At 44.9% G+C, this 576,716-nt stretch overlaps 10 protein-coding genes, 1 non-coding gene and 2 pseudogenes across 54 annotated transcripts; 5 read left to right on the top strand and 8 right to left on the bottom strand.

The window, feature by feature from the left end:
- Window positions 1-26,365: 26,365 nt before the first annotated feature.
- On the bottom strand, window positions 26,366-103,770 carry PTPRU (protein tyrosine phosphatase receptor type U). Of its 10 annotated transcripts, none has more exons than XM_059136123.1 (32): window positions 103,579-103,770; window positions 88,394-88,525; window positions 85,336-85,607; window positions 84,721-84,802; window positions 84,503-84,618; window positions 83,940-84,114; window positions 83,125-83,418; window positions 73,113-73,421; window positions 68,235-68,344; window positions 67,712-67,913; window positions 67,253-67,355; window positions 64,598-64,871; window positions 63,897-63,933; window positions 63,021-63,159; window positions 58,934-58,963; window positions 56,541-56,698; window positions 45,904-46,094; window positions 45,081-45,156; window positions 44,512-44,588; window positions 42,854-42,871; window positions 38,867-38,903; window positions 38,132-38,286; window positions 37,930-38,046; window positions 36,974-37,128; window positions 34,408-34,543; window positions 33,766-33,915; window positions 31,999-32,172; window positions 30,984-31,124; window positions 29,539-29,664; window positions 29,226-29,377; window positions 27,842-27,977; window positions 26,366-27,580 (listed from the first exon to the last, which is right to left on the bottom strand). In XM_059136123.1, the coding sequence occupies exons 1-32, from the start codon at window positions 103,649-103,651 to the stop codon at window positions 27,518-27,520; spliced, it is 4,410 nt and encodes a 1,469-aa protein (XP_058992106.1). In that variant the 5' UTR covers window positions 103,652-103,770; the 3' UTR covers window positions 26,366-27,517. The 10 variants fall into 10 exon arrangements, with proteins under 10 accessions (XP_058992106.1, XP_058992105.1, XP_058992109.1 ...); XM_059136122.1 differs by having other exon boundaries at window positions 29,226-29,383; window positions 103,579-103,769; XM_059136126.1 differs by having other exon boundaries at window positions 29,226-29,383; window positions 38,132-38,229; window positions 103,579-103,769.
- Window positions 103,771-111,086: 7,316 nt separating this feature from the next.
- Window positions 111,087-141,950, top strand: MECR (mitochondrial trans-2-enoyl-CoA reductase). Of its 3 annotated transcripts, XM_059138309.1 has the most exons (11): window positions 111,087-111,308; window positions 118,414-118,639; window positions 124,192-124,289; window positions 124,748-124,879; window positions 131,810-131,953; window positions 134,735-134,837; window positions 136,116-136,218; window positions 137,118-137,191; window positions 139,318-139,378; window positions 139,533-139,605; window positions 140,997-141,950. In XM_059138309.1, the coding sequence occupies exons 2-11, from the start codon at window positions 118,590-118,592 to the stop codon at window positions 141,155-141,157; spliced, it is 999 nt and encodes a 332-aa protein (XP_058994292.1). In that variant the 5' UTR covers window positions 111,087-111,308; window positions 118,414-118,589; the 3' UTR covers window positions 141,158-141,950. The 3 variants fall into 3 exon arrangements, with proteins under 3 accessions (XP_058994292.1, XP_058994294.1, XP_058994291.1); XM_059138311.1 differs by lacking the exon at window positions 118,414-118,639 and having other exon boundaries at window positions 111,087-111,300; XM_059138308.1 differs by lacking the exon at window positions 118,414-118,639.
- On the top strand, window positions 113,255-113,358 carry LOC131810647 (U6 spliceosomal RNA). Its single transcript, XR_009345646.1, has one exon. It is a non-coding gene; the product is annotated as a U6 spliceosomal RNA (small nuclear RNA).
- A 6,094-nt stretch (window positions 141,951-148,044) lies between the features above and the next one.
- On the top strand, window positions 148,045-175,527 carry SRSF4 (serine and arginine rich splicing factor 4). The gene is made up of 6 exons (XM_059138307.1): window positions 148,045-148,352; window positions 165,560-165,702; window positions 166,610-166,722; window positions 170,074-170,288; window positions 173,695-173,784; window positions 174,022-175,527. Exons 1-6 carry the CDS (start codon window positions 148,246-148,248, stop codon window positions 174,860-174,862), a joined length of 1,509 nt encoding a protein of 502 aa, XP_058994290.1. The 5' UTR covers window positions 148,045-148,245; the 3' UTR covers window positions 174,863-175,527.
- A 12,323-nt stretch (window positions 175,528-187,850) lies between these two features.
- On the bottom strand, window positions 187,851-191,068 carry LOC131809964 (serglycin-like; annotated as a pseudogene).
- A 446-nt stretch (window positions 191,069-191,514) lies between these two features.
- Window positions 191,515-192,257, bottom strand: LOC131810058 (DNA helicase MCM8-like; annotated as a pseudogene).
- Window positions 192,258-198,375: 6,118 nt separating this feature from the next.
- Window positions 198,376-209,387, bottom strand: LOC131809640 (protein enabled homolog). 2 transcript variants are annotated; one of them, XM_059136910.1, is made up of 4 exons: window positions 209,258-209,387; window positions 208,594-209,057; window positions 207,427-208,431; window positions 198,376-204,474 (listed from the first exon to the last, which is right to left on the bottom strand). In XM_059136910.1, exons 2-3 carry the CDS (start codon window positions 208,959-208,961, stop codon window positions 207,846-207,848), a joined length of 954 nt encoding a protein of 317 aa, XP_058992893.1. In that variant the 5' UTR covers window positions 208,962-209,057; window positions 209,258-209,387; the 3' UTR covers window positions 198,376-204,474; window positions 207,427-207,845. The 2 variants fall into 2 exon arrangements, with proteins under 2 accessions (XP_058992893.1, XP_058992894.1); XM_059136911.1 differs by lacking the exon at window positions 209,258-209,387 and having other exon boundaries at window positions 198,376-201,005; window positions 208,594-208,961.
- On the top strand, window positions 209,139-212,085 carry TMEM200B (transmembrane protein 200B). The gene is made up of 2 exons (XM_059136912.1): window positions 209,139-209,364; window positions 209,637-212,085. The coding sequence occupies exon 2, from the start codon at window positions 209,657-209,659 to the stop codon at window positions 210,578-210,580; it is 924 nt and encodes a 307-aa protein (XP_058992895.1). The 5' UTR covers window positions 209,139-209,364; window positions 209,637-209,656; the 3' UTR covers window positions 210,581-212,085.
- EPB41 (erythrocyte membrane protein band 4.1) lies at window positions 211,463-410,787 on the bottom strand. Of its 25 annotated transcripts, none has more exons than XM_059136905.1 (22): window positions 410,631-410,787; window positions 319,822-320,282; window positions 313,888-314,100; window positions 309,566-309,670; window positions 297,440-297,482; window positions 291,238-291,313; window positions 288,466-288,684; window positions 281,975-282,062; window positions 278,897-279,049; window positions 276,671-276,768; window positions 274,012-274,184; window positions 263,710-263,879; window positions 260,082-260,138; window positions 259,878-259,919; window positions 258,841-258,903; window positions 254,119-254,295; window positions 229,199-229,648; window positions 227,857-227,985; window positions 220,398-220,499; window positions 218,565-218,645; window positions 215,019-215,147; window positions 211,463-214,534 (listed from the first exon to the last, which is right to left on the bottom strand). In XM_059136905.1, exons 3-21 carry the CDS (start codon window positions 313,939-313,941, stop codon window positions 215,025-215,027), a joined length of 2,403 nt encoding a protein of 800 aa, XP_058992888.1. In that variant the 5' UTR covers window positions 313,942-314,100; window positions 319,822-320,282; window positions 410,631-410,787; the 3' UTR covers window positions 211,463-214,534; window positions 215,019-215,024. The 25 variants fall into 25 exon arrangements, with proteins under 25 accessions (XP_058992888.1, XP_058992874.1, XP_058992869.1 ...); XM_059136891.1 differs by having other exon boundaries at window positions 319,822-320,299; window positions 410,631-410,648; XM_059136886.1 differs by lacking the exon at window positions 410,631-410,787 and adding an exon at window positions 390,860-391,116 and having other exon boundaries at window positions 263,710-263,876; window positions 319,822-320,299.
- Window positions 410,788-424,205: 13,418 nt separating this feature from the next.
- On the bottom strand, window positions 424,206-460,084 carry OPRD1 (opioid receptor delta 1). The gene is made up of 3 exons (XM_059137572.1): window positions 459,627-460,084; window positions 429,823-430,172; window positions 424,206-427,463 (listed from the first exon to the last, which is right to left on the bottom strand). The coding sequence occupies exons 1-3, from the start codon at window positions 459,845-459,847 to the stop codon at window positions 426,922-426,924; spliced, it is 1,113 nt and encodes a 370-aa protein (XP_058993555.1). The 5' UTR covers window positions 459,848-460,084; the 3' UTR covers window positions 424,206-426,921.
- A 25,526-nt stretch (window positions 460,085-485,610) lies between these two features.
- LOC131809292 (eukaryotic translation initiation factor 1-like) lies at window positions 485,611-486,495 on the top strand. Its single transcript, XM_059136222.1, has 2 exons — window positions 485,611-486,084; window positions 486,299-486,495. The coding sequence occupies exons 1-2, from the start codon at window positions 485,755-485,757 to the stop codon at window positions 486,311-486,313; spliced, it is 345 nt and encodes a 114-aa protein (XP_058992205.1). The 5' UTR covers window positions 485,611-485,754; the 3' UTR covers window positions 486,314-486,495.
- Window positions 486,496-496,242: 9,747 nt separating this feature from the next.
- Window positions 496,243-524,589, bottom strand: YTHDF2 (YTH N6-methyladenosine RNA binding protein F2). Of its 2 annotated transcripts, none has more exons than XM_059136215.1 (5): window positions 524,270-524,589; window positions 523,747-523,771; window positions 523,091-523,161; window positions 518,553-520,139; window positions 496,243-497,086 (listed from the first exon to the last, which is right to left on the bottom strand). In XM_059136215.1, the coding sequence occupies exons 1-5, from the start codon at window positions 524,294-524,296 to the stop codon at window positions 497,063-497,065; spliced, it is 1,734 nt and encodes a 577-aa protein (XP_058992198.1). In that variant the 5' UTR covers window positions 524,297-524,589; the 3' UTR covers window positions 496,243-497,062. The 2 variants fall into 2 exon arrangements, with proteins under 2 accessions (XP_058992198.1, XP_058992197.1); XM_059136214.1 differs by having other exon boundaries at window positions 523,082-523,161; window positions 524,270-524,587.
- A 12,832-nt stretch (window positions 524,590-537,421) lies between these two features.
- GMEB1 (glucocorticoid modulatory element binding protein 1) lies at window positions 537,422-574,013 on the bottom strand. 7 transcript variants are annotated; one of them, XM_059136096.1, is made up of 10 exons: window positions 573,892-574,013; window positions 565,487-565,643; window positions 557,574-557,686; window positions 556,759-556,883; window positions 555,618-555,721; window positions 552,394-552,551; window positions 549,355-549,486; window positions 547,886-548,023; window positions 543,718-543,840; window positions 537,422-540,658 (listed from the first exon to the last, which is right to left on the bottom strand). In XM_059136096.1, exons 2-10 carry the CDS (start codon window positions 565,612-565,614, stop codon window positions 539,958-539,960), a joined length of 1,722 nt encoding a protein of 573 aa, XP_058992079.1. In that variant the 5' UTR covers window positions 565,615-565,643; window positions 573,892-574,013; the 3' UTR covers window positions 537,422-539,957. The 7 variants fall into 7 exon arrangements, with proteins under 7 accessions (XP_058992079.1, XP_058992086.1, XP_058992080.1 ...); XM_059136103.1 differs by having other exon boundaries at window positions 557,574-557,656; XM_059136097.1 differs by having other exon boundaries at window positions 565,487-565,640; window positions 573,892-574,005.
- Window positions 574,014-576,716: the final 2,703 nt, after the last annotated feature.

Here is a 576,716-nt window from a genome sequence, read left to right as displayed (position 1 = left end):
TCCACTCACCTGGACCAATCAGCAGGGATCCCCAGTCAGCAGGACCAAATAGATGAATTCATCTGTTCGGCCAATCACGTTGAGCGCTGCTATGGTCTCCTATTAAGAAGCAGGTGGGCTGGCCTTGGTGGTACCTCCATGTTCCCAAAGAAAGACCTAGGACTTCCGGGGATCTCCCCACCTCTCTCCGTAGGGGGCACATCCTACCCTCCCCAGGAAGGAGGAAAAGGTCTCCCACTGGGTGGCAGCCTTTAGAGGCATGAAGGGAGGGGTACTCTTGCCTGACATTCAGTGGCGTGTGGATACCCGGGCAACTCCAGGCTCCTAAAGATGTCAAAATGTTATGATCTTCCTGGGAGAAGTGATGAGTGGAACCAGGTGGAAGTAGATATAAGCCTGACTGGAGAGATGGGCTGTTAAATATGTTGCCATGGTGACTGCATCCCGGCTACCTTCCCCACTCGCCAAGGGGGACACCACCCATTGGAAAAGAAGGTGCCTGTCACGTCCTCCTGGGGGGGGCCACTCATTTAGTGTCAGTCTCATTTAGGACTGAGAACCTCCAACTTTGTTCATCCATTCCCTCACTCAGCCCATATATATATCCAGCATCTGTTCTGCTTTGAACACCAGGGACTGTTCCCTGTCCTCAGAGAGCTTATAGTCGAGGGAAAGAAGGAGACATAAAGAAACAATTGAATATAAAGTCAGGATGCTTACTGTGAAGCGAAAGAATGAGAAAACAGGAGGGAGGAGGAAAAAGAGGACACGATTTGGGTGTCCAGGGAGGTTCCCCTGAGGAGCCATTTGAACTAAGACCAGAAGCATCAGGAGCCAGGCAGGCAAAGAGGAAGGATAAGCGCTTTCCCAGTGCAGAGGAAACTGGGGTAAGAAGGAGACTGGAGCATCCCAGGAGCAGAAGCTACTAGCGTGGCTGGAGGGAAGCTGGAAACAGACAGGGACCCAGTCAAGAGGGACCCCGCGGCCGTGCCAAGGGCTAGTGGCTTATCCCAGGGCAGTAGGGACCACACAAGTGGGTGTGATGCCACTGGCAAGTTTTTAAAGCTCTTTAGTCTACACTGTGGGAAGCGCACTGGGGAAGGGGCAGGAAGGGAGAAGAATGTTCTAGGAAGGAGGAGCAGCTCAAAGGTGGGTCAGACCTGAAGGAGGAGACATGTTTTAGGAACTGCCAGAAACTGCTGGCAGGCAGCATAGAGGGACGGAGAGTTGCTAGAGATGAGGGTGGGGATTTGGGGCATTATGGCCCCAGCTCTGTCCTTCCCAGCTGTGTGGACTTGGGTGAGCTCCTGAACCTCTCTGAACCTCGGAGCCCCAGAGAAGGGAAGTGACTGTCTCAAGTGTGACAAGTGGTGGCGGCAGACAGCACCTGGAAGACTGAGAGCTAAGGACGGTAGGTATTAGGGTTGGCACTCTGGAGCCTCATGGACATGGGTTCAAATCCCATCTCCCACTCACCAGCTGGGTGCCTTGGTCAGGCTGCCTAACCTTGTTGGGCCTCCTGTCACCTCATCTGTAATACAGGGTTGTCCTCACATGGCCTCCCTCCTGGGGTCGCTGTGAGAGCTGCAGTGGGTGGTGGTTTCTGGCACCTTCATTTCATGCTTGGTAAATGGTGATTGTGGCGCTGGAATCTGGGACTTTCCCAGTCAGTCAGTGGGTTCAGAATGACTGAGGCCTTCCCAGTGCAGAGCCTAGGACTCCGACCAAAAAGAAAAGCATTAGGGAAAGACAGTGAGGCACTCCCTGGGGAGAATCACCACCCCTCTGCCCTTTTTCTGCCCAACTCACAAAGCAGCAACCACAGTGACCTCAAAAAAGCTATGCATATCCCAGCCTCAGGCCCTTTGCACTTGCTGTACCCTCTGCTCTGCTCCTGCTTCTCTCTGCTTTAACTAGGTTCTTCCTTTCATTTCATTCAGGTCTTAGCTTAGACATCCTCCCAGTATTACCCACCCCAGCCTATCACTCTCTGACCCCTTGAATTTGACCCCCCCAAATGATATGTTGAAAGTCTAACCCCCAGTACCTCAGAATTTGACTGTATTTGGAGATAGGGTCTCCAGGAGGTAAGAAAATTAAAACAAGGCTATTAATTGGTCCTAACCCAATTTGACCAGAGTCCTTTTAAGAAGAGGAAATTAGAACAGAGAGATACCAAGGTATGTACATACAGAGAAAAGCCCTTTGAGGACACAGCAAGAGGGTGGGCCTCTGCAAAGCAAGGAGAGAGGCTTCAAAGAAACCAAATCTGCCAGCACTTCGATCTTGGATTTCTAGCCTCCAGAATGGTGAGAAAAATTTCTGTTGCTTAAGCCCCCATGGTGGTATTGCATTATAAAGCCTAAGCAAACTAATACACCCACTGATCCTGCTTTATTTTTCTCTCTAGCACTTATCAGCCGGGACATGATTAACCTATGTATTGGTTTATTGTCTGTCTCCTCCCCACCCCATACACTACAACAGGAGCTCACAAAGCCAAGACTTAGCCTGTACTGTCCCCTCTTGCATCCCCAGACCACAGGACAGCACGTGGTGCACAGCAGATCCTCATCAAATTAAAAAAAAAAAAAAAATGGAGCCAGATATCCCTGAGCACCAAGGGTCTCATCTGCAAAACGAACTAATAATCATGCCAGACTCAGAAGGAGTGTGAGGCTATGGTGGATAAGTGTAGGCAAATTGCCTAGCACCAGGGCACCTGGGTGGCTCAGTGAGTTAAGCCTCTGCCTTCGGCTCAGGATCCTGGGATCGAGTCCCTCATCAGGCTCCCTGCTCAGCAGGGAGCCTGCTTCCACCCTCCCTCTGCTGCTCCCCCCACTTGTGCTCTCTCTCCTTCTCTCACTCTCTGTCAAATAAATAAATTCTTTTTTAAAAAATTGCCTAGCACCATGCCTAGCACATAAGGTACACTCCAGAAATAAGACATGTAATTGTTGCTGTTGCTATCTTAACAGTAGTAAGGTCAATCATTCATTCATTCATTCAACTCCTCCACAAACACACTGATAACTCTTCAGCTGCCAGGTGCTGAGGAGACAGGAAATCAGACTTGGCTTTTGACCTAGAGATGTTCAAGGTTTAGTGGGGAGACAGACCAGGGATCAGTATGTAAGGGTCACGGATTTCACAGAAAAAGGGATGTTGCCTTATGTGTACCCACCCATGCTCTGTGTGGTTGGTGTGGAGCTAAGGATTTTGGATCATGACTTAAGGTACCTGTAATGCCTGGGAAGGGTTTCTCGGGTAAAGGAGGTGTGGGGGGACCCAACCAGTTTTGTGCTACTGAGGATCCCTCTGGGGCAGAGTGATGAGTGGGCTGGAAAGGTCTGGCTTAAGAACAGAGATGCTGTTGGTGCATAAAGCTGGGGCACTGCGGGGCTCGGCCAGAGACGAGGGTAGGACCCAGTGGTCAGGACGGGCCCCAAGTCAGCTTAGAAGAAGCAGCCAGGTCCATGGGCTTGACATAGAAATGTCTGAGCTTCGCAGTGGGTTTCCCCTGCCAGGCAGAGCAGGGCTGATGGGTAGGGCTTGGTGACTGTGGGATCAGAGAGCTGAGGAGGGTCAATCAAGGCATCATTTTCACAATTCACAAAGATGTCAGGAAGGAACCTTCTGTAACCAGAACCAGGACAGAAAACCTGACAGGACTAGAGAAGTTTCCTCCTACCTGAAAGCCAAAGGGAAACACATTTGTTTCCATGACACACTTATGTTTTCAGAAGACCACGTGATTGTTTTTTTTTTTTTTTTATTTTTTATTTTTTATAAACATATATTTTTTATATACATATATTTTTATCCCCAGGTCTGTGAATCACCAGGTTTACACACTTCACAGCACTCACCAAATCACATACCCTCCCCAATGTCCATAATCCCACCCCCTTCTCCCCAACCCCCTCCCCCCGGCAACCCTCAGTTTGTTTTGTGAGATTAAGAGTCACTTATGGTTTGTCTCCCTCCCAATCCCATCTTGTTTCATTTATTCTTCTACGCACTTAAGCCTCCATGTTGCATCACCACTTCCTCATATCAGGGAGATCATATGATAGTTGTCTTTCTCTGCTTGACTTATTTCGCTAAGCATGATACGCTCTAGTTCCATCCATGTTGTTGCAAATGGCAAGATTTCATTTCTTTTGATGGCTGCATAGTATTCCATTGTGTATATATACCACATCTTCTTGATCCATTCATCTGTTGATGGACATCTAGGTTCTTTCCATAGTTTGGCTATTGTGGACATTGCTGCTATAAACATTCGGGTGCATGTGTCCCTTTGGATCACTACATTTGTATCTTTAGGGTAAATACCCAATAGTGCAATTGCTGGGTCATAGGGCAGTTCTATTTTCAACATTTTGAGGAACCTCCATGCTGTTTTCCAGAGTGGCTGCACCAGCTTGCATTCCCACCAACAGTGTAGGAGGGTTCCCCTTTCTCCGCATCCTCGCCAGCATCTGTCATTTCCTGACTTGTTGATTTTAGCCATTCTGACTGGTGTGAGGTGATATCTCATTGTGGTTTTGATTTGTATTTCCCTGATGCCTAGAAATCTGTGAATGGAAAATTCCACCTGCCGTTCCTCCTCCAGGCGCTAAACAATAGAGGAAGTTTCTGTCCGCAGCTTACTGGTGCCTGAAATTCTACCATTGGAGCTTCATTCCTATGGCTTGAGGCTTTGTCCTTTATTAAAATGCAAACTGCATGGAAGTTATGTCTTCAACACAGACTTATTTTCATTAATTCAACAAATATTTATTGACTTCTTGGTCTAAACCAGCAGTACCTAGAGGCTGGAAATAAAGAGATTAATTAAGACTTGTCCAGTTTTTTACCTTTGTTAAAAAATGATTATAAAGACGACAACTTAGGTGATACAAACTTTATTTAACGCTTCATAAAGCAGGCAGTCTCTGTTCCCAAGGGCCAAAGAACCGCAAAATAGGGCAGAAGGCAGGAAACTTTTATAGGATCAAGAATAAGGAATAAGAAAATGATAAAAATAGGAAATGAATAAGGAAAAAGAAAATGAATGCAGAGCCCAGAGATGGTGGCATTTGAGGCTTGGCTGACTGAACATACTGCATTTCCGGTCAAGGAAACACTTACAGGCACACGACATTTTTCTGAGTTTCTGTTTGCTGACCTGGCACCCTGGTCTAGAACAGCTCCATCTTGGACTTGGAAATTTATTTCAGTACCTTCAAGGAACTGGCAGACTCTGTGTATGGGGGCTGGGGTGGAGGATAATGGAAACCCTGACCTAATGGGACAGTGAATGATGGTGGTGGGAGCCAGGGGCTGTGGGGGCCCCCAGGAGAGGTGATCCATTTCATAGTTACAAAATGTGGAGCTTGAGCTGCAATCTAGTAGAGGAAAGGCGGGTGAGAGGTGGTTGACAATCCCAGCAGGAGGGCCCAGCCAGGGCAAATGAATGGGGTCATGGGCCAGGATGATGGGGTACGGGTACTACCTGCCACTCATCCAGCTTGGATATAAGGTAGGACCTGACAGGTGGGACCAGAGGGGTAAGGAGGGCTTCTCATTGATTGGATGCTACACGTCATCTCAGGCGGTGGCCTCTGTCCCAGCGCTGTGCTACCGCCCCAGCTTCCTCCTCACCTCCTCCCACCAAGCCCACCAGACTCTCCTTTGCGGAACTGCCCTGTGCCCCGCTCAGTCACGTGGTCTGAATGACCCACCTCCAGCTCCAGAGGAGGGCCTGATTGGTTTAAATAGTCTGCCTACCCCCATCCTGCTGGTACTTGATGGGTTCAGGAAAGGGCACATGACCCCACATGTTTGCAGGGGCTCTGGGAAAGGGATTCACCCCTCTCCTTCAAGAGTGCTCCCGGATACACCTGCTCTCTTCTTCTGGCTCCACAGAGGGAGGTGTTGGGGGCCAGGGGTGAAGGTGACATGGGGAGGAGGGCAGAGAGGAGAGAAATGTCAGAGAAATGGGTTCTGGGTAGACCCACCCCTGCTGTCCTCAGCTGAGCCAGCAAATTCCCATTTGTTCAGCCCATTTGTTGTTACTTTCCAGTGAGGGCCAGACCAGGTTTATTCCTTAAAAACATCAAAGCCACTGTCCTACCATGCTGGCTGGCATGGGCTGCATCTCAGAGTGCAGGATACATGTCTGCATTTGTAGGCAGGATCAGGGAAGGCAGTGGTAGAGGGACTCATCTTCTCTAATGGAGGCAAGATACAACCTGAAGGCTCTGAAGGGTGAATCAAGGGTTCAAGAAGATCTTATGTATGTGTGGGATGTGTGTATGTGGTGTGTAGTTCTTGTGTGAGATGTAAGAGTGGGTCAGCGGTGAAAATAGAGAAGGAAGAGGAGGAAATGGTGGATGATTATATGAATTCTAAGCTAAAGATGTGAATTTCACCCTGTGGGCAGTGTGTCCCACCACACACACACACACACACACACACCAAAGAAATCTGACAGTGTGCCCAGCAGTACAAGAAGCCATATGATAGACATAGAGTATCCTTCCTCTGTGCCAATTTTACTCCAAAACCATGGAAAATGTCCATTATATTGTATTTTATCCTGAAACACTCATGGATATGTGATAGAAGGTAAAATATGCATAGATTTGAATGATTAAATTGGAGAATTCAAAGAACCTGTGAAGTTGTGGCCAGGGTCTAGATGAAGCACTGTCTGGATGCAGATCTTAAGGTAACCCGGGTATCCCCATGTCCCGACACCATTAGCAGGAAGTTCCCTGTTTCTCCTTTTTTTTTTTTAAATTTTTTATTTAAATTCAATTTAGTTAACATATACTATATTATTAGTTTCAGTGGTAGAATTTAGTGATTTATCAGTTGCATATAATACCCAGTGTTCATTATATCAAGTACCCTCCTTAATGACCATCACTCAATTACACCATTCCCCCACCGACCTCCCTGCCAGCAACCCTCAGTTTGTTTCCTAGAGTTAAGAGTCTCTTATGGTTTGCCTCCTTCTCAATTTTAATCTTATTTTATTTTTCCTTCCCTTCCTAAACTTGTCAAAATCAAACTTTGTTGTCCCTTCATGAGGGGAAGCACTCTGTCCGTGGTGCTGAAACCAGATAAAAACCATCTCAACAGGTGAGTTCAGACTTTAATGTTTCTATTCTGTCTCCATCTCTTGGAAGGTTATGAAAGAGGTAGGCTCAGAGAAGAAGCTAAACACCCCCAAAGAACCAGGACAAATATTCGTTATTATTTCTGAACTCTTCAGTTCAGGAGACAGAACCTCAGGGTAAGATAGGGCTAGAGGGTGTCGAGGGATGCTGGAGGAACAAGATTACAATTACTATGTATGACATTCACAGGTTCCAGAAAAAGCATTTTCTTGAGTTTGGAGACTTTTTCTGCTTCTTAAATACCATTCAGTGTTCTTAGAGAAGGAAAACAGCCTCAAAAGCCTCCTTTCATGGGCTCTTGGCTGGCTCAGTCAGTTAAGCGTCTGCTTTCAGCTCAGGTCATGATCCCAGGGTTCTGGGATCAAGTCCTACATCAGGCTCCCTACTCAGCGGGGAGCATGCTTCTTCCTCTACCCCTCCCCCAACTTGTATGTGCTCTTTCTCACTCTCTCACTCTCAAAAGTGTGTGTGTGTGTGTGTGTGTGTGTGTGTGTGTGTGAGTGTTTGTGGCTATGCATGCAGTAGATTCTGTGGATGTTAATACATCTCTCATATTTAAAAAATTAACATCTTATAATTCAATTACTCAAGAGGGAAAATCTAGGACAAATATTTAGCTGACATTTTATCCCAGTTCAAAAATGTGTGCATCCTAAGTTGTTTCATCTCCACCCACAGCTCTGTGGCCATAGCCACTTGGGCAAATCTGCTAAGAGAAAGCTCTGGCATCCATGTGGATAGGCTGTGCCCCTACTGAGGCTTTCTGGGGGGTGGGGGAAGCCTGCAAGGATCTCATAATCCCAGAGAGTTGGAAAGCCAATAGCTTGGCACATCCATCCATCTGGCCCTGCAGACATGGTCCGTGGTTATACTTCCTGTCCAGCCCCTTAGGGCTACAGGGAAAGTATCCTCATCCCGGGCACAAAACTCTTCAGTTTATGGCTGCTCTGTCTCCTAATCCTGCTGGGCCAGAAAAGTCTGGTAAGGTCCATTCCAAAGACCTTGTGTTGGCCAATTTAGATGACTGGTCAGAGTCCCAGCTGTAGACTCAACCACTGAGGGGTTTGGGAGATGTTATTTCACCTGCTGTGCCCCATTTGATATCAGTTGCCAACCCCAGTGTGTGCTCCAGTGTGGCTGAACACAGTCAATGCCCCATCACTCCCTCTCCCATCTCTCTAATGTCACACCCATTGCTTATACACATGACAGTCATTTGATCATGGTTCTCCATTGACATTTCTTTGCAATTGATCTAATGACATGAAGTGTGCCTTATTATTTTTTTTAAGTAGGTCCCACACCCAGCATGGAGCTCAAAGTGAGGGGCTCCTGGGTGGCTCAGTTGATTAAGCAACTGCCTTTGGCTCAGGTCATGATCCTGGAATACCGGGATCGAGTCCTGCATCAGGGTCCCAGCTCCATGGGGAGTCTGCCTCTCCCTCTGACCTTATCCCCTCTCATGCTCTCTCTCACTGTCCTTCTCCCAAATAAATAAGTAAAATCTTAAAAAAAAAAAAAAAAAGAGAGAGAGAGAGAGACTTTTTAAAAAGTGAGGCTTGAACACATGACCCTGAGATCAAGACCTATACTGAAATCAAGAGTAGGATGCTTAACCAAATGAGCCACCGAGGCACCCCTGAAGTATGCCTTATTATTATAATCAGTTTAGCCACCATTAGCACATAAATTGTCCTCAATAACATAATTGTTATTAGACAGATGAAGATAATTTCTACTACCATCAACTTAAAAGTTTGTTGACTCTGTTCCTTTGTGTGATCTAAGTTTTCATGCCTCTCCAGGCTTCTCTCAACTTGGACAAACCCCCCTTCTCTTCTGCATGAACAAGCTCACTTGTCTTCCTGCAACCTGTCAGTGGAAAGGATTCTCCAGCCCCTTCCTGAAGAACACACTAACTTACAGATTTACAGTAACTTGCCCTGCTTTGTTGCCACTCTAATTACTTTGTATTGAGAACTTACTCTGGGCCAAGCATGGTACTAAGCACTTGGACAAAATTATCCCTAAGTAAGAGATACTATTCTCATCCCTATTTTTAAGATGCAGAAATTGAAGTTTCAAAGAGTTGACTGATTGGCCCAAAGTCCCCTTCCCACCCCCTGCACTGAGTGGTGGAGCTAGCCTTTGAGCTCAGGTCTTTCTAGAGCCCACACTTTCTGCTTGCATTTTGTGTCATGGAATGAAGATGGTCATCCTCTTCCAGATGTCTCTTCTCCTCTTCTTTGTCTTATTCTTCATTTTCTTCCCCTCACTCTTCTTTTCTTCCTCTCCATCCCTTTGTAAATCCCCTTTTTCTCCCCTCCCTCTTACCCAAAGCCTAGTTCTACCAAAGTCCCTATGGACAGAGGCAGCCTGAGATCTGATATTTCATATCACTTGCTGGGACTGAAAGGGAGATATGGTTTCAGAGACACTCTCCTTTATGGGGAAGAAGTTCAGGGTTTCTAGACTTAAACCTACCCTGAGACACCCCCCACCCTGGCTCCAAAGTCACTTGGCTAGGAGATGGCACACTGGTTTTCCCTTCACTCAGATGTGCACATAGTGCAACCCTGAGCCTCCCCTAGCTGTAGACATGTGAGTGATGACAACACTGTTTGCAGGTGATTTGGACACAGTTGTATCAAGGAGCATCTTCTGGGCTTCATGCTATCCTCAGGGCATCCTGAGAAGGAGAGCATTAGCCCCCTTGAGTGGAGAAACAGGCTAAGAGTGATTTTTGAAGCCAAAGGACTCTAGATCCTTCAGCTTCTCCTTGACAGATAAAGAAGCTGAAACCAAGAGAGCAGTGACCAGCGAATGTGGGGCAGGACCAGCCCCCGATGCCAGGGCCTCTTGTTCTCAGGCTACTGCAGACACAGAATGGCGGGCACGACCCGTGAGTCAGTCTGGGATGTTGGTTATTTTTTGTTTGGTTTTGCCTTTAGCTTCGGCACAGTTCCCAGCCTGCGTGCTTTTCCGAGAGTTTGGAGGGAGGGAGCAGATCTGTCTGGATTCTGATGCAGCTCCTCCATGGTCTCAGGCTGTGACCTTGGGCAGCCCCTCCTTAGCCCCCACAGGCTTGGCCTTCTCGTCCCTGAAACCTCTCAGAGAACCAGGGAGTCAAGTGTTCGTCGCTGGCATGCTGGATGTGCCCTGAGCATCCCATTCCCCCAGGGCTTTCAAAGCTGAATGGAGTCGACAGGACTGCTTGGCTTGACAGCAAAAGCTTCACTTCTCCGGCCGTGACTTTAATTCCTCCTACCAGAAACTTGGCTCCATGAACTTGGGCTGAATAAGTTGATTTGTAGAAATTACCATATCCTGGGGCTGCTCACAGCGGAAGCAGCAGGTGGGTGCTCCATGTGCTTCTGAATGAGCCCTGGAGTCCAGCTGGGACAAATCTATCCCTCCAAAGCGACATCTGCTGGAAGGTGGCATTGAATTATGTCACATGACAACAGCCTTTCACTGGGTTCTGGTAACCTTTATTTAAATGGAGGTGGGATCTCCCCTCTGGAGGCCCGCTTCCCTGTCTGGGGACTTTTCCTGGCAGAGAGGACAGAATGGGTGAGGACGGCAGACTGAGGGGCCTCGGAGCCACAGTAGGGGGCAGGGATTTGTCCCCTGATGGGAGAGAAGAGGCTGGCTGAGAGGGCCACACTGATGGGAAGACTGGTGTTGCCGGGCCTGTCACCCAATGTAGACGCCCTGGAGAGTACTTGCTGTTCATCCATTCACTTTCTCACACACTCACTCAACACACACTAGTTGGCCAGGTATGGGCCCAGGAATGTGCCAGGTGTAGGGGATACAGAGGTGAATAAGACATGGATTTTTACCTTCAAGGGATTCAGTCTGACACAAAAGACAGACTCTGCCTCAAGAATTACACAGATAGGGTGCCTGGGTGGCTCAGTGGGTTAAGCCTCTGCCTTCAGCTCAAGTCATGATCTCAGGGTCCTGGGATCGAGTCCCTCATCAGGCTCTCTGCTTGGCGGGGAGCCTGCTTCCTTCTCTCCTCTCTCTGCCTACCTCTCTTGTCTACTTGTGACCTCTCTCTGTCAAATAAATAAATGCAATCTTTTGGGGAAAAAAAAAAGAGTTACAATAAGAGACACCAGGGTGCAGGAGGAAAGAGCATGAACTCCCTCTGGGTAGGTGTGGGGCAGGTGGGACAGGTGTGGGGCTCACAGAAAAAGTGTGTGGGACAGGTGGGGTAGGTGTGGGGCAGGTGGGGCAGGTGTGGGGCAGGTAGAGCAGTTATGGGGCAGGTGGGAAAAGTGTTGGACAGGTAGGACCGTCACATACCTGAGGGTGGGTGCCCAAAGGCAGACCCTGAGATGAGGGCTCTGATGCCTATAGTTTATCTGGGAGGTGACCCCAAGTGAGGGCATGGAGAGACTGAGCAGGGAAGAGAGAAAAGCCAACAGCACATGGATAAAAGTGAATCACAGCAATGGGCACCTGGGACTCAGTCCTGCTGGGGGTGCTCTGAGAATCATGTGGAAGATGATTCAGAACCATCCTCCTGGATAAGAGGAAATGGCATTTATCCCAAGTCAGGGCATTAACTCCTCCTGTCTTCTGTACTTCTAGGTGGGCCCTACTACACACACCTGTCACACAGAAAAGCAAGTTCTCCAAGTGCTAGAGAAAGAAGAAAAGAAATGCAGGCACTTGAAGTGGGGAACAGTCAGCATGCCCTGAGTCTTCTGTAGTTACAGGAAAACTCAGAAGGTTGAGGGCAGGTGGGGTAGGACATTAAAGCATCTGCTGTGGCATCTTAGAGAAGTTGACATTTGAGCTGAGTTGAAGAGTGAGTAGGACTTTTCTAGCTGGAGTGGGCATGGGGAGAGGCTAATCCATGTAGCTGGAGCAGTATAGGGATGGGAGGGGAAGACAGGAAAGTGGCTCCATGGGCCCAAGGATTTTGAGAAAAGAATTTATTTTAGAATTAATTAGTGGGGAAGATTTGAGCAGCCTTTATGCAAGGAAACCTTAGGTGGTAGAGTTGGAGAAGCTGACAAGGGGAAGAGTGAGAGAGAGAGAGAGAGAGTACTCATTAGGGACAACCCCCTGCACAGGCAGAAAGGAATGGATCCAGAGGACAGGAAGAAACTGGCCTTCCACAGGAGAGAAGAATTCTTTTCCTGAGCTTGTTGACAATAGGTTTAACTGTGGGAGAAAAGGGAGTACTCAGGGAATTCAGATACCTACTGAGAATGAAGGAGTTGATGGCTGGTGGTAGAGGGTTTAGGGAGGATGGAGGATTTGACTAGTCCTTGAAGGTGAGGGGAGAGGGAGCAGACTGCAGGAAGGTCAGAGGAAGGATGGATGATGGTGGAACCGGCTTATGTTGGCGCTGACTACTTGGCAGTATTGCTAGCACTCACCGAGCGCAGTGTTCCCAGTGGCTTCCCAGCAGTTCAGAGCAGGAGTTGGGAAAGCAGATGGTTGCATTGGGAAATGGCGGAGTTTGGCAGGGCAGGGGTGGCAAGAGGAAAATGCCGTCCACCTGCAGACACGGTATTTCTAGGGGCAGGAAGCCTCTCTTTTCCTACTCTTGCACCAGGAAGAAGAATGAGTGAAGGTAAGAGCTGAAAAGACCCCAGCCCAACCCCTGGGCTGTCATCCAAGCTCTGCTGCTCATTTTCTGTGTAACCCTGGGCAAGTCACTTCCCCTGTCTAAACCTATTAATTTAGGACTGCTCAACCTCAGCACCGCTGATATCTGGAGCTAGATAATTCCCTGTTGTGGGGAGCTGTCCTGTGCAGTATGGGATTTCCAGCAGCAGACCTGGCTTCTCCCGACTCAATGCCAGTAGCACACAGACACACTCATTATGACAACCAAATGACCCCTGAGAAGCAAAATTGTTCCAAGTCAAGAACCACCGTATTTATTGGAATAATAATAAGAAGAAGACCTATCCAGCCAACCCAGGAGGAGAAAGGGGTCTCATGAGCAACACATAAAAGAATGACAACTACAGCGGAAGAGGGACATTTGACAACTGATTAGAGCAGTTTGGATATGAGTAGTTATTTATCACAGCTTCTCTTCCATTTTCCCATCTGTAAGATACATGGATCAGTGGCTGAGCTGGGTCTACAATCCAGGCACTCTGCTCCCAAGATGCAGGCTCTTTCCACTCTACAAGCCTTGTGAAATCCCAGCTTTTTGCCCAATCTTTTGAGAGGATGCCACATCCTTGTCTTTGCACGGTAACTGGATTGTTCCCAAGATGGATCTGAAAGAGCAGAGGTGAGGAGAAAGGTCAAGATGAGAAGAACAAGAGGAAACCCAAATCCTCCTAGGACAGCGATGGAGGCTACCAAGGAAACCAGACATCAGGATGGAGAGTGCTAAGTCAGGGTCCCCTTAGGAAACAGAGAGCACACCAGTAAGCTGAACGTGAAAACTTCATATAAAGAAGTGATAATTAACAAAAGGGGGTTAATTACTAAAGGGAGTAAAAGAGGACTCTAAAAAACATAGGAACAGCAAATGTAGAGGAAACTTACTACCCCTAGCCATGCCTGAGGTTGTAGGTGAAAAGGTCTGTGGTCTGTGAGAGTGGCCACTAGGTGAGGAGAGCATAGCCTGAGGGTACGGTGGAGCTGGTCCCTGACGGCTGCTGAGAATGTCCTGGACATTTCCCACACCGAATAAAAGAAAACAGAAAGAGTTCCAACACCAGGGTGAAATGTGCCTTCCACTGCTAGCATCTTGCAGTAGTCCCTACAGTGCCCTCTATTGACAGATAATAACTTTGTACCAGCTGGTGAAGAAGAAATGTTTGTAGGGTCCTGCTCTACTATCGCTAGGCAGGGCAAAGAAGGGTAGACTCAGAGCTGAGAGAAAATAAAGTACTAGTCACCACAGTCCTTGCCTTTGGCTAATCAACTTCCACATACACCTTCTACACACTTTTGAACTTCCATTCACAACACAGCAACTCTGTTTCCACCTGACAAGACGCAGTTGTCCTTTGTACAAATAAAGAAGCTCTTGCACTTGCCTCAAAACAAGATACATAGTCCCAACACCATTGTATCCATCACTGGCTATGGGAAAGACTCCTCAAATTCAGTACAGTCAGGTTATCTTGTTTCTAAAGTTAACCTCCATTAATCTGTATATAAATAATAATGGAAAGGAGAGAAAAGAAAATGGTTAACATACAAATATAAATTTAAGAACATAACAGAGAAAATATGCAAGCCTACAATAGTCCTCACTTCTGTAACTGGTCACAAAGCATTGTTTCTATCAATGGCTTCTTTCTTCCACTCCCCATTCCACATTTCCCCCACTCTCAACCAGAGCTTCAGCTAGTTGGGTTTTTTTTTTTTTTTAACCAGGAAGAGTGAGCCAAACCTTTACTCCTGAATCACATGAGTCATCAACTATCCTGCTAAGTTGGGCTGCCGAAGTTTTCCACTAACCTTTACGCTTGAACATGGAAGAGCTAAGAAGTGCTCCAGAGAATCCTAGATTCTCCTAGATCATTCCATCTAGTACAGTAACCCTTTTCTCAGCTTCCATGTTTGTTCAGTGACACAACGGCCTTAAATGAGTAGATGGTAGTCTCATCCTTCCATTCATTGGAACCATCATTGTGTCTTCTCATATGCCCTCCTTGGGAAAAAAGTTCTCCAAGCCAGCAGAGTTCAAATTTGCTGAGACAAGAAGCAGAAATTGTGCAAGTGGGTGATTAAGAACAATAGTGGGAGGGGCTTGTGCCAGTTGTCATCTCCTGCTTCTCAGCTTCCAGCCCACCCTTCAGGGCTTGCTTGTGGTACTAGAACATTTCTCCCTTGCAAGCATCATGTTAATCTTTGTCAACAGATGGCACTGGTGGACACTCTATCTGATCCCAGCACACTTTGCTTCTAGTTCCTGCAGCACTAGGTGTGCACAGGGCACTGAGTGAAGCACATTCCTAGTGATTTCAGCTGTAAGCCCGCAGCTGGCTTCCTGAAGGCAAGATTGTTGGGAGCCTTGGCTCATTTCCAAGCATCCTATTCCCTGCCCTCCCCCAGACTTGGTGAGAAAAAAATTTTTTTAAGATCTTATTTATTTATTTGACAGAGAGAGAGTGCGCACAAGCAGGCAGAGTAGAAGGCAGAGGGAGAAGGAGAAGCAGACTCCCTGATGAGCAAGGAGTACAAGGCATGGCTCGATCCCAGGACCCTGGAATCATGACCTGAGCCAAAGGCAGTCGCTTAACCAACAAGCTTCCCAGAAAGTTCAACAGCAGCCCCCATGAGCAGCTTCTGAATTTAATCACCTCCTCAGCAGTTCTCTGCCCACTGACCTTGACCATCTCTGGCCTGGACAACCTAGTGAAGTTTCCTGCCAGCCAATAGGCTGCACCCACACCCTCTCCAATGTTCTGTATCTCAGCCATGGAGAGGATTCCCACCTCCTTTCCATATTTCATCTCTTGCATATTCTCCTTCAATTAATGGTATGCTTGAGAGTTCTCTTTTATTCCCCTCTAGTAGATCTGATGTGGTTTCTGTCTCCTGATTGGACCTTGACTGACACAGAACCACTCCCATTTCCACATATTGATTACTGGACTCATGTATTCTAATAATGAGGGAAAGAGCACTGTATAATGGCATCTGAGTCAAAGTATATATGGCTACAATATGGGTTTGTCTTCCAACTGACACAGTAAGCCTTTCCACCTTAAAATAGCCATTCATTTCCAGATAATGAGTTATGTGGTAAAACCATTTAATACCATAGCAATGATCCCACGGCTGCACTTGTTTTGTTATGAAATTAGTTCCTTGGGAAGAGGCCAGTCTGGGTAGAATACCATAATGGTGGGTAAGGCTTTCTGTAAATACATGGATGGTGGTATGGACAAAACCATTACAGGTAGTAATTGCTAAATCCAGACTCAGAAGATGATTCTATCCCATAAAGAGAGAATCTCTGCCCTGTGCATGATGGAAGAGATACAATGAAATCAACCTGCCACCAGGTAGATATCTTGTCCATCTGGGGTATGGAGCCATATTGTAGGCTCATGTTGATCTTCTCTGTTAGAAATTGAGCACCCAGCAGTGGGGTATACAAGGAAGCTCTTGATAAGGGGAAATTCATGTTTGACACCATGAATATCCTCCATTTTTACTACTATGGCCACTTTATTAATGGACCCATTGGATAAACATAGGGACAGTTGGATAAAGAGACTAATCAATAACCACAAAGCACATATATTGTTCACCTGATTACTGCAAGCCTGCACTGCAGCTGATTCCCTTTAGTGAACATTCACATGGAACACAAATCTTCACAGTCTATGCCCATTCTGAAGAGTCCATCTACATACCTTTCCCCAGAATTCCTTGTTACCAATCTTCTAATTATATTTCCTTCAGGCCCCCAACAATCTAGCCAAACCATCCCATTCATAACTGCTCATAAATAAACATTGGACCCTACTTCTGGCCATCTCTAACTCCAAAGTGGACAACCAAATGTACTGCTTAAAATTTTGCCCACTGGAAAGACTTTTCCTTACCATTGTCCTTCAAGGTCACCACTAATGGGATTGTGATGCTGCAGTCTTCTGTTTTAGGTAGCACTAGCATATCAGGCATCACCATCCATAAACCAGGGTTGAGTTTTTATTCCTCAGTCACCTGGTCATAAGGAACTCTTCATGAAGCCATAGGCATGATCTGAGAAATAGGAGGCAGTGAAGCAAGAGTGTGAATCACTGGCTCATACAATTTACTCATAGCTTCCAGGCTTGCCCAAGCATGGTTTCTTTTATACCATTCCCACCTGATGATAGACTGCTGCTGCACTAAAGCTAAATTTATGGATAGTGGTGTCAAGGGACTCCTAAGTGAAAATCTCAGGCTGCATGATCACCTGATGTTCTATAGTTAGGCAGTCAGTCTCTACCACAGTTCAGAAGCAAGCTGGAAGCTGTTTCTCAGGGGGCAGTGTTATCTGCATAAGAAGGAATGTATTTAATCTAAAATCCTAGAGGTCTCCATTGTGGTACCCCTTTGGGGTCTTGTTGCAACATACCTATTTGCTATGAAACCTTTGAGAATCATTGGAACTACTGTATTATAAGGACCAACTGGTAGAAGGAATTGTACTGAAGCCTCTTCTTGCTGCAGAGCCTTCTTGTGCTATGGCCCCCACTCAAAATTGAAGTCTTACAGGATTTTGCCATTGGGGGTCAAAGTAGTACACACACAAATGTGAAGTTCCCTCCAAAATCCAAAAAAGCCTACCAAGTGCTATATTTCTTTTCTCATGGTAGGTAATATAAGTTACAACAACTTGACTTTCACTTTGGAGGAGATATCTAACACATTCCATACCTTTGAACCCTCAGAAACTTCACAGAGACAATAGACAGATAGATCTCTGAGATTTGCTGGGACTTATTTCCCACTTCCTTGTTCACATGTGTTGTAGTTGTTACTTCCTATTCATGAGAAACAATCAGCTTGTCATCGATGGAGTACACCAGTGTGATGTCATGTAGCGTGTAGAACATCAAGATGATCACATCATCTGTGGACTATATAATGGCAGAAAGCAAGAGAATGGAGTTCGCTCTGAAGCAAGACTCTGATAGTATACTGTTAGTCCTTCCAGGTAAAAGCAAAATATTTTCGGTGATCCTTCCCAACTGGTGTAGAGGAAATGGCAGTAGCTAGGTCAACTGCTACATACCAAGTGCTGTACTAAGTTGCCTGGCTAAGGACACCATATCTGGGGTAGCAACTGCAACTGGAGTCACCACCCAGTGAGACATACAGTAATCCCCATTCCCCATTCCCCAAAGCCCATCCAACCTCTGCACAGGCCAAAGAGGCAAGCTAAAAGGGAATGGGACAGGAATCATCACTTCTGGGTATTGTAGCCTTCATCAATATCTGAAAAATCCCCACAGATAGAGAAGTGCTTCTAGTTTACTATCATGGTAGACAGAGGAAGATTCAAGAACCTCTGCTTAGTTCTTCCTTCCATAATTGTCTTCATGAGTCATATGCCAAGCAGGAATTCTTCAGGTTGCCAGCTATGTCTATTTCAATTATGCGTTCAGAAACTGTGGGGAATGACCCACTGGACATACCTGAGCTAAATATCTATCACCTGAATACCTAAGTCATCACTTCAACTGGTAGGTTATGGTGTTATTTTGCACCTACAAGAATTATCATAAATTCAGAGACATGGGGCACCTGGGTGGCTCAGCCATTAAGCGACTGCCTTTGGATCAGGTCATGATCCCAGAGTCCTGGTATCGAGCCCGGCATCGGGCTCCCTGCTCAGTGGAAAGCCTTCTTCTCCCTCTCCCACTCCCCCTGCTTGTGTTCCCTTTCTCACTGTATGTTCTCTCTGTCAAATAAATAAATAAAATGTTTTAAAATAAACTAATTAATTAATTACCTGTTAATTAGTTCAGAGATGTGTCTAGTAATCTCCAAAGGCCTGCATACCTTCTTTACCCAAATAGCAGTCACTCTAGTAAGTAGCCATGGGTCCTTTTGGTGAAGGCTTGGAAGAAGAATTTGTGGTACATACTTATAGCACTGCTGCAGGAAACATCTTTAAGGGGCCTGGCCTCCTCTTCAATCAAGGGGCTCTGATCTGAGAACTGACTTAGATCTTGAGACTGAAGAGAGGCCACAACTTTTCAACATGGTGATTCAACTCAGGTCCACCAGTCCCAGAGGCTGGGTGGTTGATTGGTTGGTTGGTTAGTTTTTCTGCTATATATAGATCAAGCAATACTCTAGTAGGCTATCTGTCTATTTCCTTCCTAGAAATACACTGATCAATTAATAACCACTAAAGACCCTTGTGGGTTAAGGCATTCTGATTGCTAGTACCTCCCTGCTGCCTTTTATGATAAATGCACTCTCCTTGTCTTTGGCTATCAAGTACAATGGAGTGATACCCTCCATCACTCCAGATCCTTTCAACCCCATAAAATCAGGGAGCCCATCTTAATGACAACATGCTCCTGGCAATATCTGAGCTACAAAGCTGAACATTTACAGAACATGTTAAAGATGTAGGTTCTCATCTCACTAATATATTTCTCAATATCTTAGTCAGGAGAGTGTCCTGTGGGAATTTTCATGGAACATAGTTTGATGGTGACTGCGCAGGTCACACATGATAAATTCATTCCAACATATGATATGCTTAAGTCTTTGGGTTCCCTCTTCCATATCATTCCATAGAAGCTCTGGCATCTCCATTCATTAAACAAACTTGGACCTTCAGGTCCAAGTTTCAGTCAACCAGTGAAGTAAACTTTTGGATCCACCTTCAGGTGCATAAGCTAACACATTAAATCCCAAATCCACATCCATGAATTCAAAATGATTTAGTATTATGCTCCGCCCTTAGAATCAACTTCCATATACATTCCCCAATATTATGTTAAATCTTGTCATTAGCAAAAATCTTGCCATTCTTCTATTGCATAAACTCTCTCCTCCTGGATCCTAGTGCATACCTGACCTCTTGAAACATGCTGAAATTTGACCTTTGTTATGGAAGGTCAACAAAGGGTGGCATGTCTTGAGAGAAAAGTCATCCCCTTCAAGGCATCTGCCCCATGGAAGGTTGTCACAGGGTTGTGTTTTTTTTTCTTTTTCTTTTTTTTTTTTTTTTTTTTTTTGACAGACAGAGATCATAAATAGGCAGAGAAGAAGCAGGCTCCCTGCTGAGCAGAGAGCCCAATGGGGGGCTCAATCCCAGGACCCTGGGATCATGACCTGAGCCAAAGGCAGAGGCTTTAACCCACTGAGCCACCCAGGTGCCCCTATCACAGAGCTGTCAAACAAAAGAAAACAAATCTCCCCAGATACAAGAGGGAAAATTCTTTCCACTGATAAAAGGAGAGTCAGAGTGACTTCTTCTGAGTCCAACCATGCATCTGTATCTCAAGTTTCAGGGTCCCATTCTTTCCTAATTTGTGCCCAAACTCTCACGTAAGCAGATTGGTGGTGTTGTAAACTTAACTGATGTTTAAATTCTGTGACCCACATTTAAAATTTATGTTTGATTTTCAGCAGTATCAGACCTGCGGCTACATGAAATAAGAGATTCTTGTAAGGATGCCAGGGAAGTTCTGTGGTTCTCAAACCATGATGTTTTTAAGATTTTATTATTTATTTGATAGAAAGAGCACAAGCAGGGGGAGCAGGAGAGGGAGATGGAGAAGCAGGCTCCCCACTGAGCAGGAAGCCATATGCGGGGCTCAATCCCAGGACCCTGGGATCATGACCTGAGCCGAAGGTAGACACTTCACCCACTGAGCCACCCAGGTGCCCCAAACCATGATTTGAGCTAAGAATTAAATGACCCAAACTCATCATTTTCTCTCTAGTAAGTGCTTCAGTACATTCGAGAATCCATCGCACACCACAGTCCTTGCAGTCATAATTACTGATGTGATGATCGGGTGCAGGAGTCACCTGGGCTCCCAAGACACTTGCTTCAGTTGGCACTGCCTCCAAATCCATCACAGGTGATCATATAATTATGATGCCACTATGCCGTGAATTATTAGCATCCCAGGTGCAATTGACAAGGCGCTCAGCACTGTGCTCAAGCCCAAGAGAACAACAAAACCAGTCAAAATCCTACATTTGAGACTCTGCTCCCTAGGACTACCCCTACTTGGAATTCTATATCAATTATGATGCCGTCGGGAGACAGAATTCATGTTTTGAACATGGAAATTTTAATATAAATAATTGTTAACAAGCAAAGGTAGTTAAGTAAAATCTAAGGGACCCCCCCCCCAGAGCAGCAAGAAAGAAGCACCCAGAAGAAAGAATGTTCTGGGAGGGGGATGGGGGAAGCAGCTTTGTCTACACTGATGGAGAGTGAATAACAAATGAACTAAAGCCTGAGGAGAAGGTCTCGCCCAAGACTGACGTTCAGACCTTTTTAATGAGGGAGTGGGGACTGCAAGAATATTCAGCCTCTAAGTAGCTAAGAAACTTGCCAGAGAGAGTGGGCTAGTTCTGGTCTGTAGAAATGGAGAGTGGAGCCGGAGGGTACATCTGGTGCTGGGCCACAAGGGCCACTAAGGTCTTGGCTCCTGCGCTGAGCTTTTTTGGTTTCTGTTTTTTTAAAAAAGGAAGGAGGACCAGAACTTGGAAGAGAAGAAATCACCTTACAGTGTCCCTCTAGCACCCTCTACTGACAAAGTCTAGCATTGCTCCAGCTGGCAAAAGACAACTGTTTACAGGGTCCAGCTCCAGTATCACAAAGCAGGGCAAAGAAGGGTGTATTTGGAGCTCAGAGACAATAAATCGGTAATCACCATGGGGCAAGGCAAGGGAGCAAAGTGTTTGTTAGGGAAGGCAGCTAAAGGAGCAGAATATTCTCTGCCTGTTGTGGGGGGGTAGGGAGCGGGCAGGTACTGGAGCCTGGGAGAGAGACATCTGTCCTCAGCTGTCTTCAGAAAGAGAATGCAGTCACATAAATACACACAGCTTGAGAAAGCCCCATTGTCAGCTTTCAAATGAACAGAAAATAAAATTCCTGGACAGGTTCCCTCTTCCCACCTCTGGGAATAAGTAGGAAGTGATTTGAGATGCATTTCATTTTTCTCTAAGAGGCTTTCTCAACTCAGTGGCTCCCGCTGACTCAGGCCACCCCCACCATCTGCAGATTTGACAGATGCTTGAACACTCATTCAACAGCATTTTCTGCAGACCTACTAGGTGCCTGCCATGAAGCCTAGGAGGCTGTTTGATTGCGGGCTTCTGCCAAGCCTGTCTGCAGCTGTCAGCGGTTGAGACAGGCTTAGTGTTAGGAAGGCAGACTGATTCATGGACAAGACAAATTGCAAGCAGATGACGTGGTTCCGGCTCCAATTTGCCAGGATTTCTGTGATGACTGAGGAGCAAAGGCTTTGGAGTCAAGTGACACGGCTTCTAATCTTGACTTGGTTCTTTTCTAACTGTGTGACCTTAAACAGTCTGCCTCACCTCTCTGGCCTGTTTCCTCATATCCAATGGTCTTGGTAATATCTACTTCTCGGGACTGCTGGCGGGATCAGGGACAATGTCTACACTAAGTATAATGCAGGGACCTTCCAATGTAGGCACCCAGCCTCATCAGACTAAAGCCCAAACCAAGGTTTAACCAGACTCGGAGAGTAGATGCTTAGGCCAGTGGCCTGGTACCACCGAGCCATGTCAGCTCCAGTGTCACCGATGTGCGACTAATGGTGCCCTACTTAGAACGGGCTCTTAGAGAGCACCTCATCCCTCCTCCTCACTGGAGAGATCAGAAAACTGAGTTCCAAAGAGGGGAGATGTTTGCTCAAGGCCACACAGCATAGTGGAGGCCTAGCCAGCATCGGAACCCAATTCCATGGCATGAACATTTGCAAGACTAAAAGTAGCATGCTTAGGAGGATGGGCTTCAGAGGAAAAAAAGCTTGAGTACCAGCTCTGCACCTGTCATTCACTCAACAAATCATCACTGTGCAGGAGACACAGGGGGACCGTCCTGGCGGGGGAGGCAAGGAACCACCAACCCATGAAAAGCCAGCCAGTCACCCATGGGGAGAAGGCCACAAGGGGCCTACACAGGCAAGGTCCTGAGAGTGACAGGAACAGTGGGGCAAGAGGCCACCTCAGTGCACTCAAGGAGGGCCTCTCCAGGACACACTGTCTGAGCTGGACCCAGACACCCAGAAGGACCAGCTGAGCAGAGAGAGGCCAAGGGCATCTAGGCAAAGAGCTTGGGTGGAGGAGGAGAAACGAGGCCCGAGCAAGCAGAGGAGCGGGCAGGAGGGACACGGGCGGAAGCAGGGTAGAGGCCACATTGGGCGGGGCTTTGGAGGTCACGGCCAGCCACTTAGCCTTCACCCCCGCAGAACCATAGGTCACTGGAGGGGCTGAGTAGACGAATCGTGTGATCTGGCTTATTTTTTCCAGACAGTGGCTGTGGCTGCTGCGGTTTGTGTGACACCTGGTGGTTCTGTGACTCTGGGCAAGTCACAGGCTCCCTGAGCTTCACTCTCTCCATCTGTACAATGGCGATGCCGGTACCGACCTCAGCGGCTTCACTGGAAGCTGAGACTTGACCATCCACATGGGGCTCTTGGTAACGGGCCCTGGGCCTGGTGAGCGCCAGACAAAGCTCCGCTCTGCTCCCTCACCCCATCCAGAGCTCTTGTCCTCCTCCACCCCTGCCCCACACCCACCCTCACCATTCAACCCCCACACCCCACCCCACACCCCCACCCCTGCAATGTAGCCCGCAGACACCTGCAGAAACCAGAGCTCCCCGCCCCCATCCACACCACCCAGCCTCCCCAGCCCTGGGAGTACCGTGGGCCTGGTTGTTTCTCCTCCCACGTCTCAGAGGAGGCATGAAGGTCCACCGAAGGGGAGGACGGCCCCCCTGCCCCCATGAGGAGGAGGGCCTCTGGCCCAGCCTGTGGACGCCAGAGTCCCTGCTCTCGGCACCATGTGGTGAAGTGGGTTCTGCCCCAGCAAGGACCCTGGGACCCCGGCCTGGCCCTAGGCCCCAGCATGTTGGCTGGGCTCCAGTCCATCCCAGGCCAGCCAGGGTGGGGGGGGGTGGGAGTTGGCAGGGGTCCCAGCATGGCCTGCTGTCAGTGAGGGCCATGCAGGCGGCTTTCATGTCCATCCCTGCCGAGACTCCATCTCCCCAGCGCCTGGGATACACAGCATCTCCCAGGCAGGGGCAGCCACGGAGGCTGTGAGAAGTCATAATGGCCTCGGCCGGCTCCCACAGCTGGATTTATGATGATGCGGGAAGCAAACTCAGCTTCCAGCGCTAGTAGACAGCTGGCCTGTCTGCACTTCTAGAAACGCTTTCTGCAGGGATGGGCGGTGGGGGGCTTCTACCCCACACCTGCAAGGCCAGTGGACCCAGGCAGAGCCAGGCCGGACTATCCGTCCTCCTCCGGCCACCGTGTCCCACCAAGAGGCCACCCCGGCCAACACATTGCAGAGCATTGGAAAATCAATGTTCCAGGCCATGAATTAGCCATTCGGTGCTGCATCAAGGGGCCCTCCAGCTTTCAGCAGCACCTAGAGCAGCCAAGAAGCAGAACAGTGAGAGGCCCAGGCTGGGAGTCAGTGGAATGTGGGGTCGACCTGGAGCCCCAGTGATAGAATGGCTGTGACCCAGAATGAGCCCAGTGCCTTCCCAGGCCTCTGTTTCCTCATCTCTGGAATGAAGGGACAGGATCCCCACTTTGAAGAGCTGTTGTATGGATTTAGAAGGAGATAAGGGGGGTGAATGAAAGGTCATGCAGGCCGTGTTTATTAGCCAGGACATCAGTATCCTGTGATGGTGTGTACTAAGAGCCAGTCAGGTCACTACTGGACTATGCTAGTACTTTTAAACACTTTGTCTCTAGACTACCTGCAAGTAGCGATTGTTATCTTGATTTTCTAGATTAGGAAACTGAGCCTGGGGTGGTTCTGAACAGGTGCAAGGTCACCAGCTGGTGGCTATGCAGAGCTGGGGGAGGGACCTCAGCTCATTCTGGAGCTGGCCTTCCTCCTAATACACAGCCTGCCTTCCCAGTTCCTCTGAAAGGCCAGGTAAGGCCATCAGACAGACCCATACTCTCTCCTTCCTTCCCTCTCTCATGTCAACGTTTCTGGAGCACCAGCTACAAAGACCTGCCTTTGGCTGGGTAATGCATGCAGTAGGATGAAGGCAGGAACACTTCCCACCCTTTAGAAGCTCAGTACTCAATGTGGCAAAGAGTAAAGCTGCATCCACACCGCCCAGAACATGTATGTATTGGTCAGCTTTTGCTGCATAACAAACAATCCTAAAACTATGGCTTAAAAAAAAAGAAAAACTTATTATCTCTTCCAGTTCCACAGTTGGTTGGGCTGTTTCTATTAAGTTCAGTCACGCAGCTCTACTTACCTGAGAGGTCTGCCAGGCTGGAAGGCCCAAGACGGCCCCTTTTGCAGTTCTGGTAGTTGGTATTGGCCATTCATGGGATGTGTTTTTTGGGCTCTTCCCCATGCCCTCAAATCTTCCAGTAGGCTAGGCAGGCTTCCTCACATGGCAGAGTTCCAAGAGGACAAAAGCAAAAGCTGCAATGCCCCTTGAGGCTTAAGATCTGGAACTCACCTGACATGACTTCTGCCATCTTCTATTGATCAAAGCAAGTCACGTTCTGTTGCTTGGCTAGTAGCTGATAGACATTTGTGATCCATCATGTAAGGCTTAGTAGTCGATACAGACTGAGTGTGTGTGGGGTGAGGGGATGTCTCATATACCCTAGCTACGTGGGATCATAATAAATTCTTAATTCAGATTAAAAGATGTTAGATCCTGAAGTCATTGAAACGGGTTGTATTCTCTTGCCAAGGGAGAAACTGAGGCCCAGGAGTCAGGCAGTGTGAGAACAGAATCAGTACATCAAGGAGCCAGGTTCCATATGAAGAAACTGAGGCCCAGAAACACAACTTGTCTTGCCCAAGATGACACGAGTTTATGACAGAGGCGGGAGTGACTGGGATCCCTGACAGCCGGCCCTCTCCTCCTCCACTCCACCCCTAGTGGAAGCCCGAGACTGGCAACGGCTGGGATGACCATCATAGAGACAGCATGTGTCTGCCTCTGTTGTGTGTTTATAAACGGAGCCCTTTTGGCTTGCCTGGTATCATGCAAGGCTCTTAACATGACCTCTTCTGATCCTAGCAGGGTCATCTCCAGTTTACAGATGGGAACCAAGGCCCAGAGAGGGAACTGACCTACCCAGAGTTTCACAGGTGGTGAGGCCCATCCACCTGACCCCAAAGCCTGAGTCTCCCAGGCTATCCCCAAAAGAGCCCGACTCAGATCCAGGCCGCTGGGGGTGAGAGGCAGCTCTGTGGGCCTCAAGGGTCTCAGGATAAAGCCCACTGCCTGAGAAGCTGCTTCAGAGGCCTGGGTGGAGGCAGCAATAGACAGAGTTCTCTAGAACCTGCCCCTGCAAGAAGGCCCCTGAGCAAGGCTCTGATCCACACCTGACCATTGTAATGAATGGAAGAACCAAGGCCTGACTGGACCCAGGACTCTGCCTCCCAGCTGGAGCCATCCCCCTGCACTAGGAGACTGGGGACAGGGGAGCAGGCCCCACTGGCTGGTTACACACACACAGGCTGCTCTGTGGCATTCAGAGAGCACATTTATTTACAAAGTGCTTTACAAACATCAGTTTATGCCTCCCCACAGCCCCCTGCGAGGTAGGTCAGTAGTCATATCTACAGTTTACAGATGGGGAAATTGAGGCACGGAATGGGGGTGTGGCCTGTCCCATTTTAAAGAGATTTTCCCACCCACCCATGAAAAAAAATCATAAAATTAAGAAAAAAGAATTTCTCCTCCATCCCAAAATACATGTTCTTCCTCTGAACTGTAGAGGTTGCAAGCACCCTGGATCTAGCAGGGCCCCGTCCCCAGGGGGCAGCCTGACCAGGAGCCATGGAGACCTCAACCCCAAGGGCTGTTGTTCAACCTTGCAGATTGTCACTGGGCTGGGTGGAGCAGGACCCGGAAGTGAGGCCTGAAAAGTACAAGGGCCCAGGTGCCTTCCTTCTGCAGATGTTGGGTCAGGCAGGGAAGAGACCCCACGGAGAAAAGGGCAAGAGATGATGGGAAGATCCCAGTTCAGAAGCTCAGAGCACACATCAAAGAAGTCATAGTGGGAGGGATCATGAGCAAAATATCCTGGGGGCTGAGAGGGGGCAGCAGGGCAGAGGAGGGGGCCCATAGTCCCCTCTGGGGAGGACTAGTCTGATGGGTCCAGTCTCCCCAGGACCCTCAGGGGCAAGGCCAGGTGGGATTCCAGACGCCAAGCCCCAATGCACCCTCTATCCGTGTCAAAAGGAAGACACGCTGGGTGGAAACTTTGGCCGGCCACAGGCTCTGCAGGGGCTCAACTCATCTCTGCCAAAGGCTGGGGCAGAGTCTGAAGCTTGAGCCTAGAGTCAAGGAGCTTGAGCCTGGGTCCTCCCGAGCCAGCAGCCCTGAGCCCCTGTCACTCCGCCAGGCAGTGCCAGACTCAGAGCGCAGACTTGCAGGGCCCTGTGGATGGGGGTTGGGCTGCGGACGCTGAGCTCCTCCTTGGCCCCTGCAGCCTGCCCATGGGACACGGAGAGAGGTCCCGCCCACAGCGGAAGGGGGCACCAAGACACTCCGGCTCACTCTACTGCTTTCCCCGCGGGAGTTGTCCTGGAGTAGAGTCAGGGGCCCAGGTGTTACTCATCGGTGCTGGGCCTGGCCCTGAGCGCACAGTGCGAGCGCCAGGCCAGGGGCCCCGCTATCTTGACTCCAGCCCTTCCAGGTACTCCAGCGCCACATCGTAGCAAAAGTGGTACTGATCCTGGGGAGAGGGAGAGAAGGACCCATGAGCCTGGTCCCTCTCCGGTACAGGAGAAGGGAAGAGTGGGGGGCTAGAGGGCAAGCATGAGCCCTAGCCTATCTTTGGGAGGAAGGGCAAGTGAGTTTAACTCTCTTGGCACCGCTGGATCAGAACCCAGAGCCCAATGGCAGGAACCACATAGAGGACAGTGGTGTGGAGGGACATTCCCAGGCGGGGACAGGGAAGTTGGAAGTGGCCGGGCAGGGGGACAGGGCCTCTCACCAGGGTTTCCACCATATTGGGCTTGTAGTTCCTAAGCGTTTTGGCAGCAAAGAAAACATCCACCAGGTTGTGGCAGCGGATCATCTCCAGGACTGTGGCACAGGCGCAGAAGGTGCCACTGCGGCCGCCCCCGTTTCTAAATGAGACACGCATAAGGTTTGGGGTGGGGTTCAAGAGGGGGAGGCCTGGGGCTGGAACACCAGGGAACCAAGAGGAAGGAGGGTCGGGGCCTGGGAGCCCCAGAAGGGAGGGGCCAGGGAACCCCCAAAGGGGAGGGGAGGGGCTTAGGGAACCCAGGAGGGAGGGGTTTGGGAGCTCAGAAGGGCGGAGCTTAGGAAAGCCAGTTGGGAGGGGTTTGGGAGCTCAGAAGGGCGGAGCTTAGGAAAGCCAGTTGGGAGGGGTTTGGGAGCTCAGAAGGGCGGAGCTTAGGAAAGCCAGTTGGGAGGGGCTTGGGAGCTCAGAAGGGCGGAGCTTAGGAAAGCCAGTTGGGAGGGGTTTGGGAGCTTAGACGCTAAGACTGTCATCTAGGCAACTAGGGCGAGAGCCTCCAAAAGAAAGATAGCAGGTTCTTAGGGAAAGATACACTCCAAGAGAAAGCCACAGAGGCAAAGACAGAGATGGAGGGGGGCAGCAGAGAAGCAAGCAAACCCCAGAGAGCAGGATGGAAAACGAACATTGGGAGCAACAATCACCCCCAGCAACACAAACACGTGGTGAAAACACACAGGTCCACACCCCCACTCCATGGCAAACCAGCAGCCAAACACACAGAGATGCTTCCTAACCCGTCTTCTCCCTCCTCTGTTCCCTGCAACAGTGGGAGGTAGGGTTCCCCTGGGGAGATGAGGGATGGACTAGGCCCTTGATCCCCATTTGAGGGGCCGCTCCCACTAGAACCAAAGGGCGCTGAGGGCCAGGCCCTGCCGACTCAGCTCCCAAGCCGTGTACCCAGAATAAACTGAGAGCATGAGACGCTGGGGGTCAAAGGAGCAAGGGCACTCAGACGGGAATCTGGATGCATTTAGGAATGGGACCAGGGGAAGGAACGAATGACAGAAGCTGCATGCGTGCGTGCATGAACAAAGACTGGAATTCTTTGGGCTTCAAGTGTGCTACTGTCTCACGCAGTAAACAATTCGGACAGGACTCTAATTAAATTGGCAAAGCCAGACACCCCACAGAGGGTGTTAGACGGTTGCCCAGGGTTGAGTCCACACCCTGGAAATGGACTGGGTTCCTCCAGGGAAGATGGGGCCATCCTTGCCTGGCTGAGCAGAGTCTAGACTACAGCCACCCAGAAGCCCCAGGGGGGTTTAGTGGCAGCCTTGAGGTCCTCTCTGGGCCTGGGCCTCCACCCCTCCCCCCGAGCAGGGCCCACACTCACAGGCAGTGCACAACAGTGCGCCCGTCCCCACTCTCCGCCTGCCACTTGTCCACCTCGGCCAGCAGGTGCAGGAAGGCCTTCTTGGAATCAGGTGTGTCCCGATACGCAGACCAGCGTAGGAACTGGAAATGCCTCACCAGCAGGTGTCCCTCCTGTAGCTGAGGGCACAGGTGGCCAGCAGGGCCCAGAGGAAGGGGAAGGAGAAGGGGAGGGGGAAGAGAATGTGAGCCCTGTAATGACCTCAAGAGGGTCTCGTGAGGCTGCCCCCTAGCCACCCCACAGGTTCTCACCACAGGGCACCCAGGTCACTCACCCGAGAGATGTTCTGCACCCGGAAGACACGGGCCACCAAGTCTTCGTCCACAGAGCCCGACACAAACTCCACGTCCATGAGGCCATACTGCTGGCGGCCCGGCTCTGGCCAGTACTGGAGACAGGGCTGGGGACACAGACACGGAGCAGGGTGCTGAGCAGAGCCAGGCAGGGGCAGCTGCTGTTCCTGCCTGTTCTGGACCTCCACTCAGGCCCTGGGGCTCCCACACATCCTGACCCACTCATTGGCAGTCCACCTGCAGAGTACCCCCAGCCTCCGCCACTCCCCTGTCCAAGTGCAGTACACACCTGTCCCAGCCCTCTTAGGTCAGCAGAGACAAACCCTTCAAGGGTACACGGACCATCCTGACTGGGCACAGCTAAAACACACACACACACACACTCACTCACTCACTCATACCCCAGCAGGAGGTCCACTCACTCACTCACTCACACCCCAGCAGGAGGTCACCCTCTTCAGGAATAGGCCTAGTACCATCCCCGCCCACCCCATCACCCCTGCCCCCTATCACCCCTACTCCCTGGCCTTCTCTCTCACTGCCTTGCTTTCTTCCAGCATCAGCTCACAAAGGTGGGGTGTCCCTGAAGCGGCAACACAGCTCAGAACCCCCACTCCTGCCCTAGGACCCCACCATGGAGTCAGGGTCCCACATAAGCCTACCCTCCAGGCCAGAATGGAGACAGCAGAGGGAGGAAAAGGGGTGTCTCTCTCTCTGACACACACACACACACACACACACACACGCACACGCACATATACAGACACACATCTTCCAGGCCAGTAGGTCCAGAGCCCCAGCTTCTAGCCTCAGCTCTGCCTGGAGCCCAGGTGAAGCTCGCTCTTCCTCTGGGTCCCGCCCACCATTTCTCTGTGAAACAGTCCCCAAGCTCCTCCCAGATGACTCCACGCTCCTTTGGCGTCCCTCTCTGACCACGCCCACAAAGAGGGCACTACCTTCCTCTTTTTGCCTGGGATCCCGCCACTCCTTGTGTTTGAGCCTTTGCACATGCTGTTTCCTCTCCATGGATCACTCCTCCCCCGTCTTCACGTGGTTAACTCTACCCTCCCTATGCAGCTCAGCCTCAAAGGCCCCCACGGTGGGAGTGGAGTCTACCCACTGGAAGAAGGCTGCCTGGGGGAGGGGCACAGCTCTGCCCACTTCCCAGCCCTCTGGGTCGTAATCTTTTCACCCAAAGACCATAAGTGCAAACCACAGTCCTGGACATACAGCAGGTGCTCAATAAAAAACAGCTACTTCCCTCCAATCTGACAGCTTCATTCTACAGATGAGGAAACCAAGGCTCTGAGAGGGAGGGGGACCCATCTAAGGTCACTCGAGAACTAGGCGGCACAGCTGGGATCCACCCCTGGGCCCTGGGGACATGCCCTGGAGCACATGAGGCCCTGGGCAGCAGATGCCTCACCCAGGCGGTGTTGGACTGGTGCAGCTGGTTAAGCATGACAATGGAGGTGCACCCATAGTCGTATACGAGCCGCCAGAAGTCAGGCGTGGTGCTCTGCAGCGGGTGCAAGGTCACGATGAAGGCCGCGCTCCGCGTGTAGCTCTGCAGGGAAACCAGAACTCAGAGAGACCCGCTCACCATGCGACAGAGCCCCCACCACAGGCCATCCTCCCACTCTGCCCACCCTGAGCTGGATAACACTCCCCTCAGGGCCAGGCTGCCTCTGGGGTCTTTTTCAGAGCTTGGCTGGTACACCGAGGACTTGTTGGGTGACCCCCCACCAAGGCCCCTGGTCCCCAAGCCCATGGCCTCTGGAACTAAATACAAAAGGTTCCCCAATGTGTGGCAATGGGAACTTGGGCATGGTACTTAGAAGCTAGCCAAGCTTGCTCTCTGCCTCAGGGCCTTAGCACCTGTGATTCCTGTTGCCTAGAACAAATCTCTGAATGTTTACAGAGTTCTCCCTCTCACTTCTTTCTGCTCTTTGACAGTCACCTCCTCAAAGGGGGCCCTCCTACCGTCTCATCAAAAATAGCCATATACTCCATATCCACACTCCAAAGCCCACATTATGTATTTCTCCTGCCTGGTCGCTTTCTGCCAAAATTACCAGCGTCAGACATGACACTGTATCTCTGTGCACTGACTATCTCAAGCCATCACCCACATACAAAGTTTAGGAGAGCAGACATTTGGGGATATGGCCTGTGTCCAGCACACGGTAGGGGTTCAATAAATATTTGTGAATAAATACATCTCTAAGTCCCTTCCAGCTCCATGGAGGGAGGGTCTGAGAGCCCAGCCCAGGGCCCCAGGCCAGGGACAGGCACTGACTCTGCTCCCAATACCAGCCTCATCCCAACCAGAGCCCTTGGCTCTGGCTCTGCCGCCCCCCACGCCCCCTGGGCTCTCTAGCCTTCCCAGATCCAGCCAGCCACGGGAATCCTGGAGCCTTCTTCCGGGACTGAGCCCTCACATCTGTCAGGGCCGCATTGATGTAGTTGTTGGGGTCCCCATCGGTGGAGATGAGGAAGGGCAAGCAGCGGTCGGGTGGCAGGACATCCATGCTGCGGTTCTTGTCCCGGTTCCGGGGGAGCAGGGCGATGCTGCACTCTTCCACATCCAGGGGCGGTGTGACCGAGTTCAGCGTCTACAGTGAGCAGAAGGAACCATGGGATGCGGGGGAGGGGGGGCCGGAGGAGCAGGTGGGGAGGCGTGCGGGGGTGAGTGTGGACCTCCAGTGTTTGCTGGGCCTCCTCACGGCCCCATGAAGGAGACTAAGCTGGTTTGTTAACCCCATGTCGTGGATGGAGAATTGAAGTCCGGAGAGAAGGGGGCGAGGACAGGGACCCCGGACCACACAGGCTCTGAACAGAGCTCTGGACAGAGAGTCTACCTCCTCGCTCCCTGTGTAACCTTAGACAAGCCACTGTATCTCTCGGCATTATTTTTCTCAACTGTAAGGTGGTAATAATATGCCTGCCTCGAGGGGCTATTGAGAGGATTGAACGAGATACTACCAAGGTCCAAGCACTGCCCCTGGCTCATACAACGCACCATACATAAAAGGCACAGTCAGGATCCTTACTAGCTTATCAGGTGCTTTCAGGCAGACAAGGGCTGCAGTCCCACAACTCCCACAAAGCGGACTGCGGGGACCTGGCGGAGGCAGTCAGCCCTGTCTGAAGAGAACGCAAGTCCAGACACTGTCACACCACAAGCCCGGGACTCTGGGTTGTCTCCTCCACCTCATGCCTCCTATAGCCTGATCCATGGAGTCTCTGCTTATTTCTCTTGTCCTTGCGGATCCCTAACAGGGAACCCCAGTCTCTCATGATCCCCAACAGGGCTCTAAGGATCACAGGCAGCATTTCCCGTGACACCAGTCTGTGCGGGCTCTCCAGTGTTGGGTGTCCAGGAGGGGCCAGCCCACTGCACCCTGGCAGGAACCTGGAGTGTAGAGAATGTCTGGGGTCTCTGCCAGCCCATGGACCATGCTGGGACTTCTCTGGAGAACCATCCTTCCCCCATCTCCATCATGTGACATGCAGACAGTGGCTTCGCCCTCAGAACCAAGCCTGGGCAAGTCAATGTGTTCCTAATTCTCTGGCCCCAGGGACTGGCTCAGGGATGGCACAGAAGAAACTGGTCTAGGACTTCTGTTGGGGCTGTAGGGAGTCCTTTTTCCAATCTCCTGACAGTAGTGACGACATGAGTCTGACACTGCTGGGGGCGAGGGTATGGATCTAAGAAAGAAGCTGAAAACAAAGGAGAGCAGAACCAAACTGGACAGAGACTACATTGTGGCATCATAATTTAAGCTCCTGGATCCAGCCATAACTGAAGCTCCACCATCCTTGGACTTCTCAGTTACAAGAGTCATTAAGCTGGATTTTTGTCACTTGCAACCAAAAGAATCCTGATGAATATGAACATTACAAAGGCAATATTGACATTCTTTTCTGGATGAGAACACTGAAGCTTGGGGAGTTGCTCACAACTACTTCACAAGCCTCCTCACAGCTCTTTACTGAGCCAGGACTTGAACCCGGGCTTCCTTGATTCAAAGCATGGGCTCTGCACCACTTGGAGAGACCACTTCCTCCACTGTCTCTAAGTCCTTCCCAGTAGCCCTACTCTGTCCCTCTGTCTTGGCTCTCACTGACTCCTACAGCACTGAGGACTTCCCAATACACACACACACACACACACACACACACACACACACACACTCCTGCCCCACCTGGAACTCTTCCCGCAGCTGGGAGGAATTACTCTGAGGATCAATGCGGATCATCTCCTTGTAGGTGGCCTTGAACTCGCTGACAGGGATGGTGGTCTCCCCACACAAGCAGGCCTCCAGGATTGCATCGTGAATGAAGATGTACTGCTCCTGGAGCAGGAGGAGAGAATATGAGGAACCAGGAGGGGACTAGAACCTAGAGATTTTGGGGAGATGGCAGCAGAAAGCAAGCCCAAAGTTGAGGCAGGGACGCTGGAGTCCAACTAGGTATTAGTAGAGATTGAACCCACCCTACTTGAAGAAACCTTCACAGATATGTTCACTGACCTCATGTCCAATCCTTCTAATACCCCATAAGAAGCTCTGAAGGTGAGGGTAGAGCCCAGGGTCACACATCTAATGAGGATACAAATACCAGCGGATCTTTCCTGCAAAACCTATGACCGTAGCCCCTTGGCTATTTGACTCCACCCAGCCGAACACAGAGGAGCTGACTTTGGGAAGACCCTCAGAGGTTGGCAGGCCAAGTTCAGGGATCTCAGCTCTAAGGACACCCCTCTGACACACTCCGTCAGCTCTGAATTCCTCCCCGAAGGACCCAAATCCTGGAGCGGGCAGGGAGGGAAGGCAGTGTCCCCCTACCTCTGTCTGGATCATGTTGACCCGCCGGGAGCAGAGGGTCTTCACGCAGTTGTAAATGTCCACGACGCCCTCACACTCTGCCATGTCCAGCATCACATCCAGGACAATGTAGCAACCTGTGCGGCCAGTGCCCGCGCTGGGAAGAGAGCAGTCGGGGGCCCCATGAGAACCTTGGGAGGGAGCCTGGGGTCTAGAAGGGAAGAGGGGGGCCTGGCCACATCTATACGACATAGGGCCCGGGGGACAGAGAGACACCCCACCCCAGCGGGGGGAGGAGCTGAAAAGAAGTCTGCAGCAGGAGTTGCAGTGAAATGTGACACAAGGACAAGCTGTGGCCAGGCCGGGCCGTGGGAAGGAGGGAAGGGGCAGGGGTAGCAACAGAGCTGGGCGGAGGACAAAGGTGATGCTCAGAGCTTAATCCAAGAATGTCCTTGCCTCCTAGGGAGCCCCAGATCCATACAGCCTTCAAAGTCCCCACACACTCGTACCTGCAAACGTACTCAGGGGAGCCTCCCCAACCCTCCCAGCAGATGTCATTCTCCTGAGCTCCAGGACGAATCCTGGGCAGGCTCTTATCAAACACTCTTCCTGCTACATGGTCATTGTAAATGGGACAGTCTCCCTGGCCTGACCTGGAGTTCATCCCGAGCTGGGCTGTGTCGGACCCATCTCTGGGATGCTCACGCCCAGCCCCAGGGAGAGCAGAGCCCAGGGGTAGAGAGAGGACAAAAATGACTCCAAGATTTCAAGCTTGAAAATGGGGGTGTCAAAGCATTGGCAAGAGTGCGTGGTAGCGGGTCTCCCGGCCACCCCTGCCGGGGGCTGAAATCCGTACCACCACTTTGGGGGACTGGCAACAGCTACCAAAGCTGAGCTTGCCAGGCAGTGCTCCCCCCACCACCTCCTGTATGTATCCCTCAGAAATGTATGCATATGCTGGCCCAAAGGCACGCCTTAGAACGTTCTCAGCAGCTGTATTCGTGACAGTTCACAACAGGACACAGCCCAAATACCTAGCCATCGCAGAATGGGTAAACACACTGTGGTTTACTCATCCAGCAGGACAGGATGTAACATGGTTGAATCTTAGAAACATAAGCTGGAGGGGAAGAAGTCACACACCAAAAAGCACACGCTGTGTGATTTCATTTATACGAAGTTCAAAAACACACAAAATGAATTCACACGTTAGAAGTCAGGAGCGAGACTGTTCTGGGAGCGAGGAGGTGGGCACAGCCCGTAAGGGGGTTCCCAGGGGCTTCTGGATGCTGTTAATGTTCTCTTTCTTGATCTGAGAGCCGTGCTGGTTATTTCACAGGTGTGTTTAATTTACGAACACCAGTAAAGCTCCGTATATACTTATTCTGTGGGCACTTTGCTTTAAGTATGTTATATCTCAAGGAAATCTTATTTTATTTTATTTTATTTCATTTTTTAAAGATTTTATTTATTTATTTGACAGACATGGATCACAAGTAGGCAGGCAGAGAGGGAGAGGAGGAAGCAGGCTCCCTGCTGATCAGAGAGCCCAATGCGGGGCTCCATCCCGGGACTCTGGGACCATGACCTGAGCTGAAGGTAGAAGCTTTAATCCACTGAGCCACCCAGGCGCCCTGAAATCTTATTTTAAAGACTGTATCTTAGGGGCACCTGGGTGGCTCAGGTGGTTAAGCATCTGCCTTCTGCTCAGGTCATGATCTCAGGGTCCTGGGATCAAGCCCCATGTCGGGCTCCCTGCTCAGTGGGACGCCTGCTTCTCCCTCTCCCTCTGCCACTCCCCTTGCTTGTGCGCTCTCTCTCTCTCTCTCTCTCAAATAAATAAATAAATAAACAAAATCTTTATTAAGAAATAAAAATAAACAAAGATGGTATCTTAAAGAAGCCTAAAGAGACAAAAGTGGTATGTGGAGGGTGGGCGAGGGAGGAGGGGGTCTGCTCCGTGGCGTTCTGGAAGCTGGGAGGAATCAAGCAGAGAAGCCAGGAGCAGGTACAGAGGCCAAGGACTTGTGGGCCCAGAGGAGTAGGTGAAACCCCAAGGTCAGAGGGAAGCTCCCCAGGAGGAGAGTGGGGTTAGGCACAGGACAGGGCCCGTTAGAGGCATGAGAAAGCTGGGGAGCCAGGGAGGAAGCAGAGCAGAGGAAGGGCAGATGGGGTCGCAGGGGCCAACTGAGGCAGGACTTGGAAGAGAAAGGGGTGATGGTCAGGAGCGGCGCGGGGCATGAAGGCCACGCAGTGAGGAAAGCCCTCGGGATTCAGAGAAGGGAAGCTGAAGCCCTTCCCAGCACCTGGGCCAAACCCAGCACACAGATGTGCAGTGCAAGTAAATGAAACCCAACCCACCTCGAGCCTCACCAGCCCCTCACCCCTCTGCCTCCAGGCCAGGGCCCCCACGGGTCTCCGGCAACACACATGGGTGCCAACTTGAGCCACAGCTCGAAGGGCCATTGGGGGGTCAGCGTCTCCCGTCCTCTGTCTCTGAGTAGATGAACCCAAGCCCCCTCTCCTTAGGGGACCCACAACCAATCCCGCACCCAGACCCCTTGTCCTTGGCACTCGCAGCACCCACCTGCAATGGATGACGACGGGCCCAGCGTCAGGCGGGGTAGAGGCCTTCACGCGCCGGATGAAGGCCAGCAGCCCCGTGGCATGGTAGGGGACGCCATGCTCCGGCCACGCGGTGAAGTGGAACTGGCGGACCTCGTGCCGGGCAGAGTAGCCTCTCTGCAGAGATAGTCACAGTCACTGCCCGGGGGCCCCCCAGACACCCATCAGGTGTCCAGCCGCCACGGCGAGCATCTTACCGCAGGATCTCGCTCAATGCGTCCCAATCATAAACGGAGGTGTGGACGCTCGGGACGCATGGTGCCCGCAAGAAACCCGCAGACAGGAGAAACTGTGGGCCCGAGGGTCGACAAGACAAACACTACCCAGGAGTGGGGCCCAGGGCTGGCCTGACACCTAAACCTAACTGCCAGTCGCCCGCCTCCGCCTCCCCAGGGCTGTGCCACCCAGGAGGGCACCAGGACTCTCTGGTCTTAGCCTATATGGGAAAGTATCTCCCTTGAGAACTTTTACAGAGGATCAAATGGGACCACAGACACGAGGACTCGGCCAGTTGCTGGCCATGTGGCCTCCTGCGTGATGCCAGCACGCCACCTCACTTTATTTGTACTACAGGACTAACGGAAACGCCGAATGCCAGCGTCTCCCGGGGCTTAACCAACACATGCTGCAGGCACTGCACGATGCCCAGCACCGAGCAGGACCGGCACCGAGCAGGACCGACACTACCAGCCACTGTCTTCACCGCCATCATCTCAACGTCCTCTGGGAGTCGCCAGCCAAGGCAGTCCCCGTCCTGGCCTCCCACAGCCCTCCCTACAGCGAAGGAGCAGCTGCCTTGCTGGAGAGGACCACGGAGCCCTCCTCGCCCCTCCTGCTCCTGCCCTGGGAGGTCGGTAGGCATACTCCGCCCCACCCCTTCAGGCATCCCTGCAGGGACCAAAGTGACAGCAGACTCACCCGCTCCAGGGCAAAGGTGCGCACGACATACTCAGCCAGTGTCTCCGTTTTCACCAGCGTGATCTTGATGTCCCCGTACATGTCCGAGTCCTCCGGCCAGTACCGGGAGCATTTCACCTGGGATCCCCACAGACAGGCTCAGCAGGCCCTCTGCTGCCCTCCCTTGGCCCGCCTTACCCCCTCCCCCCAAGGCCCTGCTTACCCTGCCCACCTCCACCAGTTTGGTAATCATGACAATGCTGGAACAGTGCTCCTGCCACACCATGCGCCAGAAGTCGTAGACCATCTCAGGCTTCGGCCCTGGGGCGCAGAGGGTGCTAGTCCCTGAGGCAAGGTCTCCACCCAGGGCCAGCACACCTGCTGCCCCACACCCCACCCCAGGCCAGGAAGCTCCTGAGCCCCAGTGAAGGCGTCATGCTCACCCCACACACTCACCCCACCCAATGCCAGCTCATCCCTAGAGGGCCCCGGGGATGGGTAGGCTCAGAGAGGGCTGGCTGCAGACCCGTTACCCCAAATGAAACCCAGGAGGCAGAGTCGGGGGACTTGATCCTCAGTCTACAGCACCAGTGTCCCAGAGGAACAGATAGATGAATGGCTGGGGGCCAAGACAGCCAGAGGGACCCAGGCAGCCCCCAGACCCAGAGGCACAATCCACACTTGGCAGGACTGAGCCCGCCTACCCTTCTGCATGCACCACCTCAGGGACAGACAGATGGCCAAGGGAACTACGGACACATGGAGCACACCAGGGAGACACGAGCACGGAACACGACAAGGGGCAGAGACTGGTGGGCAGATTCCAGAAGCCCCAGCCAGACAGTGGGACTCGAGCAGAGACAGCAGGGAGGCAGACAGGGAGTCAAGCAGGTCAGAAGGAAGGCAGAGGGGAGACGGCATTCAGGACGCGGGTGCACATGGGCAGAGCAGCAGGTACCTTGAGTGGCTATGAAGTGGTTTGACCTGTGGTAACCCTGGAACAGGAGAAGAGGCTGCGGTGAGACCCCAGGAGCAGCCCCTCGCTCCCTCTGATCTCATCTCCTCCGCCCTTTCCCAGGAGCAGCCCACACAGGACCTCCTAACCAAGGGGACCTTGTCCTCCCAGTCCCCCAGGAAGGATGGAAGAGAAAGAGCAGCTGGGACACCAGTGTCTTGGGTCCAAACCCATCCTTACTGTGTGACCCCCACAGAAGACACAACTCCTATATCGCCTAAAGGGTCGCCCCCCAATAAACTGGGGGGATTAGCCACAGTCAGCTTATAGCCCAGCTGTGTGGATACAAATAAAGTCCATCGTGATCCTGCCCGGGTTCTCAGGGTGTCCCCAGACCCCAGGCTGGGTCTCATCAGTCATCCCAGCCCCCACGGGGCAATCGGGGGGGCAGTGCCCCCTCCCCACTACATATCATCCAGAGCTTGGGGGACCCAGTGACCCAGATGAAGGCTTCAGGTCTGAAGCAAGCAAACACATGGGTTACTCATGGCCCTCAGATAAAATGGTTTTTAAATAATAATCATTTTTGAGATTGTGACCTCAATTAGGATCCCTATTATGATCACATACTGTGCTAAGCACTTTACTTACATGATCTCCCACAAAAGAGGGGGCAAGAGCTACTTCATCCTCCATCCCCAGAGCCCTCAGGCTGTGAAGAGGACTCAGCCAGCCCCAACTCCCACCCCAGGGCCACAGCCAGCCCTGCTGTCCTGCCCGCACATGACACCCAGGGCACCCCTGCAGGCACCACGGCAGAAGTTAAAGGTGCGGCAGCACTGATGCAAGAGAGAATAATCAGGTTCACACCCGCAGCCCAGCTCCCTGTGCCTTGGGACCTGAAGGAGCCCCGCAGTCAGACTGCCAGGGTTCAAGTCCCAGCTCGACCTCTTGCTAGCTGTGTTTCCCCAGGCAGAGCCCTTCATTTCTCTAGGCCTCTATTTTCACATCTACAAAATGGGAACGATTACTGTATCTACCTCCTCGGGCCATTGTGAGGAGTCAGCAAAGTAACATACCATCAAGGGTCTGTCACCACAGCCAACAGAGTCGGCATCTGACCAACAGTACCTAGTATTACCGCTACTACTTTCAAGTTCAAAGAGAAGCCCTGAAGATTCCAACAGTATGGCTGTCAAGAATTCCCAGGGCAGAGGGTGGTTTACCCCAGGGGTTAAGAATCTGAGGCTGGGGGAGTCAGGTTGATGTGGGCTCCTATCACAGCTCTACAGAGATGCTAAGTGACTCTGGCCATGGAAAGGGCACTCCGCAGTCTTGAATGGACACCCGCAGCTCCCAGGGATTTTGTTAAAAGGCAGATTCAGACTCAGACTCTGGCACGGGGCCCAGGATTGCACCTTTCCAACCAGCTCCCAGGCGGGACCAGTGCTGGATCTGAAAACACACTGGACTGGCCAGACTCAGTCTCCCAGAGCCTCTGCTCCCTGCTGCAGTGTGGGGATAACAGTGAGACCCACATACCTCAGAGAGTCTGCTGTGTACCCGCAAACTGTGTCCAAAACCCAGTTCCAGTCACCAGCACTGAAGAGGGTCCCAGAGCCACTGGGCTCTCACTGGTGGAACTGTTCCACAGCTGGCCGACCTCCCCAGCCACTGCCTCTGCCTCAAGTCCACAGTCAAGCTGCTAGGCATATGGGGTCCCAGGGGAAGGGCAGCAAAGGTGCTGCCAGGGCAGCCCTCCCACCTCCAGCACTGGTCAAGCAGGGAACAGGCTACTCCACCCAAAACCAGCTGGCCTGAGCATCCCCGCCAAAGAACAAGCATCTCTCCAGATTCAACAAGCATCTCCCAGGGCCAGCACCCAGGACAGCCCGCAAATACAGTCCACAGCTGAGCAAGTTTTCAATGGAACCCCCCCACATCTGCATATTAACTTCTAGGTGTGTGCCTGCACAATTAGAGAGCACGACAATGGAAAGTGTGAAATGATCAGGGGTGAAAGAAAGGTAAGCAGATCGATCGCCTTGAGCACACCCACTTTGGAGCACCTGAGAGTGTCTGAGAGCGCATTGGTCCTCACCACCCCAGGCATCGGCAAATCCTGGGCACCCTGCTCCTAGGGCACACCCCCACGCCTGCCTGGAGCCTCTGGTTGGGTGGTGCTGAGGGACTGACACCTTGCATCCTGGACAAGCACCCCAGGGCGAGAACCAGAGTCTCGTAGGAAGGTCAAGGGCTCCCATGGGGCTTAAGGTCCAGCTCCATGTGGCCATGAGCAAGTCATTGAACTTTCCTAAGGTTCTGTCGTCTCATCTGACAAATGCTAGTCCCTACCTCTCAGAGTATGGGAAAGATGAAATGATGTGCCTACCGTCTTGGCACAGCGCCAGGTGCCCAGCCAATGATACTCTTGCTAACTAGCATTTGAAGATGGATTAAAGCCAAGTCTTTTGTGGCTACTGAAGAGTGTGGACAACGAACCAAGCAGGTGGGATGATGTGTTGGATGGAGATTAATGGAAAGAAGTGTACCTGTATTCGCCACCTTCTCATGGGGGCACTAGGGCTGAGTATATCCACCCATTTCATGGGCCTATTCCATCTAAATCTGGGAACTTTACAAACTCTTGAAGCACGCTCAGAATAAGGGGGGGGGGGGTGATCTCTGGGAGCACATCTTGGATAACTGGTCGTCTCCAGCAGCTACGACTGTGAGTACCTTTCACTTTGTATAGACAGAAATGTTTGTATTTCTGTATTGTCGGAAGGTTTGATAATGACCTGTACTTTTGCAATCTTTAAAAAATAAGAAATATTTTTTTAAAGGACATAAAATAGAAAGGTACCCACGAAATAGCACACAATCCCATCAGGCATCCAATATTATCAAAAGAATATGCAGTTCACCCTTGAACAATATGGGGGTTTGGGGTGCTGACCTCCTGGGGAAGTTTGATAATCCACACATAACTTTTGACTCCCCCAAAACTTAGCTACTAATAGCATGGCTGACTGGAAGCCTTATCGAGAACATGAACAGTCCAGTAACACATATTTTGTATGTTATAAGGTATTATATACTCTATTCTCATAACAAAGTGAGCTAGAGAAAAGAAAATATTATTAAGAAAATAGTAAGAGAAAATACATTTATAATCTATAAATAAAAATAAATAAAATGTAAATAAATACAAATTTCTTAAAATTTTAATAAATTTTTAAAAATTATTTATTTTTAAAGAAATCCACAAGAAAGTGGACTAGTGCAGTTCAAATCCATGGTGTTCAAAGGTGGAATGTATATTAAAAACCAAATTAAAGGTGCACTAAATGAATAAGACTTTTTAAAAAATATTCCTAGAAGGCCTAGCAATGGCACAATTTTAAAAAATAGAATAGAAAAACTGCTCCCCAAAAATAAAACATTCAAAGTAGGGCTAAATTGAGGGCAAAGTAGTTAGGGTTGAGTTTCAAGCAAACTGACCATGAAGGAACTTGAACGCCAGAGAAACTAGTTTTAAGGGGACTGGCAGGGCCACCCTTGCTTCCCTGAAGACCCTGACCCCCAAGCAGCAGAAGACAGGGCACCCTGAGCAGCTTCCCAGCCCACCCCTCCCAGAGCCCCACAGAAGGTATGGCTAGTGAGATTTACTGGGCATGGGGGGCTGGGGGACAAAAGTGACAGAAGGTAGTGGCCAGTGAAGGGGGCCTGGGGAAGCACCCCAACCCTGATGCCCCATCTCAGGGAGGGGAAGGAATCGTTTACAACAGGGGTGGTGTCAGATCTGCAGCCCCAGATGGCCCCTGGCCAGGCTGCTGAAATGGACAGTAGGCTTTGGGCACAGGAGTGGAAGGGAAGGATGACAGAGACAGAGACAGAGAGAGAAAGACAGCCAAAGACCATGAGAGAGTCTGAGATACCGCTGGTGAGAAGTCAGGAGGAGGAGGAGACGGGGAGAGAGATACTTACTTCACGGTTTATCCGAATCTTAATGAGGCCAGTGAGGGAACAGTACAAAGCAAAAGAGACAGATATTAGGCCAGAGGCAGATGGAGGTGGACGGAGCACAGGAGTGGCCAGGATGGGCAGTGTGAGGAGGGGAGGCAGAGCAGAGACCGGGGCCGGGCTGGGCCGGAGAGCGGGGAGTGGCGTGAGTCTGCCGCGGGGCCCACGGGGACACTGAAGAGACCCAGAAGGGGCCCGTCACCAAAGCTGCCCGAGTCTGAAAGGCCAGGCCCAGCCCGTATCCCAGTCAAGGGAGAGCATGGGAGGTAGGGGAAGAAGGGAAGGAATTCTGGAAAATAGGGGGCAGCGTATCGTTCTGGCCCCCGGAGGTAAAGAAGAGGGACAGGAGAGGTCTCCCGAGTCCCTGACTGCCCCACCTCCCAGGTACACAGCTTCCTCTCCCTTCACTCCTGTTGCTCCCTACGCCCACCCTTTCCTCTCCAGTCACCCAAAGGCAGCTCAAAGCCCCCGCCTCCGTGCAGCCTGCCACGGCTAACTCTGGCCATACCACTCGCTTGCTGTGTGACCCTGGGAAAGTCAGTCCTCGTTTCTGGCCTGTAGTTTCCCAGCTCCTCTGAAATGGTTTTACCTATAGATACGTTCATGTGTCTCCCCCACTAGAAGCTACACATGGAAGGAAAACGGGGATGGTGTCTACTTCCGGTGCCCAGCACAACGCCTGGCACATGGTATGCCCGAAATAGATCTGATAAATGAATAAATGATTCTCTCCCAAACCCGGCTTGCTGTCAGGGTGGGAGAGTCTGCCCAGGGTCCCTGGGCCCTGACTCATCTCGCCTTCATTCACACCTGGGGAGCAGATTCACCACATCTGCACAGGCCTCCTGGCTGCCCTGCCCTGGCCCTAGCCCCTTCCTCTGGTCCAGCCAGACCAGCAGCTGCTGCTGCTGCACAGGATGGCAGGAGAGCCTCATGGTTAGTAGCAAAGGCTTGGGAGACACAGACAGGCTGAGATCTGAGTCCCTTTTCCCCCAAGCACTAGCTCTGTGACCTTGGACGAGTAGCTCCACCTCCCTGAGTCTGTTTCCTCACCTGTAAAGTGAGGTCGCGATGCTAACTACCTCGTGGCATGATTTCAGGGATTATAGAAATGAAATCTTTGATATAAAGTGCTTAGCACAGCGCTTGGCACCCAGTACCTGCTCCATAAACATGAGTTGTTATTCTTCAAGTACCACTCTGATCGCAGTCCAAATGCAGCAACTCCATGGGACCCCTAGGGAAAAGCCCCACCTCCTCGGCCCGCCTTCTGAGGCCTTCACCACCCAGCCCCTGCCTGCCTGCAGCCTACTGGTGAGTCATGCACATCCCAGCTTGGTCCTGCGGTGAGAGGGGCTCCTTCCTCAACTCCAGGCCTAGCTGTCTGCCCACTCCCCTTCTTTCTGCTTCTTGGAAGCCCCCCCCCCCATCTGTCCGCCCTGCAGGAAGTTTTCCTGATGGCTTTCATCTGCCCTCCCCTCCTCTGAGCTCCCTGGCACTGACTGCAGGAGGAGGGGACACTGTGAACCCCCACGTATTCCCTGCCAGGTCGCTGGCCTGCCTGGGCAGTGAGCCTAAAACGGGCAGGGCCAGGCCAGTGGAGATGACGGCGAGGCACTCACGTCTATGTAGTTGGCGTTAATGGAGTCGGCATCGGGGCCTCCCATCATCGGGGGCAGTTTCACTCGGTGCCGATCATCTGAAAACACAAAGCAGGGGGCCATGGGGTGGGCAGGGACTGAGCAGGGGAATGCAGAGCTAGGGCAATGAGGGGAAGCTTCCAGAAGGCCAGAGGCACGGCACAGGCAGGAGAGCCAGTGAACCTCAAGGCTCGGGGCTGACCAGGAGGCTCTCAGCCCGGGAGGGGGCATGACAGGCCAGGCATTAGAACCTGGGCTGCGGCACCAAGGGGGCCCAAGGTCATGTGCTACTCGGGCAAGTATTAGCTGTGTGACCTTGAACAGAGAGCTTAACCTCCCAAGCTTCAGTTTCCTTATCTGTAAAGTGGGGGTTATAATATGTGCCACATCACTGGGCTATTGAGGAGTATGTAAAATAATGGGTGTAATATTCAGCACATGGCTTGGCATGTGGGAGGCCCTCAGTAAGTGGCTCACTCCGGCTGTTCTCCACCCCCACCCAGGTCCCTCCCACCCATGGCCCCAGACCCAGGCCCTTCCCCAAGACTCACAGGCAGGCACGGGCTCTTGCCGGCTGCCCTTGACCTTGTCTTTCTTCTTTGTGGCATCCCAGCCTTCAAAGAAGCTCTGCCAGAAGGGAAAATAGAGGGGTAGTCAGTGGGGGAGGGAAACCCCTCCCCTCGTAAGACCCCATCCATAACAGGATGGGAGCGGGACCACAGATAAGGGCCAGATGCAGGGTTCACCTTGGAGCCTGAGATCAAGTCACTGCATGTCCCTTTATCAGCAAGGGACTAAGTTAAAAACCAAGCAGCGTGCAGGGAAGGAAGAGAGAAGAGTGGGGGGCAGGTATCAGAGTTCACAGACACTTCAGAGCAAGGGTCAGGTTTAATGTACACATAAGGGGTTTGAGTTGGGAAGAAGGCAAAAATGAGGTCAAATTAAGATTAGAATAAGGCAGTGTCCGAGTCCAGGGGGAGGGAGAGTAGGATTCGAATCAGAGTCCCAGTGGAATTTAGGATGATAGGGTCAAAGTCAAGATTGGGTGTTAGGTTAGAGGTCAGGGCCCCTCTTGGTGTTCAGAGTCATATTAGGGAGAGGATGAGGATCATGATCAGGGTCCAGATGGAGACTGAGAGAAGACTGGAGGTCAGATTTCAAGTCACGATCAGGACGAGTGTCAGAAATCAGGTCAGTCCGAGATTGGGGTCAAGGTCAAGGTAAAAAAAAAAAAAAATTTTAGGTTGAATTAGGGACTATCAGAGCAAAGGTCCATCCAGGGTGAGGCTGAGGGTTGCCAGGGTCTGGATCCACAGCGAGCAAGAGCCAGGCAGGGTCCCGGCAAGGCATCCTGGCTGGCCTGGGACCCCGCACCTCGTACTCCTGCTTGAAGCCATAGCCCTCGGCCGTCTTCATCTGGTTGATGTGCTGCAGGAGGTCGGCCACACGCACCGCAGGGTGCAGCTGTCCCGTGTGGTATGGGGAGCCTTTCCGGCCACAGGGACGCCGCGGGGAGCCTCCCAGCAGGCTGCTGGCCTCGGTGACCCCACTGCTGCGCTGGTCTCCTGCAGTCAGAGAGAAAAGGGGGTTCCTGACGCACACTACCCCCTTGCCTGGGGGGCCCCATTTGGACTTGGGGTGGGGGAGGGGTGCATGGCCAATGCGGATGTGGTTCCTGGAGCCAAGCAGCCTGTCTGGGCCCACCCTGTGCGCCCCCGGGGGCAAGTCCCTTCCCGTCTGCATTTGTTTTTCCATCTGTAACATGAGCAGGCTGGGTCATATGGCCTCTGAGGGCCCTTCTGGCCCAGCCCTTCTGGCCCTGCTGTGATCCTGGGGTCCCCTGACTCCCTCCTGTTGCTCCCCAGCCTGGACCACCCCACTGTGACTTCCCTGAACTGCCTGCAGGGGGCAGCACTCAGCAGAGCCCAGGAGAGCCCCCCCCCCTCTTCTCCCTCTCTTCCAGAGAACAATCTGGAACAATTGGCAACTCCCAGTAATTACCCCCATTCAAAGACAAGCAAATCCCGAAATTAGCTGCTGCTGCCACCCCCTCCACAGATTAACGGGAGACACCTGAATAGCAGCTTTTCTCCTGCGCCAGCATTTCCATTGTCAGCCTGGGCGGCGGCCTCAGCCAACTGGGGAACAGGTCGAGAGGTTCACAGTGACACTCACACGCACTCACAGACACACTCACACACACACACACACACATACACACACACTCTGGGGAAACTATCCCCTCCCTCCAGACCCACCTGCTCCCCGCTCTTCTGGTCAGCATCCCCAAGGACATCCCACCCTGGTCCCCCAGCTTCAGGCGCCAGGACTGAGCAAAGTGCCCGGCTCGGTCACACCCACCTCTGGACACCCGCCCTCATACATTTAACACTCATTTCTCTCCTCCTGTCCTGGGTACGATGCGGGGGCTCAGTCAAGGTCAGCCCTCCCCATTTCTCACGGCTCTTCTCTGCCCAGGTCCGAGCCGGCAGGGGCAGGTGGGAAACCCCCAGTGGGGCCCAGGTGCCAGCCCCTTCCCTTCCTACCACCTCCAACACCCTTCTCCTTCTGTTTCTGCCTGTTGAACTCCACCCCATCCGTCAGATCTTAGCCAGAATGAGCTTTCTTAGGGAACCTTCTCCAGCGCCTGGCCTCTGATTCCTACTCATGGCTGACAGAATGATTTATGACACCAGGACAGATTCCTACACTGCTCAACTCCCCCCAAACTCCAAGCCGTGGCTCTTCAAATCACGGGGGACTTCCATACCCTGCTTGGGTTCCCTGTGCCACAGTTTGAAAACTGCCTCGAGGCAGACAGGCAGTATGATGGCGCAGCCCACCCTACCTGCTTCTCCTCTCTGGGGAATCAGTCCCGAGCTACTGGTCATCCAATGTCTGAAGACAATTCCTTCCCATCTGATCCAGATTTTCTAGTTCCTAACAGCTGGAGGGCATGCTGGTTACATGCCGGTTACACCACTGTGGGCAGATTCCCCAAGCCCTTAATTCATCAGATGGAGAAAATAAGGCCCAAAAAAGAGACTTGCCTAACGCAGTGGTTGCAAAAGTGCATTCCAGAAAACACTGATCGTGGCAGATTTCTAAGTGCTACTCCATTAAAAAGGAGACAAGGAGGAAGATAAAGAGGGGTTCTCGGTTTTAAAGGAATCTGTGAAATTCTGGTGGAAAGGAAAAGAAGTCTGTTTTTTCCCTATGAGACCTCCCAGGGCTTCCTACAAATTAGTGTGCATTTCCACTCTCCAAGAGATGAGCAGAAACAGCCACGTTTCACCACCATCTCTCACCACCGACAGCTTTTTTTGTTTGTTTCAGGAAACATCCTCAGGGGAACACAGGGATGATCATGGTGATTAAGACACATGCTCTGGAGTCAGACAGGCCTGAGATCAAATCCCAGCTCCACACAGGACCCTGGGGATGCTACTTACTCTCCCTAAACCTCCTTCTTCATGTGTCAAGGGAAGACAAAAACTGTTACTCTCCCAGCCAATGATACAAATATTAAATAAAATAGTGCATATAAAACACTCAGTCCTGTGCCTGGCACATAGTGAGCACCTCCAGCCGGGGCTGTGGACACAACTAGTCCCAGAAAGCCAGGGCAGCTGGCTGGCCAGAGGCAGCCTCCCTTTCTCAGCCCTTCTCCACTGCAAGATCCAACAACATCGGATGCAACATATAGATGCAAAAGAGCATCTACAACAAACACAAGCACCAGGATTTCACGACAAAGGCTATCAGCTGGCTCGACACCCTGGGAGACAGAGGGGTCCCAGTGCTCTCTCTGGAAGCCATGCTGACAGCTCCCTGGGTGGGAGCCCTCCCTGGGGGCTCTCCAGGCGGAGAAAGGGGCAAAGGAGGGTTTTGGGAGTCCAACAGCCCATCCCTGGGGACGTGAAGGGTCAGCCCCGAGGCATCCTCATAGCCACACATGGATCAGCTTGCAATGGCTAAAGACAAGAGGAAATCCCACCTGGTTGGGGTCCTGATGGGAAGGAAGCCAAAACCAAATGCTGGGCTTCTGCCTGAGCCCAAGAAGGACATAAGACATTCTACAAAGACCACCAGAAGGGGTCCCTGGGTGGCTCAGTCAGTTAGGCATCTGCCTTCGGCTCAAGCCATGGTCCTGAGGTGCTGGGATTAAGCCCTGTGTCTGGCTCCTTGCTTGGTAGGTAGTATGCTTCTCCCTCTCCCTCTACCCCCATCCCCTCCTCATGCTCTCTCTCTCTCTCTCTCTCTCTCTCTCTCTCTAGCACTCTTTGTGTCTCTCAAGTAAATAAAATTTTTAAAACAAAACAAAACAAAAAACCAAAGACTACCCGAAGACAACAGGGCAATGAGCGACGATGTCTCCAAGAGGCTCTTCTCTTTCCTGGACCCAGAGAAGACTGGTCTCTACTCTCCTCGTGCATGAATTCCCCTGTGGGTTGCAAGACACACACTCTCCCTTGCACCCCACCCCCACCCCAAGGACCAGCTTGGAGGAAGAGAGGAAGGAAGGTGAGAGCAGCCCTTAGCTTCAAGGTTGCCCCCCGGGGTTTCTTCCAGATGCTCCCCAGTTCCATCATGATTGTGGGACACCTTAAGCAAGTAACCGCAGACAGTTGAGGTTTTGGGAGGAAGGGTTGAGGCCCAGAGGGAAAAAAAACACTGGGTCTGGAGCAGAGAGACCTGAATTCAAATTTGGAGTCAAGTCACTTGACCTCTCTGGCTTCAGTTTTGCCATCTGAAAATGAAAATCTTCAGACCTTCTTTAAAGATGAGCCCTTTCCCTGATTCCCATCTACCTCAGATGAAGACAGGCCCCCAGTTACATGATCGAGGAACACTCCAGACTTTTCCTTCCCTAGTGCAATTAGGAAATAATTTTAAAGAAACATAGCTTATAATAATACCTAATAATATCTTACATATCAAGTGCTTTCATAGGCCTGGCAGGATACTTAAGTCACTTAATCCTTAGACTATGTAAGCATTACTCTCATCCCCTAGCCAAACGAGGAAAGCAGGGCCCACAAGAGATGAGTTACTTGGTCATTAAGCAACTGCACCAGGATTTGAACCCAGGCCCATCGGACTCTGGGGCCCTGTTGTCTACCCTACTTTCCCTGTGTCTTTCTTCCTGATAAAGGAGAATCTGTGTAGAGGAAAAGAACCTATCACTTATTTAACAAACCCTTTGGCGGACAGAACCCAAAGGCACCCACAGGGGTCAAGAGCTCCAGATGGACAGGGCTCAGAAGGGGTTGAGGGTTTTCACAGGCAGGATTTCAGACACAGCAGAGGGCCCATTCCCACACACTGGGAACATCCCAGCCACCTTCCCCACAGCCAGCCTGCCACCATTTACTCAGCATGAGAAGTCCCCACGGTGAAATTCACAGGCTGAGAATGCAGCAAAATCAACACGGCTTTCTGTTCCCTTGCACCAAAATCTGGGCTCCTCCGTTTGGAAAGCAACCAAGGAAATGGAGGCTGGACCAGTGCACGGCATGGTCCTACGAGACCAGATGGACCCATGGCCCCAGGCTCCTGCCCACAGCTCTGCCATAGCCTGTGGCATGCCTGTGGTTTCCACTCCCTCCAGCAGCCACATCTCATCCAGCCCAGCCCAAAGGCGCCTCAGCCCAAAGGCGCATCTTTTGAAACTCCAGCAGCATGAATTGCTCCCACCGTCCCCACGGCAATGAGTCTGGGCCCCAACTTCCCTAGGCCATGTCTCCCCAGCTGTCAGCAAGCTGGCTGGGAGTGGTGCCCATGCATCCTGCTTCTCTGGGTCTCTCCAGAGGACTCAGCAGCAAGGCATGCGCCCACGCTGCCCCAACTTCCCGCTCTCCCCGCCACCCACCAGAGTTGCCTGCCCAATCACACCTCCCTGTGTGCTCACCTGCACTGGCTACCCCCTCGCCCATGCCTGCCCTTCCTTTCCCAGCTCTGCCTGTCCAGATTCTGCCCATACCTGGCTCCTCTCTGCAACTCAGAAAGACCTGCATTTAAATCCTGGTTCTGCCACTTTCTACCCTTTTGTTAAGTGACTTCCCCTCTCTAAGGCTCTCTGTTTCCTCTCGGCTTCCTCATTTGTAAGGTGAGTTGATAATAGCTACTGCACTGGGCAGGGGTGAAAATTTAATGAGGGAGATCATAGGCACCACATGATAAATAAGTGCATGTCAGTGAATTTGAAAACCTAAATGAAATGGGCAAATTCCTAGACAAGTCATAACTTACAACAAGTGGCTTGAAAAAAATAGAAACTCTCAATAGTCTTTTACTCCTTTAAATAAATTGAATTAAAAGTTCAAAATTTTTCTATAAAGACTGTTTTATGGGTGAATTCCACCAAACTCTCAAAGTATCAATTATTCCAATCTTTCATAATAAGGGTAAAGGAGAAGAAACCTCGGTATATTTTACATGACTAGCAGAATCTTGGTACCAAAAACCAGACAAGGATAGTAGAAAAAAGAGAAAATCATGGGCCAATCTCACTCCTGAATACAGCTTTGAAATCCTGAGCATTATTTTACCTATATTGAATCCAAAAAGACATACAAAATGTAATGAATCATGACCAGGCTGAATTTACCCCAAGTATGGAAGGTTATTTTAGCTTTAAAAAATCTGGAAATGTCACTCACCTCATTAACAACAACAACAATGCACGTATATATGATAGTGCAGAGAAAGCATTTGGTAAGTTTAATGCTCACTTAAATAAAACCTCTTAGCAAACTAAAAACCGAAAAGAACTTTGTTAACCTGATAAAACGTTTGTACCAAAAACTGTAGCGAGCTTTATTCTCAGTGTCTAATGTTAGAAGCATTCCTTTTAAAACCAAAAAAACAAACAAGGATTCCTGATATTACCACTTCCATTCAACCCAGTGCTGGAGATCCCAGCCAGTGCCACGCAGAAAGACAAGGGAAAAGAAAAAGAAAAAAAAAAAAAGGAAGGGAAATGAGACAGAAGAAACAGAACTGCCCATATTTACAGATCCTCTGATCATACTCAGAAAACCTGAAAGACTGTACAGACAAAAGAAAATTAACAAATAAGGTTCTCAAGGACTCTGGATATAAGATCAATATATATACATAAAAAATCAACTATATTTCTCTATATGAGCAACAATTAGAAATGTAATATTTTAAAAGTGTACCATTTGTATTGGGAAAACTGGACACCCACATGCAAAAAAAAAAAAAAAAAAATGGAGTTGGATTCTTACCTCACACCATATACAGAAGTTAACTCAAACTAGAACAAAGACTTCAATGTAAGACTTAACACTATAAAACTCTTCAAAGAGGGGCACCTGCATGGCTCATTGGGTTGACTGTCCATTCAACTCTTGATTTTGGCTCAGGTTTCAGGGTCATGAGATCAAGCCTCATATCTGGGCTCTGCACTTAGCATGGAGCCTGCTTGAGATTCTCTCCCTCCCTCTCCTACTGCCCCTCCCCCACCCCCACTTACATGCTCTCTGTCTCTCTAAAAAAATGATAATTGTTTTAAGAGCCAAGACACCTTTCAACAGAAGAATGGATAAAGAAGATGTGGTCCATATACACAATGGAATATTACTCAACCATCGGAAAGGATGAACATCCAACTTTTGCATCAACACAGATGGGACTGGAGGAGATGATGCTGAGTGAAATAAGTCAAGCAGAGAAGGTCAATTATCATACGGTTTCACTTCATTGTGGAACATAAGGAATAGCATGGAGGACATTAGGAGAAGGAAGGGAAAAATGAATTGGGGTAAATCAGAGCGGGAGATGAAGCATGAGAGACTGTGGACTCTGTGGAACAAACTGAGGGTTTTAGAGGGGAGGGGGTTGGGAGAGGGTTAGCCCGGTGATGGGTATTAAGGAGGGCACGGATTGCATGGAGCACTGGGTGTTATACACAATGAACCATGCAACACTACATGAGATACTAATGAAGTACTACATGGCTAATGTAACATAATAAAAATAAATACATTAAAAAATAAAAAGATAATTTCTTTTTAAACTCTTAGAAGAAAACACAGGGCAAAAACTTCATGACATTGGATTTGACAATGATTTCCTGGCTATGACACTAAAAGCACAGGCAGCAAGAGAAAAAAACAGACAAACTGGACCTCACGAAAATTTTTAAAATTTTGTGCATCAAAAGACACGATCCACAGAGTAAAAAGGCAATCCACAGAAAAGAAGAAAATACTTGCAAATCATATACCTGATAATGGATTAATACGTAGAGTCCAGAGAGAACTCCTAAAACTCTACAGCAAGAAAACCCAAAAAACCCAATTCAAAAATGGGCAAAGGGCTTTAAAAGATATTTCTCCAAAGAAGATACACAAATGGTACATGCCCAAGGTGGCATCATTCATCATTAGAGAAATGCAGATCAAAACTTCAGTAGGATACTATGTCATACCCACTGGAATGGCAACTTTTAAAAAGAAAGAAAGAAAGAAAGAAAGAAGAAAATAAGCAGTGTTACAAGGATGTGGAGAAATTGGAACCCCTATGCACTATTGCAGGGAAAGCCAGACGGTACGACCACCATGGAAAACAGTAAGGTGGTTGCTCAAAAAAATTAAAAATAGAACTACCATATGATCCAGCAATTCCACTTCTGGACATGTACCCAAAAGAACTGCATCAGGGCCTCGAACAGATATGTGCACACCCATGTTCATAGCAGCATTCCTAACAATACCTAAAACACGGAGGCAACCTAAGCATCCATGGGTGGATGAATGAATAAGCAAAACGTGGTCCATACATGCCATGGAATATTCATCAGCCCTAAAAGGGAAGAAAATTCTGAAAGATGCTTGAAGATGAAAGAAGCTTGAAGACATGCAGCTAAGTGACATAAGCCAGTCACAAAGAGACAAATGCTCTATGATTCCATGTCTATCAGATAATGAGAGCAGTCAAATTCAAAGACATGGCAAGAAGACTGGGGGTTGCCAGGGGCTGGGAAGAGATGGGAATGGGGAGTGACTGCTTCATGGGACCAGAGCTTCAGTTTCGCAAGATGAACAGAGCTATGGGGTTGGATAATGGTGATGGTTACACATTATACGTGTGTTTAATACCCCCCAAACTGCACACTTAAGAACAGCTAAGGTGGTGAATTCTACATGACGTGTTATTTTACCACACACACCCACACAATGTACCATTTGCAATGGAAATCAAAAATACAAGGGACCTGAGGGTACATCTAACAAAAGATGTGCAAAGTTTTATGGAGAAAATTATCAATAGAGATTCAAGACCTAAATACATATAGGGTTATGTATATCTTCTCCATGGATGTAAAGAAGATGTGTCAGTTCTCCCCCAAGCTGATCTAAACATTTAATACAAATCCACCCAACAAAGTTTTCCAAGTAACTTAAAAAGATGATTCTGAAATGTATGAGAGGGACAGGTGCCTGGATGGCTCATTCAGTTTAGCATCAAACTCTTGATTTTGGCTCAGCTCATGATCTAGGGGTTATGAGACTGAGCCCCACATTGGGCTCCATGATAAGCGTGGCGTCTGCTTAAGATTCTCTCTTTCCCAGAGCGCCTGGGTGGCTCAGTCAGTTGAGTGTCTGGTTTCAGCTCAGGTCGTGATCCCAGGGTCCTGGGGTTGAGCCCCTCATCGAGCTCCGTGTTTGGCAGGGAGCCTGCTTCTCCCTTTGCCTCTTACCCTGCTCATACTCACTCTCTCTCTCTATCCCTCTCTCTCAAATACATAAATAAGATTTAAAAAAAAAAAATTATCTCTTTTCCTATCCATCTACACCTCCCCCATCCTGCTTGCACACAATCCCTCCTTAAATAAATAAATGAATGAAATGAAATGAAATATATGAGAAAGAGAATGAGGACAAACATAGCCAAGACATCCTTGATAAGGAGCAAAGCCAGGAGAACCTGATGTACCAGATACAAGACTTAGGTAACTCTAGTAATGAGGAAATCAGGTATCAACAGATAGAGGAATCACCAAAGCACACGATCAAAGAGAACGAGGAGCCAAAAAACAGTCCACAGATATATGGAAGCATGATCTGTGATGAGGATGGCCTTCAGCATCACTGGTGAAAATACTGTAACAGAAGCTGGGACATGAATTACTACAGAAAAAAAAAAAGAAAGAAAAGAAAAGAAAATATAAAAAAAAGAAAATCCTTCATTCCTATGACACACAAAAAATCAATCACAGATGGGTAAAGATTGAAATGCGCCATGCAAAATATAAAAAGGTTTAGAAAAAAGTAAAAAATATTTTATGACCCTGCAAAGGAAGCGTTCTCGAAGAAAACACAAAAAGTAGAAATCAGAAAGGAAAAGACTGATGAACTTGACTGAATTAAAATAAAAACTTGTTCCTCCAAAGACACTATAAATAACCTGCGGAGATGAGCCACAAATTGAGAGAAGATATTTGCAATTCATAAGTGAAAAGTGATTATCATCCTAAATATATAAAGAACTCCTAAAAACCACTAAGAAAGCAACAGAAAACCTAATAGAAAATTAGGTAAAAGGCATGAACAGGCATTTCATGGAAGAAGAACGCTGAATGGCCAATAATGATTTGAAAAGATGCTCAACCTCATTAGTAATCAGAGAAATGCAAATTAAGACTATAGAGAATTACCATTTTATACAAACTAGTTTGGCAAAAGGGAAGAAGCCTGGCAAATTCTGAGCTTGCCGTGGGGCTGCGGAAGCTCTCACTCGCTGCTGCTGGCTGTGAGCACAGGCAAAGCCACTCTGGGACACGGCTCGGCACCGTCTTCCAGAAGGAAGCAGAAAGGTGCTCTGCAATCCGGCGACTCTACCTCACAGATCTCCCGAGCAGAGGCACCTGGAGAGCCATGTAAGAACATTCAGAGCAGCCTCGTTTGTAATAACCAGAAAACTGGAAGCAGATCAGATGTCGCTGAATGGCAGAAGAGAGAAATCAACGGTTTCACATAATGCATTCACATAATGCATTCACATAATGGAAAACGATACATCGGAGAAAAAAAAAAAGAAAGAAACTAGAGAGAAACACCCACCTCGCCAAATATGGGAAAAACAATGCTGGGTTGAGAAACAGTGTGATTGCATTTGTACGAAGCTCCAAAGGGAGCAAAGTTACACAATACGCCATTTGGGGCTATAGGTACACCAGTAAAACGACTCCCGAGATGGTAAGGAAATTATAGATTCGGGGGTTGCGGGGGGGCATAGTCTCAGGGAGGGACACCAAGACGGTGTCCTAATTCACCCGTGTGGCTCACCCATGCTTGTTGTATTATCACTGCATGACTTCCAGAAACATTACATATTTTCTTTTGTACAGATCAACACTAAGTAGAATAAAAAGATGTGTAAGGAGGTGATTGATGACAAGCTCCGGACACATACAGCTGACCCACCGTATTCCGCCTACACACTGGGCACAGCTCTCACTATACGAGATAGATATAATAGCCAGCCTGCTCTCTAGCACACCTTCCAGTGAAGATGACCTTTAGCTCCATTTTGTACACAAAGAAGCAGACACCCAGAGAGGTTAAGCAGCCGTCACCAGGTCACACAGCTAAGGGGATGTGAGAGGCAAACCCAGGTCTATCTGACTCCAGAGTCATCTTTTTTCACCACCGGTCCCCTGCCTCTCCCCCAGCAGCTGCTCCGCAGACTCGAGACTGCTCTGGTCCCCTTTGATCACACAGCGTCACTCCTTTCTCTGACTCCCTGGAGCACTTCCCACAATCAACATGTGACCTCGAATGCCCCCCATCCAGGAGTCTATGTCTAAGTCCTCCATCTTCCTAAAGCTCCCCAGTGCAAACAGGTAATACCCATGCCTCGCCGGCATTGCTTTGTTTTGGGTTTGAGATGTACCAGAACTCACTGGAGGGGCTCGGTCATCCTGGCTCGGATATGGAATCCCAGAGCCCCAGGGAAGGGCAGGAGGGCCACGCACTCACCTCGGGGGCTATAGCCATGGGTGTCCATGAAGGACAGGCCCAGCCGCTCATCCTCCTGCAGGGTGCTCTGGTCCGTGAAGCTCCGGTCCACCGCACTCATCATGTGGGTCTTCTCCTGGCGGTAGTTGACAGTGGCCTTGGTCATGTTCACCGGCTTCCTGCAGAGAGGGGTCGACAAGACACATGGGTGCTGAGCTGGGCAAGACAACACCCAGAGGTGGATGGGGAGGCCAAAGAGTCAGGGGGCTTTGGCCCCAGGAGACTATCTAGAAGCATCTCCAGATACCGAGAGAGCTTTGCTCCCCAAAACCAGAGTTGCTGCCTCCCCCGCAAGGGACTGGGCAAAGTCCCTCTCCTGGGGACCTTTGCTAAGGACAAGGGATAAAGCCCAGTGGCCTCGGGCTGGAACGTGGCCCCTGTCACTGGCCTGGAAGGCTCAGGAAATGGGTAGGATAGTCACTCTGGAACTACACTGGTACCACGCAGTCACCCCCATCCAAACTAGGAAGATGACCGCCCCAGCTCCAACCCCAGCACGCCCCCATAGCCATGTTCCTTTGCCCCATCCTCACCGAACATGCACCCTGAGAACCCCTCTTCCCCACAATGGAGGGGCACTACAGTCCTTCATGGCAGAGAGTCTGGCTGCTACTTGGCCAGTGCTCGGAAGTTTTCCTCTGGGCAGGGGATGAACTCCAACTGGCTTCTTCCTATCCCCGGAGCCCCCAGGACAGTCCCACCATGGGCCACACTGGACGTCCATATTCCTGCCACTGTGCACCAGTCCATCCAGCCACTGGAAGCAGCGGAGAGAGGAAGCAAGAGGCCCGGTTCCTCCTGAGAGCCTTGCGAAGAGGCCCCCAAACAAGGGCCCTGCACAGCCCAGGCCTGCAGCCCAGTTTTGCAGATGAGAATGGCAGTGTGTGACCCCAGAGGACTCAGAGGGAAGAGGGAGGAAGAGCAGGGGGCATAGTCCATGACCAACATGCTGAGCAAAAGGGAAAGAGGCAATGACTTGGGACCTGTCTTGAAACTACGGTGGAGCCAATCACAGGGAAGGCTCAGGATGAGATCACCATTCACCCTGCTGGGCCCCACAGCATGGAGGATGTGGGGTAGACCTGAGGGAGGACTTCCAGGTAAAGAGAGCTCAGGAACCTTGACCATCAGTGAAGATGAGGAGGCTAAGGAAGGGTTCTTCCCAGGGGCAAATTCCAATCAGTCTGTAGTCGAGAGCTGTCCAAGGCAGGGAAAGACTGGGTGACCCCCAACTACCAAGCTCTGGGCATCACCCTCACCATGGCCCAGGCCACAGATGAAGAGAAGCCTCTGTGGCTGTGACCTTGACCACTGACATAGGAGAGAAGGTCGAGGGGGTAAGAGGGACGGAGAGGGAGTGAGGAGGGGGCAAGGGAATCAGGAGGATAAGAGAAGGAGGAGGGGGGGGGGAACTAAAGGGACCATGACAAGGAGAGAGATGGGGAAGAGGGCAGAGAGAGGGAGGGACAGGCAGACAACAGCAAACCACAGGGAGGTCGGACAGAGGGCTGTGGACAGAGGACAGCAGTCAAGCTGTGCCTAGAAGGCAGTCTCCAGTGGTGTGCCCCAGGGCTCTGCTCCCTGCCCAGGCCTCTCAGTTCACTTGGGAGAAGTACTACAAACACCAAGCACCCAGCTCCACAGAAGACAGAAGCCGAGGGACACGGGACACAGCCGCCAGGGGATCTCAGGGTGAGAGTCAGCAGATGGCAATCCTGACACTTGGAAAAGTTCTGCATTTAGGGTCAAACAAAAGCCGTGGAGGGTGTGGTTGCTGGAAAAGCTAGTGTGACCCTGGATGGTATGGATGCAAGTAGGGGATCCAGGAGGAGGAGAGAGACCCTGGTCCTCTGGGCTGTCCTGGGGGCACCTGAGCCTGCTCTGCAAGGAAGGAGGACAGGCACAGGTGCAGGGAATGTTCTGGAAGGCTTGCAGAATCAGAGAAGACAGAAGCAGAACACAGAGTACCATCAGGAGACCAGGCAGTCTGAAGGAGCCTGGGTGGTAACCCCAGCTCTGGCACTTCCTGTGACCTCTGACCAGTCCCTTCACCTCTCTGAGCCTTGGTCTCCTCATCAAGGAGGGATGACGGCAGGTGCTTCTCAGAGTCCAGGCCCAGAGAAGAGCCCAGAAATGATGGGTCTGAAGAGCCTGGGGCCGCCCGGTTAGAAAAGGGGCTCCTGCTGACCTAAGACCTGTGTGCACCGTGGGGACAGCTGCCAGGGAGGGGGAGGGCCTGCCCCAGACATGCGCACACACGTGCCTGGCTGTGGACCCCAGCGAGGGACTGGTGCGAGGCCCTGCACATGAGGAGGACAACCTAGGGCCCGAGGGGACAGGGAGGGGCTACTTACGGGTAGTAGGAGTAGGCATAGTGGTCCCTCCTGGCAGCGTGCAAAGAGAACAGCACAGTTGGGCCCATGGTCTTGCCACACGGTGGGCTGAGGGCAGTGCCCAACCCGCAGGGAGGGGTCTGCTGCTCTCTGTGCTGGGGAGGGCGCTGGCCAGGGACCAGATGGGTCAGGAGGACCTTCCCTGTCCCAAGGGCTGGCTGGGCTCAGTCGTTGAAAACCAAGACCCGAAGCCCCTTCCAGAATCTTCCCCGAGCCCGCTGCTGGAGGGAGGAGGAGGTGGGGAAAGGGCCTGGGGAAGCAGAGCTTTCACACAGTCACACACACAGACACAGAGAGAAATACGCACACTTGCACACTCACACATAAACAGACACACTCACATGGCTACACGATCACACACAGACACCCTCCCTCGCATGCTCACAGGCGCCCCGACTCCCCACTGCAGCCCTACCCCTCAGGGCCAACACTCCTCACACCTGCAGGCCCCTCTGCACACACCTGTGCCTGGGAGGGAGCCCTGGCTGGGGGGGCGGAGGTGGGGAGAGGGCTCCTACTGGACTCTGGGGCAAAGGTGAGGCCCACCCTCCCCAACCCAGACTGCCCCTGCATGTGGGGTCCATCAAAGGAGCCGTGCTGCCCCCTCTGGGCACCCAAACCATGGCTTGGCTCTGATCCCACTTCACAGGTGGGGAAGCTGAGTCCCAGAGAGTTGTGGTCCTCCTAGGCCTCTCTGGGGGGTCAAGGGCAGAGTTTAGACACCTGTCCTAAGACCCGGACCCCCAGAGCCAGCTCCCTCCTGAGGCCCCCTCCAGGCACATCCAGGGGTCCTCCACTCACCTGCCCCCACACCTCCCCACCAGCAGGGACCCCCGGGAATGGCCTTCCACAGGGACTCCTGCAGACTGGGGGAAGGGAAGGAGACAAGAGTGGAAGGCTGAGGCCCAGCAAGGGCAGGAGAGTGGCTGGAGGTCACACAGCACGTCTCCTCTCCTCCATCCCAGGAGAGAGAGGAGGGTGCAGGCCTATGGCTGGTCACGGGGACCCCAAAGAAGAGGGGGAAGGTGGAAGGAATGGCGTCCTGGTCTCAGCTGTAACATCATGACTTTTCAAGAGCCTTCCACAAAGACTCCCCCCAAATTACCAATTCTATCATGTCACCTTTACCCTCTCTCTGTTACCCTCTCTTTTCACAATCTGTAATCATCTGTTTGTGCTGCTTCTAGTTTAATGTCAGGCTCCACACTAGCTCCAAAGGACAGCATCTTCTCTTCTACCCACTGCAGGTCCCAGAGCCCTGGACAGCACCCAGGCCAGGAGGATCCCCCAATAAATATTTCATGGAATTAAGTAATCAATAAAGAGGGAAAATAAATAAAAGAACTCCACCTCTGTGAGCGTCCCTATCCAACCCCAAAGGAGTGAGATTAACAATGACCCCGCCCAAGGGCCCACTGTCAGCCCAGCTCCTCTCGCCTCTCTCCACCTGCTGAGCTGGGAGTTGGGGGGAGGGGGTCAGGAGGACCCCACTCCACTGGGCCAGGCCCTGGGGATCCACAGCCAACAGGACAGAAATTTCTCTGCCCTCATGGAGCTCTCGGTCCAGCAGGGAAGAAAAACAACTGAGCCAAGCACTCTAAGAAAAAGAAAAAGTACAGGGAGAAGAAAGCAAAGGAGACGGGTGGGATTCTGAAAGCAGAATAAGAGCTGTACCAGCCTGGGGAGTTCGCCCAGCACAGATGCCTCCAGGCTCATTGCCCACCCCAGCAGGACAGAATGGGGAGCCTGACCACCCTCCCCCCTGACCCCCCCCCCCGCTAGCGTCTCCCACCCCAGGCCATCTCCTTCCTCCAACAAGGATGCACAAGGGGGAACCGGGTATCAGCCTTCCCTCACCGACCTCCTAACCTGCCTGCGACATTTAATGTGGGCCCCTCCATGGCTGGCAGGCCTGCTCTGTCCCCCGACAGTGCAAGGCAGACTGGAGGAGCCCTGAGGGGCACGGTAGACCCTGAAGGCTAGGATAGGATTTCAGAGGGGGGGGGGGGGCTGCATGAGGTGCTGGAGAATGGGACTGAATGGCTTTTAGAGGAAGGAAGTCTGGGGAGATCCTCAACACTCCGGGGGTAGCCTGGAAAGGTTTCCGGGATAGCACATGTGCAGACTCACAGCTTCCTAATGAGGCTCCAGCAGCATCTCTGATCCATCCTGTCCTAGGCCCAAGGCTCTCTGCAGAGGTGGGTGACACCCTCCAGTGGGCCCATCCTCTCTCCTTGAGGATCAACTTCTAAGGCTTCAAATACTACCTGCAATGCCCCAGGATCTGACCTCTCCCCTACAGCCCTCACCATCTGCCCCCTCTCCACCCCACCGCACCCCAGTCCCCCGCAGAGGAGGAGTGCAGATACTTGTTAATTCTGGGCATCTACTGCACGCTGGCCACAGTGAGGCCCTTCACATCCGGGCCCAAAGGAGCCCGGGTTTTGTCGTCAGGACTGGCTTCAAACCAGACCCTGTCACTTACCAGCCGAGTGACATGTCAAGTCGCTCAGTTAGTTTCCTCATCTGTGAGAAGGGGCTCAGACCTGCTTCGTGGGTCGGGATCCAAGAAGGAAGAGTTCTCTGATGTATCCTGATGCTAGAACAGTGCCCGGCCCACGGCAGGGGTTCAGTAACTAATGTTCTAACGGATGGGCGTGTATAAAGCCCTGGGCGCACAGAAATCCGCATTAAATGACAGAGTTTAGAGTTTATCTCAAGAAGCTGTGCAGGCACTAGGGAAGGGAAAAAATCAGCTTTACCCCTTGGACGGGCCAACCCCACCTGGCCGGCAGGCCCTACCACCGGACTCCCTGGGAGAGTGTCTCTCTGCTGGTACCGGGCCTCGGGAATGGCAGCTCTGGCCAGTTTTCTGCTAAGTAGGCCAGATCCTACTTATCAGCTCCTGGTAGCCCTGAGACCCAGCAGCAGCCCCGAGATCCAGCAGCAGCCCCGAAACAGCTGTGCAGAGGCCAGGTCCAGAGAGGACTCCCCGGGTGACCTCTGGCAGGGTCATGCCCCCTGGGACCTCGACACCTCCATCCTCCCATTAGTGTGCTTGGACCAGTATCCTGGGGCTGCCTGGCGGGGAATGACGTGGAGGGGACGGGAACCAGAGTGGTCTCAGAAGCTTCCTCACTGCTCCACCCAGAGGCTCTGCCTTCATCTGTTCCATGTACTGGGCCTCCTACGGGAGGCTGAGCTGGTGTTTTGAAAACAGGTTCTGTTGCTTTAAGACAATCTGAAAACCACTAGACTAGATGTCCTTGAACTACCAGGCATCTCTCACCTTCTGGGTTCTGAGCCTCCACAGTTATAAATTCTGAGATCTTTAGAATCCCAAATTCTGGAACTGAAATTCTAAGTTGTGGATTCTAAGAGGTTCTGGGATTCATGCTGCCCACTGTAAGATGCCCTGGGAAAGGCAGAGCCAGACCTTGGAGGCCGGGGAGGGGTGGGGGGCAGGAGCAAGGTCTCCTCTGAGTCATGGGCACAGGGGGACGCCACAGGGCTCAAGAGTACAAGGGTCCGGGGCAAGCTGAACCCCAAGGAAGATGGGGCCAAGAAAGAACTGTGGTTCAGATTCCTTGGCTTCAAGGGGAGTGAGCAGCACCCCCACTGCTCAGGGTCAGCACCACGACCCAGTGGTCAGGGCAGACAAGACGGCAGAAGGTCTGCAGGGGGCTGGAGATTCAAAGTCAGGTCACCTCCACTCCCTCCCTCACTGGAACAGCCCAGCAGGCGCAAGAGGGCAGTGCCCACTTACAGCACAGTTCCTTGGCAGCAGGCATAGAACGCCCTTCCCTGGATAGTGGTACCTGGCACCAGCCAGACCTGAGCTCCAGCCAAGCCGCTCCAGCACAGTTTCATTTGCAAAGGCTCTGGCTTCCCGTTGCCTGGCTTGGGCCTGTCCTTAGGCCTGATGCCCAGACTGGCAGCCCTCCACACTCACCAGGCGGCTGCCCTCCCAGGCCCCAGCCTCTGCTCCTCTATGTCCACCAGCCTTCTGAGAGAGCCTTGGGGAAGTCATGGCATCAGCCTCACTCACCCCTTACGGATGATGACAATGATGGCCCCCAGGAGGAGGATGAGGACAGCAAGTCCCCCTGCACAGATGCCCAGGATGAGTCCCATCTCCTCCGATCTCTGGGACACCTCCAGGGGTCGCTTGCTTTCCTTGCAGGCAGCTGGGGAGAATAAAGCATGACAGCGGGTCAGAGGGGAAATAGGGACCACCTACCTACAGGGTTTGAGTCCCAAAGAAGACACTAACACATGTGCACAAAGAAAACTGCTCCCTATCCTCAGCCTGCCGGCGGCCTTTTGGTCCAATGTGCCCCCTCACCATCCTTATAACTGCTGCACCCCCATGGACCCCATCAGGAAGAGCTCCCCGTCCTCTCTACTTTCCCAAACCCTCCCATCCTTCAGTGGACAGGAGATGGAGGCTGCCCGGGCCTTCAGACTCACTCTCCTGCTCTCCTGAGAGGCAGTGGTGGGGAGAGAATTATGTACCTAGGGCCTACTGAGAGCATCTCAGGAAGGGGGACCAGCCACACTCCCTGTCTACACTGCAGGGTCCACCTCTCCCCCACCGCAACAAAGGGGGCAGATACAGAACCCAGAACCGGTGCCCAGTGCCATCACCCCCACAGCCCAACCATAACAGTTTCCCCTCCTCAGACCTGTTTCAGGCCGCTGCCAAAGCCCCTTCTGTGACCATGAGCGGAGAGAGGGAGATTAGCCCTACTGCCCAGGCTAGGAGAAAAAGTCTTTCAGGTGGGACAAACAGGGACCTGACCCAGGACTGCCAGACCACTCTCCTCTGCGCCCACAGCTTTGGGAGCTCAGGACCCACCCCCCAAGAACCCAGAGGGGAGGAAACCTTCTGCTAAAGGCCAGGAAGGAACCTAGGAGGGCTTACCTTTCCTGGCGATGCGGATGCAATTCAGCCGGGTCTCCTGGAGACAAAGATGGGGGTCTCAGCAAGACAGAAGCCCCAACCTAACCCTCCCCAGGCGGATCCTTGGGGAACTTGTCTTGGGCCTGGTTAGGGCTTGTCCAGTGCTCACTGTAACCAGAGACACCTGGCCCCTCCCAGAAGGAAAGAAGGCCTGAGGGGGAAGCAGGGAGGGGAGGGCGGCCACCCCCCCCCCACAAAGAGGACAATGACTTAGGGAAGGGGAATGAGCTCAGAGGGAGCAGGGGAAGAAATAGTATGGGAAGGGGGTGGCCATGGGGCTGGTTAAGAGGGGCACCCCGGGAGGAAGGAGCCTGGTGAAGGGGAGGGCTTCCAAGAGGAGGTGGGTGGTGGGCCTCACGGTCTGGGGAAAGCAGGACCCAGAAATGGACCCCTGGAGAGAGGAGCCTAAGACAGACACTAGTGCCTCAGGGAGGGGGCAGAGATAGACTGGGGGCTTAGACGTAAGAGAGTCTGGGGTAAAGGCTCAGGAAGGGGAGATGCTTTAAGAGAAGCCTGAGGTCAGGAGGCTCAGGGAAGGAGGGGAGGGTTTTGGAGAGGGGGCGGGGCCAGGGGAGGGGCTCTGGCCTCCTAGGGGGCTGCTCTGATGGCTCTGAGGCCTTGTCCCCAGCCTATCCCCATCACAAGCCCTGTCAGTCCCTCACCCCCTTCAGGTGGCTTGTTGCCTGGAAGTAGATGAGGTAGGCCTTCCTGGGCTCAAGCGGTGGGTTCCAGAAGCCGCGATAAGTCTGGTTGTCACCCACGGTGAAGGGCATGGCTTCCGGCAGACTGCTGGCCGCCAGTTCTGCCCCAAAGTAGTGCACCAGGCCACGGGCCAGCGCCGCGTCAAAGGTCAAGGGCACTGGGAAGCAGTCCTGGCTGCCTGGCTCCCGACGCAGCCTCCGCTGCCGCTCCTCCTCCACGATCACCTGGTACACACTGGACAAGGAGGGGACAGGACAGTGACCCCAGGGCCAGGAGATAGGGAGAGCCATCTGGTGTGGCAAATGGCATGGACTTTGGGGTCAGACCCAGCCTGGGACTAATCTTGGCTCTGCGTCTTACTCACTGGGCAACTCACTTAACCTCCCTGGGCCTCAGTTTCCTCCTCTGTAAAGCAAGCGTGATCACAGGACTGTTCCACGAACTAAAACGTAAGGAAGGAGGCAAGTTTCAGAAGCAGCCAGTGCCTGTCAGCTGTTAGGCCTGTGACTAAGGTGGAAAGAACGCAGGCCCTGCTCAGTGGCACCAAGCCCTAGAGCCCCACCCTGGCTCTCTTCGACCCGTGCTCCTGTGCCTGCCACAGGACCTGCGGACCCAAAGCCTCAGGCTCCACCCCAGTACCCACGGCTCCCTTTGGGCCTCTGGGAAGGACAGTCAGACACAAAGTGTTCATTCATTCAGAAAGTGCATGAGCTCAGACGCTGGGCCCATGATAGGTGGGCACTTGGGGACCTAGGCTTCCTGGAACTGACCTCCAGTTAGAGAGACAGTCACAGAGCAAGCAAGCAAGGCCACACGAATCCTGCCTCTGGTACTCTCCCAACGTGGAGGGACCTCGAGTCTGCAACTCGGAGACCGTCATCTCTGGGTCCTGACAGCTGATCTGTGTTCCCTTGTCCCCATTCCCTCTGATGTGTGTCTCCTGGTCCCGACTTGTGTGTTTCTATTTATTTTTATCAGTTTACTGAATGCCCTTTTGCTGTGAGCTCCTCCAAATCCTCGGTGGAACAAAGCCGAGAGTAAATAAGCGAGTGCTGACAAATACAAATATTTCTAGTCACAGGCTCGGTCACGTCTTGGCGTGTGACACCCATTCTGACAGCTGCACTCTGGGAAGTAGCAGTGCCTTTCCCTGGCTCTCCAGCTGTTTCTTCCGAGCTTCGGAGCTGTGGGGGAATCACCCCAGTGCCCTGAATTGGGGCCACACAGCTTCGTCCCTCGTCACTAGCGCACTGCAAACACCAGCCCAAGCCCTCCTTAGCCTCCATTTCCCAGGTCAAGGTTAGGCCTCCCCTAGCCCCAAACCCCGCCAGGAGGTGATAACAGTCAACACTGAACAAAGCATCTTGACTGGGATGGTCCCCAGTATGCAGACAAGGAAAAGGAGAGGTAAAGGGACGTGCCCAAGGTCACACAGCTACTACGCCTGCTCCCAGGCTCAGCTGCACAAGGCCCTGAGGTTCCTGGAAATGCAAAATGCCCCTCAAACACCCTAACGTAGTCCAGAGAGTCTGGGAAGCAGCCCGAGACAGGCTCTGCAGTAGCAAATACAGGGGAGGAAAAGCAGGAGAAGGGGGGTGAGGACATGAGGGGGTGTCAGGGGCATGTGGCCAACCCGCTAGCTTCTCAGAGACTTAGCAGGATTTTCCCACACCCAAATACAGGGCATCACCTCTCCGGGTGCACACATCTTTGTGGGAGGATGGGGTGGGCCGGAGGGACAGGGAGGCTCTGTGACTTCAAGAAAAGGTAGAGGCTGTGCAGACAGACCTGGGTTCCAAACTCCAGCGCTACCCCCTACCAGCTGTGTGACCTGGGGGGTAAGGCCGCTGAGCCTGTTTCCCAACGTATGAAATAAGGAGACAGCTCCCCCTGCCACAGGTCACCATGAGGATAAAATGACTTGTGCAGGTGAAGTCACAAACACAGTGTCTGACAGAGAGCAGGCATGCAGACACATCCCACAAATACCCTCATGCTCTCACACACACCCACTCACACCTCCATACCACACATTGCACGTACACAGTATGTGTCTTTATCATACACACACACACACACACACACACACACACACACACACACACACCATCTTGTCTCCAGCACCTTCTCTCCAGCAGAGGCAGCCCCAGTTTTCTCTAGGGAGAATAAAGTGGAGAAGCCAAGTTCTAGGCCACTCCAAAGAGAGAGCCCTGTCTTGCTGGCTGCCCCAGCCTTCTAGAAAGGCTGAGTCTCCCTGGCCAGGACCTTCTGGGGAAAAAGCTGGGAAGAAATAAGGCCCCCAGAATTTCATTTCTCCAAGATGTCTGAGGGAAGACCCTCAGGAGAGGACTGGACAGTCACACCTCCCCAGGCTGATCACTGCCCAATGATCTCACACCAATCACCAAAGACACCCATGGCTTCAGGGGGGAGCGGCTGCAGGCTTTCCACCTGCCCAGGATCACAGAACATGATTCTCCAGATACTCTGAGCCCTGAGCAGGAAACTGAGGGAGGATGAGGATGCGCTGGCCCACGTGGCGGGGGCTCTGGGTCAGAGGAGGGGCTTCCTCCCTAGGGCCCTGACCTCCCACCTCTCCACTTAGGCTTTCCCACCTGATGGGCGCGCCACGGCCCTGTGCTGGCCTCAGCAGAACGGTGATGGTGTTCTCAGACTCGCCCAGGGGTGACGGCATGTCAGCATAATCAAAGCTGGGAGCTGGGAAAGGGGACAGGAATGTAATCACAGAGCCTGGCCACTAGACCAGGAAGGTCGGGCCTCTAGCCTCGCTTCCTGTCCTCAGATCTCTTCCCCTTCAGCTTTGTTCCCTCTGACCTGAGCTTCCCTGACTTCGGACCCCTAAACTCAGCCCTCAGATTCCACAGTCTCCTGACCCCTCGGACTTAATCCTCCCTGACCCCTGAGCTTAACCCCTAAATGGTACATTCTCCTCAGTGGGGGTCCTCGAGAGATATCCCCAGGACACCCCCCACCCCGCAATGTGCCTCTGCCTACAGAACCCTGGGATTGGGAGCTACCTCTCAGGGGGTCAGGCCAGGGTTGGGCAAGGTTACCTGAGATGTTCGTGGTGATCTCGGTGAGTGCCGCCTGGCCAAAGCCTTTGCCCGTCCGGGCGCGCACAGAGAACAGGTAGGTGGTGCCTGGGTGCAGGTTGGAGAAGACGTGGTAGGTCTCGTTGCGGAGCTTGGAGATGGTACGTCGTGGGCCCGGCACGTTCACCGCCGGGTCTGACGACTCAATGCTCTGGTAGCTGATCTAGGGGTGGGGCAGGTACAGGGACGGGGAAGGTCATCACTGGCCCCATAGCCTCCCACCCATCGTAGTTCAGGAGAGCTAGGGAGAAGGCTAGGAAAATGGGAGAGGTTCAATGGGACTATGGATGCCCATAGCCCAGACCTCTGGGCACCTACACCTCTCTTCTTTCAGGGCCCCTGTCCCCATAACCCACAAGGCACAGACCCTGACCAGGAGAAGGAACCTCAATGATCACTTCTGCCCCGCCATGCATCTCCCTCTCCAAGCTGTGAGCCCACCTTCCACCAGGGATCCCCCCGCTGTAATGAGGTCCAAACCCACCTCATACTGAGTGATGAGGCCGTTGGGTTCCTGGGGCTCCTCCCACTTGAGGAAGATCATGTCCTCCAGGGGAGTGAAGGTCAGGGACTCGGCTGCAATCCCGCCAGGCACTGTAAGGGAAAGGTGGCCCAAGGCAAGGGAAAGCGGGCTTTGGAGCCAGACGCCTGAATTCAAATTCCAGCCTTGCTGTTTCCTAGCGGGCCTGCTGTGACAACTCCCCTCCCTCAGCCTCAACTTCCTCGTCTGGGACATGGGAATGAAAACAACTCCACCCTCACCAAATAAATGATGCCATGGATACGATGCGCCAAGGTAAATATTGGGAACTTCATTTGATTCCACCTGTTCCTAAGAACTCAAAGAAGGTAGCTGCATTTTCATTACTAAGCAGCCTGCATTCAGCAGAGAATGTCTGAATGTTCCTATTTTGTTCCAGTTGAGTGGTTTTCAGAAAATACAGACCTTTGTCAGAGAAATGGAAACAATTGCATTAGAGTGGCGGGATTCTGGGTAGGAAATGTTTTCTTGTCTAAAAATTTCTGATTACACAAAAACTACATTCGGTGCAGAAAATCAAAATGAGCATCACGAAAATCAATGGCACCCAGAATTCCATCACCCAGAGACACCATTAGCATTTTCGCATAAACCCTTTCAGGTCGGGTTTGGTTTGGTTTTGCTCTAAAGCACCATCTTAACAGCAGTCACAGGGTATTTCTTCTAGGAAGAGAATAGTCTTTAGGAAAACACCTTGATAAACCATTGTGGGGAAGCCGAAATCCTAAGGCAGGGAAAAGCAGAGCCCAAGGTAACCATCTTAAAATGAACAGTCCACAAGGCAACCCCACCCTCCAACTACCAATTTGATAAAATGAAAACGACAATTCCAAGTGTTCGAGAGGATACAGAGCAACTGAAATCTTCACACGCTGCTAGTGGGCGTGTAAACTGTCACCAGCACTTGGGGAAAACTGTCTGGATAGATCTACTTATTGTGAACATACATCCCATAACCTAACCATTCCATTCCCAGGCATTAACCGATTGGAAATGTGTATATCTACACCACCCCCAGCTCCAAAAAAAAGAATCTACAAGGATGTTTCTTACAGAAAATTTAAAAATTTAAAATGGGAATTTTGATATTATATGATTATAATATAATGTAATATACATTAAAATATAATATTATTAAAATAAACGTTGTAGGGACGCCTGGGTGGCTCAGTTGGTTAAGCGGCTGCCTTCGGCTCAGGTCATGATCCTGGCGTCCTGGGATCGAGTCCCACATCGGGCTCCTTGCTTGGCGGGGAGCCTGCTTCTCCCTCTGCCTCTGCCTGCCACTCTGTCTGCCTGTACTTGCTCTCGCTTCTCTCTCTATGACAAATGAATAAATAAAATCTTAAAAAAAAAAAAAAATAAAAAATAAAATAAACGTTGTAGATTCATGTATCGGACTGTTGAGTAATAAGAATGAATTCCCTAGAACTGGACCCACTACATGGCTGGCTTCCTCAAGTGCAGTCAAGAGAAAGAAGCCAGTGATAAAAATAATACACTGTGTATGACTCCACAGATAGAAGGTTCAAGACCAAGCAGAAATTAATCTATTGCATTATAGCTTGGGATAATGGTTACTCTCAGGAGGTTGTGAGTGGGAAAGTACATAAAGGAGGTTTCTGGGGATCTGCTAATGCTATTCCTTGATCTGTGTAGGGGTTATCCTGGTGCGTCCAGTCTGTGAGAATTCTCTGAGCTGTCCACTTCAGGTTAAGTGTACTTCCTGAAGTACTTATACTAATACTTCCATGAAAAGTAAAAAAAAATATATTAAGTAAAGAGCAGTTACTGGAAGGACGGAGGAGAGGGACAGAGAAAGAAGGTCAAGCAGCCCAAGTGAGGCCCGGTCAGAGGCAGGTAAAGCAGCCATAACATACCTGGGGGAGAGGGGAGACAGAGGTCAACTGACTTTAACAAGGAAGGGGTCTGATGTTGAACCTGAGGCTGATTGTGAAGGGTAGTAGACTAGGCCATCGCCAAATATACCCCTTTGGCCTAAAGATTACTTTGAACTGAATCAAGAAGCAGCAGATACAAGAAAATTCTCTGCCCTCTGCATTTGCCTAAAAGCAGGACATAAATCTGTAAAAGTGCCCCCCTCCCCTCCCTAGCAGGAAGGAAAGAAGTTAAGCACCAAGTCAACACTAGACTCTCAGCAGCCCAGAAGAATCTGCATAAACTTTATACCTATCACTACTTTCCCCATATATTTGCCTCCACATAATCCACTGTCCCTAGAATCCCAAAGTCCTTTTCTCATCACACTGCTTCCCTAGAAATTCATTGTTCTTGTGTTAAGACACAAGGTAAGCCCAAATTTCAGCCACTCCTTTGAGTTACGCATCACTGAGTAATTCTCTCCCTGTGTGTGTGTGTGTGTGTGTGTGTGTGTGTGACACACACATGGTAATAAATTCCTATCTGTTTTTCTCTTGTTAATGTCTATTCTCAGGCTAATTTATAGGGCCCCAACCAATGAACTTAAGACAAGTAAAAGGAAAAAAGTTAAGTTTTCCCTTCTCTGCATTTGCAATGCACTTCAGGGTAAATCCAGTCCTTACTCCCACCCCCAGCAAAAACTCAGCACATCAGTATGGGACCTAGGGCAGACACATTGCCATGGGTAAGGGGGCTTTGTGGAAATGGAAATCAAGGAAGGAGCTGAATTTTGTGTCTGCACCACTGCTGTGCAGAAAAGTCCACATGTAGAGAGTCGAGAAAAATTGTCAACCAAGGAGCTCTGAGAACCTGTAGATCTACAGGAATCTAGGGGAAGGCTTGGGATCTATGCTGGTATTACAGTACCATTATTAAGAATGAAAACTTTGGGGGCACCTGGGTGGCTCAGTGGGTTAAAGTCTCTGCCTTCAGCTCAAGCCATGATCTCAGGGTGAGGATCAAGCCCCGCAGAGGGCTCTCTGCTCAGCAGAAAGAGTCTGCTTCCTCCTCTCTCCGCCTGCCTCTCTGCCTACTTATGATCTCTCTCTCTTCATATAAATAAATAAAATCTTTTAAAAAAAAATTAAAAAAGAAAAAGAAAAAGAAATACTACACTCAGAATTTAAAAAAGAGAAAAAGAATGAAGCAGACAGCCAGGTCTGAAATCCAGTTTGGCTACCTATCTCCTAGCTATGTGACCTTACCTGTAAAATGGGGATAGTATATAGTTGCCTACCACCTAGGCTTGTCATGGGGCTTATATGAAAAGCATTCACAATAGTGCTTGACATGTAATGAGTGAATTATTAGTATTGGTTTGACAAAAGTGGAACGCTGTACCCTGCAAGAACAGAACACACAATTTTTTCAGTTACATATGGAACATGTCCCAAAATTTAACCATACATATGGCCCAATTTGCGCCATAAAGCAAGGATCAAATTTCAGAAGACCAAAATTATTTAGAGTATTCTGACCACAGAGGAATTAAGCTAGAAACCAATCACAGATAATTATGGAAGTCTTAAAAATCAGACAAGGTAATTCTAACTCTTGAGTCAAAGAAGACATCCCAGCAGAAGTTATAATAACAAAGACAGAACACATCAACAAATAATAACAAAGACAGAACACATCAAAACTCAAGGGATGCAGCTAAAGCGGGGCTTCAAGGGAAATTTATAGCTTTAAATATATCTATAAGAAATAAGGAAAGGGGGGCGCCTGGGTGGCTCAGTGGGTTAAGCCTCTGCCTTCAGCCCGGGTCATGATCTCAGGATCCTGGGATCGAGCCCTGCATCGGGCTCTCTGCTCAGCAGGAAGCCTGCTTTCCCCCCTCTCTCTGCCTGCCTCTCTGCCTACCTGTGATCTCTCTCTCTCTCTCTCTGTCAAATAAATAAATAAAATCTTAAAAAAAAAAAAAAAGAAAGAAAGAAAGAAAGGCTCAAAATCAATGATCTAATAAGCTTCCATCTCAAAAAGCTAAAAGAACAGCTAATAAAATCTAAAGAAAATATAAAAAAGGAAATACAGAATAGGATATATACAGTAAAGGAAATCAACTAACCCAAAAGTTGGGTCTTTGGAAAGATTAAAAATGTACACACCCCTAGCAAGAAAATGGTGAGAAGACACAAATTAACCAAACTCAGGAAAGAAAAGGGGGACACATGCTAATGATCCTACAGAAATTAAATAAATATAAATATAATCAGAGATTATAACCAACTTTATGTCAAGAAATGTGACAATTTAAGTGAAATCAACAAATTCCTTAAAGCCCAGTACACCAAACAGATACTAAAATAGAAAATCTTAATATTCAAAAACCTATTTTAAAAAATAAAACTGTGATTTAAAAAAAATAAAACTGTGATTTAAAAAACATGGCCACAAAGAAAACTCCAGGCCCACACAGCTTCAGTGCTGAATTCTTTCAAACGTATAAGGAAAAAGGAAACCCATCTAACCCCAAATCTTCCAGAGAATAAAATATTAGCCTTTGTTGTTTCCTTGGTCATTCCTTCATTGTTTGAATTGCTTGAATCGGAAGCAAAAAATTTCCGAGAAAAATTTCAGCCTGGGGGCACCTGGATGGCTCAGTCTGTTGGATGCCCAACTCTTGACTTTGGCTCAGGTGGTGATTTCAGGCTTGTGAGATCAAGCCCCAAGTCGGGCTCTGCACTGAATGGGGAGTCTGCTTGAGATTCTCCCTCTGACCTGTGCTCTCTGCCCCCCACCCCACTCACTCTCTCAAAAAAAAGAAAAAAAAAAAAAAAAGAAAAGAAATACAATATATTTTTAAAAAACATTGCAGCCTCCCATAGGGTGTCTGTGGAAGGCACCCAGTACGCCAGGATCCAGGGCTGGGATTCTTACCATCCTCGTCCGTCTGGAAAGTGACCTCCTTGCCTTCCTTGCGCCCCTCAGGGTTAGCGAGGATGAGCCGCACGTGAACATTCCGGTAGGGCAGCAGGTTCTTGATGGTGTAGCGGCTGGCGCCCCGCTCCATCTTCACACACTCCCGGACGGTCTGGTTGTGGCTGCTGCCCAGCGTGTAATGATAGCACAGGGACACCGCGTACGTGTGGCAACGTGTCACGTTGTAGCCCAGAGGTTCCCACTGCAGGGTCAGCTGGCGAGCCTGGATCTCAGCGAAAGCCAGGCCTTTGGGGGCCCTCATGGGTTCTGGGGGAACCCAGGAAGCAGAGAGCAGAAGGTAGAGGAAACAGGAAGAGAAGAAGTGGGACAAGAGAGAAAATATCAGCCGCTGAGATCATCCCTCCTTGGTCCTCCAGAATTCAAGAGACCGCCTAGGACACGGAATGGGAAGTAGAAGTGTGTGCGCTGGAGTCAGGCGGGGCCACATGTGAATGCGACCTCTGCCCCTTGCTGCTGGCAACCACCAGCTGAGTCCCTTTGCCCTCAAACCTTAGTGTCCTTCGCCACAAAATGAGATAATATGCCCTACCTCACAGGATGATTGTGAAGTTAAAGGTAATGTGTGCAAAGCACGTATGACAATGGCTGATACACAACAGGCCTTCAAAAATGTTAGCTACACTTTTTTTTTTTAAGATTTTATTTATTTATTTAATATTTATTTATTTATTTGACAGAGATCACAAGCAGGCATTGAGGCAGGCAGAGGTGGGGTGGGGGAGTAGTCTCCCTGCTGAGCAGAGAACCCGATGCAAGGCTCAATCCCAGGCCCCTGAGATCATGACCTGAGCCGAAGGCAGACGCTTAACCCACTGAACCACCCAGCGCCCCTACACTTTTTCTTCTTTAATAACACTGTTCACCTTCTATTTCAAGATCATCCTGGAGGGCACTGGACTGTCTGAAACAACCAAATGCTCTATTTTTTTAATTTACTAATTCCAAACGTTCTGAAACAGCTTATAGTGATACATACAATAGGATAAGATACAGACATCAGGATGATGGGGGAAATCACAGCCAAATAATTAAATAGCGCCAGAGAATGTTAGGGCAACAGAACTGTGTGCCATTAGGTCCCACACAGGTCTAAAGAGAAGGTTCAGATTGGGTAGTGAGTTTTTGCCAAAGCAAAAAGGGAAACACAGTCTGTTCTAGAAAGGCAGTAACAACAATGGCGGGGGGCGCCTGGGTGGCTCAGCCAGTTAAGGGTCTGACTCCCGATTTCAGCTTGTGATTTTAAGTTGTGATCTCAGAGTTGTGAGATCGAACCCTTCTTGAGATTCTCTCTCTCCCTCTCCCTCTGCCCCTTCCCCCAGCACGTACTCACTCTCTCTCTCTCCCTCTCTCTCAAATAAATAAATAACAATAACAACAACAACCATGGCCGTTAACAGGCACTGGGGGCTTTGCCTGAGCCAGGCCTTGCTCTAGAGGCTTGACAATGCTTTATCACAATGAATCCACCCTGTAATCCAACAGACAGGGGCCATTATTAGCCCGGTCACACAGATGTAGAAATGGAGGCACAGAGAGATTAAGTAAGCTGCCCAGAGTCAGTGGCCTGGATAGTCCAAGTTGAGAGGCAAACCTGTACAGGCCGGCTCCAATATTCAGACTCTTAACCACTACCTGCCTCGCCCTGAGGAAGTCAGCGTCCAGGAACAACCAGCACAAAATCACACAGATGCCTCAGGAGGGACAGACAGCCGCGCCCCCCCACAACCCCGCGCATGGGAGGAACATAGTGCTGCGATTCACAGCCTCTGGGTGCATCTGTGAAGTCACTTATAAAATGGTAAAGGACCCCGAGGCTACCGAAGCAAAGGCAGGATGGAGCTCAGGTGCTCAGCCTCTAGTCCTCCATCTGCCTTGACCAGCTGCGTGATCTCCAGGCTCTGGGCCTCAATTTCCTCATCAAGGAAATGATGGAAGAAGCCAAGATTGCTGGCGATGACTGGCACCCAAACTCTGTGAGATGCAGATTTTATACACACACACACACACACACACACACATAAAATATATATTACCCTCAAATCCCTTGAGCACCCGCGAAGCATCCCCAGTTAGAGACTCTCGGGACACACCTTAGTGAACAGATGAGAAAGCTTGGCTGCTTGGCCTCTTGAGATGATTAACTACGACCCTATTACCGTTTCTACAGGATTCATTTGCTCAGGATGCTCTTTACAAAGAGACACAGAGGGAAACACCAGCCCAGGCTGCTCTAGACTTAGTACAATGCCAGCCCAAGCACAGCCCAAGACAAAGTTCATTTCCACCACAGCTTTCCTTCATTCCCCGGGGCCATGGGCACGTGGCGGCCTCCAGTCATTTATCAGGCCACCAAAGAGGTATGTCAGCCCCTGCTAGGAGCAAGGCCCACCTCTTGACTTCTTGCAAAGTCGGGCTCCCTCCTCCCCACAAGCAAGGCAGACCCGATCCCCACCCAATATGAATGTTAGGGGTCTGGTCCCACTGCTCACTGCGATCCCAGGGCTGCTGGCCACAAGCCCACTGACCATACTTATGTTTCCTCTCCTGTTCCTGCCTCCCAGAGATTTCCCTCAGGTTTTTCTATGTGGTTTTGTTTTAACCCACACTCTTAGGTGCTTGGACTAGATGGGGGTGGATTCTGTGTGCACTCCCTCTGCCATCTTGTTCAGAGATCCTGGCTTATTCCATGACCTCCAGGCTCTGGTCCTGGCTACCCCCCGTGTACAGTCTGTCCCTGGGTGTCTAGGGAGCCCAAGTACCACTGATTTATTTGCTCCCAGCAGCTCTGCTCACATCCCCGCCCCTGGGGACACTGATCCCTTTCCATCTTTGCAGTACTGGCCAACATACACGGCTGCCTTTGCCCTCCTACAGCATTTAAACAAAGGCACAAGAAATTACTGTGATCTGGTGACACAGGCTGGGCTGGGACTATGACAAACAGGACAGTAAGTGTCCCATCCAAAAGAGACAGCTGCTACTCAGCTCCAGGCAATATGCCCATAAAGGACTATAGACTCAGGATGGCCAGATCCTCCCTTTAAAAAAAAAAAAAAAAGATTCTAGTTTTAAGTAATCTCTACACCCAACATAAGACTCAAACCCACAACACCCACAACTTGGAGATCAAGAGTCGTGCGCTCCACTGACTGAGCCAGCCAGGCGCCCTGAGATCCTCCCATTTTTTAAGAGAAGCCAGAAATTCAGATTTTTATGTGAAACCTCCAGATTTTTAAATACTGGCAACCTACTTGGGTTTTGATAAAAACCACGTCGTATGGCACAAAATAACAAACGTCTGACCTAAAGGCTAAAATTCAACCTTCGTGCTTGGTGCCTCATTCTCCAAAAGCCATGTGAGCCCCCACCGACCTCACTGGACTGAGGGATCTTTGAAAAGAAAGTTCACTCTCCTCTTCCCTCTCCCCCCACCACCCTGATCGAATCTGGGCAGATCCAGGGGCTCGAATAGTTTGTTGACTACAGACTGATATGTTGATTGAAGGGTGTGAATTCATGAGTCTCTCTGTTTCCAAAAACCATCTGGCATCCAGACGTACTTGCTTCAGCTGCCAGGACACACTGGCAAAACAGAACTTAGGGCTCTCGAAGCCCCATCCCTCTCCAAATTCCACAGGGCTGCAGGCCACTCAGAGATCAAAGGTCAGATGTGTGGGGCGGGGAGTGGGGGGGGGATGATGAACAAGGAGGCTCACAGTTAACACCTGAGACATTACATCAAAATGTGTTGATTTGAATAATTCTAATAGGATGCATTAACCCTATACCACTCAACTGTTTCTCTCCTGGAAAGGGCTTCAGAGCGAGGCCGGGTGCCCCCCAAGTTCAAATCCAATGGGCTCTCCAAAGTGCAAATTCTATATAACCATTTGTTAAAGCAATATATGTCAAAGCCCCTTCTTGAGCCACTCCTGATTATCCTCAAGAAATTACTCAGAGGGGAAAAAAAACCACTACAAGACCTAAGATTTGCAATGCAGTCTTACTTATAATTATAAGGATCTGGAAACACAATCGTTCAGCAATATGGAGACACTGCCTGGACTTCTATAAGCCAGTAAACATAATTATAAACAACACCACACATGGGACACCACAAAGCAGAGGAAGCAGACTACAAAACGCTTTCTACATCCCAATGACAAGGGTGTAAAACTGTGTACCGAAGGCATATGGGCAGAGATTCGAAGAAGACTGAAAAACTGGGCAAGGATGGCAAGGTTTAGAGTGATTTTTTTTTTTAATGCCTTTTCCTGACATTATATTACTGTTTTTACAGTAAATCGTATTTCAGGAAGGGAGTTGTAGAGCGATGAGGGAGAGGACAGCACAGCTGGCCAACAGCAAAACTGCTGACCAAGGCGCCTAAGCAGGGTGCTGGGGAAGGGGGCAGGGTACATCAATGATCCAAGGGGAACATGTCATTAAGATGCAGAGGCAGAGTCATTTGAGTTTTCTCTCTCTGGTCCTGGGCCCCTGCGTCTGTCCTTGCCAGCCTGTGGGACGTGTTCAGCAGCGCTTAGCACAACATGGCCACGTCAGCCCATGACGGCACCTGCTGTCCCCGTGCCTGCTGTGGTTTGCAAACACTTCCCTGGAAATCGGGATAGTCAAACTTCAGTTCCGACTGCTCTGGACTCACTGGGTGGACCTGGAAAAGTGACTAACTCTCTAAGTCTCAGTATACACATCTGTAGAATGGGAGTTAACTACCACTGTCGTCATGCAGCCTGCGGTCCGGGCCCACTGTACCATCCCCAGGCAAGTGCCTTCCCCTCTCTGGGTTTCACTCCCCCACCTGTACACTCAGGAGAGGAGAAGAGAGGTTGTCTGTGGACCCCTTTGCTCTGATTTCTTTTATTCTGAATACCAGAGCAGAATGGGCAACTGTCCATGACAACTGTCATTTGCTGAGTGCTTACTATATGTCAGGCCCCATCTTCACTTGGATTCAGCACATTTATGGCCATTATTTGCACTTAACACGAAGCACTGGGAGGCACGAGGGTGCAGGCCTCCCACCTCCTCTCTTTCCCATGTTCACTTATTCCCTAAAATCTCAGGACTAAATCCGGGGTTCTGAACCCTGGTACCACTGATATTTTGGACTAGATAATTCTCTGTTGTGGGGGCTGCTCGGGCACTGTGGGATGTTCGGCTGTTTCCCTGGCTTCCGCTACCCTTCAGATGCCATTATCACTCCACCCCCAGTTGTAATAACCCATGTCTCCAGACACCGCAAATGTCTCCCGGGAGACAAAAATCACCGCCAGTTGAGAACCAGCAGGGTAAAAGATCTCATCCAGTCTCGTGGCTTTAAATACCATCTAAGTCTATAGTGATGACTTTCAAATTTATATCTGCAGCCTGAACCTCTTCCCTGAGCTCCACTCGTAAATCCATCCGCCTGATGGCTATCTCCACTTAAACGTCTAATAGGCATCTCAAAGTCAACTTTTCCAGCACAGGACTCCTGATCTACGGCACCCCATCACACCTGCCCCTCTGCAGTCTGCTTCTTTCCAGTAAATGACAACTCCATCCATCCAGCTGCTCAAGCACAACACCTTGGAGCCATCCCCGCCTTCTCTCTACTTCCCCTCTCGCGTATTGCACAGTGGGTCCATCAGCAAATGCGGTCTGCTCGACCTTCACGATAAACCCAGAGGCTAACCACTTTTCACCACCTCCTCCACTTCCTCCAGCTGCCAGCCTCCACATCTCGCAGCTGCCCCGTTACAGCAGCCTCCTCACTGGGGTGCCCTTCTTGGCCCCTCGCCCTCCTAGAATCTATTCTTTGCAAAAGGGCCAGAGTCATCCTTTTAAACAAAGTAGGTGATGTCACCCTGCTTCCCACCACCCCCCACCCCCACCCCAAGCAATTTCTCCAGCTTCCTGCCGTGGCTGAGTCCTTCTCAGTCCTCAGTCCTCAGTCCTCAACTCCCTCAGGGCTTGCTCAAAAGTCACCTTCTCAATCAAATGGTCCCTGGGGCTTTTTAAAACAACAATCCCCCCACCCCACACCCAATCTGCACCCCCACCCCAGCCCACCCTGCTTTACTCTTCGCAGCACTTATCATCATCTGACAAACTATATATCTCACTTGTTTTACTGTATGCTCCTGCCACCATTTGAGATCCACGTAGAGTTCCTGCAGGGCAGGAGGAACCCACATGGCCTTGGTCTATCATGGTCACAGTCCTATATCCCTATATTAGTGCCTGACATATAACAGGCACTCAATAAACATTTGTTGAATGAACCTTAACACCAGCCCTGTGTGATGAAGACTTATATTCTTCTCATTCTGTAAAACAAGGGGACAAAAGCTCCAGGAGGTTAAGTAACCTGACCCAGATCCCTCATCTAGAAAGTAATTCCCACTGAACACTCCAAGCCACCACCCAGGGTCTCTTAAAATGTGACATGCAACTGGATTTTAGATGGATCCCCCAATCAGCTTTTAAAAACACTTAAGAATATAGACTGGCAAAAAAAATAAAAATAAAAACCTTGCATCTTAACCAAAAATTAACTCAAAATGGATCACCAGACTCAATGTAAAATGTAAAAACTATAACACTTTTAGGAAAAAAAAAAAAGGAGAAAATCTTTGCGATCTAAGGCTAGGCAAAGAAGTCTTAAACTTGACATCAAAAGCACAACTCATAAAAGGAAATGTCGACAAACTGGCCATCATCAAAATTAAAACCGGTTGCTCTGTAAAAGCACAGGTGACGAGTATGGAAAGATGAGCTAAAGCAAGAAGGAAATATTTATACACTGCATACCCAACAAAGGACTAGTACCTAGAATGTGTAAAGAACTCAAAACTCAGAAGGAAAGAATGAATAATCCAATTAGAAAATGGGCAAAGATATGAACAGTTCACCAAAGAGGATGACAGATGGCAAATGGCACATGGACAGATGTTCAACATTGGGCATTAAGGACAATAAGGCAAATTAAGACCAAGACAGGATATCATGACACCCCTCTCAGAATGGTTAAAAAAATAAATAAATAGAGACAATTCCAAATGCAAACAAGGATGCAGAAAACTGGATCATTCATACATTGCTGGTGAGAATGCAAAACAATACAGCCATTCTGGCAGTTTCTGATGGAACTAAATACACAATTGCCGTGCAACTCATCAGTCGCACCCTTGGGCATTTATCCCAGAAAAATGAAAACTCATCTTTGTGCAAAAATCTGAAAGCAAATGTTCACAGCAGCTTTACCTGTAATAGCCCAAAACAGGAGCCAGTCCAGATGCCCCTCTCTTAACAGTTTAAACAAACTGCAGTATTTCCACACCATGGAATACTACTCGGCAATAAAAAGGAACAAATGACTGATGTACATAACAACTTGAATGAGTTCCCAGGGAATGATGCTGACCAAAATAACCAATCTTAGTGCCAAGACAGTTCAATGGGAGAAGAATACTGTCTCCAACAAACGGTGCTGGGACAACTGGAAATCCACATGCAAAAAGAATGAAGTTGGTCCCCTAACTCACACCATATGCAAAAACGGATCAAAACGGATTAAGAGCCTAAATGTAAAATTTAAAACTATAAAAGTCTTAGAAAAAAAGGGTAAATCTTTGTGACTTTGGATTGGGCCATGGTTCTTTAATATGACATCAAAATCACAAACAGCAAAAGAAAAACAGACAAATTGGACTTCCTCAAAATGAAAAACTGTTGTGCTACAAGGGACACTGTTTAGAAAATTAAAAGACAACCCACAGAATCAAAGAAAATGTTTGTGAATATATTTGATAAGGATCTAGTATCCAGAATATATAAAGAACTCTTACAATTCAATAATACAAAGACAAATATCCCAACTTAAAAATGGGTAAAAAAAAATCTGAGTAGACATTTCTACACAGAAGACATCCAAATGGTCAGAGCACATGAAAAATTGCTCAATATCATTAAGCATCAGTGAAATGCAAGTCAAAACCCCACTGAGATACCATTTCATAGCCACTCCAAGGGTTATAATCAAAAGACAGATAATAACCACTGTTGGTGAGAATGTAGAGAAATCAGAACCTTCAAACACTGCTGATGGGAATGTAAAAAAATGGTACAGCTGAATACAATATGCTGTTGTCCGGAATTAAAAAAGTATAAAGGAGAAAACATGCCACAACATGGATAAACCTTGAAAACATGAGTGACGTGAAAGAAGTTGGTCATCAAGACTATGTCTCGTATGACTCCATTTATACAAAATGTTTAGAAAAAGGCAATTCTACAGAAATGGAAAATAGATTAATGGTTGCCTAGGGCTGGAGGTGGTAGGAAGAAATGTGGAGGGTGCTAAAGAGTACAAGCTTTCCTTCTGGGGTGATGAAAATGTTCTAAAATGGATTGCGGTGACAGATACACAACTCTGAATATACCGTAAATCACTGAATTACACACCCTAAGGAGTGAATTTATGAGATGTGATTTATATCTCAATAAACCTGTTACCAAAATTTTAAAAACCAATTTCAAAAGCGTATATACTCTATGATGTCATATTTATATAACATTTTTGAAATGGCAAATATTAGAAATGACGGGCAGATTAGTGGTTACCAGGAGCTGAGGTCGGAAGAAGGGAGGGAGGTGAAAATAGATATAAGAAGCCACACAAAGGCTTGACTAAAGAGTATCTTGACTATGGCAATAAACACACAAACCTATGCATGTGATAAATTGTATAGCACTAAATACACAAACGCACACACACAAATGGGAACAAGTGAAATCGGAGAACTCTGAAGAAGATCTGCAGATTATATAAATGTCAATACCTTGGCTATGATATTACACTACAGGTTTGCAAAATGTTACCATTGTGGGAAACAGGGTAAAGTGTGTGGGGAATCTCTGTATCTTCTCCCCCCCCCTTTTTTTTAAGCACTCTCTATACCCAGATTGCAGCTCGAATTCACCACCCGGAGATCACAAGTCACATGCTCTACCAACTGACACAGCCAGGCCCCCTGCAGTTTTTCTTACAATTGCATGTGAATTTATAATTATCTCAATAAAGATTCCAATTAAGGAACTACATTGAGATCTGTTCTGTTCGAGTCTCAATTTCTGTTCAAATTAAACAAGAGCGTCCTTTGATACAGAAGTGCCATAGCTCCTAACAGCTGTTTGTACCCTTTTGGACAAAGAAGAGCAGACCTGAGTCTCAAAAAACCCCACAAGAGAATCCAGTTGAAATTTAGTAACACAGTTTTATTTTATGGTTTATAGTCATTTATTAGGTGTTATAATGGAGAATTAAGAACACAAATTCTGGGGTGCCTGGGTGACTCAGTGGGTTAAGCCTTCAGCTCAGGTCCTGATCTCAGGATCCTGGGATCGAGACCCACATCGGGCTCTCTGCTCAGCGGGGAGCCTGCTTCCTCCTCTCTCTCTTTCTGCCTGCCTCTTTGCCTACTTGTGATCTCTGTCTGTCAAATAAATAAATAAGATCTTAAAAAAAAAAAAAAAAAAAACACAAATTCTGGACCCAACCAGTCAAGGATTCTAATGCCAACTCTGTCACTGACTAGTTATCTCACCTTGTGCCAGTCACTTAACATCTCTGTACCTCAGGCATCTCATCGGTAGAATGGATATGACAAGAATAGGTAGATCATAGCACTGTGAGTTTTCAATGTCTGTGTGTGTGTACCTACGTGTTTACACATATATGTGTGAGTGTCCGGCACAAAGTATTAGCTATCATTATTACCTTTACCACAACAAGGACTGGGGGGATATCATGACATTTTATAATGTTTCAGAGGCTCAAGTGCGGGCCATATTACCTCTCCTAATGAGCCCCCTTGGCCCATCCCCGGTTAGCCCTAACCCCATACCCAGATGTCCCAACGACGCTGTTGGGCCAGGAGGCACCCACCTGCACACTTGGTGCGGCTGATGAGGGGTGGGCCAGGGCGGCCAGTACCGCCGTCACCAGGGCGCGTGAGCAGCACGCTGATCTCATACTCGGTGTCCGGGTCAAGGTGCCACAGCTTGTAGGTCTGCAAGCTGACGGCGTGCACCTCAGCCCACGGACCACGCGACATGCGGTACTCAATCTCCTTGCGCACAATCGGCCCGTCGCCAATGATGGAGTTGGTATTGAGCTGGATGATGAGGTAGGTGGGCCCCGCGCGCAGCAGCTGGGGGGGCGCGATGGGGGTGGGGGGCTCTGCGAAGGCGTGAGGGAGAGGCGGAACCAAAAAGATGAACTGTGAGACCCTGCCCCCAACTCCACATGGTAGCATATCCAAATCTCCAGTAGCCCTCCCTGTCCTCCAAGGACCCTGATGAAGCCCCCAGACCCTCAAAACTAGACCTTCTTGCCTACCCCCACTAAATCCCCAGGCATTAAGGGGCACCCGCTCCAAAGGCTGATCCCACATTCACCCCTAAGCCCTGTCCCTCATTCCCCTCTGAATCCCCAAGTTCTAGCGTTCAGGGGCTGACCGCAGGCGGGTCGGGTCAACCCCAGATCCCCTCAGCCAGACCCCGCCTAGCGGGGCTCACAGCTTAACAGGATCTCCCCGCTCGCCTGCCTCTCAGTCACACCCCGCCCCCGCCCAGCGGAGAATCTGTCACTTCCGCAGGCCCCGCCCCCGGCCACACCCTGCCGGTCACACCTCGACCCCGCCCCTCGGAGGTGGCATCCCCAGCACCCACCCCCCACTACGCGAGCGTAAGCCGGCTGACCCTTGACGATGAGCTCCGCGAAGTTGGAGACGCCTGCACCTCGCGGGGCCTGGGACACGCAACGATACAGGTCCTGCTCCGAGCGGCTCACGGAGGCCAACAGGAAGGTAGCCAGGAAACGCCGGTGGCTGATGTGCCGCACGCCGGCGGCGGGCACCAGCACCCCGCTCTGCCGCTGCACAAGGGTAAGGTGGACAGGGTCAGGAGCGCCGGAGAGGGAGGGTCGTGATCTCTCTATAACCCGGACGAGGGGAGCAGTCCCTAATACTCAGGGGACGCAGGGGGTTCCTGGAACTAGCTCCGCCCCTGGAAGGTGCGGGATAAGAAGCCCATTAAGGGAATGCAGTCTCTGCCTCTAATGGAGAGAGGTCTGGGGATCCTGGAGCCACTCTCTGTCCTGGGGGTATAAGAGCCCCCAAGAGGGCAGAGCAGAGTTTAGGTGAGGGCAAGGAGGTGTGAGTAGAGGTGCTGGAAAATGCTGGAACGACTCAGCACCCCCCCCCCAGGAACCCAAGTCCCAGAAGAAGTCTCCCACACCCCAGTAAGGTCCCTGCGCCCCTCACCTGCAGGAGAAAGTGTTCCGCCTCTGCTGCTCGGCCTGCTGCCATGCACTGGAAGGAGGCGTTCTGGCCAGCATTGACCTCCACATCGCCCAGGCGGGAGAAGTGCGGGGCCTTCGCTGCGGGAATAGAGCCTCGGTGTGAGCCGGACCTGTGCCCCCCACAGGCGGAGCCATGGCCACCACACCCCTCACCCTGCACCCCCGTGGGCTGGGACTCACCGCAGGGGTAGCTGAGAAGCAGGACGTCATCTAGGCCCATGTAGCCCCTGCGGTCTGGGGAGATGAGGGCCTCAAACAGCACCTGGGGGAGGCGGGAGGGTCCCTGTCATATCCCTCCAGCCCTACCTGGGGAGGTGCCCACAAGGGACCTCTTTAGCTCTGCTCCAGTTCAGGCTCCTCAACCAGCAGAGGTCAGCTCAACTCACAATGACCTTCCCTACCAAGTGTGCTAGTTGTGGGAAGGGAGAGTCAGCAGCCAGAGCTAACAAGGTCAAGGCCAGAGGTTCCATCCCAGTTCTGGTCGGTTACCTTCAAGCAGGAAAAATTTTCCCAGCCAGGCAGGGTTTCCAGGTCAGCACTGTTCCAACTCACCCTTGACTCCAGCCACTGACTATGTCCTTTGACAGTGATCTCTGATGCTAAATCTGCACCACAGCAGCAAAGAATAACCCAATGCTGACCACAGACTGACCCCTGACCTTGACCCCATATTGACTCCTGATGCTGAACACAGACTAATTTCAACCTTGGTCACTAGCATACTCTGACCTCAGGCTGACACCGCTCTACCCCCACCCCTAAGCACAGGCTGACCACAGACCAAACCCAGCCTACCTGATACTCATTGGGCCAGAAGGTGCTGACAGCCAGCTCTGCCTGGTGCCACTGACGGCCATGTGATCCTGTCATGTTCCAGACAGCACTGCCCAGGGGACCCCCATTGACACGCACATAGATGCCCAAGGTGCCCGGGCTGTGCCCATCCCGGCTGTACAGGAAGTAGCTGAACTGCACGCAGTGGGTGTCATTCTCGCTCAGGCTCTGGAAGATGACATGGGCCCTCTGGCCTGCAGCATGCTGGGAAGCATTGACCATCAAGTAGGAGCCTAGAAAGAAAAGAGGAAGAGGCAGGAGCTAAGGAGGCTTGGGGAGGACCAAGGTCAGGTGAGTAGAAGAAGGGGGCAGAAACAAAGGACTCCAGACATTTGGACTCATTGGGAGTCAAGGGTTCTGAGTTCTGGTCCCAGCTCTGACTCACTAGATTGAGTCTCTTCACCTCCCTGCATCTGTTCCCCGGAGGAGAGAATTGGAGAAGCAAAAAACACACAAAAGTGACTCTCTCAAAACCCTTTATGGCCCCTCACCACCTACAATCACAGTCCAAGCTCATGCTGACCCATGACTTTCCCCATGTGCTGAGCTGCCCTTGGAGGCAGAAACTAACTAGGTCATTTATCTTGGAGTCAAGAATCTGGCACATGACAGGCCCTCGAAAGCTCCCCTTTCTGAAGCCCTCCCTCCCTATCCCCCTACAGGCTTCTCTCCTGGCCCTTGGATCATTAATAAAGTGTAGGTCTGTCTCCCCAGCAGCCTGTGATGCCTCCAGGTCTCCACTGGGTCCCCAGCACAGGTCTGAACCCAAACTGAATGAGTGTGTAGAACAGAGACTGAATGAAAGGACTCTAACTTCCCTTCCAGCCCCCACCCTGGGTCTAAATGCCTGGGATACAATTCTTTTGATTTGCAACATGGAGAAAGGCAGAACTCTCCTTCCCCAGATCCAGATCCGGGCTGTGCATGGGCAGAGGAGTGGAGGGGGCCTGGCAGAGAAGAGTGGGCTGGACTCCTCAGGACCTGGCTGGAGGATTATGGCTTCCCTTTTGTGGGGAGAAGGCCCCAGCAGCTGCCAAGAGGATGCCCACAGCCACCCAGCGCTGCCTCCTCCCAGGCTTGGCTACCAGCCAACACAAGCTCATTCAGATCCCAAACCACGAGGCTCCCTGCTCTGGGAGGGCTCCCCAGGGACTCCACTGGAGGGGATCTCATTCATTTCTGTGAGCCAGAGGCCTGTGAAGGTAGCCCCTGGATCAGTCCTGGTGGGGTAGTAAACAGAACCCCCAAGTCCCCATCCCCACCCAGAAAGCGGTACATCCTGGCCCCCAACAGTGGGGCCTGTCCTACTCCTCCCTCCTCCTCTCTCCTCTCCCTGTGAGCAGCTGTGTGTGTCTCTCTGCCTTTCAGTCTGACACTTTGTTCTTGCCTCTTCCTCTGGCTTCCTCTGCCCCTCTCTCTCCTCTCTTTTCCTCATTTCACTCTTCCATGTCCTCCCTTCATTCAGGTGGCTCTTCCTTCTCCCTCCATCCCCAACTCCCTTCCCTAGAATAGAAGTACCAAGAGAGCAGAGACCGTGGCCCTCTGGCCAACCACTGCAGCCCCACGAGCCAGCACAAGGCCCGCACTAAACACTAAATTTCTCTCTCCCCTAGCTCTGCAGGTGTGAGAGAGAGAGAGGCAGAGCCCACACAAGGTCCCTGCCATGGTGGGCACCTTACAGATCAGTCACACAGGTCAGACTTGGATACCGGCTAGCACAGAGGTCAAACAAGGAGTTGAGGGCTGTTTGTGCAAAGGCAGAGAGAAGGGCCCCAGGGAGGGCACAAAGGCAAGAGGCGGAGACAGGGGCCTCCAGGAGGCAAGGTGAGCGGTAGGTGACGACCCTCAGGGCTGCCCGTGTCAGGCTGGGCAGGGCCCCTCTGGTAGCTTCAAGTCTTGGCCTCACCACTGAGAACTTTTGCTGACTCTTCCCAAACTCCTGAGAGCAGGTGCAATTGCAACCATGCTGTGAGCTGAGTAGCAAAGGGCCTGACCCACTACTATGACAGGGCACAGGTGAGGACATCCTGACGTTTCTGCTTCTGGGGTTCCCGCAGCAAGCCCATTTGTTCTCATATTATGCTGTGTCTTCCAACCTAAGCAAATAAAGTTGATAATTTAGCCTCCATCTGTCTTATCCTTTTTTGGATGCCCCATTGATTCTGCACCCAGTGAAGGGGTGCTGGTAACTGGACCCCCTCAAATACCTCCAATAATAGCAACTAAACATTAATTGAATGCCTACATGCCACTCCCGTGTTAGGCACCTTGTAGACATTATCAAATAACCCTATGAAATGGATTGCTGGGCTCTCCCCTTTACGGTTAAGATAATGGAAGCTCAGAGAGGTTAAGTGATTTGCCCAAAGTCACACAGCTGATAAGGCCAGGATTTGAAGACCAGTCCTCGTGACTCTGGAACCAGTATACTAGGGGCCATCATCAGAGTAGGACTACAGTCCACATGATTAGGCTCCTGACTCCCATCACAGTGCTCACGATGCCAGAAGTGCCTCATCCTGAAACAGGGCAGAGCAAGGTAGAAATTGGGAAGGATCTGGGACTTCCAAGAAGAAGGGGGCAGAGGAAGGTTGGTTTTGCAACACCCAGCCCCCCGGGTTACAGCTCAATCAGCATCTTCACATCCTGGAAGTCAAGGATGCAGAGGCTCTCAGGGAGAAGAGAGCCTCCCTGAAGGTGGGGGGGCTTAGAAAGACCTGAAGGGAGTAGGGTGGACCCCGAGCTAACCTGTAGCCGGAATAATGGGAAGTGGGTTTTAACTATCCTAGCTATAAGTGCCTTTGATTACTTGAACCCGCACCCATTTTACAGGTAAAACTACCTGATACACACAATTGGACAGCGTCCACAGAGCCCCACATTCATAGTATCATGTTTGTCATTACAGATGCAAAAGCAGATGAGACCCGAAGAGGTTAAGGAACATGTCCAAGGGCACACAGCAGGGAGCTAGAACTGGAAGGAGGGAAAGAGAAATGGTGGTGGGGAGGAGGCTCACCATGGGGCAGATCCGCTGGAGACCGGGTGCCAGGGTGGACGTGCACTTGCTCCCACTGGAAGTCATCGTACTGGGCCTGGCTGTACTCACAGGGCACTGCTGGGTCACTCACTTCCTCGAAGGTGCAGCCGGCTGTGAAGGCAAGGCCTGGTTAGTCCTGGCTAGGGAAGAACCCCTGGCCAGGAAGTTTCCTGGGGCTCCCCTCTAGGGGCCCCCACTGCACCCTCCCACCCAGGCCCACCCCCCCATCCCTCCCTCTCCTGGGTCTCTCTCCACTGCTCCCTCCCTCCAACAAAACTCTCCCTCCTCCAACCCTTTCCCTCTTCTTACTGTCTCCACCAATATCAAGACCTCCCCACACCACCCACACCCCGCCAGGACTTGCCAGGACCCCACCTTGCTCAACCACCCACCAAAGACCCTCCCCCAGGAAAACCAGTTAACGTTATCACTACATCATTAGAGCTTCACCACTCAGGAGATCAGGTGTGGAATTATCCCCATTTTACAGACGAGGAAACTAAGGTCTTAAGGGCACGCAGCTCAGGACTGGCAGGCTGTGAGCCCAAAAAGCCAGCCCTGACGATCTCTCCCTCACAGTAACAATGGCCACCGATCATTCTAAGCCCTCCACGGCGCTAGCTACCAGCTCTCGGCATGGCATCTCATTCAGGCCTCAGGTCCTGAGGCAGGGACCCCTATGATTCCTGCCCCACAGGTGAGCTTCAGGGAGTCACTTGTCACCCAATCACCCAAGTCAGGTCTCTGCCTACCCGCCTGGGACAGGAAAGGGCCACACGTATGACTAGAGAAGCAGCGTCCCGTGATTCGGATCGAGTATTTATAGTGGAAAGGAGAAGAGGAAGGAGGGAAGAAGGCGGGGTAGAATCCAATGTGAGTCCTCTGCCTGGTAATGAGGTCCATGGTTCTCAGCTCATCAGAGCCCTGAGTCAGGCACCTAGTAAATGTCAGAATGCCACTGGGGGGGGGAAGACACTGCAAACTGGTTCCCATGCCCACCCCCCTAAACCGCGGTGCTAGAGGGCCCGTTGTGGGCAGTCCAAGGCCTCAGGGACCTGGGAAAAGGCCTGGCCAAGCGGTGAGGAAGCAGGGACACGTCAGGCCAGGCCCCATGCAAGGTACCTGCCAGCCACCCCATCTGACAGTCGACATGACGGAGGCCCCAGGGGATGAAGGGCTCTGTGCACAGTATCCCAGGGCAGGTAAGTGAGCGGGCGGTGGCATCAGACAGACTTGGGATTGAATCCTGACTCTGCAATTTGCCAACCCTTGCGACTATAGGCAAGTCACCTCCTGTTCCAAGCCTCAGTTTCCATCTTTGCACAAGGGGTTGTCGGGGATGTGCCTATCACCAGGCCTAGCGCATGCAAGTTCTCCGGAAATGGCCCTTCACGGGTGCCCCTGGAGCCCACCGGAGCCAAAGAATAGGACTCGAACCCACATCAATCAGATTGCGGAACTTGTGTTTCCTTCACTAGGAGAAGGAGCGCATCCTAGCTGCTTCCCGGGCTCAAGAAGACGATGGAAGAGGGGCGCCTGGGTGGCTCAGTGGGTTAAGCCGCTGCCTTCGGCTCAGGTCATGATCTCGGGATCCTGGGATCGAGTCCCACATCGCGCTCTCTGCTCAGCGGGGAGCCTGCTTCCCTCTCTCTCTCTCTCTGCCTGCCTCTCCGTCTACTTGTGATTTCTCTCTGTCAAATAAATAAATAAAATCTTTAAAAAAAAAAAAAGAAGAAGAAGAAGAAGACGATGGAAGAGAAATAAAGAAGAAAGAGAAACTGGGGGCTGAGGGCCACATGCCGGGCAGGCCCCTGCACCGCATCAGGGACTCCCCTTTGGGGTGCTCTGCTGTGTCACCTGCTACAGGGACCTCTCTCGGTTGTCACGCAGATCACCTGAAGTAGCAGAGAGGGACACACTCAGCATGCAGGGGCATGCAGGGGCTCGCCACAGTCAGGGGGGGTCTCCCGTTCCTCTTCCTGCACCCCCTCAGAGTGTAAAACAATGAGATGTGGGCATGAGGCTAGCACCGAGTGGATGCGATGAAATAACAGAAGCCTTTCTCCAGAGCTGGAGCAGGACCTTGACTGTGCTCTTTGCCTCTTTGTGAGAAAAGCCCAAATCAGCAGCATGCCCTGTGTCCTGTGGGAGGGAAATTTTAACAACTCTCCCTCCAGAAAATGACCCACAGCGCAGCACAGAGGGAAGCCATGGCCCACAGGGATGGTCAGGGAGGGCTTCCCGAAGGAGCGGACCACTGACTTCCTTCAGCCTGAGCTGAGTCTGCAGTCTGCTCCAGCGGTTCTTGGCCAAGGCCTCCCTAAGGCAGAGGGATTGCTGGAAAGGGAAGCCCAGGATCTAGAGCCTGGGTGGGCCTCAGGCCCTTCCTTACTCCTTTAAAAAGGCAGGTTCAAGTACAAGATAGCTGCCCAAGGATGTCTCATCCATGGCCATGGGGCAAGCCCAGGAGTGCCAGCTCTTTGACTTCCCCCTGTCCAACCTCAGCCAGGACACATGAGCTATCAGGATTCCCAGACCACAACAGGTCAGCGGCCCCCAGACAGGATGACTCAGCCAGAGTGGCCCCCAGCTGACTCTCCCTGGCCATGCGGTCCCAACAACATCCACCTGACTTCGACCAGAATGACCACCCGATTGCCTGACCAGTCCCAGGCCAGCTTACCCTGGCCAGCGTGTTCCCTGACCCCTGCCAAATAATGATTCTTACAACTGATATCAGCCAGCTTAACCTCCCTGGCTGACTTTCTCCCTCCACAGTGTCCCCTTAAGCAGAATGACTCCCCCTCCCTGGTCCATGTCTGTCCTCAGCCTTGTGCCACTGGGCCAGGCCCAATTCCAACTATAGCCCTTAGGGGATAATACCTCTGGGTTCAGGCTCATCGTGAGAGCCCTCTCCCCACATTCTCCGCAGCTCACTCTGGGGTGGGAACCATCAGGCCTCCTAGGTCCTAAGGAAAACCCTATCCCCTCCAGTCTGGATGGCTCACGATCCACAGCCCCAAAACTAAGTCCCAGCTCCTGCTAGAGACCCAACTCCTGCTGGAGGCCACCAACCTGGGAGGGATGAGATCAGACTTTGGATTCAAAGCAAGAATGGTAGCAGGAACCCCCTCTGGCCTCTGTCAACACAGACACAGGCCCCAGACACGCGCACGCACACGCATCAACACCACCATGAGATGGCTGCCACTGCCACCATGCCCAGGAAACTCCATAGTAATTCGTAAGGTCGGTACTAGTATTATTGCTGTTTTACAGATGGAAAATGAGACATGGAGAGATGAGCCGGCTTGCCCAAGGCCACGCTCTAAGTACCAGAAGCTGGGATTTAAGTCACCTATCTTTATTCAAGGAGATTAGGTCCAGACAGAATAAGGCCCCGGTGTTCTGCTAGCCACATGTGTTCATTCAGTTCCATTCACAGGAAATTCGTCCACTAGAAAGTACAAAGCAGGTCCCAGGCTGACACTATTAGAGGCACAAGGATGATTAAGATTCTGCCCTGCCCTCAGGGACCTCCCAGTCTGAGTGGGGGTGTTGGAATAAGACAAAGCAGAGAAGGGCCAAGGCCACAAGGAGGGTTCAGGAGAAATACTTTCTGGAGGTGGGTGCGTCTGAGTAGGGCCCGGAAGGATGGTCATCATTCTGGCCAGAAGAGATGGGCCGAAGGGTATCTGAGCAGAGCAAAGGAGGGCAAGGAATAAACACACAGTTAGTCCAGGGAAGTCCACAGTTCGTCTAGGGAAGAGCTCAGCCTGATCCAAGCAAGGGGAGAGAAGGCTAGAGAAAGGAAGGTCAAGGCCAGACCACGGAGGGAGTGCCTTCTGTGTCCAGGTGAGAAGTTTGGCCTCATTTAGAATTGGGAACGCTGAGCAGGTATTTGAGCAGGCTTCAGGTGAGACAGTGAGACAACCTCTATGCCAGGAAGAAGGCAGGTGTGTTCTCCAGAGGGCACAGGATCTGGAGGGAGCTTGGTGGGAAGAGCCCCCATGCGGTCCACAGTAAGATGTCCGGGACTGCTGAGGAAAGAAGCCTCAGGTCCCCATCCAAGATGCCAACGGCACACACTCTAGTCGCACCCAGAGGAAGCAACACACACACACACACACACACACACACACACGCATGCACGCACGCACGCCTGCAGCCCCACGCTCCCTTCCCCCAGCCTAGTCCAGGCCTCAGGGACACAGTCTCAGCCAGGCTAGGGCCAGGGAGAAAACCAGACTCTGCCACGGGTACCCCATCTCTGTCCCCGCCTCCCACAGAGGGTGGGCTGAATCAAGTCGGGACCCCCACCGGTTCCCCCAGCCTCAGCTCCAACTGGCCCAGCTACATTCCTCAGCTAATCTCCCCAATCTGGCAGGCGGTTGCTGAGGCAACCGTCAGCCACAATTTGGGAAGGCAGGAGGATGGCTTATCCACATCCGGCTGGGCTCTGATGGGGCGATGGAAGGGGCAAAGCAACCTCAGCGGGAAGAGTCAGAGTGTGGGAAAGGGGCCTCCCCAGCAGGAGGGTCTCCACATCTCCATGTGCACGTGTTTCCATGTGTCAACATGTGTGTGTGCGCGCGCGTGTGCAGGGCTGTGAGAGTGACAGCCTGGTATAGAATTTGAGCACCCAGCTGGCAGGAAGGAGACCTGGATCTATTCCCCGCTGAGACTCTAACTCCCTGTGTGACCAGCAGCAGGTGACCTGCCCTCTCTGAATTGCTGCTTTCTCACCTATGAAATGACAATGGGGACCCAGGCGACCTCTAGGGCTACTACTTCCACATCTAGAATTCTGGTTCCGTTCATGCAAGTATGCATGCGAGCAAGAATAATGTGAGGGCTGGGCGCCTGGGTGGCTCAGATGGTTAAGCATCTGTCTTCGGCTCAGGTCATGATCCCGGGGTCCTGGGATCAAGTCCTGACATCAGGTTCCCTACTCAGCTGGAGTCTGCTTCTCACTTGCCTTCTGCTCCCCCTGCTTGTGCTCTCTCACTCTCTCTGTCAAATAAATAAGTAAAATAAAATCTTAAAAAGAAGAAGAAGAAGAAGAAGAATGTGAGGGCAGAGAGAGACTATGGGGCAGAGCTTTGTGAGGGCAACCATGGGTCTCTGAGTGTGGGTCCCCCAGGCACTGTGCTGTGACGTTGGGGGTGTGCAGGCGTAGATCCCCATGCAGAGCATTTGGGCACACTCAGTGCTAAGCATGTGCCTACAGGGGAGGAGAGTATAAGCTGTGGGGGAGATGGGAGTTGTGTGTGTGTGTGTGTGTGTGCACCCCTGTGTGAGCACCAGACTCCTCCCCACCAGACAAGGAACCGTGCTCTGTGCCAACTGTGGCTTCCAGCCACCGCCAGTATTTTCTGAAGGACCCTAGGTAAACAGAGATTGTTTGCAATGAGATCTTTGTTCTCTTTGGTTTGTCAGTAGACCATCCAGTTCCCAAGGGTGGCCCCAAAAGAAACATAACTTCTACTGCCAGACTGCAAGTTTAGGGGCTGGGATCATACCCAGTCATAGGCACAGCCCCAACCCTGGCCCAGGGAAACCAAACACAAAGCCAGTGACAGCCCTGGTCTATTTCATCATCTGAAGCTACATCCCTATGCTAGGTAACTCAGCCCAACCCTGGAACCAACACTGGCCTCACCACCAGACATTCTCGCCCAACCCAGCCCTATCCTGTGTTCTCTACCCCAACTACAGCTCCAGCGTCAGGTCCATCTAACCCCACCTTCTCCTTTCCTAAGGTCAGAGACTGGCCTCCAAACCCCATCCCCAAGCCCTGTGTATATAGCAGATGGCCAGCAGTGGCTAGACTCACCAACCCCATGATCCCAACTAGTCTGACGCCAACCAACCCCACCCAGGCTCAGGCACCATGACTTGAACCCAGAGACCTGGCCCAGTGCATTTCACTGCTTTTCTTGCCCAGATCGATACATCCAGACATCAGCCCAGGTTCCCTGGGCCCCGAATAACCAATGAGTAATTAATTAAGGGCAGAGGTGACCACCTTCTAATCACCCAGGATTCAGCATGGCCGCAGCCAGGAAGATCATCCAGGCAGGACCACAGAGAGAAAAATCTGAGCTAGGACTCCTTCCAGGAGCCAACACGGGGCATGGTGATGCCAACATCCTTCCACCTCAGCTGAGGATAGAACGAAGCCAACTAGAGTGGGGGGACCTTAGGCCAGACACACTCCCCGTCACCCTGATCGCCATGCACCATAAATCCCAAGGTTCGTGGTAGGGCTGCCATGGTGGTGGTAGAAGGGGAAGGGGCGGGGCGGGGCCTGACACCCCGCAGAAGCAAAGGGCTGAATAGGGAGCTGTGCCATGCAGAGGTACGTGGGGCAAAGAGGTCACAGACCCCTGCAGTGCAGACACTCTGCGTCATCACAAAAGACAATGCAGCCGACCAGAGAGGCAGAGGGCCAGGCACAAACCCAGGTGGTGGGAAAATCTGCCCTTTATTGCAGTCCATGGAGACAGAGAGATGTGTGGTGCCACAGCGTGGTATGCCGGAGGTACAGGGCAGCACCTCTGCCCATTACAGAGGTGGAACACGGTCATACACCACAGCGGAGCAGAGCACATGGCGTGCATGCACCCCGGTACTGGCCCCCGGTGCGGCATGGTGGAACCAGTGCAGAGGGACCACCTCCAACCCAGGTCTGCACAGAGGCACAGCGCACCAAGACAGTGCATCCAGTGACCCACTGGGCTGGCACTCGGTGCCATGTAATAGCTGCGTGGAGGAATGCCAGGGCACAAAGTTCGAGCCCTACCAGCTCTTCTCCCTCTCCAGACACTAACACAGGGCCAGGGACCTCACTGGTGTTCCGTGACCTCTCACTGCAGGCAGGTGTCTGGTGCAGGCGTGCACAACAGTACAGAGACACAGGGGTGTGGGGCGGAAGGAACCATTGGGCGCGGCAGCCTCGTCCAGAATACAAACTCAGTACAGTTCCCGGGAACGGAGTACGTGTAGACTCAAGGGCAGGGGTAGAAAGTGGCACAGAAATGCCGTGCAGAATGGTGAACTAGAGGCAAGGGCTCTGGAGTCCTAAAATCCAGTGTTGTGCACACAACCCAGCCGTGAGCACCAGCAGTACTCAGGGCTCAGGGTGGTTACCCCGTGCCGTGCACAGATGAGCAGATGTTATGCTAAAGACCGTGCAAAGGTGCTACCTGCAAAACCTGCCAGTCCTGGAGCCCAGGAAAGCGGCTCCGAGCCACAGCATGAGCACAGACTGAGCAGTGTGCAATGCAGGGCAGAGGGGCGAGCAGGGCGGGTGCTCGTGGCAAAGAGGTTGCTCAACTGCGGCTGCCAACAGGAACCTGGGGGAAAGGGCACAAGCAGACTTCCCAGCGGGAATCCCAGGAGAGGCTGAGGCTCCCTAAGAGGCAGCGTGGTGGTGGCCATGGTGCAGGGTCGTGTGAGGAGCTTGGCCGGAGGGCCCCTATCCAGCGGAGTGCAGGAAAGCAGTGGGACTGAAGCGTCACATGCAACAAAGGCGTGCGGTGCTGGTAGGGTGCAAAGGTGGGACGCAGAGCAGCTGTGCCCAGAGACTCAGGAAAAGCCGCGTAGCCAACACAGTGCAGATCCCCACTGCAATTGTGCAGTGCAGAGAGGCACGTGACGCAGAGAGGCAGTGTGGCCGGAGCCTGCCATCTGTTGGCACTGCACAGTGGCCGAATGCTGGGAGCTAGCCCCAGATCCCTAGAGAGTCCACACATGCAGGGTGGCGGTGTGGGACAGGAAGACATGGCAGAGGTGGAGGTGGAGGGCACGGACCCACGGGAGTGTCCACATAGCCAATACAACACAGGATCCCAGCACAGTCACGCGGGGCAGGGCTGAGATGCGGCATAGTGCCAGGACACCATGGGCCCAGGAACCCCAGAGAGCATCCGCCCACAGTGGGCCAGCGCCGTGATGCAGTGCAGTTACGCAGAAACACGGCATACAGCCAATGCCACACGGGGAGGTCGCGCATGCGGTGACACACTGGACAGCAAGGGACGCCCAGACTCCTGGAAAACCCTGTGCCTCCAGCGATGCCAGTCTGAGCTGGCTAATCCACGGCTTGGCTGCTGAGGCCTCGTCTGCCCTGGGGACTTCCTTCCACCCCGTCCCCTGACCCCAACATCTTCCACCCCAGTGACTCTCCAAGGGCACGGGATGAAGCCATTGCTGGACAGGCGGCCAGAACTGAGCACATGGTCCAGGTATTTCTATCCGAGCAGGGCCCCAAAGTGCTGGCAGGCAGACAATGAATTCTGATTCTGCTGAAAAGCTTTTGGGCAATCAAAGCACGTCCCCTGGCCCCCAGCCCAGGGCAGGGCGGTGCAGGGCAGGACAGGGCAGAGACAGAGAGGGGGACCTTTTGGACTATAGGCCCTGGTACAGGGTGAGCAGGAAGTGAGGTGAAGAACAGCGGGGAGGAGGTGAGAGGCGAGCCAGATGCAACCAACCTGGCTGGTCGCTGCTGCCCTCCCCACCTCGACCTCCTCCAGGGCCTGGACTTCATCAGAAGCCAAAAACAAACTTTTCTGAGCACACAGGATGCCCACGCACATACACTCACAGGCTTAATAACTGTTGGTACTTAACGCAGTACTGACTAGGTAGCAGGCCCCATTCTAACTACATACCTACGTGTATAAAATACATCCTCCTGGCAACTCCGTGCAGTGTGCTAAATAATTACCTGATGTCACAGATGAGAACACTAAAGACCCAGGAAGGTCAAGTAACCTGCCCAGGTGTTACACAGCTAGTAGTGGTGGGGCTCGCGTTAGGACCCAGAGCCCGTGCCCTTAACCACACTGGAGGTAAAGCACATGTTTACACACACGCACAACCACAAGGGTGTACATGTCCACACATGCAGACACACATATATACGCATTCTGAGCAGCGTATCCCCCACTCTTTCAGCTGAGACCCATCTCTCCTTGTGGTCCACATAACTTTCTGACACCTCCCAGTTGTCACCTCTTTTTTTTTTTTTTCCAAAGAGAGAGAAAGAATGTGCATGCTTGTGGTGGGGCGGGTGGGGGGGAGGCGCAGGGGAAGCAGAGGGAGAGTGAGAGAGAGAGACTCTTTTTTTTTTTTTTTTAAGATTTTATTTGTTAATTTGACAGAAATCACAAGTAGGCAGAGAGGCAGGCAGAGAGAGGGGAAAGCAAGCTCCCTGCTGAGCAGAGAGCCTGATGTGGGGCTCGATCTCAGGACCCTGAGATCATGACCTGAGCCAAAGGCAGAGGCTTTAACCCACTGAGCCACCCAGGCGCCCCAAGAGAGAGAGACTCTTAAGCAGGCTCCATACCCAGTGCGGAGACCCATGCAGGGCTTGATCTCATGACCCTGAGATCCTGACCTGAGCCAAAATCAAGAGTCGGATGCTTAACCAACTGAGCCACCCAGATGCCCCCAGTTGTCACCCCTTATCCCCCAACTGCCCCATGCCCCACTGTTCTCTCCATCCTCCATCTGTCCCCCGACCCTCGGCTGTTCCCCCAACACCACCTGTCTGTCCCCTCGGCCCCAGCTGTCCCCAGCCTCCAGATATATCTTCATCCCTAGTTGTCCCCCATGCCCCAGGTGTTACTCTGCCCCCAGATGTGATCTTAGTCATCAAATATCCCCAAACATACCCCTTCCCAATTTCCCCATCCCAATCCTTCCACCCAGCTTCTACACTCTATTCCAAAACCTCAGGGACCCTTCCGAGTCCTTGCTTTCCACATCCTTCTGATCCTCCACTAAGTCCTGGGATCTGCGTCCTGGAAATCTGCCCCCAAGACTTCCTGAGCCAGCCAGCAACAGCGTCTTCTACACTGTCCGTGTCAGAAGTCCTCCCCTAGCCATTCTTCAGGCAATGGCCATCCTGCCCGGACCAAGTCCAGGGAGCATACTGGCCCCCATCTGTGACTGCCCTCTGAAGCCCAGCTCCACCCTCCACCTGCTCCAAGCCTTCCTTGTGTACCCCAGGGTTCACATCAATGCAAACACTGAGAGGGCACGAACCATGTACAAAGTCCTGGAAGTGCTAGAGAGTTGACCACAGAATGCGGACCAAGGAGGACTACTGCAATAGTCCAGGCAAGAAATGATGGGCTAGGAGGAAGGGAACATGGACTCAACAAAACCTTCTTCAATGGCTGCTGAGTGGTGGTTCTATCAGACCACTTCCACCCCCAGAAGTGTCCAGGCCTCACACCTCCAGGACAGCCCCGTCCATAGGACTTTCTGCCCTGATACAAACGTCTGGTCCTGCACCGACCAATGCAATAGCCACTAGCAACACGAGATTCTTGAGGACTTGAGATGTGGCAAATGTGACTGAGGCAGTGGTTTGTATTTTCATGGATTCTAACCAATTTACATTTAATAACCACATGTGAGTAAGTGGCCACCATATTGGAAAGGGCAGGTAGAAAACATTTCCATCATTGTGAGAAGTTCTATTTGCAGGAAGTTCTACTGAGCATCAGCTCTAGACTGACTACGGAGAAGCAGAAGCATTAGGGGGCCTTCACAGAAGCTCTTATACTTGGGATCTGAAGGGAGATTGGGGCGGCAACCCCCCAAGGAAAAGGGTGTCAGAAGCGGAGTGGCAGAGGCCCTGCTACAAAGCTATACACAGTCACCAGGACACTCTCTACCCAACACATGCACACCCCATTCCTGGAGACAGAAACTCCGACTACAGGGCACCCCACACCCAGACTCACGCACACCTGGATACTCTAATGCATGGGCTCCCTGTTGGGGAACACAGATACCCCACAGCCCAATATCCAGACACTTGGGAACCCCACACCCAGACATCCAAGTACTCAGACAGCCCCACATGTGGACACAACACAGAGACACTCCCGTTCTTAAGCGCCCATGAACCTGAGGACTGACGGACACCTGAGTACACCCACCTCCAGATCCAGAGACACTGGGCCATCCTCCCACAGCCTGGTCTAGGGACCATCTGGATACTAAGATGCCACCCACCCAAAGAGGTCTGCACCCAAACTCCAGGAATTTGACACTTAGATACCAAGACACCCTAGCAGCAGGCTCTCCAGGGATCCAAACAGCTGGTCACCTCCCTATTCCAAACTCAGATCCTGCCACAGGGTAACCAGATGGCCAGACACCTTGACAAGCCATACATATGTCCTGTGTGCCAGGCTGCAATCATACAATCACACACATACACAGCCCTCATCTCATTCTGACTGCCCTGGATCACACCTGCACACCCCTCAGCCAGACTCCCATAACCCCACCTGCAGGGGTCACTACAGGGAGCAGCCCTGCTCCCCTCCCTGGAGCTCACAAGCTGTTGGCACAAAGGCTTCGACCCCACCTGCTTATTCCAGGATCTGGGACAGAGAACTGAGGGAGTCTCCCCCTCCTGATGCAGGGCCTGCCCTCCCTCCTCCCAGGACGCTCAGCTCCAACTGACGGTTGGGATTCCAAGCCTCGCACCACCTGCAGAGGCCTCCAGCACAAAGGCTGAGCCTGGGGGCAGGACAGCCTGCCAGCTGCTGGGGGGCGGGGTTGGAGGCAGAATTGGAAGCTGGAGAGTGGGGGGAATGACAGGCCGGAGACCGATCTCTTCAGTCTCTTCCAGGGACTCAACCTCCCCAACTCACAGCTCCCAGATGACTCTGTACGTGGCCTTTCCACACACAACACCATCCCCCGGCAGAATTTTCCAGATTCCTGGAGGAAAAACCGAATTCTTTAATCTCTACTTTCAGTGGAGTCAGTGCGCCCCCATCTGGCTTCTCCAGCTCAGAACTTGACCCACTGGACCTCATTCATTCTTTCTTGCCACATGTATTCAGTGCTGGTGGGCCAGAACTTGAACCAGACATTAAGGACTTAGAAGTGACCTAAACACCCAGTCTCTGTCCTCACAGAGTTCATGGTCTGTAAGGGAGAAAGGACCAATAAACTGTAATTACAATAATTACAATGCTGTGAAAAAAATCTCATCAACCCCCACTCTCCCTGAGCTAGAACAGGGAGTAAGTAACCAAGGAAGGCTTCAGGGAGGAGATGATGCCTGAGCTGAGACCTGAAGGAAGAACAGAAGTTCACCAGGAGAAGAGGTGGAATTAGAAAGCTCTAGGGGAAAGCACAGCTTGGAGGACAGAAGGGAGCTGCGGGAGGAAGGAAGGGCACAAGGCACCCCTAGCAACTCTAGCTAACGCAGCCCTGCAGGAAAAAACCACCCCACAAGTCTAGCTTAGCAGATGACGGCATGGAAGAGTAGCAGCATGCCTCAAAGCAAGCAGTTGTCCACCTTGAATTTTCTCTGAGACTTGAGCTGGGCAGGAGCTCAGCACCCACCACCCTGGCCACTCTCACCACTCCTGCTGCGTATCCTGCCCCCCCCCCCAGCCCCAGGGAGAATACCTTCCATCCGTTACCTTCCATCCAGCTGCTCAGACAAGCCTTTATGGCCCAACCTGAAACCACTAGGCAGCCTCTCCCTCATTCCTGTTGTCCACAACCCCAGGAACCAAAAGGACAAAATGAGCTAGAACACAGAGGAATAAATTATGGCCAGATTTGCATGCCTACTAGACATCCCACACCTACCTTTGGTGGGGCAGGGGATACAGGAGGCATTCAGGGAGCTGGGCTGATCTTACGCAGGTTGGGGGCAAAGATAGATTGTACCCCTTCTACAAAGTGTTTATTTATAAACGAAGCCCCAAAGGTAATAGCTACAAGGATGCCGGAACTTTAAAGTAAAGTAATTTGCCCAAGGTCACAAGGACAGCAAGTGGCAGAGGTAGAATTTGAACCCAGGCCCCCCCTGGCTTCAAATCACAGTTTCTGGGGCTCTGTAACAGTCCTCAAAACCATCTTTTGTTCCCTGGCACTCACAGATAGAGCCTTACTTTACAATCTACCAAGTACTATGCACCATTATTATGATACTCATAAGACATATGAGGAAACCAAGACCCCAGAAATGGAAGTAACTTGCTCAGGGTCTCACTCCCATCCAATACCTCAGCTCTTAACAGTCTCCCCGCTGCTGGCAAGAGGTGGAGCACAGGAGGGTTCTTGCAAGGGGGGAGGAGTGGAGGGGGGGCACAGTAATCTTCCGGTTTGATCTCAGGGTGGGGGAGGAGCAAAGTTGCTGGGGAGGGGTTGGAGAGGGAGAGGAAGCCAGGCTCCAGCTCCCAGCCAACAGCAGGAGCGGCTGCGGGAGCAAGAGGAGGTCTGCCGGAGAGGCCCGAAGGGGCGGCGGGGCGGGGAACTCGACTCCGGGGAGGCCAGTTCTCCGAGGCCAGCGGCCAGGGGGAGTCTCTCCGGGGCCAAGGTGGCCCAGCACGTGCTTTGGCTCTGATCTCTGCTTGGGGCGTCTCCCCGTTACTCCGCGCCCTGGGTACCAAGCTGGAGACACCCAAACGGTGGAGATTGAGAGGATGAGGCCGCGGGAGGGGACCGGGTCACCCCTGCCCCAGGGGACCGGTAGAGTACAACTCCGCTGGAGGGGGCCACAGTCCAGGATCCCAGGCCCCAGGGAAGGAAGGGAGGGCGGGGGAGTCAGACACACGCACACAGCCGACACACGAACACAGCCGACACACGGTTCACGGCACACACGGACACACAGACACAAGCTCCGGATACGCACATTCAGATCCGCGAACACACACACACACACACACACACCGCGCGATCGCACAGCGTACAGAAACACGGAGACACACGTACACACTCACACACACCGCGGTCCGGACCGGCCGAGAGGCAGCACAAAGTTGCGGAGTCGGCCAAGGGAGTGTCCCAGGAGACCCCGGTGTCCGCGGTGCCTCCTGCCCGCCACGGGAGGGGGCGCCGTCCTGCGCCCCAAGGCCAGGCCCTGCCCGCGCCCGGACGTCGCAGCCCCGCCCGGCCACAGCGCCCGCCGCGCCCCCCACCCCCATCCACCGCCCGCCGGGTGCAGCCACTGCCGAGCCCCGCAGCAGCACCCGCCCGCCGGCCCCCGGTGCCCGCCTCCCGCGCCGGGCCCAACCCGCCAACAGCCCGGGCGCCCCGCGGCCCCAGCGCCGCCTCGGAGCTGCCGGCCGCCAGCGCCGCGCAGAACTTGCGAAACAACAAACAGCCCGACATGTCGGAGTCGGCGGCTCCGGGGCCCCCTTCCTCCCTCCCGAGCCTCAGGCCCGGCCCGATCCGGGAGGGGAGGGGGCGCCGCCGCGACAACTTGTTCCGGGCCCGCGCGCCACATACGCACACACGCGGGGCACACACACACACACACACATCCAGACACCGCCCCCTCGGGCGGCCCCGGGCCCCAGGCACACACTCAGCCACCGCCCAGGCGCGCACCACACTCGCAACATTCCTGGACACGCAGCCAGCACGCACGGACACACTCACACACTCACATCCGCTCCAGACACGCTCCTACACACGCATTCCCGGCACACTTGGCATTCACTCGGACCCACGCAACCCCCGGCGGCGCACACCACCAACCCCAGACACTCCCACACGTACACATCGCGCACACAGTGCACGGACACACACGTTCCGGACCCGTTCCCACGCCTTCACACACGTACATGGACCTCACAAGCACACACACCACACACGCGTTCCCCGATCCACACGCGGGCACAATCCACAGAGCACTCCCGGTCACACGCATAACACAAACACACAGCACATTCGCGGACACATAACAGGCAGCACTACCTGCCACGACATACAAAATGCAAACAAATGCAACACATTCGCAGACACAACTCCGGCCACAGAACCAAACTCAGATGCACACACACAATCTACTGGCCGCACAAACACTACTCACTGGCAGGCGCACAAGACAGCGCACACCCAATGCCTCGACGCACACAACATTCACCCCAACACACTCGTAGACGCACAACACACACAGTACCTTTCCATGCACACATAACTCACGGACACACAACATTCACGGACACACAACACCCTGAGCCCCCGGTCGCACATCCAACACTCAGACACACACAGGGAGCAGGCTTGGAACGCCGGGTCACCTAACACTTACACTTTCTTGAGAGCTACGCCATGGGCCCCGGGGGCTCCGCGGGGCAAGCTCGGTCGGACCGACGCGCGCTTACCTGCCGGAGTCTCGGTCTCAGGAGCGCAGAGCTGGAAGGTGAGCGCCAGGACTAGAGCCTGGGCGCGGACCATGGTGCGCCGCCGCCTGCCCCGGGGCCGGGCGCAGGAGGTGCCGCCGCCAGAGCCCCAGCCGAGCCCAGCCGGAGGCGAGCCGGAGCCGGAGCGAAGCGGCGCGGCGCGGAGCGGGACTGGCGCCGAGTCCAGAGCGGGAGCCCAAGCAAGCGGGGCGCTGACGTCAGGCCCGGCCCCGGGTTCCGCGGTCTCGCGGCGCCCCCTGCTGGCAGCCGCTCGCGCTGCAACCGGTCCGGTATCCGACTGCCCCGGCGCGCCCCTCCCCCATTCCCGCAAACCAACCCCACAACCCCAGCTCGGTCGGGTCCGGGCCGGGCCCTGAGGCCCACCGCCTCCACACTCACCCAGCACCGACTTTCTCAAGCCAGCATTCTCGCTGCCCACACTTAGCTCTGGCATTGCGCTCTCGGGGACATAAGACCCAAAGACACTCTGCTTCCCTGTCCCCTTTGATGCTTGCATTCCCGCTTACCGAGACCCCTCCAAATGCACATTCATGCATACCTTCAAGGACAGAGTGCTCATCACCTACTGAAACCAAATGGTTGGGTCTTTGGAAACGCTGGCTTTTAAAGTTGTCCATAATATTCTTTTATTATCCTTTTAATATCCATGAGATCTGTAGTGATGTCCCCTCTTTCATTCCTGCTATTAGTAAATTATGTCCTCTGTTCTTTTCTTAGCCTGATGAGAGGCTTATTTATTGATTGATCTTTTCAAAGAACCAGCTTTTGGTGGAGCTTATTTTTCTCTTCCTATTTCCTGTTTTCAATTCCATTGATTCCTCTAATTTTTTTTCTTCTGCTTCCTTTGTATTTAATTTGCTCTCCTTTTTCTAGTTTCCTGAGGTGGAAGCTTAGCTGATTGATTTTAGATTTTTCTTCCTTTCTAATGTTTTCATTCAGTGCTATAAATTTCCCTCTAAGCACTGCTTTTGATGCATCCCAGAAATTTTTATAAGTTGTGTTTTCATTCTCATTGAGTTTAAATTTTTTTTTTATTTCTTAGCATTTCTTTTTGATCTATTTGGGTTTTTTTTTTTAAGGATTTATTTATTTATTTAAGAGAGGGGGGGTGCACTTGCAGCGGGGAGGGGCAGAGGGAGAGGAAGGGAGAGAATCTCAAGCAGACTCTACACTGAGTGCAGAGCCTAATAAGGAGCTTGACCTCACAACCCTAAAATCATGACCTGAGCCAAAACCAAGAATCGGACACTCAACAAAGTCATCCAGGTGCCCCTGATCCATGTGTTATTTAATCTCCAACTCATTCAGAGTGTTCCAGCTACCTTTCTGTTATTGATTTCTGGTTTAATTCCACTGTGGTCTGAGGGCAAACATTGTACGAGTCTGGTCTTTTAAAGTTAAGGTGTGTTTTAGAGCCAGAATGTGGTCTATCTTGGTGAATATCCTACATGAGCTTGAGAGGAATGTGTATTCTGCTGTTATTGGATGGCATAGTCCATGGATGTCTACGACTGATGGTGGTGTTGAGTTCAACTACGTCTGTACTGATTGCCCACTGATTCTGTCCATTTCTGGCAGAGGAGTGTTGAAATCTCTAACTATGGTAGTGAATTCATCTATTTCTCCTTACAATGCTGGTTTTTAGAAAATTATTCCTTTTCATGCCATAAAGTCTGCCTCCATCACTAACTCTCCTTGGTCCTTGTCTACCTCTGGCTACACAGGTTAAGTATATTTGGGGCTCTACCCAGTACAATGTTGCCAAACTTGTTGCCCATTACTATGTCCAGACACCTTCTATGTACTTTACCCACATAGACTCATTTAATCCTCACCACTATTAATTTTTACTCCCATTACATAGTTGAGGAAAATGCAGTACAGAGAGGTGACTTTTTCAAGGTTGTGCATCAGTATGTAGTGGGCACCAGGATCTGAATCAAGACCATCTGGCTTAACTTGAGTGGAGGCTGAGAACTGCCTCCCATCTGGAGCGAATTAACAAATACCAGATAGTGATTCGTTTTTTCAACAATTCCTATAAGCCAAGGTGGAGTTCTAAAACAGACAAAAATTCCTACCCTCATGGAGTTTACATTCCAGTGGGAAAACAAGAACAATAAACAGCCATGAAAGCAAATTCTCTGGTACATGAGATAGTGATAAACCACGGCTTCTGTATTTGGGACAGAGATATACCAGAGAAATGGAGGGAGAAACAGTGAGGGGGGAAGAGATTATTGCAGTTTTATTTATTTTGGGGTTTTTTTTAAAGATTTTATTTACTTTTGCAAGAGAGAGAACGAGCATGAACAGAGGGAGAAGAAGATTCCCCACTGAGCAGGGAGCCCGATGTGGGGATTGATCCCAGGACCCGGGATCATGACCTGAGCCACCCAGGTGCCCCTCTAAGGGCAAGACTTTTGTCTTGTATCCCAGAGCTTAGTGTCAATGTGTAGTTGATGCTCAAAAAAATACCGAATGGGTAAATAAATGAATGCAGACAGACGTGGTCTTTGCCCTCATGAGGCTTACACTCTCAGGGAAAAGACCAACAGCTAACATGCAAAAATATGTCATTACAATCCGAGATGTGCAGTCTAAAGAAAATGGGAGAAATGTTGTGATAAATAATTGGGGAGGACATTCTACTTGAGTTAAGGGGGTCTGAGAGGGATTTCCTGAGTAAGTGAAGTGGTAATATTTGAGCTGGGACCTGAAGTAAGGGAAGGAGCCAGCAATCAGTGGGGAGGGACACAGCAGCCAGAGAGGACAGCCTGTACAAAAGCAGGAGCTGGTGTGTTTGAGGAACAGTCAGGCCAGGGTGGCTGGAATGGAGTGGGGAGGAAAGAGGAGCCAGATACAGCTGGAGAGGCCGGCAGGATGGGGAGGGCATACAAGACACTATGGCAATTTGGATTAAGCCCTAAGAACAGTAAGAAGCTATTGAGGCCTTAAACAGAATAAAATTACTTTTTTTTTAAAAGTCTTCAGATGAGCCAAGTGGATAACAGACTGTAGAAATAGAGACAGACCCACAGATCGATGGTTCTAACTAGTGGAGAGTGACACCGGATAGAGCCTAGGATTTCAAGGTCTATCAAAGACCTCCCCGTGCCCTGCCTCCGCTGCAGGCTGGCTACTCACTGAGGGGGGCACAAGTGAGATTGGCCTGCACCTGGAGGAGGCAGGGCGGAAGGCTTCTAGGCTCTTGGTCCTCTCTCTTGTGAGCCCTGATGAGCCGGAGAAGGGGCCACAGAGACAGAGAATTTGAGCGAGAATCACTGGAAGTAAGTCAGAAGCAAGAAAAGGTTGATGGGGAAGAAACAGATAGATACAGGAAGAGACAGGAAGGACTACCCAGAACAAGAAACTCAAGGAGAGAAATCCAGTGAATAGAAGAAACCACCAAAGGTGATACTGTTTGCAGAGGACTCCTGTGAGAGCTTTGTGACAAGAGTTTACCATTGATCCCATGTTCCTCTATGTGGACACTGAGGCTCAGAAATTATGTGGCCCTTGTCCACTTTCCCGCAAAACTAGTAAATGATAGGCCCAGGATTCAAATCTAGACCTGACCAACTCCACACCCACTCTTGCTCTTTTTGCTGGAGAAGACTACAGGGCAGACACCGTCATGGGAGGAGAAGGAGAACATGAGCAACAGGTGGACAGATGAACACTGCTTCACTTGGAAAAGATCAAAGACTTCCAGAAGCCTTGAGTGGCCTGGAGTGACCTGCCTAAATCTAGGGGAAAAGGAGACAGCACCGCAGACAGGGCCAGGTAGTAAGGAAATTCAATTACTTTCAACTCATGGAATATTTATGACACCTACCCTGGGCCAGTCCCATATTGGGTGCTGGTGTCATGGAGATGCACCATACGTGACCCACTCTTGCCCAGAGGGGCAAGTGGACATGTAAACAAATAAGGGACTGTGTGCTAAAGGCCATAACACCAATTCAGAGAAAACACAAAGGCAGCAAAGGTTGACTCAGCCTAGGGAGCTGGAAAACAATACCAAAGAAATGATATCTGAACCTGGAATTTCCCAGGAAGGCAAGGCCAGAAGAGCATTTCAGGCAGAAGAAGAAACGTGAATAAAGATACAAGACATGGAATTGCTCAGAGAGGTGGGTATCAGGTGCTGTTGGATCATGGGCTACGCACAGTCTTATAGCAGGAGATAAAAACAGTGTGGGACTCAGAGTGCAGAGGCTATTGAATACAAGGCGTGAAAAGTAGACTTGAACCCCTCAATCAGTAGTTCTCCAACCGTGTCTTTGGGGAAACCAAGGGACTCCTCAAGTTAAGCTGAGGGGTTCTGCCATGGAATTCAAACTATAGCCATCTCCTTCTAACTTGCAAGAAGGTAACTTAATTACGTTGAAGAGAATTTTCTTTGTTTAAAGGTGGTGCTTTTCCTCCATATACTTTTCTAAAGATTTTAGCATATGGCAGTTGTGCTAGAGATTAACAGAGTCAGCATAGAATCACTGTTTCATTTTGTTTTGTTTTGTTTACAGTCTTAACTTTAGCATGTCAGTAGTTCATTATGTTCTAAAAAGAACTGTGGCTTCTGGATCTAAGTATTGGGGAATCACAGAAGGACTTTCAGCAAGGAAAAGAAAATCTGATCTTTCTGTTTAAAAAAAAAAAGAAATCATTCTGGAGGTGTCTGGCTGGCTTCATCGGTAGAACATGAGATTCTTGACCTCAAGGTTGTAAGTTCCAGCCCCATGTTGGGTGTAGAGCTTACTTAAAAATAAAATATTTTTGTTGGTGGGAATGCAAGCTGGTGCAGCCACTCTGGAAAACAGCATGGAGGTTCCTCAATATGTTGAAAATAGAACTGCCCTATGACCCAGCAATTGCACTATTGGGTATTTACCCTAAAGATACAAACGTAGTGATCCAAAGGGGCACGTGCACCCGAATGTTTATAGCAGCAATGTCCACAATAGCCAAACTATGGAAAGAACCTAGATGTCCATCAACAGATGAATGGATCAAGAAGATGTGGTATATATACACAATGGAATACTATGCAGCCATCAAAAGAAATGAAATCTTGCCATTTGCGACAACATGGATGGAACTAGAGCGTATCATGCTTAGCGAAATAAGTCAAGCAGAGAAAGACAACTATCATATGATCTCCCTGATATGAGGAAGTGGTGATGCAACATGGGGGCTTAAGTGGGTAGGAGAAGAATCAATGAAACAAGATGGGATTGGGAGGGAGACAAGCCATAAGTGACTCTTAATCTCACAAAACAAACTGAGGGTTGCTGGGGGGAGGGGGGTTGGGAGAAGGGGGGTGGGGTTATGGACATTGGGGAGGGTATGTGCTTTGGTGAGTGCTGTGAAGTGTGTAAACCTGGTGATTCACAGACCTGTACCCCTGGGGATAAAAATATGTTTATAAAAAAATAAAAAATTTAAAAATAAAATAAAAATAAAAAATAAAATATTTTTAAAAAATCATTCTGGAGGCCTGAGGAAGAAGGAAAGTGGAAGGAAATGGGGGGAGAGGGTTTCAGTTAGGAAGAAGGCTGCTGACACAGTTGATGTCCTGGACTGAAAAGGGGGGCTATTGGGATGAATGGGGGGACTAAGTCCAGTCTCCAGGAGGCAGACCTACTACATGATTCTCCAGGATTTCCAGCCAGGCTGTCCAGGGAATTCAGAGGAAACAATCTGGTAGAGAAGCTAATGTCAACAGCTCAAAGTCACCTAGAGAGTCTTCAACAGAAGTAGATCTATGTGTCACAGTGAAAACAGAACGTAAGCAAAACTGGGTATTTTGTGCATGTGTGTGTATGTGCCCATGCACATGGGTACTCACATAAGTGTGGGACCAAGTCTTTGCTCCATCATGGGACATCTACTTTCTCTAATAATAAAAACAGGTATAAACATTTTTTGAGCACATAGTATGAGCCAGACCCTAGTCTGGGTGTTTTACATATGATATTTCCCATCTAATCTTCACAATAACCTAATAACATTTATCAAATGCTTTCATGTGCCAAGCATTGTGCTAAATGCTTCAAATGAACAATAGCTCACTTGATTTTCATAAGAGCCTCAAAACAAATACTATTATTTCCTTCATTTTAAGGATAAGAAAATGGAGACACAGAGAGGCCAAGTGACTTACCCAAAATCAAATGGCTGGAAAAGGGCAGAGTCAAGACTCAATGTCAGTTCTGCCAGAATCCAACCACCTGCAGCTTTCATCAGAGCACTTTGCTTTCTTCTCTTCCTCAGAGAAAAGGCCTTGAGCTGGCAGGCTTTGGGTCAGTAAAATCTAGAGAAAGTTACTCTTCCTTATCCTTCAAAGTTCTGGCTCAGTGTTTGTCTAAGCCAGTTTCCTAGGCCACCTGCATCAGGATATTCTTGAAACCTGGTAGGAATTGCAGATTCCTGAACCTGTGCCCCAAATTCTAATTCAGTAGGCTCGAGATGGGACCTCAGGTAAATTTTATGCATACTGAGGATTTTGAGTGGGACAGTCTCCACAGCACCTCCTGCAAGAACCCCCACTCCACCCTGGCTCCTTCCAGAGCACCTTTCTCCTCTGGACTCCAACAGTGTCCTCTGTCCTATTCTATCAACTAGGATTTTAGCTATTTATGTTCATGTCTTACAGCCAATAAAAATATGATTTAGTGTTTTTACTGTGTTACATCTGCTTATAAAGCACTTCCACTCTCCCACTAAATCCCTTCTACAATGTAAGCATTTTGAGAGGGGGCCTTCCTCCTTGTGATACCTCCTTTATATCTGAGCACACTTAGCATTTTACAATGTGCTCTTCTATCCACAACGTTATCCTACTGTTTCATCCAATCTTCACCACAGTCTTGAAGGACATATATTGTCCCCCAGTGTACCCATCAGAAAAAAGCCTGGCCTGGGAGCTTGGGACACCTGCCCAAGGTGGCCAAGCTAGGAAGCAGAAGGACTAGGAGTTGAACCTAAATATTCTAGCTCCAAGCCCAGTGCTCTTGCCTCCACATCAAGTTAAGTCTACTCTATTCAGTGGTAGGGAAGTAAAGTTTGCTTCCCTATGCTGTTACAGGATAGCAGAGAATAAATGAGGTGATGTCTTAAAAGTTCTGGCACAGCGAGCACTCCATAAACGCTGGGGAGAAGAAAAAACTGAAGTCAGGGAAGGGTAAATGACTTTCCCCAAATCAAACACCAAGTCGCAGACTGTAGGCACAGCTCCAGGCCGGTCTCGGATGCTCCTACTTTGCAGAACTACTTGGCCAGCCCTGAGTCTCCACGACTCCCTCGGGTACTTCCAACCCCCCCATCTCACTCCACAACCCCCGCAGTCTTCCGAAGCGCCACCGCGCGGGCAGCGAAGGTAGAGCACGAGCTTTTAAAAAGAGCAAGGGGCGTGGCCACACGGCGGGGCGGGGCGGAAGGCGGGGCGCAGGCGCGCGGGCGCGGGCCGATGACGTAGACGCGCTGTCGGGCTCTGAGCTGTCTGCGGGAAGCATGTGGGGCTGCGGCGCGCTGGTGGGGGCGCGAGCCGGGTCGCGGATGCCGCACGAGCTGTTCCTCGCTTGGCACCGCGGCTGGTCTGCCGCAGCCCCCTACTCCGCAACTGCCGAGCCCTCCCGGGTCCGGGCGCTGGTCTATGGGCATCACGGGGACCCAGCCAAGGTCGTCGAGTAAGACACGGCGCCGAAACGGGGCCAGGGGCCAGGGGTTACTGGAGGGGGTTAAGACGCGCTGTGAAGAAGGGGGTCTTGACCAAGGAGGGAGCGGGTGGAGCAAGAAGGCAGAGAATAACAGGACCCAAACTGAGCCCAGGGCGCTTTGGGTAGCTCAGAAAGTCGGTACTTCCAGGTGGTTGAAGGCCAGAGAGGCACAATTATGACGGTAATCGCCGCTAACTTTTTTTAATTTTTTGTGAAGTAGAAGTGACATGCAATGTTAGATTAGATTTAGGTGTACAACATGATGACTCGATATTTGTACGTATTGCGAAATGATTGCCACTGTAAGTGCAGTTAGTATCTGTCACCATACACAGCTACAGAATCCTTTTTTCTCCTGATGAGAACTTTCAAGATTTACTCTTAGAAACTCTCAAACATGCAGTACAGTATTACTAACTGTAATTGCCAAGCTGTACGTTAGGTCCCATGATTTTCTTATTTTATGACAGGAAGTTTACCGTTTGACTCCCTTCACCCATTTGGTTCCTACATAACACACACACACACACACACACACACACACCACCCCACCCCCACCCCCAGCACTAGTCTGTTCTTTGTATCTGTGAGGTTGATTTTTGTTTTAGATTACACTTGGAAGTGAGATCATTCAGTATTGGTCTTTCTCTGACTTTATTTAATGCAGCATAATGCCCTCAGCATCCATCCATGTTGTTTCAAGTGGCACGATTTCATTCTTTTTTATGGTTGAATAATACTCCATTATTTTATATATCTAAAAGGTAACATTGTTATGGACATTATTCCACTACTATACATATATATACACACACAGATAAGTATACACACACACACACATATAAATATGCCATTATACCTGTTTATACCACATTTTCTTGATCCATTTATCCCTCAATGACTTTTACTGGCTAGGTATTATATATAAGGCACATAATGGATGTATCCAAATGGATGCTCTCATTTAATCGTCCCTTTTGGGGAAGGTACTTGATTTAGCCCCGTTTCGTCAGGAAACTGAGGTGTAAGGTAAAATCACTTGCCCAAGGTCACACAGCCAATTAGTGGCAGAGTTGAAATTTAAACCCAGGTCTTACTGATTTGCTTGAGTTCCTAGGCAGTATTATTATTATTACTATTATTATTTTATTATTATTATTTTGGAGAATATTTTCTGAGTGCTTTTATGTCCACTTGAATCTTCGCTTCCCAGAAAGTAGGTGGGAGACCATTGTTTTCAGTTTGCAGAAGACAAGAAGGGACTTGTCCCAAGTGATATAGCTAATAAGTATTGAAATAGGGACAGGAACCCATAGCATCTACTCCTATCTCATGTGATTTCCTGTCTGTCACACTATATATGTGACTTTAGCCAGTCAAAGAGTTCCTCTTTTGGAGCCTTACAGACCTAAGGTCAAAGACAGACTCCACGTCTTCGTAGCTGTTTGATCTTACATGTCACTCAGCCCTCTAAGCCCTCATTAATTTTATGAATATGTTCTCCTAACATTCTGTTGTATCTTCATCTGTGATTTTTGCATGTGGTTGATAAAGAACAGCATGTAATTGTCAGCCATTATAAATCTGCACAGAAGTGACTCTAACCATTCAGAAGTGCTAGTGGGGTCACTGTAATGGAGCTAAGGCAGAAGCACTGGTCTGGGAATCAAACCTGGAGACCACTTTAAACTCGTCCTACTGAAGTTCTCTGAGCCTGTTAACCTCATCTTTAAGCATGGACACAATACAGGTACAGCTAATAGTGCTGACTAGCCGAGATCAAGCTAATGCTCTACGCCAGAAAGCGCCGACGTACTCTCCTGTTTACCACTCTCTGATTCCTAGCACATGGTTTGATTGTTTTCCAAAGGACAGGCAAACATGGAATTATTTTTATGGCTGAAATACAGGCCAGAGGGCTCTCTTCAGCAACACATATGCTAAAAGTAGAACGATACAGAGATTAGCATGGTCCCTGTTCAGAGATGACATGCAAATTCATGAGGCATTCCATATTTTTTCTTTAAAAAAAAAAATCAAGCCAGGTGTTTTGACAGCTGGAGGAGATAAGCCTCAGTTAAATTCAGGGTCATGCACTCACCCCAGCCACATCCACCATGAGAAAATATTGAGAAGACACATCAGTCAGTAACCGTCAACCTGCATGTTAATCGTAGGTAATGATCACTGTGTCGGGAAGAGCTGTCCCTGAGGACTGTGCTGTAATGAATTGGTAAAGCTCTGATGAACATGGTTTTCCAGGAGTGCACCCCAAAAGGGTATGATATGGTGCCTCCCTCCCAGGCTTCTAGTTTCTGTGACTGGTACAAGAACCACCACAAAACAAGTGCTCCAAAAAGGTTAATCGTGAATCTAATTTCTGTAAGAAGTGTATGTTTGTCTTTTTTTAATTGAGTTCTGTGGTGATGAGGATGGGACTCTTTGGAAAGGCCTAGGAAGGTTAACCAGCTGAGTCCAGTTGCCTTCTGATTCATTCCCTCTTGGAGTTCTGGAACAGGCTGGTCTGGCAGCAGATGCTACTTAGGGAAAAAAGAGAGCTCTCTTGTCTCTTTCTGTGGAACCCTAGTAATTTCCCAGAAGTTCAGACATGATACTTTCATGCCCCATTCCTCAACCTTGACTTCACACCATGGTCACCTGTGGCATTTTTACTCCATATTCCCAGATGCCTCCCCCGAGGTTATTTAGTAGGTCTAAGATGGCCCTGACTATCTGTGTTTTTTTAAAACTCCCCAAGTGATTCTGATGCCCTGAACAGGGTTGAGAACCATTGCCCTTGTGGATACAGACCGTTAGGCAGGCAGTAATTCTTCCTCTGCCCCAGAAGAGTGGCTTTCCCTTCTGACCCAGATTCACGCAACTCGACTTTTTCGTGTATGGCCTGAGGCCAGAGGCTGGTATTCTCTTCTTTGTAGTCATGTCTTTGGAGGTTTAGGGTAACCACTCTGTCACAGAAAGAATCAGGTGTCCTTTAAATACGCCAGTGACTGGGGCTGTGGGTCAGGTTACACCAGGCAGGGTCATGGAAGCACTCAGGGTCTGAGCAGAGTGTTCCCCAAACTAGCATTGTTTGTGGAGCTTGCACTGTGAACAGCAGGGAGGGAACAAGGAACAGTCTGCTTGGGGCTGAGGGATGGTCTGCTTGGGTCAGAACTCCTCAGAATGAGACTTTAAGGGATCTCTGAATGTCCTTCTCTTCATTTCTGTTGGCCCCCAAACATTCCAGCTGGTCTCTCTACTAAGACTTGTTCCCCCATTCCCTAGAGCTTTTTTCTCTTCCCCCCAAAATGAACTCCCCAACTAAGCACTTGGACCTTTTCATTTAAAGGTTTTAACTACTGATCTAAATGAAGTAGGACTGCAGGAGAAAATGATAAACTTGGGAGAATCACAAACTAGAAATTTCAGAGGTCCCCATGCCCATACCCCTTGCGCAGAGTTCTGGATTCTCTATCAGATAGTCCTGGAAACTCCAATATCCTCTTTCCTTTTGTTCCTGAATGTACCCTTTCAGAACTTTGCCATTCTCTGGGTCTCGTGGTAAACACTGGTTTTCATTTACTGTGCCTCTATTACATGTGGCAAGCATTGGGCTAAGTTCTCCACAAATATTATGGAATTTTAAAAATCACAAGATTTCAGTTTGGTCATTATTATCCCTATTTTACTGATAAGGGAACTGAGGCTTAAGAAGCTTGAAAGTCACTTGCCCAAGATCATACAACTAGGATGTACCTTCTTTAATAAAAGTCCTTGATAAAGACCTGAAGATCAGGTCATCTGATCTTCAATCATCTGAAATGTTTTTTTGAGAATGAGATGGCAAATAAAATGGGGAAGAAGATAGGTCAGAAGAGGAGGTGAAATTATAAGCCATTCAGGTGACCCAAAGTCTTTATCCTTCATAGGAAGGGCAGCCCCACCCTGGGGAAGATGGTAGGAATGTTATTCTCTGTCTGATCCCTTTTCAAGATCCTGAAACTTTCATAGAATAGCATCCTGGTCATCATGGCTTTCTCACCTACCTGCCACAAGCACAAAATGAAATGAAGCTGTGAAACCCTTGGATAAACCCATTCTGTCTTAGCCAAATGGAATTTGGGGGTGCAGGTAGTAAGGACCCAGGCTGTATGGGTTGGGAGCCCTCACTGTAGGACACTGTTTACTCTTAGGGAACTTCTTTTTACAATTGATATCAACCAAAACTCTAAGCTAGTGACTACGGTTTTGTGTTTGCTTTTTTTGTTGTTGTTTGTGTTGTTTTAATTTTTATTTTTAAGGAAATGATGGGTTGTTTTTTTTTTTTTTAAGATTTTATTGATTTCACACAGAGAGTGTGTGAGCACACAAGCAGAGGGAGCGGCAAAGGGAAAGGAATAAATAGACTCCCCACCGAGCAGGGAGCCTGATGCAGGGCTCGATCCCAGGACCCTGTATGACCTGAGCCGAAGGCAGACAGTTAACCAACTGAGCCATCCAGGCACCCTGGTGACTTGGTTTTTAAACCAGAATTACAATACTGGGGGAAAAAAAACCGGGATTTTGGTTTGGCGCTGTGTTGAGAACTGGGATTTTGTTTGTCTCCTGGAGCCCTACATTGTTGTCATTAATTGAAGGAGGAGGGAACAGAACTCATTGGTTAGTAAGTTAGCCAGGAGTTATTCTTCGAGGGCCTACGATGTGCAAGGCAGGACTGGGGGTGCAGAGGTGAATAATCTGTGGTCTTTGCCCTTAAGGAACTCACACCTGAGTCCAGGAAATGGGTGACCACCGCCCAGTGGGACAAGTGCCATATTTGTTAGATTTGTTAGACTGCTGTGGACTCCCAGAAGAGGAGTATCTAAACCCCTCAGAGTAGTCAGAATGCTTTCTCTGAAGGCATGAGGGTTAGGTTGAGTCCCCCAGAAGATCAGGTGAGCAGTATATGAGGAAAAGTATAGAAATGTTCCAAGCAGAGGCCCCGATATGTGTAAAAGCCCAGAGGGATGAGAAAACCAGTATGTCTGGTTAACAAATATTTAGCGAGTGCCTCCCATGCACTCAGTATGTGTTCCTTGAGGGAGGAGTCAGCTTCTTCAGGCTCCGGGGGGCCAGCTTGAGATCACAGGACTCAGACTCAAGCTGGACTCCACATCCTGTATACTTGCATATTACCTTCCCTCTGGACTTCACACTAGGCTCTTCACTTGAGGGCCAAAACCCTGAGGGTGATACTCTGAGGTATCATAGAGCAGACAGGAGTTTCCCCTATGTCTGAAGTATGGGAGGAGAGCCGCCCCCACCCCCGCCCCACCAGAGCAACCCCAAGTTATTATGCTTGTCTGGGCCTCCTAGCTCCTAGCCCCGTTCTCTGGTGTGGCTCCAGGCCCTTCCCACTCTCCAGAGAGGGTAAGGGAAAGCAAAGGTGCCGAGAGGTTAATCTATGGGTCAGGATTTGTCACTGGGCACCCACCTGCAAGGGCACTGGCATGGGTCCACTCTGCCACTCATTGTGGGAGTGAGGAAATCACTCCAGTCTATAGTCTTTTCATTTACTCTTTGAGAAAATGAAGGAGTTGACCAAGGTCAGCAGTGGTAAAGATGGGCACACATGCTGTCACTCCCCATCCCATCTTCTGTGCCAATGAAACTGTCAAGCTCCGTTTTCTATATAACTCAAAACCTGTATTCCTCTTTACCCCATTCTCCCCAAGCGACACTTTCTCCTGCCAAGACACGGTGAGGCCTTGACATCCTTCTCTACATAATCCTGCAGCCATGGGAATGGATAGGAGACTGAATGCTCTTTGGTCCAGCTGTTGTCTGGCTCTGACAGCTGTGAAACTAAGTAGACATTGGACTGCCTGCTCGCCAGTGATGGTTCTAGCAAGTTCCAAGTAGCAGTGCTGCAACTAGAAATCAGGGGTCCTGGGTACAAAATTTCACTAGGGGCCCCTTTTGCTCCTGGTTGGTATCGTAATTAGCAGCCCGCCAGGTGGAGATGCATGGTTGTCTTTGTAACCATCAAAGAGACAAAAGCAGCTGCAGACAGGGACTTAGTCCCCCTGCTGTGGCCCAGTCTTGTTCTTTGGATCAACAAGGTTAGGTCTCAGCAAACGAAGCAGCAGACTCTGCAGCTCCCTTCAGGCAAGTTTCCTGCTGTCAGCAGCTTCAGATATTATAGGGCTTACAAGCTTACTGGTAATCTTAATTGAGAGAAAGTAGAGGATTGAAAAGGTAGAGAGAGGGTTTTTTTGCCAACCCTGTGTAGAAACTTCCAGAAGTTCCTCTAAGTCTCTAATTCCTTTCCATTCAAAATGGTTATATTGACGTGCCAGCAGTCCTGAAAGAGGAGAGGGCAAGATCACTTTGAGGCAGGGGAGGCAAGTGGGGGTGCCTAGCACACCAGAAGAGGCACTGGGAGGCAAGGGGGGTTGCCTAGCACACCATGAGACATGGAGTGTTTGAGCTTGGCTTGGGGAAAGGAACTTTTCCAGAGCGCCCAGCACTCCTTTAGAACCCCACCTACTAATGTGGCCAACCACCCCTGCTGAGCTGTTAGAAAGCTGCGAGCCAAAGAGCTTCATTCTTTCACAATTCCCAGTGTGCCCTGCTTATTAATTATTAATCATATCTCCGGACAACGGATCCAGCACAGCAAGCATTTCACCAAACCACAGAAGGCAGGTTGTTCATGACCATGGGGATTGCAGACAGACTGGAGAGAGCCACGTAAGATGGAGGTTACCTTCACCCAGCGCCCTATGGTGGATGTACATTCTTGGCTATCTTTAATGAGCAGGATGAGAAGTCTCTGTGGCCCATGTACAGTCTCTCCCTGCCTCTTCTTCCTGCACAAAATGAAACTGATCAGTTTGAGATGATTGAGTGGAAGATGCAAGATAAGTACAAATGGTGGCTAATTAAATGCAGAAGGCGGGAAAGAGATCTTCGCAGAGCTGGCCAGTGCCTGCCTTACACAGCAAATAGAATTGAGCCAGTCCCCAGAGTACTGGCCTCTTTTTCCCCCATCTCAAAAGGCTCTTTCTTCTGCCCCCTTTTGTCTCCCTTGTAGTTCATATGGCATCACAGGTGTACAGCCTTGGCCTCAAAGGAGCCATTGTGATCTTATCCAGTCTGGGATCTGTTGAGTGAAGACAGTGGCATCCCTCCGAGTTGCCTGGCGCCATTACACACACAGGGGAAGGCCGTGAACCGTCCCGGGGAAGTGACTTGAGATCTAGCCAGACTATGTTTGGGTGCCTCATTTGCACTCCAGAACAGAGCCACCGGTTCCTTTGGTGAGTTTTAAAAAAAAAAACAAGGAAGAAATTGCTATCATTACACCAGAGGTCCAACTCCTGGAATTCAGACTTGGCCCCCGTTTTCCTTCCTGTCTCGGCAGAATGGTATCCTTGACGACGCCGTTAGAACTATGTGCGGGAACAGCCGTGTCTGTGGTGGTAATGGCATTCCACGGGGCAGGCTGGGGCTGGTCTCCCTGGTGAGATGCAGCTGGACCAACACACCTCCCGCCAGGCAAGCAGCATGTGTTAGGGCTGCCCCTGCCCTTGCCCACCTGTGTTTGCAGCTTCAGCTTTCTGTCTCCTAGACCCTCGTCCCTGCCCTTTCACCTTCCCTCCCACCGCTGTGAATTTCAGCCAGCACAGAGCAGCGAGGCTACCCAAAGGACAAAGAGGAGAACTGGGAGCAGGTCGTAGCCCAGTGTGGCACTTCTCAAACTGCTGTCTGGGGCAGGCGTGTGTTCGCTGTGCCCCGAATACAGTGTTCCCAGCTGAGTTAACTCTGGAAGCTCTGGATTACACAGAGTCACGTGGGCTTTTTCCCTGGGTGCCTTCTCGCAGCCTTTGTGACTCCAATGCACAGTCTGAATCTTAAAGAGGGCGATCAGTAGGCCGCATTTCTCAAACGTATTTTACTCCGGACAAATACCTAATATTATCTCTCGGGATGGGAATGGCACAAAAATGGTGTAAAGGAGGCCAGCTTACTGTCCAGCAGTCTGAGCTTCAGAGTCAAGCTTAAGATCAAGTTTTGCCACTTCACAGTCTTACGTTAGGCAAACTACTTCTCTGAGCTTCAGTTTCCTATCTGTAAATTGGGCTGATAACACCCTCCTGATAGGTGTTTTGAGGACTAAAAAGCATCACGCTTGTAAAACGTTAAGCGCGATGTCTGGAGCTCAGTAAACTGTCAACATTCGTTGTTGAATCGTTCAGCCAGATCATGCAAAGGAAGGTGATCTGCCAGCCCGGACTCCAGCTACACACAGCTGACTCACAGCTCTGTATGTCTAGCCTGGAGCGCCCTCTGCACCATACAGTACTGCAGGGTGCCTGCTTCAAGCTCCAAATATAACACCTTCCTCCCCATTCCAAACCACTGTTCCTTCCTCCCTGTGTCAACATCCAGTTGCCCACACCAGAAGCCTGGGAGCCATCAAAGACTTCGCCTCCCCCCACAGAGAGTTGGTCACTGAGTGACATCAATGGCATTTCTTGTTCAAGAGATTCCAGGTTATAAAAACCCCTTCCTTCCCATGGCTCCTGTCCAGACTGTACCTACTGCCTGGCCAGTTACCAAGTCAGATTCTCATTCTCTCTAGCAAGAAAGCATGCTTCCTCCCTCAGTCCACCCAATAAATTGCTTCTCCTTCCGGGCCCAACTAAGGTACCATTCTTCCAAAGCCCAGTTGCTAATTCTGCATTTTCTCCCTGAAGCCGCTTAAACCCTGGCCTTCAGATAGCACCCTCAGGCCTGCCTGTAAGGGTTCCTCTCACAGTGACCATGTCAAGCCGCTGGGCAGATTTTTTTGTTTTATCTTTAAACCTCTTGGCACAGTACCTGACATTGAGTAGGACTGGCAGTAAATATTCGTTGAGTTAAATTTACTTGAGTTTTTACCAAAAGGTACTGTCTTCCTTTCAGTGATTCAGTGATTGTTTTCAAAGGGATAGAAAGCTAATTGTTCCAAAGCATTCCTTGACTATTTTGCCACCAATAACACCCACCATCTCGTTAGCATCTACTGTGTATCAGGTCCTCTAGCAAATGCTTTATTTACATTAACTTAATTCTGTCAGCTGGGTTCTAGTGGTCTCCCCATTTCACAAATGAGTATTTTGAGGTTTATCTATTTGGTAAATGGCCAAGACAGGATTCAAACCCATGCTTCTCCCTTCATCTGTGATCTGAGATCCACAATATTCCCATCTTGACCATGGTCATCTAGATTTTTAAAGTGTGATTTACTGCAAACCTGATCTGCACTTGCCTGTGAGGAAAAGAGCCATGGGTTTTACTTAGAACAAACTCTCTTAAAGACAATCTCCATTTTTATTTGTACCCATACTTCAGAGTTCTTTTCCTAAACAGCCGAGAACCAGGAAGAGCCAAGAAGAAGCCTCAATAGTAAATCCCTATGGCTCAAGCCTCTCCCCTGATTCCCTAAAACTGGCTGGCACTTTTATGCCACTTTCTCTCAGGGAGAAGAATTGGGTAATTTCATTAGGAAGCATTCTTGAGCACTTCTTTGTCCCAGACACTGTGCTAAACACTGAGTTAAGACTAAGAGTTCTCTGCCTTCAGGGAGCTCATAGCCCAGTGGGGAGACAATACACGTGCACATACTGACTATAAAACTAGGGGGTAGGTAAAAAGAGACCTGAACTGAGTCCGGAAGACCCAGATCCAAATCCAAATTGGAATCTGCAACTCCAAAATCTAGAAAGTTCTACAGACTGACAGTTCTGCTTTGATTTCTTTCGTTTCACATCTCATTTGGAGGGAAAGCCTGATCTATAGTGAAGTTTTTGTATGGTCATTATTCATCCCACTTAGTGTGAATATTCATACATTGTGCTGCCGAAACAATGTGTCTGATCACAGAGTGCTGCCCGAACCCCCACAGGAAGTTGTAGATATTATGTGGTTCTGAACTTTGTTGTACCTCTCACCTTCAGAATTTTGGGAAAGGAATGTGAACTAAGGCCTGTTGTGATCAACTGAAAGAAACATGAAAAAAGACTCCATAAACTAAACAACAAAAACTCAACATAAGTTGGTCTTAAATAGTATAGTCACCCCTTCTGAGTAACGAGAGCACTAAAGATGGAGCAAGTAGTTTTTTTCAGAACCAAGAGGGTCAGAAGATGTCTTAAAAGGTGAATTGGATTTCTCACTTCGTGGAGAAGCCGTGGAAAAGAAATTCTAGGCTGAGGAAACAGCATGTAGAAAATGTGCAGAAAGAAAAGTCTTTAAGTAGCTTGAGCACATGGACTGTGTAGGCCTGTAGAAAAATTGATTCTTTGTCAAAATGTCAGAGAAAAGCAGTACAGATAATAGAAAGGGGCAGCTAGTCTACAATCCATTTGATCTAGGCAAGATTATTCTTTAAAATGCAGACTTACGGGCGCCTGGGTGGCTCAGTGGGTTAAGCCGCTGCCTTCGGCTCAGGTCATGATCTCAGGGTCCTGGGATCGAGGCCCGCATCAGGCTCTCTGCTCAGCAGGGAGCCTGCTTCCCTCTCTCTCTCTCTGCCTGCCTCTCCATCTACTTGTGATTTCTCTCTGTCAAATAAATAAATAAAATCTTTAAAAATAAAAAAATAAAAATAAAATGCAGACTTACACATGCGTTCACAAAGTGACCTCGCTGTCGGGCTGATGGCTCCCTGCCCCACCTGTGGGGAGACTGGGGGGCTGCTAACCCCTCCCCAGCTCCCCAGGCAGGTCCAGCGAGGATCACGCCCGCACACCACTCCAGGCTGGTGCTCAGCTTGCCACCCTCTGCTTAGTCCGCTTAGCCCCTTGCCAGCTGGCTTCTCTGGGATCAAACTGGCAGGTTCAAATCAGACCAGCCACTTACTACTCCTGGTGGCCTTCAACAAGTTATTTACCTCTTTTGTGCTTTTGTTGCTCAGCCATAAAATCAGAACAATGGCAGAAAGCTGGCATGGAAGGCACTTCAGCAGAGTGCCTCAGTGGTAAGCACTCAAACAGTAGTTATTATGGTTATTGGTATTACAAGGAATCCCTTCCTCCAGCTGTGTGTAAATACATGTATTCCTTAATAGCTACCTAAACAAGAAGGGCCCTTTCTTTATTCTGTCTGTCTTGGTCATATCTCCTTCCAAGTTAACTTTCTGTACAGAGTGTCTCTATTTCAGTTTTTCACAGCTGTTTCTCAGGCGTGGTGAGGCATGGCCTCCCTTACTTTGGTCATGATCAGGACAGGAATTCCCAGACTGGGGCTCTGAGGGCCCCAGAGATTCTTGGAGGCAGTCAGGGGAACGCCCAGACTAACTTCAGGATGCTCATGCAGGGCACGGTAAATCAGAGTGCCGACTAGGAAAGCAGGGAAGCCCTGCCACTGACCAGTTAGTGATCTTACCCTGTGCCAGTTTCATAATCTTGAGGAGCCTCTGTTTCCTACTTGACAGAATGGCAATATCAGTACTCTCCTCACAAGAGAGTTACAGCTTAGATCAGAGCATGTATTTAAAGCGCCTTAGCACAAGACCAATACCCCGTAAACACCTGTCACCATTGTTACCTCTGTTAGTACAAGACATTTCTTGAAAATCACACTTCTACCCCAAATGGAGCCTCAGGTATAATTAAAAAGTCAGATTTCTGCCGGAAGTGCTTAGAATTACATCTGCTGTAGTTCACTGACACTGTGGCCTGATGCTAGAACCTCTGTGTGGCACATATATATGTGTGTGTGTGCGCGCCTTTGGTAACAAAATCAGGAGAATTATTACTAAACAAGTACATTTGGGCACAGGGAAATACTGCACACATGAAGTCTTGATGTGGAGAAAGAAAAAGAGTGTCTGGTAATTAAAAAGTCACGAGGACCACTGGTCTAAGATACCAATCAGTACTTTCTGTTTGAAAGGTCTCCTTTTATTAAAAAAAAAAAACACATGGACTTTGTCACCAGGGCTCCCTCAAAAGCCCTTCAGCTGGTTTAACCCATTAACCAAAGTTCTAGTGCATGAAGACGTGGGTCCCACAGTGTCTAGGTCCCACTATGAGCAGAGCCTTACCACATAGAAATCCCATCTGAAATGGGAGAGGCTCTTGGCAGTGAGCAGTCCAAAATACCACCTCCGCTTGCCATTTTACAAATGGAGAAAGAGGCCTAGAACTGGGAAGAAACTTGCCTGGGGCAACACAGCCATCATGTGGTAAGGCTGGCTTCACGCCTAAGACTCAGCAGTCCACCTGGCATCTCTTCTGACAGACCAGCATTCTCACCCAGAAGGGGCAGCAAATCAGAGTCACCTAGGGAGTTCTGAACTACGTAGGGCATCTCTTTCCCTCACCTGTTCCATAACTAACAGATAGGTAAATAAAATAAAAAAGTGGAAAACAAATGCTAGCCCAGGGTGTCCCAGTTATGTCACCATAACTGGGACGTAAAAATTACTTGGGCTGCCCTGTATCTTGAGATTCTGGTTCAGTAGGTCAGAGCTGGGGCCTGAGCATCTGCATTAGTAAACACAGCAGGTGACTGTGATAAGCAAATTTTGGAAAACACAAGGCGAATCCAGGCCAGCAGAAGGTTTACTACTTTCCGTGTTCGAGGGGGCAGGGGAATGGCAAGGGCACTAGAGATTTTCCACACACAGTTAATGAGAGAGTTGCCCTATAGCCTGTGCTAGTGCCCTACAGCACCTTTCTCTCTTCTAACAACCCTGATTCCTGGGCACACGATGGCAGCTCAAAAATGTTGCTGCCTGACCTACTTTGGGGAGATGATTTGAGGAAAAGATGCCCTGTCTAGGCTGGGTGACACTAACATCTCTCTTTGGCTTTGTGCTTAGGCTGAAGAACCTGGAGCTAGCTGCTGTGGGCGGATCAGACGTCCATGTGAAGATGCTGGCAGCCCCTATCAATCCATCTGACATAAATATGATCCAAGGTAACCTTGGTTTCTGTGGCTTATGTTAATTGGCTCTTTTGCTTAGCCGCCACCTCATTTTCATCCTTCCTCAGGTGTGGGTGTGAAATCCCTGTGATTAGCAGCAGCTGCTCTCCAGATGAGCCATCTGCAGACTACCAGCCCTCTCTGGCCTCCCCTCTCTGGAATGTGAGGCTTTTCGAGAGTCAGAAAGATTTCAGTGGGGAGTAAACCAACCACTGTGAGTGCCTGCGATACACTGGGCTCGTTTCACACATTATCTAATCCCCATAATCACCATGAACGCTAAAAAAAATATTATCCCCTTTACAGAGGAAGAAGCTAAGGTTCAGAGAGTCTGGTTAGTTACACAGCAGGTCAAAGGCAGAGCCCAGATCAGGCTTAGATCCGACTCCAAAGTTCATGCTCTTTCACTGCCCAGACCTCACAGGGTGGCCCTCTGTGCTCTTCTCCCTTAGGAAATTATGGCCTCCTTCCCAAGCTCCCTGCCGTTGGAGGGAATGAAGGCGTTGGACAGGTGGTAGCAGTGGGCAGCAGTTTGACTGGGGTGAAGCCAGGAGACTGGGTGATTCCAGCCAATGCCGGTTTGGGTGAGTTTCTCCAGGTGTCTGCAGCCTCTCTTTGTTCCAGATTGTCTTTCACCCACACTGGAAATGTTTGCTCATTGGCTCAGTGTGACTAAGCAATGCAGAGTTTATTATTGAGCTCATATACCCACCACCAGATGCAGTGCGAGCTGAACAGGAGAGCGGAAATTGTGTTTCTTCCACTCTGGAGGTAGTGGACCTGCTCTCTCATCTCTTTGGGCTCTGAATTCCTATATCCCTAAATCCCTGCTGTAAGACACAGTGGGAAATCCAAATAAGACAGCCCCTGCCCTCCAGAAGGTTAAAATCTAATTGGAGAAATCTCCAAACTAGTAACCTCAATAAAGGGTGTATCACAAGTTCACAGGAAGCAGAGGGCACTTCTGGCTCCTCTGTGGGTGAATGGAGATGTGAGAGAGAAAGAGAGAGTCTTAAAGAAGGATGAGGGCTCTGTGGAGGAGGCTTCTTTGGAATGCACCTTTGATAGATGGATTGTTAGATGGAGATGAGCCAGAAATCATTGCATTTGGAGGAAACGAAATGAGCAAAGACACAAAGGTGAGTGTGGGAAATGATGAGAAATCCAGTGTAGCCTCAGCAGAGGATCTGCACATGAGAAGATGCTTAAATGATGGTTACAAAGGTAGTGGGGCCACATGAGGGAGCCCTGCAGAAGCCAAGCAAAGGAGTTAGGGTTCTCTTTGATATGTAGTAAGGAGTCATTGGTGAGTTTTGTTCTTTAGTGCTTTAGTTGTTGAGGCACAAACGTTATACAGAGTATCCTGACAGCAACCACGAGAGGGAAGCAGGGAAGACGATATCCACCCTTTTGGACATCTAAAGGACTGAAACTCAAACTGAAACAGCAAACTGAAAGAGAGCCCACCAAAAATCTTGTCACCGCTGCTTTTCATGCTACACTACAGTATTAGGATTCTTTGGGCTATCACTTAGAGAGTTGACATAAACTTGATTTATATAAAAAGAAGAAGTTAGAAAAAAGAAGAAGTTATTTGGTTCTTGGAACTGGGAAGAACAAGAGATGGAAGGCTTCAGGGACCGCTGGATCCAGGAACCCCAGTGCTACAGAGCCCATTCTCTTGTTCTCACTAAGTTCTCAGATGGAATCTGCCCCACACAATGATGTAATAACATCAATGAATAGTAATCGTCCACTCCCTTTGCACCAGGCACTGTTCTAAACACTTTGTATATATCACTCAACTATTCCCACAACAGAAGGTACATATGAGACAAATATAAGATATTAAGCAACTTGCACAAGCTCACCCAGCCATTAAGTGATGGAGCTGAGATTCAAACTGACCTTTCATAGGTGGCCACCAGCATCCAAGGTTTGCTTCATCCTAAGAACAAACAAATGAACACAGTCTGTCCAGCACGGCCATATCCATCTGCTAGCAGGACTCTGACCGGCCCTGCCTGGTCCTTGCTCATTCATGAGCCTTGTCATATCTAGCACTGTCATGGCAAGCATCTTTACTGCAAGCATTTTCATGCATAATGAATTGGCCATCAGGCAACTTTGCTATAAAAGATAAAATCATGAAAAATAAAAGTGGAACATTCAATTAAAAAGGACATCATGAAACATGAAAAATGAACAAAATTAAAAAGACTTTATTGCAAAGTATAAAATGTTAGAGTACATTCAAAATGTTTAGTGTAGTTGCATAGCAATACTGCACAAATACTGATTTTATTTCGTGATCTACAGAATGTTCCTAAGCGCTTGTCTTCAAAGTCTTTTATTCCTAGTATGCAATTTTTTGTGCTTGTTGATTCATCTCCTGAATTGGTATCATGCTTTTTTAAATTTTTATTTATTAATTTTTTTTTTTGCTAAAATTTTTTCCTTGATTAAGAGAACTATCAGTTTCCAAAATACTAGGATGCACATTTGTAGCTGCCTTTGTATTGTGTTGTGAAAGCCTTTTGCACTGTTGTCTGCTTTTGGCATATTGTCACATTTCTATTGATAGACTTTCCAAGGCTCTCTGGGAAATGTGGGCTCAAAACTCTTGTGCTACTGTATAGACCATTATGAGGGCTAAGGTTTAAACAGTACAAAACAGAAGGACTGTGTCAATGGAGAGATGAAACCAGACTGTCAACTAGTAGATGAAACCAACAAACTGTCAAACCAAACAGTCAGCCAGTTATTTTATTTAACTTTTTATGAGAAAATTGCCTGATGGCTAATGAATTATATGGCAAAAAAGCTTGTGGTAAAGATCCTTTGGCCTAAAACCACCAGGGGTGTGGGGTTGGGCCACTCCCAACTGCCGTAGCTGAGTCTCTTCCCCACCCCTGTCGTTCAGGGGATGGAGCCTCAGAGGTTAAGAAGGAACAGTTCTAGAAAGAAAAAGGCACCAGGCAGGAAAGAAAAAAAAAAAAACAGTAAAAGCAGTCTACCAGAAGCTCTTTTCTTCTCTGAGATCAGAAAAGCTGCCAAGAAGGGCACCTGGGTGGCTCAGTCACTTAAGCATCCAACTCTTGATTTCAGCTCAGGTCATGATCTCAGGGTGGTGAGGCGGGGCCCTGTGTTGGGCTTCGTGCTGGGTGTGGAGCCTGCTTGGGATTCTCTCTCTCCCTTTGCCCCTCCCCCGCAGAAGAAAAGAAGAGCTGCCAAGAATGGCTCCACTCTCTCCTGCAGCCCCACCTGGCAGTGAAAGAACCTGGCCATCTGAGCAGAGAGCTGCAGGATTCTCTGTATCAAGAGGAAGTGGTGCTTTGTGCCAGCCCCTGTCAGACACAGTCTCTGCCCTCAAAGTGTTCTGGGCTGAGGCTGGGGAATCCAGGAACAGAAAAACAAACCTTAATACAATACAATGTAATAAACACTGTAAAGAGAGGGTGGGCCCAAAGGCAGGAGTCCCCCCCCCCCCCCCATCTTGGGAAGCTTGAGGAGAAGCTGTGCAAAGAAGTGCTGTTGAACTCAGTCTGGGAAGACGGAGTAGAAGCACAGCCCGTGGGCTAGGTGAGGAAGGGCTTCCAGGCAGGGAGGGCAGCATGTGCAAAGGTGCGGCGGTTGGTCGGAGAAGGCATGGCACTGTCAGAACTGCAGGGATGTGGCTGGGTCCTTGCTCGCCTGACGGAGACAACAGATGAGGTCGTAGAGTTAGGCTGGGCTCCAGTCATGGAGGCTCACAAGACCCAGAGGAAGAGTTCAGAAGCGTGAGTGACCAGACGTGGGCAGTGCAGAGAATGCTCTGGAAAGGCAGAGGGTGGAGGCAGGAAGCCAGTAAGGAGGTGGCTACACGGTTCAGGCTTTACCTGAGAAGGGTCTGAACAAAGCAATGCCATAGGACCTGAGAAGACAGGTCAACTAGATTTGGAGAGAAGAATGAGGGGTGTCTGCCAGGGTGCGGGTCATCGCACAGGTGGCAGAGACAGGTATCAGCCAGAACTCCTCCCACCAGGTGCGGGTCAAAGAGCATGAGGATTTTATAATGGCCGGGACTATAATCAACTTCATTTAGTCGGCAAGCATTTCGTGAGCCTCTGCTGCGTGCAGGGCTCTGGCAGACGGCAGTGAACAGATGTGGTCTTCCTTCTGGTGAAGGCTGCAGTTTAGTAAAATTGACATTCATTGAACAGCGCAGTCCTCAACTGGCCAAACCTTGGCCATCCTTCCTGATAGGCACTGAGATATGCCCATAGCCAGTGTTTCCCCAAACACAGGCAGTCCCCAGGGACACCAGGCCAGAGAACGTGCGGACTGACGTCCTCATTGGAAATGCTCAAAGCCCTCCCGGGGCAGCATTGGGGCAGGAGCAGGAGCAGCGGCCTGGGAATCTTGTTCCACCCCCGTGGGTGACCTTGTTGAAGCCACAGCTACTTTGAGCCTCAAGTGTCCTCATCTCTACAATGCAGCTAACAGTCGTGGCATCTCCCAACTCACTCGTGCAGCTCAACTGAGGGAAGACACACAACAATTTTGACAAATTTCTGTACGCATTAGATCAGGGTCAGCAAACTTTTTTTTAAAGGGCCAGTTGTACATATTATAGGGTTTGCAGGCCACACCGCCTCTACTCAGCTTTACCTTTGTAAACAGCCACGTACAGTACCTAAGAAGTGAGCATGACTGTGTTCCGATAAAACTTGGTTTACAAAAACCAGTGGTGAACCAGGTTTGGCCCATGGTGGCGGTTTGCCAACCCCTGCATTAGGTGGTAGAGATAGTTAAGGGCCAGTTGCACAGGACTGAGGAACGGGAGTCCTGAGAACTAGGACATGGGACTTAGGATCAGAAGGAAACCAAGGGAACTTCCACATCTATGTACTCGGCACAGCAATCATCTGTACAAATGTCATTGCATTTAATCTTCACACTATGACATGAGTGTCAAAAAAGATGCAGTGGATAATTCTAAGTCACACAAATCATGAATGGCAGAGCTAGAATTTTAAAACCGGTCCCCCACTCCAGGGTCTAAGGGTTTCATGGCTCCATCAGGGAAGTGCCTGCCTTCGCTCAGGTCATGATCCCACTGGGATCAGGCCCCGCATCAGGCTCCTTGCTGTGGGGAACCTGCTTCTCCCTTGGCCCCTTCCCACCATTCGTGTGCTCTATCAAATGAATAAAATCTTTTAAAAAATAAATAAATAAAACCCTAAAAGCCTGTGGGGCTGACCGTGGGCGCTGCCCCCCTCCCACCCAGGTTCTCTTGAGAAGAGGATTAAGGACGGCCAAGCCCCAGAAATTCGTGTCAAAGGGTGGATTTCCATTGTGGAGCCATCAAGAGGAATTAGAAAACATCCCTGATTTCATGCACAGAAGGCCCTACAGTAAGCATCTGGTGCAGAGTAGATACAGTACATGTTGGCTAAGAGGAATGGGGGCCATGGTTATGAAGATGGCAATGGAGATTTGAGAACCAGGCTGGGTGGAGCCCAGAGAATGCCCAGGTACCTCCTAGATTCCAAAGGAACCCTTCCCTTTTCCAGTGTCTTGTCCCCTCAGCCACAGATGTACTGTGACATCGCCCTTAACAAAGTGTGTTCCTGCCTCCTGTCTCCGTACCTGGTCCCTGAAGCCTCCATTGTTTCCCTCCTCCTACAGCACAATGACTAGTCACCTCCACTGTCCCCCTCTCCACACCTGACCCTGTGGCGCCAGGGCACTATTCCAATCCCAGCAACTGGGTGGGTTCACACCCTCCAGAGCTTTGGAGGTGTAGGCCAAGGACCTCTGAGACCCACAGAGCAGACACTGAGCCAACAAGGCTCCAAGGAGTTTCTCTTCGATGATTTAGTGAGTGTGTGGTGGAGCCAAGGCTTGAATCTGTGTCTGTCTGACTGTAAGTCTGTCCTCTTCACCTCTGCTTTGTGCAGGATCCCACCCGCGTGGGTGAGCATCTGTCAGACGGTAGGTTGTAACCCCTTAGCAAAGTCGATGTAGGGGGTTGCCAACAGCACTTTTTTTTTTTTTTTTCTAAAATCAGTCAGAATAGTATCATATATCAAACACAGTAGGATAAATACCATTCTGTGAAACTTTGGTTTCTGTTATATGTATGTATACCTGTTTATTATATGCGAATGTACTGAGTGACACTGTAACTCATGGTTACTCCAAGTCAGGATCGTGAAAGTCTGGGTGACCGTTCCTCTAGCCCAAGCCACTTCAGCCAAGGCCCAAGCCTGTTTTCCCATCACCCTCTGCCCTGCAGAGTATATCCTCCCAGGTCCATCTTCTGTCTGTCCTGCCCCAGAGCCTCTGCATATGCTTTTTCCTTTCCCTAGAATGTTCTGGATGTACTCTTTGAATGGCTGGTATCTGGATCCTTTAACTGTTAGCCTGCACCTCCTCAGAAAAGCTGTCCCTGATCCCCATCTCAAATAATTCTCCCCAGTGTTACCTTCTGCCTCTATAATTCGTAGTTACTATATCTGCTTGTCTGGTTTTGTATGTTCTCCGCTGTACTAAAACTCTGTGGAAGGCCGGAATGTGTCTGTGCTGTTCAAGCACCTGGCTCACAGTAGGTCCACACTAAGTATCCACAGGTGGAAGGGGCAGCCCAGATTGGCCAGGCGACTTTGGGCAAGTCACTTTCTCAGTTTCTCGCCCTGTTGAATGAGGAGGTTAAATGTGATGCTCTCGGGGCCTCCTCAACACTGATGTTTTATGATTCTTTTGTCTGCAACTGGAATGTGGGTTGGAGGTTAAAGATACATTTGTCATTTCCTTTCAGTCATTTGATTTGTGCAGCAGCCCTTGCGGGAGGCCGGTCAGGCTCTTCTTGCCAGTGTCATTTACATATTAAGGTAAACAAAACTCAGAGACCTAGGAATTTGCTCAACTAGCAGATCAGCAAAACCAGGTCCCAAACCCAGGCCTTTGACTTCTACTTCCATGCTTTTTTCCATAATACCACCCAAGTCAGCCTGCCCTCAATGAGGAGAAGGAGGACTGAGTAGGAAAAAGGGGGCTTCACAGCTTCCCTTGCCCATGTCATGCTGTTTCTCAGAGTCCAGGAGTTTCAGATCTTTAGCCACCTGCTGGGTGACATGAGCTACATTGAGGTAATTAATGTGAGAATAACAGAATCTACCTTATATAACTATCCTGAGGACTCACAGAGATCCAAAGGACTTCAAGATTTTTTTTCTTTTTTTTTGACACACACAGAGATCACAAGTAGGCAGAGAGAGAGGGGGAAGCAGGCTCCCCACCCAGCAGAGAGCCCAATGTGGGGCTCGATCCCAGGACGCTGGGATCATGACCTGAGCCGAAGGCAGAGGCTTTAACCGACTGAGCCACCCAGGTGCCCCTAGATCTTCTTTATTCTCGAAGTAGTACTTGAAGGCTGATGTCTTAGGTGCCCATTTACTGAGGAGGGTGACTTGGGGTCCGGTGTGGAGAGGGGTCCTGTCTCACTACCCTGGACTCACCCCCTGACTCAGGAACCTGGCGGACGGAGGCTGTGTTCAGTGAGGAAGCAGTGATCAGCATTCCAAGTGACCTCCCTCTTCAGAGTGCCGCCACCCTGAGTGTCAATCCCTGCACGGCCTACAGGATGTTGATGGACTTCGAGCAGCTGCAGCCAGGTAGGAACCCACAGGAGCTGGGAGCAGGCCGGGATCCCAGCCTGGGATGGAACCCAAATTCTGACCCCGAGACCATGGGAACTTACCAGTAAGGTTCTGAGAGGAAGATGGGCCCCTACCCAGGCTGAGTGCATGATTGTTGCTTTTGCTTTGTTAGCTTGGATCCTAGAAAACATGCTGAAACTTCATGAGGAGAACACTCCAGATAACCGCTGAAGGACCACATTCCCTGGCGCTTGGGATGAAATTCTGTCATTCAGCAAAAACATGGAGCTGTGCTAAGCTCTGGGATACAAAGCCAGACAAGATAGACACAGTGCCTGTGTTTTCAGTAAAATGCTGAACCGAGTAATTCACTCAGCATTCATAGGACACTTTCCAGTTCACATAAGAGACCTTTACGTGCATTAAACCTTCAAAGCAGTGCGGTGTCGTGGTGGAAAGCCCAGGCCCTGGGCAGAAAATCTGGGTCTGAACCCAAGCTTCCCCTCTCACAGTCAAATGACCTCTCAGATCATCAGATGTGTCACCCGTAACACGGAGAGGAAGGGTTTGTGAGGGTTAACAGAGACAATGCACACAGCACAGTAACTCCTCTACTTGATTTTTCTTCCTGTTGAGCAGTGAGGAAACTGAGGTCCAGAGAAGGAAAGTGCTATGTGAGTTCACTGGGCAAGGAGATGACAAAGCCACGTGTTCTGTTTGGGGTTCCCTAAAAGCAGAGCCTGAGACAAGGATGGAGGGTGGACGGTTGGCAGGGAAGGTGATCCCGGAAGCAGGAGTGAGGAGATGGGGCGAGCCAGGGAAGGCCGCTTACTGCTGTGGGCAAGCAGAGCTCAGTCTTGCTGAGAGGGGACCTTCCAAGACCCTCATGGAACCCACCTCACAGTTAACCTCCCATTGACAGGAGGCTGGGCTCACCCCCGTTGCTGGAGGGTCACCCTGCACACTCTGCATGTCCAGGGGCTAGAGAAATGGCCTAGTCTAGCTCTGCCATGCGCATGTCAAACCTGAAGCAGAGATGCTGGTGCATGATAGGCTTAGGTAGCCTCCGCTGCTTGAGGCTAAAAACCAGTCCCGCTCCCTGCCAAGAGAAATGCAGGTCCTCACAGCTGTGCCAGAGCGATCCTGGGAGCCTTTGGTGGAAAAAGCCAGCAGGTGACTAGGATCTTTGCCCAAATCCTGGTGCAAGAGACGTTTTGATCGCCTGCATCTCATCCCCTCAGGCCACCTCTTATTTGGGCCACAGCTGGACATCGGGGCCATCTGACCCCACCTCAGGGGCCCATGGTGCATATCCCTCCACTTGCCTGCCTCTGGACAGGTGTGGCCTGGGCTAGATCAGTGTTAGTCTAAGTTGTCCTGCTGAGCCATAGTGAGAATTACAGCTTACCTTGTAATCCAGTACAAGGATATAGGTGAGTATGTACTTTGGTTCCCACAGTTTCATGGAGCAGTATTTACCCTTCTGTGTGGTGCGCTATACTCTCTTAATTCTGTAACCTGGAATTTTTTTTTTTTTTTAAAGATTTTATTTATTTATTTGACAGACGGAGATCACAAGTAGGCAGAGAGGCAGGCAGAGAGAGAGAGAGAGGAGGAAGCAGGCTCCCTGCTGAGCAGAGAGCCCGATGCGGGACTCGATCCCAGGACCCTGAGATCATGACCTGAGCCGAAGGCAGCGGCTTAACCCACTGAGCCACCCAGGCACCCTGTAACCTGGAATTTTAACCAAAAAAAAAAATACTACTTGCAACCCACTAGTTTGATTTTATAACCCACTAATGGGTGACAATCCATATGTTGACTCCTGGCTACAGAGAATGGGCATTCTTCCAGGAACTCCCCTGTCTATAGCCCCAGATCCCTGCATTTCAGATAACATTTCTGGGATAATAGAGCACCTTCCTGGACACATTGGCATCTGACTAATAAGAAGCATCCCAATTGGTGTTCCCAGGACTCCTGTCTTACGGGGAATAAACGGAGGTCATGACCTGTCCCATGTTTCAGTCAGTTATAGTCCGTGAGGGAGCTGGGAGTCACTCCAGGTCCATGTCATGTCAGAACCCACGTTTTCACTGCCTCCCCCATTGGCAAATTCCAAAGCCAGGCCTGGCCTTTGACCACAGATGACCTAAAGGACCCCACTTCCGGGGCTGCAGGTTTTTCCAGCATAGCTCTAAACCCATTTCAAGGCGCTGTGCCTATACTTAGCAGCACAAAGGGGAAATAAAGTGTGGCCGTGCCCTCAGGAAGCTGCAGGCCGCAGGCTCTTTCCAAAAATGGACCTATCCACAACCAAGTATGAGATAGAGCACACCACCTGCGGAGCACTGGGGAAACACACCCAGGGAAGATGGGAAAGAAGCCACGCCTGAGCTGTGCTTCAAAGGGTACGTGGGATTTCAAAATGAAGGAAGAGAGAAAGAAGGAAGCATTACAAACCATAGAAATAACCTAAGCAGAGATTTGAGAATATAAAATCAGAAGGCTGATGATCAACATGAAGTCCTTTACACAGTGGGGTCTAAATTGTGTATAGTATGGGCTCCGAGGTGCCAAGTCTTGGGAGGCACCATGGGTGTTATGGAATTTTGGAGGGCATTGGGAGAAGAGTAAGCAACACTCCAAGGTCTGAGAAGGATCAGCAGCCAGGTCCTGGGTCATTTCGAGCCTGAAGACTCCCCTCTCTTGCCCTACAATAGGATCCCAGGCAGGAAACCCTTGACCAGTTACAGGTCTCTGGGGCTTGACTTGGGTCTCTTCCTGGCCCCACAGGAGACTGTGTCATCCAGAATGCATCCAACAGTGGAGTGGGGCAAGCAGTCATCCAGATCGCCGCAGCCCTGGGCCTGAGGACCATCAATGTGGTCCGAGACAGGTGTGTGGGGAGACCTGATCCCAGGGCAAGCTAGTGGCCCTTCCTCCCAAACTCCCACCCTGCCCCGTATCCCTGCAGATGCCCCTGTCTCCACTAGAGGGCACCCGTGCATAAGCAGTCCTCTGCAGCAGACAGGGACTGCTGACAGGTCAGCCATGGGAAAGGAGGCCCAGGGGGCCTCTGGCTGTCCGATGAGCCACGTCCTAAATGTAAAGGAAGAGCAGGAAGGAGATGGAGCCCACCCTTGCCGAAGACTTTTTCTTCTTCTTCTTTTTTTTTTTTTTAAAGATTTATTTATTTATTTATTTATTTGACAGAGAGATCACAAGTAAACAGAGAGGCAGGCAGAGAGAGAGAGAGAGAGAGAAGCAGGCTCCCTGCTGAGCAGAGAGCCCGACGCGGGACTCGATCCCAGGACCCCGAGATCATGACCTGAGCAGAAGGCAACGGCTTAACCCACTGAACCACCCAGGCACCCTTGCCAAAGACTTTTTGAGACTCTTGAGATAACCCATGATCTCACACCCACAGTTTGGGAATCCCTGAAACTGTGTTCTTGCTACTGTGAACTAACCCAGGGCCCTTTCTCCCCTTGCATCTGTGTGGCACTTTGAACTTCTCTAACCAGGGATGTGAAGGAGATGGGACAGGATTGTCATCTCTGTTTTATGGTGAGGAACAAGTTCCAGAGAAAGGAAGACATAGCTAGTCAGTAACAGACTGTTCGCTCCCTGGCTCGAGCTCTTTCCACCATAGCATCCAGTTGTCTTAAGCCTCGCTGTCTCCTGCAAGTCCAGTCTTAGGAGGAGAACTGACACTCACTTGCCCTCTCTGTCCCCTCACTTGTGTTAACAAAAACTACTGTTTGCCTTGGCCAAAGAGGTCCAGAGCCACTCCTGGGCTAGAGTATGTTTGCACAACACACTGAAGAGCCCCCTTGAAAAGCGTTGGGGAAGGGAAATGAAGTTTGTTGTTATGGTAGACAAAGTCAGGATGTGAAATGACTTCTCCCTGGGCCAGACTGTTTCTCACACCTTTGAGCTGACAAGGGCTATAGGAATCACCCCAAAATACCAGTGAGGGAACCGAGGCGTGGAGGTGTTGGGGTGTGATGAAATCAGGTAGCCAGTCCCTACAGAAGGCCTGGCTTACACACAACCCCAGCTTCCCACAAAGAAATTCATGTTCTCACAGCCATGGCAGAGGGGTCCTACAAGCCTAGGGTAAAGAAAGCCAGCAGGTGTAACCCAAGGGCCATGGATTGTGTTTGGTTTCCAGACCTGACTTCCAAAAGCTGACTGACAGACTGAAGAGTCTGGGGGCCGAGCATGTTCTCACAGAAGAGGAGCTAAGGAAGCCTGAGATGAAAAACTTCTTTAAGGTACCTAGGATGAGGGGCATTGTGCCTTCATTCCATGCTCATCTCCCTGGGGAAGACAGATCTGCTAGAAAGGCTGGGACTGGCCTCTGTTGCTCCTCTCCAAATTCTCCCTTAGTCTCTTTGTGGAAGGGGAAAGCACATTCCCTCAACCAGGGGACAGCACTCATTAAGGGCTCCTGGTGCTGTGAGGGAGGCAGGAGAGACAAAGTTCAAGAAACCCTGGATGGTGTGTAGGTTTGAATATTTGTAGCGCATCCCCTCAGCCCTCACAACCAGCATGAATCTCCGAGCTGGGGGAGGATGTGGGGAACCTGAGGCACAGGGCAGGAAGAGAAAGGAAAGCATTTCTAGGTGAGAAAACCAAGACTCAAAAGAGATCAATGGGCACCAAGGGCAGACAGTTACAGGTGGTGGGGTCAGGGCTCTCTGAACTCACAGCTTCTTAACCTTCCAGAACCTCCATCCCCCAGCACACCCAATAAGTGATGAGACTGTATCTCAGCCTCCTCCCTCTGAACTCTGGAGTGACCAAACACACTCTCTTGAGAACACATGCCTCTTAAGGTTTCTAAAGCCCGAGTTGAACTAAGTTGTAAGTGCACACGCAGAGAAGAGGCACACTCGGGGGACCTGAAGTCCTTCAGAAAGGAATTTAGACACCCTCCATCTGTTCTTTCCCAGAGATGAGTTCTGGACGAAATTCCAAAACAGATAATAGGATTAAATTGATAAAGCAAAGGTCCTCCTTGGGCCCAGTTTGAAGGCACAGACACCCCATTTTCCTCGCTCCCTCCCTCTGACACATGGCCGGGGGCAGGGTGGGGGGGAGCTGTTGGTAGCCAGCTTCCGACCCCACATGTACAGAGCTGCTCCCTCACTGCAGGTTTCTTATTTTCCAGGACATGCCCCCGCCGCGGCTTGCTCTCAACTGTGTTGGTGGGAAAAGCTCCACAGAACTGCTGCGACACTTAGCGTAAGTCCCTCACCCCTGCAGGTCCGGTTGGCCAGCGCTGTCCATGCCTTTAGCAGGGAGGACGGTCAGGGGACCAAGTCCCAGTAGCCAAAGCCAGCCAAGGCCAAGTCAGCATAACCCTGAGCAGGAAACTGGGACCACAGTCCTGTCCTAGTCAACCAGGCACTTCCTTTCTCAGCCTCCCAACATTATAGATCACCGAGACACCTGCCCATTTTGTTTCTCAAAGGATCCGGAAGATGGCTAAGCTTTCTGTGAGAGGGAAATGGTTACTGATTCATAACCTAGGGGCCTCTTAAAAAGTCACTAAGTCCTAGCTTGTTAACTTTTAAGTTTTTTATTAGATTCTCATTTTAGAAGTAAAAGTATGCTCTGACAAAGCATTTTGAAAGCATGTAAAGGTACAAAGGATGGGCCACCTGGCTGTCTCAGTTAGTTGAGCATCCAACTCTTGATCTCAAGGTTGTAAGTTCAAGCCCCATGTGGAGATTACTTAAAAAATAAAATCTTAAAAAAAAAAAATTACAAAGGAAATATTAAGCACGAAAGTTACCTATCATACCACAACCAAGAGGGAATAAGCCTTGTTGACAATATTAACAGTGCACGTCCTTCCCTTGTTTTTTCTGTTAACATGAACTTCTTGAGCTGAGGAGTGCCTGAAAGGATACATTCCAACTAAAACAGAAATCCCCTCAACAATATTAGTGGACACCTACTTGCTAACAGTCACTAGTGAGGGGGTACAGAGATGGCTAAGACACTGAGGGAACTCTCTAGAATTCACAGGCTAGATGGGAAGATGCGTCATGTGGCCAGAGAGCTGTGAGAGCCATCGCTGAGCATTTGCCTGTGCACCAGACTGTGCAGAGGACTTGATTTACCCCCCCACTCAAGTGAGGGGTCCTATTCCATCCCATTTACACATGGACCCAAAAGGTTAATTACCTCCCCCAAGCGCTGGGAAGTGGGAGGGCCAGGCTTAACCCCAAGCTACTGTGACTCCTGAACACAACCCTTCCTCCCAAGTCCGGGGTTAGGGGAAGGGGAGTGGGGGATGGAATATAAACCCTTTCTGTCTCAGAAGGTTAGTCCAAGAACACAAAGAAGAAGCACAAATCGCTCCAAAGGTGGCGGGGGTGGGGGGGCTTCAGTTTTCTCACTGCAAAGCCAGAGTGATAACAGTGCCCCCCTGGGGCTATGGGGGGGTCTTCACAGAGCCAGTGCACATGGAAATACTCATACCTGTGCCCCGCACCCAGAAAACGCTCAATGAACATTGCAGGGTGGGTGGGGGGAGCCCGTGATCCCCACCTAGGAGCTACTTTCTGGAACAGGTGTCAGCTGAAGGGAACTTAAGACCAAACTACCCACCAGCCTCCCGGACAAAGAATCACCTACCTCACACAGCAGCTTCTTCCATTCTGTAGTTTGCGAAGCACCCCCCTGGCCTTCCATTGTCCTTGGTCAACAAACTCCTAAAAGAGCCAGGGAGTGGGGAGGGAACACAGGTTAAGATGAGCACAGGAAGTACTAGCTTACTTGTTTTTGAAAAACTATTTGAGCCTCTCCCGTTTGACTGCTGGGGTGCGTGTGGGTGTCAGCAGGTCCTGACCAGGCCCCTCCTGCAGCGAAGGGCCAGTCACCCACTGTCCTCTGCCCCACTGACACCATTCCTTACATGTACGGCCACCTCATCTCACAACTCCTTCAAGTCAGTGTGGACAGGTGACGAGCAGAGGTCTGCACCGATGTCTGTGCATGGCCCAAGGCTGCACATGAAGGAGTGGAAGGAAGCCAGGACTAAACTTGGGCTTTTCTCAGCAGAGCACACTTCTCTGCAACAATTCATCCAAGCGCAACTGGGTGGTTAGATCAATGGGTTCCCAGCTCTGGCTCAACATCCATGTCGCCTGGTGGGGTTGTTTGTCACTTGGCTTGAGCAGGGATCCTTGCTTCCTGATTCCTTAGGTCTGGGTGGGAACTCAAGTCTACAGTTTTTGAAACCTTCCCAAGGGTTCTGAGAGCAAGGTTCAAGGACCAGGGTTGGAATAGAAGTGTTCTGGCAGCTTTGAGAAGGGCCCTGTCTCTGCCTGTACCCACTCTGTTCTCTCTGGACTCTTCAGGCCTGGGGGAACCATGGTGACCTACGGGGGAATGGCCAAGCAGCCCGTCATAGCCTCTGTGGTAAGCTGGTGGGGGAGGCAGACGTGGACACAGGCCTGGACCCCACAGTTGTCCAGACCCACAGAAGCCCTTGTCCATGGAGGGGGTTTATACCTCCAGCAGAGCCTGAAATGCTGGCCCTCAGAGCCCTAGCTCGTCCCTCTTATGTCCACAGAGCCAGCTCATTTTTAAGGATCTCAAACTTCGAGGCTTTTGGTTGTCCCAGTGGAAGCAGGACCACAGTCCAGGTGAGTGGATGATGGCCCTATCGCCAGGGGCCACACAAGAGGGCAGTGCCTGCTGTAGAAGTGACCCGCCATCCTCAGGCCTGGAGAGGTAATGGGCTCCTGCGCCTTGGCGGGCTGAAGGAAAATAGCCTCTAGCCATAGCAGCAGTCAGCCAATAGGTGGCAGCAGTGAGCAAGGCACACACTGTCCCCATCCTGAGCAGATGCCCCTGGGGAAGACAGCCATGTACAGAGAACAAATTCTGGAGCCAGTCTGCCTGGGTTCAAATCCTGCTCCCGCCATCACTGGGAATAGGCTTACCCAGGCTAGCCGTGGGACCTGGACAAGTTACTTGACTTCTGTCTCAGTTGAAATATCACAGTTGTCTAGATACTGTTGGCCTTTGATTGAGGAGAAAACTGAGGTTCAAAGTGGTTAGATAGCTTGCCCAGTCTCCCCATGTAGGGAGTGGTACAGCCACAATGTAAACTCATCTCTTTGACTCCAGAACCTGAGCCAGTCCACCAGCCTTCCTCTCCTGGAGGACTGGTGGTCCAGAGTGTGACACCACCCCCACCACCCCTCAATGCTGAGACTGAAGAATCACGTGGAGTTGTCCAAGTGAAGGGGAGGAACATGGTGGCATCAATGGCATGTTTCAGGCCAGAAACGTAGCCTATGCAAAAGCCCATCATAGAGAGTGGGGGCCTAGACAGATAGGTTGTGACCTGATTATGAGAAGCTTTACAACCCTTCCTAAGGAGCTCAGACTCTATCTTAAAGGCAAGTGAAGAGCCACCAAAGCGGTCTCAACAGGGGACATGATTAGATTTGAATGTTGCATGAAGTGATGTCTGTGAAAAACCACTTCCCAGCTGAGGCCTTCACTTCTCATCTTCCTGGATCATAGAGGGGTGCAGGCCCTGGGAGGCAATGCTGGGGACCTCAACTTGGGGGATTCTAAGGGAGTCCTGGGTTCTCAGAGAAAGCTGCCTTCCCTGAGCAAAACTCATCAGTTCCACATCAGCTGGCATGCCAGGCACACCCATGCCCCCGCCAGCCCTCAACCCTCTACCTCCCTTCCCTGTGCCTCTTCTAGCTGCCCTGCCTCAGTACTCCTGCCCCTCCCACTCTTCAGGACTCTCGGTTACACCCTAGTCAGGTTCTGTGGCTCAGAGCCCTCATCGCCACTGCTCTGCCTGCCCACCAGCTCCTGGGGCCATTCACCACGCTCCTCTGTCCTACCCCGCCAGGAACCAGGCTGCCTGCACAACCTCCCTACCCTTGGTCAAGCCTGGGCTCTTGAGGCTTTCCTGGAGTTTAGCGCCAGCTCCTGCCACCAGGGGTGGCCCATGGTGTGTCTTGCTGTGCCCTGCCACCACACCCCATCTGACTTCCTCAACTTCCCACAGCCCAGTTCAAGGAGCTGATTCTCACGCTGTGCGGTCTCATCAGCCGAGGCCAGCTCACAGCCCCTGCCTGCTCCGAGGTCCCACTGCAGGACTACCAGCGTGCCTTGGAAGCCTCGATGCAGCCCTTCGTGTCTTCAAAGCAGATTCTCACCATGTGCTAATCGCAGAGGAGCCAGAGCGAGGTGGGAGAGGAGACAGATCAGCCGGACTGGTTTCTGGCGCCTCGGTTTCTGGCCCCCTCAGCCTTCCACAGGCTGTCCTTTCTTCCAACTGGGAGGGTTGTGCAGCCAGCCAAGGCTTGCCCCAGGGCCAGCCCCAGGGTGTCTAATAAAGTGAACTTCCGAAAAACAAACACATACAAACCCATAGAAGTCATCCCTGTCAAGAAGGACCCTCATTGTGCACCTGCTAAGAAGCCCCCTTGCCTGTCCTCCACTTGTCCCCCAGCGATGATTTCCTGACCACCTGGAAACAAAGTATGGGTGGGCACTGGCAGGTACAAAAGCCAGTAGGACACAGGCTCCACCCTCAGGCTCTCTGCAGAGGAGCAAAAAGGAACATGTGACTCACTCTGGGTGGTGTGTGGCTCAGTCTGGGGCAGGAGGAGGATCTACACGGGAGAGAGAATGTCAGGCTGAGGAGCCAAGGAGGTGGGCACTCAGGTCGCCGGACCAAGCTACGGGATGCCTGTTCTAACTGGGCACATGGTTGTTACACCAGTGCTTCTCAGCCCCAAGTCATTTTACCCCCAGGGGATGTTTGACAGTGTCTGGAGACATTTTTAGTCATCACTGAGAGGATGTTATTGGCATCTAGAGGGTAGAGGTGAGTGATGCTGCTCAGACATTTTGTGGTGCACAAAACAGCCTTCCCCAACAGAGAATTACCCAGCCCAGAATGTCCCTGATGCCGCGGCTGAGAAACCCAGCATTAAACTAAGATTCCTACAACAACTACTGTGCGGATTCGTATGCTAAGCATGTGGGTGAAACGCTGAGACCATCACTGATCAGGGTCTTGTCCTAGGCCTGTGGTCAGGGGAGTCTTCCTGACATGAAGCTTGAAAGTTGGCTCTGAAAATGAGTAGCTTTATTCAAAGAGAAGAGTTTGACATTATGTAACTTTCCATGTTTGCCTTATGATCCACTCATTCAGAGCAAAAAACTAGAAACTTTGGAATGTATTTACTGGATACTTAGTATGTGCCTTAGGCTAGGGATGCTGGTGGTGGGGGAGAGGGGACTGGCCCTCTAGTTGCTTAGCCCAGAGCAGGGGACAGACCTTCCCAGTATATAATGAGGCCACTGACTTGGGTATATTCAGAGGGCAGTGGGGACACAGCAGCTCTGCCTGGAGGGTTGAAGGAAGGCTTCATGGAGGAGGTGTCATCCACAGTAAATCTTAAAGGCCAAGCAGGAAAATATACCAAGCGAAACCAAGGGCACATATGAGATTTTGGAGGGCTGGGAGCCTGGCTCTGCCCCCTGAGACAGAAGAGTGTGAGGACTAAGGTGGGAACTGTGAATAGAGGTCAAAGCAAGAATGTTCGAGAAGTCAGCACTTACCCTCCAGAGCAGGGGAGGCACAAAGGGATTTTCAGCAAGAGTGATGTGGGAAAATTGGCTCTGAAGGCCAGAGTATGCTCAGGCTTAGTTGCATGCAAACACATAGACAGGCCCCCAGCATAATACTCTTGCCTTTGGGAGCACCTTCTGGGTCCTCTGGAGAAAAGGACTCCTCTTCAGCCCAGGGTTGGGGAAGGTCCGCAGGTGTCCTCTGGATAAGAGTTGCTACCTTGCGCAACTAGGCTTGGGATCAGCCCCAACCTGCCCAGGTCTCTCCTGTCCCCTGTCCTCTAACCTTGAGGTTAGTGGGACACCTGACTGTATAGATGGTCAACATGGGCAAGTGCAAAAAGCCTTAGAGGGTGGAAGAGGCTGCTCAAAGTCTACAGGAGTGAACGGTTCAGATTCAGTTCTTCGGGGTGAGTCCACAATGTTGGGCTTAGGGGAACCGATGAGCCTGCAGCCATGGGGAGGGAGCAGCCCCTGGTACAGACTCAGAGGAGGTAGACAGGAAGGAGGAAGATTCCTAACATCATGGTTAGAGACCCCATGGAGGGATGTGCAAGATGTCCTGAGAATGTAGCTCTAGGGGTCTGGAGATGACATCTGGGCTGTGCTTTAAAGGATGATTATAGTTTTCTCAGGCAGAGAAAGGAGACAAGCATAAACCAAGGGACCAGATTAAGCTAAGTTATAGAAGCACGACGTTTATGTTAGAATCTTCTCATTTCCCCCCAAATATCCATTCTCTTCCTGAGGATGCCAACAACTTTTAGGTCGGCACATGGTGGCTGGAATAAACGGGTTTCTTGCCTTCCTTACAGCAGACAGGTCTGTCACTTGTCATGCAAACAGAATTGGTAGGTGTCAGTTTATTAAGAACCTCTTTAAAATATAGCTGGCATCCATCCTGTACCTCTATCTTCCCTTTCTGCCTTCCCCCTGGCTGGGACATAGGCCTGATTCTGAGAATTTGCGCAACCATCTTTGACCATGTTAAGAATGGGTCAGTGACAAGATCCAAGAAGCCTGGGTCCCCCGTACCCAGAAGTCCTAACTGGCCACCTCAGGATTTGTTTTACATAAGAAACAAGCTTCTGTGTTATTTAGGTCCCTAGTATTGGGGCTTTCTCTGAACTTGATTATAACTGATCCGTATTCTCTGGTCTAATTTATGTTGAAATCATTCATGCTGAAGCTGAAAGAGTGAATGGTGGCAGTTTATGATTCCCCACTAAGGAATTTGAATTTTATCCTATTGGCCGTAGGAAACAAAAGATTTCTGAGCCAGAAAATGAGAACTCTGCTTTGGGGGAAAAAAAAAAATTCCTCTGGCAGCAGGTTAGGGGACAGTTGGGAGAAGGGAGACACTAAAAGAAGAGAACATCAGAAACTCCCAGGCTTCTGAATTTCAAATAAGGAAAATCCCCTGAAACTTCAAAGACCAGCATGGGGATTACCAACATTTCAGAGGCCAGCACAGAGAGGAGACTGTGACAAGACCGTAGGAAGAATCAAACTTCAGATGGATCATCTCTTGCACACTTTCCACAAGTACGGAGGCTATTTTTCATTTTCAGGACGAATAATTTCTCTATGGAGTGGGGACAGCTCTTTGGGCCCACTAAGTAAAATCCTTCTTAAATGGCTGGAGGAGGAACCCTGGGCTCCAGGGGACTGAAAGACCAACAGGCATTACCTCCTAAACCAAAGCTGGGGCACACCTGATGCCTGGAGGCTTCATGACTCTGACTCTGGCGCTCCCTGCTTTGTGTCTTCTGGGAGCTTCCACCCTGCAACTACCTACAGCCACTGCCATAATACTGATGACTGCTTTGTGTCTTGGGAGATGAGATAAATAAGCCTGCTTTCCTCAGGGAAAGACTTGAGGCCCGGAAGAAGGTTCTTGAATTCATCTGTGTGGAGCAGGCGGGCCTGTCCTTGCGCCTGGAAGCTCTTGGCTGTATCTACCAGCCTCATACTTGTTGGTAGGCACCTTGCCCTGGGGAGGACACTGGGCCCAGCCAGAACAGCTGGGAATGGTAAAGAAGACAGACATTTGCAGGCAGGAAAATCCTGGGAAGACAGCAGAGCTGACCTAAAAGGTAAGGAGACATTTGCACTCCCTGAAAGAAAAACAAGCTCTCCCTATGCCCCTAACCCTTTGTAGTGTTTAAGCCCTTTAACGTGTATCTCCATTTGATTTTTACAACTTCCTTGTATCATTGAGATTTTAATTAATATCATAACTTTGCAGAAGAGGAAGACACCAAGAGAGGCGAAGTGAGTTGCTCAAGGTCACACAGCAGGCAGCAGATCTCGCGCCAGAAGCCAGCTCCCCTGACCCTGTCTGGTCACCATACCAGTCAATCCTGACTTTTTCTTTTTTTCTTTGGCCCCACAATTGGCCCTGTGCTCCCTCTTTTCTCTGGACTCCTTGATTTTGTACAATGATAATTAGCATGTCAATCAGAAGACAGTTCAAATTTCCCTGAGTCTGTGTCTCATGGGGAGGCAGGAAAAAGGAGAATCAGGTGGCCCCTGAAGTCATTCAGGTAAGAGATCATTTGTTGATTCACTTAATAAACATATTGAACACCCACTATGTGAAAAGCACTGTTAATAGATGTTAGGGATACAGTAGGAGACAAAAAAACACAGCCCCTGATACCAGGGAGCTTATATTCTAGTAGAAGAGAAAGACCATGAACAAAAAGAAATAAGGCAATAACAGAGTGTGGTAGATGCTGTGAAGAAAAAAATACAGTGATATCATATTGACAGGATACTTGACATAAAGAGGGCAAGGAAGGTCTGAGGCCTGAGAAGGGGCCAATCATATTGCAGACAGAGGGAAAAGCACAACTTTTTAGCTGTGATGTATGAACAATATGACGAGACCTGCACTCACTTAGGAAGTGGGAGTGAAGTGGATGGATTCGGCAACATTTAGAAGGAAGGACCGACTAGATGAGGCGGTTGAAGGTTGAACTTCAGCACTTTGCCTGATGGAAGGTGCCACTCCCTAAATTAGGAAACTCCGGAGGAGGAGCAGGATTTAGAGACAGGCATTTTCCCTGTATGGGGCTTTCATTCCCATCTGTATAACAGATGTAGTCTGATCACAGACTACGTGACACAGACACAGACTACATGAGAACCAAGGTTAAAACCAGTTAAGAATATCATGATCCTCATACTACTAAATTCCAAATGAATCAAAGATTGCAATATAAAAAAAGTCCTAAAAATAACAATAAGCCATGGGAGGTGTTTTTCTTTTTAAATCTCAAAGTGAGAAAAACTACAACACAAAATCCAGAATCAAAGAAAAATAAAGGGTAGATAAATTTGACCCCATAAATATCTTACGTTTTTGCATAGCAGAAAACATTCTGGGAAAAGTCAAAAGTCAACAAACTGGGAAAAAATACTACTCATCTAACAACTGATTTCGCTAATATATAGGGAGTTCCTATGAATCAGTAAAAAAATGGGCAAAGGGGGAGTCTGGGTGGCTCAGTCAGTTAAATATCTGACTCTTGGTTCCAGCTCAGGTCGTGATCTCAGGTAGTGAGATTGAGCTGAGCCCTACATTGGGCTCCTAACTCTGAGAGGAGTCTGCTTGAGATTCTCTGCCTCTGCCCCCACTACCCCCACCCCCATTCGATTTTGCATTCTCTCTCTCTCAAATAAATCTATATAAGGGGGAGGATGACTCCTGGGTCACTCAGTAAGTTGAGTGGCTGACTGTGGATTTCGGCTCAGGGTCCTGGGATCAATCCCAGGCTCAGCGGAGAGTCAGCTTGAGAATTCTCTCTCCCTCTCCATGCCTGCCTTATGCGTGCTCTCTATAAATAAATATTTTTAAAAATTAACAGCAACAACAAAAAACAAGCAAAGGATCTAAGCAGACACAGAAAGTATAAGCATCTCTTAAACAAATGAATTGAGTCTCACTCCACTCAAGATAAATACAAACTAAACTACCCCAAGATAGCATTTTTCAGCTATTAGATTGACTAAAATCATAAAATTTGATAACACGGTGTTGTTGATGAGATAGAGAAACAGGTACTTATGGAGAATTGAGCAATATCTGTCCAAACTATACTTGCCCACACCCTTTATCCCAACTATCTTCTAGGAATAGATACTACGTATATGTATATACAAAGTTACTCATTGCAGCAGTTAAAACAAATGGTTTGAACCTACCTCAGTATCCTTCAGTAGGGCACTGAGTAAATAAATCACTGTGTATAACGCCATTTCATAAGCCATAAAATAATCCTGAGGAAGCTTCTTTTGTACTGATGGAATGACTTTCAAAATAATAGTAAGCACGAAACTGTACATATAGCACACCCCTATTGCTTTGTGTAAAATACCTCCCAAAGGGCATTTAAGAAACTGATTACGTTGTTTGCCTCTGGGAAGGGAAACGAGATGGCCAGAGGACGGAGATGGGAAGACTTTCCACTGTATCATTTGAAACAGTTAATGAATTGTCCTTTCAAAATGTAATTTTAAGGGGCACCTGAGTGGCTCAGTCGGTTAAGACTCCGCCTTCTGCTTAGGTTATGATCTCAGGGCCATGGACAGAGCCCTGCCTTGGGCTCCCTGCTCAGGGGGAAGACTGTTTCCTCCCTCTACTCCTTAACCCGCCTGTGCTTCCTCTTTCTCTCATATTTTTTAAATGAAGATAGATATATATAGATATATATATATATATATATATATACCAATATTTGAGTTCCTATCTCGGTCCAGATACTGTTCCAGGCAGTATATTCTTCCATATATACTACCCCAGTTAGTTATCCATTTAGTCCATTGAAATGGGATAAATCATTCTAATTTTACAATAGAAAATAAACTGGCCAAGTAATTATCAAGCCCAATCTAGCTTCAAAACTCCAGCCTTCCCCACCTTCCACACTGCTTCTATTGAAACAACCTGTCCTATTTTTTAAAAAATATTGGTATTTATTGGACACTTGCAATGTGCTCGGAACAGTAAGTGCTTGACGTATCTAGTCTCATATAATTCTCCAGTTGGCTCTGGAAGGTTGGAATTTCTATCCCTCTTATACAGAGAAGACAATTGGGGCTTAGAGAGCTGGCGCGTAACGGGTCCAAGGTCACGGATACAAAGACGGTTGGAAGCCAGACTTAACTCCAAAGCTGCCCAGAAGTCGAAACCACTCCCGGTTCAAAGGACAAAAGCAGAAACGCTCGCTGGGCCGGGACAGTTGCAGGCACTTCCGGGGGGAGGAGCGAAGCCACCCGGCTGCGAATGCGACGCAGGCCCAAACACAGCGAACTCGCGAGAGGACGTGCGGAGAGGGGGAGGAGGGGAGGACTGCCCCGCGCCGCAAGCACCGCCTGTCGGTCACCTGGCCCCGCCCCACGCCGGCGCGCCCCTGGGCAAACCCCGCCCCCACTCCTGGCCGGGCGGGAAGCGAACGCGCGCTCCCTCCCGTTACCCTCCGCCTGCGGGGAGGGCGGGGAAGGCGGGAGGCGCGCGCTCGCGTGCTGCGTGCTCGCGTACGTCGCTGGGGCTCGCCTGCGTCCGTCCCGCCGCTCGCCCGTTGCCGCCGCCGCCGTCGCCGCGCTCTCGCTTCGCCGGCCGCCGCCTAAGGGGGCTGGGGCCGGGCCAAGCTGCCGCCGCTGTTGCCGGGATGCCGCGGGTGTACATCGGCCGCCTGAGTTACCAGGCCCGAGAGCGCGATGTGGAGCGATTCTTTAAGGGCTACGGGAAGATCCTGGAGGTGGATCTGAAGAACGGGTGAGGAGGGCAGAAGAGGGGTCGGCCGGGTGGGGACAGGGCCCCAGCGGTGGTGGGGAGGCCGCGGGAACGGGAGAGGGACGCCTGCCCGGCGCGGAGCTGCTACTGGCCTGCTCAGGCTCCGCCATAGTCGCGGCGCCTCGGGGGCGCGGGTAGGCCCTGGTTCCCACTGCGCCTGCGCGGGTGGGGGTGGTGGAGGGATAATGGGAGCGATGGTGAGGATCTGAGTGGGACGGGGAGAAGGAAAACCCGAGTGGGATTGGGGCTCCGGGCGGGAGGGTACGGCTCCTGGGCGCCGGGGAGGCCTGGGTTTTTCCTTCCCGGGCCCCGGCAGTGGGGTCTGGTTCGTCTCCGGATAGAAACCGACCTTTCCCGCTCTTAGGGCTGCTGGAAATAAACAGGATTTCCTGCTCGCTTTTCACCTCTTGGCCAGTCTAATGGATCAGACAGTCACCACGCATCTTTCGCGAGGCCAGGAGCTCCGGAGGGAGGCACTTTTTTGACGTGCATGTGTCACACTATTTTTGGGCGGGAGACTCGGGTTTGAGTGAATAGTCTAGTGGCAGTTTCGAAAGTATCGTCTTGCCGCGCTGAAAGCCTTGACCGTTCTCCCCTACAAGGGTAATTTAAAGTCTTGATTCGTTATCTTTCAAACTCCGTACAGAGTTTCCATACTGTGGTTTCCGTTCTACGACTTGCCAAAAAATTGCTTTGTCGTTGTAGAATTTGTTAGAAGGTCGTGGCCTCCCTGGCTAGTATCTGCGGCAGCTAGTTAAGGAGATGGAGATTCACAGCTCGAAATTGCTAATTTACTGCCTCCCCGGGTTTGGTCTGTTACTTGTATTCCTGATCTACTTTGGCAAAGCAGGGCCACCCGGGGCTACACGTTTCAGGGGAAAGAGATGAGTCCGGCTTGGAGAAGATTCCCAACGGGGAAAGCTATGAGAGCCAGGAAACGTTAGGTAGGACTTCAAACACATAGGTCTAAAAATTAAAAGGAGTGGGGGGGGGGGCATTTTAGGGCACTAAACCTTGAGTGTTAGAGGAACTCTTGGCTTATTTGGAAAAAAAAAAATATGAAAGACATTTGCAACAGGTCTGATAATGGTTACAGGTTACTCTCCATTGTAATACTAGCAACTAACACTTGAGAAGTTAGTTAAAATACCTCAGTTGCACATTTGAGACAAATTGGTAGCTTCTATATACTCACATTGTTGGTTGGCTTTAAAAAGTCATTTCAAAGAGATTGTTAGGAAGACTCACCTTCTTACTAAGGAAAATGTCTTCGATAAAAGTGTTTATTATTGGGCACGTGGCTGGCTCAGTCAGTGGAGCATGAAACTCTTGTTATCTAGGTTGTAAGTTCAAGCCCCATGTTGGGTTTAGAGATTTAAAAAAAAAAAAAAAAGACCTTTTTTTAAAAGTGTTTACTATGAATACCGAATACTGATTTAGAGTAAAAGGTTTAGGAAATTACTCACTTGGTACAGGAGAGCTTTTGGTTTTTAAGAAATTTACTAGATAAAGTGGGGTTTTGTTGCTTGATACATGTATGAAAGATGAAGTGGAAACTCCACGTTTTCTTCAGAGGCCAACTAAGTTGACAGTAAATTTTGTCATCAGTTTTCCTACCTACAAGGGAAAGGAGCATTAGAGATAATTGTAAAGCATTTGGCTCATAGCTGTAAATGGTAGCTGTAATCAAATGGGTTTTGACTGTGATCATTAGGAGACAGTTTCAGTATTTGGTAACATGAAGGATATTTGGTGAGGTCTGTTTTCTAAAGTTACTCAAGTGATAGCAGGAAATAATGTTGATGTTAATGGTAAAAAGGTTAATGGGACAAACATGTTAATAACCCACCAATGAGATGCTTGCTACTGTGCTAAATGGATTGGAAAGAAAGAAAAACAGTTTCTGCTCTTGAGTAAATTAAGTGTTGACAGTTAGAACATGTCCACATTAAGAAATGCTTGCCCTTACTTTAAACTCAAGTAAAATTTGGAATAGTTTGTTGGAAGAATTTGTTTGAAATGGGCTTTGAAGAAAGAATTGACTGGGGCTTGAAATAAAGTGTCTGGGAATAAAGTATGTCATAACCAGTGATGAGGAGGTGGTCCAGTAAGGAACACTTCTGAGAAAGAATGAGGAATCAGTCTTGGGTTGAGTCTCATGAGGGATTTAGCTTGATTCAAACAACATGAACCAGAAGCATCGACTATAAGATTTTACACTGAGCATCCAAAAATCATGGATAGGAATTGAAAGGCTCTGGAGGGAATAATTGAGCAATATGGAAAATGGAGAGAAAGGACAGATTCTTGCAAAACCTTAAATGCCTGGGTCTCTCTGAGGGAACTATTCTCTTAGCAGATCTGCTGCTAAACCATGATATATGTGAAATCTGTGATTGAAACTGAAGGCTGAAATGAGAAATGGGAAGTCATTTCAGGAATTCGAAGGCAGGTGAGACAATTAAACTGGCACATGTGGCAGCATTCAGGAATCCCTGCCGAGGAACGGGACTGCTGAGCAGAGGACCAATGGTGTAGATGGATTTAGAGCAAGAATTGACTGGACTAGATTGTAGAAGTGCAGAGGAGTCTGAAAGGAAGGAGGAGGTACAAAAGGGAAAGATGGCGTAATTCAGAAACGTGTAAGCCTGTGGTTCTGGACATAAGGGTAGTAGGTCTCCTTGAGAAGCATTTTTTACATACCTGACTTGTAATTATTAGTAATCAAACCTCTGAAGCAGATTTTGGAGGGATAGGATTTTGATGAATTGTGAACAAGAGTTCACACTTGTAGTGTGAAATGTATCAGTAGACACTAGATACGTTCAGAATTAAATAGGCATTGGAAGTTCACCAAATGAGGAAGCAGATGAAGAAGGTGAAGGGAGATTTAGTGTCCAGGTGAGGATTTTATGGATCCTCTTGGGACTTCAAAAAATGTATATGCAGTAGTCCATTCCCTGCCATTTTATTATTCCAGGGGACCTAATCTAGATTGCCTTTATTTCAGAGAATTCCTAAAAAGGTGGTTCATTTGGGACCACAACGTGATGTAGATCTCCTAGGACCCTGTAGACCACGCCAGGTGGTAGGTGTAGGGTCTCCTACATTCATACCTGCCACACTAAGTCCAGCAAGAGCCACTATGGGACCAGGGGTCAAGGAAACAACAGTATTAGCAGTGCCTGTCTATAGCCTTCCTTTTGCTTCCTTTGATTATTTGTGAATTCTGTGGGCTTTCTTCTTTATTAATAAATCATGTGAAGTGTAGAAGGTTTTTCATATGGTAGTTTCTCTTGCCACAAAATCTTTTGGTTACAGTTGTAGATCTTTATATCTTACTTTTTCCATATCTTAGTTAAGAAATTTAATTTATCACTCCCTGAGATTATTTTACTTGCCTAGGAGCTAGGCCCCAAATCATTGAGGGTTTTTTGTTTTATTTTTAAGTTAACCAAAGACATGAATTAAAACTCGACAGAGAAACTTGGCTATATATTTCACTCTGTGCTTCATATTGCAGTGAAATTGTGAGTAGCCAGAATTCTCAGGGGGTGTTCCTTTCTGTTTAATTGGATTTGCACAACTTCTTAAGTATAAGCAGGAAGTTTTTATTTTCACCGTCCTCAAAAATCCCTTCAAGTAGAAGCTACCTTAATTTTTTTTTTAATACGTTGAGACTCTTCGGTGAGTCAGAATTACTGGTTTTGTCCCTGATCACTGTAGAGCATTGTTAGATTTTTAGATATTGAGATGAATCCCCCAACCCCAGACCCTACACAGGGATTTTTCTCTGAGTCGTTGATGGGAGCTTGTTTTGTTTAATTTCTTGTCTTTTCGTTTTAAAGGAGCAATAATGGAAATATAATTAGTTTAATGTTCCAGGTTATTGGTTTTTGGTTAATTGAACTGTGGGAGATTATCTTCACCCACCACCAAATAGCAATAATTGCATTATCATTTTTATGATAATGGCACAACTAATGAGTGCCAGGAATGACAAAGAAAAGGCAAACACTCTCCCTTTAAATAAAAAGACCTCATCACCTTTTTGTCCACAGGCAGTTCTGCCTTCAAAAATAATGGCATGTTGAACCCCTATGGTCCAGGTCTTTGAATCTTTCTGTAAGTAAGGCATTTGGTTCTGGAGTAATTTATCTAAAAAGAGATTAAGACAGTTTTGTTCAAAGGAGCACTTGAACAACTTTGTTTATACATAGTTAGAATTAAAGACCCATTTTAATTCCTGTAGTGTTTCAAAATAGCATGTATTTATCTCTGATTGTAAAATTTTTACATATTATAAATTTTCTTAAAAATACAGAGGACAGGGCGCCTGGGTGGCTCAGTGGATTAAGCTGCTGCCTTCGGCTCAGGTCATGATCTCAGGGTCCTGGGATCGAGTTCCGCATCGGGCTCTCTGCTCAGTGAGGAGCCTGCTTCCCTCTCTCTCTCTCTGCCTGCCTCTCTGTCTACTGTGATCTCTCTCTGTCAAATGAATAAATAAAATATTTTAAAAATAAAATTAAAATACAGAGGACAAAAAATTATCCGAAGGTAACACTGCGTTTTGAGACTGTCTTTTTTTCATACATCCATACTCTTCTTAGGCCTCCCCATCTTTTCTACAGACCTAGGATCATACTGTACATCCTGTTTGTTTCTACCTGACAGCCTGACCTTTACCTTTGTCGTGAAGTGTTCTCTGACAACTTGATTCTTAAAGGGTTCGTAGTATTCCCACATATCAACAGGTTTTTGTTTTTGTTTTTGTTTGTTTATTTGACAGAGACACAGCAAGAGAAGGAACACAAGCAGGGGGAGAGGCAGGCATAGGGAGAAGCAGGCTTCCCACTGAGCAGGGATCCTCATGTGGTGCTCAATCCCAGGACCCCAGGATCATGACCTGAGCTGAAGGCAGACACTTAACAACTGAGCCACCCAGGCACCCTTCAGCAGTTACTTAATTTATTGTACATAATTAAAACCATGTTGCGAGACATTAGATTGTCTTTGGTTTTTTGCTAGTGTATGCTTTTATGGCACTGTGGTAAATATCCCTTATGTAAATCTTGGGTGGATTCCTGGGTGAACTTTTGGAGTCAGAGTATATACACATCTTTAAGGCTTTTGCTACCCATTGGTTTCCATTACTCTAGACAGAGTATTTATATTTTCACCTGTTGTGTTTAAGAGTTCCTGTTTTTCTGAGCTCTCAACTAGCCTTCATTATAATTTTTTTAATACTGTGATTTTTAACAAGATTGTTTAAAATTGTATATGAGGAAGTTATCGTGCAGCCTTTAAGGCTTGTCCATTTAGCCTACCAAGCATAACAGCTTCAAGAACTTTTTTTTATTAACAAGTAATGTATTATTTGCCCCAGGGGTACAGGTTTATGAATCATCGGACTTACACATTTCACAGCACTCACCATAGCACATACCCACCCCAGTGTCTATAACCCACCACCCTATCCCTATCCGCCTCCCCCAGTACCCCTCAGCATGTTTCGTGAGATTAAGAGTCTTTTATGGTTTGTCTCCCTCTTAAATTCCTCATATCAGAGAGATCATATGATAATTGTCTTTCTCTGATTGATTGACTTATTTTGCTCAGCATAATACCCTCTAGTTCCATTTTGGTGGCTGCATAGTATTCCATTGTGTGTGTGTGCACGTGTGTGTATATATACATGTGCACACACACATACCACATCTTTATCCATTTATCTGTTAAGAGTTTTCTTTAAAAAGAACTTGTTGGGGCGCCTGGGTGGCTCAGTGGGTTAAGCCTCTGCCCCCAGCTCAGGTCATGATCTCAGGGTCCTGGGATCGAGCCCCACATCAGGCTCTCTGTTTAGCAGGGAGCCTGCTTCTCCCTCTCTTTCTGCCTACTTGTGATCTCTCTGTCAAATAAGTAAATAAAATCTTTAAAAAAAAAAAAAAAAAGGAACTTGTTGACTGATTAGAAAATAAGTATAAAGTCCTTTTAAAATAAGGTCTTCTTTTTATTTAAAGATTTTATTTATTTATTTGAGATAGAGTGAGAGCACAGGTGAATGCGTGTGCACGAGCACAAGCAGGAGGAGGGGCAAAGGGAGAGAGAGAGAAGCAGACTCCCTGCTGACCCAGGACCCTGGGATCATGACCTGAGTCAAAAGCAGACGCTTAACCAACTGAGCCATCTTAACATAAGGTCTTATGTGCAATTTTATGTCCCACTTTTTCTGCCTGATTTATCTCGTATATTTTTTGTTACATAAAAATCTTAACATCATTTTCACACCTGCAGAAAATTTATTGTATGACTGAATCATGATTACCCAATCATTCCTCTTAGGTCATCTCTAAATTCTGCTTGTTAAAATAACGCTGTGATTGGTATCACATGCCTAAAACTTTGTATTTTTATCATTCCTTAAGACAGTTTCTGTGAAGTAAATTCACGTGTCACAGCAGGAAAGAATGTTTTCGAGATTCTCAAATGAGTAGGAAATAATGAGAAATAGTGCTATGGATTTAGCAGCATTCTTCATTAGTAGTATACCCATTACAAATGTGACCAGGTTGGTTTTTGTACTGCAGTCTCTTGTTGAAGTGGGCCTGCATCTTAAATTTAAATGTTACTTTTCTTTTTCCTGAGACATGGGTAATTTTTAAGTGTCTGTCATTTTGAAAAATCAATGCCAAGACACAAAACTGTACTGTAATTTTGACCAAATGTTGCTAGCATAAATTACCTGGCTGGAGACTTACACTGTGTGGTTCTGGTTCCCCATTCAGTTTGTGGTAAGAAGAAACATTAGAATTATTCGGCCAAGTCATTTTCAACCCCTGTTCCTCAGTTTAATGTCTTGCTCCTCCCTTCTCTTTGAGGGAGCATATGAATAAAAGGGCCATGTGAAGTATTTGTCCCTTTTAAAAAGTAAGCATAGGGTGTAGACTAGCTAAAATAAGATATGGGTTCCCAGTATTTCTGGATGCATCCGAGAAACTTAAACAGAAAATTGTTTTTCGAGCTTCTCTAAGAAAGATGCTCATAGTATATGAGAGAATATTATTGGGGGTGGTCTTTATAAATTTGTAAGCTAACACCGAAATTTCAAAACTTTAAAAAACATTAGCAGCAGGCGCTTGGGTGGTTCAGTTGGTTAAGCAACTGCCTTCCGCTCAGGTCATGATCCTAGAGTCCCGGGATTGAGTCCCACATCAGGCTCTCTGCTCAGCATGGAGTCTGCTTCTCCCACTGACCTCTCTTCTCTCTCTCTCTTTTTCAAATAAATAAAATTTTAAAAAATTAACAGCTTGCACTTGGGTGATTTATTTTTCAGCTGCGTACACCAGAGCGCTTTACTAACAGGTGTTGTTGTCTCTAGTTTGTACTGATTGGGAAACTGAGGAATTCGGGCAATTAAATGCCTGGCTCAAGGTTATAGAATGACTTCTTGCCAACTCTGGAAGCTGAAGCACTTTCTTATTCTCATACCAGATACAGCAGGAGCAGTGGCAGTCACAGCCTGTTTCATGCTCTTCCCTTCCGTGGTTCAGTCCTGTTGAGGACAGGAAGGTAGTTAGGTTCCACAGCCTGTTCGGTCTCTGGTCCCAGCTACAGTCTTCAACAAGCTAAAAAAGTTACTGCCGCCAGTGAAACTGGTGGTAGTTTTTGTGACACTGGCCCTAGACAGAAACTCTAGTGAAACTCTCAGGCTGTTCTTTGAGGAGCCGTAAGATGGTATCAGCTCTGTCCTGGCTGCCCCGGGGTAGGGATCGTGGGAGCAGATGCAGTTAAGTGATACCTGTTGCGTTATTGCTAGGGCTGTCTGGTCTTGGAGTAACCTGAAGGTAAAGGATCAGGCTGTGCTTTGGATTTGCATGTCCATGTTTTGAGGAAATGCCCTACATTACCTTTCCTGCGTGTTGAGATGAAAGTCTGGAGGTCTTAGAACTGCAAATGATACCTGAAGAAGCACCCAAAGGACGCTTGTAATCCTTCTATCAAGTCCCCCAGCCACATCTTTAGACCTGGATGCCGGAATTGGGGGCATTTGTAAAGAGAGACCTCCAAGACCTAGAGAAAGTGGGGCAACTGAAGGAGGAAAGGGGGGAGGTCTGGATCTGGCCTTCAGGAGTGGAAGAGGTGAGCAGGAGGCTCAGGCACGGGATCAGGAACCACGGACCAGAAGCACTGAGTTTGAGAAAAGTTATTTCGTGTGGATGACTGGAAGCTGTTGATCCATTAATGTTAAAAGAATTTGAAAATGTTAAAATACTAAATGAATTAAATGACCGATTTCAAGGGAAGGGTGTCCCCTAAGAAATAGCATAGGAAGTGACATCTTTAACCAAAAAGGAAAAGAAACTGACGGCAACCTGGGGACCATGGAGTGGTTATAAGGGATATGGGAACAGCCAAGATGGTCCCAGAGGTATAACTTCTAAGAGGCTTTAACAGCTGTTACCCACTCATAGTGCCATTTTAGAGGTAAGTATAAACTGGCTTTGTTTGTGGCTTTTGTGTGGAATCAAGTAGTTCTGTCTGCTGAATGTGAACTATTTCACTTGGGTGTAACAGATACCCTATTCCTATCTTACGTCCCTAGAGTGTTTTTTTTTTTTTTTTTTTTCTAAATTGGTAATATGATGTTCATCTCTTGAGGGGTTGTTTTTTTTTAATACATATATTTTTTAAATCTGATTGTCTTCATGAACTGTAGTGTGTCATCAGGGAATAGTTAACCCCTTTTCTTGTGGGATCTCTTCATTTACTCTTCGTGTTGGTAAGTGTCAGAAAATGGAAAGGCACACAGGTGTGATTGTTTGCCCCTTACCCACTTTGAAGAAAGCAGCCATGTTGAGTTTAAAATGTAAATGAAACCCATTTTTTGTGTTGGGGGTTGTGGTTGTAATGGTGACCCACAAATTATTCAGGAGTTTGTTGCTTTCTGGGAGTAGTCCCATTTTATAGGGTGGAAATATGGTAGTAGCCTAAGGAAAGTGAAATTGCTTAGTACCCTTAAGTTCATTTTGAAACAGTTTGGGATAGTTGAAAGGAATTGGCAGATAGGCCTATAGAATGGTTACAAAATAAGACTTAAATTTGAACTTGATACAGATTGCTCTCTATCTCCTCCTATTCTGGAGGAATTTTGTTTTATTGCTCAATATTTAGGGCACTGATTGTTTCTATTATATTTTCTTCACCCTGATATGTGAGCATTCCTTTAGAGACGGGCTGGCATTCCCTTAATGATGTTACCTTTCACTGTTTTCCTAGATTGGTGCTAAAATTTGGTAATTTTGATAGGCTTGGTTCCACAAGTAACTTAGAGAATAAGTGTTCACAACTTACTGGTATCAGTACCTATCAGATGCAGAAATGGTATTTTTTCCCATTTAGTATTTGTCATAAGTGCTAAGAGTTATGTGGGCATTTCTCTTCCACAGCACATAATTTGATAAAACTGATTTTCTCTGCTTCTAGAGCTTGGATTTCTCAAATTTCTCTTTGGACCACATCTTCCCATTACTGTACGAGAGGCAGTAGCACATGGTAGTGAGTGTTGACTTTGGCTAGGAAGGACCCCAAGTGTTGGGTAGCCTTGGCAAGTTCCTTCTCAGCTCTGAGTATTGGTGTCTCCATCGGTGAGCTCAGAGTAAACCTCAGAGTTGTGCAGATTATTACAAAGGAATTTGAAGAAAGAAAGAATTCTGGTGGGCTGGAGTAGTTAATAGTAGTATGGAATTAAACAAAATTAAATCAGATCTTAGATGCCTGTTATCTGCAAAGTACTTTCCTGGTTGCTGCTGCTGTAATCCTGGTGTAGTTGGCAGTCTGTAAACCTTATAGTATTCTTTGATTTCTGGTCCATTTTTTTTTTCCATACCATTCATGCTTATATTTTTTGGTCCCAGTCACCATTCCTTAAAAAACTAATTAAATGCATTTTTAGATACATAATTTTGTCAATATCCATTCACATCTACCACCTCTAGGCCCAACTCTTTGTCATCTCTATGCTGGTCTAATTTTTGCTGAGCCTTAAAACCAAAGACAGGTTCCAGGGGTTGTTGTGGGACCTCCAGAATGGGGATTGCACAGAATAATCTTATTTTTCCTCTATTCTTCTAGTCTGTTATGTTCTGAACCCACACATGTTTTCGGAAGGACCAGATGGCTGACACTGGCTAATGGGAACCAAAAGACAAGAGTGAAAGTAACCTGGTTGTCACATACCCCAAGAGTAGAGGGGCCTCACCTTTGCCCCAAGGTCAATTTCTTTATCTCTCTGGAGACTTTACCCCATTTACTAAAAACTTCAATACAACCTGGCTTATCCGAAGTTAGATTATCAAGTCAAGCAGCAGCATTTGTTAAATGAAGAGGGTTGTACTCGGGACTGTGGGAGAGAAGAAGCATCTGCCTTTACAAAGGCAGTGTAACCTGGTAGTTTAGAACTTGAGTCTGGAGTCAGGTGGATCTGGGTTCAGATCCAGCCATAACCACCTTTGAGCTCCTTGGTAATGAACAGTAGCTTGGGCTTTCCAAGTCTCAGTCTTCTCATTTGTGAAATGGGAGTAATCATAATAATAGTACATTCTTCACATACAGTACGAGGAATGAATGGAATATCACAGATAAATTATTTACTGCGTGCCAGGCACCATACTAAATATTAAGTCTTTGTTATTAAAGAGCACATAATCAAATGAGAGGATCAGCACACAGAAAAGAGCAAGGCCTTGAAAGGCCATAGAAACATTGTCAGTGGAATAGAAGTGCCAGAGCTGAAGAAGGTACTCAGATAATTAGGCAAGTGTGGGAGACTTCGTAAGAGAGAGAATTCTCAACTCTGTGGAAGAAGATTGTTTTGCTTCACCTTGTGTACTCAAGGCACTCAGGTTTGGAGAACGATCCAAACAAAGCTGTTTAGGAGTCATTATAGACCTCTGAGCAAAAGAATGATCTAGGAGCTGGCTTTCCCTGCTACACCCAAAGAGACAAGTTGACTAAGTAAGAATAGCCATATCCTGGAATTAAGTAAACTGATCAGACAGGAAGAAGACAGCTGGCCTTGGGGGCCCCCACAGATGAGAGACCGAGGGCCGGGTGGCAGGCTGAGCGGGCAGCCGGAGAGGAGTCATCAGGGTAAACTCGAGTGCTGGGAGGAGATTAGTGGTCAGGGGCTCCAGGAGAGAGAAATCATGAGGTAGGTTTTCTTCTTTGAAGGTGGGGAAAGATCAAGTGCAGACTGAGCTGTGGCCAGCGCTTACAGACCAGGAATCCACACTAGCTCTAATCAGAGAGCTCTTGGTGTGCGGGAACTGCCAGTTTGCCGACGTGAAAAGAGCCCCAGACTGGGTACTGGTGAGCCCTGAAGTCGCACCCCAGCTCTGCCACTCAGTGAGCACGGGTAAGTCATCCACCTTCTCCGGGCGGCCTTGATGGCCATCCCTCTTCTGAGGCTAAAGAAAGGGAGGCCAGAATGCCCAGAGCAGCCTCCTTCCTGTCTCAGGATAGGAAAGGATCTCAGGAACCCCCTTCATGTGGTAGGAGCTCCTAGTCGTGGGGTCATAAACAACCCTCTGTGACCGGAAAAGTCAAACTGCAACCGTAATCAGTGACCCAGAGCAATGAATGTGACGCTGGGTAATTCTGCTCTGAGGGCCTGACCACAGCTTCCCTGGAATGTGGCAGACCTCTGGAGTTGGGCAGTGAGCGTTCTCACTGGCAGGCTTTTCTCTGAAGTTGGCCTCACCTGAGCAGTAGAGAAAGGTACAGAAGGGCATTTCTGCGCTTCTCCAAGCACGCTGTGCAGACAGTGAGGATTACTGCTGTTATGACTATCCTGTCAATATGTCCTAACTCTTTTCACCTCATAGGACCAAGTTGACGGAAGCGTAGGACCAACACTGAGTACTTTTGAAAGAAAGCTGTTTGATTCCTGTTCACCGAATGCCATTTCTTTCAGGGTAGATTGAAGGGCTCTGCCCTTAAAGAACAGTGCTATTGACCCTAGTTTGAGGGTTCAAGCCACCCCATGGGTTAACTTCAACAGATGAAAATTTTTCCTTGGCTACAGCAACATCCCTAATCCTGACCAGCCATGGAGAGGTTCGGTTCTTACAAGGAAAATGAGTGAATGTGGGAATGGCTCACCACATTGGGAAAACAAAACTCACATCCTGCTGATGGTTGGCTGAGGACTGTCATGTCCACATACAAAGAAAAGCATGTGGCACAGTTGTAGGACAAAGGTGAGCAGAGATCTACTGTGGAAAGGGGCACATTTTTCTTATAGAGAGAACAACCAAGGCATGCCCCTCGGTAAGCAGTGTCGGTGGGCGATGGCAGGCACACGCATGGAGGCTCGCTTTCCCTTGCTCATCGTGTCCACTCTCCCTGGGTTAGCCAGCTCTGAGCATCCCCTTCGTCCTGCCCTGCCCGGTTAGCTTGGTCAGCGTACCTCCAGAGCAGGTCCTGCTCCTCAGTTTTCAGAAGGGACTTTTCTCCAGTCTCTCGATTCAGTGATGATGTCTGGGAGACAGAGGTGACCCTCAGTCCTTCTGAAAGTGGTGGGGTAGGTGGCACATTCTCTTCAGTGGGCCATGCCGGGTGGTATTTGGGACCATGGCTAGAGAGGATTAGGATCAGGGAAAGCCCCTCCAGCAACAACATAGGCTCAGATGATAATTCTTGGGTGAAAAGTGTGATTAACATTACTACAAATGGAAGTCTCAGGGTAATTCTAAAACCATGTCCTTCCGGTTCCAGCATTTCCGAGTTCTGATAGCCCAAGCAGTAGGGGTGCTGTTGACTGGGGGCCACCAGGGCTGGCCATGGCGGGCACCTGCACTGAAGTCTGGAGCAGCCCACACAACTCCGCGTGGCTTTGTTCCTGCTCTCCACAAACCTGGCCATACTTGCTAAGAATCACGGTCCCCACTTTTTTAGGGAGAAAATGACAGGCACTCTTCCTCCCGTTTTGTTTTGTTTTTTTGGGAGGGGGGTAAATCTGTCAGGATAGAATGTGACCCAGAGGAAGAAGAGTTAGGGAAAAGGCAATAGCAGAGGAGTGGCAAAGAAAGAAGTTTCTCTTTTAATTGAAAAATGGTGTGCATTTAGTGGCCATGTTTTTTGTTATGTCACATAGGCGTGGGGTGGAGGGGGGGGCATGACATCTGGGAGGAAAGCAGGAAGAGGCACATGGGAAGGTTTTTGATTTATTTTTACCAAGCCCTGCGGTGGAGGGATTTTTAAACTTTTCTTAAGATTCATTCTCCTGAATTCCTTCATCTTCTTTATTCTTATACTGGAATTACTGAAAGATGGTGGGTTTTCACGGTAGGAAAGGAGGGGTGTCTGCAGCTGGAAAGAAAGCTGTTGGGTTGTGTTCGTGAGGCTTACTCATGGTCCCACCAGAGATGTGTGCACACTGGTCCACACATGCCGACACGTACAGTGTGCATGAATGCCTGAGTGTACAAAGGGTTCAAAAGGAGAGTATTTTGGGGGAGATTAGTTTCATGTTGTTTGCTGTAAAGCACAAAGTGATGTTAAGATCAATGTAGAAAGATCCTCTAATATTAGTTACCAGGGAGGGCTTTATTTTCTTGAAGGCACTAAGTTTAATTCAGAGACAGTTCTAAAATTTAAAACTAAAATTGGGACCCATACAGTAGTTTTTAAGGGCACCTGAGATGATTAAAAATTAAATTTATCCCTGTCCATCTGTCACTGTGTTATTCCTCTGATGCTACCAGATTAGTTGAAATTCTCTCATTTCAATATTTACCTATCATACTACAACATTAGGAGAAACGTTAGGCTTATGTAGTATAGCTCCTTTTATTTCACAGATAAACTAAGACCCAGGAAAACAAAATGACTTAAATCTGCTTGTCAGAGTTGATTGATAGCACAACTAGGACTAGAACCCAGGCCAGTTCTTGCTACTCCAGTATGAGTAGTTATCAGTTTGCCTTCTGGAGTCCTCCCATGGGTTTTGAATGCCAGCTCTGCTGTTTTATCAGGCAAGTTACTTAACACTGTGTGTCTGTTTCCTCATCTGTAAAATATTGTGAATGTAGGGTAACATTTTCTAGTATATGGAGATTACTTCATAAATGTTAAGTAACTATTTTACTCTGTAGTCTTTCTGCCTTATTTGGAAGACCCATTCACTGCCTAGTGAATGAAACAAAGTCATTGTTTCAGTAGAGCTGATGGGAATAAACAGTAATGTGGTAGAGGCAACCACACTGGTCTGGTCTTTGCTCTCAGAACAGGTGTCCCTATCTGGTGTGGTTTGTGATGTAAGAGGATATTTGGTTTAATCTTCCAGACCCACCGAGCATGCCCATGGCCAAGAGAAGTGATAGTCACATGCCTGATTAAATCCTCGGGCTGGACTTTTGACATAAAAACTTCCCAAATAGGGGGTCTGGCTGGCTCAGTTCAGCATGCCAGTCTTGATCTCAGGGTCACGAGTTAAAGATCCACATTGGGCACAGAGTGTGTTAAAAAATAATAACAGTAATAAAGTGAAATTTCCCAAATAGATTCTGTGGCTTTTCACAGAATGGCCAGATTTTTTTTCTGTAAAGCAAAATAAATTTTATCTCAGGGTAGCTATTTTAATAAGTGACTCCGATATCCCAGGCATGTGTCTTCTAAGTGACCCACTTAGAAGTCAATATGAGAATTTGCTTATTAGAAATTTTAGAAGTAACTATTAAGGAAAGACTGACTGTTAAGGGCTATTTTCCTCTAATAACACAAATTGGTCCCTACAGCTCAGGGAATAATATTGGCAGGGTATGCCTTGCTTCAGCCCCAGCTGCAGAGAAAGATTGGTCTGTTTGAGCCTTAGTTAGTTTGGGTTTTGGTTTTTAGATAATTGTGTCTCCATTTAACAGATTGTCATTACTTTCCCTCCAAGGTCAGAACAGGTTCTGCATGTAAGCCTTAGAAACGAGTGAGCACGCACAGAGGGGTCTGAGTCTGGGAAATGTACCACATAGGGCTGACGGAAGCATCACCCGTTAGTGCCAGAAGCCGGCCTTTCTAGTTGAGACGATTGGCAGAGCTTCGGGGTCTTGCATTCTCTGATCCTCGAATAGTTGTAAACCCTGGTTATTTTGAAGAAAACCGTTTGGGTGTGCCTGTGATTTGTTACTCTTTGGGAGTCCGTATTGTCCTTCAGACACCTCATTAGATGAGTTTGGGGCAGCAAGTGGTGCTGAGCCAGCATGCCGCCCTTAAAGGGGCACCGGGGCATTTCATACGCCCGGGGCAAGCGTTTTCTCACATTACTCTTTCCTTGGCATCAGGCTCTGACCCATAGGATGCCAGGAGCGCGTGTTGTGGGTAGAGCAGACCTGTGACCAGTTGACAAGTAAATTAAGGAAGGTACTTTTGGGGGCAGGGGAGTATTTTATGATCTGTCAAGAAAGAAACCTAAGTAGAAAGTAGATTTGATTTTTTTTTTTTTTACTTGCTCTTTTATTTAACTTGGTCTCTAAAAATGGTAGTACAGCTTTTCTGCTCTCCCACTCTACTTAGGAAAGGAAAAGGCAGTTGCAGTATATTATCAGGGATAGATTCTCAGTGACTGTAAAACACTCTAACATAGTCCATGATTGGGAGAGGCTTTACTTGCTTTGTTAAATATGACATTGTGTTCAGAATGACTCTTCCTACGTTGCACAGCGATGCCAGCCTTCTGGAGGCATCAAACCACGTTTCAGGCTTCATAGCCCACAGATTGAGCCGGGTGGCTTCTGAATTGTGTTACTGCAGAACATTTCCCATTGAACAACCCAGTGTGTCTGTGTTCCATTTTTCTAAATGGAGTTGAGATTCAGTGACTTGAAGTTTGAATGCCACTCAGACATTTCAGTTAAAGAACCCTCCGAAGTTTTCAGCCATTCATTGTCTCCTCTGGAGAGTCTGGTTGGAAAGAAACTCTTCCCGAAAGGGAAAATCCCACAATTCCAAGTTTCTCTCACTTAACATGTTGCTGAATGCAGCATCACATGCTAAGGAAACTGGAATAATGTCGGTCAGGCTGGATGAGCTCCTGGCAAGCCTTGTCACCTGTTTTTAGTTCCAGTCCGTTTAGACGCAGCGGAACACTGGTCACTGTTGGCCTGTGTACCCAGCTTTGTTAAAGACATTGCTTGTAACTTTCCTTTGTGATTAGGTAAAATCATGAAGATGGTTTTGGTTTCTAAATATAGGCAGGGGTCACAACGCTAGACTTCACAGCTGTGTTGTTAGACCAGACTTGAGGTTTATTGATAACAGTTTTATAGGGTGTTCAACCTTACCTATGAATACCTTGCACATTTTGCTGTTCAGTTTTATAAGTTGTGTTAACAGGCATGAACAGGATTCGGTGGGGAGGGGGCTTTCTTTCAGATTTGTGAAACCCAGCAAACCTCTTTGTTGGGAAATTCCTAGCCATGCTCTATAAAGAAGTTTGCACAGTCCTATATAGATAGGTTTTAGAAAATTCCAGCTTACCTAAAAGCTCCTAGAAGTGAATTTGCAAAATCATGAGGAAGTGAATAGATCTGATTTTTTTTTTCCACTGATAATTTCTAGGATAGTTAGTTAATTCATTTGTGATTAATTTGTTTAGGTAGAAGAACAGGAACTTTAAAAAAAAAAAATTTTTTTTTTCCTTTCACGGAGATTTGAGCTACTATTAGTTTTTTACTGGGTATTTTATTCCAAATGTAAAAAGCAGTGCCTGGATGTAGGTCTAGTTGTTCTCGAAGTTCTCATTTGAGGTTAAAGCTAAAAAAAAGAAAAAGTTTTTATGTGAAAAGGGCAAATACTCAGTGTCATAGGGTCACATATTTTGATCCTTCATACCAAGCATCCCTCTGGAGGTCTCTGCTACTGCCACCAACTACTTAGGGAACAAAAGAAATGGTCTCTGTGTATGTAGCGAGCCTCCTACTAGAAAGACAGGAGTCTGCCTTGAGAAGTCTCCCTATCCTCTTGCAGTGCCTGTTGGCACAAAGCAAAGTGCTTTCAGCCAAAGGGAAGAGAAGGCCGATCCTTAGTTTGCAAAACCCACCTAACCTTTGCTAAGCATGACCCTCATTGCTTTCTCTTTAATGGTAGTGAAGCTGGATGTCAGAGTGGCACCAACCAGGATTTTGTTTGCTCTCTCCTAGATATGGGTTTGTGGAGTTTGATGATCTGCGTGATGCAGATGATGCTGTTTATGAACTAAATGGCAAAGACCTTTGTGGTGAGCGAGTAATTGTTGAGCATGCCCGCGGCCCACGTCGAGATGGCAGTTACGGTTCTGGACGCAGTAAGCATTTGAAAGGGCATTTGTATCAATGCCATACATGCCTTTGTTGTTAAATGTTAATTTTTTAAGTAATTAATTAATGAATGTTACACTGAAATGTATTGCTCTTTAAGCTATTTGTTTTATAAATTATGTATCTTTTTAAATGTAAAATTGCAAATAAACATCTTTGATACTGCTTAATTTTAATTTAATTAATGACATAAAGTTCTTGTTTTAATACTTTATAAATATGTTTAATGATGTGTGTTTGTGTTGTTGTTTTTTTTTCTCTGTAATGCAATTGTTTAACATAGATTTAACAAAGACCTCAATGTTTTAATTAAAAGAATCCTTTGAGGCTAAGATGACTGCCTGTTCCATTTGCTGACCTTGGGTTACCTTTCCATGCGTGGCTCTTTGAACCATTGTGGCCCTTGGCTGACCAAAACAGGAAGCCATGTGACGACCGCAACCTTTCCCCATTAGACCTGGGTGGTGAGGATCCCAAGGGTTAGACACAGATGAGATTAAACTGAAATAGGTGCCTGAAAATCTTTTTTTCGTATAAAATATTCACAAAACTTTAATCACTGTGAGTAACACCAGTAACTGATTTAGTAATTTGGTTACTTATTTCTAAATTGTTAAATTGTTAATAGTTTTAATTTATGCATGTTAATTTTAAATATAATATTAATGAATATATATATATATACTTACCACTTTGTAAATTAAATTAAATTAAATTTCATGTTTAGTTGATTTTTTTTTTAATCTAGTTTAGAATTAAGGGGCGGGGATTGAACTAAAATATCTGTGCTGTGTGGGGTGGGGGTAAATGGTGTAGACTTAAGGGGAATATGTGCTGTGTCACTTTTTCCTTTTCCCTCACTGAAGTAATGTTATCTATTTGAAACTTCCAAAGGTGGATATGGTTATAGAAGAAGTGGCCGAGATAAATATGGCCCTCCTACCCGTACAGAATACAGACTTATTGTGGAGAATTTGTCAAGTAGATGCAGCTGGCAAGACCTAAAGGTTTGGGCCTTACTAACCTTGTGGGATAAGTTTGGGGAGGAGTTAAACTTGGGAAAGAGGTCATTTTATGCTGGGCCATGTGAATGAAGAATGTAATGGTATTATATGTTTGAAAGCTTTCCCGAAGCTTGGAAAATCTCTAAAGGTTCTAGGGGCTCCTGGTGGGCTCAGTGGAACATGCAACTCTTGATCTCGAGGTTGTAGATTCAAGCCCCATGTTGGGTGTAGAGATTGTTTAAAAATAAAATCTATTTAACAAGTAGAAACAAAAATTTTTAAAGCTTCCATAGGAGTAGAAAAGGCATCAGAATCTCACTATTACTATACATTAGGGGACCATCACTCTAAAGACAACCTGTATTAAATATGCTACTGTATAGAGTTTGTTGTAGAGAGATATGCCATCATAGTTTCTCACCAACAAAAAGTTGGAACCACCGGTGTTTCCTGCAACATTAGTTGTAATACTCAACATTTGTGAGTAGCCCTTCGTTGGAGAAAATGACTGTCTGACTCATTCTTTCATAAGGTTTTGTTGTGTTGGGTTTTTTTCCCCCATGAAATACTCATCCTCCAAGAGTTTTAAGGTCAAAGATTAAGGTCCAGTTGCTGTGTTGACCATCCAGTGCACTGAACCTAGCTTAGTTTTCGACAACTGTTTTTAAGCTCAGTAGGGAAGAAAGGCTTGAGTAGTGTCTTAATCTGGATGGTAGAAGGACAGAAGAAAAAGAAAGTCACACTTTCCACTCTCACTTCTCATTTTTAGTCCATTGTGAAACAAATCCTCTCTAGCCAAATGAGTGAGCGTATTTAGGTTCAGCAAAAAGTAGTTAAGGATCTTACATTCATATGGCTTTAACTCATCGAAGCAGTTTTATATCCCTTTTTAAATTTGCTCCCAACAGTCTTTAGATAACAAAGACAAGATCCAGAAAGGGCTCACACGTTGGTCTTAGCGCGGGAGGCAGGAGTACAGCCTAAGCTGGCGTTTCTTCAGCGCTTGGTGCCTTTTTCGGCAGTAGTAGAGGCGGCCCTCACCTGTGCTCGCTGCGGGGATGACTCGGTGTTCAGGAAGTTAAGGGTTTGATGTTTGGGTAGAAACTGGGAAAGGCTTTCAGACTTTCGGTTAAAATGGAGTTTAGCCGGTGTGTTCAGTTGATCTACTTCCGTGCCTTTGGTAGTTTCACTCTCTAGAAAAGAGAGTCATAGAGCAGATGTCCTTGTAAGTCAGAGCGGACTTAAGACCGGGGCTCTGGGGCCCACCTATCTGCAGTGAATCTGTCCTTTACTGTAGTTACCAAGTTACTTTCTTTTTGTGCCTCATATTTTTCAACTATAAAAATGGGATTCATACCCATTTTTACTCAGTTACTGTCAGAATTGAACGCAATTCAATATAAAAAGTCCAGGAACAGTTCCTGGCACAATAAATGTGTTAATTGAGGAAATGCAAAAGTAAATTTAACGGCTGTTTTTTGTTTTTAAAATTACAAATGCATAACACCCAGTGATGTTGGTGTTGAGAGGAAAGTTACATGGTAGTCTGCCTTAAGAGGCATTGAGAACTGGTAGTTCGACCTATCAGGTGGGGTAAGTACTATTCATTCAGATTCTGAAGTCTGTATATTCTACTTTTCTGTTCTACCAAGTGGGAAAAACAATTGTATCTATCTCATGTTAGGACTTTAATCATGCCAGTCCCTACAGTAAACATTTAATAATTAGCTGCTGTTACTAGTAATTTGGAAGTGTGGAAATAATAAAACAAAAGTAGTGTCATTCTTCAAGGCCTTTACATCCTCAACCTGTCCAACATAGTCCCAGTCTTAGCATAACTTCATAACATCTTCTTCATTCAGTCTGAGAGGTGTCCAGATCTGGGTGATGAATTCTTTGGACCTTTTTTTTATCCAGAGCCCCCACTCCTACCAGTAGTTCAGTTGAAGGAATTTTCTGCAAAGATATTCCCTTGCTGGATTATGAATAATATAGCAAGAGACTATACATAACCTGAAATACCCAACAACTGGGAAATCCTCAGAAATAGTACTGGACACCCTACTTGTGAAGGTTGTATGTTAAGGCTTAAACATTTTGTGATGCAGTGAGCAAAGAAGGTATTGAATGGCATGTGTTCAGAGGAAAGTAGTAACAAAAATAAACTGCTGTTGAGTAAGTATACACTACATACAAAGTATTTATGGGGAAATTAGCTATAAAACCTTAAGTTCTAAATTTATCTAAATGTCATGGTCATTTCAAATACTAATACGATCTCATCTTATCTATACATGACTTTTTTTTTTTTAAAGATTTGTTTATTTTAGAGAGAGCAGAGAGAGGGGTACAAGGGTAGGGGGAAAGAGTCTCAAGCAGCCTCCCCACTGAGTGTGAGCCTAATGGGAAGGTTGGCTTCACGACCCTGAGATCATGTCCTGAGCCAGAATCAAGAATCAGATGCTTAACCGACTGAGCCACCCAGGCGCCCCCACTTTTATTGGTTTTTTTTTTAGTTTTTGTTTTTTTATTATCTCTATACCACACGTGGCGCTCAAACTCCCAACCCCAAGATCAAGAGCCAGTGTTCTTCCAGCGGAGCCAGCCAGGCGCCACTTCAGTATGTATCTGGCATGTTAGTTGTGTTCTCCCAGTGGGTTTTATGAACTCCCAGGAGAGCCTGAGCAAAGAGGAAACAGCAGTAAAGGGACTTGGGTTATTGCACCTTTGAAGCCAGAGCTTGACACTACTGTTCTTTTGCCTTTGTTTTGAAGAAATGATATAACAGTAATTTCATTTTCTTTTTAAAGTTCTATTTATTTAAGTAATCTCTGCACCCAGTGTGGGGCTCAAACTCATGACCCTGAGATCAAGAGTCACATACTCTTCCCGCTGAGCCAGCCAGGCCCCCTACCAGCAATTTTAAGTAAACAGAGGTGCTAATCTCATAATCCCTTTATGAATTTTTTATATAACCCTAGATAGTTGTCAATATTTATATGTCTTTAAACAAGTATTTATAATGAAATGTAAAAGATCTCTAACATTTACTCATGTGTGGTAACATGAGCGTCTAATGCTGCTATAAATAAACTAGCCACTCTAAAATTTAGGAAGTGATAGTTAAAAATGTTCATATTCACACATAACTGTTTAAAGGAGTAAATACTTGTTGTCTCTACCATTCACCTGGTGCTTTAAAGAACCTTAGTAAATGGTTGGTATATAGATGGAAATATTTTCAGGAGTAAACTCCATTCCGAAGAAAACTAATTTTTAATGTTCATTATGATAATTGCATTAACAAAATATATCATGACCTATTGAGTGATTTTTCTTTTTTTTTTTTTTAAGGATTATATGCGTCAGGCAGGAGAAGTGACCTATGCAGATGCTCACAAGGGACGCAAAAATGAAGGGGTGATTGAATTTGTGTCCTATTCTGATATGAAAAGAGCTTTGGAAAAGTTAGATGGAACTGAAGTCAATGGCAGAAAAATCAGATTAGTTGAAGACAAGCCAGGTTCTCGACGACGCCGGTCCTACTCCAGGAGCCGGAGCCACTCAAGGTACTGCTAACATTTGCGTGTCGGTGCTTGCTGTCAGTTCCTTAATGAGTACATAGATGAATAATCCTCCTGTTGAATTCTTAGCACATGGTTCTGTCTGGTTTGGTAACTCCAAACTTTGAACTGAACATTTATTTGTAAAACTCTTGAACTCTTACATCATGTGCACAAATTGAAATTCTTTCTCTGAAGCAGGTATCAGTGACCTATTTTCATATTTTTTCTTTGGTACCCCAGATCATACCCTTTCTGGGGACAAGCATGGCGAGTAGTCCCTTGGTTTACTTTCCCAAACACCACCTACTCAAGAGTAGAGACTTTTTTTTTTTTTTTTTTAAAGATTTTATTTATCTATTTGCCAGAGACACAGTGAGAGAGAGAACATAAGTAGAGGGAGTGGGAGAGGCTTCCCACTGAACAGGGAGCCCAGTGTGGGGCTCGATCCCAGGACCCTGGGATCATGACCTGAGCCAAAGGTAGACACTTAACAACTGAGCCACCCAGGTACCCTAAGAGTGGAGACTTTCTTATTCAGCAGCTACTCAGCACTAGGCCAGGCACTTGGGAACGAGACAAATACAGTCCGTGCCGTCATGAAAGTCAGCCTAGTGGAGAAAACAAGCATTGAGCAAATAATGACCGCTGTGATGAGTGTATGGCAAAGGAAATGTACACAGCACTACTTTGGAGAATGACAGGGGCTTCTCTAAGGTGGTGTCATAGACGCTGAGCTCTAAGGAGAAGCTGGAGGTGGCGGGTAGAGAAAGGATTAGTGCCCTTGTACTTCCGGCAGAGGGCAGCAGGGCGAGAGCAGCTTGAGGTGATGCAGAGAAGGGCCAGATCCTGCCAAGCCATGGGCCAAGTAAGGATTTCCGAGCAGTGGGAAGTCACTAGAGATTTCTAAGCTTTTCAGGTTTGGCTTTGTTTTTTTAGTTTTTTTCTTAAGGAAAATGTCAAATACATAAAGCATTAGAGAGAAAATAGTGAGCTCTGCATTCCCTTATGCCTGTTCCATCCAGCTTTATCTCTTGTCATTTTGCCAGTCTTGCCTCCCCACCATTGCCACTGCCTCATTTTAAGGCAGGTCTGGGCATCCCGTCATTTTACCCATGATTATTTCAGTGTGTACGTCTGAAGTCTAAAACCGTGATGCCATGTTACAGCTAGTAAATTTGTATGCACATTCCCCAGTTGTCTCAAATCCGTATGCTTGCGGTTAGTTGCTTTGTTCCTCCTCGGATCCCTGCTGGGGTTACACATTGCCGTTAGATGGCATGTCTCTTCTCTTCTTCATCACTGGTATGTCCTCCTTTGTCCTTTTTTTTTTTTTTTTAATTCTCCATGCATTTAGTTGAAGAAACCCTTGCCCGCTTTGAAGATTTTCTCCTAATGGAGATTTGTCTGATCACATCTGGTGGTGATACTTATGTTCCTTTATCCTCCCTCCCATATTCCCTATAAACGTATAGTTAGAACTTGAGTTAGATCTTGAGGCATGCAGAGTAGGGCTGGTATTTTAGCAGGTCAGCTTCATAACTAGTACTTGATACTTCCTGATGCATCCCTCATGTGGTGTCTGGATGTCCCACTGCAAATGATGGGGAGAGCACACCAGTGTGCCGGGGCTGTGATGCATTCGTAGAGACTCTAACATGTGTTACGGAGTCCTGCGACAGTCCGTCTGACGGGCTTAGCATCTTAGCATCCTCCCTCGCTGGAGCCAGTCAGTCACTGTTGCTAACTGATGACTTTCTAATTTCCTCATTCTTTCTGGATTTAAAGTCTGTAATTCTGTCGATGACTTCCACTCTCGTTGCTCTCCAATACAGTTTTTATAGGAAGTGCAAAATAGAAGAAGTTTGACACCTTTACTTACCAACTTTTAGAATTTTAAATGTGCCCGAGGGTTCCCCAAAGGTAATGATGAGGGTGGTGATTTAGTGTTAATATCATTTTGAATGAATTCTCAGATGTTGATGTGTATTTAACGTTTCATCTTCTACAGCAAATTTTTTATGCTCAAATTGTTCTGTCTTTGGTCATTGGGAGCCCTTAAAGTTGGCTCCTGTGTCTTCAGTATCTTGGTTTTGTTTGGTTTTCTTATGAATATGTTTCAGTGTATGTTTTCTCAAGCTTTTCATTGCGATCATTTTCAAACATCAAAGTTGCAAGAATGGTTCGTGATCACCTGTGGACCCTCCTGCCGTCTTCCTCGTATGTGTGCATACTTATGCATGTGCCCTACATGTTGACTCTGTTGTAGCGTTTTAAGGGAAGTTGAAGACATGATGCTTCACCCCTAAATACATCAGCATGTGTGTCCTTGAATGAGGAGAACCTCATTTATATTTTCTGATCTAAGAACCTCAACAGCGATTCCATAGTTCTCTTCTGTCCAGGCCATTTTCAGATCTACTTTTGTCCTGACCAGAATCCCAGTCTAGTCTTACATGATAAGCTCTGTGGTCTGAAGCAGCCCCTCCCCCTTATCCTCTCCCCCCGCCAAACAACATTGACTTTTTTTTTTTTTTTTTTTTTTAGCAGTACCCCACATTCTGAATTTTCTGTTTCCTTTTAGCATCGATGAACGTGTGCTTTATCCCCTGCTTCCCTGAAACTGGAAGTTAGGTCTAGAGAAGTGTGATGGCCATACAGGTTCAACGTATTTGGCCAGAGTCCTTTTGGGTAGATGGTAGCAGTCTTTGAACGTTTCCCTCTTTCTGCCCTGAGGAGATGTTCTAGGCCCATCTTGTGCACTCCTGCCCTGCTCTTGGAATCAGTCATTTCCCCAAGAGCCCTGTTTCGTGTGGTGGGAAGTAAGCAGAGTTCACAGTCTTGGCCTTTTAAAGATTTTTCTAGAGCTTGGATATATTTTGAAAACGGCTCTCTGGCACAGTGAGTGAATCCGGTAAAGGGCAGAAGTGTTCACAGGAAGGCTAGTAAGGAGGCTGTTGAGGGACCATGATCGACGGAGTTGGCTTGGTCAGGGCGGCAGCAGAGGTGGGCGGCACATGAAGGGCAGATTGCTCTGTTCGTCTGGAAGCGGACGAGGGGGCAGGAAAGAGTTCAGGGCGGCTGCGGCGTCTCTGTGGGAACTGTGTAAACGATGGAGGCGTCGGTGGGAAGAAGGAAGGGACCGAGGCGTCGGCGGGAAGAAGGAAGGGACCCAGCAAAAAGTGGGTGTGGGGGGAAGCGTTTCAGGACTAGAGGTGCTGAGTGTCAAGGAATCTGTGCAGGTGCAACGTTTGCGGGTACTGGATCCTCGAACCTAGAACCATGGAGCGCGTTCTCTTTCACCTTTGAGCTGGGACACAGCCAGTGCCAGACATATTTTTCGATTATGAAACGCCTTCCTATTCAGCTGGCCTTTTGTCAGCAAGTATTTAAGGATATTCTCTCCCCCTAGGTCTCGTTCCCGAAGCAGACATTCTCGTAAGAGCAGAAGCCGAAGCGGCAGCAGCAAAAGCAGCCATTCTAAGAGCAGATCCCGGTCCAGGTGGGTCTTCCCTGGTGCACGCAGAGGCGGTCTGCAGGGTGCATGTAGACCGCGTCCCGCTTGGGTTTTAGTCCTGGTACCAGTCTTCCCTCACCCCAGGCTTTCCAGCCGGGGTTTAAGAGTTGGGGTGCAGAAAGCCGTCCTGGGCCCGTGCCCACCACGCCCTCCCCCTTCTCTTGGGACGTCTGCTTCTGTGCAGCGGGGCTGCGCGTGAGGCCGATGCTGGTGTCTCCGCAGGTCAGGCTCGCATTCCCGGAGCAAGAGCCGCAGCCGCAGCCAGAGCCGCAGCCGCAGCAAGAAGGAAAAGAGCCGGAGCCCCAGCAAGGATGACAAGAGCCGCAGCCGCAGCCGCAGCGCCGACAAGCGCCGCAGCAAGAGTAAAGACCAGGCCGAAGAGAAGGTCCAGAACAGCGACGGCGCCGGCAAGTCCAAGAGCCGGAGTCCCAGTCGGCACAAAAGCAAGAGCAAAAGTCGCAGCAGGAGTCCGGAGAGGCGAGTGGAGGAGAAGCGCGCGAGCGTGAGCAGGAGCAGAAGCAAGGAGAAGAGCCGCAGCCAGGAGCAGGGCGTGCACAGGAGCCGCAGCCGCAGCCGCAGCCAAGGCCGCAGCCGCAGCCGCAGCCGCAGCAAAAGCAAGGACAAGCGGAAGGGCAGAAAGAGGAGCCGTGAGGAGAGCCGCAGCCGCAGCCGCAGTCGCAGCCGCAGCCGCAGCAAGAGCGAGAGGAGCCGAAAGCGGGGCAGTAAGCGCGACAGCAAGTCGGGCGGCAGCAAGAAGAAGAAGAAGGAGGACGCCGAGCGCTCGCAGTCCCGGTCGCGGTCCCGCTCGGCGTCCAAGGAGCGGGAGCACGCCAAGGCCGAGTCCGGCCAGAGGGAGGGCCGCGGAGAGAGTGCGGATGCCGGCGCCAACCAGGAGACCCGGTCCCGGTCGAGGTCCAATTCCAAGTCCAAACCCAACCCTCCGTCAGAATCACGCTCCAGATCAAAGTCCGCTTCAAAAACCCGGTCTCAGTCCAAGTCCAGATCCAGGTCTGCGTCCAGATCGCCCTCTCGGTCTAGATCCAGGTCCCACTCGCGGTCCTAACTGGCTACGAGCACAGCTGGAACTCCCCGAGAAGTCTTTTGTACATGTTTGGTAGCCGTAGCACAAGTGATCCAAGTAGAACATATGTCACTGCTGTACATTTTTAACTCCCCTAATGGTGTGTCTACAATTGTTCAATCTAAGTGCTTCCTCTCCGTAAAGCCTCCTGGCACCAGGCCTTCCTGCTCGACTGAAAACAATCTTCTCTTTGAAAACCCCTTTACTCATGGCCCACAGTAGAATATCCAAACCACCGCGGCCCTCAGCCTGGCCTTTCCTACAGGGAGCTCAGTACCTGGACGGCTTTCAGGCTGGAATGCTGACATAGGTAGGTACGGTGAGTTCAGCCATTTTTGCCCTTGAATTGATGCCCTTTGATGTTTGCCATTTAGTGAAAGTGCGAAGTCTTAAGTTTCCTACCACTTTGGTTTCATACTTTTGGACTTAACAAAGTTGTGAATAGCACAGTCGAGGAAAATTGATACCTGCAGTAACCCATAGGAAATAAACTGTAGAGTTCCATATTCTGGTATTGTGATTATATTGTTTTATATTAAAAAAGAAAAGAAAAGAATTTTTTTTAATTTTATTTTTCCCCGTCTTGCAAAGTATAGTGACCCCTGTTTCCATTAAATTTGAATAAAGACTATTTTTGCTTGACAAAATTTCACGGTGTTTGAATCCAAGTTGCATCTCCTGATCTATCTCGGTATTCCTTTTCTTAGCATAAAAAGTTCAGAGTGTCACATTCCTGGTGGTCACCCACGAGTGGGTAGGAGCCAGCCGTTATTCCTAAAGGATTTTTCTCACCCAGCAGAATAAAGACAGATTTCTTGGGAAGTTACAGTCCTTCCTCTCAAGAAGCTTACGGCCAAGCTGAGGAGAGGGACGCGGATTGGCTCGGGAGCGCAGCATCACCGGGTGCTGGGGCATTTCCTGCCGTGAAGCTGAAGTAGCAAACCTCATCACCTTAGGGTTTGATTAACTGAAAGCCGGGAAGAAAAATGATGTTGGATGACCTCTTTTCACTCCTGGCCTGGCTGTAAAGAAAGGCCTAGGGGTACAGTGGTTCCAGCGTGGGGTCCACCCGAGAGGGTGTTGCGAGGCGCCAGGAGCAGAGGAAGCTGGGCGCCTGCATTATGTGCTGTGGAAGGCTTGGGAGGAGAGCAAGTCGCTTCAGAGACTGCTGCTTTAGGGCTGGGCTGGGGGCTGCCCCTTGGTTGAAAATAATGTTCTCTCACCTTCGACAGAGTCCACGTTTCTTGCCCCTCCTGGGGTTCGTGGTCTGGTTGCAAATGGTGAACGTCAATAGGGTAAACAGTGGGCAGAGAGGAGGAAGTTGTAACTTCCTCTAGGTTCAGGGACCTCTTGAGAAGACAGTACTAAGGCTGAACCTCTAGGGATGTGGGAGTGAGTGGAAGGCATTTCTTTAAAAAAAAAAAGTAATCTGTGTACAGAGCCATGGACTTGGGCAAGCAGGGGGCAAGATGCCCAGGGAGCGTGGAGTGTGATAATAGGGAAGGAGAAGCGAGTTTGGGGGATAGATTGGGTCACGTGCTTTGAATGCCAGGAGGAGGAATTTGGCCTTGGTCCTGTCAGCACTAAGAACACAGGAAATATTTAAACCGGATGATAAGGGTTGTAGAGCTAGCCGCTGCGCCGCCAGGTCGATCTGAGAGTAGCGAGGGAGACCAGATGCCCCGAAGGCAGCCATCCGGGGAACGCAGTACACTTGACCTCGAACAACTCGAAGATACTTACTCGAAGATAAGTTTTTTCCTTAGGGTTTTCTTGACATTCTCTTTTCTCTAGGCTGCTGTATGGCAGGAACACAGTACAGGGTATCTACATAGCATACATGGCGTGTGTTCAGTAACTTCCAGTCAACAGCGGGCTGTGAGTAAGAGTTTAGAGAGGGTCAGGCTACATGCAGATTTTTAACCGAAAGAGGGACAGCACCCCTAATCCCTGTGTCACGGGTCAACTGTAATTGCAGGTGATGGGGCCTGAGCAAAGGCAGTGACAGGAAGGAACAGAACAGGGTTCAGTAGGTGACCCGGGGAAAGGAGCTGTCAGAGGTGATCCAAGATGTTCCTGAAGCCTGAGGGATGGCAAAGAAAGGTGAGTTCAGTTTTGGAAACGGAATTTCAGGGATCGAAACCTCAGACTCCCGGGAGTCTCGTCTCCCATCATGACAAGATGATGGCTCCAACCAGTAGAATTCCCACGGCCTCAGATCTCCAGTAAGTGATGAGAATCCAACATTCCCTAATTTTTACAAGGATGGAAACATTGCTTTGGGCATTTTTTTTTTTCCTTTCACAAGTTTAAAATTTTTAAAAGTTCAACTTCATTTTACTATCTAACAGCAGCTCTTTCCAAATTCCCTTCCAAGATTTTTCCTGCTCATCCATATTCTAAATATAGTTTCATCATGTTTGTATAATTTAACTTTGTCATTTAACTGCATGAGCCTTGGGAAGTTCTCACTTGAAATGCTGAAAGCACGTAAACTCTATGCAAGTGAGTGTATTAACACATCAAAGAGTATAAAGAACAGAAATTCCATTTGTACATAGAAGAGATTGGCAGTCATTTTTCCCCAGCAGTTTTGAATCATTTATGTTGGAATCTGAACAAAAAGCTAAAGATCAAGAGAAAGGTGGGAGCCCATCGGTTGGAGTTCCAGGCACACACCGGAGACCAGTACTGGCTCGTCCATCCTCGGTCCTGTTATGCCACCCAGGGGTCAGTACGGTTAGGTTCGGTTGCAGGTGAAGAGACTGTGGCACTGTCCACACATCCCCAGTGATGTCAGGTTCCTATTTGAGTGTGTGCCTTTTATATGCCAAGCACTGGTCTTTAAGGCACTGGGAATGGTTTAGGAAAAGACAGAAGCCCCCGTCTTCTCATGGAACGTACTTGCTGCTTACAGATTGGAATCACAGGGCTTGCCTCATGACTGTGTCATACTCCGCGCCCACTGTGGGCCAGATACTGGGCCAGTCGGCGGTCACTGGCAATTCACTGCGAGGCGCTCTCTCTTTCTTGCCAGCCCTTAGGAAAGGTGAAATGCAGTGCTTGTCCAAGGCTGTACCGTTTCTTCTAGATAACTCTGGGCCAGAAGACAGCAATAACGTTTGAGGGTAAAGCTGGATACTGCTTGTACCTCCCTGCCCCCCCGTGGCCCAGGGGAAGAAAGACCTTGGGAAGCTGAAGAGGAAGGCCCTAAATTTGGTTCATTTGCCTACTACCACATCTGCTGTGAGCTATAGGGGCTTCTGTGTACATCAGTACCTAGTCCCTTTTTAAAAGGCAAAGACAAGAGCTGGGAGAGGTGAAGGGATTTTCCCAGTGTACCATAGCTAGTGACAAAGCTAGATTCATTTTTTAATTTCTCCGGTTCTCTTCCCTGGTAAAATCTCATCACTTGATGATGTAAATACGGGAAGATATTTGAAGTCACAACAGCTAGGATTTGAACTCAGGTTCAAGTCACATGGGGTTTCCTCAAGACGATCTGTTTTCCTAGAACAGCTAAGTTGCTGCAGGACGATGGCGCTGACCCACTGCTGTGAATAAATTGTAATTGCTCCATCATTTGATCAAGACTCAAGTCTTGCCTAGGGGTGCCCATCTGTCCAAGCCCAAGTCATCCTCCCACATTCTGCATGCCAAGGAGTGAAGAGAAGGAGGGTGGCTCCATTTCAGCTTCTACGGTAGGAAATGTGCATTGATGTTCACAAAAAATGCACTCAACAGGCAATTTTCCCCAAAGCAGGAGGCAGCCAAAGAAATACAAACTCATCTGTAACCTCTTTGGATGCTCAAATCCACATTCCCTCTTCCACACTTTATCTCCTTCTGTTGCCCCTCCCCTCCCAAAAAAGAGTAGAAGACAAAAAATGAGAACAAAAAGGGTAAGGATACAAAACAGGAACAAATGTGGTAGATAATAAACTATCAATAATTTGGGGCGCCTGGGTGGCTCAGTGGGTTAAAGCCTCTGCCTACGGCTCAGGTCATGATCTCAGGGTCCTGGGATCTACCCCCACATTGGGCTCTCTGCTCAGCAAGAAGCCTGCTTCCTCCTCTCTCTCTCTCTCTGCCTCTCTGCCTATTTGTGATCTCTCTCTGTCAAATAAATAAAATCTCTTTTAAAATAATAAACTATAATTCATCACAGGTGAGTTCTACCAAACTTTTTTTTTTTTAAGATTTTATTTGAGAAAGCGAGCAAGAGAACACAAGCAGGGGGAGCGGCAGATAGAGAAGCGGACTCCCCACGGAGCAGGGAGCCCAGTGTGGGGCTCGGTCCCAGGACCCTGGGATCATGACCTGAGCTGAAGGCAGACACTTAACTGACTTGCGTGACCCAGGCACCCTGGATTCTACCAAACATTTAAAGAGTTAATACCTTTTTTTTCTCAAACGATATTCCAAAAACTGCAAGAGGAAAGAAAACTTCCAAATTCATTTTTCAAGGCCTCACCCTCATACCAAAACCAGATAAACCCCAAAAAAGGGAACTGTAGGCCAATATCATAAATATTGATGTAAAAATCCTCAACAAAATACTAACAATCCAACAATACATTAAAAAAAAAATCATGTGTTTCACCATCCAATGGGATTTATTCCCAGGATGCAACTCTGATATTTGCAAATCATTTGTGATTGTTCATCAATAAGAGGATAAAAACCTTATGATGATTTCAATAGATGCAGAAAAAGCATCTGACAAAGTACAATATCCATTCACAATTTAAAAAAAAAAAAAAACCCTCTGCAAAGTAGGTCTGGAGGAAACACCTCAACATAATAAAGGCCTTATGTGAGAAATCCACAACCAAAAAAAAAAAATGTCCTCCATAGCCAACATCATGCTCAATGTAGAAAAGCAGCACTTTTTCCCCTAAGGTAAGGAGCAAGACAGGAATGTCCTCTCTCACTACTTTTATTCAACATAGTATTGGAAGTCCCAGCCACAGCAATTACACAACATAAGTAAAAGGCATCCAAACTGGTAAGGAAATAGTAAAATTCCCACTACTCATAAATGACATACTATATAGAAAAGACCTTAAAGACTCCACCCAAAAACTCTAAGAACTGATAAATGAATTTCATAAAGTCACGGGATACAAAAATCGGTATACAGAAATCTGTCACATTCTTATACACTAACAAAGCAGCAGAAAATGAAATTAACACAGTCCCATTTACAGTTTCACCAAATACAGTAAAATATTTAGGAATAAGAGAAACCATAAAAGATTCGATCTCAAAAAACAGACTGAAGGTTGCTGGGGGGAGGGGGGACGAGAGAGGGGGGTGGGGATATGGACATTGGGGAGGGTATGTGCTATGATGAGTGCTGTGAAGTGTGTAAACCTGGCGAGTCACAGACCTGTACCCCTGGGGATAAAAATACATTATATGTTTATTTAACAAAATAAATAAATTTAAAATATTTAGGAACCAAAGAGGCAAAAGACTTGAAGCCTGAAAACTATAACACACTGATGAAAGGAACTGAAGATAATGGCAAAGAAATGGAAAACCCTTCCATGAACATGGGTTGGAAGAACAAATAATGCCAAGATGCCTATTATACCCAAGGCAGTCTACAGATTTAGTGCAATTCCTATCAGAATAACCAACAACATTTCTCACAAACTAGAACAAACCATCCTAAAATTTGTATGGAACCACAGAAGTCCCCGATAGTCAAAGCAATCTCAAAAACAAAAAACAAAACAAGGTATCAAAATTCCAGATTTCATGTTCTATTACAAAGCAGAAGTAAGTAAAATAGTACGGTGCTGGCATAAAAATAAACGCATTGATCAATGAAAATAGAACGAAAGCCCCTAAACCCACAATTGTATGGTCAGTTAATCTCTGACAAAAGTGAAATGACTATACAAAGGGAAAAGGAAAGGCTTCCACAAATGGTGTTGGACAATTCAAGAGAAACTGAACCACTTTATTTTACTCTGCACAAAAATACACTCAAAATGGATTGAAGACCTAAATATGAGACCTGGAACCATAAATATCCTAGAAGAGAGCACAGGCAGTAATTGCTCTGACACCAGCCGTATTTTCTAGATAATGTCTCCTGAGGCAAGGGAACTAAAACCAAAATAAACTAATGGGACTACATATAAAATAAAAAGCTTTCTGTACAGCAAAGGAAATGATCAACAAAAGGCAAGAGAAGATATTTGCAAATGATGTATCTGATGAAGGATTAGTATCCAAAATATATTAAGAACTCCAACTCAATACCCCCCAAACTCCAAATAATCCAATTTTAAAATGAGTAGAAGACATGAAAAGATGCTCAACATCACTCATCATCAGGGAAATGCAAATCAAAACTACAATGAGATATCCCCTCTCACCTGTCAGAAGAGCTAAAATCAAAAGCACAAGAAACAAGTGTTGGTGAGGATATGGAGAAAAAGGAACCCTTGTGCATGGTTGGTGGGAATGCAGATTGGTGCAGCCACTCTGGAGAACAGTATGGAGGTTTCTCAGAAAAGTAAAAATAGACCTACACTATGAGCCAGTAATTGCACTACTGGATATTTATCCAAAAAAATACAAAAACACTAATTCCAAGGGATACATGCACCTCTATGTTTATTGCAGCATTACTTACAATAGCTATGGCGGCAGCCCAAATATCCCTTCACAGATGAAGGGATAAAGATGTGTACACACACATACACACATACACACACAAAGGAATATTCTATAGCCAATAAAGAATGAAATCTTGCCATTTGCAACAACATGGATAGAGCTAGAGAGTATAATGCTAAGCAAAATAAATCAGAGCAATATCATCTGATCTCACTCATAGGCAGAATTTAAGAAACAAAGGAAAAAAGACAAACCAAGAAACAGACTCTATATACTACAGAGTCTCAACTATAGAGAACTGATGTTTTACCAGAGGTGTGGGGGGAGGGGCAGAATGGGGGATCCAAGAATACATCTATCATGAAGAAAAATAGAATGATTTTTTTTAAACTCTCCCCATAATGAAAAAATAAAATAATCACACCAAATATCAATGATTCAACAAAAAACAAGGACTTCTCGAGTGGATTAAAAAACAAGACCCAACTATATGTTGTATACAAGAAACCCATTTTAAATACAGAGAAACATTAAAAGTAAAAGAATAAGAACACCTGGGTGGCTCAGTCAGTTAAACAGCTGATTCTGGATTTCAGCTCAGGTCACTATCTTGGGGTCCTGGGATCAAGACCCACACCGGGCTCTGTGCTTGGTTGGGAGTCTGCTTCTCTTCTTCTCCCTCTGTCCCTCTCCCTGCTCATGTGTGTGCCCTTTCTCTCTCTCCCTAAGATAAATAAATCATGTAAAAAGAAAAGTAAAAGACTAGAGAAATAAACATCACAGTAATACAAATCAAAAGAAAGCTTGAATAGCTATATTAATTTCAAACAAAGCAGACTTCAGAACAAGGAAAATTATCAGGGGTAAAGAGGGACATTATATAATGATAAAGAGATCACTTCTCTAAGAAGATATAAAAGTCCTTCATGTATATGCCCTAACAAAGTATCAAATGCATGGGGTAAAAACTCACAGAACTGCAAGGAGAAAAAGACAAGTCCACTATCACAGTTGAAGACTTTAACATCCCTCTCAGTAAGTGATAGACCCAGCAGGCAGCAAGTCAGTAGGGACACAGTTGAACTGAACAGTGTCATCGATGAACTAAATCTAACTGACATCTATAAAATATTTCATCTAACAGCAGAATACACATATTTCTCAAGCCTACATGGAACATTCATGTAAACAGATTCTGGGACATTAAAAAACCTTAACAAATTCAAAAGAAGGAAATGTTATGTATGCTCTCAGACCACAATGAAACTAAACTAGAAATCAGCAACAGAAAGAGAGCTGGAAAATCCGCCCCCCACCAAATACTTGGAGATTAAACAACAAGTTTCTAAATAACATGAGTCAAAGAAGTCTCAAAAGAAATATTTTGACATAAATGAAAATGCAATTTAAAATGTGCTAGATGCAACAAAAGCAGTCCTTAGAGGAATATTTATAGCATTAAATGCACCTATTAGAAAAGAAAGGGGTGACTAGCTGGCTCAGTTGGTGGAGCATACAACTCTTGGTCTCAGGGTTACAGGTTCAAGCCCCATATTGGATGTGGACCCACTGGAAAAAAGAAAAAGAAAAGATCTAAAATCAGTAATCTATGCTTCTGCCTTAGGAAACTAGAAAAAGAACAAAGTAAGAAGACAAATAATGAAAATTAGAGCAGAAATCAATGAAAATGAAAATAAGAAATAAGTAGAGGGGGAAAAAATCAATGAAATCAAAGAATGATTGAGTGTTTTTTCAAGATTTTATTTATTTATTTGACAAGAGCAAATGAAAGTGCAAGCAGGAGGAGCAGGAGAGGGAGAAGCAGACTCACCACTGAGTAGGGAACCCATGGCAGGACTCAATCCCAGGACCCCAGGATCATGACCTGAGCTAAAGGCAGATGCTTCACCAACTGAGCCACCGAGGCACCCCAGAACGATTTTTTTAAATTAACAACTTCTAGTGAGGCTAGCCAATTAAAAAAAAAAAAGACACAAATTATTAATACCAGAAATGAAAGAGGCCATCACTACTAATCTACATCTACTACTAATCTACTACTACATCACTACACCTACTACTAATCTACTACTACATGATTACTACTACTCTACTACTACATCACTACTATATAACTACTAGGCCATCACTACATTCTGTGGACATAAAAGGGATAATAAAAGAATATTATGAACAACTCTCTCCCGACAAATCTGAAAATCTAGAAACAAAATCTACCAAAACTGACATAGAAATAATCTGAATAGGCCTATATCTATTAAAGAAACTGAATCAATAATTAATAAACTTCCAAAGCAGAGAGCCCCAGGCCCAGATGGTGCACTAGGGGATTCTATCAAACATTTAAGAAAGCATACCAATTCTCAATCTCTTCTAAAGAAGAGATGCTGAGGAAATACGTCCTAACTCATTTTATGAGATCAGCATTATCCCAATACAAAAAACAGACAAAAACATCACAAGAAAGGAAAACTACAGACCAATATTCATGAACATAAATACAAAAATCCTCAACAAAATAGTAGCAGATAGAATCCGATGTTGTGGTAGAAGAATTACATACCACAACCAGCTATTCCATGTATGTAAGACTAATTCAAAATTCAATTAAAACAATCCATTACATGACAGGCTAAAGAAGAAAAATGACACGAGCATACCAATAGGTGCAGAAAAAGCATTTAAAGAAATCTAATATTCATGACAAAAACTCACAGCAAACTAGGAATAGAAGAGTACCTTTTCAACTTGGTAAATCTACAGAAGACCTCCGGTTGACATCATGGTTAATGAAAAACTAGATCCTTTCCCCCAGGATCATCAACAAGGCAAAGATATCCCCTCTCACCACTCCTAGTTAACATCATACTGAAAGTCCTAAGGAATGCAGTAAGACAAGAAAAGGAAATAAAAGATGCAGATGAGAAGGAAGAAGTAAAACTTTTTCACAAATGATATGATCATCTGTGTAGAAAATCCTAAAGAATTGACAGAAAAACTCCTAAAGCAAGTTGTTTTCAGGATACAAGATTAATATGCAAAAGTCAATTATAGGGGCAACCGGGTAGCTCAGTCAGTTAAGTGTCTGCCTTCAGCTCAGGTCATAATCTCAGGGTCCTGGGATCAAGCCCCATATCAGACTCTGTGCTCACCAGGGAGTCTGCTTCTTCCTTTCCCTTTGGCCCTCACCCTGCTTATGCTTGCTCTCTCTAACAAAATCTAAAAAAAAAAAAATCAAGCAAAAAGTAAATTGCAGGGGAGCCTGGGTGGCACAGTTGTTCAAAGCAACCAACTCTTGGTTTCATCCAGGCCCAGATCTCAGGGTTGTGAGATCTAGGCTGCGATGGTCTCCACACTCAGCAGAGTCTTCTTAGGACTCTCTCCTTCTGCCCCTCCCCCTGCCAATAAATAAATACATATTTTTTTAAGTTAATTGCAATGAACAACTTGAAATAAAAAACAATACCATTTAGATTAGCACACACCCTCCCAAAATGGAATACTTATGTATAGATCTAACAGAATATGTACAAGATCTCTGGTGGAAGAAACCAAAGATCTAAATAAATGGAGAGACATTCCATGTTCATGGATTGAAAGACTCAATATTGTTAAAATGTCAGCTCTTTTCAAGTGAGCCACAGATTCAGTGCAAAGAAATCAAAATCCCAGCAAGTTATTTTGTGCATATCAACACAACTGATTTAAAAATTTGTACAGACAGAGGGGTGCGGGGGGGGAGGGGATGACAAGAATAGCCAACACAGTATTGAGGGAGAAGGACAAAGTCAGAGGACTGAGCCTACCTAACTTCAAGTCTGACTATAAGCTTCCATAATCACTACAGAGTTGTACTGGCTAAAAAACAAAACAAAACAAAACAAAACAAAAAACAATAAAAAAAAACAGATAAAACTAATCAATGGAACAGAATAGAGAACCTAGAAATAGACCCACACAAATAGAGTCAAGTGGTATTTGACAAAGGAGCAAAGGCAATTCAATACAGGAAGGACAGCCTTTTCAACAGATGGTGCAGGAACAAATGGGCATCTACATGGACAAAAATGAATCTAGACATACATCTTTACACCTTTCACAAAAAACTAGCTCAAAATGGATTACAGACCTAAACATAAAACACAAAGCTGCTATAAGCTAGGAAAAAATCTAGGTGACCTTGCATTTGGCAATGACTTTTTGTTTTATTCTTATTTAAGTAATCTCTATACCCAACATGGGGCTCAAACTCACCACCCCAGGATCAAGAGTCGCATGCTCTTCTGGCTGAGCCAGCCAGGTGCCCCTTGACAATGATTTTTTAGAGAGAACACAAATAGCATAATCCATGGAAAAAAATTGGCAAGCTGGACTTTATTAAAATTGAAAACTTCTGCTCTGTAAAAGGCACTGCTGAAAGAGTGAAAGACAAGTGACAAATCAGAATTAAATATTTGCAAAATACACACGGATCCAACACAAGACTTGTATCCAAAACACACAACTCTTAAAACAGTAAGAAAACAAACACCCAATTAAAAATTAAGGGAAAGATCTGAACAGACACCTCAGCAAAGAAGACCTACAGATGGCCAAGAAGCAAATGAAAGGATGCTCCACCTCGTATGTCATCAGGGAAGCACTGCAAAGTAAAACCGTGATGAGATACCACAGCGCGACACCTATGGCCATGATCCAAAACGCTGACAACACCAGATGCTGACATGACACGGAACAATGGGAACTCATTGCCAGAGGGAATGCAAAGTGGTACGGCCACTCCGGCCATCTCACCAAGCTGACTGTACCCTTACCGGCCGGCAGGCATGCTCCCTGGTATTTACCCAGATGAGCTGAAAATGCACGTCCCCATAAAGACGTGCACGTGAATGTTAATAGCAGCTCTATTGGTGACTGAAAACTAGAAGCCATTGGGCGCCCAGCTGGTTCCATCCGTAGAGCATGTGACGCTTGCTCTCGGGGTTGTGAGTTCGAGCCCCATGTGGGGTGTGGAGCCTACTTTATTTATTTATTTATTTGGAGCCTACTTTAAAAAACAAACAAATGTGGAAGCAATCATGATATCCTCCCCTAGGTGGAAGAACAGATAAACTGTGGGGCAACCAGACAATGGAAGGGGACTCGGTGATAAGAAGGGAGCCATGAAGCCACTACGAGACCCGGAGCAGCCTCCAATGTTACCACGAAGCAAAAGAAGCTGATTGGAAAGTCACATACAGTGATCCCAACTATAGGACATTCGGGAAAAGGCATAACTATGGACATGGTGGAAAGGCCAGTGGTTGCCGGAAGTTTGGGAAAAGGGAGGGAGGGACTCCATGGGGGCACAGGGCGGGCTTTTAGGGCAGTGAGACTCTGGCGCAGGAGACCACACTGGGGCTAGTGTGAAAGTGAGCATTTGTCAAAGCCCATCGGATGCCCAGCACCGTGAGGCCTCCCACGACACCGGGCGTCAGTGAACAGCACTGCGTCAGGACCGGGTCTGCAGCCGGAACACACGTGCACACGCTTCTAGGCCTTTTAGCTGCCCCTTCCTCATATTCCACAGCCACAACCCTTCCTCGCATTCCCTGGACCAGCCTGGGCCTAACTCCAGCCAACTGCCAGGATCCATGTGGCCCAGGAGCTAAGAGTGAATTTTACGTTTGTGAATGGTTGAAAAAAAGAAAATATGTCATGACACATGGAAGTTACACAAATATGAGCTGCACTGCCCACCCTCGGTGCCCAGTCATGTTCATTTGTGAAACACTAAGTAGCTCTCAAACTCTCAAATATTTACCGTGTGGCTCATTTTGGTGTGGCGCGAGGGAGCTGAATATTTATACTTCTGCGTGTCTCCTCACAGAAAGTTTGCTGGCTCCCATACAAAATGGTAAATCTAACCACAGCCTACATATGATAATGAGGAAAAAGGGAAAGAAAACCATTAAAAATATATAAACGGAGGGGTGCCTGGGTGGCTCAGTGAGCTGGGCGGCCAGCTCCTGATTTCAGCTCAGGTCATGATCTCGGGGTCCTGGGATCGAGCCCCGTGTTGGGTTCCCTGCTCAGCAGGGAGTCCCCCTTGAGGGTTCTCTCTCCCTCTGCCCCTCCCTCCTCAAATAAATCTTTACATATATTTACATATATATATGGATATATGCTGTCTCTAAAAAGTAAAAACAGGCATAAATATGTAGGTATGATCCTATGTTATCGTAACCAGTCAGAAGGCCCTGGGCGACCTTGTTCTTCCCTCCTTCACGGGTGAATTTTAATGACATAAATAATACCTCAGTGAAGCTGATACTTTTTTTTTTTTTAAGATTTTATTTATTTATTTGGCAGACAGAGATCACAAGTAGGCAGAGAGGCAGGCAGAGAGAGAGGGGGAAGCAGGCTCCCCACTGAGCAGAGAGCCCGATGCGGGGCTCGATCCCAGGACCCTGAGACCATGACCTGAGCTGAAGGCAGAGGCTTAACCCACTGAGCCACCCAGGCGCCCCAAGCTGATGCTTTAAGGGAAGGCTCTGCAGGCCACCCACGAGCAAGCTACAGGACAATCACTAGGTCCCTAGGGTAACTGAACTCAAGTCATTTGCCCAACACACAGCAAAGCCAGTCAGGAAGGCATCAAATGTGTAGCAAGAGAAAGGTTTACTTGAGAGGCAGCCCAGCGAGGAGCCAGGAGGCAAGGCTCAAATCCACCTCCCTAGAGCAGAAGAGTTGGGGCGTTTCAGGCCAAAACAACAGGCCTGGGTCAAAGGTTGCAGCTTGTTCTTCTTCGTCCTGTTGGTCCCTGGTTTCAAGCCACACTATCTTTTTATTTTTTTTTTTAAGATTTTATTTATTTATTTGACAGACAGACATCACAAGTAGGCAGAGAGGCAGACAGAGAGAGGAGGAAGCAGGTTTTGACTTCTTGGGACCAGCTCTCCAAAATAGTAGTTTCAGGTCCCTCAGCGGCTCGCTAGTCAGAGCAGGATTCCTCTGATGTTCTCCTTCACAGGGTGCCAGGAACCTGTGGAATCTTGTGGAACCAGCTTAATGTGGTGCTGAACCCACCACTTAATTCTCTTCCGTTGCCCCGGAGAGTTGCTCGTCAACAGCACCGTGAAGAGGTCCTGTCCCGTGAGGGCGGAGCTGGTCCTCCACGTGCCAGGTCTTACGGTCTTCGTGACACCACGTCTCCAGCGTTCAGGCAGGGATAAGGGCACATCGGTGGCGTTCATCAACCTGCCTGAAGCAAACTTTGAGTATTTCCCCGAGACTGAAGGTACCTGAGAATATCCAGTTCCCTAACATGAGCCCCATCGGGAAAGCCTAAGTCATGAAAAGAGTATAGAAAACGTCTTCCATAGAATGGTTCAGAGGGGCTGAAACATGCCTATTTCTAGAGGCCACTCTTACCCAAAGTAGGGCAACCAGCAAAGCTTTTTCCCAAGTCCGCTTCATGGCACACTTTTTGCCAGAGTTCTTTTAAATAGATGGTTCATTTTTCCAGGAAACATGTAATTTCCAGGGAATGCCCAAGGCACTGGACACTTAGTGTGACTTTCGGCACAAACGCCACTCCTTGTCACTCTGAATTGTTAGCAGCAATCCAAACATAGGAATTATTTTAAAGGTTTTGACAACTCCTGAGGCCTTCTCAGAATGCATGGAAAAGCTTCAAGCCAACTTACCCAGGAATCTACAGGAAGTAGCAAATATCAAAAATGACCAGTTGGTTTTGGCACCACGGTAAAATCTACCTGCCAGGCTGTCCAGGTTCAGTGCCTCTAAGTTGTTCTAGAGGCCTGACTTGGAGCATCTTCCGATGGAGTGGGGGCAGGCAGTAGCAGCTAGATAGATCTCCCCAGTTTGCAACGTGAAGGTCTCTGGCGATCTTTCTGAGTGGCCCATAGAGCAATGGGCATGTGAATTCTTCTCTTCTCAAGGTCCCCAAAGTATCCTGAGGTTCCTGCACCTGCCAGGAAATGACCTTCCTCACTCACCGGGTAAGGCTGCTGGGAACCCTGTAAGCCAGGGACCAGGCCAGCTTTCCCAAAGGGCTCATTGGTTCCATAAAGTCAACCTTAGTTCCTTGAAGCTGTCTGGTCACATCTGAGTCTGTGCGTGTGTCTCTCTCAAATATGACATTCCAGTCAAAGGCTTGGTCATAACAGGCTTCCAGTTGTGTCGTCATCTTCTTCTTCTTCTTCTAGTTCTGCTTTAGTTTTTTTGTTGTTGTTATTGTTTTAGTTCTGCTTTAATACAGTAAGATTTGAAAATACACAGATATCTAGGGGAAAAGGCAAAATGGTATGAAGCACTGAGAGCACAATTGTGCTTTAATTTGGGTCTGCAGTTTCCAGTTGTAACAAGAAACACACTTCTGAACAATGTCCACCAGCTCTACAAACACATCCAGTGGTAACATTAGAGCAATTCGTGCTTTACCTGGACTTGCCGAATACCCACTCCATAAATTCACCACGTGTTTCATCTGGGTTTTTCATAATAAAAGAGACATACCTGTGATTCACAATCACAGTCAGTTCTGAAGACTTAGATATGAAATTTTGCCTGTCAGTCTGCTTCTCAAACTAAATTTAAAAAAAGTCTAGGGGCGCGTGGGTGGCTCAGTCAGTTAAGTGTCTGCCTTCGGCTCAGGTCATGATCCTGGGGTCCTGGGATGGAGCCCTGTGTCGAGCTCTCTGCCCAGCAGGGACCCTGGTTCTCCCTCTGCCTGCCTCTCCCCCTGCTTGTGTTCTCTCTCTGTCAAATAAATAAAATATTTTTTAAAAAACAGTATGAATGATTCTTTAAAGCAATTTTATAGACATGGGCAGTCTAGTTAATTTCATAGTGATATTGGCTGACAATGATACAAAGGAAATACAGGTATTTTCCCAGACAATAGGATAGCTAAAGGAAGCTTTAAGAATTCATGAAGGAAAAAAAAAAAGGTGATAAAACTTGAACTTCTTTTTCAGATGTTCTAAAATTTCTATAAAACTTTTTGTTCTAAAATTATTCATTTAACTATGCTACATAAAATATACTGAATGCATTGCCTGATATCAAGATGGGAAACCCTCTCTTTTATATAATAAGATCTTCTCCTGGTCCATCTTGGCCCAAGCCCTGGTTGTCTGATGGCAGATTTCCCCAGAGAGGCCTAAAATTGTCATGAAAATCACTGTTTTCATCTACTGCTTGGTATTCCTGTTCAATTTCAGTGAAGAAGCCATTTCCAGATCCTGATCCAGAAACAGTCCTCAGAAAGGGAAAGATGTCATTCAAGTTCTGGGGTCTTGTCATTGAAGCAGGGTTAGTCCCTGGAGGAAGGCTTCTGTTGGGTTCACCCACCGGGAAGCAGGTTGAATGTTGGTCCCTTCTCCTCTGTGCAGTTTGCAGAATTCTGTCAGGCCTGCAGCAAACCCACCAGTACTTGGCCCTCCACACGGGACAACCGTAAACTGAAGAATCCAAAACCAGGCGGAGGGCAAGAGCCACGAGCAGCCCCACGGTGACCAGCTCACTTCAGTTCACGAATCGGAAATGTGGCAGCGTGCACTCTGTCCCTCGTAGAAAGCGTTCCCAAACCTCAGACCCTGCCCAGAACCCATGTCACAATTTCCTCTCCCTGGCTCCTGTCCCTGTCTGTGCCTCCCGACCCAAACTGCTGCCCTTCCAACTTGCCTCGTCAGAATGAGACCAGAAGAGAATATGAGAACACTCACTGAGAGTTTCTGGGTCTTGGAAGGCTGGAGTAGGGACAAAAGTTAAATGTCTTCTATGTGCTGACAAAGGAGTATTTTACCAAATTTCTCAAAGTCATAGATAGCTTAAGAGAAAAACGTGTTAAGTCTGGAAGAACAAACATCAGGGACCCAGCCATGTTTCAAACAAGAGTCATTTAAAAAAAATTATAATCAACACCTTTCCTATTACTACTTTCAAGATATCATCTTCCAGAAGTTTGGGGGTTATTTTTTTCCATATTCTTTAATAATCCCAGGAGGTTCCCAGGTAGTCCTGCGTAGTTTACCAGTTTGAAGGTGGTAAACTATGCAGTTTGGGTCTTTTTTTTGCAAGAAGTAACCTTGGTCATGTAGTGATCCAATATGATTTTCAAAATCAGCGTCCTGAAACGTTTGTCGCTCTTTGGCAATCTGTGGAAGTTGATGACATTGAAATCCTCAGCATCTTTGTTTGGTTGGTTCCTCTCTGCGTTCTGACCTTGCTTGGGCCTCTGTTGGATGAATCAGAGATCCCAGGTGCCTAGTAGTGACTGGTGAGCCTTGTAACCATTGGCTCTGTTTCTAGAGTTCAAGGTAAAAATCTTGAGGAATCGTAACAGCTTCCATGGATGGCTTTGGCTGGAACATACTGCCAAGCAAAACCAGTGTACTTTCGCAATCGCTGGTAGAGACTGGATCCTGGGTTTCTCCAGGAACCATCTTTCATCTTTCTCATAATGTTTTATCAGAAACCACTTCAAGTCCAGAAGTATTTGAATCTTGACGATTCATACCGAGCTGCCACGGTTCTCTGCTTTCCAGGTCTTCACGCAATCACATGTGCAGACAGTAAGGGGTCATGGTTCTCATTTGGAGTGTACCAGCCTGAAGACCAAGTCAAATCTGGACAGCAACGTGCTCCCCCTTTCTAAATTCTCAGAAGGCACTGGTCTTTCATTTATGAGCAAATTCTGTACCCACCATGGGACTCTAACTCACAACCCCGAGATCAAGGGTTGCATGCTCTCCCGACGGAGCCCGCCAGGCGCCCCACAGCTTGTCTTTATTGTCATGTCCTGCAACCGGACTTGGAGCAGCAATCCCGGAAGTCCCTGCAGGGAGGCTACACAACCACCCCAGCCTCGTCGCTTTGCTGCTGCCTTACTTCTAACAAGACTTCGTGTTGATTGTCCTATCTTCTCAGGTTCACCTATTCCACAAATGCTTTGATCACCAAGTAGAAGGGCACCAGCTTCCAAAGCAAAATCTCCAGAGGAACAAGGTACCAAAAGAGTTACCCATCAACCACAAACACAGGCCTCCTGGAGCAAGGCTGCACACCGCTGGGGGGTCGGGCTCCTTCTCACACCTGCATCTCCAACTGCAAGGACACGGGGGTCTCCTCCAATCCAAATTCTGTTTTTGTCATCTGCCTATGTCTGGCTTCTCCCAAAAAGTGCCACGGCCCGACCTGCTTTAACAAGTCCAAGAGCAGGGGCACCTGGCAGACTCAGTCAGAAGAGCGTGCGGCTGTTGACCTTGGGGTTGTGAGTTCGAGCCCCACTCTGGGTGTAGAGATTATTTAAATGAATAAAACTTAAAAAAAAAAGTTCATGAGCAAAAATGACAGGGCAAAGCAGGTTGACAATGAGTTTAAAAAGGCTTTCAGCTTTAATCTCTCGGAGGGCATAAAGATCTTTAGGAAAGACCCCATCAATGCTCCATGCTTACATCCATCCTCAGAAGCCTTGGTTTTCTAGCTTTTACTCTTGCTAACATAATCGCCTCCAATGTGCTAAAGGAACATGCATTTGTCATTATTTCCTGAACCTCATTTGGCATCTGAGACTTCGACAACTCGCCTTCCTCAATTCATCCAGTCCCATGCTACCAAATCTTATTCTGTTTGAATGCAGTCTTCCCATTGGTTCCAGAAATCGTCAGAGCTCTGTATTTATCCCAGGCCTCTCCATGAATCATCTTAAAAGGGAAACACATTTGCAAGAGTGTCTGACTAAAACAACAGCTGCAAATGACAAAAAACCCTCAAAACTGGCTGTGGTTAAAGATCTGGTTAGAGTTCATTACAATGCAATCAACAAGGAAATTTGGTTACTTTTGTGACACATAACACTTTTTTTGAAGTTTTTTTATTGTTTGTTTGTTTTGACAGAGAGAGACACAGAGAGAGAGGGAACACAAGCACAGGGAAGCTGGAGAGGGAGAAGCAGGCTCTCCGCTGAGCAGGGGGCCTGACGCCAGGCTCGAACCCAGGACCCTGGGATCATGACCTGATCCAAAGGCTGACACTTAACGACTGAGCCACCCAGGCGCCCCCCAACACATAACACTTTAATAATCAGAATTACAGGTGATGACTTTATAACAGGGCATATCAAAACCTGAGGAATTCTGGAATAGTTACAACATCCACCCACGCAATATTCTATCAGAACGTTTATTACCGCTTATTTCAATGCTTTCCATGGAGTTGGACACACCATATAAGCCCAATTAGTAAGCAAACAAAGCATAACACTTCATTTACAAGGTTGAATTTTGGGAAATTTGTCAGAAATATCAGGACATTTTAAAGCACACGACTAAATCGGATTACAGATCATTACAAAATTAATACTTAATGATCCATTTCGCTAAAGTAGCAGTAAGGGATTCTAAAGGCAAATACAAGGGTTATATGGTTGTTAGTATTCTTAGCTCTTTCAATATTGAGAAGATTCAACTTTAAGTAATCAAAGACCTAATAAGGGCAAAACATGGAAACTTTGTTTTTCTAGGAAGATGACATTACAGATAAAGAAAAACCTTTGTTCACAATATCTTATTAAGAGTAGATCAATAATTATAAAAAACAACGTTTTAAAGATTTTATTTTTAAGTAATCTCTATACCCAATGTGGGGCTTGAACTCACAACCCCAAGATCAAGAGTCTCGTGCTCCACCGACTGAACCAGGCAGGTGCCCCTGAATATCATTTTAACAGAGAGAAAAAAAATAAATTCCAATCTTATATCAGTATGCTTCTGATGGCAAAGCTCATTCATTCCAAAGAGATGAATTTTGTTTATTTGGGTTTTGGGGAGGGGAGCAGTGGGAGAGGGAGAGAGAGAATCCCAAGCAGGCTCCATGCTCTGTGCAGAGCCCAGCAGAGCCCAGCATGGGGCTCATCTTACGACCCTGACATCATGATGAGCCAAAATCAAGGTCAGATGCTCATGCGACTGAGCCACCCAAACACCCCTATTTGTTTAGGGGTTTTGTTTTGTTTTGTGCGAGAGAGAGAGAGAGCGAGCGAGCAGGGAGGGCGAGCAGAGGAATAAGAAGAAGCAGGCTTCCCCCTGTACAGGGAGCCTGATGTGGGACTTGATCCCAGGACTCCTGGATCACGACCTGAGCCAGAGGCAGATGCTTAACCAACTGAGCCACCCAGGTGCCCAGTTTTAAAGTAAACTCTAATTAAAAGTGGTGTTTGAACTCATGACCCTGAGATCAACAGTTGCCTGCCCCACCAACTGAGCCAGCCAGGCACCCCAATAATAAAATGAATTTTTTTAAAAAAATTAAGCAGTCCCTCCTTTTCCCCTTCCCGTCATCTCCCATATGGATATATACTTATTTTCTTAAGATCTGTTTATTTATTTTTAAGATTTTATTTATTTGCCAGAGAGTGTGCTTACAAGCAGGGGGAGCAGCAGGCAGAGGGAGAAGCAAGTTCCCTGCTGAGCAGGGAGCCCCATGTGAGATTCGATCATAGGACTCTGCCTGCGATCATGACCTGAGCCGAAGGCAGACACTTAAGTGACTGAGCCACCCAGGCATCCCTTGTTTACCTATTGTAGAGAGAAAGAGAGAGACTCTTCAAGAGACCCTGCACTGAGTGCAAAGTTCGACTTAGAGCTCAGTCCCAGGACCCCAAGATCATGACCCAAGCCCAAATCAAGAGTTGGACACTTCATCAACTGTGCTACCCAGGCAGCCGGATATATACTTCCTGAGACAAGAACATACAGGGCGTTGCAAGGATCTGAGTTCCTGCGGGTACTGGAATGTCCTGACCAGAATCCCCACCAGGAACGAAGGGCTCTCTGCTGCCGAGAAGCTGCCAGCCATCCTCAGCAGCTGGATGCCACCACTGACGGCCTTGACTGAAGACAGCTGCCTTGTCAAGGTCATGCCCTCTTCCCAGGTGGTCACATCCAGTGACTATCAATAGGAGGGTATAAAAAGTCCAGCCCTTTGCCCCAACTTACGACGGTTCTGAAGGGTAATCTAAGTTTTGGAACCCCAGAGAATCAGCGAAGGCTTCTGTGGGTGTGGGATACGGCTCCTCGGCTCCTTGTCTGCCTGGGCCCGCTCTTTTCCATCTTTCCCTCCCCCGGGAGCCCATCCCTCCTTAACAAGCTTTCCATCCCGATCTCCGTAGCACAACACATTCCCTTCCAAAGACGCTTTCTCACAAACCTACAACTAGGCTTTTTACGTTCAGATTTCGTCCTACGTTCTCCCTCTTTAAATAACCGATCTCACTTTCTTTGCATCGAGTTGTTTCTCTTATTTCTAGTAGTCATGATTACATTTATTCTTAGTTCTTAAAAACCTTAGTTTCTACGGAACAGTAGTCACGGTGAGCTGTGGTGCTCATTTTCTGTGACTAGGAGCCAAACAGATAAACCTATGCCTAGTAATGGTTTACATCTGTTTCTTCTCCACAATTATCTGTAGATTCCCCCATAAAACTATGAGACACTAGACAAAGTTGTACCATTTTTTTTCCCCTTTCCCAACAAATTTTGCTGCAGAGATGACCTGAACCTGCGGACTCACAGTAAACACAGAACAGAAGTTTTCCATCTAATGTTAACAATCCTAACAACATGTTCATTTTCATTCAACCAACGAGCTTAAATTAGCTTTAATGTCAAATATCTTCCCAAATCACGGGAACTGGAATCTTAGAATGCACAATTCTTACAGGTACTTGTCTTTAAACCAACTAAATATCAGAGCTCTTCCACAAATTAATTTTAGCAGCCCCATCCAGAGGTAGAGAAGATAGCTCACATTTACAACATACGTGGACACACGAATATGGAAGCGAGATGCAAACATAATCTTAAAGCCCCAAATTTCCGAACACGTTATGCTTCATGGATTCATTCATTGGTCATTTTTCTTCAGAGTCTAATGAATTATTGTGGCCAAGCAGGGCAGCAAAAAGAGATGGCCCGATTTTGGAGAACACAGCCCCAAGGACTGCATTCAGGAGTCAAACTGGCATTTCCGAGTTTCCCATTAGAAAACAGCCCGTTTTACCCAAAGCTGCAGCGACACAGACCCCCACCCCCACCCCCAAAGCCCCGAGCGGCGGTGGGGACGTCCGGGTCTCACCGGCTGATCCAAAGCACTTCCCGGTCCGCGTTTGCTTAAGCAAGAAAAGGAAGTGAGGAGCTCGCAGACCCCCTAATGACCAGCCACCCGAGGGGAGGCGGAAATCGAGGAAAGCCCAACCAAACGGGAGGAAGGAAGAGCTGAGATGTGCTCACCGAGGGAGGTCTGTCCAAGGCGGCGCCACGAACATTGTCCTTGTCGCCAGCGCGGAGTTAGTTCGGCGCTGAAGGCTGGTGGCCCCCGTCGGGGTGGGGCCCCGGGGCCGTCCCCAGGCGGTCAGAGCGCGGCACTCCCGGCCCGGCGGGGCCCCGGCGGCCTCCCTGCAGGAGCGAGCGGCAGGGGCGTCGGAGGGCAAGTGGGAAGGTCCGGGGGCCGAGCTGCAGCTGTGCCCATGAGGCCTGACACCTGCGCGTCCTGGTCTCACCCGCACCGGGCCGCCTCCTTTCCCCGGGCGGAAGCCAGAGGACCTGCCTGGACCGCGAGCAAGAACCCCGGCGCCTGGGGGTGGGGGCGGAAGGGAGTCCTGGTGCCCGCAGCCTCCGCGCAGGGGACACGGGCTGCGCCTCCCCGACGCCACCTGTTGCTGGCCGGTCTTGAGGAGGATTTAAAAGATGAACCAGACACGGGCTAGTCTCCGAGAAGCTTCAGCGAGTTACAGAGGGCTTCGCAGTCCACGCTAGCTAACAAAGAAACAGAAATCAGTCCTAGCTCGGGACAGAGACAGGAGGCGAGCCCCCCCCCCCCCGGCCTGGGTGTGGCTCCAGGGCCCAGGAGCAGCTGGGCCCCCTTGGGGGGGGCGCGCCACAGGCCAGAAGCCCTGCGTCGCTGTCCTAGTCACAGCCCCCAACTAGAAGCACTTCCGGAGTGGGCCCCATAGGGACCTGGAGAAGCCGTGGCACATCTATGGCACCAGGGCAACCCACAGGTGGAGCGAGCAGGTCACAGCCACCCGAGGCCACACAGGGACCACACAGACAGCCCGACCCTCATGGGCACAGACTTGAATTCCACGAATATAAGCTTTTCAAACAGCCACACTAAACTGTCGCTGTTAAGTTGTGTGTGCTTTGGACCGGAGGAGCAAGGGACCTGGGGCCTCCTGGGGCGCGGGCCGCCTTCTACTTTTTGCCTGGTGGTGACAACAGGGGACGCTGCCTCCTGCAAGTTGACTGAGCTGGACCACGAGGCAAGTGGGGATTTAATCAGATCCTATCAGAACCCAAATCCCTTACTTCCTGAGACAGATGGAATACTTATCTGCAAGTCCCACTTTCCAGGAGCCCCAGGTGTTTCTTAGAGAGTCTATTCAGAACCTTGGGGAACGTTCCTGAAGAAATGCAAATTAGAATCCCCATAACCTTGAGTTACACCTGGCCTTCAATATGGAACCTGCAGCACAACTGTGATCATGACCTATGGCCAGAGATCTCCAGAAAGAAGAGGAAGTCTGGAGGTTGCTGGGCTTGGACCCCCGACTGCTGTCCCCCTGAGGGACCGACACAAAGGAACTAGCTCCAAGCACCAAGGTGTTTACCAGGGCGGTGGCGTACAGAAGTGGACGGACAGGCCACCCACAAGATACCCACTCAAGCCAGCCTCTGAAGTCCCCTGGGGCCACTCGCAGCCCCCACAGGGATGTGCAGTCCCCTCCCCCATTCTGGAATTTATTTCCATGAAAAGTCTCACAAAGGCTTGGATATTACATATCATTTACTGAAGCAACTTCATTGGGAAGACTGGAATTACTGGAAAGGAAATGAAAAATTCATGACCACACCCATCAGGGACAGTCGTGTGCTGTCATTTTTGTCCTTCAGCTGCCAGGAAGTTGACTGTAGATTTTTTCAATGATCCCTCAGGCATCCTAAGGCTTTCTCTTGAGCATTTCTTGGTGAGAGATTTGAGGAGCCTCTTGGAGCATCATCAATGGTTCTTCCAAACCCAGAATCTGTGCGGGACCCAACAGCACGGCTGGTGCCTGGCAGCCCCACAGGGATGCCTCGGTCTAGTTACTGGGGAGGCTGGGGTCTCCGTGAAGACCCTGCCAGGACCTGTGACTGTCCGAGGACATCTTCTCCTTGTCCTTTTGGCTACTATTTATTTTTAAAAAAGATTTTATTTATTTGACAGGCAGAGATCACAAGTAGGCAGAGAGGGAGGCAGAGAGGAGGAAGCAGGCTCCCCGCTGAGCAGAGACCCTGATGCGGGGCTGGATCCCAGGATCCTGGGACCATGACCTGAGCCGAAGGAAGAGGCTTTAACCCACTGAACCACCCAGGTGCTCCCTTGGTTACTACTTCTTACTAGAATCTCTCTTCGTACCAGAATAAGACGTGAGATTCCTGCAAAATGTCAGTAGGACGCCAAGTGATTGAGCTAATTCGGACCCAGCCCCGACTCCACCCGGCCGTGGAGGGGGCCTGACACCTCCTGAGGTCCGGGCACTGTCCCAGTCTTAGAGGAGGACACAAGGATTATAGGAAGGACAGGACCCTTGCTACCTTCTTGCTGTGTGACCCTGGACAAATTATTTAACCCTGGGTCACAGTTTACCATCTGTAAAATAAGGACAGTGATTCATATCCCCATCTCCCAGTTCTGTGTGGAGGCTCAGGGGTCAGAGAGACCTGGCCTTGAGCCCCGCCACGGAGCGGGAGGCACCTGCTGGAACCCACGGCAGCTGGCAGCCTCCTTGGTCTCCTGGTGGCCAACACGAGCTGATTCAGATGCCATGGGGTTCTGGCTGCTCCCTGCCTGTCAGGCATTCCAAGTGCAGGGTGGGAGCTCGCCGGGTCTGGTCCCCTTTGCAGGGGTCCTGTGATCATCGCAAACATCCCAGGATTGTGACGTGTCTGATAAAAAAACAAACTTCTATAGGCTTAGGCTGGATACCCAAGCTAGGGGCTGGTCTAGGCAAGCTTGGGGTTGAGGAGCACCGCAGAGTCAGGGGCAGGTAACCCAGGGCCAGCATTTGAGTTTATATCAAGCAGTCTTGGGGCCCAGCCCAGTTCTGTCACTTACCATTTGTGCCTCAGTTTCCTGTGCTGCGGACACGGAAGCCCGTGTTCCAGCAGCGCCATGAAGGGGCTTCCACGCGGGGTAAATGTGACTCCCCCCACACCCCACCGGGTTTTGTCCCGCGCACCCGGCCTCCCTAGGCCGAGTCCTTTCTGTCCGAGGGAGGCCCGTTAGCCTGGATGGGGCCCCGGGGAGCACACGTGCGCTCCCAGGATCTCCGGATGGGGACTGGGCCCGGCTTCTCCGCTGCAAACGCGGCGGCTGCGCACAGGGAAGAGAGGCGCGCGGGCGGGCTGGACGGGGGCTGCGCGGGCGCAGGTGCAGGGCCTCGCCGCCAGGTGGCGCCAACGCAGACCTCCTCCGAGCCCCGCCTGCGGGGCGCCCAGGCTTCTGCGAGGCAGCCCACCCCCGACCGGCACCCCGGCACCCAGCGGTGTCTCTGGCGTCCTTCCCGCCGCCCACCCGCCTCCAGGCCTGGGTACACAGCCCTGGAACTGCAGTCCTGCCTCTCCGAAATGGGGAAAGGCCAAATGGGGAGACATGATACATGATCAAGCTGTGTGACCTTGGGCACGTCACTCACCTTCCATGTGCCTTCTTACTTTGACTTTACAAAGTACTTTATTCAAGATCTGGAAGCTGGCATTTGACTCCATGATATCGACAGAACTGGGACCGGCCCAGGGTGGCAGGGTCGCGATGGGAGGAACGACCACATAGTCGGAGAGACTGAGAGTTGCTCTCTGCAGGGCTGGGTGCCGGACAGGGGGGGCCTCAGGCTTCTCTTGGCACAATCGAAGGACAGAAGATGGCTGACCAGCATGCCACCAACTCCGGGGCTCCCTTGCCGCCAGGAGCCTGCTCTGGAGGATTCTCACCATGACTCCCAGTCTCCAGAGGGGCCAGCCTCTACTCCCCCACTGCCTCATCACCAGTTTGGCTTGTCACCAAATAGAGGAGCCCCATCCCTGTGGTATCTAGCAAGCACTTCTCATTGTCTCCCAATACCCATTTCCCAGCCTCTCTTTGGGCTGGGTGTGGCCCACAATCTTCTTCTAACCACTGGGAAGGGAGCATGGATGTGTGCATAGGGGGCTGTTCTTTACAAGGAGTGGGGAGCACAGTCCCCTTTCCCAGCCCTATTCTCCTTGGTTGGTCCCCAAACTCAGGGAGGAGGGCCAGAGAGCATCTTCAACCACAAAGACAAGGTGGGTGGCCACACGTCCGGGAGGGCAGAGCATCAAGATGGAAGGAGCCTGGGTCCTTAATACCAGGGGCCTCCCTTGACTCGAGACGGTTCAGGCTCCAGCTAGAAAGTGAAAGAGAAATTTTGTCTTGCTTCATGTCACTTGAAATTCTTACACTCTCCTCTGGCAACATCAGCCAGGCCCATCACTCTGTCACTGAGCTCGAACATCAGAGTTAGCTCCCATTGAGCAGGAACTTCCTCTTTCCACGCAGGCCATGCTAGTGGCTGTCCCCGCGGGCTGTCTACACTGCATGACGAAGCACGCCACAAACTCAGATTCCTTATTGGTGTTCACGTGGCCCCTGTGGGCTGTTGCCACTCTGCTGCGTCCCGAGGCACATCTCTCTGCCCCGTGGTGCTGTTCTCCTACCTTGGTGGGGGGAGGGAGCGACATGGGGATGTAATGCTCTCAGCTGAGGTTTTTCCTATCCTGTGGTTCTTGCTGTGAGCGCTTCCTGAAAAAAAGGGGAAGCAGATCTTTGCGGGTAAACCACAGGTTCAGTCTCTTGTTGGACAGTCGTGCCGTGGCTGAAGCCATAGTGGGGTAGGCATGTGCCCTAGTCACATTCCTGGCCAGCAGCCCTACTCTAAGGGCTTGGCAAATCACCTAGCTCCCAAGGTCCTATCCCCCCCCCCCCCACCCCACCAAGGCTGGCAGTCACTTGTAGGGATCTGTCACCCTGTCCCAGGCATCTGAATTGACATTTCCCGCCCCATCTCCTTTGGACCGTATGACGGAGGCTTCTTCCTGTTTGGGCCAGGGATAACCACCTGCTCCCTGCTGAGCCAATGAGAATATTCAATAAGTTCAAAAAGAACACAGAGATGAAGCAAAATCTTAGAGCGAAGTTAAAGGCAGCATTGATAATAGTGACAGCCCAGGCAGCCTTGTGCGCAGGCTCTGGGAGCACCTGGTGAGCACCGAAGCCTCACGAGCCTGTGACCCAGGCCACTGGCCTGTAGTCAGAGGAAGACACGGAGGCTCAGAGGCTCAGAGACGGTCCCGAGGTTATTTGGGTAGGTGTCGCTTTTGCAATTGACCCCCTGAATCGGGCATTCAGTCCTCTCCTGCCCCATCCCCTGCCATCCCCACTGCCCTTCCTCCCAACGACTCCCTAATTCCCTCCGGGCTGCTTCCCACCCAGCAACTTCTGCCCCGTGTTCTTTCCAAGCCGTCACTCAAACAGCCTCTCTGCCAGGAAGCTCCCGACTCCGTGGTGCCCTGGGCACCCAGCCCTCAGCACAGCCCGGAGACCATGTGTGGTGCCCCTCTTCCAAGCAGAGCAGCCCTGCTAGAGTAGGACCAGCCTCGGGGGCACCCCGGAGTCTGCGCTGGGCCCTCTTATGTTCCCAGAGCTCTTGGAGTGGGGGCCTTACAGCGCCTCTCCATTCTACAGAGCAGGAGAAGGAGGGCTCAGGAAGACCGAAGTCTCTTCACTGGGTCACACAGCTAGTAAGTGGCCAGCACACAGGTCAGGCCTTAGTCTCGGGGGTCCCAGGGGATGGCACAAAGCAAGAGAGCTGGGAAGGGTCAGTGTGGGAGGGGGCCAGAACCAGAGGACCTGGGCGGCAACGGGCTGCTCTCTCCCCCCGACCCCCACCATGGCCACGGGCTGCTTGGTGCTCCTCCACAGGGGGCAAGCCTCCCCAGCTCCTCAGGCTCCTGGGGGGCCTGGGGCCCCATGTCCTGCACCTTCTCTCCATGCTCTTGGAGAAACTATTACAGGTGCCATGTTCACAGTTTGTAAAGTTCTTCCCCAGGTACATAGCAATCCGGCAACCCTCCTGCTTCAGAATCTCCCATGGCTCCCAGGGCCAGAGGGCTGAACCTTACATCCTGGGCCTGGGGTTTAAGGAACTCTGAAGTCAGTCCTGAGCCCTTCCTCCGATTCCGGGCTCCCTCTCCGGCACCTGAGTTCCGCCCCAGCTTCCAAGGCTGTCCACCTGCTCTTCCTGCTGCCTGGGTCCCCCTCTGCAGCCTGGGTAACTCTTCTGATCCTGAGACCCAGTGGGAAGGCCACGGCCCCCTCCTCCAGGAAGTCCTCCCTGCTGCCTGGCCCCCACATGGAGTCAGCTGTCACTTTCTCAGCCTTTGGTGGATGGTCCGTTCACTTCACCCCTTGAAGCATCTGGATGGGGCCCAGGGCTCCTCTCTGGTCCCCAGAGGAGGTGACTGAAGACAGACAATCAGTAGCCTCACTTTCACGTTTTCTAGGAGAGGAAACTGATGGGCAAGAACCAGTCGAAGGCCAGAAAAGCTCCAGTGCCACTGTGTTTCCTGTGGAGTTCCCTCCTCATTAGAGGACTTGGCATGCCTTGCTACCATGTGTCCCCATTTTGCAGAAGAGGAAATGGACATAAGGGGAAACAGAGACCAGGGACTTGACCACAGTCACAGGGCTAGTGAGACATAGTGTAACAAAGCATGGGTGACAAGGGGTGATCGTGTCACCTCCCTCTCAGGGCTGTCTTGCACACTTAGGAAGGTAACAGGTATGAAGGGGTTGGAGCCAAGAGGAGCTTGACAAGACAGCGACTTCCTACTGTCATCCCTCCCCTAGGGACTTAGGCAGGAGGCTGGCTTTGCCCTGTCCCCCAGGAGGGTCTCATCTCCTTGGCCTTCCCAGTGTCACCTAGGCTCGGCTCCGTCTCTTCTCTGGGCTTGGGAGAGCCACAAAGATGGGGAGTTCATTCTTCCCAAGAGATTTGCCAGTCCCGTAGACACCAAGGAAGCCATTGCCTGGCTCAGAGCTTCTACGGGTGGGGAGATGGACTTGGGGTTCCCATCCCAACAATCCCCGAAGCCTGAGCCCAGGGTGGGGGCCTGTAACTGTGCAGCCTGAAGCCCCACTCTGTCATTCATTGGCTGGGTCACCCCGGTCAAGTCACTGTGCCTCTCTGGACGTCGGTTTGTCCCTATAAAATGAGGTATTGGAATTGGGGTTCTGGATTCTACTTGCCAGTCATTTCTTACTGAATCAGCCCACCAGTTTTCCTGTGAAGGACCCATTCGAGAGGCAGGAGCGCCGAGGGATTCCTGTGATGGGCCCAAAGTCACCCAGTGAATGGGCAGTAGAATCAAAACTGGGTCTCAGAGTCAAGCTCTCTCCTCTCCACTGGCTTCAGGAATCTTGGCTGAGGCTGTGGTCTTACTGGGCTGCGACGCCATGGGCATTCAGCTGTGTCCTCTGAGTGCTTCTGGGACAGCTCAAAGACAAGGATGGTTTTAGAAACCCCTGGGGCTCGGGCAGGAAATCCGGGGCAGCCCAGTCCCAGCCAGCAGGGCTGTTCCTAAACCGGAGATGAGAGAAGATGAGGTCCCAGGCCTGCTCACTGTGGCCACGGGGGAGCTGTGACATGCAGGAGATGACAGCTGCTCTCTCCCCGTCGTGGCTTTTGGAGAGGACATGGAGCCTCAAGTAGGCAGGGACCTCAGGGTCCCTGTGCTGGGTTCTCTGCCTCCCCAGAGAAGCTTGGGGGAGAAATGTCAGCCACGTTGGTCCCGGGGGTCCTCTCGTCCAGGTCCCTCCTGGTGCAGAAACAAAGGAGTCCGTGTCACACAGAGGCAGATCCCACGTGGAACCGATGTCCCAGTATTAAGGCCACTGGCTTCCCACACACCTGTGAGTGCACAGGGCGCAACCAAGCAGGCCCCATGACGCTCCCTCTCTGGAAGGAGAGCGCCCTTACCAGCCTGGCTGTGTGTCTGCCGGCAGAGCTCCATGTCTCTGAGCCACTTTCCTCTTCTGTAAACTGGGCCTATCACTGGCCTCCCAGAGCTCTTGAGAGGAGCAAGTGGGCTTATATCGAGGAAAAGAGGACCTTTCTCTCCACCACCCCAGATAACCCCAGGGGAGGTTTCTGCAACTCCCCAATACCATCTTCTGTGCCCCAAAACCTGGGGTCAGAGGAGGGACCGGCCGTTTGGTGGGCATTCTGTGTGAGATACTGAGCATCTGTGCTCTCATCTAAACTTCCAAATGACACAGTGAGGTATTTCCCCCCCCCTTTTTTTGTGCAGATGGGGAAACTGAGACTGGGGGCTGAGTCCTTTCCTGCTGTCTGGGCTGGAGCCCCAGAGGTGCACATCAGGAGAAGACACAGGCCAGGGGAGGGCCAGGGCTCAGGGAGGGGTAGCACAGACCTAGTCCTCCACTCAGAGCTCACCACCAGGGGGACAGAGGACCTAGGCTCAAAGCCCAAACACTGATTTCAGTTCTGTGAGCAGGGCCGCTAAGGAGACACTCCAGGGAGGGTATCTAATGGAGGGACCGGGAGGGGCGAGGCTGCCGAACCCTGGGGCCCCACAGAAGGCACAGAAACGGTCTGGAGGGCAGGAAGGAACCAAGGGGTTGATCGGGAGTGGGAATTCCTGGCAGCAGTCAAGGCAGGGGCCAAGCCCCAAGGCCAGAGCACAGATACAGGGATGGGAACAAGTTCAGCTACCAGTGGGGAGGGGTGGGGGCCAGGAGCCAGTTTGTGCAGATGAGAAGGGATTTTAAACTCCATTTGGACAATTCTGGGGAGCCACTGGAGGGTTTAAGCGAATGGGTGATTGGTTTAGATCCAGGGTAGAAAGATGGTTTGTGCCTCTGTGGCCCTGGGGCAGGAGAAGGCCGCTAATTGGGGATTCAAACAGGGGGGTCCCCAGGACTTGAAGGTTTGGAGGGAGAGGGGATGGGGTAGAGGAAGGAACCTAAGATGACCCCTGGTGCTGAGGGCAGGGGGCAGTGGGGCCCTTTACAGGGTGGGGAACAGGAAGGGTAGGAATGGGCCATGATCACCGGGAGCAGGGACATTGCTGGGGAGGTGACTGGTTGCTGAAAGTGAGGCTGGGCTTGTGGGCCCAGGCCGGCAGAGCCCCAACATCAGAGGAGGGCAGAGGAGGCCCAGAGGAAGAAAAGTCAGGAGGGGCAGACCGGAAGAGCAGGGGGTAAATGCCAGGGCAGGTGGAGTGACAGGAGACTGCCAGAGCTCTAGCCACGGGTTGGTGTCCCCAGGAAAAGCAGCCACGGGTGGACAGGGCTGCAGACCATGTTGGGTGGGAGTCGCGCCAGCGGTGGGTGGGGGGTGTGGAGGGGCCAAAGTGCGGGAATAGAGGGAGCGCAGGGTCAACTGGGGGTCTCGAGCGAAGGAGGTGGCAGGAGGGAGGCCACCGCCTCAGGGGAGCTCCAGCCACAGCCCAGGCGCAGAGCGAGGGGAGTTCTCTCCGGAGCTGGGCCGCAGGAGCCTCAGTCTCAGGCGGCGGCAGGAAGGCGACCCGGGCCTGGCTCTGCGACCTTACCCGACCCCAGGCTAGGCCCCATTTGCTCTGCGGGGCGCCGGTACCCTCACGGTGGATCCCCCAGGAGGCTCCGCCCCCAGGGGTGACCTCGGTCGCTCCCGGGATGCCTGTCCCCGAGGGCTGGGCAAGGAGATCCTGGGGAGCTGAGGCCACCCCCAGTATTCTCGGCCGAGAGGGGTTCAAGGACTAGCCGTGCTGTGTGGCGTCCTGCGAGGTGGGATGGCCCAGACCGGCTACTTCCTCGAGCTTCCCCCCTCCCTGCCCGGGGCGCACAGCCGGGTCTCATTACTGCCCATCCCCCAGCCCCGCGGGCCGGGGGGTCTCGGCGGCGGAGGGGGGGAGGGGCGGGTTATAATCAATCCCAGGCCGGAAATTCCTCCCGAGGGGCCCGGCTGGGAGCCTGGCCGGCCGCCCGCTCCAGCGCTCCTCCTCCTCCGAGCCCGCCCCCCGCATCATGGAAACTGGGCCGCCAGCCGACCCCCTCGCTCAGCTCCGCATTCCTGCCTCGGGGGGGCGGGCAGGGCTCGAGAGCTGGGCTGCCCCGTCAGGCCCGCGGCGGGGGGCGCCCCCAGTGCCTCAGAGTTGGGGGCTGGCGCCACCTCCCCACTCCAGATGGGGCGCATCTTCTCAGGGGCGCTAGGGAGGCCGGCGGGACCCGTGACACTCCGTTAGACTCCCTCAGCTCCGAGAGCCGGCTGAGCCCCACCGCCTCCACCCCTGCTCCGGGCTTCTATTCACTGGGCGTTCGGGGGGTTACCGGGCTGCGCCCCGTGTGGTGTGCCCGCCCCCCAACGCCGGGTTTTCGCTTCTTACGAGGCGGACACCGTTAAGCCCATTTTCCAGGTGAAGGCTCTGAGGATCATGGAGGGAAAGGCTCGGGGACGGACGGAGCAGGAACCCGGCCGCCTCCTCCGGGCAGCTCCCCGGACGGCGCGGGGCAGCAGTGGGCTCTCACACATCCCCGCGAGTCCTCTCCAGGACGCCTGGAATGAGGGGCTGTGACTGGCGCGGGAGGGCGTGCGGACTTCGAAAATCCTGTCTGCGCGCTCGCTGCGGAGCCGGGTAGGGCTCTCCAGCTCCGGGTCTCAGTTTGCCCACGTGGGAAGAAGGCGCCCTCCCAAGCCTCTGCGAACAACATAAGCCGGGGACTCGGGCCCCCAGATCCTCCGAGTCACCAGGCGAGCACACAGCGCTTACCTGCGACCCTCAGACCTGAGCTGCCGCCTGCTTCCAGCTGTGGGGCCTGGCGGGGGCCTGGCCAGCCAGATCCCGGGGCTCCGGGGGGCGGGGCTTGGGCGGTGCCGGGCGGTGCCTGAGAAGGGGGTGGGGCCAGGGGGCCAAGATTCCGTGGAGACAGCGGCAGTGCCGCGATCCGCGGCGCGCGGACTCGGACCGGGACCCGCCGTGGCGCTGCGGCGCCAGGTGAGCGAAACTAGGGCCCCGGGCTCGCCCTCCACTTTCCTCAACTTTTTGTTTGGTCCCCTCCCTCCGGAAAGGCCCTGGGGGGCGGGAGCCCGGTCCTCCCTTTCCCCGGGACAGAGTGTGGGCGCGCGGGGAGGCGGGACCCCAGAGTGCGAGGGACCCGGCCCAGAGCAACTTCCCGCGGCCTGAGACCTTCAGACTGTGGCTCCAAGTTTCTCCCTCCTGAGGTCCCCAGCGTGGACCCATGCCCTCCAGAGTCTCGGGGTCTCTATGTGTGTGCCCATCTCTCCGCATGCCTCCGCCTCCCTCCTCACAGGGACGCGTAGGGCTCCGGGCGACCTTTCCGGGGTTGGCGCTGGGGCACCAGCTCCGGCCTGGGGCGCCGTGGTCACTTCAGCGGTTAAGGGCCGGGAAGAAGGCTCCACACTCAGAGATGACTTGGAAACGGCCCTTGCCTCCTCCCAGGACTCTCCCGTGGCCGTGCGGGGAAGCGCAAAGCGTGGGCTAGGGTCCGCAGGCCCGGCGTCGGGTCCCGGAGGAGCCCCCTCCTCGTGTGACCCCGGCAGGCTCCTCTGTCTTTCTGGGCCGCAGTTTCCATCTGTGAAAATCAGGCTTTGGACGCAGTAGACTCTGCGGCTCTGTGCTAGGCCCTGGGCCTTCCGCACTCCTGTCGGAGGAGGAATGGGGTGTCGTGCCTTGAGCTTCGGGGGTGCGGATGGGGAGTGAGTGGGGTAGCAAGGCCTCCTTCCTGGGGCCTTGGCACGGATTCCAGCGCGGAAGCTGTTTAGAAACCAGACAGGGGTAGTAAAGACGCACCACTGGACAGCGAGGTCCTAGCCCTCCTCGCCTGCGGCCCAGGGCGCCCGGGTGGGGGCCCCCCGTTTCCTCCCACACCCTCCCTTCGGTGGGGGCCACACCACACACAGCCCAGCTACTCCTTACCCGGCCCGGCTACAGTTCTTAGGCCACAGGTCGGGAAGGGCTGAAGCCAGGCGGCCCAAACTGGGGCGGCCTGAGGTGCTGGGGCGGTGCTGCTCGGTCCGGGACGCGGGCCACTGAGGCCTCGGGTGGAGGAGGCCGGAAAGGAGGACAGGCGGCGGGAAAGGGGGATGATTCATCCCGAGGAGCTCGAATTGGAAACGCTGCAACCTGGGAACAGCCTTGCCCGGGCCGACGGGAGAGCTGGGGGGAGCTCTCCCTGCAGGGCCCCCTGCCCAGCGCCTGCAGCCCCCTGCCCCCGGCCCCCTGCCCTGACCACTGCCCGGACGCTGGGGGAGGGGAGGCCTCTTCAACCAGGACTTGAAAGCCATCCTGGGCAAAGTCTTCCGCTGGTCGTGGTCAGAACGGTCTTCCCGGAGTCTAGCTCAAGTCTCTCCTGCTGCAGCTTCAGTGCAGGCTGAGGAGGTCTGAAAGGAGGGGGCGGGCAGGAAGAGGCTGGAGTCACCCCCTCCTTCCTACGCTGCGGTATGTAAAGCGCAGTAGGGGGGAGGTGGGGCCCGCGAGCGACCCCAGCGGACCCGGGCGGTCGGAGCTCCTTTACTACCCTCCCTCCTTTACTACGGTGCACCCACGTGCGGGGGTGAGGTCGATCCCGGGCTGGACTTACCCTGGAGACGCCACTGCCGGGGGCCCGCACACCTCCCGAGGCCCGGGATCTGAGGGCTGGCGAAGAGGGTGCAGGCGGCCGGAGCCCCGCAGCGGAGGATGCGCCAGGTAGCAGCCCGAGCCCCCCTCCCTCCTCTCCGCCCGCGGGTCCGGCCAACTCCGGCTTCTGCCGCGCGTCCCTGGCTCGGAGCTGCGCTGCGGAAAACCCGAGCGGGGGCGGCTCCCCGCCTCGCAGCCCGGGAAAATCCGGGGGTGGCCGCCAGGGATCTCCAAGCGGCCTGGGCGAGGCAGCCCGATCTTGCCTCCCATATTTGGGCCCCCAATCTGGCGCTCCGACCCTAGGCCCGTCGGTTTAGTCCTTGCCTCCCCTCTCTCCGCAGAGCGCCCAGACGACGGCAAGATGACCGCCGGGAGCCCCGGAGACTTCGGAGAGGTGCGGAGGAGCCCCGAGGGCCGCGTCTCCCGCCTGGGCCGCCGCCTGGGCCGCCGCCGGCGCCCGCGCTCCCCGCCGGAGCCTCTGCGGGTGCGGGCACGGCTGCGGCTGCGCTCGCCGTCGGGGGCGTTTGCAGCTCTGGGGGCGCTCGTGGTGCTGGTGGGCATGGGCATCGCCGTAGCCGGCTACTGGCCTCACCGCGCCGGGGCCCCAGGGCCACGCGCTGCCAATGCCAGCGCGCCCCCCCTGAGCGAGCTGCGACGCGAGGGTCGCGGCGCCGGCCGGGGCCACGGCCCGCACGAGCGGCTGCGGCTCCTTGGGCCCGTGGTCATGGGCGTCGGCCTGTTCGTGTTCATCTGCGCCAACACGCTGCTCTACGAGAACCGCGACCTGGAGACGCGACGGCTTCGCCAGGGGGTGCTGCGGGCTCAGGCGCTCCGGCCGCCTGACGGCCCTGGCTGGGACTGCGCTCTCCTTCCCAGCCCCGGACCCAGGACTCCCCGAGCCATAGGTTGCATAGAGCCAGAAAGTTGGGACCTGTCCCTGCGTCGGGGTACCTCACCCGTTCCATCAGTGCGGAGTCTGCGTTCAGAGCCTGCGAATCCTCGCTTGGGGTTACCTGCCCTGCTCAACAGTTACCCGCTGAAGGGCCCGGGGCTGCCTCCACCCTGGGGTCCACGGACCCAGACTGGCCATGTAATTATTACCGTGCAGCCCTCTGGTTCCTGCATCGAACATTCCAAGTCTCTGGATCTGGGCCTTGGGGAGCTTCTGCTTGGGGCTCCAGCGCCTCGAGACTGTGCTCACGGGAGCTGGCCCCGGCTGGACCGCCTCAGCCTGGGGGGTTATGCCAAGTTGGAAGGAGGAGGGGACTTGGGAGCCCGGGTTTGAAGAGCAGAGGACAGCCTGCTAGGAGGCTGCCGCATGGACCGTGGTAACAGGACCAGAAGTCCCAACGTCTAGTAGATGCAGCAGTCACTTCCCAGACTGGAGATGGATGCTCTGGCCCCAGCAGTTGCTAAGGCACCCTGACTTGCATGTCAGCAGAGAAATGCCAACTGCACAAGGGTTCAATCAGCTGGAGAGAATGTGTTTTCACGTGGAGTCTGGAGGCCAGCATGACTTGGCCTTGGGAATTCTTTAAGCCTCCAAAAGTGGCCTTAGCCTTGGACAGGTACCTAAAGGGGCTGGAGGTCCAGGCTGGGGTGATTGGGAGATGCTGGTGGTGTCTCAGCAGACCCAGAGTGGTGGGCAAGGACCCCTAAGACTTGGAAGGTAGGTTGGTTGGCATGTGACAGGCTGGGCCAGGCTCCCTCCACCATGGCATCAGTTGCAGGGTCTGGGGAGATGAGCAATGAAGTAGATTTGAGACCCTCCACTGCCATCTGGGATGGGGACTGAGACTTTAACTCCCACCACCTCAGCCCCTCCGTCCCCTCAGTCATGCAGGGTACACCCCACTAGGGCTACACTACTGCCAAAGCCTTCCTCCTGAGGGTCCGGCCCCTTCCTCAACAGGTCTGAGAAGCCCCCTTCTCTCCTTTGTCGTGGTCTGTGCAAAATTTCCCCCAGCTGGCAAAAAGCATCCGCCAGTTCTACTTTTCTACAACGTCGAAGCTGCATCTGGGCCATTGTGGGTAGCTTACTTTAGAAAAGGGTCTTTTCTAGGGTCAAAAATTTGGGTCTCCCTTACCCATGTTGAATTTTCCCCAGATTGCTGGTAGGAGAAAAGGACTTTAAAGGTTGATCAACTCTCACAGATTCAGTACTGGGTTTGTTTTTTGTTTTGTTTTGTTTTCTTTGTTTATTGAAAAATGCAATACAAGAAGCAAGACCAAACACGTATCTAAACACTACACCACTTCTCTTACTACAAAAGGCCAAAACAGCAGACTAATTATTGCGTTTTTAATCTAAGGATTTTGCCAATTTGATTCTGCTGCCATAGTTCCTATTTTGTCAAGAAATGTAAACAACTACTTGATATGATTCATGATTTTAAAAAAATTTACAAAGCTCCTTCATTTTTGTCACCAAAATAATACATTTGAGAGAGATTTGTAAAAACCACCAGCCTGGGGCGGACATCCTGGGCAGATCTTTCCAACGAGCATTCCTTGATGTTGGTCAGGCCGAAGCTCTGGTTCCACTTCCCAGGGTAGACCGGGGCCCCTCCCCCTAGGGTGCCATGCAGAGCCTGCAATTGGTGGGGGGGCCTGGGCCGGCAGGAGAAGAGGCCCTGAGAGGTCCCTGCAGCCAGGTTCTGTGCGCCCTTGGCTTAGAAATTCAGGTCCTGCTTGGTGGGTGGGTGGGTAGGTGGGTGGCAGAGACCTCATGTGGCTTGGAGGAAGTCTTTACTTCTCAAGTGGAATAAAAATAAAATTGCAGTGAGAGTTGTCACTGTGGTGTGTCTGAGTCACTTCAGGAAAACGGCTGCCAAGTCTCTGACCCTGGAAATGAAGCTCTCTCCTCCCTTCTTCACCATTTCCACCTGGACAGAATCTGTTTTTCTTCACACGCGCGCACGCACACGCGCGCGCGCGCACACACACACACACACACACAAATGCACACACAACTGCAGGAAGAAAAAAAAAAATCCAAACAATTGTCAAAGCCCCAGATCTGTCCCCAGAGAGGGAGGAGGTAGGGAAGAAGCTCGGAAGGACATCCTCTTCCTAGCTTTTCCAAGTTGTGGCTTCTCAGCGCTGCAAGGGCATTTGAGATCTTCTGGCCCAGTTTACAGTCAAGGAAGCAGAGAAGCACCGTGAGCTGGTGACAAAGCCAAGGGGGCGTGCAGGCCCCCATCAGCGGTGCAGACAGGAACACCAGCGTGGACAGCGGATAACTCGGTGGGCGCTCTTCCTCACCCCCACCCTCTCATTCCACAGCTGTCAGCTCTGGGAGCTGGGAGCTCTTTCAGCAGGACAGCTGGCCGCTGGAAAGCAAGCTCACGTTACATGCTATTTGATGTGAGCTGGATTCCGAACCTCACCACCACCCCTGGCAGCACAGGCCAGGCTTAGGCACCAACAAGCCAGCCCCATCATTTCGGACCCTATGCCCACAGGCCAGAAGTCTGCTCCTGAGACAGGACAGTCCTTTCTCCCAGGCCTGTCACACGTCCCACCTGAGCTCTTCCTGTCCCTCTCCAGAGAGCTGCCTTGTGGTTAGTAACAGGCTCACATAAGTACTAAATGAAAAATGCACACATCTGAAATCAGTTCAAACCAACCGACTTTGTCTAGAAGACTCAGCCAGTAGAGGCTTTGGACACATGCGGCTGGCCCCCACTGTGGGGACCAGAGGTTTTACACTTCTCTCACTCATGCCTCCTGAGCCCAGAGACTGCTGACTGTGACCCACTGTCTAGCTCATGAAGTTCACTTCTGTCCCACCGTAAGATTCTAAGAACTTCCAGGCAGATGTGTTTGTGGGAAGCTAGCTGGAAGACTTGGGAAGCACTATTGAATAAAAAGGCCCCCAGATCAACCAGTAATGGTGGAACTGGGCTCATCGGTCAGTCCCATTTCCAAAACTAAGGGAAAAAAAGTTAGAAGTAAAATAAACCCACAACACACCACAAAGATCAAGCCTATAACACCTGACAGACCTCAGATGGAGAGTGGGAATGAGCAGAGCTGGTGTTGGTGCTGCCTAGTGTGTGGGGTTTTGAGGGAAGGATGGCCCCTAAAAGCCAATTCCCTTGCTCCCTGCCTCCCTTGCTGCAGGCAGGTACCGGTCAGGAGAAGAAAAGTCAAGGAACACAACCTCCTCTCGAGTCATATTTCCAATCATCACAGGGTTAAAGAAAAAGGTCCAGGGTTGGTCACCTGGAAATACTTCTTAGTGGGATCTGACTGAGGTAAACACCATTCCCCTGTGTGAAGTGCACATTCCCAGAACTAGAAAGCCTTTTTTTTTTTTTTTTTTTTTAAACCTCATCAACTTTCCTTACTCAAATCATCACTAAAATTGTGCCATTAGAGCTTTTGGCCAAAAGTGCCTATTTTTCTGTGAGTTTTGGTCTCCTGAGATGGGAGGTGGGGGGAGCACTTAGCAGAGCCACTGCTTCTGACGAGGTTAAAGGGGAAGGGAGGGCAGGAGGGTGAAGGCCACAGATTTGTTCGAACATTCACAGTATCAGATATATCTGGAACAACTTCTTGTGTCTTTGATCTAAAGAAGCTCCAAAAGAAAGAACAGGAGGAAAGAAGGAAAAACAACACTACATTCTTAGCAGAGATCTCTGCCTCACTAATACCACCCTCAACAAAAGGACAGGGATGTCTCCCTGCGGGGTGTGGATCAGGAAAGCTGCCCTGCTTCACATGGTAAAGTCACATCATTGGCTCTGAGAAAGGGCTGGTTCACAAAGTTTCTGCCGACATCGAAAGGGTATAAAAGTAGGGGAGGAGCAGGGAAGCCCCATTAAGCTGACTTTGGCCCCCAACACAGCTGACAGAGCCTCTGGAGGATTTCCCCAAGAACTCTGTAGACCTGTCAGTATCTGGGTTGGAAGTAAATGGGGAGAGGCTAGGTTGAAGGGGTTACAAACCACCCCATTAAAAAAACACAAAGCTCTTTAAAAACAGTCCGCAGAGTGAAAAGTTGAACAATCTCTGGTATCACAATATAGAAAAAGGTATTAAAAGAATCAGCAACATCTAGAAGACTCTGTCGGTATAAACCCCAAATAGAAAACAAAGTTAATTTTCTGGTGGTTTATAGCAATTTTGAAAGCCTGAAGTCTGACTGTTGCAGGTAAGCTTCTTTATCAATAATTTTGCTGGTTTTCTTGTGGATGGGAGACAGGCAGGGAGTTGGGGTAGGATAGTTCCTTTCCTAGAGGAGAGAAAGCAAACTTTTAAAATTCTGCAAAGGAAGACAGCCACCCCATCCCAGTGCCAAGTTCTTGTGGTCCCAGGTGCCAGGCAGGGCCCGAGCCGTCGTACTGAGGAGCCCAGTCCTCCCTGGTGATTGATGGCTTCCTGAGTCATTTGTAAACTATGTCTAGGCATAAATTTCTCTGGATTTCTGGCTCCCCAAAAGCAGCTAGGCTGCTTCCATTTCTCAAGTCTGGCCGCTGAGCTTCAGCCCTCTCTTCTCTATCCCCTGAGCCCTCATTTCTAGACAGCCAGGTCCTGCTTTTCTTTGTTTTGTTCTCCTCCTCTGGCCCTCTCAGGTTTAGACTCAGAGATACCTGTGACAGCAGAAAGCCTTCACTTTAGTGAGTCGCAGTGTGGACACCTCTGGGGGCTCTTTCTGGTCAGGGCTCTCTGATGTCAGGGCAGGGAACACCCTCCACCCCACCAAGAACAGCCCATACCTGAGCTCATTCCTCAGAGATTTCGGTCTCCTGATGGACGACCACCTTGGTCACTGACATGTCTGGGTGCTGCTCCTTCGCCTCCTTGATGGCCTGGACGAGGACCTGAGGAAGACAGAAACCGTGCCCCTGAGGCAGAAAGCAGCCTGACTGGTGAAGGAAGGCAGGGGTCTCAGGATAGCATTTCTCTGGCAAATTCAATCTTTCTGTCTGCAGTACGAGGGCCGCACTTAGGCTAAGCGAGTTGATAATACCCTTCCATCCCCAATCCTGCAGAGGGAGGCTCCGAGACACAGAGACAGTGAAGGCCAGAGCTGTCTTTAAGGAATCACAAACAGATGTCAGGGGTGACACCTGCCTGCTGGGGGGCTCTGGGAGGATTCACTCAAGAACTGAGTCTGAAGGACAAAGCAAAATCTGTGTTCCAGGAAATTCAGAACGGAAGAGGGAAATAAAGAAGCATGCTACAAAAAAGACGAGATCTCTTCGGCTACTGGAGAGGGAAATAAACAAGGAAGAGTGGGATGGCCTATTACATGCCATTCGTTGGCATAAGCACATTATTATTATTATTATTATTATTATATAATCTTCATTTTTAAATTTTAATTTTTTTAAGATTTTATTTATTTGACAAAAAGAGCACAAGTAAGGGGAGCAGCCAAGGGACAGGGGAGCCTGATATGGGGCTCAATCCCAGGACTCTGGGATCATGACCTGAGCTGAAGGCAGATGCTTCACCAACTGAGCCACCCAGGCGCCCCTATATACTTAATCTTCAGAACAACTAAATGAATTAGGGTAGTAGCACTGTTTCCACTTTTTAAAAAATTTATTCATTTGTCAGAGAGAGCACAAGCAGGCAGAGCAGCAGGCAGAGGCAGAGAGAGAAGCAGGCTTCCTGCTGAGTAAGGAGGCTGATGCGGAACTCAATCCCAGGACCCTGGGATCATGACCCGGGCTGAAGGCAGTCGCTTAACTGACTGAGCCACCCAGGCATGGTCCCTCACCACCACCACCCCTTTTTTTTTAAGATTATCTATTTATTTGACAGACAGAGATCACACGTAGGCAGAGAGGCAGGCAGAGAGAGGAAGGGAAGCAGGCTCCCTACTGAGCAGAGAGCCCGATGTGGGGCTGGATACCAGGACCCTGGGATCATGACCTGAGCCGAAGGCACCTCCACGTTTTTTTAAAAGTAAACTCTGCACGAGTGTGGGGCTCAAACTCATGACCCCGAGATCAAAAACTGCAGGCTCCACTGACTGAGACAGCCAGGTACCCCTCATTGTTTCCATTTTATAGGCAAGGAAACTGAGGTTCAGTGGGTAAATAAAGAGGTTAATGTTTCACAGCTTGTAAGTAATGCAGCAGGGATTTTTGCTTAAATCTATAAGGCTTTCTTCTTCACTACACTGTCCTGTAGTTTCAGGGAGACCCTGTACTAGCATCTGGAGGAGTTTCAATAATTTTAGGAAAGCTAAATGATGCCTAGGGAAAGTCAGAGCAAGGACACCACTTATCTCATTGCATGGCAAGTCTCTGAGCCTCCAGCTCACAGAACCAAGGTGGAAGAACCTTTGCGAATGGTGACATGGGGATTCTCAAGATGCCCTTCCATCAAGAAAGACACTGGCTAGATCTGACCACCTGACAGCTGACTCTGGCTCTTAAGAACTACCCCTAAGAGGAACAAGCAAAGAAGGGAAACTCTCTTGGTCTCTCGGCTCCATGAAAGCCATTCTTAAAACTGCTTCCCCTTGGGGCGCCTGGGTGGCTGAGTTGTTAAGCGTCTGCCTTCAGTTCAGGTCATGATCCCAGGGTCCTGGGATCAAGCCTCGTATCAGGCTCCCTGCTCAGTGGGAAGTCTGCTTCTCTCTCTCCCACTCCCCCTGCTTGTGTTCCCTCTCTTGTTTTGTCTCTCTTTGTCCAATAAATAAATAAAATCTTAAAAACAAAACAAAAAAACCTTGCTATCTCTTTATAGCCCTGGTCATTGTCCCTGATCCTTTTTGCCCAACACACCTGCTCATGAGTCAAGGTCTTACACCTTTCTCTCAATGAAAGCCTGCATCACATGATTTCTTGCTTAAAGTGCGTCCCCACCCATCCAGAGTACACCACATCTAGCCTTCCTGTAGCCCTCACACCCAGGAGAACTGAGGGACACAGGAGCATCTCTCTGAGCTATCAAGTGTGTTTGTCACAACCACCCTGAAAGAAACTTATGATTATCTTAATTTTACAGGTGGCAAAACTATAGCTCAGAGAAGTAAAATAACTTGCTCAAGGGCACACAACCAATAAGTTGTGGAATCTAGAGTCAACCCAAGGCTGTGTCACTCCAAACCCAAACACCTTCTGGTCCCTATGGCCCTTGCTGTCTAGCACCAACTGAGCACACAGCAGGGGCTCAGATCGACCCCACCAAGGAGGTGGGCGCAGGCTGGTAGCACAGCAGGATCTACTGAGCTGGGGCCAAGAGGCTGCAAGGCCTCTCACTTGGGCTTTGCAGCCTTGTTGCCGGGACCCTGAGCCTGCATTCCTAGCAGGGAGTCTCAGCCTTGCTACCAAGGGAACTGCCAGCAGTGAGGCTCAGGTTTCTTTTTTTTTTTTTAAGGCACTCAACATATCAGCATAAAGGCCATGGAATTATTGCTCCAGCACTGCTGTCAATGATTCCAGAAGCATTTGCATGCAGTCCCTTCCACCCCCTCTTCTCTGCAGCTTTACTGTTCTAACCTCTCCCAGCAGAGAACTGGGAGCATTAATTCTGACCTTATTATTTGCTAATTGCTTGCAGCACACAATTAGCACCTAATTAATATAGAAACATAGAGTTTTAGTGTTCAGAAGGGCCCAGAAATTACCTAGATCAACCTACTCTCTTTTAAGGGACAAAAAAGAATCAGAGGTAGTGTGGTTTGCCCAAGGTCACACAGTAAGTTAGCGACAGATCTAGGACAGGCTTGAAGTCAAGACTCCTGTTTGCATGCAGTCCACCTCACTCTGCTTCCCTCGCCTCCTCTGCCCTACAGCCCTCTGCAGGCAAGGCTCACCCCTTCCCTCTGTCTTGCTATCTTCTTCCGTCCCCAGCACAGGTTTTAAGTGCACACTATCCGCTGGACAGCAACAGCTCCGCCCACCCAGAGCCCACCATGTACCTCACACCACACAGCCCATTTCCCACGATTCTCATAACAACTTAGAGAGAAAGTTGCCATAATGCCCATCTTAAAGATAGGGAAATCGAGGCCTAGGAAGTTAAGAGCTAGAATATGGGGAGACCTAGGATTTGAACCCAAGCCCTTTGAGTCTAAGGCCTATTTTCTTTCTATTACACTTCACGCTTCCCCCACCTAGAGCCCCCATCCCACAGGCCTCCATGGTCTGATTCCCTTCGCCCTTCCCATTTAGGTGTTAGAGTAGCCCAGGGGGTTTCTGGGGATGAAGCTGGCAGAGGCACCTTCTGAAAGCCAACTCCTGTATCTATCCCTCTTCCTGCCCAGGGACCCATGCTAAATCCGTGCTCCTCGGCAGTCTCACCTGGTCGTGGTCAATATCGGCATCTCCTGTGATCACGATTCTCTTCTCAATCCGGGTCTCTGAAATCCCACCTTTTACGGTCTGAAACCAAACAGAGGAGGTCACATGAGAAAGAAAGGAAAACAAACGGTAAAAAATTATTCCGAAAGCTCTACTTCAAAATTTCATCTGCTGCTGGGTACTGTGTAGAACCACGTTCTTACCCACTTGTTCAAATTCTTGGCTGTGCCTGCTAAAATGAGCACACCTCTACTCCTGCAGATTGCTAAAATCTTTAATAAGAAAAACGGAAAGCCACAAATCTCTATTTATTTTTCCCTTTTTCTTCCTCCTAAACATCACAGAAATTCAGTGAGTAAACAAAACAGGTGTTTCGGGGCGCCTGGGTGGCTCAGTGGGTTAAAGCCTCTGCCTTCGGCTCAGGTCATGATCCCAGGGTCCTGGGATCGAGCCCCGCATCGGGCTCTCTGCTCCGCAGGGAGCCTGCTTCCTCCTCTCTCTCTGCCTGCCTCTCTGCCTACTCGTGATCTCTCTCAAGTAAATAAATAAAATCTTTAAAAAAAAAAAAACAAAAAACAGGTGTTTCTTTTTGCTCCTTTCCTGTACATTTGATTATTTTCAAGAGGAAATTGGGAAGACTGTGAACAAAAATGTCACACAGCTTGAAACTGGCCTCTTTTTTTTTTTTTTTTTTTAAGATTTTATTTATTTATTTATTTGACAGACAGAGACCACAAATAGGCAGAGATGCCAGCAGAGAGAGGAGGAAGCAGGCTCCTCGCTAAGCAGAGAGCCCGATGCGGGGCTCGATCCCAGGACCCCAGGATCACGAGCTGAGCCGAAGGCAGAGGCCTTAACCCACTGAGCCACCCAGGCGCCCCGAAACTGAGCTCTTTATTTTCAAGCACTTTCATATCACTGATATCAAAAGACCCTTAAATAATCCCCTCAGGGCGGGTAGGTTTCCCTAATTGACAGATGAGGATAACCAAGGTCTAGACACATTAAGTAACCAGCTCCTAATTATCTGTATATTGATAACAGAGCTTGGTCAGAAATCAAGGTTTTTTACTTACAAGAAAATAGATTTCCCTCAGTGCTGCAGCAAACATGGACTGTCTCTGATTTCCAGGGAGTAGTTCCAATTTTAGATAATTTTTCCTGCTTGTTCCCATAAACAATATTCTAATAATTCCAGTATTTCAGCATGCAAACTGTAGTTCTCCTGGCCTTGATACTGGACATTATAAAAACTCTTTCTTTTTAAAGATTTTATTTATTTGACAGACAGGCACATAGCAAGAGAAGGAACACAAGCAGGGGGAGAGGGAGAGGGAGAAGCAGCCTCCCTGCCAACCAGGGAGCCCAATGTGGGGCCTGACCCCAGAATCCTGGGATCATGACCTGAGCCGAAGGCAGCCGCTTAACCAACTGAGCCACCCAGGCGCCCCAATATAAAAACTCCTGAGTTCTGATTTTTGACTTAGAAATTATAGTTGTATAATAATACCAATGACACCTGTCCTTAAACTGACTTTTTCAACTTACCTTCACAGCCAGATAGGGGAGTGACCAGAGAGACAGGAGGATGTGTAGATAACAACCACACGTGGCTTTATGAGACTACTAACTAGGCAAGGGTGCCCCCAGGGTGCCCCTAGCTTTACTGCTGGGGAAGCAGCAGGGCTTTTCCACCTGTGACAGTTGGAATCATTTGGCTCAGTAGGGATGGAGCTGAAAACCCTTGCTTCTAGACCAGGGTCCTTGTTGCAGAGAGGGAGCAAACTTGGCATGCCACTGAATTCCAGAAGGAAGTTCTAACTGGTCTGTTACCTTGGTAATCTGAGTTGTGGTTGTGCTGCTTGTGGTCTCAGATGTGATGGTCTGAGCTGTCAGCAGGACTCCTGGGTCCAAGTCCCCATTGCTGTCGTCAGTCTGCAGAAAAAAAATGCAACTCATCACCATGCCTCTCAGGAAGCCTATGGGCAAATGTGGTAGGAGGCGGCTTCACTCTTCAGCTGTACATTCTAAAGCAAAAACCTGATTCCCTTACAGCGATTACTTCATAAAGAAAACAATCCCCTGGCAGCAAGCCTCCTAAGAATGCTGGATGGGGTCAGTTTCCCTACCACAAGGTCAATGACAGAAGCGGGTCAGAAAGGGGAGGCAGGACTACAGCCACAGGTCCAACAGGAGTGGCAATGGCTACCCACGCGTGTACAACATTTTAGAGTTCACAATGGCCTTTCAAAACACTGTCTTTTTTGATGCCCACACAAGCCCTGTGTAATAATTAGTAAAGGCAGAAACTGATTAGCACTCCCTGGTAAGAAAACTCAGGCCCAGAGAAGGCAGATGACTTGCTCAAGGACTCAAAACTTGTAAGTAGAAGTTGTCCACTCTACAAACCAGAAACTCTTTACACACCACCCAAGGCAGGAAAAGTATGAACTCTTGTGTGCAAAGGCGTGGGTAGGTTTTGAATCATAGAGTGGAACTTTCCAGAAAGGACCGGGAAATGTCCTTGCCAGGGCTCAAGGGGCCAGGGAATCTTAGGTTGTCTTCTTTGAAGACTGAGAGGGGAGCCTGGAACCAAGGAGGTAGGAAATGTCCCTTTAAGACAACACCATGGAGGAAACCTACATGATACTCTCAGTGACATTTCTGACAACAAAACTATTACTGAATGGACTATCCTGATTAGGGAGCATTTTAAAGTATTTAGAATGCTGCGCTTTGCAACTAATCTATACAGAGAACAAGGGCTGGGGTGACTTACTGTTCCTCTAGAGGTTGCCATATTATGACCAAAATGATTGTATAATGATCAGGCTGAGAATGGACACTAGCAAAAGGGAAGAGAGATGGTTATCAGCAGCCACTAGGCTGGTAGCAGGATTCAGAGCTGCTGACAGTCCCATGACTGGGAGGGAAACAGAATTAGAGTAGGAGGATGGGGGCTGCCCAGCGCCAATGTGCTGGCTAGAATATATGACCGGTTGGTTCCAGGATTGTACACAGGCTCAGAAGAAATTTAGAGAATTGCAGTTCTTTTCAAAAAGAACCTGCAGTTAAAAAAGTGTTACATTACTATCTTTTCCTACCCTCTTTATAAAGTCATCTGTATTATAAGCAGAGGCTTCCAAACTTTTTCTGAGCAGAACCATATTTCACTGAGGCAAAATGTTACAATATGTGGGGGTGGGAGATAGGAGGAGCAGAAGAGAATTAGGAAGAAAAGATTCTCTGGCTGAGTTCCTTTCCAGGTAAGAATCTAGACCAAAGAGAGGAGACAGGATGGGGACACCAAAGCCTTACATGCATGCCAGCATCACGACAGCTAGATGACTGGCAAGTTCACTAACACTTTCTTCAGTGAAGACCCACCTATCTACTTTAGATTCAAACTCAAGGAATCTTTATTGTACTCCTACTATGTGCCAAGCACAGGATGCAACTCAATTCTACCTCCCAATATCTGAAGTGGGTACTATTACTATCCTTGCTGTAGAGTTGGTCCAGAGAAGTTAAATAATTGGTCAAGGCTCTATAGCTAATCAGTGTTTGAACTAGAATTTAGGGCAAGACAATTCTTGTCTGAAGACGGAGGTTTGGGTCCCAGCTCAGACATAAGTAGCGATGGGCTCCTGGGCGAGCCCTTCTGACTCTCTGAGCTTTAGTCCTCTCACTTGTAACAGCCAGTTCTGTAATTCGGCCCTGCCCCCACCGTGGCATTGTTGTGAAGATCTAAACAGACTGTAGAAGTAAAAGTACTTTCTACATCATTATAAGAATATAAATTTGGGGCGCCTGGGTTACTCAGTGAGTTAAATCTCTGCCTTCGGCTCAGGTCATGATCTCAGTGTCCTGGAATCGAGTCCCGCATTGGGTTCTCTGCTTGGCGGGGAGCCTGCTTCCTCCTCTCTCTCTCTCTGCCTGCCTCTCTGCCTACTTGTGATTTCTCTCTGTCAAATAAATAAATAAAATCTTGGGAAAAAAAAATAAATTTGTGTGCCAGGAGGGCTAAACCTTTTTTTTTTTTTTTAAGATTTTATTTTTATTTTATTTGACAGAGAGAGATCACAAGTAGGCAGAGAGGCAGGCAGAGACAGAGGGGGAAGCAGGCTCCCTGCTGAGCAGAGAGTGCGATGCGGGGCTCGATCCCAGGACACTGAGATCATGACCTGAGCCAAAGGCAGCGGCTTAATCCACTGAGCCACCCAGGCGCTCCGGGCTAAACCTTTTTGAAGAGCTCCACCTCTACTAAAATGGGGAGTCTATCATATTTCCCTACCTCCCACTGACTCCCTTATTCCCTGCTGTCTCTGAAGAAGTGGAAAATGGACGAGATGTTGTTATGATTTCTGACTTAGACTCTTCCCACATGTGAACTCTCTTCTTTGACCCTGTAACCAATGTTTCCTCAAAATGATGCTGTGGCTTTGACAGTTGTTTATAAAGTTAAACATCCATTTATCCTAGGGCCCAGCAATTTCACTCTTAGGTGTTTACCCAAGAGAAGTGAAAACACGTGTCTACAATGACTTGCACATGAATGTTCACAGAAGCTTTATTCACATTTGCTCCAAACGGAAGCAGCTCAAGTATCCATCAACAAAGGAAAGGATAAACAAATTGTGTTACACTCATATAATGGGATACTAGTCAACAACAATAAAAAAGTAAACTACAGATTCTTATAACTTAGATGAGTCTAAGAAAAACATGTTGGAACACAAAAGTGTTTTACTGGATACTTCCATATATATGGCGTCCAAGAACAGGCAAACCTAAGCTGTGGTTATGGAAATCAAAGCAGTGGCTGCCTGGAGGGGCAGAGAGTAACTAGAATAAGGCTACGAAGAAAGTTTCAGGGGCAATGGAAGTTATCCCAAATGTGTCTTGGTTACACAGGTATATACAAATGTGTCAAAATCAATCAAATGGGGGGCACCTGGGTGACTCGGTTAAGTGTCTGCTTTGGGCTCAGGTCATGACGCAGGGTCCCGGGATTGAGCCCCAGGTGGGACTCCCTGCTCTGTGGAGAGCCTGCTTCTCCCTCTCCCTCTACCTACTGCTCCACGGGCTTAAAATCTTAAAAAAAAAAAAAAAAAAAAAAAAAAAAAAAAAAAAAAAAAAAAAAGGTAGGCATCATTTAAAAAAAGTCAATCAAATGGAATACTTAAAAACTACACATCCCTGTATATAGATAAGCTTGACCTCAAGCATGCACACACGTACATATACACAAACAGTAAAATCCTGTTCTGGCTCCCTGTCTCCTCTGACACGTTCCCCAAAGTATGGGAACTGTAAAATAACTTAAAAAAAAAAAAAAAAAAAAAGTTCCTGGGCTAACCTGTTTGGCAAGATAATAAGAACAGGAGCAGAAATAGTTATAGGTAAATAAATCACAATAGCAAATAACTGTCTGGTGTTTGTTATATGCCAGGCACATTTTTCTAGACCTCATTTACACCATACTGCACTGCACCTTTTTATTTACCAGTTTATCCTACAGATTATTCCCATCAAAGGCTTTTCACAGCTGTTTAGAATTACCTTCATTGGATGTACCACAGTTTATCTAACTTGTTCCCTGTGATGGACATTTAGTTTGTTTCCATGGTGGTGACAACTTAATTTGAAATGCACATTAGCTTATTCCTTGCAACAACCCCATGGAGTGGAACCATCATTGGTCTCATTTTACAAATGAGGACAATGAGGCACGGAGAGTAACCTGATGGCACATCAGTAAATGATGGAGCTGGTTTGAACCCAGGAAATTCGATTCCAAAGTCAGTACTTTCTCCGCTATGCTCTACCATCTAGCATGAATAAGAAGTCATCATTGTGTATTTTGTTTGACTGTCTTAGCCCTGTTAAAATGAACTAAGATATGGAACAATATAATACAGTCATAGCTACCATTTTTTAATACCTACTATATGCCAGGCAAATATTATCTTTATTTTAATAACCTTATAAAGTTATTTTTCAGAAGAGAAAACTAAGGTTCAAAGAGTTTAAGTGACTTGCAAAAGGTCACAGAACTAGCAAGTGTTGGAATTAAGATCACTGTCTAACTCCAAAGCCCACCTGATTTACCTACTACATCAAGCTTCTTCTACACTTCCCTGATACATGAGTACATTTAAAAAAAAAAGATTTTATCTATTTATTTGACAGACAGAGATCACAAGTAGGCAGAGAGGCAGGCAGGGTGGGGGGGGGCAGGCTCCCCGCTGAGCAGAGAGCCGGATGTGGGGCTTGATCCCAGGACCCTGGGGTCATGACCTGAGCTGAAGGCAGATGCTTTAACCCACTGAGCCACCCAGGGACCCACATGAGTACATTTTAAAAAGACTGCCTCCTTTTCTCTTTTTTACAGGGTCTACACTCAAACCATGTGGGCTTTGGTAGGCAGCTTCATCCTAACAACTTTCATGCATATGCTACAAAATTCACTTCAAAACTGAAATGTCAGTCTCCTTTCCACTCCTGACCACAGTCCTGGAGTCCCAGTCCCCTTCACCAGAGGCCAACACTGCTTTTTGGGTTTTCTTTTTGAGTACTCATTCGGAGATAATATATTCATGTACAAGCTTCCTCTTTCCCTCCTATAAACAGTGTATTATTACACCATATTCCACCATGCCTTTTTTTTTTTTTAAGGATTTATTTATTTTAGAGAGAGAGAGGATGGGGAGGTGCAGAAGGAGAGGGAGGAAAAGAATCTCAAGCAGACTACCCCCCTCAGCACAGAGTCTGATGCAGGGTTCGGTCTCACAATCCTGAGATCACAACCCAAGCCGAAACCAAGAGTGGATGCCTAACTGACTGAGCCACCCAGGTGCCACCCCCCACTATGCTTTTTTATCTATTAATTTATCACATAGATTATTCCCATTAGAAGCTTTTTTAAAGAGCTGCACAGAATTATACTAACTGGGTATATCATCATTTGTTCAACCTGTTCCCTACTGATGGCGAGTTAGGTTGTTTCCATGGCAGTAACAATTTAGAGAGTTTCCTACCATATGAAAGTAATTCTTACATCCTCAGGTTAATGACGTGCACAACCTTAAAGTAATTTCCTATTCCTTCCTTCTTCAATCCCCTGTACTGCCAATTCCTAGTCATTCGTTTCGGTCTCTCCTGCCCCAGCTCTTTCTTCTCATCTCCTCCAGGTGTCCTCCCTTATAAGCATCTCCCCAGACTTGCTCTAGTCATATCCCTGACTCCAGGCATCGCCTTACTTTAAAATATTCAGCACACAGCCTTAGGAATCATCTTCCAAAAATCACAGCCTCAGTGATGCTGCTTTCTTACCACTGCTAAAAAACACTTCAAGCCTCCTTATTTACCAAATGCCACACTCTAGACCACAAGAGAGATGGGAGTAGCATGCTAACAGTGACTTAGCATCTGTGAATAGACCAAACACTGTACAGACATCGTTCCACTAAATTCTCCCCCAGATCTTGCAATGGAGGATGATACTAGCCCCATTTTACAGCCAAAGAAACAGAGGGGAAAGAGATTACTGATTTGTTTCAAGTTATCCAGCTAGTTATGTGGTTGAGCTAGGATACAAGTTCCATTTGTCTAGTTGCAAAGCACATGTTTTTAATTGGCAAGGGATGCCGGTTCCTGAAAGGGTCCTCCAGTCCACGGTGTGAAGATGAGTCGTAAGGATTTAGGTGAAATCACTCAGCAGAGCTTCACATGGCTGCCTTGTTCCTGCCGTGCAGGCTCCGGCCAAAATGTGGCCTCCTCAGAGAGGATTTTCCTGACAACACTAGCCTCAGAGGAAGAGCCTTTCATATAATCTCAAATTGTCTAACTCTTCATCCAATTTTCATTTCTTTGGCCTAATACATAAATGCTCAACAAATACTGGCTTATATTTGCTTATCAGTTTATAGGGGGAAAACTTTTTCTAACTTTTGGATTTTATGAATTAAAAAAAGGAAAAAAAACACAATTCAACATAAAGCAACTCTTAACTCATTCAAATTACCAATAAGGAAGGAGAAATTTTACTGAAAGTAAACAAAATTTTTATTTAAACAAAAATTTTAAATGCCTAAATTCTTGTGATTTTAAATTTAATTGTAATAAATTTTAATATTATAAATATTTATTTATTTATTAAAGATTTTATTTATTCATTTGACGGACAGAGATCACAAATAGGCAGAGAGCCCAATGCAGGGCTTGATCCCAGGACCTTGAGACTGTGACCTGAGCCAAAGGCAGAGGCTTTAACCCACTGAGCCACCCAGGCACCCCAATTTTTATTTATTTATTTATAAATTTTATTTTTAAGTAATCTCTACAACCAATGTGGACCGTGAACTGACAACCCCAAGATCAAGAGTTGCACACTCATGGGACGCCTGGGTGGCTCAGTTGGTTAAGCAGCTGCCTTCGGCTCAGGTCATGATCCCAGGGTCCTGGGATCGAGTCCCACATCAGGCTCCTTGCTCGGCAGAGAGCCTGCTTCTCCCTCTGCCTCTGCCTGCCTCTCTGTCTGCCTGTGCTCGCTCGCTCTCTCTGTCTCTGACAAATAAATAAAATCTTAAAAAAAAAAAAAAAAGAGTTGCACACTCCTCCAACTGAGCCAATTACATGTTATACAATATAATATAATAAGTTATATTATAGCTGTTACTTATTTACACTTTCAGGCATGATGCTCAAGTCAAGTCCATACAGTATTGTATCTTATACAATCTTCATAATAAAATCATGAGGCAGGGTCCTTTGGCTCAGGTCATGATCCTGGGGTCCTGGGTTGATCCCCAAGTCAGGCTTCCTGCTCAGCAGGGAGTCTGTCCCTCCCTCTGCTCATGCTCGTGCTCTAATAAATAAAATCTTTTAAAATTTTTTTAAAAATTTGAATTAAATCATGAGGCCGATACTAACATCATGGATGGGGGTGGGTGGTGTTTGGAGGGCGGTAATCAAAGCTCAGAGACATTCAGTTACTGGTAGTAACTGGAATAAGTGGAGGATCCGGAACTTGACCTCATGTGACCCAAAGCCCATGACTGCCTTCTCTCACTGAACTGGGGGGATATAAGCAGTTAGATGCAAGACAACTTTGCTTTCAATGAAGTAAGTACTTTGGGACATCCTCAGATCAGTAATCTCTTCTAAAAAGAATTACGCCAGAAAAGCCTAGTTTTATTTGCAGCAAATGATTAGAGACTCTGTAAAGAAAGAAGGTTATCTATTGTGTTTACTCCAGTCTTTGTTTCTGAAACAGCACATCATGTCCTACCTGGGCAGCCTCGTAAGTGATGGTCTTGGTCTCAGTGTGAACAATAGGGACATCTTTGGTTGGGATTTCACTTTTCACAGCGGTGGCAGTATCTGAGATGGTGACGGTTTGAGTCTTCACCAGGGGAGGCTGTGAAGCAGTAAAGAAACAGAGTTAGTTACCAGAGTCTTCGGAAGGCTGCGAAGAACTAATCTTCTGACATTGATCTGATCAAAGTGATAGCTCTAATCAAGCCAAGGGCTAGATCAATCTCTGCCCAAGCCTTGGAGACTATTCCAAGTAGCCTTGACAAGGTGTCAAATCAAGAGGGATATTAAAAAACAGCATTACTGTAATCATTTTCATATCCTTAATGGAAAGCTGTAAGATCAGACGGTTACGATCAGTGATATAAAACACTTTAGACTGACCTTCAGAATTTGAAACTGTTTGCCAAATAGCAGTCACTTTTGTTTGTCCTTGTGACTGTGCCATTACAATTAGGAAAATCAGTCACATTTCCTCCACTAACTACAAATGGGACATGAAACAGCAATGGCACTGGAACACTTTATCCTGGAATTCATTAACTTCTTTCAAATCAATGTCAGACATTCGCTTTGGATTTATTGAGAAGGAACAGTATTTGGAAAACTGGAAAGAAAATCATCACTCCTACCACCACCTGGTGATTAATCTCAGAATTTCAGAAGAATGAACATTAGTGGAGTATCGAAGGCTTCTTGTCCATTAGCTCACCTTGCCAAAGACTACAAATCACCCTAAAATTACCAGTTGATTGTGATAAAGTTAAGTGGCCACCCATCTTAGCATAGGAGATTAGTGCCTGTGAGCATGGAAGCCCTTGTGAGTGGGGTCAGTGGGAGTGGTGGGCTGTATTATGTGGCTGCAATACAGAAATCATTATCTGGGGTCTGAAATCTCAAAAAAAAAAAAAAGATCAGTTGCCTCTTCTAATGAAGAGTATTTGAAATTTTGAGCATGGCCTCAGAACACTAATGGCTCTTCACCATAAAAGTCTCAGAAATTCACCTCTGTATATGGCCCACACTTGAGCAAAGAAAAGAGGAACCCACTCACACTAGCTTCATAAAGATAAGCAGATGGAACTTACCCCCAAGAGTTTTAAGTCATCAGGGGTGAAAGCGTTTCTGGCCATGGAGTTAATTCCTCTGAATAAATTTATTTGTAATAATCAAGGGGTTTGGTTTTATTCTTTGATTCTGAAAAAAGCAGAGAGGTGACTGCCCTCACCACCACCACCACCGCCACCTCCACAGAGTAGATTCTGGCCCTCTCCCAGAGTGAGTCATTAGACCTGCATCACTGAATCGGTTACTACCTGGAAACTTCGAATGAGGCTGGGGAACTGGTTACCCACATGAGAGTCATGAAATGATCCATTTTGCTTTCCAAGTGGCTCTCCTGGTGTAACATGTTCTTCACTACTCTCTGCCTTTTTTTCACCAAGTTGCAGCTGAGAGGAAGCTGGCGATACTGAGAAGTTTAAGGCACTGTCCTGTTCCTCCATTCCTATACATTCCCCACTTGAGCCTCTTGGTATTTCCTTAACATCAAGATAGCCAGCTGCCCCCCGCTCCTTCTCTTCTGTCTCCTTGCTGCTTATGGACAGGGAGCCAAACTCAAAGCTTTGTGGAGACTCCGACGGGGTGGTCATTTGGCTCTTACTAGGAATTACTGAATGCTTGGGACCATCCCATTCAGAGTCAGGGTTGGTAGATGGCCCCTTTGCCACGGCAGCCGCCTCCTCTGTGCGAATGCCATTTATATTCTACAAATGAATGAACACATACAAAAGCAAGAAGGTTAGGAATAAGTAGGGAATACAGTGAACTCTGAGAATCAACAATGATTTTTAAGAGGTCTTGAAAATATCAGTATTAATATAAACCAAGAATCTTAGCTCCTGAGGTAGCCAAAAGGAACAACTGCTCTTCATTCATAAATATATTAGTGGTCTAAGCAGTTCCAACCTCATTATGGTCTTATTTCTATAACCCTGTTAACCTAAGAACTAATTTTGATATGCCTCACATAGTACCAAGCACTTTGTGTTACTATGATCTTCCATGTATAACACATAGTTTTCATACTTAAAAGAGTTACTTTGCCATTCCTGAATACCTAACTTGTTACTATACACAGGGAACAATGCGATTTATGAGCCAATCAAACATCTTCTCCAGAAGCCTGATCAGGTTGCAAAATGTTTCATATCACCAAACCATAAATATCATACTAGGCCCTGATAGAGAGACTAAAGTCTCGACTTTGGATGGCAGGGATTAAAACATCGAATACATCCAGAACAAACTTAATCCAACCACTGTCATGAAATTAAGTATCAAAAAAAGTGATTTCTTTGTAAACATAATAAAAGTGACCCAGTAGCTGAGACACACTTTTTTTTAAAAAAAGATTTTATTTATTTATTTATTTATTTGACAGAGAGAAATCACAAGTAGATGGAGAGGCAGGCAGAGAGAGGGAAGGAAGCAGGCTCCCCGCTGAGCAGAGAGCCCGATGCAGGACTCGATCCCAGGACCCTGAGATCATGACCTGAGCTTAACCCGCTGAGCCACCCAGGCGCCCCTGAGACACACTTTTTAAGAAGATTTTTTATTCATTTATTCAAGATAGAGCATACAAGCAGGGGAGAAGGGCAGAGGGAGAGGGAGAAGCAGACTCCCCACTGAGCAGAGAGCCTGATGGGGGGCTCTATCCCATGACTCTCAGATCGTGTCCTAAACTGAAGGCAGATGCTTAACCAAATGAACCACCCAGGCACCCCAAGATATATTTCTTCACAAATGAATGACCTATTGCCATACCTAAGAAGTAAGTCCTGGAAACAGTTCCTTCCTGGATCAAGTATCTTACACCACAGAAAAAACAGACCTAAAATAAGTACTTCCAAGAGAATGTGGATGACAAGGTAACATCACCATGGATGGACATAAACCTAAAGTTTAAAGAAAGGTTTATTAGGTAGAGGAGAAGGAATTCACATGAGTAAAAAAGTAATATGAGCCAGGTGAAAAACCAACAGGCTTAAGGAAGAAGCTAAATGTCAGGAAAGGTAAACACGTGCATGTGCTCACCAGAAAGCCACGTGGGCCTGAAATTTTGCCAAGATCAACTTCCCATATTACATACCACCTACGAACTTACTAACAGAAAAGGACTCTTTTCAAAAGGTATTCCTGGAATCAATGACACATGCTTGGATTGTACGTACACATGTTACTGCTCAAATCACAAGACACGTATTCTTATTTTTTTAAAAATTGCTGCTGCTCCTAGACTTGCAAACCAAACTACATTGTGATGGATATAAACCAGTGCCCTATTAAGTCAAGCAAAGAGGTGCTGCACTCAAGAACTTCAGGCCATACTTCTAAGCCATCTTGAAACCATCAACTCAAGAACATCCCAGAGTGGTACAAGTTGAATTCAGATTAGGCAGGTCTTTCATGGACTGATTATGAAGATCACATGATCACACATGGCATGAAAAATGGGATTGAGAGAAAACAACAGAAACTGTCTTTGTCTGCAGACAAATCAGAGATACATAAAATATTCTTGCTAAGGATATGTGAATTTCCTCATACTTAAAATGAGAAAAATACCTGGTTTGACTCATAGGGTTCCAAAGATCAAAAAAACCAATATACGTGAAAGCACTTTGTAAATTCTAAAGTGCCATATAAAGGCACTTAATTCAACCAAAGTTCTGAGTACCTAGAATATGCTAGGACCTTATTTACTAGAATAAATTAGTTATTATTTACGCACTGTCTTACTTTCTAGGGCACTTTTCTCACCATTTCTTTTGAATCAGACCAAGCTGTGAGCTGTTCAAAAATAGATCAGCTGGTAATAAACAAATAGACTCTCTCAAATTGTTATATGCTAGCTCTAACACTATGAACAGCATATACAAACTCACTCACATGGAGAAAAACTTCACGGCTTTTCCAAATAATTTTGTCACAAGTGAGAAGGCTGATCTATAACCAGGAAAGTACCTAAGAAAATCAAGTTAAGAGCCGATTTTATACCAGTCTGCTCAAGTGATATGTGGTGGTCTGCCATCAAGAAGCCATTTATGAATTGAACATAGCTTAGGCCAGGAACACCTGGGCAAAGTTGCCTACTGTTGAATAAAACTAGATCAAGCAATAATTTTTGTTTCAAAGCATGTGCAGAGGAGACCGCCGATAAAAGCTGCAGCCATAATAACATCACTTCAACAAATATTTGCTGACCACTTAATACATGTTAGTCACTGGAAATAAAAGGAAAATTAATAACAGTTGGGTTAGATTATCACTTAGAGCATTCTCACATATGGTTAAATCGACCTTCCCAGTTGGCTCTGTTGTCCAGATCTGGACACAGCCAACTACTTACTGGACATCTTCCCAGCCATATGGAATGCAATATGCCCCAAGCTAAACTCATCTCTGCTGCCGCCTGGACCTGCCACCCCAACTTCCTCCATCATTTCTGTTATATTGGTAAACGGCACCATCATCCGTCCAGTCTTCCAAGCCAGAATCCTGAAATCATCTTCAATGCCTTCCTTATACACATCCAACAACCCCCGTGAATTACCACAAGTCATTTCCATTCCATTTTAATATTGCCCTTATCTATCTGTTTCTATTCCCACGCTTACTACCCTCATTCAGGCTCTTGTAATGCCTCCCTTCACTTACTGCTAATGCCCTAAATAGTTTTTCTTCTTTGCTTTTTTCCTTCCTTCATTCTCATCTCAAACCTTATTTATTTATTTGACACAGAGAGAGAGAGAGAGAGAGAACAAGAACACAAGCAGTAGGAGTGACAGAGGGAGAAGCAGACTTCCCGCTGAGCAGGGAGCCTGATGTGGGGTTCGATCCCAGGACCCTGGGATCATGACTGGAGCCAAAAGCAGACTCTTAACAACTGAGCCACCCAGGTGCCCCTCAAACTTTTCTTAAACAGATCTTCTACTCTGCTGCTAATGTATTTCTTTTTTTAAAGATTTTATCTTTAGAGAGGCAGTAAGAGAGAGAGAGAGCACGAGCCAGGGGAGGGGCAGAGGGAGAAGCAGACTCCCCACAGAGGTGGGTGCACCCCGCTCAGGGCTCAGTCCCAATCCCAGGACTCTGGGCTCATGACCTGAGCCACCCAGGCACCCCTAAAGTATTTATCTCTCTCTTTTTTTTTTTTTTAAAGATTTTATTTATTTATTTGACAGAGAGAGACCACAAGTAGGCAGAGAGGCAGGCAGAGAGAGAGAGAGAGGAGGAAGCAGGCTCCCTGCCGAGCAGAGAGCCCGATGCGGGACTCGATCCCAGGACCCTGAGATCATGACCTGAGCCGAAGGCAGCGGCACAACCCACTGAGCCACCCAGGCGACCAAAGTATTTATCTCTAAAATGAAACATCGAGAATTCCATTTTGCCGCTTAAAAGTCTTTAGTGGTTCTTCACTGCCTCTGGTTCAAGTTCAGACCCTTTAGTAAGACATAGAAAATAGTTTAAAATATGACTCCTACCTCTCTCTCCAGCTTTACCCTGCCACACCTCCACAGATACCCTTCTTTCCATTAACTCAGTTTCTAGCACAGCATGCTTTCTTTTGCCTCCCTGCCTTTGTAAATATTGTCAATATTATTCCTTCTGCCTGAAAAGTCCACGCTCGGCTCAAGTGTCATTTTTGGAAGTTCCCCCCGACTACCTAGAGTATGCAGATACTATTCCTCTTTTGTTCCCATTGCACCTTGTCATTACTAGTTTAGTAATCCATCTTTCCTGTTAGACTGCGGGTTTCTTGTGTGTGTGGGGGGGAGGGTGGGTAGTGAAGATAAGGATTTCTTATGTTACTTAGCTCTGTATCTCTCTTGTTCAGTTTTTGGCACATAATAGATGTTCAGTAAAAACTGAACATTGCTGAAAGTATATTCAATAAATCCAGGTGACTTGAGAAGTTCTGCTTGGCCTTGTGCTATTTAAAAACTGAAAAGGCACGTTTAAAGAGAACATACAAAGTGGGAGTGCCTGGACAGCTCAGTTGGTTAAGCATCTGACTCTTGACTTTGGCTCAGGTCATGATCTCGGTGTTGTGAGATCGAGCCCCTCATCAGTTGGGTGTGGTGCCTCTTTAAGATTCTCTCCCTTTCTCACTGTACCCCACCCCACCACACACACACAAAAGGAAAGAATGTAAAAAGTGGTCCACTTGACCAGACCCACTCTCTCTTCCAGGATTTTATCTCCTACATCAGTAAAGAGGAAAAGTGACATTATCCATGTTCACAACATGCCAGATAGTGCACTAGTCACCTTAATATGTTTCCTCACTTAATTTTTCACAACCTCACTATGAAGTAGTCACGACCTCTACTTTAGAGATAGAGATGAAGAAACAGAGAGGGTAAGCAACTCACAGCTAGTTAAGTGATGGAGCTAGGGTTGAAACTCAAGTTGGTTTCTCATTCTAAAGCCCATTTCTTCCATGGCAACAAAGTGTTTCAGGTAAGACCAGAGGACATGTCCTATTATGTTCAAAAGAATGCATCAAACCTTACTATACTTTTGAGAAGTACTGAGATTGTCTGAAGTCCTCTTAGTAGAATCTGATTTCAGTGTCCAGCACTATCCTTTTAAAAATAAGAAAGCTGTGGGGCACCTGGGTGGCTCAGTGGGTTAAGCCGCTGCCTTCGGCTCGGGTCATGATCTCAGGGTCCTGGGATCGAGTCCCGCATCGGGCTCTCTGCTCGGCGGGGAACCTGCTTCCTCCTCTCTCTCTCTCTGCCTACTTGTGATCTCTCTGTCAAATAAATAAATAAAATCTAAAAATAAATAAATAAATAAAAAGGCTGAAAGGCCAGAAAAGATGGAGGCAAATAGAAGATACAGTCTCCATGACACAACTCCCAAACTTGGGCAAGTAATGGTAAGTGAGGAATGTTAACTGACAGCATTGTGCCTTTAACTAAGGCCATCAGGAAGGGCCACTGGATTATATAAGACTCTGCGCAACAACATATATCAGATTGGCCTGGAAACTTTAAAGGAATCTTGTTAGGGTATGAACAAATATAGGACTGTGTCTGAACCTCCCACAGTAACTGACAAAATTGAGACGTAATGTGATTCAAAGGTGTTAATTCAGACGTTGCTTATCTGGACTGATGGGGGATCTAGAAGAAGAAAGATGCTACAACAGTAAGACCAGCTGCCTGTACAAAGTACAGCCAGCTTATCTAGTTGGTTTCAAGAACAGGAAAAGCAAGAATGTTAGACAAATATTTAATTGAGAATACTATTAGAAAGTTTTCAATTTTATTTAAAAAGTGAATGGTACCTGCTAAGTATGATAATTAAGAATTAAGTATTTTCTTTGGGTGGGGAAAATCCAAACATTTTTCTTTTTAATGGTTTTCTCTTGAAGAGTATTTATTTAGAAGGATTATGTCTCAGGATCATCAAACCCTGGTAGGTATGTGCCCTCCCAAGTTATAAACTACCTCTTCCCTTGACTTAAAGATCCCAGACATCATTAAGAGCAGTGCCACTCCATTAAATGCAATCCAAAGACTTTTTCTCTTCACGTTATTTTTGAAGCAAGGTATTTATAGCTCAGACGAATGAAAGAACCACAGTTATGCTTAAAAGACTATCTTATCCTATAAGAATCACAATGAAAATAAATCCTGAAAACTTTCCTAAAATTTTGCCACATAAGAAAAAATATATATACTTTTTTTTTTCCCTGGAGGGACCATATAGTAAGTTTTCCCACACACATTTGATCATCTGTTTCCTGCTTTAGTGAAGACTGATTTTACCTCTGGGTGGCAACAGAAAAGCAATTCCTTTCTGTATTAGAAGCGAGAAAAGAAACTGCTATTGTCTCATTTTATCTTTCTATATATTAAAATCCTGGGTAAACAATAACGACCAAGTAAAGAACAGCAGTATCACTGCCACCTTGCCATGTGATTTCAGGGAACTACTTTCACCTCAGGACCATAATCAAATGTTGGAAGAAGGCAAAAATGCTAACTTCAAAGACTACACCCTCCCCTTGGTAATGTGCTATGCTTTATTTCTTACCCATTTAAAAATATTTTCCTGTGTATAACTACACACATTAAAAAGATTTCAGCGCATATTAAAATATCAGTAGTAGTAGCAGAAGTGCAAATAAATGTTTTTAAGTACACTCTATGCCCAACGTGGGACTTGAATTCACAACCCCGAGATCAAGAGTCACATGCTCTACTGACTGAGCCAGGCAGGCACCCCAAGAACTGCAAATAACTTAATTTCTTTCTTTGTGTTTTTCTGTATTTCTTAACCTTTCTAAATGAGTATGCATTACTTCCGTTATAAAAATGTTATTTAATTATTTTCTTATGCAAGCTTTTGTATCTGGTTTCATAATGAAATAATCTACAAAACCTGAAGAATCTGGTAAACAATTTATGAAGTGCTGATAAATCCTTAATGTCCTCTAAACATTTAAAAACAGTTAAAAATAGGGGCACCTGGGTGGCTCAGTTGGTTAAGCATCTGCCTTCGGCTCAGGTCATGATACCAGGGTCATGGGGTCAGGCACTGTGCCGAGCCCCTCGTGGAGCTCCCTGCTTCTCCCTCTCCTCCCCACTCATGCTCTCTCTCACTATCTCTCAGTCTCTCAAATAAATAAATAAAATCTAAAAAAAAAACCTGTTAAAATAGTTTCCTAAAAGAAAAAGTAGTTAATAGAAAGAATATCAGATTTATTTGTAATTGATTAATAAACTTCTAGAAAATGAAAAAAAAAAAAAAGAAAAAAAGAAAGAATGCTAAGTAATGTAAATGATTGGTAACTAATATAAACATTCTCTTTTATATATATAATATAAAACCTTAGTAATTTATCAAGTGGATTTTGAAAGTCAAAGTCAATGACTGTGTACTTAATGTATCTGGGTGGAAAAGAAATAGCTCAACTTCAAGGTGTAGCTTCATTATATTTTGTTTAATGTCTTCTGATTTAAAAATGGCAGGATTAGTCTCAGGAATGTGAATAAAAATATGGTTGTATTTGTGATGTAATTCCTTAGTAGATTTTCTTATTAGAGAACATAGCTCTGAAACCAGTAAAGACATGCAAAGAAAATTACCATTCTCCTGCCAGACATGATAGCAACTGGGAATATAAAATATTAAATCAAAGATTCCTAAAACTTGATCTGAACAGTAACTCTAGATTAAGTGATATATATACTACAAATCAACACTATCACACTTTAGTCGGAATGATTTATATTTTTCTTTCTTTCTTCTTCTTTTTTTTTTTTTTTTTTTTTTTGCCTGAGTGCCTTGCACCTCAGGCTTAAATCTTGTTTTATTGTATAAAACATCAGAATGAGCAAATTCAATAAATGGTTTAAAAGCCATCTCAGAAGAAAAACATCTTTTAGGTGATTTGGGGATAGATGAAAGAAAGAAGCGATCTGATCCTATGTACTTAGATTTAGTTGAAGATTTTGACAGTGATATGTACAGATGTTAGTTAAGTATATCTACACAAGATAAATATACCTTTTTTAAAAAAAATCTATTTATTTATTTGACACAGAGAGAGAGATCACAAGTAGGCAGAGAGGCAGGCGGAGAGAGAGGAGAAAGCAGGCTCCCCACCGAGCAGAGAGCCCAATGCAGGGCTCGATCCCAGGACCCTGAAACCATGACCTGAGCCGAAGGCAGAGGTTTTAACCCCTGAGCCACCCAGGTGCCCCAAGATAAATATATCTTATGGTGGTGGCAATGGTGGAAGCTTGCGGAGAAGGCAACTTTAATTAATTAAACTCGAGAGCTGGTCTCGAGTTTAATTACTGTGTCTTGTTAATTTTTTGGTGCATTCGCAGGTATGATACTGTTACATTAAGCATCAAAATATGCCAGTCAATAATATTATTGAGTCCATACTAGCAGAATTAGACAGCTGACAGAACAATTTTGAATGAAAGAAGAGAATAATCATGTCAGTTATAGAGATAACTTCTAATGAGAGCCTGGGAATCAGTATATGCTGAATTTTGAGTTTGCAAAGAAATGCCTTTCCCTAATATTTTATTCAATGCTTCCAAAGATCTATCTCTAAAATACTTATGAAAAATTTATCTTCATATATGTCCATGTTTAATGGATAGTATAGACAAATATGAATAAATATGGGTGTTCTTACTTACTAAAAACAAGACAAATTTTAAGAGAGGGCCATTAATATGCTAAGTTGACATTTTATTTTATCGAATGGATGAAACTGAGAAGTAGGAAACACAGATAATAACTGCAGAAAAATGTTCATAGTCCAGCCAGACCAAAATACAAATTCTCTCACTAAATTGCATGACTATCTTGGTCTAACCCACTTTACCAATACCATCTTTTTTTTTTTTTAAGATTTAATTTATTTATTTGACAGACAGATATCACAAGTAGGCAGAGAGGCAGGCAGAGAGAGAGAGGAAGGGAAGCAGGTTCCCTGCTGAGTAGAGAGCCTGATGTGGACCCTGGGAGCATGACCTGAGCTGAAGGCATAGGCTTTAACCCACTGAGCCACCCAGGTACCCCTACCAATACCATCTTAAACCGTCTCAAACACTCTACTCCAAATCAGCAAGGGTTTGACCCTGACATAAATATTCTTAGGGACTCAGCCACAGAATACCACAAATACTTTTTTTGATGAAGCTTGAATGATTCTTAGAGGTACAAAATGTCATTTGGTTTGATAATGAGGTGTTTTTGGTTTGTTTGCTTCTGGGTATCAGTCGAGTTTTCTTTTGATGTTGTGTGTGAGGTTTGACTTAATTAATGGGAATTTAAGCTATTGATCTAAATATCTCCAATAAACATGTAAACTACTAATTATTTTCTTCTAAAAAGTTCAAATCCTTTTATTGAATGTTTTTTGCTTTTTATTTTATTATTATTTTTAATATATTATATGTTTATTTTATATATAAATATATAGTATATATTTATGTAATATATATACATATACATATATATATATATATATATATATATATATATATATATATGAATGACTTGGACTCATGACCCTGAGATCAAGACCTAAGCTGCGATCAAGAGTCAGACCTTGTGGTGCCTGGGTGGCTCAGTGGGTTAAAGCCTCTGCCTTCTGCTCAGGTCGTGATCCCAGGGTCCTGGGATTGAGCCCTGCATGGGCTCTCTGCTCAGCAGGGAGCCTGCTTCCCCCTCTCTCTCTGCCTGCCTCTCTCCCTGCTTGTGATCTCTGTCAAATTTTAAAAATTAATTAATTAATTAAAAAAAAAAAAAAAGAGTCAGACCCTTAACAGACTGAGCCACCCAGGCACCCCTATTTAATGATTTTAATACCAGAAACCAGATCATCCTGGGGCCCAACAAAAGCCATGACAACTCTGCCTCAACCACAACCAAGGCCTCATTTCTCATCTTTATCTTCTGGATCCTATACACTAAGAGAGATCCTATTTCCGGTTCTGGGACATTCTGTAGGACTCAGCCTGGAGGATTTAACTTAAGATAAAGTGATTCCAGCATTAATAAATCAATCCATCAGTGGTTTCAGGATCTTAGAGAACCGTTCTCTTTTCTGAGAGCCATTTTCATAATACCCAGTTTCATAAATCACTAGGGTTTCACAAATTCCAAACTTCTCCTTAATTCACCCTCTGTAACGTTTACCACATTTTCATTTGGGGACTGAGTGACTTAGGAGACAGATGTGGTGTGACAGAATGTCATCAGACTGAAACATCAAAGACCTGTGTTCTGGTTCCAGTTCTTTCACTTAAAAACCGCTTGTTCTTGGGCAGGCCTCTCAAGCTCTGAGACTCTGTTTTATGAGAAGAAGCAAGAGCATTGCTGTTATGATTATTATGAGGGTTCACTGTACAGGTGTTCACAGTGAAGTGATGGGCAAATACTAGACACTATTTGTCTTTGTACTCTATTTCTTAAAATTCTTCCTTTTGCAAAGAAACATGAACCAGAGCAATAAAGACATCTACTCTCTACTTGGAAGTGTTTCTTGAGCACCCAAAGTGGGCCAATCCTATAATATTTAATTAAGGCTGGTCTTCCTTTCGGCTTAGCAAGTTCTCAGCCAGGTTCTCCTTAGATTTTATTTTATTTATTTATTTTTAAAGATTTTATTTATTTATTTGACAGACAGAGATCACTAGTAGGCAGAGAAGCAGGCAGAGAGAGATGGGGGAATCAGGCTCCCTGCTGAGCAGAGAGCCCGATGTGGGGCTCGATCCCAGGACCCTGGGATCATGACCTGAGCCAAAGGAAGAGGCTTTAAACCACTGAGCCACCCAGGCGCCCCTCTCCTTATATTTTGGAGAATATCACCAGACAGAATTTTGAAGAAAGAAATTGTGACAGAATATAAGAATTAAAATAGGTACACTATGAGAATATTTAATAAATATTCCTGATTCAAGCTCCTTATGAAAAACACTGGATAGGCCATTTTTTAATAGTTTTGAGATATATACTATCTGCTAAAAAAAGAAAATTAGGAAAAACATTTCTCATTAGTCACAAAATTTACAATCATTTAAAACTTAATAGATTTATTGCTATTTCTAAGTCCAAATCATATCTATGTTACTACACACAGATTTTGCTTCCTGAAATTATTAAATTTTCTGTAAAAAGAGCCCATGATTTAACATACTACCTCTATCCTCACTTTCCAGAATCTCACTTTCCCTAAACCTACCACATTTATTAAACTAGCATTTGTTTTCACATTTCCCTGCTGAGCAGAGAACCTGATGTGGGGCTTGATCCCAGAACCCCGGGATTGTGACCTGAGCCGAAGGCAGAGGCTTAACCCACTGAGCCACCCAGGCGCCCCTCGTTAGACTTTTTAATAAGATTTATATAATCAAAAAAATAAATACGATAAGAAAAAGGGAGTAAGAAGAGGGAGGCAATGGGATTGAAGGACAGGGTTGTGCACAGACACACATACACCCACCGAGCACATTACCCTTGCTTCGCAAACCCAGTAAGAAATGCTTTGCACCGCAAATGCCCACAGAACCAGCAGGAATCGAGGTTATCTTGCTAAGCACAGAAGGAAGATACCCAGCAGTAGTGTCCAGCTCCTGGTTCTTTACTAAAGTAAACAATAAATATTATAGTCACTTAACTTATCAACAGTCTATTTAAGTAATACCCACAAATGGTCTGCAACATGCAAACTAAAAAATGTAGAACCCAATCCTGATTAGATCAGTTAATTGCGAGTGCTTTGTTTCTACATTTTTCTCTTTAACAAAACATGGGAAATTTATGTTTCAGCAAACAACGGCTTTAAATGCCTTGGGGGGAAGCTCTAAAAAAATGTCTTTATACATTAATTTAGTATCAATATTTGTAATCTTATTCCTGTTTTGAAAATTAGTAATAACTGGTGTTTCCTGTGGTTGTATGACAATCAGTAGGAATGTCAACCTGGTGATTAAAAAAAATTTGTTAAAACAAATACTTTTATATGGGCACTTGCAATAAAAGATAAATCAGATGTGGTAATAGCTTCTTTTGTAAAAGCCATGTATAAACAGCACATAAAGATGACAAGTCAAGCAGCAATAGCCCATTCTTCAGCCAAAAAAGGAAACGAATGAAGAAAGAACAAAATTCACCAAAAAGAAAATCATTCTCTAGCCCCCCACACCCCTCAAGAGCCTCATAAATAATAGTTTTGGTACACTTTCAGTGGAAAACTCAGGCCAGCTGACAGTTTGAAAAAGGACATTAGAATCACAAACACTCAGGATGGGGATAAACTAACAACAGAGTAACCATGTGGCTAGCAAAAGATGAATTAAAAATTCTATCTTTCCTCTCTAGTGTGCCATACCTTATCTTGCATTTCTCTTCATTCTAAAGTTTCTCTCTTGGCTATATCCGCCCCCACTCTTTTTTAAAAAATAAAGTTAGTATGCTATTGGTCCCTAGCTAGAAATATACCCTTGTAGTGCTCGCTAGCTTCTCCACAAAACTTGAGTCATTTTCATGGTTCTTTGCTATTCTCTGGCATATAAAGATTACATCTGGATAAAGGGGCTTACTTAGATGTTGGCCTTAGTAAATTACAGTTGGTAAAACTGCTTATTATAAGAAAATCACTCCATAATGCAGCCTCTCGCAAATGCCAGCAAATGAAATTTGCCAATGACAAGTATCCTTCAAACATAGTTTTTATAATTTCCTTAATAGTGCTGTTATTAGATTATCCCCAGAAAAGGTGACTGTAAAAGCAACAGCTTCAAAATCAGTGCCTGAGGCAAAATTTTATCTATTAGGTAATAGAAAATTTTGCCTTAATACTGCACTCACCAGCAAGGACTCCACAGATCAAATGAGTGTTCTCAAACCTGAATAGAGCTATAGAAGTCAAAGTTTTCAGCAAATATTAAAAGTTATACTAAACAAGTCTAGGAGATCAGAAGCGTTTGGTTGGTAAATTTTATTTCAAGATGCTAAGAAGGGCTAAGATAGAGAAATGGAGATAGAGAGGAAGGAATTATAACCAGTATAAAAACTCTGATCACTTAATATGGAACACAAATATATTTGGCAGGATTTCTCAGAAATCCCAATTCCAAAAATGATTAAAGGCATAATAAGTACTTAAAAAAAATCATGGCCCAATTTAGTATCTAGAAAATTTAATACCTAGAAAATAACATTTTGATTCCACAGAACTAAGTACAACAGGAAACTCTTATTAGATACTAACTAGCTGTATCTTCTCTTCCTGAAAAATCCTATAATAATGAAAATGACTTTCCATTGTAACATTTTCAACAAGTTCCTAAAAAGAACATGGCTTTGAAGAAACTCTTCAAAATTTTATACTACTCAGACACAGCCATGAAGTACATACTTTGAGCTAGTAAACAGACCACTTCAAAATGTAGAGTGTTGGTTTTAAGTAATTACCTGGGTGATACAATAGAATCTAGAACTAACATAAAAGATAAGGTTTACCGGAGGTGAAGTGAATAAAGCAGTATACCTTCTGTTAATTCCATATTATAGGAGAACGCTCTCCTCACACCCACATATCCACACCCACTCCATTCTTCACTCTTCACTATGATCACAGTGGCAATACTGGATGGTTAATAACCACTAATTTGTAGCATGCTTTATAAAAAAACAAAAGACAAACTCAGCATATTAAAAATGCTTCTAACAGATGCGACAATTACATGTGTTGCAGTGACTGATTAAGATGGTTAGAAAAAAGTTATTTATAACACTTGGTATAAATAAGTCAAATGAGTTCCAAGCTGATTTTAAAACATTAATATTCCAAGAACTGAACACATGTCAAGGTTATGTCTGCTTTAGGACTGAGCAAAAGACAATTACTGGGACATAGAGAAGAGTGAAAACGTGGAAAAACAAGGGAACTTTTCAAGAAAGACTGATGATGTTTGATATGTTTTTTTGCTAATCCCCTGACGCAGAAGTTTCTTCTCCCTTTTTTTCCTCCCCCCACCTTTTTTTTTCTTTTTTGAGTGGATCTATATACTGCATTGCTGGCTCCTATTTCCTTAATGACTACTATCACCCAGAATCAGATTTTCAATAAGATTTATTCATGATAAATTTACATATTAACAGCAAATAACGTGAGAAAAATATCAAAGAAAACGTTCCAAAAGAGAAGTTCTTAGCAGATTTCTTTAGGCTTAAATATCTTGCTGAACTGCTAAGGGATAAACAATTTATTCAGCCTAGTATCAGAGCTAAAGCATCCTGGCCCAGAGAATGGAAAGGAACGTAAATTTACGGATTTATTAGAAAGCACCTCCCAAAGCTAAACATAGACCAAGAACTTCTTCAGAACACAATCATGACCAGGTCAACCAGGAAGCAAAGACACTCCCGAAAGGATATAAATTCATTTTATTCTGACTTATTGGTCAATACTGTCCTCATAGGCCCCAAATCGGGGGGGAATCCTCTTAGGGAAATCTCTTTATTTAGAACAAGGAACCCTTCTAAAATGTTTTCCTTAGATTCCCAACCTTAAATTTATACAACTGTTTGAAACACTGAGGTGTACCAAAACTTCAGAGTAAAAAATCATTTCACGTTCTTTACCACGTTTGTTAGATACCTCTAAAAACTAAAGAGAAAATGAATTTGGGAATTGTTTCTTTATTCCTTAGGGGAAAATGAAAGCAGACCCTTGGAAACCAAACCAAACAAGGGGGTTAGCTGAATTCATCGCTAAATATATTAAGAGGACAGTTAACATTGAACAATCTGGAAAACTGACAAAGGCAGGGGTGCTGTGATGGTTACAGATATGTTAGATTACAGTTCTGGTGCACCACAATTACTAAATAAATAGAAAAAATGCATTGCATTTTGTTTTCCATTTCTAGTCATAAACAAGACCGAAAATACTTCAACACTGAATAAAGATGCTAGAGCATCTACAGCTCTTCAAACAGTACAAAGGCAGAAAGAGTAAATTTATCGGTTCTCTGGTTCTCTAGACCTGTGTCAGGGGTCAGTCAGCAAACTACAGCCAACAGTTCAAATCCAGCCCACTCCTTATTTTTGTATTGCTATGAGCTAGGAACGATTTTACATTTTTTAACGGTATGGAAAACAAAATGATATTTAGTGACCACAAAAATTACATGAAACTCAAATTTCAGTGTCCATAAATAAAGTGATGGAAAACGTTCATCTTCATTTGTTTGTTCTCTATGGCAAAGTTGAGTGGTTATGCCAGTGACTATATGGCCCGTAAAGCCTAAAATATTTATTATCTGAACCTTTACAGAAAAAGTTTGCCAACTCCTGGTCTACCTGATATACAAAACCCTTGATATCACAAGAGTTTGATACACTTGGTGTTTTCATACCATGTGAAACCCAAGAAAAAAGGATCAAACTCTTCTCTGCAATGTATTTTGATAAACACAAATTGTCAAATATCAGTTTCCCTTTATGGTGTCACACTCCAAGATGCATTTATACATACAAATAAGCACCCGGTCTCAGTAATACCTTCCATAGGGAAAACAGCTGGCTGTTACCTTTGATAAATGGGTAAGAGCTCTTAACTGAACCAAATTATAAGATATTAACAAGAGAGACTGACACCTACTACAGGAGATTTCTTTAAAGAAACCACGGACCATGCTACAGGATTAATAAGAGAGACTGTGGCTTCTGGCTCATATATGAGTTTTTGGGCTACTCACATATACTGATTAGGCTTATGGTGATTAATTTGGCATAAATCTGTGTCCCAATATAAGAGATTCTACATGAAAAGTTAGAGTTTATCCATTACCATCTGTGACTAATCATTTAATCCAATTTAACAAATTTTAAATATTTGTTATATATCTGAGATACAAAGGTGATAGATTGGCAAACAAAGATGCATAAAACAAAGACTCTCACCTTTGAGAATCTCACAGTTTTGAGGAGACAGGTACAAGCTAAAAGAGATGGATTAACGTCATTTCAAATTTTTAATACCACTTTTTTGATGGGGATCTAAGCCATCATCAGAATGTTACACAGAAAGTAAGTTTCCATAAGTTTACCATAGCACAATGATATAAATTAAATCACATGGGGGTGCTAAAGTATGTAAAGATTAGTCAGTCAGAGAAGGCATGCAAACCTAGAATGCCGCCTCTGGCAGTATACTCCTTCAAAATAGAATAGTGATTCTGTTTTGTTAACAGATTCTGGTCTACAAGAAGTTTCCAAAGATACAAAACTATCCCACCTCCTCCCTTTCATCTAAAAAAAAAAAAAAGAAAGAAAGAAAAAAAAAAATCCCACGTGCCTATGTCATCTATGAAGAAGCTCAGGGATTTCCAGGAATTTCAAGATGTTCTTTTTAAGAAAGAGGGCAAGTGAATGGATAAGAACATAAGATGAATAAACCATTGGCAAGCAACCGATGGGCAACGGAGCCAGAAAGAAAATGAGCTGATAAAACCAGGACAGCTAGAAAAAGAAAGAAAAAGGCAGGATAACATGTTAGAAGGAAGATTGGGACAGATCTGGATATCAGATGGTAAGTTATCTGAGGGCAAGAACGATGACTAATTCCAACATGGGAGTTACATTTAACTATGTGAATTCAATATGAAATAATATGAAAGATAGAAAATTCTTCAGAAGGCTTCGATTCAGGACCAAGAATTGAAATCTATAGGGAAACAGATTTTGAGTTAATATAAGAATGATGTATACGCAAAAATCAGAGATGTCCAGATGTAGTATGCTGTATCTTGGGAGGCTAGAGATCACTTTGTCCATAAATGGTTTTAAATCACTAAATGATACGGTACAGAAGAGTCAAGCATTGGAATGGAGAAGAGTTGGATCTGGGGCTTATCCAACCCTAAAATTCTGATAATGGTGCCTCTTTGCATCTGCGATACATAATGAGGGCAATGAATAAATGCATAGCAGTAACCATGGTTCCCACTTAAGTTTTAGTCTCTATGTTTCATTGAGCTAGGATCGTGTACATATGAAGACTCTTCTTTAAAGAGAATAGTAGAGAAGAAAATGAGAGACTAAACTGCACCCTTTAATGACTTGGGTGGGGAGAGTTCTGAAGAGATAGTTGGGACTGATGCTTCTCCTGCCCTCTTATCTTTGAAATGTTAGATTTACTCTATTATTTACTGTGAACAGAACTCTGACTATAAAGTGGGAGGCTGTTCTCTGTATATCAATCACATAAGATTAGAAAACCATTTCTAAAGCATACACTTCCTCAATGACCTGTCACCCACACATTTAGTTAGGCTATGATTGAAGTTATTTAGCTTTTAGCCTGTATTCCTGATCTGTGGGAGTAACAGGCTACTTCTTTTTGTCTCTCAAGTGTTAGTAAGATAAGAATTTCATTTATGAAGTGAATACTCCATGAATTTCTAATTGTTGATCATACCCATCCCTGTTCGCCTTCTGGCTTCCTCCCTCTAACAGCCATGCCTTCTTAACCATTTCCAGTGCCCAATCCCAGGTCCATACCAATATTTGTTTGTTTGTTTCTTTGTATCATGCTCTACTGCAGTAAAGAAGGAGATCCTAAGGCATGAGGGGTAACAGAAACAGAAATGAGAGCAGACTCATTGGTCCACTATCCACTACAATGTGGAGGAGGCCAATACAGTTATCCCACATGCCATGCATAAGGGAGAACAGAACAAGGACTCATCTCCATTTCTAGTACCAAATTACAAACAACAGGATTAGTTTGAGTGCAATGAAAACAAGCAACATTTTTTTCTCAGTGTGGTAGAGAATGCTGTAAAGAAGTTTGGGATTTTCTAATTTCTGTAAAGAATACAAGGGATGGAAACTGAAGAGAAGTTTATATACCTTTACTATACTCAATACTTTTGGGGGGGAAAAAACAAAACAGCAACAATGTGAAAAAGTGTCTCATACTATTTTTGAATTTTCTGTCTTCCTTTTGTAAATATATGATCACTAGGTAAAGCCCAAGTATAAATTTTGCTTGCTAATACCATTTAAAAAAACAACCAAACCTCTTATGCTTAGTATATTCTCCATGCTTATCTGTAGGAAATATTATAGAAGTAACTCAGGAATGTAGGAGACAGTAAATCTGCTTATAGCCACAGAAAATTCAGAGAAATTTTTACAACATTTACTAGAAAGAAATGTACTAGGATCTAGGATGACAAATGGAAACCTAATCCACAGAAAATCCCCAGTCTAATATTAGTCAATGGAATCATTTTCTCCCTCCAAAACTTTTACCAGAGATGTAAACAAGTTGTAAAATTGATCCACATGAACTGAATCTCCTTCATATTCTAAGTGTTAGCATAAGAAAATGGCTAAAAGATAGGTCCAAAGATTGATGCTGGGTTTATTTTCAAGTTTGGTCCACTGTAAGAATACCATAAGGATAAGATGAATTGTTTAAGAGTACGATGAATTTGGAAAGACATTTCTACCTTCAGTAGTTTTAAGTGCTTGGTCAAATACCAGTAAGAAGTAGACAGAAATCAACACAACTATTTAAATGCTTGCTTTCATATGAAAAAATTCTAAGAAATTAATGTCTGTTGATTTTTAAGTTTTCATTTCCCCAGTCCCCAAAAGACCAAGAAATGAACAACAACAACCTGAACTTCTGGTTCCTGGAAAACGTTACAGATTCATTCTCATGAGGTAGGTTTGTCCATGTTACTAGGTGGAAATCTGGGCACCAAGTAGTTAAGTGAACTTCTCAGAATCACCCTAGAAATGATTAACAGCAAAACCAAGGCAAAAACCCTAAGACTTTTTACTGGTCTGTATTGATACCTTTAGTCCAAATTGGTTTTTGTTTTGTTTTGTTTTGATTTGATTTATCAACTGGCCATTAAGAAGCTGAACCAGAATAAAGCCAATACACAGTTACTTGGATCTGTCTCTGGCATTCAGAATGGAATGAGATATGAGAAAGAAACTAAGATTATTTACAGCTTTGTTACAAATATCAGCAGTATTAACAGTAGTTAATACAAAGCTATAACGTCTACTATTTTTTCCTCTGTTAACTGTGATGGGTATATCTTTTGAACCTGCACTGACCAGCTTAATCCAACACAAAGGTTTGGCACTTCTCCTCTCAACCATTCTTATCTCATTAATCAGAGAAAGTGCCTCTCCTTTAACCATCAGTAAGGATTTCTGAGGACTCATGCTGCACTTCAAAACACTGAAAAATATTATTGACTTATGCTGGACTTTTAATGGACTTGGAATCACTCTAATACAAAGGGAAACAAAATCCAAGGTGAAGTTTACAATAATAGTTAATAAAAAGCTGTGTACCAGGATGAAAACTGAAAATATAATCATAAGCCATTATTAAAGTAACAATAAATTCTGATTATTTCCTTTTCAGTTTCCTGAAAAAATTTTAGAAGACTCTAACCAATGTTACAGTTTTGTTATTTCATAAGGAAAGCTCTTACATTTCTACTTCAAAGACAAAGGGGACTACTTAGGATAATCACTTTCTGTGTCAGAGGACAGCTTTGCAATGTGTTAGATTGATTGAAGTTTCTCTTTTCTTATTATGAGTGAATCAAGAAATATGCTTAGTTACAAAATATTTGTTATACACAGACATAGCCTGTGATGTGAAAGATACACACCCATATAAGAATTTAAAATTCAACCTGCCCTTACTTCTTTTCCCATTTTGGGGGGAAAGCCTATGATGACAGAAGAGCAGTTTTCAGGAAATACCAGAGAATTATTTCTACATGTCTCCAGAGAAAAATAGAATTGTGGTGGGTGTTGAAGGACAAAAGATTCTTGGCATTAGTGTTCTTTCTTTCTTTCCTTCTTTCTTTCTTTTTTGCTGTAAGAAGCCATCATCTTAAAAACAAAAGGTCTTGTTTAGAAGTTTCATCAACTAAAAGTGTTGAGAAGTAAAACAAAGTGCAAAAATCTCAGTTTGATAACCCCATGAACTCAGATTTCAAAACAAATATTTGAGACATTAACCAAAGCATCCATATTGGTACATCCAAGTGCCATAAAAAGTAAGCTGCATGCAAGATGTCATTAATACCGAGGTAAAAAATAACAGGTTAGACATCTGAGTTGTGTTGTGAAAACAAAGCACACCCATATTTTCTTCAGCGAAGCCTTAAAAATCAACATGCAAACAGAGGGACACATACTTGTCACGATAGAGCTTTAGCTCACAAAGCCATCAATTAAAAACAATTGATTTCAACACAAATGTAAGAGTAAACAGGTCTGAAGTCTATCAGGAAAACAGAATATATCAATATATATTTTTTAAGCTTGTGATAACGGCTAAATATTGCTTCTAGCAATATAATTACTTAAGTCATAAAGAAATAACACAGTATTAATTCAGAGAAGGGTATATTTATGTACAGATCTTGAATAAATCTGTATTCTAGGACTTTTAAAGATGGGTACAGTGGTCTGTAAATTCAGCCCTGGCTGGAGGCTAAGGGGCACCAGCACAGCACCATTTTCCTTGAACCTTCAACATTCTACTTGTGAAAAGCTGGCATTTAACCTTTGCAGATCCCTTCTATAGACCAGGCAGGATAAAGATGTTTTTCCCTGTACATTTCAGAAATACACATAAGAAGGCCACAGAAGTCAAAGCCCTTTTCCAAAAAAGGCCTTTGTATATACTGGTTTGATATCTCAAGAAAAGGAGTGGTTATGGATTCATAGATTAAAATGTATCATTTTAAGGCTTTTGAAAAATTAACAAGTTGAATTTTTTTTTTTTAAACTACAGAGCCCATGCCACACAAATGACTATAGAAGATTAGGAAATATTCCATCAAATATTTCTATGAGTATCCTGCTTTGCTTGTTAACAGTGGAGAAGAGGACATAACAGCAGTGAACAATACACACATGCAGGACAGAAGAGTTAAACCTTTTGGGGGAAAGTACCGACTGTCACATACTTATATCTGATTTCTCTGAACTTGTTAAGCATCAGTGAGGAAAAGCTGGCTTGGGCAATCCATTGCTACTCCTTTGTACCCCACAATACACATTCTACGAAGAGCAACATTTTATTGACAGAAAAATGATCAAAAAGAGCTCCCCTAGGACAGTGAACTATGACGATCAAAGGGTATATCATACAGGAGATAACACAGTAGAAGTAAATGACAAAAGTTCAATGGTTTTAGTCTTGACATTTCGGATGAGCACCCTGTTTTCCGATCACAGAAAGATCAACCACCAAACAGCCAACGCAAGAATCACGAGAAAAGACATCATGAAAGGAATACGAGGAGATGATAAAGTACTAGAGTAGAGGTGGCACTTTTTGAGAGACTTGTGATCCTCAGGGATTGGAATAGAAACCTTGGGAAGAATTTCTTCATTGTCTTGCTGGGGCAAGGCTCTCTCAGTAGATCTCTCTTGCCTTTTAATTTTCTCTTCATCCTGCACTAACAGAGCACGTTGCTGTGTCTGCTTTCACGGCAGAAGATCAAGAAAGACAGAGAAAGATGAACAAAATGACAGATGGAAAAATGCTCAAAAATGATACTTGGGGATGTGCAAAGGATTTGGGAAGATCTTTTGGGACTCTCTTTATTTTACTTTACTTTGGCAATTTGTCCCAGCAAAGTCTCTATAACATAGTCGGGTATTCAACAGATAATTTTTTGAATGAATGAACATTAGAAGTCTTGAAAGTTCAAGCAATTACTCAACTTCCTTAGCAAGAGTATTTTTCCTCCTTCAAGGATACTCATATATGAATATTGGTCATTTTTCATTGCTTTAGTGCTGCCAATTTTTCTTAGATCACTTGGGTAAAGCCAATAATGAAGCATTCTTCTCGCCATGAGAAAAGTTAGTTTTATTACAAACAGAATGGCAGAATATAAAAAGTTATCCTCATATCCCCTTCATATAGACTTAAAAAACTGCAACAGTTCAACAGCAATTAGCTTTTGTCAAGGGAATAAAAATCTTAATCCCATACATTTTAAAGATTGCAAAAGAAAAAAGTATAAAAGTTTGTATGTGCCTCCAAGGTCTACCAAAAACAAACAACACCCCCCCCCCACAAATCTCAACAACTGTAAATGTCCTCCCTCTCTTGCAGAATCATGATTAAAAATAATAGTAGTAACAACCATCATGAAGGTTTATACATCACATTAAGCAGAGTTTTTGACCATTTTAAGGTAAGTTGCCTTTTCCAAATGTCCAATTGAGAAGTTTTTCCTCCCCCAACAATTTCTGTGCTCTGCCATCTAGTCAAGAGATGTTATCTATGAAAGGAAAAATTTGGCTCTAAGTTCTCTCAGTTGGGCCAGCCTTCTCTGATCAGTTTGGACTTTTGACACAGGTTCTTTGCACACCCCTAAGTGATATGTATCAGGGAGAAAGTAGCTTGGGGACTGGTCAGCAAAAAAGAAAAAAGGAAAGAAAGGATGCAAAATCATAATGATTTTTTAAAAGAATATAAGAAGGGAGAAGAAAGACAACATAAAAAGAATAGGGTACAATTAAATTCATTTTCTCTCTGAATACATATTTACATCTTCATGCAGCTTTTCAACCAGCCATGCGCCGAAATAAGCAAATTGAAAGCTGCAAAAGCTGCAGCTGTGGAAATGTTATGTGTTAGGTCAAAAGGCAGTGGAGTGTGAATTTACTAGTAGAGCCAAAAGAAAAAAAAATTACTCAGCAGCTGCTGTTCAGTTCTGGGGGAATATCTGCTTAGTGCCATGACAAGAGCAAATTCGGATTGAGAAGCACGAGTCATAACAGCAGCTTTACCTCTGGCCCACCAACCTTTCTTTCCGAGGGAAGGACAGAGGTTTTCTTCACCTGGTCATACACAAATTATATAAAATTCAGTAGCCTCGCAACGCAACAACAATGCTGCCAAAGTCGGAAGAGGATACGTATCCCCAAAGAACAGAAATATTGCCCTCATCATTGAAGAAAAAGTAAGATATGCCAGAAAGTGGAGTTATCCTTTAAAAAAGGTTGTCATAGGACAGTTCTTACTTATTCTGTTATTCATTTAGAGGAGTAATATACAGAAGCACAGAGCTAAAGTGGCTCAAGTACTCCCCACCAATCTCATTTATAAAAGTCCTTTCTTTAAAGTCCACAGAATGACATACCCATTTCCAACCAGCCCTGAGATGATTTCTGAAAGGTTTCTATTAAGATAGAAGATATTTTCTGGAAATGGAGACTGATTCAAATTTACCAAACTTCATCCAAGAGAGTATTAAATTACTTTTCAAAGTAATCGAGCATCTTTTATTACTTCTACAAAGTCAAAAAGAAAGCTTCTAGAAAATAAGCAGCTATGGTTTAGAGAGACAGTTAATCAGGCAAGACAGCAACATGGCGTTTCTCCTGAAATCTAGAGCTATAGAAAGCAGTCACTGTCTCAGTTCAGGTTACATTATCTAGATTTAGAATCTAAAACTGATGTCCATTTACATCAAGGAATGGAGGCTGAAGAATAGAAACAACAGCATCCTGTCACCCCCGGTAACTAGCTACCCATCATTCAGGAATTCTCCAGTCTTACTTGGTGAAACTGGTCGGACTCTACTTGGAGAATTCTTGGTCAATTTCAATCGCATTTTGAAAAAGATAAAAAGTCCCTTCTGCGAGTCAACTTTTATCATCTTCTCCAGTTCCAGAAACTAAACAAAGTTGAATAGTTTACCATGAATTCTGAATTTAAAAACAGGTTTTTTTTTTTTTTTTAACATTATTAAGACATCACTACCTTTCTTGACTAGAATTGCTGTTGCTATTGGTGAAAACCAGGAATATTAAAAATTATTATCATTATTCATTAAATCATTGTGACTACTTATATAAATATTAACCTGTATAAGCTAAAGATTAAGAATTTTTAAATATATGCTTAAGGTAACTTTTAAGATATTTCATCACATAGATTCATTTAGTCAGACATAGGATTTCTACAACAGGTATGACAACAGCACACACACAAAAAAAACCAGCCTGAAAGGTATCTCCAACTTCTTCTAACTGTGACTATCTTACAAAACAACATGTTAAAAGTTTGAAGCTGCTCATAAAGATGAACTGTCAATAATTTTTCTAAAATTGAAATATAATCATTAATGTGTGGTGTTCTGCATTCTCTGGCTTAGAGGTCTCCTTCGTTTATTATATAATTGTGGTCAACCATTCCAGACATTTCTCAGTTGTGCAAATGTTCAAATAAAGTTTAAAAAAATGTTTATCCTGTTCCAATTCTGACCTTACTAAATTTAGTAAACTCTCTGGTCCTTGGAGGCACAGTTTGAACACAAAGTTCCACTGGCTTATGATCAATTTGTAAACACACACTAACCAGAAGGAGGCAGTTCTCAAGAGCCTAGTCATCTAATGGTAGCTCTAAACGGCTCCTATAATTCGACTGGGTAGCCCATATGACTTAAAAACAAGTGTTTGATTATGAATGCCTTAAAGCTGCAATGAACTGGTGAGGAACCAAAGCTAAATTTCAGCTCTAAACTTACTTTACTTATATACAGAACATTTAATAGACAGTAACGTTTATTTCATTCATTCTCACAAGTGGTCACGTGGACGAAGTACTCACTCCTTCTCCTGTAGGAAGCTGCCCATTGATGTTAAGTGTTCGGAATGGGGAGTGAGTGGATAAGCGTTTATCCCATTCACTAGGCCGTGGTTCTGGTACAGATTCCATGAAGTTCTTTTTCAGCTCACTGATGCTGGCATGATGTTTTTTTATCTCTTCTTGACTTTTGTCTAAATCCTACAGTTGAAAGGACAAACATGCAAAATAATAAATACTCAGAGGAAAAAAACACATCAGGGGAAGCCCACTAGACTATATGGGCACTGGCAGAAAACACACCACATCCAGGGCAGATGTTACTAATCCATAAATTGCATTCAAATTTTAAGTATACAACATGGTATATTTGCTTGCATTTTTTTAGTATTCTTTTTTTTTAAATGAGGTGCTTTTCTTGGAAGCAGTGAAGCATCATAACCCCACAATTCTTAGCAGTTTTGTAACCCACAGACCTCACTCCTTAATTTTGCAACTTTTCTTCCCATTAAGACAGAGGGCTAGATCTCCAACTCCTCATCCCAAGAGAGTGATATCACAGATCAGTTAGCCTCATCTTGATAAGAACTGATTGAGGCTCAGCTCAGGCAGATAGCAGTAGACAAGAAGCAGCTATTAAACAAAGGACATGATAAAAGATGCAACTGCCACCATTGGTTGTTTTGCTTTGGTGAGTTGCAATCATACAGCATCCCTCTGTTTATACCTGGAGATAATTCTGCTTCCTTAATACTAGGTGGTATTACTGGTTTTGATGAACAGGAACAGCCCTTTCTTGTTATAAGAATTTATCACTAGAATTCCTGGCCAAGCCTTGAGAGCAAATTGTTATTATCTATGAAAAATCACTCAGGTGTGTGATATGATGGCTTTTTTTCTTTACCAATACTATTCGTGCTTTGAGTTAAATCCAGCTCCCTGCTCAATGGGGGTCTGTTTCCTCCCTTGCCCTCTGTGCTCTCTCTCTCAAGCAAATAAATAAAATCTTAAAATAAATAAATAAATAAATAAGGGCCTTATGCCTTCCAGCTTCTGACAGCTTTACTTCCTCCCTTAGTAGAATTCAAAATAGGGACCTTCCAGTAACTTTGAATGGATTGGAAGTAATTTAACAAGAATTCATCAAATACCTTATATATCTCCTCAACAGTTTAAAATATCTCAACTGTTCCAGCAGAATTGGATAGTGGACAACTAGGTTTAATATCCCTTAAATGGGATATTCCAGGGGGAAAGGATCAAAACAAAGGTTAATAAAACTAGAAATAACATTCAGGTTTATGTAACAGGAGGCAAATAAAACTTAAAAAGTAGACTTGGTCAGAAATAAAATGGGAAATACAATTTAAAGACAAAAACTGAAATGTTCTTTGTCCAACATACTTCTCCAAAAAAGCTCAGATCCGTGCTTGAGATCAAAATATGTGGGAGCCTGTCACTTGATGAATGCTAAAAATTCTGTGTTTATTATATATCACGGCAGCTCTGTATCCAAGAAAAGCATAATATTAAATATATCTTTTAATATGCTGTATAAATTTTGAGATTAGCCTTTCTTTCTTCCTTCCTTCCTTCCTTCCTTCCTTCCTTCCTTCCTTCTGTGGAAAACCACCACATTTGGGGGGAAAAATTGGAACTCATTTAAATAAAATTTTCAAAAAAATTTCTGGAGCCACGCATGCTTCAACTAAATGAAATGTTTTCAAAAGCAATGTCAAAGGGAAAATAGCATAGGAAAAAGAATTGGTGAGGCACATGACATAATTTTGATTCTGGCGATATTCATTCAGAAAATTCACTTACTAATCTGTTCTTTTATTTTTGTAAGACTAAACCATGTATATTTGCTTCGAGATCAAAGAGAAAACTAAACCCAAAATGGACAATCCTGTAGCTTCCCCATAAAAATTACCTCTTGCTTGTTGGGATGAAAAGTGAGTATAGCCTATGAATATGGGCTTCACCATGAGGAAACAACAGTGTGCACTTTTATTCTAGCTGAAAGCAAGAAAAGCATGTTTACTAGCTAAAGAAAAGCATGAACAAGCTTGGTCAAAGACCCAGTAATAGGCTGAGCAACTGAGACCCACAAGGCATGTAAGTCCCTGTGACCCAGCTCCTAACTGGAAATTAAATCTGCTTGGTCCAAGAACAACTTAACACATTTGGGAGAGTTAAAGTATGAATGGAACAAAACAAAAATGAGCAAGATGCTATGGTAAAACCATAACTCTCTATGTTTGCCTTTTAATATGAGAGTGGTGAGTTGTTACTCTTCTTGTCTAGCTTTTGATTGGCTTGAAACCTGAGAAAATAAATATTTCAATAAAATCGGTAGTTTCTGAAGGAGCTTTCTCCATCCTTCTTAGCTGGCTCTGTTAGAAACCTGTGGGGGCACAGAGTAAAATTAAGATCTCAAAGGGACCTGTTCCAAATAGAATTTGTCACAGACACTTGCTACAGGTTCTCTCTGGGAGATGGAGGAGGAGGCGGTAGATCTAAAAATGAACTCGACCTTATTTGGCCAGAACAAAGCATTAGTGGGAGTGGGGCAGGAGAGATGCTTTACCAAAAAAAAAAAAAAAAAAAAAAAAACCCTGCTAGAGTGACAGATAACTTGAGAGAACATCCTTATGGGGTGGAAGGGAGACAATTTTTGAGATTTTTCTTCTTTTACTGTAACTAGAGAATGATGGTTAGCCAAACTACTTTGGCTGCTTTTAGGCTAGATACTTTTTGATACTTATCATCTTATCATTTTAGCAGCAGCCAAACCAAACCATTAAATATAAAATGTTCTCAAAAAGTAGTTAGTAGTTTTAATTATCAAACACACACTTATTTAGAAATCCCCTCTTGTTGCTATCAATGCAGTGCTGGGGAAAAAAACACATCACACACAGGGACTCTGTGAGTCTCAGAAGCCATAACACACCTCATTGAACAAATGACAAATATATGATTGGTACTGCAGGTTCCAGTCAAAAGGAAGCACTAAAGATGGACTAGTAAAGAAAAAGGCATGTTTGGGACTGGGAGATGTTACATTGCCAAGGACAAGGACATCATCTGACCTCTGTAATTCTTCCTAATCCCAGAAGCAGAACCATTCACGTCTAGTCTTAGTTACGAAATCAAGCAGAGATCTAGCTGCCGAGTTTGAAATATCCTAGAGTCCAGCCTTAAAAAACTTCATGTTACATGAGGTAAATGTACATAAAGTATTTGGTATTATGCCAATCATACAGTATGTGATTAATGAAGGCTGGCCAAAATTTTTATTGTTTTTATTAAAGTACCCTATACTTTGCAAGCACCCAAAAGGTATGTTTTGACAGAAAATAGGACAAGGTTAAGTAACTATTAGAGGTCATTATATTAAACCAGAGATCTATTTTAAAGTTTCTTCAGATTTCCAGTTTAATACTATTTAGTACATTTCTTGTATGTTCATCGTTCAGGTCTCAGCTAGCATGTTCTCTCTCCAAAGAGAACTTCCCATCTTATTCAGAGATTTCCTTTCTTAGCACAGCATACCACTTATTTCTGTCACAGCTTCCATAATAACTTGATATCATTTTATTGCTATTTTTTACCTGTTTATTGTTTCTATCCTCCCTACTTCTACACATTGTTAAGTTTCCTGAATGCAGAAACAATGTTTATCATCTTCCTCTGTATGTATGTTTCCTTCAAGTTTAAGTTAAATCCCCAGTATCAGTTATATTCATCTCTTTTGGCTCTGTCTTGAGCAAAATCGTAAGATAATCTGGTCAACTTTTATATATATGAGTCTTTGTGTAGTGTAAACTAATGTAGCCTCAGTGTTTTCCATATAGATAACTCCATGTTCTCTACTTCTTCCTCATAGAGTTCCCCTACTCTTCTAATTAGTTTCATATTTCCCTGTTCAAGGTAGAGCTCCAAACTAGCTAAATATACTAATACAACTCTGGTAAAAAGCAAATCATTGTTGAATGTAATGAGAAAATGACCTTACAATTCCTAGAGTAGATAGTATGTTGCTATTTCTGAATGGAAAAAACGAAGTTTAATAGAGATAGATAGATAGACCCTAACTCAAAACCTAGCTTTACCAATTTACTGGCTTTGTGACCACAGGCAAATTAAATTTCTCTAAGGCTCAATTTTCTTATCTTTAAATTAATCATCTTATGCCCACAGACCTGTTTTTATAATTAAACTATCTTATATTAACTACAGATTAAATACCAGGTCCCCTCTTTCCTTCCTGTATCTTTTTTCTTTCCTGACTGTCCTGTCACTTTTTGATATCTCCAATTTTTAAGTCCATTTTTGAATTGGGATCATTTCTCCTACTTTTCCACACCCAGTTCAGAAGATGAAAACTATACTACAAATTTGATGCCTGGGACACACAGGAGTTTATATTCTTGGAAAATTCAAGGAGTTTTTGACAGGGATACTGAATTTTCTACAGGTTGGTAAAATAATGGAACCGCAAGAAGCAGAGGTAGTCCCAATCATATATTTTTTAGATAAGTATGACAGATGAAAACTAAAGAGTCAGAAGGAGAGATGGTTGCATATCTTCATGTTTACCAACATGCAAAAGCATTTTAAACCTAAAATTCTTTCATGCAATGGCATGCAAAACCAAACGCAGCGTAAAGAAAGGGGTGATTGCAAAGAATGCAGAAGGTATAGGCAACCAACTGAAATAAGCTTCAAGTTCATACAAACCTCCAACATTAAATTGCTATGTCTGATATAAATGTTTTCACCATCTAGTCTCTCTCTCTTTTTCTGTGAAAATGAAAGAGGGAAAAACAGAAAAGCATAAAAAATTAAAATGTTGTTCTTGCGGGAAAAAACTGCAAATTGGCAAACCAAAAAAATTAGATGTCCACAGCGCAGCATATGCCAACATGAAATGGTCACAAAACTACAAGGACACACACAGAACACATTACCACTAGAAAATGGATGACCCTATTCATGAGTGATGGAAGAAAGTGATGACCTTATTTAAATAGACAGTGCTCCTGGCTTCATTGGCTTCTTACATAGTAAGCTATTTTATGCTCATTTTTGAAATTCAACTGTTTGAGAGTTATCTTAAAGTCCATGACTTTAAGAAGCTTTGAAATCCCATGTTCCACAGCATGGAGAAATGCTGTAAAATGTTATTTACCTTCCTGAGACATAGTTCATACTTAGTAATACCACAGTAGGTACATTTCTAATACCTTTCATAAGAAAGATCTAAGGGCACTTTATACACGATTAGTCAATATTCTCTTCAGTAAGGAGTGATACATCCCTCTCTATATTTCGGAAGAATGGGCACAGAGCAGCAAAACACACAGTTATGAACAATGCCAGGTGTTGCTGCTATGTTTTTCATAGTAAGTATGTATCAAATATTGTCCGTTTCCAAGAATATGATGCCACTGAAATATTTCTTATCAAGTTTAAATATGAAGGATAGTTTTGGTCTTCACTAGTTACTTCATTGTTTTTAAAAAGGCATTTTCCTCCTGAGAGGTTTATTTTAATGAAAAATTTCAACAAATAGTATAGGATTATAATTTCTTCGCTATACACATATATGTGAGTGTATGCAAATATATATGTGTGCAAATATATATCTGCGACTTGAAAACAATTTCTGATGAAGAGAAATCAATGAAAAGAATGGATCACTGTCTTTTTAATGCACTGTAGAAGTCAGCATGGGTGACGATAATGCAGTTTTGTGAAAGTGAAAAATGGCTGACCTTCCTCATTCTTATCAGATCTTCAGTTTTTTCTGCAAGCTTCTGTTTTGCCATTATTAAAAAAAAAAAGAAAAATGATAAAATATTGGCTCAATGAAGTTTGTTTGAACCTTTATAATATTTTTTAAGGGAAGGGAGTTGGGGAGAAGAAAAAAAAAATTGAGGAGGGAGGAGAAAAGGAACAAGTGGCCTGTTGGCACAAACCTGTGTTTGGTCACCATTTGAGGTGGGTACTGTGACCTCGATGTGGGTTTTTTCCACCTACATTTAAGAAATAAAGTGGTAAAAACATTTCAGGTTAGTAGGTTTCTATGAGTAGCATTATTTCTAAATAAGCCGCATCTTTAAGCTGGTTGCAAAATAAGCTGATACATGATCAACATGATGCAGTCTTATGGGGGTGTGACAGGAAAGGACATTACTCTTCAATGGTCATCTGTTAGTTCACCATCATATTTTCAAGGCTGAAGAGGTAATTTGGACAGCCAAATGATAGTAAAAGAAAATTACGATAATTATTCCACTGATGAAGAAAACATTTTTAACACTTATTAATAAAAAAGTACTTATACAAAAAATAATTTGGGCTTAAATAAGGCATGTGTTTTTGTTTTGGCTTTTTTTTATGATCTAGAAGTACTTTAACACTTAAAAACGAATTTACAAATGAAGATATCAAGGTAGGACATACATGACAAAAACAAAAAAAAATCTTTACAGTTAAAGCACACATATAATAAACACAAAGAACATAAATACAAAAAAAAATTGTTAGTTGATCAATATATTTAAGGAGGCACTTTCACTTTGAGTTTATTAGGCAACAAAACATCAAAATAAACTCAATTCAAATTGTTACTGATGCATGCAATTACTTCCATGGCTGATTTATAAATAAGCACACATAGGGCTCAGCTGCAACATTCAGCAATCTGTAATCTCCTCTCCAGAGAGCGGGAGCCCTTGTGTTTGGTGGATAAATAAGATTCATCCTTAATAGTAGGAAGAGAATAACTGCGGCCTCCTGCCTAGCTTTGAAATGCCTTTAGTAATAGTCATTTTATAGACCCCAAATGGAGCAAGTATGAATTTAAGAAACCCAAACGGACTTTTAAGAGGAAGCGTTTTAGAGTGAGCAATGCCTAAAGCAGTAGGTATTTCAAAATTGGAAAATTTTTTATTAAGGATCAAATCAGTCACTTTGTATCATGAACTTCTTTATAGAACCTCACCAATCTGTGGTTTTGACACATTCTTTTTAATCACACTTGGCAGCATTACCTTGGAGTATAATGTCATTGTGCTATTTTCCCTAGGACGGAATGTAGAGAACATAACACCAAATTTTGTGATACTGTCAAATCATAAGCACATCCAGCTACAGTACTTTTAACTACCAGGATAACAGATAATTTGTGTCATTTCTACTATGAATCCCATTATATTTAATGTGTGGTCATTAGCAACTTATTTCACCTAAGTTTTTTATTGAAAAAGTGGAGACAATATACCCACAAAGTAGTGAATGTTTAGCAAATAGCAGTTTTAAATTATGTTGCAGGGGCACTTGGATGGCTCAGTCATTGAGCAACTGCCTTGAGCTCAGGTCATGATCCCAGGAGGTCCTGGGATTGAGCCCCGCTTGGGCTCCCTGCTTAGCGGGAAGCTTGCTTCTCCCTCTCCCACTCCCCCTGTTTGTATGCCCTCTCTTGTTGTCTCTCTCTCTCTCTCTCTCTGTGTCAAACAAATAAAAAAAAATATCCAAAAATTTTTTTACAAAAAATTATTTTGTAAAGCTTAAATTACTTGTTTCAATGAATAATGACCTTTTGCTTTTTTCTAACAGCAACAAAGTGAGGGCCCCTACTTCAGTCTAAAGTGGAGGCCAAGTAGCAAAGGTAGTCAAGCCCCTTCAGAGAACATTAAATGAGATAAAGGTGTGCATAGGGGCGAGGTACTATTCCACACCTGCAACATAGGTCTTGTCAAATGACTCAAGATGCAAAAAGCTACTTCTATCTGGCGCCAAATTCGTGTTAGCTAATGAAATTTATATAGTGTTACAAGGTTATTTTATTACACTATTGCTTTATATAATAACTATGGCTTCAGGTAAACTCCATAATTATTTTCTATTGTTACAAATAAAATCAACTCAGAGTCATCCTTAATTCTGTCCCTACTATTACAGAAGGTTATCAGAGGTGGTTTTCAGTCTGATCTTTATGTAAGTATCTCAAAACATATACATACCAGAATTAATCAGCAAGAAAACCACCTACTGGTACTTAAATGGGAAGCATAGACCAGGAAGTGATCTCTCCCCTCTATCAGGTTCCAAGAGCAACAGGAACCTGTTCTTGATACCTGTGTCTGACTTATAGGCCAAAGAACAAGTATGGGGGCATCTGGGTGGCTCAGTCAGTTAAGCACCTGCCTTTGGCTTGGGTCATGATCTCAAGGTCCTGGGAGCAGGGAGCCTGCTTCTCCCTCTGCCACCCAGTCATGCTTGCTCACTCCCTCTCTCTCAAATAAATACACAAAATCTCTAAAAAAAAAAAAAAAAGAACAAGTATGTTAGCAGAACACCAAAGGAATCTTAGCCACTCATAAAGATTCCTTTGCCAACTCCAATAATCCAACACTTTCCAGTTAGTATAACAAATGGAGGAATAGTCAAAAGTGCCAGATGAGATATCCTAACATTAAAAACTGAGGTAGTCTAACCTTAAAAAGGCACTGTGGATACTGAACCTAATGGCCAGTGTCATACACATCTGGCTAGGTTAAAAAAAAAAAAAAGCAAATTTCTACCATTTGCTCAATTTTTTTTCTCTGTTTAGACTTAAGTTGGTCTCAAAGGACAGTAAAAATGGCATGTCATGTAGAACAGCTTTGTTTTGTTTTGTTTTAATACAGTCAAAACAAAGCCAAATTGGCCGCTGCTCTACAGATAAACTAGACACTGAACTGGGTCCAGAAGAACAGGATTAATTCGTCTGCCAAGATAAGAGCACTTACTAAGGTCTTCCATGGCTTAAAAAATTTGGGGGGCTTTAACTTTCTTAACAGACATATAAAAACATAATTTTGAAAAAAGCACTGCCTCTAGTAATTCCTGTTAAACACAAGTATCACTGTTGACATGTCAGTAATTCTGAACATCTCAACTACATCACAGCCTAAATGTGCTTAAAAGGCTAATCAACACATTGAATATCAGTCCAGCTACTGTTAGTCCTGGGAAACCTACTAATTGGTGATTTTTCAACAAGATCAGAGACTGCGGTACAATCAACGCAGAACTATAAGCAACTCAGATCCTACACAAGGATCTTTGCCTTTTGTAAACAATTTGATTTGAACAACCGCATAGAAGTGCTTTATGTAATACTAATTGGGATATTCTCCGGGTATGTTGCTCATATACTTATCTTAGGAAATCAAATTCTATTATAATCCTATTAGCAGAGATTACCTTTAAAAAGGAATGTGGAGATTCCTTCTGGATGAGTAAAAATTATTTTTAAAAGCAGATGATCACAATGCTGATGTGCTTTATAGGCACCTTTTTTTTTTTTTTTTAAGATATAAGTTAGTTAACTGTGTAGGTAGGTTACCTGAAAACTTCTCGGATGGTTTAGTCTTCATGACATAATTCTATGAAAATATTTTACAGGTTCATGGGGAATGCTTTCTTTTAGAAAGAGTAAAGAAGAAATAACTTTGTGAGAACTCTACAAGAATCAATGCTTTGAAAACTTTCCTGGCCAAGGAGTTAACATGTTTAAACCAGAAGTGAATTAGCCAGATATTTGGATTTATGGCATACCTTCCATGCTTCTGTGGGTTCCGGCTCAGCCTGCCCAGGTGGCACTTCTTCCTTTTGCTCTTCAACCTTCACTGTTTCCTTCTGTGCTTTAGAAACCTCTGTGTCCTGACTCTGAGCAATGGCAGGTGCAGAGGTGGGCCGGGGACTTCGGTCTGAATCAACAGCTGCTGCTACGTGAGAAAGGGAAAAGGGAAGGATAAGTGACGGCAAGAGTCACTATACTACTTCAGAGTCACCAGGTAAAATAATTGTGAATCCAGGACACAGTGTCCGGTGAGCTATCCCACAGAAGTTAAAAAATAAATCCTTAGTGCTCTGCCAGGTTACTGATGGCATTAAAAAAGCTAAAACAGAGAAGCTAAACTATGCTATCACATTCCATAAGGGGGGTGGAACAGATCCAAATACGAAAAGAAAATAAAAACTCTTTTTATTAAAAAGTTAGCAAGATTCTTTAACCTTGTACTCTGTTAGTTTCAAGAACCTGCAATGTAAGGGTGCCTGGGTGGCTCAGTGAGTTAGGCATCTGCCTTCAGCCCAGGTCACGATCCTGCGGGTCTGGGGATCAAGTCCCACACTGGGCTCCCTGCTCAGTGGGGAGTCTGCTTCTCTCTTTCCCTCTGCCCTTCCCCCTGCTCATGCTCTTTCTCTCTCTCAAATAAAGAAAATCTTTTAAAAAATGAATAAATAAATAAATAATCTTAAAAAAAAAACTGCAATGAGTCTATGGAGAAAAAAAAGAGGCTAATTAAGTCTGACTTCTTTCATGAAGCCGTATTGAAATACACATCCATTTATTTATAAGTGATTTTAGGAAACTAAAAACTATGTTCTAGGAAAAAGGATCCAATTTCTTCTTTTGTGTTACAGCCCCTCTTCTCTGATATATCTAGGGCAGTGGTTCTCAACCAGGAATGATTTTGTCCCTCAGACAATATTTAGGAATATCTGGAGATATTTTTGATTGCTGCAACTAGGGAGAGAAGCAGGAGGGGGTACTGGCCAAGGTTGCTGAGATTGAGGAACCCTGACTTAGGGAAAAGGCTGTATAGATACTGCTCTAGAGACAATATACAATATAGGCTTAGAACAAAAGCTTGATCTTTCAAAGTTAATAGTTGTTCTGGGTTGGACTATTAGGCAGCTAAGTTTCGGATTGCTTACTTCAAAAACAACTACTCATACTCTTTTTATGATTTTTATCTTCATTCTTTCAGGGACTAAAAAACACCATATACATACTTTGTAGAAGACTCACTTATCTGGCAGTGTCTAGAAATACAGTGTGTTTCCACATGATTTACTTATTTATTTTTAAGTAGACTCCACACCCAGCATGGAGCCCAACTTCTGGGGCTTGAACTCATGACCCTGAGATCAAGACCCGAGATGAGCTCTAGTTGGATGCTTAACTGACTGAGCCACCCACATGCTTCTCCACGTGATTTAATATCTCTGATAACAGGTCATTATCCTTTCATGAACTGCGATTTTTAATTTTTAATTATTTTGCATGGAAATCCTTACAACTTTTATTGTATGCTTTCTTGCCTTCTTAAACTGAACATACTGAATTTCTCTTCTTTTTAAAAAAAGATTTTATTCTATTATCTTTCTTTTTGAGAGAGACAGAATGTGTCTGAGTTGGGGGAGGGGCAAAGGGAAAGGGAGAGAGAGAATCTTAAGAGGACTCTTCACAGAGAATCTCAACCAGGAGCAATGCCCGACACGAAGTGACGCTCCACCTCATGACCCTGAGATCATGACCTGAGCCAAAATCAAGAGTCTGATGCTTAACTGACTGAACCACTGAGACAACTCTGAATTTATCTTGATAAATTTAGATTTATAAGTAGTAAATATTAGCTTAAAAAAAAAAGGAATTCCATGAATTAGAACAGACAAAAAATCGGAATTCACAACTACTTCATATATACAATTCCAAGGAAAAAATGCTCGTTTCCCAGTAATAATCTCCAGTGAAAGAAATCACTTCTCAAAGTACACAGAGGGAAAACCAGAGAAACAAAGGAATCGTCTATCTTCTAATGAAAATTCTGTGGCCTCTTGCAAGTCCTTGCTACTCATGGGTGCTGGTGCTCTAAGCTACTCAGTGCAAGAATGGCAGATGGCAGACCAAATCTAACAACACAGGGGAATGTGACAAAATATTTTGCTCACAGTTGTGTTAAACTATCATTATACATGTGTATTCACACCTCCTCCCAAAGAATTAATTCAACTCTGCCTGGCATCATAGAAACATAGCCCATGCTTTCACCATGTGTTATTTTGCCACTTGCATTTGGTTTTAATCCAATACTAATACTGCAGAGCCAAATGATTTATGTCTTTGGTATTCCTAGCCCTGGCAATCTGTACCGTCTGTGGCAAAGTAGGTATCAGTGTGGAAACTGGCAGTTAGAAACAGAGGCATCAAGTTTTACTGTTTGTAAAATGTAGATGATATTAACTCTACAGAATAGTTAGGGAAGACATATTCAATGGTTATGAAAATATTTTATAAGACCTACATATTAATAACTTTTAATGTCATACCGCTAAGTCTCTTTTTTGTTGTTATGGGTTAATATCATTTCAACACCCTGTTGGGAAAAAAATAATTACGTACACGCTGATATGCAATTCAAGTGAAAGATTTCACCTGGGAGCCCTGGCGAGAAGCAAATTTCTTTTCTTTTCTCAATAAGAAGATACAAAGCATGGATGACAACAGAGAATCATGGTAGTGTTCTTATTTATTTTAGACATCTTTATGGAGATATAATTCACATAACATATAACTCACCCATTTTGATAGTATAATCCAATGCTTTTCTGTATATTTTTGGGAGGGTAGGGATGGCTTTTTAAGATGTTTTGGCTCTTCAGTTTTGTGAACTTGTTAGCCATTACAAGATTTAGGTGCATATATAGAGAAACTTTAAAAACTCAATCATTTCCCAATTCTGAATGTCTAGACAAAGAAGAGTGCTGTGATCATCTTATGGACCCATTAATTTCAGTATTATATAGCTCTTATCTAAAAACAAGAGCAACTTTGAAACAGTTATATATTAGATCAGTGAAGAGTAAAACTCAAAACCATCACACTGAGTAAAAGAAGCCTTACATTTTACGTCTAGCTCTGCTACTTACTAGCACAGTCTCTGCTAGTATGGTATGGGCATAATAGGTAAGTAGCAGATCGGTGATTCCATTATTAGAAGGCCCACACGAATCAGCGGCAGATCTTAAAACACAACAAAAACATAGCCGATGCTCAGGTCCACCACAGACAGAAGATTGGGTACTTGTTTTAAAGCTCCAAAGATGATATGGATGTATTCCCCTAGCAAGAATCACTGCACCATTATTTGCCAAGTGGACGAACCGTCTCGTTGTGTGACCCTAACATGTTATGTAACTTTCTTGTGCCCCAGTTTTCTCATGATTAAACCAAGAATTCCTAAATGCTTCTTGTTCATTCAGTTCTTGGTACTAAATAGGAATATATGGAAATGGTTTGAAAAGGAAAAAGTGCAAAAAAGTATAAGCTGAAAAATCTTTGTCATCATTATTAGCTATCCTTGGGACTTACCACAACGTATAAACTGGAATCTGAACCAGTTTTAGCTTCTCAGCTGGTGAAGCAGATGTCGCTTATATTTTATAGATATATATACAGAGAGATGTTTATGTAACTAAATATATATGTGTACATATATATATGTATATATAAATAAAAAGGAGGGCCTAAAAGGGAAAATTCTCTTTCTTAAAGACGAATAGAGAAGGAGCCAGGAAAAGGAAGGAAAAAGAGTTTCCATAGACCTGTTACTAATTCTTGTACTGAGAAGATAGCAGACAGAGAAAAAAAAAAGACATTTGGAAATAAAACAACAACAAAAAAATTGTCCTATTTAGTTTATATGTAATTCAGAGGTTTAAAAGATAGTACCACATGTCAAATATTTAGAACAGTGCCTGAACATACTAACTGCTCAATGAATATTAATTTTTTTATTCTTCCTCTCCTAGGAAAACAAAAGTCATCATGATGAAGAGTACAAAACATGGGTCTGAGTTAACAGTCCCAGACTCTTCTAGTTCGGTTGCTATATGACCTTAGGCAAGTCACTTAAATTCTAAGATTAGGTTGTAAGAAATAATGAACAGCAGTGGGTATCCATTTCAAGAAATGAAAAACAATAGTTCAATAAAAGCAGAAAGAAAATAATGAAGATACTAGCTGGCATAAATTAAAGTATACCCAATATGAAAAAATAAGAAAACCCCAAAAGTTGGTTCTTTGAAGAGACTAATAAAATTAATAAAATTAATACATCCAGGGGCGCCTGGGTGGCTCAGTGGGTTAAAGCCTCTGCCTTCGGCTCAGGTCATGATCCCAAAGTCCTCTGCTCAGCAGGGAGCCTGCTTCCCTTCCTCTCTCTCTCTCTGCCTACTTGTGATCTCTCTCTGTCAAATAAATAAATAAAATCTTTTTAAAAATATTTAAAATACATCTGTAGCAAGACCATTCAAGAAAAAGAAGCACAGCTTAGCAATATCAGGAACACAAAAGGGGACATTGCTATAATTCTTAGTGATATTAAAAATATATCCAACGATGTGAATAAATTTAAAAATTTAGATGGAGGGGCACATTGGTGGTGCAGTTGGTTAAGCGTCCGACTCTTGGTTTTGGCTTGGGTTGTGAGATCAAGCCTAGAGTCAGCTCTTAGCTTGGCATGAAGTCTGCTTGGGACTCTCTCTCCCTCTCCCCTCCCCCTCCCCTTGCTCTCATGCTCTCTCTAAGATAAAGAAATAAATCTTTTTTTAAAAATTTAGATGGAGTAGACATTTCCTGGAAAAACACAATTACCAAAACTGAAATAAGAACCAGAATGGCTTAATAGTCTTTTATCTAATAAAGACATTGAATCTGAAAGTAAGGAACTCCCGGACAAGGAGATCCTTAGGACCCGATGGCTTTATCGGTGAATTCTTCCACACACTGAGAAAGAAATAACACCGATCTTATACAAACTCTTCCAGAGAACAGAAAAAGAAAGAATCCTTCTCAATTTATTTTATGAGGCCAGAGTACACTTGATACTAAAACCTGACAATATTATAAGAAAGGAAAATGAGAAAAAAGAAAGAAAGGAAGGGAGGGAGGGAGGGAGGAAAACATCAGGCCTATCTCTCTTATGAAAATAGTTGAAAAAAAATAGTTGTGAAAAATTCTAAAATATTATGTAAGAAAAACATTATAATCAAATTGTGTTTACTCCAAGAATGCAAAGTTGGTTTAAGGACTGAAGGCCAATCATCTATTCTACCACATAATATAAAAAGGGAGGAAAAATCATATTATTACAGCTGACCCTTGAACAACAATGGGGTGAGGGGTACCAACTCCCTCGCACAATTGAAAATCTGTGTATAACTGACTCCCCCAAAACTTAACTCCTAATAACTATTGTTGGCTGGAAGCCTAACTGAAAATACAAACCATGGGTTAACACATATTTTGTATGTTACATATATTACATACTATATTCTTACAATAAAGTAAACTATAGAAAAGAAAATGTTATTAAGATAATCATGAGGAAGAGAAAATACACTGAAAGCATTATGCTGTATTTAAAAAAAAAAAAATCTACCTGTAAGTGTACCCACGCAGTTCAAAACCATATTGTTCAAAGGTCAACTACATATCAATCATGAATTAAAAAGCATTTGATAAAAGTCACCATTCATTTATGATAAAAACTTAGGAAATTAAGAATAAAAGAAAACTTGCTTAACTGATAAATGGTAGCTAACAAAACCTAGAATAAACATCACACTTAGTTATGAAATACTGATGGTTTCTCCCTGAGACTGGGAGTGAGACAAGTATAGAGAACTCCTACAGCACTGTGTATTATAGAAGACTGATGAATCACAAACCTGTACCTCTGAAACCAATAATACATTATATGCTAATTAACTGAATTTAAATTAAACATTAAAAAAAAAAAGAACTCCTACAAACTAGTAAGACAGACAACACAATAAAAATATGAGCAAAAGTTTGGAACAGGCACTTCAGGAACAATGATATGCAAATGATCTACAAAGGATGAAAAGGTACTCAACTTCACTAGTCATCGGATTTGAATGAAGGTTTGAAAAATTAAACATCAGCAAAAAAAAAGTGCTTTTCTTCCAGGTAGAAAAAATTAAACAGAAGGACAACAGCTATAATAGTATATGTGCTGCCAAAGCGAGCACAACAACAGCTATAATAGGATATTCTTTTTTTTTTTAATTTTTTTATTTTTTATAAACATATATTTTTATCCCCAGGGGTACAGATCTGTGAATCGCCAGGTTTACACACTTTAAAACAGCACTCACCAAAGCACATACCCTCCCCAATGTCCATAACCCCACCCCCCTTCTCCCAACCCCCCTCCCCCCAGCAACCCTCAGTTTGTTTTGTGAGATTAAGAGTCACTTATATAATAGGATATTCTAATGCACTTAAAACATCCAATACAAAGTGGAACATAAAATCCAGCTCACATTCAGCTAACAGGAAAAACATAATCTTCTTTTCAACATTTATTTATTAAGCACTTATAATGTAGCAAGATTATGGTAATTATCAACACCAGTAAAGATTATGCATCTTAAAAAAATTCTCAGAATTTTTTTCAAAGGAAAAGGGAAGGAAGAAGCCATCCTGGAATTTATGAAGGTAAAAAGGGACTGATCTAGGTACCAGAAAATTTACAGGATTCCAAGTTTGTATTGGCAGACTATGTTAACTTTGGACAAACTTTTTTAGGCTCTAGGTTTCATTTCTATAAAATTAGGTGGCTGGAAAAAATGATTTCCAACAATTTTTTCTAAGTCCCAGAACTCTGATACTAATGGTAAAGCCATCAAAGCTGACTATCTTCCCTTAGAATTCTCTTACATGCTTTAGTTTTAGAATCTCAACCATGACCATAGCATTTTCAAGACAAATTTTTTGGAGATCCCCTCCCCCCAACCTCAGCATAGAGTATAATTTAATAAGAATTACCTAATATTAGTCAATAGAGACATCAAGATTTTTTAATATCTTGGATTGTGACATTTCTACAAGCTAGAAAAATAGAGACAGTTGGGATATAATTTCTAAAAGTAATATAAATCTCTCGACAAGTAAAGCTTTCTAATTTGTTCAAGATACCAAAGCTCATGAACACTTCAATCTCTGGTTATTTTTGCTATTAGAAAGAAAAGATACATCAGGCATAGTATCTAAGTAATGAAGAATTTCTAATTAATGGAAAAGCCATGGGATACGCGGTATCATACAAACCCAGGTCTAGCTTTGCAACTTACTGTCTGTGACATATTGAAGAAGTAATTTAAATTTTCCAAACTCAGTTTCTCACTGAAAATTGTGGATAAAAACAATAAAATAATAGCTCCCCAAACCCAAGGTAAACTAAAAGTAGGAGACTTTACTGGACAAGGAAGGAGATGCCTGATGGTATTATATAAATATGGCAGACATGAAGATTAAGTGGCCACATCTAGAATCTACCTTGTCCAAGACAGAAGTCTTGATCTTCCACCCAACTGTGCTTCTCTCTCAGACTTTCCCATTGTATTAAACGATCAAGCCTAGGAATAAACCTTGATTTTCTTTTCCTTACCATCTCCAGCACTTAATTTATCAGTAATTCTGTCAGGCCTACCTCCGAAATGTATTTCTGACCACTTTTCCCTGTCTTTATTGCCAATACTCAAGTCCTAGCTGTCATCACCTCTCACCCAGATCCTGCAATTGACTTCACCATGCTTCTCCTTTACTCCCCTTCAGGGAAGCATTCACCTGGCAATCAGAGTGGTCTTTTAAAAATGGAAATCAGATCATATCACTCCCTCTAACTGCTTTCCACTGCAACCAAAATAAAATCTAAACTCTTTAGATGGCCTGCAAGGCCTTACACAATCTGGCCTCTCCCACTTCCTCTGACCTCACTTATTTTATTTATTTATTTATTTACTTGACCCCTTTCCTCTTACTCACTAGGAGCCAGACCTTTGCTACCCAACATGGGAGCTACTAGCTACACATGGCTATTTAAACTTAAAACTGAATTAAAAATCAGTTCCTTAGTTACATAGCCACATTTCATGTTCATAATTGGCCACATCTGGCCACAGGCTACCAAAGTGGACATCACCAAACAGATCTCCATCAGAACACAAAGTTCTCTGGGACGGTGATGATCTAGACCCATGTCAACCTCATTCCTACCTCCACGTCATTGAACTTGCTACTCCCCCCTTGAGAATATTCTTCCCTGGATGTTGGGATGGCTGACTCCTTCTCATAATTCAAGTCTCAGTTCAAGAAGCTCCTCAGGGGGACCTTCTAAATTTAGATATAGATCACTCAGTCTCAAACAGTTACCCAGTGTCCCCCATACCCAGATATTCTTTATCTGTCACCCTGGTTTTTTTTCATAGTATGTATCGCTATCTGAAACTGTTTTGTTTTGTATGTTTACCCATAAAATGTAAGCTCTGTGAGGGCAGAGACTATGTATGTTCACAGCTGTCTCTCCAGTAACTAGAACAATATTTGATATGTAGGAAAGGTAAAGTAAATTGTTGAATAAAGGAAAATGTGAGTAAGTATCTGAAAGAACACGGGTTTTGGAGTTAACCCAAACTGTACTCCAATCTACTCATCAGCTGTCATATCTTTTTTTTTAAGTTTTAATTTACTTATTTGACAGAGAGAGAGAGAGATCACAAGTAGGCAGAGAGACAAGCAGAGGGGAAGGGGAAGCAGGCTCCCTGCTGAATAGAGAGCCTGACACGGGGCTTGATCCCAGGACCCTGAGATCAGGACCCGAGCTGAAGGCAGAGGCTTAACCCAGTGAGCCACCCAGGTGCCCCCAGCTATCATATCTTAAAAAAACTTATTTAATCTTTGAGCCCATATTCCGAAGGTCTTCATGATGATTGAATAAGACAAAGCCTGTAATCTGCCTTATCCTCTTCCTCTTTAAGCAGCCCCTTCAAAATCAGGACAGTAGAGAAACATCAGAAAGACAGAAGCAGGAATTGCAATATGGAAGCACAAAAGTTCTACTCCTTGGGGAATCTTCTTTCCAAGTGTGGCTGACTCATTCCGGATTCCTCTTAAACTGAGGGAAGTATCTCTCATACATGCTCCCATAATGCAACAAACCAAAATATGGCAGCATAATTCTGGATGATATAAAACAAAACAATAATGCTGTGGCCAGAATATTAACAGTAACTTAATGATAGCTACTATTTTGGGGTCACTTATTAAGTGTCAGCCATTGTGCAAAGCACCACATAGACATCATCTGATTTATTCCTCACAAAAACTCTTTGAAGTATTATTATATTATCACCATGCCCATCTTATAAATGAGAAAACCAAGGCACTGATTAAGTAACTTGCTCAAGAAGACAGATCATAAATACAGGGGTTGAGCTTGGAACCAGGTCTAGCTGAGGGTAGAAGCCAAATCTTTAACTTCTGTAACATGCAGTTTCCTTTTACAGTAAATAGCATAGAGCTGGGCCCTGATGACTCCCTAATAAATATAATCAACAATGCTCTATTTTGGTTACTGCCTTTTGAAATTTTACTTATTAACCATCTTTTTTTTTTTTTTAAATGGCATAAAGAACTAAGTATGGCTAAGTATTACTTCATTTTAGGAATACCCTCAAATCCTTGAGACTAGGAAAAATTCAGAAAGATCTTAGGTTGGTATACACAATCATGAAAAGTATCTATTTCCTCCCTATTTTATTTAAACAAAATTTAGAGACTCCAGCAACACCACTGTTTTTTGTCTCTAACGGCCACAGGGCAAATAATCTAAACTTTTTGAATGAATGCTCTAGAGAGCCAGACCCTTTTCCTCTTTCCTACTTGAAAAAACAACTCTTTAAAAACATTAAACAGCAGGTTTTAGTTCAGTATACAACACTAGGTTTTCACACTATGGCAGAGATTCTGCATTTGAATTCTGATTCTAGTGCTATTCATCTACTACTACCTAGCAGCAGAACCTTCATCTAGTTACTACTCTCTCAGAATCTCAGTTCTACTTTTCTTAAGATGATTCCCCTGAAACAGACAATTAGTAAAATCCATTTCATTTACCACTGAGATTCTTTAATAAACAACTGAACTTCTTTTATCTTTCCCTAGTGAGTTAGGATCACAAGAAATCATTAATATTCAATACAAACCCCCATCAAGGCTTCGGGATGCCCGTTTGCTTGCTGTACGCTCAAAGTGTGGGGCAGGCCTGTCAATCAGGGCACTAGCTTGCCTGGTCTGCGCCTGAGTCCGGCCGCTGTATCGAAATTTGGATCCCAGTGCAAGAAATTTGCTTTTAGGAAGGGTGTCTGTAGATGTCAATCTAGGGGGGAAAAACATAATTATATGTATTACTTCACTCTAATGAGACTGGGAGAATAAAGACAAAAATCATGAATTAATCTCATTGTTTCCTTACAGTTACTAAGACAGAGTTCCAAACAAGCAATCATTCTTTTAATTCTATGTCATTTCTCAAAGCAACATGTATAATTTAACAGTGGCCTATATTAATAATATCATCATATATCCCTATAGAAAGGGCCTTATGGTTTTCAAAATGTTTTTATAGCACTGTAATATTTTCATTACATCCATGTAATATTTTCATCATTTTACAGATATAAGAAACTGAACTTCCAGAAAGAAGTTACTGCTTTAAGCTCACATAGCTGGCAAAAGATTGGGCAATAACAGGGTCCAAGCCCAGAGCACTTTTTCCACTCTATTAAAATAACTTTATCAAATGCACTCCAAACTCAATTAGCGCCTGTTAAGCTATTTAATAGGTTATTTGGTGTATGTATTGCAGTTAGGAACCCCATCTTCTTTCTGTGCTATATCCTCTAATTCTTTTGCCAAGGCATTTACTGCACTGACCTAAAACAATCTATGTGCTAGTCTCCACTACAAGGCTGTGGGCTCTCTATGGGTAAAGGATAAAGACTATGATTTATTTACCTTTGTGTTTTCACTCCTGGCATAATGCCTGCCATGAATTTGCCATTCAGTAAGTGTTTGCTGAATAAATACATAAATTGCTACATCAAATACTACCAAAAAGAGAGTACTTTTTCATTTTGGGATAGTTTATTTTAATTCAGCAAATATTTACTTTCTTTTGTGTGATGAAGAATCGCATATTGATATATTCTTTTATTTTCATAAAACATATTTAAACATGCTGTCCTACAACTGAGAGAGAGAGAGAGAGAATGCAAGCACACATAAGTGGGAGGAGGGGCAAAGGAAGAGAATCTCAAGCAGACTCCTTGCTGAGTGTGGAACCCACCATGGGACTCGATCTCACAACCCATGAGATCATGACCTGAGCCAAAACCAGCAGTTGGATGCTCAACCAACTGAGCCATCCAGGCACCCTCCACCCTTACTCTTTTTAAAAACTCCATTTTCTTGGTTTGATTTTTAAAGAAAAGGATGATAAAAAACATAAAGAAATACCTCAATGCCAATAATTAAGATTCCTTAATTGATTATGAAGTGTACCTTCATATTTATTCTGAAATGAGAATTAAAATGTTCTTTTCCCTGACACTTCTTCCTGTCTACTGTGCTATAGTGCTAAGTATGATACGAAAACACAAATAGAAGCAAAAGATATTATAGTCATCTCTCTTGAGATCCATTCATAAAGATCCAAGTTTATTTACAAATAACATGACATGAGATCTGGGATTTGCTTCGAAATACTCTGGGAAGGAGTGGGAGGAATGGGTAAGGATATAGATGAAACAAGATTGGCCTTAGGATGATAATATTGAGGCTGGGTGTGGGTACAAGGGTAGTTCATTACACCACTGTCTTTACTATGACCATGTATGCAATTTACAATAATAAAGAATTTTTTTCTTTACAAGGTAAGCTGACAGTAACTAGCTAGCTCTCCTTTCAGTGCAGGTGGTTACTTGTCTACAGTCTGTCTTCTCTGCGAGATTAACTGTTTCCTCAGGACAGGGACTGGAACTATCTTGTGGTATACTCTCACTGCCTACTATAGTGCCTACACAAAGGATAAGTACAAAGAAAATGTCTGATAGATGAATACAAGGGGTAAATGATGCGGCCTCTTGAAAAGCAGAGCACAGAGGGCCCTGGGTGGCTCAGTCATTAAGCATCTGCCTTCAGCTCACATCATGATCCCAGGGTCCTAGGATAAAGCCCCACATTGGGCTCTCTGCTCAGTGGGGAGCCTGCTTCTCCCTCTCTGTGTTCCCTCTCTCGCTGTCTCTCTCTCTGTCAAATAAATAAATAAAACCTTAAAAAAAGAAAAGAAAAGCAGAGTAGAGCAGATGAAACTTTCTCCTATTTTCTAATTATCTGATACAATTGGGTTTCAAAGACAGTTCTCCATGCCTCTTTTCTCGGGTTGATTAGAGCCAAGATAATGATCCGCTTCCTACCTTTCACCTTCTAATATAACAGCCCTACAGAAAGTAGTTAAGTACAGCTTCAAGAAATTCCATGTGGAGGTAAGTCAGGGTACTTCCCCCTCACAGACTGATCTTAGCTCCAGTTAGGATGATCACAGAGCCCCTAGTAAACACAGATTCCTTTTCCTCCCTTCTATTCTCCTTCTACCACACACAGAAAGGTGCTCTGGGAATGGTAGGGCATATTTTTCAATCTGAGGGAGGAGAACTGGATTTATTTTATGTTGCTTAAAATGATCTCACCTGAGCTAAACAAAAGAATGCTAGCCATACAAAGAACGGAATTTCAATAGCAGATTTAAAATAGAAACATGCATAAATAACTTATCCCTGAAAAAAACTTAAGTGAGAAGAATACCTGAAAAATGTGTGATGTTCTACGCAGACTTTCCATAATTTCTTAGCTGCTCGGTAACTGGGAAGTTTGAATCCAATGGTACTCTCATACTGTTCTTGCTATAAAAACGCGAATAAACATGAAACATGATTATTTGACTAAAGTGATCCAGTACCAGAGAAATATGCTGTAACAGAAGAGGACTTATAAATGAAAAGAATGTTACTGCTAGTCTAAGAAATTGAAATTTTTCAACTGAAATTGAAAATTTTCATTTGAAATTTTTTCCTACTTACCAAAAGAGATCTACTCACTTTAGGTGGCTTTTTCCACAACAGAGAAGCCAGGAAATTCATCATATATTATTTATGCATCTTATTTGCATATTTATATGCATCTGAACCCACTCCCCCTACAGACACACACCACACACACACATACGCTATACATTTTTCTGAGACATAATTAAGTGACCTTTTGACTGTCCAGACATTAGTCTTCCTTGGTCATTGTCTACATTTCGGATATTTGACTACAATATAATCAGGGAATGGGATAACATGATTCCTTCAATCAATCAATATTATTATGCAACTGTTTTTTGTAATAGGAGCTAAAGATTTTGGCTCAAACAAGATCCCTGAATTATTAAATGTTTTCTCTTTTTTCTCCTTTGACTGACCACTAATTTATCTGGAGACCTCTTTGACTAAAGCAAATCATAACCTGCCAAGGACATGAGAAACACTGTCTTGTTAGTGTTTTGCCTCTTTGTTTCTAACTTAAGCATACTTTATAAGGAAAGAAATTGACATTTAAATATTTATATTTAGTGCCTATTATTACCAATAATACTATGATTAGATAGTATCATCCACATTTTACACACAAAGAAACTAAGATCAGAGAGGTTATTTGCCCAGTCTCTTAGCTATCAAGTGGCAGACCCAGATTTTCATGGTTTCATGGTTTCTACTATACCATACTACTACTATATAGTGTAGATATAACATTCCACATCTCAATACCGTATTATTGTTCCTAATTGCTTTCTTCAATAAGAATTCTGTGTTTTAGTACCTATAATATAGTTGACATTCAAAAAAACCAAGGACTTCCTTTTATCGTATTTATTTGTCTGTGTGTATGTGGGTGTGTAAATTTTCTGCCTTCCCACATTAAAATATTAAGATTGGTTAGGGATGAACTATTTTGTTCATTATTATATTCCTAGACGCTAGAATAGTGCCTGGCACAAAGAAAGTCCTCAATCAATAAATATTTGGTGACCAAATGCCTCTTAGATTTGAAACTTTTGAGGGAAGACATTGACTCCTCTTTGCCAGGCACAGGTAAATAATGATGATATTAAATAAATGCCTCATTGAGCTTATCTAAGATTTTTAAGGCTGCACATCCAGTATTTCCAAGCTAAATAACAAGCCATTTTCCACCAGTAGATGGTGATACACACACAAAAAAAGCCTCATTACATTAGTGCATTCTTTCTCTTTTATAGCTGTCATCTCATTTGATCTTCAAATCAACTATGACAGAGAAGGGATTATCCCACTCGAATGATAAGGAAGCTGAGCCCTAGATCTTTCCTGGATATTTTGGTTAGTAGTGGCAGAGACAGAGGAGGAGCTAGAACTTTTTAAAATTCCTACTTAAATAATTTTCTGCTGTGCCATGATGATTCCTTACTGTAAAAGTTAAGTTTGGTCAGCATTACTATGTCCTAAATCTTGAACACCAACTAATAACTGAGTTGCCTGGATGAGGTGAATATCTAGAACTTGACCTAGAATACATTCTTAGTAACCACTAGAAGCTACACATACAAATAAATCTTAATTACATGAGGTAAGGCGTTGGTAGTACAAAATATGAGTATCTTAACTCCACAACTTAAAAATCTCCTGCTACTTAATTTATAAATATTTATATATATATTTTTCCCATCAAGATTTTACCTGCAGTAAATAAGGAACAAGTTTACCAATCCAAGATTCACTTCTGGCCATGGTATATTTACTTATATACAGAGAAATGTCCAGAAGAACAATAGTAAGGAAGACAAGAAGCATTATGGGGCTGATTAATTTAGAGAACAGAATGCCCAGCTCCTGAACAGTTAGCTACAGAAAGACATCCTAGATGACATAATAAGAAAAGCAAGAATGAAGAGATGTTTCCAACACGGTCCATGCTTGGTTCAAGAGGAAAGAAGTATAAATGCTGTACCTCTCCAGGACGGATCTTGATGAAAAAGCTGCTACGTTTGTAAGAAATCTTCAGCACTTTGGGCCAAGGGAAGCGGTTAATTCTCAGCTTATCTTTATAAACCAGAAGGCCACTAGAGCAGACACCTAGGATGATATCCACTCCTTCCAAGTCCTGAAAAAGAAAAGTGTCAGCAGTTCAGTCTTCAGCACAGTGCTCAACACACAGCTTGACTATTATTTGATAATCTGAAGATATCGATAACCAAAAACACTTAAAAGCATATATGGAAAAGTAAAGGTTAACCTTATAATCATAATCCATGGGACTACTGAGTCCATGTAAAAACGTTACCATACCACTGTGAGTGAACACCTGCTCTTCTCTTGTCCAAGAAACATGGATGTACACATCTTACCCCCTAAAGGTACTAACTCCTAGAAGGAGCAACCCCTTAGAGCCACGATGAAATGTCATTGGGCTTTCACCTCATGTAACCTTATAACACTTTTCCTATAAAACTGAGCCTATGTATCCACTAAAAAGGTGTTCCTTAATAATCCAACAAGAAGGGGGCATCTGGGTGGCCCAGTTGGTTAAGCAACTGCCTTCGGCTCAGGTCATGATCCTGGAATCCCAGAATCGAGTCCCACATCAGACTCCCTGCTCAGTGGGCAGTCTGCTTCTCCCTCTGACCTCTCCCCGTCATGCTCTCTCTCACTTGCTCTCTCAAATAAATAAATAAAACCTTCAAAAAAATAATCCAACAAGAGACATTCATCTGCTTTTACCATGCTTGTCTGCATATGAAAATTCTAGGGTAAACATTCATGTTCTCATTTTGGTCTCCCAGTCCTAAAGTACTCAAACCTGTCACTATCATATAGTCAGTAAATAATTACTATGGTAACTATAGTAGCTATCTACATCCTATACCTGTAGGTTTAAGTCCATAGACCACATGACTTCTGGAGGCTAGGGCTGAGGACTATGTCTACTACCTAATATGCATGCACAATCATAATTTTTTAACGATAATATGTTCATCCAAAAATCATAAGGAGTTGACCTTATTCCTGTATAAACTCAATATGAATCTCAGACTCTCATAATTATTGACATTAAGTATATTAAATTATAAATATTATACCAAAGTCAAGAAGAAACAGCAAGATAAAGCCACATTTCTATGCCTCCTTAGTAATTTTTAAAAATTAAATATATTATAGTAGTAATCATATGGGTCTGCAAATAAGGAAAATAAAACCCAGAGTTAAATGTTTCTCGACTATTCCTTTTCCCAAATTGACTATAGAGAAACGTGTTAGTGTCTATATGTATTATGTACAAACATAAGAGAAGTAAAAATTATTAACAGCTCTAACTCAATGACTATATAATTGAGAATTAAGATGCCCTCTTAAGTTCTTAAAGCCTGGGGGTACAACTATATCTCTCCCTTAATAATATGTTTTAGAGAAACAATTTGGTTTACATTTGGGAAAGGAACAAGCTGCTTGACTTCTTCATCTATTCCTGATAATTTGCATCGACATCAGCCTACAGCAGGAATTGAGAAGGAAAACCAAACAATTTCAGTTCCGATTTTTCTACCATCTACTTCAGAGATTCACAGAGGCACCCACACCAAAACAATCCAAAGCAACATTTTAAGAAAAACAACTAACATGCAATGAAATTTTATTAGATTTAACAGAATCTAAAAAAGGAAGAATCTTCAGGTATCAACTTCAGGGTAGGAGACTGAATGCTCACTACCTTCTAGTCTATGATAGGTAAAATAATCGCTTGGTAGGAATTCAGAATAAAGGACATTCAAACATCTGGTGTGTGATTGGACTAATAGGACCTTTCACGGTGTAGGCCTGAAATAATTGCTATGGTAGCTAGGGGCCCATTCCATCTTAGAAAAGCTCTGACATGTTAGGCAATTTGTCAAACTATGCTGAATAGCATTTCCCTGTAATTCCCATTTTACTAACTCTAGTTTTATATCTGGAGCCATAGTAAAAATCGTTCCAATACACAAAGACAGGTTTTATGTCATCCCTAAACTTTCTCTTCTATGGGATAAGTATCCCTAACCCTTTGTTTTCTCACTGGACATGGTTTTGAGTCCTCTCGTCATACACCCTAGTTAAGTTCCTCTAAATGAACCTCACACACACCATGTGGCCACACACACCCCACCCCTGCCGCCTCTTCAGTAGGTGAAGATGAGAGAAGTCATGCAACTTCCCTTAAGTTTATTCTGTTACGTTGTACTGGGCGGAACTAGGATTAAAGCTCAAGTTTCTAATCCCTAGCCCAACAGTTTCCAAATGAACCACTGTGGTTCATCCTATGTGCATCAGAATCCCCTGGAGAGCTTGTGAAATCAGATTGCTAGGCTCTGCCTGCAGCATTTCTGATTCATTAAACCTGGGATGGGGCTTGAAATGTGCATTATTAGTTTTTTCTTTTCCTTTTTCTTTTCTTCTTCTTCTTCTTTTTTTTTTTTTAAACTTGTCTTTTAGTTTTATTAGCGAGACTGGGAGAGGGATGGCATTTCTAGCAAGTTCCTGGATGATCCTAAATGCTGTCTTAGGAGACCATACTTTGAGAACCACTACCTTAGGCCAACAAATGGCTCTCAGATTCAGGTGTGAATGAGAGTAATTTGACATGTTCATTCGACTTGGAGCTCTAGTGTCTTGTCCTGTGTAATTCAGTAAATCTGGGAGGACCTTCAGAATCTGCATACTTAATAAATGCTCCAGCAATTCTGATGTAGGTGATGTTAGTTGTGAAACATGCCTAGATGCTACTTTGTATTTTCGAATGCATCTGCATTTTAGGAAAATAGCGCTTCTTCTGCTATAGGTGAAATATCTTTGATCCTTATAGGGGCTTCAATGTGAAACTTCATGCTGACAGTGGAACTGCAAAGGGGCAATTCAAATTATACACTTAAAATTCTAACAAGAACTATCTCTTCTGAATGTTTTATAATACCCCAGATAAAAGTTGGCAACAAGTATTATATGACCCAGATCTGACACATGTATATTAATAAAGGCCAAAGATATCATTCATTACCTTTGCTTTATGAAGGTCAACACCATACATAGATAACTTTTTGGCATTCTCAAGAAATTCCAGATCAGCTTGAGCTGGAGTCATGGACCTTTGGTAGAATAAAAATTAGAAATTCAGCATCACAATGCCAGCTTTTATAATAATAACATTTGTATATTAATTGCACTTTATATAAACCACATACACACATAAAAACCAAATATGGATACATTTCATAGTCCTAAAAGTAAAATATTAGGGAAAAGAATTCTTATCACTACCTGTTTCTAAATCATTGAAATATGTCTGAATTAAAAGAGATCTTGGAGAAAAGCAAAGCCACCAAAAAAACTATGAGAAAAAAGGTTTTAAAAAATATCCCGCTAAACAATGTCCTTAAAGCTGCCTCAGCACCATCAGCTCTACCCCTCCCTCTCCTGAGTCTTTTTCTCTAACACACACAATCTCCTCCCACTAATTTTTCTTGCCAAGGAGGTGACCAAATTAAATCCTCTGAGGGCATGGTACAATTTAAAATATCCTCTTAGCTGCCTTTTTCTTTCCATACTCCTGAATTATTATGGAAATTAAACAGGAGGGCAGCTGAAGTTACTTAACTGGAGACTCTTAATGGGGGCAGGCTTGATGAAAAGAAATCTTCTGGTAACAGATGGTGTCCTGCCCACTAATCTAAACAAAATAAATTGGTTAATAGAAGCATGTAGATAATGGGGCTGCTTTCTCTGTTATTAAGACATCTTCATTACTAGGCACATAATGAATTGGATTTGTTTGAAAACAATCAGTCTCACTGTCTAAATGCTCACTGTGATGGTCTTTCCTTCTCCTTTATAACTTTCCCCACTTTTGAGAAGTGCTCATGACCTGTTATGTTGAGATCTGAAGAAAAAGATATCACTCTCGTGCTGCACAATTCAGGCCAATCAAATCTAACTTCATACTAACAATAATGCTGCCACACCCCCAAAGAAAAACGGTGTAAATGCCTGTTTCTCAGAGGACTGCCTTAAACTAAACAAAGCAGCAGTGGCCTATTCATTTAACAGAAGAAAGTCTCTTCTAAACCCATCTGTCTTTACCCTCATTAAAAAGAACAAAATGTTCCTTGGAACAACAACCAAAATCTCAGGAGACAGTCTGCAGATTTGTTAATGACTCAGCCTCCCCAAATAAACTTTCTTTTCTACAAGCACTAAATCATCACACCTGAGTTCTATTTTGTAGTCTAAAATTGAACACACACAAAAAAAGGAGAATGGGAAAATTAACACAAATGCAAGACTGTGTATTCTAGTCACTAAAAACATCTCAGGAATGGGGCACCTGGGTGGCTCAGTCCGTTGAACCACCAACTCTTGGTTTCAGCTCAGGTCATGATCCTATGGTCCTGGGATTGAACCCAGTGATGGGTTTTGCCCTCAGCCTGGAGTCAGCTTGCGATTCTCACTCTGCCTCTGACCCTTCTTTCTTTCTCTCCCTCTTTTTCAAATAAATAAAATCCTTTTTTTAAAAAAGCATCTCAAGAAAGTTTTATAGGTTCTTTTTTTTCTCCATATAAAGTTATATACTTTTCTAGTTAAGGTTACTTCCAACCATTTTATAGTTTTTGTTATTGTTACTATTATCAATGGCTTCAATTTTAGGATTTTGAAGGTTGAATGGGGCTCAAAGATTATAGAATCCAACACTTTGATTTTGCTCATGAAGAAATAAGGCCCTGAGGGACCACACAGTCATGGGCAAGTTGTGACTCTTAAGTTTAAGGCAGCAGGCTTTAGTCAGGACTTCAAGTCATGTTACTCATGCTGGAATCATGCCTCCTGCACCTAAGAGTACTGACCTGGCGTCTCCCTCAATCTCCGATCTATAAAGTAGGATCCATGATAATACCTAATTCCAGAGACTAAGATAGGCAATCACTTTTTTTATCCTTGCTGAATGAATGAATGTGACTAAGTAGGATAAAATGAGATAATGGTTGTGAAAGTGCTCTGCAAAATATAAATATTTATTATTATTGCAACTTTAGGTTTCTTTTATAAAATGTTTTAATAATTCTTTTTTAATAGAATTTTTTATAAAATAAATTTTATAACAATTTATTTGAGAGTGAGAGTGTGTGTGAGCAGGGGCAGTGGGGGCAGAGGGAGAGGAGAGAATTCCAAGCAGACTCACCACTGAGTGCGGAGCCGACTCAGGGATCAACCCTATGATCCTGAGATCATGATCTGAGCCAAAATCAAGGGTCACCCATTCAACTGACTGAGCCACCCAGGCACCCCTGAAACTTTAAGTTTCTGATGATAGTACAGTGGAACATCTATACAAAATTCATAAAAGAGAAAAATTTTGATCACCTGAACATAAAGACAAATTTTAAAGCATTATATGTGGAAATCACGAGAAAATCTTTTCTATAGTTACTCCTCCAACCGTAAAGGACATTAACGGCACAAATTTAAATACAGGCTTAAGCTTCAAACTATGTATTTAAACGCCTCTCTAACTAAGCATGCTTTAAAATTATGCTAAAGGCAGGAATACCTGACTGGCTCAGTTGAAAGAGCATGCAACTCTTGATCTCGGGGTCATGAGATCAAGCCCCACGTTGGATGGAGTTTACTTAAATAACTATGTATTTTAAATACATACATACATACATAAGATTGTATAGAGGGCAGGTAGTAAGATCTTTAACTTTAAAACTATTAATTTCTTTGTCAGTTGAAAATAATACTTACATTTGAAGTTTGTCTGATGTTTAAAACATGCTTAACCTTAGAAGTTACCTACAATGCAAATCATTTTTTCCTCAACTACCTGAGAGCAAGCTGTTAACCTGATGACCCACGGCTCCCAACACTTCAATGTGTAATTCCTACAAACAAGGACAGTCTCCTATATAACCTTAATACCACCAGGAAAAGCAGGGAATAATTTTTAATACATTACAGCTATCCAATCCTCAGATCTCACTCAGGCTTAGCCAGTTGTTTAAAAAACGTTCTGTATAGTAGAAAGGCCCAGTTTAGTTAGCATCATGAGTTTTATTTCATTCATGTCTCTGGTCTTATTCAGTCTGGAGCAGTTCCTTAATCTTTCTTTGACTTTCATAATCTTGACCTTTTGAGGATGACAGGCCAGTTATTCTACAGAATGCACCTCAGTTTGGGTCTGATGTTTCTCCATGAGTTGATTCAGGTCTTGCATCTTCAAGAAGAATAGCACAGAAGTGGCTCTGTGTTCTCACTGTCCCCTACCAGGTGGTAGGCACACAATTTCACTTTGTGCCTTCATGTATGATGCTCGTTTGATCACTGATGTCTGCCAGGCTTCTCTTCTGTGAAATTCCTCTTTATCTCTTTGTAATAAATAACCATTTCATGGAAACATATATGACTTTTATAATCAGAAAAAGCTTCCTGAAACAACCACCCCATGCGGATGGCCTCTCCCCGATGCAGGCCTTACCCCCACATGGATGCCCTTCGCAATCTGCTCTCCCTCTGGTAACTACCACCCCATGCCCACACACGACTACCCTCTGTGCATGTTTGAGCTCTGACTCCTCATGCCAGGCTGGCCCCCTAGGAATACTCTCTTCACCCTGCTTAGACCCCAGTATCCCCAGCCAATCTGCCTCTCTGCATGCATGACTACCTTGCTCTACCCTACCTAATGGCAAAACAAAATTGTTTCAGAAAGCTTTTTCTGATCATAAAAATCATATACATTCATTGTATAAGCACATGATGAGGGGAGAGAATCTCTCATAACCCATTATGAACAGAACTGTATGTGTAAATATAATGCATATATTTTACAAATTTAGTAACACAAATTATTTTCAACTTAAAATTTTAAAGAACATGATTTTGCCTAGATTTTCCAAGATTCTTAAAGTATAATAAACTAGCTGGGAGGAGGTTAGATACCTTTAAGCCACTAAGAATTTATTCAGTACCACCTAATAATTTACTACTTAAAAGCTTACAAAAGTAACCAGAGAGCTCTGGCACTGGTTAACTCTTGCTCATTAAAAAGAGAAGTTAAAACAAAGTTTCTCTGTTTTTATTTTGAGCAAGGGGGGTCCGGATACAGAGCCATTCAGTGAGTTCCAATATTATGTGACAGCCTTTTAATAATGTTTGTTACATCCCCTAATTAAGGACTGAGATTTCAAATAATTAAGTGGGGACAACTGACAAGTTTACATACTTTCCTACTACCCATAAATGGAGGGCAATTAATTTTAAGGCTTGATTTGCTAGTATAAATTTACAGTGTTAATTATAACTTCAAAGTCTCTATCTGGGCAAAGGGCCACTAACTAAGGGTTCGGTGTACGTAGGCGGTCTTCTATTTATCTGAGAATAGGGTGGTATTTGCTTGTACTTTCCAATGCATAGTAAAATGCTTCTGCCTCAGCAGAAGTTTCTCTGGATTAGTTAAAATACCATGTTGTTGGACATAATTAAATTTTCCATTTGGCTTTCTGTTTATAAATGATGCCAATCTTCCCCAAAAGCAGCAAGTAAATTCCAAGATGTCAGAGCTCTACATTTTCTAGTCATGGAGATCCATTTTGCTTAATTTCTATCCATATACCTATTAGAATTTCAACTGGACCATATTCACCTGTCTTTTGAGATCATTTCACTTATTTGGGTTTAAATTCTATTTAAAGTTGCCAAAAAATAGTTCTCTAAACCCATTCACATACATCACTTGTAAAATGGGGTTAAGAATTATTATCCTAGCAAATACTCTCACCATGTACTAGGCACTATGTGAAGCATTTCACATTTTTAACAATCACAAAATTCATATCATTACCCTTATTTTTCAGATGAGAAAACTGAAAATTAGAGAGCTTAACTCATTTAGTGAAAATCAAAAAGTTAATAAGGAATGGAGCCTGTTAGGTTATGGACATTGGGGAGGATATGTGCTATGGTGAGTGCTGTGAAATGTGTAAACCTGACAATTCACAGACCTGTACCCCTGGAGCAAAAAATACATTATATGTTAATAAAAATAAGAAATGAAATCTGAATTCAAAGTACAAAAAAACTAATTCCAGAGCCTATGCTTCTATCTCACAGTGGTTCTCAAACTTTTTGACCTTAGGATCCTTTCACTCTCTTAACAATTGCTGAGGCCTCCAAAGATCTTTTCTTTATGTGGGTTATATCTATCAATACTTACTACATTAGAAATTAAAACTAAGAAATTTTAAAAATATTTATGAAATCTTTAAAGACTAACAATAAGTTCATATTTTAATATTCATAACTTTTTTGTGTGAAAAATAACAATATTTTCCCAAAAGACAATTAAAAAAAAAAAAGGTTAGCTGGATTCTCCTAATGCAGACTAACATAACTGAGGGTGCTACTAACTCAAGGCCAACATCAGATATTCATGTTAATAAGCTAAGGAAGCCTGTAAAATTTAGTGTTAGCAAGTCCCTCAATTAACCATGGGATGTATAGTAGGAAGAAACACAAATTATTCTGCCACTTTAAATATTAGCCAACATTTATTGAATTTTGACAATGTATAAGACACTGTATTAAGTTTTTCCACAGGGACTCCTGGGTGTCTCTGTTGCTTAAGTGTCTGCCTTTGGCTCAGGTAATGATCCCGGGTTCTAGGACTGAGTACCCACACTGGGCTCCTTGCTCAGCGGGGAGCCTGCTTCTCCCTTTGCCTGTTGCTTCCCTTGCTTGTGCCTGAGTTCTCTCTATATAACAAATAATAAAATCTTTTTTTAAAAAAGTTTCTCCACATAATACCTTTTCTAGTCCTATTGATTGCCCTATTTCCTCTGAGGTAGTAAGTTCCATCAGAGATATAAGGAACCTGAGGCTCAGAGAGATTAAGTGAGTAACTCAAGGTCACAAGGCCAGGACCAAGCAGTGCCAAGATCTCAACCCAGGTCAGTCTGACCATATGTCCTTGCTTTTGATCACTTTGTTATGACACCACTCAATATCACCAATTATTTCCATGGAAAAAAGGATTGAATTTAATAAAGACTTTTCAAAATACCCTCGGGGGTTTCATGGGTCCTCTGGAGTCTATCCATGTACACAGATCTTAAGAACCCCTACTTTAAGGATCTTAAAGTACCTAATACAGTATAATAAGTTAAAAATCTGAAAAAAAAAAAAAAAAGTAAAGCAAAAAAAAAAAAAAAGTAAAGCAACAACAGCATTTATTGAGCACCTACTGTATGCCAGACAATGCTTAGTGCTTTACATCTATTACCTCATTTAGTTTTCACCCTTCAACTACACCTGTTACTCTGAGGAGAAAACTGAGGTTTGGAGGGGTTAACGGACTTGCTCAAAGTTGAACAGTGGAGGGGCTTGAGCTGACTCTACAGCACCACATCCCCTCTAAGGCAAACACTGAATCAAAACCAGGCCAACGGTTTAAACTTCTTTCCAAAACAAACACAGAAAAAAACCTGGAGACATATTTACCTGTATGACTTATGGAGTTCCATGACCTTCTCTTCAAGCTCCTTGGTCTGATTTGGGGCCAGTTTAAAATCACTAACATAATCGGCACCGTGAAGTTCTGGGTCATAGTCTCCCAACTCAGACTGGATGGTGTAAGAACCTAATAATGCTAAGGTTGCAAAGGAACAAGGCAGATGTCCTGCAACTATGTCCTGTCGAAGCTGAAGGCATAAATAATATCTACAGCCAAAAGAGAGAAAATGTTACCATGTCAGCAACAATAAAAACAAAATATAGAGAAAGAGGAAGAAGGGGGATGAGAAGGATGGAAGGAGGGAGAAAAACAGGAGATATTAAATTAAAAAACAAGAGAGATTAAATAATATTAATAACTATTCGATCTACGTTGTGGCTATATGATTGTTCATCAGATTATTTTTCTTTTCTGTGTGCTTAAAATTTTTCTATGTAAAACATTATAAACAACAACAATAACCACTCTGTAATTATGTTGGACTCATGTCCAGAAGGCAATTTAGAAAAAGGAAGTCGCTAAGAGAGGAGATCTTAAAAGTTCTCATCACCAGGAAAAAATTTTTGTAATTATGTATGACGATGGTTGTGAACTAGACTGAACTAGACTTATTGTGGTGATCATTTCATAATATATGCAAATATTGAATCATTATGTTGTACACCTGAGATTAATATAATGCCATTTATATCTCAAGAAAAAGGAAGAAAGAAAAGAGGTAAGGTTGGGAAAAGTCCAAAGGAGGTAAAGAAATTAATATTTTATAGAGTACATTAAGTACCATATACACATAAATTATCTCAAATACTTTTCACGAAAAAACTTGTGAAGTGTGTATATAATTACCAGATTACAGATAGAGGGCAGCTTCAAAGACTAAGCTTGCTCAATGTCATACGGTCATAAAGGTCATTTGGTTCCAAAACTGGATTTTTTCTATCACACTGCTGTGCCAAACATGTAGATACTGTCCTTCATATATAAAGATGACATTATTGACACATTTTTACTAAGGTATGACCAGTTTCAGTTCTTTTGCCTTCAAGATAGGCTAAGTGGCATATAGCCTTCCACACACTATCATCTTGTAAGACTGATTCCATCCATGTGCTACTTCATTGGGAATTCAAACTGGGGTTAAAACTGTTCTGTAGAATGAATTCAGTGCACCTACATTAAGTTAGACACTCATCTCTGTCAATTTCATGTTTACATCTATGATCCTGACCTCCTTAGCATTTTTTCTAGCTGAGTTGACCCATATAGACTCTTTTACCAAACAGGAAAGCTGGGAGATATGATAAAATTTAAAATTCCTGTATTGATTAGAATTATACCCTTGTTTTGACCATAATAAGATGTTGAATAATGTAGGTATCAACAATCGCTTTTGCTATCTATGATTAGTCACTACAGGCATTTTTTTTTTTTAAAGGAATGCCAATCAAATCACAAGGATCTTAAACTCCTCTCAAATGTAGGTAATTGGCAAAGAATTTTAGGGATCTGTTTTGTTTTATACATAACCTCAATGAAGAAAGACAAATAAGAAGCAACTCTAAAGACAAATATTACCTGAGAAAAAGAAACAACCAAAACAATTTTTTTTCAGGCAGAGATGGAATCCCAACCTCAAGCATGTGCTATAGATTAACCAGACAAAGAATAATTTTTTTTAAATTTCACCATACCTCACAATCAGACTTAGACTGTAAACTTAGTAAACTAGAGTTTACTTGGGCTATTCCCTTATTTGAGAGATCTGAAAACTGACGTACAGAGACTGTATATATGTCTGTGTCAGACAGTGGACAGCAAAATCAGAATCAGAAAGCAGTTTCTCAGCAACCAACAATTCCATTTAACAAACATTTGCCAAGCACCTAAGTGTATAAGCATCCATGCAAGGTGTTATGGATATGTACACTAGCACTCTTTATAACAGACTGCTTTTCCACTTTTTAAAAATTAATATTTATATAGAATCCAGTAAAACCCACTTTCCTAAAATCAGGAAGTTGTTTTCAAAGAGTACAAGATTTGTTTCATAAATTAAGTGGGCTTAAACCAGAAGAGACTCCTAATCTCAGGAAACAAACTGAGGGTTGCTGGAGGGGATGGGGATAGGAAGGATGGGGTGGCTGGGTGATGGACATTGGGGAGGGTATGTGCTATGGTGAGTGTTGCGAATTGTGTAAAACTGATGAATCACAGACCTGTACCCCTAAACAAATAATATATTACATGTTAATAAAAAAATTTTTAAATAAATTTAAAATTTTTTTTAAATAGTGAGGAAGATTCAGTTCATGAGGATTATGTACCTAATCATACACTTTGAGAGATAAGAAGAAATAATAATACACACATATATACACACATAAAATAATAATAATTCAGACTTCAGAACTGTAACAGAAAACATGGTAAGGAATGAGTATTAAAAAGAAAGTAGTAGAGCTATTTTATCACGTATATTTTTGTCTTGCCCTTTGGAGTGTGTGTGGTTTATAGGTGCCCTGTGCACAGCTTGGCATAGCACCCATGATAAGAAAGTTTAATTTCCCTGCCAATTTCCTCCAGGCACGTCACAGATACATAAGGCTTTTAGGCTCACTTATTTGCAAACCTGCCTTGAAGTGACCAGATGCTTTCCATCCTAACAGCACTTCATTTTTTTTCAGTTCTAAATAAAAAAATTCCTAGAGCTTATGATAATGAGAATTACTTGTATAGTTAACTATTAATACATTATTTACCTTGTTATATCTTCTGTTAACTGTGCTGGGTCAGGTGGATAAAATTTTACATTAAATGTGAAATTCCAGGGGACACCTGTAAAAGTAAACACAAAAAGAATTGTATGCTTATGGCTAAGTTTTTGATTGTTAGAAGTACCTAAAACATTCAGTTTTCTTTTCCTGAGGTTTTTAAAATATTTTCATGCTTTGTGGGGAAAAAATCTGATTTTTATTAAAGAAAGAAAAAGTTATTGAGAACCATTTAAGAGAGTTTGAAAGTGATTTTTTTTTCCTCTTTGAGCTCTGTATTAAGTAACTGATATAAAAAGCTTAATAACACCCAGAATTGGTGGGGAAAAAAAACAATTACCATCGCTGATACAGGTTTAAGTTGGCACAATGCTAAGGAGAACAATTTGACAACATCTTTCAAAGCATAAAACATATATATTCTTTCATCTCCCAATTCTATTTCCAAAAATGTGTCTATACATATGCTTAAATGTGGTCAGAAATGTATAAGATATTGTTCGTAATAGCAAATGACTAGAGACAACCTAAATATATATTTATTTAGCAAGAGAAGATATATTTCCAAGACAAAGTGTCAGGTGAAAAAAAAATATCAAGGTCAAGAACAGTTCATACAGAAAGGAACTATAAAGGGCACATGGGTGGCACAGTTGGTTAAATGTCTGACTCTTGGTTTCAGCTCAGGTCATGATCTCAGGGTCATGAGATGGAGCCCCTTATTGAGCTCCTTGCTCAGCATGGAGTCTGCTTGGGATTCTCTCCCTCTTCCTTCTCCTGTGCCCCTCCCCTCGCTTGTGCTCACTTTCTCTCAAATAATCTTTCAAAGAATAAAATGAAAATTTTAAAAAGGCAACCATAAATATTGGAGGGTAAGAAGAAGTATATGTTAGGGTATGATTATATATGCATAGACAATCCCTATAAGGATATGTATTAAATCAGTTATAGTTGTTGGGAAACTAGGAAAGGGAACTTTTAGATAGGAAAATGGAGAAGATCGGGGAAATAGATTGGAGACCTATTTTCACTGTATATTCTTTTATACCATTTGAATTTTGTACATGTACTACTTATTAAATATAAATATATAACTTTTTTAAGGGATAATCTCTGTCTCCTTCCACTAAAATGCAAATTACTAGGCATAAGAACTTTTCTGTTTTATTTAGTGTGCATCCCTAGTGTCCAAAACAGTGCTTCGAAGATCATAGATGCTCAAGAAATATTTGTTGAGGGGCGCCTAGGTGGCTCAGTGGGTTAAAGCCTCTGCCTTCAGCTCAGGTCATGATCCCAGAGTCTTGGGATCAAGCCCCACATTGGGCTTTCTGCTCAGCAGGGAGCCTGCTTCTCCATATCCCTCTCTGCCTGCCTCTCTACCTACTTGTGATCTCTGTCTGTCAAAGAAATAAATAAAACATTAAAAAAAAGAAGAAGAAGTATTTGTTGAGCGAATGAATGAAATAAAGTAACTGATCTCACAGCATTGTTGTGAATGTCATCTGAGGCTGCTATAGCTCTGGCAGGGGGCGGTTACTAATGTATTAAAATTATCCATTAATCCAGATTTACCAATGACCTTATGTTACCAGACCTAATCAAATGAAAACAAACAAACAAACAAACAAAAAAAAAAAACCTGTATTCTGGTTCAATTTTTCTCTCCATTTAACCCCAAACAAGGAAGTTTAACTGTATTAGAAATAACCATATCAGGGCACCTGCGTGGCTCAGTGGGTTAAAGCCTCTGCCTTCAGCTCAGGTCATGATTTCAGGGTCCTAGGATCAAACCCTGAATGGGGCTCTCTGCTCAGCAGGGAGCCTGTTTCCCTTCCTCTCTCTCTGCCTGCCTCTGCCTACTTGTGATCTGTCAATAAAATAAGTAAGATCTTTAAAAATAAAAAAAAGAAATAAACATATCTAAACAGAATGTTTCAATTATTAACTCTTACTTTTGTTAACAGCAATTGTAAGAAGGAGAACCCAAATTTTGAGTTCCCATTCTTTTCCATGTAAGAGATACAGGTTGTCATATTGCTAATGAAGACATTCAGGTTCACTGCAAGCTAGCTCAGGGTTCAATGCAATAGAGAGACTAAAAAAGCTAATCACTTGGAATTTTTAAAATTATTAAAGTTAAGATTTAGTCAGTGACTGTTTCTAGAATAGGATACATATAATTAGTAATACCTTATGGAGAATATTTAGTGGGGGAAAAAAGGTGGCTGGAAAAGTTCTTAAAAAAAATCTTAACATTAAAATTTCTTCCTTTTAACTCAGCAACATGTCAGTGACATTCCCACCAAAGTGCATAACCTGAATATTCATGGGCCATGAAAAAAATCAGACACGCTCAAAGTGACCACTTAAAAATTAACTATCTGGACTCTTCAAAACTATCAATGTTATAAAATACGTTAGGGGTGCCTGGGTGGCTCAGTCGTTAAGTGTCTGCCTTCAGCTCAGGTCACGATCCCAGAGTACTGGGATCGAGCCCCATGTTGGGCTTCCCACTCAGTAGGAAGCCTGCTTCTCCCTCTCCCACTCCCCCTGCTTGTGTTCTCTCTCTTGCTGTGTTTCTCTCTGTCAAATAAATAAACAGAATTTTTAAATAAATAAATAAATAACTTTAAAGACTCAGGAACTGTTCCAGATCAAAAACAGCTAAAGAGATGTACCAACTAAATGCAAAATAGCACCATAGATTTTCTTTCACTATACAGAAAATTATTTGGACAACTGATAAGGTCTGTAGGTTACAGTGTTGCTTCAATGTTAATTTCCTGCTTTTAATAACTGTATTATAGCTATATAAGAAAATTCCTACTTTTTAGGATATTTTAGGGGTGGAGAGGGATAGAGAAGGTAAAGGACTTCTTGCTTTTGCTCTGCATATTCCAGAAAGAGGTAGAAGTGGATAGCCACACTGAGTAGGGGAGATCTGTCTTATTCACAGCCAAGAGAATTAAGCTGGGAGGAGAGGGAGAGAGAGATTGATAAACCTCCCAAGGAGATTCAAATGAATAAATGGGTCTGAGGGAAATTTCAGAAAAACAGCAAAAGCAATACTATCTATAGAATATAGGTAAGGGTATATGAGAAATAAATAAATAAAAACATGGACTAAATCACCCCAAATTCATGAAAATAGATTTCTTTGGCTAGGGAGAAAAGAGGACAGGATTAGGAAGAAAACAAAAAAGACACAACTTACCAGTACTGTCCTATTTTAAGTTGAAAGCATTAACACATGTTAAGTCTGGGTGACGTGTACATGGGTTATTTGTTACATTAGCCTCCATACTTTTCTGTGTGTTTTTAATATGGAAAAAATCCTTCTAGTGAATATATATTTCAATTTTAGATGTTCATTTTTTTATTCTACTTTTAAGAATTTACCTATAGGAACATACATGTGTATGCACTTATATGTTATATGAGTGAACCTGAACTTATATAAATGTTCACTGTAACCTTGTTTGTAACAGCAAACTACTGAGAATAACCCAAAATGTCCATCAAAAGGTCTGCTTATATATATATATTGTGCTACAACTATGTAATCAAAGAAAATTTTTAGACAAACAAAATAAATTTACATGTGTTGATATGAAGAATACTCCAAATTATGTTAAATAAAAAATATTTGTTGCATATTTATATTAAATACATATTATATCTATTTAATCTATTTATGTAAAATATACATAGTAAAATACAATATGCATGTAAAACACATGTATTAAATACATATTTATATTATAATATGTGTCTATGTACACTCAGAACATCTCTGGAAAGAACCCAAGGAATTAAAGGATGGGGTAGAAGGGAGATTTACCTTACATTAGATTCATCGGTATCTTTTAATTTTATTCCACATATTTATATCACCTACTTAAACAAATTTTTAACTATATATAGCATACACAATGCATATATAATATAATGCAATACATAATATATAATATATAACAGTCCCCCCCCTTATCCATGGTTTCACTTTCCCATGGTCAACAACAATCTGGAAACAGATGATCTTCCTGACCTAAGACTAAGCCACAATGCCTGCGTCATTCACCTCTCTTCATCTCATCACACAGGCATTTTATCACATCACATTATCATAAGAGAGGTGAGTACAGTCCAGTAAGATATTCTGAGAGAGAGACCACATTTTATTACAGTATTATTGTTATAACAGTTCTATTTTATTTTAAGTTATTGTTGTTAATCTCTTACTGTGCCCAATTTATAAATTGAGCTTTAACAAGATACACACGTATAAGAAAAAACACAGTATATATAGGGTTTGGTACTATCTACAATTTCAGGCACCCACTGGGGGACCTGGAACATATCTCCTAGGGACAAGGTGGGGGCAAGAATCCTATAAAGCATAATTCTTCTTTTCAAAGGCAAAACTTATATATGCCTAGAAAAAGTCTTGTAGCTTATACCAACTTAACAGTGATTGTATCTAGAGGATAGAATTTAGGGACCTTTTACTTTCTCCATGATATATTTCCACAATATTTAAAATTTTCACAATGGGTTTATAAGATGTGTGTGAAGAAAAATAGTTTTTTAAAAAAACAAAATTCTTCTCTTTGGCCTAATGAAATGTTTACATTTTGATTCCTTAATTCAGTTTGTGCTACAGACGAGGTTTTCCTTTCCCATGTTACAGAAAGGGTTTTTATTATTTTGTAAAGTTTTTTAAAATGACAAACGCTGGTTCTTTTTCTTAGCAAGACTTTTTTCCGTAGCCAGAGATATAATCTACTAGATATTCTTCTCCACTCATCATAAATTCTGCTTTAACTTTTCTCCCTAACCAGTCTTCTTGTATAATCATTTATTCCTAAGTAATATTGAATATTAAAACAATTTTCATTGACAGGGATCTGGAGTTATGTTTTTCTTGTCATGCCTCAAATATTCCAAAAATGTATTGCTATTACTTACATTTTATTTTATTTTTTATTTTTTAAATTTTTTATTATTTATTTGTTTGTTTGTTTTTTGCTCTGACTTGCATTTTAAAACAACATTTTATAGTATGGAGAGCTGCCAGTCCAAAGGAATATTTTGCCTTTCTATCTCAAGGAATATAAATTATAAATAGGGTCTAAAAGAAAACATTTCACTACAGCAAGCTTGTTAAGAAACAAATGAGGGACGCCTGGGTGGCTCAGTTGGTTAAGTGGCTGCCTTCGGCTCAGGTCATGATCCCAGCGTCCTGGGATCGAGTCCCACATCAGGCTCCTTGCTCAGCAGGGAGTCTGCTTCTCCCTCTGCCTCTGCCTGCCACTCTGTCTGCCTGTGTTCACGCTCTCTCTCTCTCTCTCTGACAAATAAATAAAAAAATCTTTAAAAAAAAAAAAAAAAAAAAAAGAAACAAATGAAAAATAAAATCTGTTTTCAGGAGATAGAGCTAAAACTTACTAACCATGATAAATAACCTTTAGTGCAGTTCCTGAAAATTTCCTTAAAAATAAACCAAACCAAAAAGACATTAAGTTGTAAACAAGAGAAAAAGAATCTCTACCCCTTACCTAGCCCTTTGGGCCTAGAGCTACAAAATACTAATCTGCACTTTATTCGACCTAGAAATATTTATCTCAGGAGAGCAGTCTGAGCAGGGGTACAACAGTAATATATACCAGAGGGCTTAGCATTAGAAGAAAAGTCACAATGTCAGAGGGCCATTGGCAAGGAATTCTCATTTTTCTACTAACAGAAGAACTAGTTGGAAGAAGATTGTTGAAAATGGACGAAAAGAACTACAGAGAAAAAAACATGAAGAAAGTTAGAATGCAACTGTCCAGAACAATTTAAAAGGACCAAGACCAGGCAGCAAACTCCTTTGAGAACTGACTCCCATATCCTTTTTCTCTTCTCATCTTTGTTCTTCTCAAACTTGTTTTTCTCAACCATTCCAATCTTCCCCAATTTTGCCTAGTTGTAAAGAAAAAAATATCAAGATCTGCCCTACATCTCAATAGTGTCCACCTCTGCTGTAACTTCTGTCATGGAATCTCCTCCTTCCAAGGGAAGGTTTTATCTCAATTTCAGAGCCACCTGCCAAAGCCCAGGATTCTAAAGTGACTCATAGCCAGAAAAAGGTGAAAATCCTCTGACCTACTAAAAGAAAGAAAGACCTATAGAAAGGGCTATATTCACTTACCACGAACCTGCTTTTTTATTTCTTTGGCAGAATCCAGCCATGTCTGTAAAAAGAAGAAAAGGCATTCACACACAGCTCCAAAACACACAAACCACAGAGTACCACAGCAGGATTACTGGCCATTTTCAAATAGATTCTCTAGGTCAAATCAACATTTCTGATATTCTCTGCACTAATTTCACACAGCATAGTAAATGTGAGCAGAGAAACAGGGGGCCAGACAGTTAAAATTGAATCCTACCTCCACTACTTCCTAGCTGAGTCATTTTATACATCTCTGTATCTGTTTTCGCATCTACTAGAGGAAATTAAAATGAGACACTAGTAGTAGTGACTATCTCATAGGCTTATTGTGAAGATGAAATTCGTTAATATATGTGAATCTTTTATTAGACAAGAAATGCTAAATAAGCATTTGCTATTTTTATCATTCTATAAAGAGTAGTAGAGATATAACCAGGATTAATAAACATCACCCAGATCTTATTCTTCCCTCCAACTCTGCCCTCCAATCTCATTTAAGTTTTCTATGTCAACACAGCATCTGGTACATGTTTCATACTCAGTTAATATTTACTGGATGAGTGATTATATTGTTTTCCCTGACTACTCTTGCCCACGCTAACTCTCCTTTTACTGTTTACCAACCCCACTTAGAGTCTACATGCCATTAGTGGAAGGCTCTTCAATTCATGGTGGACCATGAAAAATAATGGCACTTGGAAAGAGCCTCACCATTAACATCTTTTGCAGGCTCCTTTGGAAATGTTTAAAGACAGTAATTCCTAAATTAAATTGTTTAAAATATTTTTATTGATATAAGAGACATAAAGAAACATACCTTAAACATAATTGTATAGATCAATAACTAATCAAAGTGAACACATGAGTTTAACATCATCAGCATCCAGCAACCCTTCTCCTGCTTCCTCCCAATCCCTCTCCATTCCATCTTCCTAAAGGTTTAAAACTAAATTTTAATGATATTTAGAAAAGGAGAGTAAAGTACCCCTCCTCATCCTCTATCAAAAAAGACAAAAAGCACAAAGTTACGATTCTATCTTCCCTGCCCAAGAAATGAACTTGAATTCCACAATCTTATATTTGATTATATACTACTTTAACTGTTTTATTAAGGTAGTCATCATAAGAGACAATAAGTATGACAGGGAGGATTAATTACTTTTTCTGTTCCCTTTCCCCACAATTAACACAGAAGATTAAGACGTGTTAAAAATATACCACTTAATATAAAAGTGTTCCTTAGAATAAAAACTAAGCACACGTTTGTTTAAGCCCAGTCAGAAAAGCAGTAACCCTCATTTCTCATTATGATTAAAGAACTTTAAGTTATTGTAGGTCCAAAGGCAAAGGAAAACTTCAAAAGTACCAATTAGTAAGTTTCATGGAAACTCTGAGAATCATCATTTATACCACGCAACCCAGAAGTCTTAACAAAGACTACTTCTTACCACTTTGGAATGAAACATCTCTCACCATAATGAGGCAACTCTATATTTTCCACTTTTATAGAGAAATCCCCCAAGGTAACCTGAAGCTACCAAGATTCTTACAGGGATTTTTCAGCCTTTCTATGACTCTGCAGCTAGAATTCCCACCAATTTGACATAAAGAGGGCAAACCCAGATTTGTATCAGTCACATGTGACTCCACAGTATAAGTGACCTTACCAAACAAATTATTATGGCATCAGTATCTAGACCTCCAAATCCAAATAAAAATAAATGTGTACAAGATAATAAAAATCAATGTGTACAGAATAGGTACTTTTATGCTCAATTTAAATGATTCACTTGACAGCATTTCATTTAGCCAACAGACATTTGAGGAGCGACCCCATGTACTAGGCAATGTAGTTTCAAAAGAGGATTCAAAAATAGTACTTGTCCTCAAGGAGATGTCAGTCTAATGGAAGAGGTGGATTGTGAACAATTGATTCGTTCATTCTAGGTGTGAAAATGAGGATGACAGTGAGGTGTGAGAGCGCTATGAGGAGGGTGTTCTAGGAGCACAGAGGATGTGCACCAAAATGGATTGGGGATAAGAGACAGTTGGGTAATAATTTCCAAGAGAATATTTGGGAGACCTAAACCTCATCTTCATGGACAAACAGGTTAGCCAGGCAAAACAGAAGAGGGAGTAAATAAAAAGGCACAGGTTATAAGAGAACATGATACTCAATTGCTACATGTAGGTGAGCATAGTTGGAACACAGAGGTGAGGAGGGGAAATACAAAACAAAGAGAATAGTAAAGGTCAGATCATGGGGGACACAGTATTTCACAGGAAGAAACTTGGACTTTATCAAGTTCCAGACAAGGGGAAGCCACTGAAGGATTTAAAATACAGGAGTGATGTGAATTAGAGGAAGCCGGACTGTAAAAAGGGAGACGAAATGAGGGGTTGCGTTGAGAATGATGATTGTGGTGCAAAAGAGAATAATGGTTATGGGTATAGGCTTGGAAGGCAGACAATCTTGAGTTCTAATCCTGTCTCAACTTCTCTACCATTTACTAGCTGTGTAACATTATATAAGATCATCTAAGTCTCAATTTTCTCATATATAAAATTGGGATAAAATTACCCTCCTCAGGGAGCCTGGGTGGCTCAGTCAGTTACCCGTCCAGCTCTTGGTTTCAGCTCAGGTCATGACCTTGGGGTCCTGGAATCAAGCCCCACACTGAGCTCCCTGCTCAGTGTGGAGTCAGCTTGAGGATTATCTATCTCTGTTCCTCCCTCCTCTCTCTCTCTCTCTCTAAAATAAATAAATAAATCCTTTTAAAAAATCTACTCCTCACAGAGTTTTTATGGATTAAATTATTTGATGTATATAAAAAGCACATAACCAGCACTCAATAAATTGTGCTGATACTGATCCTCTAAACGACTTGATAGGATGAAGTCTTTGGTACAGAAAAGAAAGATGTGCATTAAAAGACATATACCAGAATGTTCTTAGCAGCAGTATTCTTAAGAGCCCAAACTATATACAAGCCAAACAGCCATCAATAGTAGAATACATACAGTGTGGTATAGTCAAACAATGAACTTTTACACAACCTGAGAAGGAATGATCTATTGCTATTCACAACATGGATGAATCTCAAAACCACAACTGAACAAAATAAAAGAAGCCAGACCTAAAAGAATATATGCATAATTTCATTTTTACAACACAGTTTAAAAAGCTAATTTTTTAAAGTTAGTAACAAGTTAGGCAAAGCTAACTTGTTGTGATAGATGTCAGGAAGACATTTGTTACTTTTAATGCATAGGGTGGGAGTAGTGATTGTTAGGGGATGGAGGGAGGGGGTGGGAAGGGGCACTAAGGGGATTCTGGAGTCCTGGTAATATTTATTTTCTTAACCTTCTGGGTATTTACACAGATGTGTTCACTATGTAACAATTCTTTGAAATATACACCTATGATTTACACACTTTCCTGTATTATGCTAATAAGCAGTGAAGAACTAGAGATAGTTATATGTAAACTAATTTCTCAAGAGAATGGTTTTGAAGGAGAGGTGAAAGAGAGGGTTATACCTAAGGGAAAGAGACAAGAATTAACTTATAAAATAACAAAATATTGAGAGGACAAAAGTTATAGAATCTTATCTTATTAGGGATACTTTTTAAAAAGATTTTATTTATCTATTTCAGAGAGAGAGCATGAGAGAGAGAGAGAAAGCATGCATGAGCAGGGAGGTCAAGTAGACACTTGATCCCAGGACCCTAGGATCATGACCTGGGTGGAAGACAGGCACTTAACAGACTGAGCCACTCAGGAGTCCTCTTATTAGGGATCTTAAGACTTCCCCAAAACTTAATTCTGGATAATTTTCTATTTGAATACTTTCAGGTACAAGGATTCCTTTTATTTTTTTTTAAGGATTCCCTTTTTTTTCCTTTAAGATTTTATTTATTTATTTGACAGAGAGAGAAAGATCACAAGTAGGCAGAGAAGCAGGCAGAGGAAGGAAGGGAAGCAGGCTCCCTACTGAGCAGAGAACCTGATGTAGGGCTCCATCCCAGGACCCTGAGCCGAAGGCAGAGGCTTAACCCACTGAGCCACCCAGGCACTCCTAAGGATTCCCTTTTAAGGGTCTGTTTTGCTGATCATTTCTTGTGAGTTAAATAAATTAACATTTATTTACTTACTTACTTATTAAATTAACATCTTAAACAGAACTTATGTTTGTGCTTTAAAAAGCATCACATTCCTTCTTGAGCTTAAAAAAAAAGTTTCTAGGGGCGCCTGGGTGGCTCAGTGGGTTAAGCCGCTGCCTTCGGCTCAGGTCATGATCTCAGGGTCCTGGGATCAAGTCCCGCATCGGGCTCTCTGCTTAGCAGGGAGCCTGCTTCCCTCTCTCTGCCTGCCTCTCCATCTACTTGTGATTTCTCTCTGTCAAATAAATAAATAAAATCTTAAAAAAAAAAAAGTTTCTAGGGCTGCCTGGGTGACTCAGTCGTCATGATCCCAGGGTCCTGGGATTGAACCTCACATCAGGCTCCCTGCTCTGCAGGAGGCCTGCTTCTCCTTCTCCCACTACCCCTGCTTGTGTTCCCTCTCTCACTGTATCTCTTTCTGTCAAATTAAAAAAAAAAACAAAACCTTAAAAAAATGTTTCTGAATAATAGAGCTGAATAACAGTATTAGCCAGATATAGATCTCTATTCATCCAACTGAAGAATTACAGGTCTTGCATTTACTCTCCTACTTTAAAACACCTTCTCACATGTTGTCTCTTTCATTTGGAATTCTCTATCCCAATTTCTTCATCTGGAATATTCCCAACTATCTCTTATAATTCAGATCTTACATTACCTTCACAGAAAAACATTTCTTTGTGGGTGCCCATCTTACTCCTGCCCCCTCGTCAGCCTGGGAGTTCCCTGAGCAAGGAAACTACATGTTTTACAGCTCTGCCTGGCACAAGGTACACACTGTCTACTCAATACATGCTTGATGGATAAATGAATAAACAAACGAAAAATGCTACCGAGATACAAGGCAGTGTCATATAAGTAAGTAAAATGAATAGAAATTTTCTATCTTTTGAAGCAATTATAACCTTAGGTTATAAAGGGCTTTTTTTTTTTTTTTTTTTTTAAAGATTTTCACTTATTTGACAGACAGAGATCACAAGTAGGCAGAGAGGCAGGCAGAGAGAGAAAGAGGAGGAAGCAGGCTCCCTGCTGAGCAGAGAGCCCGACGTGGGGCTTGATTCCAGGACCCTAAGATCATGATCTGAGCCAAAGGCAGAGGCTTTACCCACTGAGCCACCCAGGCACCCCAGGTTATAAAGTTCTAACAAAAAACCCTAAGAAAGAACATGCCCTGAGTTGGCCATCAGCTACCTTTATCTGGATGCCCTAAAACCCTGCATATACATATAAGTGATCTATACACATCCTTGTTTTTTGAGGTAAAAGACTTATCTATAAGCTCCACAAATCTGTCTTCCTTAACTTGAGGAACAACCATTGTTTATGCTTCTGTTAGTATGTTGACTTCAAATCACTGCTCCAAGATGTTTATAGAAACTCAATAGTGCAGTAATTCTAGGTCTGACTCTAAGTGTTAAAAAAAAAAAAAAAAAAGCCACATTTAAATCCACTAGAGATGTCAAACCAAATCTTCAGAGCAAAAGACAAGATCCCAAATATAGCCTCCTACTCTGCAAGTGTGTTTACAAAATTCATTTTAGTCTTTCTGATTTACCAGACAATAAAGACACAATCATTATTGTACTTGCCTTCAAAACTACTCATGAATCAATTTAAAACAATGCATTCTTTCAGATGACTATAAGTTAAATGCCTCACAATATTAATTTAATATTCACTCAAATGGTGTTTGTTATTTGCCTTTGCAAGGTAAAAGACCCTCCTGGCTAAGACTGATGATCTGCTCAGTTGAAAATTTGACTCCTAAGGTAAGAAAATCCATCCACACAGAAAATGGAAGAAAAGAGAAAGAAGACCATATGCCATTGAATTCAATGAACTCTTCATTTAAAATTCTCAGTATTGGGGTGCCTGGGTGGCTCAGTGGATTAAAGCCTCTGCCTTCAGCTCAGGTCATAATCCCAGGGTCCTGGGATTGAGCCCTACATCAGGCTCTCTGTTCAGCAGGGAGCCTGCTTCCCCCTCTCGCTCTCTGCCTGCCTCTCTGCCTACTTGTGATCTCTGTCTGTCAAATAAATAAATAAAATCTTTAAAAAAATAAAAAAATAAAATTCTCAGTATTTACCAAAAGAGCTCAAAATTTTTGCTTAGGGAGGGAATTTGGAGGGGGTGGGGGAGGAAGTAATGTGGGTGACATTTCTCCAAGGAAAAAAATCCTTGATTCATTCATAAACAACTAAGCAGGAATAAAATGTAGGAAACAACTATTTAACTCATCATATAACTTTGATTCATAGTGGTAATAAATGTCTCATAGGGCTATAGAAGTTTGCTTCTAACTGCTTTTCCTTTTCTCCAGTCAGACTGTCTGGCAACAGGCTTGTTATTATGCAGCCAATAGGGAAAGAGCAAGTAAGCCATGCCCTGTGAGGAAAAAGTCCATTCAATTAACTTTCCTCCCTTCTAAGGTACCCAACTACATACAAACAAAACGCAAAGATCCAGAATTCTTTTTTTGTTTTGTTTTGTTTGTTAAAGATTTTATTTATTTATTTGAGAGAGAGAGAGAGAGAGCCCGAGTAGGGGAAGCAGCAGGCAGAGGGGGAGGGAGAAGCAGGCTCCCCACCGAGCAGGGAGCCTGATGCAGGGCCCAATTTAGGGCTTGATCCCAGGGCCCCAGAATCATGACCCAAGCCGAAAGCAGCCTCTTAACAAGTGACCCACCCAGGTGCCCCCAATCAGAAGTTCTTAAGGAGAGAACTTACATATACGAAGGACAAATCTTAACACACAAAAAAAGACAACAGACAACGGACTGGGACTGGAAAGAGGACAGTCATCTCCGTTTGTATTATGGTTCACATTTTCCCCCCTTACAATTCGAGAAATGTTAAAAAGAAAACCATAAGCCCAAAAGGCATCACTTAGGTTAAGGCCCCAAGTCAGTAAACCAAGACCTAATATCTAACCTAACTACAGTTTCAACCAACAAGAAATGTAATCTTTAACTAATCAACATGGAAATTTTCTGGTCAGCACTAAGATGTCTACTAATAGACTCTCTGTTCCTCTTGGAGGGTGACCTTGCCTTCAATAGTGGATTCTTTGTTAATAATTTCGTCTTTTCCATTCCCTCTCTACCTTAAAAAACCTTTCCTCTAGGCCCTCAGAGCTCCCTCTACTTGCTAGGTGGAACACTGCCCAATTCATGAAATGATTACTAAGGCCAATTAGATCTTTAATATTTACTTGGTTGAATTTTTGTAACATAACAGGAACTAATTCTGTAGGTAGGAAACAAAATCTGAGAAAAAAGACAAAATGAATAAAAAGCTGAAGAAGAAATCATTTAGGAAGGAGCAAGAGGCAAGGAATTTCAGGAGGGAATGGACTGTGTAGCTGGGAGGAAGCCACTCTGCCTTTACAGGCTTCAGTCTTCTCATCTCTGAAATGAGGGGACTGAGCCCCAGCAGATGTTCTAACTCTAGTATCCTTTATGTTTTCAGAATGACAGAAAATTTGGATAAATGACTAACGAACATTAATGGCTTTACACATTAAATCATTTCGTGAATCTCTGTATACTTCTAAAGAGCATATCTGGAAATGTGGCTTATTGACAGTGGATATGCGTAGGTAATGGTGACTACAATGAAATCAAATAGCGTGACAGGCGCAGCAACTCCTTGGTGTCCAGGGCAGGTCAGTGGCTGCAGAATCCACTGCAGGAGTGCCCTTCCACAGGTCCCCATCCACCTTCCACACTGGGGATAAAATTAAGCAACAAGAAGGAAGCAGTTCAGGGCACCTGGGTGGCTCAGTGGGTTAAGTCTTCAGCTCAGGACATGATCTCAGGGTCCTGGGATCAAGCCCCACGTCGGGCTCTCTGCTCTGTTTCCCTCTCTCTCTCTCTGCCTGCCTCTCTGCCTACTTGTGATCTCTCTCTGTCAAATAAATAAATAAAATCTTAAAAAAAAAAAAAAAAGAAGAAGAAGAAGAAGGAAGCAGTTCACGCAGCATCAGTGGACTGGGACTAAACCAAGACCAGGGCCCTACAGCCCAGTCTCCATTAGCCTGATAATCACCAGTGTTGCCTACCTCCCTCTGGGTTCCTGGGCCAGCAGGATGCTGGGCCGAGATGAGGAGTCCACAGCCAGAGACACTGATCCTGTCCCACTGGCAAGGAACCAATAACCAAGAAAGGAGCACCCCATGAGGGCTCACTGCAGAAACCCAGTCAGTTGGTTCCAGGGCCTGCCAGTTCTGCAGGGCGCCTTCCTCCACCGCCAGCAGCCCCAGCCCAGCGCTGGCACCAATGTTGTGGCTGTGACAAGGCCTCCTCTTACCAGACCAAGTGGCCATGTGCTGGCTGGTACACACCGGCGCCTGCCCCCTCTGTGTCCCAATCACCCCAAGACCTTCTGCTATCCCTCCAAGCTTGCAGCCCTCGGCCACACACACCATGCCACCAATGTCCACCCCTATCCTTGCCCACACTGCTCCAAGACTTTTTCATTCCCCTCCAGATTGGCTGCACAAAGCCTGTGTCATGACCCCCCATGGCACCAGGCAACCAGGCAGGGCCACAACCCACCATCGCTGCTCCAAACTGTACCTAGGCCTTTGCCCAAAGATGCATCCTGCTGCTTCATCAAGGCAGCCAGCATCAGGCTGACACTCTGAGGCAACATGAGCGAGCCCTCCCCTTAGCTCATGGTCCCCTTTGCCACCAGCTTGGGTCAATAAAGAAAAGGTGGCATTTCTAAGCTGGGCTGGCAAGGAGATTGGCTCCACCTGGGCTTGAACTTACAAGGCTGAGAAACTCTTTCCTCACCTGTTTTGGGGAGGGGAAGATGTCACCCACAGAGAGTTAGCACTGGGCTCCAAACCATGGACTTGGAGCTCTAGTTCCAAAGCAAGTCCTGACTCCAGTTTCCCTCTCCTCTTCATATGGCAAAAGTAAAAAGTCTGCCACCATTGTAGTTTGGTGAGGAGTGTAGGGAAACAGGGTCTCTCCTTACTGTTTTAAGTTAAACTGGATCCTCCATTTTGGGAAGGAAGGAAAGAAGGAAAGGAGGAACAGAGGAAGGAAGACAATAAGATTCTACTAGATTAATTCTACAAAGGGAAAGTCACACAAAAGATCATGAGTCAGAATGGCTCTGACCTACTCATAGCAGCACTGGAAGCCAGAAGACAAATGGAGCAATGCCATCAAAATTATGATGAAACTTCACGTGTAAAATTCTATACCCAACCAAACTAACAATCAAATGTGAGGTAAATAAAGACATTTTTCAAACGTATAATATCTCAAAAAGATTATGTCTCGCATGCCATTTCTCAGAAGAAGCATTCTATCAAAACACAAGGAAAAGCTACGACAAAGGAAATTGGAGAAATATCACATGAATGAGGCAAATCAAATCCCCAGGATGATGGTGACAGAAATACCAGGGACAGTTACGCATGAGCAGAGAGAGCAACTCATCCATAATGAATAAGTATGACTCAAGAGATAGCATATTGAAAAAGGACTGATATCACCAAGATAGCTTTTGGTACTGTAATGGCCTTTTAACCTGACAATGCTAAGGTAAGTCTTCTCCAAATTCATTTTTGTGCAATATTTGCTTGGCAAGTTCCTGCTTTCGCTTCTATGCCCTACTTCCTGAATCAGCCCAAAGACCCTCATTTTAATCCAAAGAAAAACTCTACTTTGACCTATTTCTCAGAGTTGGAGGTTGGTCACAATGAATTTAGAAGCAGAAAATACAGAACAGTTCATTACCTCTGACCATGTTCTTGTTGGATATCCTATGAGACCACGGACGCTACTACAAACCTAACAAATGCCTTGAATATGATAAGCCCTATATTTCCCAGGATTCACTTGCCCAATGACTTCCCCAAAAGGCGCCCTTAGCAACTATAAGGAAGTTGAAACTAGATTATGATTCTAAAACAACAGCTTTTCTCTTCTAGAAATATTTTATTGAAGAGGGATAATAATGCCATTTTTTTACACAGTCGGGTTTATACTTTGCTATTCAGCTTTTATATTAGCCACTTTTAATGTCACTTTACACATAAATATTTAAATGAATATAAATAAAGGAATTAAATATTTGCTTATAAAGGTTTTGAAAATTATTATAAAGGAAATAAAACCTGCTGACAGGACAAGTATGATGGCACCAACAATAGTGAAAAGTTAGCAATGCAACTGAAAGTTTTTGTAGCAATGTGGGCCCTAGAAGCTCACCTTCAAGGGAAAAGAATTTCCTCTCCTGAATGTCTAGATGAATGTGTTAGCTTCTCAAAATTTAACTATGTGTGGTTCATAGATATTATTTCCAGTTATATTAAGTACTCAGTGATTTTACCAACATGCCAAATTCAATCATTCCCAATTATTCTCAAATCAACCTTGGATTTTTCTTTCTCTTTTCTTTATTTATTTATTTTTGCACCTATAGTGTAAAAACACTGAACTTTATCTCACTGAGCTTATATAAATAAAATACTTTTCAGAGTATTTTCCTTGATTCATTGGAGAATTTCTGAGCTCACAGCTCCTGAATGTTCTTCACTGCAGTTTGGGAGATATTGTTTTGTTTTTTAATTACCTTCAATCTTCCTTTATTAATAGAACTTAGAGACTTCAGTACAAGTCGGTTTGAGCCTTTAAGGACAAAGATTAAGTCCTTAAAGAATAATATTAACCTACTGCTGGTAGACATAGTTCTTCTGCTTGAACCAACAGTCACTCACATAGAAGGACAAACTACTGTAAACTACTAGGTAACTACTAGTATATTTTACAAATAGAGTTCATTTAGGCAAAGGGAAATTCCATGTCTTCTAGCTTGCATTCTCCAACTCAAAAAATCCAAACTACAGAGTCTACAGTTGTTAAGGGCTGCTGTCCCTCAACTTTTCTTAATAAATTTAGAAAAGAAACAACAAATTTAGAAAGAATCAACAAAACCAATTCAGATTCATCTCTTTCTCTGTTCCTCACTTCCTATGTTTAGCCAGGCTCCTAGTTTCTCCAACGCCATTCTCTTAATTCTAGGCCTTTTTACAAGCCATTCTTTCTCCACATCACTTGCCCATTTAATCCTTCAGTTCTCGGCTCAAGTGTCGCTTCCCCAGAAAAGACTTCCCTGGCCATACCCTGTCATGACATCTTGTATTTCCTCTTGTGTAACACTCATCATGCTAAACTCCAAGTTCCAAAAGGCTGGGACCATGTCTATCTTATCCACAGCCCTATCCATATCATTTAGGATAGCATCTGCAAAGACTTGTTAAGCTGCACTAAAGTTTTTATCACTAGATTTTAAGCTAAATATTTATAATTTTCAGTAAATCGGCTTAGGAAATAATTCAAATTTTCTGAAGTAAATACCAAACTTTTAACCTTTCCTTCTTCCTCCATGTTCTCACACTTTCTTTTACTTCTTTCAAAAGTTAACTACTGGTTTCCCTTGGGCTAGAAGAAAACGTCAGATTCATTGTAGGACTGCTTCAATAATATATTTCAAATTATACGTTTCAAATTATAATATGTTTCAAACAATAATATGTTTCAAATTATAACTATATATCATAATTATCTTATAATTATAATATTGATAATCATCCATTCAACAAGTATTTATTATGAACCTATCAGATACAATATTAATTACATAATATATGAAGTTATTGGTATCTACTTGCTAATAAGGACATTGTAGCTCTGTACTTGCCCTGTCCTTTAAAAAGATAGTACAGTAGATACTCTCTCTCAATGATGAAAGAACACATCAGCAATGATCTTTTCTTTAAAATGTTCTAGAGGGAAAATCTGAGAAACAAGAATAGGCAAGAATAACTCTTAAATAGATTGCATCTTGGAGAGGCAGGCATAAATACACTTAACAACAATAAAAGAATTTAAACAAGTATTTTGACAGACAGTCTCCTCACCTTAGAGTTTGCATTATCCCAAATGGCTAGACCAAAGTAGTCCTCTTCCAAAAGATTGAGGTGCTCACACACTCGCTTAAGCAAATCTTGCCCCTTTGCATGTTTCTGCAAAGACAAACATATTCTGAGGTTTTCTCTTATTCTTGTGTTTATCATCAAATAAAATAAAATGTCACTTCTCAATTTCCTCTTTTATCCTTGGTTACCACCACTTTTCAGATGGTTTATACAGTAGAAGTAGAACAATATGTGTTATAAAAATCCTGTTTCTTAATTTGTCATCTTAAATATGCAACACACTTATAGTGGCTTGGAAATAGTGCTAGAATTCAAGGCAAAATTTTACCTTCCCTTCATCAACCATTCCCAGCCTCCATCTTAAAGGTCACAAACTTTATTTTTGGTGCAGTACTTCCTGAAGCTTGCTATGGGCTGCTGTTGACATGACCACCTAAATTCACTGACTCTAATGTCAACACTGACAGTTAATTGTGATTATGGAAATCATTCAGACTTGCAGCCAGCCGTTCTCAGTCCAAATGTCCCAAGAGAATGAGCTATGTCTCAGCTCCTTGCTGAAAAACGCATGAAGTCTAGATACCCTACAGACATTACCATTTGTGGTGGCTTTTTTAGTTGTGCTATGAATCATTTTCTTAAGGTTTCTTTACCTAGAAAATAAAACCACTGCCAAATTTGGGTACTAATATTCCTACTTAGCCTGACTTAGAGGCTAAAATAGGATAGTCAAAAGTCTTGGCTCCTCCATTTACAACCTAGATCAATTTTATTAATAATTCTGAATATTAGCTTTCTTTTTATGTAAAACTTTTCTTTTTAGGATAGATTATTTATATCTATCCTACCTAATGGAATTGATGAAAAAAAAATCAAACATGCTAATGACCTCTGAGAAATATATTTTTTTAAATACTTCAAAAAAGTTAGAAATCTCTTTGGTTAGGTTTATTCCTAGGTATCTTATGGTTTTGGATGCAATTGTAAATGGGATTGACTCCTTAATATCTCTTTCTTCTGTCTTGCAGAATCTATACTCAGAAAACTATAAAGTACTCATGAAAGAAATTGAGGAAGACACAAAGAAATGGAAAAATGTTCCATGCTCCTGGATTGGAAGAATAAATATTGTGAAAATGTCTATGCTACCTAAAGCAATCTACACATTTAATGCAATTCCTATCAAAGTACCATCCATCTTTTTCAAAGAAATGGAACAAATAATGCTAAAATTTATATGGAACCAGAAAAGACCTCGAATAGCCAAAGGGATATTGAAAAAGAAAGCCAACGTTGGTGGCATCAGAATTCCAGACTTAAGGCTCTATTACAAAGCTGTCATCATCAAGACAGCATGGTACTGGCAAAAAAACAGACACATAGATCAATGGAACAGAATAGAGAGCCCAGAAATAGACCCTCAAATCTATGGTCAACTAATCTTCGACAAAGCAGGAAAGAATGTCCAATGGAAAAAAGACAGCCTTTTCAATAAATGGTGCTGGGAAAATTGGACAGCCACATGCAGAAAAATGAAATTGGACCATTCCCTTACACCACACACAAAAATAGACTCAAAATGGATGAAGGACCTCAATGTACGAAAGGAATCCATCAAAATCCTTGAGGAGAACACGGGCAGCAACCTCTTCGACCTCTGCTGCAGCAACATCTTCCTAGGAACAACGCAAAAGGCAAGGGAAGCAAGGGAAAAAATGAACTACTGGGATTTCATCAAGATCAAAAGCTTTTGCACAGCAAAGGAAACAGTTAACAAAATCAAAAGACAACTGACAGAATGGGAGAAGATATTTGCAAACGACATATCAGATAAAGGACTAGTGTCCAGAATCTATAAAGAACTTAGCAAACTCAACACCCAAAGAACAAATAATCCAATCAAGAAATGGGCAGAGGACATGAACAGACATTTCTGCAAAGAAGACATCCAGATGGCGAACAGACACATGAAAAAGTGCTCCATATCACTCGGCATCAGGGAAATACAAATCAAAACCACAATGCGATATCACCTCACACCAGTCTGAATGGCTAAAATCAACAAGTCAGGAAATGACAGATGCTGGCGAGGATGCGGAGAAAGGGGAACCCTCCTACACTGTTGGTGGGAATGCAAGCTGGTGCAGCCACTCTGGAAAACAGCATGGAGGTTCCTCAAAATGTTGAAAATAGAACTGCCCTATGACCCAGCAATTGCACTATTGGGTATTTACCCTAAAGATACAAATGTAGTGATCCAAAGGGGCACATGCACCCGAATGTTTATAGCAGCAATGTCCACAATAGCCAAACTATGGAAAGAACCTAGATGTCCCTCAACAGATGAATGGATCAAGAAGATGTGGTATATATACACAATGGAATACTATGCAGCCATCAAAAGAAATGAAATCTTGCCATTTGCGACAACATGGATGGAACTAGAGCGTATCATGCTTAGCGAAATAAGTCAAGCAGAGAAAGACAACTATCATATGATCTCCCTGATATGAGGAAGTGGTGATACAACATGGAGGCTTAAGTGGGTAGAAGAAGAATAAATGAAACAAGATGGGATTGGGAGGGAGACAAACCATAAGTGACTCTTAATCTCACAAAACAAACTGAGGGTTGCCGGGGGGAGGGGGTTTGGGAGAAGGGGGTGGGATTATGGACATTGGGGAGGGTATGTGATTTGGTGAGTGCTGTGAAGTGTGTAAACCTGGTGATTCACAGACCTGTACCCCTGGGGATAAAAATATATGTTTATAAAAAATAAAAAATTAAAGTCTAAAAAAAAAAAATAAAAAAATAAAATAAAAAAAAAAAAAAAAAAAAAAGTTAGAAATCATTTTTGACACACACACGTCCTCTCCATGAGCAGAGTTATTTTTAATGACTTAATAATTCATATAGCTATTAATTCATTTTCAGACTTAACTCATCTATTTTAATCATTTTCTTCATTTTTTTCTCTCTTATGTTTTCACTCCAAATGACAGAATTGATTTGGGGAGTCTTCATGTACAGGTCCCTACTCCCTTATTTAGAATTCCAAAGTCCAGAAGCTCTAAAAAGTAAAATTTTAGGCTTTTCGGGTCAAGGGGGCAGATTCCAAAGTTCATTTGAAGGCAAATTCTGACCTGAGCTATTACGAGGCTATTTATGGTCTTTCTGTACCTGTCTTAGAATGAATCCTGGTACTGCCACACACCCTGCTGTGTGTGTTATGAAATATGCAGCCAAAGTATTTACTGCCTTTCTAAAACCAAAGTATTTTGAATTCTGAAACATATCTGCCCCCAAATGTTTCAGGTATAAAGAACCCAGATCTGGACATTGGTCCAAATGGGAAGAATGTGTGAAATAGCTTTTCCCATCTCTCAACTAGGTAGTGGAGAGAAGCAGAAAGAACAGACCACAGGTCCTTGGTTAACAGGATAGCAGCTATTTTCAAAGTGCAATACTGTATTTTTCTTGATTTCTTTTTTAAAACTTGGAGAGGGAATGTCTATTGATAGATATAGGGTGATATTTTAGACTATTACTGCTTTGATAGATTTGCATTTGCATATAAATAATTCAATTCATAATTACCTAAAATACAAATATATGTGAATTATATATGTTTTATCAATAAAGGCTATTATTAGTAATAATCACATTGTTTAATATCAATCATATCATAACTGATAATTACTGCTCCGGTTAAAAAAATGATTAGTAGATTTTTAGGGATTTTAACTTGTCTTGAAGGAGCAAAAAATAACCAAGTAACACATTTTTATTCAATCCTGACTCGATCACTTATTTTTTCAGAAAACAATAAAGTATTCTAAAAAATGGCATTACTTGACTTAAATTTTTTATATCCTATTTCATAGTGCTAAAGAAATGGATTGAATAAACCAGGGCTTATTACAGTTTAGATCTGGGACAGCAGAAATGACCACCCAGTAACTTTTTCACAAATATAATTATGAGGATAGCTAGATTTAATATCAGAAATTAAGGCTACCTGGGAAATCTAGTCATGGCAGGTCACTCTATAAATAATAACCAATTGTTTTTAAACAAAATTGTTTTGGATTATAAAAGTAACACATGCTTGATTCACAAGTTTTGGCAGATATAGACAAAACTGGAGAAGAAAGTAAGGCTCAGTAAAAATTGTTCCAGACCTCCACTTCCAGAAAATCCCTATTAACATTTCAGTCCCTGGAAATAGTCACTAGAACTACTTACTCAACCCTACATGAATGAATTTGTATGAATTATGACTATGGAAATTAAAATGTACTTACATCCACAACACATTCATAAACTGTGTCATCCAACAAAGAAACCTTGCAATGCATGTTTCTGTGTCTTCTGATGGATTTCTGGGAAGCTTTTAATTCACTTTCTGCTTTTGACTCAGGACTTTCTTCTTTTACTTCTATTTTAGAGCACTCTTCAAGGTCTCCTCCTTCCTTAGTTTCAAAGTCTGGATCTTCTCTGTGTTCTTCCTGAGCGGGCTGCATATCCATGACACCAAGTCAGTAATAAAGACATTTCACAAAATATGCTGTATACATTTTAATAACTATAATAATGCTACCAATGAATGTGGTGAATTAGAAAAACTGTTAAAACAAATATAAGTGACACTAAGACTATATAAATTATCTATAAAAGATATTATGAGGGGCACCTGGGTGGCTCAGTCATTAAGTGACTGCCTTCGGCTAAGGTCATGCTCCCAGAGTCCTGTGATCGAGCCCTGCATCTGGCTCCCTGCTCAGAGGGAAGCCTGCTTCTCCCTCTCCCACTCCCGCTGCTTCTGTTCCCTTTCTCACTAGGTCTCTGTCAAACAAATAAATAAAATCTTAAAAAAAAAAAAAAAAGATATTATGAACTCCTAAAAGATCTATACACTATGCTATCCTCAAAACTTCTCAGGTAGAATCCATCTTTCAAATCAACAAATGAAGTTCTCAGGCAAACTATAGGACACCAATATATGGCTCTCAGCATTATATATGCTTCCTGACTATACCATTATATATATTTTAAAGATTTTATTTATTTATTTTTCAGAGAGAGAAAGAGCACAAGCATGGAGAACAGAAGGCAGACGGAGAAGCAGACTCTCCACTAAGCAAGGAGCCCCATGCAGGACTCGATCCCAAGACCCTGGGATAGTAACCTGAGCTGAAGGCAGACACCTAACTGACTGAGCCACTCAGGCATCCCACCATTATATATTATTAAAGTTTATCAAAACATTACCATCTCTGCCCTATGCTCCACAATTTTAGCAAGGTAGCTTTATGAAGTATAAAATGAGATGTGATTTATCACATATTCTAAATCTTATGAATGGCTAAGAGAGAGTCTTGGAACCAATTTTTGAGCATAAAACAACATATAAACTAGGCTAACAAATGTAACTACCAGTTAACTCCTTTCTACCTTTTATCAATCATGCCCAATGGGAAGAAGATTCTAAGAAGCAAGAGACTTGAAATCTGGGTTTCCTAAAGTTATCATGAAGTCATCGCAAAGTTTTACAGGTAAGTGAAACAACATTTTGACACATACTCTCTTACTTCCAACATAATAAAACTGCTGAAAGATTCTTAACTAAACCTCATTAATTCTTTTCTTTCAGAATATAAGGTTGACATAAAGGAAAAAAGGACTTAATTATTTAGCTCCTGAATTAGATATTGGAGGTAGTCTAAAAGGCTCCTTCCCATCCTTTGTAACCTTTTTTTTTTTTTTTTAAAGATTATTTATTTATTTATTTGACAGACAGAGATCACAAGTAGGCAGAGAGGCAGGCAGAGAGAGAGGGAGGAAGCAGGCTCCCTGCCAAGCAGGACCCTGAGACCATGACCCAAGCTGAAAGCAGAGGCTTTAACTCACTGAGCCACCCAGGCGCCCCCTTTGTGACCCTTTTAAATGTGACCTCTTCAAATAGTCCTTCAACTGGCTATCTTACCTATCATATCCCCAGTCTGCTATTCATGTCAGTACCCTGTTTATTGTTTTCTTAAAATTTCTTTTAATAAATAATTACTTTGTATTTACTAATTTTTTGTCTCTTCCATTAGACTATAAAATGTCATCAAGAGTAGGGATTATGATTGTTTTATAACAACAACAACACTATATAACAATTAAAATCAATCAGTTACTATTCTAAAAGCATTATTTTTTTTTAAAGATTTTATTTATTTATTTGACAGAGAGAGATCACAAATAGGCAGAAAGGCAGGCAGAGAGAGAGAGAGGAGGAAGCAGGCTCCCTGCCGAGCAGAGAGCCCGATGTGGGACTCGATCCCAGGACCCTGAGATCATGACCTGAGCCGAAGGCAGCGGCTTAACCCACTGAGCCACCCAGGCGCCCTAAAAGCATTATTTATAGGAACTCACTTTATCCTCATTATATCCTATACCTCAAACTAATATAACACTGCATGTTAACTATATTGGAATTAAAAATTTTTTTAAAGAAATTAAGTTTATGATATGAAAAAAGTAAAAACAACCCAATTGCAAAAAAAAAAAAAAAAAAAGTGAAGGGGATCAAGAATACTTATCATGATGAGCACTGAGTAATGTATAGAATTGTTAGCTCACTATACTATACATCAGAAACTGATAGAACACTGTATGTTGACGATACTGGAATTAAAATTAAAAAACAAAAAAGAAAAGTCTAGAGAAAAAAACGGAAGCCCGAGAAGTTAAACTCGTCCAGCATCATTCAGTTAAAAAGTTACATAACAATCTGCCTCCAGAATTCATGATCTTAAACCTCTTTGTCATATTATACCAATTATATCCAGCTTAGGGTCTGGCACACATAGTAGGTTTTTAATAAATATGTGTTGAATGAATAAATAAACATTAAAAACTGACATGGCTTCTGAAAAATCCAAGGAACCAGACATAAAGACTGGTACAGTCTTATGATGCAAACTTACTTTTAAAAAATCTGGATAGAAAAGGACAACTCGAATGAAACTCTATCACACATATAGAAATATGGTTAAACAAATAAACCCTTACCTACAAGGTTCTGATCCACAAGGTTATGATTATAATTACTGGCTTCTAAAAAGCCCCAAATAGTTTTCTCCTTTAAACAGTACCTCTTTGGGGCGCCTGGGTGGCTCAGTGGGTTAAGCCTCTACCTTTGGCTCAGGTCATGATCTCAGGGTCCTGGGATCGACCCCCAAGCCTGCTTCTACCCCTCTCTCTCTCTCTCTGCCTGCCTCTCTGACTACTTGTGATCTCTGTTTGTCAAGTAAATAAATAAAATCTTTTAAAAATAAATAAATAAACAGTATCTCCTTGAGAGTTATTAACAGTACTATTTTCTTTCTCTTTATGTATAAATACCGGCATACAATCTATCACAATTTTGATTTAATAAAGTTTCAGTGAATGAAACTTCAGTTAAATCTAAAGTTAACTTTGTCCACCATCTGTTTCAGCTTCAGTACAAATGTTATGATCTTTAGATAAAACAGACCAGCCCTGATTCAAATGCTAACTAAAGCAAAATATGGATTTTTTTTCCCTACATAAAGCAGAGGAGAAAAAAGGCAGTTAAAAACTTCCTCAAAGTTCAAGGCTTCCTGAAAGATAATGTTATTTAACTCTTTTGGTATTTCTAAAATTAAATTAAATTAATGATATTAAAATACATAAGGTTTCTTTGCCTTTACTGTTCATGTTAAATAGTAATAACTAACATTTAATGAGTGGCAGGCAATGTCTTGAGAGCCTTCTGTGTTTATCTTTTTAATCCTCTAATAGCCAAAGGAGGTGAATTTTATTCTCATTGCACAAGAGGAGGAAACTGATAAAGCAAAAGTGTCACTCGGCTATGATTTTCTAGATCGATTTCACAGCTTGCAGGTTTATTTATTGGTTTTTAAAGATTGTATTTATTTATTTGGCAGAGAGAGAGAGCGCACAAGTAGGCAGAGTGGCAGGCAGAGGGAGAGGGAGAAGCGGGCTCCCTGCTAAGCAGGGAACCCAATACTCAATCCCAACACTCTGGGATTATGACCGAATCAAAGACAGACACTTAACTGAATAAGACACTCAGGCACCCCATATATGCATGTTTACTATTACATTATACAGTAAATCTTCTTTTCAACTTTGTTTCACAAATAGCAAGTAGGTAACTACAACTTTATCTTAAATTTTACTGTTAGCACTTTTTATATACAAGTAGTATTTCTAGAAATACATGTAATATTTTTAGAAAAATCTAATTAAACTGTGTAGCCCAAACCTGAGGCCTACCAAAAACATGTAGGATTTATATTTTTAACAATACAAATAAGCATGCTCACATGCTTCAAAAATAAAAACCCCTTTAAAATAGCTTTTAATTTGTTTTAAGGCTAAAAACAAATGGGATTCCTAGAAAATAGTTTCAGTTATACTACTAATACTTTCGAATATTTTTTTGGACAGATAAATTCACAACCCATGTTTAGTATGTGCTATATATGTACTTGTTAAATTTTAATGTGCATCAAATTACCCAGCAATCTTTGTTAAAATACAGATTCTGATTCAGCAAGTCTGGAGTAGAGCCCGAGATTCTGCATTTCCAACAAGCTCCAATGCTGCTAACCCAATGATCACTCTTTAATAGCAAAGCATAACTGTGACACAATTAAGGACCTAAGCTACTGTATATTACAGTAGTAGGTGATATATCAAAGGTGATATAAAGGGCTAGCCTTCCTTATCTATAACTAACATTCTGGTAATATGATCTGGTTGGAGAAAACAGTAACAATAAGGGTGCCTGTGTGGCTCAGCAGATTAAGCCTCTGCCTCGGCTCAGGTCATGATCCCAGGATCCTCGGATCAAGCCCCACATCAGGCTCTCTGCTCAGCAGGGGGCTTGCTTCCTTCTCTCTCTGCCTGCCTCTCTGCCTATTTCTGATCTGTCAAATAAATAAATAAAATCTTTAAAAAAAAAAAAACAGTAACAATAAGGCAGGCATGGCTCAAACATAGCACATACCTCTGGATAGCTTGAATCTACTACATAGCTTTTTTGAGGACTTTCATAAAAGGACCACATTTGCAGATAAACTGTCTCACTCCTAAGAATTCCAACAAAATGAACTTTAAACCACCTCACCTTTTCCCACCTCTCATTAAAAATCTTGGACTTGCAGAATGGCTAAAATTAGCAAGTCAGGGGTTGGTGAGGATGCACAGGAAGGGGAACCCTCCTACACTGTTGGTAGGAATGGAAGCTGGTGCAGCCACTCTGGAAAACAGCATGGAGGGTCCTCAAAAAGTTGAAAACAGAGTTACCCTATGACCCAGAAATTGCATTACTGATTATTTACACTAAAAATACAAATGTAGTGATCCGAAGGGGCATGTGCACCCAAATGTCTATAGCAGCAATGTCCACAAAAGCCAAACTATGGAAAGAACCTAGATGTCCATCAACAGATGAGTGGATAAAGAAGATGTGGCATACATATATACAATGGAATACTATGCAGCCATCAAAAGAAATGAAATCTTGCCATTTGCAATGACGTGGGTGGAACTAGAGGGTATTATGCTAAGCAAAGTAAGTCAGCCAGAGAAAGACAATTATCATATGATCTCTCTGATATGAGGAACTTGGGACACAGGGCAGAGGGTCATGCGGGGTAGGGAGTCAAAAATGAAACAAGATGGGACTTGGGAGGGAGACAAACCGTAAAAGACTCTTAATCTCAGGAAACAAACTGAGGGTTGCTGGGGGGTTGGAAGGGTAGGGAGAGGTTGATGGACATTGGGGAGGGTATGTGCTATGGTGAGTGCTGTGAATTGTGTAAGACTAATGATTCACAGACCTGTACCCCTGAAGCAAATAATATATCATATGTTCATTAAAAAATCTTGGACTTGTTCTATTATCACAGCTAATTGATATATAGGCTGAATAAACCCATTTGATAAATACTTCTTTCATTTTGTTTTCTTTGCTCTATAAAATGTAAATATAAAAGTATAGAGTGCATCTTCTAAAAAGTCAAGTTTCCATTGATTACATTAATTTTTTCACAAGAGAAATTCCAAAGCTTCATGTTATTAATTCTTATCAATGCCTAAGTTAACTGATTAGTAAGAAATAATGGCAAATGTTATTAAGTGAAAAATACAGTCAATACAGTCTTCATTACACACCTCCCTCATTCATACATCCTTACCTGTGTTTCTGCACTGCTTAATGAATGAAGATCCAAGGATGGGTCTGTTTTGAGTTCAGGTTCAGGAGCTGCAATTGGGGCTTTTAAAATGATCTCTTCATCAAGACTGGTTCCAAATTCTATCTCTTTCTGACCTCCTTCACATTTCTCTTTAGCTGGCTCTACGTCTTTGCCTTCTTCCTCAGAAACCTGAGACTTGGGCCTTTTGAGAAATGAGGAGAATAGCCGTGACAGGCCCCTATTTTCTGATGTCCGCTCCTTGTTCTTGGTTAAGTCTTCATGTGTAGGAGTATCTCCATTAGATGTTTTCAGCTTCTGCTCACACTGATTATCTCCCTCAGCTGCCTCCTGAGAAGCCTCCTCAAGCTGAGTTTCTTGTTGGCCTGAATTTGTGGCTCCCTCACCTTCTTCCTTCTGTTGTTGGTGCTGTGAATTTTCAGCTTCCGCCACTAAACTCTTCTCTGTTGTCATGATGTTGCTATTAAAAAAAGAGGAGAACTCTTATAATCAAAACTGATTACCGTAGGCAAAACCTTAAATCATGCCAAGCATGCCAAAATTAATATATTTAGGTGTTTAATCACCCACAGACAGTACTCCAGTCCATTAAGCCTGAGACCTTCAAATAAAGTACAAAAATATCTCACCTATACATCCCAAATAAATTATTAATGCTGTCACTTGCTAAATATATGCACATGAAGAAATTACCTTACCCCTGAGGCCAACTTAGTGAAATGCATATTTCAAATTCAATGCTCTGACTGTATATAGCAAATACCCTTTATCTTTCCTAAAAAGATCTTATGCTTTTTACCATGCTTTGAGGGTATCAATCTAATAAAGGTGCAAAATTTGCAGGAATTATTCTTGTAAACATCTCTATACCTCAAGAAATTATGAGATCAAAGGTCCCCAACTCTTTATTGTTCTTTCTCTTTATATTTCTTAAAATGCACAGACTTCTCTACTAAGAACAGCAAATGAGAATTCTGATCATTTATCAGAAAACAATGTCAAGTATCTGATTAAAATAATCACCAAAAAATCCTTACATTTTCATGTTATAATACTAAATTACAGTCTCTTGCAGAAGTATCCTTCTTCAAGTTCCTTAAGACCTTTTTTCCTTCTGAATATGACTTTCCATGATCAGCATTTTTTAATAGACAGTGAAATTATTATGATAGAGAAAAATGTTAAAATAACAGAAAAATAAAGAAACAAAATGGAGAAGAGAGATTTAGGGGTGCCTGGCCACATCAGGGATGGGCTCAGTCTGTTAAGCGTCTACCTTTGGCAGAGGTCTTGATCCCAGGATCCTGGGATTGAACCCCACATTGGGCTCCCTCATCAGTAGGGAGTCTGCCCCTCCCTCTACTCCCAGCTTATTCTCTCTCTTGCTATCTCTGTCTCTCTCTCAAATAAATAAATAAATAAAATCTTAAAAAGAAAATAAAGTTTAGAGAAGACAGATTTAGAAAGCAAATGCTGAGTGCAAAAGAGAGAAGGCAGGCATGCTACAGAGCTCATATATTTCAAAACTGTTGGTTTCTAGCCTCTTGATCTCAAAATCCCAGCATTATTAGTCAGGTCTCACAATCATAGCCAAAGAACACTGTCGCATCTAGTTTACTAAAGAATAACCAGGGGCACCTGTGGAGCTCAGTTGGCTAAGCGTCTCACTTCAACTCAGATCATGATCTCAGGGTCCTGGGATCAAGCCCCAGAGTTGGGCTCTGTGCTCAGCATGGAGTCTGCTTGTCCCTCTCCCTCTGCTCCTCCCCTTGCTCATGTTCTCTCTCTCTCTAAAATAAATACATAAAATCTTAAAGAAGAAGAAGAAGGAGAAGGAGGAGGAGGACAACCAACACACAAGAAACTTCTGTGACACCAGGAAATAAAGTTAACTATTAATGATCTTACACTTTGATTCACTCCTATACTTAAAAGCACTCCACTCAAAAAGTAGCATTTACATTCTCTTCACATCTGCTTCACATTATTTAGATAAAGTAATTTTATTTGAATGTTCACAATCCAAATTAATGAGCTCATTACTTTTTTTAGCTCATTACTTTCTCAGGCTCTTCGTACTTGCTGTTCTCTCTACCTATGATGCATTTCTCCTGGCAATTACTTTAAGCAATAAAAATATGAAAATATTTTAAGCAATAAAAAATTCAAAGCACATTTTCTATTCTCATTTACTAAGTCACAAAAATTACTCTGTGGTAATAAAATATGCAGTTCAGTCTTTATAAACACTACTTAAAACATTTACCAACCAATCTACATTCTTCTTAGTTTGTTACCCTTGAGTGAGTTAACATTTGTACTTAAATAAAAGAAATAATATTGTCATCAGTTCCTCCTCATATTAGGAGTAGGCAACTGACTTTTCTAAAAGTCTTCTTCTTTAATCTCTACGTAATTGAACCACCAGAAAAAAAAAGCCAGATATCAAACTACTATTTATTCTAGAAGAGTAGTGATTTGACTTGATAGCATCAGTTTACTTCATACTTCCTTTCCAAAAATAGAGGACAGGATGAAAACTTAGCATTAGTTACCACGGGTTTCAGATACGACTTTATCATTCACCCCAAGGAAAAGGTTCTGAAACCACTTCTGTATTAAAATCTTCCCATATGACAGATTTTGCAGCAAGGTCTCTCATAAAGACCTATTTTTAAAAATTACAAATCTTTTGTGAAAGTTTTAGCAGATATGAAAACCACTTATGCCCCACTTCAAACAGTTTTTTATTTGCATCCTTCTGTAAACCAAGAGTATTTACCTATTCCTGTGCTTTATAATTTTTTCGTAGAGTTCTAAAAATAGAAAAGATCCTCCAAGGATATTCCTATAATTACTTTCACATGAAAGGGAGTCTCCAAGAAAGTAGCTGAATGAGTACAAGTACTCAATTGTTTAAAAAAAAAAATACACACAGATGGTAACAATCTCTATGCTATATATGGACTTGTTAAATTTTAATGTGCATCGAATCACCTAGGAATCTTGATTCTGATTCAGCAAGTCTGGAATGGAGCCTGAGATTCTACATTTCTAACAAACTCCCAGATGTTACCAGGGCTACTGGCCCAATGACCACTCTTTGACTCTCTGAGTAGCAAGACATTAAAAAAAAAAAAAAAAAAAAAAGATTACTTTTGGAATATACTCAAAATGCCTAAGAAATAAAGATAGCAAAAAGCTACTTTTAGAAAGTAGAATATGAACAGTGAAAAATACTTGACACAAGAAATGCTCAACAAATGCCCACTGAATTAATGAGTGAAGCAAAGGAGGCAACATGTGGTTAAACACAGAAGCTGAACCACTAACATGTTTCAGAATTCTTTTTGTTGCTTAATCAAAAGACAATTGAAAATTTTAACTAGAGCTATGGCAATTCCAAATTGTCCAAGTAGTCATTACACTTGCCCAGAGTCAGTGTTCTTGGTATCTCCACTGGTATGATCTCTTTGACACATTTAGGAATGAATTATCAAGACATACGAATGAAGTGAGTCAACAAGTTTATACCTTATGCTATGTTCACAAGTGTGGCTGTCGTCTGTCCCAATACACTGCCACTACAATATCATCAACTGAATCCCTTATGCTGTGTCTTTTACTCCCGTGACTTATTTATTCTGTAACTGGAAGCCTGTATCTCCCACTCCCCTTCAACCATTTTGCCCAACCCTCTAACCTCCTCCCCTCTGACAACTGTTAGTTTGTTCTCTGAAATTATAGGCTTATAGGTCTGATTCTGCTTGTTGTTTGTTTATTCATTCACTGTTGTTTTGTTATTGTTTTAGATTCCACTTATGAATGGAATCATATGGTATTTGTGTTTCCCAGTCTGACTTATTTCACTTCACATAATACTCTCTAACTCCACCCACGCTGTCATGAATGGCCAACTCACCCTTTTTATGGCTGTGTAATATTCCATTATATATAGCTACCACATCTTCCTTATCCATTTCTCCACTGATGGACATTTAGGTTGCTTCCATATCTTGGTTATTGTAAACAATGGTGCAATAAACATAGGAGTGCATATATCTTTTCATATTAGTATTTTCATTTCCCTTGGGTAAACACTCAATAGTGGAATTATTATATAACACTATATGTTAACTGCAATCAAATTTTTTAAAAATTAGCTACCAAGACACTATCAGATCACCACATTTTAACTCTTTGTATAGCGCTTATAGTCTAAAACTACCTTATTTACTTTTCTTTTTTCCTTTTTTGAATTGTCTGCCCTCCATAATAGAATGTACAGCACAAGAGGAAAGCATCTCTGTTTTATTTAGCAGAAACTCACAAATACGTAGATGTGTCTGATTTTAAATATTAGTTGCTCAATAAATATTTTTAAATAAAAAAGACATGATTAAAGAATCAGAGAATAACAACTATCAGTGCAAAACTGACACACTCTACCATATAACTGGACATGCGTGAAAAACTGAACATAAGTAAAAAATGGATTCAAGCACAACATAAGGAACAGGCATACAAGCAGAATGACAAAAGAATTCTACTGGAAGGGGCGCCTGGGTGGCTCAGTGGGTTAAGCCGCTGCCTTCGGCTCAGGTCATGATCTCAGGGTCCTGGGATCGAGTCCCGCATTGGGCTCTCTGCTCAGCAGGGAGCCTGCTTCCTCCTCTCTCTGCCTGCCTCTCTGCTTACTTGTAATTTCTCTCTGTCAAATAAATAAATAAAATCTTTAAAAAAAAAAAAAAAAGAATTCTACTGGAAGGAACATACTGTAACCAACTTTGGGTAATATCATATATTCAATGCAGGAAAACAATAAAGAAATCAGACAACGTAGTTAGTGTTCAGCAATGATGCTACCATTCAGAGTATGCAAGGAAAAATAAAAATAATTTATTAAGTAAAGTTTTCATGCATGTTCTTTCCAGCCATGTACACATGGGTAGCAACACTGTTTAGTAAGCCCCACAAAAGCAAAGGGGTGTGGGGTTAGAGAGAATATTAAATGCAAACAATAAATCAAGCAACTATTTCCAGTTAGCTCTGAGGCTGGTAAGAATTAAGCAAAAACTAAACAGCAGAAAGAAAATATTCTATGGACCATTTACTAAAAGCTCAAATAAACTCACCCTGACAAATCTATTATACCTGCAGCCAAGTTCTTCCTGTTACAAATGATAAGATGGGTAACCAGAGAAAAAGATATAAAGAAACCAAGCAGCAAAGACAGGATAAATGCTCTACAAACAGGACCTTCCTGTTTGCAGTAAACGATATCCCTTTCATTCTGGATACAAAATCCAAAAGGAGGTATCTATTTACTTAATGTCAGAAAGAAGCCTTTTGATTAAAAAAAAAAAAAAATCAGCACTTTAGACAAAGCAATGAGTTCCCATTCTATCTCAATCCTAATCTTTCAAACCCTTGGAATTACACCCCATTTGGTATAAAACAAGATAAACTGTTGACTTCAGGCAAATCAGATCTTTAAAAATATGATACTGAGCAGATCTGCAAGGGCCAGACAATATTCTTCTTCTTTTTTGTATCTCTCTTTAACATTAGTACAGTCAGTACTCCATTAATGCTTCTTGGGTGAACAACTTTGAAAAAAACACTACGGTTTGGCACCACTAAGAAAATTCCTTAGGATCACCATTTATGGATGAAGTGTAATGATTTAGGTATTAGTAATACCCTTCAAGTTAGCTCTATGAACATCTATCAAAGTTTACTGAGTATTAATCATGTTTAATGTTTGGATTTAGCAACTGAAAAGGGACCCAAGAAGAATAATACACAATTCTTAGACAAGTTTGAGTTATGCTACTTTGCTTATTTAAAAAAGACCTACATGAGTACAGATCTTCCTGCACTTACAATGCAATTATGCCCTGATAAGCCCATAGTAAACTGAAAATGTTGTTGAGAGTGCACTTAATACACTTAACCCAGAGAACATCATAGTTTAGCCTACCTTGCATGTGCTCAGAACACTTACATCAGCCTATGATTAGGCAACATCATCTAACACAAAGCATTATAAAGTGGTGAATATCTCACGTAATTTACTGAATACTGTCTGAAAGTGAAAAACTGGTTGCAGAATGGTTTTAAGTGCATTGGTTGTTTACCCTCATGCTTGCATGGCTGACTGTGAACTGTGGCTCACCGCTGCTTCTTCTAAAGATCACAAGAGAGTACTGTATTACATACCACCAGCCCAGGAAAATAGCAAAATTCAAAATTCAAAATACAGTTTTTACTGTATGCATAATAGCTTTTGTACTACTGTAAAGTCAGAAAAATTGTAAATCTAACCATTGTAAACTGGGGGCCATCTATGCCTGTTTTCACTAACTGAAAGAAGTCTGAAGAGGATTTGCACGTTTATGAAAGAAGTGGAAAGCAAAAATGGCATTCAGCATTTGTTTGTGGTTTTTTCTTTCTTTTTCTGGAGAAGGGAGGCCATTAATTTATTAATTTCTCTCTCCCTTTTTTTTTTAAAGCAACTTAGTGTGGAACCCAACATGGGGCTTCAACTCACAACCCTGAGATCAAGACTGAGCTGAGATCAAGAGTCAGATGCTTAACCAATGGAGCCACCCAGGCGCCCCCAGCATGTGTTTTGTAGGAAGCCAGTACAGAGGCAGCACAAGCCCTAAGCTGCGATAGGATGGCACCACCAAGCTGCTTCCCAGGAACTACACTTAGCATCTTAGCATCAGGTCACAACAGTTTTTTTTGTTTTTTGTTTTTTTTAAAGATTTTATTTATTTATTTGACAGAGAGAGATCACAAGTAGGCAAAGAGGCAGGCAGAGAGAGAGAGGAGGAAGCAGACTCCCTGCTGAGCAGAGTGCCCGATGCGGGACTTGATCCCAGGACCCTGAGATCATGACCTGAGCCGAAGGCAGTGGTTCAACCCACTGAGCCACCCAGGTGCCCAGGTCACGATAGTTTTGAACTGTGTCTATAAGCATCTGTGCTTTGTCTCAACTTACTTTCTGCATCTATTAGCAAGATGTGTCCTAAGATATCAGAAAAGCTTTAAGAGTGGTATTATGCTAAGCAAAATAAGTCAATCAGAGAAGGATCATTATCATATCAGCTCTCTGATATGAGGAATTTGAGAGGCAGGGTGGGGGGTTTTGGGGGGAAGGGAGAGGGAAAAATGAAACAAGATGGGACCAGGGCGGGAGACAAACCATAAGAGACTCTTAATCTCAGGAAACACACTGAGGATTTTGCTGGCTGGGGGTGGGAGGGATAGGCTGGCTGGGTGATGGACATTGGGGAGGGTATGTGCTATGGTGAGTGCTGCAAATTGTGTAAGACTGATGATTCACAGACCTGTACCCCTGAAGGAAATAATACATTATATATTAATTTAAATTTTTTTAAATATATTTTATTTATTTGAGAAACAGCACACACAAGCAGGGGAGAGGGGCAAAGGGAGAGGGTAAAGTAGGCTCCCTGCTCAGTAGGGAGGCCCAATGCAGGGCTCTATCCCAGGACCTGGGATCATGACCTGAGCCGAAGGCAGACATTTAACCCACTGAGCCACCCAGGCACACCTAAAGAAAGAACTTTCAATTCGAGTGATCACAAAAGGCCATGTGGAAAAGGTGGTTTGCTTTGTTTTTTTCAGTAGGCTCTTTAAGTAGGCATGAAGCCCAACATAGGACTCGAACTCATGACTATGAGATCAAGACCTAAGCAGAGATCAAGGGTCAGACACTTAACCAACTGAGCCACCCAGGCCACAGAAAAGATGGTTTTTAAGTTACGCTTTGAAGGGTGAGTATAAGATGTCAACGGAAAGAAACTTGAAGTGCCAAGGGCAAATGGAATTGCAGACAAGGGAATTAGCATGACTAAGAATACTGTAACTACTCAGGAACTAGTAAGTAGTCCCGACTGGTTGGAATAGGGCTACAAAAGGGAAGTAGAAGGAAGTAGGGTTAGAATAGAGTTACCATGAAAATTAATTCTAACAGAAATAATAGTGGATAGTGTTTACTGAGTAGCTACTAAATACCACCCACTATCCTACATACTTTACTGTGTTATATTACAATTACTCCATAATGTAGGTGTTTTCATTTCCCATAAAAATAAACAGGTTCTGGAAGGTTTAAAAATAAACCTTTTAAAAATAGTTTTAAAATAAAACTATTAATACACAACAGGGTAGTGATTCTATTGTAAATTCCCAGAATAGTATCTGTCTTTCTAAAACTTAGTACTGTAGATGCTTCTACCTCACTGTTCTCTGCTCAAGAAACTTCTATCTGTTAATTTATGGACAGGCTAGGGGCACCTGGGTTGGTTAAGCAACTGCCTTCAGCTCAGGTCATGATCCTGGAGTCCTGGGATCGAGTCCCAAATTGGGCTCCCGGCTCCATGGGGAGTCTGCCTCTCCCTCTGACCTTCTCTTCGCTCATGCTCTCTCTCACTGTCTCTCTCTCAAATAAATAAATAAAATATTTTAAAAACTTTATGGACAGGCTATTCAATCTGGCCAGGACCACCTCCGTTCCCACCAGTTTCGGTCCACCATTCATGTACCTCTTTCTCTTTCCATAGAGTGTATGTGAACAGGGAATGGGGAGAAAGTGAATGAAAAGGAAAGACAGATTACGAAAGATGTGAATAACATGTTTAATAGTTCAGACATTAGGGGCACCTGGCTGGCTCAGTTGGTTAAGGGCTGCCTTCAGCTCAGGTCATGATCTAGGGTCCTGGGATTGAGCCCATTTCAAACACCCCCCCCAAAAGACCCCTGCAAAGGTCCCTACATTGGGCTCCAAGCTCAGTGGGGAATCTGCTTCTCCCTCTCCTTCTGCCACTCCCCAACACTCATGCTCTTTTTCTTTCTAAAAAAGAAATTTTTTAGAAATTTTTTTCTAAAAAAGAAATTTTTATAAAAAAATAAAATCTTAAAAAAAAAATAGTTCAGACTTTATCCTGAAGGCAGTGGAGAACTACTGCAGGTTTTTAAGCTGGGAAGTAGGTAAACAAAGTAGAAGCAGGAGAGGTTAGAGTTAGAGAGAAACTCAACACATGATTGGGTAAATTCAGGTTATCAGGGAAATAACTCACAATGGGGATCCCCTAGGGAAGCTGAAACTAATACAGGGCAGAGAAACTTGAAAAGCCTTGCAACCAAAGCTTAAGAACTACCATTCCCCTTAGTTTTCTAGCTGATTTCATTAGCATGCTTCTCATTAACCCAGGCAGTCTCCTGTCTCATTCTGAGGCATTTTTATAACACACCTTCCTTGACCCACTCTGATAAATGGCTTAATGAAAGAAATACAGCAATAGAACCAAAACAGAAGAGAGAAAGAGGGTGGCTATCTCATAAGCATCTCAATACAACATGTCCAAAATTAAACTCTTGGTTCTCTCTTTCTCCTATCCACAGTGAAGAGCTGAATCCTACCATCAAGTAGCTCAAACCAGAAAATGAAGCACAGTCCTTGTGTCAGCCTTGTCCATTTCCCTTCCCAGTCCAATCCACCTGTTACTCTGTAGTCTACCTCCAAAATGTAGTTAGAATCGGTCCATTTTTCTCCTTCTATACTGCTACCATGTGTGTGCAAGGTTCCTTCACTTCTCACCTGAATTATAGCCCCTTGAATGATCTCTATGACCTCATTTTGTTCCACTTTCCTCCTGTCCTCTATATTCTAGTCACACTAGCCAAGTGCTTTCCTGACTTAAGACATCTGTGCATGCAATTTCCTTAGACTGGAAGACACCCCGCCCCCTGTAAAATGCTCAGTGTCTTCACCAGACTTTAAGTTTAATTGAAGTTTCAGCTTGAATAATTCCTCCTCAAAACAACCTTCCTTGATTGCTCTAATATCTACAAAGTCTCCTATAAGTCCCTTCTCCAATTCTCTATCCCAGAACCTACTTGTTTCCTTCACAGACTCTCTCAATGGATAAGAACTGGACATTTACTGGACATTTACTGCCTAATGTCTGTCTTCCCCACTCCACCACCACCAACTACACTGTAATACCAATGACAAGAGGGCTATTTTCTCTCCCATAGTATACCTAGTACCTAGCATAGAACTTGTGCTACCCAGCAGAGAACTTAACACTTAGCCTAGAATTTGTGCTACTTAGGGGCACCTGGGTGGCTCAGTGGGTTAAAGCCTCTGGCTTTGGCTCAGGTCATGATCCCGGGGTCCTGGGCTCAACCCTGCATAGGGCTCTTTGCTCTGCAGGGAGCCAGCCTGCTTCCCCCTCTCTCTCTGCCTGCCTCTCTGCCTACTTATGATCTCTGTCTGTCAAATAAGTAAACAAAATCTTAAAAAAAAAAAAAAAAAGAATTTGTGCTACCTAGCACAGAACACTGTAGGCAGTAACTTTTGTTCAATAAATGAATAAACATAAGGGAAAAAGAATAATTTAGGTTAACCACATATTATACATCAACAGGACAGAGGTTATCCAATTTGACAATAGTTCATAAGAAAAGGATACTAAGGTCTTGACTGAATGTGCTCCAACAGAAAAAAATTCTAAAATAGCTAATAATCTTCAGCTGCATTTTTAGATTTACAGTGACCAGAGTATTGATTTAACTCCTCAACATTTATTTTTTGAAAACATTACCAGGTTCTGAGCCATATGGTTAAGTTGTGGGGCTACAACAGTGAGAGATACAAACATAGTTACTGACATCCTGAGCTTCACTCTCCATGCAGAAGACCATGGAATGTAACAATCTCTTACTTATCACTATTTATATTACATCTTTAATCTTATACTCAAATCTGGACAGTTTATTTTTTTAAAAACCAGAATCTGTTGAGAAGAGATAGAATATAATGATGGAATTTGAAACCATGTCATCAGGTAAATAATTGAAAGATAGTGGAATGGTTGGGAAGCCTGGCTGGTTCAGTCAGTAGGACATAGGACTCTTGATCTTGGAGTCATAAGTTCAAGCCCCACACTGGACACAGAGTTTACTTTAAAATATACATATGTATTGGGATGCTTAGAAAAAGAGAATAGAAAGTAGGGAAGTGATTGTTGCTCTCATGAATTTCCAGAGCTGCCAAATTCTATGTGATTTCTAATAACAGAACTCAGATTAATCTGTGGAAATTACAAAGTTTTCATCTCAGTGAAGTAAAAGGAATAAATTTCTAATAATTAGAGTTATCAATCATTAAATGAGCTGCTTAGGAATAGTGAGCCTATTATCACTGAAAATATTCCATGAGAAGATGAATGGCAGTCTATGATGGATGCCAGAGAAAAGATTCTTCCATGATGCGAGTCCTTACATTAACTGACCTCTACAGTTCCACCCAATGCTAAGATTTTACAGATAGGAAGGAAGGTAAGGAAGAAAACAAAAGGGACATTAGAATAGTGATGAAGGGGCGCCTGGGTGGCTCAGTGGGTTAAAGTCTCTGCCTTTGGCTCGGGTCATGCTCGGGTCATGATCCCAGTGTCCTGGGATGGAGCCCCGCATAGGCTCTCTGCTCAGCAGGGAGCCTGCTTCCCCCTCTCTCTCTATGCCTGCCTCTCTGCCTACTTGTGATCTCTGTCTGTCAAATAAAAAAATAAAATCTTAAAAAAAAAAAAAGAATAGTGATGTAACTGGGTTATTTTTAAAAGGCTACAATATCAAGTCAGAGTTACAATTTGTGTTAGAAGGGGAAAAAAAACAAAAATAAAGGATAAAAGGCCCATTTGCTTCTCTAATCAGACAGCAGAATCCAGCAGTATTCTTGCCAATTGAAAGAAAAAACTATTCAAGTATTCAAGTTTCAAAAAATATGCAGAAAATAGTTTCCCAACAAAAATCGATCCATTCAAGACCACCAGGAAGTATCTCTCCTTGATAACTCATTTAAGTATACTAATTAGCACTTCCAGAAAAAGGAATAACCACCTATTTCGTTTTCAGATAAAAATGGCAATTTAAAATACACAAAATAAGTTTCTTTGTGAATCTCCCTCCATCCTCCTGAAATTACTTTGACCTTAAACTACTCCTTATGTAGACTTTTATTTTTCTTTAAGATTTTTATTTCATTTATTTGACAGACAGAGAGAGGAGGAAGCAGGCTCCCTGTTGAGCAGAAAGCCTGATGAGGGGCTCGATCCCAGGACCCTGAAATCACGACCTGAGGCTTTAACTCACAAGTAGGCAGAGAGGCAGGCAGAGAGAGAGGGGGAAGCAGGCTCCTCATTGAGCAGAGAGCCTGATGCAGGGCTTGATCCCAGGACCCCAGGATCATGACCTAAGCCGAAGCCAGAGGCTTTAACCCACTGAGCCACTCAGGCGCCCCCTTATGTAGACTTTTAAAGAATACTTGCCATAATGAGTGAGTCAGAAATGTTACTCAGCATGAACATGCTGTTTTCAACAACTTAATTTTTAATTTAAGAAATTTCTGTGATGACTAACACCATTGAACCAACTCATTCAAAGACATTTTCAAATAAACAAATTTACTCATCTCCTTCTAAGAAGACCAAAGTGCTCTTCACTTCTCCATAGAATTCAAACTCATACTTAGACGATGTCTAGACATATTTTCCAAGTATACAACCTAGGCCCTCCCAAAAGGATACACCACTTCCATGATTACTGGGCATCACTGAGAAACTGGTTCTTTCCCAAAGAAGTGAGTTTTACATACTTTGGGTATCAAATATGTCAGGTTAGCCATTCTGAATGGAAATCTTTATAAGGTGGATGTGCTTCCTTTTTTCATCTAAATAATCTACAGAACATAATTAAACCTTTACTGATTTAGTCATCATCATGAACCTCAATTACTATGCAGTGTTAATGCCCTCAGTGTTAATGTCCTCAAGTCTGTGGGGATGGTGAGCTCAGCCACAAGAATACGTGAGCATAGTGGGTTTTTATTTTTGTATCTACCATTAATAGTTTTCCTATTCATTTATTTGCAGAATTAACCCAGATTTCCTGCAGATGTCCAGGTGGTCTGCCAACAAGTAGCTTCCAGCATCTCTTCTTCTAATCTGCTATTTGCTAATCTACCACTGACGAGGAAACTAAAGAGCCAAGTATATTAAATCATGTCTAAAACAAGAATAAAGGGGCGCCTTGGTGACTCAGTGGGTTAAAGCCTCTGCCTTCAGCTTAGGTCATGATCCTGGGGTCCTGGGATCAAGCCCCGCATCAGGCTCTCTGCTCAATGTGGAGCCTGCTTCCCCCTCTCTCTCTGCCTGCCTCTCTGCCTACTTGTGATTTCTGTCTGTCAAATAAATAAATAAAATCTTAAAAAGAAATAAAAAATAAAAATAAATAAAACAAGAATAAGTGTTAAGGAAGAATAAGACTAATGCTTCCTATTGCTGCAATAACTTCAGCACATGTATCTTAGGAAACATATTTTGGCTCTTCAAATGCCATATAAGCCTACTATGAGGTTCCCATTATACTGTGACTAGTAAGTAGAAGCTGTGAATAAACTACACCCATATAAAGACCACTATTTTTTTTATAAGTATAGAGACCAAAAGTCTTTAATGTTGTTATTTATATAAGGTGCTGTATTCATATAAGCTCTTCTAGAAAACAAAAAAAGTAATAGTTGAGCTTGAAAGTATAACAGAAAGGAAGAACTTCTTAAAAGCTCAAAAATCTCAAGGTAAACACACACAAAACCTGAACACTTCTAGCTGCAGAGTGGTTTTACCTAAAACTTACAGAACATTTCTTACATTTATTTTCATTTTATCATCTCAGAGCCAGTCCAATCTAACAATACTTAACTAATTTTCTAAACTCAAGAAATTCTCTAAAATTTATTATGTGGGTAAATTTTCACTTTGACCCAAAGACTACAGTAAATTAACTGAACATCAAATATCATCTGATTAGTGCGTTAGTATGAATCAGAAACTTGCACTGGGTCATGGCTTGTTTGGGCAAATGTTCTAAGATTGGAACAGATGCTATGGTTGTCTCCCACCACTCTAGTATGTGAAAAATATACTAGAGACTACCAGAAGGTAAAATCCTTCCTTACAGTTTTAACACTGGCACAGAGACAAGATTTCATAACAATGGAGTATTTCAGAGAGATGGGACGAAGGATGGGTGAAATAGGTGATGGGGATTAAGGAGTGCACTTGTGATGAGTGGCAGGTGATGTATGAAAGTGTTGAATCACTGTATTGTACATCTAAAACTAATATTACATTGTTAACTAATTGGAATTTAAATAAAAACTTAATTTTTATTAAAAAATTAAAAATAAATAAATATTATACAGCTATAAATCCACAGAGGTTATGATTTGTTGTCCAATGAAGAATGAATGCCTTTTGTCTAAACAACATACAGAAGTACATGTTTTCATAATAACAAAAGTCCAATAAACTCCTTCATCTCTAAAAGTAATAATAATAATAATAATGGTAGAGTATTTAATAATAATAATGGTAGAGTATTTCAGATAACCCATTATTTGCTAAAAGAATTCAATGAAAGTACTGACTAAGCTTGATGACATTTCTCTCTCAAAAGAGAAGGGCCCTATTATTGTGTACTTAATTCTGAGCAATAAAGAATAATTTGTTGCTAATATGATCGTATCAGGAAACTTGGCAGAAAATAGCAATTTCACAAAGGTTTTTTTGTCAAGAATTATTTATTTATTTAAGAGAGAGAGAGAGACAGGGAGAGAGAGAGAGAAAGAGAATGTGGGGGGCAGAGGAAGAGAGATTTTTAAGCCAATTCTGCACTGAGTATGGATCCTGTTGCAGGGCTCAATCTCATAACCCTGAGATCATGACCTGAGCCAAAACCAAGAATTGGATACTTAGCTGACTGTGTCACCCAGGCACCCTTCACAAAGTTTTTATACTCAGAAAAGAGGTATGTCAGTCAAATGTGTAAGCTTACAAAAATATAGAACTTGTAAGAACACGGCAATTCTAGAAAGTGAGGTTCATTCACTATAGTCACAGACATATATTAAGTGCCAGGTTCTTTTCCAGGCCCTAGGGATATGACAATAAAATTGTCTTTATACAATCAGAAATTTTTAGAAAAACAAGAAGAAAGTATTAAAGACATAGCCATGAACAGCATGGAGATTATGGGATATATGTACAATAATGAAGTTTTTAAAAATAGCATTGCAAAGGAATACTTATAAAAATAATGGCCAAAAGGTTAAGGCCACTACAGGACAGAGCTTAAGAAAGAAAGAAACAGACCCAGCAATTGCACTACTGGGTATTTACCCTAAAGATACAAACGTAGTGATCCGAAGGGGTACGTGTACCTGAATGTTTATAGCAGCAATGTCCACAATAGCCAAACTATGGAAAGAACCTCGATGTCCTTCAACAGATGAATGGATCAAGAAGATGTGGTATATATACACAATGGAATACTATGCAGCCTTCAAAAGAAATGAAATCTTGCCATTTGCGAAACATGGATGGAACTAGAGCGTATCATGCTTAGTGAAATAAGTCAAGCAGAGAAAGACAACTATCATATGATCTCCCTGATATGAGGAAGTGGTGATGCAACATGGGGGCTTAAGTGGGTAGGAGAAGAATCAATGAAACAAGATGGGATTGGGAGGGAGACAAACCATAAGTGACTCTTAATCTCACAAAACAAACTGAGGGTTGCTGGGGGGAGGGGGGTTGGGAGAAGGGGGGTGGGGTTATGGACATTGGGGAGGGTATGTGCTTTGGTGAGTGCTGAGAAGTGTGTAAACCTGGCGATTCACAGATCTGTACCCCTGGGGATAAAAATATATGTTTATAAAAAATTAAAAAAAATAAAAAATAAATAAATAAAATAAAATTTTTTTAAAAAGATACAAAGAAACAAAGACCTTCTCAAAATGGCAAGAAAGAGCGGGAAGGAGGGAGAAAGAAAGGAAAGTCAAAGTCAAACTACAGCTCGAAAAAAAGAGAAACTGAATAGTGTTGACATGGGTCAGAGTCAGAATTACCTACATTCTTTTTTTTTTTTTTAACCTATGTTCTTTAAAACCAAACAACATAAAAGAAGAACTTACAGTCAAACACAGTTTAGGGTAGTATAAGTAACCTTATACAAATGTGTTTTGGTAGGGGCACCTGATTGGCTCAGCTAGTTAAGCATCTGCCTTTGGCTCAGGTCATGATCCGAGGGTCCCAGGACAGAGCCCTACATCGGGCTCTCTGCTCTGAGAGGACCCTGCTTCTCCCTCTCCCTCTGTCTGCCACTCCCTCTGCTTATGTTCTGTTAAATAAATAAATAAATCTTTTTAGAAAGAAAAATGTATTTTGTTCTCCAGTCCTAGAAAAATTGTACTTCCAGTTTCAGAAGCAACTTGCAAGGTGACTGGGTGGCTCAATTGGTTGAGCAGCTGCCTTAAGCTCAGGTCATGATCCTGGAATTCCAGGACCGAGTCCTGCATGGGGCTCCCTGCTCAGCAGGGGTTCTGCTTTTCCCTCTGACTTTTTCCCCTGTAATGCTCACTCTCTCTCATTCTCTCTCTCTATCTCAAATAAATAAATAAAATCTTTTTTTTTTTAAAAATGGAAGTAACTTGCAAATTTAATTTCAGATTGACTAATATACCATGGGTCCATACCAAATTCAAAACTATCTCAAGCTGGAGAGATCAAAACCAACAAGGCAGCATTTTAAAGAAATGTAAGGTTTCTGCATTGAGGTTTGAAAAGGAATTACAAAGAAAAAAAAGTGGAAAAAATATTCATCAATCAGAGAACAGATGAATAAATTAACTATTAATTAATAGGATGGAAACTATAGCTACGAAAATGACCTAGAACTACACATATCAACATAGATGAATCTCACATGTGATGAAAAAAGCAGACTAAAGTATTACATATTTCATTAATATTGTTCATACAAAATGAAAAACTAGCAGTACAATTATATATATATATAAATTAGAAATAGGAATACTAACTAGACTTAGACTCTAATTAGACTTAGAAATACATATGTAATGAAAGTATAAAGAAATGCATAATCTCAAAATTTAGAATAGTGGTTACCTCCAAAGATAGGGAGGGAAATGAGATTGGAGAAGTACCAGAAGGACTCTCAGCTCTATCAGTTCACTTTTGTAAATTGGGTAATGTTTATCTTTTTCTGTTCTTTCAATATTTTATAATTTTAAAGAATTACATAATTATATTATGAGGAAGACTTAACTTGGTAACATCATTTTTCAAAGATTCATGTGAGCCAAAACTGCAATGTAGTTTCTAAAAAGATAACGTAATCTTAATAGAAAGTGTGGTATCCAGATGATAGGAAATAACTGAGCCACTGTATTCTTTTTAGTTAATTACAGAATAGTGTTCCATTCTGAGCACTACATTTTACGCAGGACATTCACAAAACAGTATATTCAATGACTAGAATGTTCTGGTCTCTAGACTCCTAGATTCTAGGAGTCTAGAGACCATGACCTCAGATAATCCATCAAAAGAGGTAAGGATATGGGGTGCCTGGGTGGCTCAGTGGGTTAAACCTCTGCCTTCAGCTCAGGTCATGATCTCAGGGTCCTGGGATCGAGCCCCGAATAGGGCTCTCTGCTCAGCAAGAAGCCTGCTTCCCCTTCTCTCTCTGCCTACATGTGATCTCTGTCAGTCAAATAAATAAAAACTTTAAAAACAAAACAAACAAACAAACAAAAAAACCATAAGAAATGAGGATAATAAGGATAGAAGGATAATAAGACTAAAGGGAGAAACTATATAGTTGTCTAAATATAAAAGCAAGAGTAAGATGAATGGATAAAATGTGGAGTAGATATGTGCAATGGAATATATTTAGCCTTAAAAAAGAATGAAATTCTGATATGTACTACGACATGGATGAATCTTAAAAACATTATGCTAAGTGAAGGCATTATGCTAAGGCAGACACCAAAGGACAGATATTGTATGATTCCACTTATGATGTACCTAAAATAGTTAAATTCATACAGACAGCAAATAGAGTAATAGTAATTCACAGTGGTACAGGTGGCTGGAAGAAGGGGACAATAGGAGTTATTGTTCATTGGGTAGAGTTTCAGTTTGAGGTGATAAAGTTCTGGAGAGGGATAGTGGTAATGGTTACATAACAATGTGGATATACGTACTATCACTGAATGGTACAGTTAAATGGTTAAGACAGTAAATTTTACATTGCACATATGTTACCACAATTTTTTTAAAGGAAAAAGTAAGTTTTCTCTGACATTCCAAATCCTTGTTAAATATCCCTCCTGTGTACCCCTATAGCTCTAGTATTTTCATATTTATTACACTGTACTATATTGTAATTGCTTACTTAAAATGTTCCACAAAGGCAGGAACTCTGTCTTGTTAATCTTCACATCTTTTGCATTTATCACAATTGTTGACACTCAAGTATTTGATGAATAAATAAAAACATTTTCTAGATACTTCAGGGGATACAAAAATGAGTAAGACAGAAGTCCTACCTTCAATGAGCTTACAATTCAGTACAGAAATACATTTTTTGTTTTCTGACTGGTAACCTAGTGTTAAAATGATGTAAATCTACAACTGAAAAAGCCCTTAACTATCAACTGTCTAATTTGTTAAATATGAAGTCACTAAGAGAAAATGAGTATTTACTTAAGATCACTCAGCTAATGGTGACCTTAATAACTAATAACTTAAGAACTATTAATTTAGCTAATAACTAAGTCAGCATGGTAGGAACATGGGCATTTTGACCCTCAGGCCGTTGTTATTTCCATTACAACATCACAAAGCTTTATCTCTGCAGACCAAATCAGAATTCCACTGGAATGGGATAATAGTGCATAAGAGAGAGTTAAGGAAGATAAGTCTCCTTTTAGCTACAGTGATCTCAAGCTAATACCAGTGCCCGAAAAGATGCTTCTAATTAAAAAGAAACCGTCTATCCATATGAAATGGGAAGTCCGAGCCATAGGTCGCATCCTTTTAAATGCCCCACTAATAGAATCCTCCAAGCAACATCCAATTAATAATTATAGCCAAATTGGGCTGTCAAGTACCCCATATGTAACAATTGTCCTCTGCAACTTATTCTGCTGAACTGAAAGCTTTTAATATATAATTGTCTATATTTGAAAGGAAAATTGCGAGTGGGTGTACATATCTGTAATAAGATATTTATAACACTCTAGTCTAACATCCTGACAGTTGGCACCATGTAAATCAGCTCTAATCCTAAGAACTTAGAATCCTGGAAACTTAAGCATTTTCCATGAAGCATGCATACATATGCATGTGCATAAACACACACAACCGGCCAACATTTCAACATGATCTCCAAACATCTTTCTTTCTCCCTTCCCAATGAGGCAGTACATGGAAACCTGGCAACACAAAAAAGCTGAAGATATAAAAATTCACTCCAGCAATGGGTGTTCAAAATGACTGGAACTGTGGGTACCTGGGTGGCTCAGTTGGTTGGTATCTGCATTAAGCTCAGGTCATGATTGGGATGGAGCCCCACATTGGGCTCCCTGCTCAGCTGGGAGCCTGCTTCTCCCTCTACCTTTGCCTGCATCTCCTCCCACTTGTGCTCTCTCTTGTTCACTATCTCTTTCTCTCTGTCAGATATATAAAATCTTTAAAAATATTTTTTTAAAAATTACTGGAACTTGCTTTCTTCCAAGCAACTTACAGGACTCCATAAGGATTCCCCATCATAGAGCTATAGGAACCATATAAATGACTTCCACAGAATCTTTATAGTTCTAAAATACAAGAGTAAGATAGAAAAAATCTACTCTGAGTTCTTTGAATTATATCCCTTAGTCATAAGGGGTTTCATTTGACATGGTTTTATCCTCCATTTTCAACTCCCAGTGTATTGATTGTATTGCCCAGACACAATTTTCCACACTGATGTCTCCAAATCAGTTTGTATAAATAGAAAGAGATGACTTAATCCTTGTTCTAGAAATACATAGTAAGTCCATACTTCCTATGTCATGGCATATGGATAAAATCGAAATTATTGAGTTTATTTCTAAAGATGCAGATCTATCACTCTGAGTCCAACACTGACACATAGCTAGGTAATAAAATATGACCCCACATTTCAGGATGTCTAAAAATATCTTGTTCCTTTCAGGGGAGGGGCAGAAAACCCTCTTCATTCCCTTTTTTTCTCTATATCCTTTAAATATAATTCTTCCTGCAGACAGTTTTCTAGCACAGTATCAGGAAATTCCAGACCCAAATATAATGACCTAGTATTTATATAATAGCTATCATGAGGGAAAATATAAATTACAATGCTGCTTATGTTAAAAAATATGAGAAAACATAGTTTTCAAGTATAGAAATAAGAGCAGTGGGAAACAAAGGATAATGTGCTATGAGGGGCAGCCGGGTGGCACAGTCATTTGCCTTCGACTCAGGTCATGATCCCCAAATCCTGCATTGGTTCAGGCTCCCTGCTCAGCAGGAAGCCTGCTTCTCCCTCTCCCACTCCCCCTGCTTGTGTTTCCTCTTTTGTTGTGTCTCTCTCTCATATAAATAAAGTCTTCTTAAAAAAAAAAAAATGTGGTATGAGAAAGATATACTTGAAAACAAAGGACCTGAAATTGTCTATAAATGTAATTCAAGCACCTGATAAAGAACTCATTACACAGATAAAGATCACATACTATAAAAATCGGGTTCAAATCATTTTTAAATTGTTTACAAACAGAAACAAAAGCATTTGTGTTTAACAATTTTCCTAAAGTACTTGGAACAGCTCCTTAAGGAAGTAAAAGAAATAGCTAAACAATTTTTTTTTAAAGATTTTTATTTATTTATTTGATAGACAGAGAGAGATCACAAGTAGGCAGAAGGCAGGCAGAGAGAGAGGGGGAAGCAGGCTCCCCGCTGAGCAGAGAGCCCGATGTGGGACTCAATCCCAGGACCCTGAGATCATGACCTGAGCTGAAGGCAGGGGCTTAAACCACTGAGCCACCCAGGCCCCCCAACAATTTTTATACCAAATATCCATTATTCCTTCAATTTATCACAAGATGGGGAAAAAGCAACTCTCCAAAAAAATTACTCCTTCAATGAAGAAAAAAAAATATCTTTGAGTTAAAAATCTTAATATCAGGGCGCCTGGGTGGCTCAGTGGGTTGGGGCCTCTGCCTTCGGCTCAGGTCATGATCCCAGGATCCTGGGATCCAGCCCCGAATCGAGTTCTCTGCTCAGGAGGGAGCCTGCTTCCTCCTCTCTCTCTCTGCCTGCCTCTCTGCCTACTTATGATCTCCGTCTGTCAAATAAATAAATAAAATCTTAAAAAAAAGAATCTCAATATCTTTCATGATCCCGAGTAAAAAGCTTTATTTTTGTTCATATTACATGAAGATTATAGACTCTTAACATGGAAAGAATTTTAATAAGTTACCTACTCTAACTTTTCATTCAGTGCAGGAATCCCTTCTGACCTACTGTTAACCACAGGCGAGTAATCTAGCTCTCATTTAAACACATTTTATTTGTTTATTTGAGAGAAAGAGCATGAGCAGGGAGAGGGGAGAAGGAGTGGGAAAAAGACTCCCCTCTGAGTGGGGAGTCCCAAGCAGGGCTCAATCTCAGGACCCTGGGATCAAGACCTGAGCCCAAGCCACGCAGGATCCCAGGATCATGACCTGAGCTGAAGTCAGCTGTGTAACCAACTGAGCCACCCCGGTGTCCCTCAAATATTACTTTCTCAGTGAGGCTCTCCTCAGCCACACTACCTAAAATTAGAGCCCCCACTGCACTTCTTTTCTTTTTCCTTTCCAGCTTTAGTTTTCTCTGCAGCACTTACTACTCTGTAGTGACATACTATATAGTTTTTTGCTTATTTTGTTTATTGTCTCTCTACCTCACTAGAATGTAAACTCCATTGGAATAAAAGATATTACCTGTTTCATTCATTGCTGCATCCCTAGGACTTACAAATCTGTACCAATAAATATCAGCTGAACAAATAAGTGAGCAAATAAATGAAAGAAACTGATCTTGATATCCACAAAGGCCAAGAACTATTTTCCTCATGATAAAAGATGTATATGAGTCATTTGGTGAAGGGTAAAGAAATAAACAAACTCCAGATAAATTCAAGAGGAATACAAAAGCTTATTTATATATCCAAGGTACTCAAATACTGCAGATATAGAGAGGCTGACTCCTTATTTTAGAATAAATTGGTGAAATGTTACAAACAATATCAGAAACTGTGTATTACTCTTCTAAAAAATTTTTTTAACTTACACAGTAAATACTATTTTTTAAAATTTGTTTGAAACAGAGAGAGCAGCGGAAGGGAGGACGAAGAGGGAGAGAAAGAGAGAGAATCCTCAGACGGACTCCCAGCTGGGTACAAAACCCAATATGGAGCTCGATCTTATGACCCTGAGATCATGACCTGAGCCCAAACCAAGAGCTGCCGTTTAACTGACTTTGTCACCCAAATAATAAATACGATTTTAAAGAAAACATTCACTCATAGAAGAATGCTTTTGCAATTTAACTACAAAACAATTAGCTAAATTACTGTGTTGTCTACCAGGAAAGGAAATTAAAATGCCAAGACCTTGCAACTGCTCAAGTTTATTCCAAATATTTTCTTGTGTAGTCCACGTAGCCTCTAACAAAGGTAACACTAAAATGAAATCAGAGTAATGAGCATCACGGCAAGTGGCAATGCCCCCGGATTCCCTAAGGGCATATAGTTCTGGGTCAGCTCCCAGAAGTCTGAGTCCAGAGAGATGCTGGCCTAGTCATTACTGCCTAACCTCTAGGTCATTCTTCATTTATATGCATTCTGGAAAAAATGAGGTTTTGTTTCAGTGCTTCCTAGAGGTATCCAGAAACGTCACTAACTCTTTCTGTATCTCTGCATCTGATTCATTCATTCTCTTTCTCTTTGATATAGGCTCTGACCAACTAACACCTATTCTCTTAAGTAACTGCTGCCCTATAAGAAACCCTACTAGAAGCAACTTTCAAAAAAATTTTTTAAAGTTATTATAAAATACTTTCCTGGATCATTTAGGTTTTATGGAAAATTTTAAACAATGTAATAAAATTCTCATTGAAGGCCAATAAGAACTACAATATCAAAAAAAGGGTTTTTTTCATATTTAAGCAACTACATATTTTTCTTTTTTCTCCTTTGAGGAAAAATAAAATTAAGGTTTTAACATAAATACAAATAATATTTTATTTGTAAAATCACAAGTAGATCACAAATAGGCAGAGAGGCAGGCAGAGAGAGAGGGGGAAGCAGGCTCCCCACTGAGCAGAGAGCCCAATGTGGGGCTCGATCCCAGGACCCTGAGATCATGACCTGAGCCGAAGGCAGAGGCTTAACCCACTGAGCCACCCAGGCACCCCTACAAATAATATTTTTAAAACTCACTAATTCAAGTAAACCTATGTACTCATTCAATAAACATTCAGTGAGCGTATCATAATATTCTAGACACCATGCTAAGAGCCAAGATGGGACTTCTACCCTCAAAGAGTATACAGTCTATTAAAAGTACAGGCAAACGCAAGCAATAATGTAGTAATATATGCAGAACATAACCAGAGCGCAGAGAAAAAGCATTTAAACCAGCCATCAGTAAAGTCCTTTTAGAGATGACCTGAGCTAACTTTTAAAGAATGAGTAGGAGTAAGTTTATTTTATTTTATTTTATTTTTTTTAATATAAGCTCCATGCCCAATGTGGGGCTTAAACTCCCAACCCTGAGATCAAGAGTAGCATGCTCTACTGAGCCAGCCAGGCACCCCAGGAGTGAGTTAAGATGAAGGAAAGAGCATGATCACCTGGATGAGCAGTAAAAGAGCAGGAACACTTGAACGGGAAACATCAGCAGTTCCCTATAGTTAGAGTATAAAATACAGGATGACAGAAAATAATAAAGGATGAGACAGGCTTGGGACTAGGTAGAGGTAGATTAAGGAAGGCCTTCCTTTGCAACATTCAAGAATTTATACCTTATCCTCTATTAAAGGATTATCCTCTATTAAACCATTAAAATATTTTAAAATGGTATTGCCACAGGAAAATCTGCTTTTAAGAGAATTTTCTTTGGTGAGTGAGTGTAAGAGATGGGAGAATATGGAAACAAAGAGACTAGGAGCAAGCTCTCTTAACAGGCTTGATGAAAAACCACTGGAGCCTCAACCAGAGTTGTTGAGACTGAAAAAAAAGATTGGATTAAAAAACTGAGGAGGGGCACCTGGATGGCTCAGTCAGTTGAGCGTCTGCCTTTAGCTCCGGTCATGATCCCAGAGTCCTAGGATCAAGCCCCATGTTGGGCTCCCTGCTCAGCAGAGGTCTGCTTCTCCCTCGTCTCCCCGTTTGTGCTCTCTCCTTCACTCTCTCTGTCCCTCTCTCTCTCTCAAATAAATAAATAAAATCTTAAAAAAAAAAAAAAACTTCTGAGGAAAGACAGTGTTAACAGAGTAGATTATAATGCCAGCTTTAGGACGAGAAAAACCACTTACTAGATAGGACGTTTGGCAAGTTCCTTAACTTTCCTAAGCTTCAGTCTCTCCAAATGTAAAAATCTTCCCTATTCCCCAGGGTTTTGAAGGATTAAATGAGAAAATTTAAATCACTTAGGGCAGTAATTGGCACTTGAGAAATACTCATTTTATGATAGCGGTTATTGTTCATAAGGTAAAGTGACCAGGCCCCAGTGAATGTAAGTCATGAGAGAAAAGAAATTGGGATTGATATGCAGGTTTTTACTAAAGTGATAAATGGATAAGTGCAAATTTAAAAGAAGAAATAGGTTTAAAATGGAAGGTGATTATTCTGTTTTTCGACATAGTAAGGAATCTACAGGACACCCAAAATAGTTAAAAGGTGTTAGAAATCATTGTGAGCGCGCCTGGGTGGCTCAGGTCATGATCCCAGGGTCCTGGGATCGAGCCCCACATCGGGCTCTCTGCTCAGTGGGGAGCCTGTTTCCTCCTCTCTGCCTTCCCTCTCTGCCTACTTGTGATCTCTCTCTGTCAAATAAATAAAATCTTTAAAACAAAGTCTTAAAAAAAAAAAAAAGAAATCATTCTGAGTTTTCAGAAACAATGTTGAGTGTAAACACAATAGGTTTACATAACCCTGTACATGTAAACTCATCTAACCAGGGTTGTAATAAACATCAGAGAATGTTAAACCTCAATCAGAACTCATAAATCATCTAGTTGAGAGGTTCTTCATCTTTTGTTGTCATGAAGCATCCAAGAATCTGATGAAAGCTATAGACCTTCTCCTCAGAAATCTTCAAAAACAAAATTTTGCAACAATGGTTTGAAAACCCCCGATCCTTCCCCCTCAATATAATTAGGGTGAGTTACTGCCAATTAGAAGCAAAGCCAAAATCAAAAATCAAAACCCCGGCTTTCAATTCATGTTTTTTCTCCTTTATTACCAGCAACTTGAAATGATTCTTTCAAATTTACATTTAGTCAGTCATGCAAGGTGAAAATCACACACACACACACACACACACACACACACACACACAGGATTCAGATTACTGAGGGCAGTTCAGAGCCCTCCATCAGGCTTTCTTGATCCAGTGGCATTTCCCAAAAGTCAACTCTGTCCCATTTACAAAAACAGAATTGGCATTCAAAATAAGTAGAAGCATTGGTTGTAAGGTCTTTTCATTTCTTTGTTTTTGGTTTTTCTTTTTCTTTTTTCTAAAGGTTTTATTTATTTATTTGTCTCAAAGAAAGAGAGAAAGAGAGCTCACAAGCAGGGGAGTGGCAGGCAGAGGGAGAAGCAAGCGCCCCACCAAGCAAGGAACCCAACACGGGACTCGATCCCAGGATGCCAGGACCATGACCAAGCCAAAGGCAGATGCCAACCAACTGAGCCACCCAGATGTCCTGGTTTTTCTTTCTTAAAAGTAAAAATGTATTTTTAAAAAACTTTCCTTCCTAATGGGCACTGGTTTCTTTAAGTGCGAAGAATGCTATTACAATTTAATAAATGCTACTGCCACCTACTATGTGACAAGGCCCTAAACATGCAAATATATTTAAGTATCCCAAGGTCATCCATTAAAAGTAAAACAAATAAATGCCTAAAAGTTTAAGCAAAGGAATAGAGAACACCTTTGTGCCAACACTCGTTTAAAATGCCTAATTAGGGACAATCTTTTTTTAAAAATTAATCAAATCCTAACACAGAAACTAAAACTATAAAACTCTTAAAAGAAAACATAGGTAAATATTGGATTAGGCAAGGGTTTCTTAGATAAGTCACCTAAAGCACAAGCAATTAAGGAGAAAATAGATACACAAGACTTCAAAACTTCTACTTTTTTGCTTCTGAGGCCATCATCAAGAAAATGAAAAGATAATCCATAGAATGGGAGAAAATATTTGCAATTACGTATCTGATAAGGGTCTAGTATCCCGAATACATAAAGAACTCTTACAATTCAACAATTAAAAAACCTAATTTTAAAAATGAGCATGGGCCTCCTGGATGGCTCAGTCGGTTAAGCGTCTGTGTTTGGCTCTGGTCATGGATCCTTGGATTGAGCCCTGTGTTCAGCTTCCTGCTCAGCCCTGCTTCTCCCTCTCCCTTTGGCACTTCACCCCCTGCTCATGCTCTCTGTCTCAAATAAATAAATAAATTTTTTTTAAATAAAATGGGCAAAGGATTTGACATTTCTCCAAAGAAGATATACAAATGGCCAGTAAACACATGAGAAGATGTTCAACATCATTTTTCATTAAAGAAATGAAAACTCAAAACCACAGTGAGATACTGAGACAGGGAAACTAAAGGGATGCCATGAAAAACTGCTTTTTTGCTCTTTTTCCTGCTTCTATTCTTGCTAGGACCTATACCCCCCTCTTATAGATGCCTTATAGAACAGATAATGTAAAGGTCAAGGATTTAATGATTTCTTTGGAATCTTCCAGCACAACAGATAAGGAGTGACTAGGTGGGTTCACCATGAAGTTTTCGAAGACCATTGACCATCAAGATCTCTGGCCAGGTCATAAGTGACTTATGGAGAACAGCTAAACACTTTGTTCCTGGATTACTGAGAAGACAAGTGCACCAGACCACCAACCTCAATAAAAACCCCAGGCCCCAAGCAAAGTAGAGACTCACTCTTTCCCTTCGAAGTCTCCTGGGTGCTCTGGCCATATCTACCCTCTCTATGTATCTTTAATAAACTCTGTTCTCACTTCCTCTCAGCTTGTGTTTGATTTCTATGCTGCACAAAGCCAAAGACCCTCTTGCCTGGTCCTGTAGGGTCCCCCCAACTCTGGGTCCTTGGACCCAGCCAGTCTGCATCAGTACCACTTCACACCTACTAGGATGGCTGTAATATAAAAAAAACAACATACAACAACAAAAATCCAGAAAATAACAAGTGTTGAGGATGTGGAAAAATGTACCCTCATAATTCGCTGGTAGGAATGTAAAATGATTCAGCCATTCTTGGGGTGATGAAAATGGGCTGGAATTAGACAGCAGTGACAGTTGCACACCTTTTGAACATACTGAAAACCACAAACTATACCCATTAGTATGTGATCAGTGTATAATTTATGATTTGTGAATTATAGCTCAATTTAAAAAAAAAAAAAAGCAGAAAACTCCCACTATTATAAACTAGAGAAATCTACTTAAGAGTAAAAGAAACACCAACTTAAAAATTATACATAGATCCGGGAACTACAACAACATGTATACTGAAATCACCAATGCCAAAAAAGCTATAAACCCATGATGGGTTTGCCATACAGAAGTGGAACCTGTCTGCTCTCCACCAAAAGAAGAGCAAACTGTTCTGAGTTTCTTCTAAAGATTTAAAATGCACTCTAAAGCTGTATTGGACTCCTGGATCTGGATCTGGAAAGGGAGAATCAAACTGAGTTATGACAGTAAAATACATTAAAATTGAATTTTTCAGTTTTCCTCTGTGAGTATGAGAGTCTTTTTTTTTTTTTTTAAGATTTTATTTATTTATTTAATAGAGAGAGAGACAGCAGGAGAGAGAACACAAGCACAGGGAGTGAGAGAGGGAGAAACAGGCTTCCTGCTGAACAGGAAGCCCCATGTGGAGCTCCATCCCAGGACCCTGGGATCATGACCCAAGATGTCTGCTTAACGACTGAGACACCCAGGCATCCCAGAGATTATGAGAGTCTTGAGGTAAGTGTTAATATACACATTCCTGAGAAATGTATTACAAATTAATGCATACATGGAAGCACACAATTCGGTCAACAATGTTACCTCACTTTATCTCTGTGACATAGATAAAACTTATTCGAGGTCCTGTTATGGTTGAGCTGGACTATAAATTGGGTATTCTGACTCTCAGTCTAGTACATTTTCATTAAATTAAAACTCTCTAGTTTTATTGTGCTATTTCCTCTTTCATTTAACAAGTCTGTCCCTCAAACACTTCAATACACTGTTTATAGGAAAAACAAACCAATCTCCAAGTTACAGTCTTATTCATTCTTATTACAGTATAGAATACTTATAAACCAGAATACTTAGAAAATAAAGCCTACTTACTAGGGGGGCGCCTGGGTGGCTCAGTGGGTTAAAGCATACTTACTAGGAATAAAACATTCATTTCATCTAAGACCATTGATCTGAAAATTTTAAATGTCTCAGGAGTTCAAATAAACAGCACTAGAAGGGCGCCTGGGTGGCTCAGATGGTTGAGCATCCCACTCTTGGTTTCAGCTCAGGTCATGATCTCAGATTAGCCGGGAGTCTGCTTGGGATTCTTGCTCTCCTTCCTCTCTCTGCCCCTCATGCTCATGCTCTCTCAAAATAAATAAATCTTTTAAAAAACAAATAAACAACACTGTAAAACACACACTTACTACATAGGAAAGCTCCTCTGGGTCATCACTCAGAGTCCATTTACCTTTGTTTTAAGCCTAATTCTAATAAGCTTATTTGCCTAATTTGACGGATAAAAGTAGAAGCAGTTCTGATTCTACTAGATATACACACTGAAAGTAACAGCATAAAAGGAAGGAAACACAAAAATCCAAAGATAGAGCAATCTTGACCACTTATTGTAGGGGTAATAAATCCTACATCATTCAAGGTCTTTATTATTGTTCCTAATAATCCAGAATCACCAATAAAAGAATGACCCAGGGCACCTGGGTGGCTCAGTGGGTTAAGCCTCTGCCTTCGGCTCAGGTCATGATCTCAGGGTCCTGGGATCGAGTCCCGCACCAGGCTCTCTGCTTGGCGGGGAGCCTGCTTCCTCCTCTCTCTCTCTCTTTCTGCCTGCCTCTCTGCCTGCTTGATCTCTCTCTGTTAAATAAATAAATAAAATCTTAAAAAAAAAAAAAAAAAAGAATGACCCAATTCCACATACTTTATTAAAGAAGGCAGGGAAGAATGTAGCTCCTGTTTTCTCAAACTGGAACCCTGGATTCTTCTATTCCCCTTCTTGTTCCCAATTAATTAAATCCAATCAGTTGCCAAGTCCTACTGATTCAGAGTCCAACTATACATTACTTGTTTCCAATTTACTTTTCCTACTCTAATGCACTTTAGAACACTACAAATAACCTGCCACTATTTCCGGTCCCTCCAACTACAAAAGTTAAATTCCTAAAATACAGATTTAGTTATGTCACTCTAATTCACTCAGTTCAGAAGTATCTATTGAAAGATCAACTTATAAAGGCTCTGTAGTTGTTACGGTACAAAATCCAAACTCCTTTTCCACAGCGCCTCAGCCTGGCTATGATTGGTCCTCTCCCTACCATTCTAATCTCTGTGGGGTGTCCTGATTGGGGGGGGGGGGGGCAAATGTGGGGCACTCTGATAGGGCGGAGGCCAAGGGCATGGGTGGTGGAAGAGTTCACCCAAAGCAGAACGAAACAGAAGTTTTCTGAATACCCCACAGGGGAGCAGCAGTCAGAACATCAAAGGAGAGACTGCGAGGAAGCCAGGAAGCAGAAGTGGAATGAGAAGCCACAGCTATAGGGCAGAGTGAGGGAGTATAGATGGGGAGGTATGGAATTTTCCTTTTGGTAACTGTGCCTGGTTGTAAGTAGACCATTGGTTAATTAGGGCCTATGGCTATTTCTAGGGGGATCGCTTAGGAAGTCTACTTGCATTCAGCTCAGTGGAGAGCTGTGGGCCTTTTTACCTTATCCTGCTCAACCTTATTGCCTAAAAGCAGCCTCTACAGTCTCTTTTCCCCCTGGTTCCACCTGGAACCACTTGCTGTTTCCTAAAACTGTCTGCACATCCCTGATCCTGCCTCTCTGCTTTCTGTAATACACTATGCCTGCCTCCCCTACCTACTAAAATTCTAACCTTCCTCCAAGGCCCAGTTCCAATACCATGTTTTCCAGAAAAACTTCTCTAATCCTTCCAGCCAGAATGAATCCCTCCACCTGAGCTTATTTATTTACTTAAGATATATTGGACATTTTTCCAAAAATATCCTGCTCATATTTTTAATAGTTGTACAATAGTCCACTGTAAAAGATGCCACAGGTTTTACTTGAAGGTGCACAATTTTTTTTTTTAAGATTTATTTATTTATTTATTTATTTATTTGACAGAGAGAGAGAGAGACACACACACAGAGAGAGAGGGAATAAAAGCAGGGGAAGAGAAAAGCAGTCTTCCTGCTGAGCAAGGAGCCTGATGTGGGACTCAATCCCAGGACTCTGGGGTCATGGCCTGAAGTGAAGGCAGATGCTTAAAGACTGAGCCACCCAGGCCCTCAAAAGTATACAACTTTTTAAAGCATTGATTTTTAGTGTAAAGAACATAAAAATAACCCTGTAATCCCAATGATCAGTTAATACCTGTTGACACTTTAAAAAATAAATAAATAAAAGTAGTACCTGCTCTGGGCACCTAACTGGCTCAGTAAGAGGAATGTATGGCTCTTAATCTTGGGGTCATGAGTTTGAGCCCCACTTTGGGTACAGAGATTATTTACATAAACAAAGACATAAACTTAAAAAAAAAGAAAGAAAACGGAAATGTATGCTCGTGGTTAGAAAATTCGAACAATACAGAAAAGCGGCATCACCTAAGTAAAAGTTGAAGAGAATCAAGTTAGGGAGTATAAAGAGAGTCTGAGAATTAAGGGAGCAGTACAAGCTTAGCTAACTGTAAACACTCACTGAAATCTATTTTTATCTTCCCATTTTAAAAAATGGGCCATTTTAAAGACCTGTTCTTTAAAATAATGGCTGGAAGGGACACATGGGTGGCTCAGTTGATGAAACAACTGCCTTTGGCTCATGTCATGATCCTAGGGTCCTGGGATTGAATCCTGCATCAGGCACCTTGTTCAATGGAGAGGCTGCTTCTCCTCTGCCTGTTTGTCCTCTCTTTCTCTCTGACAAATAAATAAATAAAATCTTTTCAAATAAATAAATAAACAAAACAAACAACAGCTGGTTATAAAATGTTCTCAGACAGAATGAGCAATTTCTTCTTTCTTTCTCTTTCATTCTTTCTTTCTTGATAGTCTTTCCGTATAGGGGAAGGAGATGGTTATCCAGAACTGGTCACTAGCAAAATCAATGTGCATATCCATGAAGAGGTCTAAAAACTATTTCAAATGTGTTCTAACTTCCCCAGCATAGCACCCCTCGTAGAAAAGCTTTCACTGCATAGTGTGGTTCTATCCTGTCAAAACCAGATGACAGATGTGAGCCATATCTATAGGATACACTGCTTACACCAACCCAAGCTTTAAAGCAAAAGCCTCTGAACAGGGCTGACTTAACTCCAGATTCAACTGCATTCCTATCCATTCTTCACACTACATACAATTTAGTCTTTTTAAGCAATGCTTTCTTCATGTCTTGCCTATAGAATTCTTGCTGCCATTTCAATGTCAATCTCAAATTGCAGCCCTTCCCTAGTTCAAGCCCTTTATAATCTCTGGTCCCCTCCTTGGAATTTAGAGAGTCTGTTTATACATTATCCAGCATTTCATTAAATTCTACTTTGTCTTCTTATTATTTTACATATACTACTTGACTGTGAGCTCCTTGAAGGCAAGGCTTATATCCTAAATGCCCATATATCCTACAATACCTATTCAGAGAAACTGAATAGTAGGTGATCAGTAAATATTTTTAGATGATTCTTACTGTGAAGTATCTTATAGTAATGTTAGTATTAAACCTTTAAACATAATTCTCTAATCACAGAATTCCTGGTTTATTTGTAGTTACGTGTTCCATAAAGACAATACTGGAATTACTGGCTGCAACACAACACAAAGATTAATTTGTCAATTTCAGTCCTCTAGTTTCAAGAAAAAGTTCTTGTTCTTAGAGACTTGTATTATAGATCTGCTGAAGGAACCAGCAGTTATTTACTTTCAATTCTTCAAAACTAATTTTTCATACAGCTGTGTTTACTCACACCATGTCTCATTTATGCGAGAGGTGTAAAATAGCGAAGCCCAGATCTCTCCCTCTCTCCTCTTTATATTTTCTCTTGCCTTTGTTATTTGCCTTTCTGCAGCTTGCTAGCCAAAGCTGTAATTAGTACCCCAGAGGGATCTATACTTTTCTAATAAAGAACAGCCTACAGCACAATGACATGTATACACACACTGCCATGTGTATTCCTAACAAATTAGGAATATTTTACACATGCAAGCCTTCAACAGCTAAATGGGAGCATTTTACATGGCAGCTGAAACTGACTCACAACACTGACTGCAGATTGATTCATTCCTTTCTCTGACTGCACCTAATTTCAAGGGAAACAATCCAAGACTGAGTAAAATTATGACTACAAGTCCTAAAGCAAACCTTAACTTGTCGAGGCAATATTTTTTCTCAAATACTACAGAGGTTGTGGTGTTTGTTAGCTAACAGTTTACTGTGACTTTTCTGTACAGAAATTGAATAATTAGTGCTTTAGAAAGTTAGACCATTTATATATTTAGGTTCTGGATCCTGTTCTTATTTCCTTCACCAAGGAAGGTGTCCTCTGACTCCCAACCAGCATCATTTTGCACTCAATTTTCTTCACACCTGGTCATTAACCTTGTCAAGTTTCCACCCACACCCATTTGGTAAAGGCAGGGTCAAGTAAAAGGATAAAACATCATACTGTAAAGATAAAATCAACAACTCATTTCTTAAATATTTAATTTACCAGTATAATTCAAATATGAAGAAAAGATTTACCCCTTCCCCACTGTGGCAATATGAATGAAAATTATTTCATGTACTTGCATTAGCAAATGTTCTTACTAGGAACAAAGATAACCAACTTACTTCACTGAAATTTAAGGCCATGGACCCTTAAGAGCTTTGGAATTCATAACAACAGATTCAAAAAGTCGCATGCGCCAATATCACGTATAGAGTAAATAATGGCTTTTTTATAGACTACTATTTTTCAATATATAGATGCTGTTATGATTAATAAAATCAAAATATATTTAGAAGATTTACTGATTTATAAGTTTTGTCATGTATTTTGTTAATCAAGAATTATTAAAATTAGTTACTATTACATGAAAATCCACTAAAATGTTTTACCTAAAAAGTCTATATAATGAATGGTTATTAACTGATATTGAAAATGAAGGTTGAAAATCTTAACTTTTAAGGCTGAAAATCATTTCAAGAGGCTGGAATCCTTAAACTGTGTATAATTTAGTGTTGTTGCCAGTGACACACATAAGTTAATTAATACATGTGCTTAAACATGGGGACTCTGAATCACGTTTCTACATTTTTTTCAAGTCAGTAAAAGATTTTTAAGCCCTAAAACTGGGAAATCTGTGAAGCATAAAAATATTAATATATTGGGGCACCTGGGTGGCTCAGTGGGTTAAGCCTCTGCCTTTGGCTCAGGTCATGATGTCTGGGTCCTGGGATCAAGCCCCGCATCCGGCTCTCTGCTCAATGCGGAGCCTGCTTCCCCTTCTCTCTCTGCCTGCCTCTCTGCCTACTTGTGATCTCTCTCTGTGTCAAATAAATAAAACCTTTTTAAAAAATTCATATATTACATAAAGTATGAAATTTTCCTCAGAAAAATGTCACTCAAGAGCTAATAATTTCTTACTACCCTAACTGGCACATCTAATCTATAAGACTTTACTGTAAATGTGGTTGAAATGTCGTCTCTCTTCATTGGCTCACACAACACATTGGTTAATGAAAAGTTCAGGATCTAATGTTAAACAAAGGGGTTCCATGCTTTGAGGTCCCTCAGGGCAAACTATTTTCAATCTCCCTTTCGGAAATATTAATAATCTTGAAATAGGACAGATATGCTCTGCAGCAAGCAAGAACATTAATATTGATTTACTGAGGACAGGTGCCAACAGCTCTTTGTTGGTTAGTTAGCACTTTGCCTTCTTGATAATAAATAGCATAGTACAAAACATTCGCCTCATTCAATATGAAACATTTTGCCTCATTCACCTCATATCAAAAGTTTGTAGCACTTTAAAATGTAAAATGAGGGGCGCCTGGGTGGCTCAGTGGGTTAAGCCGCTGCCTTCGGCTCAGGTCATGATCTCAGAGTCCTGGGATCGAGTCCCGCATCGGGCTCTCTGCTCAGCAGAGAGCCTGCTTCCCTCTCTCTCTCTGCCTGCCTCTCCATCTACTTGTGATTTCTCTCTGTCAAATAAATAAATAAAATCTTTAAAAAAAAAAAAAATGTAAAATGAATGTACATTTCTTGGAAAACAGTTGAAATATGGAGGTATAAACCATAAATAATTACAGCAGCCGTTCTCAATCTCCAGTACACATCAGAATTGTTGTAAAATGTTAAAAAAAATACAGATGCCCAGACTCCAGCCTAGCATCTTCAAGAGTGTCTTGTTTGTTTGCTTGTAAGCTTGTTTGTTTGTTTTTAAAGCTTCAGAGGTAGTTCTAATGCAGACCCTTGTACTCAAAGTGTGGTTCCCCTGACCAGTAGCATCAACATCACATGGTAACTTGTTAGAAATGCAATTCTCACACTCCACCCTGACATACTAAATCAGAAACTCTGGGGATGATCCCCAGCAATCTGTTTTCACAACACCCCCCAAGTGATTGTGATGCATGTTAAAGTTTGAGGACCTTTCCTTTAGACTTTGGTGTCCATCCATTCTTACTAATTCTTTTAAGATGAAAATGAGATTTAATTAATACAAATATACTTAAGGCATTCTTTTCTAATTGAAAAGCATTATTTTAGTTTTGTCTTAACAAATTATTGAATTAACACTACTGTGACCTATGTTGAAAAAGGTTCAATTCATCAAGTTCTTGGATCAGGCTTCCTTTTTAAACACAAATGCGCCCAGCATTAGACCAGAGATCCAAAGTTACCCGTGCCTTTTGGTCTATTCATCTGATCCCTGGGCAGCAGGAGTCTCTCAAATCAGTTGATTAATTGCAACACTTGAGTGGGGGGAGGAACAGACCCTACATGGCTTTTCCTACTTGATTTTAAGAGTAATTGATGTCTAGATTTAACTATCAATTTATAAGAAAGAACATAGAAACCTGTTAAGCCATACCATGGAATTGCAATTGTCAAAATCCAGAATGAGAAGAAATTCTACAGGATTTAAAAAAAAGAAAGAAAGAAAGAAAGAAATTAATTCTACAAGATAAATCATCTAATTTCTTAAACACACACACACATACATATACACTATAAGAGAAAGAGAGAGAGAGAAGGAAGAACTACAGAATAAAGAAACTTAAGACACATATCAATTCCCTGCAATGGATTCTAACTCAAATAAATTACAAAAAAAATTATATTTCAGACAATGGGAAATTTGTACACTAAGTGAATATTTGGTATTAAATAATTATTACTCATTTTTTAGATATAATAATAGAATAATAATTTTTTAAAGTGTACTTATCTTTAAAGAAATACCAAATAATCACAGATAAAATCGTATGTCTTGGATTTGCTTCAGAACAACACAGGAGGAAAAAAAACAGGGAGATGATAGAGATGAAACAAGGGCCACCATGCATTGATAACTGAAGATGAGCGATGGGTACCTGGGTTCATTATAGTATACTGTCAACTATTCTATTATATATGTTTAAGACTGTCCAGAATTTTTTTAGTTTTAAACTAAATGAAGTTTAAAAAGATTGGCAAAGCTATGACAGCAGCATTAGTCCCATGTATTACCTGAAATAGAAAAATTGAAAGGATTCAAAATAAGTCCATTTAGGAATTCTAAGACCTTAAACACACAAATCTAAACACTGTACTTTGCAATTTAAGGAAAGAGACTCCTAAAGTACCTTCTTGTGTGCAACTCAGCTTTCCTAAATTTTTTTAATTCTCTAGGAAAACAACTGTATGACCAGCATTTTACCACCCCAGTGTCTAGGTCCATACAGATAATTATGTTGATGACCTCAGCTGCCCAAGGTGCTATTAAATGGCTAGAGTGTGTACACATATGCTCATTCTTCCCTTGGGCCATTCTATCAACTTCTTCCTAAATGGGGTAATGGTGAAATCACAGCTGAGGTCCTACATGAAATCTGTCACAGTTTACATAAAAGACAAGTTAAATCTTTATCTTCATCCTAATTCACACAAGAAATTTGCAAATAATAATAATAATAATAATAATAAAATTTAAATTTTTTTAAAAATGGACAAAGAAGGGGCACCTGGCTGGCTCGGTGGATTAAACCTCTACCTTCAGCTCAGGTCATGATCTCAGGGTCCTGGGATCGAACTCCACATCGGGCTCTCTGCTGGGCGGAGAGCCTGCTTCCCCCTCTCTCTCTGCCTGCCTCTCTGCCTACTTGTGATCTCTCTCTCTGTCAAATAAATAAAATCTTTTTTAAAAATCTTTTTTTAAAAATGGGCAAAGAAGAGAAAAACTTCTAGATAGCAGCCTTAGGCTAGAAATATTTATCTTCCATAATTTATACAATATACATAATTGATAATCTAACATCATCATTATGGATACAGCATGTCTAAAAATATTCTACTGAAGGGGCGCCTGGGTGGCTCAGTGAGTTAAAGCCTCTGCCTTCGGCTCAGGTCATGATTCCAGAGTCCTGGGATTGAGCCCCGACGGGCTCTCTGCCCCACAGGGAGCCTGCTTCTCCCTCTCTCTCTGCCTGTCTCTCTGCCTACTTGTAATCTCTGTCTGTCAAATAAATAAATAAAATATTTATTATATGTATATACATAGATATATATACTACTGAAGAAATATATAAAAGATAACAGTGGTCATCTTCCTGTGGAGGGATGTTTTCCCTTCCCCTTTTCTGTATTTTCCAGATTTACTACAATGAGCACATATCACTTGAATAACTGTTAAAAAAATGAAAAAAAAAAAAAAGTGTCCCTCTACTCCAGGGACAGAAGAAAATTTATTTTGCCACATTATGTAGTAAATTATAAGTCCCATTACACAATTCAATTTGGCCCAATTTAACACAAGCTATATATTTTTTTCCTAGTACTACCCTTGCTGGTATCCCCAGTATGAAGTAGACATCTTTTTTCAGTCCTCTTCAGGGGTGAGGAGACAAGGTCATTTCCATTTGTTTCTCCATAGGTTGACTTCAAAGGGTAGATAACGCTGATCAAGCCACTTTCTAGTTTTCTAAGTATAATAGCCTCTAGATGTCCCGATTTCAAGAAATATTCATTCATAAACTAGTGTCTTTTTCCCCAGACAACTTCTGTCTGCCTCAGCCAAATTCCCTTAGTAGCTAAGGGAGCTTAGTAGCTTAGTAGCTACTAAGTAGCTTAGTAGCTAACTTTTTTCAAGTCTTTTCTAACTAATTTTTTTGTGCTCCATTATTATACTCCTTTCAGTCTTCTGCTTCATTTCCCAACATAAATCAAATCACTTCATTTTTTGACATCTTTTTTGCTCAATCCCTGCCCTACCGCCAAGCACCAACACATTGAGATAATGTAAAAATAAAGTAAAATTACCTGTGGTTCAACCTAATGTTCAACCTGATAACCTATATTATCAATCCCATTTCAAGGTAGATTTTCCTAAATACATTTTCTCAATAATTGAAGACCAACAACTATAATACCATCCATACTAAATTGAAGAGAGTTGTATTTCCTCACTTGGCCTTGATATACATGTCAGAAACTGCTAGGTGCCTGTCCAAGATCTTTCTTTTTCCCAGTAAGAAAAATCCCATATAATTAAGGGCAGAATGTGCCCAACTAAAAGGCTACATTTCCCAGCTCTCCTTGCAGATAGAGACAGCCAGTAACATATAAATGGAAGTCATTGCCCTTTTGCCTTCTCCCCTTCCCCTTTCTACCCTTCCCCCTACTCAGCCTTCTTGCCTAGATCACAGATGGCTGAATGGGTTAGGGGCAGCCATTCATGACCTTCGGAAGAAAAGCCATATGTTAAGGTTGACTAAGCATAAATTTAGGAGACTAGGTCTCAATTTCATGGGACCAAGAAAGTTTTTGTTTAATAATACAATCATAGATTTTATTCTCTAAAATAGAGCTTAACTTAAACATTCACACTAAAAAGCAGTTACACTGTATCTAAAACCTGGTTAGAAACACTTACCAGAGAGCAGCAAAACACTTTACTGATTAAGAGTCTGTTTCAAAAGTTAGATAAACATGGGTCTGAACTTGTTCAGCCACTTGCTACCTATGTGGCTTCTCAGACAAACTGGTTTAGAGAAACCAGTTTCTTTATTAAACTGTTGATAACTGTGAGTTGTTCTGATTATTAAGTACTAATGCTTAGTTCTATGCCTGGTAGTCTCCTATAAAACTGAACATGTAAAACAAAACACTCTATGAACCAGCAATCCTCTCCTAAGTATCCACCCTAGAAAAACTCTGAGGTCCTACACATCAAACACACACATGCATACAAGTAGACACGTACAAGAACATTCACTGCAGCATCACAAAGTTTATCACCGGGAAGATGGACAAAATAATCATGGAATAATCATTCCATGGAATACTGTACCCCAGTAAAAGTAAATCAACTACTACTACATTAAGTAACAAATCAATTTCGTAAAAATGCAGGATGGAAAAAGCAAATAGGAAAACTCAAAATACGCCATGTTCAGAAAGCTCAAAAAGAATCAAGAGTACATACTATATTTTTAAGGATTTACACACATACACACACACACACACACATAGAAATTTTTTTTTAAAGATTTTATTTTTAAGTAATCTCTATACTCAACATGGGGCTCGAACTCATGACCCCAAGATGAAGAGTCACATGCTCTTCCCACTGAGCCAGCCAGGCGCCCCCATATATATATAATGCATAGCAGCAATTATCTCTGAGGGAAGGCAGGGGAAAGGACAGGAGAGGGGAACACTGATCGATTTAATACTACTGGTAATGTTCTAGTTTTTAAGGATAGTAGGCTTATAGATATTCTTTTTATTATTACCTACATTATATTTTCTGTTTCATATATTCTCTTAATATATCAAATGCCACACGATAAGTATATAAAATAGCGTGAAAGGATACCAAGTGTTGGTTTAATCATTCAAAGACATTCCATTCTTGCTGCACTTAAACAGTTGTGGCTTCCGGAGTTGCAATAACCAGTCTCACCACTTAGCACAAATAACTATAGCACTGTCCTTAGCAGTTTTCCAAGAACTGCTGACTTGCTTTGTTTTCTCTCAAGAGTAAGTAAAATTTCTCTTGAAGAAACAAAATTTCCACATCATTTGAGATATATAAAATAAAATTTCTACAGCATGAAAAGAATAAAGGCTAAGATGTGGTCATTTCCACAAGCATTTTTGGGGGTATAGCTCAGAGGTAGAGCATTTGACTGCATTTCCACAAGCATTTTTAAAACAAATGAAAAGGATGTTTTAAGAAAACATGAAAAATCACATACATAATCACTAAATAACTTTAATTTGTAGCAAATCAAACTGCATTCTAATCAGTGGCCTAAAATAATTGAAACAATTGAGCTAATTAAAATTAATATGAAATACCCTAAAATTAAATACTAATATGTCCAACCTATTCTGTGGCATATCTCAAATAACTATATCTTTAATGGCATCTAAACACTGGAAGAGTCCCTAGCTGCATCTAACAAAAAGAAATCCATTCATCCTTGAGGGATTAAGAGGACTATTTAAGATTCATAATTAAGCAAAGATTTAAAGGTAAACCTACTCATTAATCTGGCCTTCCCATTTACACATACCTGCAGCTGCTCCTTTCCTATTCCTGAATAATTATGCACTCTCCCCTGCCTCATATTTTGTTATCCTACCAATCTCTGCATATTCTCTCCATATACAGGATCTTTCCTTTCAACCTCTCCTTTTGTATGAGTTTGGTAATTATTCCACATTAAAAACATAAAATACTTGAAGTAGTTACTACACTCTGTCTGCCCTTGTAAACGTCTTTAACGCATCAAAGAGCATGAAGTAGTCCGCAAACCTAGGACAGCCCTGTGAGATTTAAACCAGTTAGCCATCTTCTTCATTACTTGATTTTTATTGGTCAAAGTTATGAATATTGGAGAGAGGAGGGAGTAAAGGCATGAAACAAAATGTAGTCGCTTAATAAAACAAAAAATGGAGTCACTACTGCAAATAAAATGCAGTCGCTTAATAAAACAAAAAATGGAGTCACTACTGCAAATAAAATTCTAATGAAGTATTTATTAGTCAAGTTGCAATTATTTACACATTACACAAATCCCAAAATTTCCCCTAGTGGATGAAACAAACCAAATAAAAGTGGGTTCTAAAATATCAAATACTGAGGTGCCTGAGTGGTTCAGTCAGAAGTGCCTGCCTTCGGCTCATGTCATGATCCCAGGATTCTGGAATAGAGCCCTGCATTGGGCTCCCCCTACCAAGCAGGGAGCCTGCTTCTCCTTCTCCCTCTGTCACTCCCCCTACTTTGCTCTCACTCTGCCAAATCAATAAATAAAATCTAGAAAGGAGGAAAGAAAAGAGGAAGGAAGGAAGGCAGTCTATCAAATATCCAAAATTTCTGTATCATGCCTAGTTATCCTGAATTAGTTATGGCCACATTTTGCCAAGTTCCACTCCAACTGGCAATGAATAAGTGAGACAGTAGAGGAGATTGCTGTTTTGAATAAGAATTTGAAACAGATAAATTTTAAGATTCTTTTCTATCATGAAAGTATTATATCCATTAGTAAAAAACAAACATTTACCAATGGAATAAAATATTATCCATTATAAACTACCCAAATCTGTGTCAGTGCCATATTTATTCTTTTTTTTTTTTTAAGATTTTATTTATTTATTTGACAGAGCAAGACACAGGGAGAAAAAGAACACAAGCAGGGGGAGTAGGAGAGGGGGGAGTAGGAGAGGGAGAAGCAGGCTTCCCACCAAGCAGGGAGCCTGATGTGAAGCTCGATCCCAGGGCTCTGGGATCATGACCTGAGCTGAAGGCAGATGCTTAACAAAGGCAGACACTTAACGACTGAGCCACCCAGGCACCCTGTGCCATACTTACTCTTACCTTCATTCACAGTATCTATTTGAAAGACATAAATTCATCTTCTTCAAAAATAGATTTCTAAAGTGTGTGTTTACTAAGCATTTGATTTTCTGTGTCCTTAAGTAGTGCCTAAAGATAAAGGAAATCTTAAACTGGCCATTACTAAAAAGAACTATTTTAGCTCTTAAGAATCTAGTAGGTTTGGGGGCACCTAGGTGGCTCAGTGGGTTAACGCCTCTGCCTTCAGCTCAGGTCATGATCTTAGCATCCCAGGATCAAGCCCCACATTGGATTCTCTGCTTGGCAGGGAGCCTACTTCTCTGCCTGTCTCTCTGCCTATTTGTGATCTCTCTCTCTCTGTCAAATAAATAAATAAAATCTTAAAAAAAAAAAAAAAAAACCTTCTTAGATCTACTCTCACTAACAATATTTTGGGTTGGAGATATAGCCCCTTTAAAAATCATTAGTTTAGGGGCACCTGGGTGGCTCAATTGGTAAATCGTCTGCCTTTGGCTCAGGTCATGATCCTGGGGTCCTGGGATGGAGTGTAGCAGCTCCTTGCTCAGTGGGGAGTCTGCTTCTCCCTCTCCCTCTGCCCTCCCTCTCCACCCTAACCCTCCCCCTGGCCCACTCATGCTTCTTTCTCTTTCTCAAACGGATAAATAAAAATTTTAAATTAAAAAAAAATCAGTTTAAAAATTCTAAATGTCAAACACCAAGTAATCATTATCATACTCAAACATTAACTGAATGCTTATCATGTGACAGGAACATCCACAGAGACATACACTCCATTTTTACCAATATTATTTTAAAATAAATTTTAAATTTAAAAAAGATATCTTATGTCCCAGGTATAGTTCTCTTCAGGAACATATATTATCCAAGAATTGTCTGAATGTGATTATCACAAGATGACTAACCAAGTAACTAGAGAGACAGTGTGGTCTTTTAAATCAATTAGAGCATAATCAGACCCAATTTAATTCATATCATCACTATTTTCTATTCATATCATCACCATTTTTATTACATCCAAATTTACAGACTTATAAATAAAACTATATTCTGGTTTTTCAAATTAGTTTTGAAATCTTTCCTTAGACTCAAAGAAACTTATTATTGAAAGCTTTTGCCAAACAAACATCAGATTTCATTTGTTTGTTTGTTCCAATGACCAAAGTTAAAACCCATACTCCTAGTATATAAGTAGAAGAGGAACTTTTTCTTTTCTCTTTTCTTCCAATAAACTGAGTTTCCTATTGTCTAGTTCCTAGGAGAACTAGAAGAACAAAGTAAGATTTCCCAATAAAATCAGAGGGAGGGGTTGGAGCTATGAAATCTATAAAGCTTCATATTACTCCATCAAATGAAAAATATAAAAGGTCAGAGAGAAATACTACCAAAATGTTTATAGTATTATCACTATTTAATAAGACTATAGGTAATTTTTAGTTCTGTCTTTATACTTGTCCAAGTTTTCTAAAACTCCACAATTATTACTTTTAAAGTAAGGAGAAAACGGCATTTTAAGTCATTTATTTCTATGGATCCTCTTTGCAGAAAAACTCTGCTGATAAATTAATACCACAGCTTAGGTAATCTCAGTATAGACCCATTTAAAAAAGTTCCTCCAAAGAACACTCATCTAATAAAATCTGCCTACAACCACCTACAACTCATTCTTCCTCATTATTTGACTCCACATTAAATGTTATGATAATCTGGTCAAATACTGCAAAACACATTCTGAAGACCAAAATCACCACCACCTAGTGATTTTCTATGTGCTTTTCACAACCCATACCCTAGGGTAATGGATAACTGATTAAAACCTGCAGACATGAAAAGTCCCCAGTAAGAAAAGTAAAAGTCATGCTTTCATTTTCTTATCAAGCAACACATTTAATACCCTAATATGTTTTCCTGGCATGACACATGTCAGACAGTTGTAAACATTTTCTTTGGTTATACAACGTGCAGCCAATCTCTGGATATTTTGGTTTCCCAACTTAAGACTAGAAAAACTCATCTCAAAATCAGACATAATTGTAACCACACTAGAACAGTTCCCCATTTTCAAAAAAATATTAATCTAAAAATATTCTACTGAAGGGGCGCCTGGGTGGCTCAGTGGGTTAAAGCCTCTGCCTTCGGCTCAGGTCATGATTCCAGAGTCCTGGGATCGAGCCCCGACGGGCTCTCTGCCCCACAGGGAGCCTGCTTCCCCCCCCCCCTCTCTGCCTGCCTCTCTGCCTACTTGTGATCTCTGTCTGTCAAATAAATAAAGAAAATCTTAAAAAAAAAATTCAATTGTATTTCTACACATCACCAATAAACAATCTGAAAATTAAATTAGGAAAACAATTCCACTTATAATAACATCAAAAAGAATAAAATACTAAGTAATAAATATAACAAAAAAAAGTGTAAGACTTGTACTAAAAACTACAACATATCAATGAAAGAATTAGAGACCTAAATAAATGGAAAGGCATCCCATGTTCATGGATTAAAAAACTTAATAAAAATAAACAGTATAAGATGGTAATAGTCCCTAAAATGATCTACAGGTTCAGTCCAGGGGCTATCAAAATCCCAACTTCCTTTTTTGTAGAATGAAAAGGCTGATCCTAAAATTCATATGGAAATGCAAGGAACAGCAAAAACAATCTTGAAAAGTAAGGGACTCATAGCTTACTACAAAGCTACAGTAATCAAAACACTTGTGGTACTGGCATAAGGACACACTTGTAGGTTAATGGAATAAAATGGTGAGTCTGTATATAAACTTATACTTCTATGCCAAACTCATTTTCCACAAGGGTGCCAACACAATTCAGTGAAGGAAAGAAAAGTCTTTTCAACAAATGATGCTGGGACAATTGGACAGCTATATGCAAAAGAATGAATTTGGACCCCTTACCTCACATCATATAAAATATTAACTCAAAATGGATGAAAGATATGACTATTAGAGCTAAAACAATAAAACTCTTAGAAGAAATCATAAGAATAAATATTCATAACTGTGAATAACCATTTATTAGTTTCATCACCAAAAGCAGAAGCAACTTAAAAATTTTTTTATAAATTTGGGGCACCTAAGTGGCTCAGTGGGTTAAGCCTCTGCTTTCAGCTCAGGTCATGATCACAGGGTCCTGGGATCGAGCCCTGCATCGGGTTCTCTGCTCAGCCGATAGCCTGGTTCCCTGCTCCCGCTCTCTCTCTGCCTACCTCTCTGCCTACTCGTGATCTCTTTCTGTCAAATAAATAAAATCTTTAAAATAAAAATTTTTTTTTATAAATTTAACTTAAAATTAAAAGCTTTTATGCTGGGGCGCCTGAGTGGCTCAGTGGATTAAGCCTCCACCTTCGGCTCAGGTCATGATCTCAGGGTCCTGGGATTGAGTTGGGATTGAGTCCCACATCAGGCTCTCTGCTCAGTGGGGAGCCTGCTTCTCCCTCTCGCTCTGCCAGCCTGTGCCTACTTGTGATCTCTCTCTCTCTGTCAAATAAATAAATAAAATCTTAAAAAAAAAATTGTGCTTCCAAGGACACCATCAAGTAAGTGAAAAGACAATTTACAGAATGGGAATAAATATTTACAAGTCATATCTGATAATGGTGTGTTCTACTGAATACATAAAGGACTCTTACAACTCATTAATAAAAAGACAATCCAATTAAAAAACAGGCAAAAGACTTGAAAAGACATTTCAACAGAGAAGATGTACAAATAGCTAGTAAGTACACTAGAAGATGTTCGACACCACTAGTCATTAGAAAAATGCAAATCAAAACCATAATGATATGCCATTTCACACCCACTAGTATGGCTTTAATTTTTTTTAAAGGAAAATAACAAATCTTGTTGTAAAGAAACTGGTAACCTCCTGTGTTGCTGGTAGAAATGTAAAATGGTGCAGCCACTGTGGAAAAGAGTACAGCAATTCTTCAAAAAGTTAAACACAGAATCACCATATGACCCAGCAACTTCACTCCTTCATATATAACAAAGAGAAATGAAAACAGGTATTCAAACAAAAACCCGTATATCAATGTTCACAACAGCATTATTCATAATAGTCAGAAAGTATAAGCAAGACAATATCCATCAACAAATGGTTAAACAAAATGTGGTATGCCCATTTGGTGGACTATTACTCAGCAATAAAAAGGAATGAAGAACTGATACAAATACCGCATGGATGAACCTTGAAAACATTATGCGAGGTAAAAGAAACCAGACACAAAAGCCACTTAAATGATTCCATTTATACAAGGCATCCAGAATATGCAAATCCAAAGAGATAGAAAGTAAAATATTGGTTGCCAAAGGCTGGGGGTTGAGGGGAAATAAGGAGTGACAATGTATAAAAGTTTTCTTGTGGGTAATAAAAATGTTTTGGAATTAAATAATAATGATATGAATACTAAAATGTATTAAATTACACATTTTTTTAAATATTTTATTTATTTATTTGACAGACAGAGATCACAAGTAGACAGAGAGGCAGGCAGAGAGAGAGAGAGGGAAGCAGGCTCCCTGCTGAGCAGAGAGCCCGATGCGGGCCTCGATCCCAGGACCCTGAGATCATGACCCGAGCCAAAGGCAGCGGCTTAACCTACTGAGCCACCCAGGCGCCCCTAAATTACACATTTTTGAGTTATACATTTTTTAATGATAAATTTTATGATATGTAAATTATATCTCAATTTTTAAAAACAGGACACAGAAATGAAAGAAGCCGCTGCACATGGCAAAAAGAATACAGTACAAAGTGAGAAAAAGCCAAGGATCAGGTTCTATCTCTGCCATGAAGTGCTCAAGTCGCTCCCGGTTTGGGGGCCACACTTTCCTTATCTCTCAATGAAGAGATGGGCCAAGTGATGTCTGGAGCTTCTTCTGCAGATTTGACTTCTAATTTTGACCATTAACTACCAAATATGATAAACAACCAAGTCTAACCATTCATAAACCTAAGAACCCAAAGATAAGAATAAGGAAAGTGGGAACTAGACTTGGAGTGTTAGAAAAGAAAACCAAATCATGCCAAGGTTCAACAGTAAATGAGAGGTAAACAATTTACCAATGAGAGAAATTAGGTAAGGCCACAAAAGATAAACTAAGGATATCTGATCAGATAAGCGGTACTGAGCTACAGTAACTCTTAAGGAGATAAATTACTTATGCCATGAAGCTCTTATATTAAAGGAAGATGAATATGGCAGGACAAGTTGGAAAGGAAAAAGGCTAAGGCAAGAAGATCAACTAAACAGTTCATGTACAGATCTTGGTTCTAACACTACTCTCCAATTAAAGGAACCAGGGCTCCTTGGAGAAATTATTAATTCTAAAACTAGGGCAGGAAATATGCAAGATAGACATGGAAGAGCCTATAATGCCAGAAAGGAAGGAAGTTTTAAAAGTTGCTCACTCTCTCCCTCTTTCTCACTCGCACATATCCAAGAGTATGTCAAAGAAACCTAGAGGCTAAGTGGAAGAACTCTCAATGGCCAAAGCTGGAATAATTTAAGCAACAAAATAAAGTAGTTTTGAATTATTACCCAAGACATAAAATAATTACCCACATCAGTATGAATATGTTTATACAATATAAATAAATGGTTGAATAGATATCTGGAGGAGAACAGAGAGATCGTGATGCAGAATCTCAAGTAAATGAGATAGAAATGTGCCTCCAAGAAGGAAGAGCATAACTTTTCACTCCCTAAGTTAGGCTGTGCATAGTGACTTTCTTTCAAACACTGCAGTATGGAAAGGAAGGGGAAAGAAAGAGAAATTTTACAGTGGAGAAACCTGACAAACTACTTCAAGTCAAAACCACGTTTAATATCAACAGAGAAAAGTCATGGGATAGTATGTATCCCTGTTAGAATGCAGTGAGAAGGTATCTTACCTCTGTGATTTCTTCTGAAAACCACATTATCCAAGTCCAATTATGAGAAAAACATAGACAAATCCCAACAGAGGTACTTTCTGCAAAATATCTGACCAGTAATCCTCAGAACTGTCAAGGTCATCAAAAATAAGGAAAGTCTGAGAAACTGTCACAACCAAGAGGAGGAGCCTAAGGAGACACAGGTGCCTGCTAAACACAATGAGGTATCTTGGGTGGGATCCTGAACAGACAGAGGGACATTCAGAAAAAACTGGAGAAATCTGAATAAAGTCTGGACTTTAGTTAATAATAATGTATCAGGGCACCCGGGTGATTTAGTGGTTAAGTGGTGACTCTTGATTTCAGCTCAGTCATGATTTCAGGCTCATGACATCGAGCCCCATGGTCAGCTCTGCACTCAGTGCAGTCTGCTTCAGATTCTCTCTTCTCCCTCTGCCCCTCTGCCCCACATGTGCATTCTGTCTTTCTAAAAGAATAAATAAAGCAGGGCGCCTGGGTGGCTCAGTGGGTTAAGCCTCTGCCTTTGGCTCAGGTCATGATCTCAGGGTCCTGGGATCGAGTCCTGCATTGGGCTCTCTGCTCAGCAGGGAGCCTGCTTCCTCCTCTCTCTCTCTGCCTGCCTTTCTGCCTCCTTGTGATCTCTGTCTGTCAAATAAATAAATAAAATCTTTTTTTTAAATAATAAATAAATAAAGAAAGAAAGAAAGAATCTTTTTTTTTTTTTTTAAGATTTTATTTATTTATTTGGCAGAGAGAGACCACAAGTAGGCAGAGCAGCAAGCAGAAGAAAAAGGAGAAGTAGGCCCTCCACTGAGCAGGGAGCCCAATGAGGGGACTCCATCCCAGGACCCTGGGATCACTACCTGAGCCAAAGGCAGCCGCTTACCTGACTGAGCCACCTAGACGCCCCTAAAGCAATTGAAATAAATAAATAAATAAATAAATAAATGGGAGCACCTGGGTGGCTCAGTTGGTTGAACATCCGACTCTCGCCTTCAGCTCAGGTCATGATCTCAGTGTTGTGAGATGGAGCCCCCAGCTGGGCTCTGCACTCAGCACAGAGTCTGCTTGAGATTCTTTCTCCCTTCCTCTCCCTACCCCTCTGTCCCTGCCTACACTCATGCTCTCTCTCTCTATAAATAAAATCTTTAAAATAAGAATAATAATGTATCAGTATTGGTTTAATAATCTTAACAAATATATCATACTAAGATATTAATAAGTCAAACTGGTATGGGATATACAGGAACACTGTACAATTCCACAATAATCCTATAAATCTAAAACCGTTCTAAAATAAAAGTTTATATATAAAAAGAAGTTAAGATAGTGCTCTGACAGCAAGAATGAAAATGAAAGGACAAACCCAAAACATATTAAAATGAAAGACATAACAAAACTTGATGACAAAAGAGAGTGTGATGGATGAAGGATATAAAAAAGTAAAATGTTAAGCCTAGGAAAGGGAGGAATATCATTACCGTTATAAAAACTAGTGAAACAGGAAAGACAGGACTGGAAAAGTGAGGCTGGCCTTAGAATGCCTACTGAATATCTCCCCTTAATCCTCCCCTCCTTGTTTTCCAAAAAGGAATACTTTTTTGGTAAGAATCAATTCTCCCCTATATTTATCTTTTTTTTTTTAATCTGGATTTTCATAAGCAGAGTTTTCCCAAATAGATTCAGTATGTTTATAATGTAATTACATAAAAATCAGAATAGTGTTGCTTCTAAAGGTTGAATAGGCAAGAATTAATTGGGAAAGGATGTGGGGAAACTCCGTGAGATTAAAATATCATTCTAATCAGTGGTTTGCAAATCCCCAGACCAGCATCATTGGAATCACTGGGGACTTGTTAGAAATGCAAATTTTCAGGCGCCACTTAAGATCTACTAAATTAGAAACTCTGGGGATAAGGCCCAGTAATTGGTTTTGTTTTGTTCGTATGTATGTTTTTTTAAGGTTTATTTACTTATTTGAAGGAGAAGGAGAGAGAGAGCACTTACAAGAGGGGGAAGGGCTAAGGGAGAGGGAGAAAGAATCCCAAACTACTTCAGGCTGAGCACAGAGCCCCATGTGGGGCTCAATCCCAGGACCCTGAGATCATGACCTGAGCCACAACTAAGCATCAGATACATAACTGACTGAGCTACTGAGCAGCTCCCCAGTAATTGGTTTTAAAAAGTCCTCACTTAGCAAACTCAACACCCAAAGAACAAATAATCCAATCAAGAAATGGGCAGAGGACATGAACAGACATTTCTGCAAAGAAGACATCCAGATGGCGAACAGACACATGAAAAAGTGCTCCATATCACTCGGCATCAGGGAAATACAAATCAAAACCACAATGAGATATCACCTCACACCAGTCAGAATGGCTAAAATCAACAAGTCAGGAAATGACAGATGCTGGCGAGGATGTGGAGAAAGGGGAACCCTCCTACACTGTTGGTGGGAATGCAAGCTGGTGCAGCCACTCTGGAAAACAGCATGGAGGTTCCTCAAAATGTTGAAAATAGAACTGCCCTATGACCCAGCAATTGCACTATTGGGTATTTACCCTAAAGATACAAATGTAGTGATCCAAAGGGGCACATGCACCCGAATGTTTATAGCAGCAATGTCCACAATAGCCAAACTATGGAAAGAACCTAGATGTCCCTCAACAGATGAATGGATCAAGAAGATGTGGTATATATACACAATGGAATACTATGCAGCCATCAAAAGAAATGAAATCTTGCCATTTGCGACAACATGGATGGAACTAGAGCGTATCATGCTTAGCGAAATAAGTCAAGCAGAGAAAGACAACTATCATATGATCTCCCTGATATGAGGAAGTGGTGATACAACATGGAGGCTTAAGTGGGTAGAAGAAGAATAAATGAAACAAGATGGGATTGGGAGGGAGACAAACCATAAGTGACTCTTAATCTCACAAAACAAACTGAGGGTTGCCGGGGGGAGGGGGTTTGGGAGAAGGGGGTGGGATTATGGACATTGGGGAGGGTATGTGATTTGGTGAGTGCTGTGAAGTGTGTAAACCTAGTGATTCACAGACCTGTACCCCTGGGGATAAAAATATATGTTTATAAAAAATAAAAAATTTAAAAAAAAAAAAAAAAAAGTCCTCCAGAATAGAAAATCATCATTAGAACACCACAGTAATAACTAAGTCAGACAAGATCCCTGACAAAGATAAAAATCAATCTGTGGAAACTATAAGGAAAAACATGAAATGTGCATAGCTTCAAAGTATTTCCTCCAAAATATTTATTAATTACTGTGGTGGTTTTAATATATATCCATGAATTTTTACATAGTCTCTCCTCCAGGAGATGGGGTTTGATTCCCTCCACCTTGAATGTAGGCTGGACTTGCTTCTTGGAATACGGAAAGCAAAAAAATAGTAACTTTACAGTGGAGAAACCTGGCAGATATCACCTTACCCAGTAATAATTTATATAACTAATAATAATAATTACTGATATCATATATCCCCTGACATATGATGAGGACATATCACCTGACTGATGGGACTGCTGTAAGAATACTAAGTGAAGGGGTGCCTGGGTGGCTCAGTTAGTAAGGGTCTACCTTCCGTTAAGGTCATGATCCCAGGGTCCTAGGACAAGTCCCTCATGGAGCTACCTGCTTAGCAGGGAGTCTGCTTCTCCCACTCCCTACCCCCCCCCAATCCATGTTCTCTCTCACTCACTCACTCCCTCAAATAAATTAAATATTTAAAAAAGAAAGAAAGAAAGAAAGACTACTAAGTGAAGTACTTAGCACAAGAATACCCAATTAATCTTATTTCTTTCCTTCCTCCCTCCTTTCTGCTTTTGAACATAAGTGGACTCAAAGACAAATGTTGCCATCTATTCAACATCAAAATACAATGAATATGACAAATATGCTCTGATCCCAAACACTTTCCTGATGTTGCTTTTATTGATTCAAGCTTAAATGTAAAAATATATATGAAAGACAAAATTCAAATATCATTATCAGGCACTTTTCAATATGATTTGGAAATAATTTTCTTTTCTGAAATATTAAACTGAATATTTAAAATATGGTACATTACACAAGATAATACACTAGGAAGTAAGCTACCAGGCCTATAATTAAATTTGGATTAGAAGATGTACTGGTGCTTCAAAACTTAAATAAATGAATAAACATACAACTATATACAAACTAAATATACAAAATATTCTAAGCTCGAAATCTAACTGTAAGCTAAGTGAAATAAGTCAGAGAAAGACAAATGCTGTATGATTTCACTCCTATGTGGAATTTAAGAAATGAAACAGATGAACATAGGGGAAAGGGGAAAAAAGAGAGAAAGGCAAACCTTAAGCGACTCTTTTCTTTAAGATTTTATTTATTTATCTGACAGAGATCACAAGTAGGCAGAGAGGCAGGCAGAGAGAGAGAGGAGGAAGCAGGCTCCCTGCTGAGCAGAGAGCCCGACACGGGACTCGATCCCAGGACCCTGAGATCATGACCTGAGCCGAAGGCAGCGGCTTAACCCACTGAGCCACCCAGGCACCCTACCTTAAGCGACTCTTAACTACAGAGAACAAACAGGGTTGCTGGCAGGGAGGTGGGCAGAGAATGGACTAAATGGGTGATAGGTATCAAGGAGTACACTTGTAATGAGCACTGGGTTTTTACATGTAAGTGATAAATCACTAAATTCTATTCCTGAAACCAATATTACACTACATATTAACTGACTAGAATTTAAATAAAAACTTCTTTAAAAATCTAACTGTGTTATGCTCTCGGTATTTATTTTTTATTGAATTATAATGGACATGCAATATCCTATTAGTTGTCAGGTGTGCAACCCAATGATTTGATATTTTTACACATTATAAAATGATCCTTACAATAAGTCTAGTTAACATCCAGCACCATACAAAGTTATTATTATTGACCATATACCTTATGTGCTCTCCATATTTAAATTATCAACAGAGATATTAAAAATCGAACAAAATATTTAAACTTATATATAAAACAAGAGTACGTGCCTTGGGAAAAAAGCATTAGTTCTTCTACTGTACTAACTTTTCATACTTGTCTGTACTATCTGTAAACCACTGACCTCCAGAAAGTCACTCCAAAAACCTAAATGGCCAGTAATATTAATGATAATAAGGTTATACTGTCATAGAGCAAGTTTACTTCTAAGAGACTTGCTGAGTATAGAGTTTTTTAATACTGTACTTGATCTGCACTAATACCAAAAGAAGAAATAAACAGGATTAAAGTTGACAGAAAGAGTAAAGGTATTGAGGGCCTGAAAAAATACACTATTCGGTCTGAAACTGAACAGAAGAGACATCTCAGGCTTAAAATTATATGTCTATATATGGGGTGCCTGGGTGGCTCAGTGGGTTAAAGCCTCTGCCTTCAGCTCAGGTCATGATCCCAGGGTCCTGGGATTGAGCCCCACATAGGGCTCTCTGCTCAGCAGGGAGCCTGCTTCCTCCTCTGTCACTCTCTGCCTGCCTTTCTGCCTACTTGTGATCTCTCTGTCAAATAAATAAATAAAATCTTTGAAAAAAAATAGGAGTTTAAAAAAAATTATATGGCTATATCAAACTCAGGTGTAGATTGTTTTTTATCTCCACACTAATACTAAAAAACTTTTTGGGAAAGAAAGATACCTGCATTTGGGATGGGGGAGGTGTTTAAAAAAAAAAAAGCCTTTGCAATCAAAGATGACTAATTAGTACTGCACACTCTTGATCAATACAGAAATGTACACCAAAAAAATGTATAATTGAACATTAAATCCAAAAACTAATGATTCACAAGAAGTAATTTATAATAAACAATTGCAATCAATGACTAGAACACAGAAGAGGCATATTTCAACTTCTTGGTTAATACCTTAAGATTACTTACTATGCAGATCAAGATTTACTGTAAAACTAAAGAAGCTTAAGCTTCAGAGCCCTCATTTAAACTGGTTCCTGCCAAGACCGAGTGATATTTCCAAGTCATAACATGAAAATCTCTAGAGGAGGGGCGCCTGGGTAGCTCACTGGGTTAAGCCTCTGCCTTCGGCTCAGGTCATGACCCAAGGGTCCTGGGATGGAGCCCCACATTGGGCTTTCTGCTCAGCGTGGAACCTGCTTCCCCCTGCTCTCTCTGCCTGCCTCTCTGCCTGCCTCTCTGCCTGCCTCTCTGCCTGTTTGTGTGCTCTCTCTCTCTCTCTCTCTCTGTGTCAAATAAATAAATAAATATATTTTTTTTAAAAATCTCTAGCGGATTATGAAGCCAAAAAAATAGGAAAAAAACAAAAAATGTTATGCTATTTTTCTGAATTTTAAGACATTTGTGCTATTTTTCAACTTTTAAAAATATGTACTTTGCTGTGATTTATTTTCTCACTCTATTTGTCTTCACTTCTAATTTTGTACTCATAATTTCATATTCTTTTTCTTTAAAAAGCCCCTGTTGTGGGGCACCTCGGTGGTTCAGTCAGTTAGGTGTCTGCCTTCAGTTCAGGTCAGGATCCCAGGGTCCTATGTTGGACTCCCTGCTCAGCAGGGGGGTCTGCTTCTCTCTTTTCCTCTCCCTCTGCCCCTGCTCATGTGCTGTCTCTCTCACTCACTCTCTTTCTCAAATAAATTAATAATAATAATAATAATAATAATAGTAAAAGCTCCTGTTGTGAAGCATTTCAAGTACTGATGGAATAATTAAGCCTGCCTTATACTTTTACTAACACTGTATTAAAGACCTGGTTGAAGATCTCTCCTCTTATTACAGATTTTGAGTTTTCATCACCAGGTATAAAATACCAAGGCATGGATCAAATTTCAATGGAATTTTATTTTTTTAAAGATTTTTATTTATTTATTTGATAGAGAGAGATAAAGTGAGAGTTGGAACATAAGCAGGGAGAATGGGAGAGGGAGAAGCAAGCTTCCTGCTGAGCAAGGAGCCTGATGTGGGTCTTGATCCCAGGACCTGGGATCATAACCTAAGCCAAAGGCAGACGCTTAACTGACTGAGCCACCAAGGTGCCCCTAGAACTTTTATTTCTTAAAACCATTTTCAGCCAGAGAGAAATAAGAGGTTAAAAAAAAAAAAAAAAAAGTGATGAAATGGAAAAGAACATATCGATAGGTGATATATGTATAGAAAAACAGATTCATTTGCAATATTATCTCTTTAAGCAAAATGGGATACAGCTAAACAGTAAAAATGTAATCAAAAATAGTTCAGCAAGCTACTGGTAACTAACAGTGAGGAAGGCTGACGGAAAACAAGAGACCATGAAATCAAAGGGAAAAGAGTGGTTAGAAAACAACCAAGGTCAGGGCACCTGGGTGGCTCAGTGGGTTAAAGCCTCTGCCTTTGGCTCAGGTCATGATCCCAGGATCCTGGGATCAAGCCCTGCATCAGGCTCTCTGCTCAACATGGAGCCTGCTTCCTCCTCTCTCTGCCTGCCTCTCTGCCTAGTTGTGATCTCTGTCAAATAAATAAATAAAATCTTAAAAAAAAAAAAAAAAGAAAGAAAGAAAGAAAGAAAGAAAAAGAAAACAACCAAGGACAGTTCTTCAAAATGTTAACATAGAACTACCATATGACCAGCAATTTCACTCCTAGGTAAATACCCAGGAAAAATGATAGACAAATGTCGATCAGCTGATGAATGAATAAATAAAATCGGTGGTAGTAAAATAGATAAAGATTAAGAGTAAGAGGCACAAACGTCCAGTTATAAAATAAGTCAAGCTGAAGAAAAGTACAGCATAAGGAATCAATAATATTATAATAGATAACACTGTATGATGACAAAAGGTCATTCCACTTATCATGGTGAACACCGAATACTGTAGAGAATTATTGAATAAATATGTTGTACACCTGAAACTAATATAACATGGTATGTTAATCATATTTCAATTTTTAAAAAGTGAATAAAAATAAATAATAAAATGTGGCATATATATACAATGTAATATTCAGCAAAAAAAGTAATGAGCTATTGATACATGCTACCATGTGGATAAATCCTGAAAACTCTAAGTGAAAGAAGCTAATCACAAAAGGCCACATATTGTATGATTCTATTTATATAAAATGTCCAGAAGAGGCCAATCAATAAAAACATAGTGGTTGCCTAGTGCTGGGGTTACAGAGTAGGGAATGGGGACTGACTGCTAATGGGCTTGGGGTTTCTTTTTAGAGTGTCCTAAAATTATACTGATGGCTCCAAAACCCTGTGAACATACTAGAAAACACTGGATTATACTAGAAATGCATGGTTTATACATTTATATCATAAATTGTTTGGTATATAAATTACACCTCAATAAAAACCTGTCAAAAATAATAAATAAAAGCCAAGTTCAGAACATACACGTCAAAGTACAAGCTGGATTTTAAAGGGATGTCATTTAAAATAATAATTCATTTCTACTTGTTAAGTGCCCACTATGTGCTAGGTACTATGTTAAGCATGTTCCATTTTACAGTTGACTCTTAAACAACATGGGTTTGAACTACACAGGTCCACTTATATGTGGATTTTTTTTTTTTATAAATACAGTACTGTAAGTGTATTTTCCCTTATGGTTTTCTTAATACTTAATAACATTTTCTTTTCTCTAGTTTACTTTTTTTTTTTTTTTTTTTTTTGGACAGACAGAGATCACAAGTAGGCAGAGAGGCAGGCAGAGAGAGGGGAGGGAAGCAGGATACCCGCTGAGCAGAGAGCCCGAGGGGGCTCAATCCCAGGACCCTGGGATCATGACCTGAGCCAAAGGCAGAGGCTTCAACCCACTGAGCCACCCAGGCACCCCTCTAATTTACTTTATTATAAGAATTCATATATAATACACATAACATATAAAATATGTGTTACTTGACTATGTAATGGTAAGGCTTTTGGCCAACAGAAGGCTATTAGTAGTTGAGTTTTGGAGAGCCAAAAGTTATACATGGATTTTTGATTTTGCAGGGGTCTGGTGTCCCTAACCCCCAATTTGTTCAAGAGTCAACCATTTCTAAACTTTTCAGTAGTTCTAAAAAGTAGGTTTATAATGTTAAATGTTGTATAAATTTAACAGATGAAGAAACTGAGAAACAGGAAGGATAACTTGCCCAATCATACAGAGCTAATCAGTATCAGAGCCAGGATTCTAAACCAGGTCTGTGACTCCAAACATCTTTGACCCTAATACTCTTTGACTATCTTAGAAATAAGCTCTGGAACCTTGTATCGATAGCCTCGTTGCATATCCTCTTCCAGAATTAACAGTCAGTGATACAAAGGCCACCTCCTTAAACATTTAAACTCAGCCTGCTCAGGGTGCCAGCTGTTGCATCCTGATCACACCACGCTATGTTTATCAACCCTGTTCTCAACCAGACTTTGGACCTGACTGAGTACCAGAATCTCCTCAAGCAAAACTCTGAGATAAAATTACAACAAATGAAAAGGTAGCTCCTCAGGTATCGTGTGGTATTAAGAATTAAAGAAGGGGAAGGGAGTATTTATTGAGAGCTATTTTGTGCCAAATTACTGAACTATGATCAGAGATTATACAATCTGAGGTAAATGATTAAAATGAAACCCCCCTCCCACCTTTACCCCAAATCCCTCTACTGTTTGTGTTTTTCTTTGGTGATTGTAATTAGATATTCTATGATAACTGTGGTCTCCCCTAAGGTCTGTATAGACCTGGTGTTGATCCCAAGCAAGAAATGGGTCTTCTCTCAGATATAACCATTAGGCTGGCAAGAAAGAGAATCCCTTTGTCCTCTGAGCCTTCTCCTCGGGGTTTAGAGCTATCTGGATATGCTGCTGGTGGCACTCCCAGGTAGAAGAGTTAGACATGGCTTCTGCCACTAGAAGACAGGTATATGTGTTAGAGTCAAGAAGGGAGGTATCCCAATAAAAGACACAAATTGAAAAGGAATTTTATCTTGTAAGCCAGATTATATCAAAGCATACTAGTAACTTGTATTTATTTCCCTTTTGTATCTCCTAGTGTTTAGTAAAGTACTAAATATTCCAGCCTGGTCTCAGCTGTGTACTTCAGGAGTATTAAGAGAGGACTCACCTTTGGGACAGAAAATTAAAGACAAAGCAATCCTCCCTGAGGTCAGCAAGGCATTCCTCAGAAGGTGACTCTTTGGGAACTAAAGTCCTTGCTGTGAGCTCAAATTATTACCCACCCCCGTGTGCAAAATCTCCTTCTCAAGCCAACTTTGAAGGTTCCTGGTTTTTATTTACTAAAATAGCAGGGTTTTTTCCCTATCAAAAACAACCTTACTGTAAACCCAGGTCTATCTGATTCCAAAAGTCCTCTCTTTATTGGCTGCTACATCACACTGCCTCTCAAATACTATTAATAGAAAACTGTTCAGCAAGAGTATGGGAGAGAATCGTTTAAGAAAGGAGGAGGAAGGAAGAAAGGGCGGGTAGAAGAGGGAAGGAGAAAAAGGGAAAGAGGAAGGGATTTCACCCAAGCAATAAAAACTCATTGTGAATTGAATGTCAAAGATGGAAATATTTACATTTAATATATACACTTAGCATATATGGACAGTAGTACCTGATCTATAGCTAGCATCTGATATGTGTTAACTCCCTTCCTTAGGAACAAAGACAAGAGCTAACTAGAAAAATGCTGTTTTAAGTTTTGGCTTTTGAAGAAGTTCAAAGTAATGATATTAGCACAGATAAACAAAAAAAACTCTATATTTCCTTACTGAAAAATTATTCCATAGGTAAAAAGAATGCAGAATTGGGGTGACCATAAAGTAATACATATCAGTTAGCTATTCAAACAAAAAAAGGGGAACACACTCTTTCACTTCTCCAATATGTTTAAATGCAGAAATATATGCAAATTCATGAATGCATTTAACTGCACAATCTTTTTTTTTTTATTACGTTATGACAATAAAATATTTCTTTTTGTATCTGCTAAAAGTCACAACGATTCAAGGCACTTCAGATTTCAGGTGGCTGGTGCACAGGCTCCCCTGCAAAAAACCCTCCCAACGAACATCAGCCAAACCCCTTCCTGTTTTTCAACCTCTTGTGTTTACTTTCACATCTGCTGCAAAAGATAAAAGCAACAATGGGGACATCAACCACATAATCATGCCCTACCAACCCGGAAACGAAGCTATGAAACCAGTGTGGCTGTGAAATGGGTCTTTAGAAAACTCACACACAGGCTTAAAAATGTTACAGTGTAAGTCTGAATCCAATCCAAAGATCACCACTAGACAAAACCATATTAGTTATTTCTGTATAGCTATATTATATTTATTTACAAATAATAATCACATAGACACATAGATACACAATTTAAGTAGAAAAAACATATGGGTCAAGATACAAAAACTATTCTTCTTGGGGCGCCTAAGCGGCTCAGTGGGTTAAAGCCTCTACCTTCAGCTCAGGTCATGATCCCAGGGTCCTGGGATTGAGCCCCACATGGGGCTCTCTGCTCAGCAGGGAGCCTGCTTCCTCTTTCTGCCGGCATCTCTGCCTACTTATGATCTCTCTCTTTCTCTTTCTGTCAAATAAATAAAATTTTTTTTTAATTTTTTAAAAACCTATTCTTAACCATAGATTATTTCCCATCTCCACGAAGCCATATTTTATCAAGGGGAAAAGGGACCTAACACTTACTGAGTATCTGCACACAGTAAAGGCACACAGTAAAGCTTGTTTTTCTTTGTCATTATTATGTATTCTGTGTAAGGTAGGTATGATCCTCATTTTACAGAAGAGGAAACCAAGGCATGGAAAAGTACTTTCACAAGAGCACCACCATTAAGAAATCATTAGCTTTAACAGATGACTGGTTTCCAGATCGCTCCTTCCCCACTTGCTCATGGGCATACTGAGTAAGCAAAGGTGCAGCCATAAAGAATGTGGCTTTGAAGACAATTTTCCCTTGTTAGTTGTGCAACTTTGTACAAGTTACTTAACTTTTTAACCTGCTACTTGAAATGTAAAATGGGATTAATCACACCTGCAGCACATGGGTTCTGATGAGGTTTAAATGCAAAAATAATAGCTAACATTTGTCTAGTGCCAGTATTCTAACTACTTTACATATATTAGCTCATTTAATCATTATAACAACCTTAAAAGGTATAAATATGTTTATCATCTCCAGGTTATATAATAAACATTGGGGTACAGAAATTAAGTAATTTGCCCAAAGTCACCAGCTAAAGAGTGACACAACTAGAATTTAAAACCAGACATTCTAACCCTGGAGCTCATACTCTTTAACACCTATGTCATATCTATAAAGCACAGAGCTAAGCTCATAACAGGTCATCAATAAATACTAGCACTATTATTTTATCTCCCATATAATACCACCCAGTGAATAGTCACTGAAATGTATTAAACCAAGTAGAAGAGCCAGAATTTTAATCTAAGTTTTGCTCTGTGCTTTCCCCCATAACTACATGTCTTTCCACAACATATTGGCTCTACTCTTAAATCTTTTGTGCATGCCATCATTTCTACTAACACTAGATCATTACACTTCCTTAGGACAGAGGTCACGTTTTCTACGTTTTGTGATCACATATACCCACAAGGTCCTGCTCATTGTGCATAATCAATTAATATGCAAGAAATAAATGAACATGCCATTCCTCTGCTCAAAATCCTCCCAAGAATTCTTGTCTCAGAAAAAAAATGCTAAGTCTACAGCATAACCAACAAGGCCCTACAAGAAATGCTCCTTCTCCTACCTCAACTTTTCTGAACTCAACTCCTACCATTTTCCCCCAGATCATTTACCATTTTGAACCCACCATACTGGCTTACTTAATGTTTCTCAAACATACCAAACATGCTTAACATTTGTGCTGACTGTTCTTCTGCCTGGAATGCTCTTCTCTAGATAGTATTCAGGACTCTACTCAAAGTCACCTTAACCAGACAGGTCGTCTCTGACCACTCTATCTACTACCTAAAGTATCCACCCTACCTCCCTCTTTGCCCCCTTACCCTGCTTTCCCTGGTCCTCACAAAAATCTTTTACTCTATGCCTGATTTGTATATATGTTTATTATCTGTTCTCTCCAATTAAAATGTAAGCTCCAGAAGAAGAGACACTTCTATTCTACTTTATTCACTGTGTGTCCCAATGCAATTAGGACAGTGCTTGGCAAGTGGATGATTGGGGTGCCTGGGTGGCTCAGTCTGTTAGGTGACTGACTAGATTTCAGCTCAGGTCATGATCTCAGGGTCCTGGGATTGAGCCTCACGTCAGGCTCTGCACTCAGCAGGGAATCTGCTTGAGGATGCTCTCTCCCTCTGTCCCTCCCACCTCCCTAAAATAAATAAATCTTTTTAAAAATAGCAGATGAGAGGCGCCTAGGTGGCTCAGTGGGTTAAAGCCTCTGCCTTCGGCTCAGGTCATGATCCCAGGGTCCTGGGATCAAGGCCTGAATTGGGCTCTCTGCTCAGCAGGGAACCTGCTTCCTCCTCTCTCTCCTCTCTCTGCCTATTTGTGATCTCGGTCTGTCAAATAAATAAATAAATAAATAAAATCTTTTTTTAAAAAATTAAAAATAGCAGATGAATGTTGTAATGAGCACTGGGTGTTATATGCAACTACTACATCAAAAACTAATGATGTACTCTATGTTGGCAAATTGAACATAATAATAAAAAATTTTTAAAAACAGATGATTAATATTTATTAAATTAGTAAATGGTAGATGTATTAGCTATCTATTCTTATACAACAAATTATCCCCAAAACAGGGCACCTGGCTGGCTCAGATGGTGAAATACGTGGCTCTTGATCTTGGGGTTATAAGTTCAAGCCCCACATTGGGTGTAGAGATTACTTAAAAATCTCAGGAAAAAAAAAAATTACCCCCAAAACTTGGTGGCTTAAAACAATAAACATTTATTATTTCAATTTCTACAGATCAAGAATTCAAGCATGACTTAGCTGGGTGCCTCTGGCTCAGGGTCTCTCATGATACTGTAGTCAAGTGTCAACCATGTCTGCATTCAACTCAAGACTCAACTCTGCCTGAAAAATCTACTTCTGAGCTTACTCACATGGCTGTTATCAGGCCTCAGAGATCTGCTTCCAAGCTCACTTACACTGCTGCTGACAGACTTGGTTTCTCACCATGCAGGCCTCTACCCAGGCTGCCTATACATTCTTAGGCTATGGCAACTGAAAATTCAAGGGACAGAATGAGAGTCGAAGATGAGAGGGACCAAGACAAAAGCCACAGCCTTTTGTAACCTAATCTTGGAAGTAACATCCCACCATTTGTGCTGTATTCTGTTCATTAGAAGTTAAGTCCAGGCCACACTCGAGGGGAAGAGATTACACAAGGGCATGAATACCAGGAGGCAGGAATCACTGGGGACCACCTTAAAGGGTGCCTACTACAATAGACATAATAAAAATCTAAAACCAAACAAAACAGAAATACCTTGCCCTTTGGCCACCTGATATATTCTTTAGTACATTTATTTATAAATGATGCTATGATCACTATGCAATCATTCACCCCAGTGCTAGTTTTTTTGGTCCTACAAACACCAGTGTTCATTAATGGTCATATTAGAGAGGGACAACTAGCAAGAATAAGTCAACAAAAATAGCATCTGAGAAGAATTATCAGATGAATCTTGCTAAGCAGATGACAATAATCTCTTAAAATAGAGATTGAATATTGGGGTGCCTGGGTGGCCTAGTCAGTTGAGTGCCCAACACGTGATCTCAACTCAGGTCTGGATCTCAGGGTTGTGAGTTCAAGCCCTACATTGGGCTCCATGCCATATACACACATACATACATACACATTATCAACCAATATATATTTTATATATATATATATAAATTTATATATCAATATATATAATATCAACCAATATCCAATCCATATATATGATTGCTATTATGAAAATATTATTAATTTCCTTTGGTATAATAATGGTATTGTAGTTATATAGGATAATGTCTTTGTAGGATATGCATAACAAAGCACTTTAGGAGTAAAGTGTCATGATATCTGTGACTTACTTTCCAAAAAAATAGGACACACACACATACACAGAGAGGCAATCAGAAGCAGTCAACATTACAACTCAGGTCATAAATCTTAATTATCCCAGGACATCATATTCTCACTATACATCTATATGTCTAGTGTGTCCCCTATTTTATGTATCTAGCTATTGTGTTATACAGTATCTGTGTTTGGGGGATAAGGATGAAATGAAAGACATGATATTGACCTTCTGCCCCCCCAGAAGCTGGCAATCTCATTGGGGAATAGCAGTTTCATATACAATATAAAACAACACACAACAGGGTACCTGGGTGGCTCAGTCCGTTAAGCATCTGCCTTCAGCTCAGGTCATGATCCCAAGGTTCTGAGATCAAGGTCTGTATCATACTCCCTGTTCCACAGGGAGTCTGCTTCTCCCTCTGCCCCTCCTCCCATTCATTCTCTCAATCTCTCTCTCTCTCTCTCAAATAAATAAATAAAATATTTTTAAAAATTTTTTTAAAAACACACACACAACAAATCTGATATATTACAAATAAATACTCTAAGAGTTCAGAAAAGGATATCAATAAACCTTCAGAGAATAAATATCTTTGAAACCTCTTTCCTCTAACAGGTTTCTTATTGTTGGCATCCTTTCCCTTAAGTACGTCTCCTTTACTTTATCTACTTGGCAACAACCGACTGATTATTTCCTACCTTTTAACAGAATTATCTGGAGACCATCTAAAAATAAAATACATGTGTTGCCTATTTAGAACACAGGATATGATTTTTAAAATAAAATACTATTTACATTTTCACTGGAAAAAAAAACACTAAATATACTATATGGATTTTTTGGCCTTCAAAAGTAACTATGTTATTTCAAGAGTTGAGGATGCCAGAAAGCTTGAAGATTTAAAAATAACCACACAAAGAGCTCATTTCCAACACCAGATGGAAAGAAATTACTCTAAAGACACATGTGTGGGAGGACATATATACAACATCATATGACACCATGCGAAAGGTTTATATAATTACATACTACCATCAAAATTAGTAGGACTCACAGGTAGTAAGTTAGCAATAGTGTCAATTCTCTGAATCATTAAAAAAGATAAAAGGGCAAGAAACAGCAAGTGGGTGGTAGCAAAAAAAAAAAAAAAAAAAAAAAAAAGCCTCTTTAAGATTCCTTCCATGAGTCCCTATTACATACTGAAATAGTTGACAGGTAAAATTTGAGAGCCTGGGGTATTTGGCTGGCTCAGTTGGTGGAGCATTCTTCTCTTGATTTCAAGAGCTGTGGTTTCAAGCCCCATATTGGATATAGAGATTACTTAAAAATAAAATCTCTTACAAATAAATAAAAAACAAAAATTAAAAATAAATAAAATTTGAGGGCTTAAATCCTTGGAGCTCTTCACAGTTCTGCCTGTGTCTATATGGTCAAAACTAGACAGAAACATTTATTTCAATAACCTTCCCAAATGTATCATCGAAGTGAAACACTTCTCCCTTGAATATACATACAATTTTGAATTGGTAAATGAAAATACTTGACATATAGGGTTGCGTCCGTGGCTCAGTCATTATGCATCTGCCTTCAGCTCAGGTCATGATCCCAGGGTCCTGGGACTGAGCCCGGCATCAGGCTCCCTGTTTGGGGAGGAGCCAGCTTCTCCCTCTCCCTCTGCCTGCTGCTCCCCCTATTGTGTTCTCTCTCTCTGTCAAATAAATAAGTAAAATCTTAAAAAAAACAAAAAAAGAAACCAAAAAACCTTGACATATAAATTAAAATGGCAATTCTTTATACGATGATGTATTCAAAGATATACTGTTAAGATATTGAAATGATATTGAAATGATTTTAATAGGATTTAATTTATATAAGCATTAAGTAATAGCTGAATAGCAATCATAGCTCAACCTTGACATAGTACTATATGAATATATAGTACTATATGAATATAAATTACCAAGAGCTTACATTTCTACTTCACTTGTGGGTCACGGGCTTAAATTTAACCAACAAAATAACCCCATGCTTTAATTATGTTAAATCACTGGGGATTCTTCAAAACTCCTATAACTTTTTTATGACTTAATCAGATATTATCAAAAGAGAATATAGAAGTTTTCTAAATGAATATTAATGTTGAAAATATTTAAACCTCAGTCTATGTTGTATCCGGTGCTCCAATTCAGACATATAGAGGGTCTACCAAAAGTTGGTTTGGATTAAGATACTTTTTGTAGAGGATGGAAGGCACAAGAAGCAGGTAAGCTGCATTTATAAATCAAAATTAAATTCAGGAGTAAATATTGTATCTTATTTTATCTTATTATTTCCACCTATTTCCAAAAAAAATTGAGGTGTTCCTGTTCCTATTATTATATAACAGAATTATACATATACATTGAATATATAGAAAAAGAATTAGATAATATTAATGGAGTATCTACTGCTTCTTCCAATCTTATTTTCCAATATAAATATTTAGTCACAGTCCCAACCTATTCTATTCCATCAGACAATTTTGCCTCTTCCTACTTCCTAAAGTAATCTGCCAAGATTACTTTAACCCTACTCAAGGCTCCACTACACATAGCTAAGAAACAATTTTAATTTCTACAGAGATTTTCTTGAGAGTTGAATGATAGAAGGCCTAGATTAATTCGGTGTCAGTGACACAAAGAACCCTCAGCCATGAAAGAGAGACAGCAATAACTAATCACAGTTTAATCCATATGGCTTTATCCTGGAGATAATTAAGAGATAACTGCAATAGGAGAACTGGTTTTAATAAGTGCAATAACAAAATAGACATGATGCCAGGATGGCTCTGGAATTTCAATACAAGAGACTTTTAAGGGTAGCATATTTATTTAGGGTGACTTTGGAGGAAACTAATAAGGATTGGGGGAAGGGTATTTTAAAGTCTCAAGTCATTCCTTGTATTGTATTGTATTGACCACACCCAATACTGGTATTTTGCTTTTCTTTAAAGTCCAAACAGCTAGTCTATTTATTTTCAAATACTTCAAGGTAGATACAATCCCATTTAAATTAAAAATAATTAACAAAAATAAGTATAAATAGACTTTCATCATAATCAGATGCTCTCACTAAACTTTCCTAAAACCAACACGTGAAGCAGTGTCAGTGAAGCAGTTAATTCTAAATAAGATCAGCACTCAAAATAAAATATCAAAGTTCTCCTTTCTAAAGCCTTCAGTTTCTGAATACTGTCCATTGCTATAGCTCCGTTAATCTTTCTCACTATGTATTCATTAAATAACAGCAGAGTAAATCAAAATACTAATTTAACTCAGTGTTTACACTGAAAGACCCGCGGATCCCCTTACCCAAGAATCCAACACTGCACCAGAGTATTTGTTACACTGCATTTTACTGAACATCTCATGAATTTACTCATAAAAACAACACAGTAAGCCACCAATGGCATAACAACAAACTTAAATAAAAAGCAAAATTTAACACATACATTTAGAAACTCGCTCTTCTCACCTAAAAGCTATTATAAATGAAATGAATCGATTAACTTCCAAAAATTCTAGATTCTCTATATAAATAAGGTCCATAACTGATAAATTCAGAGGCTTCTTTTAAAAGGTTTTAAGTTTCATCATTGGGGGTATTAGAGAAAAAAGGAAAGTTGTTCATAAGAATAAAGTTCTTACAATTATTATTGCTTAGCTCACAAATAAAATAAGGTGCTTCCACTCTCAAGCGACAGAGGAAAAAACAAGTTCTTTAGAGGTTGGGATGAATCTGCATCTGAACATGCCATGTGACCAATCATGAATTTGATAAGACTCTTGGAAAAATACACTGGCAGCACTTGAGCTGGCCAGCTCCTTAGATAACAGGGAAACAGACTGTGGTCTAAACATGTGCTCCTCTTGATTTCAGAACCAAATTCAGCAACCCCTCATAGCCACTGAGATACTAAAGTTATAAAATCAGATCACCAGTATTAAATTGGATTGGACATTCAGAAAACAATATATGTAAGCCCTATCACTCACATCACAAATTATAGGCCATATATATATTTTTTTAAGATTTTATTTATTTATTTGACAGAGAGAAATCACAAGTAGATGGAGAGACAGGCAGAGAGAGAGAGAGGGAAGCAGGCTCCCTGCTGAGCAGAGAGCCCGACTGGGGGACTCGATCCCAGGACCCTGAGATCATGACCTGAGCCGAAGGCAGCGGCTTAACCCACTGAGCCACCCAGGCGCCCTAGGCCATATATTTTTAAATCACAATCTCTAGATGTGCATATCAAAATACCTGCAGAGAATTCAAGAATCCTATGACTTTTAGCCAACACTCTGACAGACTTAACTCTGAAGCTTTCTTTAGCAAAAGTAGGAAGGAAACCAAATAACACTGTCTTTGGTGTTTGGGGGGAGAGCACACCATCTCCCATAATATGAATTTGTTTAAAATTAAGACCATAAAAACTGAAGAATGAGATGAAAGTCTAGCTCTGCAATTTCAAAAAATGCTAAACTCAAGCTGCACCAAGAAAAACATCACACTGGTGAACTTTAAATGTAGGGCACAAACCTGACAAAAAAGAATAACAGGAAAAAATATATAGGTCATACCTCAACAAATGCCACAACCATTTTTTTCCAGAGGAGACAGGTATCATTTAAAATCATTTGTTAATTTTGGGGTGACCTTGGTGGCTCAGTTGGTTAAGTATCCGGTTCCTAATTTCTGCTCAGGTCATGACATCAAGGTTGTGAGATCAGTGCAGAGTGGGCTAAAGATTCTCTCTCTCCATCTGCCCCTACTGTCTCTCTCTCTCTAAAATAAATAAAATCTTCCCCAAAAATTAAAATAATAAAAAATAAAATTATGTATTAATTTAGATATTAGCTTTAAAGTGTTGTTTTGTTGTTGTTGTTTTGGTCACAGGGAGAGAGAAAGCGAGAGAGCACATGCACAAGGGAGCACACAAGCAGGGAAAATCAGAGGCAGAGGGAGAAGCAGGTCCCTGCTGAGCAACGAGCCCAATGAGGGGCTCGATCCCAGGACATTTAACTGACTGAGCCACCTAGGTGTCCCACCTTAGCAGTGTTTTGTAAGGAAAAAAGAAAGGGGATAAGATGAAAGCATTTTTAAATAAGCAAAGAGGAAAATGTGTGTATTACTTTGCTAGTATATAAATTATATCATGTTATTTTATATTTTATATTGAGGATAAGTCTAGTTTAAAACAGGTTTGTTCAACATATCTACTCCTTGAAAACAACAAATATGATTTGAGTGTTTAACAGACTTTAAGGAAATGTTGACCTTATACCAACCACCAAGAAAGAGAAGAGATGCATAAAGAAAGCAGAGACTGACCTAAAAGATGGGTCTATTGGCTTAGTCTATTTCTTTCTTTTTTTCTTTTTCTTTTTTTTTTTTTTCTTTTCTTTTTTTTAGAGAGAGAGAGAGACAGCACAAGCACACAAGCAGGCGGAGCTGCCCGCTGAGTAGGGAGTGCAATGAGGGGCTCAATCCCAGGACCCTGAGATTACTACCCAAACTGAAGCCACATACTTAACCAACTGAGCTACCCAGATGCCCCTAGCTTTGTTTATTTCTGTTAGCTTAGTCGATCTGCTGACAGCCAGAATTTCCAAGCATTAAACTCATTGACCAGTAGAGCTCTTAGCTCTGAGTAGAATAGAAGCCCTAAGTAGTTTTCTTAATCCACCATCAGCCATCATCTACTACTAAAGGCTGCACATATCAATGGGACACTGAGGACCTAAGTCCTTTAACAAACACCAGCTAAAGAAAACTGAACTAGGGGCGCCTGAGTGGCTCAGTGGGTTAAATCTTTGCCTTTAGCTCAGGTCATGATCTCAGTGTCCTGGGATCGAGCCCCACATCTGGGCTCTCTGCCCAGTGGGGAACCTGCTTCCCTCTCTCTCTCTCTCTGCCTCTCTCTCTGCCTAATTGTGATCTCTCTCTCTGTGTCAAATAAATAAATAAAATCTTTTTTTAAAAAAAGAAAGAAAGAAAACTGAACTAGCTGGCCATACCAATGAGGCTCTAAAGAAAATTCAGAACAAAACAAAAAAGCCCATCAAATTCCTTCCACATATGGAACTTTTCCCCATACTTCAAATTATTAATATATGTCACATTTTTAAGGTAAAAGACCTGAAAATAGTCAGGAAGAACATATATGGAACTGCATGGCCAAAGAGACACAAATGGGAAAGCAGGAGTTATTACTGAACAGTTCTTCTTGGTTGAAAAATACAAGTAATAAGGAAAATAAAGGTAGAAAGGTAGAAAATAAAGGTAGAAAGGTAGAAAGGGGGCTTATCTATAAGATATTTGGTATATTGGGACGCCTGGGTGGCTCAGTTGGTTAAGCCCCTGCCTTCAGCTCAGGTCATGATCCCAGGGTCCTGGGATCGAGTCCCGCATCCAGCTCCTTGCTCAGCGGGAGTCCGCTTCTCCCTCTGCCTCTGCCTGTCACTCTGCCTGCTTGTGCTCTCTCTCTCTCTCTCTGACAAATAAATAAAAATCTTTTTAAAAAATTTTGGTATATTTGTAATAAAACACTAGTATAAATGTTGGGAGAATTTAGACAAGGCCTAAAAATTAAAAACATTTCTTTCCAAGCCTGAATCCAACTGTATAAGAAAAAAAGTGTAGTTTTATTACTAAAAGAAAGAGAAATCAGAAGGTTAGCAGACTGAGTTGGGTTTGCCAGTGAGTTCACTTTTAATAGTGGCAAAGATAACCCTACTTCAGTTTCCCCCAGAGGTATGAATAACTCCCGTGTTTACCTTAATTATAACCTTCGTGGAGAAAGCACTCTGAATTAGCACCTTGATACCAAGGCAATCTGATGTTCGGTTATAACCATTTTTTTATGTCATTTATTGAGTGCTGTGTGCCAGATATCCTGTGACCTACTCTACATGGATTACATTAATAACACCCCAAAAAACTATTCACAAAACCAAAAATTATACAGCTGGCAAAGAACTTCTGATGTTTCCAACTTAGGGAAATAAAGAGTATATCAAGTCTCCATGAAAAGTAAGGGGGGATATGTATATCAACTGCTTGATTAAAAACATAAACCAGGGATGCCTGGGTGGCTCAGACCCTTAAGCCTCTGTCTTCAGCTCAGGTCATGAACCTGAGGTCCTGGGACCATCCACCCCCACATAGGGCTCCCTGCTCAATGGGGAGCCTGTTTCTCCCCCTGCCTGCTCTCCCCCTGGTTGTGCTGGCGCTCTCTCTCTCTGAAATAAATCAATAAAATCTTTTTTAAAAATAAATAAATAAAAGCATAAACGAACTAAAATCTTTGCCAGGACTGAGAATACGGAAAACAGCAGTGAGCAACAGCATATACAGTGCATCCTCAAGAGAACATAAATCCAAGACACAAGACATAACCATTTCTTGTAATTTTCCCCTAAAAACAGAAAGAACAAAATAGCACCTGTGAAATCACCCAGACTACTAAAAACAAGGTTCGGCACCTCTTAAAACAAAACAAAACAAAACACCTATCTCCTAATCAGCAGTACGTGCCAAAAAACGCCAAGTCCCCACAGACGAGGCATTCATGGTAGGACACAGAGGCACAACAGGATGACAGTGACTATCATGTGGCCAGAAACCAATCCGTCAGCAATTTGTCTGTTGCACGTGAGATCACTTTCCCTCCGGAGGACTCGCGTTCCTGGGGCGGATGGACCAGGTGTGGCAAGCCCCCCGCCCGGAACAATCGCCGGCTGGTGCCTCTTGGAGCGCGAGCCCATATCCAGCCTCCCCACAGGTAGAAGCAGCCCAGCAAGCAGGAGGAAATATTTCCAAGCCGACAGATGCAGGAACTGAAAAAGGAGGTCACGATGCTGAGAGAATAGATTTAACCCTTTGGTCCCTGGGAACCGCGAAGACTAGAGGGGAGCGCGGCAGAGACCTCGGGGTCGGGGGATTCTTTCATCCGGGCGGCAGTTTGGGGTGGGAAGGCCTCCCTGTCCTTCCAGGGCTCCCTCCAGCCCTCAGATGGTGCCAGACTTCTGCAGACAGCCCAGCCACCTCGTCAGGAAGAAACTGCTCTGCGGCTGCCCCCAACACCTTCACCGCCTGGAACCCGCAATCCTCCTCCATTCGGTTTCCTTCCAAGGTTTCTGCCCGTGGACAGTGATGGGCGGACCTCGTCAAAAACAGACCCCAAGCCCAACTTTGCAACGCTCCCCCGCCGCCAGCCCCCGCCTCCTTCTGCTCAGGCCGGCCGCGTCCCGGCTGCAGCCCCTCAGCCTCCGGCGCGCAGAGGCCCGGGAGCCCGCGCCCCCGGCCCGGGGCCTGCGGGGGGCTGCAGACAAAGAGGCTGCGGCGCCGCCGCGGCCGCCAGGACCGTCCCCTCGGGGACAGCTCCGCGCCACCACCACCCCCAACCCCGCTCGCGCGTCGCAGCCGCCTCGTCTCACCGGTGGCCCCCGGGGCCCGGGCTCCTGAGCCCGCCGCTGCAGCCGCCCGACGAACAATGGCAGGAGAAGGCGCCGGCGCCGAGATTCGGGCCCTCTGCGGCTTGCGGGCCCGCCGGCTGCTGGTGGACTGACTGACTGACTAACCCACCGGCGGAGGGAGGGAGGGAGCGAGTGAGCGAGCGAGCAGGCGAGCAGGCGGCCCCGGCGCGCGCCCTCCCGCCTTCGCTCTGTGAGGCGAGGCCGCCCGGCCCGCAGCCAGCCAGCCCGCGCGCGCCCCTCCCCCTCCGTTCGCCACAACATTGTAGTAAATTTCTATTGGACGGCGCCTGAGGGAGGGAGGGGGCCGGGCTCACGGCCCGCCAGCCCATTGGCTGAGGACAAGTTCTGGGCTTCTCTAGTTTCCCCCTCCTCTAGGCTGGTAAGGGCTGGAGAGGAGAAGGAAAAAGAGGGTTTAAGGCAAGGGGCTGGACGCATATGCGCAAGCGCAAGTAGAACTTGCTCGGGAGTCCCGGGGTTCCGGGCCCCTGCAGTACCCACGTGGGGAATGAGGCAGCTAGTGCCCGGGACCGAGGTGAGGCCCTTTCCACCCAGAGGACGTCCAGGTAGGAGGCTGAGATTTGAAAACCTCAAGGAAAGCCGATGCTTCTACCAGCTGACTGCCCACTAATGCACTTCGTGACCTTGGGTAAGCCACTCAGCTTCTCTGGGCCTCAGTTTCCCCATTTACTAACTTGAAGGTCCCTAGGTGCCATTCACACCCTGACATTCGTGGAGGCCTTACCTCTCCAGGCAATTGTGCAAGGCCCGAAAGCTGAATGCTGTGGCCACGCAAGATTTCACCTGTCTTCTGCATTTAAGGACCTCCCAGTTCCACCTTGGCACCCTCAAAATCATAAAGGCCTAGCTTCTGAGATCTGCACCCCAGCTGAATTTAGGGTCGCTCTGACAGTTGCCTGATGTGCCTTTATTTCCTTTCAGAAGTTCCAGAGGCCCCTTGACCCTTCGCACTCCCTGCCAGGCTGGACTCTGAAAAGGCTGGGACCCCACACAGCAGAATGAAGGCTCATGTTTTAAGCACGGTCCTTATAAGGTAAGAAAGGTTCTAATATTCCCATTCTAGAGATGAAGACACTGAGGCAGAGAGGTTTAGACCTGCCAGGATAAGAAGCCAGGCCATCTGACATCAGAACCTGCCTATGCCAGCTTCACTGTCTCCTGGTATCTATCTGATCACAGCCCCCTCCCATCCACAGTTCAGCCTCTATAAACAGACAGCTGGGGTTCAGTTCCCAGCCTCCAGTCCTCCCTCACTGTTTGGACTTCTCTGTGTCTGTTTCTAACCCCATAAAAGGGGATAATGATAGTTCTACCTCCTAAGAGTTATTTTAAGAATTAAATCAGTTAAGATATCTAAAAGGTTTTAGAAAAGTGCCTAGTTCATAGCGAGAGCTACATAAGTGTTCATTATTACTGCTATTCAGAGACTAAAATATGGACTGAGAGGTGTGGAGCAGGCTGACCTAATAATATGTTTGTTAAGCTCTCAATTGTTGTCAGCACTGAGCTGAGCACATTGCATGAATTATCTGTTTGAAACATCCTAAGTGAACCACTTGAGGACTACCTGACTACCCTGTCTAAAACAGCCTCCACCCACATACCCTTGCCCTGCCCTTTTTTTTTTTTTTTTTAAGATTTTATTGTTAAGTAGTCTCTACACCCAACATGGGGTTCGAACTCACAACCTCAAGACCAAGAGTCACATGCTCTACCAACTTAGCCAGCCAAGCACCAACCCCCTTTTATTTTGAGATTTTATTTTTACCTTGCCCTGCTTTAATTTGCTTCATAGCCCTCACTTCTACTGACTTTCTGTATATTTATTTATTGCTCCTCTCAATACATTGTTGCAGTTTAGATCCACTAAATGACAAGCTCCTAGAGGACAGGGATTTTGTCCCTCTTATCTTCCAGAACAGTGCAGCGTTGGTGGTATAGTGGTGAGCATAGCTGCCTTCCATCTTCCAGAACAGTGCATAGTCAATAAATGTTTGTTGGGCAAGTGAACAAATTATCCCCATTTTACATATAAGGAAGCTGAAGCTTAGTAAGGTCAGGTCAGGGTCATTCTGTATACTTGACATGAAGCACCTACTCTTGAATATTCTGGTTCCCTGCCTCAGGTTTTCCGATTAAGCCATACATTTGATTCAGGGAGCTCCATCCTACTGTGTCTGTGCCTCACAGGCTTCCTCCATATCAGACCTGGAAATCTGGTACCATGAAGGATAAATCCTGAAGATCAGTCACCACCCTGACGACTTTGTTATCCAGCAAATTTAGATTCATAAAAACCGATAGTCTCTATCCCATGAAGTGCAGCCAAAGACACATCATATTTAAAAAGCCTTGCTTGGGACGCCTGGGTGGCTCAGTTGGTTAAGCAGCTGCCTTCGGCTCAGGTCATGATCCCAGCGTCCTGGGATCGAGTCCCATGTCGGGCTCCTTGCTTAGCAGGGAGCCTGCTTCTCCCTCTGCCTCTGCCTGCCATTCTGTCTGCCTGTGCTCGCTCTCTCCCCCCCTCTCGCTCTGATAAATAAATAAAATCTTAAAAAAAAATAAAAATTAAAAAAAAAAATAAAAAGCCTTGCTTGCGGGGCATCTGGGTGGCTCAGTGGGTTGGGCCTCTGCCTTTGGTTCAGGTCATGATCTCAGTGTTCTGGGATCGGACCTCGCATCATCGGGCTCTCCGCTCAGCAGGGAGCCTGCTTCTCCCTCTGCCTCTGCCTGCCATTCTGTCTGCCTGTGCTCGCTCTCTCCCCCCCTCTCGCTCTGATAAATAAATAAAATCTTAAAAAAAAATAAAAATTAAAAAAAAAAATAAAAAGCCTTGCTTGCGGGGCATCTGGGTGGCTCAGTGGGTTGGGCCTCTGCCTTTGGTTCAGGTCATGATCTCAGTGTTCTGGGATCGGGCCTCGCATCATCGGGCTCTCCGCTCAGCAGGGAGCCTGCTTCCTCTCTCTCTCTCTGCCTACTTATTATCACTCTCTCTCTGTCAAATAAATAAATAAAATCTTTTTTAAAAACTTTAAAAAATTAAAAGCCTCCTTTGCATGAATGGAGTACGTAGTACTTAGCAATCATCACTCTAAAAAAATGTAGTGGTCTCAGGCTAAGAAAAAAATAGCTAAACTAAGGCATGTATAAACCACTCCTAATCATAGTACTCTGCAACACCACACCAAAACTGTTGGCCCAGGCTTTTACAATCAGAATTCCAGTCTTCGCTTTCAATTCTTAGCCTGGAGATGAAAGGGCTTTGTAAACTCTAAAGTACTGTGCATATATGACTGGTTTTCTTATTAAGTTACACACCGTCACCTGTGAGGCAAAGTGCTCTACCCAGAGTGTAGCTGGACCCACCACATAGTAGGGAGTGGGGGGATAAGTAATGCCCAGTCTGAAGGCAGAGAAGCTTCCCAAACTACCCGTAGTCATGTGCCCAGCTGCCCTCTCAGAAGAGGCCTCTGCATACAGACATCCAGTTCCAGTTCCCCCCCCAGAGGCAGCCCCTGGGTCCCAAGGGTAAAGGTCCCAAGCACCATCCCTGAGGCTAATTTTCTAGGCAGAAATTCCGCTCCCTGCCTGCCTGCTTCATGCTCACATCTGGGTGGCAGTTGTGCCATACTCCAAGCCCCAGGTTGGGGTCTCCAGGGGCCATCTCTATCCCGCCTGCCAGCTGAGCCCTCCACTGCCTCCTCCAAGACCCCTCCTGTTCCTTCCTAGGGAATACAGGCCCTGCTAGCTGCCTATCAGCCCCTGGAGCGGTCAAGGGTACTAAGGAAAAAAAAAGAAGAAGAAAAAGAAAGAAAGAAAGTAAAGAAAAAAGACAGCTTGAAAGGGTCCTAATCCTTTCCTATTACAAACTGAGCTCAAACACCAGCTGCACAGAAGAGGGTGAAATTAGGTGGTGACCAGGGGGGAAGGTAGCTGGGGCCTTCGATGACCTGGAAGAGATGAGGTTGGGAGACAGCGGGGGTAGAGAGGGGAAAACAGTTGGAGCCTGAACCATTCCCAAATCTGGGACGTGGGCGGATTAGGGACACAGCTGGCCTTACGCCCCAGTGATGGAGCTCATGGAAAACATTTGTCTGTTGTGCAGAGTGGCAAGAGATGAAGAGGGTTTTGAAAAGCTGGGCCCACCAGCAAAGTGTTCTGAACAGTCACTATTGAATAAAAATCAATCTTTGTAACAGAAGTACATGAAGATTAGAATTGTCTTTCCAACCTGCCCACGGTCATGAGGCTGCAGCCATTTTAGACCTTTTAAACACAAATGATAAACAGGCTATGATAAGGAAAATTACTGTTCGTACAGTGGTATGTCAATCTAGGCAATTATTTTTAGTAGTAGTACTTGAATTGTTCACAGAAAATATAGTTAAATAAGGGCCGCCTTGCTGGCTCAGTCAATGGAGCGTGCGACTCTTGGTCTCAGGGTTGTGAGTTTGAGCCCCAGGCTGGGTGTAGCGATTACTTAACAATAAAAAAGAAAGAAAATACAGTTAAATAAGAAGAAAAAGATTTAAATCATCCTAAAATCATCAATCAGAAATAACTACTACCAATATTTTGGAGACGGACTTCCCCTCTAATACCTTCTCTTACACGTGCACTTTTTTAATGTATATTAAATTTAGTCATACAAAATTGCTGATTGTATAAGTTAAAAATGGTCAAGCAACAGACACTGTATAGTTCAACCTAATGCTTTTTTCAAACTTAAATCATACTGTTTTGGAACTGAGTTCTTCCACCTAATAATATATTGTGACATTTGCATCACCATTTTTAGTAGTGCCCTCAAGTGGATATACCATAATTTAGTTAACCTAGATGTCCAATATATAGGTTTACTGTTCCATCTTTATCTTGTTTACTCAACAAACATCCTTTTATCTAAGCATACCTATGATCCCTTTTTTTAGAATGCACTGATTGCAGCGTTGTTGGTTTTTTTCAATTATTGCACACAAGGTGGCCTGTTCTGGTCATTTCTGAGATAAAGACCAAAGAAATCAGCATATGCAGTGATTTTATACAATACCTTGTCTTTGTATTTGAAAACACAGAGCATGCTTTGCCCTCTGTGACACAATACACTTTGCTTGCAACAATTGCATTGAGCTGGGTCCTAAAGCACACTAAGACCAAAAAATGTGACTGAAATACATACTTTGGAGTTGGCAAGTGATGTCCTTTCTGCTGTGAAGACACTCCAAGAAACAAGGAGCAGAAGGGAAGGAAGTTGAAACTGTAAGAGGACTGCATAGACGGTAGCTAAGACACTCCTCTAGGCCTTTAGATTCACAAAATGTTAAAACTGGATAGGCCCTTGGAGATCGTCAAGCCCAAGCTGCAGACTTTTAAAAAGATTGGGAAATGGGTGCAGAAACTGGAAGGGGCTTGTGCAAGGTCACATAGCAGAGAGTGGCAGAGCCCAAACTTGAACGCAAGTCTTCTGAACCACACTACTGGAGGCGTCTGTTCCCCCCCCTTCCCTGTGAGCCCGCCTACATCTCCCTTTCCAAGCTGCAGGCCAACCTAAATTCTACAGCCAGAAAAACCTAGAAATGTCTAGGCTGGAAGAGCCAGTTATTAGAGATAACTTAAGGGCCAAGTTATTAGAGATAACTTGTTAATAAGAATAATGACAAAGGCATTTATTAGGTATTTACTAAATGCAGGGTACACACTAAGTACTTTATATGCATTTATTGTGTTAAGCCTCATAAAGATCCTACAAAGTAATATTACCTTCAACTGCAGTTGAAAAATCAGAGCCCAGAAATGTGAGGTGATTTGCCCAACATCACACAGCTTAAACCAGGACAGTGCGATACCACTGTCCTCTGCGGCTTTTACATCACTCTCAGAAAAGCAGTTTAGAAATGATCTGAATGAGCAACCCCAACCTCTGTCCCAAGACCCCAGGGAAAGGCTGTTGTGACTGCTTCTGACTATAGCCCTAGGACATTCAAAGAGGGGACACAAGGATCTGGCCTGCCATGACCCTCCCCAACCCCCTTCTCTCGCCAGCTGGAGTGAGCCTAATGACTCTGATCCAGCAAAGCCTCCAGCTCACTCAAGCTTAACCCATTAATTGTCTCTCCCCAGGTATCCTCTAGGTCTAGAGGGTTTCCCAAGAAAGACGGGGAGAGTCTCAGTGCCACCAGCTAGCTGAGCCCTTTCTAAAACTGGTAAAGTTAGCCTGGCCCCACCCACACTAAGGAGAGGCGGAGGAGGAGCCACAGGGAAGCAGGCAGGAGGAGTGAGCTCTTCCTCCGTAGCAGAGGCACTGGGGGTCTCAAATGAACGAGGTGAGTCCTCAACAATAAGCCATTGGTAATGGTAATGGTAATGAACCATTACCATCATCCCAATAAATGGGTGATGGCAAGAAGAGGTAAAAGGAATATGGGCTTTTGAGGCAGGCAGACCTGGGCTCAAATCAAAGTTCCACCCCTGAGATGCTGTGTGAGTCTACACCAAGTCCCTTCTCCTCTCTTCCTTGTCTATACTATGTGGAAAACATGTGCCAAACACTGCATACCAGGGACTTTTTATATACAGCACGTCAGGGAACCTTCGCAATAGTCCCTTGACTATAATTCCCATTTTACACATGAGGAAGCAAAACACTTACCCAGGGTCACCCAGCTAATAAGTGTCCAAGTTCAGATGCAAATCCACATCTGCCAGGCTTTACTGCTAGCACTCTTCTTACGGTTTACAGATTGCCTGCATTTCCACAGTGGTCATTGTACTCATACCAGCAAAGATGTACAGTGTACTCGCTAGGTGCCTCAGTACCTCACTTCTCTTATTAGAGAAGGTACCTCACCTTCTCTTATTTAATTTTCACAACAACCCCGTGGAGTGGGTACTATTTTAACCCCATTTTGCAGCTTTGGGGTGAAGTCAGAGAGATGAGGCAGTTCACCCAGGGTCATGTAGCTAGGGAGGGGTATACTTGAGAAGCCGAGCTTGTCTGACTCCAGAACCCTCTCCTTTGCCCTCTACACTAACCCGCCTCTCTTTCCAAGATGGCCAAGTAGGTGTCTCTATCTCTGAAAGAGGAGAGAGCCAAGGACTAGCAAGAGGTAGTGAGTTGTCCATGGCAACCCAACAATTGAGCAGCTGAAACCCAGGCCTTTGAGTCTTAAACCCGGGGTTACTTCCCCCACCCATACTACTGAATCCTGCGCATCAGAAAATGTCCTTGTCAACTGGATATTTGGAAACCTTATACCTAGCTCCCCCAGGGAGACTGGGGAACCCCTCCCATACCAGGCCAGGCAGAGAGTGCTGAGGGTGTGGAGGAGAAACTTGGCAGGATACTACCTGGGGAAGACAGTGGTTGAGCTGGTTACCCAGGTGCCTGGAGCTTTGGAGACCTCTGCCTTGGTCTGCCTAAGCCATGTACCCCTAGCTGGGAAGGGGGTGTTACAGAGGAAGCTGCACAGGAGGCCTGGGCTTCCCTGGCTGGCACAGCTCTCTGCTGTGATTTCTGCTGAAAAACAAAAAGTTCAATCCTCTGGGCCTACTTGCTAATTACCAGTAATGACATAATAACCATTGTGGGCCCAACAGCCAAACAGCCCCAACTAGAAATTCTGCATAGCTCAGGCTCAGGAACAAAAGATTTGGGCACTCCAACTGAAACTGATGCCCTGGCAGAAAATATCAGAAGCAAAAGGGCTTTAGGGTTGACCCAGCCAAAGTATTATCTGGCCAATGGAGAGGATGATGGCTACTCATACAATTACTTATTGAGAATTATTTATCTGCATCGTATAATGCCAGACCCAGAGAGAAGAAGCTTCATTTTTTTCATTAAGTCGCTCCACAAATATTTATTTAGCACCTATTATGAGCCAAACACTCTTCTAGGTACAGGGGATGTAACACTGAACAAGACAGACAAAAATCACTGTCACCACCGAGCTTACCATTCCAATGGTGGGGGATAAATGATAAAAAAATGTTCACTAAAATACAGTATGTCAAAGAATGATAAGTGCTACAGAGAGAGAGAGAAAAAAAAACTGGCCTCGAGGGAAGATGTGGAATGGTCATATTGTGGCAGGAAAGGGTGTTACCATTTTAAGTTAAATAGGAAGGGCCTTACTGAGAAGGTGGACATTTAAACAAAAAAAATTAAGGACATGAGAGAGCAAGTCATGAAAGTATTTGGGGGTAGAGAGTTCCAAGCTGAGTGAACAACAAGTGAACAGCAAGAGCCCTGGGGTGGAGGTATGCCTGGTGTATTCAAGGACTTGCCTGAGATCATAGACCCAGTCATTAACAGAGCTGGAGAGGAAAGGAATCATACGCAGACTGATCACCTGCTGTGTACTTGAACTCTCTTAAGCCTTAGGACAACTCGGGAGGTAAACATTATGCTCACCATCTCACCATTTCCCAGGTGAGGGGGTGAGACCCAAAAAAGAGAAGTAACTGATCCACATCACACAGCTGGAATGGGCAGCCTGCTGGGGCCTCCCTGCTTCTCTTCTCTGGGTCCTCCCCATGCAAATCCTAAGTATCTGTTGAGTGAATAAAGGAATGAACGAATGAATTCCTCAAGCCCTGCCCTCTCAATGAACTGTTTGCAGGCCAGCCTTCTAGTCTCTACTAATCATAGTATAATAACCACCACAATAACTCCAATGTACCAGCTGTGGACTGAGGATTTTACCCAAATTACCTAACTTAGCCTCCCTCAGGTAATCGTAAGAGAAGGTGCTAATATTTTTCCCATTTTACTAGTGAGAAAACTAACACTCACAGAGGTAGAATTCCCTAGAGATCCCACAGTTGGTAAATGGTGAAGCTGGGATTTTTTTTTTTTTTAATTTTATTTATTTGTTTGACAGACAGATTACAAGTAGGCAGAGAGGCAGGCAGATAGAGAGGAGGAAGCAGGCTCCGTGCCAAGCAGGAAGCCCAATGCGGGGCTCGATCCCAGGACCCTGGGACCATGACCTGAGCCGAAGGCAGCGGCTTTAACCCACTGAGCCACCCAGGTGCCCCTGAAGCTGGGATTTAAACTGAGGTCTGTCGGCTCCCAAATCCCTTCTTTTAATCCTGTAATATTAGTAGAAACCTCTGACATCAGTCCATCGCCTTCTATAAACCAGAAAACAGAGGCTCAGCTAGGGCAGACGAAGAGCTGGGGGAGGGCTGTGGCCCTGCAGCCCCCAGTCTGGCATCCCTGCTACTCCACCCCGGGGGGGGGGGGGGGGGGCGTGGACCAGGTTTTCTCTTCTAGGCCTGCCTATTTCAGCACTTCTGCAGAAGTCTTCGTGTGTCACCCCAGCTCCTGGAGGAGAGTTCCAGGGAGCTCAGCCTCCACCTCCGCCCCCTCTGCCTAGGCCTGGGTAATGCAAGTCCCTTTCGACTCTGCTTTCCCAAAGCGCTTGCAAGTGGCATGAACCAGAGGTAGGCGGAAGAGAAACTCTGTCCTCCTCCTGTGGTTCCTGGAAGAGAGACGATGCAGGCTAGGTGCCAGGAGCGTAGGATGGGCTGGGGGCAGGGGCCAAAACCAGGCCAAGGGTGAGGATAGGGTGTCACAGCCAACCAGAGAGGGGAGCAGGGGAGGAGGGTAAAAGATGAAACCGGTTCACTGGGTGTCGTTTGTTCAACAAGAAACTGTATCAAGTCCCTAGACTGGAAAGACGCAGGAAGAAGAAGGTTCTTAGAGGCTGCATTTATAATAGCATTAACGATACGGACCAACCACTAAGCCCCATAGTGCTCAGCACCAGACTAAGTGCTCTAACTACATCATTGCCAGTCCTCAGCAATATCAGCCCCATTCTTTTTTTAAAGATTTTATTTATTTATTTGAGAGAGAGAGCATGAGCAGGGAGAAGGTCAGAGGGAGAAGCAGACTCCCCATGGAGCTGGGAGCCCAATGTGGGACTCGATCCTGGGACTCCAGGATCATGACCTGAGCGGAAGGCAGTCGTCCAACCAACTGAGCCACCCAGGCATCCCAATATCAGCCCCATTTTACAGCAGAGGAAACCAAGGCTTGGAAAAGTGAAGGGACAGCCCAGGTCCCTGCATCATAACCATTCGTAGGGTAGTGCCAAAAGGGTCTGGAGACCTGGGTCCCTGCTGTGTGACCTTACACCATGAGCCACCCACTCTGATTTGAGGCTCCTGCATCTGTACCACAAGGGACTTGGTCAGCAGTCCCTATTGTACACTCCAGGAGGGTCAGAGATCCATTTCTGCCCAGACTATGGGGCCTCCCACAGATACGGGACATCACACTTACTCTTCTCCCTGTCACCCACAAGAAAAAAAAAAAAAAAAAAAAAAAGAAGGCCCAGCTATCTACTTCCAGGGGAAAAAAATAAAGCCACAGATTTTCAAAATATTTGTCCCTGTTTCAAGGCTGCTGCTGGCTTTGGCCTCCAGCCAGGAAGGGGCCCCTGGGGTGGGGGAGTTGGGGGGAGCCCAGGCTTTAAGACTGAGAGTCCTTGGGCCCGAGGCCAATGGGGGCAAGGGGCAGATGGGGGCGAGCTGGGCAGTAGGCCAGCACCCCTCTGGAGATTTGGGCTTGTTTCTTAATCCTTTCCTCCCTTTGTTGACCAGCCGGCTGTCAGGAGAGGCGGGGGAAGCAAGCGGGTGGGACCAAAGAGACTGTGGAATCCGAATACTAAGAACTGAACTGGAGCCCCTTTTTATGGTTGTCCATTACATGGAGACACTGGACAAGGCCACTGGGGGGATTATCCCATTGAAACCACCACCCCTGCCTGGATGGAGAGCCTGCTGTCCCCAATTTACTGAGGTGAAAAGTGGTGCAGAGAGGGCAGGTGACGAGAGCCAGGCACACAGCTCACAAGTGGTAGACCTGGCAGGGAGCCCAGGTTGTTGACTCCCCAGAGAGGCAGACACTGGGACTGACTAGAGATGGGGAGTAGGGTGGATAGGGCCCTAGCAGTCCTAGGAGAGCAGGGAGATATGAGGGTGATCACCTCCAACATGACCCTCCCCAAAGCCCTGAAAGATCTAGGCCCTGCTGCCCTGCCCAGCCTCCTCTCCCTTCACGGCCTCACCAGCTGTACCAAACCATAGTACATATGGATGTGCCCTGAGCACATTATGGGCATTTAAGCCTTCACACATACTGTTCGACATGCTTATGAAGTTGTTCCCTCCACTGGCCACCTAGAGAGCCTTTATCCTTCAAATCCCAGCTCAAATGTCCGATGCCCAGAAAGAGTTAACCACCCACTCAGCTGGGCTCACGCAGAAGTGCTTCATGCTTCCTGAGTGGCAGGAACCCCCTCAGAACCCAGCACAAAGTCAGTGCTCAAGAAATATTTGTTGTCTTTAGACATTGCATTTTATCACTGAATCTGTGAGGCAAGCAAAACAGGTTTTCTTGTCCTCTCTCTTGAGGCGCAGAAAAAGGAGGGCAGGAGAGAGGGAGTGACTTCCCAAAGTCACGCATTCGGTGACACTGGTGGAGCTAGAAGCCAGGCCTTCTCTGCCCCACAAGCCCCTGCCTGGCCCCTGGCCCCAAAGAGCTCTCTCATCCCTGCCGCACCAGCCAGGATCACCACAAGTGACACTCAAGGCAGGAGCTGGGGCATGGGCCCTGGTGGCCTGAGGTCTTGCCCCAGTATCCAGCTCAGACGTTACTGCTGCCTGGGGAAACTGAGGCAGAAGGTGACAAAGACTGACAAGTGGCTTTACTCCCCCAATCCAGCTCCAGCTCCAGCTTCTCCTGGACATGTGCCTCAGCCAGAGACCCCAGTGAGCCCCCGAACCCCACAGACCCTAAGACCTCACTCTCACCGCTTGCGTCTCCTGCCTGCCCTCTGCAGTCCAGGATCACATCCTGCTGGCTCAGGTCCTAATATCCTCCCAGTGCTCCCCATCTCATGGCTCCGTCCAGGCTGCCTCTCCGTATCGCTCACCTGCAGAGTTGCCCCTGCCTCTCCCCTCCCATTCATCCTCCACACCAAACCATCCTCCCAAAATATAAGCCTGACCACATCGTTCCCCTATTTTGGGGAAGCCAGGGGAAGCCCCTGATGGCTCCCCACGGGCTCTGGGGTGAGTCCCCCTAGCTCTCCTGAGCCTGTCTGTCTAGAACGCCGGTCGTGACTCTGTAGCTTGGCAAAACAGTTCCCTTCACTAGGAATGCCCTTTCTCCTGGGCTTTGCCTAAGGAGATAGTCCCAGTTCACACCTCAGTGCCTTGATCAAAGGTGGAGGTGGTAGTTCTGTGTCCTCCCCACCCAGCTAGACTCTGAACTGGGGCAGGATGGCGAGGCAGAGACCCCACAAATTCATTTCGGTGCCCCATGCCCAGCACAGGGCCTGGCAGGGGTCGGGGGGTGGGTATGAGGGAAAGCAGATGGCTAGGAAAGGGAGGAACCTTCTTCCAAGAGGCCTCCTCTTTCCCTTCACCCTAATGGTGTCTTTCAGAACCTGTCAGACTAGCTGGCTACCTGCCTGTCCCCAGCAGGCCCCTCCCAGATCCGGTCTCCATTGTCCCAAGAGGGCTATCTTTGTAATCCTAAAAGAACACTCAGAACTATGATAATAACAATAATTACTATCATTGGGTACCCATCACGTACCTCATTGAATTATTTAATCCTCATAAGAACTCCAAGGGGTACACAGGTTCTTTTATTATGCCCATTTTATAGATAAGGAAGCTAAGACTCCAAGGTTAAATGTTTTGCCCAGGGTCACAGAACTAGTAAGCAATAGATTAGGAATTCAAAGCCAGGTCTGACTCTCAACCAATATGCAATGGGGCCTTCTCCTGCTTCCTGTTGTTCCCTCTCTTTGAGACTCTTTGAGCACAGTGGGGGTGGGGGGGTGTTAAACAAGGTGTGTGTGTGTGTGTGTGTGTGTGTGTGTGTGTGCACAGGAAACAGTCCTGTAGCCCTCGCCCTGGAGATAGAGCAGACTCGGGCACCATCTCTGCCCTCCTTGGGGGAGGTAAGAGAGTTTTACACTAAGAATTAGGGCCCTGGGGTGAGCAGACTTGGGTCTGAGCTCCAGGTCTACCCCTAAATAACTGTGTGACTCTGGGTAACTCACCTGATTTACTCAGTACCAATTCCCATGCCCGGAAAGCAAGGACCATAATGCCTGGACTGCCAGGAGGACTAGATGAGATAATGCAGCTAAAAGAGTATATAAGGGCACTTGCGTGGCTCAGTGGGTTAAACCTCTGCCTTCAGCTCTGGTCCTGATCTCAGGATCCTGGGATCGAGCCCCACATCGCATTAGGCTCTCTGCTCAGCAGGGAGCCTGCTTCCCTCCACCTCTCTGCCTCCCTCTCTCTGCCTACTTGTGATCTCTCTCACTCTCTGTCAAATAAATAAATAAAATCTTAAAAAAAAAAAAATCACACATTTTCAAAACTTGAAAAAAAAACTAATAAAAGAGCATATAACAACCCAGCCAGCACACAAGAAACATCCGATGACAATAACACATACAGTGAATAGGGACTCCCAGGATCCCGAGGCCAAGAATCTCCAGGTCCCTCCCTTGAAGCCTTCTCAGCCAGACCCAAAAGCAATAGTGATAATAATGCCTGATCCACCCATTTGCTCATTAAATCAATCTTCCAGGGAAGTGTCCTTCAGTGACCGTATGTTGGAGGTGAGGCAACCGAGGCCCAGAGAAGGTAGATTACTGAATCAAGTCTGCCAGCAAAAGACTGGGACTTCCACCTCCACTGAGCTGTGGCAGTCCTTAGCCCAGGGCCCTGGCCAGGCTGCTGGAGAGTCTGGGGCTCCTGACTCCCGGATTCTAGTCCCAACTGGGTGGGAAGTTAAAATAGGAGAAAGGAGCCAAAAAAGAGGGACACTTAACTTGGCCCCCTCCCAGAATGAGCTCAGGACTGGGAGGAAACCAACAATTACCAAGCGGGGCCCTGCACCGGGCACTCCGCGCTGGCTCCTTCCCACAGCCTGTGGGAGAGATGTTATGATAGGCATGTTGCAGACAAGGTCTCCAAAACAAAGAAGTCAATGGCTTGTCCGAGGTCACACAGTGAGGAAAGTGGCAGTCCTGGGAGGCAGAGTCCCTCCTCAACCCTCCCACCTTCAGCCCCAGACCTCCCCAGCTGCCCCTCTCTCCTGGGGAAACCTAGAGGCCCCAAAGCTCCCTCCCCATTTCTAAGCAGAGGCCCTGAGTCTGGTTGGATGGGTGTGGTACTCTGCCCCACCCTCCGTTCAGAGGACTCAGATCTCACTTAACAGAGCCCTCCCGCTGAGGAACTCCCAGTCTAGTGAGCAAAGAGAGAACGCCTGTTCTCTGAGCCCCTCTGATGGTGGTCGCTTTGTGTCACTGATCCATTTAACCCAACACAAAGCACGGTGATGGGGCATAGGGACAGGGAATAAATAAATACATTCGCTCATTCAGAAATGTTCACTGAGTTGCTACTACAGGCCCCTGTATCCTAGGTGCTGGAGATACAGCAGAGAACAGACACACAAAATCCCGGCCCTCCTGGGGCTTACGTGAAGAAAAGAACAAACATCCTGTGTCAGGCACATGCTGAGATTCCCATGTTATAGAGGCGAAACTGACCTGCGGAGAGCCCCCCCCAGCTACAAGGCGCAGAATACGGATTCCTGACCAGTCTGGCCCCAGAGACCTTTGCATTGGTCCCCTGTCTCAAAAGTCACCACCCAGTGTGCTAAGGATGTGGGGAGAAGTCAGCTGGTTATGGTAGGATTCAAACGTCGCGGAATGCCCTCCCTCAGTTCTACCCACCCCCCACCCCCACCCACTGCTAGGCTCCCTGGACACCTCCCAGTGACCTCAGTGATGCAGGACAGGCATTCAAATCAAGGTCAAGGCCGTGAGGCAGTCATTCAGGCAAACCAGTACTCACCCAGCAGCAGCCAGTGGGGTCATCCAGCCCGTCGGGGAGAGGCGGGGGAGCCATCACCACAGGGACACATGGAAGCAAAGGACAGCAATGAGACATGAGCACAACCAACAAGGACACTGTTTAGGGCCCCTCTTCATCCCGGGCAGGGGGGAAACATCCTGCCCAGTCCCTGCCTCCCGGGCTTGGCTAGGGCAGACACCCCCTTAGCGGGCCATCTGATCACGTGATAGCATACCCAGCGCTCCTCCCAGACCCAGCCCCGGGGAGGCCAGGGACCCCTGCAGACAAATATTCACTGAGTGCCTACTGTGTGCCAGGTGTTGGGTCTTCTGTCTGTTCACGTCTGTCTTCTTCAGATGGTGTCCCCTGCCCACAAGGAGCACATAGAGCAGGGAGGGGGCAGGCGTGTGACTCCTGCATGAGTTACAACTGTGATGAGTGCTTCAATGAGGAAGCTTACGAACCCGGATTCAAACCCTGGCTCTCACTCACTAGCTTTGTGACCTGGGGCCCGTCTTCCTAATTCCTCTGTGCCTCAATTAGTCATCTGTAAAATGGGGATATTTTAGTGCCCACCTCCAGGGTTGTCAGGAGGATTAAAAAATATGTAGAAAACATTTTGCACAATGCTTGGCACAGGGTAAACTGTGCCAATAAACGGGTCATAACTGGCAGCTACGGTCATTACAAGGAGCTGTAGGCCTGGGTTCTGGAGGGACCTGGTGTGGGTCAGGCCACCACCTACCTGACAAGGTAGGGATTAAAAGAGACAATAGAAGTGAAGCTCTGGGCCCGGTGCCCGGCCCGTGTAACCTGTCAGTAAATGGTGGTGGTACTCTTCGGGCTGTTCTCCAGCTCATCCCCAGGGTACAGCCTCTCAGCCAAGGGGCTATCAGAAGTGCCCTCTCCCCACAAACATGCACCCAGAATTGCAACTTTGGACTGAAAAATAACCAGCATTCCCACCTGATGCTACAACAATCTCACCTCCTTTGACCTTCACAATGACCGAGGAAGTGGATGAAGGCAAAATTCTTACTACTCCCATTTTACAGATAAGGACAGTGAGGACTCCTCTCTGTGTGCACTTGGCGGTATCCCTTCAGATCTGCAAGCCTAGTTAAGTGGAGCAGCCAGGATTCCAACAGACATCTACCTGGATTTTGTTCTCCAGGCCTTCCCTTGGTACCCCCCCCCCCCCCCCCGCAGTGCCTGTACTACTAGCAGGACAGCCCCAGAAAAGACTCTGAACCTCTCCAGCACCAGACCTTTCATCTGAAATACTAATGGTCAGCCCAGGATCCGAGCTGTTTCTGACCCAAATTCTTCTTCCATGGGCTCAGCCACTGCTACCCTGACCCTCCCTCTAACCTTTTACCTCATTACCAACTTCAGCCACAAATCCATTGGCCAAGGAATGTCTGCACTCAACTACTAAAACCCTCGTTTTATAGATGGAAGAACTGAGGTCCAAAGGTGAGCCATACATCCAAGGTCCCCTTTCCGTACCCAGATCATTTCCTTGGACAGTCAGGGGGGGCTGACTGAGGAAACCCCAAGTAAGGCCCTGACCTGCTCTTCCTCCCCCACATACACCAAGCCTGTGGGCGCCTGCACAGTCGGTCCCCCAGGTCCCCAGAATAAATATCCCAGAGTTCCGAGCTCACCCAGTAAGGGCCAGGCAGGTTCCAGAGGTAAAGTGGGGGGTATCATGGGAGCCGTAGGACCTACCAGGTGGTTACTTCCCCTTTCAGCTGAGTCTGGGCTTTGGGGTCAGCCAGAGCTTGGTTCAAATCCCAGCCCAGCCACTTCCCAGCTGTGTCACTCTGGTCAAGTAGATTCAATTCCCTAAATTCCTGAGAAACAGGAATAATACCTAGTCCCTCATGGGATTAGAAGGATATCAGTTAATGCTGCATATTAAAGGCTTAGCATAGAGCATAGTGCATAGTAAATGTGGCTCTAATTATGATTAGAGAACACGGGCCAAGAGCAGGACACGAGGGCCCATCACACTCCACCTTGCCCTTGTCCCATTCCTCCCCCTTCCCTTCATGGCAGGTAAACCAGGTCCTGGAGGCTCTAATAATGGGTGCTGAAGGACCCTTTGAGACTCTAGGCTCATCTGACCTTCTCATTTCACAGAAAGAGAAACTGAGGCCCAGGGAGAAAAGTGATGGGCCCACAGACTATAAGGGAGTAGAACACTGCCCCCTTTACTAAATAAACATCAGAATCCCAGGCCCAAGGAAAACCCTGCGTGCCCCACCCCCACTAGGGGACTATCATAAAGATCCATTCTGCAAGCCTTCAACCAATATCAGGCCTCCATGACCTTTATGGGGAGCCCTTTGTGGGTACCCCTGTTGAGCTCTGCGGCTAGCAGACCTATATACATGGTGCTCAGGAAGGGCTTAGCGACAAACCCATGCAGTTCCTCTTTGGCTCCACAGAATAGCTCTGCTCAGGCTCCCCTCAACCCCACCCCAGGTGCTCCTTGCATCTCCCTTCCTCACTGCTTCCCTGGCCTCTGTCTCACCCCGAAGTCTGGGTCCCATCAGCTGGGCACAGCCGCAGCCAGCAGAGCTGTGGGCCTCCGGAGGCCTGTACAGCATCAGCATCTTCCCAGCCAGGCTGGGATAGTCCTGCCCAGCACAGCCAGCCAGGCTCCTGGCCAGGGTCCACTCTGCAGAGTGGGTGCTGGCCCTGCCCTTCCAGGGGCCCCACCCCCACCGGTCTAGCGGGTGCAGCGGCCTGGGCTTCCTGGGAGCTTCTACAGGCACCTGCAGCCTATAGGAGGGAGGCCAGCCTGGTCTAGGCTGTTCAGGGATGGGCTGATTGGGAGAAAGACGGGTGTGCCACCGCTTCTCCTCACTGACTATCGCCACCCCATGCAGGTGTTCCAGCTGCCCCTCACATTGCGGGGTCCTGGCAGGCTCTGCCTGGCTCCTAATACACAGAGGGCATTCTGGGCATTCTCACCCCGTTCTCTTCTTAAAACACTCCCACTGGCCTGCTTCCAGGCCAGCTATCATTCTGGTCACTGCACACTTATTACCTCATCTGATTCTGCTAATGCCTGTGAGGTCTGGATTATGGACTGAGGAAGAGCTGGGGACTCGGAGAGGGGAAGTGACTCATGCAAGGTCACACAGCAAAGTGCCAGGACCAAGATTTAAACCCAGTTCTGCAGCAGACAAAGCCTGCAGGGCACCCAAAGTTTGCTATCCTTCCCCCTCTCTGTTCCCTAAAGCTTCTGGATCCCCTTCCTCCCAAACCTTCCACCTTTCTCTGCCAAGTCTCTCCTTCCACAGTCCCAGTCAGAATTAATCTTTCCCACCTCATGGCTGCTGTTAACTGCTTGTTCACCCACTCCCAACAGCAGCAGGGCACAGGAGTTATCTCTGAGGTGTCTGTCTCACTGGCACTCAGAGGGGCCTTGGAGGCAGAGGGTGACCCCAGTACATGCTCCTCAGACCTGACAGTCTGTCACCTCTATCTCCACCCTCCCTCTACCCCCACACAAATGTCCTCTGACCTCCTCCTGTTGATCCCCTTCCCATCCCCAGCCTCCTGCCCAGGCCTGTAACTGGGGTGAAGGTAGGGAGCCTGCTGAAACCTCAGAGGCTGGGTGCCAATGCTCTGGCCCCTCCCACTCCCCTTCAGTCGCTGAGGATCTGACCCAGACCTGACACCAGGCAACTCTCACAGGGACTCCCAGCTGCCCTAAGCACCAGGCCTGGCCAGGCATTCCCCAAGCCTCCTCCTTCTGGAGAAAAGGGTTCCAGAAGCAGAGAAGGGGTTGCCTTCAGCCCTAGTCCGTGAACTTGAGGGGTCACATTGAGCCACTCCCACCCCAGGGAAGCTGTGGGCCTTGAAATAACACCCCCTCCTGACCAACCCTCAGGAATAGTCCTACCTTCTCCCCTTCTAGGGCAAGCTTAGGCTGGGGTCTGTTTGGACAAGTCCCCACCTCCAATTTGCTAAAGGGGAGAACTCGGGTTCTACCAAAAAGAGGTGAGGTCCTCCGGAAAGTGTAGGTTAGGACGAGAAAACTCCCGAGGAAAGACTGAGGATGAGAGAAACAGGACCGCGGAGAGAGGAGATATGAGGGACACGGGGAATCGGGGAATGAGAGCAAGCAGGAATCTGAGACCGATAGACTGGGGAGACCAGAGACCGAGGAAAGTCCCCCGAGACCAAGCCTGGAAGGGAGCGTGCGGGGCTGGGCCGGCGACAGGAGGGCCATACTAGCTGGCACAGCTGGCACCCCAGCTCACGGGTCCCTCAGTTCCGAAACTCAAAGTCAGTTACGTAAGGGCCGGGAGCGGGGTTCCAGGCCCGGGGGGGCCCCCCTCCCGCAGCGCGCCGCCCGCCCTCCCGCTCCGGCGAGCGCTGCGGCGGGCCGGGCAGGAGCCTACCGGCCGGACAGGGCGGGGCTGGTGGGGGGGGGCACCTGGGGCCGCAGCACTCTGCAGAGACCCCCCCGCGGAGACCGAACCCAGGACCCCCGCCCCAAACAGGCCGGGACCGCCAGGGACCGCCAGCCGCAAGCGTCCAGCCGCGGACCCGAGTTCCCGAACCCTTCTCCTCTCGCCCGCGTCCCTCCCCGCACCCTGAACTTCCAGACGTCCAGGCCCCTGTGGACCCCAGTTCGGACCTTGGAAACTGGGACCCTTAAAGCCCCCCTCCCCTGACCCTTAGACCCTGGTCTCGCCCCTACCGGGACCGCACAGGCCCTTGGGAGTAGGTCCATCTGTCCCTCACTCCGTTGCTCCCGGGGACCCGGGATCGCCCCCAGACAGTCCAGACTCACCTGGGCCAGACGGGGCGGGGACCTGGCCGGGCCGGGCCGGGCCGCGTTCTCGCTCTGCGCCGCTCTCGCCCTTTAAGAGGTTCCTGCCACTTTGCCCCGCCGGGGGCCTCCACCTGCACTGACAGGGCAACTCTGGAGTGAGGCCCCGCCCCCGTCCCGGGAGGCCTCCTGATTGGCACAGGCAACTGCCAATCGGCGGGGCGGGGAAGAGGACGGTGCCAAGAAGTGCGAGCGTCGCAACCGGGAAAGGGCTGGGGCTGGAGGTGCGGTCTCCGAGCTCTGAGAGGCCCGGTGTTGACCCGAGGGTCAGGGGAGGATTGGGTAGGGAGCTCGTGGATTGGGTGGTGTGGTGTCTGACGTCATACGGTAAAAGTATGATGCAACTTGCCACGTGGTGCTGCCCCTAACCTAAGGGCTGGAAGGGTGGTAGGAAAGGAGTTGGTTCTAGTGACCCATGGTGAGACTCACCTGCATCACCTGCCCCTCCCCATTTAGTCCTGTGTGACCATGAGCAAGTCACTTCAACGAATCTGAGTTTCCTCAACTATAAATCTTAAAACACTTTCCTGAGAATTAGTGATATATGTTAAGTCCCAGGCACAGGTTTGGTACACAAGGAAAGTCCGAGTAAGTATGGTTCTTGTTCCTCCCATCCCCATCTTGCCACTGTTGTCAGAAACTGTCTCCCTTCTATGGTCCATCCCACCAGCACTGGAAGGGGCTTACCTTGTCACTGGTCCAAGCCCCCTCCCCTTGCTACCTAATTTTGGGGCAAATAGGGGGGAACTGAGGCCCAGTAAAGGCAAGTGACTTCCTGGGAGTTCAGTGGTCTTCCTTATTAGATGGGTCCTGGAGTCAAACTGCCTGGGTCTCAATCCCCAGCGTTGCCCTTGATTTGAACAAGCTACTAACCCTCTCCAAGCCAGGTCCTCTGATGTAAAATGGAGTCAATAAAAGTACTTTACTCGTGGCACCTGGGTGGCTCAGTTGGTTCAGCGTTTGACTGCTCTCAGGGTCATGGGTTTGAGGCTGGCATGAAGCCCCTGCGTGGGGCTCCCGGCTCTAGGTGAGTCTGCTTGAAATTCTCTCCCTTGTCCCTTGTCTCTCTCTCAAATAAATAAACATCTTTAAAAAAAAAAAAGTATTCTCCTCAAGGATTGTTGTGAGAATTAAATGAAATGATCCATGTAAAGTATTAAGAACAGTGTCAGTCTCAAAAGCCTCCAAAAAGTGTTGGGACTTATGATTATTGATGTTAATATTATATCAAGGTCATAAATTAATGTATTGCCCCCACCAAATTCACTGCAACTTCCAAGTCAGGTCTTGTTTTAGGCTTCAGGAACCGGATACCTTCCCTCAAGAAGCTCACAGTCTAGCAGAGGGTATGACTGAGCCCCTAGATCTAGGGGATGCTTCCTGATACAGGGTACGGAGGGGGGGGGGGTGCTTCACAGCACCAGAGAAGCTTTAGTTTCTTTAACCAGAAATCTAGACACTTGACACCCCTCGGTCTCTAACCGTGTAGACTACATGGGGAAAGCGGTCACACACATGCAGTCTCCCAAGCCTACTGACACACCTTTCACCTGCTTCCATTTTCACCTGCCCACCAGGTAATAACGGCCAGGGGCTAAGTGCTCAGGCTTTGGAGGCAGTTGAGTCTGGGCTCTGCGTTTTACGACACTTTGTGCCTTTGGGCAAGTCACTTTCCCTCGAGGGTAAAATGGGAGTAATAATGGCCCAAACTTCATATAGAGCTGTTGCGAAAATTAAATGAGAGAATGAAAATACATATGCAAATACCCAGTAATGCATCCAGTGTTATTTTTTAATTGCTCCCACATGTATTCAGGCAACCCAGGAGAGAGCAGACTGAATGCCAAGACTCAGTGACTGCAAAGGGGTTTCCTCTCTCCCTCCCGCCGCTCTGACGCTCCGCCCCTGTCAAGGGGGCGGGGCGAGGAGAATCCCCGCAGAGTTACTGGAGGCTCCGGCGAAGCCCAGCCGTAAGCCCCGCCCCTCCCCGATCGGGGAGGGCTCGCAGCTCCAGCTTCCAGGGCCGAGCTGCCTTGCGGGTGACTCAGCAGCACCCGCGCCTGCCCCGGCCTGATAAGTGTGTGTGTGTGTGTGTGTGTCGGTGAATGTGTGTGTTGGGGTGGCCGGGGAGGGCTCCGGTTTTTTAGTTTGTGCATGCGGAGTACCTGTGGGGTTGTGTTTGTGATCTTGATTTTGTGTGTGACTCTTCGCTGTGTGTTTGCGTGGGGGGGGGGGGGGTCGGGGCGTGCATCTGTGTCTTGGTGTGCCCCTGTTGGTGAGTTTGCATAAAGGGCGTGACTCTGTGTGACCCTCTCTCTTTGTGTCTTATATACACGTTCCCCCCTTCTCTGCCCACGCCCCCTCCCCAATCTCCAGGCCCTGGGGATCTAGAGAGCTCTGTCTGGCTCCAGGGGCCTCTCTGCCTGGGCAGTCTCTTGTGTTTCTTGTTGAGGTGACTTCTGCACTTATGTGGGTGAACCTGGCCTTGTCAGTCACTGGCCTGGGGGGTGGGTGGTGGGGAGAAGAGAGTTGGTTGCTGTCACTGCCTGGACTTCAGCACCACCCCCACCCCCCACCCCCACTCCCCCACCCCAGTATCTCTGCCTCTGAAGCTGTCACCTCCCTTCTCAGACTGTAGGTAGTAGTTTGTTACCTGAGCAGCTACCTGTGGGGGAGACCTCTGGAAAGGATGACTTGCATTTGGTGATTGCTGTTATTTTATTCTCTCATTTGACCTCGCTGAATCCTTACGGCCAAGAGAGTTCTAAAGAGGGTCTGAGACCTAAGAGAATGGAAGTGACAACCCAAGGTCATGCAGCTGAAGAGCAATGGAAGCCATGAAGGTGACAGACAGAGGGCAGATCACCTCCCTAAGCTGAGCACCCAGTTTGCCTGGAGCCTGTGGGACGCTGATAAGCTTCTGGGGCAGGGGAAGGAACCTGTTTATGTGCCCCCTCCTCCTCTGAGTTTCCTGGGCCTCCGGCCAACTCCTTATCCTGCCAGGGCCTGAACAGGGCCACCAGCTTGGATTGGGTGATTGGGTCTTGAGTTGGGTGATAAAAAGAGGCAGGGGGATGGGCTGGGGGCTAGGGCGAGGGGCCAGGGCCAATGTGGGAGCATCTGTTACTTCAAAACTTTACTGAGCACCTTCTTAGAAACAGGCCAATACACTGCTCTGTCTAAAAGGGGAAGAGGGGACGCCTGGGTGGCTCAGTTGGTTAAGCAGCTGCCTTTGGCTCAGGTCATGATCCCAGCGTCCTGGGATCGAGTCCCACATCGGGCTCCTTGCTCGGCGGGGAGCCTGCTTCTCCCTCTGCCTCTGCCTGCCATTCTGTCTGCCTGTGCTCGCTCTCTCCCCTCTCTCTCTGATAAATAAATAAAATCTTTAAAAAATTCATTCAGCTCAAGTCATGATCCTGGAGTCCCAGAATCGAGTCCCACATCAGGCTCCCAGCTCCATGGGAAGTCTGCTTCTCCCTCTGACCTTCTCCTCGCTCATGTTCTCTCTCACTGTCTCTCTCTCAAATAAATAAATAAAATCTTTAAAAAAAAAAAAAAACGGGGGGGAGAGTCACAAGACCAGGCCTCATGGAATGGTGGAGACACAAGCTCGGGCTTGAACTAGGGGGTGTGGCTGGGATCTGCGGCCGGTTTCAGTTGTGACTCCACTATGTAAGGCAGGGCAAGGCAGGGTGTGGAACCTGCCAGTCCTATTTCTCTCCTAGCCTGTCTCCGTGTCAGTCAAATGAGGTAATGGCACAACTCTGCCTGCTTTCCTGACTCCAAGACACAAAAAGGGAAAGCCATTTGTAAACAGAGTTGTTCTCCAGACATAATGGACGGTCCTGGTGTGATCTGTGGCCTCCTATGAGAAAGGCCTTAAAGTAACAGTATACCCCGAGCCCAGAGAGGAGAAAGGGTCCCAACTGTGGGATTAGAGAAAGCTGCCTGGAGGAGGTGGCCTACCAGCTAGACTTTTAAGGGTGAGTTTACTAGGTGGAAATGGAAGAGGGTGTTCCAGGTGGAGGAACAGCCTGCATCAGGGCCTGGATGGTGAAGTTGTACCCTGGGAACAAAAGCTGGTTTGGTATATTTGGCCCAGAGTGAATGCCATGTTTAGATGGGGGCCTATGGGGGGGTGGTGGCAGACTTGGGGACAGCCAGGAGGTCTTTAAGGTAAAGATAGCCATGTCCTGGCTGGGTGTGGCAATCCTTTGATGGGGGGAAGCTGAGAAGAGAAGGAGAATTGGCAGTCCTTGGCTCAAGGACCCCCAGGACAATCCATCTGAAGCCTGGGCCAGAGGCAGAGCCCCAGGGTGACATCAAGGTGGACACGAGGCTGCAGAGATCCCCTTCCAAGAGAAGGATGGAGGGAATGCCGTCTGATGCCCTGGTCCAGGGAGGGACCCAGGCATGGACGCAGAGCGTGCCCACCAATGAACACATAAGGGCTCTGGAAGGCCCTGCTGCCTATGAGTTCTTCTGGGTTTGCTCAAGTGTGGGGAGGGGGCCACTCCCGCCGGGAGAGAAGGCTCCATCTCCAGAAGCCCCCATTGAACCAGCTGTGGTTGCTAATGATTCGCTTATTATGTATCTGCTAGGAGCTTTACTAACCTGTACCCACAAGATATCCCTATTATATGGTCGAGTCAAACAAAGCTTGGAGAGGCAAAGTGTTCGCTCACGAGTACACAGCCAATAAGTGGCGAGGCCAGAACTGCCTGTTTCCTGAGATGGCAGGAAAGAGCTAAAGGAGGTGTTTGGGACCCACTGAGATTCTGGCTCTGAGGGGCCGGGAGCTGTGTCGAACAGGCCTCCAGGGAGAAGGAAGCACGGTGTCTGCTGCCCCCTCGTGGTCCTAGAGCCACTGGGGCAGAGGCACAGAGCCCAGCTCTCTGGGCTTCCAGAGGGGGCAGCTGCTCTGGGCATCACGGGGTCAGCAGAGAGTTAGTGAAAGGGGAGCTGGGCGCTCAGGTGGATCCGTCCTGGATCCTGAGACCCTAGGCAAGTCTCTCCTCCTTGCTTCTCAATTCTCAGTGCCTTCAGGACTCAGGGAGGTCATTTTTACTCCTATGGAGACCTTTCACAGCCTTTATCTATCTTTGAAACAGAGAAAACAGAGGATCCTGGTAGATTCAGGCTTGTGGGGCCTAAAGCTTATCTGGGGGCCTCTTTAACAAAAAGAGTGAAAGGGCACCTGGCTGGCTCGGTCAGTAGAGCATGCAACTCTTGATCTCAGGGTTGTGAGTTCAAGGTCCATGTAGGGCATGGAGCTTACTTGGGGGGGGGGGTGGAGAAGAATGAAGGATTAAGAATAGAAAATGCCTGTAGCCATTCAAAGCTATAGGATATGAGTGGGAAGGAAAGGAAGTCAGAGTGGGATCTCAGCCAATGCAAATTAATATATTTGACATTTGCAAATTTTACAGAAATATATGACCCTGTGAACCCAAAGTCAGGATCCTTCTAGGGCCTATGTGAAGTCTTGACTGATGTCTAAGCCTCCCAGTGAGTCTGGTTTGAGGTCCCCTATGGGAGATTTGGGGATTCAGAAGCTGGTGCAGGATCTGGGTTCATGCCTCCCTCCCACCCCTACACCGCCCCCAGGCAGCCTTCCCTGTCTGCCCTTACCTTCCTAGGCAGTGCCAGCCCTGTGTGTGGTCAGTACCACGCTGTTGGATGAGTCCCTGTTGTGCTATCAGTCTGATGTCACCCACATGTGGTCACCAGGTGGACACATCCTGAGCCCCTCCTCTTGTAGCCAGGCCTGCGGGATGGGGGTGGGAAGACAGCGAGAGGACTCAGACCCAGTCCCAGCTCTCCTCTAGCTCATCAGCTAGGGATCAAGTAAGATCCGGACCGAGTCTTAAAACTTCTAGGCCTGGGGCACCTGGGTGGCTCAGCGGGTTAGGCCTCTGCCTTCAGCTCAGGTCATGATCTCAGGGTCCTGGGATCGAGCCCTGCATCGGGCTCTCTGCTTTGTGGGGAGCCTGCTTCCCCCTAGCTCTCTCTGCCTGCCTCTCTGCCTACTTGTGATCTCTCTCTGTCTGTCAAATAAATAAATAAAATCTTTACAAAAAAAAAAAGCCTTTTAGACCTAACAATAACTTAGAGATCAACTAGTCCAAGTGATTGTCAGACTCACTTAACCACAGAAGCCCAAAGAGGGAAACAGAGGGAAGCAGTGCTCTTCTGAGTAAAGCAGTGGGCATGAGGGGATGTGTGGGGTGCCCTCTGCTTGGCCTCCCCCACAGCCTTCCCCTGTTTGGCCTCCACCAGCCCTTCTAAGGAACCATGAGTTGGAGAAACTGTTGATGTTCAAGCTCTTTGCTTTAACCGAAGCCCAAGAGTAAGAGATTTGACTGAGGTCACAAAACAAGTTCATGGCCGATTCAGATGTAGGTCTGCCTGACTGTAGGTTCAAGGCTTTCTTTGCTCCATCTCAATACTGGACAGTTAGGGTGGAAATCATCCCTTCCCTCCCCGACTCACATCCCCTGCTGTCACTCAGCACAGCTGGCAAAGAGAAGGGGCCCTGGGAGTAAGAGAGCAAGGAAGGGGCCCTTTTGGAGCTGCAACATTGGAATGAGGGCAGAGACTAGACTTTCCTCTGCTTGTGCACTGCTCGTCCTCAGTCTGAGCCCAGAGCCTGCCACACTGTGAATAAATACTAGCTGAAGGAATGAATTTGAAGCCAAAGTTCAAGGTAGGGGAACCTTCCTAAGCAGAGAAACCATCTCTCCAGGTAGACTTCATCCACCTCTGGGCACTTCTCCTGGTCCTCTAGAGATGAGATCTGAGCTGGACCTCTCCAGCTTAGTAAAGATTTTCAGCTTTGCTGTATCTTCCTTTTCTTTCTCTTCAGAACAACAGAGGAAGCCATTGTGTGACTTTGGGCAAGTCATTTGCCCTGAGCCTCCATCTCGAGATATGTTAAAAATACCTTACATTAGGGGCATCTGGGTGGCTCAGTGGGTTAAGCCTCTGCCTTCGGCTGGGGTCATGATCTCAGGATCCTGGGATCGAGCCCCGCATTGGGCTCTCTGCTCGGCAGGGAGCCTGCTTCCCCCTCTCTCTCTACCTGCCTCTCTGTCAAATAAATAAATAAAATGTTTAAAAAAAAAACCAAACAAACCTTACATTAAACAACCTCCCCTGGCAGGGTTGCGGGGGACCAAAACCTTCATGTCTTGATTTATTCACTTGTAATAGTTGTTATGATTTCGCATGTGCCAGGGTGCTGCATAAAGCCCGTGGGATTGAGAAAAGAGGTGACAGTGGTCAAGGACAGCAGAGCCTGACACATAAAGGGCGGTCACTGATCGTTCCCCGCCCAGCCCACACTCACCTAGTGTCTTCCAACAGAATGCCTCCCTCGTTCAAGGGCGTCTTTCAGGAACCAGTTCCAGTCCACAGCTTCCGAGGAGATGGAGGGAGCCGGGAGTGGTGGATGAACCTCCGCCCCCGACCACCGCAGTCCAGGAAAAGTGAGTAAGGGTGCTGGTGCAAGGAATGGACAGTAGGTGGCAGTAGCGTCTGTGAAATGAGCCTGTCCTGCCTCTTTACAGAGGTTTCTCCCAGGACGAGCCGTTTGGCTGTCTCACGTTTGCGAACATGGGTGTATAAATGAGTGTGTGCCTCGGTAGGAGGTGTGTGTATAAGGAAGTGTGTGTGCGAGGAGGATGTCTGTGCAGTCTGGTGTGTATGTGTGGCCTCCAGGTCTGTGGGTCTATTTGCATGTGACTGTGTTGTATGCATGGAGCCCCCCACTCAAGGAAACCTCTCTTAACTTTTTGGTCCTGGATTCCTGGAACATCCGGTGTGTGCAAGGTGACACACAGTGCATATGCCATTTCAGAGAGCTCTGGGGTCACCTGTGGCCCCCACCCCCTGCCCAGGGCTTCCCCTGGGTGAGGAAGAACATTCACAAGTCAATAGAATGAGGAACAATGGGTGATGTTTTTACCTGTTCTTTCCAAACTTACCAGGTTTCTCAGTTTTTATAATGAGTATTCTGTAATAACTGTAGACATTATTGGGGGGAAACACCTGTGTTCCTTTTCAGGGGCCTTTTCTCTCCCTTTGGGGAGTGACAGGGTTCCCATATGTCTGACGAGGCTGTGGGAGCCCAGCAGCCTGCTTGTGGGTGCCCAGATAGCAGTTGTGGGAGGTCTAAACAGGGCAAAGGATCAGAACAGAGCAATGAGAGAAGGCTTCCTGGAGGCAGAGGGAATGGAGCTGACCTGGAAAGGTGACAGAGTTGGCACATGACTGCTGTCTGTCCTGCCTGCTGTACTTCTCTGAGAACTGCCCATCCTTGGGCCAGGCCTCAGCAGTCCTCTTCCCGAAGTGCAGCCTTGTCTCCCTCTGAGGGAATTTGGAGGTTGCAGGCAGACAAGATTGAACTTAGATTCCTAGAATCCCCCATTGGGAAGGGGCATGAGAGGTCCTCTGGATTTTCCAAGCAACTGGGAGCTATCGAAGGTTAAAGGCAGACTGTGTTTCCCCATCACTAATACTGTGTCCTGCTTACCATGTACAGCTGTTGCCTCACTGGGTCCTCAGAAGAGTCCTGGTAAGTTAGCTATAATAATCACAAGATTTTACAGAAGAGAAAGGGATGCCCGCAGTGGTCAAGCAGATATGTTTTTCTTCAAGGCAGACACAAAGGTGAATGAAAATCTCCACCGTGCACACTTCCATATACACCGAGGTGCTCTCACACATGCTGTGCAATCTCTCTCTCTCTCTCTCACACACACACACACACACACACACACACACACCCTTCAGGGCTGTTCTTCCCAGCCTCAGGGGGAGTAAGCTGTGGGCAGAGCTGCCAGACCTCTGGGAAGTCTTCACCTGAGCAACCCCCCCCACCCCCCCTGTGAGGAAGGTGAGGCCAGGTGGTTAAGCCCCCTCCCCACCCTGGGCAGTCAGGCCCCCTGCCCCCAACCCCACCCAATCAGTCTGCAGCTGAGGGGGGCTGGGATCCCAGTCCAGGTGAGGGCAGCCCACCCAAATTGGTGCTCAGTACCTGCCCACAGCAGGTCCCAGGATGGGCAGCCGCAGGGGCAGAAAGAGGCTAAGAGTCTCTGAAGGGGGGTTGCTTCAGAAGGGGAGGAGCAGCTCCAGGCCCTGGAGCTCTCTGAAAGACCTGGTCACACCTACTGGGAAGACAGATCCTGGGTCAGGAACTTTCCTTCCTGAGAATTACTTATGAATCATGAGGACCAGCAACCACTGAGGAAGGGTGCACAGAGGGGGGTGGAGGTCTCTTGGGACATCCATCCCCACACCCAGGGCTTCCCTGAATGTTCCCAGAGAAGGTTTAGGGCTTCTGTCGCCGAAAGAAGGGTCACTGTGGGGTAGGAGCATGGAACAGAGGTGGGAGTAAGGTGGAGGGAAAAGGAGGGGGAGTTAGTGGGAGCCCCAATAGGTACATGGGGTGGGCAGGGTTCTGGAGGACAAGGGACTGATATTGGGGGTGGGTCACAGAGAAGGAGGAGCCAATTTGGGAGATTGGGGGTGTGGGGGCTTCTAGAAGCCAGCTTTGGTTTGGGGCATGCTCTAAGAAGTGGTTACAACTGCCTTGAGTATGCCTCCCATCAGATGGGTTTGTTTTTTAAGATTTTATTTTTTAAGTAATCTCTACACCCAATGTGGGCCTCAAATTTATAGCCCTGAGATCAAGAATCGCAGGCTCTACAGACTGAGCCAGCCAGGAACCCCCAGATAGGGTTCTTAATGACAGTGTTGCCTCTCCCTCTGAGACAGTCCCAAAGGTAGAGCTAGTCTACCCACCCAGTGAGAGCAGGCAGGTCTGTATCACGCCCCAGACTAGCCCCCCACCATGAGGAGACCACAGAAATAAGCAAAAGAAACAGCCAGAGATGTGGACACCGAGAATAGTGTTTTTCTTTATTGGGAAAACAGAAGGTTGGTCCTTTGTACCAAGATGGGACCTGAGATAGGCAAAAAATCAGGTGTTTGAGTCAAGCTTTGTTTTGACATGCTTGCCAACCTCATCCCAAAAGTAGGGCAGCTCCAATTACAAATACCAGACCCCTAGGCACCCTTTTCTCTGCCTCTGGGCAAATGCCCAGTGCATCTTACCGGAGATGTCTGTTGCTGGGATCAAGGAACATGAGGGAAAGATCTCTGTTCTCTCCCAGGATGGCAAAGCCCTTGGAACCCATCAACCCCTACCTCTGTCCCTCCATTGGGCAGCAGCCCATAGAGGGACAGAGACCTGCCCAAAGTCACACAGCAATGAAGTGAAGGACAGAGTCAAGCCCATATTCCATCTCCTAGCTTGGGATTTATTCCAAGAGGAGATTCTGGAAGGTGAGCTCCAGCAGATGGATGTTACCTGCATCACCACCTACCAAGGGACTCCACCCCCGTGACCCAAAGTTTCTGGCCGGAAGGCCCAGGCCAGTGCCACCCAGGGATCTTCCTTTCCTCCCAGACTGTGCCCCTCTCTTGGGTGCCTGGAAGGGCAAGGCTTGGGGAGGACAAAAGGGGACAGCTATGTATAAAGTACTTGCAGAGAAGATGTCCTCTTGAAAATGCCTTTTCCAGGGTACACTGTCCCATCTTCTGAAACTCAAGGAGATGGTTATGAAACAAAGTCCTTGCTCCTGACCCGCCTACAGTATTAAGAGATGTGGGTCAGAGCGGGTATAACCTAAAAGGCTCAATCGCATTAAAAGCTCCACATTTCAGCCATTTACTCTGCACCAGGCACTTCATCATCCGCTTGGTTGAATGACAACTGTGGGCCAGCCACAGTGCCATTTGCTGGGAACATTTGTGACACCAAACAGACAAGCCTTTTTGTAAATCTTCACAACTTCTTGTGATTGTTGTCCTCCACAACCGAGAAAAGGGGCTTCCAGAGTGAAGTGACTGGCCCAAGGTCATACAGCACAGTCCTAGCAGGCAGATGAAAAATTATAGAACAAGCAAGGCTTCCAAGGGAGAGAGGGAATGGATGGGGAGAGGGCCCCGCTAAGGTCACAGCGATTCCTTGGGAGGTGTCTGACGCCAAAATGATGAGGCATAGAACCCACCACCGGGAAGGCTCAGTCCCGGACTATGAGCTGGACACAGGAGTCTCCCTGGTGCCCTCTGTGCCATCAGTTTCCTCGTGGGAGGCAGGAGGAAAAGAGCAGAGGAAGTGCACTTGACAGATCTAAGACGTGATCCTAGCTGGCCCAGCCATGGACACACTCTGTGGTCTTGGACAGGCCATTCCCCTGAGCCTTGGGGTCCTCATCCATAAAGTAGGGGTAATAATTATAATAGTGCCTGCCTCAGAGTCATGCTGCAAAGATTAAGTAAATTACCATGTAAAGTGCTTAGAACAAAGGGGGGTGCTGTGTATCACATACAAGTATTACCACAGTGGGGCTCATGGCCAGCGCCAGGGATGGGGCTGGAACCTGGGCAATCCCCAGCTCTAGCGCTTGACCAGGTCAGGATAAGTGATGCCTCTCCCCAGCCCCTCAGGGACCCATTCTGAACTCCCCAGCCACCTGCTGCCAGATCCTCACCCCAGTTCCTCTAGTCTCCCAGCATCTGTAAACTCGGAGCTGGGCTCCCTCCCTGGAGCTGTCTGCACTGTGTGCTCGTGCCCAGGAATGAAGTGAAGGAGAATAAATAAATACATAAATGAGAAGAGAAAGTTGTGTATAGTGTTTCGCGTGTGAGTGCCGGGACCATGACCTTGGGGGTGGGGGGAGCGTTACTTCCTAGGGGCTCTGAAGCCTCTGAGCTGGTTCCCAGCCTGGATCTGTAGTAGGTCCAGTGGGAGAAGGCAGCCAGAGGCCAGCTGAGGCTCTGCCATTGAAAATAGATGGGCTGGCCTTTGGGCAGAGGTCTAGTAGGGGATTAGCCTGGACTGTGGCTCTTCCAAGTTCTCTCCAGACAGTAGTGGCTTTCTCCACCTTGAGGAACATTTCAAATTCCAAGCTAAGCAGGTCTCCTTAGCTCCCCACTATCGTCACAGAATAACTCTGTATTCACTGGCCTACTAGTTGTCAGGCACTTTGGTAGGAACCTCAATTGCCACATCTCTAGCCTTCAGATGGGACTCTTGGAGGTGAAATGACCAGCCTGAGATCCCACTGCTAGCAAGCAGCCAAGAACCCAGCAAAATCAGGACACTTATCAGAGATGAAACCTCAGAGACTGACCCATTCCCTTGTCTTAGATCTAACAGAAAAGCAAAGCTCAGAGAGGGCAACCCCCTTGCCTAGGTCACACCGCTGGTTAGCTTCAGTGCTGAGATTTGAATCCAGATTTGGGGCTTCCCAAGCCATGTAGGAAACTGAACTTGAAGGCTCTGCTTTATTCTCATCACCCTCCTGCCCTCCCCACCACCAACCTCTCTTATATGACACTTGACATTATCCATCACTCCCTCCCCGCTGGGAACGCCCTCCTCCTCCAGTTTCTATGGCAGCACATTCTCCCCAACCTCCTCCTGCTTCTCCAGCAGCATCTCACTCTCCGCGCTGTGACTCCTGAGCCTAGAAAGCAAGGGGATCTTCAGGCTGGGTCCCCGGGCTCTTCTCTCTGTATTGCTGCCCCGAAAGTTCATCTGCTTTTCCCTCTGGGTCTCCAGTTCTGACATTGTGCTGCAGCAGACCTCCTAATGACAGCTATTTGCCATGTGCTGAGAGCTGACCTATGATCTGTACCCTATCTGTAAATGAACTCATTAAGTCCTCACAGCAAGCCCATGAAGGAAGTCCGTTCTACAGATGAGGAAACTGAGGCACAGTGAGGGAAACCCAAATCTTGACTCCAGCTTTCACCGCTACTTCTGTCCCCACAAGAAAAGCCAGGAAATTGTAGGACATTTTGAAACTGGAGGCAAAAGCTTGCCCCCACCTCCTGAAGAGAGAGGAGTGGAAACGGGGGGGGGGGGTGGAATCAGAACCTACTTCACGGTTCTGAGAGCCCTGTGATGATCTAGAATTACACTGTCAATTTGGAGCTTTAAAATGTATCACACACAGTACATTTTGAAATGTGAAGGTTTGGAGAGCTACAGGAGGAACAAAAGTTCATGCAAAATTGCCCTTTTCCTTCAGATTTTTCCTGGTTTTAAATCTTCAAAAATCCTCATTCCAGAGTTCCAGCAATTAAGGCTCTTCTGTATCAATGATCCCTGGAATTTACCAGGAACTCAGACCCTGAAGTCCTACTGACCTGAGTTCTGCTGCCACCATAGGCTCTGTGACTTAGGGGTCAGTGGCTTGATCTCTGAGCCTGTGGTCTAAAATAAGGGTAACAGGGGCACCTGGGTGGCTCAGTTGGTTAGGCAGCTGCCTTCGGCTCAGGTCATGATCCCGGCGCCCTGGGATCGAGTCCCGCATTGGGCTTCTTGCTGGGCAGGGAGCCTGCTTCTCCCTCTGCCTCTGCCTGCCATTCTGTCTGCTTGTGCTCGCTCTCTCTCCCTCTCTCTCTCTCTCTCTGACAAATAAATAAATAAATAATATTTAAAAATAAAAATAAAAATAAAATAAGGGTAACAGTACCTCCCCTGGGCTCTCACGAGGCTCGAAGGGACGATGTGCACGAAGCGCTTAGCACAGAGCCTGACACTCAAAATTGCTCTCAGTTAAGCCCCAAACTCCAGATGTGGACAGCTTTTTTCGGGTTTGCCAAGCACCTCAACATTTCCATGCTCTTGCACACACTGTTCCCTCTTCTTGGTGGCCAACCCCTACATATCCTTTAAGCCCCTCTCTTTTCCACCCCTTCTAGAATGTCTATGGATGTGTCTCAGTAAAAAGCTAGAAAACACACTTCCCCAAGACACCCTCCCTGGGGCTTCCTTTCATTGCACACATCACACGCAGATGATGCTCTGCGGACACCTTGTCTCCCAGCCTGGGCATGAACTTTCTGAGGGCCGGGCTGTATCTGACTTATTTCCGAGTCCCAGTCCCTAGGGTGCACAGCCTGGCATCAAGTTGATTTTGGTACAAATTCACTTTACCTTAAATGCACGTGGTTTGGACCCAGCCTCTGTGGACCCTGGGACACATTTATGTATGAGAAGTAGTAAAAACCAGTCAGATTTGTTATAGCCATGGGAGACGGCAGGCGCAGATCCAGGGAAGGAGAGTTGAAGGGGACAGAGTCCTTGCAGAGAGAATCAACAGGCCTGGATCCAATGTCAACTTCTTCAGACGTCTTCCCTAGTCCCTAAATTGTCCCCGATCTCTGACATCTCCCCAAGACGGGGGTCCCACATGAAAAGGAGTGTCCAGGAGGGTCCCCTGCCTTGCTGATACACCCCCCTCCCATTCAGACACAGAAGTCTCCAGGGGCACTGGGCACTGCCCTACATCTTCCAAAGTGCTACTGAAGCCATTGCCTGGAGGAAGCAAATTCCAGGTCTGGGGTTTTCTGGGGTCCACACCCCAAGAGGGGAGCTGTGCTTTGTCAACTAAGGGTATCCCTATCCCTAAGGTGCCCAGCACCCATCCTGGTGCCTAAGCCCTCAACCTCCTGAACGCTAGATCAGCCCCTGCTGGAGTGACAGTCTCCCAGACAAGAGAAAGGCTTTTGTTCCAAGGAAATGACTGTCAAAGGGAGAAGAGGTATCTTTTTTTTTTTTTTTTTTTTTTTTGTGGTTTGAGACAAAGACGTCAATTTCTCACCATCTGTCCCAAAAAGGGAAGAAAATTAATTTGTTTCTACAAGGATGTCAGCTCACTGCTTCAATAGGGAGTCAGGGGTGTGGGACTGAGGCAGTGTCTGTGGTGGGGAGGGGGCGGGGAGAGGAGGTGAAGCAGGGGGGAGGCACAGGGAACAAGGACAGACCCTGATAGGAGAGCAAAGATCTGGGAGTGCCTGAATAAAATGCCAAACACATGAAGAGAAAAACTCCTATCAGTTAGGAAAGCCTTCTTCCTCCCAGTTCCTTCAGAGACAGGCTCCTGTGTGGGCAGTTCCAGCTGCCTGTAAACACTGGACACGTCCAGGTGTTGGGAGAAGGAGGAGGATCTCCTGGAGGTTCTTCTTAGAGACCCAAGATGGGCAGGAAGAAAAGTCCACACTGGTCCTTCAGATGCCCCCACCCAGTCCCAGTTGCCACTTACCATGCATGGGGCTCTTGCTAGCATTGTCTTCTGTCCTCCAGCACCTGGACAGAGAAATCAGGCCCCTGGGGACCCCCCAAAGCGTCTGCCCCCCAGCTTGAGGACCTACTGTCTACAAAGAAGTTCCCCAGCCTCGCCTCTGCCTCTGCCCAGCCCCCAACCCTTGGCACAGAGGCCACCTGGCAGCTCTGGTTTTGGAGCTGCCAGACCTCCCTCCTCCTTCTGAGCCCCATAGAACCCAGAGCTGGGGATCCTACCCCAGCTGAGGGCCTGTCCTGCTATCCTAGCCTGAAGGTGCTGGCCCTGCTCCACTGTCCTGTCCCAAGCCCCACTGGCATAAAGTGCGGGAAACACGACATCCATGCTGAGGCCATTCCAAGAAAACGACTGTCAAGGGCAGAAAAGGCATACTGTTTCTCTCTCCCTCTCGATTTTATTTTCTATTTATGACGACAGTCCAGTTGGACCTGGACCTCAGCAACCCCGCCTCTGGCTACAACTCGGGGCTGGGACTCTACCCCAAGATTGAGGCCGCCATCCCCTGCACACAGCCTATCTCGTGGCGCTAGCCTACCTCGTGGCCCAGTCTTGAGCTGTCGCCGCTTGGCTGACCTGTCCCTCCCTCTCGCCCCCAAAAGAGGACCACCCCCCACCAGAGAGAGACCCAGTCTTGCAGCCCTGTTCTCAAGCCTAGGTCTCCACCAAGGCCCCCTGAGTCCTGGGTGGGTCCTTGGCTTTTTCAGGTCCCAGGCCAGCAAGGCCGGCTCTGGCTAGTACCCGAGGCTGTCCCAAGGTTGAGGCTGGCCCGCCGCAGAGGTTCCGTCTAGCGGTCGGGTCCCAGAGCCACAGGCCCCACTCCCCTAGAGTCCTAGCTAGCTTCCGGCACCCGACCCAAAACCTCCGACCGCACCAGCCGCCCAAAGGCCCCGCCCCTCGCCCCGCCCCAGCCCGGAGGCCCGCCCCTCCGCAGGGGCCCCGCCTCTCGGCCTCCGCCAGGCTCCCGCTCGACCCGGTTCTCCAAAACAGGGGCGCCTTCGGCCCCACTCCGCGTCGCGGCCCCGCCCCCTGCGGGCCCCGGGTGCCGGCCAGGTCACCCCGGAGGGGCGCTAGGCGGGCCGGGCCGGCGCGGTTTAGGCGGCGGCGCCCCCGCCGGGACCGTCGGACGGGGTGCAGGCGGTGACCCGTTCACGGGCCGTGGTCTCGCGGGCGCGGCTGAAGCTGCCGGGCTCCGGGCGGCCGCAGGGCGTGCGGCAGAGCTGGCGGAAACAGCGCTTGAAGTTCTCGTCGAGGAAGGCGTAGAGCACGGGGTTGAGGCTGCTGTTGGCGTAGCCGAGCGCGATGCACAGGTGCAGCGCGGCCACCACCAGCGGGTCGCGGCGGTCGATGCCCACCAGCGTCCAGACGATGACGAAGATGTGGATGGGCGCCCAGCACACCACGAAGGCGCCCACCACCACCAGCACCATGCGCGTGATGCGCCGCAGGCTGCGGTCCTTCTCCTTGGAGCCCGACAGCAGGCGCACACTGCGCAGGCGCAGCAGCATCAGGCCGTAGCACACGGTGATGATGAGGATGGGCACGACGAAGGCGAAGAGGAACACGCAGATCTTGGTCACGGTATCCCAGTACCAGCTGGGGCTGGGGAACTGGAGCATGCACACCACAGCCCCGTCTGCGGGGGAAGCAAGGAAAGACAGCAGGTGAGGGGCGCGGGGGCAGAAGCGACCCCGCCTGCTTGCTACCCTTCTTGGCTCGGTCAAGTCCCACACCTCTTGGCCTTTGTTCAGGATGATTCTTCTGCCCGGAATGTCCTCCTACACTTCCGTACTTGGTGAACTCCTACTCATCCTTAAAGACCCCAGAGGGATTGGCTGTAATCTAGGAGGTCTCCTTTCTATATTTTCTTCCGATCCCTTTAGCAGCCTCTACATCCATGGACCACAGTAATGATATAATTTAGCCCAAACCCACCAAATGCCAGTCATTATGAGGCCTCAAAACATCCTACTCATTTCCAGATTAGTTCCAGTGAGGACAACACTGCTCAGACAGATCTAGAGAGTATGATGAGTTAAGGGCAGAACTTGGGCCCTACCAGCTGTGTGGTGTGACCCTGGGCAAACTGTTCAGCCTCCAGGAGAACTTCCATAAAGTGGAACTAATACGAGTATCTAAACCTCACAGGGTTGTGAGGATTCCACGGGCTCAGGCATGTGAAACATTTAGCACAGTGGGGGGTGCGGGGGTTCAAGCTCTTGGTGCACTCACAGGAGAGGGGGAGAAGATACATTTAGGAGTCCAGAAGTCAAGGCTAGAGCCAGGGAGACAAAGCCCAGCTTAATGGCAAGAAGAACTTTCTGACTGCAGAATTTGTCCAGAGGCGCACCCAGAATGGAATGAGCTCCCTGTTCCTGGAGTGTGGGTGTAGGCTGGACGAGCACCTTAGGGATGTTTCTGGATTCAGACACAGGCCTGAAACTGACCTGGGGAACTCCCAAGGTCTCTTAGAACCTTGGGTTTTGAGGAGCCAGGCAGTGAACTTGGTGCCTGAGAGTTGTAGGAAGGGTACTGGGGATCCACACAGTGGGTCCTCCGGACAGCAGGATGGCAGGACCCCCAGGGCTGACTGAGTCCAAGGACTTCCTTAAGCAGATGGCAGAACAAGGTTCAGAGAGGAACAGCATTTTTCCAAGGTCACACAGCAAGTTACATACAGAACCAACAAGTGCTGAGTTGGGGAGTGTGTGCAGGGGATGGAGCGTGCAGTGAGGAGGCCCATCTGGTCTGGCCCCCAGCAGGGCTGCAGTTAATGGCCCATAAACTGAAGGCTGACAGCGAGGAATGGAGCCCAGCTGCTGAGTCAAGACCAACTGCATGGCAGCTGTGTGAGGGCACCTGGGGCTCTGCCTCTGCGGGGGTTAAGGGTGGTCAAAACGCCTCCCCCCAGGCCTACTCCCCTTCCATCCACAGCACCGACCCTCTGCAATCCTCCACCTCAGCGGCCAACAGGAGTAAGAGGCGTGAGGGCACTAGGTCAGAATCGAGGGTTGTAGGTCAAATTCCACCAAAAGCCTGCTTGTGACCCTAAGTAAACCACCTGACCTCTCTGATTCTGGAAGTTCTTACGGTCAAATAAAGGTAGGAGTCCCTTGTCTTAAGTATTTTACACATATAGTCTCCTTTAAACTTCTCAACACTCCATGATACTGTGTGGCTCGGAGAGGTCAATGGCCCGTGTCACTGGCAGCCTGCTATATGACCTGTCCCGCTTCCTTATGTCAAGCTGGGACAATGTAACCGGCCATCACTAGGAAGCAATGGGCCATAACATTTCAAGGCTGGCCATGCTCTCATCACTTCTTCTCCGTACTCATCTGCTGGCCAGATGCCAGCAGGGGAGGATTCCAAAGCCACCACGTGGTGCCCGGTTCCCTGAAGAACTGTGGAATCGAGCTCCTCCTCCAGCTCACGTTCGATGGTGACGTGAGGAATAAATCTCCGTACTGTTCAGCACTGAACTCCGGAGATGGCTTGTTACAGCTGCTGCTCTGACTGACACACGCAGCTACTATGTTAGTGACCATTCTCACTCTGAGGACACGTACCTGTCACTCTCTGCAGGCTATTCTCTAGGGCCTTGCCTTGGTCAGCTGGGCCAGTGGTTTTCACATTGGGGTGGAAGGGCATTTGGGCTGAGACCGCAGATCTTATGGCCTCCATGGCTCACTGGTCAGGGACACTCTCGCCCTAATGGCCTCTGTCTATCTCCCTTTAAGTCAGTCATCTCCACACACTCCTGGCCAGGGGCTGCATACCCACAGCCCGCCTCTCCACAACCCCATTCATACATTTCCTTTGACCAGCAACCCATCTGCCTGTTGCTGAATCATTCATCCTCACAACAACTGTTTACACTCCATTGGCTGACTCCCCACACTCTCACTGGTCGGGAATGCACACCTCCCGCAGGGGCCCCCCATGCTGAACCCGGGGAGTCAGTGGCCTGTACCACAGCTTCCGCACTCACTCACCCCGGGGGCGGGTCACAGCCATGACCATGATGGGGACACCCACACCCGAGGCCAGGACCCAGATGCAGATGTTGATCAGCTTGGCCTTGGCGGGCGTGCGGAAATCCAGGGCCTTGACAGGGTGACAGACGGCAATGTAGCGGTCGACGCTCATCATGGTGAGGGTGAAGATGCTGGTGAACATGTTGTAGTAGTCGATGGAGAGCACAGCCTTACAGAGCAGCTCCCCAAAGGGCCATGTCTCCATCAGGTACTTAGCACTCTGGAAGGGCAACGTGCTGGTGGCCAGTGCATCCGCCAAGGCCAGGTTGAAGATGTAGATGTTGGTGGCTGTCTTCATCTTAGTGTACCTTCAAAACAAGCATGTGTGTAATTGTTTCCATTCAACAGATTTCAGTTTCACTTAAGATTCAGGGAGTGGGGGGCACCTGGGTGGCTCAGTGGGTTAAAGTCTCTGCCTTCGGCTCAGGTCATGATCGATCCTGGGATTGAGCCCTGCATCGGGCTCTCTGCTCAGCAAGGAGCGTGCTTCCTCCTCTCTCTCTGCCTGTCTCTCTGCCTACTTGTGATCTCCATCAAATAAATAAATAAAATCTTTAAAAAATAAAAAATAAAATAAAAATTAAAAAAAAAATATTCAGGGAGAAGAAATGATTTGCCCAAGGTCATGCTAAAGGTGAGGGGCAGAGGTGGGACTAGAACCCGGAACCACCTGACTCCACATCACCCTCTTTTCACTATAACAGATGCAAAAGGATTTCTCTGGCTGTAGCTGACTTTGGCAGAAGGTATTTTAGGAAAAGCCCTTCCTCTTCTGAGGGGTACTAAGCAACATGGTTAAAAAAAAAAAAAAAAAAAAAAAAAAAACCTGGGCTCCAGAGGAAAACAGGTCTAGGTTCTAACCCCGCTTCTCCTAGTTATTGACTGAGGGACGAGGGGCCAGTAATGTGAACTCTCTAAGCATCAGTATCTATAACTGTAAAGAAAAAAAGAGGGGGGGTGGTGATGTGAAATGTAACGGGATGATCTACTTAGCCCTGAGCCCAAAGCCCTGGCAAGTGCTCAGTATATGACAGTTACTATTCTTCATCTATGAAGGATGAAGCTGGGGACTAGACCAGAGTGACCTGAGCCTCTGGCTTCTGCCACTGATCTTTGGGAAATACGACTGGCTAGCTCTGAGGAAGGGACTCTGCCTAGCAGACTGGGTGAGGCCTCTGTGGAGGGCCAGGGCTCCCAGTTCTTCCTGTGGTCCCATCCAGACCTTCTCATCCCCAGGCAGCTGGACTCACATTCAACCCAGGGCATGAGCCCAGGTATCCAAGCCAGATGTGTGCAACTGAGCCCCCCTCCACCTGAAACACCCCTCCATGCCAGACTCTGCTTTGCAGCCTCCTGCACCACACTAGCCCCCTGCTGGGCTATAATGTCTGTCATGGTCCCCCTCTGTACCGGGCCTGCGCTGGGCAGCAGACAGCCTGGAAGAGGCTCCATACACAGAGACACACTGTCCCGGTGCAGCGTGATCACCGCAGGAACATACAGGTATATCAAGGGGGAACAAGGACTGCTTTCATGCCCCTAGAGTGATGTGAGAAACCCAGAGAAGGGCTGCATGAGTGACTCCTCAAATTTCTGAGCAGGAGGAGCCCTGAGAGATTGAGGGAAAATGATTTTATGGAAGTGTGGTCCAAGGACTCCCTTCAGAATTCCTGGAATAGGAGACTCGTAGACCTACTAAATCTTACCTACATGGGGCTTGAACTCATGACCCCGAGATCAAAAGTCACATGGTCTACTGACAGAGCCATCCAGGCGCCCTGGAAATCTTCATCTTTAACAAGCACCACCCCCAAATGACTCTTAAAGGCTCTAAAGTTTGAGAAGCACGATGTGGCCTAGAGCCCATAGAGAAAAGACAGGAAAACTGAAGCCCATGGAGGTGGTGACATGACTCACCCAAGGTCACACAGCGGCAGAGCCAAGGCAAGAACTTAGACCTCCTGACTCCTGGACCAGTGCTCTTTCCCCACTCTACCCCCAGGGTGGAACCACACCGCATGCCTCCCCCGCTCTGGAAACCCTGTTCTACCACACCCAGGCTTGGACCCCCGTGCGAACTGATGATGGCACACCGAGTGCCCTCTATGTGCTCTGAATGACGGAACGAATCCACACCAGCTAGGGCTGCTCCTTCACGAAGGGACTGATTTTTTTTTTTTTTTTTTTTTTTTTGGATTCATGCATTGTCCTCCAGGGCCAGCATCATCTGTCCCACTCCCTCCCCAAATAACTGTCATTTGTCCTGGGGCTGGAGAAGCAAAAAGTTTTGCTTGGCGACAGCAGAATTTCAAGTCTTGGGAAGTCTGTCTTCCGCGGGGTGCGGGATCACAGCTGTGTGGGAGGCGGTCTCAAGCCCACAGCTGACTCGTCTAATTTCGCTTCTTTTACGCAGAACAATTAGAGGCTGTTCTTTGCCTGCTATTTTGATTTGTGAGGATCCTTCAATTCCCAGAGGGGGCTGGGATGCTGGGAAGCGGGTGATGAAGCTGCTGTCGCTGGTCCAGGCGGCCTGAGAGGCACCGCACTGACGGCTGGGCAGAGCCCCAGAGGCTCCCTCCTAAAAAGCCAGCCCATCCCCCCACATCCCCAGCTAAAGGGCTGCCAAGCCTGGCCCTACTGGCCTCCTCAGACAAATCAGGCCGCTCTCCTGCTCTCAACCCACCAGTGGCTCCCTGAGGTTCTCTCCCTATTCCATGAATTGGTCCCAAAACTTTCCCCTTGATGGATGGGCCCCGCCCCCGCCCCCCCCACGATGGACTTCTTTGCTGTGCCTTGGCATATCAAGCCTACTCCCACCTCAGGTCCTCCGGGCCGCTATTCCTTCTGCCCGGAACCCCACATTTTGCATGGCTTGTTCCTTCTCTTAAGTCAGGGCTCTATTCAAATGTCACCTTCTCAGGGAGCCCACAGCTGGCCACCCTATGTAGAGTATCCCTCCCCCTCATCTCTCTGTCTCAAGTTGATGCATTTTTCTTTACAGCATGAGCCACCATCTGACTTTTACTTTTTTTCCTCCACATTTGTCTCTCTTGCTCATGTATGATCCCCGAAGGCAGGGGGATCGGTCCCTCTTGTTCCCTGCTAAATGGCTGGGATTTACCAATAGCGCCTGGAAAATGGCAGGCCCTTGACAGACACTTGTTAGAACCAGGTCTTAGTCCGGGGGCCTCATCAGCTCTCACGGAGACCACGCAGCCCCCTCTCTCCCCAACAATTCATCATCCAGGTAAGTCAGGGGGCCCACTACAAAAGTACATTTGCTCCGGATACTCTACTGCTTCCAGTTCTTCCACGGCTCCCCACCGCCATCTGGATGAAAATCAGACTCCTCAGACTGCCGATCCATCCGGGTGGCCTCCTTTCCCACAGGGCCTTCCATGCCCAGCCACATCCATGGTTCCTCAGATGTCTAGTCTAGCATGCCCTCCCTGCTATGGCCAGCCACTATAAGGGCTTGGTGGGAATCCTTTCAACACACACACACACACAGGATTTTATAAAGTGTTATTTCTGCCAATGTAATACAATTATATTGTGTAAAAAAAAAAAAAGTCATATAGTGTTATAATGAATACAGGTTACTCACTCCTCTTTCCTGCTCCCTAGAGGCCACCACTTTTAATATTTTTATTCTTCTGGTGATCATCTCCATAATTCTAAATAACACGTTTCTATGGCTATTTCTTAATTTTCCTAATTTATCAGTTTCACACAGTACGTGTTGAAGTTTGTATCAGGTAAGCCAGGCTACATGGCAGTAACAAATTAGCCCAAAATCTCAGTGGTTTCACGCTATAAAGGTTTCTTTCTCATCCTTGCAGAGTCCATGCAGCATCTCTGGGACTATATCCCATGAGGCAATGCCAGCCCCATTTCAATCTTGTGGTTCTGCCATCTTAACCCAAGGCCTCCTTGATCACCACAGGGGGAGAAGAGACAGCTGCAGGATCATCTCAGCTTCCTTCTAGAAGCAACACAGCATTTCCACCTAAAGCTTAAGGACTGGACTGGCCATGGCCCTGCTCCCAACTACAAGGGGTTAAGAAGTACAGTCTTCTATGTGCCCCGAAGCAAGAAGGACCAGGTATCAGTGAACATTAGTAATGTCTTCTACACACCCCCAATACAGTAGATGAGTATTAACTCTTATACTACCCAGCTCCGCTTCCTTTCTCCATCCTTTCATAAGTTTAATTGCAACTGCCAAATTCTTAAATTAAATTTGGGGTTTCGGGGTGCCTGGGTGGCTCAGTGGGTTAAAGCCTCTGTCTTCGCCTTAGGTCATGATCTCAGGGTCCTGGGATCGAGCCCCACATCAGACTCTCTGCTCAGCGGGGAGCCTGCTTCTCCCTCTCTCTCTCCCTCTCTGCCTACTTGTGATCTCTGTCAAATAAATAAATAAAATCTTTAAAAATAAATAAATAAATTTGGGGGTTATACAGTCTTTCTTTTAGAGTTTACCTTCTTATGACTTTATATTGTCCATTGCTGAACCAAATGGTATACTATCATTACACTTATTTTCTGTACATATTTTTGTTTTTCCTGGAGTTAATAGTTGCCTTTTTTCCTCATTTGCTTAGTTCTACATACACATTGCTAAATCTCTGCAAACATTCTAGCAGATCTGTAAAATGCTTTTTCCACATAGTCACAGAGGCTATCAGCTCCCTTTGTGTTCCTAGTGTTTCACCTCCTGGAGCCTTCCTCTTCCCTTTCAATTTGGGACTGGTTGCTTTCTAGGCCACCTGCATACCTGTTCTATTATGTTGAAGAATCAGCTTCAAGTCTTTTCTCTCGGTCTATGCCCTCATTATGGTGAAACACATCCTCTAGTCACTTCCTAAGGAAGGGCACATAGGAAGCAAAATTTTTATATCTTTGCATGTCTGAGAATGTCTTTATTCTATGCTCACTTCTAATTTCCTTGACTATATATGGAATAGTATGTTGGAAATAATTTTCCACCAGAATTTTGAAGGCATGGCTCCCTCATCTTCTAGCTTTCAGTGCTGCCACTGAGCTATCTAAAACCATTCATGATGTATATATAATCCGTTCCCCCTACCTCCAAAACTTTTAGGATCTTCTCTTTATCCCTGGTATTCTGGCATTTTCTGATGATATGCCTTAGGATGGTTCTTTTTCATTTGTACTGGGCCCTCTCATTCCGAAGATTCATGTCCTTCAGTGTGAAATATCCTCACTTCATTTCTTTGATAATTAACTCCCCTCTGCTTTCTCTGGAATCCCTAGAAAATTGTCAGTCAGATATTGGGCTTCTTGATTGATCCTTTAATTTTCTTATCTTTTCCATTTTCCATCTCTTTGTCTTTTTGGTACATCCTCTGGGAAATTTCCTTTTCATTACCTCTCAACCTTTCTATTGACTTTTTTATTTTATATTGGCTCTCACATTTTATTTTCCCAGTGTCATTTCTTTTTCTTTTATTATTTCTTTTTTATATAGCATTTATTGCATCTTATTTCATGAATACAATATCTTCTCTTGTTTCTCTGAGGATACTAATAATTTTTGCTTTGTATTTTCTTCTGCTTTCTGCATTATCTATTTGCTTCAAACATTTGTTTGCTTGCTTACCCCCCCCCTTTTATCCTAGAGACTTCCTTCAAACATCTAGTGATATGAGACTAAACGTTGATTTTTTAAAAAATATTTTATTTATTTGAGAGAGAGTGAGAGATAGAGAGAGAGAGAAAGCATGAGAAGGGGGAGTGCCAGAGGGAGAAGCACACTCCCCACTGAGCAGGGAGCCCGATGCAGGGGTCCATCCCAGCCCAATCCCTGAGCTGAAGGCAGATGCTTAACTGACCGAGCCACCCAGGTGCCCCGTACAGGTTGATCTTTGAGTAAGGCACTAAATAAGTAAATGGCAGCCCTGTGTGTGTGTGTGTGTGTGTGTGTGTGTGTGTGTGTCTATGCACATGTGCACACATCAGTATGGGGGTCCTGTCAACTGGTGAGCCTCACAGTAGGGGAACTGGGCCAAAACTGAGCTTTTATACAGGGGAACATCCAAATATCAGTGCCAGCATGTGTTTTCTCTGGGGCCTTGAGAAAGAATCCTCCAACCTCCTGCTTAGGGAGCACACTTCCAGCTGTCAGGATTATGGTAGCAGAGCTGGAGGAGGGGTCTGTGGACGCCCCCACACCGCACTTTCCATTTGGTATCTCACTCTGACCCTTTCTGTGTCTGCTGCTCAGAGTTCTTCCAGGTTAACTTCTCAAGAGAAAAACCCTTAACCTCTTGCAGAGTAGAGGGTTAGTCACCTGATTGTGCAGCATAACAAGGGCGGGGGGGGGGGGGCTAAGGGTCTCAATGCTCCCTCTATAGATAATCCATCTTCTGCCCCTGTTTTCAGTTCCACACCTCACCCCTGCTCAGCCTGTTACTCTCCTTCAAATTGCTTTTCATCATCCAAATATGTGTTGACATCTCTTAAGGAACATAACCTGAGGCACAAGAGAGAGAAGTAATTTGCCCAAGGTCACATGACCAGTAAGTAGCAGCGCTGGTATTTAATTCAGGCTGTCTAGTGCCAACATGTGGTAATGACTTTGCTGTACTGCTCCTCAGTGCATGTTACCTCCCTTCCTGTCCCCACCCCGTCCCATAGTTAGTGAAAAAGTGAAGTAATGTGAATTTATTATTTGTTCACTCTTCCGACAGGTATTAATCAAGTATCTGGTATGTGCCAGGTGCTGAGTAAGGAATATAGGTGTGAAGATGACAGTCTAGTTTCTGGAAATTTATGGTCTTAGGGAGGGATCAGACTTTGAACAAACTGCTACACGAATTAATATAGAGTCACCCACTATTACTGCTTTACCATGAAGGAAAAGAACAGGGTAAAGTAATGGACACTACCCAGCAAGAGTGGGAGGGAGGTTTGTGGAAGGAATCTGGCTTATATCAGAAGGTCAACAATGGCTTTTCTGAGATGTGTGCTATGAACTGAATTATAAGAAGAGATATCTAGAAACTTGCTCCTCTCTCCCTCTCCTTCTCTCTTTTCTTGCCAAGTGAGGACAGAGCAAGAAAGTGGCAATCTAGAAGCCAGAAAGAGAGCTCTCATCAGAAATTGACCATGCTGGGGACGCCTGGGTGGCTCAGTTGGTTAGGCAGCTACCTTTGGCTCAGGTCATGATCCCAGCGTCCTGGGATCAAGTCCCACATTGGGCTCCTTGCTCGGCAGGGAGCCTGCTTCTCCCTCTGCCTCTGCCTGCCATTCTGTATGCCTGTGCTCGCTCTCTCTCCCTCTCTCTCTCTGACAAATAAATAAAATCTTTAAAAAAAAAAAAAAAGAAAAGAAATTGACCATGCTGGCACCTTGATCTTCTATATTTAGCCTCCAGAACTGTGAGAAAATGAATTTCTGTTGTTTAAGCCACTCAGTGTATGGTATTTTGTTATGGTGGTTTGAGCTAAGACAAGGTGACATTTCTACCAGGTTGGAAAGAATGAGGAAGAGCCAGCCATGTGAAGTTAAGGAGGTAGAGTATTTCAGGCAGAAAGAACAGCATGTGCAAAGACCCTGTGACAGGAAAGAGCTTAATGAGCTGCAGGGATGGTCAGACATTAAGTGTGACTAAGTGGCAGTAAGTCTGAGAAGCAGCAACAGAAGATGCAGCAGGGAGAAGTCAGCAAGGGTCAAATCATGCACAGCAAGAAGTCTGGATTTTATTCTGAGTGCAGCAGGAGGCCACTGGAGATTTTAAGCAAGGGACTGATGTGGTTTGATTTATGTATGTTTCATAAAAGATCACTATGACTACTGTGTAGAAGCGAGATGAAGGGAAGAATGAGGTTGGGTGAGAGACTGAACTTTCTGGAAAGATAAATCATTTACTGCCCCACCCCTCAAAACCCTACTGCTGATCTCTAATTTTTTTTTTCTATTTCAAAAAGTTGTAGATATGACCTTAGACCCTTGCCTTACACCATATAAAAAATTAACTCAAAATGGATGAAAGACCTAAATGTAAGAGGTAAGACTATAAAGCTCATAGAAGAAAACATTGGAGGAAAAGCTACATGGCAACGATTTCTTGGATATGACACTAAAAGCACAGGTAAACAAAAGAAAAACAGATAAACTGGACTATGTCAAAATTAAACAATTTGGTCAGCTGCCTGTGCAGCTCAATTGGGTTGATTGAGTGGCTGACTCTTGATTTAAGCTTGGGTCATGATCTGGAGGTCCTGGGATTGAACCCTGTGTTGGACTCCATGCTCAGTAGGGAGACTGCTTCAGGATTCCCTCTCTCCCTCTGCTCCTAACCGTAAAATAAATCAATAAATCTTTTACAATTTTATTTATTTATTTATTTGACAGAAAGAGAGAGAGCACACAAGCAGGGGGAGTAGCAGAGGGAAAGGGAGAAGCAGACTCCTCGCTGAGCAAAGAGCCCAATATGGGGCTCAATCCCAGGATCCTGGGATCATGACCTGAGCCAGAGGCAGATGCTTAACTCACTGAGCCACTCAGGCATCCCAACAAATCTTTTTAAAAAAATTAAACAATTTGGTGCATCAAAGGACACCGTCAACAGAGTAAAAAGATCACACAGAATGAGAGAATATGTTTGCAAATCACATATCCAATAAGGGATTAATATGCAGCATATATAAAGAACTTCTAAGGGTGCCTGGGTGGCTCAGTCAGTAAGCATCTGCCTTTGGCTCAGGTCAGGATCCCAGGGTCCTGGGACTGAGCCCCACATCACACTCCCAGCCCCGCAGGAAGCCTGCTTCTTCCTCTCCTGCTCCCCCTGCTTGTGTTCCCTCTCTCACGTGTCTGTCTCTGTCAAATAAATAAATAAAATCTTCAAAAAAAAAAAAAAAAAGAACTTCTACAACTCAGTACTAAAGAAAGCAAACAACTGGATTTAAAAATGGGCAAAGGACTTAAATAGACATCCCTTTAAAAATATAAAAATGGCCAATAAGCACATGAAAAGAAGCCCAACATCTTAGTCATCAGGAAAATCAAAGCCCCAGTGAGATACCACCTGACTCCTATTAGGATGACTACTATAAAAAAAAACCAACAACAACAAACCAGGGGCACCTGATGGCTCAGTCAGTGAAGCATCTGACTCTTGACTTTGGCTAGGTGCATGATCTCAGGGTGGAGGTATCAAGTCCTGCATCAGGCTCCACATTCAGGCTCCACATTCAGGGGAGTCTGCTTGAGATTCTCTTTCTCCTTTTCCCTCTGACCCACGCCAATGCTCTTATGGTAGTGCATATGCTCTAAGAAATAAATAAATCTTAAAAAAAAAAACACAGAAAATAACAAGTGTTGAGAAGGATGTGGAGAAATTGGTACACTGTTGGTGGGAATATGAAGTGGTGCTGTCACTGTGGAAAACAGCATAGCAATTCCTCAAAAAACTGAAAACAGAATGTCATAAGGTCCAGCAACCCCACTGATGGGTACATACCCAGAAGCACAAAGATCAGGGTCTCCAAGAGGTGTCTGCAGACATTCAAACCAGCACTTTTCATAAGAGCCAAAAGGTGGGAGCCACTCAAGTGTCTACTGACAAATGAATGGATAAACAAGACGTGGCCCAGGCATACAACAGAACATTAACTTGGCCTTGAAAAGGAAGTAAATTCTGACACCTGCTGCAATAGGTGTGAACCTCAAGGACACCGGACCACGTGAAGTAAGCCAGTGACGAAAGACCAAAAACCTGTGTGACCCCCACTTATAATGAGGTACATAGAGCAGTCCGATTCACAGAGGCAGAAAGTGAAATGGGGGTTTATCAGGAGCTGGGGGAAGAGAGAATGGGGAATTGTTATTTAATGGGGACAGAGTTTCAGCTGGGGAAGATGAAGTAAGTTCTAGAGAGAGATGGTGGTGACAGCTGCACAGCAGTGTAAATGTGCTTCATGTGCTTAAAAATGGTGAAAACAGTAAATTCTGTTGTGTGTATTTTACAATTAAAAAAAAAAAAAAAGACGTGACTAACGTGCCATCACTGTGTGTGTTCCCTAAGTTGAAGAGTGTGGTGTGGGAATCCTTTAAGGCCCTCTAGATCTTGGCTCCACAACATACTGGACTGTGTGATCTTGCATAAATGACTTCACCTCTCTGAACCTGCTTCCTCATTGGCAATTTCAATGTAATTGGCTTTTTAGGAATAACACGTGTGAAATTGTCTAGCTTACTGGCTGGCATGTAGACAAGAACAGGCGGCCCTTTTGGGCTTTTATCCCCTGATATCGTTCTGCTTTTCTCTCCTAGGGTTCCCACTGGATCCATTCCTGGGGGTGAGGACAGCAAGCCTGGTGAACTTCTGCTGACTCTGAGAGGCCTTGGGAAATCCTTTGCTTTTTTTTCTAAGTCAGAATCCTCCATTAGGTCATCTTGAATTCAGCAACTGCAAGGGAACCTGCTCCCAGCCACATGTCTCAGCCCTTGGAGAGGCTTCCTACAGAAGCAGCACCGAGTGACGGGCCGTGCTCATGTCACAGCTTTAGGCCCATCCCCTTGTCTGTCAGACAAGCCCCACTGGCAGGGGGGGAGCATCCCCACTTCACCCTGACTAAGAGAGGGTGTGCTCTGAAGCACATCACATCCCAGGAGCACTCCAGGGCCTTCCGGAGAGCTGTGCTTCTTGGCTGACAAGTAAGACCCTAGTAGAATTTTCTCCCCCCAGCAAAGCCAGAGCACTCGGTTAGAGCAGCAGTGAGTGGCAGGTGCTGGGAAGGCTAAACCATTCCCTCCCTGGCGCAAGGCCTGCCTGGGACAGGTCTGATGGCTTAGGGTGGGTTGTTTGTGTTTGTGTTCTCTGAGGAGCACTTCCTCCATTGGCCAGGCACTGTGCCGGAAACCGTGAACGCACGAATGTGTTTCATCCCCATGGCAAGCCTGATTGCTTACCGCGTCCTCGCTGTCCCCACTGCACAGCGGAGCTGGGGATAGCTGGTGCACCTGGAGACACACGGCTGCGGAGTGCCAGTGATGGGATGCCAACTCAGATCGGGTTCCCAGAGTCCACGGCCCCCTGCTGCCTGCACTAGGTCAGCAAACTGTGGCCCTGGGGCAGGGCCTGGTCTGGAGGCCAAGGCCAAGTGGAGTGAGCATCTGGACCAGCACATCTGGATGCAGGTGGGCTCCCTGGGCTGCTTGTTTCCCACACGTTCCTCCACCCTGCTATGGTTTGGGGGTTTGCAGACAATCTGCTCATAATCCAGGTGGGGCTGGGGAGAACAGGCCTACAGACATCAGAAAAATGTCACAGGCACCGTGACGAGGCATGAGAGAAAGAGGTCAATTCAGAACAAAACATACACCTCTGGTCACAAAGGGGTGGCAACTGGTGTTCATGGACAACAACTCCGAGCCAGGTCTTTCCCAGGCACGAGTTCACGTGCTCCTTACGCCCGAGACATGCCATGCCGGCACAGGGAAAACATTTTCCTTCATTTCCTCCTCCCAGGACCCACACAGAGTGGAGAGAATTTAGGATTCCCCAGTAACAGGGAGCAGTAAAGGCACTTGCCCAAGGTTGCGGAGTCAGAAAGAGGCTTAGTGGAGATTCAAACTGAGTGCTTTCCCCCAGAGCCTTCCTCTTGACTTCCATTTCAGCTTCTCCCCTGAGGACCCAAAATGCTCTGTGCACCCCTCACATACTCTCTTTGACAGTTAAGATTTAAGCTCCCTGAAGGCATGGTGTGTGTCTTGCTCCCCACTAGGCACCTAGAACCTACAGCAGTCCCTCGCACCAATAATAATGTGCTCAACACCCTTGGTAAATGACTAAATGTCACGAGCACCTTCCACACTGGACTGGGACATCCTTCGGGCAGGAACCATGTCCCCTCCGTATTGTATCCCAGGATCAGCATGGGGCCAGGTCAGAGGAGACACGGTTTACTGGAGGACATCCAGTGGGACAGAGGAGTCCAGAGTTTCCAGTCCTGATCCTGGAAAGTAACCAGCCCCAGACTGAAGACCTTGGACTGGGACAATTCTTCCTCCCCCTTCCCCTTCCCTCCTCAACCCAGAAAAACACGGGTCCCCCAAAGGACGCCTGAGCCTGACCCCGCTTGGCCTGAGATGGAAGCAACTCAGTTCTGCCGTGGCCAAAGGAAATGTCAAATCATTTATCCAAAGTAGCTCATCTGTTTCTAATGAAGCTAAGGGTATGTTTTCCACTCAGACACCACAGCCCATGAGGATCAAAGCAGGGGCAAGAGACCTGAAGACAAAACCAAGAACAGCAACAAGGTAAGAGCACTAACCCTCAGCCTGACTGACCTTGCGGCACCTCGGGGACAAAGCGAACAAAATGGTTTCGGGCTCAATCAAAACTTATTTGGTTCCAAACAGCATGGATTGCTGGCGTATTTCGAATTCACTTGGTTCCAAACCCTTTTAAAGATCTCAAAAATAATAACTTCTCACTATAAAATGTTCAAACAGGGGCACCTGAGTGGCTCAGTGGGTTAAGCCTCTGCCTTCGCCTCAGGTCATGATCTCAGGGTCCTGGGATTGAGCCCCGCATCGGGCTCTCTGCTCAGCGGGGAGCCTGCTTCCCCCCTCTCTCTGCCTACTTGTGATCCTGTCAAATAAATGAATAATTTCCTTTTTTAAAAAAAAGCTCAAACAACATAGAATCATTTAATAAAGAAAAATTAAAATCACTGTTCAAATTCCAGACCACTGTTAGAGATAAGATGCACACACTCATACCGGTTTACATAAAAGGGACCTTGCTTTAGTACTGTTCTATAACCTGTTTCTCTCTCTCAAAAATATGCTGTAACCATCTCTCTATGTCCATAGATACAAGTTAATATAATTTTTGGTGCCTGCCTGTGATTCTAATCCAGAGGTCAACAGACATTTTCTGTAAAAGGCCAGAGGGTAAATATGTTAGGTTTTCAGGCCACAGAGGATCTCTGTGGCACCGTCTCGCTTTCTCCTTTGCAACCCTTTCAAAGTACAAAAACTATTTATAGCTCAAGGACCACACAACAGATTGTGGGCCAGATCTGGCCTCACCTGCGGACACTGAAGCTCCTACATGAAATTACTTAATAAATCCCCCGTTGAAAGACATGTGGGTTGTTTCCACATCTTCGCTATTACAAAAAACCCTGTGATAAACACCCTTGTGCACACAGATACCTGTGCATCTCCTAGGGGAAAGTTCCTGGAAGCCCAGAGCTAGAGAGCAACTTCACAGTGAAGGCATTCCCTCTAAGGCCCTCTAGACAAATAGCTATGCAGTTTCTGCTTGAGTATTTCCAGAGACGGGGGACTCACCCCCTGCAGGCACAATCTACCGTGTTGTTAGGACCACACACAGAGGAAGCAAGTTTTCTCTCTTTTTGAGCCAAGGGCTGCCTCTTTCTCACCTGGTACGATTCTCCCTGGTTCTGCTCACAGAATCACAATGTCTAACCCTTTTTCCTTCCACATGTTGGAAAATGGCAGGTGTTAAATTCCACACCTCATGCAGCTGTGGCGAGGCCAGAGTGAACACAAGGAAGTGCTCAGGCCACATTGGCCGTTATGGCTGCTTGGTTAGCTGCCTGCTCAGGGCCACGTGGCCGTTCCTCAGTGCCCTCATCTTAAGTTGTTCTGGCACAGTCCTGAGTGTGATCATCTGAGGACAGAGGATATCACCCTCTTGGGTTAACAGAGGGCCAAAGACGATGCAGGTCAACCATGTGATGGGTACACAGACGGTGCTCAGGCCTGGCCTTCTCCTATCTCTCCAGGCAAGTAAGTGAGGCCAAATCCATCTTCTTTGGGATCTAGAACCTCGAATCTGTTCACATGGACCGATACCCCAGGCAGCAGGGCCGGCGTCCATGGACAGGTGTTCAGGTTCGTGCCCATATCCAGATGCGGTCTTCAGTGTTTCTGAGCTTACGGCTCACTGCCGATGCAAATAACAGCTTAAACTGCACCACCGTGTCACACATGTCCTGAGCTGGCCTCCTCAGCCCACAACTGTGTTCCTCTCCTTCTCCTTCTAAACCGCTCCAGAAATTCCCCATCCCCTGCATGTCCACACTGTGGACTAGGGATTTGGCAGATGCCATCACCACCAAGCCTTCAATAACCACGTTCAGCTGGATGGTGGCCCCAAGAAGGACAAGTTCACATCCCAACCCCTAGTGCCTGTGAATGTACTGACTTTACTTGGAAAAAGGGTCTTTGAAGACGTGTTTAAGTTAAGGATCTTGGGATGAGACCATCCTGGATTGTCTGGGTAGGCTCTAACGCCGGGGACTGGTGTCCTTGCAAAAGACAAACAGAGAGAAGGGGAGACAAGGAGGTGGCCAGGCGACAACAGAGGTACAGACTGGAGGGGCGCAGCCACACGGCCCGACAGGCGAGGAGCCGCCAGAAGCTGGAGGAGGCAAGGAAGACCTCTTCCCATATGCCTGCAGAGGGAGCGTGACCCTGCAGACACTCTGTGGACTCCTGGTCTCTAGAACTGTGACAAGATACATCTCTGTTATTTTAAGCTCGTGCTAGTGTGTGAGGGCAGCCCTAGGAAACTAGTACAGGAACGGTGCAGCCCAGGGGCAAAGCCTCTGACACCAGATACACCTTGACTAAATCCCCAGCCCTGCCTCTAATTAACTGTACAAACTTGAGCAAGTTCTAACTTTTCCAAGCCTCAGTCTACTCCTCTGTGAACCAGGTATAATGATCGTACCCCATGAAGGTGTGGCGAGAACCTCATTTGTTCCTGCCTATGATTTCCCTAACACGCTGCTCATATCATAGTAGTTTCTCCTGTCCAGAGGAGGAAAAAGGGGTATGACATGCCTTGAGCTGTCCTGGGAGTCCCGAGCTCTCTCCTGACTCCTGTGCTGGCCTTTGGTAACCTGCCACGACTGGGGAGGGACTCAGAGCCCTCTGCTAGAACTTGAGCCCTGGTCTGTAACTTGGAACTTGAGGACCTGGTCTGAGGTCCAACCTGCTCTCCCACTTTACAGATTGGGAAACTGAGGCCCGGAAAGGGAAGGATAGTTGCATGAGGTGACTCAGGGTGTCAGTTCCCTGATTCCTGAGAGGCCAAGTTCTTTCTTCTCTACTAAGCTGTCCTTCTAGAAGCTAACTCTCAGATGAGGGCTCAAGGCAGCTGGGGCCAAAGGGAAAAGGGTAGCTCCTGCCCAAGGCTTTAGAATTCCTGATGAGGGCGGCTCTTAGTAGATGCCTACATCCTAGGTCTCTGCGTCCAGTGATTAACCAGTTTGGGGCAGGTCCACGATGGGACCGTCCCCATCACCGTCATCACCTTTGCCATCTCTATCATGGCAGCTATGGCAACTCGGTGCTTACAAGGGCCTGATGTCTTCTACTGAATTCTACCATAACATTCATGTAAATTAGCTCATTTAATTACTCCAACGACCCTATGAAATCGCTACTATTATTATCATCCCTATACAGAAGAGGGAGTGTACGGAGACTTGGGAAGTGTCCTGGGTTGAATAGGTGTCCCCAAAATTCACAAAATTCACATCGACCTGGAACTTCTGATGTGACCATATCTGAAAACGGTCTCTGCAGACATCATTAAGATGAGGCCATACTAGATCAGGGTAGGCCCTAACTCCACAATGACTAGTGTCCCTATAAGAAGAAACACAGAGACACAAGGAGGGAACATGGCCATGGGAAAACAGCAGCGACAAGTGCAGAGATGCATTTGCAAGTCTGAGGGATGCCAGGGACTGCTAGCACCCACCAGAAGTGAGGCGAGGAAGGAGTCTTCCCAAGAGCCTTTGCAGGGAGCCTGCCATGGTTGATTTCATGAACTTTGGGCCTCCTGAACTGTGAAGCATACATTTCTGTCATTGCAAGCCACCCAGTTTATGGTCATTTGTGACGGCAGCCCGCAGACATGAATACAGAGGGGTGAAACATCTTGCTAGCCATGGCCTCAAACACAGAAGCAATCCAGGTCTGTTCAAATCACACCACTCCTCAGTTCTCCCAACTAAAAAACCTTTTTCCCCATCAGGAATATAGAATGTGAGCACTGAAAGGAATGGCGGCAGGTGAGACTGTTTATGGAGGACTTACTAAGTGCCAACTGTACTAGCTGTGCTGCTACATGAGTGCTACGAGTATGTCTGTAGCCCACTGAATCTGCACGGGGCATGAGCTTTAGCCCCATTCTACAGGTGAGGAATGTTGAGGCTCAGAGGGCGGAAGTAACTCACCAAAATTCCCAGGGCTAGGAGTGGTGGGGCTGGGCCTTGGGTCCCTCGGACTCCAGAACCTACAACCTCTACCGCATCTTCTTCTCCCTATGTATCAAGTTCAATCCCTTTGTTTTACAAAGGAGGAAGCCAAGGCACAGCGACAGCACCAGTCACAGATGCTGTGCCCACAGTGGAGAATAAAGAGCTTAAACAAAGCATCTGCCAACCAACCAGCCGGGGTCCAGTTGGGGGAACCCTCTATTTGTATACAGAGGGTGGCTGCTCTTCCCACTGGGGAAACAAGCCCGCCGGGCAGCAAGGGCTGCAAGCTTTGTCCCTGCCCACCATTTAACGGGAGTGGCAAGTCGCCAGAAATTAATTAGCTATCTCAGTTTTGGCACAGCCTGGGGAAGGAAAGTGGTTAATTATAACAAGGCATGTCATGGAGAAGATTAAAGGCTGGAACATGGAAATAAAGGGCCCTGAGTTGAACATGAGTGGGGGCCCGGGATGGCCACGTCACGCTCAGCAGTAAACAGGGCAGAAGCCTGGGCTGTTCAGCTCAAGGACCACAACATGCATGTGGAATCCAGGGAAGAGAAGCTCTTCTCCATCGCCTTGACTCTGCTTCTGGCTTAAGGGTGGCTGGGCCAGGGAATGGGGCCCCAAGATAGCAGAGTTCCTCAAGTATAGCATGTCAGCCCACGGGTCTCCGGAAATAGGACATGTCCCTCCTACAAACACCTACTGACCTTCTGCCTGAGTGTCAGACCCTAGGCTGGGGCTCCAGCTGTGAGCAAAGTCTATTCCCCGCCCACCCACACACATACACACCTGCTCCTCGGAAGAGAGAGGGAGAGATGAGCAATCGTGTGCTTGAAAAAGTATGTGCGTATCAGGGACACATTGGACACTGTGGCAACACGGTGGGGGCCTGGGGGCATCAGAGAAGGCTTCCCGGAGGAGGGGTTTGCAAAGCAGAGAAGCAAAGGGTTATTCTAGAAAGAAGAAAGGCCCGAGGTTCCGGCACATCTTCCCTCTTGTCTTGCAGTTGAGGGATTTTTATTATAGATCCCAAGTACTCCATAGAAAGAACCTCATTAACAAAGTGTCAACTAGATATTTATGAAATAGTGACGTCTCCTTCGGGTCAGGCACGGAGCTAGGAAATAGGATAGAAGATGAACAGGACACAGATCCCACCCTCCAGGAGCAACCAGTGGAAAAGAGAAATCGAACACTGGAATGAGCAATTACATTACAACTAGAAAACACTGATTCAGGAACATGACCCTGTACTTGTGTGTGGCTCCCCTTGTTCTATGCGAGGCACAAGCAAAGGCACCTGATTTACATTGTTGCATTTCCTCCTCACAACAAATGACCATGGTAAGTGCTATCACTGCGTTTGGCACCTGAGGCTCAGCGAGGCAGAGAAACTTGCCCAAGGTCACACAGCCTGTAGGCTCTAGTACCAGGACTCATGCCCAAGTCTGTCTGATTCTGTGATGATTAGTTTTATGTGTCAAGCTGGCTGGGTTCCAGTACCCAGTTATTTACTCAAACAGCAATCTCAGTGTTGCTGTGAAGGTATTTTGTGGATGTAGTTAATATCTGCCATCAGTTGGCTTTAAGGAAGTTATCCTTGGTAATGAAGCTCAACCTTAAAGGGCAAAACTGAGGCTTCCCAGGGGGAGAAGAAATTCTGACTATTGACTACAGAATCCGCTGTTGCCCGAGAGTTTCCAGCTGGCCAGCCTTGCCAGCCCCCACAACTGCATAAGCCAGTTCCCTGAAATATATCCTCATGGTTCTTTTTTTCTGGTAGGACCGTATCTGATACAGACCTGAAAGGCCATGATCTAGGCTAACATGAATGCCAGGGAGCCACACACTGTTCTCACCAGAGAAGGGGCGAAGACACCAGCCCCTAGGAAAGTGTTGTAGAGATTGAGAGTTTCCAAACAAGGTCCTCTGTGTTGGATTTGATGGATCCTTGATCATTTGAGTCCCTACCATCGTCAAGTGAAAATCCCACAATACCATGTAAAAATACCACACGCAAGTTCGTCATTCTTAGTGACCACAGTATGAGGAATACGGGGATGATATAGTTTGCCTCACCTGTCCCCAGGCCCCAAGGGACACTCCTTAAGGACAACAGACAAAGCCAGCCCTGTGCAGAGCACATCACGTCTATTCTCTCCTCTGACTCACACCCACTGTGGGAAGTGGGTACCTATATACTCCCATTTTGTTCACAGAAGGCAAATGACCCACAGGGCAGACGAGCTTGTCTAGGAGTACAGAGTGGACAGAACCAGGATCCAAAGGCAGGTGTGCCAAAACACCCAGGTATCTCCCCTTTGGGCCTTTGGCCATGCTGGGCCTTCCTTATCACATATCCCTCTGCCTGACACACAAAAGTTTCACCTTTATTTATTAACAATTTATTATTTTAATAATGTTACAACTCAGTCTATCCTGCTCCACGGCCTCTCCTCATCCCGGGTGCTCTAAAAAAGTCATTTTTCACAGTTGGAATCAGAGGGTGTCACGAATCCCACCCTCTTGAGCACTGCTTCACAATCTCCTTGCACACACAGGCTCTGGGAGTCAGGGGAGGCTCGGTTCACGGGCTGACTGCCATTTACCAACTCTGGCCCTGGGCAAGTGAATTCACTTCTCTGAGCCTCAGTGTCCTCATCTGTCAAATGGAGAGAATCATGCTACCAGCTTCAGAGCTTCGGGAGAATTAAAGGAGAGAATCTCTCCGCACAGAACTGGCCACCCTGTCAGCACTCAAGAAAGGCTGGCAGCACTATTTTTGGTGTAAAGTCCTGTGGAGTCAATACGCCACACTTCGCTGGGATGACAGTGCCTGCACAGGTGACAGGAGTGTCTTCGGGCTACCTGCCCCTCCAGCAGGACAGCCCTCTCTGGTCACAGGCTGGGCTGCTTGGTGTCCCTGCCCTACCTCTCCCAGGGAGGAACGGAAAATCACCAGATGGGGGGCACTTCCTAGCACTTCAGGAGCATGAGTTTTTATAACCAAAGGAAACAGATTATCTCCATCTGTCCTGCAGGGGCATCTGGGTTGGCTGGAGAAGCTGTTTCTCTCCCTTGGCTTCATCCTGTCCCAAGTTCCCGAGTGCTGGGAAACCAGCCAGAAGGCGCCATTATCACCAACAACTTCGTGTTCCGGGCCAGGCCCTGAGCTAGGGCCATACATCCTCTCCCTTCGCCTTCGCCTTCACCGTTCCCTCTGCCTAAAACACTTCCTCTCAGTGGCAGGCCTCTTCTTGGTTGTCTCCTCCTCCCCGACCTCACCCCATACAACCGCAGCCCCACCACTCTCTCTCATGGTCTCCTATAGCCTTGGCCTAACATCTACTCATTTACTGTCTATCTTTCCCCCGCTAGAATGCCGGCTTCACGAGGGCAGGCACGGTATCTTGATCACTGTTACACGCCCAGCCCCCGGAACAACGCCCGATATTAGGAGTTGCTGCTGAATACATGTTTGCCACAACCCTGCGAGGTAGGTTGTTTTCTATCATCCTCTTGTACAGATGAGAAAACAGGCTCGGCAAGGTGAGCCCAAGGGTGGAGGCCAGCAAGAAGCAGAACTGGGTTTGAACCCTGATCTCTTTGCATCTGAAGGATGAGGCTGCCTCATCCAGATACTGGCTCTGCCCCAGGAATCTGGGACTTCTCTGGGCCTGTGAGACGTCAGTGCCACCCCACCTACTGGGCTGCCCTGTACAGGAACCCACTCCCCATGCTCCTGGGTATGACTATTTCTAGCTACCCTTTGGCTCTCCCTTAGCCCAGGTAATCCCAAGCATGGAAAGAGATGCGAAGAAGGGACAAGGGGTTAGGAAAGGCAAGTTCCAGTCCTGCCTTATCCACGAACTCTAGAGACACTGAACCTCTCCAAGCCTCACTTCCCTCACTTTTCAATCACAGGGGCTGAATTTGACATACAGGTGGCAAAAGATAGGGCAATGGCTGAGAGCATGGGCTCTGAGATCAGACGGGACTTGGAGCATGTAACAGAACTTCTCTGTGCCTCAAGTGTCCTCACCTATAAATGGGGATAAGAAACTCACCTCATACGGGTCTGTGAGGATGAAATGGGGTAATACTTCTATCTCTCTAAGCAGACTGCCTGGCACAAAATAAGCATTTAGTCAAGAGAATCATCATCCATGATTCAAAGCTCTACACCTTGGTGAAAAGGTCACCTTGGCAGGGGAGAAGAATGAGGTCATTTCCACCTCTCCCTGTGCTGTACTCACTGGATGGGGCTTTTTGACCTCACAGGGCTTTGAAGTTTGAGTTCTTTCAATGTATCAAGACTTAGAAAGCTCCAGAAGACAAGATTCTTCCCGTATACACCCACCCTAGCCAGAGACAAAGCTATTGATTTCTGCAGCTGCACTGGGAGCTATAAATCAATAGAACCCAACCCAGACACCCCATCCCACCCCATATCCCCCAGCTGGTAATAGGGCCGCTGCAGCCTGCATGATGGTAAATTGCTAATTTAAGCCAGGCTTTCTGCTCATGCCCACGATTATCCCTCTTCCTGTGCATGTTATGATGTTCTGGGTAGCCAATTGGATTTAGAGGTCCCAGGACTCTGAGGTTAATGAAATCATGCTTTGCCCTTTGCATAGCCTCCAGACAGGCATCATCTGCCAGGAAGGGGAAAAGGGGACTCTGAGATGACAGCATCTCTGAATCTCAGTGCTGGGGAAGGGAGCCTACAATTACGTTTATCTTTTCTCCACCCAAATCTCCAGTGCCCTGCCTCCACCCAGTGGTTTTCCAGGGTCCTCTTGCATGCCTTCAGAGATGGGAAGCTCCCTACATTACACAGCAGCCCACACGCATTTGAACAGCTTTTAAAGATTTATTTATTTATTTTAGGGGCACCTGGGTGGCTCAGTTGGTTAAGCGTCTGCCTTCCACTTGGATCATGATCCCAGAGTCCTGGGATTGACCCCCTCATCGAGCTCCCTGGTTGGCAGGAAGCCTGCTTCTCCCTCTGTTTATGGGTACGCACGCACTCTCTCCCTCTCTCTGACAGATAAATAAAATCTTAAATAAATAAATATTATAAATAGATAAATAAATAAATATTTATTTATTTATTTGAGCGAGCAAGTGAGAGAGAGAGAGAGAACATGTGAGAATACAGGTCAGGTGGGGGCAGAGAGAGGAACAGAGAAATTTAAGCAGACTCCCTGCTGAGCACAGAGCCTGATGCAGGGGCTTGATCTCACAACCCTGAGATCATGATCTGAACAGAAACCAAGAGTCAGATGCCCAACAAACTGCACCACCAGGCACCCCTGGAGAGCTCTGACTATTGGAAATTTCTTTGTATAAATAATAAGAGGCATATACAAAATCTAAGTGTTTGAGAATGTTCGAGATGCATTGTTTAGATCAGCATGAGACTGGAAATAACATAAGTCCCCCCCAATAGAACACATTCATACAATGCAGCCATCAAAAAAATCATGTTTTCAAAGGATGTTTGAGAACGTGACAAATATGTTTGAGAACGTGACAACACACTCATGGTATAATGTCAAGTGAAAAGCAGCTTACAAAGTATAATATATAACATGATCACTATTCCAATACAGTGATCCTGATATCATTAAGACACACACACACACACGGGCAAAAAGAGAGAGAGGGAGATGGGAAGGAAATACACCCAAATGACAATGCTTTTCTCTTTGTAGTGAGATCATGGGTAATGTATATCTCTAGTTAAACTTCTCCATATTTTCTGAAATAACTGTGTTACCTTTACAGCAAAAGAAAATTTCTAATATTGAGCTAATAAAACTTCCCTATACAATCTACCCAATAATTCCAGTTCCTCTGGGGCTCAATAAATACTGATTGATGGGGCGCCTGGGTGGCTCAGTCAGTTAAGCATCTGCCTTCAGCTCAGGTCATGATCTCAGTGCCCTGAAATTGAGCCCCATGTGGTGTCAGGCTCCCTGCTCAGCAGGGAGTCTGCTTGTCCCTCTTGCTCTGTTCCTCCCACCCCTCCCCTAGCCCCCAACTCATGTTCTCTCAAATCAGTAAATAAAATCTTTTTAAAAATTAAAAATAAAATAATAAAAATAAATGCTAATCAAAAGAATGAGAAGCCAGCCCTTGAAACAGACATGACTTGAGGGGGACGCCTGGGTGGCTCAGTAGCTAAGTATCTGCCTTTAGCTCAGGTCATGATCCCAGGACCCTGGAATTGAGCTCCACATCAGGCTCCTTGCTCAGTGGGGGGCCTGCTTTTTCCCTCTGCCTGCCACTCCCCCTGCTTGTACTCTCACTCTGTCAAACAAATAAATAAAATCTGGAAAGAAAGAAAGAGAGAGAGAGAGGAAGGAAGGGGGAGGGAGGAAGGCGATGATGGAAAACGTTTACTGAGGGACGCCTGGGTGGCTCTGCCTTCAGCTCAGGTCATGATCCTGGGGTCCGAGGATCAAGTCTCACATTGGGCTCCCTGCTCGGTAGGGAGTCTCCTTCTCCTGCTATCCCTACCCCCTGCTTGTGCTCACTCTTTTTCTCTGTCAGATAGATAAATAAAATCTTTAGGGGGAAAAAAAAAAAAAAAAGAAAGAAAATGTTTACTGAAAACTTGCCAAATGCCTGCTTCTGTGCTGAAGTCCTTTATTCACATCATGCCTCAAAACCACCCTGTGAAGTTCTCATGCTACTCCCATTTCACAGATGAGAAAACTGAGGCTCGGAGAGGTTGTCTGTAGCTAAGGCTCACTCTGCCAGGAAACAGCACAGCTGGGCCCGGATCCCAGGTCAGTCTGGCTCCGAGGTCCAGGCTGTCACCCACCGTCAGCCACGCAGAGGCCTCAGAGGTTTGTAGGCTGCAGTCGGCCCGCTTCTCCCTTCTTCTAACTGGACGTCACTAGTCCTCGCTCCATGAGCCTTGTGGACAAGTGGTGGAGGGGACATGGAGTGGGTTTGGCGTCGGAAAGACCTGAGTTGGCACCTTTTGGACCGTGACAGGCAGCTGCTCCCTCTGAGCCTTCCCGTCCTCATCTATCCATGAGAGCCCACAGCGCCCCCTGCAAGGCCGTCGTGGGTATGGAGAAGCCTCTGGCCCACGGCGGTGGCTCAAGAGAGGCTTTTTGGTGCCCTTGGGGACTCTGGGTGTCCTCCAGTGTCTCTGTGAGTCACACACACTCCCTAGGAAATGAACCTGAGAATTGGGAAGTGCGGGAGGGGAACAAGGCCAGGAAGTACTGGGGGATGCCAGCTGGGGCTACTGCTTGCTCTCCCTGCTCGGGTTGGGGGGCGGTTTGAGGGGTCATCTGGCCCAGCCTCCTGCCTTCTGGAAGGTCTAACAGCACTCCATTGTATGTATTTATTTATTTTTAAAAGGACATTGTTTTTTTGTTTGTTATTTGTTTTTAGAAAGGGAGGGGAAGAATGGCAGAGGGAGAGAGAGAGAATCCTATTCAGTCTCCACATCCAGCAAGGAGCCCAGTGCGGGGGCTCCATCTCCCAACCCTGAGATCGTGGCCTGAGCCAAAATCAAGAGTTGGACACTTAACTGACTGAGCCCCCAGGTGCCCCAGCACTCCATTTTAGAAAGGGGAAACTGAGGCCAGGGTTTCAGTGACCCCGACAAAGTGGCACAGCTCTCTTCCATCACCCTGAGCCAGGCCTCGGATTTCCCCTCATTGAGGCCCTCCCCTTCTGTCCCACCCCAGGCCCACCCGCACCCCATTCATCCTTTTGAACACAGATTGCTCCAAAGTCCTCTTCCCCATGGTCTGTGGTTCAAAGCTCCCTCACTTCCCAGAACGGTCACCTTACCATGGGACCCAAGAGCCCACCCAGCCTTAGCTCCCACGGCCTGGACCGGCAACTCCTGCCTCAGTACAGCCGTAGGCCCCTGACACGACCATGACCATGCTGGCCTGACTCTGGGCTGCTCCTCTGTCCCTGGCCCCTCGCCACCAGAATGGGCACACCAAAGCTCAACACTCAGCTGGTGCGCCTGACAACCACACCGTGCTGAAGGGGTACCTGCTTGGGGTCCGGTTTTTGTCCCTGCAGCCTTCCCACTTGACAGCCACCCTGGCCGCTGGCATTCACTCAGCCCCAAGGTGAAATTCCCGGCCCTCTGCAGCGCTGGGAGATCCTGGGAACCTCTCTTTGCTCATGCTGTTCCCTTTGCCAGGAATGTTCCACCCCTCTCCAAGCAGTCAACTGCTCCTGCCCCTTCACGATGCAGCACAGGCAACACCTCCTCTGGCTGGGTCAGGGGGCCTGCCCTGGACCCCCGCGGCTCCAGGACGCCAGATACCGGGTGGTGTGAGAAGCCAGAGGCTGTGCCTACGCTCCAGCTGCAGGTCTGGGCCCTGGTTGCTGAGGCCGGACAGGCCTGGCAGGGCTCAGCGAGCTGAGGCCGGACGGGTCTGGCAGGGCTCAGCATCAGCAAATGCATGTTGGATAAGCAGATGTGCAGATAATTCGGGAAGCAGGCAAGGGCCAAAGACAGAAAATGTAAAGAATGAGGCCCCGGGGTGCCGCACTGCCTCCCGGCACAGAAGCAGGGTGCTGGTTCATCATGGCATCTGGCACACCTGAGGGCCTACTAGGTACTGGGTGCTGCGGTGCAGACTTTACACACACAAGTTCCTCTAACCCTCCCCCAAATCTACCCTGATCACCCCGATGTGACAGAGGCAGACATGAGGCTCAGGGAGGGCAAGCTGTTCGCCCCAGTGCCCGCCGCTGGGATGTGGTCGAGCTGAGGTTAAGAACTGGCATCTCTCTGTCTCCCCAGGCCTGGGCACCCTGGGTCCGTGGACTCCAACCCAGGTAAGAGAGGGGAGGAAGACAAGAAGCCAAGGGGCTTGGTCTGGGCCTCCAAAGAAAAACGGTGGGGACTCGGAGCTCCCAATCTTGCAAAGTTAACCCCTGAGGACCTGTCCCAGCAACCCCTGGCACCCCAGTCGTAGAGGGAAGGGACAGCCAGAGCTCCTCATTCATCTGCCATAAGCCCAGCCCAGGCCAGGCTGCCCAGCCCAGCCTCCCCTCCCGGGAGGGAGGCGCTCACGATGGGAGGGATAAACATGCTGTTTGACTAATGTCGTCCTGTCTGTCTGAGGCAGGTACTCTGATCCACACTTTATAAATGAAGAAACCAAGGTGCAGGGTGGCAGTCCAGCTCACTAAAAACCTTGGGAGGTAGCAGAGTCCACATCTAATCTGAGGAGAAGTCAGAAGAGAGAGGGGCCAAGGGAGAGACCGAGGGGCAGAGAAGCACAGGGCCTGAAACAGTCAAGAAGAGGCAGGCTGAGGCCAATTACATGCAGGGAGCAGGTAGGGGAGGGAAAGGGGGTCGGAGACACAGCAGGGTACGAGCCTGCTGAAACCGGGACAGGGAGAGGTGCAGGCAGGGAAACAGGGCAGGCTACGGAACAGACAGGAGGCCATGCAGAAAAGCATAGACTCCGTTCTCCTGCCTGGATTCTGGGGCAGGCAAACCAGGAAGTCCTGGGCCATGCAGAAGGAAGACATCCGGGGTCACCTGTCAGAGATGGGGGTCTGCTACGCCCTCCACACTCTGCCCTACCCAGTGGGCCACCAGTGAGAACTCTGAGATGGCGGCCCTGCTCAGGGCACAGACACCCAGAAGGAGGGCTTGTCAGGCATCTGCTCTGAGGACCCACAGTGTCACCGCTGTGGTGAACGCACCACTGGCTGAACTCACACTGTGGGACTAAGTGGTGACGCTCTGCCTGGGGACCATATGTCCCCCAAATCCTGCTCATACTTCACAGAAGCCTTGGGGACCAGAGGCTGTTCGCTAAAAGCACAATTCCCAGAGGCCCCTCTCATGCATCCAGAAGGACGAGTGGGCTTCTCAAGTGGGTCCATGAAGTAGGTAGAGGGCTGGAGTGTGGGGGAAGCAGGAATGAAGGGTGCTTCACGATGGGGAATTCTGGGCTTCTTTTTTCTCAGCCCCTCATCTGTGTTAGGCTTCTCTTCAGAGGCTCTTCCCTCAGCTACTTACTGAGCTACCCACTCCTCATCCTGCAGATCCTCAGAGGTCTTCTCAGAGCTCCCTGACCAAGTGAGACCTCCCCCCACACACACTGTGGGCTCCCCAAGTGCCCACCTACTCTTCCATTTCCCTCAGCACAAATACAAGTTCGTTGGATGACTAGCTGATGATTGTCATTTCTCCCACCATGAGGGCGGAAACCGTGTATTTTTTTCCTCACCACTGCACCTCAGCATCTAGCCCAGTGTATCCATAGAATTTTCTTGAATGAGTTCATTCTTTTCATTCCTTCACAGAGTGCCAATCCCTTTTCTCAGAGGAGGTAAATAGCTTAGTTGCAACCCTTCCAGCCCTCACCGTAGCCTCGGACACACTGTTGCTCCTCCCACTTTACAAGGGAAGAAATGAGTTTCAGAGAAGTAAAGTCACTAACCAAAACACACAGCAAGTAAGTGGTTTTGAACTCAGGATCGGAACTTAAAGAAGTCTGGCTCCAGAGCCCAATCTCTGCCAACACACACTACCCCGCTTTCCCACCCCAAGGATTTCTCTGGATCTTCCCTTAGAAACCTGCCCCTGCCCCCCAACTGCCCAAGCTCAGGACTGACAAGCAGAATTCATTCTTTCAACCATACATTCGTTCAACCAGTCAAGTGACTCACTTACCAAGCTTGGCAGGGGGCTGTGCCAAGCTCTGCATGGGGTGCCAGGAAAGCAGACAAATCAGGGGCTTCCCTCCATCCTGGGCTGCCCTCCTCCCACTGCTCTTGGGACTTTGCCAGCAGAAGCAGAGCACCAGGCAGCAGCCCTACCCTTAGCCTCACTGTCAGGGGACAAGAGTTAAGTGCCAGCCCCATCATTAGTCCTCCCCCCCAGGACAGCAGCCTAAAATACTTAGGCCAAATAATGTGAAGCTTCACAATCCTTTTGTCTCCATTGTTCTCAGATGACCTGAGACACAAGGAAGCACAGAATTCTGCTCCCTCCTTCCATGCAATTCTTTGACTCTCCCCTACCCTAGGCAGCTCTTGAAAAAGTTATAGACTTGAAGTCCTAAAAACAGGGTTTTAGCTCCAGGTCTGGGGCTAGCTGTGGGACCTCTAGAAAACAAGTAATCCTGCCTCTCCCTGAACCACAGATTCCATAGCTGCAAAATGAGGCGATCATATTGAGGATGCTAATGCTTATCCCACCAGCTTATAGGTGAGGATTAAATCATTCAGACCTAGAGAGACAGTTATCACGTACATGATTGGCTCGGGAAACGTCTTAGCAACATGGGGACCTATGGGGGCTAGCTCTGCTGCTTGCAAGATGCATTTGACAATGGGATTTGGGGAAGGTTGGCTGGAAGCAGCCCTAGCAAACTGAGCCCACAACATTCCCCAAGTGGACTGTCAGAAGTGAGGGGCTTTCCCCAGGTTCAGTGGGAGTGGAGGAGCTCTGCTCATCAGCCCAACAACCAGAGTCCCGGGAGAAGAGCTGGGAACGGGACAGAACACACTGACACAGCTCTCCCCGTTCTTCAGCACCCGGAGCTCCCCAGAGAGGGTATATGTGCAGAACCTGGGACTGGGACTCTTAGCTATTCTCAGGCCCACCTTAGGACAAGTGCCTCTTTCACCCTCCCTTCCTTGAAAAGCACTAGATTCCAAGGGATCTGGAAAATTCCTTCTCGTCATAACACAGACACCTTCCATTTACTGGGTCCAGGCACCAGGCCAGCTGCAATTTATATGTTTGTTCCCTGACACTTCACAAAAACCTTATTGAAGAAGGTTCTATTGTTACCCCATTCTGTAGATAAACAAACTGAGGCTCAAAAGAGTAAGTTATGCAACCAAGTCACTGGAATTCATACTCAGGTTGGCTCTACTCTAAAGCCTGTACTACCTCCAAAGACAAAGTAGGGAGAATCACCGACAAAACGCACTGCAAAGATTCATCCTGCCCATGCTTGAGGGAGTCTTCCCACCGTAGCTGGTGAGCCACTGAAAACAGAGAAAATCCTGTGCCCTCCACTCATTCTGGGGGAGCAACGGTGCCAATGCTCCCTCAATACCCACATACTCATCCAGGGCTCCAGGGCACAACACTCTCTCCTTCAGAGATCCCAGACTCTGGAGTTCAGACTCCCACCTGAGGAGACTGGGTCTCTATTCTTCAGACAGGGAAACAGAGAGGTGGATGGTGGGACAGGGGCCTGGGGTGCCCACTGTGATGGGCATCAGTGACTGAGCTGACACCACAGTTCATATCTAAGTCCAACCTCAGAGTCCACCGTCTGCCCTCCGCCCTGCTGGGTGGCACCTCAGCCCAGAGAGAGGTTTAGGGCTCTGCCCTCAGTCAACCTGCATGGATGACCCATTTCCAAGTGTCAGTAAACACAAGGGCATCTTTGTTGTTATAAGGCTAGGAGTTTCCTTTCGATCCTTTTTGCCCATGTCTGAGCTGGCAGAACTGGGTCAGGAGGCTGCTTCCGGGCAAGCCGATGATGTTTTAGATTGCCTGAGAAAGTCCCGGCACTCTACATCAATATTGGAGAAGAGAATTTCGCTTCCTGAGGTGAAAAGTACAAACCCCACTCCCGTCCAGACAAACCAGTGCTGCCTCCAGCAGAAAGAAAAACCTGTCAGGGAAGAGGAGAGAATGAGACGGGGCATCTGTGAGGGGGTGAGACTTGGCTGAATCACACCCAGGGCTCCAGGCCAGATGGCCACTGAGGACGGAAGCAGGGGAGGGACTGGCTGGCCCACAGCCCTTGCCCACCGTATGCAGGAGCCACGGGCTCCTCCTCGGCCAATGCGCACACAGGTGCACAAACAGAAGGTTCCAAAGCCACTCCGGGTACTCTCCTCCCCCACGGGTTTCAGGGACTTGACAAAAAACAACACGGTCACATAGTCACGGTCTCATACCGAGAGAATCACCAACTGACGGCGTGGGATAAGCACACACCATCATAGGAACCCTAAGAGAATGGTCATCAAATGGGACTTTGTCAATGTGTTCACAGAGTGGTGGGGACCGGCCAGCCCTTCTCCCATCCCCACACCTGCACGGACAGCTAGCTCTCTTTAGGCCCCCTCCCAGGAGGCTTGTAGAGGTCCAAACCCTCAATTCCTGTGTACTGTCCCCAACACAGAATCACCCACTGTGACAGACTGTCGCCAAACTATCCCACATAGCCTCCCGCAAAAGCAAGGGAATGTGAACGAACGATCAAATGTTATTTAGTCACACATACACACACACATAGTCACTCACTCTCTCTCTCTCAATCTCTCCAGCGTCCTTCTCTCAATGGAAGTGGTCTCCTCGCTGGGCCCCGGGCTCCCCCTGCAGGAAGTGTGGAGGTGCGGGGAGCCCCAGGTCCGAGGTCAGGGGCCCCGGTCCGCGGTCCCCACTCTCACCCCGGGTGGGGACTGGGGGGGGTTAGCAGGCCGCAGCAGACTCACCGGACGATGCCAAACATGACCAGCACGTTGCCCAGCAGCCCCACAGCGCACACGGCCGAGTAGAGCGCGGTGATGGCGATGGCCAGGGCGAGGGACGAGGCGCTCCGGGTGGCCGGCGGCCCCGACGCATTGGCGCTGGGGAAGGCGCTGGGGAAGGCGTCCGAAGCGTTGGCGAGGAGCAGGGGCTGCAGCACGGCGTCGGCAGAGGGGGCCGGCTCCATGGCGGCCGGGCAGGGGGTGCCGCGTCCCTCCCCGCCGTGCGCCCTGGGCGCAGAGAACCGATGCGAGCGACGCGCGAGGGCTAGGGCCGCGCGGCCCCGACGCCACGGACTGCAGTGCCACGGCCGCCCGGTCGGCCCCGAGTCCCCTCCGCGCGCCTGGCCGCCGGCCCCCCCGGCGCCCGGCTGCTCTCTGAGCCCCGAGCGCTCTGAGCCCGAGCCGCTGCGGGATCCTTGGACGCGCCCGCCGCGCGCACCACGTGGCCCGGAGGCGGCCGCCAGTCTGCGCCCGCGACCGGGGGCGGACGCTGCACCACCGGCTTGGAGCTGGGCCGAAGAAGCTTCCCACTCCTCCCTAGGTATGCTCCGTGCGTTCGGGTGCACCCCGACCCCCGCTGGGGGTCACCTCCTCACCCCTTGCCGCTTTGGAGTCTGAAGGACCTGGATGTGAATCCCACTTCTCGCTCCTACTCTAACGAACAGAGAGTGACCTTGAGCAAGTCAATTAATCTCTCTCAAGCTCATTTTCCTCCACTGTAAAATGCGAATCATCGCACCACCACAACTCAGAAGGTTGTTGTGGAGATTAAGATGACCCAGGTAAAAAAACTCAGCTCGGTGCCAGGCACACAGTAGGTACTCTGTAAATGATTTTCCTGCACCCTATTCATTTGCTCAACAGATATTTTGGGGTGTTTAATATAAGAGTTGCGTACTACCGGGGATCAGTTCATTAGCGCACAAACCGAGATAGGAAGCCTACCTCCTGGGGTTTATAGCTGAGTGGTAAATCAATCCTGAGATCACACTACAGAAGACAAAAGGAAGGAAAGCAAGGCAAGGCATTCCTGTGGCGGGGCCAACAAAACTTAGAGGTCAGCATGTGAAGTCTGGAGAGGAACTAAGTTTGTGAAGAAATAAGTAAAGGGCATTCTAGACAACGGAACCACATGTGCAAAGACCCTGTGGTCAGAAGAACAAAAAGGAGACCTAAGAATCACTCCAGCTGCTATAGAAGCACAGGGAAAAGGGGGGCACCTCCCACAGCCCTGCCCTAACCTGACCAGCCCAGGTTCAGAGCCATCCTCCTTTTTGGGTTCCTAGCCTTCCCAGAACATTCTCTCTACTAGGCAATACTGTGTTCCAGGCACTCTCTCTACCAACCATTACTCTGTTCCAGGCACTGTGATAAGCACTCTACTCATGCATCAACACTTTGGAGTAGATTCTATTATTAGTGTCCCCATTTTACAGATGAGAAGTCTAGGCAAGATACTATTTTATCCCCTATGATAATTATTTCTATCTGAGCTTGTTTCCTCCTTGGGAAGACTAGACCTGATCCATTCCTACACCCAGTAGAGGTCTAGGATCACAGTGCGTACTCAGGAAATACTGGTTAAATGAATAAAAGTCCCAAGGGGGAATGGAATGGGACAACACTGGGGTGCCCAAGCTCCAGACTCTTGGGAGATGCTCTTTGAGTGTTTGAGCAAGGGTCCTTCCCTTCACTCAGATCACTCTCCAGCTTGAGTCATCCACCTATGTGCAAGGCTCTTACCCTTTCCCAAAAAGAATAAAGCCAGAATTCCCAAGCTCACCCTCTTCTTCATTCTCTATGCCTCTCCCAGGTGCTGTCTGAGCCCCTCCAACAGCTATAGCAGACTTTGACCCCAAGGCTTTCCCACTCAACCACCTAAGGACTCTTCAGATTGGCCATTTTTTTAAGGTTACTTTATTCTTTTTTTAAGTAAACTCTACATCAACATGGGGCTTGAACTCATGACCCCAAGATCAAGAGTCGCATGCTCCACCAACTGAGCCATCCAGGTGCCCCAAGATAGACAATTTTGCTCGGTGGTCACAAGGGCTGCCAAAACAGTCCCTGTCCCAAAGGGCCTGGTACTCTGGTGCCAAGGGGAAGAAATTGGGACAAAGAGGGCTACTTTTTTAGAGTTGTGTCCTCCTCCCTACCTTTCCAACAAGCCAAATTTTTTCCTACCTCAGGACTTTTGCACACTCTATTTCTTCTACTCAGAAGGCTCAGCCAATTCACCAGGCTAAATGCTATCCATCCTTTAAGTTTCAGTTTAAATATTACTTCCTCCACGAAACCTTCACTGACTGCCCCCCCAACTAGAGTAGGTGCTCTTGATATTTTGTTATCATGGCATCATGCACCTCTTCTTTACAGAATTTCCACATATTTAATCACCTTTACAACAGGTCTTGTGCATCTCTGTACCCTCACCTTAGTACAGTTCCTAGTGCTTGATGAGTAACTGAATAGGAAGTTCAAGTCCAACTTTGGTGAGCTGCCATTTTGATGAAGAAGACAGATATTGCTTAACAAAGGACTTGGGAGTCCTTTTAAGCAATTACCACCCTTTGCATAAATTCTGCAACCACATCTTACTTGGAACTGAAATGCTAGTTGCCAGCTCCACCCCTCTCCCCTTGGCTTTTGGCTATCACCAAGCAAGCCTACCCAACTCCTTGCCATTGCACTCGGGGCCCTCCCAAGTCTGGCCCCAATCAGGGAATCCAGCTCCCCTCTTCCAACTCCATCCCCATACCCACCCTAACGGTGTGCTCCAGCCATACTAGGCTGAAGGGAATTTTTAAAAACTGCATCCCACGTTTTTTTAATTCCTCCCCAGAATGGAAATGATATGGTGCAAAGCCACAGCTATGGTGGAGGCAAAAGACAAAAAAAGAGTCCCTTTGGGGCGCTTGGGTGGCACGGTCGGTTGAGTATCCAACTCCTAGGTTTGGCTCAGGTCATGATCTCAGGGTCCTGAGACTGAGCCCCTTGTCAGGCTCTGCACTCAGTGAGACGTCTGCTTGGGATTCTCTCTCTCTCTCTCTCCCTCTGCCCCTCCCCTGCTCCCTTTCATGCTCCCTCTCTCTCAAACAAATCAATCTCAAAAAAAAAAAAAAAAAAGAGTCCCTTAACCTCTCTGAGCCTTAGTCTTCTCATCTATAAAGCAGAGGTACAGGACTGGGGTGAGGGTTTGGTGAAGCAGCAGGTGCTCTGCCAACCAAGAAAGGCTACGTGAGTATGAGTTACCACATGGGGATGAGTAAGACCGTGGCTCTCCTAAAGTAGCTCACAATCAAGAAGCTGGTAAAGATATGTAAATGATCAAGTGCATGAGCCAAATGTTTTCCTAGGAAAACACACGTGCTGCTATGCTCTGCCCCTTTTAAGAGTTTGCCTGCTGTCTCTTCTTTCTCCTGGGAGAACACTAGTCAGCAGTCTGCAACCCAAGAGAAGGTTCTCACCAGGACCCAACCATGCCGACACCCTCATCTTTGACTTCCAGCCTCTGGAACTATGAGATAGAAATTCCTGTTGCTCATAAGCCCCTGTGTCTAGGGTGCTTTGTCAGAGCCCCCCAAACTGATCAAGACGCATGCCAGGTGCCCATGAATTGCCCCCATTGAGGACATTGAAAGAACGTATGGAAACTTGAAAGCCATCTAACGGGCTGTCCCCAGTGGCGTCCCAAAGTGAGTAGTTTAAAGAAATTTGACTTAAATGTGAGCATTCTAGTCTATCTTTAACAAGCGGTCTCATTTCCGTGGACAACTCATAAATAATCCTGTTGGCTACCATTTGTAGAGAGCTTGCTATGTGCCAGGCCCTGGGCCAAGTGCCTTGAGGAGTATCTTATTTAATCTTCAACAGCCCTCAGGCTTGAGTTTCTACCCTTATTCCATTTTCCAGAGACTAGGTTAGCTGCCCCAGCCCGAGCTGGGATGCCAAGCCAGGTCTGTGTGACTCCAAAAGCCAGTCCCCTGACCTCCACCCTCGCTGCCTCTCAGAGTGAAAACTAGACAGTCACCACCCACCCCCCACAAACACAAGAACCCATCACTCCTGTCTCCGCTCAGCAGAACTTCCCCACTTCAGGGTGATGAGTCACTGGGAGCTCAGGAGATTCTTGAATCTGACCCTGCTCTTGAAGCAGAGTAGACACAGCCCTCCAGCCTGGGTCACCAAAGGGTTTGGCTCTGCTTCAGGCTTGTCCCCATCCTTGACTTCAAGGGAAAAACAAACAAACAAACAAACAAAAAACCAAAAAAACAAAACTGGATGGGAAATCCAAGGCCAATCTAGGGTATCAGCAGGCATCAGCAGCAGAGAAACAGAAATCACTGAAGGAGTCAGAGCAGGAAGGAACTCCCTGGGGAAGCTATTAACAATTTAGTATGTGGGAATGTGGCTCCCACCTGCCAAAGAGACAGATCTGCCTGCTGGAAAAAACTGTGAGTGAGCGAGAGAGCAAGCGGGCTGCTCCCCTGGGCTGCCTCTCAGTCTGGCTTCATCTGCAAGCCCCAGGAGGGCGATGACCTTAACCATAACCATAAAATAATAACCACTTGCATTTGCAAAGCACTTCTGACTTCCCAAAGCACTTCCAGATTGATGACTTCACCTTATCTTGACACTATCCAATTACAAGATGAGGTCAGGTTTCATTATCTTCCCCGTTTCTAGCTAGAAAGACAGACTTCTAGAGAGCCTGGGTGAGATGCCCAAGGATACAGAGCAGATCAGTGAAGGAAACAGGGTTGGCATCTATCCATCTCGTTGCCCAAGCCAGAAGTCTGTGAATCCTTGACTCCTGTCTGTCCTCCCCTCGGAACCGCACCTCTAAGCAATCAGCAAGTCCTGTCCATTCTCTCCAGAGAACCCACAGCTGCCATGTTCTTCATCCCTACTAGCACCTTCCCAGGCTGACACGCCACCACTTCTTGCTGAAACTACCAAAACCACTCCTGAAATAGCCTCCCTGTAGCCAAGCAGTACCATGGCTGCAGCACTCCACACCTTCGCCTCTCTCTCTCACCGGCACCTTGTATCACCTTCCTCTTCCCATGCCATCCTTCAGCTAAAATAAACAGCTGGTGGTTCCCCCAAAGAACTGCTTTTCCCACCTCCAGGTTCATCTACGTGGTTAAGCAGAAGGGGCTGGCCTGGGGTCAGACTGGTTGAAATCCCAGCTTAGTCACTTACTAGTTGTATGACCTTGGGTGAGTCATTTAACTTCCGTCCATTAGCTTCCTAAAACAGGGACAACAGAAGCCCCTGCCTTGTAACACCCGGCATGTAGGCAGTGCTCCATATGTGAGCTACTGCTGGAATGAGGGCTCCTCTGCCTGTAACAGGCTACTGCAGCCCCCCTGCCCCTTTGTCACCTAAGCCCCTCCTTCAGCCCCAGCCCATCTCAGCTGCGATGCTGTTCCCTTCCCTGCTCCCCCAGGTTAGTTTCTATCACACACTGTCTGTTCCCTGTCATCTCCCTCCTGGAAGCACTGTCAGGTCCTGGATTCCTAGAAGACCATCCCACCCACACACTGCTGGGGAGGCCTAGGTCTGTCCAGAGGAAGAGGGAATGGAGTGGAAGAGGGAGCGTGGTCACAGCTGGAGAGGACTGGACTCCCTGAGAAGGAGAGGACAGAAGAGTTTGTAGGTTCCCTGAGTGAGGACTTTGATGCAAAGTAAGAGCTTGGAATATTTCAGCAGCAAGTTCAGGGTCAAGGGAGGAGAGATAAAGGCTCCTGCTTTCAAGTGGACCCTGGGGGCTTAAACAAAAGCACTTCAGACATGACCCGGATAGACAGAATGCCAGAGGTCTTTGCCTCATGTTTCCTGGAACATGCAAACCTCAAGGAAGGAAAAGGCTTAAACCATCCCCCTAACAAGCCCTCTCTTCTCTGACTCTGGATTTTCCCACAACCCTGGTGGATGGGGGCAGGGGTGGAGTTTGTTTTATTTATTTATTTTTCAAATTCTTTTTGTAACACTGAATGTCAAGGAGGAAAAGCATATACCTGTTAGAGGAAACATCATGAGGCCCAGACCAGGTATTGACAAAAGACGGATGAAAATCACTGTCTTCGGAAGAAGGAAGGTGATAGGGAGAAACTGGAGCTGCAGAATCTCCCACCAGCTCCTTGGCCCCAGGATTAGACCCCTGTCCAGACACTGCCCGCCATCTTCCCCTTATTCTCCTAGTCTCTGATCAGGGGTAGGTGGGTTCCCTTGATTTTGGGAAAGGGAGCTCCTTCCCCTCGCCCCCAGGGGGTGAACTGGCCTTAATAAATTACAGCAGTCTGTAGTAGATTGCAAAATGGTCACAATTCTTCATTCCTCTTTGTGTCTATTCTCTTGGCCATGTGACCTTATGGCTCTTCCGATCAAGCAGTGGAGTCCATTTCCTACTCCTGTGCTTGGGCCAGCTTTGTGACTTGCTTCGCCCAAAAGAGGAGATGGAAATGACAGCATGCCAGCTCAGAGTCTGGGATCTCAAGAGGCCTTGCATTCTTCCACCCAATCTCTTGGAACTCTACCGCTACCATGGAAACAAGCTTAGGCTAGCTTGCTGGATAAGAGAGTCATCACCCTATCACCCCATTTGATAACCAGCGAACACTAGGCATGTGAGTAAGTTAAGACCTTCCTAGACCAGGCAGCCCTCAGCCAACCCTACAGCTGACCACAGAGACAACAAGTAAGACCAGCCGAGATCAGCTAAGATTAGCCCGAGCTGACTCAGATCACAGAACTACTCAGCTATCCACAGACAGCTGATGGAAAATAAATGGTTGTGGTTTCAAGCCACTAGGTTTGGGGATGATTTGTTAAGCAGGAGCCATCATAACACATACTTCCCTACAACATCCTGCATCCCAGGGGTGGATATGTAACCAATGAGATGTAAAAACAAATCTGCTCACAGGCTTTCTTTTCCCAGAATGAAAAGCAAAGTCCCATCAGAAGGAAACTGTTTGCCCAAACCCCCTTGGGATGCTGATATGATGCCTGGAGCTATAGCAGCCATCCTGCAATCATGCAGTAAACATGACAATGAAAAGCCAGTAAGGTGAGCTTGTCAGTGGAAAGATAGAAAAAGCCTGGATCTTTGGTGATGTTGTTGAGCTCTGAGTATACCAGCTCTGGACAGCCTGTGTCAAGACCTCTGGTGTGAGCCACTGCTAATTCTGTCTGTTACTTGCAGCCTAAAAGCATTCCTGAAGGATGCATCCATGAATGGGTAACATCCCAAGAAGAGTGACATGAAATAAGTGAACATGGCTTAGTGGCATGAATGTGTATTTGTTTTGAAACTGGGAGGTGGAAATCGATGATTAAGAGTATGGACCCTGGGGGCGCCTGGGTGGCTCAGTGGGTTAAAGCCTTGGCCTTCAGCTCAGGTCATGATCCCAGAGTCCTGGGATCGAGCTATCGCATCGGGCTCTCTGCTCAGCAGGGAGCCTGCTTCCTTCTCTCTCTCTCTCTGCCTGCCTCTCTACCTACTTGTAATCTTTGCCTGTTAAATAAATAAATAAAACCTTATTAAAAAAAAAAAAAAAAAAAGAGTATGGACCCTGCATCTGAACACTGGGCCTGCCACGCGCTAGTTAGGGGATGCTGGAAAAGTTTACCAACTTTGCCGAGCTTCCATTTCCACATCTATTAAGAGAAACTGCTAATAACACATATTTTATAGGATTATGAAGAAGAGAAATGGGGCAATGCAAACACAGAGCTTGCTGCCACGCCTGACACAATGGAAACATTTCATAAGCTGCCATCCTGGCTAGTGCTGTTATTCCAACAACCTTCCTTTCTCAAATGTGAGACAAAGTGATTCCCAGACCGAGAAGGGGCCATCCCTGGGATCTGGCCATGGTGGGTAATGTACTGAACGGTGGTCTGGGTCCTCTCTGGAGTTAATTCACAAGCATGAAACTGCAAGATTTGCTTGTTTTGGGGGGGGGGGGGGTTGCTGAGGGGCGGGGGTTGAAGGAACTTGAGTGAGAGCAAAAGGGAAGGGACAGTGGCTGGGGGGAGAGTGCTCCCCTGCCCAGAGCCAGCTAGAGCTTCAAGGCCGAGGTGTTACAGAAGACAATGGGCCTCAGTGGGGTGTGACCTGGTGGGGAGAAGGGCCTTCTGGAAACTTCCTGGCGAACATGCACAGTGCCACAGCTGCCTGCCTCCTGGGGGACAGTGAGGGAAGCTCAGGATGGCAGAATGAACGCGCTCTGTCTCGCATTTTTTCTATCAAGCTGTCATTTTCCTTAGGGGACAAATCAGCTCTTGCCTCTTGCCTTGCCTTTCTCCACTTTGTTTTCTCTGCTCATTCTCTTCAGCTTCCCACCTCATCCCAAGCCTCCTCCTCCCTCCATCTGGAGTTCGTTCCCATTCCCTAATGCTACCCCCTGCCTCCAACCTCCTCCTTCATCCTCAGTAACTCCCCTCTGGAGCACGGCACTGCCCCAGCTCTCATCTGCACACTCTGAAGCCGAGTATTAATAACCACTTTCAGGTGACCTTGTCCGATGGGTACTCCCTGCTTGCAAGTCCTAGTCTCCCTCTTCCAAGGTATCCTGAATCCAGTAACAATGCACCTTCTCCCACCTTGGGCAGGATGACCTTGGGCAATGAATGGGCAGTGAAAAGGCATCCTTCATATGCCAGGCACTGCGTGAAGCCCTTTTATGTATATGATTTAATCCATCACTTAACTCTTTCAGGGGAGGACGGTCATGACTCCCAGTTTACAGATTGGGAATCTAGGGGTAAGAGCAGTCTGAGAGCTTGCTCAAGGTCATGTAGGAGCTAGATTAGAACCCAGGTCTCTCTGAGTCCATAGACCCTCCTGGCCACAGCACAAGATCTCTCTGTGAAACTCCAAGCACTCAGAACCTCAGTTTCCTTACCTGTGAAATGCAGTGACTGGACTCCATGGCCCCAGACTCACCTGCCAGGTGCTGAAAGAAATTCAGAGGAGAGGCAGCCCCGTTTGCTAGTTGCCCGCATTAATGGGAAAATTTCTCTGTTTTCCCCATTTGCTTCAAAACAGCTCGCCCCCAGGTTTACACTGAGAGGAGCCTGGGGAAGGTGCCATGGCAACCACAGAGGCTCCTGAGAGCCCAATTGGCCTAGGTTGGCCAGACTGGCAAACTGAGTGACCTGCAGCCCACAGCACCCCAGGGGGTCAGGGCAGAGCCCCAGGGGGAGGGGCTGAGCAGCCTGAGATCCTCCTGGCTGGGCAGAGGGAATATGGGTCTGCAGCCTGAACACAAGGCTCTGTCGTGGGATATGTGACACAGAAACTCAGGGATCCTGAGCCAATCACTTCCTCTCTCTGAGCCTCAAGGTACTGTTTTGTCCCTTAGCCCACAGAATATACTCAAAATAAAGAGCAGCTGCTATTGTTATTACTAATACCTGCCCCAAATTTTTAAGATTTTATTTATTTATTTTTATTTTTTTAAAAAGTTTATTTATTTATTTGAGAGAGAGAGACAGTGAGAGAGAGCATGAGCGAGGGGAAGGTCAGAGGGAGAAGCAGACTCCCCATGCAGCTGGGAGCCCGATGCGGGACTCGATCCCAGGACTCCGGGATCATGACCTGAGCCGAAGGCAGTTGTCCAACCAACTGAGCCACCCAGGCGTCCCAAGATTTTATTTATTTGAGAGAGAGCATGGGGTGGGAGCACAGAGGGAGAAGGAGAAGCGCGTCCCCCCACCCCGGCCCCGCACTGAGCAAGGAGCCCGACGTGGGGCTCGATCTCAGGACTCTGGGATCACGACCCAAGCCGAAGGCAGTCGCTTAACCGACTGAGCCACCCAAGCGCCCCTAATATTCAATTTGGAAGAGTTGGATGCCCATCAACTAATTAACCTGAACATGCTTTATAGATTGCAGCACCACACAAGTGCGAGAGATTATTATCACTCGGAGAAACTATTCACACTCCCCGGGCTGTGTAGAACCCCTTATTTGCATGTAATAATTGAACCGAGCACCTCCTATACAAAAGACAAGGTAGACACTCTGTTTGGGGAGAAGAGCAAAGATGATTCACACGCGGATTTTTACAGTCTAGAAGGTGACATGTAAGGAAGGGAGGCGGCAGTGAGAGGTACGAGAGAGGGTCGATAAAGTAGCTGGGAGCTGAGACCTCAGAAGCCCCCCGCAGCTCACTGAAGCCAATAAAGGATCTTCATCTGAAGGGAACAGGGCTGAGAATTCATGGTGAGGGATATAGACTGCCTCTGGGAAGACCCCCGGACCAAGAATAGAAGCCAGGACTCAACGGTGTTTCTCCACCATTCTCCTCTCTCAGCACTTTGGCTTCCTCCGCTGCTCCAGCCACGCGGACGGGTCCAACCAGCCCGCAGCTCCTAAATTCTCAGGTTCAACCCTCGGCCTGGCACCTAGCAGACGGGATGACCAACTATCCCGGCTGGCCCGCCACTCTCCTAGTTTCACCCCAGAAACTTCTAGGGAACTCGGCACGGCCGGTCACCACACCCTCACAACAGCAGCGAGAGGCAATTTTATTGAGTTAATAAATGTTCTAGTGCCAGTCACAAGCCGGGGGAGTTGGGGGTGAGGTGATGCCTGAAGCCCCCTTCCGGGGTCCTGGGAAGAGGGAACCTGATTGAACCTGTTGAAGTCAGGTGATCCCCCTGGTCCAATCAGCCATGGCCGCCGCTGGATGGGCTTACTGGGAAACATGGCAGCTAGGTGCCCTGCAGCCCTGGTTGGGGACAGGAGTGAGTGGGGTCACTGACTCATGGTCCAGGCACATCCCCCCCAAAAGGTGTCAGCTATAACATCTATGTCCGCACCAAAATAACAAATTCTTAAGAGAAAGGACCATGCCCCATGACCTGAGCTCATTATCCTTATATGCACAGAACCTAGCACATGCCTGACAAAGTATGAAATACACATTTGTTTGGTTGGGTTTTTTCCTATGTTCTTCTAACCCGTTAAGCTTCCGCAACCCTATGCCTTAGCACTTGCTTCTACCTATAACGTTCTTCCCCCAGTCCCCAGGTGGCTGGGGTCTCTCCTCAAACACCAGCCCCGAGCTTCCGTCTACAAGACATCTCTCCCCCACCCCAGCACTATCTCCCACATCAGCTTGTTGCAGCCTGTTATTACTTCCTGGCTTTCTTCCCAGGGCTAATCACCACCTGGAATCATCTTGTTCATTTACTGGCTTGAATTGTGTCTGTTTTCCCAATACTAGAATGTGAGCTCTAGGAAGGGCAGGCACCTTACCCCTTTTGCTCATCACTGTGTGCCCAGTGCAAAGATAACACCTGCCCCCTTTAGGGGCTTAAGAAATATTTATTGAATGAATAAATAAATGGATAAAATGTAAAGGCCAGTTCATGCTAGGGGTGGTAACAGCACCAGGTGAAACAAGGAAGGGCGAATTAATTCAGGGTCTGCACAGGTACCAGGAAGTTGCTTAACCTGGCTGGAAGGCAGAGAGTGCAAAGGGAAGTGGGCAACAATTTGTTGGGTAGGTTAGTGGTTTGGGACCAGATCTCCACATCAAAGAGCCTAGCTCTTTGCTTATCCACACCTGCAGGAGCTTTTAGGTGAGGCTTTCTTTTTTGTAAAAAATAATTTTTTAGTTGCTTCAGATAACACACGGGAGCATTTCTATCAAAAGGCCTATCATAGGGGTGCCTGGGTGGCTCAGTCAGTTAAACGACTGCTTCGGCTTGGGTCATGGTCTCGGGACCCTGGGATCAAGCCCCATGTCCGGCTCTCTGCTCAGTGGGGAGCCTGCTCCCCCCACCCACCCACCCTCTGCCTGGCTTTCTGCCTACTTGTGATCTCTGTCTGTCAAATAAATAAATAAATATATTTTTTTAAGTCCTATTCTAGACAGAGGTGTTTTGTAATAATGCCAGACATGAGCATAGATCTTTGTGGAATGTCAAGAGCTTGCAGAAGAAAGTCTTCTGTGCTCTGACAACAGCCCCAAGAACCACACAAGGCTGGCTCTGGTCACTGTTCAGAGAAGCCTTGTGAAGGGATGGTGAGAACAGTAGCCTGCCTCGAGTTCAGAAGATGTGTTCCTTCTTTTTGCCAGCTGTGTGACCGGGACAGGACTCACACCTTACTTAAGTTCACTCATTTACTCAACCACTAATTCAACAAATAGTTATCAAGTGCCTGTTATGCTGGTTAATTTGGCCCAGTCAACTTGGCTGGGCCACACTGCAAAAATATTTGGTCAAACATAATTCCAGACATTTCTATGAGGGTCTTTTGGGTCAACTGACATATTTTTAAAATATTTTATTTAGTTATTTGAGAGAGAGGAAGGGGGAGTGAAAGAGAGGGATCACAAGCAGGGAGGAAGGGCAGAGGGAGAAGCAGACTCCCCGCCGAGCAGGGAACTGGATGTAGAACTGGATCCCAGGACCCTGGGATCATGACCTGAGCCCAAGCCAGACACTTAACCAACTGAGGCCACCCAGGCGCCCGAGGGATGAATTAATATTTAAATTGTTGGAATTTGGGTAAAAGAGATTACCCTTCAATATCTGAGTGGGCCTTGTCCTGTCAGTTAAAGGCCCACATAGAACAAAAGACTTGACCTCCCATGAGCAAGAGGTGATTCTCCAGCTTGACAACCTTCACTCTTGAACCCCATCTGAGCGTCTAGCCTTCCAGCCCACCCTACAGAGTATGGACTGCCAACCTCCATAATCACATGAGTCAACTCCTTTAAACGAGTCCTTTCTATATACACATCCCAATGACTCTGTTTCTTTGAAGAACCCTGAATAATACAGTCTACAAAGTGATTAATTCTGAAGATGGAGCAGTGAAAAAAGCAAAACTAGTCAGTGACCTCACTAAATTTACATTCTAGTGAGATGAGTAAACAATAGGTAAGAAACAAATACAACATTAAACAGGCCATTTAGAGAGTCTGTGGAACCCCAGGGCACAGATCTGTCTGGCCAAAAGACCTAGCTGGGTAAAGATCTGGGCAGAGCAGCTTTTAGGCAAGAGCCAAGGTTTCTTTTCAGACCCTCTTTTGTAAAAAAGAGAAAAGAAGATCAGCTCTGTTGTCATAGAGAATGTTTAGAATGAGCTCATTTTTGTTTAAAAAAAAAAAAAAAAGACACGTCTAGCAGGAGAGAAGGAATTGTCGCCTTAGCAGATGGCAGCAGGCTCCTTAGAGAAAGAATTGTCTTTCCTTAGGATAACACTTCAATAAAGCTCTCGAGGGGGGAAGTCCTGTGCACCCAAGTGCACCTGCTCTCGGCCCAGCCTAGAAGAGACGTACACCAGCAACCACATGTGGGAGCTGCAAAGAGGCACACAGAGAAAGGAGGGTGGTGGCACAGGCCCTGGCAGAGGACCTGAGGACATTTCCCAACAGCAGGTCAACCTCTATTTTATTTTCTTTTTTTATGTGAAGTTTTATTTAAGTAATCTCTACACCCAATGTGGGGCTTGAACTCACAACCCTGAGATCAAGAGTCACATGCTCCAATGACTGAGCAAGCCAGGCACCCCAGGTCAGTCTCACTTTTATTTATTTATTTTTTAAGTATTATATTTATTGGGATGCCTGGGTGGCTCAGTCAGTTAAGCATCTGCCTTTGGCTCAGGTCGTGATCCCAGGGTCCCGGGATGGAGTCCTGCATCGGGCTTCTTGCTTGGTGGGGAGCCTGCATCTCCCTTGGCCTCCTGCTCCCTCTGCTTGTGCTCCCTCTCTCTGGCAAATGAATAAATAACTATATATATATATATATATATATATATATATATATATATATATATATATATTTGAGAGAGCACAAGTAGGGGAGTGACAGAGAGAAGGGGAGAAGCAGGCTCCACGCTGAGCAGGGAGCCTGACTCAGGGCTCAATCCCAGGACCTGGGGATCATGACCTGAGCTGAAGGCAGATGTTTAACCGACTGAGCCACTTAGGCGCCCCTCAACCTCAACCTCAATTTTAGGTGGTTTGTATTCCTGCGACGTAACCTCGCTCTTGGTCCCTCAGACATTAAGAATGTTTGTAATACACACATGGCTTCTTGTGAATAGGGATTTTTCTGGAAATGGAAGAAAAGTGCTAAGATCCTGGTCTCAGTGGCCGGGTTGCCCCAGGATTTGGGCACCAGAACAGCTCAAAAGGCTGCAGAGACTAAGAATTCAGCAGTTAGCAGACAGGAGCCAGAAGTGACTGTGCCCATTTATGCCCCTGAAGAAGCCCAGTTTTGAGGAAGGAGTGGAATTTCTACTGGGTACAGAAAAAAGAGTTCAAGCCCATCTTATCTCAATCTTAAGAGCCTGGCTGACTTCTGGGTCACGAAAGCATAGGAAAACAAAGCGTGGGAAGCTTGGCCCCAGATGCTCACAGGATCTATCTCTGGGGAATGGAATGACGCGATTTTGTTATGTACGCGCAACTTCCTAAAGCTTTTACGATTAGCAGAAAATTCCGAAAGCTATCTTCATTTGTCTACAAATTAATAGAACTCCTCCTGCTGCCAGTCCCGCCCAAGCGGACGAGACACAGCGGGTCAGGACCTGGAGGGAGGCTGGGGCTCCTTCTCCACTACATTTGGAAACATGACTCATCCCACTCTTCAGGCTCCTGTGAAAGTGGAAAGAGCTCTGAGGGAGACTTGCAAATTGCTCCTCTCTCTCCTCTCTTTCCACAGGGAGAGCGAGAGGAACCCAACAAACCTGCTCTTCTCTCCAGAGAGCTAACTCCTAGCCTTTTGTCTGCCAGGCCAAGCTGCCTCCCCTAGCCCCCAAGGCCAGGCAAGTCAACAAGGTGGGAGTTCGTTTCCATTATTTTTCAGTTCTGTAGCCAGGCCTGGGCTCCAGAGAAAGCCTCCAGCACCTTCCTGAAGGCCCCCAGAACATTGCTGCTCCTAGGTCCTGATGTCAGGGAGAGCCATGGGCCTCATCCTTTGCACCTCTCCCCCTGGGGACTCCACCCCAACCCTGGTGACAGTCTCCTTTCTCCCACAGCCCAGGTTACCTAAGATTCCTCCTTACCTTCTGCCACAGGACCAGCCTCTTCCTCAAATGATGGTCCAAGTAAAATTTCGTTACAAAGGGCAAATTTGGGGGGAACCCCTCGCTGGCTCATTCAGTGGAGCATACAACTCTTTTTTTTTTTAAGATTTTATTTATTTATTTGAGAGAGAGAATGAGCAGGGAGCAGGGGGAGGGGCCATGGGAGAAGGAGAGAAGCAGACTCCCCGCTGAGTACAGAGCCTGCCAGGGCTTGATCCCAGGACACAAAGATCATCACCTGAGCCAAAGTCACTTAACCGAGTGAGCCACCCAGGAACCTGAGCATGCAACCCTTGATGTTGGGTTCATGAGTTCAAGCCCCATGTTAGGCATAGAGCTTACTAAAAAAAAAAAAAAAAGAAAGGACATCCTAAAGTTCCTCCCCAGCACCCACCCACCCCACCCAACTCCCTGCCATGTTAATGGGGCCTTCCCAGCTCTGATCAAAGTCCTCTGTCCCTGCCCTATCTTCTCTGTGTCCAAACCCATTTCCTAGATCCTCCAAGGAAGTAGAATAGCATTAATGACCAAATAGAAGCAACAACCTAACCACCTCTCCCCAGCCCCCAATCTCAGGGTGCACAGAGCTCAGCTGTCTCTTTGGTCTCAGCTTCTCCCTCCACATTCATTGCAAAACCTGCTTTGCATAACTGAAAGGCCAAGTAGGTATGTTGTCCCAAAAAAGGCAGTCTTCTACCAGGATGAAGTCTGGCTTAGTCTAGAAAATGCTGCCAAGCAGCTCTCTTTTTTTTTTTTTTTTTTGTTAGTTGAATATACATAACAAAATTTACCATTCCGGGCAGCTTTTTTTTTCCCCAAGATTTTTTTTTTTTTTTTTTTTTTTTTTTGCAAGAAAGAGCACAAGCAGGGGAGAGCAGCAGGCAGAGGGAGAAGCAGCCTCCCAGCTGAGCAGGGAGCCCACTATGGGGCTCAATCCCAGGAGCCTGGGATCATGACCTGAGGTGAAGGCAGATGCTTAACCAACTGAGCCACACCAGGTGACTCTCTAAGCAGCTTTTTAAAATAGCTTTTTTTTTTTTTTTTTTTTAAGGGCACCTGGGTGACTGGGTCAGTTGGGCAGCCGACTCTTGATTTCTGCTGTGGTCTCGGTCTCAGGGTTGTGGGTTTCATTTCTGAGTTGGGTTCCATGTTGGGCATGGAACCGGCTTAAAAATAAATCAATAAATAAAGTAGCATTTCTTTTTCTTCACTGCAATGTTATGAATAAAATGTATAAATGAAGTCTGAGAAAACATGAGTGACAGGGTGGGGAGGGGTTAACATTTTGCCAGGCAAGGTGCCCCAAGTGCCCAGCAGGTGATTTGTGCTTCCCCCTGGGGTCCCCTGAGTCACTGCCTGCCTGCCCAGTGGCCTCCCTGTTAAGAGTAGTCAGGAAGGAGACTGCAAAGTTGGGTTGAAGTCCTGCTGTCAAGGCCTGAAATGCTACATTTTTATCCATGGGGAGCCACTGAAGGTTCTTGAGCATGATCAGAGCCTCGTTTTACTAAGATTCATCTTGTGTGAGGGTGAAGAAAAGCAGGGGGTGTAGGGGGAGCAGGGGGGCGCCTGGCTGGCTCAGGCGGTAGAGCATGGGACTCTTGATCTCAGGGTCGTGAGTTCGAGCCCTACATTGGGCAATAGAGCTTACTTAAAAAAAGAAAATAGCAAGGGAAGATTCCCGGGGTGGGGGGGATGAGTCAGGAGATGGCAAAGAGGTGGTAGGTCCAGGTCCTGGCAGTATAGGGTAAGGAGAAAGAACCGGAACCTTCCAGTGAACCGGGACCCTCAGAGGACAATCCCCTCAGTGAAGGAGCAAATGAGGGAAACAAGGACACTTGCGCATCTCAGCCCAAGTTGGAGTGGGAGGACGGGTATGTCCTGGGGGATTTATAATCCAAGTTCAAGTTTGGTCCATTCACAGGTCTTGCATCACAACTGAAGAGAGAACATAACACGTTTCCAGGCCCACAGGCTTGGTCCTGAGAAGCCCCTGTTCAAGCCAGGCCTGGAGAGCCCGGGGGGCACTGCTTGAATTCTCCTCAGAGGTGAAGGGATTCCCTAGAAGCTTCCAAGGAGCAAAAAAGCCAGCTCAGTGCCCTGGGTCCTTCCTCTCTATTTCCGTGGTTTCCTGCCAGCACTGCCTCTGGGGCTGGGACTGTGCTCGGCCCTCTCCGCAGGTCGAGAGGCAGAGCCAGGTAGAAAGCCCTGGACTCCTGACCTACATGAGGCAGCCTCGTGCAGAGCCCTGGACTCGGTTCTCGGAGAGATGCCAAGGTCTCATTGGAAGGCAACCCCAAATGAAGACTTTTAAGTCCCGATGCGATACAAACTGGCCTCATGCAAACCCCGCGGCTACCAAGCAAACCGATGAAAGGGCTCAGTCAGAAATGGATTCTGGCAAGAGAAAGGGTGGGAGAGGAGAGCCCCCGGGTCAGGCAGATGAGGCAGACTTTTGCTATTGGCTCTGCCCCTTCCCAGCCGTGTCCCTGGCGGGCCCTGCCCCTTCCCCGGCATCCCCCTTCCCATGTGAGGTCTTCTCAGAGGCTAAGGTGCTATGTCCTGCTGGGGGCACGGAAGGGAGGAGAGAGTTCCGGGGACCAAGCTCAGCTCTGAGGCAGGGGGTAGCTGAGGAAGGGGATGGGGAGCCCAGAAGCAGCTGAGGGCGGTGACAGGCCAGGGCAGGAGGTAGAGAGCTTGGACTGGAGTCCCTGGTCCTCAACCACCTGAAACGCCATGCCGTGGACACCCCCCCCCCCAACCCCGAGTCCCCAGCTCTCTGCGATCCAGCCTGGCCCCAGAGCGCTCTGGAAACTGCTTTCCTCCTGCTTGCCAGCGACCCAGGCCCAAAGCCCTCTCTTGGTCCTCCTCCGCAGTCTCTCAGGAGCCTTGAACACTGGGGCTCACTGCGTCTGCTGCCAGGCTCCGGGCTTCCTGCTTCACACGGTCCCCTTGCGGGTACCAGGTTATTCTTCCCGAAGGACAAATAGAAAATCTCATCCCCTTGCTTGCAAACCTACTTAGACCCGTGGGTCCTTCTGCCCACTAGTCTACGTACAAACCCATCCCCCAGTCACACAGAGCTCTCCAGCACCCCTCCACCTGCCCTCCCAGCCTCACCCCTCCCCCCGCTCCTTCTCACAAGCCCACTCCCACCAACCTTTCCTACCTCCCTGTCTTTGACGTGCAGTGATTCCGCCCCAGACCCTCCTTTTTCTGCTGATCAAATAACCTTCAGTCATCCCTGTCCGTGCTCCTGCTTTCTGGAAAATCTGTCTTGAACATTCGCACATGTAACTTAACAGACAAGCAGCTGACCCAAAAGCTCCCTAAAACCCAGGGGTTCACAAGTAAGCCTGATTCCTGCCTGTTTCTTCACCTCCGTTTTCCAGTTTTTCCAGTTTTTCTTCTGATTCTCTGAGCTGTTTGATTACCTCCCAGTACATTCCTTCTCTGCTTAAGCCATTCAGGGTTGGTTTCTGTTGCTTGCCATCAATAATCATGACTGATACCCCTGTCTGCTTCCTGGATTGCTATCCAGTGAGAGGCTGTGTACCCAGGTGCTCTGTGAAGAGGAAAGCCCGGCAGAACCGTGATGGATCGTCCCACTCTGCATTCCCCATCCGTGGCCTCCCATCATCCAGCTGCCTCCGACAGAAGAGAACCAGAAAAACAACTCGCAATCACATTAGCCAAAGGGAATGAAGGGCCAGAAGAGCTAGAAATGAAACCCAAAAATAGAACACTCATGTTACACTTGATAATTACCTCCCTGAATATGCCTTTTGCAATTATATAATCCTAAACTTTTACCTTTTTTTTTTGCATTGTAAACAGATAGCAAAAAATATCCAAAACCACTTACTGATGATTCCTGACTCCATTAAGGTAAGTTGAAGTGCTTTGTTTAGATCCTCTGTGACTGAGCCACTGAGAGAGAGAGAGGGGCCACTTCCCCCCCTGCAGTTCCTTCTCTAGGCCACGCAGCCTTCACGGTCCACTTAAGCTGGGAGAAATCAGTCCCTTTTCTAAACTCCTCTGGCACAATTTTTTCAAGTATCATTTATATATTGTAAAGTGCACAAATCTTAAGTGCACCTTTGGTTGAATTTTTACATACTTTGCTTATGCCCACGGTTCTGCTACCCTGATGTAGACACAGAACATTTCTAGAAAGTTCCCTCATACTTCCTTTCCAGACAGTATCCTAGTAGGAACTCCTCTTTTGACCTCCATCATCATAGATTGTTTTGCCAGTTCTAGAGCTTCATAAAAGTGGAATCATGGGGGCGCCTGGGTGGCTCAGAGGGTTAAGCCTCTGCCTTCAGCTCAGGTCATGATCCTAGGTCCTCAGGGTCCTAGAATGGAGCCCCACATTGGGCTTTCTGTTCAGCAGGGAGCCTGCTTCCCACTCTCTCTCTGCTTGCCTCTCTGCCTACTTGTGATCTCTCTCTCTGTCAAATAAATTAATTAAATCTTTTTTAAAAAATGGAATCATGTAATATATACTCCTTTACTTCTAGCTTCTTTCATTCAATAAGTTTTTGAGTCTTCTGGCTTTTTTTTTTTTTTAGTAAAATGTATCCTTGACACATGAAACCCTCCTTACTCATAGACATCTTTTCTCTCTTCCACTAGACTTGGGAGTGAGATCCATGTCCCGATGGCATCTCCTTCAGGAGCCTCAACAAATCAGATGATAAATTGTTCCCAAATTAATTCCCCGGTGAAGATCAAAACCATGGACCCCATTTCTCTGTCCCTCTCACATTTTTGCCATGACTCTATGCACATGCATTGGGTATTTACCATGTGCCTCTGGCCCAAATCCTCTAAACACACTGAATTCCTATAAGTGTCTACCACAACCCTAGATAACAGGTGTGACTCTGTTCCCCATTTTCTACATTAGAAAACTGAAGCTCATGGGCGCCTGGGTGGCTCAGTGGGTTAAGCCGCTGCCTTCGGCTCGGGTCGTGATCTCAGGGTCCTGGGATCGAGTCCCGCATCGGGCTCTCTGCTCAGCAGGGAGCCTGCTTCCTCCTCTCTCTCTCTGCCTGCCTCTCTGCCTACTTGTGATCTCTCTGTGTCAAATAAATAAATAAAATCTTAAAAAAAAATTTTTTTAAATAGAAAACTGAAGCTCAGATGTTACGTTACTTCCCCCATGGCCAGCTTACTATGAAGTGACTGAGCAAAGACCCAGACCCTGATGTCTCTGACCCAGTAGCCAGATGGCTAACCATGAACCTGTGCTGCCTTGTGGTTGGGAGAAGAGCTAACAAGAATGGTCCTCTCCCATCAGCCCAGCAATGCCCGAATTATTATCCCCATCTTCACAGGGAGGAAGGCCGAGGGTCAGAAACGTTGAATGACCTGCTCATATCATTAGCAAGTGGCCAAAGCTGGAGATGAGAATCTCTCTCAAGGTGAAGCCTGTGTTCTTGGACATCCATGAGCTACCTTTCTGTGCGACAAGCTGACTGAGTGAAAGGGATTTAGTGGCAAATCTCTGTGTGGGCTGGATGTTTGCTTTCCTGACCCAGGGAGATGTTGGGATCAATGGTCTTCTTCAAAGCACAGCATTTGGAACATGGCGGACTGGATGTATAAGGCTGAGTAGAGGGGCTGTGTTTGTGGCAACATTTGCCATCCTCAAATATTTTGAAAAGGCAGATCCAAATGAAAAGGACATGTGCTCTCATTCAAGCAAATGTACTGAGCTCGTGATAGGAGCCCAGCATAGTGCCAGGCACCGGTGAAGGCGGCGGGACTGGTTCTCCGTCTCTTGGAGCCTCTGCTGCTGCAGGGAAAACAGACACAAGTAATGAAGGACAAGTTCAGGATCACGGGAATCTACAACAGGGGTTGCTGACAGAGCCGGAGAAGTCCAGGAAAGCTACGGAGAGAAAATGACCCTTAATTTTGGCCTGAAGTATGAGAGCTAGAAGGTTAAGGGGAGTAAAGTGTGTATGTTGGAGAAGCCACATGTGAAGAGAGCCTGAAGCAGGAAGAGAAAACACGGATGCTCCGTGAGGACAAAGCCATTCACCTTGTTCACACCCAAGTACCTAGGACCACATCTGGCACAAATATTGGTTGTCTAAATGAATGATTGAATGAATGAATACTTAAATAAAAGTATAAATACCTGGTTACCTGAATTAATGAATGAATGACTGAATGAATGTATGCTTAAGTGAAATTCAAACTGGTTGAAGTAGCGTGAAGAAAAGAGCAGCATGAGATGGAACCTGAAAGGTGGGCATCAGCAGATCATACAGGGTCTTGAAGGTCATGGTTAAAAGATTTGGATTTTATATAAGTGAAATGGGAGGGTATTCAAAGAATTTTGATACCTAACATGATCTCATTTGCATTTATAAAAAGTCACCTTGGTGACTGAGGAGAGAATGGCCCCCAGAAGGGACAACCCAAGATAATGGCTGGTGGGGATGGAGAGCAGTGGAAGGTCTCAAGAGATATTGAGGGGGTGGGAGGCTCGGGACTGGAGTCAAGGATGACTCACACAGCCTTCTGGATGCAGACACGGGCTGCATGGCATGCGTCATGACAAGGACCCTGGAGGGGGAGCAGGTGGGGAAGATGAGGGGGTTTTATGCAAGTCGGGATTCAGATGCCTAAGAAACAACCAAGTGAAAAAGTCAAGTTGGCTGTTGGGATGTGTGGGCTGATGCTCCAAGAGAGGGCTCTGGAGAGAGCTCTGAGGACTGTTGACATCTAGATGGTAATTGAAACCTCTGGGAGAATGAGCTCATCCAGGCAGAGGATAAAGCAGAGAAGGCTGAGACCCAGAACTCAACCTTCACTGGCTACAGACAGGAGCCCGAGAAGCTGGCAGATGAAACCAAGAAGAGGAGAGAGGCAGGTAGCAACCTGGACAGCACAGGTCACACAGGTAGGAAGGAGAGTGTCTGGAGAAAGTAGCCATCCTCCGAATTATGTAAAACGAGGATGGGAATGTGTCCAACTGATTTAGCAATACAGAAGTGAGAGATAGCGTCTGCGGTAAAAATATAATTGAAGATTACTCTTATCAAGTCCGAAGGAAAGAGACTATGTTCTAGGGACAGGACTGGGGAATCCTCTATAAGGATGTGGGTGCCAGGGAGCTCATAGGTTATTGCAAACCTTTCCCATTGGGGTCAGGATTTCTTCTCTTTGGCAGAAAGGAAGTTGCCTGTGAAGAGTTTGGGACACAGAGAGAAAGAGTCTTGGAAAATAAGCTCTTAAAGCATCAGGGGCGCCTGGGTGGCTCAGTGGATTAAGCTGCTGCCTTCGGCTCAGGTCATGTTCTCGGGGTCCTGGGATCGGGTCCCTGCATCGGGCTCTCTGCTCAGCAGGGAGCCTGCTTCCCTCTATCTCCCTCTCTGCCTGCCTCTCCATCTGCTTATGATCTCTCTCTGTCAAATAAATAAATAAAATCTTTAAAAAAAAAAAAAAAAAGCTCTTAAAGCATCAGCTTAAGGACACGTGATTTAGCAAAGAAACCACCCAGATTTCCATGATTCATTCATTCAACGTGTTTATTGAGCCTCTTCTATATACCTGACCCAGAGACCTCAGTCCACTGACTATTTCTTGAGCTCCTACTGTATGCATTGCATTAGTTAATCTCTTAAGTCTTTTGTTGTTTAAAAATGTGAACTCTTGGGACTCCTGGCTGGCTCAGTCAGTAGAGCATGTGACTCTTGATTTTGGGGCCAAGAGTTCAAGCCCTACCTTGGGCATAGAGATTACTTAAAAAAAAAAAAAAAAAAAAAAAAAGTAAACTCTCAGAGCAGTGGTTTTTCTTTACCCTTTATTGCCCAGCAAATGGGGAAAACCCAGCCATCCTTGTCAATTCGCCATTCTCCCAGTCTCTCTTGAGTCTATTCCCTCCACTTAGAATGTCCTTCAACTGCATAAATCCTCCTCACTTTCTTTCCTTTTTTAAGATTTTATTTCTTTTTTTGACAGAGAGAGAGCGTGTAAGCGCACAAGCAGAGGGAGCAGCAGTGGGAGAGGGAGAAACAGGCTCCCCGATGGACACAGAGCCCAGCCCGTTGCAGGGCTCGATCCCGGGACCTGGTTACCATGTCCCGAGGGGAAGGCAGGCACTTAACAGACTGAGCCACCCAGGCGCCCCAATACTCTTCACGTTCAAGGCCCAGTTCAGATGTCCCTTCCTCTGTGAACTTTCCCCAGATGACTCAAACAAATTTATTTAAAACCTCCTTCTCAGGACTCCTAAGGGTCAGAATAGCCCTTGGCTTCCCTACATAGTGTTGGTTTCTGTGTGGAGCTTCTCTCTCCCTGTTCTGACTGTGCCTCTTCTTACACTCTCTGGTACCGACTGGAGCACTTAGTAAATTTGTCAAAAATCAGCTACCGCCGCTCTAGGTCAAAAGAGGGCTGTGTGTTCCACACTGGAAGGCTCAGGAGGGAGGACCTGAGTGGCTCAGCCCAGTTGTTGGTTTTCGGCTGGGGTGGTGATCTCCGGGTCTGAGGGTGGAGCCTGCTTGGGATCTCTCCTTCTCCCACTGCCCTCCCTGCTCATGCTCTCTCTCTCTCTCTCTCTCTCTCTCTTTCTAAAATAATTTTTTAAATTTCTTTTAAATCTTTAAATAAATAAAGAAAAAGAGGGACGCCTGAGTGGCTCACCCCATTAAGCACCTGCCTTCGCTGGGGTCATGATCCCAGGATCTAGATTCCTGCATGGGGCTCCTTGCTCCACGGAGAGCCTGCTTTTCCCTCTGCCTGCCGCTCCCCCTGCTTGTGTTCTCTCTCTCTCATTCTCTCTCTCTGACAAATAAACTATTTTTTAAAAAGAAAAGGGAAAGAAAGGAAGAAAGAAAGAAAGAAAAGGAAGTCTCAGGCTGAACCAACTCAAAAACGTTCCCTTAGTGCCACCTGCTGGCTACAGGAGGTAGGACAGCTCCTGATCCAGGCTTTCTCTCCTTGTTCGTGGAGTCTTGTCATTCAACTTTTATTCTTTCATTCATTCATTCTTTCTTTTGTTCATTCTATGCCGGGCTCTGACTATACTGGTGAGCAAGACAAAGTCAGTTCCTGAGCTCAGGGAGTTTAGAATCTAGTGCAGAAAATAGGCTCATAACTGGAGTGTGCTAGGAGCTGTGATCCTGAATGTTTTGAGGAGGAAGGAAGGCGTCTGTTGTGCCTGTTCCTAAGGCTGCCAGCCCCAGAGGCCAAGACTGGGCATGATCTAAGCAGCATGTTGCCCTCTTGGCGACCTGGGCTCTCACTTAGGAGCACATCTGTGCCAGGCAGGTCCTCCACATCCCACGCTCCACACACTCCCAGTCACAATTTTTTTTTTTTTTAAGCTTATTGATCACAACGAAGAAAAACAGTACACCACACCACAGAACAAACCAGTGTCTCTCTCAGTGCCTCTGAATGGCTGGGTCCTGGAATCCATGTCTTATATTCTTAAGGCCCTAAAATTGGAACCACAATGTTAAAGCTGGGAGAGGCCTTCATCCTTTCATTCATTCACCTGTAAATACTTACTGAGTACTCGTAAGTGCCAGACATGGTTTTAAGTGCTGAGAACATGAGAAGGAACACGAAAGATCATGGTATACACTCTCATGATGTTTTTATTCTCCTCAAGGAGATAGGAAACAGAGCGAGTGCACAACTTTTAAATACTCAATTTAAAAAAAAAAAAAACACTCAGTTTTAATAGGTAGTCCTTAGTGTGACTCAAAATACAAAAAGATGCACAAGAAAAGCCTCCCACTCCTCCTCTAGCCACCTAGTCCCCTCCACAGAGGCAAGCAATGTTATCAGCTCCTTCTGCACCCATCCAGAGATCACAAATGTATGTACAAGCAAATATATTCTCTCCCCACCTGTATTATACACATGGCGGGTTTCGACACATTTTGTACTGTGCCTTGGGTTTTTTTCACTTAACAATTTATCTTAAGACATCATTCTATATCAATACACAGATTTCCATCTCTTTTTCCGTGGTATGGGATCCCACTGTGAGTATTGCATGACTGAAAATAACATTACATTGTGATAAATGTTAGGATGCAAACAGAAACTATGTAGTGAGCTGAATTTTAAAGTAACAAGGGAGATCTGGCTTTAGAGAAGATAGTCAGGAAAGGAAGTTCGCACTTAGGAAAGGACATTGATGCTGAGTGTTAAATATAAGAAGGAATCCACCAGGGGACCGTGAGGGAGGTGGAGGAACGTGCACACAAAACAGAGGCTTGTCAAGGCAGCAGTGAGCTCAGTTAGTGGAGTGGCTGGAAACCACTGTGGCCACAACCAGCTGAGCTAGAGGAAGCACAGAACCAGGGAAGAGGGGACCAGGGTAAGGAGCATGGGGTGGGGGAGGGATTCCAAGTGCAAGAGGAAACCAGTGGAGGGCCCAAGAAAGAAATGGGCATTTATATTTGTGAAAACACTTCACTTAGGCAGCTATGTGAAAGGGAGGGATTCGAGGGCAAGAGTGGGGGGGGGGGGGAGCAACCGCCTGGAGAGAGGGGAGGACATGAGAGACACTAAGAGCGCTGGCCTGGTCTTGGCATAGAGTTCAGGGGATTGGACATGGGTGGGTGGACCTCCTAAGTCACTGTGCCCCGCTCCCTCCTTTTCCAAGCTGACCAAGCCTAATGCCTGGCTGGCCACAGGTCACAGAGCTCCTTAGTGACAGGTCCAGGCTGAGACTCCAAGGTTTCTGGCTCCCAGGTCAGTGCTCCTATCACTCTAGGAAAGCAGGAGTTGGATAGAAATTTAGGGATATTTTAGGGGATACTTTTAAAATTTAAGGATAGAAATTTTATCTTTAAATTTCTGTTAACCAGAAATTAGTGGCACATTTGGTTTTTAAAACTGCTTGATGAGGCCCCAGTCACTGAGCCGCCGCCGAGGACTCAGCAGCCTCCCCCTTGAGCCCCCTCGCTTCCCGACGCTCCGTCCCCCCCACCCCCCCGCCGCCGCCGCCGCCTTCCGCAGGCCGTTTCCACTGAGGAAAAGGAATCGTATCGTATGTCCGCTCTCCAGAACCTCCACTCTTTCGACCCCTTTGCTGATGCAAGTAAGGGTGATGATCTGCTTCCTGCTGGCACTGAGGATTATATCCATATAAGAAGAATTCAACAGAGAAACGGCAGGAAGACCCATACTACTGTCCAAGGGATCGCTGATGATTACAATAAAAAGAAACTAGTGAAGGCGTTTAAGAAGAAATTTGCCTGCAATGGTACTGTAATTGAGCATCCAGAATATGGAGAAGTAATTCAGCTACAGGGTGACCAGCGCAAGAATATATGCCAGTTCCTGGTGGAGATTGGACTGGCTAAGGACAACCAGCTGAAGGTTCATGGGTTTTTTTGTTTTTTTGTTTTTTAAAGATTTTATTATTTATTTGACAGACAGAGGTCACAAGTAGGCAGAGAAGCAGGCAGAGAGAGAGAGGAAGGGAAGCAGGCTTCGCTGCGGAGCAGAGAGCCGGATGTGGGGCTTGATCCTGGGATCATGACCTGAGCCAAAGGCAGAGGCTTTAACCCACTGAGCCACCCAGGCGCCCCAGGTTCATGGGTTTTAAGTGCTTTTGGCTCACTGAAGCTTAAGTGAGGATTTCCTTGCAATGAGTAGAATTTCCCTTCTGTCCCTTGTCACATGTTTAAAAACCTCACAGCTTGTATAATGTAACCATTTGGGGTCTGCTTTTAACTTGGACTAGTGTAACTCCTTCATGCAATAAACTGAAAAGAGCATAAAAAAAAACTGCTTGATGAGGGGCGCCTGGGTGGTTCAGTGGGTTGAGCCTCTGCCTTCCGCTCAGGTCATGATCTCAGGATCCTGGGATCAAGCCCCACATCAGGCTCTCTGCTCAGCGGGGAGCCTGCTCCCCCCCCCACCCCCTGCCTCTCTGCCTACTTGTGATCTCTATCAAATAAATAAATAAATAAAATCTTTAAAAACAAAAACAAAAACAAAAACTGCTTGACAATTTTTTGAATTTGTTACTAAAGGAGATAGGACAGATGAGGAAGGAAGGGCTTTGGGTTTGGAAGTGTTGGGTTTGAACTGCTGGTGAGACATCCCAGTTGGAGAGGCTGAGCTGGCAGTCGAATATACCAGAGTTCAGGAGACACGTTTGAACTGATGCATGGTGTTCAGGGCCACAGGACTGGGTGAAATCTAGTGAGTGCAGAGAGTCAGGCACTGAGCTCTGGGTCACTCTGGTATGGAAAGGACAAAAAGCAGAAAAGGAACCAGTCAAGGAGACTAAGTCGGAACACCAAGGAAACAGGAGGAAAATCAAAGGAGATCCGCTGTGCTAGAATCCAAGTGAAGAAAGTGTGTCAAGGAGGAAACAATGCCACATGCTGTTTATAGGTCATGAGGACTGAAAATTAACAACATGAGGTCATTCAGGACCTTGATGAGACCAGTTCACTGGGATGAAGAGGATGAAAGCCTGACTGGAGGGGATTAGAGAGAATGGAAGAAGAAATGGAGCCAGTGGGTAACAGCTTCCTCTTTGAGGTTTTGCTGCAAAGAATAGAGAAATGGGTGGTAACTGATGGAAGAAAGAGGAGAAACAACAGCATGTTTGTATTCTGACAGGAATGATCTAATAGAAAGAAGTGAGGTTGGCATATGGAAGAGGGGAGATTGATGGAGCCATGTTGTTGGGTTGGTGAGAGATGGAAGTTCTGGCCCAGGGCTGAAGGGATTTTCTAGGGCAGAAGCATGTATGAACTAGAAGGTTCATCAGAATCACTGGGAGCACGGATTAAAGCATAGCATACTGGGCCCCACCCCCTGAACTTGTGATTCAGTAGGTCTGAGGTGGGGCCCAATCTGACAAGCTCCCAATGGTGCCGATGATGCTGGCCCACAGACCAGGCTTCAGGAAACACTGATCTACAATGTGTGAGTAGATATAGTGAAGGGAGTCTGTGATGTTTTCATTCTGATTGCTTCAACTTCCTCAGTCAAGTAGGGAGTCTTTTTTTTTTTAAGATTTTATTTATTTGACAGAGACCGAGACAGTGAGAGAGGGAACACAAGCAGGGAGAGTGGGAGAGGGAGAAAGCCTGCTTCTGAGCAAGGAGCCCGATGTGGGGCTCTATCCAAGGACCCTGGGATTATGACCCAAGCTGAAGGCAGACGTTTAACGACGGAGTCACCCAGGCACCCTGGGAAGTAAAGTCTTAACTGAGAGTAAATGTGGGATCTGAGGTGCTGGAGGTTTCAGGAAAGGGAGAAGAAAGTATGAGATGATTAATCTCACGAGTGGGAAAGTGAATAGCGGGGAAAACGTTGGTGATTCCCCTCCTGAGACTGATGATCGTGAATTTAAAATAGGACCCTTAGCAAGGGCTCTGTGGCTTAGCTGGTCAAAGCGCCTGTCTAGTAAAATAGGACCCTAGTTGCATGTTTGTCCCCAACCACTCTAAATGGCACAGGAGCAGGTAGGTAGTCAAGAGTTGTATGTAACCCGGATTGTGGTTTGTCAGTTAAAATGGATGAAATGAGAGAAAGGGGCAGGGAGTTGATGGTGACAAAGTGGAGGGGGATTGTGGCCAAGCATGGATAGGAGAGACATGAGGCAAGGTGAGGTAAAATGAAAAGTGGATACACTTTCATCCAAAGTGGTTGCTTTCTTCTCAAAATCTTATCCAACCTGTTTTTCCTCCTCACTTCTCTGGACTTCCGCTGGGTGCTCTTCCAGCCTCAGACGCTTATCTTGTGTTCTGTTCTCTGGAGCACTCATCAATACATGGCGAATTTGTCTCTCCACCAGAACTGGAGTCCCACTGAAGGCAGGAGATTTTCATTTTCTGCTGTCCCCACAAGTGCCAGCCCTCTCCACACTATCCCCCTTATCCAGCCCTGGGCGGCTTCCTCTTCACCCACCTGACCAGATCATGCCCCATACTTCCTTCGATTTAGAATGCCGTCATCTAAAAATGGAATGCCTAACTCTTCAGGTTGGAAGGCTTTAGGGGAGAAGAAATCTGGAAAAGTCTGGATTCCAGAAGAACAAGTTTAGAACTGCCAAGTTGGTTTTTTTTTGTTTGTTTTAGTTTTTAAGATTTTATTTATTTATCTGACAGAGAGAGATCACAAGTAGGCAGAGAGGCAGGCAGAGAAGGAAGGAAGGAACAGGCCCCCCGCTAAGCAGAGAGCGGACCCTGGGTCATGACCTGGGCTGAAGGCAGAGGCTTTAACCCACAGAGCCACCCAGGCGCCCGCTAAGTTGCTTTTGATGACAGAGATGTAGGCCCTTGGGGTGCTGCTCATTCCAGGATGCTAGAAGCCATTCAAATTGGATTGGCATAGAAGACCTGTGTCCTTCTTTAGCAGACCAAAATAGAAAATCCATGGAAATGATGGGCAGGGGTTAAAGTAGGACACTGCAGATGATTTGATATTATTCCATTTTTGTAAAATAATTTAAAATCACAGGGATTATATATATTTAAGGATATACACATTCTACATACATATTGAGTCTTTACGTGTCATAAAGCAAATTTTTTTTATAAGTTTAGAAGGGTAAACAGCAAACTACTACACCAACATATACACCTTTTTATGCTATATATGTAACTATCTGGTTTATTTTGTTTCTTTTTTTTTTCTTTTGGTTTATTTTGTTTCATTCCATCAGAAAAGCACTACTAGTTGGGGCACCTGGGTGGCTCAGTGGGTTAAGCCGCTGCCTTCGGCTCAGGTCATGATCTCAGGGTCCTGGAATCGAGTCCCGCATCGGGCTCTCTGCTCAGCGGGGAGCCTGCTTCCCTCTCTCTCACTCTCTGCCTGCCTCTCTGCCTACTTGTGATCTCTCTCTGTCAAATAAATAAATAAAATCTTTAAAAAAAGAAAAGAAAAGAAAAGCACTACTAGTTAAAATGAATTTAAATCCCTGCAAAAATCATGTATCAACAACTTCCTCTTTCCAATGAGGAAATGTGTGCAGAGCAATTCACTGACTTGCCAAATATCCCAGAGCACTAATGTTGGAGCAGACTGCCTAGCTAGGAGTGAGAGCTGCCACTGTAAAGCAAGATGAAGAGGAAAGGGGCTCCTGTGGTTTCCACCAAGTAAGAAAAAGGAAAGCAGGAAAATCCAATACAGAAAGGGCAATCTTCTGGGTAGATGCCGCTCAACTTGTGAGGACAAGACTCTTACTCATTTCCCCTTCCCAATGCCCAACAATAGCATCCCAGAGGGGTTCACAAAAAACAGGCTGAATAGATGGAAAAAACAGAGTACACTCAGGAAAAAACTGGACAAAGCAGCAAAATTGATAGTTTCTTCAAGGAGCGTCCCTTAAAGGGCAAATTTTGGGGGGAGAGCAATTTTTAGCTTTTTTCCTTTTTTGATCAGGGGAACAGCTCTTACGGCCAGCAGGTGGGTCCAGAGTAACAGCTTTCCAACCTTCAGCTAGCCAGCCATACATTTCAGCATTATTTTAAAAGGTAAAAGGAAACAATAAACCACGTGACACTAAGGTCATCTTTGTGCTGTTAGCAGGGTAGCACGAAATACCATTTCCCTGTCCTTCAGGCTACCTAGCTCATCTGTGAAAGAAAGGGATTTAGCTCAGGGGGACAGACACCATCTTAAACCCAGTGTCTGGCAGTAAAATAGCTCTTCCATCAGGGCAAGGGGAAGAGCGTACAAAAACGAGGTTACGCAGAGCAGCTGCAGGGGGCTAAAGCAAGCCAGGTCACCGGAATCAGGCTATCAGGGCCTAGGTTGGCCTCCCGAGGGCCATGAAGTCTGGTCCTCAGTGCCCCCAGCAGAGCCAGGCCCAGCAGCAGAGCCAGTCCGGGACACCTAGGAGCAGAGCCATGCAGGTTTGTGAGACCTTCTCCAATCCACTTAATCTTGCTGTGGATATCCTACCCCACAACCACAGTCTGGCATCCACATGAAAAAGCCCAGCAGTTTTAAATATTACAGTTCTAAAGAAAGACTTCTCAGAGGTAAGAATAAGGCACAGTGTTGGGGTGCCTGGGTGGCTCAGTGGGTTAAAGCCTCTGCCTTTGGCTCAGGTCATGATCTCAGAGTTCTGGGATCGAGCCCCACATCGGGCTCTCTGCTCAGCGGGGAGTCTGCTTCCTCCCCTCTCTATGCCTGCCTCTCTGCCTACTTGTGATCTCAGTCTATCAAATAAATTAATAAAATCTTAAAAAAAATAATAATAAGGCACATTGTTGTATGTGGCATTACTTCCAGAGCGGGGGCCAGAAGAGGGGAGGGATAAACAATCAAGTTGTTAAAAAAAAAAAAATCCTACCAACACTATTACTCAAGGGTCCTACACTCATGATACAAACCACATTTCAAATAGATATCTTCGATTTAAGATGGGTTTGGGGGAACGCCTGGGTGGCTCAGTTGGTTAAGCAGCTGCCTTCGGCTCAGGTCATGATCCCATCGTCCTGGGTTCGAGTCTCACATCGGGCTCCTTGCTCCGCAGGGAGCCTGCTTCTCCCTCTGACTCTGCCTTCCACTCTGTCTGCCTGTGCTCGCTCACGCTCTCTCTCTCTCTCTCTCTCTCTGACAAATAAATAAATAAAATCTTTAAAAAAAAAAAAAAAATATGGGTTTTATGGGATGCCTGGGTGGCTCAGTCAGTTGAGTGTCTGCCTTTGGCTCAGGTCATGATTCCAGAATCTTGGGATGGAGCCCACCAGGCTCCCCCCTCAGAAGGGAGTCAGCTTCTTCCCCTCCTTCCTGCTCGTGCTCTCTCAAATAAATAAAATTTAAAAAAAAAAAAAAAAGGTCAGATGGAGTTGGGTCCTGATAAATACATCGTTAAGTTTAAAATATCCTTAAGTTGGAAACGCATTTAATACACATAACCTGGGGCATCTGGCTGGCTCAGGCTGTGTAGCATGCAACTCTTGGGATTGAGTTTAAGCCCCACCTTGGGTGTGGAGATAATTTAAAAATGTGTATGTGTGTGTGTGTGTACACAAAACCTACCAACCACCACCATCTTGCCTTGCCTATCTTAAATGTGCTCAGAACACTTACATTAGGGGCGCCTGGGTGGCTCAGTGGGTTAAAGCCTCTGCTTTCGGCTCGGGTCATGGTCTCAGGGTCCTGGGATCGAGCCCCGCATGGGGCTCTCTGCTCGGCAGGGAGCCTGCTTCCTCCTCTCTCTCTCTCTGCCTGCCTCTCTGCCTACTTGTGATCTGTCTGTCAAATAAATAAATAAAATCTTTAAAAAAAAAAAAAAAAAACCACTTACATTGGCCTACGATTGGACAAAATCATCCAACATAAAGCCTATTATTTTGTGATGGATACCCACTGAATGCCTTACTGAAAGTGAAAAACGAAATGGTTGTGTGGGCACTAAATGGTTGTAAGTGTGTCTGTTGTTTACCCTTCTGATCAGGTGATGGGGCTTTCGCCAGAGCCCTGCCCAAGCATTATGAGAAAGTGTCTTCAGGCATTGCTAGCCTGGGAAAAGATCAAAATTCAAAGTTCAGTTTCTACTGAATGCGTATCACTTCTGCACCAGCATAAAGCTGAAAAATTTTAAGCCCAACCACCGTAAATCAGGACTGCCTGTAAATCATTTTTCAAATAAAAGTCAAAAGAATCAACAATATCCAAGTGCCATATTAACTATAATGAAAAACCAAAAACTTCAGTTCATAACCATTTATCTTCTTGCAGGTAGAAAAACCTTTGAACCCCAAAAGTAGTTTAGCTGGGGTGAAAACCAAATCTTCTAACATTTTGGATCTCTGTAAGACTAAAAAAGAAGAAATTATGGAAAGGCACAAACCAACCCATTCACTGGGCCTCTCCATAACTCCAGAAGATTCATGTATAGTGCTTTGCGACAAGAGTAGAAGAAATGAATGGTTAGGTGTTAGACTAAATCATTCTTCACCTACATCAGTAAGAAAAACTTAACTTTAATAATCTTGTGCAATTTAAAGAATTGCTTTTAGGGGCACCTCGATGGCTCAGTCAAGCATCTGCCTTCAGTTTAGGTCATGATCGCAGGGTCCTGGTATCAAGCCCCACCTCAGGCTCTCTGCTCAATGGGGAGTAAGGTTCTCACTCTCCCTCTGCCCACTGATTCCCCTGCTTGTGCTTACTCTCTTTCAAGTAAAGAAATAAAATATTTAAAAACAAAGAATTGCTTTTAAAAAAATCAAGGGATGGTTTCTAAATATTCTCCAATAAAAGGAACCTTTATTCCTTGGAAAAATGGGGCTGGGGCAGAGAAAATACAAGACAAGGTGGGAACATCTATTTAGGTATATTGTACCAGAAATTAAGGAAGGGCTCCAAAAAAACATTGAGGACATGTCAAAAAAACACAAGAGCCAACTTAAAGGAGCGCCCAATTGCCAAAGCTGGGACAATTTGAGCAACAAAAAAATTAAAAAATTATAGCACTGACCCATGGAATTAAATATCCGGAGTCCACACTGACACAAATGTTAAAAAATGGGGGAGAAGTCACAACTCCTCCTTACAGGATTCTAATTAGCAAAAATATGGAATAGACCTAGCAAATAAACATTTGGCAAATGTCACAGTAATATTTGTCTTAGGCACTAACAATCCAGATGTCAAAATTAATGAATCAAAGATTGATAGTGTGAAAGTATACCCCTCCACGAGTTACTTATTATTTACAAAGGGAAAATCAGCAAAGTAACTATACAATGGAGAAATCTGGCAGACACTACCTTAACACCACGTGACCAAAGTCCACATCACCAGTACTTAAGACATATGGACATCATGTATCCTTATACAATGCACTGAGAAGGGCCCTGGACTCTTGTGAAAAATAATCTCAATCTAATAGTGAGAAAATAGGAGGTAAATAAAATTCAAGGGGCATTCTATAAAATACTTGGCCAATACTCTCCCAAAGTGTTAATCATAAAAAATGAAGACTGAAGAACTCACAGGCTAGAGGCCTAAAGACAAGACAACTAAATGCAATATGGGATCCAGGACTGCAGGCAGAACCAGAGAAAAAAGGATATTCCTGGAACAACTGGCACAATCCATAGATTAATGGTACCGTATCAATATTTAATGGGTTTTTTTAAGTAAAGATTTTATTTATTTATTTGACAGAGAGAGAGATCGCAAGTAGTCAGAGAGGCAGGCAGAGGGAGGAGGAAGCAAGCTCCCTGCTGAGCAGAGCCCGATGTGGGGCTCGATCCCAGAACCCAAGATCATGACCTGAGCTGAAGGCAGAGGCTTTAACCCACTGAGCCACCCAGGCGCCCCAATATTTAGTGTTTTTGATAATCATACTATGGTTATATAAAATGTTGACATTTGAGGAAAGCAAAGTAAGTATTCCAACATAAGTTTTTAAAAAATGGAACATGAAAAGGAAAAGGAAAAGCAAAGGAAGAAACATGTTAGGGGAAAATAACCAATCAACTGTGATTAAAATTAAATGGAGTGAATTTAAGATTTATACATTTTGTTCATCTTAAAGTTTTAGAATGCTTTGAGTTGACATTGATGATATGGTTAGTGTTCAGTTTCCCCTCAACAAAGGAAAAAAGTACACAAACATGGCTATCCAAAGTCTTACATTCAGAAACAACAGAAGTATGAAGGGCAAATAATCAAGTCAACTACTGGCAAAGCAGTCAATGGCAAATGAAACTAGTTTTAGCTGCATTAGGAGATCTTCACCAAACCAAATTTTGAACCAAACTCTTAGAACATAATCTAATTTTTTATACTACAAAAAATGCCTGTGTGTGTATATTTTTAACACAAAAATCGTGGGGTGCCTGGATGGCTCAAGTCAGTTAAGCCACTGCCTTAGGTTCAGGTCATGATCCCAGGGTCCTGAGATGGAGCCACCCTCACCCCACCAACCTCAGACTCTTTGCTCAGTGGGGAGCCTGTCTTTCCATCTCTCTCTGCCTGTCAACCCCACCCCCCGCTTGTTTTCTCCCTCCTTTCTCTATCAAATAAATAAAATCTTTAAAAAATAACACAGAACTCCAATATCGTTGACCCCGACACTCAGAAGAGCTAGGTGAGCAGCCTTGTTAGGGTTTCCAAATTCCTTTCAATCTGCCCCCAAAGCCATACCAGTATTTTCTGTGATGTGAAAAGAAAAACTGGGAAGCACTGGCTTAAACTAACATTTCAAAGAGCAAAAAAAAAGCATCTTGAATAATCTCATATCCAACTTGAATACACGTGGAATGGTCTTGGAAAAAATGCTTTTGAATTGGCTTATCTCAGTACGTTTTCCCTTTTGAAGGTGAAATACTGGACAACTAAGCTCATGGGAATTCTCTACAAATCACAGAAATTCCACTAATACTAAAAACGGTGAATGTCACATTTCTAATTCAGAACTTGAGCATCTTCAAACTGATGAAGCAAAGGACTCCCAATTTGCAGGGGAAAGTATTTCAAAATGAGCTTGGCAAAGAGAGGCATATCTAGGTATATTGTACTATGCCTCAGGCAGAGAAAAGTTCTCAACTCAAAGGGACGACTACAATGTTAATTACAAATCAGCATTATTTGATTCAGTAGCCTGGGCTACATAGACTGGCCAAATAAATAGTCATTTGAGGACAAAACATCATTAAAACCCATTTTCAAAACCCTTTCTTATAAAGTTTTCACTCATTTGACCAACTTTACAAATTTGGGACAACTTAAGAACTAAAAATCTTTAAGTAATCTCTACACCCAACATGGGGTTCAAACTCACAACCTTGAGATCCAGAGTCCCAGGTTTGGGGAACCTGGGTGGCTCAGTCAGTTGGGACTGGACTCGTGATTTTGGTTCAGGTCATGATCGCAGGGCTGAGACTGAGCCCAGTCGGTTATGCGCTGGGTGTGGAGCCTGCTTAAGAGTCTTTCTTTCCCTCTCCCCATCACTCTCCTCCCCAACCTTAAAAAAAAAAGTAAGAGTCCCATGCTATGGACTAAGGCAGCCAGGAACCCCACGGGCTAAAAATCTTTAAGGCAGAGAAGCTCTAAACCTTGAGAAATAAAAAAGGGTAAATCAAATACCGTTATAGTTATATGGTTCACAAAGACCTAGCCCCACTGGAATTTATTCTTAGATCTGCACCCACATGGAATACTCTCTAAATAAGCGGCATTTCAAATTAAACACTTACATCCTTGATATTGGGCTCTACCTACTTTGCAAATAAAAATTATGCACTATGCGGCCAGGTTTCTAAAGGGTTAGCACAGTGCCTGGCACCTAATAAGCACTCATAATCAAGTATCTGCTGAATGATTTAACAGTAGCTCAACCCTCTCTGGGAAGCATTATGAATTCCGGCCCATCTTTTTCTTTACAGAGGTCATGGTTGTCCGGCCCTAGATACAAAAGCAAGCCTAAACTATCTCATTTCAGCAAACTTCCTAAAACCAGTTGTCATCTCACCTCATATAACTCCTTACGCTCCAAATCTTTCATAAAACACAGAAGACTCAAATCATACTAATAAATAGCACTAGAAGTGATGCTCAACAGGATCTCACGTTTATTGAGAAGTGATTAATGGTAAAAAGAAAGGCAATGCCCTTTCCTCATTGGCTGAACAATAAACTGAAGAAACATTCACTACACGTTTTACAATATTTTTCTCTTCCAAAATGCATTTCTGTAAACAAGTTTTTACCACTGTTCTTAGCTTTGAAATCAAATTAATCCTGACTTAATCAGTATAATGTACAAGAACAGAAAGTTTCTTAGGACTCCTAGTACTTTACTTTGAGTAACAAAGGGTCAGAGAAAATGAACCACCCTTAAAGACACAACCTTGGGTAACACTGTTAAACTCTCCAAGACAAAAATTCTTCATAAAAATGTTCTTCCAGTTCGGAAGGGAAAAACCAAATTCCCACTTTCTGGGGTGGAGGCCCAAAATCTTCGAAACTCAAGTGTTCTCCAAGTGCAAATGTCAAAATGGGGAGAGGAAAGGGTTTAAAAATTAGAGAAAACTGTATGCACTTACGGACTTTAAAATCCGAAAAACATAGTAAAAAGACAAAAAAAGCATTATGCTCTGAAATCACAACCAAAGCCAAAATAAAAGGGACATTTTTCACCTAAACTACCTAGAGGGATTTTTTGTTTAGTTTTTTCTTTTTCTTTTTTTTTTCATTTTCCAGTTAAGTCCTATGTCTTTTGTGAAATTCCAATACTTAAACTGCAAGTCTGCAATCGTCTCTGAAGTCAATGAAATTAAGAAAAAAGTCCTAATTCTCTTGAAGGTCATTTTTTTCCTCTTAGGATATGCAGATGCAACCGTTGCTGCAGTCTGTGCAGAACTGCCTTTTATTTGCCACGACCTTGACGTTCCTACAGAGATTAAAAAACAAAAAGAAAATTGAAATGGTTAGTTAAAACTTATCTGAACATGCTTAAGAATTAAAACTTTATAAATAACTCAATAAAAATTTAGTTATTTGTGCTGAATAGAATATACCTCACAAATAAAAAGTTTTACTTCCTATATTTTAAACCAAAGTAGTAAACAATCATCCCAATTCATACGAAATTGTTTTTCCTTGACTTTAAAATTTCTTGCATGACTTAAACAGATATGTTTTCCAATTACAGTTGGTTTAGGCTAACACTCGTCAATCCTCCCAAATATGGGCCTAATGGAAGTAACTCAAACCATTCATCAAATGCCTAAAGAAGGGAAGCAGCATATAAAGTATACTAAAAAAAAAACTTAAGGGGCATCTGGGTGGCTCAGCTGGTTAAGCCACTGCCTTCAACTCAGGTCATGATCCCAGAGTCCTGGGATTGAGTCCCATACGGGGCTTCTTCCCCTGCTCTGTAGGGAGCCTCCTTCTCCCTCTCCCTCAGCCTCTCCCCCTGCTTTGTGCTCTGTCAAATAAGTAAATAAAATCTTAAAAAAAAAAAAAAAAAAAACTCTAATAGCACTAGGGTCATCCTATACTAGTCCTAAGGCCTTAGGCATACTCATAGGCCTCATATTTCCCTTTTTTGTAAAGTGAGGAAACATATCTCACAGAGCAAAAGCCTGGGTAGCTCAGTTGGTTAAAGCCTCTGCCTTTGGCTCAGGCCATGATCTCAGGGTCCTGGGATCGAGCCCCACATCAAGCTCCCTGCTAGGCAGGGAAACGATTTCTCCCTTTCCTGTTCCCCCTGCTTGTGCTGTCAAATAAATAAATAAAATCTTTTAAAAATAAATAAATAAATCAAAAACATTAAGTGGTTAGGAGCACTGGCCTGAACTTAGACCTGATTCATCAATCTGCTTGAGTATTTATCCATGGTAAAATAGGATTACTAAAAAGAAGAGCAAGTACCACTTACGGGGTTTCCATGTTCCAGACACTGTACATAATTAGATCTTCATAACCATGCTGTACAGACTGTATTATTCCTAAGAAAACTAAAGCTCAAAAAATTTCCTTGACCAGGGGCGCCTGGGTGGCTCAGTGGGTTAAAGCCCCTGCCTTTGGCTCAGGTCATGATCCCAGAGTCCTGGGATCGAGCCCCACATCGGGCTCTCTGCTCCGCAGGGAGCCTGCTTCCTCCTCTCTGCCTGCCTCTCTGCCTACTTGTGATCTCTGTCTGTCAAATAAATAAATAAAAATATTAAAAAAAAAAAATTTCCTTGACCAGTATTACTAATAAGAATCAGGATTCAGGAGTGACTGGGTGGCTCAGTGGGTTATGCCTCTGCCTTCGGCTCGGGTCATGATCTCAGGGTCCTGGGATCGAGCCCCGAGTCGTTGGGCTCTCTGCTCAGTGGGGAGCCTGCTCCCCCTATCTCTCTGCCTGCCTCTCTACCTACTTGTGATCTGTCAAATAAATTTTTTAAATCTTAAAAAAAAAAAAAAAAAGAATCAGGATTCAAACCTAGGGCTCTTTCTCAATACCATATTACAAATGCTTATGTAAAAGTCAACAAAGTGAAACTATGTGACGAACGGACTACCCCTAGGGCTAAATTAATCCATAGATATAAAAACGTATTCAGAAAGAGCAGTTATCCTTTCTTTTAAAGATTTTATTTATTTGAGAGAAAGCACAGACACACTCGTGAGTGGGAGAAGGAGCAGAGTGGGAGGGAGAGGGACCAGCACTCTGGACTCTTCAGTGTTTCTTTCTTTCTTTTTTTTTTCGAAAGATTTTTACTTATTTGACAGAGAGAGATCACAAGCAACAGAGAGAGAGAGAAGGAAGCAGGCTCCCCGCTGAGCAGAGAGCCCAATGCGGGACTCGATCCCAGGACCACGAGATCATGACCCGAGCCGAAGGCAGTGGCTTAATCCACTGAGCCACAGGCCCTCTTCAGTGTTTCTTGATTCAATCTCATTCCCATGCTTTTATTATTTTTTTAAACCAGGAACATGTGGCCTTCTGTACCTCAAGGTATACACCTTCTTTGAAACTTCTTTAACCCACACAGCTTTCAATGTCTTTTTAAACTTGCATCCACAATTAAAAATTAAATTGCACTGTCTTGTTTTATGTAAAATTAGTCCCAACTCAATCAAAAAGCTCTTAAAAAATAAAGATGATGTCTTCAACTAACCTCACTCACAAGCTACAGGAGTTAACATGCTACAACTGACTTTTAAATAAAATTCTGGTTATTTTATTTTTCTTTTCTTTTCTTTTTTAAGTTTCGTTTATTTGGGGCGCCTGGGTGGCTCAGTGGGTTAGGCCTCTGCCTTCGACTCAGGTCGTGATCTCAGGGTCCCGGAATCAAGCCCCGCATCAGGCTTTCTGCTCGGCAGGGAGCCTGCTTCTCCCTCTCTCTGCCTGCCTCTCTGCCAACTTGTGATCTCTCTCTGTCAAATAAATAAATAAAATCTTTTAAAAAAATAAATAAAGGGTGCCTGGGTGGCTCAGTGGGTTAAGCCGCTGCCTTCGGCTCAGGTCATGATCTCGGCGTCCTGGGATCAAGGACGCTGCTCAGCGGGGAGCAGCTGCTCAGCGGGGAGCCTGCTTCCTCCTCTCTCTGCCTGCCTCTCTGCCTACTTGTGATCTCTATCAAATAAATAAATAAAATCTTTAAAAAAAATATATTTAAAAAAAAATTTTTTTTAAAAAGAAAATAAATAAATAAATAAATAAATGAATAAATACGTTTCATTTATTTAAGTAGTCTCTACTCCCAACATGGGGCTCGAACTCACAAGCAGGAGATCTAGAGTCATCGCATGCTCTTCCAACTGAGCCAGCCACGCGCCTCACAGGTTTATTTTAAATTATGTAAATTACAGGGGCACCTGGGTGGCTCAGTGGGTTAAAGCCTCTGCCTTCGGCTCAGGTCATGATCCCAGAATCCTGGGATCGAGCCCCGAATCGTCGGGCTCTCTGCTCAGCAGGGAGTCTGCTTCCTCCTCTCTCTCTGCCTGCCTCTCAGCCTACTTGTAATCTCTGCCTGTCAAATAAATAAATAAAATCATAAAAAATAATAATAAATAAATAAATAATTACGTAAATTACATACAAATAAATGGCATTAGCTGTCTTAATCTCCTGATCAACATCAAGAAAACATCACACTGATACAATAAAGCAAGTTCGATTAACTTCTGTTCTATTTCCAAATAGTTTTGATGTGTACACACAAAAAAAGCTTATATAATTACAAATAATAAAGATAACATCCATCTTCTCAGTATAAAGATATTTAAGCATTTCCATACTATCTTGAAAAGTAAAATAGATTTGGCACCAATTAAAAATAAAAAAACACCAGATTTTAGTTTTTTAAGTAGGAAAGGAAAATAGCTTTACAACGGAAAACGCAGTGAACACTTTAAGTGATCAAAGTAACATTCCCAATAATGGCATAAACAGCCTCCTAATGTGAGGCACTGAGGACACAAAGTCGCTTCTGTAGTATTCCTGCCAGAGAAACACAATCAGAAGGTACATAATGAGGAAACCTTAGACAAACTGAGGTGCATTCTACAAAAATAAACAGCATATACTCTTCAGAAAGGCAATGTCATAAACAAAGCACCTGGGTGGGTGGGGTGTGGTATGCATATGAAAATACTGCAGATTAAAAGAGACCAAAAAGACACGAAAACTACAAGATCCTAGACTGGAACCTGGATCATTAAAAAATGGCTATCAAGGACATTAAGACCTACTGGTAAAATACAAATAAGATTTGTAGATAACAGTTCTGTATGTCAATGTTAAATTTCCTGACACTGATTAACCACACTGTGGTTATAGTGCATGTTCTCATTTTTAGGGATTAACAGCAAAATATTGAAGAGAAAAGGACCTATCTGAAACCTACTTCCAAATGGTCAGAAAATCACCCATCTCCAAAAAGAAAAATAAAGTAATAAATGTGGCAAAACAGTACAGTAGCAAATCTGGATGGAAAGTATACAGGCATTCTGTGAACTATTCTTGAAATTTCTCTTAAGTTTGAAACTATTTCAAAATAAAGTTAATCGGGGCGCCTGGGTGGCTCAGTGGGTTAAGCCGCTGCCTTCGGCTCAGGTCATGATCTCAGGGTCCTGGGATCGAGTCCCGCATCGGGCTCTCTGCTCGGCAGGGAGCCTGCTTCCCTCTCTCTCTCTCTCTCTCTGACTGCCTCTCCATCTACTTGTGATTTTTCTCTGTCAAATAAATAAAATCTTAAAAATAAATAAATAAATAAAGTTAATAAAAATGGGGAGAAAATTACAGTTTTCATTTCATTCTTCTGCAAATACTAGCTACACTAAAACTTATGTGCAACAAATCATAAAACTTTGAAATGAGTTTATTTCTGGGGCACCTGAGTGGCTCAGTTAAGTGACTCTTGATTTTGGCTCAGGTCTTGAACTCCAGAGTTACACGATCCAGTCCATGCTCAGCAGAGAATCTGCTGAAGATTCTCTCCCCTCTACCCCTTCTCCCACTCTAAATAAATAAATAAAATAATGAAATTAGTTTATTTCCTCAGACCTACACTAAAAGTCCTTAAACACAGAGCACTTTTTTTTTTTTTTAAAGATTTGTATGTAGTGGGGCGCCTGGGTGGCTCAGTGGTTAAGCCGCTGCCTTCGGCTCGGGTCGTGATCTCAGGGTCCTGGGATCGAGTCCCGCGTCGGGCTCTCTGCTCGGCAGGGAGCCTGCTTCCTCCTCTCTCTCTCTGCCTGCCTCTCTACCTACTTGTGATTTCTCTCTGTCAAATAAATAAATAAAATCTTTAAAAAAAAAAAAAAAAAAAAGATTTGTATGTAGTTATTTGAGAGAGCAAAAAAGCAGAGGGGAGAGGGAGAAGCAGGCTCCCCACTGAGCAGGGAGCTCAACGCAGGGCTCAAACCCAAGACCCTGAGATCATGACCTAAGCCAAAGGCAGATGCTTAACTGAGCCACCCAGGAACCCCAAATACAGAGTATTTTAGCAAAGAAGAAAATAGAGGCTCCTGGCTGGCTAGGTTGGTAGTGTGTGCAACTCTTGATCTCTGGGTTGTGAGTTCAAGCCCCACAAAAATTTTTAAGTATATTTTAAAAAGGGCCACCTGGGTGGCTCAGTTGTTGGGCATCTGCTTTCGGCTCAGGTCATGATCCCAGGGTGCTGGGACTGAGCCCTGCATCCGGCTCCCTGCTAAGCAGGGAGTCTGCTTCTCCCTCTCCCACTCCCCCTGCTCCTGTTCCCTCTCAGTGTCTCTCTGTCAAATAAATAAATAAAATCTTAAAAAAAAAAAAAAAGTATGTATTTTCTTAAAAAGTTACCTAGCAGTTTTTTTTAACAAGTCTTTTAGAATGAGAAAAGATGACAAAGAGAAGGTTCTAACACAAGGACCATTATTTTCAGACACTTTGGGACATTAAAACCTTTTAAGTTTAAGAGTTCTATTAAAAAATTCTCTTACAGCAGCTTTCTTTCACTTTTGTGACTACTTCCTATAACCGCTGAGAACAATTTCATTAAATGCTCTGACAATTTTTGGCCAAAGCGCTTCAACTGTAGATCAGCTGTATTTGCTGATATGCCTAAGCAACCAGTCTACCCTAGTAAGATTTAATAAATAAGGGGCGCCTGGGTGGCTCAGGGGGTTAAAGCCTCTGCCTTCTGCTCGGGTCATGATCCCGGGATCCTGGGATCAAGCTCGGCATCAGGCTCTCTGCTCAGCAGGGAGCCTGCTTCCCTTCTCTGCCTGCTTCCCTGTCTACTTGTGATCTGTCAAATAATAAATAAAATCTTAAAAAAATATATTTAATAAATAAAAAGTAAGGAGGTGGGGAACCAGGAGAATGATGATGGATATATAATAAAGGGAAGAGAGAAGAGCACATAAAAGCAAAATCAGATTTCTAATGGGTACAAGTCCCAGACAGAATTGCCATGAGCAAAACATACATTTATTTATGTCTTACTGAACACTCCAGCTTTTATACACGAAGATGCTACTGACTCATCATAACAGGGCAAGTGGTATGTCAAGTTTTGGGGTTTTTTTCCCCATGGTGCTGTCATGCGGAACCAGCCAATGACAGCCCATCCCTTTTTTAAATAGCGCTTCCATGGGACACCTGAGTGGCTCAGATGCTTAGGCATCTGCCTTCAGCTCAGGTCATGATTCCAGAGTCCTGGGATTGAACTCTGCATCCGTCTCCCTGCTCGGCAGGGAGTCTGCTTCTACCCCTTTTTCTCCCCCTGCTTGTGCTCTCTCACTCCCTCTGTCAAATTAAAATAACATAACATAATGTAATATAAAATAAAGAAAATAAAATCTAGAGCCACAGGCCAGACAGTTACAATGAGATGTGTGGTAAGAACAGGCTGAAGTGGTCAGTCAAGGTTAAGCTCCGGCCATGGATTTGCTGTCTGCAATAAGGTAAACATAAGATCCTCAAGAACAAACACAAAATTAACTCCAAAGTCCCAGTTAACCAGAAAACAACCAAATGCTAGAAGGAAGATGCATGCATTCCTAGAGCTTAAGGATCTTGTAGTGGTAATAAAGAATAGAGGAAAATCACAGCCAAGATCTTACTGAATTCACACCCCACCCCCAAATTTCCCATTAGGACACATTCATCCTAATCTTCAAATCAATCCAAAATCTCAACAAGAACAATAATGAGTCTAAAGAAACAATCTTAAGAAATAAAGATAAATTTAAAGACATTAATCAGGTGCCTGGGTAGCTCAGTCATTAAGTGTCAGGTTTATGATCCCAGGGTCATCCCAGGAAGCCATCAGGCTCCCGGCTCTTCAGGAAGCCTGCTTCTCCCTCTTACACTCCTCCTGCTTGTGTTCCCTCTCTTGCTGTCTGTCAAATAAATAAAATTTAAAAAAATAAATAAAGATATTAAGAAAATGTGAACCAAGGGAAGAAGTTTCTAGCCTTCAGTATCTGGTCTGCCACTTAAAAAACTAGAGGTAATACCCATACTAATCATTCTTTCCACCTGAGTCCTTACCCAGTTTGTATCTATGATTATAAAATACAAAACTTCATCTCTAGGAAATATCCCCAAAACCACAAGGTGGCAATGTTACCTAAAATCTGCACATTTGAAACCTCTTCCTGTAATACATATTTATCTTTCTGCAGATTTATTTTTTTTCCTCTAAACTTAATATCCCCTTATTTCTACTACCATCCTACTCTCTCCACTTTTAAGAAGCCCTTAAATACAGCTGAGACATATTTATTTGCCGGCTATAATTTATTGACCTTAAAAACTGATATTTACCCCTAAAATTAAATTTACTTCTATACCTCTCAACTAAATGTTCCTATGTCTCCAGGGGCCTTGAGAGAAAGTAACAGAAATTTCAGTGTCCCTGGCTGAACCTAAGAGAATGTGGATAGGCTAACATGATAAAATGTGATTATACTAAAATCACTTTCATAGAGCGAAATCTAAAAAACAAAACATATGAATAAACAAAGCAGAAACAGACCCACAAATACAGAGAAAAACTGATGGTTGCCAGAGGGGAGGTGGGAGGGATAGGCAAATGGGTGAAGGAGAGCGGGCCATGGTCTTCAAGGTATGGAATGAGTAAGAGGATAAAACATACAGCAAGGGAAATACAGTCAATGGTACTGTACTGTGACATAGCCTTACATGGCAAGAGTTGGTAGCTACATCTGTGGTGAGCAGAATATAACATACTAACTCGCCCAGTGAAATCACTATGTTGTACTTGGACACCTGCGTGGCTCAGTTGGTTGGGCGTCCGACTCCTGATTTTGGCTCCAGTCATGGCCTCAGGGTCATGGACTGAGCCCCACGTGGGGCTCTCCACTCAGCACAGAATCTCCTTAAGACCCTCTCACGCTCTCCCTCTACCCCTCCTTAACCCTCCCTCTCTAAAATAAATACATCTTTAAATATATATATCTTCAGGGTGCCTGGGTGGCTCAGTCAGTTAAGTGTCTGACTTCAGCTCAGGCCATGATCTCAGGGTCCTGAGATCATAAACCCTGTCTGGCTCCTTGCTAACAGGGGTCCCCCTTTGCCCTCTCCCGCTGCCTCTCCCCAACCCGCTCACTGTTCTTTAAGAAATAAAATCTTTTTAAAAATCTTCTACCTTCTCATCCCCTTTTAAGTTTTTCTAGGTGCAGAAATGGACACTTAATTTGAATGAATTTCTGGGAATCGAAGTAGGAGCAACAAGACTAAGTTAATACATTCACATTTCCTATCATCAAATTACTTCCAAGACTGCTAATTAGAAGCTGAACTCCTATACACATTTTACCAAAAGGGTTAGAAGTAAAAAGCCTAGATAATCCACTATTTTCAGTACCTAAATAATAAATATGACTATGAACAGAACAAGGATAAGATAAATCACACATTAACATTTTTTAGCTTAACTAAGATAATGAGAAAACACTAGCTCCAAATCAAATGAAATGGTGTGACAGTCTTGACTATTCTCTAAATCACTCATTGGCTTTCCAGTAAAAACATTTGAACCAAAACTAATTTCACAATAAAACCAATTTCTCTAAACACTGCAGAATATAATTCAACAAATAAGGTTTTTAATAGCTTCTCAAATCCCTTCCATTCCCAGTACAAACATATTTCGCATTTGACAGATAAATTCAGAATGAAGTAATCATGAGAATAAGCTTTCCGGACATCTGATGATACTCTCCAGCTCTAACTCCAAAAATATCTTGTAGAACCATTAACAACTCCCTCACTATCTTTCTAGTCCAAGCTATTGTCATCTCTCATCTGGAATGTGCCAGACTCTTAAAAGACCTCCCTTTCACTCTTGTGCCTTCTTCAGTATATTCTAAGGGTTGGACTCCAAAATGGAAACTCATTAGCACTTTTAAGTACCATGCCAAAAGTTACTGAAGAATCTGATGATCCAAAATAAACAAGTACATATTTATATAGGTCATAATCATTCATAAAAAACCTGCATGAAACCTGTATCCAAAGAATTTGTATGTAACTTAATTCTAACACCCAAAGCAAGATATTTCTCTGATTTACAAAAAATGCGAAAGCAGGATGGCTGGGCATCTGCCTTTGGCTCAGGTTGTGATCCAAGAGTCCTGGGATTGAGCCCCACATTGGACTCCTTGCTTGGCAGAGAGACTGCTTCTCCCTCTCCCTGCAGCTCCCCCTGCTTATGTTTTTTTCCATCTCTATGTATCAAATAAATAAGTAAAACCTTAAAAGAAACTACTAAAGCTCCAAGAAGTTTACTTGCTCTAATCAGTCATAGTGGTAGATATGATATTAGGTTTTCTAGAGTGCTTAGACTTTCTGCTATTATAAATATGATATGTTAAGACCACAGAATCTAGAATTCATGCTCTAATTATTAAACAGTATATATAAATTAAGGGCCATGTGTATATATAATATATATATTTATATGTATATATAAATATATATAATGTATAAATATAAATAATATATATAAATATATATAAAATGTATATATAAAATAAGGGTCATATGTAACATACTTTATAGAATCCTTTCCCCCTCTGAAAAATGGATTACTTTTTTTTTTGACAGAGAGAAATCACAAGTAGAGAGAGAGGCAGATGGGGGGAGGGGCGCAGGCTCCCCACTGAGCAGAGATCCCGACGTGGGGCTTGATCCCAGGACCCTGGGATCATGACCTGAGCCGAAGACAGAGGCTTTAACCCACTGACCCACCCAGGTGCCCCCCAAAATGGATTACCTTTAAAAACCAGCCTTTAAAATCTTAGCTTTGGCAACTTCAAGATGGCTAGTGGCCACTAAATATTACAGCTTAAAATTAACAACTCTCTAAAAAAATTAACGTGCGCACAGAAAGGAAGATATAATAAAAGGAACTAAATAATGCAAAACTTCGGACACCCGATCAAATAGAGATCCAGAAAAGTATGTAAAGATTCTGAGGAATCTGAGATGACTGGGTGGTGCAGTTGGTTAAGCATCTGATTCTTGGTTTTGGCTCAAATCATTATCTCAGGGTTCTGGAATCAAGCCCCACATAGGGCTCTGCTGAGTGAGGAGTCTGCTTAATCTCTCTCCCTCTCCCTCTGCCCCTTCCACTTGTGCTCTCACTCCCCCTCTAAAATAAATCAATCTTTAAATAATGTAAAATTTAAAAACACTAGTGTCTCTTAGAAACAGCCACAGTGTCTCTAAAAAGTAGATTATAACATCAAGCCATAGGGGCAACTCGGTGGCTTGGTCAGTTAAGTGTCCGACTCTCAATTTCAGCTAAGATCGTGATCTCAGAGTCATGAGATCCGGACCATGTTGGGTTCCACAATGGACATGGAGCCTGCTTAAGATTCTCTATCTCCCTCTGACCATCTCACTTAAAAAATTTTTTTCCTTAAATAAATAACATCAAGTTACAGACACAGGATATTAGCCAAAGATACTGCCACCTTTTAATGGACAAAAAAAAGTATAGGCAAATAATTAGAGACTCACAATATTGACAGCTAATTAAAAATGGGCAAACTGCTCAAAATACCACAATACTAAAAAGTACTGGCAGGTTTATCAAACACATGTGAGTTCTAACACTGCTTTTAAAGATGAAGTCTTGAGGGGCGCCTGGGTGGCTCAGTGGGTTAAAGCCTCTGCTTTCGGCTCAGGTCATGATCCCAGGGTCCTGGGATCGAGCCCCGTGTCGGGCTCTCTGCTCAGCAGGGAGCCTGCTTCCTCCTCTCTCTGAATGCCTCTCTGCCTACTTGTAATCTCTGTCTGTCAAATAAATAAATAAAATCTTTAAAAAAAAAAAAAAAAAAGATGAAGTCTTGAGATGAACAGATAATAGACTTTTGGGGGGAAAAGACAGGACTACAGTACAAAGAAAGAAACTTTAGACACCAAATGTACAGGAAAAAAAAGCATGAGCAATTTGAGGTAAGAGGCACACAAAACACTTACTAATGATATATATAATCCAGGAGTTCTCAAACTTGAAAAATAGAAGACAATCACCTATAGATAAGAGCTGATAAAATGCAGATTCCAAGGCCTTGTCTCCACAGATGCTCCTTGAGTAGGTGAGAGAGGACAAGAATCTGCAGTTTAAGTATTCACTGATGGTAACTTATGTAAACTGAGAAACTTCCCCATCAACTTGTAATCCCATAACAAAATGCCTATGGAGCTCACTAAATTAAATTACTAGTAAGTCTGGGTGTAGAGCCTAGTTAATAGCATTTCTGTAAATACTTTCCAGATGACTCAAAGCTTATTTTGTATCATTGTTACCATCTTTTTGGTTATACTCTGAAACACTCATCTAGGTCCACCCTGCTCCCCTCCCCATCCCTCTGCAGGCTTATGGATTCCAAGTAAAGTAACACTTGCTATAAATGATTTGAAATTACCCAAGAACTTGTCTGGGTTCTAGTTCTGGCTCACCACTAAACAGAAATAATCTTGCAAATTTGTGTAAAAATTGAGAACGAGATAGACTAGAACCTTCCCACTCAATTTTAGAACCTTTTCAGAGTACATTACATCCCGAGCCATTTGTGTTTCCCCTTATTCCTGCTGCCTGTCACTAGCAGCAGCTTTCACAAGGTTGGGCAGAGTGGATCCAATTAGCTCCATTTTGATGCCTGTGATGAAGTAAGTATATCCTAAGCGCTTAAACATAGATTTAAATTTTCAATTAATTATGCTCTCCTCATATACCTTCAAAGAGGTGAATGGCATCAGTAGATAACAGAACATTGTTGTTAACTGTTTTGAATGATAAATGTGGGGGCACCTGGCTCGCTCAGTCAGTAGAGCATGTGATTCAACCTCAGGGTTGTGAGCTGGAGCCCACACTGGTGCAGAGATTAAAGATAAAATCTTAAAAAAAAAAAAAAAAAAAGATAAATGAGAAGATGCAGCAAAGCCTAAGAACAAAAACAGCTTTGGGGCAAGACAAATTCCAGCTTATCTACAACTTAGCTAGTGATCTTGAGAAAGTAATACCTTCTACATCGCAGTTCCCTAACTGTAAAATGAAGACAATTTTATAAAAACTTTAAGAAGGCAGGGAGGGGGGCCCTGGGTGGCTGAGCTGAGTAAGCATCTGACTCTCAGTTTCAGCTCAGGTCATGATCTCAGGGACAGGAGATGGAGCCCAGGACGGACCAGGCTCCATCCACGCTGAGCACAGAGCCTACTTTAAGGGGGGGAAAAAAAAAAAAAGATGGTGGTGAGAGAACCAAAACCAAAACTCTTCATATACTGCTGGGCCCAACCAACCTCTCTCCAGCTTTACCAATTACCATTCTTTCCACTTCTCATTATTCTGAAAACAACCTAAGCATTCATGAGATCTATCTGTCTTGTCTCCCCTTCCTAGAACACCCTCCCCACTTTCCTACAAGGCAAATTCCATATAATGGTCCATGGGCTTTGGGGCCAAAGAGACTTGTTTCTATTCAGATGCAGCTCCAACATATTTCCATTTATCATTTATTAAGACAAAACTGAAACAAAAGCGTATGTCAGAACTTCACTACTTCATCCATGATTTGAGCAACTTCTTTGCTAAACCAGATAATTTTCAAATTCTGGAAGATTATTTCCTCAGATTTCTGTGCTATTCAAAATATGCAGAGCCACAGACATGACACACTTAAATTTAATCTGCATTAATATTTTCTCTATCACTTTAAGGGTAGACAATTAACAAAAACCAAGTCCTGATTTACATACATAGCATTTGTCAATTTTTTTAAAAGATTTTATTTATTTATCAGAGACAGGGCGTGCATATGAGCATGCATACAAAAGTGAGCTTTAGAGCAAGAGAGCACTAGTGCACAAGCAGGCTCCCCACTGAGAAAGGAGCCCAAGGCAGGACTCAATCCCAGGACCCTGGGATCATGACCTGAGCAGAAGGCAGACTTTAACTAACTGGGCCACCCAGGCGTCACAGCATTTGCTAATTTTCATGGTGTAAATAACATGGCAGAGCTATGTATTACATAGTTTATATACGGTATTATACATTGATAAAACAGAGGTAAATAACCTCGAGTGATAAATTTGAGTATTTATTATGGTTTAATGGTAGTAATAATTGTATTCTAAGTTTATGTAGTTTAATTTTAATTTTCTTACAAACTGGTTTATAATGTATTTAATATAAATACAAAGGCATTTAAAATATCTTTTAATACAATGTATTTAACTTTAATGTCAAAATAATGTTAAACAGCCTGCTTGCTAAAAAAATTTTTTTAAGATTTTATTTATTTGTCAGAGAGAAAGAGAAAGAGAGAGAGCACAGGCAGGCAGAGTGGCAGCAGAGGCAGAGGGAGAAGCAGGCTCCCCAGCGAGCAAGGAGCCTGATGTGGGACTTGATCCCAGTACGCTGGGATCATGATTGAGCCGAAGGCAGCCGCTTAACCAACTGAGCCACCCAGGCATCCCATAAACAAATTTTTTTAAAAGATTTTATTTATTTATTTGACAGATAATGAGTAAGCAATAAAACTATCAAGCAAGCAAGCACAAATTGGGGGAGTGGCAAACCCTGGGATCATAACCTGAGCCGAAGGCAGATACTTAACCAATGGAACCACCCAGACACCCTGCTAAAATTCTTCAAAGCTAAGCAGCTCACAATTAGCCAGCTCCACATCACTGACATCACTGAAATACCAATTCCACAACTTATTAAGCAATGAGACCCTACACAAATAACCTCTTTGAGCCTGCTTCCTCATCTAAAATGAGAATATACCAAACATTTATGTGCCCCTTGTGCCAAGCTCTGTGCTATCATCTGAGTGTTTATTACTCATTCTGACATGGTTCAAATGTTCCTTCCTCCATGAAGCCCTCCTCAATTTCCCCGAATGTATCACTCTTTATCAGAAAACCATTTCTTCATTATACTCTATTGCAGCTATTATCCTGTAAAGGTGAGACCTCATTTAAACACAAACATTTGTTCAAAGACGGATACAAAGGGCATCGTTCAAGGAGAGCCAAATTCAGTGTCATCTATTCTCTTCTAGTCCTCCCTTAAGGAGGATGCAGAAAGGCACTTCATCTATCCACAAAGCAAGGAAGGTGAGGAGTAACACAAACAGAATTTCGTTAACCCTTTTGGCAGAGAGACAAGTAACTTATCTGCAAGACCGAAGTAGAATAAACAGCCTTAGAATTTTACAAAAAAGTTCAGGTTTGCCATTTCAATTAAAACAGGACACCGAGCATTGCATTAGTTCTGAAGAGGCAATTTAAACCAGTGGTGGAAGGCAGAAATACTAAATCGAAAGGAACAATATGCCATGATTATTTATTCCCTAAGAATTTAATAAGAAAACACATCTGGCTAAAGTGACGTATTCTAACTTTTCTATCACAATTTTACTTGTGTATTTTTAATTTTTTTCTAAAGCTGAAAATGGAGCAGGGGTGCGTGGCTTGCTCAGTCAGTGGAGCAGGTGACTCTTGATCTCCAGCTCATGAGTTAAAGCCCCACACTGGGCACAGAACTTAGTTAAAGAAAAAAGAAAAAGAAAATGGAGCCAAGGTTGACAGCTTCAAGTATTTCCCAACAACTGATTAAAGGTCCAAATCAAAAGGTTAGGAAGATGGCCATAAAGGAAAAGCAACAAAAAAACCCCCACAAAACCTCCTTATAAAGAGAAACACTGGGGCACCTAGGTGGCTCAGGCAGTTAAGTGTCCAGTTCTTGATTTCGGCTCAGGTCAAGATTTCAGGGTGTGAGAGGTTCCTCCTGCTTGAGATTCTCCCTCTCCCTCTGCCCCTCCCCTTCCTGCTTTCTCTTTGGGAAAAAAAAAAAAACCGAGAGAGAGAGAGAGAGAGAGAGAGAGAGAGAGAGAAAGAAACATTACTTGCACCAACATCATAGGAAAACTGGATTTTAAGAAAAAGGTAACACTTTTCTTAAATAATCATTTCTATGTTCCTCGATAAATCTTCAATATGTTTTATTTTTATATTTTTTAAGCTTTTATTTGAGAGAGAGCACGAGAGAGAGAGCATGTGAGCGCGTTAGAGGGAGAAGCAGACCCTCTGAGGAGCAGGGAGCATATTGCTGGGCTGGATCCCAGGACCCCAGGATCATGACCTGAACCAAGGCAGGCACTGAGTGAACCACCCAGGGACCCCCTCTTCAGTATGTTCTAGGTAATAATTATTTCATTAATACTAATGCAGTAAATATTTTTTAAATATCCATATATCTTATCTGTACTAAGATTTACTGGGACTCTATCAGTCCTTTCTGTCATCCATGTCCTTCTAGCCTCAAGTCCTTTATTTCTTATATGTATAAGTAATCGGTCAGAAATTACAAAACATAAATAACCTTCCTAAAAAGAGGTGTTCAGTAGCATACATTCCTTTCATGAATTTCGAATGTTATCTTGGGCTAGCTAACCCTCTTATTCTTGATTTCTCTGGTATAAACTATTCCATGCATAAATCTTCTCTACTACATACCTAATAAGAGTTTTTTTTATCTCTTCCTGAAACCCTCCCATGACTAAGAACTCCATTTCTGGAAAGTTCTCCCTTCTATTTACAAAAATCTTCCTCCCTATAACTTCTATTCATTGGTTCTGGTGCTATCTTCTGACAAGGAGAATAAACCCATTAGTCTTTTGTTTTTTTTTAAATTTTATTTATTTTTTTTTTAACAGACAGAGATCGCAAGTAGGCAGAGAAGCAGGCAGAGAAAGAGGGAGGAAGCAGGCTTCCTGCTGAGCAGAGAGCCTGATGTGGAGCTGGATCCCAGGACCCTGGGATCATGACCCAAGCAGAAGGCAGAGGCCCAACCCACTGAGCCACCCAGGTGCCCCTAGTCTTTTGCTTTTAAGTAAAACCTATGCTCAGCATGGGGGTTGAACTCATGACCCTGAGGATCAGGACATCAGGTATTCTACCAACTGAGCCAGCCAGACACCCCCTAAACCTACCAGTCTTTTTTTTTTTTTTTTTTAAAGATTTTATTTATTTACCCGACAGACAGATATTACAAGTAGGCAGAGAGGCAGGCAGAGAGAGAGGAGGAAGCAGGCTCCCTGCTGAGCAGAGAGCCCAATGTGGGGCTCCATCCCAGGACTCTGAGATCATGACCTGAGCCAAAGGCAGAGGCTTTAACCCAGTGAGCCACCCAGGTGCCCCAAACCTACCAGTCTTAAAGGCATTTGATACCAGCTATCATATTCCCCTTCTAAATCATCTAAGCTAAACATTCTGATGAACACAGGGATATGATGAGAAACAGATAACGTGTATGAAACACATCACTGGAAGAAGTGAGCTGTTACGAATTCAGTAATGATAATTGTAATTACCATGTACTGGTTCACCTTTACTTCTACAAGCTTCTCACTGTCTTCCATGCAAAGGTAATGACAAGGAGTACCAGATGATTTATGGAATTGTTTAATCACTGCTATATCACACACCTGAAACTACTATAACACTGTAGGTTAACTAGAATTAAAATAAAAACTTTCCTGATTCAAATGAAACCTTCCTTTCTTTTAGAACTTTTTTAAACCAATTTTGTGCCTTTCTCAGTTTCCTTCTATATCAAACTAACTGCATGAACATTTCATTCAACTCCCTTTTCCTCAGCCAACCTCCAACAAGTTTCCATTATGGAGAAACCTACTCCACAAATACCAATTAGACTTGCTCTTAAAATGTACAGGACTTCTTGTTCCAAATTATCTACAGTCACAGATGTGGACTGCCCTGAACTGATCTATGTTTATTCTTCCCCCAAACACCTCTGGCTACCTTCTATACATCTTTCAAGGCTCAGCTCAAAAGATCACCTCTTCCAGAATTTCTTCTGTGACCAACCCACCCACAACTCAGGCTGGTTTAGACAGTCCTCACTTTCAAACTGGCACCATGTATGTATCTTGTGAAACTGCTTTGTTTTGTATGCTTACCGGTCACTAATGTAAGGCTCCCTGACATACACTCCAGATTTCTCAGTAGTATCTAGCATACAGCAAAGAAAAGATACAGGGGTGCCTCGGTGGTTCTGTCTTTAAGTTCTGCCTTTGGTTGAGGTCATGACGCCAGGGTCCTGAGATGGAGCCCCGCATCAGGCTCCCTGCTCCATGGGAAGCCTGTTGCTCCCTCTCCCACTCCCCCTGCTTGTGTTCCCTCTCTGTGTCTCTGTCAAATAAATAAATAAAATCTTTAAAAATATATAGATAGATAGATTATGTCAGAACCTTGCTGTATTCCCTCTCCATCTCTCTGTGTCAAATATACAAATAAAATCTTTTTTTAAGATTTTATTTATGATTGACAGAGAGAGATCACAAGCAGGGGGCAGCAGGCAGAGGGAGCAGGCTCCCTGCTGAGCACAGAGCCCAATGTAGGCTCAATCCCAGGACCCTGGGATCATGACCTGATCCGAAGGTAGACGCCCAACTGAGCCACATAGGAGCCACCATAAATAAAATCTTAAAAAAAAAGGAGGGGGTGCCTGGGTGGCTCAGTGGGTTAAAGCCTCTGCCTTTGGCTCAGGTCATGATTCCAGGGTCCTGGGATCAAGCCCCACATCAGGCTCTCTGCTCAGCGGGAAGCCTGCTTCCTCCTCTCTCTCTCTCTCTCTCTGCCTGCCTCTCCGCCTATGTGATCTCTCTCTCTGTCAAATAAATAAATAAAATTTTTTTTTTTAAAGATTTTATTTATTTATTTGACAGAGAGAAATTACAAGTACACTGAGAGGCAGGCAGAGAGAGAGAGAAGGAAGCAGGCTCCCTGCCGAGCAGAGAGCCCGATGTGGGACTCGATCCCAGGACCCTGAGATCATGACCTGAGCCGAAGGCAGCGGCTTAACCCACTGAGCCACCCAGGCGCCCCAATAAATAAAATCTTAAAAAAAAAAAAAAAAAAACAACATTGTAGGAAAGATGTGAATAGGCATTTTTAATCAATGCATGTTTACTGCAATGTTATTTCAGCTGGGAAAAAAAAACATAAAGCAGCTGACAAATCTAAAAATTAAGGATTGGTAAATTATAATAAATCTATGAAAGAATACTAGGAAGCCATCAAAAGTCATGTCACAGAAGAATATTTAACAATTAGGCAAAGGTTCTAAATAAATGCAGAAAGCAGGTTACAAGATAGTATCTGAAGTACACAAAAGAGTAAACCACATATGGAAGATACCCCTAAAATTTGCTGAAGTTTCAAGCTTGAAGCTTCTATGATACTGAATTGCAACAAAGAACAGAGCAAGTTGCTAATAGTAGGCTAAAATGGCTATAGTTCTGCTTCAGTGTCTTCTGCCAAGATACATACCCAATCATGGAACTTTAGAATAGCTGTGACATCATTTTCAGGATGAAGCTTACGTATTTCCCCACTTGAGTTACTATGCCCACTTGGCACAATTTTTTGGAATCTTGTAAATAATACACAAGTGCACATACAAACACCCCACCTAAAGGAGTTGACTGCCTCAATGAGCTAACAGTTTGATTCTCATGAAACTTGTTTTATCTTGGAAGCCTAAAAAAGACTAGCTTTACATCAGTTATGTAAGAATGTTAAGGTTAACAGTAGACAAGAGAAGTAAGGCAATACTGACTGAAATGTTAACTGGGTTTAGAAGCAATCATAGGGACCTTCCTGAAACCTTAGCAATCTCTTCTAACAGAAGGTAAACTAAAAAGTAATCTGACACAAGTATGGTTGAAACTTTCTTTTTTTTTTTTTTTTTTTTTTTGTAATTTGTTCACCAGCCTGAGAACGATTCATATACTCATTCATCACAAGTCTTTACGGAATGGTTTTAAGAAACATCCATTAGGGGCGCCTGGGTGGCTCAGTGGGTTAAGCCTCTGCCTTCAGCTCAGGTCATGATCTCAGGGTTCTGGGATCGAGCCCCGCATCGGGCTCTCTGCTTAGCAGGGAGCCTGCTTTCTCCTCTCTCCCTGCCTGCCTCTCTATCAAATAAATAAATAAAATCTTAAAAAAAAAAGAAAGAAAGAAAGAAAGATCCATTAGTTGGCTTAACAAAGCCCCTAAACCTTGATTATTACCACTCACTATGAAAACATCACAAAGCCAGTCAATTCCAACATATGACTCTTACACCTCCTTATGAAGTTGAATTATTATTCACTGAACTGCTCCAGTGAATTTAGTACAAACTTGATTAAAAGTCTACATAAATTAACAGCACTCAAATTTGCTACTTCATTTTTAAATCCAAATTTCCCCACTACTTCCAATACATACAAGTCAATCTTATCAATTAGGCTGTACATTCCTGTCCTTGCCCTATTTTTGTTTTTGCCTTCCTATTTTTAATCACAACATGTGGGACAGAACTTTGCAGATGAAAGCAAGCAGATTCATAATATGGGACTGACATTACGCATGTTTCAAGTGGTTAAACTAAGCACCTGGATGCCCCTCACACACTTTAATAATCTACTGTGAAACTACATGACGTTTAAAAGGTCATGGCCTCCCATCCTTGAGTTCCTCTATATTTCTTTTAAATATTTTATTTATGTATTTGACAGAGAGATATCACAAGTAGGCATAGAGGCAGGCGGCAGGAGGTGCGGGGGAGAAGCACCACCATCCCCCTCCAAACAGAAAGCCTGATTCCAGCCTCAATCCCAGGACCCTGAGGTCATGACCTAAGCCAAAGGCAAAGGCTTAATCCACTGAGCCATGCAAGCACCCCCTTAAGTTCCTCTAGATACAGGAGACTGTTAAAACATCTTTAGAGCCTTTCAGATGTCTGGTGAAAATAATCAGTAAACCATTTCCTCAAGATTATGGTAGATTTTTAAGTTAAACCGGTAAACTTTGGGGAAGGGAAAAGAGGAATTTAAAGAAAAATTTTTTTGACAGTGAATTTTCATAATGTGGCTCTATACTTGTAGCATCACTGACAAACATATCTCCATTTTTTATTCATCTGCACACACCAGAAGGCAACCATCCTGCTTTAGCTGGACAACTATGCACCTCTGAGTCTGTGTTATCCAGGTGGAGAATCTAATCATATAGCCCTCCTCCTACTGCTCAAAAAATAAGCTTTTATAGAGGCATAACAAGTGCCTCAGATCCTATAACAAATATATAAAACCTGTATGAATTCATGACAAACCTAAGAAAAATATATTTACATAAATTTAATAAACTTAATTTTACATTTGAAGCTAACCACTTAGGATTCTCTCTCTATCATTAATGTATCTTTAAAAAAAAAAGTCTTCTTGGGACGCCTGGGTGGCTCAGTTGGTTAAGCCGCTGCCTTCGGCTCAGGTCATGATTCCAAGGTCCTGGGATCGAGTCCCACATCTGGCTCCTTGCTCGGCGGGGAGCCTGCTTCTCTCGTCGCTGCCTCTGCCTGCCTCTCTGCCCGCTTGTGTGTACTCTCTCTCTCTATCTCTGGCAAATAAATAAAAATCTTTAAAAATAAAAAATAAAAAAATAAAAAAAAAAAAATTAAAAAAAAAAAGTCTTCTTAAAAAAAAAAAAAAAGTCTTCTTGCCCATAATAATCTTTTCACCTACTTCCTACATTTAAATATGTCAAAGTCCTAGATAACATAAACTCTGCCTCAACTCGTATTTTACCATTCTCTATGGTCTTAAAGTTTACATTCACTCAATACACACAGACCAAGTATTACCAACACCTTCCAATAAATTCCAACTCTTTTTAGTTTGGACCTATTCCCCATCTGCCCAAGATGGTCACTTGTTACAAATAGGGAACAAGAGGTTACTCTTCAGGAATACAACAGAATTTTAATAACGAGAGATCAGCTTTTTATGATTATCTGTTTCCAAGTTTTATATAATACATACTATGTTTCCAAACTGGAAAAGGGTTTTGGAAAAAGTAACTAAGCAGAACACTAAGGACAGGAACAAGGAAAAAGTTCCAAAACATTCCCTAATACTTCCAGTAATCAAAGGCAAGCAGGGTGGCACACCAACTCCTGACTTAACCACCTTACCTGACTTAAGCCAAAAGTTAATTATAACAGAACTTTAACCTTTTCTCTGCCATATTAAGGCCTCGATCTTTTCCTATTTGATTGTTCATGGTTCTATCACTTCAATTATCCCCTTTGCACTTCTTCTGGCCTGTTCTTCACCTCTTTTGCATCATTTAAATTCTGCTTTCCATTAACTTAAGCTTACATTTCTACACATGAAGCCAAACAGTAACATCAGTTATACTTCCATAAAGGCTTAAACTGTTAAGTGATACGTTTGTTATTTACAGAGCTTTTATTAACCATTCAGAATACCTCTCCTGTTCTCTCTAGTTCCTTCTCCTTCCTTATAAGTCTTAAGAATGGTAAACTGGTTACCTTTTTAACACTTTCTTCTTCCTCTTGGCGTTTCTCATAGTGTGAGAAGTCATCAAAAATCGAAGTGGTGTGCTTGTAGCTGGCTATGATTTTCAACACCTGCTTAGCCTTTTCCAGAGGCACTTCCTGAGTGTCCCTGGAGTTGGTCACTGGTTTATTCTCGTTGTTCTCTAGGCGAATGTGTCGCAGTTGGCTATTGGGAACGTCCTTCACAAAAATCCACCTGACATCAAAACGACCCTTCCATTTGTCCTGGGACCACACACCTGCACATGTGTTGTAGTCCACAGCAGATTTCATTTCTGCAACGCCACAGAAGTGTCCACTGCCGTTGACACTGAAAAGTAAGTAAACGGGGCCTTTCCCGTTCATGGAGCGATAAGCAGCATCCAGTCTCTTGTTACCGTGCTCTGTGCTGCACCAGATATTATACTTAATGGAACGGTGGATATCGTCCTCAGAGTAGCTCTTAATGATGAAAACCCGGCCATGTTTCAGATTCCAGTCAAAATCCTTGGGGTTATAGTTGTTAATGGACCGCAGCTTCTCCAACACTGGGTGAGGTTCTGAAGGAGTAGATCCAGATCCAGCCTGAGACTGTCCTACTCCATTACCATCCACCCCATTATGACCGAACCCACTGCCACGGTTCCGAGGTGCTACCCAGCGGGTTGGCTGAGTTGCCTGTTGCTGGACTGAGAGTTGGGCAGGCTGTGGTGGAGGTGGGGGCAATGGCTGTGTTTGTTGCCCCACGGATGCCTGAGCCACTGGTGGGCTATTGTTAGCCTGCTGACCTACAGGCTGGGGAGACCCCTGGGTTGGCTGCTGACCTATGTTCTGAACCAAAGCCTGTGAGGGGGCTTTTGCCACAGGACCCTTATTATCCCAAGTTCCAATATCCATGTTATGCTTTATTGGGGGTGGTGGAAGACTTGACCCTGCAATGCCATTCTTGGTCTTCAACTTCGGTTGCTGTTTCGCCGGCTTGCTAGCAATATCAGCCCAAGATGCTGGTTTTGGAGGAGCGATGGTTGCTGGAGGCAAACTATTGGAAGCCACGATGTTACCAGTAATGGACCCACTACCAACTGCAGAACCTACAACTTTTGGAACACTGCTTGCAACTTCTGTGCTACCCAACTTCAGTGCTGCCATCCCTTGGTCTATAGTATTCATGCCAGGAGCCTTATTGAGGGTCTCACTGGCAAAAGCTGACTGTCCATCAATCATGGCTCCACCTAAGGAGCTAGGTGCATAAGCATAATTGCTACTATATCCAGAGCTCTGAGTAGACTGTCCCTGAGAACTGTTATTTCCCCAAGCTGAGAAGTCAATCCCACTGGGAAAGAAATTAAAACCATGCTGACCAAGAAATGGAGTGCTACCCAGGGCTCCTGGTTGTCCGAACATTGCATCTGGTAGGAAGTGAGGCTCTCCGTTGCTCAGCTGTCCATAAGAAGTCAGATAGGGCATGGCTGTATCACCCCCAGTAGACCAAGCAGCTTCACCCAAAGAATAGGAGAAGCCAATAGAGGGACTGTAGTAACTGGGCAAATAGGAATCTGACATGGCAGTATATGCATTATTCTGTGAAAAGGAAAAAAAAAAAGGCAAATCAAAATTAAACACAAAAATTAATAAAACAACAATAAGGACATTTCCTCTTCCAACTATTCACCCAATTCAAATGCGACTAGAAAAGCAACTATTTCAGGTGATCTCTTCCCATAAACTTCCTGGAATTCTTACACTGAAAGAGATTTTAGTTTCATAATTAAAATGTTTAAGCATTTCAAGTTAAACTGACATACAATTTAAGCCTTAACTTTAGCAGTATACAGTTTAGGACATACATATAAGCCTTAATTTTAGCACTAGAATTGAGGAAAGGGAAAACCCAGCATCTCACCAAAAGAATTAAGTCTTTGCTCTATAGAAGTGTTGAGATGATGCTTTTACTAAAAACCAGTGCTCTGTGGATTCAAGGAGTGTGAACTTTGACAGATCAGAGGAGTGTTCCTAAGAGTTTCCTATCAAAACCATACTATAATAGATAAGAAAACAATAGCAAGAACTGGAAATTTCAAGTTCTATCCCAAAAATCTGTGTAGCCGTTCCTCAACCATAAACCAAGGTTTATTACACTTAGTTTACATCATTAGCCTCTTGGCAAACCATTTGGGAACATTAGGAGATACGACTATTTAATTATAACCTGGGAAGGCAATGCATAACCGCTTCCAAAGTTTAAAACTGAAAAATGTTGCTATCTGGTCTACTTCACCTATAAAATTAATGGCTTCAAATGCACACCTGACTTTTCCATTAAAACTAGGGGGAATTCCAAAAACATTGAAAGTCTGTATCTTTAAGAATTATTCTAAGGAATAACCAAAAATATAAACTTACACTCAACTAGTCAGCACATTAGAAGACAGACTGCACTGCAAAAACCTCAATCATTCTTGACCTAAGTAAATACTGTAACTCACAGAATAGTCCAATAAGGGAGAAGCTGTAGATATAAAAAATTGGTCTGAATAGGTATGGATATAGCTCAACTCAAAACAGAGTATCCTAACTTCAAAATAGCTCTGGTACAGGCGTACACTTAACCTGATGAGCACTGAGTAATACATGAAATTGTTGAATCACTATACTGCACTCCTAAAACTAATGTAACACTGTATTAACTGCAATGGAATTAAAATAGCAGCTCTGGTACACAAGAAGCCTTTAACTACTGAATAAAGAATTTTGTTCTTAAGAAACTTGGATGACCAGAAGTATGTCAGGCCTGTATTATCTGTATTATCAAAGCCAACACTATTCTCCCTAGCCAAACATAGCGCTTGAAAATTAAATGTTTCAACTAATACGGTTTGATAAAAATGGTCCTTTTCTCTGCCAATATTTTCCTTACCAAAAAAAGGGGAGAAAAAGTAAGTCTTTTGACACATCCCCTTAGGTTTAAGAGAAATCAGTTTCTCAAAGACAGTGTTAAAATTTTAAGACTCAAATCCATTAGGAATAAGAAATTCAGTCTATCATCAATGGATTAAGCCTTAAGGATTATTCCAACATAAGGCAATAAATAATGGTTAAAAGGTAGATGAACTACTCTTGATAAACTACAAAGATTTTCAAGTTATCCATCTATTCAACCATGATATGATTTCTACTCCCCCATACCCCAGAATTTTTTAAAGACATTCAAGCTTTAGCTTGAGAAGTAAAAAACGCACTTAATATCACAGGTTATGCCATCATATAGCTGAGTGCCTACACCTGAACTGGCAGGTTCCCACATGCCCCTGAGCTCAAAAATCTGAATTACACAATGTTTCACAAGAACTACCTAGAATTATGTTTCCAAATGCTCCCACTCTCCCTGTATGATTATGTAAGCAAACTACTTCAATAGCAGGAACCTATAAATAGTTCACTCCTCTACTTCCTTCCTACTTTTCCTGATTAACTGGTTGCCTTCTCTGAAAACTTTTCCCAATCACTCGCTTAAATGGTTTCTTCACTCTCAATGGAGAAAATTTTACGTGGGGGATCTAAAAGTTTTATGCAAGAATTAGGTCCAAATATGGGCATGCACCAATATGTCAAGTTTTCAAAATCTAGTGTATGGCATCTGTTCAGAATTTATATAGATATCTCATAAGCTTTTTCATTTTTTAGGGTATCTTCGATGAGTTACTGTAACTTTTCCTTCTGGTTTATTAAATCTGTGGGTTTGTATTTATTAGCTAAAACCTTGTGAGTTATATCTTTGGGACCCAGAATATTAACACAAAAGAACTGACAAATGAAAGTAGTTTCTACATACACAGATCATGTTAATATATGAACCAATATAGACCTAAAAGAAATTAGAAAAACAGGTTACACAGCAAAATCCTCAATCATTTTTGATCTTCATTTGTGCCAAAGAGTACCTTATCTTCCTTTAACTCCATTTTATAAAATTCTATAGCTCCCACAAGTGAGAAACTAGAGGTGTACAAAATTGGTTTCTACAGATATAGACACATCTCAACTTGAAAAAGGAATACCTAAGTCCAAAAGTTAGGATAACCTAACAACCCACTAACTAGTGACCAGATGAAAAGGAAGATTGCAGTTCTACAGCACTAAATAAAGTTCAGGAGATTTTTTATTAGTTTTTTCCCATCACATATGCATCCAATTTTCCTAAAAGAAAAAGGTTTGGGGGGTAAAAAATCAGAATACTTAAACTGAGTATTCTTCAGTTTTGCACCGTTACATTCTTGGTAAGGAGAATTACTATCAGGTGCTGCTGGTATACTATAAAATGCTATCACTTCCAATCTCAGAATTCTGTTTGCTGTCAACAACGATGGGAATCTTAAGTCTGTAACATCTGTAGTAACTCGTTTACCACACACGGACTGGTATTAAAAAAATCACCCCCTGAAAATGAGATTCATTGATAAGGCAGAGAAAAAATACGGTATGTTACACCCTCTGATCAGGCATGTAAATGGTTAACTACTCACGGGCCTTGCCTGTGGACTCAAGTAAGGTTCAAAATCATCATCATTTAATCCATCCTTTTGATGTACAGATCCATTTTGTACTGAAGGGGAAAAGATTCAAATACATTAGGAGTGTCTCAATCGCACAACCTATCTCCCAAATTAAGCAAATCTATTCTAACCCGGAGAAAAGCCTCACTAAACAGAGCAAGTCAGTCTGAATTTCAGAAAAAAACGGATAAAGAGGAGAATGAAAGCGGAGCAATATTCGTCAATGAAAATGTCTCCCTCCACCCGAAGCAAGTTGATCTTAAAAAGGTCATTTTATTGGCTCCTCTAGATTTCAATCCCCTCCGGCTTCCCCTCCCCCATCACATGTGAGTACTTCCAGAGAGTGATCCACGAGGATGAAAAACAAAGGCCTTCTAAGACCTACAGGAAACTAAGGACCTGGGACATTTCAAAACCGAATCCACCCCCACCCTTAATGAATTACTCCTTGTTCACTGAAAAGCTGTTCGCCAGCTGCAAGAACACACCGAAAGGGTCAAATACTTAAGTGTGAGGCACCTGCGAACTAAGCGGCTTCCGAAAGGTCCTCTCCCTGGGGCGCTTCCCGGAGACCCCGCCCCCACTACTCGGCGTCCCCCCTCCCGGCCCAGGGCCACCGGCGGAGCTGGGCTCACCTTTGTTTCCTTGACCTTTTGGTCTCTGCGGGCGAAGAAAACGTCGCCGAGCAGCAAGTCGTCCAAGGAAGAAATGGAAAAGGAAAGACAAATTAAAGCCGGGTCGGAGACGGGAATAAAGGAGCAGGCCTGAAGGGAGGCGTCAGGAATGATGGTGAGGGGGAGGCTGAAAATGGGAGGCGGGGAAAAGCGCAGGCCGGCGGGGCCCGCGGAGAAAAAGCGGGGGACGCGCCAGAAACAACGCGAGAGACTAGCGTTTCAAGGAAGGGGAAGGAAACAAGGAAGAAAACGAGGCCCGCTGAGAAGAGGGAACGCGGCGCGGCCGGTGGGCTCCGAGGCCCGGAGAGAAGCGGGGAGAGCGGGCGGAGGGCGAGGCGCTGGGCGCGGCCGGCCTGAGAGGCCCGAAAGCTGGCCAGCGAGAGGCGCCGCCTCGGCTCGGCCCGACCGGGGGCGGCGGGCCCGGGCCTAGTCGGGCTCCCTCTCGCCTCACACAATGGCCGAGGCATGCGGGCCGGGCCTGTACCTGCTCCAAGAGGCTGCTGGCCGACATGGCTCTCGGATCCTCGCGGGTAGCGACAGCGGTGGACTCTCGTCAGGGCGGCTGCGGCGGCGGATGAGCCCTGGCGGCGGGAGCAGGCGGCGCGGTGGCGGCTTTTGTCCCTGACACTCGGGGGCCTCGGCGGACGCAGCGGAGACACAGCGCGCGGCTCGGGCTCCGGCTCCGACTCGGCGACGCTCTAGCCCGAGAGCTCAACGCTCGTCTCTATGTCTTTACGCGCGCGCCCGCCCCTCGCAGCCGAAATAAGGGCGCCCAGCGGCGGAGGCGGACGGCGCGCGCGGCGCGACGCTGACTCTCACATTCACTCACCCACGCGGAAGGCGTCCGGCGCGAAGCACTCCGGGAAGGAAGGGACGAGGCCGCAGTGCCCTCTGGTGGGCTGGAGGAGCGGAAGCGGCGAGTGCGGCCTCCCCGCCCCCATCGCCTCGGGATTGGGGCCTATAGGAAGGTGGGGGCGCCCAGGGTCGCGCCACGAGGTTTTGACTAACACCTGGAGGGAGTAGCTTTAGCTGGAGAAAACCCACAAAAGCCGGTTTCTCAATGAAGAAGTCACCCCCGGAATGCGAGAGACCTCAGAATAAACCTGCCTCCCAGCTGCAAATGGCACCCCACCCCCATGGAAGGGTGGGTATCCTGATAGGGGTCACAGCCCCCAGGGAAACTTCACAGCCCCCCGAGAAATATGCACCACCACCACTACCAGCAGGGACCTTGTTATCCTCTGTTGGACTACAAAGAGAGTGCTCAAAAAACAAAAACATCCACAAAAAATCCGGTACCCTGCAAAAGAGATTTGACATTGCAGGGAGGACAATCTATAGCTCTTTTTTTAGGGAAATCGTTGGCCACCGTGAATCTGTTAAACTGTGGCCTTTATTTCCAAGAAAAGCACACCACATACATCTACACAAAATGTTCCGTGTACTTTGAACAATTCCCAAGAATCTCTAAATCTATGGACTTGAAGAGAGAATGTCCTTATCTGGGGAAGGAGAGAAATTAACTCTACTTGAATATCTGCTGTGGGTTACGTTTTGTTGATAGGTGCTTTTTTTTTTTTTTTTTTTTAAGATTTTATTTATTTATTTGACAGAGCGAGATCACAAGTAGGCAGAGAGGCAGGCAGAGAGAGAGAGGAGGAAGCAGGCTCCCTGCCAAGCAGAGAGCCCGATGCGGGACTCGATCCCAGGACCCTGAGGTCATGACCTGAGCCGAAGGCAGAGGCTCAACCCACTGAGCCACCCAGGCGCCCCTGATAGGTGCTTTTGAACATTCTAAAGCAGCACCTTCCAAATAGTCTTTAGTCTCTGTTTGACAACTGGGGAAACAGAGTTAGTTAAGCAATGTGCCCAAGGTTACAAAGCTATTAAATAGTCATGTGTATCTGACACTAAGAGAAACATAATAGTGTCCCTCCACGCCCACGAGAAATCCTGTATTCAGGAATCAAAATCCAGAGGAGATCCATAATATGGGCAAAAGCATCCTTAATCAGCAACAAACCCAAACTCATGCAGGGATATTTGATCCTAGGACAGCCCATCTCCTAATAGCTTTTATTATTGCAAATAGTAGTAAACAGATAAATAATGCACTATTAAGGATCAACCTGATACCATCCACTCTCTGGAAACAGGAGGCTTTGGTGGACTCAGTAGTAAAATAAATGATAACACAGCATCTTGGATTTTGCATTATAATTTTGCTCAAAGTGCTGAAAGCACTTTTTTCTGCCCATAATCATATTTATATCATATTTATGGTTGGAAGGAATAAGATCAGACACCTATATATGTAATGGACTTCTGGAAAAGACAATAGAATGTCAAGTCTCAGAGCAGAGATCCCAGCAAGAGAATAAAGAAACCTAGTAACCTTTTTCTTTGAGACAGCCAGTTAACCCCATAGCCCACATTTTTGTATAAAATAAGCAGTTGCCTACAGTTACCCTTGAAAGCAGCATGATAGTATGAAAAGAGGATTGACTAAGAATCATGTCCTGGGAAGAGGAGAGACTAAATACTGGCCTCACCACCAGATTTGTAGCATTAAGTAAATTACTGGAAACTTTCAGAGATTTCCCCCATTTGATAAAGGGAAAATAATTACTTAACAGATTTGTTGTGAAGAAAAAGCTTAAAAATACAACAACACGGAAGCAAGTCTGGTACATTGCAGGTTCCTTTCCTGTACTCCCATTAAGGGATAATAGTGAAAATTCCCTCCTTCCAATGACATTTCTAGTGCTTTAAATTTTTCTTACAATAGTTCCCCCTTATCTGAGGTTTCACTCTATGTTTCAGTTACCAATGGTCAACTGTGGTCTAGATCAGATTATTGTACTGACATGTGGTCAGAAGAGCAACAGTAGCCTAATGCCAGGTTACAATGCCTACATCATTCACTTCACATCATCTCAACGCATAGACATTTTATTATCTCACATTATCGCAAGAGGAGTGAGTATATTATAATATTTGGGGGGTTTGTTATTTATTTATGACAAATATCCCACATCCATAATCCTCTCCTGTCAGAAGTTCTTTGAAACAATGCCATCAGCCTCTGCCAGTCAGAGGATGGAGTCATCTGACTCACCTAACCTGTGAATGGCCTCATAGGTAGCAGAGGTTTTAAACTAGCCATATGAGAGGTGGCTGGGTAGCTCAGTAGGTTAGGTGCCTGCCTTTGCTGTGGGGACTTTTGCTCTTCTCCCTCTTTTCTGAGGAAATTGCGTGGATTTCTTTCACTTCCACTAACATCTCTGCACCACAGATTCCAGATCAGTTCATGATCTCAGGGTCTTGGGATGAAGCCCTACATCTCCCTCTCCCTCTGCTCCTCCCCACTGCTCATGTTCTCTCTCTCTCTCTCTGCCTCAAGTAAATAAAATAAAATCTTTAGAAAAAAATATTAAGCTGGCCATTTGAAACTGCCTGTCACCTTGTCAACCCCAGCCACATGCATTAGGACCAATGACACAGTAGCAGGCAGAGCATTTCTGCAACAGGTGCAGGTCCCCAAACTTGCTGACGTCCTACTGCATGTTTAAGGTGAGCCTGCTGCCACCACCAGGACTGTGAGCACAGAAAGCTATAATAAGATATTTTTGAAAGGCCGCCTTCACATAACTTTTATTACAATACATTGTTATAATTATTTTATTATTGTTGTTAATCTCTTATTGTGTGTATTTTATGAATTAAACTTTATCATGGGTATTTATATATAGAGAAAAAACAATATATAGGGTTCAGTTCTATCTGCAGTTTCAGGCATCCACTGGGAGATCTTGGAACACGTGCCCCATGGGCAAAAGAGGACTACTGTAGCTCCTTTGGGATTACTTTCTGTCCTCCAGAAGTTCTCAGGAGTTAAAACGCAAATATCCTTGGAGCAAGGGTAATCTCTAAATCTGTATTCATTCTCCAGATTGGTTGTAACAGGCCCCTGAAGAGAAACACAAGAACAATAAATTCAATCACCAGGAAAAGGGTGAGGAAATCTGGAGTGTGGTGTGTCATCTTACTGAGATAAACCCCCCTCCCCCCCATGGTTTGAGAAAGGAATACTAGACTGGAAATGGCCTCTCTAGCTTTGTCTCTGCCACTGGGTGGAAAAAGCACTCGAGATCTCTTTTAACAAGTATGTATTGAGGGGTAGGGGCGCCTGGGTGGCTCAGTGGTTTAGGCCGCTGCCTTCGGCTCAGGTCATGATCTCAGGGCCCTCGAATCAAGTCCCGCATTGGGCTCTCTGCTCTGCAGGGAGCCTGCTTCCCTTTCACTCTCTCTGCCTGCCTCTCTGCCTACTTGTGATCTCTGTCAAATAAATGAATAAAATCTTTTAAAAAAATTTTTTTAAGTATGTATTGAGGGCTAGGCGATGTGCTGGAGAGAAAGCCTTAAGAGTTCACTTTACTCCTGAAGCTTATAGACAGTCAGGGAAAACAACAGTAAATAAATAGTTATTCAATTACAGTTGTACAAAGTGCAACGAGGAAACACCTATGGATCTAGCTCAGATGCAGGGGGGGTGGGAGTGGGGGAGGGCAAGGAAGTTTTCCCTGGGTGATAAGCTTCAGCTAAAACCTGAAGGATGACCAGAAATTAACCAGACAGGAAGGGAAGGGAAGTGTGGGAACAATATGTGCAAAGGCCCTATGTGGGAAGGAGCTTGGCACTGATGAGGAATGGAAAGGAGGCCAGCATGACTGGCACATAATGAGAGAGAGGGTGGGAGCAGATGAGACTGGAGAAAGAAGGAAAACAGGGACTTTAGTCGTTAGCTGCTAATGATGATCAGCAAGGAGAGAGTTAACAGAAGTATAGCATTCTCGGGTTTATGTTTCAAGGAGTTCCTTCTGGTTGCAGTGTGGGAAATAGATCTAGGGAGGAGATAGTAGATGAGGAGTTAGAAGAGGATTGTAGGAAGTCCAGGCAAAAGGTCATGCTCTAACATAGTGGCAGTGAATACGGTTAGAAATGGACCAAAAGAGGGGAGCCTGGGTGGCTCAGTGGGTTGAGCTGCTGCCTTCCTGATCTCGGGGCCCTGGGGTCGAGTCCTGTGTCGGGCTCTCTGCTCGGCTGGGGGCCTGCTTCCCTTCTTCTCTCTCTGCCTACTTGTGATCTCTGTCTGTCAAATAAATAAATAATCTTTAAAAAAAAAAAAAAGAGAGAGAGAGAGAGACCAGAGCGATACAAGGGGAGATAAGGAGAGTAAATCATTCCCTCACTCAAAATCTATTTCCAAGACTGTAAAAGAAGGACACAGGACCAAAACAAATTCTAAGGTCCCTTCGGGTTCCATTGTTTTAGATCTCTGGAAGGTAGAAACCAAAGTAGTCCTTCCAGATACATGAAATGAGGAGTGGGGATCAGAGAGAAAAAGAAGTAGCAAAGAGTACAGATTTTTGCATACTCCTCAGAATTATGCTGTAGTCTGGGGTTGGATTGTTGGGCTCTGGTCCTCAAACGTTTCCAGCCTTCAGGAATAGTAGACCTCAAGACCCAAGTCACCCCCCCTTTGTAAGGCAGGAATAGAGAAATGTTTACATCCTTCATATAACTGACAGTGTAAAACCCTATTTTTTTTTTAAAGATTTTATTTATTTATTTGACAGAGAGAGATCACAAGTAGGCAGAGAGGCAGGCAGAGGGAGAGGAGGAGGCAGGCTCCCTGCTGAGCAGAGAGCCCGATGCGGGACTCGATCCCAGGATCCTGAGATCATGACCTGAGCCGAAGGCAGCGGCTTAACCCACTGAGCCACCCAGGTGCCCTGTAAAACCCTATTTTTAAAAATTTCCGCTGGTTCTCTGTAGTCCATACAATGTACAAAGTTTGCCACTCCATAGCCCTGTGAATTTCTCACCATATACTTCTGGCCCAGCCACACTGAACTTGTTTCCCAAATACATGTATTTTTCTGGACCCCAGAACTCTGCACATGCAGTTCTTTCTGCCTCAAATGCCCTTCTCATCTTGCCTACCCAGCTCCTATCTATCTTTGAGATCCTCATCAAATGATGCCTTATTTCTTCGCCCAAGCAGAAAGGTGCTCTGTTCTTTGTTCACTCATAATATTAGCCATATTTCCTTATTTTAACATTTTAGTGCATTAAAACAATTCACATCAATATTTATTTTTCCTTTGGAAGTTTGGGATTCAGTTGATAATCTAATGGGAGTAATGAATTTTGTCCTTGGAAAAAGGTACATGCACCCAAATTTTTGCCAACAATCTCATTGAGCAGACCCTTCCCCAAGCCCATCTATACACCATGGACCCCAGGTCAAGAGAACCAAGCATTGGGCTTACATATTGCTTCTCCAGTAAATCTAGAACTGCTTACTAGGACAAGGAGCATTTTTATTATTGATCTTTATATTCCAAAGCTGAGTAAATATTCATTGAATTTTTTTTTTTTTAAGATTTTATTTGTTTATTTGACAGAGAGAGACAGAGAGGTCACAAGTAGGCAGAGAGGCAGGCAGAGAGAGAGGGAGAAGCAGGCTCCCCACCAAGGAGAGAGCCCGATGTGGGGCTCGATCCCAGGACTCTGAGATCATGACCTGGGCCGAAGGCAGAGGCTTAACCCACTGAGCCACCCAGGCGCCCCTATTCATTGAATTTTTATATCCCCAAGCTAAGTAAATACTCATTGACTTAATTTGTTCTCATTCATTTTCAAAATTCTCCCTGGTCCTGTCAATCCCCATTTTACTAATGAAAATCTGGTGGAGCCAACATATGTGTTAAAAAGTTAAATGTGCAGGGACATCTGGCTGGCTCGGTCAGAAGAGCCTGTGACTCTTGTTCTCCTGGACATGAGTTCAAGCACCACATTTGGTGCAGAGATTACTAAAAATATAAACTTTTTAAAAAATGTACAGAGACTTAATTAGCTTAATTGAATGTTAAAAGAAAGGCACTATGGAAATCCCAGGGTAGGTGGATGATTGGCTTTGTAATGTGCAGGTGTGTTTTATGACGGTCTGAATGGAAGCATGAAAAGAGCAATGTGAGAACAAGGCTAAAGGAAGAAAAAACCTGCAACTGGGCCAGGTGGCCTCCGGACACTAGCAATTCACAGCTGTGCAAATCCAAAGGCAGCTGTTAGAGACCTGGAGGGCAGAGAAGAACAGCACCAAGAAAGGGCCTGCAAAAGGAGCCTTGAAGATTCAACTCAGAGTCAAGAGGTAAGAGTAGAAATTTTCACCAGTCCTCCAGGAAGAAAGAAAGGTAATGATAATGTAATGAGCTTTTCATAAAGCTTAATGTATTCACTGTAAAGGACTGTTCTTTATTCTGAGATTATCTCCTGTCTTTTTGATGTAAAAATGCCCTTTCTTTTCAAATGATGCCAGTAAGAGTTGGCCATTTTTTAAAAAATCCTTATTCAGTAAAATATAATGTCAAGAACCCCATGTTGGTTCCTAAGACTTTTTTTTTTCTTTTATTGATACATGATATCTAAAAGTCCAAGTAGCAGTGTGCTAGGGAATAGCTTAAGGTCTCAATCTAAGACAATCAGAGAGAAAAATGAAGGGCAAACAAGATTTTTGGAGATAATGCCAAAGGGAAATGAAGCCAGGGACCCCCCCGGAGGGGCTGATTCAATTTTAAGTTTCCAAGAAAGAATAAGTAAACCAATGAATGTGGGACTGAACTATTTGTGGCAATGTTTTGTTTATTTGTTTAAAGATTTTATGTATTTATTTGACACAGAGAGAGAGAGAGAGAGGGAACACAAGCCAGGAGAGAGAGAGAAGGTGAAGCAAGTGGAATTCTGATGGGGGGCTCAATCCCAGGACCCCGGGATCATGACTGGAGCCGAAGACAAATGCTTAACAATTGAGCCACCCAGGTGCTCCTATGTGTGACAATGTTTTACAGATAAATCCTTCCCTGGTTCTTGGGTGGGAACTACGGAGAACATAAATAAAGCAAATATATGAGAAGTTGTGTCCAGTTTGCTCAGAAAGTCTACCCAGAGTGTCTCAGTCAATGACAGGGTGAACTCAGCATTTTTGTAGCAAAGTAGTTCTCATAGTTCCTAGAGTAAGAGTATTAGCTTTTTGCTCAGTTAGCAAAGCCTTTGCAGTGCTATCAATGTTCTGCGGAGTAGGGTCCCTGTGTAGCAACTGGCACATGGACTTGGTTCTGCACAGTAGGACCCTAACAAAGAGATGAAGGAGTTCTGGGATGCCTGAGTGGCTCAGTCAGTTAAGCATCTGCCTTTGGCTCAGGTCATGATCCCAGGTTCTTAGGATCAAGTCCCGCATCAGGCTCCATGCTCAGTAGGGAGCCTGCTTCTCCTTCTGCCTGCTGCTCCCCCTGCTTGTGCTTTCTCTCTGACAAAGAAATAAAATCTTCGGGGCACCTGGGTGGCTCAGTGGGTTAAAGCCTCTTGTCTTCAGCTCAAGACATGATCCCAGGGTCTTGGGATCGAGCCCCAGGGAGCCTGCTTCCTCCTCTCTCTGCCTGCCTCTCTGCCTACTTGTGATCTCTGTCTGTCAAATAAATAAGTAAAATGTTTAAAAAAAAAAAAAAAGAAAGAAAATCTTCAAAAAAAAAGAAAAGAAATAAAGGTGCTCTAAGCAAGGACTCTGACACCAGTGTCATTTCAAACAGGGCCATTAACAAAGCAATAAATCAGGGGCACCTCACTGGCTCAGTCAGTAGAGTGTGTAACTCAGTCTTGGGCTTGTGAGTTTGAGTCCCACACCGGGCATAGAGATTACTTTAAAAAAATAAAAAGTGAAAGAAAAAAAGAAAATCAAAGTGATACTTCCTGTGAAGTACAGATTATCTGGATTCTAAAATCCTTCATCCAGTAAATGAACTTTCCCTCCCTCCAGTACTTCCTATCAGGAATCCTAGAGAGATGGGGAACAGGACTTACTGCCCAGCATGATCACAAAATCTTAGCAGCTACCACTGCTCCAGATCTCCACAATCCTATCTAAACTGCAGCCTGATCAAGCTGAAAATTTTAACTTAAGTGGTAATGAAACATGTTATCAAATAAAACACCATTATATGATTCATTGAAGGGCTCCTTTTAGGTATTAAGTTTCCCTAGTAGTTTAAAGACTAGTTTGATGAGTAACAATGACTCAAAAGTATCTGTTGTTTAGGATAGAATATAAATATGTTTCTTTATTGTAGATGAAGTAAATAATGTTATCCACCACTTAGGATAGTTGGGAGGATCAAATGGGTTAACATATGTAAAGTGCTTGGAACAATGCTTGGTACATAGTTCCTCTTCAATGAGTATTGGCTACTTAGTGTTCACATATCAAATACCTATTCAGCTTCTACTACAAGGCAGGCACTGTTCTAGGGCCTGCAGAAACAGCAGTGACATAGAGACAAGAAAGATCCCCTGCCTATGGAGCTTCCATTCTAGTCTGGGGAGGAAAAAAAATCAGATACATAAAATGGAGGAAAATAAAGGAGGGTAAAGAAAACTAGAAAGCACAGGGCAGGGGAAGTTGCCATTTTTCATGGTGTGGGTGGTCAGGGAAGTCCTCTCTGATAACGTAACATGTGACCAGAGACTTGAAGGAAGTGAGGAAATAAGCTTTGCAGTTATCTGCGGGGAAGAGTGTCCTAAGAGATTACTGAATCAAAAAAACAGGCTCCCAAAGAAGAAGGTCTGGGTCTTTCTGTAATGACAGACAGGAACAGGGTCACGTGGTGAAGACACTGTGCTCCACCAGAGACAGGACTGAGTTCCAGACAAGGCTTGCTATGAGGAAATGTGGACCCAGTGTTGTCAGATCTTCTAGGTTTTTTTTGGTTTGGTTTGGTTTTTTTTTTTTTTAAGATTTTATTTATCTGACAGAGATAGAGTGAAAGAGGGATCATAAGCAGGAAGAGTGGGAGGGGGAGAAGCAGGCTTCCTGCTGAGCAGGGAGCCTGATGCAGGGGTTTGATCCCAGGATCCTGGGATCATGACCTGAGCCCAAGGCAGATGCTTAACACCTGAGCCACCCAGGTGCCCTGGTTGTTTTTGTTTTTTAAGAAAAATTTTCTCTTGAACTTTTCATGCGAACTGTCCTAATGTTTGAAAGGCATAAATACATATGTATGTTTATTAAATTCATGGACAAGAATGTTCAGAGGCACTATTTATAATAACTTCAAACTGGAAACCCCTCAAACGCCCATCCTTAGGATGGATCAGCTATGACACAGTTAGTTTCTGCACAGCCGTGAGAAGGACCCAGCTACAACTTCATACAACATCATGGGTGAATCTCACAACATAATATTGAATAAGAAAATGCTAGACGTGCCAGGGTGGCTCAGTCACTTTTAAGGGTCTGACTCTTGATTTTGGCTCAGGTCATGATCTCAGGGTCCTGAGGTTGAGCACCATATCAGGCTCCATGCTAGACCTGGAGCCTGGTTTAGATTTTCTTTCCCTTTTCCTTTTCCCTATGCCCCTCCCCTTCCCCATGTGTGTGCTGGTGCCTGCATTATCTCTTTGAAAGAGAGAAAATAAAAAAGAAAGAAAAGAAAAGAATAGGCCAGTCACAGAGCAGTTCAAAAACAGGTAACACTGAGCTATGGTGTTGGAGAGCATATGGTGGTTATCCTGGTTGGGTAAGGCACTGTATTTTTTTTTTTTTCTTGATCCGGTAGCTGATTTAATGGGTGTGTTCAGTTTAACTTTACCAAATTGTACAGTCATCTGTGCACTTTCCTGTATGCATTTATATTTCATAAAAAGTTAAAACAAAAATGTGGGCCAAAGTCTCCAGAGAATCAGGGCTCTGGGCTTCCAGTTTGCTCTGTAATACAGAGGAAACAGCAGAGTAGTTTTTAAAATATAAACATATACTTCAGAATGCAACTAAACCCTCTCTGTATATGCTTTCTTTAGAAGCTCCTACAGAGTCCATTGAGGAACTTGTCTTTCCTTCTGGGTCACTGCCCAGCTCACATTAACCCTTAGATGTGATACAATACTATTGTTCATTCTTATTCTCAAACTAGAAAAGCAAATTCCTATATACCATATTGCTAGCCATAACTATCAGTAAAAGTACAGAACTGGAAACCATAGATGCAAGAGGAGAACCCAGAGGCAATTTCCAAGTAGGCTGTAGTCTCCTATAGGCTGAGAGGCTCATAAAACCTAACAGAAATTTCAGGTAGTTGTGAAGTGGCAGTAGGAATCATACTGGACCGAAATTATCTATCCAGGAAACAGGAATGTCTTAGCCTGGGCCATGCCCATAGGTAGAGAATCAGTTGGATATGAAAGATAGGCTTTAGGGGCACCTGGTTGGCTTAGTTGGTGGAGCACGTGACTCTTGATCTCAGGGTTGTGGGTTCAAGACCCACGATGGATGTAGATTACTTAAAAATAAAATCTTGGGGCACCTAGGTGACTCAGTTGGTTAAGCAACTGCCTTTGGTTCAGGTCCTGGTCCTGGAGTCTTGGGATCTGGTCCTGCATCAGGCTCCCTGTTCAGTGGGGAGTCTGCTTCTCCCTCTGGCCCTCCCCCCTTTCATGTCCTCTCTCTCATTCTCTCCCTTCCAAATAAATAAATAAAATCTTTAAAAATAAATGACTAAAATCTTTTTTTAAGATTTTATTTGAGAGAGTGAGAGAGAGCGAGTGCACATGCATGAGTTGGGGGGAGGGGCAGAGGGAGAGGGAGGAGGCTCCCTTCTGAGCAGGGAACCCAATGCACGGCTTGATCCCAGGACTCTTGGATCATGACCTGAGGCAAAGGCAGATGCTTAACCTACTGGCCACCCAGGTGCCTTCCCCCCTACTCCCCACCAAAAAGATAAGTTTTAGATAGTCACTGCACAAGAACATCCCAAAGGTGCTTTAATTCAAGTGATTGATGGAGTTGGGGAAACTGTTTTAGGTTTAGACTGCAGACTATGGATGTATGCTGAGGTTTGGGTCTTGAGGGTCCCTTGACAAAAATGATTCTCTCAAGTTACTGACATGGTAGAAAGACAGAATCACTGACATGGCAGAATTTAGGAGGCAAATCAACTTTGGCTCCTAAAACCTAGGGCTAGGGAAGAGGAGTATGGGTAAGGAAGTTAGAGGAAAGTAGAACCTTCTAGAGGAAGTCAAATTATAGATATCAGGACTAAGAAAGTTGTTCCTGGATTGGGAAGGAATCTTGAAAAGCATTCAATTAGGGTTGCCTAAGAGAAATTCCAGGGGCAGAGTCTAAATCTAACAGAACCGATACCTTGTCTAGTGCAACAACCTCAGTTTTTACTGTAATACATTAGACCATGCAGGAATTTCCCCCAAGAGGTATGTTAAGGGTGAGGAAATCTGTGAACTGTACTAGGTAAGTTGTCTGAAAATGCAGGGACTAGCCTAGTTTGTGACATTGTTCTCGGAGAGGACTCTTTGCTCAAGAGCATTGCCCAAAGTGAATCACAACCTCATGCCCATTTTCAGAAATCAATCTTTCGTTTATGCTTTTGACCTCCTAACAGTACTAAAACCTGGACCAGTTATAATTCAGTGAACTAGTAATTACATATTTCATGCTTGATTATACTGTCTTTATAATCAGATGTTACCAATACCAGTATTTCCCACCACACTTACCTTAGTGCCTTTCATGAAATGGGATAAAATGCACCACTAAAAAGAGTGTCAGACCACCTGAACTGAGTATCAATTTCCAAGGTATTTGTATTAACACTGGTGTTCCTTCCCTAATGTAGACAGAGGTAGGAAAGAAACTTCACATGAAGTGGCTTTGAATCTTGATTATTCAAGTACATTGTCCATTTTTTACTTTAGAATAACTGGGAGTTGTTTTGTTTTGGGGGTGAGAGCACGGAAGGAGTCTGGAAATTGAAAGAGGAAAAGAACAAGGCAGGGACATAACCAGTGAGACAGTTGCACAGATGACTCCAAGGCCTTTGTGGAAACCACATGGCAGGAAGGTTGGGGCCATTTACCTTCTACCAGCTAAACTCCAGTTGGGCACTGGATTCCTCTGATGGAAACTCAGAGAAGCTAACACATGACTTGGCTTTTTCCAGTGGGGTACTCTTGGGAGACTGCCCATGCTGCTGACTCTGCCTAGCTCTGCAGGCAGAAGCAGCAAGAGACTAAAGACTTTTTTCCCCTCTTATATAAGCAAGCCCCACTACTTGAAAATGGATTACCAAAAAACCTAGCCAAAATGATCTGTCCTAAACTAGCTTGAGTATACACCTTCTCCCAGAAGTACTCCCGTACCCACCTACCTCCCCATGCCGGGTTAGGTGCCTGATCCTTTGTTCTCTCAGCTCCCACCCTGTAGCTACGTGGCTGCACTAACCCCAACATGATGATGTTTCAGTATCTCATTAGAAAAGGCTTAACTTTTTTGTATTTTTTATGGTCTGCTGAAACCTATGGACCAATTTTCAGAATGTTTTTCAATGCACGAAATAAAATACATAGGGTTACAAAAGAAACCAATTATATTGAAACATAGTTCTTCACTCCAGACAACCTCTGAAGTATGAGGTTGGGTCTTGAGGGTAGGAACTCTGTCTTCATCTCTGTAGGAACTCTGTCTTCATCTCTGTACTGCCAGTGCCTAGCACAAAGCCTGGCACGTAGATGGTACTTATAAATGTTTATTTAATGAATGAACAGAAATATAGATGGCTACTGCCAAGTCAGCCTGAGGAATGATTCATTGCAACTGCTTGTGCACATACCAATGGTTTGCATATTTCTCACACTGAGATTGTTTAGACCGGGGCTCTGAGGAAACCCCCTCTCAACAACCAGGAACACAGCAGCTAGCAATAACGACAGGCTATTGGAAGACCAGGAAAACAACAAAGCTCATGTATTTCCACCAGCCAGAATATTCAGATAGTGAAAGTAAACAGGTTCTGTCTTCAGGAGGAGGAGATCTCTTGACTTTGGAATTGTGATGCTCACACTACTTTAAAACACTACAGACAGCTGAAGGAGGAAAGTAAGGAACCTGAGCTAGTGTGTGGGTGTTCTCCAGGGCTCCTCCTCTGTCCTGAATTGGACCTCCCATCTCTGGGAAAGAGAAAAGTGTCCCTAAAAACCATGATAAGCACATGACATGTGCCTTTCTAGGTTCAAGTAGCAGTTTTAGGCTTAGATAGAAACTCTGGGTTTGTTTATGTACCATCAGAAAACCTAAAGAAGTAATAATAAAAGCCAATTCCTTCACTAAAGGGCCAAAGGTTTGTTCTAAGCTGATTGCTACATCTATTAAACATTTTGAAGAGAAAAGTAAAACCCCATACAATTTTAAAGCTCAAAGCCACAACTATATGGGGTTCAGAAATTTAACCCTTAAGGCTTGTTAAGATTGGCCCTCCCAAGTTAGAGGGGCTTCTCTAGCTATTAAAGCCATCTGAGGGATGGCAAAACAGTTTTCATTTGCTTGACAGTAGGGTTTCCAACATCTGTTGGAAGAAACATGGCTTCAGGTGGGTGCCTTCTCTTAAGAAAAAAAAAAAAAAAAAGGAAACTATAGGTCAAAGTTTTGCTTTTAATTAAAAACCAGAAACCAAAAAAAAAAAAGCTTCCCACTCCTAAGGTGTGTGCTTTCTTTTTTGACCTTGTTTTCCTTTAAATTGTCTGCAGTTTCCCTATATTTGTCCTAGTGCAGTAAACAATGCAATCAAAGAAATAAAAACCAGGATCCACTCTTGCCCCAAACACTGAAGATGGTCAAAGAGCAGGAATCACAGCACGGAAAATGGCCCAGCTCTAAATATACAAACAACATTATAAAAATAATAATAATAACCCCCCAAGATATTATTATTGACATTCCTGGTACATTTCCTATAATATAATGTTGCAGACAATGCTTCTTTCCCAGGGAGTCCAGCTTGCTCAGGAGGAGACATCTACTTGGTGCCTCAGGATATGCCGGGGCTGTTGAGTCTTCCCTGCAAAGCCTAAGGTTTTTTTATGAGCTTAATATCTCACAGAAACATCTGTGGTATAAATGGTATAAATGAATCTAAAAGAGAATGAAGGCAGGCAGGCACCTGTCACTGTTCTCCAATCAGCCAAAAAGCTGAAAAGCGTGGGATCCAGGAGACAGATGCCATTAACAATTGAGGGATGGAGGGTAGAACAAGAGGAAGCACCAAATGAGTGGCTGCTTTTGGTTCCAAAGCCAAAAAAGGGCCCCACCAAAAAGGGCAGCTGGTCTAGATGAGGAACTCCCTGCGCCTGGAGTCATGCAATAAAAATGACGGCCTTGGAGCCCCACCCCCAGGACAGCCACAGTCCAAGAACCAGAGAAATTTACACCACATCGCATATTTGCAAATGAATGGACTGATCCTAATTTAGGAGGGTTAAGTGCTTTGACAAAGTTGGGAAGGGAGGGAAGGTGAGCTTCGATGACAAAGCACAGCTGTGACAACCAGGGATTCCTGTTTCTGCAAAGCCACAGGCCCCTGGGCCCCTGATGCCACTTGGTCCAAGGAGATGTACCCTTCCACTTATTTCTGGCCTCTTCTCAAAATGGCACCGTGGTAATAACCCTTCGAGATATCAAGAGGCATCAGTTGCACTTCTGGAGCTAAGATAACTTCCTTGCCCCATCCTGGCCAAAGCACTTCCCTTTTTAAGCTGCTGCTGGTATGCCACCTTCCCCTCCAAGTACAGTTCAACTTTTCTTTCATTTCAGTTTTGCAGCGGCCTCTGAGGGTCCTTTCCAGGACACAAAAAAAGTATCCTTCCACTTCCATGTGTGGGTGCGCTGCCTTCCAGTGTCAGATCTGCATTCCAGAGTTTGGTCAATGCATCTTTACAAAACTAAAACCACATGCGTACACAGACAGACTAGCCTGGAAAGGGCTTTCTGGACAGGGTTTCTGATTATCCTGATGCCTCCCCTAAAAGAAGTAACTTTCTTGGTGTAAAAGGATTAGGATACTGAGTGACCTACTCTCAACTTCTGGAAGGACAGCTTTGTTTTTGTCCATTTTTCAATAAGGGGGTGGGAGGTACCCAACATTTTCAGTTACAACAAAGAGATTTTGTTTAAAAAAAAGGATCCTATGTGGAAATGAGTGGGACAATGATAAAAATAAACAAATAATTAAAATTCCAAACCAAAACATATCTCCTGGCCCCGAGATCCCCAGTTAATCCTCTAAGACCACAATCTCCACATTGTGGACTTGATGCTGGTGGTCTTCCATCTCAGCCACAACTTTCTCCTCAGTCCTCAGCTCTGTCTCCAAAATGACTGCTTTGCCCTCAGTATCTTCAGCCTCTGGATCTGGGGCTGGGTCAATCTCAATGATGGTCTGCCCATCCTCCGAGGTGCTTTCAACAGCCTGGATTGCTGAGGTGAGGCCGGATTCCATGGCCACCAGCTCCACGGGGCTCACCATGGTGGTCATGTTGCCCAGGGTACTCCCATCCTGCATGGCGGTGGAGCTTAGCAGTGCCAAGCTAGACGAGGGGTGGATGGTCACTGTGTCTGGGGAGCTGCTCTTGGCAGAGGAGACCACTGTGGCATAGCGGAAGAGCTGAGGGCCAGAAGGCAGTGTGTGAACAGTCACAGGACTGGAGCCCTGGCTGAGGGTGGCCACTGGAATATTGCCCATGGAAAATGACTGGCCCACTGGGGTGATGGTGATTGGGGAGATGACTGTGAACTGAGGCTGCTGGACCGGAGGAGAAGGGCTCAGGACTGTGGTGGAAGCTGGCCGCTGGAGCCGGGGCCTTTTTGGAGGCTTAGGAGTGCTCACAGGCATCAGTACCACATTTTGAACCGTCTGGGATTTCAGCCTGTGATCCTGAGCTTGCTTCTTCTGCTCTTCCAGCTGGCGTTCCAACTCTGGAAAGAAAAGACAGACTTTGTGTGGAGAGAAGTATATTCTTGGGAACAGTGAATGGAGTCAGGAAACCTGAGGTCTTGCCCTGGCTTTGCCACTATATAGTTTCATTGTTTTCAAAACAAGAAACAAAACTGGATGATTTTTAAAATCCCTCCAGCAACTACATTTCATTGTGTGACTATAGGCAAGGCAACAATTCAGAATCATTTTCAGGCTGTGATCCTACTACAGCCCAGTCCTAGAAGCTCCTGTGGTATTTTGTCACCTGTCACCAAAATGCAAACCAAAGAAGCCTGCTGTTGATCCTGTGGCTTATAGATGCCCTGCCTGGGTCTCCAGATGATAATAAGGAATATTTGCACAATCCTTCTGGAACTAACATGGACCTACAGAGGAACTACAATGGCTGCTCCAAAAAAGCAGTGATTCCCAAATTGTCCTTCAAGGCAGGATCACCTTGCTGGTGACCTTAGTTTACCAAATGGCCTTCGTCTACCATTAGCACCCAGAAAACTCTACAGAAAATTACAGAGGAAGTCCCTAAGAATTATAAACACTAAAAGAGGTCTTAGAGCATTAACACATTCATTTTTTTTAACTGGGACCCAGAGAGGTAAAGTGACTTACTTAAAGTCTTAGAGTTTGGGCCAAGACAAAAGTCTTCTGAAGGTCAACTTGCTGGCTTTTCCATCACAATATGCCTATCACTATCCCTTTCCCAATGTACAATCCAGCCCTGGTGACCACTAGTGAGTCGGGTTCTAGACCAGAACTTCTTCTACTTCTTAGTACCTGAGAAGCACTCAATAATCAGTTACATCTGGAGAGCACTTTGCTCCTATGGAACACCAAGAGCAAATCAATTCCTTGCTGAGAATCAAAGGAGTAAGCAGGGATCAAGAGCACATTAAAAAAATTTTTTTTTTCACTCAAAATTTTTAAATACTGCCTCATACGTTACAAAATACTGCATTTTTTTTTCCATTTTCAGTAGTAGTCAAAGAAATGTAAACCTCAAGAAGATAAAAATTACATGGGGCACCTGGGTGGCTCAGTCAGTTAAGCATCTGCCTTTGGCTCGGGTGATGATCCCAGGGTTCCAGGATCAAGTCCCATATCAGGCTTCCTGCTCAGCTGGGAATCTGTTTCACCTTTTGCCCCCACCCCCTGCTCATGCTCTCATGCTGTGCACTCTCTCTCTCATAAATAAATAAAATCTTTGAAGAAGTTAACAATTACATCTATAATTTTTTAGAAAGTTAAATCAGAGACTATTATACATCACAACATCCAATGTTGGTACGTTCAAAATGGTGACATTATATTCTTGGAAATTTGGCAACAAGTCATAAATATCCATAAAACAATTTTCAATACCATTTAACTTGAAACTTAGTTCTGGGAAGTAGTTTAAAAGCACATAAAAAGAAAAAGTTATATTCATACAAGTTCACTGCAACAAAATAAGCTACTAAAGAAAAACCTGAAAATTTAAATGTCATCCTTAGAAGAATGTCTAGATAAAGTACTGTGTAGCAACTTGGAAAAATATTAATATGTCACAGTGGAAAAAGCAGAAAATAAAACTTTATGTGTACTATGATTAAACCTATCTTAAAAAAAAATATATGGATAAAGAGCCAAAAGCCCACATTCCTAACAAAAACCATTTTTTTGAATAGTGTGAAGTTTCAAGGTGAAAGCATTGGATTAGGAGTAAGAAAGCCAAGTTCTATTCCAAGCTTCACTGCCAAGTACTGATGTGGCCCCAAGGCAAATATTTATCCTCTTTGTGCCTATACTAGGTCATCTATAAAACAGGGACAATAGCCTCTAACATTCTTAGGAGGATCAAATGAAAAGGATCTCATAATACTCAGTAAACTGAGTTGAAAATATATACTGGTTAAGTTTAAGACAACATATATTGGGGCACCTGGGTGGCTCAGTTGGTTGAGTGTCTGCTTTCAGCTCAGGTCCTGATCCCAGGGTTCTGGGATCCAGCCCCATGTCAGGCTCCTTGCTTGACAGGGAGCCTGCCTCTCCCTCTGCCCCAATCCCCTGCTTTCTCTCTCTCTCTCTCTCTCTCTCTCGGATAAATAAATAAAATCTTAAAAAACAAACAAAAAAAAAACCCATAAATTGTTCTTCTCTTACCAAATAATCTTGCCTCTTGGCTTAAGGACTAACTATAATATATTCTGCATCATTCAAAGGTGATATAGTCCATACCTCTGACTTGTTTTGTATCTCTCACCCACCTTACCCAAAACCTTTTCTTGATTCTCTCTGGGTATAAGTGACAACTCCTTTTGTTCTTCCCCCATACCCATTATATGCCTCAGTTACAAAGCTGACTACTTTTTGCACTTATTTCTATGTCTGCTTTCCCCTGAGTTCCTTAAACACCATGAAGAGTGTGAAGCTGTCTTATTCAACATTGTATTTCCACAACCTAGTTTGGACACAGTGCAAATTTGTTTTTTAAAGATTTTATTTATTTATTTGCCAGTGAGAGAGAAAGAGAACACAAGCAGGGGGAGTAGCAGAGGGAGAGGAAGAAGCCAGCGGGGAGCCTGATGTAGGACTGGATCCCAGGACCCTGGGATCATGACCTGAGCAGAAGGCAGATGCTTAACGACTGAGCCACCCAGGTCATTCCAGAGACAGCATAAATTAAGTACTTGATAAAAAGAGTTAAATTATTCATGTGCTTATAATTTCTGAATACCACAAATAATGGAGAAGGTGATAAATTTATAATTATCAAAAGATGCAATACAGATAATGTAACAAAAACAAAGGCCAATTTGTTTCTTCTGTCACTATTGATATTACTGAATAAATGGAGCAACTGAGCAGACATCTTAATCCTCCAAGATATGAAAGGAGGACCATGATGAGGAAGGAAGGAAGGCAGGCAGGTAGGTAAGTAGAAAGGAAGGAAGGAAAACAGGACGGAAGGAAGGAAGCCAGTCCCAAAAGAAGTCCACAAAGAAATGGCAAGACTCAAGGATATTAGTATAATATCATCTAAGAGGAAACAAGTTATACACACCTGTCAGAGTATAGAGAAACTGCTCTTCTCCCTGCTCTACTTGGTTCCTTCTGTTGTCCAATACCTTCTTCACTGTGTCCATTAGGCCAAATGTATGTGCTACATTGTTGAGAACAGCAGCATCTATTTAAAACAAAGACATGCCTGTCAAGTTAAAAAAGAAGTGTTTCCCCAGCTCTCTGTTTTACTGCTTATAAATATGAAACAACCCAGGAATGATGATACTATTCTAATTGCATTTTAAAAAATTTTGGTAAAGATTTATCACATGTATAATTAACTTTGTTATAACTTACACATCTTTCCATATAAATAAATATAAAAATTTAAAAAATCTCGCATCTGGTTATAAGTTCTGACTTGTGGTTTAGAAAACATGGTCACTCTAGATAGAGCTAAGTTTGAATCTCAGTTTTATGGTTTCCTCCTATCTGTGTGAACTTAGATAAGTCATTTCACTCCTCAGTTTTCTCATCTGAGACAAAAAGGCCTAATAATACCTACCTGGCAAGACAGACATGAAGATTAGAAATATCGTATTTTAGGGGCACCTGATTGGCTCAGTTGGTAAAGTGTCCGACTCTTGATTTCAGCTCAGGTTGTGAGGTCGAGCTCCACATCAGGCTCTGCCCTTGGCATGAAGTCTGATTGTCCCTTTCCCTCTACTGCTCCCCCTGCTTGCTCTTTCTCTCTCAAATAAATCGAGTTTTTTTTTTTTTTTTTTAAGAAACAGCATATTTTAAGTGTCAAACATGGGAACTGGCATGCAATGTTATTCATAGTGTTATCTCTGTTCCTCTTTAAACAAAACTTCTTGAAAGCACTGTCAGTAGTTGTGGTCATTACTTCCTTAACTCAGACCACTTCTCCACCTACAGCTCTCTTCCACAATCATCTCATCCAGTTCCATGCTTTTAAATAACATGTACATGCTGAGAACTCCCACATGCAGATCTCCAGCCCTAACCTCTTTCCCGCATGCCAGATTTCATACTCCATCTAGCTGAGTAACATCTCCATTTGGAGGCTTCATAATCATTTAGCAAGTCAAAACTACTTTTTTTTCTTTCTTTTTTTTTTTTTAAAAGTAAGCTCTACGCCCAACATGGGGCTTGCACTCACAACCCTGAGATAACCAGTCACATGTTCCACCCACTGAGCCAACCAGGTGCCCCAAGTCAAAACTAACTTTGAGGGGTACCTGGTTGTCTCAGTCTCTAGAGTATGTGACTCTTGATCTCAGGGTTCTGAGTTCAAGCCCTACACTGGCTATGGGGTCTATTTAAAAACAATAACAACAACAAGTAGTACTAACTAGTTAGTACCAACTAGTACTAACTAGTACCAACTGTACTAACTATAACTCTCACAGTGATCTTCATCTTAGGAAATGTTGTTACCATTCATGGCTCAGGTCAAAAATGTATGAGTCATCCTGGATTTCTGTCTTTCTCTTTTATCCTACATCCAGTCCCTCAGCAAAACTTGTCAGCTCCACACTCAAAATATATCCCCGGTAAGATCACTTCTTCCCAGGTCTACCACTATCCACTCTAATCCATGCCACCATCATCTCTTGCCTGGAGTAATTCCTTTAGGAATCTCCCAACTGATTCCTTTTTCCTTCTCTCTTTTTTTAAGTAGGCTCCATGCCCAATGTCAGGCTTGAACTCACAACCCTAAGATCAAGAGTTGCACTCTCGGGGTGCCTGGGTGGCTCAGTGGGTTGAGCCTCTGCCTTCGGTTCAGATCGTGATCTCTGGGTCTTGGGATTGAGCCCCGCATCAGGGCTCTCTGCTTGGCGGGGAGCCTGCTCCCACCCCCACCCCCTGCCCCACCTCTCTACCTACTTGTGATCTCTCTCTCTGTCAAATAAACAAATAAAATCTTAAAAAAAAAAAAAAAAAAGAGCTGCACTTTCCACCACTGGAGCTAGCACACACCCCTCCCAACTGATTTCTTGCCCCATACAGTCTATTCTCCACATGCAACTGAAGTGATCTTTTAAAAATATAAAAAATAGGGGTGCCTGGGTGGCTCAATCATTAAGCGTCTTCCTTCAGCTCAGTTCATGATCCAAGGGTCCTGGGATGGAGCACCGCATCAGGCTCCCTGCTCAGCAGGAAACCTGCTTCTCCCTCTCTAAGCCCCCTACTTGTGTTCCCTCTTTCAATGTCTCTCTGTCAAATAAATAAATAAAATATTTAAAATAAATGAAATAAAATAAAAAATATACAACTACATAAAACTATAAAAATGTAAATAAATCCTTTTCACTCCCCTGCTCAAAATAACTATGATGGCTTACCATCACCTTAAAATAAAACCAAAGTTCTAACCAAAGCTTATCTAAAATGTCCTCTCGGGGCACCTGGGTGGCTCAGTTAAGTGTCTGCCTTCGGCTCAGGGCATGGTCCCAGGGTCCTGCGATCGAGCCCCACATCAGGCTCCCAGCTCAGCAGGGAGCCTCCTTCTCCCTCTCCCCACTGCTTGTGCTTTCTCTCTCTCACTCTCTCTCAGGTAAATAAAGTCTTTTTTTTCTTTTAAATTTAAAAATCTTTTTAAAAGATTTTATTTATTTATTTGACAGAGATCATAAGTAGGCAGAGAGAGGGGGAAACAGGCCCCCTGCTGAGCAGAGAGCCTGATGTGGGGCTCCATCCCAGGACCCTGAGACCATGACCTGAGCCGAAGGCAGAGGCTTTAACCCACTAAGCCACCCAGGCGCCCCAATAAATAAAATCTTTTTATTTATTTATTTTTATTTTTATTTTTTTAAAGATTTTATTTATTTATTTGACAGAGAGAAATTACAAGTACACTGAGAGGCAGGCAGAGAGAGAGAGAAGGAAGCAGGCTCCCTGCTGAGCAGAGAGCCCGATGCGGGACTCGATCCCAGGACCCTGAGATCATGACCTGAGCCGAAGGCAGCGGCTTAACCCACTGAGCCACTCAGGCGCCCCCAATAAATAAAATCTTAAAAAAAAAAAAAAAAACTAAACTGTCCTCTCTATTCCTCTCCAACCTTATCACCTATCACTCTCCTATATCCTCGTCCACTGTGGCTGCCTCAGAGCTTCTATAATTCTTTGAACCTATGAAGCCCATTGCAACTTCAAGGCTTTGTTCCTTTTACCTGAAAAGTTCCTTCTCCTAGCTCATCACATGGCTAGCTTCTTCAATTCAGGTCTCTGCTTAAAGCCACCTCCTTAGGGAGGCCTTCCTTGATCACCCTAAAAGACTCATCCCTGCTTTCTAAATTACTTGCCTTTTCCCCTCCAAGAACATGAAAAAAAGATTCTACTGTAAAGTTTAAGTGTATTTATATAATGTATGAATTATAGAGAGGTAGTAAGACACAAGTAACAAATCTAGGAACTCACTGACACACAAGCTTATGAGATATTATAATGACTCTTTAAAAAAAAAAAAGATTTATTTATTTATTTGACAGACAGAGATCAGTAGTAGGCAGAGAGGCAGGCAGAGAGAGAGGAAGAAGCAGGCTCCCCGCTGAGCAGAGAGCCCAATGCGGGGCTTGCTCTCAGGACCCTGAGATAGTGACCTGAGCCGAAGACAGAGGCTTTAACCCACTGAGACACCCAGGCGCCCCATATTATGACTCTTTTTTTAAGTAAACTCTACCCCCAATGTGGAGCTCAAACTCATGACCCCAAGATTAAGAGTAACATGCTCTACGACTAAGCCAGCCAGATGCCTGTCATCACAACCCTTTTGTATCAAATGATTAGAGCATCCTTTTACATTATGCACAGCAGCAAGTACCCTATGGGTATTTGGAAAGAGCTGTAAGTGCACACAATTGTTCTGGAAACCCTAAACTGATATATATGAGACTCATCTAAAACCAGGTAGCTTTCTCCAATTTTCAGACTCTACCTATCTATATGTAATAGAGAGAGAGCCTGCTTTCTGGCACCATTTATAAAGGCAAAAATTACCTGTGAAGAGCATGACCAGAACCGAGTTCAAAAACTTATTATCGAGTATGGACAAGTAACTTAACTTTTATGAGCCTTGATTTCCTAATCTGTAAAATGGGGATAATAATACTGACACCCCAGTGTTTTCATGAAACTAACAGGATCTGCCTACAGTTGTTAGTGTTCAATAAAATGACCACTGTTGTTGGAATTAGTGCACTTACCTGTTACCTGGAAGGGAGCTTGAATGAGTCGCTGCTGAACTCCCCTGAGTAGCTCCTCTATTTCCTTCTGTATATTGCAGACAACCTCTTCCATCAGCCCTACATCAGCTATTCCTTTCCAGAACATCAAAGTGTCCTCTGACACAAGAGGGATAAGACAAGAAGATAAACAAAGATGCTACGTATACTTAGATACATCTCTACAAATTAAACTCAAAATTATTTCAATTTGAAATGATTTCTTGTTGGGCCATTTCTGGGAAAAAATGAAGAAGTTTTTGGAATACTAGCTGCCCCTCTAAGTTGCTAACCAATTATTTGGCCTCTTCAGCAACGTAGGTACTTGGGATAATTGCTCTAATTTGTCATGGCTCGGGCTGTAGGGAGCAGGTTATCTTCCTCCAATAAAGATATAAATAAATATTAAATATTATTTATTTACATAATTTAATTTAAAATTAAATAGTATTTAGTATCTTAAAAGTTAAATAATAAAGACATTAAAGATATACAGGCAAGCCTTGTACAATACAGTGTGAACTGTGAGGGTACACTTATACACAGATTTTTTTCAATAAATACAGTGCAGTGATGTACTGCACTCATCATTTTTGAATTAAAAAAATGTACTCACGTACTCATCATTTTTAAATTAAACAACTCTTTTCTTATGATTTTCTTAACACTTTCTTTATTTACTTTATTGTAAGAATACAGTATGTAATACATATAACATACAAAACATGTTAACATTTTACCAAACTATGTTATTGGTAAGATTTACAGTTAAGGTGGGGGAGGGCAGGGGATTTTCCCCTGCACAGGAGGCTGGTGCCCCAAACTGCCACCTTGTTCAAGGAGCAACTGTATTCCCTCTAGTCCTATACTTACAAAATAAAATAAAACAGCTGAGTCGGTGGGACGATAAGCTCTCTGAGGGCAGAGGTTTTGTCTTTTCACCTATCTTGGCAATGGAGCCAACTAAAAATAGGCAGCAATAAATATTTTTCAAATGAATTAATGAATGGAGGATGATGTGAAACCCCTCTTGGTCCCCTCTAAGTGAATCATCATTAGTCACCATCCTCTACACCACCTGCTACCTAATTTTTCCTTCTAACACCTTGCAGGTTGGTTTATCTAAGAAACGTTCCAAAGTTGGAGGCAGTGTGACAGGATGAAAAGCATTGACTACAGAGTCAAACAGCTGAATTCAGCTCTGACACTGCTGGTTGTATGGCTGGTCTGAGGCAAGCTGCTGAATTTTTTGAATCTCAATTTCTTCCTATGCAAAATGTGATTGTGCATGGCTGTTGTTGCAATGGATTAAAATAAAATGTCTGCAGCTACAATTATTAATGTGCATGAGAAAAACCACTAAGTAATTAAGAGACCCCCTGTGTCCATGATCATAATGGTGAGAAGGGTCCCAAGACCCTGCAAGGTATCTGAGGCTCAAAGAAAAGTACCTGAAATTTCCTCTGAGTCCTTCTTCACACCCTCCTCTGTAGCCATGGTGACAGCAGCAGTGAGAGCGGAATTCCATTCCAGCCCTGCCTCTTCCATGCTCTCTTCTGAGATGGCAATCTGTGTGATGCTACCTAAAAGCAGTCCATTAGAGGTAAATCCAGTGAATTTCATGAAAAAGTCATAGCTATCCTTTATCTCATACAGCCAAAGAGACCCTGTTATTTTAATATTCTGGCTTTCTGCCTGCAGGTCCATATAGTAAAAACTAGAATCTTTGGTAAACCAGGATGAATATTGGATTTTCTAAAGAAAACCTGTCTTTGAAAAGAAAATGCTTTCTTCTTACTCTGAATAGAAAGGGAAAGATAACTTATAATATCACAAAAGAGCAATCTGCTTCCTGAGCGGTTACATTTTTTAAAAAGATGGAAGGTGAGCATGATTGCTGGGCTGTCTGCCCCAGACTTAGCGAGGATGTGGAGGATCTGAAATAATTTAAGAGAAAAGTATGGTGCTTAGCCAAGAACACTAACCATCTAGAATATCAGAAGTTGTTATAGCTTAATTATCAGGCTATGTATGAGAAAGCAAGAGAAATGAGACCAAAAAAATCAGGCAAGAGATCCATGAATAGCAGATTCACAGAGGAAAAGAACTTGTGCTATTAACATCATCTATTAAGATTTTATTTTATTATTATTATTTTTTTTAAGTAATCTCTCCACCCCAACATGGGACCCGAACTCACAACCCCGAGATCAGGATTCACATACTCTTCTCAGACAGCCAGGAACCCCTCATATATTAAGATTTTAAACAGGGGCACCTGGGTGGCTCAGTCGGATAAGCGTCTGCCTTCCACTCAGGTCATGATCCTGGGGTCCAGGGATCAAGTCTCACATCCCGCTCCCTGCTCAGCAGAAAGCCTGCTTCTCCCTCTGCCTGCCACTCCCCCTGCTGTGCTCTCTGTCAAATAAATAAAATCTTAAAAAAAAAAAAAAATTTTAGGTGCACGTGGGTGGCTCAGTGAGTTAAAGCCTTTGCCCTCGGCTCAAGTCATGATCCCAGGGTCCTGGGATCAAGCCGTGCATCTGGCTCTCTGCTCAGCAGGGAGCCTGCTTCCTCCTCTCTGCCTGCTTGTGATCTCTGTCTTTCAAATAAAATCTTTAAAAAAAAAAAAAAAAAAAAAAAAGATTTTAAACAAAGAGAATGGAGAGAAATCAAACTGATCCAGACAGATATATAGACAAGAATGGACTCCACATGCTGGAGGATATTAATAATCAAGCAAAAAAGTAATATTGAGGGGCGCCTGGGTGGCTCAGTGGGTTAAAGCCTCTGTCTTCAGCTCAGGTCGTGATCCCAGGGTTCTGGGATCGAGCCCCACATCGGGCTCTCTGCTCAGCGGGGAGCCTGCTTCCTCCTCTCTCTCTGCCTGCCTCTCTGCCTACCTGTGATCTCTGTCTGTCAAATAAATAAATAAATAAATATTTTTTTTAAAAAAAGTAATATTGATATGGATAATCAACTAGTGGAGTTTTGGCCAACAAAAAGTAAGTAAATAATTTCATAGCATTTTTTACTTTTCAAGTGAAAGACACCCAGGACCAAAAATTCAAACTGCTAGATATTTTATACTTTCCTGAAGGGAACATAGGTTCTAAGAGATCTGCCTTCCTCTCACCCAATGGTTACTCACAGAGTATTAGGGCTGACCAAGAGAAACCTTTAGTGGTCATTATTAAAACATGGTACTTCCCTTAAATCCGTTAGTGTCCTTACAACTCTATCAGGCATATTTTTAAGTCTTGTGAAAGTAGTTGAGATAAGAATCTTAACTGGACTAACTGAATTTTTTTGTTTTTAAGTTTATGTATGTATGTATGTATATATGTAATCTCTATACCCAGTGTGGGGCTTGAACTCATGATCTCAAGATGAAGAATCACATACTGTTCCAACTGAGCCAGTCAGGCTCCCCTGGACTAACTGAATCCTTAACAATCATCTTTTACATGGCTCTATCTTTCCCAGAGAAGAGCAACGAGCTCTATTCCCAAGGTAAACAATAATGAAGTTAAGCATATGCCCATCTTGCCTCATTTGTGAGGAAGCTTTTTGTGGATCCCTTCCAGGCAGAGCTCTCTGATCTGTACAGCAGCAGATTCTCCAGAGTCCAGTCCAGCCAACCATACATTATCTTTGATACATCTCAACTCAACAGTTGAATACCCTTCATCATTCTACCTTCCTTCCTGACCACCAGTAGAGCAAAGGATTTTCAAAACAATCTAATTTCAAAGATATGCCAAGTGGTACCAAAGTCAGTGGGGCACTGGTGGTTCAGTGGTAGAATTCTTGCCTGCCAAAGTGAGACCACTGAATAAACATAATAACCACTGAATCATCTTTCTTTAGAGAGAACATGCATGGGGGGCGGGGGGTAGAGAGAAAATCTTAAGCAGGCTCCACACCCAGCACAGGACCTGACGTGGGGCTTGATTTCACAACCCTGAGATGGTGATCTGAGCCGAAATCAAGAGTGGGACTCTTGGGCGCCTGGGTGGCTCAGTGGGTTAAGCCGCTGCCTTCGGCTCAGGTCATGATCTCAGGGTCCTGAGATCGAGTCCCACATCAGGCTCTCTGCTTGGCGGGGAGCCTGCTTCCCTCTCTCTCTCTCTGCCTGCCTCTCTGCCTACTTGTGATCTCTGTCTGTCAAATAAACAAATAAAATCTTTAAAAAAAAAAAAAAAAGAGTGGGACTCTTAACTGAGTGAGCCACCCAACTGCCCCTGAACCATCTTTCTAATGTTTACCATGTAGTTAGAAAGAAATAAGGAAGTACGTATGGCCAACAGGAATCATCTGGGAGAAAACCGAGAGATCTGTTTCTAAAGTATGGAATCACACCCAAGATCAGCATACTTTACAAGGACATCAATGCTCATGAGAATTAAAATTAAGAAACACAAGAGAGAAGTAAGGGGGAAAATGTTACTAAAAAACACTGGGTTTTCAGGTGGTTTCCTACCCCCTACCATCAGCCGAAGTGGGTGTCTGCACCACACTTGTCTGCTGTCCGGGCACTGGAGCTCTTGCACTGCTGATCAGAAGATCAAACTTGGTGCTTCTGCAGGTATTGGAGCAAACTTTGTCATGTTGGTAAAAATCAATCTGTCCGGAGTCCATCATTTTCCTGTGTAAGGGGAGACAAGAAGTACCAGTTCAGCCTGCACTACATCTAGATGGAACTAGGCCTCAGGGACAAATAGAAACAAAGTTGTTGTATCTATTCCATAGATTAGTGAAACCTAATAGGATTAAAAGTCATTAGGTTACAAAAATTCTAATTGGGATTATAAAATTTTCATTGGTCCTGCCCACATTTACAAGTACTCCTCTTCCCTCCCTAGTCTGATCATTATGAGTATTGTTTCATTTCCCGTTATCACCAAGCTTTAGCTAGGGACACACTCCTGACAACATCTGAGTATCGCCATAGAATCTCATTGAAACCAAACCCAAAAGGGGAAAAGACTAATTCATATATCCCAGCATAACTGAGAATTTTATGATGAGATTCTGATGTATTAGTATTCTTAGACCAGAAAGATCTGTTGCCACTTTTGGAGACAAAACTTCAGCACATTTCTTTCCTTTAAAAAAAAAAAAAAAGGCTAACAACTGTCCTATAAATACAGTGCAAAGTTGATTATACTAAATCCCCACTATAAAATGCCCTTATAACTGAATTCACAAGACACTGTTATTATAGGCCATGAGCAAAGCCATGGGTTATCTTAATTATAGTAAACTCTATGTTATAACGTTTCTCAGCTTTCACTAAATATCTTTTAGGCATTCTGATTCCTTCTTACATTTGAGGAAAGTTGGCATGTGCTTGTTTTTCTGGGCAAAAGGAACAAGCCAAGAACAATAATGAAAGTTATAAGTATTCTTTCCCAATTTTAACTAAGTACTGATTTCTGCATACAAATCATCTAGAATAATTTCTTTTTTAAAAACATGTCTCTCTATAAAATAATATGTGAAGGGGCACCTGGGTGGCTCAGTCGTTAAGTGTCCCAGGATCCTGGGATCGAGCCCCACATTGGGCTCCCTGCTTCTCCCTCTCCCCCTCCCCCTGCTGTGTTCCCTCTCTCGCTGCGTCTCGCTTTGTCAAGTAAATAAATAAATAAAACCTTAAAAAATAAAATAATGTGTGAAGAAAAAATTAACATTCTCAGTGGAAAATACATAAAACTATAAAGAAAACCACTGCTCTTTAAAAAAAATCCAACAACACAGAGATACATTAACATTTTGGCATATTTTCTTCCATTAAATTTTATGTGTATACGTGTAGGTCTGTTTTTTACATAACTAAAATCACAGTTTGACATACATATATATATTTTTAGTAGGCTCCCAACCCAGCATGGAGCCCAATGAGGGGCCTGAATTCACAACCCTGAAATCAAGACCTAAGCTGAAATCAAGAGCCAGATGCTTAACCGACTGAGCCATCCAGGTACCCCTACATATCTACATATCTATATATCTCTATATATTTGTATCCATCTATACATGTATTTTTTTTAAGTAAGCTCTACAACTAACATGGGGGTTAAACTCACTATCCCAAGATCAAGAGTCACATGCTATACTGAGTGAGCCAGCCAGGCGCTCACAATTTTATATTTTGTTTTCTTTCTTTCATTATATCATACGCATTTTTCCTATAAAAATTCTTTAGAAATATTTAATAATCTCATAATATTTCATAGTATATACTCATATATGTTTAGATGAGCCATAAATTTTCTTTAGAAATTATATATTGACTGTATATTGAAGCAGACTATAACTTTCTTTTTTTTTTAAGATTTTATTTTATTTATTTATTTATTTAGAGCAAGTACAAATGGGAGGAGGGGCAGAGGGAGAGGGAAAAACAGGCTCCTCAAAGAGCAGGGAGACTGATGCTCTGGGATCAGGACCTGAACTGAACGCAGATCCTTAACTGACTCAGCCACCCAGGCGGGTGCCCCTAAAGCAGACTATAATTTTCAACAATGTTGCAATAAACGTCTTTATGCCTGAATCTCTACAAGCACTATAGATTTTTCTTAGGACAGAGTCCTTAAAAAGAATTAAAGACAATGGGTAAAATGTTCTTAAGGGTGTTGATACATGTTCTGCGAGGAACTTTCCAATCCTGACCACAAAAATCCATCAATAGGCGAGTGTTCAAGGAACACTAATTAACGTTAATGTTAATGTTCCTCCCTTTCCAGAGGGAGGAAAATTATAAAAGTAAGCTTACTGCATAAAGATGGGGGTGAGGATATTACACATTCTGAAGTTTATTTCTGTGGTATATTGATGGCAAGGACTGCATTTACTGAACATGATGGTGACTTATCAACAGCGCCTCTGTCTTACCAGATTATCACAGAACTTGTCAACCAGCCTACACTTCTCTGAGGTCGGCATGCTTCCTCAGCACCAGGCTTAGCCCTGCCTGTACTTGGTGATCTCAAGTAGGATTGTCATCTACCCCCGAGCTTCTTGGCCCAGAAAGGATCCAAACATCCTGACATCAGAAAAAATTTGCCCTAAATGCTGGGAAGAGTGAATTCAAGTCAATCTTCCTTTTCTCACAGTGATTTTAAGAACTGGCTGATGAAGGTTAATACATGGATTGCACGAGCCAATTCTTTAGAGGGAATAAAAAATTTGAATTAAAGAGAAAATCCTGAATTATCTGTATTCTACCATGATTTAGTGTTCCAAAGTCAGCTGGAAGGTATATATGTGCTGAGGGGCGCCTGGGTGGCACAGTAGGTTAAGCACTCAACTCTTGGTTTCAGCTTGATTTCAGCACAGGTCATGATCTCAGGGTCATGAGACCGAGCCCTCTAACAGTCTCTGTACTCAGCAGAGTCTGCTTAAGATTCTCTTTCCCTCTGCCTCTGCTCCTCCTTCTCATGCTCTCTCTCTCTCTCTAAAATAAACAAGTAAATCTTAAAAAAAAAAAAAAAAAAAAAAGACTCTCCTTCCATCCCCCACTCCGCATTCTTTCTCTCTGAAATAACTTAATAAACCTTTAAAACAAAGTTTGCACTTTTTTGTTTTTTGCTTTATTTTTTATTTTCTTTGCAATCTCTACACTCAATGTGGGGCTCTGAGATCAAGAGTTGCAAGCTCTTCCAGCTGAGCTAACCAGGCACCCCGGTACGTGCTTGTTATTAAAGCTCACCTGAGCATGATTCCACCCAGACGAATGGCTCTCTTCCAGTCTTTTAGGGTGGACTTGCCAGCCAGATGTACAAAATGCTTGGGGCTGATCAACTGATCATTGAACTAAAGTAAAAAGAAAAGTCCCAAATAACCCAAGGTCAACTTAGGCAGGTCAAGAGAAAGAGAAAGGTATCTCTACTTGTTACATATGAAAAATACCCAGATGGCATCTTAAGTCATAGCCTTATATCTCCCAGCCTCCTGCCCTGTTGTGCCAGAGAAGATGATCCTTCTCTGGGCACAGTGCCCTGTCCTGGTACAGAGCTACAGAAGACAGGAGGAGGATCAGAGATTAATATACTGATTAGCATCTAAAATCCATTCATGCCCTAAATCAGGCACTTGGGTCCAATGTTGCAAAGGCTATTTAAATAAACAGAAGCAACCTACCAAGCTCTAATGACAAGATTCAGGATGTGGTGGAAAGAATAAGTACCACAGAAACCACTATCACTGCAGAGCCTCAAAACTCGGTAATCCTTAATGATTCTAGGATGATGCCAGCGATGGTGACTACCATCCATTGGTACTGCTGTGGCTACCAAAGGACACAGAATAAGCAATTATTTCCACTTTGTGCTCTCAAGAGAATTTAGTTTTATCAGTAATAATTTTCAATAAACTCTAATGCACACTTCTATAAGGCCTTTTACATATATTATCTCATTTTATCTGCTAGCAACCGTACAGTGTGATTATCCATATTTTAACATACGATTATTCATATTTTAACACATTATTCTCATTTTAACTCTGAAATATTAACTTGTTCAAGGTCACCCAGTCATAGAGACGGGACTCCATTCATTCATTTAACAAACATTTATAGATAAAGATGCCAAGCATCATTCTAGGTGTTGGGGATACACTGGCGAACAATCCAAGTTCTCAGCTCTCACAGAACTTGTGTTCTGCTTGGAATTTGAATCAGGCCAATTTCACTCCAAAGCCCTTTTTTTTTTTCCTGTGACATTATAGGGACTATAGCCACAAAATTGAAAACATTGATATGGCAGACAAGAGAGAAGAGGCACTGAAAGTATACTCTTTGAAAACAAGAAGCCCCCAAACAGATCCCAGTAAGGAGAAAAGGCAATTACCTTGACACACTTCACATTTATTCCTGGACATACAAACTTCTTCCAGAGGAGAATGGCTTTGCTCTCCCCACAAGTTATGGGGTAAGCAATTTCCATATCCTCATTTGCTTCTATAGTGCTTGCATCTGAAAATGAAAAAAATATATCAGTTATTTATTGAATGCTTTTTCCCAAAAGCTTAATTCAAAATCTCTAGTCTCTTGGTTCCTCGGAGTAGCTAACAGTTCACATTGGCTGGTATCATTTTGGAATCTTCTGGAAGAAGTTTAACATAACAGCTCTCTTACCAAGCTCACCCTATATCCAAGATACTCTCCTATGTACTTTTACATGCTTAATCTTACTTAGTTCTTACAACAATCCTGGGAGGCAATAAGTATTTCCGATGTATGTAGGTGCAACTCGGAAAGTTGAAGTGACTTTCCCAAGGCATATAGCTAAGAAGTGAGAAAGCAGGATTTAAACTCTGGCTTGTCTAGTTTCAAACTTTTTTTTCAGTTTCTTTCCACCGACTGCCTTCCAATCATCACCTCGTACATCCTAATCAGCAACTTCCCTCATGACAGATCAACCTTGAGGCTCTAATTTCTTTGTGGAATTTTTGAAGATGAAAAATCTTTTCAGTACCCTAGCAAACTGATGTTAAATAATCAGCTGACAGGCCTAGTCAGTGGTGTCTCTAGATGCACCATCATCAAACTCATGCAGCACTGGTAGGGCGTACTGGGTTGGGGGAAAAATATAAGGCACAAAAGGCAAGAAATCTCAACCAAGGAAGCTAAGATCAAAGATACCAGAATAACAAAAAGACTTACCAATCCCTTCTTCAATTTTGTGAATCGTGTGAGTTTCTACTGCCACAACTGCTGTGTTGTTCTCGGACCCAGGTTCATAAATCCTGTTGTAAAAGTGTCCATCGATAAACAAACTACATAAATCATGAAAAAATTAATATTCACAGCATGGGGTTAAGAAATTCGTTATAATCTATCTCAAAAGGAATAAAATAAATATACTTTACAACTCTATGTTAGTGCTTTAATAGTTTCCCATTGTATTTAAACTCCAAGCTACCCAGGACTACTTAGCAGCTACGACCATGGACATGAATCAACAACTTTCTCACCTCAAAGGAAAGTTCCTCTTGCTACTGTCTTTACATCACCACTTGTTACTGTTTCACACTAGATTTTCCCTTCATACCTTAAATGCTTATGACATAAAATATTGCTTCAAGTATAAGATTAAGTTATATTATAGAATTATCCTAAGAAGACTAAAAAGTAATATTGTTGGACAATTCAAGACAGGAAGAACCCAGGGCACCTGGGTGGCTCTGCTGATTAAGCATCTGCCCTCTGTTCAGATCTGCTCATTAAGCATCTGCCCTCTGTTCAGATCTGCTCAGGACCCTGAGATTGGGCCCCAAGTGGGGCTCCTTGCTCTGCGGGGAGCCTGCTTCTCCCTCTCCCTCTGCCTGCTGCTACCCCTGCTTGTGCTCTCCCTCTCTCTCACTGTCAAATAAATAATAAATAAAATCTTTAAAAAATCTTTTTTTTTTTAAAAAGATCATTGACCATAGAAGCTGATGTCCTTTGTTGGAATCTAGATACTTTAGTCTTTCTTTAGCACTTTAGCATTTTTCAAATGGTCATAATCAAACTATTGATATGAACAGAGCCTAGTGAAAAAAAAAAGAAAGAAAGAAAAAGGAGAGAGACAGAGACAGAGAGATAGACTATGCCCAAAGTAACTAGCATTAACTAGAAGTATCACTTAGGGAAAGTCTTTGTAAAATGTTTCTACCTTCTGTGGTGCCTGGGTGGCTTAGTCATTAAGCACAGGATTCTTGATTTCAGCTCTGGTCAGCATCTCAGGGTCGTGAGATTGAGCCCTACATCAGGCTCTGCACTGGGTGTGGAGCCTGATTAAAATTCTCTGACTCCTACTCTCCATCCCCACCTCCCTCTCAAAAAAATTTAAATAAATAGGGACGCCTAAGTGGCTCAGTCCTTAAGCAACTGCCTTCAGCTCAGGTCCTGGGATCCTGGGATCAAGCCCCACATTGCATCGGGCTCCCTGCTCAGCAAGAGGCCTGCTTCTCCCTCTCCCACTCTTCCTGCCTCTCCATGTCAAATAAATAAATAAAATTTTTTTTTAAAAAAGAAAAAAAATTAAATGGTTTTACCTTCTAAGAAATGGACTCAGATAACCTAATAAAATATACTAACAACATTTAATTTCTATAATAAACTTATTGTACTAACTATTGCATCTTTTTTTAAAAGATTTTATTCATTTAGGGGCACCTGGGTGGCTCAGTGGGTTAAAGCCTCTGCCTTCGGCTCAGGTCATGATCCCAGGGTCCCGGGATCGAGCCTCGCATCGGGCTCTCTGCTCAGCGGGGAGCCTGCTTCCTCCTCTCTCTCTCTCTCTGCCTGCTTCTCTGCCTACTTGTGATCTCCCTCTGTCAAATAAATAAAAATCTTAAAAAAAGAAAAAGAAAAGAAAAAAAAGATTTTATTCATTTATTTGAAAGAGAGAGAGAGAGCACAAAGGGAAAGGGAGAAACAGACTCCCCACAGAGCAGAGAGCCCAATGTGGGGCTCCATCCCATGACCGGAGCCAAAGGCAGACATTTAACTGTCTGAGCCACCCAGGTGCCCCTGCATCTTGTTACCTGAAAGCACCCCCATGGTGACGCCTCTAGCACAGGCCTCTCCTCTTAATTTCACACCAGGACACAGTTTACTTGCTAAATGAATAAACGCTTCTGGATGTCCCATAGCAGTTTGTTGAATTCATTATGTCTAAAATAACCAAGTTCTCTTCCCTCTCCCAAACCACTCTTCTTATATTTCCTATCCCTGTTAATGGCACCACCAAGCACTCTACAGCCTAAGACAGAAGCCTGGGGATTACATCAGATTTTTCCCTCTTCCTCCTCCTCAACTCCCACATACTCAGCCACCAAATCCTACCAGATGTAACTACTTAACACGAGCCAGTCTCCCTGTCTCTTTTTCCTCTGCTACTGCCTTAATTCAGACTGCAGCATCTCTGGTCTAAACTAGTCTCCTTGCATCTCCTGATCTCTATATTCCTATGGAGTGATCGTGTAAACCCCTCCTTAAAACCCTTCAAGAACCCTCTACTTGCTGTTACAAAAAAGCCCCAAATCCTTCATAGGATATTTAAGTTGCTCCAAAATCGGGCCCCTGGTTTCAAGTCTCCCTAAACCTCACCTTACAATCCAAGCCCTAGGGGCGCCTGGGTGGCTCAGTGGGTTAAAGCCTCTACCTTCGGCTCAGATCATGATTCCAGTGTCCTGGGTTCAGGCCCCGCATTGGGCTCTCTGCTAGGCGGGGAGCCTGCTTCCCCCTCTTTCTCTCTGCCTGCCTCTCTGCCTATTTGTGATCTCTGTCTGTCAAATAAATAAATCAATCAAATCTTTAAAAATAATAATAATAATAATCCAAGCCCTAGTCATACCAAATTATTTGTGGTTCCCAGAATTGTCATCTTTCACACCTTCCCTCCTTGTTCTACTTCCCCCTTTCCCCAGAACAACCTTCCTCATCTGTTTGTTTGTTTTTTAAAGATTTTATTTATTTATTTGAGAGAGAGCATGGTAAAAAGAGAGAGAGAGAGAGAGAGAGAGCGCATGCATGCCAGTGCACAAGCATGGGGGTGAGGGAGGGAAAAGTAGGAGCCGAAAGCAGGCCTGGATCCCAGGACCCTGGGATTATGACCTGAGCCAAAGGTAGACGATTAACCAACTAAGCCACCCAGGTGACCCTGTTTGTTTTTAAGATTTTATTTATTTATTTATTTGTTTGTTTTTAAAGGTTTTATTTGTTAGAGAGAGAGCATAGCAGGCAGAGTGGCAGGCAGAGGCAGAGAGAGAAGCAGGATTCCTGCTGAGCAAGGAGCCCCATGCGGGACTTGATCCCAGGACCCTGGGATCATGACCGGAGCTAAAGGCAGTGGTTTAACCGACTGAGCCACCCAGGTCTTCCCAAGACTTTAAGTATTCTCTACACCTAATGTGGAGCTTGAATTTACAATCCCAGGATCAAGAATCGCATGCTCTATTGACTGAGACAACTAGGTGCCCTCCTATTTGTTTTTTAATGAGTAGCCTCTATGATGCCTTTTCTTCCAATAAACCCTCCAGTACAATCACTTATCTCCTTCTTTGTCATCCAGCTATACTTCAGGCTTTTGTCACAACACATATAACACTTAATATTATATATTTGTTCAGCTGTCTGCCTCTCCTTAAGCACAGTCTTAGAGGCTCCCGAGAATAGAGATCATGTCTTATTTATTTATTCAATTTTGTATGTCTAGTGTGTCGAATACTAACTAGAACATGACAAGGTACTCAATAGTAGTTGGTCAGTTAATGAGGATTATGATAAATATGAGAAACTACTGCTTCAAGTAAGTTCAGTAAATTCACTCTAAATTGACCAGTACGTGCAAAATCCTTTAAAAGAAATTCAGGGGCACTTGGGTAGCTCAGTGGGTTAAGTCTCTGCCTTCGGCTCAGGTCATGATCCCAGGGTCCTGGGATCGAGCCCCGAGTTGGGCTCTCTGCTCAGCGGGGAGCCTGGTTCCCTTCCTCTTTCTCTGCCTACTTGTGATCTCTGTCTGTCAAATAAATAAATAAAATCTTTAAAAAAAAAAAAAAAAGGGGGCGCCTGAGTGGCTCAGTGGGTTAAAGCCTCTGCCTTCGGCTCAGGTCATGATCCCAGAGTCCTGGGATCGAGCCCCACATCGGGCTCTCTGCTCAGCGGAGAGCCTGCTTCCTCCTCTCTCTCTCTCTGCCTGCCTCTCTGCCTACTTGTGATCTTTGTCTGTCAAATAAATAAATAAAATCTTAAAAAAAAAAAAATTAGAAATTCATATTTAGGGCGCCTGGGTGGCTCAGTGGGTTAAAGCCTCTGCCTTCGGCTCAGGTCATGATCCCAGGGTCCTGGGATCGAACCTCACATCGGGCTCTCTGCTCAGCAGGGAGCCTGCTTCCTCTTCTCTCTCTGCCCGCCTCTCTGCCTACTTGTGAACTCTGTCAAATAAATAAAATCTTAAAAAAAAAAAAAGAAAGAAATTCATATTTATTTATTTATTTATTTATCTATCTTAGAATTTTTATTTATTTGACAGAGAGAGAAAGAGACCACGAGAGGGAACACAAGCAGGGGAGAGGAAGAGGGAGAAGCAAGCTTCCTGCTGAGCAGGGAGCCCAACAAGGGACTCAGTCCCAGGACTCTGGGATCATGACCTGAGCCAAAGGCAGACACATAATGACTGAGCCACCCATGCACCCCAAAGAAATTCTTATTTATACATAATCTCAACAATCAGTAAATTGTACTTGCTGTGGGAAGTAGGGGTACAGTCTATATACAAGGTTTTATCAAGGAAAAATTTCCAGGGCGACTGGGTGGCTCAGTGGGTTAAGCCTCTGCCTTCGGCTCAGGTCATGATCTCAGGGTCCTGGGATCGAGACCCACATAGGGCTCTCTGCTCAGTGAGGAGCCTGCTTCCCCCTCTCTCTCTCTCCCTGGCTCTCTGCCTACTTGTGATCTCTCTCTTTCTGTCAAATAAATAAATAAAATTAAAAAAAGAAAAAATTTCCTAGGATGTTTCAGTGACTCAGTCTGTTAAGTATCCAACTTTTTTTTTTTTTAAGATTTTCTTTATTTATTTGACAGAGAGAGACATCACAAGTAGACAGAGAGGCAGGCAGACGGGGAGGGGGGAGCAGGCCCCCCACCAAGTAGAGAGGACCCTGAAATCATGACCCAAGCCAAAGGCAGAGGCTCAACCCCCTGAGCCACCCAGGCGCAACAAAGTGTCCAACTCTTGATTTTAGCTCAGGTCATGATCTCAGGGTCATGAGACTGAGCCCCATGTCAGGCTCCATGCTGAGCATGAAGCCTGTTTGGGATTCTTTCTCTCCCTCTGCCCCTCCCAGCTGAACACATGCTTGCTCACTCTCTAAATAAATACGTTAAGTAAGTAAGTAAAATACAACTAGAGAAATCAACTGAGCATTGACTAGCTGGCATCTCAAAATTCAGTACCTGAAAATGTATTCATTTGCTCATACGGCAAATTCAGTATAAACAGTATGTTGGGGAGTCAATGTTGTACAAAGATGCCTATAATCTAATCAAGAAACGAGAGCAATGTCATTTGGAAAATAAAGCCACACACAAAATAAATGGAGCTAATCTTAAAAATAATTAAATCTCTAAGTAGTTGAGAAGTGTTCTCTGTCTCTAGCAGGGATAGGATAAGTGACAACTGGAGCACTTTAGGAAAGAGAGAAGAAACAATGACTCTAAGAGAAAATAAAGCTGCCATGCATTAAAGAATATATTCTTTAATTCTTCCTCATTACCCTTCCTCAAAGGATAACAACTGCAAGTATGTGTGTACATAACAACTGAAGTTCCCAAACAAGCGAATTTGAATAGGCAAACATAATCTTTTGGTGCAAATAAAAATTCTAATCATTCTATTCACTGTATGTCAGTAATTATTTTTTAAGATTTTATTATTATTATTTTTTTAAGTAATCTCTACATCCAGTATGGGGCTCGAACTCACAACGTCAAGATCAGGTGTCACATAGTCCAACTGAGCCAGCCAGGAACCCCATCAGTATTTATATCAACTTTCTTTCACAGATCTTAGAATATTTCCTTCAATATTCAGAAATGTCAGCAAACTATGGTTAAATTTTAAAAACTAAAAAATCCTTACTTTTATAAGATACATACTAATGTCTGGGATTTGCTTCAAAAAATTCAAGAGTAGGTGGATATAAAGATGAAATAAGACTGGCCATGTGTTGATAACTGTTGAAGTTGGGTGATGGGTGTGTACATGGGGGTTCATTACAGCATTTTTCTTAAATTTCGGGGTATATTTGAAATTTCCTATACTAAAAAGTTTAAGTTACCAAGAGAGGTTAACTGTCTTTCTCCCTAAGTGTTTTAAGACAAGGTATGTTACTTAGTAGGTTGAGACTGGATTACGTGTTTGCCCATGAACATTTTTTTTTTTAAGGATTTTGTTTATTTATTTGTCAGAGAGAGAGAGAGAGAGTGGTCACATGCACACAAGCAGGCAGAGTGGCAAGCAGAAGCAGAAGGAGAAGCAGGCTCCCCGCTGAGCAAGGAGCCCGAAGTGGGACTCAATCCTGGGATCATGACCTGAGCCAAAGGCAGCGGGTTAACTGACTGAGCCCCCAAGGTGTCCCACGAACACTTTTTTTTAAAGTAGGCTCCACGCTGGGTGTGGAGTCCAATGCGGCACTTGAACTCACAACCTTTAAATCAAGACCTGAGGTGAAATCAAGAGTTGGATGCTTAATCAACTGAGCCACCCAGGCACCCCCTTTTTTTCTTTTTTTTAAGTAATCTCTACACCCAACATGGCGCCCAAACTCACAACCCTGAGATCAAGAGTTACATGCTCCACTGAGCCAGATGCCCCAAGAACATTTCTAATCTTATGAAGAATCTTTCATACGTTCCTCAGGATAAAATAACTAACTACCCCCTCCTTCTCTCTGTAAATATAATTCTTATTTAAACTTCAAAACCAGGGGGTGCCTGGGTGGCTCAGATGGTTAAGCATCTACCTTTGGCTCAGATCATGATGTACCCACGTCTGGTACCCTGCTCAGTGGGGACCTGCTTCTCCCTCTGCCACTCCCTCTGCTTGTCCTCTCTGGCTCTCCCTATCTCTCTGTCAAATAAATAAAATGTTAAAAAATAAATGCATAAATACATAAATATATAAATAAAAATAAATTTCAAGACCAATTAAAAAGTCTTATATCTTCTTTCAAATTCATAGTGATCCTCTGAATTCAAGCTACTTCCTAACCATGATACTCAGTACTTCTTAGATTTTGCCATGTAAATGACCTCTTTATTTACATATATGTACTTCTTGTTTGCACAACTAGACTGCAAGCTCCATGATGGTGGGAACCATGTGCGATAATTTCTTCCAACACTGTGTAATACATTATAAAATAATAGGTCGTTGACATGTATTTTTTGATAAACTAAGCTTGATTAATTTGTCCACCCCTTAGGGTCCAGACTGCTTCTGGTAGGAAAACTTTTGTAGTTGCCTTGCCTAATCTCCTCTGACTCTAACTATACTGTCTTTCAGTAAACTTGCACCAAGGTGGGCGCCTGGGTGGCTCAGTTGGTTAAGCCGCTGCCTTCAACTCAGGTCATGATCTCAGGGTCCTGGATTGAGTCCCACATCGGGCTCTCTGCTCAGCAAGGAGCCTGCTTTCCCCTCTCTGTCTCTGCCTGCCTCTCTCCTATTTGTGATCTCTGTCAAATAAATAAATAAATAAAATCTTAAAAAAAAAGAACAAAATAGCCTTGTATCAAGGCCCTGTGCTCAACAGTGTGGATCAGTAAGAGTGAGCCATGTAACTTACCCTCCAAGAGCTTACAGTGGAGAAAAGGGAAAGAGAAAGAGACAAGGACATAGTAACTGCTGTAATAAGTACAACTATGACAAATATAGCACACAATACTTTATAAAAAGATGAAAACTTAGCCAGTACTGAGAGAGATTGATGTTGAATATTCCTTTGTGCTAAGCAATCACACAGTTTCACACAATTTCCCCACTCTTTAAACCTCCCAAATTTTTCAGAAGACCCAAATCTCTAGTCACTTACCCTTGCTGCACAGGCTGTAACTGCAAGATCACTTGAGTTTTAGTGTCTTCAGGGTTCTCTCCTTCATTTCCTTCAGTGGGTACCACAACCACATCCCCCACTGGGACACTCACTTCCGCATTAGCCATCTTTCACATGAAGTCAGATAGCTGGGCTGCTGTCGGAAACAAGAAGCACCAGTGACTTGGTCTGGTTTGAAAAGATGGCAACTGGGTGCCTGGGTGGCTCAGTTGGTTAAGCGACTACTTTCAGCTCAGGTCATGATCCTGGAGATCCTGGGATTGAGTCCCACATCTGGCTCCCTGCTCAGTAGGGAGTCTGATTCTACCTCTGACTCTCCTCCTTCTCATGCTCTTTTTCTCTCATTCTCTCTCTCAAATAAATAAAATCTTTTAAAAAAATAAAGAAAATAAAGAAAAAATGGCAATCGTAGGAAAGGAAGACCAAGATAATTATGACTACCAATTCCAAGATCGCAGTCCTCTGAAGAGGACGGGAACTGTGAGAAGAGGCTGACCTAGGCTCTGATCTTTCCAGAAATGCCTTAGTACTCACTTGCTGATTTAGGCTTTCTTAGGTTTTGTGATTGTACTGGACCTGCTCATTTTTTTTTTTTTTTTTTAAGATTTCACTTATTTATTTGAGAGAAGAAGAGGGAGAGAGGAGCAGAGTCACCACTGAACAGAGGGCCTGACACAGGACCTGATCCCAGGATGCTGAGATCATGACCTGAGCGAAAGGCAGACACTTAACCAACTGAGCCACCCAGGTGCCTTGGAACCTGCTCTCAAGAATCAATTGTTCCAACTCTGAGTTTAGTGACATCAAATTGGTAGCTTGAAATCAGTGATGCTGGGAGTATACACCACAGATATGGCAAGCACTAGAGGACAGGATTTTTTTTTTCCTGGAGAACTGATTTCCAGCACACCACTAGTTCCATCCCAAACAGTAAGCTTCTAGAAAGTAGGAATCATCTATTTTCTTTGCAATAGCCACTGCACCTCATCAAATGCTCCGTCCTTTGTGAATTACTTAAAAAGGATCCGGTAAGGGGTGCCTGGGTGGCTCAGTTGTTAAGAGTCTGCCTTCAGGCCAGGGTATGGGGATCGGGACTGAGCCCAGCATCAGGCTCCCTGCTCATTGGGAAGGCTGCTTCTCCCTCTCCCACTCCCCCTGCTTGTTTTCCCTCTCTCTCTGTTTCTGTCAAATAAATAAATAAAATCTTCAAAGGAAAAATAAAAGTATCCGCTAAATGAAATAAACTGCATAGGAAGAAAAATGATTTGTATTGTGTGGTTGCTTAATAAATTCTGAATCCAACTGTATGTCTTCTAGGAACTTCTTACTATCTCTTTGCCTCAGATTGAAGGGAGAGATGATCTTGCCTGACATCTCCCTTGCATACTTGTTGGGAAACCAGTGTCCAAAACCAGGTGCTCCTTGACTCTAATGTAATTCAAAGCATCATCCCAATTTTCATGAAAATTCTGAGGGCCCCTGGATATTCTGCAGTGGTTAGTTCTCACAGCTGCAAAGAAAGGAGTCACTTAAGAGAGTATAGGTAAGAGCACTGTGTTTACTTAGGTATGTGAGATGATTAGGATATGCTGATAAGAGTAGGCACATGGTAGAAGCACGTTTGAATGTGGGACTGGTAGAAACCAAATCCACATCTGGCTTTGTCACAGCACTTGTCTACAATATGCATAGTTAAGGATGGCACCCAAAGTCTCCCGAATCTGGCCCCCAAAGAGTTTTCCAGTTTCATCTGCAACTGCGATTCCCCTAGAACCTCAAGTGCCAGCCATACCAGCCTCCCCCTATACTCTGAATATACAATAGGTACCTTCAGGTTTCTATACCTTTTTTATTCCTTAAGCCCAAACTCTCTTTTCCCTCAACTTTTCCCTTCAAGACCCAGTTCAAAACCTCCCTCCACCACAAAGCCCCTGCCAAATCATTTTCTTTTCTCCAGTCCCCCAACACTTGCTTTGTAGCTCTCTTTTAATGATTACCACACTGTGCTCTGTATTGTAGTTAACTGAACAGACCTATATTTCCATAACTGAACTATACTCTCTATGAGGTACTGCTTCTTTCTTTTTTTAAAATTTTTTTTCTTATTTTTTGGTATTTTTAATTCTATGAGGGCAGGAGTTGATTCTTTAGGTTTTTTTTTTTTTTTTTAAGGTTTTATTTATTTATTTGACAGAGATCACAAGTAGAGAGGCAGGCAAAGAGAGAGGGAGAGGGAAGCAGGCTCCCTGCTGAGCTGAGAGCCCGACGTGGGACTTGATTCCAGGACCCTGAGATCATGACCAAGCCTGTCTCTGGGCGCCTGGGTGGCTCAGTGGGTTGAAGCCTCTGCCTTCAGCTCGGGTCATGGTCCCGGGTCCTGGGATCCAGCCCCGAATCGGACCCTCTGCTTGGCGGGGAGCCTGCTTCCCTTCCTCTCTCTCTGCCTGTTTCTCTGCCTACTTGTGATCTCTGTCAAATAAATAAATTAAATCTTTAAAAAATAAAAATAAAAAGCCTGTCTCAGGACACCTGAGTGGCTCAGTTGGTTAAACCACTGCCTTCGGCTCGGGTCATGATCCTGGGGTCCTGGGATCAAGTCCCACATCAGGGTCCTTGCTCAGCGGGGAGCCTACTTCTCTCTCTGCCTCTGCCTGCCACTCTGACTGCTTGTGCGGGCTTGCTCTCTCTCTGACAAATAAATAAAATCTTTAAAAAAAATAAAAAGCTTGTCTCCCACAGCCCTGTTCACCATGGTACTGACACATTGGTTCAATCAATTTTTGTTTGTATTTGACCTAGTTAAAATTCCTTATATCAGACTTATGCTTCTTCCTTTTATGATTCTCACACTTTTTTCCTGAATGCTATACCACTTGTACCCAAATGCCTCTTAAAATTTATCTTGTAGACACCTTCAACTGAACTCATGTTCTCTCATAAACCTGCTCCTGTTTCCTGCCTCTATAAATGGCACTATCCTCTATTTTCTCAAGCCAGAAACTACTGAGTTATTTTTCAGCCTTCTCTTTCTAAATCCAATCAACCACCAAATCCTATCCATTCTATCATCTGTATTTTTCTTTTAACCATCCCCCATCCTCCATCTGTGCTGCCACCACCATATTCTAAGCCGCCACACTGTTACCTGAATTTTTCCAGCTGCTTCTCATCAGTATCCTAATCTCTGGTCTTGCTCTCCACTCCATTATCTACACAGCCCACAGAGTTATCTTACTAAAGGCCACAGGCCATTTCCCCATTTCGGAATCCTTCAGTGGATTCCCTTTGCTACTGAAGTGCAAGCATCTTAACAGTGCTTATAGAATCCTCCAAGTCTGTCCCTTGTCCACATGTTAGTCTCGTTTCTCATAGTTCTTCCTCTCATGCTGTGGGCTCCTGTCGCCAATTTTTTAAAAATTTTTCAAACATGCCATATTTCCTCACCTGAGTCTTCACACTTGTTTCCTCTACCGGGAATTCTCCTCCTTCCTATTTGGCTAGTCACTGCTAAACTTTTATAACTTATTTAAAATGTCACATCCTGGGATGCCTAGCTGGCTCAGTCAGTACAGCACGCAACTCTTGATCTGAGAGTCATGAGTTCAAGCCCCATGTTGAGCATAGTGTTTACTTAAAAAATAAATAAAATAAAATAAAACAAAATAAAATATATACACACACATACATACATGTTCATTTACAGGGAGGCTAGATGTAAGCTTGCATTCTTGCTTCTTAGTACCTGCTGCAGCACCCCTGTCATCACCATTAACTCATTTCATCAGCCTCTCCTCACCAGACTACATCCTGGGAGAGCAAAGATGGCTTTCCTTTTTCAACAACTCCCCTATAACTAGTTCAGTACCCAGAACACAGGAGTACATAAATAGTGTTCAAATATCAGACTATTTACAAAACTGCCTACCTAAAACTTTCTAAGGAAATCTGACACATAACAGGTATGTAATAAATTTCTGTGTAGTGAATGACTCGCCTTGCCCTAAAAGACTTCTAGAATTTTCTACTTTTCTAAATTAGGGGATATAATTTGCTTAGGTAGCTAGGCTAAGCTTATGTCTGTCATTTTGGCCAGTTCAACAAATATTTACCGAGTCTCTACTCCACATCAGGCACAGAATTAGGCTCACTAGAGATGAAAAGGGACAGTGTATGCTCTTAAGAAATTAAGGAAAAGAGATGCATGATATTGTCACATATTAGAGAAAAAATTAATTGCAAAATATTACAGTACACTATCTGAACTTACATAAATTAAAGGTTTAAAACTCGGAATAGGGGCACATGGATGGCTCAGTCAGGTAAGTGCCCCCCTCTTTATCTCAGCCCAGGTCATGATCTCAGGGATTGAGTCCTGCAAAACTCCAAGCTCAGTGGGAAGTCGGCTTCAGAATTCTCTCTCCCTCTGCCCCTTCCCACCCAAAAATAAACCTTAAAAAAAAAAAACAAAAACTAGGGATTAAAAAAAGACAATCAGGAGCACCTCCGTGGCTCAGTTGGTTAAGCCTCTGCCTTCCGCTCTGGTCATTGCTCTTAGGGTCCTGGGATGGAGCCCTGCATCTGGCTCTCTGCTCAGCAGAGGGCCTGCTTCCCCCCTCTCTCTCTGCCTGCCTCTCTGCCTACTTGTGATCTCTCTGTTAAATAAATAAATAAAATCTTTTTTTAAAAAAAGCTTGAATCAGGGTGCCTGGGTGGCTCAGTGGGTTGGGCCACTGCCTTCGGCTCGGGTCGTGATCTCAGGGTCCTGGGATCGAGTCCCGCATCGGGCTCTCTGCTCAGCAGGGGGCCTGTTTCCCCCTCTCTCTGCCTACTTATGATCTCTGTCAAATAAATAAATAAAATCTTAAAAAAAAAAAAAAGCTTGAATCATAAAAATGTAGCTTGAATGAAAAGAATCACAGCTAACATTTGCTGGACACTTATTGTCAAGCACTATTCGTTACTATTACTTTATTAATGAATTTAAAAGATGTAAACTTTATCATATAACAAACTTATAGAATTTATTATTTTAAAACAGCGGTTTACAATTTTAAAAATAGCTTCAGTAGGGGCGCCTGGGTGGCTCAGTGGGTTAAAGCCTCTCTGCCTTCAGCTCAGGTCATGATCCCAGGGTCAAGACCCGCATTGGGTTCTCTGCTCAGCGGGGAGTCTGCTTCCTCCTCTCTCTCTGCCTGCCTCTCTGCCTACTTGTAATCTCTGTCTGTCAAATAAATAAATAAAATCTTTTTAAAAAATAGCTTAAAAAAAAAATAGCTTGGGTAAATTAATGGGTTAGAGGAGGAGAATTAGAAGGATGCTTCTAGTTTTAACGTTTTACCCTAAGGTTGAGTCCTCTCTACAACACTCAGAATAAGTGGTTGACTAACTACTTGATTAATACTTTCCTCAATGGGAACTCATATTTTACTCCTTAGCCCTCCCACACCTTGGAACTCAAGAGGAATGTTCTCTAACCTTCTGAGTTTATCCAAGAAGATAATTATAATCATCCACAATATGTTTCTCAGTGTCAGTTAAGAGACACAAGGTCTAATCCAACATGGCAATTCATACGTTCTTTAGAGAAGCAAGTTTAGGTCGAGTATCTCTTATTACCCTAAATACCACATTCCTAACAAGCAACCCGAAACCAGCTCTACAGACTACACTGGCTAACTGCAAGGTCATCTCTTTGAGGTGAGTATAAACTGAAAAGTAGCTCTTGTTTATAGCAACAAAAACTCCTGGGGCAAGATGACTGAGTTGCTCCTTTGGGTATTTCAGAGAAGGAGCCTGAGAGTACTCATTGTGTAATCATACAACACTCTGTAACTCTAGGGGAACACACATAAAGGAAAGATGTCATATTTATGTGAAAATAATTATTTTGTAGTTATTTTCAAAGATAAAATAGATACCTTGAAAGTAGGCACATGAATACTCACATAAACTACTAAAAAACTGACGACGTATGACTTACTCTAGATTAAATTCATTTTTTGTGTTCTGAAAACCAGTTTCTTTTTGTTGTTGTTTTTAAGTAATTTCTGTGCTCAACATGTGCTCAAACTCATAACCCCAAAATCGAGTCACAAGCTCCATTGACTAAGCCAGCCAGGCACTCCTGGAAGCTAGTGTTTAAAATGTGGCAGGATTATGAGTGTCACATGACTGCAGGAATATCAGAGTTGGTAGCTGAAAAGGAACAAAATAGCAGATAGCCTGAAATTTTCTAACCCTAAAACGTATTTATTTATTCCATACTGCATTGAAATTTTAATAGACTGTGTAGCCTTTTTTTTTTTTTTTTTCACTTTTTAAAGATCTTATTTATTTATTTGACAGCACACGGGCATGAGTGGGGGGAGGGACAGAAGGAAGAGGAGACTCCCTGCTCGTCAGATGGGGTGGGGGCTCAATCCCAAGACCCTGAGACCACGATCCCGGACAAAGTAAAGATGCTTAACGGACTGAGCTACCCAGGCACCCCAACTGTGCAGTCTATTCTTAAGAAATTTCCAAATTAAAACTTTATTATTACTTGAGGCCAAAACTCCTTGATTTTTTCTCTTCTTCATTCCTTCTCATGTATTCAGTAATACTGAATTCAGGGCACTATCAAATGTAATAAAGCCAACAAGAAGGCTATACAGGACCACTGTGAGGGACACAGCCAAAACAAATGAAGTTTGGGATAAGTCACATATTGGAGACTACTATATAGGTGCTTGGGGAAGCAATGAGATAAAAGTGTTCTTTGAAGGATCGTCACACTAGAGTCTAGGAGACTTCTGCTTAGGACAAGACCAATTCAGAGCCCAAGCTAACCCCATGAAGTTGAATACAAGTCAGCTATTTAATATGTTCGTTGAAGTAAATATGAATAAATGGTTGACTAATGACTAATGAAAAAGTCATCAAGTCAGTACCCATAACTGATACAAGGCTGATAAATTAGGGAAGACAGTCCAAACATTTAATGAAAAAGTCTTCCAAAAGCACTTTGGTAACCATTAGCAGGGGCAAGGGAGAAGAAAGGAATCCCTCTCAGTTCGTCTGGAATGACCTGATCCTCCCTCTTCCTCATTCTCCAGGTTAAGGAAGAATCCCAATTCTTGGTTCTCCTAAAGACATCAAACAAGGCCCCTTCTGTGTCTGGCAGGAAGTACTTTTGAGATTTCTCTCATCTTAAGAGAATTCAGACCTTCTCCACTTCCTTGGATAGTCAAGACTTCCCCGGATTTGTAGGTCAAGGCTTGACATGCCTAAGTCAGGTGGATCACTCTCCAGGACCCTCAGATAAGATTCTGCTGTCATTGTTCCTGCCCCTCAGGAGACACCTGGCCAATTCCCCTCTCATTTCTGAAAGTAGAGGTATTCTAAGCTTCTTCCCCTCAACTATCTTTTCTCCGGCCCTCAAGAACATGGGTTTTCCCACCCCCTGACACACCAGATCGTCCCGTTCTCTACCTATACATCAGAAGGTATTCAATCTCACACCCTCACAGATTTGGACCCTTCCTATTCCTACTTGAGGAGGCTCTGAGGCGTCTTCCTACTGCCCCCTCACCTCAGGGAAAGCAGGGGCCTGGTCACTTTCCCTGAAGCTCTTCTTCCTCGTCCCCAGCTCCCACTACCCACCGTGTCGCCACGCCTTCGGAGCAGCACCTGCCTCTTTTCCCCTGGACTGAATGGCTGAGGCCTCTAACGCGCCCCTCGGGTGAAGCTCGGGCCTCCTTCCCTCAGAAGAACCTACTCTCTTGCTCCCCCGCCAAGCTTCCGAGGGTCTCCTCCCGGGCGGGGACCCAAGCTTCCTTCACCTTTCGTCCCACCCCCACCCCCTCACCGCGCCCCCCCCCGCGCCCCGGTCAAGAGCGACCGAGGCCCCTCCCCAGCTCCGCGTCGACGGGCCTGCTGCTCCCCGGGCCCCGCCCCTGGGGATACCCCGGGATCCCCGGACCCCTCGCCGGGGTCCTGGGCGTCCGGGCCTCTCGGCCCCGAGTCGCTCCGGCCCCTCCGGGCCCCTCAGCCTAGGACTTCCGGGGCCCTCGGTCTGGGGGCGCGGGGCCCCCAGGCGTCCCGCTCGCCGGCGCCCGCCGCCCTCGGCCAGGGGCCCAGCCCGGGCGGCGCGGCCGGCCGCGCTGGGGGCGGCCCGGCTGCTCGGGCGGACCCAGCGGCAGCGTCCCCCCACCCCCCCGCGGCGCCGCGACGTCCGCTCGCTCCCCGGCGGCGGCGGCGGCACGCACAGGGCGTGGGGAGGCGCCCGCGGAGGCAGCAGCCCCCCGCCCCCTGCGCGCCCGCCCGCCCTCGCCGGCCGCCGCGCGGCCCCCGCCCCCACCCCACCCCGCGCCCGCGCCCGCGCGCCCACCCCTCCCCCTCCTCACCGTCTCCGTCGGGCGGGCGGGCGGCGAGCGGCCAGGGCGGGCGGGCGACGGAGCATGCGCAGAGGCCGCCACGGCCGCTACTGCCACCGCCGCCGCCAGGCCGGGCTTCAACACTTCCGGCCGCCGCCGTCGGCGAGCTGGCGCCTTAAAGGGGACGCGTCCCTATTGCGGGCCCAGCGGAGGATGAACCTCGGCCGGAGGGATTTGAGTGAGCTTTTACCTGAGCAGGACTCTTCTGCTCTCGAGAGTCAGTATTGGAAAGGGGTCTGGGGACCCTAATAACTCTTCTGCCCCCACTTCACGGTAAGGAAAAAGAGGTCTAAATTAAAGAGTCGCTTCATCCACACTCAGAGGCAGAAGCTTGTCTCTCGACTCCTCTGGAGGACTGCCCGTTTCACCTCCCCAAATCCAGTTTTATGGAGTTTACATGTTACACACCTTCAGGGTTATGACCAACTATCAATTCGGAATCAAAAATCTGTTTGAGTATAGGGTCAGTAAGTGGTCACGAGTCCAAGAGCAGACTGCTTGCATTCTGTGAGCCACACGTGTTTGCCAAGCTTTGCCTGGTTGTGAGGTTATGGGTTCAAGTCTTAGCTTCTTGGGGGGGGGGGCGTTGTTAACAGCTCCAAGTGTGTATGTCGCCTAAGGCATAAGGTTGTTGTGAGTATTAAAAGAGGTGTTACTTGAAAAGCGTTTAGGAAAATTTCTGGGGCCGGTAATAGTAACTAGCAAATATTAAGACCTTTCTGTATGGCTAAGCGTTGGGGAAGATGCTTGGTCTCCTATAATATTCCCAGCAACCCTACTAAGCAACTTTTTCTCACTCCCCATTTACAGACTAAAAACTAAACAGGGGCTCCTGGGTGGCTCAGTAGGTTAAGCCTCTGCCTTTGGGTCAGGTCATGATCTCAGGATCCTGGGATCTAGCTCCTGGAGGGGGCGTCTCTGCTCAGCAGGAGCCTGCTTCCGCCCTCTCTCTGCCTGCCTCTATGCCTACTTGTGATCTCTCTGTCAAATAAATAAAATCTTTAAAAATAAATAAAATAAAAGCAAAGCAAAACAGAAACAAACAAAAAAACCCAGGAGAGGGGCAAGAGAAGTTAACTAATTCCTCAAAGTCAAAGTAACCTGTAAATGGTATAGATGGGCAGGCCCTCTATTCAGGCCCTCTTTCCCCTGAGTCCAAGGCTATAATCGCTGAGATGGTTGCTCTCCTTATTAGGAACAAATGGGGTGGTGATATGGAGCACTTTTTTAACAGGAAAGAATTGCTTCCCCATCTTGCCTCCTGTGAGTCATCTCTGCTGGATGTTCCCACCACCATGAAGAGGTACAGGAAGTCTTACAAGTTCTTGATTCAAGGAGAGGCAAGGAGACCCATGAGTCAACAATAGAACTGAATTTGGCTTAGGGATGTTGGCCAACTCTAATCTTGAGCCTCGATTTACTCATCTGTAAAATAGAGATGATTTTCCTACTGTGCCTGCCTCTCAGTGCTGTTTCCAGGATCAAATGAGATGTAGTACCCACATTAGTATCTGTTCTTATCATCAGGATAAGATGATAACTTACACATTATCAGGTGGTTTTGAATATAACAGGGCAGCCTGGAATTGTGACCTATGTGAACTGTTCCTTAGTGGGACCATCTGTATCTTTTGATCATGCATTGAACACTCTGTACATTTACTAAAACTCTGTCCTTCCCTTCCAGAAGCTCTTGGTTCACCTTCTTCAGACATAGAATTGAAAACAACAGAATGGTACAGTGTGATAGATATCCTAGAGGTATAAACTAAGCACTGAAAAAGTTCAAAGGGCTCTCTCTGGAGAATTCCTGAAAAGCTTTAGAGAGGAGGGGGTATTTGAACCTGGTCTCAGAAATAAATCAAAGGGAAAATGGGGAAGAACATTCCAAAAAGCATATGTGCAAAGACAAAGAAGAAATGAGGAGAAATGGGCTGAAGAGGGAGGCTAGAACCAAGTGGTTGTCCTAAGGAGTATGGAGCTAGCCTGCATATTTGGGAACCCAAGGAAGGTTTAAGTTCCTGCCATCTGCACTCCTAACACCCAGCCCAGCCCACAGGACTTGCCTGGACCTCCCTCCCAGATGCTCTTTACCCTACACTCCTAGAGGTGGTAATCTTTTGAAGAGATAAAGTCAGATGTGACTTGCCTGTGAAAAACTCCTTAATAGCCTCCCATTGCACTCAAATAAAACCCAGCACTACCACCAGGCCCACCAGGCATGATCGTCCAGCCTTCCTCTTTCTGCCCTTCACTCAGTGTGCTCCAGACATCCTGAGCTCCTTTGTGTGTTGGGAACCCCCTTAGGGCCTTGTCACTAGCTCTTTCCTCTACCTGGAAAGCACCTCCCTCCAGTTTTCTGAGCTCGTTCTCATCCTTTGTTCCTCACAGGCCTTCCCCTGGCTCCCAACCTAAAGTGGAGTCCCCATCCACATTCTTTCCCCTCATTGCTGCCCCCAGTTCCATCAGGGTAACTGTCATGTTCATCTAGGGGACAAAGACCACTTCTGAAAAAAGTCCCCTGCCCATGCCTACTTTCTCTCAATCCCCCTGCTTACTTTGATAGCAATCCCCACAATCTGAAATGCCCTAGATTTCTTATTTACCTATTTTGGGTCCATCTGTATCATTTACCCCTCATAGTATTTGGAGCAGAGTTTGTACATGGCAAATGTTTGTTGATTGACTAAATGAATGAATAATCAGAAAAATCAGAAGGTATGGACTGGGGAGGAGAAAGACCAGGAAAAGCAAGCTATGTCAGTGAGACTGCTATGATCATCCAGCAAGAGAGA

Source organism: Mustela lutreola, chromosome 10 (genome assembly GCF_030435805.1).
Source record: "Mustela lutreola isolate mMusLut2 chromosome 10, mMusLut2.pri, whole genome shotgun sequence".
Classification (NCBI taxonomy): Eukaryota; Metazoa; Chordata; class Mammalia; order Carnivora; family Mustelidae; genus Mustela; species Mustela lutreola.
Note: the sequence above shows the minus strand (reverse complement) of the source record. Positions and strands in the feature narration are given on the sequence as shown.

What these genes read in the sequence shown, in the direction of transcription:
- PTPRU (XM_059136122.1), bottom strand. Translation starts at nt 103,651, where the DNA reads ATGGTCCGCGCCCAGGCTCTAGTCCTGGCGCTCACCTTCCAGCTCTGC. An exon ending in CGGAACACTTTCTCCTGCAG is followed by an intron (nt 84,115 to 84,502) that starts GTGAGGGGCGCA and finishes ACCCTTGTGCAG; the next exon opens with CGGCAGAGCGGGGTGCTGGT. An exon ending in CAGCCGCACCAAGTGTGCAG is followed by an intron (nt 73,422 to 83,124) that starts GTGGGTGCCTCC and finishes GGGTTCCCCCAG; the next exon opens with AACCCATGAGGGCCCCCAAA.
- MECR (XM_059138308.1), top strand. Translation starts at nt 111,133, where the DNA reads ATGTGGGGCTGCGGCGCGCTGGTGGGGGCGCGAGCCGGGTCGCGGATG. An exon ending in ATCAATGTGGTCCGAGACAG is followed by an intron (nt 134,838 to 136,115) that starts GTGTGTGGGGAG and finishes TTTGGTTTCCAG; the next exon opens with ACCTGACTTCCAAAAGCTGA. An exon ending in AGATGAAAAACTTCTTTAAG is followed by an intron (nt 136,219 to 137,117) that starts GTACCTAGGATG and finishes CTTATTTTCCAG; the next exon opens with GACATGCCCCCGCCGCGGCT.
- SRSF4 (XM_059138307.1), top strand. Translation starts at nt 148,246, where the DNA reads ATGCCGCGGGTGTACATCGGCCGCCTGAGTTACCAGGCCCGAGAGCGC. An exon ending in GAGGTGGATCTGAAGAACGG is followed by an intron (nt 148,353 to 165,559) that starts GTGAGGAGGGCA and finishes GCTCTCTCCTAG; the next exon opens with ATATGGGTTTGTGGAGTTTG. An exon ending in GCAGCTGGCAAGACCTAAAG is followed by an intron (nt 166,723 to 170,073) that starts GTTTGGGCCTTA and finishes TTTTTTTTTAAG; the next exon opens with GATTATATGCGTCAGGCAGG.
- LOC131809640 (XM_059136910.1), bottom strand. Translation starts at nt 208,961, where the DNA reads ATGGCTTTCAAGTCCTGGTTGAAGAGGCCTCCCCTCCCCCAGCGTCCG. An exon ending in AAGAACTGTAGCCGGGCCGG is followed by an intron (nt 208,432 to 208,593) that starts GTAAGGAGTAGC and finishes GTTTCTAAACAG; the next exon opens with CTTCCGCGCTGGAATCCGTG.
- TMEM200B (XM_059136912.1), top strand. Translation starts at nt 209,657, where the DNA reads ATGACCGCCGGGAGCCCCGGAGACTTCGGAGAGGTGCGGAGGAGCCCC.
- EPB41 (XM_059136891.1), bottom strand. Translation starts at nt 320,292, where the DNA reads ATGACAACAGAGAAGAGTTTAGTGGCGGAAGCTGAAAATTCACAGCAC. An exon ending in ATCTGATAAGAATGAGGAAG is followed by an intron (nt 258,904 to 259,877) that starts GTCAGCCATTTT and finishes TCATTTTCACAG; the next exon opens with AAAAAGAGAGAGAGACTAGA. An exon ending in GCCTCATTCGAAGTTTCCAG is followed by an intron (nt 227,986 to 229,198) that starts GTAGTAACCGAT and finishes ACTGCTTCACAG; the next exon opens with CCTCCCCTGGTGAAGACTCA.
- OPRD1 (XM_059137572.1), bottom strand. Translation starts at nt 459,847, where the DNA reads ATGGAGCCGGCCCCCTCTGCCGACGCCGTGCTGCAGCCCCTGCTCCTC. An exon ending in GTCATGTTTGGCATCGTCCG is followed by an intron (nt 430,173 to 459,626) that starts GTGAGTCTGCTG and finishes CTTGTTTTGAAG; the next exon opens with GTACACTAAGATGAAGACAG. An exon ending in GGCTGTGACCCGCCCCCGGG is followed by an intron (nt 427,464 to 429,822) that starts GTGAGTGAGTGC and finishes CTTCCCCCGCAG; the next exon opens with ACGGGGCTGTGGTGTGCATG.
- LOC131809292 (XM_059136222.1), top strand. Translation starts at nt 485,755, where the DNA reads ATGTCCGCTCTCCAGAACCTCCACTCTTTCGACCCCTTTGCTGATGCA.
- YTHDF2 (XM_059136214.1), bottom strand. Translation starts at nt 524,296, where the DNA reads ATGTCGGCCAGCAGCCTCTTGGAGCAG. An exon ending in TGAGTCCACAGGCAAGGCCC is followed by an intron (nt 520,140 to 523,081) that starts GTGAGTAGTTAA and finishes TCCTTTTCACAG; the next exon opens with AATAATGCATATACTGCCAT. An exon ending in AAGAAGAAAGTGTTAAAAAG is followed by an intron (nt 497,087 to 518,552) that starts GTAACCAGTTTA and finishes TAATCTCTGTAG; the next exon opens with GAACGTCAAGGTCGTGGCAA.
- GMEB1 (XM_059136096.1), bottom strand. Translation starts at nt 565,614, where the DNA reads ATGGCTAATGCGGAAGTGAGTGTCCCAGTGGGGGATGTGGTTGTGGTA. An exon ending in CTGGGTGGAATCATGCTCAG is followed by an intron (nt 552,552 to 555,617) that starts GTGAGCTTTAAT and finishes CCCCTTACACAG; the next exon opens with GAAAATGATGGACTCCGGAC. An exon ending in GGACTCAGAGGAAATTTCAG is followed by an intron (nt 548,024 to 549,354) that starts GTACTTTTCTTT and finishes CTCTTGTGTCAG; the next exon opens with AGGACACTTTGATGTTCTGG.